This window comes from Cavia porcellus, unplaced genomic scaffold (assembly GCF_034190915.1).
Source record: "Cavia porcellus strain 051 isolate PalLab524CR breed Dunkin Hartley unplaced genomic scaffold, mCavPor4.1 scaffold_32, whole genome shotgun sequence".
NCBI classification, from domain to species: Eukaryota; Metazoa; Chordata; class Mammalia; order Rodentia; family Caviidae; genus Cavia; species Cavia porcellus.
The window spans coordinates 40,209,727-40,786,442 of record NW_026947515.1 but is presented as its reverse complement, the minus strand read 5'-3'; the positions used below and the strand labels follow the sequence as shown (position 1 = coordinate 40,786,442).

The 576,716-nt window shown below is 41.5% G+C and overlaps 2 protein-coding genes and 1 pseudogene across 6 annotated transcripts in view; all 3 read right to left on the bottom strand.

Moving 5' to 3' along the window:
* Window positions 1-112,021, bottom strand: part of Dnah9 (dynein axonemal heavy chain 9) — a 365,933-nt gene extending 253,912 nt beyond the window's left edge. For both annotated transcript variants that reach the window (XM_063242417.1, XM_063242418.1), the window contains exons 1-23: window positions 111,581-112,021; window positions 103,581-103,777; window positions 101,139-101,297; window positions 100,047-100,177; window positions 87,623-87,834; window positions 85,824-86,057; window positions 78,006-78,173; window positions 75,819-75,935; window positions 72,009-72,159; window positions 69,230-69,344; window positions 65,985-66,053; window positions 64,378-64,504; window positions 56,368-56,623; window positions 55,028-55,269; window positions 47,359-47,494; window positions 43,491-43,687; window positions 42,971-43,395; window positions 28,350-28,572; window positions 27,285-27,451; window positions 17,725-18,595; window positions 14,876-15,006; window positions 4,419-4,545; window positions 334-486 (exon numbers count right to left, since the gene is read on the bottom strand). In XM_063242417.1, the coding sequence (XP_063098487.1) occupies window positions 334-486; window positions 4,419-4,545; window positions 14,876-15,006; window positions 17,725-18,595; window positions 27,285-27,451; window positions 28,350-28,572; window positions 42,971-43,395; window positions 43,491-43,687; window positions 47,359-47,494; window positions 55,028-55,269; window positions 56,368-56,623; window positions 64,378-64,504; window positions 65,985-66,053; window positions 69,230-69,344; window positions 72,009-72,159; window positions 75,819-75,935; window positions 78,006-78,173; window positions 85,824-86,057; window positions 87,623-87,834; window positions 100,047-100,177; window positions 101,139-101,297; window positions 103,581-103,777; window positions 111,581-111,997 (5,025 nt within the window). In that variant the 5' untranslated portion in view covers window positions 111,998-112,021. The remainder of the gene's footprint in view (window positions 1-333; window positions 487-4,418; window positions 4,546-14,875; window positions 15,007-17,724; window positions 18,596-27,284; window positions 27,452-28,349; window positions 28,573-42,970; window positions 43,396-43,490; window positions 43,688-47,358; window positions 47,495-55,027; window positions 55,270-56,367; window positions 56,624-64,377; window positions 64,505-65,984; window positions 66,054-69,229; window positions 69,345-72,008; window positions 72,160-75,818; window positions 75,936-78,005; window positions 78,174-85,823; window positions 86,058-87,622; window positions 87,835-100,046; window positions 100,178-101,138; window positions 101,298-103,580; window positions 103,778-111,580) is intronic.
* Window positions 112,022-145,777: 33,756 nt separating this feature from the next.
* On the bottom strand, window positions 145,778-453,591 carry Shisa6 (shisa family member 6). Of its 4 annotated transcripts, XM_003466322.4 has the most exons (7): window positions 453,399-453,588; window positions 452,185-453,174; window positions 431,473-431,633; window positions 311,960-312,055; window positions 157,885-157,941; window positions 153,727-153,879; window positions 145,778-151,996 (listed from the first exon to the last, which is right to left on the bottom strand). In XM_003466322.4, the coding sequence occupies exons 2-7, from the start codon at window positions 452,835-452,837 to the stop codon at window positions 151,446-151,448; spliced, it is 1,671 nt and encodes a 556-aa protein (XP_003466370.2). In that variant the 5' UTR covers window positions 452,838-453,174; window positions 453,399-453,588; the 3' UTR covers window positions 145,778-151,445. The 4 variants fall into 4 exon arrangements, with proteins under 4 accessions (XP_003466370.2, XP_063098701.1, XP_063098700.1 ...); XM_063242631.1 differs by lacking the exon at window positions 311,960-312,055 and having other exon boundaries at window positions 453,399-453,590; XM_063242630.1 differs by lacking the exon at window positions 157,885-157,941 and having other exon boundaries at window positions 453,399-453,589.
* A 60,841-nt stretch (window positions 453,592-514,432) lies between these two features.
* LOC111755737 (U6 spliceosomal RNA) lies at window positions 514,433-514,531 on the bottom strand (annotated as a pseudogene).
* Between the last annotated feature and the right edge of the window lie 62,185 nt (window positions 514,532-576,716).

Sequence of the window (576,716 nt, the reverse complement as noted above, 5' to 3'; positions counted from 1 at the left end):
AATTATTTTTAAATCCCTTTTCCTGTTGACTCGGGGGGATTATTTATGTGCATTTTATTTCTCACAGCACAGGTCTTTGGTTAAAGAGCAGATATATACGTTGACATGTGTCCTTTCCAGACAATAGAAGGACACTGGAGGCTATTCTAGTGTCAGTTCTAGCCTAGGGAAGCTGGCATTCCTGGGGGACAGATAGCAACTTTGGTTCCCTAAAGCTGATGCTGGCCATATTTGAGTGCAGATAAGGGAGAGAGAGGGAAGAAGGGAAGAAGAGAGGGATAGAGAAAGACAGAGACAGACACAGAGAGAGAGAGACTGAGATTGGCATGTTACCTGCCCACTGCAGTCGCAGGGTTCACTGAAGGCCACATACTCTTCTTCTTTGCTATACATGCCAAGACTTATCTTGGTTGGGCTATCACTGGCATCCAGCTGGAACTGCAACTTGGCCATATTGTCAAATAGTTTGGAAAGGTGACGTTGTACCTATGAAGGAAATCCATACCAGACGATGGGAGAATGTGTCCAGCAAGTTGCTATTAGAGTGGTTTAGGTGTATACTCTGTGATATCCCTTGTGACAAAGCCATGAGTATTAATCACTTATAAGGAAGTTTGTGGGCATGATGATGATGTGAAGATTGGGTAGCAGTGGCCAAAGGAATACTAATAAAAAGATTAGTGGGAATAATGCACTAGCCACAAACTTACAGAACCATAGTCTTCTGACTAATTTCTACTTGCTTTGCTATAGGTAACACTGGATTAGAGTAAAATGATGTTTAATTCATTGATTGTGTTCCTCATACACACTAACATCCAAAGGAGATGAGCAGATGGTGGGATGGAGGGTCAAGGACACAGTGATGATGGTGGCCTGTGGAAGAAGACACCCCCGTTTTGGAACTGTTTTATTTCTGCCTTTGATACTGCGGCTCAAGCCCAGGACCTCTGCACTAAGCTACATCCTCAGACTTTTTTGTATTTGTCTTGAGACAAGGTCTTGCAAAGTTATTAAGCTGTCGAGGCAACCCTTAAATTTGATGTCCTTGAACTTCAGACTCCAACAGTGTTGGGACTACAGGTGTGGGATACTACACTTGGCTTTCAAAAGCTCTTCAGTGCAACAGAAAAATACCAGGAGGGTCCAAAGCAAAGAGAAGCATGTTCACACCAAGCAGAAAGTATGATCAATCAGGATACTCCCAGAATGCTTCACAGTGAGGGCTACATCAGTACTGATGGAAAGAATCAGAGAAAGCTACATTACAGTCCTAACATGAAGAAGATAGAAAAATTTTCTAAAGAAGATCTTCTTCTAAAGAAAAATCAGTAAATCGAAAGTAGCTCTCCAGGTGAAATTTGAACGTATGCAAGGGCTATTAGGCTGCTGGTACCCTGAGATGTAATGCAAAATTTAGAACACTCTTTAGCTTATAAGCCAAGAAAAAAAGCCTAAGATAATAAAACAGATGTCACCACATTGATTGGGGCAAATACCTTGATAGATGGACCTTTATTTTTTCTTTTTTTAAATTAAATTTTACTTTTTTAACAAGTACATTTATTAGAAAAGAAGAGAGTTATGAAATATCCTACATCTTTCCTTAAGAAATTAAAAATAGGAGATAGAATAAAACAAAAAACAAACAGAAGTAAATAATAAAGCTCAGAAAACACAATCTCATCAAAAAGCCAGTATCATCTTTCACAAAGATTAACATTTTGATTCTTACATTTCTGTACAAATACAAAAGACTCAGAGTTGTCTAAACAACTCTTATAAAGGAACAAAATTAGAGCTCCAATCCTTCCCAGTCCCATGACTTATCACAGTTATATCAAGCATGACAAAACGGCATTGATATCAAGATAGACAAACCACCAAGGTCCCAATATGAAGCCCCAAAATAGATACTCACATAATAGACAATTGATTTCTGGCATAGATGCAAAAGCATCTTTGGGGAAAGTATTGTATCTTCAATAAGCATACTGGAACAATTGGATATCCACATGCTAAAAGCCCAAACCTCATAGCACATCAAAGATTTCATAAGACATCCCAAAGTCAACTCAAAAATTCTGACCTTTCTTTATTGAAGAACAAACAATGGATTAAAATAACAACAGCAAAGATGAAACTTGTGGAAATATCCTGACACTTCAAACGAGGAAAGACAGGACTAGAGAAGTAAAAAAAAAAACCAATATATCTTTTTAAAAATCTCTTATAAAAGAAATAATTTTGAAAAATGTCAGCTTGCTTTGGTTTCACTTAAAGAAATATTATGAACTCTATAAAAATACAAAGTGCAGAATGAATTGGTAGGTAAATAAAAAAGTAACACTGGTAATACTTTATGTGAATATTAACAAAGCTAAAGACTATATAGGTCATTGATAAACTGAACTGACAAAAATTAAATCTGGTGGACAAACATGAGAACCATTGAAGAATGCCAAGAAGCAAGAGTAAAGGATTAGTAGCATTTTCCAAGAAAAGGCAAAAAAAAAAAAAAAGAATGTATTTATGAAAATATCATAACCTAAAACAAAAATTATCCAGATAATTGGAGTGAAAATATTAATTAAAAACATATTGGGAGAAAACTCATCATACATTGGGAAAATTAGCAAAATAAATCAAGTATCTAAAAGAAAAAATACATTCTTGAAAATTTAATTTCAGTGTGGATTTTTATAGAGAACCAGACCAAAATAATTGAAGCTGCTTAGAAAGCTGTCTTTAAAAGGAAGGCAGACTGGATGGCTGATTTGTAACAATGAAGAGCAGAGCAATTTTTGGAGGGATTGAAAGGAATTTGCTGTGACTTGTGACTTTGAAGCCTAACTATTCAGTCACGCACACGAAACTACATAGAGTTACAGAGAGAGAATTAGGAATTATTCGACCATTTTTTCTCTTAGGATATGAGAGAAGGAACTATTCAAATATTTACTTAAACCCAAAAAGAAATGAATCAAAGTGAATCTTTAAACATCAGTATCATGAGAATTAAAGGCTACCTTTGATCTGACCCCCTCTATACACAGTAGTGATCAAAATACAGCTATAAACCCCAGTGCTGATGTGGTAACTTTTAAAGCCCCACCATGTATGAAAATATTTCAAATTATAGGAAAAAATAGCAGTCGTACAGTTATTACAGGAGCATCACTCCTGAATACTTGCTTATCAGCTAATCAGGATCATAGACATGGGAGCTGGCTTTGCCTCTTGGAACAACTGCCAGCCATTGCTGGCAGCGATACACAAGGATGCAATTCTTACAGAGTGCATCTTGGCAGTGCCTCACAGGACCACACATGCATGCACACTTTGAGAAAATGTTCTCACTTCGACGAATTTATCTGAATGATAGATCTCCAGCAACACAAAGTCCGAGGCTAATCAGCGCCTTATAATCAGAATTGGAAATCCTATCAATGACCTATAGTCACACTATGATAAATCAGTGCATGAAGCATAACTCAAATTTTAAGAAATAGAGAGAGTTATCTTTCAGTTTTGTGGAATGATTTCCAGCATACACTAATTAAGGGAAGAAACCAAGGTCCAAACAGATATGTATAGCATACCTTTTATGAAAAATAAAAATGACAGAAAAGAAATTGTACATGAGCAATGTAAATGTCCATCTGCTTATTTTTGTAAAGACAGATATCAGAAAGATAAACCAGGGACCAGTGAAATTTATAATATATATTGACAAATAATCATTGTACATTTTATGGAGTACAGGGTGACATTTCAATACATGTATACAACGATCAGATCAAGTAGATAGTATATCATCATGAGCACATAATTTATTCAGATTGGGAACATTCAAAATCTTCTACTAGCTATTTTGAAATATTCAGTTAATTATCGACAACTATAGTCCTCCTACATGCTCTAGAACATGAGAAACTACTTAACTGAATCCTCCTATCTCCACCATTCCACAATCCCCACTCTGGTCACCATTATTTTTGACTTCTTTGAGATCAATGTAAGCTTTTGCATAAACGTGAGAACGTGTGGTGTCTGTCTCCCTGGACCTGGCTTATTTCACTAAACATAATGTTCACCAGTTGCATCCGTGTCACTGCCAACGACAGACTGTCTTTCATTTTTATATAGCTGATACTATTAAGTGCTATGCACTGGTGCCTTTGAAGAACCAGATCAAAGGCCTTTGATACCAAGGCCTTTACACTAAGGACTAGCTCCTGATGGGCAGGAGGGATCCCAGGCAGTAACATTGGTGGAGAAGAAGAAATTCCTGAGGTTCAATGCAGCCGTTGGCAATGCAGGTCTGAAACACAGGTCCTCTCCCTGCCTGAGAGAGGAGGCTCCTCCTGGGAGCGCTTGGCTCCCTCTGGACCTCTCTGAAGATGCCCTCCCCTTACCTGTGGTGGAGCCGTGCCATTGGAAAGAATGTCTAGCAGATCAGAAGAGGAGATAAAGTAAAACCGAGGGAAAGCTAGGCGCTTGGTGTCTAGGTACTCTGCCAGGGCCTTCTCACACAGGCACAACCTGAGGACACAGAGCACAGGATCTCCAGGTTAGGAACAACCGGACCCAAACATTCGCACGTCTCTCAAACGTGAGGACAACTGGCCCATGGTATCTGCAGGCTCCACACCCAATGGTTTAACCAATGGCGATCAAAAATAGTCAGAAAAAAACTGCATCCCTCCTGAACATGGAAGACTCTTTTACTTGTCACTAATACATAAACAATACAGTATAATTACTGACAAAGCATTTACATCATATTATGCACTTCAGGTCATCTGGAAATGATTTAAAGCCCGAGATGCTATGCACAGGTTATATGCAGGCACCATGACTGTTTATTAAGAAAGCCTTTTATTAGTACATGTTTGTAGCACAAAGTGATTACCCTCTTTGGGGGCGGTTAATTCCCTTTCCCTCCCCTTCCTCCTCTCTTGATCCAATTATAGGTCCTTTTTCCAATGTGCAACACATTATCTTTCTTAGTACCATCATCCTACATTTTTCTCTTGATTTATATTTTGAGTTTCTCATACAAGATAAAAATGTGATATTTAAATTTCTGTATTTGATTTATCTCACCTTCCAGTGACTCCCTGCCAGTGACTAAAACATGTCCTTTTTAATAGCAGGGTAGTGTTCCATTGTGTATAAATACCACATTTTCTTTATCCAATCATCTGTTGATGGACAGGTGGCCTTGTCCCAGAGTTTTTGTGATGCTCCGAGACATTGAACAGTTTTTTATGTATTTATGTACCATTTGTACTTCTGCAAAGCATCTATTCATTTCAGTTACCCATTTTTTACTAGATATTTTGTTTTGGGAAGTCTAATTTTTTAAAAATTATCTATATATTTTAGATTTCATTCATCTGCCTCAGGAGTCACTGGACAAACCTTTTTCCCGTTCTGAAGTTTGTCTGTTCACTCTTTTGGTTGTTTCCTTCGTTGTGATGAAGCTCTCTAATTTGATATAGTCCCATTTGACTGATCTTGATGCTATTTTTTAAAAATTTTATTTAAAAGGAAAAAGAGAAAAAACAAAACAAAACAAAGCGGTGTAAGGGTACAAGTAATACAGACCTACAAAAAAAAACCTGTAAGAAATCACCAGTTAATAGATTACACATTATCATCCTAGAGATAGTTGCTCAAGTCACAGTATCAAAGCATACAAAGTGGACATTCAAACAGAGAGACTGCAAACAGTTTTGTTCAGTGATCCAACCAAAAACATTAATATGGTCAGCTATTTAATACCTCTAAACACACTTGCAGTTGTATCCTTTAGAGCACTTTTTTTCCCCTCACTTTTTTACAACAAAGTTGACACATTTTGGGTTTTATTACTCCTTAGTTCTTATTACTTTTTTTTGGGAAGAGAATAAAGTCAAATATGGCAAAACAAAGCTGTCAGTCAAAACCAAGGATAGACATAGTACATGATGTAAAAACAGAGTACAAGGTTATCAACAATGGTTACCATAATGCTTCTTGCTTCCTTAAAAAGAATTGTCTATCTCATTAGGTATTATAAAGTTGAACAAAACAGTAGAGAACAAGACCAATAAAACTTAAACATTGTAAAAATTACAGGACTTCCAAAGGAGATAATATTCAAACCAGAATGGGCATCTTAGTGAATCTTATTGCCTTCAAAGTAGTTGCCTATACCCTCAAACTTGATACTATCATACAGAATGGAACAGAGTCTAATCAGTCAAAACAAGATAGTGGGAGTATTACAGGACTTCAAAACAAGTTAATAGGAAATCAAAAAAAGTTACTATTATATATCCTGCTAATTTTTAAAATTTTCCCCTTAATTAAAAAAAACCATAAAAAATAACTAAATAATTTTTTTAATGAATAAGGGAGAGATTGAGACAAAAGAGGACATAACAACATAACAATACAGGTCAAAGCATGACTGTTTCAGCAACCTAGTGCTTCACCACCAAATAACCCGACTTAATAGTAGTTGCCATAGTGTCTGTCTTTTTCCTTGAAATATTTGAATAAAACTTCATATACTATAGCTTCAAATATTTCCATATCAAGAAGCCCAGAATAAAGCCTCTCCAATTAATAAGTGAAAACTTTATAAGGCTTCAAGGCCACATAATGGGGAATCATGATTACCACATACTTTTATATATTTGAATCATTATTTACATTAGGGAAACTATTCGGTATTCACACATGCGAGATTGATTTATTTCACTTATGAGTATGGTCTCAAGCTGATGCTACTTCTTGTGCAGCTGAGGTTCTGTTCACAAAGTCTTTATGCCTATAACCTGCTAGAGTCTTTTTTTTTACCTTCTAGCAGATTATTTTTGTTTTAATGTCCAGATCACCTTGAGTTTTGATGCATTTTGATTATATTTTAGTAATAGAGGTAGATATTACTGGATTCAATCATCTGCATGTGTGTATCCAGTTTTCCCACAGTATTTATTGAAGAGGCTGTCTTCCCCCCAGGTTTCCTTAAGCCCACATCCATGTAACTGAATGTGCCTGGGGTTGTTTCTGCATCCTCTATGCTTTTCTTCACTTGTCTGTTTTTGTGCCAATGCCATGTTGTTTTGTCACTATAGCTTTGTAATATGACTTCAACTCTAGAACTGTGACACCTGCTTTGATCTTATTGCCCAGATTCTTTTGCTATTTGGGATCTCTTCTGGTTCCCCATAAATTTTAAAATTATTTTGCTAGTTCTGTGAGGCATGCTGTCGGCATTTTGATGAGTACTACATTAAATCTACATATGCATTTGGAAGTAGGGCCATTTTAACAATATTGGTTCAGTCTGTCAAAGAACAGGGTACATCTTTTCATTTTTGGATGTTCTGTTCAATCTCTTTTTTCAGAGTATAGCCATTTTTATTATACAGTCCTTTAACTTTCTTGGCTAGGCTAATTACTAAGTATTTAATTTTTCTTGCTGCTGTGGATGGTATTGTTTTCCTAATTTCTTTTTTGGTTGGTTTATTACTGATGTACACAAATGCTACTTTTTTTGTGTGTTTTGATTTAGTATCCTGCTACACTGCCGAATTTGGTTATTAGTCCTAGGGTTCTTTGGTGCAATTTTTTGTCATCTACAAATAATGATAATTTGACTTCTCCCTTTCTTCTATAGTTCCCTTTCATTTTTTCTCTTCCTCGTGGCTTTGGTAAAGTTTTCAAGTACTCTATTGAACGAAATGGTGATGGCAGACATGCTTGTGTTGTTCCTGATTTTAAACAGAAAGCTTTCAGCCTTTTCTCATTTAATGTAACGTAGGCAATAAGTTTGTCATAAACGGTCTTAATTAGACTGAGATAAGGTCCTACTATATCTATTTTTGTCCGAGTTTTTATTCTGGATATATGCTGGATTTCATCAAAAGCCTTTTCTGTGTCTATCACGATGTTCTGATTGTTGTCCTGTTTATACGATGTACTACATTTATTGTTTTGTGATGAAACATTTCTGCATCTGTAGGATAAACCCTACTTTGTCATTTTCTATATTTTTAATGTTTTGTTGTATTCTGTTTGTCATTATCTTGTTGAGGGTTTATAGATGTATGTTCGTTGAAGAGATTCGCCTGTAGGTGTTTTGTTTTGTTTGTTTAATTTCATCCTTGTTAATTTTGAAATCAAGGTTATGCTAGCTTCCAGGAATGAGTTTGGAAGGAATTCCCTTTGAGTTGTATCGCAGCGTTTGAAAGCTATTGTTCTTAGGTCTTCCCTGAGGTTCTTGTACAATTCACCAGTGAATCCATTGAGGTCTGTGATTTTCTTGGTGTTTAGAATTTTTCGTACCATCTGAATTTTGCTGAGTGTTATTGGTCTGGTTAGGATGTTTATATCTCCATGGTCCACTCTGGTGATTCATATATGTCTAGGAACCCATCCATTTCCTCTAGATCCTCCGATTTACTGGAGTATGGGTTTTCAAGGTAGTTACTAATAATCTTTTGGGTTTTGGGGGTATCATTTGTGATTTTACCTTTTTCATTTCTAATTATATTGCTGTGGCTATTTTCTATTATTCATTTGGTAAATTTGACCAAGAGTTTGACTATTTTGGTTATTCTTTTGAAGTATCAGCTCTTTCATTCATTAATGTTAAAATATCTTTGTCTCAATTTTTACTAATTTTTGTAATGATCGTCAGAATTTTGTTCCTTATTCTAGCTTTGTAGCTGGAGTGCTTTGTTTTTTCTAGGGTCTTAGCTTCATCATTAGGTTATGTATTTTGGCTTGCTCTCTCTTTTATTATATGAGCATTCATGAAAATAAATTTCCCTCTTAGAACCATCTTCTCTGTGTTGCACAGGTTCTGTCATGTTGTACTGTGATTATTATATGATTGTGTTTTATTTCTTCCTTAATTTCTTCTGTAGCACATTGTTCAAGAGGATATTATTTGCTCTTCCGGTGTTCATAAAACTTCAGGAATTTATTTTGCCATTGATACCTAGTTTATGTGCATTATGATCTGATAATATGCATGGGATCATTTTGATTCCTTTATATTTATTTAAACAACCATTAAGGGATAATATGTCATCTATTTTGGAAAAAGTTCTGTGAGCTATTGAGTGCAAGGTGTATTCTGTTGTAATATTATTCAAATGTGTGGTTCAATTATGATATTTCTTTGTGATATTTTTGTCTAGTGGATGCATTTGTGAAAGTGGGATATTGACGTTTCCACTATAACTATGTTGACATTTTGATCTATTCTGTCTAATCATGTTTGCTTTATGAGATTAAGTGTTGCTGGTACCCACTGTATATAGATTTACAGTTGTTATCCCTTGCTGTTGAATTGTTCCCTTAACTAACATGTAGTGACCTTCTATGCTGCTTCTGATCGAGTGAAATCCAATTTGTCTGACAGTAGAATACTTCCTCCTTCTCCTCATCCTCCTCGTCCTCGTCCTCATCCTCCTTGTCCTCGTCCTCCTCCTTCTTTTTCTTCTCCTTTGTACCAGAATTGAACTCACAGCCTCATGATTGCCAGGCAGGGGCTTGTGTTGCTGAGCTAAATTTCCAGCCCTGATCTCACTTGTTGAGTACTCATCTCATCAGACTCTTTGGCATTGTTGGCTTCGTTATCTCTGTCTAGAATATCCTTAAGGATGTTTTGAAGTCATGAATTTGTTAAGGTGTTTTTTTGTCAAGGAAAGTCATTATTTCTCCATTAATTTTCAAAGTTGATTTTGCATGATACATTAGTCTGAGTTGAATGTTGTTTACTTTTAAGACTTAAACTAATTCACTTCAAGCTTTACTGGTTCTTAAGGTTTGTTTTGAGAATTGGTCTATAATTCTAATGGGTATCTATGCCTTTGTAACTGATTTGTCTAACAGCTTTTAAAACATTGTCCTTGTGTTGGATTTGGGGAATTTTGACTATGCTGTGTTGCAGAGACGTTCTCTAGAAATGACTATTTTAATACTTACCTGTAGGCTGAATTCTTTCCCTATACATGAAAAGTTTACTGCTATGGTTTCTGGAAACGTATTTTTAAATTATGTTGGTGTCGGGGATCAAACTCAACCTTGCACTTGCCAGGCAGGCACTGTGCCTCTGAGCTGTGTCCCTGGCCCTGGAAACATTTTTAAAATCCACCTGTGTTATCTTCTGACTTTTCTTTCAATCAGATTAGTGTTAGATTAGTCTTTGTGTCATCTATCAGTTGTTTGATCAATTTTCTTTGCTTTCTCACTGTTTTTAAGTTATCTCAGGACACAGTCACATGCATCAGAACTATCTTGTAGCTTTGATCTCTCTCCTTACATAGGTCACTTTTGCTGTTCATGCTTTCAATAGAATTCTTTACCACCTGATTTCTGCTTGGCACTTTTTTTGTGGACACTAATACTTTCCTAAGTTGTTCACTTATGTTTTGTATCATTTCGGTTAGCTCTGCTAATTGTTGATTTGCATCTTTTTAAAAATCTACTAATGAATTTTTAAATTAAATGCATTATATGTTTAGTCAAATAATCTTTGACCTTGCTGGATTTCTTCTTGATCATTCAGTACAATCCACCCATTCGGTATTTGGTGTCCTCTCTATCACTGTCCCTTGCATCTGCGCTGGAGAAGTTGGGAAGTTTTGGATGCATTTGCTGTTTTTGTTTTCATGCTTCTTTTGCATGTTGAGGGCTGACAATCAACCAGAATGAAAATATTCTGTGGCTAGTATGCAGATCTTTTTAACTCATGTCTGCTTTCCAGTTATGTTTGCTTTGCATCTTGGTATCACTTACCTCCTCAACTTGCTCAGTTTATCGGGATTAGACCCGTGACTGTGTTGCAAGTGAAGAATTTCTACACGTTGTAATAATATCAACAGATTGAACCGACATCAGCCGTGTACATTAAAACTTAACTGAAAAGTTTTGCTCTTTTCTCAGCATCCTTTACAGATGGAGTTACACTGCTGTCAACAGTCACGCTGGGAAGTGGAGGGGTGGGGTCAAGAAAAACCAAGATGAAGGAGTGGAACTAAATAAGAAGCAAGAAAATAACTAGCAGTAGGATAAAGGGAGGTAAGAGTCTATTGGAATTATTTGTATAGTTGAAGTAAAAGGCTCGTGTTGGGGATTGGAAGGAAGAATCGTGGGAGCAGGGTGCAAAAGGTGAACAGTAGGATACAACTGCAAGTGTGTTTAGGGGTGTAAACAGCTGACCATATTAATGTTTTTGGTTGGATCACTGAGCACAACTGTTTGCAGTCTCACTGTTTGAATGTCCACTTTGTATGCTTTGATCCTGTGACTTGAGCAACTATCTCTAAGACGATAATGTGTAATCTATTAACTGGTGATTTCTTACTGTTTTGTTTTTTTTTTTTTTTTGTAGTTCTGTATTACTTGTACCCTTACACCGCTTTGTTTTGTTTTGTTTTTTCTCTTTTTCCTTTCAAATAAATTTTTTTTTTAAAAAGGTGAATAGTAGAATGAGAGACTGAGAGTAGCCACAGAAGTGACTGGGCTTGTTATGCTGGCAGTTTATATGTGGAGCCTCTGGGCTCACTTTTGACAAGGATTGCCCTAATATGCCCTCGAAAGATACTACTTCAATTAAATCATTAGTTAATTCTTATTTATCACATGCAGATAGAGATGGAGATGGAGATGGAGCTGGAGCTGGAGATGGAGATGGAGATGGAGATGGAGATGGAGACAGAGAAGTAAACAATGTAGATAACTCAATCTGTAAAGGGCACTGACAAAAGAGCAGAGCTTTTCAGTTAAGTTTTAATGTACACGGCTGATGTTGGTTGAATCTATTGAAATTATTACAACTTGTAGAGATGTAGAAGATGGAGAAGTCAATAAGAAGCAAGACTCTGTTCTACACCATGTGCTATGTCTATCCTTGGTTTTGACTGACAGCTTTGTTTTGCCATATTTGACTGTATTCTCCCCCCCCCAAAAGTAATAAGAACTAAGGAATAATAAAATCCAAAATGTGTAAATTTTGTTGTAAAAAAGAGAGGGAGGAAAAAAAAAAGAGCTCTAACGGATATAACAGCAAGTGTGTTTAGGGGTGTTAAATAGCTGACTATATTAATGTTTTTGGATCATTGAACACAGCTGTTTGCAGTCTCCCTGTTTGAATGTCCACTTTGTATTCTTTGATACTGTGATTTGAGCAACTATTTCCAAGATGATAATATGTAATCTATTAACAGGTGATTTCTTGCTGTTATTTTTTTTTCTTTGTAGTTCTGTATTATGTGTACCCTTACACCGCTTTGTTTTGTTTTGTGTTTTTCTCTTTTTCCTCTTAAATAAAATAAAAAAAAAATAAGAAGCAAGAAAATCATTAGTAACAGGATAAAAAGAGTTCCTGTGAAAGGTGTAGAGTAGGAGAGAGAAGATAGGAGATAAGAAAGGAGAAGAAAAGAGAAAACACGGGGAAAACAAGGAAAAATAGTAAAAAATACAATACAAATAATAAAAAGAAGCAACAATCAAATAACTACAAAACAATCTTCTTGCAATACCACCAGAGTCCATTCAGGGTGCGGTGTGAGTTTAACCGCAGGTCTCTGCGTTAGTCCTCCCGCACCCACCCCACAACCCTACCCTAGAAGGTTCCCTTAAATGCCTTCCTGAGAACAAGGGCCAAGCTGCCCCAGGGGTCTCTCTGGACAGCCTGATGGCTGTAAGAAATGCTCTGTGAAGACAATAAGAATCATTATGACGCCCATTCCGGTTGACTATTATTTTCTTTTAAAATCCTGTAATGTCTTCAATGCTTTGGTTTTATTCTTTACTGTTTAGTTGAATTTTATTATAACTGGCAATTCTTCTTAAAATAGCAAGAGGCAGTATGGTAACCATTGTTGATCACCTTATTTTTTTTTTTTTACATTATCTATTATGTCCATCCTTTTGATTTGACTGACTCTGTTCTGATATGTTGCATTTGATTTTACTCTCTTCAAAAAAAGTAATAAGAACTGTGGGAGTAATAAAACCCAAAATGTGTAATTGTCATTGTACAAAAGAAAAGAAAAGAAAGTGCTCTAAAGGTTATAACTGCATATATGTTTAAGTGTATAAGATAGATAACCATATTACTGAGTGTTTTTTGGATCATTGAACAAAACTGTTTGCACTCTCACTGTTTGAAAGTCCACTTTATATGCTTCAATTTTGTAACTTGAACAACTATTTCTAAGACAAGAATTTGTAATCTATTAACTAGTGATTTCTTACTGTTTATTTTTTAAGTTTTGTATTACTTGTACCCTTTTTTCTGTTTTTTTTTTTTTTTTTTTTTTTTTTTTTTTGTTGTTGTTGTTGTTGTTGTTGTTGTTGTTCCTTTTTATCCTTAAATAAAAAAAATTTTAAAAAGGTTAAGAAATGCTCTGGCTAGCAGCAGGCCTTCTTTCTCAGGTCAGCTACTTCAGATAATTTGCAGAGGGCAGAACACTGTTGACTTTCTTTTTTTTTTCTTTATTTTATTTTAAGAAGGAAAAACAAAACAAAACAAAATACAAGAAAATCAAGAAACAAAAGAGACAGATAAACAACAATAACGAAAACCCCAAAACAAAAACAATATAGGCTTTCAAAACCAGGTGGAAGGAACTTAAAGGTTGTTATTTTGCAAAGTTATCTTCAAGAGTTATTCCATTTCTTTCATTGCAAGGCAAATTTAAAACTTGCGTTTGCCTTTGTGATTTCCTCCCACAAACTTGTTTAGCACATTGTCAGAAGTCCTCTGACCTGGGCGCCACTCCATCCTTCCACCTGTAACCTGTTTTGGTCACTTTCCTGAGGGTGTTACTCTATTCTTTGTACTTCCTGCCATTCCAGGGATCCCTGAAGTCTCTGCCAGGAAGTGTGGGGGTCTTCCTTGGGGGCACCGGCCAGCAGGCATTGGCAGCCAGCAGATAGTCCTGGAGGCACAGCACTTCCAGCGTGAATGCTCAACTTGTTATGTCTTGGTTAATTTAACCTCTCCTTCCCCCAGGGTCCTGCTGCACCCAGACGCTGCTCACTGGATCTCACGAAGCCCCCGAGTCTCAGTCCCAGCAGCCCTCGGTTTCAGCTCCCTAATTGTAGTGGCATACTTGTTTCCAAATTCCTGAGCGCCCACCCCACGTTGTCTCATATACCACTTGCCAACTGTCAGTTTCTCTACAGCCCGGCCTTGTGTGTATCTCACTGGAAGTGACCCTCTTCCCCACGGGAGGTCACAGTGATTGTGAGCCTGTTCCATCACCTAGGCTGCCATTGAAGGGCCAGCTTTCTCAGGCAACCAAGATTGCAGATGTGGTGGATCTGGAGTCTGAAGGTTGGCACAATCCAGGAGCAGCCCAGCTTCCTGTTCCAGCCCTGCCTCAGTGCTGTCTTTTGGTCAACTTAGTTCATCTTCTGTTTACCCTCACATAGGTGAGTTTTTCTGGAGCCCCCACCTGAGGTACCTGCTTTTCTACAGTGCTCAGTTCACAGTCTATTCTCTTGGCTACCCCAACTTATGTCATTTTGTGTAAGAATACCCAGCATCTGTGGATTTGGATTTATCATTGTGTATGTGGAGCGGGTCTTGGGACCAATTTTCAGTGTATGTCAAGGACAGGTCTATATGCACCATTTAGAATACACACAGATGTTAACGTAAGAAACACAAGCATTGACATGCATATTTACAGCAGCATCAACACCCCTTATGATAATAAGCGTTATTCAAACACAGACTAAGCAGGAGCTGTGCATACACACTCACTCAGATAGACAAATGAAGACCTCAGAGATAGAAAGGGAAAAGGAAATTTTTCCAACTGCATTACAAAAGGCACAGCAAACAGGCCCTCACCTGCTCTGGAGATCCTCCAGTTTTTCATAAAGACCTGGTTTGTTGGTGGCTTCCACTGCATTTGGGGTTTTCTGAGCATCATAAGCTAGCTCTTTAAAGTCAGCATCAATGCCTTCGAATCTTTTAGAATCCTATAAATAAAAAATGTGGAAAAAGAGTCAACTACTATTCCCCTTAATTCTAAGAAGGTCCCTGCAGATAGCCACAGGGAGCTGTTCTTGACCTGTCTAGTACCCAGGTGATACCCCAAGAAGGAAATGTTGTTAGTTTGAAACAGCAGTTCCCAGATATTTTGGTCACAGAGATGCTTTATTGACAGGTGTGGTGGTACATGACTGTTATCTCAGATACTCAGTAGGCAGAGGCAGGATGACTACAAGTTTAAGACCAGCCTGGTCAAATTAAGAAGATCGTGTTTTAATACAATACAACACCCCACAACACAATACAAAAGAACACATACAAGTAAATAAATAGATACAGGGGTTCATAGCTGAGGGGAAGAGTGCTCCTGGGTTCACATCCCACTATGACCAAAAATTAAAATAAAAAACTTAAATGACAGAGAAAGAATTTTAATTTTTAAAAAATATTTGGGGGGTTCTAATACCTTTTGTCTATGAAAGGCAGTATCACATCCTTCACTATTTTCTGAATTAGAAATTTATCTTAAGAATAACAAAAAAATGCCAACAAGTACCATTTTTAGCTAACATGGCTACATTTTAAAAAATAAGTGAGATTGGGCTGGGGATTTAGCTCAGCACCTGTATTGCAAGCGCATGGTCATAAGTTCGATTCTCGGTACCAAAAAAAGATTTAAAAAAAAAAAAGAGCAACAGAAGGAGTGTCACCCTCTCACTTTACTTCTCCTCGTCTCTTGACTGTCTGACTTAAAATAGCACCAGCGGCATTTCTGCATCTGCTCCTGAATTCAGTTCAGGTTGCTATCACGTCATGTAGAGTTTCATTGGACAGTCACAGAAGAATGAGAAGAAAAAAGCCAAATAACATCTTAGCATGATCACTAAAGTTGTTTTGACCTTGAGAGCTCCCTGGAAAGGTCACAGTGACTCTCTATTCCCACCCCAGGCATACCTAAGTCAAACTGACAACTGATCTAGGTGCATTTGCATTTGCATTTCTAGGTGCATGCAAATGTTGGTAGAACCAGGTACGCTCTCCTCCTGCAAATGTACTAAGATGTCAGAAGTAATTAGAGGGCACCATTCCTCCCTCAAGCACACACACCCTCGCGGTGTCCTGGAAAGTGACTGAGAAAGTAAAATCTGCAATGCATTTTTAGCTCAGCATCCAGCTCCTGGTTTTTATTACAAAATCAAAATCATTATTGTTTATATTATGTGCATTGTGCTAATGATCTTTCTGGTGTAGGTATTAGTGGTTTGTCATAAATGACATATGAGGAAACCAAGTCACAGAGAGGTTAAATGACTAGCCCAAGAGCCCACAGCTGTACATAGGAGATTTCAGAATGACTTCTAGACCCCCAGCCCTAGCCCTCTGTGATCTACAATTATCTCTTGAGATGATTTTTAAAACAAGCAGTCTGGGAAAAGTAAATCATAATTCCTCAGTGAGGTGTTTTGATTCCATTCAAATGAAACTCTATCAAGGTTATGAAAGTATTGAAAATATCTGTCATGCATGTTCAAAGGAAAAGAGCTGCATGGAAAATTGTAATTACACCAAACGCAATTATGTAAAAAAATTATATATATATATATATATCCATGAACAAATTGGGGAAATGATTATAATGAATGAAAATAGTGACTAGGTAGGGGTAAGGTGATGACTGATTTTATTATTCTTTGAAATAATTTCTGCTATATTGCTAACACAAAGGGAATGAATGTCTTCTAGGCAAACCCATGGTGCAATTTGGATACTAAATTCTTCAATATTTTTAATAAAAAATTTCAATTGTCTCCTTAATGTGTCTGATGAAGTCTTCACCTATGTCCTTGCTGACTTCTGATTAAGCTTGCTTCTCTTCAGTAGCTGGTATTTGAGATAAATAAAATCCAGCGTATCCAATTCAGCCTAATTACAACCGCTACAGCACAATTGTATGTCTTATTTTTTTTTTTTTATTTTGACTATACAACCTCTAATCTACATTATTACACTAAAAATGCTGCTGGGGAATGAGCTGGAAAACTAATGTTATGATGGGATGTAATTTCTAAACAAGGTCTGGAAGACCTGTGACATTTTAGAATTAAGCTAATTTGCCAGCAAAGAGCTTGCTGTACTAAAAGGGACACAGAAATCTAAAAAAATTACAAAGAATTGGAGTCCATTAAAAGTGTGGTTAGATAATGGCATGTTTATTAGGATTAAATAGAGGGGCATTTAACTTTAGGAAAGGTAATAATGAGAAGAACACAGAGGTTAGGGACCTCCATTGCTGGCATGTAGCTGAGAGCTTTAGTGAGTTGGCACGGGCCAGAGGGTTCCAGAATGACTCACTGCTGAGAAGTGGCTTGAATTTGCCTGGATACAGGGTTAACTGAAAGGGTCAGGAGCACACTTATGTCTTAATGCTCTAGGAAGAAGCCCATGAAGAGCCCATCACAAGAGCAGTAGCTGGCTTTTTTATTTCCTTCACTTTCTGCACTTAGAAAAAGTCAAATGCACTTTTTCGCCCTTCTAAAGACAGACTGGTTGGTTCACTTCTCCCCTCCCTGACCATAGTTGGATATGGTCAGCATTTGTGAGAGATGCCCTGACATGAAGCCCAAGCAAGAAGGTGGAAAAGGGGAAAACCCAGACAGCACAGAAACTGGGTGATCTTCCTTGGAGCTGGATCAGAGGGTAAGTACCTCAGGCAGCTGAGCACGGATGTCGTCAGATCCAATGAAGATACTTTCCAGGTGAGACCAGGTGCACTGCACCTCAAACCAGATGGAGATGACAGCATCAGCAGTGGACAGCTTCTTCTGCCAGCCTGACACTTCCTCCAAGAAAAAAGCAACGTGCTTGGACGTCATCAGGTTCTGAAGCTGGACTTGATTATCCTCCAGAACCTCGGTGAGGTCCTCATCTGACTTCAAAAGGGGGACATGGGTCCGTGGGTGGGGCTCGTATTGGAATTCCATACCAGCCCAGGTGCTCTGCAGGTCCCTTAAGACCTTCTCCATCGCCATCTCTTTCACAGCTTTGTCCACAATGCCGCGGACCTCATCCTCAAAGAGGTGCAGCTGGAGCTGCAGAAGCTGAGCCAGGGTGGTGTCTTTGTCCATAGTAAAGCTCACACCCGTGGCCTGCATCAGCTGCCTCCAGTGTCGCTCCCGGATGGCGGGATTCTGCAACTCTTCTACTGCTCGCAGGGAGGTAAGGGTGTTTATCACAGTTCTTTCCAGGCCTGTGAAGGCATCCCAGGTCCTTACCTCCTTGTCGAGGTTACGAATATGCCTGGCAAACCGTTTGCATTCCGTGTTCATGGCTTCCACGTTGATGTCTTTCCACCTGGTGGTTTCCCAGGCATGGATACTGGAGGTCACCATACCAATAGTGTCCCAAAGGTCCTTCAGCTGGCAGGCCTCCTTCCTGCACTTCTTCAGTTGCTTGTAGTCAGGCACGTTGACTTCAAACAAACCAGCGGACTCGGAAATGGAAGCCATGGTGGATTCCATCTGCTGGATCTCAACATGCCTCAAATCCAGTATTTTATGAGGAGTGATGCTATCAAACCTACAAAACACAATGTGTTCTCTTGGTAAGCTCAGCACACAGAGTCCCATTCCTAGAACCACCACAGTAAATGCTGCTAAGTATTTCCACAAAAGAGCAGTGGCTTTCATTACAGCTTCTAATCTTCGGGAGAAAAGACATTCAAGATACACTGAGATGGGAGATTTAGAGGAAGGGCAGTTCATTAGGAATATCATGCTTGGATCTTTTGTTCACATCTGAGAAGGTATATAAAATATCTCTCTTATCTTCTGTCATGGTTTATGTCTGTGTCCCCCAGGCCTCATGAGTTTGCATTGTGCATTTGTTATTGGTTCATTGTCTAGTGCTTGGATTGATGGTGTCAGTGCTCCACCCACAAAGGGGTGGAGCCAGGATGTGATGTAATGGCAGGAAGAAGGTGTGTCTTGCTTTTTGCTGGTTCCCACTTGCTGTTTGCGGCCGCCATGAACTGCGGCCCAGCCATGCCACCCTGCCCTGGAGCCAACTGAGTGTGGACTGAAACCTCCAAAATCTGTAAGAAATAAACCTTTCCTCTCCCAACTTTGGGCTTCAGGTATTTTGTCTCAGCATCGGGTAAAAAGTAACTAAGACATCTTCTAATTTCCAAGTGTACCCATCCATGTGTAGAGAGTAGTATCCTCTTATTCAAGTCCCTGTTAGATCCAGTCCTTCATTTAGCTCTTGACTTCTGAGAGATTACTTGGCCCAAACTAACCTTGTCACATTCATACAGAAACTGGAGAGCCAAAGCCCCTGCCAGGAAAGTAGTAGTGGACAATCTTTGAATGAAGGAGTGTCTTAGTTACTTTTCTGGTTGCTGAGACAAAATAACCGACAACCAAAGTTAGAGGAGGAAAGGTTTGTTTAGCTTACAGTTTGTCGAGGTTTCAGTCCATAATAGACCGGCTCCAAGGCCGGGTGGCACATGGCAGAGGGGCAACAGGTTATGGTGGAGGAAGGCAGTAAAAGCAACAAGGGAGAGCAAGACAAGCCTCTTTCTGTTCCCTATATCAAATCCAATGTAGCGGGATTGGGGTGGTGCCAGTCTAACGAGGTGACTGATTCACTCACCCTTGATCCTGCATTGTTAATCCCAGCATTGCACTATGATCAATCACCCGCTCTAGATTGAGCCACCTCCAAAAAACCCCCCTATGATCCCATAAGGCTTTGGGGGGACATCTGGACACAAACCACAACAAGGAGCCACACAGAGAAGTCTACCTTCTCTGGCATTGCTCCTTCTTGGATTAAGGTTCTCAGCCCTGGCTGCATATGAGGACTTCTGTTTCCTACAGCTAGGCTTTTGTTTAGACCACTTAAATCAGAATCATTTAGACTAGGATTCAGGACACAGCATTTTCCAAACTCCCCTGGTGATTCTGATGTGCCACGAAGGTGTCCTTTTTCATGGGAAAGCCTCATGCTGATGGTCCAGCATCAGTATCAGGCAGCAGTGTTTTCACTTGGAGGACCACATTTAGTGACCTTGAAGGCTGAATACAAAACCCTCATCGAAGCCCTAAACTGTCTGAATCATTTTCCTTCACCGTGTGCTTCAAGCCAGGCTTCTCATTGTCAGATCCACCTCTAAAGCTGTCCCTGGTCTCCCCGCCTGCTAACATTTACCTTTCTCTGGCCTGCTCCCTCCAACACCCCAGGGTAACCTATAGCTCTACACTGTACCCAGCTGTACGGTTCCAGTTCATGTTCCCTCTACTTTCTCTCCTATGCTTAACGCAGACATCCGTTGGAGGTGGCTTCTGAGCCTCATGCTGTCAGTACTGTACAGTGCTTCCCTGAAAGGCCCACGTCCCTGATCCTCCTCTCACCCAGTGTGAGAGCTCTCTATGTAACCGAGCCCCTGTCGCCAGGTAACATTCCCTGCTAACCTGGATGTTCAAGGCGTCTCTCGGTTTTCTTACACAGCCCCCCATTATCCTGCCTCCTCGTCCCCATGCTCAGGTTTGCTTGTTCCTGTGAGCACCAGGGGCTAGATATTGGGGTTGCTACGACTTAACGGAGAGAGTACATTCTCGCACAATCAGAACAAGGCACCACGGGGTTCACCTTCAAGGGGAACTTTGAAAAGAAATGAGTGCCTACAGAACTGGCTGTTTGCTCCTGTGCATTGCATGCTTGTGTTTCTATTTCTGTGTGGGCACGTGTGTGTTTGCTGGTAGACTATGGAGGGGAGGAAAAAGGAAATAAAATAACATGCAGATGACTTTTCTTGAACTCCCCTTCTTGCAATTGCAAATACAAATATTTGACCTGATGGATAAAAAATAATCCTAGATAAAGTCATTTACCTGAACTGTGTGTCACTTACACTTAATTACCACCCAACACAATAACAGTTATGTATATAATTAAATTAGTGTCAGATTAAGTTTGATGCTTGTAATACATAATTCCCGCTTATTGAATCTAGATCAGTTTGGCTCCTGGACTATGCTTGAGGTTCTACACTGTAAAAGAATAAAACAATATCACTTGCAGGCCAATGTTGTTTCTCATTTCAGGATATTTCAAAACGGAACACAAGGTTAGAGTTTCAGAGTTGAAGACTATACTTTTTCTATGTAGGAAATATAGATTCTATCCTGCGAGGAGCAGTAAATAGAGCACCAGATGGATATAAAGGGACCCAGAAATGGATCACCAAAAAAGTTGTCATTTTGCTTATTCCTCATCCTCAGAGACTGATTGTTTGTTGGTGTGAGTGGTTTGTTTTTACCTTGGTTAAAGTGAACTTAGAATACGAAATCAGCCTCTCAGTGTTAGTATAAGACCTGAAAAAATTTAAGCAATGCACAAGACCCACATCCTGTTTAACTTACTAATGGAATACAACTCAGGAATAACTTATGAGATACAAGCGATGATCGTAGTTGTGGTGTCCACATAGATGATAAATATTAACATCTCCTTCCCCATCACGTATGGATAGCCTTAACTCAGTGTTGGCTCCTCAAATATTTAGCAGAGAGCATTTGTCAAGCTTACTGCAAATTCCATCCGCCCTGTGGCATAATGTTTGTTCATTGCTTAACTATGTGGACAGTCATTTCCTGTAGTTTAACATGTATAAAAACTAATTTGGTCTACTCTGGAAGGCACCTTTAGACAGAAGGCCAGGCAACCCTCTTACCATTTCAAGGCTATAGGGCAAACTGTCAGGATACTCATATACTTAATAATAAGCTTAATAAACGTGAAGCAGTTCTACAAAATCAGGGAGAGCGATACAGTTTAAGAACAAGAAAGTCACAGGAAGCAAAGGGATGTAATGAGTCTTTGTAATTAAAATAATAATACCAAAAGTAGTTTTAATCAAAAAAGATAAATGCTTGGTGGGTCTGCATGAATAAAGCTATAATTAAGAGAAATGGAAATAGGGTGCTTGTGTATGTGGTTGTGGAAAGATATTGATTCAGGCCTTAATCCAACTTGGAGAACGGAGAGGGAGGAGGGAGAGGGAGGAGGGAGAGGGAGGAGGGAGAGGGAGGAGGGAGAGGGAGGAGGGAGAGGGAGGAGGGAGAGGGAGGAGGGAGAGGGAGGAGGGAGAGGGAGGAGGAGCAGTGATTTCCTGGGAAGCTAATCTTCGGTAAACATGACCTCAGCATCACGTCTTCATACAGGGTGAAGGTGACACATTTTCAGTTCATAGTCCCCAGGCACACAAACTCCACATGGACGTGTGGCTCTCATCATTTATATCCTGCACCTGCCCATCTTGGTAGACAGTGATTACATCACCTGCTTCTACCTGTGTGTTCATGCTTCAAGACAGGGAATCATTCTCAATTCACGTTTCCATCTTCATTTAGTTCTCTGGATTCTTTTTCCTAAATGTTTCTAAACTTAAATTTTCCCTCTCTGTAATCTTTCTCACTGTTTCAGTTAGGGCCCTACCACTTTGCACCTGGACTGTTGTGATCCGTCCCATTAAACACCTCATCTCGAATCTTTCTGGTTCCCATCTTTTGTCTATAGTCGTGAGAAGGTAGGATTTATATTTCAGAATGTCTGTGACTTAACAATTGTTTGCCATGTTATGATGATGCAAAGGCAATACACATTCAATAGAACTTGTGTTTTGAATTGTGAAGTCTGCTTTGCTTGCAGGCTGGTGAGTTACATGCAATCTTATACCATCTCATGAGGCTGAGCAGCCTCAGTCTCAGAGATCATGAAACAAACAACCGATACCATACACTGTAGTGTGTGGCTAAGCTATGGTGTTGGGTAGGTTGGGTGCATTAAGCCCATTTTTAGTTAATTTCAACTTAAAATGCGTTTGTCAGGATGTACCCCAGTTGTAAGTGGAGGAGCACGTATGTTTTGTGGTCCTCAAGGACTTTTAAATGGTTGCTGATGGTTGCACGGGATACTTGGGCCTCTCTGTTTCTCATCTCCTGTGCCCTGTTTCCTGGCCACAATAAACCTGGGTTTCTTCATGTGTTTCTTACATTTTCAGCTTTTGTGTCTTTGTATGTGCTGTTTCCTTTGCCCAGAATATCTTCACTCTGTCTTGCTTTCCTTTCTCTTCCCCTCCCCTCCCCTCCCTTCCCCTCCCCTCCCCTTCCCTTCCCTCCCCTCCTCTTCCCTCCCCTCCTCTCCCCTCCCCTCCCCTTCCCTCCCTTTCCTTTCCTCTCTTCTCTTCTCTTTTCCCCATAATCATTCTACCCCACCATTGTCTCAAACAGCATCTTTTACAGGGTGTGTGAACAACTTCCCCGGTGGGGGTTAGAGATGGCACCCAGTGTCCATGTTTTATTAGTCATTTAGTGAAAATTATTTTTGAGGCTATAAATCCTTGAGGTCAGGGAATGTGTATTATATCAAAATCCTAGTGCCTGCATCATTTTTTGCTAACTCCCCTGCTGAGATCACAGCCTCATCTAGTCTAGGAAAATCTAAATCTCCTAAATGAATCAGACTAATGGGAAGAACAGAATTGAGCTGGCCAGTAACAGGCCTTAAGAAACTGATATATCCATGGGAGATTTAATGACTAACACTGATCTTCAGAGACCATAGATACCGTGCAAGTGCAACCAAAGCCCTCCCGTCCTCTGTCCTGCTCTGTCAGGCCACTTGAAGGTCTTATTTTCTCCAGTTGTCCTGGAAGACAGCTGGCAGTGAGAGAGGCCTCCAGCAGTGTTACCCTGGCTGTTTACAGAATCTGGCTAAGAAATTCCTGGATTACTTGGTCTCAATGTGAATGAGAAGACTCTATATCATGGAAACCCTCCTTAAAATCAGGAAAACTGTGCTGAATGTCAGAAAGACTAAACAAGAGAATATCTCCCAGGGTCCTCCCTTCGTTTAAGGGGAGAATCAGTCCACAGTTTCAAGAGGGGTGGAAAGTTCTAGAACCTGGTAAAGTAGTCAATTATTGGTTAGTGTGGAAACTCAGACAAGCGTGTGCGGCTGCAGCTTCTTGAACTACAGGAGAAATAAAATCTGAATTTGTTATGAAGAGGGAACCTTAACCTGAGCAACCTGAATTCCTACAGCAATTGTCAGACTGCAAGGGCCTAAAAACACATTTCCTTTTTCCTCCTCAGAGACAAGAATATTATGAGTTGAACTCCACCTGCGTAATCCAACCAGGAACAGAAACTTGCATTCATAGAGCAATGTACAAGGTCAGCAATTTAGAAATTCATAATGGCCTAAAAGGGATAGAGCCATACACGCATAGCACATACAAATTTCAAATGCTCGTGCGTACCAAAGTGAGACACAAAACAAAATTCATGAGTCGACACCCACTAAGATTTCCTTTAGAAATAAGTGCATGATTCTGCCCCAGTCTTGATGGTTTTCTTGACAAAAAGAGAAATACATCAAAATTGCAGAAACGTTTGGTTTTCCACACTGCAGTGAGCAGTTCTTTTCAAAGCATTATCTTCTGAAGATTCATCTGCATGTCAAATTACCAGATGTGAATATGGAAAACCCAGTTAAGAGTAGCAATGTTCTCATAGCCAGCAGAGATTACAAATGCTAAGAAGGAAAAATATGCATACATCTATCAAAGAAAAGTAAAGTGAAATAAACTCCAACATCTGATCAATACACAAAGCACTATAACAATAAATAAGGACTATCGGGTTTCTGATACACATAAGAAAACCCAACAGTGTTTGCAAGCAGTCTCAGAATTCTCTAGGTATTAATCTGTGAAATTCTTTGCAAATTTACAAAAAGACAGTTGATGTGAAGACCTAATTTGCTGCCATTGGAATGGTTGTGGTCAACTCTAAGCAGCTTGAAAACCCATATCCTCACCCGTATTGTCTCTGCACGATCAGCTTTCAGTTTTGAAAATTCAATTACATGACTGAAGGAGTTTAAAAAATAAGCCTCACACTCCAAAGGAATAGTTCCTAAATGAATTAATTCCATCGATAGGCAACAGCTGCTTCTTTGGATATGTTCCTTTAAGTTTCATGCCTTGGGACTATGACTTAAAAAGAAACCAGGTATTGACCTTAAGGGTAGTGTTTTTCAAACTTGACTGCAACAGGAATCATCTGGAGAGGTTTACAAAATACTGGCACACAGGCCTTAACCCGAGGGAGGTTACTTTAGTTCACATGCACAGCAGTCCCTGAAAGTTGTAAAATCTCCCCATATGGTTCTAACGTGTCAGCAATATGGCTTAGATAGGCTTTAGTTTGAAGTTGCTTGTTCTGTATATCTGTGTGCAGTTTACATATCTGCACTTGCTTGCCTCTTAATATGCTCCTTTTGTTCTTTATAGATCTAAGGATAATGCTTGGAAGGCGACAGGTACTTAATTGCTTATTCCATGAAGGAAGAATGGTAACAGGCTCTTCCTGAAGGTGAGGAGAGAGGGGTCTGGGTACAGATTGGTTAACAGAGACAAAGTCACAGCCAGATATGAGGAATCTGTTTTGATACTAATTTACACAGAAGGGTGATTGCAGTCAACAATACAGTGCATAATCTAATTCAAGACAGCTAAAAGAAAGGATTCGGAATTTTCTCATCACAAAGAAATAGCAAATGTTTGCAAATGTTGGAGAACCTCAGTATCCTGAGGTGATTATTATATAAAGTGTAAATATACTGAGACATTGCACTGTGTGTGGAGGTTTCTGAGCATTACCGAGCACAGAGAAAACTCCTTACATCAACCTGCATGTAAATACTCCTTCCTGGAGGTTTACAAAATGTCTTCGAATATTATGTAAACATTTTATCTGCCATTTTGCTTAAAAAAGCAAGAGAATAGAAGTCTGTGACAGTTTAGAACCTAAAGGTTTAGTACAATCCTTGTTATAATTACCACATATAATCCTTGAACAAAAAGGTTCCAGATCTTTTTTTTAAGGAAAAATATTAGAACAGTATGTGATCACCGGACACAGGTCACAGTAGGACTCTGCCCACAGTACCATTGCATTTAACCAGAGGGCTGATGTAAAGGGAACAGTATGAACCAGGCTTTCTCTGCTAAAAGAATACTCAACACAAGCTCAACAAGAAAACCAACAGCAACTTGAAGATCCTAATTTTGGAAGGAAAAGAGGTTTAATTTGCATTTTTCTGATGGCAAGGGGTATTGAACACTTTTTTCTATATATTTTTTGCCTATTTGAATTTTCTATTAAGATGTATCTAGTTAATTTGTCCACTTCTTCATTGGGTTTATTGTTTTATGAATATTTTTTTTGAGTTTTTTACTCTTTTTATTAATGCTCTATCAGAAGAATAACTTGCAAAAGTTTTTTCCCATTCAGTGCCTGGTCTTTCCAGTACGTGGTTTCCTGTGCTATGCAGAACCTATTAAATTTGATGTAGGCCTATTTGCCGATTCTTGATATTTTTCTTCTGCTTTTGGAGTCCTGTTCAGGAAGTCTTTGCCCATGCCTCTGGTTTCAAGTGTTTCCTCTATGCTGTCTTCCCTAACTCTGATTCACAGTGAGATTCCACCTTACGCCAGTGAGAATGGTTGTCATCCAGAATGCAAAAACAAACACTGGTAACCATTCAGTGAACAGGAAGAGTGACCCTCCAATGCTGTTGGGGATGTAAACTAATGTGACCAATGTGGAAATCGGCATGGAGGTTTCTCAAAAGATTAAACAGAAAGAGTTTATACAGCTATGCTACTCCTGTGAATATCCCAATTAAAGATTGAATACATGCATGCCATGTTTATAGCAGCACAATTCACAATCGTAAAGCTTTGGAGGCAACCTAGAGGCCCATCGACAAGTGAACGTAGTATGAAGACAATGTAGTACATACACATGATGGAATATTACTCACCACAGATAAAAATGAAATCGTGTCACTTGCGGAGAAGTGAGTGGAATTAGACATCCTCATGTGAGAGGAAATTAGAAGTTAGCTAGACTCAGAAAGGCAAATGTGGCAACGGATTCTATTATTTGAGAAAATAAATGGCTATCGAAGGAGAGAGGAGAGGAAATGAAGAGGCAGACTTTTGGAGATGGCGAAGGGGATCAATAACAAGACAGGGAAGGGGGGATGGGTGTAAGATTGAAATTGATTAGGATATGCTAAATGCATGTGCCAATTTTCCCCAAACAACTTCACCATTATACAATAATGACATGCACTAATAAAATATAGAATTCGGAAGTGGAAAGGAGGTAACAGAGGCTCCTGAGGCCCTCACCTGAACGGGGCCTCTTTGCGGAATCTCTCCCAGAACCGCTGCTGCTCCACGTCGAAGGCCATGCACCTCTGGCGAAGGATGGTCACTTCGTCTGCCTGCAGGGGAGCCACCTGCTGCCTCACGGTGATGGCCAACTTCTTTATGTGGTTCCATTTCTCAGGGAGCTCCTGCAAAGGAGACCTCAGTATGGTCGGACTCATGGACTCCTCCCCTGTACCCTGGAGCTGGCATGGTGGAGATTCTTTGATGCACGCTACATATAATCGCTCTTGTGGCTGGCGGGGTGGAGCATGGACTCACTGGCTTTGAGAGTCACCCACAGAATTGACACGCATAACGCTGAGTGTGTCTGGAAGGTCACGGTGCGTGGCCTTAGGGTCTCTGTCTGGTCCCTCACTTCTTTTTCTTTGGTACTGTTCCCCTGCCCTACTTCTCTACCATAAATGGATCCTTTCTGCCATATTTCTGTCTTGGGGACAGCTGACCATGGACTGAATCCCCCTAAAACGTGAAACCTTTCCCTTCCATTAGCCGTGAAAATCAGGAGCTGTGTCCAGGAGCTGGAAAACCACTAACACAGGACTCTAATATTGTGCCCCTTTTACTCATTCTCCTTGGCTTCCTGCTCTCTCCATTTCTGACTCCACACTAGGCCTCTCCCCCTCAACCCCTGGCCCAGAACCACTCATCCCTTTCTATATTTTTCAGGAGTGCATGGTTACCATTTTCTGTGTCCCATATTCCGTCTCCATCTATCTTAATATCACACATTCTTATTTTCCCTAAATCAAAAATTAGCAATCTGTAATATTGGGGAAAATCTTCATTCATATTAATTCTCCTATATATCCATATCATTGCATTCTTCCATATTTATTGAGTTTCCAGAACATTCTAGATAACCTACTTATTTACTGAGTTTCCAGAACATTCTAGCTAACCTATTAAAGCTCCAACAGGGCAAGTTGAGTCATCACCAAAGCCCATTTTTCATTCTTTTCCCCCCACATCATCCCACTTTTAAACACTAAAACTTCTCTTTTTTAAATATATAAATGCACTGACCTCCAGCTGCTTAAACACTGTTTCTGGCAGTTCTTGGTTGTAGGTCTTCAGCAATTCGATCGTTTGCTTGAGGGGCTCAAACATTTCATTTGCACTGCTCTGCCGTTCTTTAAGGGCTACGAGGTGTCCCATGATCTCAACCAATCCTTGGAAATCTCCTTTCTGGACTTTCTTGAGTAGGCCACTCTCACTCTTTCTTATAAATGTTTCCAGATCATCCAGGCTAATCAACACAAACAGAACGTCAGGAGCCAGGTCTGTCCCACTCCTCCAAAGGGACACTTACTTATTTCCCTCACAGTAACAGGTAGGATTACAGAAGCTCCTGTGTGCCTGGTACTCCTTGGGTACCCTTCACAGGCTACGCCCTGAGCTAACGTGACTTTCTTTACCAGTGGGAAGCTTATGAAAGACACGGACTGAGACCTGCCTCATGAGAGAGGGTCCGCAGGAGATACGCCATCGAAATGCAGGTCTGGGACCACATAAAAGGCCTAAGTGACACAACAGTTCTCACTGGAGTAGAGTTTATAGATTAATCACTGGTACTACATCAGGGTTAACTTGTGGTGTTTGATCATTATGCTACAGCTAGCAATTGGGGAAGCCAGATTTAGCAGCTGTTAGCAGTTGGGAAAATGGGATTTAGGGTGGAAAGGAACTCTTTGTGCTATCTTTAACTTTTGTTAAGTCTGAAATGATTTTACAGTGACGAGCTCAAAAATAAGAGAATTTTTAAAAATGCTCTGGTCTATAAAGTCACGCATATTTGGGTTTGACTTTGACACATTAAATATATGACCATGTCCAAGTCATTCAATTTATGATCTACAGGATCAGAGGAAGCGTTTGTATTTCACTATTCTGAGAGGTAGATGAGATTTATTCTTTAATTAAATATTCATCGAGTGTCTATTATGAGCCCTGGAATGCTTCCAGGGCTTGGGGATGGAACGGTAAATAAGATAAACAAAGCCTTTACCCATGTGCAGCTTACTTTCTGGGGGGAAAGTAAGCAAAAACAAATCATGCAATCGGTTGCATGGTTTCATATAGTAATAAATGCTAATGGAAAAATTAGAAAAATAAATAGGGACTAAATATAAGACTGCGGTCAGTAAAGGCCTTTCTCTGGAGATCATTTTGAACAGAAAATAAAAGAAGGGAAAGGTATGAACCCCAGAATGAGGTGCAAGAGGAGACATTGGGTAGAAGGAATAACAGGAGCAAAGGTTCTGTGGTTGAATTAAATTTGGTTTGTTTGAACAAAGGACAAAATAAGGGGGCAGAAGTCTGAAAGAAATGGGGAAAAGCACAGAGAGAATGGAGTTAGGGTGCTAACGAGGGACTAGGTAACATAGGATCCTATTCAGCCTGTTTTTTTTTAATCATGAGGTAAGTTCTCACTAAGTTGCTAAATTGTCTAGGCGGGGCTCAAGTTAACTATCCTCCTGACTCAGCAGCCTTCAGTGATGGGACTATAGCTGTGTTCTACTGTGCCTGACTGAGAACAACACCTAGCAGGAAGTGGCTCGGGTGGTGGAGGAAAGAAGCCCACACAGCACCTGGGCACAAAGAGGATTGTCCAGGTGACATCTGCGTTGTCTTTGACCTGGATGGTGAACCTGAGAAGGAACCAGATGCAAGGTAATTTTGCATGTAGGTGTAATAGGGTCCACAAAGAGATGAAATATCAGTAACTCCAGGGAATGTGGCAGATTATGGTGCTACTGGCAGATATGAGGAAAAACTGGAGAAGGTCAGGGTTTGGATTAGCTTAGTTTTATCTTGTTTCATTTTATTTTGTTTTGTTTTGTTGGAGATGTCCTACATTACCAGGGTCTCAAACAATGTAAGTTTGTTATGATTAACGGACACCAGTGATCTAAACGCAAGATTCATTAGGCAATTACATGCAAATCTGGAGATCCTAGAAGATGGGGCTTAAAATATAAATCTGGCTGCCTTTAGCACACAGATGTTTTAAGTTTACCTGTGCAGTGCTGGAGAAGCCCAGGGCTTTGGGCACACCAGCTGTGTGCTCTACCACTGAGCACCATCACCAGCTCCACAGAGGCTTCTGAAGCACTGGCTGAAGTTATCTGGAAAGTGCATGTTGACAGAGAAGAAAATCCAGCACTGAGGCTTCAGGAACTTTAGTATTTTGAGGGTTAGGAGAGCAGAGGAGCCCAGAAAAGGAGATCTAGTGAGATCGGAAGAAAACAAGGGAAGTGAGGGTCTCTGAAGGATGCTGTTGGGGAAAGAGGGAGGGTTCACTGTGGCAAACTGCTGAGAAGCGGAAGTCAGTTGACCCTTGACAATTACCGCTGGATTTGGTCACATGAAAATTGCTGGTGGTTTTGACCAGAATGGTTTTAGTGCGGTAGTACAGCAAAGGCTGAATGGAAAATAAGTTGGAGGACACAGGGCTTCTGTTTCTCACTGCACGGCACACATGACAACACAAATGACTCTTCCGGAAAAAAACTGAAATGCTTAAGCAAAACGTCAAAATCAATGAAAAATGTATCAGTAAGGTAACATGAAGTTAAGGACTGTCCAGTCCTGGAAAACAAAGAAGCATATGGAGATTTGCAAGATCTGAAGCTGTATTCATGTCATAGTTTCCACTTTTATTGTGTTATGAACTGTAGAGATGGGTGATAAGCACAGGACCCACTCGGGTGAGAGCTCATGGGTGGGTGCCTGTGACACTGGGAAACAACTTAGTAAGAAAAAATAAACAAATGTGCTGGGGAGCAGACAGCAGTCTGGAAACTTAGCCGCTTGGATTTCGGCACTGAGAGATCACAGCAGGCAGGGATCCCAGTGTGCCAGGGCTGGCAAAAACAATGCAAATTTTCCTGCAAGACAGCAACCAACCAGAATCCAGTCCTCAAAGATTCCTGACATAAAATTTCAAGGAATGTGATTTTACAATGAAAGTCATAAAATACACCAGGAAAGAAGTCACCATGAGCCGGAGTCAGCAGAATGAATGAAATTAAAACTGAAGAGTTCAGATAGAGGAATTCAGACGTAAAATCCAAATGTGCCAGATGTGATGTGTTCTGGATGTTCCCCAAACATACTCAGAATCTGTGCTGGTGTGTAGACCGTTCTACTGAAGGCCAGATTTTAAAAAGTGATGAAATTGACTGTTGTGGGTAACAGTTACAGCCTCTGACAGGATTACTTTGTGAGATGAAGCGTAGGAAAAAAAAAGATAGGACATATGAAAGCTTTTTTTTATGTCTTACAGCATTGCAACAAGGAATATTCTGTGCTAGGTCAATGGGCAATTCCAGGAGAATAAAACTACTGATTTTTGTAGGTTTTTATGTTACTTAAATAGATGATACAAAAAAATCTATTTTTTAAGTGGACAAATCAAAAGTTGTCTTGAATTCAACACAGGAAAAATGGTTTAAACACTTAAACATGCCTACATAAGGGGTTCAACAGTCAAAGTAATTTCACGTATCATAAGAGCTCTGGAAGAACAAAATTATGGGCAAGAAGAAATAGTGAGGAAAGCCTGGTCAGGATTTTCTTGAACCACTGAAAGGTAATAAATGCATCTCAGGAAAACCCAACAAATTCCAGGCAGCATGAATCTAAAGAAACCCTCACATAGATGCTTCAATGTGAAACTTCATTACCAGAGGAGGAAATATAATATTAAACTTTGTCTCAGAGCACAGATATATTTTTAACTATACAGAAATAAATAAAAGAAGAAAAGCTAGACAAAGAGCTGATCTTTCACCAGCAAAAATAGAAGCTAGGGCACAACAGAATAATATTTTCAATAATCAAAGAAATGTGTTTTCTCACAAAGTTCTTCCACAAAACCACTTATTTCAAGCACAAGTGCAAAACAGATAGACTTTCGAAAGAGAAATAATGAGAGGGTTCTGTCAATAGAAGCTTGCAAAGGGAATTTCTAATGGGTGCACCCCAGGAAAAGGCCTGTCTATTGTGCACAAAGATGGCATGGAAAAAAAGCTGGAGAAATAATGGTGAATCTAAGTGGACAGTAAAGAAATGGGGAGCTGAGCATGAAGCTCAGAGAGCTTGCCTGGCATGCACGGGCCCTGGACTCCATGCTCAGCACTGACAAACAATTTAGGTGTATACATTTTTAAAATAAAGTATAATTTTGAGAGTTTAATTAAGTAATGGAGAGCAATCTATACTACTAGGAGTGAAAGGATATGATTTTTTGGATGAACAGTACACATGGAATTATTCTTGCACAGGTTTTAAGGAGAGTAAAATCACTCATGGACATTTTATTTTTTAATTTTAGGATGCTTATTTAAGCAGCTGTTGTAAAACCACATACATAGTTTACAGATTAGCAATATGACAAAACAGATTAGGGAAAAGAAAAGAAAACATTTTAAAAATTCAACCTGAAAGCAGGAAGGAAGAAAAACAACCACAAATAGAATGTACATGATAAAACAGAATATTTAAATTCAAAATATAACAGTAAACGCTAATGAACAAAGCCCTCCAGTTAAAGGATAAATATTGTTAAAGTGGCTAAAAGTTTTAGCTGGTAACTGATTGTAAAAAATAGTCTCTTAATGTAATCACATAGCAATAGATAAATCTAAAACATAAAAAGATGTATCAAGTAAATAACACACAAAGGAAAACAGATTTAGCTACATCAGTATAAAACAAAACAGATTGCACTATAAGAAGTATAGCTGGGGATAGAGAAAACTCTTTAATTTTTAATTAAAATGTTTAGTTTTCAGGAAAACATGAAAAGTCAAAGTCTGTGAGCCCATAAAACAACACAACCTTAAAACATGGGAAACAGGGAGTGACAGAATTACAAGGAGAAATCAACAGTGCACCGTCAAAAAGGAGGATTTCATACAATTCTCTTGGTAATTTGCAAGCAGATTAAGAAATGCCGGAAGAACAGATGTAAGCAGAATTAACAAGCTTGATCAAACAGACATGCGCACATTACTGTAGAGTATATACTCTTCACACATGCAGGGGAAACTTATAAAAACTGACTGTACTATCATATATATGAAGCAAAGTTCAACAATTTCAGAATCTTGGAATTACAGGTGTCACATTGTCTCATTACAATGCAGTTAATCTAGAAATCAGTAACAGAAATCTAACTAGAAAAACCTCACGCTTGACAGGAAGACCCAAATCATTATAATATTTAAAATATTTAGAACTAGATCATAATAAAATATTACCTATTAAAACTGGAGAGATGTAAATAATGCTGTTTGTAGAAGGGAATTTAACAATTAAAATGGTAGTGTTCGAAAAGGTAGAAGGCTCAAAATTAATAGGCAAAGCATCAATATTAAGTTAACCAAAGAACAGAAAATAAATCCAAGACAGTAGTAAAAGAAAGTAATAAATATAAATTTGTATTATTGAGATAAAAAATGATGATAATGTATAGAATCAATGAATTGATAAAATAGTTCTTTGTAAATCTCTGGCAAGAATAACTGAGAAAAAAGCATAATAAAAATTAACTAAAAATGAATAGAAATAAAAAGGGAACATATCAGACACTGTAGAGGTTAAACTGGTGAGTGCTTGTTACAAGTTTTATGACACTAATTTGATGGTTTTCATGAGATGGACATATTTCTAGAGAATATGATATTAAAATGACTTACTAAGAAAAGACATTTTAACATGTTTATAACCATTAAAAAATTACACCTTAAAATCTTCCCACAAAGAAAATGACAAGCTTAAATGTCTCTCTGTAAGATTTAAATCAAATTTCAAGGATCAAAGAATTCCAATATTACACCAGCTCTTCCAGAGAACAAACGGGAAGGGTTATTTCTTAACTTGTTTTATAAAGCTGGCAAAACCATGAAATCAAAATCAGACAAAAGCAGAAATAAAAAGGAACAGTGGAAGCTAATCTCAATCACAAATGTGAGTCCAGCAATGCTTAACAAAATATTTGCAAGCAAAATGGACCAGTGGGTATATTGGAAACAATCATACATTGTGTTGACAGCAATCTCAGTAATATTAGATTGGCTTAATATGAGAAATCAAATAACACTCACTACCTTAACATTTCAAGGAAATAAAATTATTTAAAGAAATTAGAAATGGCATTTGATAAATACCTTACACACACTTATGCTCTTAATAAATTAAGAATAGAAGAAAACTTCTTTAATCAGATATAGTGAATACACAAAAATCTCATTCAATTATTATACTTAGTAGTATAGTATAATAAGAAAGGTAAATGCATAATGACTGAGAAGGAAAAGGTAAAAGCCATGAATTAGTAGATGATATACATAACAATCCCAGGAGAATACACAGAAACATTATTAGAATTAGTAAGTTAATTTAGCAAGATTGATTGATACAAAATTAGTGTACAAAAACCAATTGCATTTGCATAGAAAATATGACTTAAAAACACTTTATACTAGGAACAAAAACAAAGACTGAATCACAATACAAGTGAATTATTTAAAAAATAATGACGACAAGGTTTCATTGACAGAAATAAAAAGGACATCAGAGGAGACACGACATATTCTTGAAGCTGAACATTAAATTCTATAAGGAAGGGAGTTCTCCTCAAATTGACATATAGTCAGTGTAAAGGCAATCAAAATCCCAATAATCTTTTTCTTCTATGAACTAATGAATAAGATTTATATTAAAAAGTAATGGCCACGAATTGACAAGATATTCTTAATGAAAATGAAGAAATCTGGGACTTGCCCTCCCAGATATCAAGATTTATTACAAGGCTATAATAATTAGGATTTTGTCATTCATGCAGCAGGAAACGAGAGAGTACTCAGTGTGAAAGAGCATATTCTATAACATTCAGAAGAGGATACTGGGCAGTATCATTAAGATCTGTAGGCAAAATAAAAAGATTTATTTAATATGACAAAAGAAGAGCAATGTAAGAGAATCATAGATATCCTTTGCTACACTGAAATTAAGAATCACTTATTAAACACGGTGGTTCCTTGGTATTCAGGACTCCCCGTCTAGCAAAACCTATAGGGGCTTCAGGGGTTTGAGCACATAGTATTTGCACCCCCTTCACACATGCCCCCACATACTGTACATCTCTAGGTTACTTATAATTAACAGTACAATGTAAATGCCATGTAAATAGTTGTTATACTGCATTGTTTAGGGAATAGTGGCAAGAAAAATGTCTGCACATGTTCAGTGCAAATGCAATTTTAAAAGATATTATTCAGAGAGAGCCAGCAGACCCACCTCCGCCCACTGGTCCCCACCACTGGAGGGCTTCCTGCAGGCAGCCAGTGTGGGCAGAGAGAACCAGACAGATCTGCCACCACCTGCTGGGAGCTGCCTCTGGAAGGGTCCTTCCTGTGGACAGCCAGGAGGAACAGGGACACACAGACAGGTAAGCCCCGTGCACCTATAGGCCACCATTGGGGGCTCCTGGTTCCTGTGGGGAGCCATCACCCACCAGGAGAATCAAACAAAAACAATCCTGTGTGCCTGCCACCACCCTGGGAGTCCCAGTGTAGACACACAGGCTAAGAAGCACTTCACACACACCTGGTCTTTGGGGAAGCCCCAGGGTAGCTGCACAGATCCCAAAGAAGCCTGCCCCACACCCTGGTACCTCCTGTAAATCGGGGGTCAGAGGCCCCCAGATGCCTGTCCCATTCCCCTACAGCACTGAGGGGCAGCCAAAGTAGGAAGTGCCTGGGGTCCCAGAACTAGCTTGTTTGGAGGAATCCAGAAGAATGTCAAGATGAAAGAGCAAAAAAGCAATCTCAGACCTCCAGCCCACACAGAGCAAGTCTGGGAGATACAGTCGTAGAAGAAAATGAAAGTCATACACCTGAAATCTCTGAGAGGATAGCAACTGAAGTAAAGAAACAATTTCAGAAGACTGTAAATGTAATCAAATCAGAAATAACATTCCAGGTAAAAGAAGAAATCATAGGCATACTGAAAGAATTGCTCAGCATATGTCAAGAAGACATAGATTAAAAAGAGGAGCATGGGAAAGTGATGGAAACCTTGAATGAATGTAGAATGCATGAAACAGATTCAAAAAGAGATTCAGGAAATTAAAAAGTCAATCAAAAACTGTCAAAAATGCTTGACAGAGACTGGAGTTCAAACCTTGAAGACAGGATTTTTAAGATCTCTTAAAAATAACAAGGAATCAGGAAATAACAATTCAACAGCTGCAAGATGACTCAAAGAAGCATAATTTAAGAGTGTTAGGTATCATTGAAGAAGGGGTCAACAAAATGAAATTAAAAGGCTACTTACAGCAGAAAATTTCCCAAACATGGGAAATGGATCTGGTATGCAGATAAGTGAAACATATAGAACTCCAACTAGGCATAACCAAAGTAAATCCACACCCAGACATATAATAATCAAGATCCCAGAAATTCAGCACAAGAACAGAATATTAAAAGCTGTTAGAGAAAAGAGACAGATCACCTATAAAGGAAAACCAATCAGAATCACAGCAGACTTCTCAACACAAACCACCAAGTCAAGAAGAGTTTGGAGTGAAGTGTTTCAAACCCTGCAAGAAAACAACTTCCAACCTAGATTGATCTACCCTGCAAAACTATCTTTCAAAATTGATGGAAAAATAAGATATTTCCATATAAAGAACAACTGAAGGAATTCATGACTGTGAAACCAACCCTACAGAGAGTGCTAAAGGATATTCTAGAGAGAGATAAAGATGACCATGGTCCAAGGAGCAGCAGCAGAGGGGGATCCCCAAACAAGATAGGCAATTGAATGAAGGGCAAAAGTGGAGGATCAACAGCAGGACAGCAGGACAGAACCAATGTATGCTGGTTGTAATCATTAATGTAGATGGCCTCAGGTCAGCAATAAAAAGAAACACAGGGAGAGTGGATCAAGAAACAAGATCCATCAATATACTGTATACAAGAAACACGTCTAACTGGAAAGGAAATTCATAGACTGAAAATCAAAGCAGAGAAAACAATTGTTCTGTGTGACAGGAGACCAGAAAAAAAGGAGAGTACCTTGCCCATCAACTGCAGAATGGATAAGAAAGATACGGTATCTGCAGTGGGAAGCTGTAAAGTAGAATAATCTCAAGAGTCCTGCAGGTAAATGGATGTAGATCATGTTCACGGGCGAAACAGTTGGAACTCATACACATGAACCCCAGCTTAAGATACAGAAGGAGTTAGTGAGATCCAAAAGCAAAATAGTTATTGTAGGAGTGATGGGGAGGAAACACCTGGGAGGGAAAGGTGGTCACTGCTGTTAATTTCTTATTGTCTTGTATTGAACTCTTTGTTTTCATAATTTTGTTAGGTTTGGCTTTGTTCTGTCTTGTTAGATTCTATGCTGTCAGATGGTAGGGGCAGCTATTTTGGACGTAATGGGACGTATTATGGTAATCGTGGTTGGTTTCCGATTATCTTGTTTTGAGGTTTTATAATGCTTTCATTTGTTTAATTGATTTTATTCTGTTTTTGTTTTATTTTATTACGTGTGACAGTAAGAACAGCTATTTTGAAGAAAATGAGACATTGTGGCAGCCATTGCTGACTTCCTATCATCTTGTTTTGAGGTCCTATCATGCTTTTGTTTTTTTGTTTTGATTGGTTCTATCCTGTTGTGTTTTATTTGATTTTACTGGGTGTGATGGTATGGACAATTTTTTTGAGGAAAATGAGATATTATAGTAGCCATTGTTCATTTCCTGTTATCTGGATTTGAAGTCCTGTAATGCTTTCATTCTTTTGAATGGTTTTATACTATTTTGTTATGTTTGATATTATTGTGTGTGAAGGTATGCTCAACTATTTCGAAGAAAACCAGAGACATTATGGTAGCCACTGTTGATGTCCTAGTGTCTTGTTGTGAAGTGCTGTGTTGCTTGTGTTGCTCTGGTCTGATTTGCTTTGTTCTGTTTTGCTTTTATTCTCTTTAAAATAAAAAGTTAAAAAAACATAAAAGATACTATTTTAGAGCTGATGATTGCTGGCTGAATCTACAGATGCTCATCCTGTGTGTACAGAGGTCCATCTGTGAATACCGTAACTGGAGTTAGGAGACAGAACACAAGTGGCAGGCTATTTTATGACACATTCAACTATCAAAAGATTAGATATGAACTAAAGTAGCTCATAGTTTTCTTGAGGGGAAGAATAAAGTCCAGTTGGAAAGTAAGCAATACATATGAATAGACACAGGAAAGAAAAGTCACCCAAAACATGAAAAGATGAGCCCTCTTACTCGTAATCAGAAGAATACATAGTATGTGCTCGAATGAGCTACTGCCAAAGCCCCGGTAGAGAGGCCCGCTGTCAATCTCTGAGATGTGGAGAGGCAGGATTCTCCTACATGGCTGACTGTGCTCTGAGGAGGGTTTGCTGTTATACTGTGCTCTTTCACTCCGCAGCTCTGCTCTCAGACAGACACCCTAAAGGAATGCTTGACCACCTGCATTAGGATGCGTCCATAAGATCACGGGTCACAACTTTGTTGATATCAGAAAAACCACCAGAAACTGTCAGAATGTACGTTGACTGATAAATGGACTGATCACTTTATATTCAGGTAATGGAATACTCTATAGCAGTAAAACATGAATGAGGTACTGCTACACTTTCAACCTCCCAAACTGCAAATATGATGCTAAGTGAAAGAAACAAATTAAAATACATTGTTTCATTTTCTTAAAGTTACAGTACAAATCTCTATACGTGTGTGTGTGTGTGTGTGTGTGTGTGTGTGTGTGTGTGTGTGTACACAGTCATACACACACAAAGCCATGAACAAAACTGGAAGGTGATTATTTACATCTAGGGCAGAGAGGAGAAGGATTTTTATCACAGAAGAGCAAAGAATTTTAATTAATTAATTAAATAAATAATTTTAAAATGTTTACATTGTTTCTTTTTTCATTGTCTTTTTCTTTTACTGAGACAGAGTCCAGGCTGGCCTCAGACTCACAGCAATCCTCCTGCCTCAGCTTCCTAAGAGCTGGGATTACAGGTGCACCACCATGCCCAGCAAAAATTTTAAAATTTAGTAAATGTTCTTATGCAAGTTTTTGTTTTATTATTTTTCTTTAAATTGTACTAAATTTTAGTAGAACTTCTGTGGAAAGGAAATGGGAGGTAAATAACTTAAGTACAGAAACAGCTGTTGAGTTTTTGCTGTGAAGAGCAACGTATACAAAATGGCCCAACCACATCTGCTTCTCAGGGGCACCATGTAGCTCAGAATTGTAAGATGTGCTGTTGCTCAGTCTCTTTGGTCTCTCTTAGCCTGAAACAGATGTGTGGTATCTCCTTGAATTTCCTGGTCTGGATATGACAAAAATTTTGTAGCAATGACTTTGTGTACTTTGGTTCAAATTGCAGAATTGAACCTGTAAACTATGTTTAAAAATGATGTAATTGGAAGGATCAGTGGGACCCTAATGCTTTGTATGACAACATGTTCACATGCTGTTGAGAAGGTGAAAAGGGACAAATTGATACTGTTAGAGACAGGGAATAGTGAAGGCATGTTGTTTGTCCAATTTCTGTTCCTGTAGCAAAATACCTGGGGCTGGGTACTTTATAAAATGAAGAAGGTTTTTTTTTTTTTTTTTTTGGTCTTTTTTGAGACAAGGTCTCGCTATGCAGTTTAGCCTGGCCTTGAGCTCACTTTGTAGCCCAGGCTGGTCTCGAACTCCCAACAACCCTCCCACCTCAGCCTACCGAGTGCTGGGATTATAGGTGTGAGCTACCATGCCCAGCTCAATGAAGAGGTTTCTTTGGCTTATGATATTACCGGCATTCCGGAAAGGGTAACTCACTGTATCACAGAAAGCAGCATGGCAAAATAGGATAGCAACCAGTCATATCCACCAGGAATCCAGCACGTAGTGCAGTTTGCCTTGTAACAACCTGCTCTGGTGAGAACTAATTGCCTCCATGAGACCAGCATCAACCCTTGGAAGAGACCTCGTACTTTCTACTGGTCCCATGCCTTAAAGATTTTTCTACTTCCTCACAACCACTAGGGACCAAACTTGTGCCACTTGAACTTTTGGGGGATCCAGTTAACCCATAGCCAAAGCACAGAAACAAAATAGGTCCTTGAGTAGGTAAAGAAGGCTGGATTTACAAAGGCAGGGACAGCTTATACACTGCCAGGGGAGGTAGCTGGAGGAACAATGCAGGCAGCTTGGTAGACTTGTTAGTGAAGGGGTGAGTTTGTTTTCTCATGAGTCCTTCTAGTTTTTCAGTGAAAGAAGAAACAAGGTAATGAAGGCAGAGAAGATGGTTGGAGCTTGAGGAAGGCCAAAAATTGGCAGTGTGGGAGCCCTGGGAACCAACTACAAAAACACACAGAGCCTACTCAAAAATACAGGCTCATACATTTCACGTGGGACTGGCTGGGAGAGCGGTTTGCTTTGCTTCAGCAAAGCTGAATTCCTCAGGTAAAGATGCAGAGCACTGACTTTTAAACAGAGTCAGGGTTTCTGCAAGGTGGCAACAGGAGGAAATGGGGTCTAGTACAAGAGATTCTGAGAAGGTGGTAGCATCGACAGATTGGAAATCCTGATGGGTCTGAAGAATTCTGCGCAGTGGGGCTGTCAGGCAAGTGAGGTGGAAAGATACCAGGTGTGGGCAGAGAATGGAACGCTTACCCCTGAGCGTTTGAAGGGAGAGCAATTACTTCCTCCCCTCCCCTTCCCTCCCAGGAGCCCAGAGCGTGGCCAGACAGCAGTCACCAGCAGAAGAAAGGCACACTGGAGTGAAGGGATCAGCAGATAAGCTGCCTTGGAGCTTCCGTGGGGGTGCTCGGCCACCAAGGGTGATTGATTGTCAGGCAGAAGCACAGGAATGGAAGAACTTGAGCCAGAGGACAAGATCTTCAGTGATGAGGAAGAAAGATGGTGAGCTTGTCTGGGGACCTCAGCAGGGCTGAGTGACAGAAGTCACTGCATGAGGAGCTGGGGATTTGGAGGGAGCATGGTGGTGAATAACTTAGAAGCAGCCCTGAAGGGCAAGGACGTTTTCCCCACCTCTGGGTGACACCTCTTGGCCCGGTATATGAAGGAAGAAATTGTTTCTGTATTATGTACTATTTCTATTTTTAACTAATACTCAAGAACACAACAAAACATTCTGAACTGCAGCAAGGTTAATAGGATAAATGACTTCATGTTAAATCTGGACACCTTCTTAGATGAAACCATTTTCACTGTCTGGCTTCACAGATGACTGCTGTACTGTGTTTCTCCTATTGGGTCTGTTAGAATAACTGTTAGATCCTCTGAAGCTCTGTCTTAGATTCTGTAGCAACACACAAGTGACACTTTGATCTTCTCACATCTGGGATCTTGCAGATCCTGAAGGGACTGCTCCTTGCAGGGTCGCCCAACCCCGTGTGATGCCTGACCTGAAAGTATCCTTTTCATTTGCAAACCAACAAACCCAGAGCCCAGTATCTCCTGGACTGCTGGTTTCGTCATTTCAAAATAATAGCAAAGTCTAAATTTAAAAACCTTCCTCAAGTTCTAGACTGCCAGGCCTACCAACAGGGGCCCAAAGCACCTGTCCTCCGCAACAGAGCTTCATCTGGGTGCATCTGTCACTGTCCTACTGCCCACCAAAACGTCCTCATCTTGTCTCTGGGCTCCCCAGTGAGCCAAAGCTTTTATGCATCCAGAGGACTGGCTGTCGCTCCTTAAAGAACACCCAGGAAGATCTCATCAAAAAATTTCTGCAGGACTTTCTTGTGGTTTTCTAAAGTGGTGGGCATCACCCTTGCAAAGACTGTTGGAGTTGAAGACAGACAAATTCTGAATTTTGTTATTTCCTTTCGGCTCATGGTTCCAGATCACAGAACAACCAGCATCAGCACCAAAGTAAGGAGAGGGGTCAACTTGTTTTCCTGGCACGTTAAGTAGTCTCTGAACAGAAAGAGCTATGGCTGTTCTACCTGAGAATTATGAGTGGGGTGTGCATCTAGATTCTGACTGCAAAGACCTTTGGAGACAAGGATGAGGTAGAGAGGCCAAGGGACTGCTGACTGACTGAACTGTTCATTTAGGGGATGATGCTATGCGTTAGAAAGCTCAGGACTGACTGGATGGTCCAGGCTCACTGTGGGGAAGGCAACTTCAAACTTAGTCTGGAAGGGCACAGACAGGCACCTAGGAGTTGGGGCTTTTATGGACCCCACCAGGGCTCAGCTGGACCCTCTGAAGCAAGGAGTAAGTGATAAAAATAAATCTAAGTGGCCCATGAAGTCCCCCTCTGCTTAAAAGGCATAAAGAAATTTCACAGTGAGAGTCACAAAGGAAGGCTGGATCTGATTATTATCTTGAACATTATTGACCACTTACTGGGTGTCTTTCACCCCCTGGGCACCAAGTGGAAAATAAAACAGAGACTTTAGTGAACAAAAGAAAGGGCAGGATTGAAGTTACCCTGGAGTGGGACTTCCAACCAGCTGTTTTAATTTTTAATTTAGGCAGTAAGCCCATTGGGGAGATATGAAGATGATTACAAACATGGTCTTACGGGCAGCCTTGGGTGCTGGAAGGAAGCTAGGACGACCTTTACCTGTTCGTGACATAGTCAACGAGATGCTGTTTGAACATGAGGCTCCACTTTTTAATTATGTTCATCAGAGATGCCTTAAAGGGCCGCACGTCGATTTTCATCCAGCCGTCAAACACCTTGGTGGGCTCTAGTCTGCCCACCTCTCCATAGAGCTTCTCATAGGAGTCAATTTGGGCTTTGAACTGATGTAGGAGGGGTGGGGTCTCTGGGATGCCATCTTCCACATGAGCTTCGATCTCCTCAGCTGTGAGGATGTGGCCATACAGCAGAAACTGGCCCAGAACCTCCTTCCGGTCCTCCACATAGAGGTAGGAAAACTGGCTGAGTGTGTTCCGATAGCCACAGCAGAGGGTCATCATGCTCTGGACCCTCTGCAGGAGTGAGTCCCGCATGGTTGCCAAGTCGGCCATGCCCTCCAGTGCGACCTGGAGAAGAGGGAAGGTGCCAGGGGGAGGTTACACCAGGGCTTGGTGGGATGCTCCAGACGGGGCTGGAAGGCAGAGCATTGCAGGTCCAGTACCTGGTAGTGAGGAGAGCCATTCTGCGAGGAGAGGCGTGGTACCAGAGATGATATCCCAAAAACACTTGCGATGAGATTCTCGACGATGTCGTAGAAGCCTCCTTTGACTCCAGACTCCAGAGAAGGATGGAAAACTAATTCTGGGATGGCAAGGCTGAGCTGTGCTTCAAACACAGGAGTGAGCCCCACCTTGCATTCTGCAAAACACATCAGCAGAAGAACAATGAACAGGAGAAATGGGAAAAGCAGAAGCCTGATCTGAAATAACCACGGGTGTTTCTCCGGAGTATAGAAAAACCGGAGATGGAAATGTTGTTAGGGAAGGTGCGAGGGAGAGCCTTGCAGAGTTTCTCACTGTGGAGCTGCTGATATTTTGGATAAGCCAGTTTTGCACCAGGCTATCGGGCTTTGCAACGCATTGACTGTCCTTGATCTCCTGGCAAAATTCCCAAAATCCAGCAGAAGCAAACCAATCCCCTTCCACACTCTCAAATGCCTCCTGGGGACAGAGCTTCCTCTTCTTGAGAAGAGGCTGATTTTTCAGAGCTAGTTTTTTAGAAGCAGACCATTTCTTCCTGGGTCACGCTAGTCTACCGGTGATCACTAAACTGTTGTGGGAAGCTTGCCAATGATAGTATTAGTTTGAGAAACAAAGAGGGATTATGACCCTGCCTTTTTTGCTTCCTTTCTGAAAATACAGAACTTGTTTTAATTCCATAGTCCCGTGGTAATAAAAATTTTAAAAACAGTATAAATAATTCACAAATTCCTGATTACTTGCTAGACTAACTTGCCTTGCTAAATTTAAATCAAAATACAGCGTGGAATGCAATGTTCCAGGTAGAAGATTAATGCTTAAATTTGTACCAATAACCATTAAGTTCATGTATCCTTGATTGTAGAAATATTCAAGAGCCTTTTATGGATTGGACATTGTGAACAGAGGGAGACCTCATTGAAACCCACTGTTCCCTTCATTTCTAAAAATAGGGTAGGTGTTTTGTTTGTTTGTTTTTTGTACCAGGAATTGAATTCAGGACCTTGTACTTGCCAGATAGGTGTTGTGCCCTGAACTGTATGCCTGGCCCTAGAAATAGGGCTTTACCTGAGCATGTGTCCGAATTTCTCAGTCTCCCATGCTGTTAGAGATGGCAATGTGATTTCTCACCAGTGGAACATGGGAACTGGCAATGGTGCCATTTTTGGGTCAGGACCCCTGAGGAAGAAGAGGCTTTCTACACATGTAACCCCTCTCCCAAGACAAGAGCTTGAATAGGGTCATGACCTGCCTCAACACAGAAAAGGACAAAGCCTTAGAGACTTGGAGGAACAGCATTTTCTAGCCTACTTAGGGGGAGGAGCTGTCTTTCAAGCTGTATTATTGATGAAGTTTTTTTTTTCAACTACACTTTAGTCATTCACCCTAACTAAAAATGTGGGATCTTCAAAGACCTTTATGTCCAGGGTCTTGCCTTTAAAATTGTAGGAATCCACAATGAATTTGTACTATAAGGCTTCTTACCCCATAAAATGTGTATTTTATCTCAGGGAATAAAAGTTTGTCAATAAGAAATTATACAAATATCAAATAGCTTTTTAAAAACCAACTATAATATTAAGTACTATATACCATTTGATCATTCTTTATCTGAAATGATTAGAAACAAAAATATTTCAGATTTTGGATTTTTTTGGAGTTTGTAATAATTGCATAGACTTTATTGACTGAGCATCAATAACTCAGAATGGAAAAATCTAAAATGCTCTGAATCACAAAACTTTTGAAGTTTAAAATGTAGGGTTTCAGGGTATTTTGAAATTCAACTTTTCAAATTAAGGATGTTCAATGTATATATGTGCTTATGATGCAATGTGTATGACTATAAATACCGTATGTTTATACGTTACTAATAGGTTAGTTACTTTAATAAATTATTAAGAGCCTTTGGATTGTATGAGATGCTTGTCTGACGTTCTGACTTGAGAATCCAGCCTCACACTGGAGATAGTGCCAGTGTAATCATGCAGGACTCTCTTGGTCCCATAATCTTGGTGCAAGTAAATCACATCACGGGGAAGAGAAGAAAGAGCATTTCTTGATGGAAAGAGTTACATTTAACGGGCTATTCAAGCAGGAGTCAGACTCTGAGGGACAATAGGGAGACCAACTCAAGCCACTGGAACCATATGCGCCTTACCAAACCCAAGAAATAAAAATGACAGAATGGTCTCCAAATGAAAAATCTGCTCTTTGTAGGCTCTTCACTGCCCATCCCAACCAGGTAACTAGCGTCTTTAATTTTTATAGTCCCTCAGTCCAGCAACTCCTAAGCCCAGCTCCTGCTCACTACAAGAATTTGGAAGGTCTCTATTGTGAAGAAAAGATATCCTCCTGTCCTAGTATTTTCATGGAGGGAAGATCACTGATGATCTTGGAGAAAGACTCCCATTTGTTCTCCCCATTCTGTTGTGCCCACTCTGCCCTTCCCACTGGAGGACAAGAGCCACATCATACAGCTCAAGTCAGGAGAGGCAGAGAACCACTGGGCAGGGGTCCATCACTATGTGTAGATACTATCTCTATGCAATGCCCGCACCCGTCTGTGGCTCCTGGCTTCCCACATTCAGGAGAGGGCTGAGTGATGTGGCCCCCTGCACCTCTGACATCAAAGGCCAGTTCCCTGAAGTGGGCACTACCCTTGTTGGGGCCAATGCTCAGCTCTCCAGTGTTGAGGCCTGTGCTTCATGCCCTTCAGCTTATGAATAGCAGATCCTAGAAGATGATTTTTCCCTTGTGATTATGTTGGGTCCCCTGGATCCTGCTGCCAGACTTTCTTGATTTGAAGAAGCCTTGAATTCTGTGGGCAGACACCATCCTGATACCTCAGTATCTCTCCCAGAAGCCCCAGAAATACCCACTGGGGAACACACAGCTTGGGTCATTTTCCTTTCTGTATTCTTAGCCTAGATCTCTACAGTGCTTTCTTTTATGATCTAGATATCTGAACATGTCTTATACTGACTCCATATTTGATTTCTCTCTTTGAGTTGACATCTTAAATGATCAGCTCACTTTCATTTCTGGATTCAAAATTCTCACCTCCAACTCTTCACCGTCCCTCATCTCTCAATATGATCATTGTTAGACAACTCAGGATATTCCAGAACGTGAAGACTAATCCAATGCTTAGTTCTCAACTCTTTTCCTTTCTATCACCTCGTCACTTAACAGCCAAGGTGAGCCCTTGCTGGATCTTTGATTCTGAACATCTTATTCCAGCTTACCCACCATAAATTCAAAGTCCTTACTTATTCTGAGTACCTTCAAAGAATGCTCAACACCTTCTAAATATTCCCTTTCCTTCTGCAAGTTACTTTCTGCTTCCTGTATGCCTTTCTTTCACACAGAGAATCTGTACCTTCCATTGAACCTGACCTCCACAACTTGTCTTGTTACCCAAAGGGTACAGCGAAAAAGCACATGCAGCCTGTGGGCCCAGCGTGACCCTCATGGCTGCAGAGTCCAGTGTGGAGGAGCCCTCATCACTGACTGTACCCTCCTGCTCCCGCTGCCACTCCTCTCCTGGGTCTTGCCTTCGGTTTAATTGACTTTTACATTTTGGCTTTTACTACAGGCTTCACTCTCTTAGAGCCTGATCTGTCCACTTGAGTTTCAAAGAGTCAGAAATCTTTTCTCTTTAAATTCAGAAACTGAATGCTTTTGCTGGTTTTCTGTGTATCGTTCACAAACTGTCTCCAGCTTTTTGGGAACAATCACAGCACTCTCAATTGCATTTCTCTTCAGTACAACAGATGCCACAGATGTTATCTTCCCAGTAATAATCCACACTCATAATCAACTAAGTACCGGTGTTTTCCAAGAGGTATCTGAGTGAGCACTGAATGGAGAGAAAGAATCCATTCTGCACCATGTCATCAATATAGTCAATATAATTCTGCCAGATGCTGGAGGTTGGGTCTGCTGAAAACAGACACATGTTTTCCTACAAAAAAAGAAGAACCCACATTAATCATGTTGAATAGAATGGAAGAATGGGTGTCAATGTTATTAATAGGAATGACAGAAAGACATAGAGAAAAACACTCATAGGAAGAATATACTACTATGGATCTATTGCATCTGTCTGTTGGGTATTATCACAGACTAAAAGGAATATAAAATTAGTTCCTGATGGAAATATGGTGTCCCATTCTGTCCCTGTAAGAGGATTGGGCCATGCTACCTCATCTGAAGGAATTCTGGTGTATTTAATGTATTTGTACTTTGCAAATGCTGACTGATAGTCTGTAGAGGAAGCCACATTACAGCAGATGGCAGGGTAGCCATAGAAAGGCAGAATAAGAACAAGGGGTGCTATGATCCAGGGTTCCTGATAAATTTAAGGTTCAGAGGAATAAAGCATTACCTAAATCATCCTTAGAAATGAACCGAAGTGTTTGATGATGATCATTTGACAGCAACTAAGTATTTCTCATATTGAGTGATTTAGATAAACACAAATAATCAAATCTCTCTTTCCTCCATCTCTCTTTCCTCTCTGTCTCATCCTCTCTCCCTCTCTGCCTCCCTTTTTTATTCTCTCTTCTCTTTCTTCTTCACACCCTACAGCTCCTGACCTGGGGGATAGTTAGCATTACCATAGTAACGAGGTTTGGACTTCAAGGAGGAGCCCAGACGTTCAGCAATAACAAGGAAGAACATCCGATTTACTTTTCACTTTCATGACTCAGATTCTTCACAGCCGCACTCCAATTATCTGATAGCCTCAGAAAAGGCAGTAACTAGTTTATAGAAATAACTTTCCTAGATAACTCGTGTCTATCCCTTTAGGAAACATTACGCTATAAATCTTCCTGGATTTGAACAATCTCATGATGCTGCTTTTAGGCTGTATGATTCTCAAGATGCATTACTAACACTGTTACTTTCTACGTAGATTTAAGGTTTTCTTAATGACTTAAACTCCACCGTCATTAAAATCATACAGTAATGGTGAGGAGTTGCTCTTGACTAGAAAGATGTATATGTCTATTTGTTTTTGCATTAAATATCTTAGTTTTTATGACTGCTCTCTTTCCTTTCAGTGGTCACACTATCGATATAGCTGTCTCTGTCTTTTATCTTTGTTTACTAGTTTAAATCTACAGTGATCTAAAGAATAATCACTGTGAAGAAACAGTTCTCATGGTTTTATACAAGATGAAAGAATGAGATTGTGCTTACCCTTCTGCACAAGCAACTAGAGTACTAGATCTATTACAAGAAATAGTTGATTTGGATAATTGTATAATAAAGATGTACAAGCATGTGATTCTTGAAAGAAGGGAAATAGTCAAGGTGAATTTTAAAATCAGGTGGCTTGCTATATGAATGCACTTCCCAAAGCATGGAAAATGGAGTTTAATTACAGCATCTCTCATGATGGAGAAGACAGGAACGGGGGTTGGGTCCTCTTCAGTCTTTTCCTGAATATTAGCTGTATATGTTTAGGGAAAGACTGGATGAGCTGGATGAGAACAGGGTACTAAGTCAAATGAAGTTAGGTAGATCACAAAATTCTAGGAGATGTTAAAAGTTTTGTCAGGAATGAAAGGCCTTGCAGATAACCAGGAACTCAGGCCAGAAACCTAACTTTAGCAGGAAAGCTGCGCAATCCCCTGATAAGTCCCTTTTAGACCTTCCCCTAGAGGTCTTACAAGTGGGTCTCAGAAAGAGCTAGGAAGTTCACTGCCTAACAAAACAAAACCCCAGACTCTTTACAGGAAACTATACAGAGTCTCTGGTGGCATCCAACATCCTAGCACATAATTAAAAATTGCTAGATATCAGAGAAAGAGAAAAATGGAACTTTAGTCCAGAGACAAAACTATCAATGGAAATAAATTCATATGAACACCTAGTTAGGTCTGTGATTTCAGAGCTATCACACCAACACTACAGGACGTATCTGCTAGACTTATTTTCTGTGACAGATTAACAAGCTTCTGTCTCATGAAAAAATCAGAAAATAACAGATTTTGGAATTAGCAGGCAAGAACACCATATTTGAAAAAACAAACAAACAAGAAAAAGAAATCCTCCTCAAATCTGACAAAAAACAAAACAACCCAATAGACCCCAAAGCTTACAAACTACAGGTAAGATGAATGCAATGGAAACTTACCCAGGCATTTCATAGCTATTCTGGAAAAAATGTCAAAGACTAAATGTCTATTAAAAGCAACCCAAGAGAAGGCAATGCATTGTATACAAAGAGACACACATGCAGCTATGGCTAGCTTCTCATGAGAAACACTGGAGGCTTGAAGTCAATGGGACAGCTTGTGAAAGAAAAACAAAATACATAGAGTTATATTTCCAGTGAAACTATCCATTAGAAGCAAAAGCTAAATGATGACCTTGCACAGAAAAACTAAGAGAACATGTCATCAGCAAGACATAGTTTTAAGAAGTACTAAAGGAGAGAAATGACCTCCGATGGAATTCAGGTCCACAGAAAGGAATAAGCAAGTTTGAACAGGGTAACTATGTCAGAGAATATAAAACACTAGCAATAAATAAGATTTGCCAAGAACAGTTATAGAAACATCTGTATAAGGGGCATGTTTTTCCTGTTCTCACTTGTAGACTTGTATCTGTAGAGGACCCTACAGGATGTTGTGTATTGCAGATAACTTCCTATACTGCTGGCCCTTTGGGGAAAAATTAAAAGGGAATATGCACCAATCTCAGTGGAAACTTTGACCAGTGTTACTCAAGAAAAGTTCACCATATGAATAAATGTCTAGAAGCTACTGGCTACCACTGTGAGTACCTCTGATCAGTACAGAGGCAAAGGTAACTGGTATTAATTTCATGATGTCTCAATACATTTAGTATTAAAATGTCTACAAATGTTTTTCTTTTCCTGAAGTGAGTATACATTTTGGTGGACTCTTTATTTCATCTTAAAAATTTAATGCAAAAGATAAACTAATGCTGTACTTTGGGATTTAATATATACTAAAATAATGGATGTTAACGTATATATCAATTTATATATATACATGTACATACCACATGATAATGATACAAAAGATGGATTAAGGGGATAAACTGAATTACTTTTGCAAGGTTCCTGTAGTCCACAAGAGGACTCCAAGTAATCGTAAAAAGGTCAAGATGCATCTTAAACCTAGAACAACCACTAGAATTGTAATTCGGCGAGGCAAAGGTAAAATGTCAATTGAGAAATTAATAGATTACCAAAAAACACAACTGTTCAGCAAGAAGGTGGGAACAGAACAACGAGGAACCAGAAAACAAAAACAAAACCACAAAAAGCAGCAAACTAAAAACAGATAGTAAAATGGTGTAATTAAATCCTATCACACCAATATTTATCTTTAATGTAAATAGTCTAAACATTCCAGTTACAAGACAGGTTTGTTAAGAGTCAGAAAAGTAAATCTTTATTGTATGCTAATTATAAAGAGAAGATATTTGAATACAAAGAAGCAAATGGATTGAATGTAAAATAGCAAATATGGACAATGCAAAAACTAGGAAGGAATGATAAATCAGGAGAGAAAGGCTGTATTATTAGAAAAAATACAGACTTTGAGACCAGGGAGTAATATGAGAGTTAAAATGGAAATTTCATGGCCCATGTGATAAATAATTCAATTTATAGTAGCGCTTCAAAACAGTAATAAATTTAACAATGTGCAAGACATCCATGCTAAAAGTTGTAAAATGTTGTAAAGAAAAATTAGAGAGACCAAACTAAGTGAACAGACATGATACATTCACGGATGGCTACATCTCATGGTTTTAAGAATTGTACTTTCTCAAAATTAATCCATAGGTTTAACATATTCCCAATCCAAACCACACCTATTTTTTTTCTAGAAATTGATAAATTGCATACACAGCCAGAGAGGTTAAAAATACATCATATTGAGGATTTGAGAGGCAAAATTTATCCTTCAAAGGCAAAATTTGGCCAGGCATGGTGGTGCATACCTATCACCCCAGAACTGGGGAAAGTGAGCCAGAAGGATTGCTGTGAGTTCAAAACCAGCCTATATTACATCACAAGACCCTGTCTCAAAAATAAATGCAAAATTTGGGCAATTATTCCCTTCACTTAACTGTGGTTACCATTAGTGCTTTAGGCCTGACATTTTACTGTACTTCACATCATAGATAATTTATACACAACATGTCTGAGTTCTGGCACTAGCCAACGGGTCATACCTTGCCCTGGCTTCTTCCGCCAGATAGAGCTGGTGGTCACTGATACCCTTTCCAGCTGTTCACAAGGAAGCTTTAGCCTTTATGGTGGGATGTTGGGAGCCGCCGACACCGGTCGCCTTACTTGGCAGACGTAGGGCCTGTGGGTGGGAGCGGGGCCTGAGCTAGATTGCCCCTCCCATCGAGTGAGTCAAGTTGGCGCCTGCTTCCTGCCCCCTGATTGCGCTGGCGACTTAAACAACCTGCTCTGTAAGATAGTCTGCCTAGCAACAACTGATGTTAGCCAATTAGCCCGTATCGCGCGCTTTGAACTGATTGGCCACTGTCACCCTATAAAAGTGAATGCCTCTCCCGCCACGAGACAGAGAAGCACAGAGGAAGCACAGAGAGAGATAGAAAAAGTCCACCGGCGAGAAAGGGCTGGTGGCAGAGTGGAGGCCTCGCGGGGCCCACGCGGAGATAAATAAAGGCAAGGTTGCACACCGCCAGACTTTGTCGTGTGTCTTTCCTGCCGGCCGGGAGCGACCCCGACATTTGGTGGCCCGTACGGGGACTGATCAACCCCGAGACACGGCGGTGGTGTGCAACGCTCCAGCGTGGTGCTGCCGGACAGGTGAGTGGGGATAAACCTGGGCTCTGGGTGGCGCGCACCTACAGGGCTTTTAGACTCCCCTCAGGCTCACGCGTAGGTGACGGGTTCTTTAAGTCACACGCGGTGAGTTACAGCCCTTAGAGGTTAGAGATGGGTAATTTACCGAGCGCGGAGGCGCGGCCCTTGGTAAAGGCCCTTAGAAAGCTTTTAAAAGCTAGAGACCTCAGGGTAGGTCAAAAAACACTGGAACTATTCATAGCAGAGGTAGATAGGGTAGCTCCCTGGTTTTTACCCACGGGGCATTTAAACCTGCCGTCATGGGAGAAGTTAGGCGGGGACCTCGCTTCGGCGGAATTGGAAGGGGATATTTCGCCGGCTATTCGCCCCCTGTGGGAAATGATACATGCGTGCCTTGACTCCTATGCCGAGTTGCGCCGCGAATTGTGTGCGTGCGCCGCTCGAAAAAAGCAGAGAGAGGAAAAAGGGCCCCCGAGCGCTCTCTGGCGGGGAGGAGATAGAGAGCCATCCGCTCCGCCCTGGAGCTCTTCTCCAGAAGCGGCTCCCCGCCAAGAGGCCGCTACAGGGAACCCTCCCTTCTCTCAGCCGGCACAGGAAGTGACGCCCCGTTCCACTCTGTCGCGACCGCCGTCCTATGACGTTGCGCTGCGGGGCGGACGGTATTTTCATGGGCGGCTACTCTGCCGAGCAGGCTGAGAAAAACGCCGGTTGAGGAAACGGGGGCTGGGGATTTAGCTTAGCGGCATAAGCGCCTGCCTTGTAAGCAGGCAATCGCGAGTTCGATCCCTGGCAACGATAAAAAAAAAAAAAAAAAAAAAAAAAAAATGAAAAAGACCAAAAATAAAAAAAAATAAAAAATAAAAAATAAAAAACAAAAAGGGGGAGTAAGCCAAGGCCTGCCTCCAAAGGCGCGGTTATCTATGGCATGACAATGGATGGGCCCGGATCCGGTGGTTAGCTGGAACCGAGGCGCGGTTTGTGTTTTTCTGCAGGAATCGGGACGAGAACCACTGTGGGTCCCAGAGAGGTTGCGACAAGTCCCTCGACTGAAGATCAGGCCTGTTCCACCAGAGGCCAACCGCAGACCCAACAACAAGATGAGCCCTAAAAGAACTGCAGGACAATCCCTTTTTGGGGGCCTGGAACGGCTTGCTCCCCTATGTGCTACCCTTGTTAGGCCCTCTATGCTCCTTGTTCTTGCTCCTGCTTATAGGACCATTCTTGCTCCGATGGGTTACATCATTTATTAATGGGCGCCTTGCGGCGGCCCGGCGTCAAGTACGCCTGGTTGCCCATGCGGCCCTGGCAGCAGCCCGTGATGGGCACAATGACCCCCAGGCTTACGCATGGCTCGCTCGACTGGCCTACGACTGGGTCTAGATGTGGCGGGTCTTCCGCACTCCTTCCCTATTGACACTACACAGCAGGGTAGGTGAGTCAATGACGGGTAAGAGCGTGCCTCCCCAGCACGACTCGACCTAAGCCAGGCCCTACCCCATGGCGCACGAAAGCCGCTGGATTACTAGAATCTGCCCAGATCTAGATGCCTCTCCGAGGGGATCACACGGAGGGGCATGAGTGCATGCCTATGTGCATCCAGGTTCCGTCCAGTTCACTCCTGGCCCTGGAAAAAGGACGAGGGTCTCAAGGCCTTGGCAGACCCGGGGGCGGCCGACCAGGGTCCAAGCCAAGGGCCTACGGTGGGCCTCAACACAGGGCATAAGCCTCTGCACTCGATCCAGGGCGGGCTGCGATGCATACATTCATTCAAAGTAAATAAAATAGGGGGAGATGTTGGGAGCCGCCGACACCGGTCGCCTTACTTGGCGGACGTAGGGCCTGTGGGTGGGAGCGGGGCCTGAGCTAGATTGCCCCTCCCATCGAGTGAGTCAAGTTGGCGCCTGCTTCCTGCCCCCTGATTGCGCTGGCGACTTAAACAACCCGCTCTGTAAGATAGTCTGCCTAGCAACAACTGATGTTAGCCAATTAGCCCGCATCGCGCGCTTTGAACTGATTGGCCACTGTCACCCTATAAAAGTGAATGCCTCTCCCGCCACGAGACAGAGAAGCACAGAGGAAGCACAGAGAGAGATAGAAAAAGTCCACCGGCGAGAAAGGGCTGGTGGCAGAGTGGAGGCCTCGCGGGGCCCACGCGGAGATAAATAAAGGCAAGGTTGCACACCGCCAGACTTTGTCGTGTGTCTTTCCTGCCGGCCGGGAGCGACCCCGACAGTGGGACATGAAGTTGGTCTAAGAGGCTTTACTCTATGAAGTTTTTTCTTCTCTTATCAAATACAGTTAGGTGCATGCTTCTTGTTCATCTCTCTCTGAGCTCTAGAGTTAGAAAGATGCTAGAACACCACATAGGTTGTGTGGGAGATTTGGGGGTGCAGTGTCTCATTTATGATTCTACCCTTCGCATCTCCAGCTAACCCTTGAGGTTAGATGTGAGATTTAAGTCATGTGATAATAAGGGCATCACCATGTTAATTTTGACACAATGATATCTCTCTTATCCTATTAGCTTTAGCTCTTTTGTATCATTCTGGGCTGCACAAAACAGAGCACATATGGACTGTTTTAATTTTCAAACCCTTTTTTGTACCCAAACACACTTCCTGACTCTTTTTCTATAGTCTTAGTACAGGTATCAAAAAGTCTGGTTATTACCTGAACAAGGGCATGAATTTTAAGGCCAGATTCTTTGATGAGACTGTAATATTTTTCAATTCGATCATGTTGGTCATCCAGAGAGAGAAGGCATTCCTTTTTTCCATCTTTTCTTTTAAATATTGGAGTCACCCATGATTTCATGATGTTTTGAATCTCTTCTACATTGCCTTTAGTTTTCTGAACTCTTTGTTCAAGATCATGAATGCCATTGGTGATTGGAATAACATAATCCCAAATTCCTGCTCCCATAAAGAAGTACGATTAATTGAAATATTTCATAGTGGCATATCTGAACAACTGCTTGCTACAAAAGCCAGGAATTTAATGCTTGTAGATTTTATGAGACGTTTCTACACAGGTTACTGCATTATCATTGAAATGATTCCGTTCCTAGTTGTATTAACAAGCCAACCATTACCATAATCCTGACTACAGAGGATTAATATGAGAATTACAGAGGAGCAAAGAGGTCATGCTCACAAACCAATCACATAAGATCTAGTACAGCCGCTAGGGAATGAAAGTTTACAGATACCAGTGCAATTTGATGACCTTGTATTGATTAACCAATTTTTGGCTCTTTCAACTTGTTAAATGCTAAGAATGTCATTCCCTCTTCTATACAGAATAAGGTCCTAACTTTAGCATAACATTCCAGAACTTTCGTGAGTTGACTATGACTGTGTTTTCTAACTTTCATTCTTTTGAAGACTCTTCCTTAACTTAATCAACCTCTTCTGTAACTCTTGCACTTTATTTTTAACTCTATAATGGCTTCTTATCATGGCTAATCTTGTGTAACCCAGGTTATGCTCATCTCTGTTTTCTCCACTAAGTACAAGATCTTCGAGGGTAGAGATCACGTGTCATGTATCTTGTCCCTCATATCCCCCCTAAAGTCTGTCACACAGTACTTGGCACATGTTAACCCATCAATGAAAATTCACCAAAGTGAATTGGGGAGACACTAGAGAAATAAATGCCTCGCTCTCTTCTTTAAAACATCCAGAGTCCAGTTCAGGAAACTAAATAACGATGATCAGGAGCTCTTATGCATGGAGCTCATTCAGTGCCAGACTACATGGGGTGTCTTCTGCAATCCGAGCCACTCAAAATGTAGGTGGCAAAGTTTCTTAAATCTTCCCATCATATCCCAAGAAAAGAAAGAAGAATAATTCTAACTCTGCTGGCTTATCCTAGGGTATGTGTCTGAGGGGAAGACAGCCTTATATTTCTGACCCAAATCAGATTATCAGGAAATAACTTGAGATTTTATCCACTTCATCGGACCCTTGAGCCCCAGTGTCACTTTCCGACTGCAGGAGGTGCCCTGTTACCTTCCGTTGTCCAGTTCAGAGTCTCCTCTGCAGCTCTCAGCTGGAGATCGATATTTTTCAGCTCTCCCTCCACTAACGAAAACTCCACCTCCAGCAGAGTTGTCATAACCGTGTTGTACCAATTAGCCATTAAATCCAAGTTGGTCACAAGCTGCCAGTAGAACTCCCTGGAGGATAACATGGCTGCTGCTATCTCCGGGATGCGCTGCAAATCTTTGGGCTCCAGATAGCTCATTTCTTTCAGCACCGAAGTCAGCTGGAGGAGAGAATGGACACAAGTGCCTCTCGGTCAGGGGTGGTGAGAAACAACACCATCCATCAAGGCCTGCAAAGACCTCTGGGCCTCTCCTTAACCTCTGCTCCTATCAGTTTCTTAAATCTAGTCTCCGAGAAAGAAAATCAAGCAGTAGGCACAAAGAAAATGACTCAAAAACAGCAAGCTATACTGACTCTATACATCACAAACAAGGAGCAGGAAGAGGGTCTCCTAGGAAAGGAGACATCGGGGTGGCAGTGGAAGGCTGTGCCCCTGGCACGCGGGGGCATGCAGGTGCCACCACCCCCAGCTCTCACTCCAATGGGTCTGGGCCGGTTCTCCACTGCTGGTGAGCTGCTCCTACTAAGGATTAACACAAATCTGACTTATTAATTATTGAGAATAGATGCAGAAGTAATTGGGAATGTTTGTTGCAATTACTTTCGATAGCTAAAGATGTGTCGTCCAATTTAAGATGTCACGAATTCATCAGGATCAGTGAAGCATATAGAACTCCAAACAGTCATAACCAAAATAAAACTACACCCAGACATATAATAATCACCATCCCAGAAATCCAACACAAGAATAGATTATTAAAGCTGTCAGAGAGAAAAGACAAATCACTTATAAAGGAAAACCTATCAGAATCACAGCAGACTTCTCAGCACAAACGATAAAGTCAAGAAGAGCATGGAGTGAAGTATTCCAGATCCTAAAGCAAAATGATTTCCAACCAAGACTGATATATCCTGCAAAACTATCATTCAAAATAGATGGTGCAATACGATACTTCCATGACAAAGAACAGCTGAAGAACTTCATGAACACCAAACCAACCCTGCAAAAAATATTGAAAGACAGTTTAGATACACAAAGGAAAAAACCACTAAGCAAAGCAAATAATTAAACAGAACCGAAAGATAAAGATACAACAGCAGAGAGATAACATTCCTACAATTAACCAGCATTTAACAGTAATAACCATTAATGTAAATGGTCTCAATGCACCAATCAAAAGAAACAGACTAGCAGAATGGATCAAGAAACAAAATCCAACCATATGCTGTTTACAGGAAACCCATCTAACCCAGAAAGATACTCACAGACTGAAAGTCAAAGGATGGAAAACAATTCTTCATGCAGCAGGAATCCAAAAAAAGGCAGGAGTAGCCATTCTGTTTGCAGACAACGTGAACTTTAAACCAACAATGACCATAAAGGACAAAGAAGGTCACTACATACTCGTAAGGGGAAAACTCCAAGAGGAAGAGATAACTATCTTAAATATATATGCACCAAACTCCAGAGCACCCAGTTATATAAAACAATTATTAACAGAAATGAAAACTCAAATTATCAGTAACACAATTGTAACAGGAGACCTTAATACACCACTGACACCAAGGGACAGATCAACCAGACAGAAAATGAGCAAAGAAATAACAGAACTGAATCACACCTGTGAACAAATGGGTTTGATAGACATATACAGAATGTTCCACCCAACAACATCAGAATACACATTCTTCTCAGCAGTACATGGATCATTTTCTAAAATAGACCATATATTAGCTCACAGAACATGTTTAAGCAAATGCAAAAGAGTTGAAATCATCCCTTGCATATTATCGGATCATAGCGCTCTGAAATTAGAAATTAATGACAAAGGATACTGCAAAAATTCCGCAAACACATGGAAACTAAATAACACACTCTTGAGTAATCAGTGGGTCACAGAAGAAATTAAAGAAGAAATTAAACAATACCTAAAAGAAAATGAAAATGCAGATACAACTTACCGGAATCTGTGGGATGCAATGAAAGCCGTTCTGAGAGGAAAATTTATTGCACTGAGTTCCCACATCAGGAAAACAGAACGAATACAAATAAATAACTTGATGCTACACCTCAAACAGCTAGAAAAAGAAGAGCAAGTCAAGCCCAAAGCCAAAAGAAGAGAGGAAATTATAAAAATCAGAGCAGAAATCAATGCAATAGAGACTAAGAAAACAATCCAAAGAATCAACGAATCAAAGAGTTGGTTCTTTGAAAGAATAAATAAAATCGATAAGCCCCTAGCCAACCTTATTAAAAAAAGGAAAGAAAAAGCTCAAATTCATGCAATAAGAAATGAAAAAGGAGAAATCACTACAGACCCAATAGAAATACAGAGGATCATCAACACCTATTTCGAAAACCTCTACTCTCAAAAGTTTGATAACACAGAAGAAATAGACAGATTCTTAGAAGCATATGAAGTACCAAAGCTAGATCAAGAGGATATAAAACTGTTGAATAACCCAATCTCTGCTAATGAAATTGAGAATGTAATTGGGTCCTTGCCCACCAAGAAGAGCCCAGGCCCAGATGGATTCACTGCAGAATTCTACAAGAAATATAAAGAAGACCTAATGCCGACACTCCTCAAACTATTCAATGAAATTGAAAGGGAAGCAATCCTTCCTAAGTCATTCCTGGAAGCAAATATTACTCTAGTACCAAAGCCTGAGAAAGACCCAACTATAAAAGAGAACTATAGACCGATCTCCCTAATGAACACAGATGCAAAAATCCTCAATAAAATATTGGCAAATAGGATCCAGCAAATCATCAAGAAGATTATACACCATGACCAAGTGGGATTCATCCCAGGAATGCAAGGATGGTTCAACATACGCAAATCAATAAATGTAATCCACCATATCAATAAAGCCAAAAATAAGAATCACATGATCATCTCTATAGATGCAGAAAAAGCCTTCGATAAGGTCCAACACTTATTCATGATAAGAACTTTACAGAAAATTGGAATAAATGGTCTATACCTCAATATAATAAAGGCCATTTATGACAAACCAACAGCCAGCATCATACTAAATGGCCAAAAATTGAAAGCCTTTACTTTAAAATCGGGTACAAGACAAGGATGTCCTTTATCACCACTCCTATTTAATATAGTACTGGAAGTACTAGCCAGAGCAATTAGGCAAGAAAGAGAAATAAAAGGGGTAAAGATAGGAAAAGAAGAAGTTAAATTATCATTGTTTGCAGATGACATGATACTCTACATAGAAGACCCCCTAAACTCCATTGAAATACTCTTAGATACAATAAATAAATTCAGTAATGTGGCTGGATACAAAATCAATACTCAGAAATCAATAGCATTCCTATACACGAACAACAAAATTACAGAGAGGGAAATAAGAGAAACTGGACTATTCACATTAGCAAGCAAAAAAATGAAATATTTAGGAATTACTCTTACAAAAGAAGTGAAAGACTTATACAGTGAAAATTATAATACACTGAAAAAGGAAATTGAAGATGATCTCAGAAAATGGAAAGACATCCCTTGCTCATGGATAGGAAGAACAAACATTGTGAAAATGGCCATTCTCCCAAAACTCTTATACAGATTCAATGCAATCCCAATAGAAATACCATCAACATACCTTATAGATCTAGAGAAATCACTCCTAAATTTCATCTGGAACCAGAAGAGACCTAGAATCGCAAAGGCAATTCTAAGCAGCAAAGACAAAGCAGGAGGCATCACAATCCCTGACTTGAAGTTATACTACAAAGCAACAGTAGTAAAATCAACATGGTATTGGAATCAAAACAGAGCTGAAGATCAGTGGAATAGATTAGAAGATACAACCACAACTACGAACACACTCAACCACCTTATTTTTGATAAAGGAGCCAAGCAGGTTCACTGGAAGAACAACAGTCTCTTTAATAAATGGTGCTGGAAAAACTGGCTCTCCATTTGCCGAAAACTAAAGCTAGACCCATGTCTATCACCATGTACTAAATTAAAATCTAAATGGGTCAAAGATCTGAATATTAAAACAGAAACACTAAATCTATTGGAAGACAAAATAGGTAGAAACCTTGGAGACATAGGAGTAGGTAAAGAATTCATGAACAGGACTCAAACTGCACGGGAAATACTTCCCAGAATCAATAACTGGGACCACTTCTTATTAAAAAGTTTCTGCATGTCAAAAGAAATCTCCAGCATAGAGAAAAGAAAACCCACAAACTGGGAAAAGATTTTAGTGAACTCTCTCTCAGACAAGGGCCTCTTGTCTAAAACATATAAAGAATTAAAGAAACTCAGACCTCCGAAATTCAAAGATCCAATCCAAAAATGGGCATCTGAGATGAATATGCAATTCTCAGATGAAGAAATGCAAATGGCAAATAAATACATGAAAAAATGCTCATCATCATTGGTCATTAGAGAAATGCAAATTAAAACCACACTGAGATACCATCTCACTCCTGAAAGAATGGCCAGGATCAAGAAAACCGACAACAAATGCTGGAGAGGCTGTGGGGAAAAAGGAACTCTCCTGCACTGCTGGTGGGAGTGTAGACTGGTACAGCCTTTGTGGAGATCTGTCTGGAGATTTCTCAAAAAGTTGGGACTGGAAATCCCATTTATTCCAGCTATTCCACTTCTAGGCATATTCCCAGAAGAACTGAAAGCATCATACCACAGTGATATATGTGCACCTATGTTTATAGCAGCACAATTTGTAATCGCCAGATCTTGGAAACAACCCAAGTGCCCATCAACTGAGGAATGGATAAAAAAGTTGTGGTATTTCTATACAATGGAGTATTATTCAGCTATAAAGAAGGATCACATTGAGATATTTATCAATAAATGGGCGCAGCTTGAGACCATACTCATAAGTGAAATAAATCAATCTCGCATGTGTGAATACCGAATAGTTTCCCTAATGTAAGTAATGATTCAAATATATAAAAATATGTGGTAATCATGATTCCCCATTAGGTGGCCTTGAAGCCTTATAAAGTTTTCACTCATTAATTAGAAAGTCTTTATTCCGGGCTTCTTGATATGAAAATATTTGAAGCTAGAGTATATGAAGTTTTACCCAAATATTTCAAGGAAAAAGACACTATGGTAACTACTATTAAGTCAGGTTATAAGGTGGTGAAGTACTAGGTTATTGAAACAGTCATGCTGTGACCTCTATTGTTATATTGTTATGTCCTGTTTTATCTCAATCTCCCCCTTATTGTTTCAAAAAAAAATTATTTAGTCATTTCTTATGTTTGTCTTAATTAAAGAAAAAATTCAAAAAAATTAGGATATATAAATAGTAACTCTTTTTGATTTCCTATTAACTTGTTTTGAAGTCCTGTAGTACTCCCACGATCTTGTTTTGACTGATTAGACTCTGTTCCATTCTATATGATAGTATCAAGTTTGAAGACATAGGCAACTACTTTGAAGACAATAAGATTCACTAAGATACCCATTCTGGTTTGACTATTGTCTTCTTTGGAAGTCCTGTAATGTTTACAATGCCTAAGTTTTATTGGTCTTGTTCTCTACTGTTTTGTCCAACTTTATAATATCTAATAAGATAGACAATTCTTTTTAAGGAAACAAGGGACAACGTTGATAACCATTGTTGATAAACTTGTACTCTGTTCTACACCATGTGCTACGTCTATCCTTGGTATTGACTGACAGCTTTGTTTTGCCATATTTGACTGTATTCTTCCCCCCCCCCAAAGAAAGTAATAAGCACTAAGGAGTAATAAAATCCAAGATGTGTAAATTTTGTTGTAAAAAAGAGAGGGAAAAAAAAAAAGAAAAGGAGCTCTAACGGATATAACAGCAAGTGTGTTTGGGGGTGTTAAATAGCTGACTTTATCAATGTTCTTGGAACATTGAACACAGCTGTTTTCAGTCTCCCTGTTTGAATGTCCACCTTGTGTTCTTTGATACTGTGATTTGAGGAACTATTTTCAAGAAAATAATGTGTAATCTACTAGCAGGTAATTTCTTACTGTTACGGTTTTTTGTTTTATTTTGTTTTGTTTTGTTTTGTAGTTCTGTATTGCGTGTACCCTTACGCCGCTTTGGTTTGTTTTGTGTTTTTCTCTTTTTCCTCTTAAATAAAAAAAAAAATAAGATGTCACGAATTACAAGAATAATTATTAGTTTATGACCAACCACAGAAGAAAAAGAACAGTCTATTAAATAGTAAATAAATGCCAAATTTAAAGATGTAAGTACGTTAAAAAATGGTTCGTCTGGAACCAATGAAATACAGACTGATGAAACTGAAATTGAATTTAAATGCCCAACAATAGGTAGGGTATTAAGAAATTTAAATCCATTAATTTACAAAAATTAAAACATCAGTTAACCCATACAGTTCTTGCCTGTTCCCAGAGAGGGGAATCTCTGGTCAATTTTCTCTACTCTGATCAGTGTGTTATTATTAATTATTAGTGGCACTGCTATAGCCATATTGCTTGAGGTTTCTATCAGGGTTGATACAGTTATTGCTCCTCAACCCACACTGCAGTCTGCTTTTCTCCTCTCCCTTCTTTCTCTGTCCCTTCTCTCTGATTCCCTACATACACCTGTAACACACCTACTATGTGCTACACATCAGGGCAGACGGAGCACCTGCCTTTTGAATACACAGAGGACGCTGGTGCTTCCTCAGTGGTGTTTTATACCAAAGAATTTAATACTCTATTATGACATGTAACACATGTATCCTAATCTAAAACTGCATTATGACATGTGATACATACATTCCTCTCTTTGGGTGCTTAATATTCAATATTGCTCACACAGAATGCTGATGAAACGGCTCCAGGTAGTTAAAGAGAGTTAAATAATTATTCATGTGTTGCCAAAATGAAAACAGAAACAGATCTGTCTGTGTTGACTTTGATTTTAGTGGGAAGAATTAATATTCAACTGAAATTTTCTCAGAAGACACCAATATACTCTCAACAACACATTCCTGGAAAAGTTGCCATTAGCACACAAGCAGGTGAGGGCTTTTATTTCTGTGCAGTCTGAGATACATGCACAGAGACAGACTAGCATTTGATTATTGCTTACTTTAGTCCACACTGACCTCATCTGCTTCTGCACAGTGAGAGTAGGGGTCCTCGGCTTCAGTGCTAATAACATCTTCAACAAGTGACTTTTTATTGTGGCACTATCCGGAGCATTGTAAGAAGGTTAGAAGCACCCTGATATTAACCCCAGGAATTCCATGACATTCCCTCCAAGGCTTACAAACCCAAATGTTTCCAAGTAGAAAAAAATTACCTCCTCCCCCTAATAAAACCACTAAATTACAGTCTTATTTCCAAAGCTGCTCTGGAATTTATCTTATGCTATGTAATAAGGATGGCATTTTCATGCTGAGGTTCTGCCTGTCTTGAAGTCAAGAACCAAGTCTTACATACACATGGTGACATTTGCAGGCATCTAGCTGGTAACCTATACATGTAGAAGGTATTCAGTGTAGATCTGGAGTGTTTGGCATGAAATGGTCAGTGTTACGTCACCACACCCTCCTCGGCCACCTCATTGATACCTCAGTCAGTAATGATGACCTGCACAACATGGTTTTATAAGACTGGATCATCTAGCTGCATGGTAGCTGTCTTAGTCCCTGAAACACTATGCTATTTGCACAATAGGAAAATTGCCTAGTAATGCATGTTACAGAACTTATACCTGCTGGTAAATGACCTATGCCTGTATTTCCTGTTGTACAAAATCAAAACAAACATATCGACCAACTGTAAAGAAAAACATGAACCTGAACAACTTAAGAAAATGTTGCACCTTAGGATTCAAGCCCCCAAAGAAATCCAGGTATAAATTCTTTGAAGCAGCTTTTGCATATTCTTATGAGATGGGAAGTGACTACCCCCCAGCTGACCTGTGGGTTAAAGTTGACAGTGATCTGCCTTGTCTGAGGGTCACGTAGCAGAAGTGGTTGAGAGAGGTTGTCCTGTGACTTCTCTGATACTGACTGACACCAGTCCTCATAAAGTCTTGTCTCATACCTGCAACGATCAGAGACAACGGTCGCTTTACAAATCGCCTCCTAGCTCCTGAACTCCTGGTCGCATTTCAAAGTGTGAACAGAAGAACAAACTGTTGGTAACTGATTTAGCCAGCCTAGGTCAGACCTTGTGGTTAACTACTGATTTCCAAAGGTGATGTCGCTTCCAACAAGAGAAGGATTACATGTGGTCTTTGGGGGGGATAAAGGAAGCTGTGATTAGTCTCAGCAAACACTGAAGAAGTTCCTGGATGACATTTCCCTCACACGCATCTTTATGTAGCTCCTGGATGTTCATCATTTAGTCATTGTACTGACTGAACACCTCCATGGGTTGACAGATTTCTCATGGTGAATGCAGCTGAGGGAGAGGACTATCGGAAACATCATCATGACATGAAGTGGCATGCACCATCATAGCAGTGGCACCAAGAGGTGGGAGCCTGGAGCATTAGAAGCAGAACACCAGAGCAGTGGTGACGTGACTTTGACTGAGGTGAGTACAGATGGGACCATAAGGAGGCAAAGGCAACTTGCTCAAAAGCAAAGGCACCATTGGAGGGCGACACAGCATGACTTTGTGCTGGGAACGGAAAGTCTGAGGCTTGGGGTGGTGAGAGGGAGGCAAAAGGGGGTTTCCTGTCACACTGAGGACAAAGGTTTCTGGCTGGTAGGGGATGGGGTGATATTATGGATTTGGCAAAGTTGGGCCATGAGCGGCACCAACCAATAACAAGAGGACCTTCAGGAAACTGGTGCAGACATCAGGCCAGAGAAGATCCAGTCTCCCATGAAGATGCTGGGGGTGGAAACACAGAGGAGGGGATATGTGCGGAGCTACTTGGAAGTGAAAGGGACAGAGCATGGCTTACCTGGCAGGTACAGGTGTCATTAGCTGATTTACCTAACACCATGCCTAGCAAAGTCACAATCAGGGGCATCGCAGTCTATCCTATCTCTCGAGTCAGGAGAAAAAGCAAATTGTCCAGGGAGAAGACCACAGGCTGTTTCTAGATCTTGCACTTTTAAAAGACCTATCTGGACAACTCAGAACTAATATAGAATTGTCATTACTGTCTTTCTCCATAAAGGATGCAGGGGCACTATTCAGACTTACTTCTTCTCAGGGCAGCACTAACTCTTGCTTTCTGTTTGGTGAGGGCTGCTGCGGGTTTCCGGGATGCTCATTGCTCATCTGTCACCCCCACACCTTTTAGCTCCACAGGGCTTGTACCAGGCTCCCAGCAAAGCTAGCTGGGAAGAAGGCGTTTGTGTCTACAACAGAACTGCTTTCCCTGTAGACCGTATAGCAACCCAGAAATACTATGCTCACAAGTACGGAAGTCATGCTATAAAAACACGGTGACATTTCACATTTCGGAGCTGTCAGGGAACTTGCATGAACCCGGGATGAGCAAAGGGCATTGACGGGGAGGGGTCTGCTTTGGTGGAACGCGACAACCAATCCTGGAGCTGCTTACTTTTCCAGCGATGAGAGCACATCTTCATACTGCTGTATCATTCGCTTTCCTTCAGCAGATTCCATGCAACTATTCGTACACAAGAGAAAAAAAATGATACAGAGTCAGAAGAAGTCAAAATAATGATCAGAGGAGCAGACTGCAGCCTGCAGAGGCTGAACGCTTCTGGGGCTGGATTCCAAATGCACCTGCATTAGCTCCCGTTCTTCCGGAACATCCTCATCGGCCCACTAGAGGGCGCCTACACTCGCTAAAACTGGGGCAGCCCCGCAGGCGAGTAGGGTGTTAAACCCTTCCCAGCCCTGGCTCCACCAACCTCTCGCCTACTTAAGTTAGTCATGTACAGGATAAGTGTGGGCCCTCGCAAATCGAAACACAAAGGAAATTAAAATACTTAAGAAGAATTCTAGGTGTTATACTTTTCCATATTCAAGAAACAACTATGATCTACATTATATATGTACACATATATAAGTATATAGAATTACATATCTATGTACATACATACTTGTATCTAACAATATATAGATAGATAATTTCCCGTCTTTGAAACTTGTCCAAGGCAAGTGATAGGGGGCATTGCCACTCCTTGAGATATTATATGAGGTCCCACTCACCTGTCACCTCCTAATCATGTGCACATGCAATGCACATACATGCACAGGCACTGAGACATACGTGTACACATGCATGTTGTCTTCTCTAGCGTGTGCACACATACATCATATACACGTGTGTGTGTGTGTGCAGACGTTTGCACAGGAAGGCCCAGGGTCACAGAGGAGAGTGAGCAGAATCTGGCCTCAGGCTCTGGTAGCCACAGCTTTGTCCCCTGCTTTTGACACATGCGGCAACGTTAAATGAAAGCCCAGCTCTTTTGGAAGTAGTTTTGTTTTTTCAGAAACCTTCACACTAACTGTGGAGTCTGTGTTTGTCCTGCTAGCGAAATGAGGCAGCTTACTGCATTTGCTCCTTAAATCCACCTGATCCAGGGAGTTGTCTCTTAAATCCTCTCTCCTGTCTGCAGAGGAAGCCCTGCGCCCCAAGTGGCTGTGTTCCCTTTTGTGGTAAATATGCAGAAATATGATGAGGCAGAGGGAGAAGGGGCAAGTGCCCCAGACCAGCTGGGTTGGCTGGCACCTAGCTCTCCCCTCCCATGCTGTGGGATTTCTCACAATATACAGATCTTTTTTATATTAGGAAGAGATAAAGGCCAGGGAGTTCTCACAAGGACCATGTGACAGTCTCTTAGTGGGTTTGAGAAGTCACATGCAACAGTATAGCCAGCCACCCTGTCACCTCCACTTCACTTCATGGCAAGGAATCCGCATTTTAAATGACTAACAAACATATGTTACGGAGCACAGTACACATTTGGGTTCATCTGGAAAACAAATGGGGATTTTCGTGGGACTGTGGGGTTGCCATGATGTGCCATCCAGATCCCCTCTTTGGCCCAGGTTCTCTAATTACTCCCCAAGAACCTCCAAACCCATTTTCACACTGGTCAGCCATGCTGGCTGCAGAGGCAACATAGCTTGCTTTCCTCTTTGAGAACAGCACCAAGAGTGCTGCAGACTAGGTCACTTTCCAGGAACACCGCAACCCAGGACTGGCTGCTGTTGGGGCACAAGGCAGTCAACCGAAGTCTTGGCTCTGACTACCCAGCAGCTCCAGCTGTCCCCAAATGCCATCCGTTTCCCCTCTGTTCCTCACAGGTGCTTTTCCTGAGAGCATCTTTATCAATTCCTGCATTTACGTCTCAGCGTTCCTGGTTCCCAGGGACTAGACGTGACAGCCAAGCCATCCACATTCCTGAAAGCATCCCAGGCATCCTTCCGTACCTTCTTCCTTCTCCTACCTAAGAAAAGTGAGGACTCAGCTCTAACCCAAACTTTTCACAGCTGGGCACAACTGGCAAGAGCTCTGGGCTGGGAGAGCTGAGACAGACATTTCTTTAGCTCTCTGTCTCTGAAACTTTAAACAAATAACCCCGCTACCCTACCCTTTATTTCTTTATCAGCAGAATACAGAACTTGCCCAGCAGGTGTTGCATGTGGTCACACCCTCGGGACCCCTCTCCAGAGACATGCCTTGTTAGATCTGTGCTGTTTGGAGAAAACAGAATTCTTAAGCACTTCAAAGTTGGTCACCCAACTTTAAAATGCGTATTTAAAGCTTCCCTGCAACAGGAAGGAGACAATTCCCACTGGGGGGCTTTCCTATTGGTGACATTCCGGTGGAGGAGAGACAGCCCCCTCAATACCCTCTCCTGCTGTCTCACACCCTCCTGCTCACACAGCTTGCCCTGGCTTTACTATTTCCCAGAAGACTCAGCAGCCAAGAAACCGTCTGAGGGAAGGAGCTCTGTAGAAGACTTCCCTGCAGCAGAACTTGTGACCTGTGACTCGGTTTCTCCCAGATGAATCCCACAGAGCAAAAAGAATCTATGGTCACTTAGGCTTTGTCACATGCTTGTAGTCTTAGTATTAGGCCTGAGGTCCTCAATAATCCTTCCTAATTACAAAAACTTGTGATTACAATGGCCAGTTCTAATTCTTTGCCTTCCTTGTGTTTCCCAAAGCCAGGTACTTTTAACAAAACCAAGTGTTTTGGAAAAAAGGGAGCAGAGAAAGGGTGCTTGTCCCTAGATGCGATTCAAAACATAATGTCCCAAACTCCTTTTACTGATTCCTAGCAGCTGAGAGGTCTCTAGCATCTTGGCTTCTTTAATCACCCATGAAGCAGGCCCATGCTTTTTATTCTGTTCACCATCAGAGTGATGGGGGAACTTGCCAAGAAGCAGAGTTACAGCCCAGAACTGTTTCAGTTTCAGGAGGTGACAGGTGAGGCCCAGGCAGCTGCAACAAGCTCCCCTAGGAGTCCTCTCCCTGCCTTTCATGGAACCCTGGCTTCTGCATTGTCCAGCAGCTGCAGCAGCAAACACACATTTGTCTGAGAAAGGACTGTGGGAAACCTCCCTAGACAGTCCTGGGCTTGGGTTTCCCCCACCATGCAAAAGGGGGTGAGGCTGTGGTCAGTTAAGCCTCAGTGACACAGAAGGACTCAGCCAGGACTTCAGTCCAAACATACTCCTATCTCCTGCTTGGCCAATAGCTATCTAGTCCATTGCTGGAACTGGGGAGAGATGAGGTCGGTTTTCCTGTGGTCAGCAAGTGACCTGTGCTTCCACACTCCAAGCACAGAGAGCGAACAAACCCGACACTCAGCGGCAAGGTACCTACCGATGCGTGATGTGTCTGAAGTTGCGGAAAGGACCCTGGATGCGCTGCCTCAGCTCCTGCGCCCAGCGGAGACCCCCAGCCATGACGGGCATGTTCTTGTGAACCGGCGAGAACCCTGGGTACACGGCACAACCAGATTGAAGCGAGGCCATGTTAGTTCCCCAGGACCCTCCTCCCCACAGAGATCTCCTGCCAGTTACGCCAGGATTGCTGCATCTACCTCCAGGCTACAGTCACCCTGGGGCCACACTGAGGAATCCCAGGGAGGTCACTGTGCTCCGTGAAGAAAGAGGAGGAGTACCCAGGGCAAAGAGGTGAGTCTCCTGCTGAAACACTCTAATTTAACTGATCTGGACTCTCCGTCACGAGTACTTTTAGAAGCTCTCAAGAGTATGCCACATGTATAGTCAGGGTTGAGCAACACTGCCTTAAGCAAACCATTCTCTCCAACCTCAGTTTTCTCATCTGTGAATTGGGGAAATATTCTCCTCATTTAGGGGACTTTGAAGGATTGTATAAGAGGTCAACACGGTTAGGATCGAGACAAGCCATGTGGATTCTGAAGCATTTGAAGGGAGTTGGTGCACCTGGGGCACGCTGACTGTAGTTCATTCAGTAATTGTGCTGACTATGGTTTTCCAGATTTAGCAAATGTGAGATTTCATTTAAAAAACAGCACATCTGTTTTGGCTTCTCCATGAGAAGAACGGTAACCGGGTACCTCCACTTCTAACTGGCAATAGGAACCAAACAGGGAGCACCTCCTTGACCTCTCTGGAGGCTCCACCACCCCGTGATGTCTCACAATCAGCCCAGGGGATGTTTTCACTACCAGTTCATCCTCCGGGATCAGAAAAATTGGAAGATGAAGCCAGTGACTTGCTCTTGCATGAACTCTGACTCTCTAAGTGTGGTAGAGACTGGGGACCGTGAGATATCCTTCCTGTGACCACATGACACTACACAGCTGAGGACAGAGGGTCCTGAGTGGGCCTGATCTGTGTCCAGCAGGCTCTTCAGAACTGGAAGAAGCAGCACATGCCTGTAATCCCTGCACTCTGGAGGGTGAGGAAGGAGGGTCAGCATGAGCTTGAGACCAGCCGGGGCTACGTGGCAAGTTAAAGGCCAATTTAGACAACATAGAAAGTCCTTGTCTCCAAAATAACGGTGATGTAGATTGCGGAAGCATAGGAAATCAGAGATCGGCAGCAGGAAAGGATTCACTGTGCCACTGCTGGCCTGAATGGAGGTAGCTATACAATGGTAAGGACTAGTAAGAAGGGGCTCCTGGCTGATTACCAGCAAGAACATGGGGATCTCGAGTCCTAAAAATTAAGAAACTGGGTTCTACCATCAAAAATGAGCTTGGTAGTGGGTTTTGTCCCAGAAATTCCTGAAATAAATCTAGCCTGACTAGCACCTTAATCTCAGTGTCATAACCCTGAGTTGAAATCCTAGACACACCATGGCACACTTCTGTCTTCCAGAACTGTGTGTGAAAGATAGGTAATGTTTTAAATTGCTAAGGATGTAAACATTTGCTATATTGGCCCATAAATGACTGAGTCTTCAGAACTCTGTAGTTGACTGTAATAAGCCATGAGGATGTCCCACATAAAGCTGGACCAACAAATTTGCTGATAATGACTTTGTCAGTGAAGGCCATGCTTAATGACCTCAAGATGGAATATTTTTAATACATAGGCCTGTTATTCATCTACTTAAAATCTTTAACAAGTTCCCTTGTATTAATAATGATTTTCAGATTTCCTAATGTGGCAATTCACAATTACATCCCAAACTCTAGGACTGTCTTGATCTCTCTCTCTGTCTTTCTGTCTGTCTGTCTCTGTCTCTCTCTGTTTCTCTGTTTCTCTCTGTTTCTCTGTTTCTCTCTCTCTCTCTCTCTCTCTCTCTCTCTCTCTCTCTTTCTCTCTCTCTCTTTCTCTCTCCATATTTTTGCTTGGGTGGAGGCTGTCCTGCTGGCCATCTGCATTTGCTTTGGAGGCCTTCATCTCTTCTTCTCCCTTGCTGCAACCCCTCACTTTCAGAGTTCAGCTTAACACCACCTTCTCTATGGACCCCCACCTTGAATCATTCAGCCCCAGTTCAGCTTGTCTCGTGACCATTCCTTATCACTGGAGACCTTCTCCTATTCTATGAGCAGTCATCCGTTAGTATTATTTAACCTGCTGCCCAGAGCTACCATTAGATGCAATGCCTACAAACATGCCTTGCATATATAAGGTCTGCAAAACTGAAACAAACTGGTGTTTGATTTTTAAACAAACAAGATAGTGCATATCACTGTAAGAAAAATGGAGGCGTCACACCTCTGCAAGGTAACTCACTGCCCTTTGCCGGGCTCCTGCACTTCCTCCCCACACAAGCACAGTTGCTATGGCAGTGGAAGGAAAAGGAAACTCTTCTCAGGCATGTAAAAGTGTACTGTGAGTTTAGACACGCTAAAGAGTAATCAGTGAGATAACACAGGGCTCAGTTCATACATTATGCCAAGCTCACAGTTGACCTGGGTGGTCAAGGGCATTCTGCTCTGGTCAAGCTTGCCCATCTCAACCCAGATACAGAGAAATCGACAGTTCAGTGAGCCCTACAATTGCCCAAGATAGTCTGGAATTTCAAGCAAGAAAGCTGTACTTGTTTTCTGGAAGAACACCACAGATCCATATGTGCACATTTAACAGATATAAGAGGGTGCATTGTACCCTTCTCAGGAACAGAACCGCCCCTATCAAAGTCCCGTGGCCACCGAATCTACCAAACTGTGCCTCCTCCTGGACGTGCTCATTGTAGATTATCCTCACGGCATCCAGCTCTTTGATGAACATTCTGATGAGGACAAGGTATTTATCTGATATATCGCGTGCTACCAATGGTCTTTCAAGGAGGTTTCCTGCTATGTCTATAAGCTGCAGAAAAAATAAAGAAAACAGTCACAAATGCCATCTTTCCAAGGTCACACAAATCTTGTCTCCTGGTTTTTCATTCCTAAGGTCTCCAGTGCTGGGGGGAGAAGGTAAAACTGTTACAGCAGAACTAGAGCATAATTATTAGCATGTGGGTACGTTTGCCGATCTCCTTTGCTTCTATAGGAAAAGGACTCCTGTCTGCTGGATTACTGACCAGCCTCTTTTCTCTTGTAAGAATCTGAATAGAAGGGAAACGGAAGATGACAGAAAGGCTAAATTGAGTTACATAATAAAGATCTGAGACAGGAGGACCTTAGTGATAGGAAAGAAAAGCAAGCAGCTCAGCGGGCTGAGTATTGGGAGAATTTGGAGGACAGAAAGTTGGGGATGGGAGCAGAAACCTGTTCCAGGGAACAGCAGCCAGGAGAATGGCAGTGATTGTATATAGATAATCTGAAAAGGTGCACCAGTACATAGATAGCTTCCCTAGCCTTGGGGTGCTTCCCAAAGCAGCAGATATAAGATATGAAGTGGTTTTAATTACTTTCTTATTCTGAATTGTGTTTCTCTGATTGTGATGCTTCCTTGAGACCAGACCATGTAGGACCTCAGTTATATTTAAGATCAATACACTGCTTCTAAATCTGTCTTTTGCCCCAACATTCTGTGTCTACTCCATTTATCAAGTCAAAGACTGAAGGGATGGCCAGCTGGTGGTTAATCAAACCTGGCTCACAAGCTCAGCCACTTCTAAAAAAGAGTTATTTAAAATAAATAAATAAAGAGGGATGCAGATGCAGAACGTGTGTCCACAGTTTACAATACTTATTCTCTGGCTCTTTGCAGAAAAACACTTGCCAGCCCTTGTTGTAAGTCAGCATGTACAACAGATACGAGGCCAAGATTACTCTCACGGCCTAAAACTGGAAGTTGAGTAGCCTTTGTTTGTCTAAGACCTCATGCTCAGTGTTACCACTTTAGTTTACATTGGGCCTTTCCTACTTTTCTTCAATGTTTTTCAGAGGCTAGGGTAGGGGCAGAAGGAAAACACCAGGCACTGTTTGGTGTTAGGTTCAGAAGCTGAGATGGTTCCAGAAGACCTGTGCCTCTAGGCCATGTCATGGGTTATGGTCAAGTACAGAAAAGAGTCAGTTTTGGGGAGAGCATGTCTTAGATCAGATATTTCTCAGGTCAGACAGCTTGAAAGGTTTCCTTAATGGATTCAATGCACTCTAAAGACTTGACAAAGGTAAAGAACGCTTTCTACTGAAGGATTTAACATCATTGTTTCCTTCCACGAAAATCACCAGATCCTCAGTAGACGTGAGTTCCTCCACAGTGGAGGCATAAAAGATTAACTAGGTCTTCCTCCACTGAGTCCCATGGATCAGATCCTGTTGAGAGTGTACAGACATGTGAGTTGAAGGCCCCTATGGCCCGACTGCACTCTGACTCATGGATTTTGACATAGACAGACTGTGGTTGACGTGCCCAGCAAAGTTAACTTCGTGCTAGGACGATCTTACAGCAGTAATGGGTATCTAGGTTTGGGTAACTCCTTTAAACAACCTCTAGTCCATGAATCTGAGAAAGTATTTATTTGCATTAATTTATATTCATTGAAACTACTGTCTTTGTTGAAGGAAGAATGAAGGATTTCAGTTTCTTGTTGAGAGATGGCTAAAGGAGAAAAACATAGCAGGCAGAAGGGACTGGAGTTTGCCTACAGTTCCCATAAGCTATTGGAGACTTGAGAACAGAAGAGAAAGTATTTGCCTTTATGAGACATCTTTGAGATTCTAGAGACAACAGGAGCTCCTTCAGAGACCAGGTACCAATTTGGAATAAGCCCTCTCTTCTTCGGCCCACTGAGCTATTCCTCCATAAAAATTTCTAGGATTAGAATTTCTAGAGCCCAGGAAGATATACTTGGCATAAATGTGGATGCTTTCATGGTGGGAACCATGCAAAGAGGTTGTAAGGCTGCTTCAAACATCTTCTTGGACAGGTGAAGTTTCCATGAGACTGTAACATATAGCAGAGATATACGATTTCAAAGATGGAGAAACTCAGGGGCTGGGGATTTAGCTCAGCGGCATAAGCACCTGCCTTGTAAGCAGGCAGTCGTGAGTTTGATCCCCAGTACCGATAAAAAGGAAAAAGACAAAAAAAAAAAAAAAAGGATGGAGAAACTTAAGAACAGATGGAAGGCACCTGCTGAAGACTTCTGGAAATCCAGGTGCAAAGGAATTCATACCAAGGGTGGGCTAGACATTCCCGATGCAGGAATAGAGTTACAGATTCTCCATCTCTCTGGTAGAGTCCCAGTTAGTCATGACAGTTAATGGCATACAGAATCATTTTAGAGACACACGTAAGACTTTTTCTTGATATTAGTTGAAAGGCTTGAAAAGGATTATTAGATGTTTTATTAGGTAGACTAGGGAACACGAGGTGTTCATTAAAAGTTACACACACACACACACACACACACACACACACACACACACACACTTAATGGCTAATGAAACCAGGCACATTAGGGTTACTTAATATTCTAAAAGTACCATAAATTGATTGATTCAGGGTTTAAGATTTTTCATAATTGTTCCACAAGTCACCCAGTATCTGTTTGGTCATATTTAGTGATTAGAAATTTAACGTCTTATCAAGGAAGCCCTTTCCATCCTGAACAGCTTTGACAGAAATCTCTTCCCTCTATTAAACCAACATTTGCTATTTGCCTTCTTGTAATTTCCTCCTGAATATACTCCTCGAGGCATTTTAGAATAAACAACCTCAGACTTTACAGAAGATTGCAGAAGACGCGCTTTACCAAGCCTTCAAGTCCCACAACTGTGCATTCTCGGCTGCGCAGTGATTTATGCCCTCATCCATGTCTTACCCTCCTAGTCCTCCTTTTTGTGTCCCTTGATCTAAGTAAGACATGGTGAAAGCATCAGCCTTATTCTGCTTACTAATGCCTGAATCCTGCAGTTCACTAACCAGTGTGGTACTTGGTGTCTCGTGACTGTGACAAAAATACCTGATCAAATAAACTTAAAAGGAGGCAAGGTTTAGCATTTTTCATGACTTCAGAGGCTTCAAGAACACCATGGAAGGAAGCTAACTGTAAAGCAAAGCATGGCAGCCAAGAAACAAAGACAGAAGAAGAAGAGCAGGGGTCCCAACAGCCCTCTCAAGGGCAGGCCCAGTGTTCACTTCCTCCCATGAGGCTCTGCTTCTTAAAGGTTCCACCAGCTCCTGACGACAACATGAGCTGGGATCAAGCCTCCAACATACAAGGTGGGGAGCAGATCCAAAGTCTGAGTCGTGGTAATTGGTTTGCTCCAGTTCGAATCCAGCTAGCAGCTGTGTTTAAACAGCCATGGTATTGCAGAGCCACAGGGTCGAGATATAGCCCGCAGCAGACACACTTACTTTCAAAAGTTATCTTACTGATAAAGGTGTAGCACCCCAAAAGAGCACTGCAGGAGAATCTTTTTTCAAAAAAAGTTTTCCTTCATCTTTATCCCTCTTTACCGGGTAGAGAAGAATAATATCTACAGGAATGAAACAGTCAGAAGGTATCACTACCATTCTCTGATAAGCGTCGGGGAGGCATTCAACACAGGAGGCTGCTCCCTGCTTGTACAAACCTTAAATGCATGCTCCAGGTCAGGTGCATCCCCAAAAGCTTGACTAAAGATGGTTCCCAATCTTCGGTCAAGATCGCCTACTTTCTGGTTAAAGTCAGCAACGTCGTTTTCAAATCCCTGAGGAGACACCACGTTACACTTGAAGAAAATACGATTTTCTGAAAGCCAATCCCAGGATGGTCTACATTTGAATCAATCATACCGAAGATTTTTTTTTAATTCTCTGAAATTCACCACGGTGTGACTTAGCGTTTATCCATGTAGGAAGCTACTCGGCTACCGCAGCATTTTTGCCTAAAGATGCCAGGGAAGGTGACAAAGGGAAATGTGAAGCTGGTCTCCTTTCACTCCCCTTTCTGTGGCTCTGTCTTCCACTTCTGGAAGGCCTTTTTGCTTCAGTGTCAGCTCAGGTTATCCCTAGAGGCAACAGCCTAGCAGTGGGCTATTCCAGCATTACTTACTACTGGGCTTGCTCCCTTTCATCAAAACCCTGTTCTCTTCAATGTCACTGAAGTCATCTCACCAGGAGAAGGAAAGTAAGCAAATTAAGTAAATATGTACTATTTCCTCTCAATACACCTTCATTGGCTAAGAGAGTAACTAACCATTGTTCCTCAGGTTGCTAAGTGTCGTGAATAAAAACACAGAGCACCCAGTTAAGTTTGAATTTAAGATAAACAATGAATTTTGTTACTACATCTATATCCCAAATATTGTATTTTAACTTATCTCTGAGTGTGTTTCTTTTCTTAGAATGCAGCAATTTTTAAAGAAATTTCAACTGAAAATTCTGATTTGTGCAATTATTATTTATGATCACTGTTTCCACAATACTAATGTATATTTTTATTTTTAAAAAGTGGCAAAACACAGTACAGTTCTACCTCTCAAACATAACTACATTGACACTGTGATTTGTTTCTTTATATTTCCCCCCTATATTGTGTATGGGATTTTGTTTTATTCTATTATATGGTTGCAACCCATTGCATGTATCCTGCCTTGTAGTGTACCTTTTTTTATTTTTGAATCATAGAACGTTTAGAAAGTGGTACATCTCTGAATCTGGTCAACTAAGATTCTCCTGGATATCTGGAGATGTTCAGCACAGATTCCTGCATAATTTCTTTCTCATTTCTTTCTGTTCTCTTAAAACGTCTTCTCCCATAATTCTGTCTTTCTTTGGGGGAAATTTCACTCCCTGTTTCTATACTGGCCCTAGCTCTGGGTTTTTTTTTTTTTCCCCTGTGCCTATGTTCCCTACACGTCTTGGCTTTTGAAGGCTACAGGTGAGATGTAGGCTTTTTATTCCAATCCTGGAAACTGGCTTTTCCTCACGTTAAGGAGGTTTAACTTTCCTTCCCTGACCATGAGTAATCTTCTGTCTATGTGTGCCTGGCTTCCACTTAGCAACCTCTGCTCAAAGCTTGAAACTTCCTTTTTTAATTTTATTGAAGTGTATTTGGCAGATGAAAGTTATATATGTTTGAGGCGTAGAATTTGAGGTTCTGATAAATGCATACACTGTGAGTTGATTAACACATCCGTCATCTCCCTTAGGTACCATTTTCTACTCTGAGTGTGTGTGTGTTTGGGGTAGAGCAGTATCCTTAATGTTTACGTTCTTGAAAAATTTCAAATACACAACACAGTATTGTTAAATATCTTCACTGTGTTGTACATTAGATCTCCACAGCTTCGTTTTGCATAACTGAGGCTGTGTACCGTTTGATCCACAGCTCCCATATCTGTCTCCCTTTGGTCCTTGTCTACTCCTGCATTCTGATTCAACTATTTTAGAGTCCATATATAAATGCAACCAGTTAGCATTTGTCTTTTTATAACTGGCATACTTTACTTAGCTTAAAGTTTTGAAGCCGTATGTGGTCCCAGGTCCCTTTAACATCTCATGCCCATCTCAGCATCTCTGATCTCAGATAACCTTATCTGGGACAGGTAATAGTTGGGAGAAACATTTTCTGATTTTTGCTTATTATAAAGATTAAGTAGAGTCTTTCTAATGATATAGGAATAATAAAAGATTTCCCCTGACACAAATAATAATTGATAAATAAAAATCACTGGGACCGTAGAGGCAAAGGAAATGCAGACAAATATGAATGGAAACCTCTAGACTTACAGGCTAGCGGCATCTGGGAAAGAACAAGGCTCTTAATTTAGCCCTACCCTGCTCTGGGGATCCAAGCAGTCATAGGAGCACTCAGAGAAGACCTTGTACATCTCTTGGAATTCTTCGTACATTTGGTGCACCTGCTGACTCAGAGAGTTCCCCCTGATGCCACTAAACTCAAGCTTCTCCAGTTTGTGGAAATCCACGGCCGTCTTCAGCAGATCCTATGGGGACAATTCACAAAAGCGTTAAAGTGATAATAACCATCATCACAACAACCGTGGATGGGGAGAGTTAGAAATCATACGTGGGTGGTGGTTGCTTAGGAAAATGTGACGCCTGATTAGTTTTGTAACCTTATTATTAGATTGGATTGGTAAAAATAACGCTTGGTTAAATTCAATAACAAAGCAAAGAGGAAATGTGGATAAATAAGATCCACAGATACCAAGATAAATAAATGAATAAACAACTATGAAATGTATGCTTCAGTTCCTCCTAGTGTCCTAAAATGAAGTATAAACTGTAATAATAAAATCATTTATACGATTGGTGGCTTTGCTACTGACTTTTATTTAGTGGGCCATGTTATTTAGGTGCTGAATGACAGTTGTTTAGATGTGGGTAAGAAATCAGACCCTTGGGGCTTGATTGTCTAACCAGAAGGTAACACTACCCTTCTTAGCAGTGCCATCTACCAAGGACAAAAGTCTGCTGAGCATCTCTCCCTGGTGCACCATGTTGCCAGCTAGGGGACAGAGGCCAGTCACTTACCATCTTAGTGCCTGTGTTTCCTTATTTGTACTAAACTTCATGGTGTGGTTGTCAGAGCTAAGCTAATGCAGGATTTAACCCAGTGCTGCATATGCAATACTGTTACTGTTATTGGTATGGTAGCAGCCCAGCTGTACTCAGGATTAAACGACAGGTGAATGACACAACCCAGAAGCCTTGGGGAGGACTCTCTCCCACACACCTGGAAGCCACTTCCTGAGCATGTCTAAAAGGACAGGTTGGATTTCTCCCCTGTGAGTACCTGTCTAAAAGCATAAAACCTCCAAATCAAGATATGCTTCCTGCCAAGCATTGCAGTGTATGTACAGAAAAGCAAAGGTGAAGAGTATATTTGGATCATTTTGGCAATATTGTGTATGGACCCTGAGAATGAGATCTTCTACACTGAAGACATTGGAAGGGTGAGGAGAAGGTACAGTGTTACACCCAGTCCTGAAATCACTTAGAAATTGCCAGTGGTCACTGCCTGGTGGCCCATCAGACTAGCACAAAGATGTGCATTTTTTTCCTTTCTCTGGGACATAAATCCCAACAGTGGTTACAAGGACATTAGATGTGGGTGACATGGCTGACTTTCCCCTAGTTTAGCAGTAGATTATCACATAAACTTAGGAAACCATTCAACAGTCTCCTTTCTGCTCAGCTAAGTTAGGGCATGGTTGGCAGTGGGGATGGCTGGTGAGGACAGAAGATGCCTGGAAAGATGAATATATATACCAGACCGAGGGCTCTGACTAGGTGCTGCTTAAACACACTAGAGGAAAACAGAGAAACAGTTCCAGACATCATGGACAACTTTTTTTTATAAGACCGTACCTAAAAATCACAGGAAACAAAAGCACAAAGAGACCAATGGGATAATACCAAAGTAAGAAATTTCTGCTTAGCAAAACAAATGACAGACTGAAAAGGAAACTTCTAGAAAGGCAGAAATTGAAATTTGAAATTGTATTTGAAAACTATTCATCTGACAAAAGGTTACTATCAAAATATATAAGGAACTTAAAAACTCAGTAAGAAAAAACCAAAATAACCCAATTAAAAATTGGAGAAATGATACAAACGGATACCTTTTGAAAGAAGAAACTCAAGTGGCCTATAAATTTATTTCAGAAAGGTCCACCGTTATTTGCCATCAGGGAAAAACAAGGCAAAATCACAGTGAGATGTTGTTTCACTCATTAGAATGACCACCACAGAACAGACAAAAAATAACAAATGCTGGTAAAGATGTGGAGAAAGGGAACTCTCATACACTATTGGGGGAAACATAATTACGCCCATTATGGAGAACAGAAGGGGACTCTGCCAAGAAACAAAAGGCAGACCTACTATAGGACGTAGCTATCTCATTTCTGGATATGGACCCAAAGGAGTATTTGGAGTATGCTTTGATATGAGTATATCAAAGAGACCCTGCATGTCCATGTTTGTGGCTGTAATATTCGCAGTAGCTAAAATATGGGGCTGACATAGATGCCCATCAGTGGGTGAATGGATAAAGAAAATATGAAATAAACGAAGGAAGATAAACTGTAATTTGTAACAGAATAGGTGGAACTAGATATTACATTGAGTGAAATAATTCAGATGTTAGACAAATACAGCATATTTTCCTGTGAGAATGTTACAAGACTGGATCAGAATGTGTAATAATGATACTCAGAAGCTGAGGAATTGGGAGGTTAGATAACTAGTGAGAATATGTTCTACCCTTCTGTAGCACACAATGTGGTGACTGTAGTTCCCAGTAACCTATTATATAATTTATGAACAACTAGAAGAACATGAAGGCTCTAAACACCAACTGATAAGGACATGAAAACATTAATTATACTAATTTGATCAGTACATATTATGTAATGTATTGAACTGTCACACTGCAGCCCATAAACACGTAAAATGGTTGCCTTTTAATAAAAACTTCCTAAAAAGTTAAGGAGGAAATATTTGCTCTGAATTTGATCATTACACTCTGTAGATCAAATTATCGCACTGTTCCCCATAAATTTGTATAACTGAAATAATTCTCACAAAATGCTTGCAAAAATGTACATTCGACTTTATATTCTGGGAAGAAAACAGAAATGAATTTTATTTAAATGAAATTGACTTCCACAGTAATTCAAATCCCTTCATAAGGTACTTAGTTATAATCTTTTTTATAGGAGAAAAATATTTGTGCTCCGGAAGATACCTTGGTATTCATTCATCACAATTGTGTGGATGTCAATTTCAATTTTTAGGCAATGTACGTTTACCATTTTAAAAGACTGACGCTTTCTGATATGTTTGATTACATCAGAAAATGCGATTATAATTTAGTTATGCTATTTTATTTCTCAAGAATATTTACAGCACGTTCCTGGGTGGCTTTTGAAAGGTTTTTCATCAGCCTGACAGGCAAGTATTCAATCATTGGATTTTTGGACAAAGTTTAGTTACTGAAAACAATGGATATTTACATTGTTTTATCTAATTTAGGAAACATATGGCTTCATCTGTGGCTCAATCCATGGTTTCAGGGCTTTCCTTAAATTCTTATCACAAGCTCCTCCCACTTCCTAGGATATTATTTAATTCTATGTTACAGTATTTGTTTACTTTTTTGCTTATCTTTCCCCAGTAGACTGTAAACACCCCGAGGATGCCCTGCTGATTGAATGAGCTGTGTGCCAGCTCCTTGTGCTTTGACTTAGCTGTAGCGTGTGTAGACACATGGCTGCTATAGAGCAGCTGGCCAAGACAAGGAAAACTATAGAGATTTAGAAAGCAAGGCTTCTCCATGCTGAAAGGGTCAAAAGGGGAAACTGTGATGCTCCAAATTTTGAGTATAAAATGATCGTCAATGAATGGATGAGAAGAGGCAGATTTGAACTAGGATTTAGTGCTAGAAAATCCCAAGTTAAGATATTCCTGATTCTGCCAACCAGTTTACTACTCCGAGGCTTTTACGATGGGGCGTACAGAGAGCTCATGTTAGCTTTCCTCAGGCTCGCTTCCCTAACCTGTAAATGGGAACAATAATATTTAATCTGCCACCGGTTATCCAGTTGCATAGAAAGTGGCTTTGTAGCACGTCAGTACATTAGTTGTTTCTAACTAATTACGATCATCTTGATGTGCTTGGGTAAGGTTGTAATGTATTACAAACACACTGGCTTAGAAAGGGGACATTCTGGGGCTCCTTTGGAGACAGACAGGGTAGAGGTTCCCTGGTGGCTTACTGGATTGAAGGGGTCCTATTGTGAAAAACAGTGTAACATTTAATGGTGGTGCTCAGGAGGAGGTACAGGGGAGGGTTCAATGTGTGCTTTGGCCTTGGAGGTGAAGAATTAGAATCAGAAATACTGCCCGGCTCCACCAACAGCAATCCTGTGCTTGGAGGAGAGGTCACGCCACCCATCTAAAAAGAAACGTCTTCAGAATTCATTACGGGAAAGCACAAAGCAGACACTCGGATGAAAATCTCAAAAGGTCATTTGGAAAAAGACTGTTTACCTTTCAACTGCCACCAACCTTATGCAGCTAATGGTCTCATATGTGACCACGTGTTCAAGGCAGGCTGAAAGAAAAGCTGGCCCAATTAGGCTGGGAATGAAAGGAGGCTCAGGAGCGGCTTGAAACGGTAGAAAGAGCAAAAGGAAATGCGGGGTATATTAGGTCAGCTTATTACCTATCTCGCTGCTAATCACTTTGCATAAAACCTCAGCAGGAAATCATTCTGTCTCCAAGTGAATCACACACAGCTTTACAGCCATTTGATAATGAAGGAAACACCAATTTTCCCCAAGCTGCTTACTTACAGCATTGTTTGCAGGAAAGAGGCCCCAGGCAGAAATATAAACAGGGGATCTGCAGAATCTACAATATTATAGAGCAGAGATGAACTCTGTGTGTGTGTGCAGGTGTGTGCGTGTGCACTGGATCATCTGATAGAAACAGAAGATGAGTGAACAAAGACAGAAGCAGTCAAGTGACTCCTTTTCTTCAATTTTTTTTGAATGTTTGCTCAACTTGCAAAAGTTTTTTGTGTACTTTTTGAGTTTCCATAGCAAGCCCTAAAATTAAATAAGACCTTTTCGTGGAACAGGAATCATAATTTTAGCGGAGTGATCAATTTAGGGGAAAAGACTTAGAAATCATAGAGTAAAAATCGGTGTACAAAGATAGGATAGAATGTGAAAGGATGAAATAAAACCATAAAGCTAGTTTGAGACCCTCAAAATGGGAAAGTAGAGAAGAAAATAGACCCTCCCAACTCCCTAGAAAATATCGAAGTCTGATGAGTAGACCACATGGCCCTGACAGCACAGCTACGCTTCCCCGAGCCACGACACTACGGGCAAGCTAATTACGGAACAGATTTAATTGTGCTTATATTTGGTCCCTAACTCATGATAATTGAAAGGATACGGGTTCTGGCGTGAACTGGATTCTTGAATTTTTTTTTCCATTCTTTTTCTTCTTCCCAAGGATCAGCTAAGAAAGGAGCTCTGTCACAGTCGTGAGAACAAGGATGGAGAGGCTGGTGGCACCCGAGGATGCAGTTACTCCACCTACTGTGGATGGACTGAAAAGTCCCCTGCAACTGGCCTCCTCCTTGGAAAGCAGCATCCTCCCACTGCACCCTCCCTTTATTTAATTTAGCAAACACCTGGAAGAGAAGAGTGAACCTGAACAATATGCTCTCGTGCCACAAAAGCAAGAATAAAAGTCAGAGCAAGTCAGGAAAGATATCTGGAAAAACTGTGGACGTTAAAAACCAGCCCTGCACAGTTTAAGCCCTTGGCACCAGCCTGCAGAGGGCTGAAGATACTGATACCATTTTTACTCACTTGGCTTCCTGTAACTATTAATTATAGCTACCATCTCCTTGGTGCTCTTACACTATATTAGAATAGAGGATGAAGAAGGCAAAGTTCATGCTAATGCTTGCTGGAGACAGGCAGATTAATCCCATTTCAAACAGGCATCGATCACAGAGATACACAGAATGCTAACCAAAGGGTACATGAAATATGTCAGGAGAGGATCGATAGTTCCCTGTCCCACTGCATTGAGCTGAGGGGGGAAGGTAGCACAGGGCAAGGGGGGTGAGTCCATGAGGAAAAAAAAAATAACAAATGGTGGAGTGCTATCCCCCAGCACAGAAGTAAACCAGACCACAGGGCCTGAAAACATCAGAGGAAAGAAGGCAGAGATAAGATAGCATGACAGCATTCAAGCTCCCCTCTAATTAAGCTGGGACAACTGTTTTTTTATGCATCTGAGTTCTTGATTCAAAAAGAAAAGGCAGTCTGAGTGAAAAAGATTGCGAGGGTAATGACTCCAGGGAGACTCTGCTCATCTCTGCTCATGGTTACTGAACACACCCTGGAGACTGGGTGCCCTAATGTTAGAATAGCTGTCTATATGCAAAGTCCCATCATTAGCCTGTGCACACAGGGCCCAGGACTCCACTCAGATGCCACCTTCAGGGTCTTTCTCAAGGCTGCAGGACTGTGGATGGGACTGCTGCAGAGTGACAGAGAAAAGTGTCCCTCTGTGGTCAGCCCGGGCCAGGGGCAGGCGACAGCTGCCGTGTCCATCACCTGGGCTGCACAACTGCAGAGGACTTGATGCAGAGATGAAAGGAATCAGGAGTAGAGGGCGAGGGAGGCAGGGGGCTGCGTGTCGTGAGCCAGCTGGAGGCAGCCATGAGAAGAGGAAGCGTGCGGGATGAAGCTAGGTATCAATTATTCACACTCTCCATGATCCAGGGAAGGATTTAAGATGCACCTTTTATAAGATCTGGCTTCTGGCTTTCTTGCATACATTTTCTGCCTTTATGCCCTTCCCTGTCTTATTTGTCCTGGTGAATTCCTATTCCCGTTTCAGAACTGATTTCCTTTTGTTTTTGGCTTTTTTTTTTTTCAAAGTCCTGATGGGTCACAGAGCCTTCTCTTTCACTCCAAATAACCCACAAATGTCACTTGTTTGTGGCACTCAGAACACCTCAGGAAAGTTCATTGATTCGGTAAACCCCAGCCCCGGGTCTCCTCCATTCATCTTTCTCTGTTCTCTCAAGGTCTGGACACAGAGGTCAGGAAGCGTCACGCTTCAGTCACCTTTGCATGCTGGGCCCTTGCTCAGGGTCTGCAGCCAGCTCCCTGGGATCTGTGCTTTCTGAACTGAGGTTCAGTCTCAGATTCCTTGGGCCCTCATCAACTCACGGTTGAGTGTTGTCATCACAGTTTTTTCCCAACACAATTCCATTCGCTCCAGAATCTCAGCTAATCATAGTTGAAAACATGACTCTAATGCTTACTCTATTATTTGGCTATTGCTTTGAAGTTGACCTTGAATTTTTAAAATCAGTTTTAAGCATATGTTATTATACAGTGCCTATTACCTTCCCTTAACGTTACATCAACAAACCCATAACTGCAAGACGGTAACCATGCTAAATTCTGAAGATCAAAAGAGAAAGTTTTATCTCTTCACATCATAGTACTTACACTAAATAATCAAGCAAAAACTAGCACCATGCAAAAGTTGTTTCCCTTGCAAAGGGATTCACTAGTTTTGTAGTTTGGGGTATCACTTGGAGAATGGGGGTTAGAGAAGTTTAAAGCAGCTTGTTTGTGGGACTGGCCAGCTGCACCCAGATCTTCTCATTTTCACTTTGCATTCTGGGCTTTCTAGTTAAGTCTATTTGTTTTATAAATTTAACTCAATTTTATTTTCTCTAAGATTTTTAATTTTTACTAGCACCTGCTCACAGTACATACTAATTACATTTACTGTAGGAAGTGAGCAAAAGGTTCAGAGACCACAGGCAATTTGAAAAACATTTGAATTAGCTGACTGATATTTTCATTAAGTGGGTCTATGATCAGAATTTCCTGCTCTTCTAACAGTGGCAGCACTGTGTGATGATCAATCCAAACAATGGCTATTTATGGAGCATTTGTTTTGGGTTCTGCTATCCAGTGGATGGTTGACTAACAAGTCGTGCTTCTCATTCTCCTAGTGCACACCTGGGGACCCTCGATTTAAGTCCTGCACAGGCCCGGGACCTGAAGGAACACACTCACCTCTACCATACATAGTCGGCCCAGGAAGACCTCCAGTCGCACGAAGACCAGAGAAGACTGGAAATCCCATTCCTTGACTTCCTCACTCTCTTTGAAGTAACTATGGAGATTTTCCCTTCTGTCCTGAAACACCTGCTTGAAGAAGCTCAAGGTATCCAAAGCCACCTTCAGTTTTCTCTGACTTTCTTCTGTCTCACTTCTCAAAAGATGTTCTGGGCTGAGATAGTTAGAAGCCTGGAACACAGAGACTGATGTCACTGGGAATGTCACTGGGCCTGCCTGCAGGGGCAGCACATCGCTTAACTTTGTTGCTATGACCTTGGACTCCAGTAATTACCCAAGAAATATTTTTCACAAGTTCAGCACAGGAAAGAGCTGACCTTACCCTCATTTCCACAGGCAGATTGGGACAGGGTTTAAGACAAATTGTCTTTGTGACCCTACAGTCACAGAGAGTTGCACCAGTCTCTGTGATCAGGCAAGTGACCAAGCAGAGGCAAGGAGACACAAGGGGACTTTCTTGGTGCTGTGGGGCCTACGGTAGGTTCTCATTCCCAGGTGTTGCTCTGCGATGTATTAGCCTGTACAGATGAAATTATTTACATGCAAAAATTCTTTGAGGCGTAATTCTTTCTGTCGCCGAGAAAACTGAACCTGGGAATCGAGGAGACAGAGCTAGGAAGACGGAACTCATGGACAGTCGCCCTCATTGCTGCATGGATTGGCAGCAGAACTGGGCTGAGGGTCCCGCTGACATCACTTTTGGCCCCATTTATTGCAAGTCAGAATTACTTTTGACTTCTAAGGTACGAAAGTCAGTAAGCTTTCCTTTGGACTACTACAGATGCTACTTTTAGTTGAATTCTTTTATACTATTCAATCAAAACAGTCCCGTGTGATAAACACAGAATGATCCCTAAAACCTGATCTGAGTGAAACAACACAGTTTCAGGACTTAGTGTAGGTACCCTTGGGTGAGGCAGGCAGCCTCCTGAGACTTAGCTTGCGCCTTCAAGTAAGAGATAATAATAAAAATAAATTATAATAATAAACCCTTCCGATCCATCTTATAAGGTTCATTTGATAATCGACAGAGATCGTATCTTGCCGCCTTAATGGGCTTCGTGGATGTTAGTAACTAAGAGCTGTTCATTGTTTTCTGAGTTGCAGCTCCTTAAGAGGCCAATTTGGAAAGGGAGATCAAACAAGGCTTTTTAGGCGTTCAGCTGTATTTACAGATACACTCCTTGAGGTTTAGACTGGTTGGTGTTAAATGGACCTTACAAAGAGAAGCACGCAATGACTTCACAGGGTTTGAGTTCTTACTATGTTCAGGGCACACACATTACAGGCACCCAGCACTCCTCTGAGATAGGTCCTCTTTTTTGCCTCATTGCAGAGAAGGCAGGTAAATGACTTGCTCCCAAACACACAGCTCACAAGTGGAGAAGCCAAGGTTTGCCTGACTGCAAAGCTATATTCTTAATTACCAGGTTTTGCAGCCAACTCTACTAATCATGAAAGTGGTTGTACGGAATATGAAGGAGATTGGAATTCTGACTTACCCTTTTTAGCCCACCCCACTGGCTTAGATAGAGGGGAAAGATCTAGCCCTCTGGTTTTCTAATATTACTGAAAACCTCTTGGTGAATTATTGGCTTGTGAGAGTACAATAATTGAAGAGTGAAGAACGTTTGGAGCATAATTATTTCCAAGCCTAGGAAAATAGCAGACTACTTCACTCTTTCATGGGTCAACCAGTCCCCAGAGAGGTGGCTGGGATGACCAGAGAGGCTCACCTGCTGGATGAGGAGGTTGCATATCTCCTGGAGCAGCACTGTGAGCCTCCCGGGACAGCGGTAACCCTTGCATGTAACCCAAATCAGGCAGACCACATGGAGCAGGGGCTGTAGCCGGGGCTTCACCTTGGGAAACTCCACACTTTCCAGGGCCTCCAGGTGGCCTTGGAGCGGTAACAGGTGCGAGTAGATGTCTTGAGCCTCTCTCAGAGCTGGAAAGAAATGGAGCTGGTCACTAGTCCCTGCTTGAGACACCTTCTACCTGGTGGAGCCCTAGTACCCGGGGAGTGGAGAATCTGCAAGGGAACAACTGCAGGTCCTTCCTGCTCTGAGAAAGCAGAAAGGACTCTGGTTCCAGAAAACATTCTGGCTCTTATGCAGAAATATGGAAATCTAGAGACCTCTGAACAAGTAGAATAATGGTCTGAAGCGTTGTTTCTGGCATCGCTCTATGTGGAGTTCTTCCTGGCTGACCCAGATCTATTCTGATACTTATGTATATGGTAAACCCTGCCTTTGATAAATACTTGCTGATTACTTTAGTACAGATGCATTCAATATAGTAGCAAATCGAGGCCTGGGGACCAGTTTTAGAATCAGAAAGATCTACCTGCAAATGTCGGTGCAGACACTTAGCAGTTACATGTTAAACATATACATTTGACATAGTGAACACCTCTAAGCCTCACAAATGGGCTGATGAGTAGGTAATTTTAAGGATATTTGTGAAGGGAGAACATCAGTATTGGACCACTGCAGGTGTCTGATAAGTGGCAGACTCTTAAATATGTGTTAATAAAAAATATCATTGGGGTTTTATATAAAATAAGTCACAGATAATAAAGAGCTCGCACAGAATGAGGAGAGCAAAGCTCTGGGTAATTTTCAAAGCCAGGAAAACTACCTGTCCTCTCCTTTGAACATAGCCAAGGCACAAGAAGGACTTTAACAAACTCACCTTAGTAATCAAGAGGAAAAAGCAGAAACCAGCAGTACTGAGTTCTGATAGCTCCCTAACGACTTAGAGAAAGTGTGAAAGCCCATTGGGTGAACAGAACTGGAACAGAGCATTTGTACAGTGGCTCTTTCTCGGGCAAATGATCGACCCGTATCATGTGAGAGCAGATGGTCTTATACCATGTGAATGAGGCACTGCATTTCTCCTAAAGGAAACTCGGAATGTCTCATATTTACTCTCATTCCCCATATGCCAGGAACTACTCTACCCGCTGGGCATATACACCCCATCTCTTATAGAGCTTTGTGAGACAGATTTTCTTAACTTGCCTAGGCTCATCCTGTGAACAGACTAGTCCTGTCCAGCCAAGAAAAGTGAAGGTTACTCCACGTTTGTTATTTTGGGCCCCTGACTTCAAGACCATGAGGCTCAGGAGAGCAGGAGAATGTTAAGGTGCATGTTTTACATGGCTTTGTAGGAAGTGTGTGTGAAGGTCAAACATCATGGTGAATTGATTAGAGCTGTAGTCTCAAGGAGGAGTGCAGGCAGTGATGGTGTCAGAACCACTGGGTTGGGGTGGGGAATTTCCAAGTCCAACAGTCAGTGTAATAAGCACATGCTCTGGCTGCTGTGGAGTGAACGAGAAAGGCCTGGGCCATCGTGCTAAAGGAATGCTCTATGATACCTGTTTTGATGCTTTAAAAACCATTTTTTTATTCATACAAATAATCACACTTTTAGGAGCATTAGTATTTGAGGGAACACAGGAGTTTCTAGTCCAAGGAAGGTGCAATCACCTTGCCCCAGAAGGCTAATTTAGACAGACAGACAGACAGACACACAGGGTCTCACTAACTTGCCCTGGCTGGTCTTGTACTTTTGATTCTTCTGCCTTAGCCTCATGAGTAGCTGGGATTATAGGAATGTACCATTATACCTGGCACCAATTATTTCTAAATTTGTAGTGATTTTTATTGTTTTATTGTTGTTTTTTTAAAAAGAATATTTTCTATTGTTAGTTGGTTGAATACACAAATGTGTCCCTTGGACATAAAGGACCAGATGAAAATGTAAGCACAGTCAGTTGCATAGAGATAACCCAGTAGTTTGCTGGTAATCTTTACCAGCAGGCTCTTCAGGGGTGAATGCCTTTCACTGCAGAATTGCTAATTTTTATAGGGTGAGATTCCAGTGCTTACAAACTATCAATCTGACTTAACTGAGTGTTGCTTGGGAGAATAGGGAAGACATGACTGAAAAGATTTGCACACATTTGTTGTGTTCCAGGAGCCATGGGAAACTTGGCCAAGTTGACTTCTTCCTCCCTTTGCATATCACCTAGAAACACACCTGTCTGGTGCTCTGATCTGTGTGCCCTCTGAAGTTCAGGTGTGAAACTTCACTGTTATTGTGATGGTACTGGGTGGTGGAGTCTTCAAGAGGTACCCAAGCCATGAAGGTTGCTCTCTGGTGAAAGGGACTCAGGTGGTGTAACAGAGGCTCCCTGCAGTGTTCCGCTAGCTGGCCCTTTCATCTCACCCTCCCATGGTGCTTTTTCCCTTCAGAACCTTCTGAATGTTTGACCTGGTCTTTCCAGCCTCCAAAGGAGTGAGAAATGAATTTCTGTGCTTTTTAAATTACCCATCTTCAGGTAGTCTGTAACAGTAACACAGATGGACTAATGAAGCTAGAGACCAGGTTGTACTATGCCAACCACCAACCTCTAGTAGTCAGGGATGAGAACTCCCTAATAAGTCTTTATTGCTCTGTTCTCTCTTCCTAAGAGCACAGTTTCTTTCTGTTTTCCAAGATGTTTTATCATGCGTTCAACTATACTTACAATCTCGTTCCCATTCATTTTCTTCAGCTTTTCATTTTTATTTACTTACTTTTTTAAAGACAGGGTCTTGCTATGCAGTACAGGCTAGCCTTGAACTCACTTTGTAACCCAGGCGGGTCTGGAACTCACAACACTCCTCCTGCCTCGGCCTCCCGAGTACTGGGATTATAGGCACGTGCCACCACGCCCAGCCTTCCTTCCTCTCTTTAAATTTCCTTGTTTTTCACTGTTTTCCAATTCATGCTCACTCATTCAGACATATTTCTTCTCCTCTCTGTTCAGTGCTTCACTGAGTCAAGGAATTGCCCTGCTCATAACTAATAAGAATAACGTATGTAGTATATCTATTTAGGATAGAGAAAACCAGATGCTCTGAAATTAAATTAGAAATGGCCAAGTCAGTAAACAGCCTTTGAAATCTTCTTACTCGTAGTAGATAGAGGCTGCCAAAATTTCTGACCAAGTCTCTTCCTCACGTCTTTAATCAAATTTTCTTTATTTCCATCATCAGAATCGAATTGCACACTTAAAGGGTTTCTACTACTACAAGTAGTGTTTATTTGGCACTATTATAAAGATATCTCACTGCCAGGGTATACCTTATTGGAAAGAACTTTTTGAAGCTGGTTTGCTTTCATAAGTATTAATCTATATAAACAATCAGCTTCTTAATCCACTAATCTGAAAACCATGTGGGACATTAAATAACTAACTTCTTTATATGTAGTTCTCTATTTCAGAGTTTCAAATTTCAGGCATTTGCATCTCTCCATCTTGATATTTCATACACATATAAATAACTCATAATATTTCTTCCTTGATATTTTTCTCCAAACTGGCTCCCCACATAACATTGAAGTTGGCTCTTGGTATCCATGTGCAAATATCAAAATCTGAGGAGGCTGGAGTCCCTTATACAAAAGCGTAGTAACTACATATAATCTACACATGTCCCCCTGTATACTTGAAATCATCTCTAGATTAATGATAATAACCTAATGTAATATAAATGTTATCCAATAGTTGTTTTACTGTGTTGCTTAGGGAATAATGACAAGAATAAAGTCTGTTCATGTTTAACAAAACACAAATTTTAATTTTTCAAAACTAATTTAAAAGTATTTTCAACCCAAAGTTGGTTGAATCCATGGATGCAGAACTTGTGGATATAGAGGGGTGACTACATATAAAATGAAGACTTTAAGTTACTAATGAAAGCAGAAAACTGGTATCATTTGCCCAAAGCAGAACCACACTTGAAGACATTTTACAAAATCCTTGTCCACGTGTTTCTCACCATCATCTCTCATATAAACCCTGGTACCCATTCCATTTGGGGGGCACTTGTCTCTGAGTTGACGTATCATCTGGGAATGATTCTCCGAGGATACTTTACAGTATCTCTCTCTTTTTTTTTTTTTTTTTTTTTTTTTTTATTTAAGAGGAAAAAGAGAAAAACACAAAACAAACCAAAGCGGCGTAAGGGTACACGCAATACAGAACTACAAAACAAAACAAAACAAAACAAAACAAAAAACCATAACAGTAAGAAATTACCTGCTAGTAGATTACACACTATTTTCTTGAAAACAGTTCCTCAAATCACAGTATCAAAGAACACAAGGTGGACATTCAAACAGGGAGACTGCAAACAGCTGTGTTCAATGTTCCAAAAACATTGATAAAGTCAGCTATTTAACACCCCCAAACACACTTGCTGTTATATCCGTTAGAGCTCTTTTTCTTTTTTTTTTTTCCCTCTCTTTTTTACAACAAAATTTACACATCTTGGATTTTATTACTCCTTAGTGCTTATTACTTTCTTTGGGGGGGGGGGAAGAATACAGTCAAATATGGCAAAACAAAGCTGTCAGACAATACCAAGGATAGACATAGCACATGGTGTAGAACAGAGTACAAGTTTATCAACAATGGTTATCAACGTTGTCCCTTGTTTCCTTAAAAAGAATTGTCTATCTTATTAGATATTATAAAGTTGGACAAAACAGTAGAGAACAAGACCAATAAAACTTAGGCATTGTAAACATTACAGGACTTCCAAAGAAGACAATAGTCAAACCAGAATGGGTATCTTAGTGAATCTTATTGTCTTCAAAGTAGTTGCCTATGTCTTCAAACTTGATACTATCATATAGAATGGAACAGAGTCTAATCAGTCAAAACAAGATCGTGGGAGTACTACAGGACTTCAAAACAAGTTAATAGGAAATCGAAAAGAGTTACTATTTATATATCCTAATTTTTTTGAATTTTTTCTTTAATTAAGACAAACATAAGAAATGACTAAATAATTTTTTTTGAAACAATAAGGGGGAGATTGAGATAAAACAGGACATAACAATATAACAATAGAGGTCACAGCATGACTGTTTCAATAACCTAGTACTTCACCACCTTATAACCTGACTTAATAGTAGTTACCATAGTGTCTTTTTCCTTGAAATATTTGGGTAAAACTTCATATACTCTAGCTTCAAATATTTTCATATCAAGAAGCCCGGAATAAAGACTTTCTAATTAATGAGTGAAAACTTTATAAGGCTTCAAGGCCACCTAATGGGGAATCATGATTACCACATATTTTTATATATTTGAATCATTACTTACATTAGGGAAACTATTCGGTATTCACACATGCGAGATTGATTTATTTCACTTATGAGTATGGTCTCAAGCTGCACCCATTTATTGATAAATATCTCAATGTGATCCTTCTTTATAGCTGAATAATACTCCATTGTATAGAAATACCACAACTTTTTTATCCATTCCTCAGTTGATGGGCACTTGGGTTGTTTCCAAGATCTGGCGATTACAAATTGTGCTGCTATAAACATAGGTGCACATATATCACTGTGGTATGATGCTTTCAGTTCTTCTGGGAATATGCCTAGAAGTGGAATAGCTGGAATAAATGGGATTTCCAGTCCCAACTTTTTGAGAAATCTCCAGACAGATCTCCACAAAGGCTGTACCAGTCTACACTCCCACCAGCAGTGCAGGAGAGTTCCTTTTTCCCCACAGCCTCTCCAGCATTTGTTGTCGGTTTTCTTGATCCTGGCCATTCTTTCAGGAGTGAGATGGTATCTCAGTGTGGTTTTAATTTGCATTTCTCTAATGACCAATGATGATGAGCATTTTTTCATGTATTTATTTGCCATTTGCATTTCTTCATCTGAGAATTGCATATTCATCTCAGATGCCCATTTTTGGATTGGATCTTTGAATTTCGGAGGTCTGAGTTTCTTTAATTCTTTATATGTTTTAGACAAGAGGCCCTTGTCTGAGAGAGAGTTCACTAAAATCTTTTCCCAGTTTGTGGGTTTTCTTTTCACTATGCTGGAGATTTCTTTTGACATGCAGAAACTTTTTAATAAGAAGTGGTCCCAGTTATTGATTCTGGGAAGTATTTCCCGTGCAGTTTGAGTCCTGTTCATGAATTCTTTACCTACTCCTATGTCTCCAAGGTTTCTACCTATTTTGTCTTCCAATAGATTTAGTGTTTCTGTTTTAATATTCAGATCTTTGACCCATTTAGATTTTAATTTAGTACATGGTGATAGACATGGGTCTAGCTTTAGTTTTCGGCAAATGGAGAGCCAGTTTTTCCAGCACCATTTATTAAAGAGACTGTTGTTCTTCCAGTGAACCTGCTTGGCTCCTTTATCAAAAATAAGGTGGTTGAGTGTGTTCGTAGTTGTGGTTGTATCTTCTAATCTATTCCACTGATCTTCAGCTCTGTTTTGATTCCAATACCATGTTGATTTTACTACTGTTGCTTTGTAGTATAACTTCAAGTCAGGGATTGTGATGCCTCCTGCTTTGTCTTTGCTGCTTAGAATTGCCTTTGCGATTCTAGGTCTCTTCTGGTTCCAGATGAAATTTAGGAGTGATTTCTCTAGATCTATAAGGTATGTTGATGGTATTTCTATTGGGATTGCATTGAATCTGTATAACAGTTTTGGGAGAATGGCCATTTTCACAATGTTTGTTCTTCCTATCCATGAGCAAGGGATGTCTTTCCATTTTCTGAGATCATCTTCAATTTCCTTTTTCAGTGTATTATAATTTTCACTGTATAAGTCTTTCACTTCTTTTGTAAGAGTAATTCCTAAATATTTCATTTTTTTGCTTGCTAATGTGAATAGTCCAGTTTCTCTTATTTCCCTCTCTGTAATTTTGTTGTTCGTGTATAGGAATGCTATTGATTTCTGAGTATTGATTTTGTATCCAGCCACATTACTGAATTTATTTATTGTATCTAAGAGTATTTCAATGGAGTTTAGGGGGTCTTCTATGTAGAGTATCATGTCATCTGCAAACAATGATAATTTAACTTCTTCTTTTCCTATCTTTACCCCTTTTATTTCTCTTTCTTGCCTAATTGCTCTGGCTAGTACTTCCAGTACTATATTAAATAGGAGTGGTGATAAAGGACATCCTTGTCTTGTACCCGATTTTAAAGTAAAGGCTTTCAATTTTTGGCCATTTAGTATGATGCTGGCTGTTGGTTTGTCATAAATGGCCTTTATTATATTGAGGTATAGACCATTTATTCCAATTTTCTGTAAAGTTCTTATCATGAATAAGTGTTGGACCTTATCGAAGGCTTTTTCTGCATCTATAGAGATGATCATGTGATTCTTATTTTTGGCTTTATTGATATGGTGGATTACATTTATTGATTTGCGTATGTTGAACCATCCTTGCATTCGTGGGATGAATCCCACTTGGTCATGGTGTATAATCTTCTTGATGATTTGCTGGATCCTATTTGCCAATATTTTATTGAGGATTTTTGCATCTGTGTTCATTAGGGAGATCGGTCTATAGTTCTCTTTTATAGTTGGGTCTTTCTCAGGCTTTGGTACTAGAGTAATATTTGCTTCCAGGAATGACTTAGGAAGGATTGCTTCCCTTTCAATTTCATTGAATAGTTTGAGGAGTGTCGGCATTAGGTCTTCTTTATATTTCTTGTAGAATTCTGCAGTGAATCCATCTGGGCCTGGGCTCTTCTTGGTGGGCAAGGACCCAATTACATTCTCAATTTCATTAGCAGAGATTGGGTTATTCAACAGTTTTATATCCTCTTGATCTAGCTTTGGTACTTCATATGCTTCTAAGAATCTGTCTATTTCTTCTGTGTTATCAAACTTTTGAGAGTAGAGGTTTTCGAAATAGGTGTTGATGATCCTCTGTATTTCTATTGGGTCTGTAGTGATTTCTCCTTTTTCATTTCTTATTGCATGAATTTGAGCTTTTTCTTTCCTTTTTTTAATAAGGTTGGCTAGGGGCTTATCGATTTTATTTATTCTTTCAAAGAACCAACTCTTTGATTCGTTGATTCTTTGGATTGTTTTCTTAGTCTCTATTGCATTGATCTCTGCTCTGATTTTTATAATTTCCTCTCTTCTTTTGGCTTTGGGCTTGACTTGCTCTTCTTTTTCTAGCTGTTTGAGGTGTAGCATCAAGTTATTTATTTGTATTCGTTCTGTTTTCCTGATGTGGGAACTCAGTGCAATAAATTTTCCTCTCAGAACGGCTTTCATTGCATCCCACAGATTCCGGTAAGTTGTATCTGCATTTTCATTTTCTTTTAGGTATTGTTTAATTTCTTCTTTAATTTCTTCTGTGACCCACTGATTACTCAAGAGTGTGTTATTTAGTTTCCATGTGTTTGCGGAATTTTTGCAGTATCCTTTGTCATTAATTTCTAATTTCAGAGCGCTATGATCCGATAATATGCAAGGGATGATTTCAACTCTTTTGCATTTGCTTAAACATGTTCTGTGAGCTAATATATGGTCTATTTTAGAAAATGATCCATGTACTGCTGAGAAGAATGTGTATTCTGATGTTGTTGGGTGGAACATTCTGTATATGTCTATCAAACCCATTTGTTCACAGGTGTGATTCAGTTCTGTTATTTCTTTGCTCATTTTCTGTCTGGTTGATCTGTCCCTTGGTGTCAGTGGTGTATTAAGGTCTCCTGTTACAATTGTGTTACTGATAATTTGAGTTTTCATTTCTGTTAATAATTGTTTTATATAACTGGGTGCTCTGGAGTTTGGTGCATATATATTTAAGATAGTTATCTCTTCCTCTTGGAGTTTTCCCCTTACGAGTATGTAGTGACCTTCTTTGTCCTTTATGGTCATTGTTGGTTTAAAGTTCACGTTGTCTGCAAACAGAATGGCTACTCCTGCCTTTTTTTGGATTCCTGCTGCATGAAGAATTGTTTTCCATCCTTTGACTTTCAGTCTGTGAGTATCTTTCTGGGTTAGATGGGTTTCCTGTAAACAGCATATGGTTGGATTTTGTTTCTTGATCCATTCTGCTAGTCTGTTTCTTTTGATTGGTGCATTGAGACCATTTACATTAATGGTTATTACTGTTAAATGCTGGTTAATTGTAGGAATGTTATCTCTCTGCTGTTGTATCTTTATCTTTCGGTTCTGTTTAATTATTTGCTTTGCTTAGTGGTTTTTTCCTTTGTGTATCTAAACTGTCTTTCAATATTTTTTGCAGGGTTGGTTTGGTGTTCATGAAGTTCTTCAGCTGTTCTTTGTCATGGAAGTATCGTATTGCACCATCTATTTTGAATGATAGTTTTGCAGGATATATCAGTCTTGGTTGGAAATCATTTTGCTTTAGGATCTGGAATACTTCACTCCATGCTCTTCTTGACTTTATCGTTTGTGCTGAGAAGTCTGCTGTGATTCTGATAGGTTTTCCTTTATAAGTGATTTGTCTTTTCTCTCTGACAGCTTTTAATAATCTATTCTTGTGTTGGATTTCTGGGATGGTGACTATTATATGTCTGGGTGTAGTTTTATTTTGGTTATGACTGTTTGGAGTTCTATATGCTTCACTGATCCTGATGTCAGTTTCTGATCTCATGCTTGGGAAATTTTCAGCTATTACTTCTCTAAATATCCTCCTGACATCCTTCATGTTGTCTCCCTCTCTTTCATTAATCCCTATCATTCTTATGTTATTCTTCTTTGCATCGTCTTGCAGTTGTTGAATTGTTGTTTCCTGGTTCCTTGTTATTTTCAAAAGATCTTTCCTTTCCTGTTCACTAGCTGCAATCCTGTCTTCAAGGTCTGAAATTCTATCTTCACTTTCATTAAGGCGGTTTTTACAACTTTCCATGGAGTTTTTTATTTCCTGTATATCTCTGTGCATCTGCATTATGTATTCTGTTTGTTTCTTATATTGCTCGTCTAGGGATTCTATCTTTTTGTTTAGTTCCTCCAATTTTTTATCTGTGTTTTCTTTAGATATATTTAGAATCTCTTTCATTTCTTTTATCATTTCTTCTTTTATCTGGGCGATTATTTCGAGTTTGAATTTCTTTAAAGCTTCCTGGAGTTGCTTGTCAATTTCAGTGGCTATTGTGTCCGATATATGAGGTGAATGGGATATATTTTCTTCTATATACATCGCTCCTAGGGTTTCTTGAGATGGGCTGGAGGTTTGAAGTTGTAATTTGGTCTTTCGTTTTGTCATTTTCCTATATTTCTGTGTTTCAAGTGTTATTTGAAAGCTTCCTCAGGATCTGTTGAAAATCCCCTTCTATGTTTGGAGCTACTGGGACTCTGGCGCCGCGCTACTCCAAGCCATTAGGCCTACAGAACCAGTGGCCCTCCTCTGCCTGCTCAGAACTCTGCAGTTCCAGACAAGCTGGGCCTCAGGGACACTGTGCGCCCACCTGCCCCTTGGAAGCTCCACAGTTCTTCAATCGCAGCCGGGTTAGGGTACTCACCACAGGCCGCAGTGCTTCAGGAACCTGTGGACCCTCCCTGGTTGCAGAGATATCCACAGTCCTCCAGACACGCAGAGAGGCCGGTGAGGGCACCCCAGATCTGCCCAGCTCCTCCTCTGCAGACCTATGGCCAGGCGCGGCAGCTAAACAGGCTGGGCTAGGCTGGTAGTGTGGGCCAGCCCACCTATCGGGAGCTCAGCAGGTCTCCAAATGAAGCCGGGAATGGGGAGGCTGATGTGGAAGCCTCAAACCCACCTCTCCCCTTCACTGCACCTGGAAGCCTGAGGGAACTCCAGCAGACTGGGCGCAGATATCCAGAGTCCTCCAGACACGCAGAGAGGCCAGTGAGGGCACCCCAGATCTGCCCAGCTCCTCCTCTGCAGACCTATGGCCAGGCGCGGCAGCTAAACAGGCTGGGCTAGGCTGGTAGTTTGGGCCAGCCCACCTATCGGGAGCTCAGCAGGTCTCCAAATGAGGCCGGGAATGGGGAGGCTGATGTGGAAGCCTCAAACCCACCTCTCTCCTTCACTGCACCTGGAAGCCTGAGGGAACTCCAGCAGTCTGGGCGCAGAAATCCAGAGTCCTCCAGACACGCAGAGAGGCCAGTGAGGGCACCCCAGATCTGCCCAGCTCCTCCTCTGCAGACCTATGGCCAGGCGCGGCAGCTAAACAGGCTGCTACAGTATCTCTCAATGAAGAGGTAAACTGAAGACTTAAGAGACATCTTGTTCCAGTTTTATATGCTGGTAGAGAGGCCTCTGCCATGAGATCTGAGGGTCCAGAGAGACCTCAAAGACTGTGCATGCCAGCTTTGTTCTGTTGCAAGGCTTATGTCAGAAGCCTCTTTACTTGAACTGTTATTCCTTTAGCTAAGTGTCTTCCAAACCGTATTGCTTTAGGGGAAGGTGGCATGAAAGAAATCAGCCAGTGCGCTTTGGACAAGAATACTGTTCTCTTTAAAGAGCAAACAGACCTTGATTAGTTTCATATTTTGGACTTCAATGAGAGATTTATTAATTTGCTATTTTTGTGGTATTGGGGAGAAAACCTAGAACTTCCTGCATGCTAGGCAAACACCTCCCACTGAGCTACATCCCCAGTGTAGGAGATTCTATTTAAAGAAAATCCTGGAGAGACAAAGATGTTTGAAAATCACTGCTTATGTTAAGCTTAACTCATATGAAATCGCAAATACTTTTAAAGTACATTTTGATCCATACTACCTTGATGGGAAAAAGAAGAAACAAAATGCACCAATGAGAGGACAGAAGGCCCTGAAAACATTTACCTGCTTCCAATCACAGACTTCGCTGGCTTTGTAGGTTTGACAAGCACTGATCCTGTCTGGTGCTGACAGGGGCAGCAAACTGTTGCGCTGTCTGGCTACAGGACCAAAAAGTGCAGAATGGAGCTAGAAATGGAACAGCATTTTCTCAAGGAGCTAAGGGAGGAAGGACATAAAGTTGAGAAGTGAGGGATAACAGCATGCATTCACACAGCACCGTGATGCAGCCGATAAAGTTCCTCCACCTGCTTAATCTCACCAGGACACAGGGACACAGAGTAGGTGGGGAGTGTGAACTTTAACCATGGTATCTGCTAAAGCTAAAAGAGGTTATACAAATCTCCCCAAGGACATAGAGTGAATAAACTGCAAACAGCACAATTTGTTTAGCTGCTCCCTGCTTCTGGAGCTGGTCTCCTATCATCAGGCTGGATTGTGTGAGGTTGGAAGTTATACAAAGACTTGACGGTACTGCAATCAAAGAGAACTGAAGGATTTGTGAATAAGAAACTGGCGTCGAACATTGTTGGGCAAATGTTTGCTGGTCCTTACCTGCTGTAACATCTCTGAACATGGCTTTGAAAGCTGGGAAGTAACTGCTCTGAAGCTTGTCCAGGATCCCAGCCATGCCCCTCACCTGAATCGTTCTCAGTTGATTATGAATGTATTCCAGATCCTCATACCTGTAATACCACAGAGCAGGGCGAATCCAGGTGAGCATCAGGAAACACAAGTCACACGCACTGACTCACCCTTACATAGGCAGCGAGAAGGGCTGCCCCGGGTGCCGCCACAGATGTGCTCCGATCTGAATATCCAGGACCCCTGTGCCAGTTCACCGAGAGCAAAAGTCTAAGTTGGGAACACAGGGTCAAAGGAACAGCTCCAGGACACACTGCTGTTACCACCCGGTGGCTCAACAGCATGGCAACAGGAGATCATTAGCTCTTGCAGGAAGACTGGGGCTGGGTGAGAGAAGCATTGCTGTCCACAGGTTAGCAAAATGGCCAGAAACCAGGCAAGAAGATGGAACTCAGCATGGTGATGCAAACAGTGCTGGAGCCCTGAGGGTGGCCTAGCCCTGTGATGCCACACATTCGATTCAGGGTGAGGACAGGGACTCCTGCCTCCAACATCTACCTGTCTCCTTTTGGATAAAGATTATATCAGGACAATGATAAATAGGAGCGAAAGATAGGGAGCTGGTCACCCTGTGGTTCAGGGTTACAGAGATACAGGGATTTTCAGCCTTGTTAATAAGCTGGGACCCAGAAGAGGCCCCTTTTGCGGTACCTCCAAAAAGGTTTGGGCATCCACACTCAGCTGCCCAAAAAACAAGAAGTCAAACTTAGAAGAGAAAATGTGAGAGCAGGTTAATTTCACAGTTAGTTGAAAGAGCCTTTAATGAAATATCAGAAGATGTACACACAGCAGTAACTCAAGAAACCTGAGGACAGAGCGTATCTTTTGGTATATAGCAAAACTGTAATGGCCCTATGACACTGAGCTGTCTTCCGTAGGAAGGAGGAGGAACATCTGTAAAGCAGAACCAGGTCCAGTGGTTAGCTACCTAAGGACAGCTCTGGCTTTATCCTCTGTAAGGCATCATCTCCCCAGAATTCAGCCATGTACCTTCCTACCCACCTTTTCTTCCAGAACTCCAGCTCAACCTTGGGAGTGGGATTCTCCAGTTGTGAAAATGATTGAGAAGACTCTCTTTTAAGCACCACCTGGACTTGGTGGGTCCACTTGATCACTGCAGACTCAATGGCATACACGATTGACTTATCTACGGAATCCAAGCTATGAAAGAAAAAAAAAAAATCAGGAACATACAGAAATAATTTAAGTCTGAATGTATTAGTTTTCCATTTCTATAAGAAAATTCCTGAGGCTGGGTAGCTTATAAAGAAAAGAAATTTATTATAACTCATGACTTAAAAGGCTGGAAAACTGAGACAGAAAAACCCCATTTGTTTGACATCTGGTGAGGGCCTCATGATAGATGGCATTTTGGGCATGAATATGAAAAGGATCACATGATAAGACAGAAAGCCAAAGAGCAGAGAAGGGCCAATCTTGCTCTTTTATGGTTCAGGGTTACAGCGATACAGGGATTTTTCAGCCTTGCAAATGGTAAGTTGGGACTCAGGAGAGGCCCCTTCTGGGGGCCCCTCTGGAGGGTACCAATGCTACGTAAGATCCATGCTAAGCCCCTTGGAGGGCAGGATCCTCAGTGATCAAATTAATGTGCACAAAACTCAAGCCCTTAAAAGTTCTATGATCTCCCAACATTGTCACACCAAAGACTAAGCTTCCAACACACAGATCCTTGATAGACAAACGCAAATCATATTCAAACCATAGCACTGAGTGACTTCCCCAAAAGCACCACACGTTTTTTTAAAAACAGGAAATTCCAGAAGACCTTAGGTTTTATTTTTTCTTTTTCAGTAATAGACTCTCTTGAATGAAGTCCATGAATTGTACAGATCCAACATTCTTTCATACAAATTCAAGGGCTCATCAATATTTTGAAGACATATTGACAAACTTAGAATGCTATCGTCTTCCTGTCCAGGCCAGCATACCTTGGACAGGAGATACTCAGATGACCACACACCCAACAAGAGTGAGCTCCCCGCCTGACAAAACAGCCCAGTCCTTGGTAGGTCAGCTTTCCCAGGGAGAAAGCTTGTCTTGGTGTGGAACTCCCTGCAATTTCTTCATTCTGCTCTGAGTCCTAGTCTCTGTAGCTAGAGAAAAGAGGCTACTTCCTCCTCTAAGGCTCATCAGCTTTTCAAATCCCACCATCGTGATTTCATTCTGTCTTTGCGTTTCCCATGAAGGATGGAATTTTTAAGCTCCCTCATACCTCTTTTTAATGTTGTTTTAAATAACTTGGTTATATTTGGAAAGGAATGCAAATTAAAAAAATCATTTTGGTTACCGTTTCACATTATTTTAACTGAAATTTATAAATGCCAAGCACCAAGGGCAGATTGACAAAGAAAGGGAATGTGTCGTTCACATTTTCAAGGCAGAAACCCACTTTCACTTAATTTAATTAAGTTCATATTTGCTGATAAATGATGCATTCATTCAGTATTAAAAGGAAGAGACACTCGCTTCCCCCAAAATGCTCCAGGCTTTGGGGAAATAATCAAATCTGAACAGAGAGAGAGACAGACTCAACAAGGATTATACATATACACTGACTGTTATTAAGGTATAAAGGGACCAGAAAAAGGGTATTTTAAATTTATTTATTTTGAAAATTGGATGTCTTTATTAAATCATGCCAAGTTTTTCAGTTAAATAGGAAATTGCTTCCAAGTATATGAGTAGCAAATTACTTCCATAGGAAAAACTCACTATGAAGTATATTGTTGTTTGCACACAGTACTTATTCTTCAGATGTACCGTGGCTCCTGAATGAACAGGGGCAGTTATACATGGAGGAATCCTGGCAACACTGCAAACCAAGCTCATGGAGGAAGACGACCACTGGTTGCCACAGAGACATTGCCATGCTGGACAAAAATATATCAAATTATATTACTTATACACATAGCATGCTTTGAAGAAAGAACCTTAGAGAGCAGAAGCACTGACGACTCCCAGCTGGAATAGTAATTGGGTACTGATGGTGGAACGGAGGGTGGGGAAGGCTGAAATCATAACAGGACGCATCAGTTAGTGCTACGATGCTAAGGACTGAGTACGGAGGATGCAGGCTCTCAGGCTGGACCTGGGTCTTTGCCAACAAGGAGCTGCTATTCTGGAAAACACAACACTGAAATCAGTGTGGCTGCTCTCAGCCTGGAAACGAATCTGAACGGAAAGAAGGCCACACTGCTGGGATAGTTTTAAAAGACTTCAGGCTGAGGGACCAGGGCTGGGGATCAGTAATCAGTGCAAACATACACTCAGAGGAAGCTGGCAAACAGAGGCGACAGTGGGCTTGTGTGTGGAGGGAGAAGTTGTGCAGTGTCAGGAACAGAAAAGTCATTCAAGGTAAACATTCAGATAAACCAGCCCGTCTCATATCTCAGAGGCCCATATGGCCAGGCTGGCTGTACTCACGCAGTCTCGCTTTCGGAATCCACAAACTCCACTTTTTCGGAGCCTACTGGCAGAGGCAGGAATGTTCTCCCCTTCAGTTGTTCCAGGATAACGAACAGGTCACTCTGGAGGGTATGGGCATGCCTCCTGACATCTTGGCATACCATGTGGGGCCAGTCTGAGTGGTTCTTCTCATTGGCCAGGACAGGTATAACGACCTGTAACAGGGACACAGGGACAAGAGGCATACATTCTATCCTGAGACCTTACACAAAGACTATCTTGGAAAAAAGTCTGTGAAGTTATACATATCTTTCCAAGAGTTACTCTACTATCAGGCTTTGACACCTGATAAAACACAGAAGGCCTTGAATAGCCTAACTATAAGGATTCCTCCCTGGTCTGCACTTATTATTGAGGAGGAAGAGCACACAGTTCGTCCTGGTCCCTGAGCTTCAGCCAGACTTCTCTGCCAGGATACCCCTTGTCACTATGAAGTTGCCTCCCACAATCCCTGAGGATTCACTCTGTTCTCAAGTGCAACCCCAATACGAACCTGCATAGTACAGTGTCTTCCCCTTTTGGTTGGATATATATGTGAGTCATACTCTACAGTGCATCTCATTTACCCTATGTTGGTTGTTTTGTGTTCAGCCGTCATCATTAACCCAGGGCAGAAATCCTTCCCTCATCAACAGTGTCTTATCAGTGCATGTTTGCAATACATAATGAGTATATTCATTGTAGAAAGTTGGTATATGTACACACCACATCTCAATTATTTTTCTTCTCCCTGTCCTTCCATCTTTGGAGTGAACATTGGCTAATTTTGACCACTGAACATAGCTCCTCTTCTTTTGGGACCCAATCCCAAATCCTGAGATAGGTATGGAACCAAATCTGAGCCAATGAGAGTCAGGCCAAAGTCTCTTATCTGAACACTTCAAGGAAGGGATGTCTTCTCTGTGGTGCTGGTCTGGAGCTTGGGAGGTCATCTTGTCCTTACACGGAGCCTTAGGCTAAAGTCCATGTACGAAGGAAAGAATGTACAGAGGACAAAGACCAAGTCCTTGTGGCTCTTTAAATCAAGCTGTTCCTGAACTTTCAGAGCCAGTTTAAACTGTCACTAGCAACTTAAAAAGCTGTCAGCAAAACTCACCAGGCACCTCTATTAAAACCGTACTTCTATTGCAATAGGAATAACAGCAAGACAGGCAATCTGAGGGTCAGGTAAGATGACGAGGGCCCCACCACGGACATAATGAAAGGGAGACATAGATCCATATAGCTGACCAATTCTATAGATGACCAATAAGACTTGGAAGGTGTGAAATAGCAAACCTAGACCCCATATATTAAATTATGTCTGTTTTCTTTCCCTGATATTTCTGGAAACATTCACTGAGAACTTATGTAGACAGAGAATTCGAAAATGAAAAAATCAAAACTAAAACTAAAACAAAACAAAGATTGCAACCTAAATTTTATCACATTCACAGTAAGAAAAGATGTTTTTAAGGCAGAAGGTCTAATGGGGAAAGAGGAAAAAAGGAACTTTCCTAGGATCTCAAAGGCAGCAACTGTATGTGAGTGTTCTTCAGAGCCACAGCTGTACACACAGCACTCCACAGAGGTTTATGGAAGTCTGCAGACTTGGGTTGGAACTTTGAGGGCTTGAAGTGACAAAAATAGGAAACGTGAAAACTCCATGCGACAAAATTTGATTCATGTATTTACTTTTCTAAGTCCTAAGTGTTTACTATGAGCTGCTCTAGGTGCTAAGAGGAAAGTTATTTCTGCCTCAAAAAGTCCATGCTCTTGGAAAGAAGCAATCAATAAACAGTAAGTTCTGTGAACAAAGATAAAACACCGGAGGGGGACCAAGGGTATAGGGTGCAGCGATGCAGGGCAGTGCAGGTGTTGCTATGAGGAAAACACTTGGAAACTCCAGCACAGTAGGGAGATCGCTTTGCAGATCCTTGGGGGATGTATATTGGCACAGCAGTGCCAAAGCCCTGAAGGTGGCACATGACTGCTGTGCTCAAGGAGTGGTGTTGAGGCCAGAGAGAGTGGAGTTGAGTGTCAAATCACTGGCAGTCTTGCTTGTAGGATTCTGATTTTTACTCTCAAAGGGAAGAACATCATTGAAGGGGTCTGAGCAAAGGAATGACGTGGCCTAATGCCTTGCAGTAGGATTATTCAAGCTAATGTGATGAGAATGGATTACAGGGGGCAAAAGTGGGAATCAAGTCTAGTGAGGAGTTATTGGTGCTGTACAGAAGACAGCGGCTTGGTGCATAAGGATGGAAGGCATGTAACTCAACTCTTTCTGTCTCTGTCTCTATCTGTCTCTGCATCAGTCTCTCTGTCTCTGTCTCTGTCTCTCTCTATGCTGGGGATTGAAACCAGGCCTAGGCGACTGAGACATACCTCCAGTACCAGATACGATCTGATCCTATATAAATGTTACGAGCTCTTCTATCATTTGGATATGATACAATTTGGTATCTGTAATGGACTTCAGGCTGGAAGCATGGAGAAGGGAGTTGGATCTGCTTGGGGAGGAGTTTAGAGGAAGACTTTAGCAATGTCAAATACAGAGGGCTTCTAAAATCTTGAAATTGAATGAGAGCCTTCAAGGAAAATATATACAGAGATATATAACCAGCACTCGGGCTCTGTGATGTTCAGAAGCTGGGAAGAGGAGGAGGCACTGATCAAGTGGAGACCATGTAGAAACACTGCAGAGTTTTCTCATTTATCTTCTGAGCAGGGTACGAATGGAAGCCTTAGGATTGGATATGAGATGCCAGGTTATAGCAAAAAGGACATACATTCCTTAAATTGTATCCTGGAAATAGGGTGACAGCTATGAGGATTATCTAGTAGAAAGGGAAATTATAATAGAGGAGAGATGGGGAAGTTGGTACAGTGGGGTTCAGGGCAAAAATGGCAGTATTAGGCAGAGGGTTGGCATTACATAAGAAAGGCAGCATGACTGTAACGGTGAGAGGGATGCTTGTCAGTGTGGGTTTTGGCAAATGGGGTAGAAATAACATTTTGTGGAAATTCTGTTCTATTATTTGCATTGTCTTTGCTTTTCAAAGGAAGAAGTAAGACCATCACAGAGTAAGGTTGAAAGTGAAAGTTCTGGACATTTGAAGATACAGAAAAAAAGAATGTGAAATGTAACCTAAAATACTAAGAAAATAATTGGAAAGAAAGCAATTGGAAAAATAAAAGGCCTACTAGAGACTCAAGGTCCAAAATTTAAGTGAAACCAATTGGCTTTTTCCGAATGCCGTTCAGTTTCACGGTGCTAATGCAGAGTGGGGAGGAGGACTTAACCAGGACATGGAGTTGCCAATTGAGCGGCCATAGTAAAGTAAAAGCAAGTCAGGAGTTACCGCAAGGGCATGGCAGGGATGACACAGTGTAATACCCATGCTGAGTAGGGGATCAGACACAGGCGTGGGTGGGGAACAGGGCGGAGGCAGCAAGCCCAGGGGACTGGAGCTGCCAACGGGGTCACGGGATTGTCGCTGCTAAGGTATGAGAGGAAGAAATTTGGGAAGGGAGGAGCAGTGGTCACAGGCAGAAGGGCATCAAATTGGATCACGGGGGTTCTCAGTGATGCAGGACTAGAAGAGTACAGGAGAGGGATGCTTAAAATAGAAGAGACAGGATTCCTGGAGGAGAAAGATTTGGGGAACCCAGAGGCCAACTCATTATGTCTATCGAAATAACCACACGTTAAAATAGAAGCTGGCCAAAGTCCTAGGGGTCAAAATCATGGAGAAAGAGGGTTTTGAAATCAGCACACGATGTAGGAATGAGGGTGAGCGACCCCATCAGAGGATAAATAATTCATACTCGACCTGAATGGAGAAGCAGCAAGATGAGGATGATACCCATCCTTCCTCCAAGCTCACAGGCAAAGGGGAATGAGGGGTACAGTGGAGTTCCTCAGGGAAGATCAGGCGAGGCTACAGCCGAGTATCAAGGAACCATCAGAGAAGAGGAGTATAAATGGGATTCATGGTGACGATGACTTTCATGCTGTGTGAAGCACTTACAATGTAACACTCTGCTCTAGGTGTGTTAATATACACAGCTACACTTCACAACAACTCTGGGAGACCGTGGGGACCTGGAAGAGTATGCTTACCAGCTCACATTACGCTGTTCAGTGTGACAGAGCCAGGGTTTGAGCAGAGATCTGTCAGACTCTGAATCTTTCACTTCTGTTCAAAACAGAAAAATCGAAAACAGCAGCCAGAGCTCAGAACACTAGTAAAAGTAATCTGGCAGCAAGAATACAGTGGTTGGGAGGAGGAGGAGAAAAGAATGGGGAAAACCAATTACTAAAGTCTGTGAGATTTTCCTTTGAACAGTTTTGGGTGCATATTTTTCTATACTAGTGTAAGGGGACAAAGATAATGCTTATTTCTCCTTGTCTCCTTTGTTTGTTTTTTATATCTTTTTGACACAGGGCTTCACTATGCAGTTCAGGCTGGCCTTAAACTCACTTTGTAACCCAGGCTGGACTCGAACTCACAGCAATCAACCTTCCTCAGCCACCCTGCTGGGATTACAGGCGTGTGCCGCCATGCCTGGCCTTGAGGGGTTTTTTAAATGCATTATTTTTATTTAAATTTTAAATAGTACATTTACATGGGACAACATTATTAAAGTACACTAAAATTTTTGAAGCAAAAAGACAAAACTTGTACCTATCCCTGTATCTCAAACACTCAATTCCCCCAGATTGGATTAGTTGTTAGAGTATCCCTTCTGTCCTCTCCTCCTCTCCCCTTTACCTTTCTAGTATAAATGGAACATACCATACATATAGTTCTGTACTTGTTTAAAAATTGTTTTCCATGAAATAGGATCATTCACAATAGCTACAAGATGGAAACAACCAAGATATCCAAGAGGAAGAGATAATGAAAATGTGATTAGAATCTTACTCAGTTTTTTAAAAAAGGAAAAACATCACGACAGTCATCATTTAGGTAGAGAAGGTCCCTTAAATGTCTTCTGTTCAGGGGTGGAGCTCTGGGAAGGTGACTGTAACATGGGGGCACTCATCAGTGGATTGACCCACCGGTGCACTCAGAGCATAGTTTTTTAGGGGTTGGGTCCCAGGAGGAAGAGGCAGGTCACCGGGGGCATGATCCGGAAGTTTGTACACTTGTCCTCAACCCTTCCCTTGTCTCTCTGCTTCCCAGCTGCCATGTGGCAAGCAGCTTTAACTCTGTCAGGCCCTGCCACCATGCTGTTTCTGCTTTGTAGTCAGCATACGAGGGGCTGAATCCTCCAACCACGAGCCACATTAAACCTCTCACTTAAACTGTGAGTGTTGGGTATTGTGTCCACCTATCAGAAAGCTAATACACTGATGTAACCAGCTCCATGCAGCTCTTGGATTCTTGGCTTTGTGCAACAAAGATTAACGTCAGCTAAACAGCAACCAGCAAGTGGTGGGGAATAGCCAAACGTGTGTTTATTAGACTAAAAGCAGACAAGTTCCCCATTGGTTGGGATAGGGTTCTGCAGGGTAGACACCATAGAGGTTTAAGTCCAGAAACTTTTTATGCAGTCTTTGCATAGATCAGTGCTTGCAAACTTATGAGACATGTGTTGCAGCCAGCTGTATTTTTTTTTTTTTTTATCACTGAAGGCTCTAAAAGGTTCACCATCCCTGGTGTAGGCGAGCATGCTTCTGGTTGTGGCTAAGTTTCTGATGTCCAAAGTGCAAGCTGCTTCATTTGCATTTTCAAGGCTTCTCCCACTTATTTAGGGACCTGTTATTTGTACCTTGCATTGCATGAGACCCTGATAATCAGTTTTCTTAAGTTAATTATTCAGGGCCCTCTGGTATATTAATTCACTTAAGCCCTGACTTTTAGTTTACTTAACTATTCAAGATCTTTGCCCTATTTGCCTAAGTTTCCCTATCTCCTTGCTTTATTTACCAAGTCATGTGCGTCCGCAGGGATAAAATTGAGGACATTTGAATAAATGAAATAAGCCAGAAATAAAAAGTCACATACAGCACTTATGTGAGGTATACAGAGTAGCCACGTTCATAGAGATAGCCAAGGATAGTGTTTGCCTGGGGGCAAGTGGGAAGTTGTCTGGTGGTTGTGGTTTCAGTAATGCTGGACAGGGACACTATGCATCTGCCATACAATAAAGTATTTGTGTTTGATAATATTCTATTATACTTGGAAATCGTTCAGAAGATGAATTTTTATGTTTTGTGTTTTCTTTTGCTGAAATAAAAAGTTACATTAAGGAGTGTTCCACATTCATCATTCTTTTAAATGAATCCTCAGAATTTCTTTGTATAGATGGGCTATGATTTATCCACCTAGTCTCAGATTGAGGAATATTCAGTTTATTTACAAATCTTTTTCAAAGAAGCAAAAAAAAAATGATTGCACATTTGAGAGACTGAATTATTCTAAAAGTACTATTTGTTGTTATACTACATTTTTTCTTGTAACCATAGCACAGTATGGAGATGGGCCCACTGTCTCCCATACGCACTAGGCAGTGACTTGTCTCTAAAGCTGCATTCATCCTGCCCACACACCTTGAAGGTCACCTTGTTCTCTGTTTAACTAGAGCATTCTCCTGGTTCAGGAGCCAGTTCAACAGTTAAGTCCAAGTGTGTTTCTCAGGAAACACGCAAATTTCATCTCTGAACCCAATAACATCTTCTGCCATCCTTCATCTGGGGAGCTGACCCAATTTTAGACTTCTGGGTGGTGTTCACATGGTGCATGGTACAAAGACCATGACAATTGTTAAACTATCGAAATACTTCCCTACACACAGATAAGGCTAACTTCTCAGAGATCCCTGAGAGTACTTTTATCCGTCTAGCTCCCTTCCTTAGAACTTCTTCTTCCCACAGCTTCCTGATAAAGTAATTAAAAGACCAAAACTTGATATTGTAGGGAAGATCCAGGACTTGGCTCTTGCATGGGGTCCAACTTGGGGCATGCTCTACCCCACCCCATAGAAGTCTTAAATAAATGTTTTGAATATGGGATTACTTGCATGTGTTGACTCTTTAAGCTATTTAAGGAAGGGAATTTGCCTGTTACTACTTTGGTGTTCCCCAAAAGTCACTATCTGTGAAACATCTCATAATCAGTACTCTCTATATACTTAGTTCACAGTCTGCAGACCCCAGGGCACGAGCCTTCACATGTGCCCCACTGGCAAAGAAGTTTGCTCTCAGCCCAGTAGGTGTAAGTGGCGCCTTGGAGTCTCCCACCTCCCAAAGCTTTTGCTATGGTGCCACCAAGGTGGTCCATAACCATTAACAGGACCTTTCTTCCTGAACTTCTGACAAACGCCGCGAGTGCCTGTTGGGCATTTCCAAAAGGATGCCCAAGTTCCCTGGGCACAAAGCTGACCTTTGGTGAAATGCAATGCTATGAATGAAACATGAAAATCGAAACCAAATCACCTCCACCCGCACGCCTCTGCAAGAAGTTAACACTGTCACCTCCTTTTGATTCAGGAAACACTTGCTTTTAAGCGTCCCTGGGCCGGTACAGATACTTTCACGTGCACCTGTCCTGGTCCTCACACCTTCCCAACTCAAAAGAGGGATTTCTAAATACTGGTTTAGGAGGAAGAAAAGATACAAGCACCCTAGAAGCCGGACCTGGAACGACCCAAATCTTAGTCCTTTCTCCTTCTCATTCTGGCCTGGCCTCCTCCCAGACTTCCTCCCCTCCCCATCTTCTGGCTCATCACCCCGTCTCCACCTCAGATAGCTTTGGTTTACATTCACGTCCGACCTTCCATTCGCATTCTGGCTGTGCCCTAACCCCGTCCAATTTTCACCCTACTCCGGAATTCGGCGCCAGGTCTTCGCTCCGCCCCTTGGCCCGCCCCAGCAGCCTCGGCCCGCCCCGTCTGGCCCCGCCCCCGCCCCAGGCTCCTCCCCTCCCACCCCATTTTCAGCTAGCGAGGGGCCCTCTGCCCTCCCTCACCTCGGAGAAGAGCGCGGCCAGGTGCTCCAGAGGCGCGGCGGGCAGGTCCCCGCAGAGCACTGCCCCGCGCAGGCTGGTGGGTCCTGGAGGCTCGGGCCTGGTGCGCAGGAAAAAAAGCCCTTTTGAGCGAGCCGGCCCAGACTCGGGTCCCGCGTCCATCCCCTGTTGCATCGCCAGGCCCCCGGGTCCGGGCCGCACCACCAGCAACGGCCGCGGCCCCTCTGCGGCATCGCGGCCCAGAAAGGCCTGGAGTAGATGCTCAGCCTCGGCGCTGGCCGTGCAGCGCTCCCAAGCCCCCGCGGCCGGCCGCAGGCTCTGAGCGACGTAGGCCCCCAGGAGACGCAGTCTCGGGTCTGCGCCGAGTTCCTCGTCCGCGTTCTCCGCGGTCTGCAGGGACAGAGCCTCAGCGTTCGGCATCGCGCGCGGCCTCTGGCTGTATTGGTTTCCCTAGCAACGGGGACGCCGCCGGAACGTCCCTCCTCTGCTTCCTTCCTATTGGACCAAAGACTCCTGACCCCGCCCCTTTTCAGGCAAATAAGGTAGGCGGGGGGAGACAACGGGAAGGGGCGGGGTCGCGTCATTGTTGCTAGGAAACCAGCGGAGGCTCCTGTTTAGGGGTTGGTTTGGTGGATTGTAGTCCTTTGGGGCGACTGTAGCCGGCAATAGTTCATTTATTAGTGGGGCGCGTGGAGAGAAGAGGGGGTCAAACATATGTTAAGGATCCTTTTGGCCAAGGTCAAGTTACATTCATCAGAGGTCTCCAGACACTGTACATTGTATGATTCTCTCACATCTATTCTAAATGTGTAATCTACAAATTTAAACAAGACACCAAAGCATAAAATAAATGTACGAAAATTCAATGATGTTTTAAATTTTTTTCCACGATGAAGACCGAAGGATTTTACTTCAGAACAGTACCGCCCAATAGAATCTCTGTGCATGAGGAAACTGTTTTTGATTTGGGCCAATCAGGGTTGGGTGTTACGGACATAAAAGTGCTGGTGTTGCAGAGGAGTTGAATTTTAAATTTTACTTAAACGTAAATAGGCATATGTAACTAGTTGTATGGAACAGCTTGATCTCATAATTTTAATGTCAATTATATAAAAATTTTTTTCAGTGCTTCGCTTTTGCCCATGTCTTAGGTGTGTGCTTCATGTGCCAAAAAAAATAAAATAATAATAATCATGAGATCCGTTTGATTGCCAGGGGCGTCCTCCCTATAAATTCTTCTAAAGTTTAGCCAAGCTCTTATAAATATGCAGGGTGCTCAGAACATCCTCATCCTGTCCTCCGTCTAGACTTGTTTTCAAAAACTGATAATAATGAAGAAACCCTGTCCGACCTCAGAAATTAGCATTTCACATCAGCCGAATCTTTCTCCGTGATCTGGATGAATAAGTTTGATCCACTGCATGCATGGAGGGTGAGGAGGTGTGGATGCCAAGGAAATGAACACGTGATGTGAGGCCTAAAGGTCTGCAGAGACTTCCTGTTTACTGCTCTTCCGGGTTTTCAGTCACCTCCCAGGGCCTGCAGTTTCTTGGCAAGGTGAAAGTTTATCATAGGCTTCAAAGGAGTAGAAAAAGAAGAGCAACTATCAAAGGCAGCTTGACTAACTACTGCCCCTCAGGAAAACACCTGTGGCTGGAAGGTGAAATGATTGATCTCATAATTGAGACACAAGAGGAAATGGGATAAAAAAGGTTCAGTTTAGAAAATGGATCTCCATGTCTATAAAGCGTTTTATCACTTCCAGATTAAACAATAAGCAGACTAATTATGAGAAAGGGGAAAAGTGGGACACTTAAAGAGCTTTTATGAGCAATTTAATAATTGACATTTCAAAAACAGCATCAGGGGAAAATAGAAATGTCAGAGGTGTCTTACATGTATCATCATTTCATGTAGTTTCCTATTTTTATGCACACAGGGAAGCATTCTCCTCCTTTCGAGGCCCAGGCCTCCGAGTATATCAATCCTGCTCATGTTCTGCATACAGAATAACTGAGGACATTTGCACCCAGCAAATCTTAAAATAAAACTTGATGATGTGTAGATGCCTTTCTGAGGGCAAAGGCTCCTGAACACTGTAATCCCAGGCATTGCTTTTGGTTTTCTCCATAAGACATTTTCTTTGCATTTTAGAAGATGAGCTGGGGGGCATCTCTACAACCTTGGACAGAAACAATAGACGGTTTCTTTATATTATGTAATTATGTAAGAAAAATATTGCGTTAGTGATCTATTGCTGTATTACAAATCACTCCAAAATTATTACGAGCCATGAAACGTTTATGATCTCATAGTTTATCATGGGTCATGAACTTGAGAATAGTTTAGCTGGGTGGTTTTGTTCAGGATCTCTCATGATGCTTCAGGCAAGATTCATCAGGGGCTGCATTGTTTAAAGGACCGTTCCTGGAAGAGCCATTTGCAAGATGGCTCACTCACATGACTAGAGGGTCAGTGCTGGCTGTGGGCACGGGACTTCGCTTTCTCAGCACGTAGAACTGTCTATTAGGTATGTGAGTTTCCTCTTAACACCGTAACTGGCCCAAGTGATCTAAGAGAAAAATGACAGCAGTCACACTCTCTTATACATGTCCTGATCCACACTACCATTCCTAAAAAATCTCTATGACTTATAGCAGTTTGACTTATTAAATGCGAGAGGGAATCCAAAAGGATCAGCAGGGGAGAGAAATAATCTGGTGGTGAGCTACCACAAAAGGTTTTGGAGAAATTATTAAATTAGTGTAAGATGAAAAACCTGACCTTGCTTCCGTAGTAATATTTTATAATCAGATGTTTTGCTTACACTAGTTCCTGCCCAAGACTTTAGTGATGATCTCCTAAAATTTTTGACAGTCATCTGTGGTAAGATGTCACTGGAAAATTGAAAACCTTTACAATTGTTGAAGAATTTACTATTGACATTATATGTACAGAACCTAGTAGCTCTTTTCTTCTTTGATATATGATATTTTGAATTTGTTAATTTACTGCTAATGGATATTAGGTCTAAGTCAGCCTTCTACAAAAATACCTCAAAATAGGGTCAGGGGTTAGCTTAGTGGTGTAAGTGCCCGCTTGGCAAGAGCAAGGTTGAGTTTGATCTCTTCTACAAAAAAAAAAAAAAAAAAAAAAGAACTCAAAATAATGATAGAAATGCAAATTTAAAGAACATACACGCACTACAGAAGTAAGTCCACTTAAAGCCATCTTGGATGCTGCTAAATAGACATATCTGTTACAAACCAGTACATACTGGGCACCTTGTGATGAGAGAATTCAGGCTGAGGTGGCATGTGTGAGAATATTAATAGCTGTAGTTTTTACAATGGTAAAATAATAGGAAGCAGACCAAACGACCACAACAGTTGAATGGACAAATTATGGTCTATATTATTCATAGAATAAAATACCATAGAGCATGCAAATGAATAGGTGATAACCACATGCGTCAACATAGGTGCATCTTCAGAAAATCAGAATATTGAACCAAAAAGGTGAGTTGCAGAGTACATTCAGGGTTCTATTTATTGAACATTTTAAACAAAAGGAATTTTGTTAAAGGAACCAATATATGTAAAATGCTTTTAAAAAGTAAGGGAATGATGATCACATCATTTTTTTTTTTGCTGAGAAGAGGTATCACCACATTGTACAGGGGCTGGAACTTGGGACCCTCCATGCTCAGCCTCCCAAATTGTTGCTATTACAAGTGTGGGAAACTACACTTGGCGCAAATTCAGATTTTGATCACCTCTCAGTAGACCAAAGAAGCATGGTTCCAGGGAGCTCACTGGCCTTTCAAGTTCCTACTAATGTTTCATTTTGTAACCTGACTTGTGCTCTTCTTAACTTGTGCGTATTTGTTATGTATTTATTTGTGTACATATGATATCACCCCAAATAAAAAATATATGAAACAGAAGCGTGTCGTTCTGTGGGCTTTGCATATTGTGGGGAAATTCGTTCCCATTACTGAAAATAAATGGGTTATTACTTATTTTAATGCTCAACATGGATTATATTTGTGAAATTACAACCAAACACCATTTCAATTAAATTTTATGGTGGAGTATATTGCTAGTGACTTTTTTCTCATCAAATCCAGCAGACACTTTCAACCATCTTTCTCCACTTCATTGCTGTGTTTAACCCGGTTGACTCCTGATTCATAGTGTAGAAATATTTTATTCTTTTGATTTTATCACAAATACTGTCTTCATTTTTTTCCTCCTGTGTGTCCACTTCCTCTCATCTCCTTTGACTACTTTCTCTCTGTCCCTTCAATATTTTGTTGTTAATCATCTGATTCTTATCCTCTAGTCTTATTTTAAAATCTCTCCTCAAGGAATTTATTCACTTAACACAGTTCGTCCCTTTATGGCAGCGGTGCTCACATCCTTATCTCCAGTCCAGACTGGGGAGATACAGACTTTCAAGGCTCCCCTGTTTCCCTTCCAACATCTACAGAGACTGTGTGAAGCCAGCTTGATCTTTGTGCTGTTGTGGGTAACCAGCAGAACACGTGAGGATTTTTTTTTCTCTCCTTGTTTTATTTTTGTAATTTAAAAAAATATTTAGGAGAGAACTCAAATTACATTTAATCAATTTCTGCTTGAAATTAAAAAGCCTACTCTGCTGTCATAATGAAAAATTTCTTTACAGCAGGAAAAATTATCATGTGGAATCTTGGGTTATTACTTATCTTTGGCTTGTTCTCTCTGGTCTGGTTTTCTGGTAGTATAAACTTCTAGACTGTGCTAACAGTTATAAGCAGGATATACATTTTGAGACATTAATGAAGTTTTTCCTTTCTGTGTGTTCTGATGTTATTCTATTCTATGCCATGAGTTAGCAACACTAAATGCCTCGGGAGTGTGGATATAGCTTAGAACTGTGACTGGAGGGTTTTTAAATACACAACCGAGATACCAACTGAAAAAGCCATGTTGTTTGTTTGCATATATTGTAATGGTTAAGTGCTTAAAGGGAGAAAAGTTTTATGCTGTTGCATCCGTTTGTTTGAATTCCAAGAACTTGACTTTGAATATACTTGGGGCTCTGAAGTTGAGTGTCTAGAGTGCGTTTTCTAAACCATTGAGGGATTGGATGTACGCTGCTGTGCTGATGAGCAGATTTCCTTACAGAAGGGATCACAGTGGGTAAGAGGGATGGAGAAATAAAGCAGAAGGATGACAAAGACCTTGAAAGGCTGCAGGATTCTTGATTCTTTCAGAAACGTGCAAGTAAAAAGAGGAAATGCCAGCAACTTCAGAAATATGTGAGTGTTCCAGAGAAGGGGACGTTTGACATGTGCTTTCCAGGGGAGTCTCAGAAAACTGCAAGCATTGAAGAAGCCCTACAAAACCTGGCCCCTGAGGTTGGGGGAGCAGTGGGGAAAGAACCCGAAGTATTCTTTTGATGTTCACATGACAACTCACGCCTTAGTAGACGTCATAATGAAGCATCTATAGTTTAGAACTAGAAAAATAAAAATATGTTTTGGAAATAACTGTCATCCACTGAGAATAATGAAAGGCTAGTTACTGAAAGCGTTGCTATAGAGTAAGAATCGGCTGCCATCACTTACATTTTGGTGCCTTTTCAAAGGCAAACAAAGACAAGGTTTATGGCAGAAAAAATGGAGGTGTCAGCTGTGCCCTGATTGGAGGTTGTTGTCACAAAGAAGGTGATGGGCTCACCCCAAGTGGGCACGTTAGTTGACTGCTTAGGGGAGCTTGCCTGGGTTCCTCCAGCCCTAAACTAGAAGTGATGCAAAAGTTAGAAAGGTTGTTCCTTACTTATCAAGTGCTGGCCGTTTTGGATCCATTAATGTAGTGGATATTTATTTACTTATTTTTGCAGTATTGGCAATCCAACTCAGGGACCACTGAGCTCCATCCTCATTCCCCTTTTTAATTTTGAGACAGAGTCTTGCTGAGTTGCCCATCCTGGCTTTGAACTTGCAATCCTCCTGCCTCAGCCTTCCTAGTAGTTAGAATTATAGGCGGGTACCACCACACTAGCTATATATTTAGATCTTAGTCTCTCTGTCTCTCTCCCTGTCTCTGTCTCTCTCCTTCTATGTGTGTGTCTTTGTCTCTCTCTGTGTGTCTGTCTCTCTGTCAGTCTGACTCTCTCTGTCTCTCTGTCTCTGTGTCTGTCTCTCTCTGTGTCTCTGTCTCTCTGTCTCTCTCTGTCTCTCTCTCTCTCCTCCCCCCCCCCTGTGTGTGTGTGTGTGTGTGTGTGTGTGTGTGTGTGTGTGTCTCAGAAATCTGAACTTTGTGACCATGGGAAATTCATCACTCCATGTTTATATTACCAGATTATTATATTACCAGAATCCAATTTATATTTAGCTTCGTTGTTTTATGAACATTTTTGTTTCCCCTTCTGAAAGGATGGTGACAATGCACAGGTGTGTAGGTGAGATAGGTTAAGTAGAGAACGGGAAGGAATAGATATTACTTTTGTTGCTTCACACAGCACCCATGATGAGCATCAGGAGTGAGGAAATTTGACCCACTGCCAGTTATTGCCAGTAGAATTCTACTGGAACACAGCCGTGCCTACCAATTTATATGACATCTATGACTTTTTGCCCACTAGAAGTGCAGAGTTGCATAGTTGTGACTATGTAGACAATACACAGCCCCAAAGTCTAGAAAATTTACTGTCTGCTTCTTTATAGAGCAAGTCTACCAGCCGCTGCTTTATTGTAGCATCTTTTGGTTGGTAAACTCAGGTAGAGAGGCTGTAAAACAGCTTCTGTCTCATGGAGCAAAATTCGGTATGTGTAAAACACAAATCCATATGCTGTGTTGTAACTGGTCACCATTTTATGTATAGAAAACTATCTCTACCCCCAGACCGTATTCGACCCCAGGCTCAGTTCAGATGCTTTTGGGATGGCTTGGTAGCTCCCAGATCAGAGCTTGAAACGTGTGACTCAGCCTAAGCTCAGATCATTGCGTGCCTCGTCTTAGTTACTAATGTGCAGATGGGTGTACCATCCCATCAGGAGAGCAGATTGAGATCTAAATTTTGGTTTGACTGTGGGGGTTAAAGAGGGCTTTCTGTTTCCTACTGAGCTTGGACCTAGTGGAACAAAGCACAGAGTTGAAGCAGCAGCTTTGGCTGCATGAGGAGAAGGGCTAGAGGGGAACTGAGCTGAGATCCTAGAAGGGGAGCTAAGAGATGAAGAAGAGAAAGCAGGTCCGGAGGACTGTGTTTGAGCACTAAATCCAGCCTATACCCTGGTCTTTTCATTTACAGAAGCCAGGCTATTTCCTCCCCAGGAAGCCCACTTGAACTATGTTGTCTGTTTCTCTAAAACAAGAATCACAAATAGTGATACAGAAAGTGAGAAAATTCTTCAAGATCTTTGTTGAAAAGAGGGAAGGAACCCTTCAAAGAAGACAGTCGAAAGAAAAAGAAAACATAAAAGGGATTTAACTCCTGGAACAATTCTTTGGAAGATAAAAAGGGTAGACTTCCAATTTTTTTTTTTTGCTTAATACTTAATAATTCCAGATCAAAGACATAGCCCTTTGATTGCACCTGGATTTTAAATGAATGCAGTAAGCCAGAAATTAATATAGGTAGATTTTTCTGTGTTTGTTCACTGTTCAATGTTTAATTTCCAGAAAGATGAAAATAATTATTTAATTAAACATGCTAAAGAATAACAATCCTTACTTGCCTTTCACTATAGTTGTCTTGCGGAAATATACTGTGAAGAGTTGATGAAGCTATTTTTAAAAATAAGTTCCACACACTCTATAGTAATCTATAAAGTATAACTATGCATTTTCCACCATAGGATATAGGTAGGCAGAACAAAAAATGTTGCGCAAAACACATTTCTTCAATCATGAGAACTCTTTGAGCTTAGGGTGAACTTTAGTTCTTAAATAAGACTTCCTTGTTTTGGAGGAAATTACACTTCTTCGAATGCTAGGGAGCCAGCCTTTATGGTGGTATTGGACTTATAAATTTGTGTAATATATATTCATTCACAAATTCAAGAGTGAATGAGTTAATACGTGCATTACCAAAATCCCTGAAAAATGTTTACTTCCAGGCTTCTAGATTGGTGGGTGGGTCCATATTGGCGGGTTTTTCCAGGACACAATGTTCCATTGTGCACTGAAAGAAACTTCATAAGGGGCTAGGGATGAATGTACCTTGAATGTTCTGCCTTCTACTCCAGTGATTCTCCACTGTAGCTTCTCCTTAACATCGTCTGGGCATCCTGATGAGCATCTGGGGTTGAGGGCCAAGCCTTAGTATGTGTCAAAAGATTTCCAGGTGATTCCAGCATGTTGCCAGGCTAGGGAGCTATGCACTGATAGGAACCCTTCCTTTTATAGGACCAATGTGGTAGCAGTAGTGATGTGTCTTCCTTTTAAAGGAATATATAATTTATATAAAATTAATACATCATTGGTTGATTATACAATTATGAATATATATGTATTTTTATTCTTCCACTTTAAATGCAATAGAAAAAGAAAAGAATGAAAGGGAGTCGTGCATTAGAAAAAGTCCTGGTAATCATTAAATCATAACAAACTCTTGGTTCCATAGCCTGAGTTATCCTTACATGGCAGAAAATTCAAATCAGCTTGCTCTCTCTCTCTCTCTCTCTCTCTCTCTCTCTCTCTCTCTCTCTCTCTGTGTGTGTGTGTGTGTGTGTGTGTGTGTGTGTGTCTCAGAAATCTGAACTTTGTGACCATGGGAAATTCATCACTCCATGTTTATATTCCCAGATTATTATATTACCAGAATCCAATTTATATTTAGCTTCGTTGTTTTATGAACATTTTTGTTTCCCCTTCTGAAAGGATGGTGACAATGCACAGGTGTGTAGGTGAGATAGGTTAAGTAGAGAACGGGAAGGAATAGATATTACTTTTGTTGCTTCACACAGCACCCATGATGAGCATCAGGAGTGAGGAAGTTTGACCCACTGCCAGTTATTGCCAGTAGAATTCTACTGGAACACAGCCGTGCCTACCAATTTATATGACATCTATGACTTTTTGCCCACTAGAAGTGCAGAGTTGCATAGTTGTGACTATGTAGATAATACACAGCCCCAAAGTCTAGAAAATTTACTGTCTGATTCTTTATAGAGCAAGTCTACCAGCCGCTGCTTTATTGTAGCATCTTTTGGTTGGTAAACTCAGGTAGAGAGGCTGTAAAACAGCTTCTGTCTCATGGAGCAAAATTCGGTATGTGTAAAACACAAATCCATATGCTGTGTTGTAACTGGTCACCATTTTATGTATAGAAAACTATCTCTACCCCCAGACCGTATTCGACCCCAGGCTCAGTTCAGATGCTTTTGGGATGGCTTGGTAGCTCCCAGATCAGAGCTTGAAACGTGTGACTCAGCCTAAGCTCAGATCATTGCGTGCCTCGTCTTAGTTACTAATGTGCAGATGGGTGTACCATCCCATTAGGAGGGCAGATTGAGATCTAAATTTTGGTTTGACTGTGGGGGTAAAAGAGGGCTTTCTGTTTCCTACTGAGCTTGGACCTAGTGGAACAAAGCACAGAGTTGAAGCAGCAGCTTTGGCTGCATGAGGAGAAGGGCTAGAGGGGAACTGAGCTGAGATCCTAGAAGGGGAGCTAAGAGATGAAGAAGAGAAAGCAGGTCCGGAGGACTGTGTTTGAGCACTAAATCCAGCCTATGCCCTGGTCTTTTCATTTACAGAAGCCAGGCTATTTCCTCCCCAGGAAGCCCACTTGAACTATGTTGTCTGTTTCTCTAAAACAAGAATCACAAATAGTGATACAGAAAGTGAGAAAATTCTTCAAGATCTTTGTTGAAAAGAGGGAAGGAACCCTTCAAAGAAGACAGTCAAAAGAAAAAAAAAAACATAAAAGAAATTTAACTCCTGGAACAATTCTTTGGAAGATAAAAAGGGTAGACTTCCCTTTTTTTTTTTTTTTGCTTAATACTTAATAATTCCAGATCAAAGACATAGCCCTTTGATTGCACCTGGATTTTAAATGAATGCAGTAAGCCAGAAATTAATATAGGTAGATTTTTCTGTGTTTGTTCACTGTTCAATGTTTAATTTCCAGAAAGATGAAAATAATTATTTAATTAAACATGCTAAAGAATAACAATCCTTACTTGCCTTTCACTATAGTTGTCTTGCGGAAATATACTGTGAAGAGTTGATGAAGCTATTTTTAAAAATAAGTTCCACACACTCTATAGTAATCTATAAAGTATAACTATGCATTTTCCACCATAGGATATAGGTAGGCAGAACAAAAAATGTTGCGCAAAACACATTTCTTCAATCATGAGAACTCTTTGAGCTTAGGGTGAACTTTAGTTCTTAAATAAGACTTCCTTGTTTTGGAGGAAATTACACTTCTTCGAATGCTAGGGAGCCAGCCTTTATGGTGGTATTGGACTTATAAATTTGTGTAATATATATTCATTCACAAATTCAAGAGTGAATGAGTTAATACGTGCATTACCAAAATCCCTGAAAAATGTTTACTTCCAGGCTTCTAGATTGGTGGGTGGGTCCATATTGGTGGGTTTTTCCAGGACACAATGTTCCATTGTGCACTGAAAGAAACTTCATAAGGGGCTAGGGATGAATGTACCTTGAATGTTCTGCCTTCTACTCCAGTGATTCTCCACTGTAGCTTCTCCTTAACATCGTCTGGGCATCCTGATGAGCATCTGGGGTTGAGGGCCAAGCCTTAGTATGTGTCAAAAGATTTCCAGGTGATTCCAGCATGTTGCCAGGCTAGGGAGCTATGCACTGATAGGAACCCTTCCTTTTATAGGACCAATGTGGTAGCAGTAGTGATGTGTCTTCCTTTTAAAGGAATATATAATTTATATAAAATTAATACATCATTGGTTGACTATACAATTATGAATATATATGTATTTTTATTCTTCCACTTTAAATGCAATAGAAAAAGAAAAGAATGAAAGGGAGTCGTGCATTAGAAAACGTCCTGGTAATCATTAAATCATAACAAACTCTTGGTTCCATAGCCTGAGTTATCCTTACATGGCAGAAAATTCAAATCAGCTTGCTCTCTCTCTCTCTCTCTCTCTCTCTCTCTCTCTCTCTCTCTCTCTCTGTGTGTGTGTGTGTGTGTGTATGTGTGTGTGTCTCAGAAATCTGAACTTTGTGACCATGGGAAATTCATCACTCCATGTTTATATTCCCAGATTATTATATTACCAGAATCCAATTTATATTTAGCTTCGTTGTTTTATGAACATTTTTGTTTCCCCTTCTGAAAGGATGGTGACAATGCACAGGTGTGTAGGTGAGATAGGTTAAGTAGAGAACGGGAAGGAATAGATATTACTTTTGTTGCTTCACACAGCACCCATGATGAGCATCAGGAGTGAGGAAGTTTGACCCACTGCCAGTTATTGCCAGTAGAATTCTACTGGAACACAGCCGTGCCTACCAATTTATATGACATCTATGACTTTTTGCCCACTAGAAGTGCAGAGTTGCATAGTTGTGACTATGTAGATAATACACAGCCCCAAAGTCTAGAAAATTTACTGTCTGATTCTTTATAGAGCAAGTCTACCAGCCGCTGCTTTATTGTAGCATCTTTTGGTTGGTAAACTCAGGTAGAGAGGCTGTAAAACAGCTTCTGTCTCATGGAGCAAAATTCGGTATGTGTAAAACACAAATCCATATGCTGTGTTGTAACTGGTCACCATTTTATGTATAGAAAACTATCTCTACCCCCAGACCGTATTCGACCCCAGGCTCAGTTCAGATGCTTTTGGGATGGCTTGGTAGCTCCCAGATCAGAGCTTGAAACGTGTGACTCAGCCTAAGCTCAGATCATTGCGTGCCTCGTCTTAGTTACTAATGTGCAGATGGGTGTACCATCCCATTAGGAGGGCAGATTGAGATCTAAATTTTGGTTTGACTGTGGGGGTAAAAGAGGGCTTTCTGTTTCCTACTGAGCTTGGACCTAGTGGAACAAAGCACAGAGTTGAAGCAGCAGCTTTGGCTGCATGAGGAGAAGGGCTAGAGGGGAACTGAGCTGAGATCCTAGAAGGGGAGCTAAGAGATGAAGAAGAGAAAGCAGGTCCGGAGGACTGTGTTTGAGCACTAAATCCAGCCTATGCCCTGGTCTTTTCATTTACAGAAGCCAGGCTATTTCCTCCCCAGGAAGCCCACTTGAACTATGTTGTCTGTTTCTCTAAAACAAGAATCACAAATAGTGATACAGAAAGTGAGAAAATTCTTCAAGATCTTTGTTGAAAAGAGGGAAGGAACCCTTCAAAGAAGACAGTCAAAAGAAAAAAAAAAACATAAAAGAAATTTAACTCCTGGAACAATTCTTTGGAAGATAAAAAGGGTAGACTTCCCTTTTTTTTTTTTTTTGCTTAATACTTAATAATTCCAGATCAAAGACATAGCCCTTTGATTGCACCTGGATTTTAAATGAATGCAGTAAGCCAGAAATTAATATAGGTAGATTTTTCTGTGTTTGTTCACTGTTCAATGTTTAATTTCCAGAAAGATGAAAATAATTATTTAATTAAACATGCTAAAGAATAACAATCCTTACTTGCCTTTCACTATAGTTGTCTTGCGGAAATATACTGTGAAGAGTTGATGAAGCTATTTTTAAAAATAAGTTCCACACACTCTATAGTAATCTATAAAGTATAACTATGCATTTTCCACCATAGGATATAGGTAGGCAGAACAAAAAATGTTGCGCAAAACACATTTCTTCAATCATGAGAACTCTTTGAGCTTAGGGTGAACTTTAGTTCTTAAATAAGACTTCCTTGTTTTGGAGGAAATTACACTTCTTCGAATGCTAGGGAGCCAGCCTTTATGGTGGTATTGGACTTATAAATTTGTGTAATATATATTCATTCACAAATTCAAGAGTGAATGAGTTAATACGTGCATTACCAAAATCCCTGAAAAATGTTTACTTCCAGGCTTCTAGATTGGTGGGTGGGTCCATATTGGCGGGTTTTTCTGGGACACAATGTTCCATTGTGCACTGAAAGAAACTTCATAAGGGGCTAGGGATGAATGTACCTTGAATGTTCTGCCTTCTACTCCAGTGATTCTCCACTGTAGCTTCTCCTTAACATCGTCTGGGCATCCTGATGAGCATCTGGGGTTGAGGGCCAAGCCTTAGTATGTGTCAAAAGATTTCCAGGTGATTCCAGCATGTTGCCAGGCTAGGGAGCTATGCACTGATAGGAACCCTTCCTTTTATAGGACCAATGTGGTAGCAGTAGTGATGTGTCTTCCTTTTAAAGGAATATATAATTTATATAAAATTAATACATCATTGGTTGATTATACAATTATGAATATATATGTATTTTTATTCTTCCACTTTAAATGCAATAGAAAAAGAAAAGAATGAAAGGGAGTCGTGCATTAGAAAAAGTCCTGGTAATCATTAAATCATAACAAACTCTTGGTTCCATAGCCTGAGTTATCCTTACATGGCAGAAAATTCAAATCAGCTTGCTCTCTCTCTCTCTCTCTCTCTCTCTCTCTCTCTCTCTCTCTCTCTCTGTGTGTGTGTGTGTGTGTGTGTGTGTGTGTGTGTCTCAGAAATCTGAACTTTGTGACCATGGGAAATTCATCACTCCATGTTTATATTCCCAGATTATTATATTACCAGAATCCAATTTATATTTAGCTTCGTTGTTTTATGAACATTTTTGTTTCCCCTTCTGAAAGGATGGTGACAATGCACAGGTGTGTAGGTGAGATAGGTTAAGTAGAGAACGGGAAGGAATAGATATTACTTTTGTTGCTTCACACAGCACCCATGATGAGCATCAGGAGTGAGGAAGTTTGACCCACTGCCAGTTATTGCCAGTAGAATTCTACTGGAACACAGCCGTGCCTACCAATTTATATGACATCTATGACTTTTTGCCCACTAGAAGTGCAGAGTTGCATAGTTGTGACTATGTAGATAATACACAGCCCCAAAGTCTAGAAAATTTACTGTCTGCTTCTTTATAGAGCAAGTCTACCAGCCGCTGCTTTATTGTAGCATCTTTTGGTTGGTAAACTCAGGTAGAGAGGCTGTAAAACAGCTTCTGTCTCATGGAGCAAAATTCAGTATGTGTAAAACACAAATCCATATGCTGTGTTGTAACTGGTCACCATTTTATGTATAGAAAACTATCTCTACCCCCAGACCGTATTCGACCCCAGGCTCAGTTCAGATGCTTTTGGGATGGCTTGGTAGCTCCCAGATCAGAGCTTGAAACGTGTGACTCAGCCTAAGCTCAGATCATTGCGTGCCTCGTCTTAGTTACTAATGTGCAGATGGGTGTACCATCCCATTAGGAGGGCAGATTGAGATCTAAATTTTGGTTTGACTGTGGGGGTAAAAGAGGGCTTTCTGTTTCCTACTGAGCTTGGACCTAGTGGAACAAAGCACAGAGTTGAAGCAGCAGCTTTGGCTGCATGAGGAGAAGGGCTAGAGGGGAACTGAGCTGAGATCCTAGAAGGGGAGCTAAGAGATGAAGAAGAGAAAGCAGGTCCGGAGGACTGTGTTTGAGCACTAAATCCAGCCTATGCCCTGGTCTTTTCATTTACAGAAGCCAGGCTATTTCCTCCCCAGGAAGCCCACTTGAACTATGTTGTCTGTTTCTCTAAAACAAGAATCACAAATAGTGATACAGAAAGTGAGAAAATTCTTCAAGATCTTTGTTGAAAAGAGGGAAGGAACCCTTCAAAGAAGACAGTCGAAAGAAAAAGAAAACATAAAAGGGATTTAACTCCTGGAACAATTCTTTGGAAGATAAAAAGGGTAGACTTCCCATTTTTTTTTTTTGCTTAATACTTAATAATTCCAGATCAAAGACATAGCCCTTTGATTGCACCTGGATTTTAAATGAATGCAGTAAGCCAGAAATTAATATAGGTAGATTTTTCTGTGTTTGTTCACTGTTCAATGTTTAATTTCCAGAAAGATGAAAATAATTATTTAATTAAACATGCTAAAGAATAACAATCCTTACTTGCCTTTCACTATAGTTGTCTTGCGGAAATATACTGTGAAGAGTTGATGAAGCTATTTTTAAAAATAAGTTCCACACACTCTATAGTAATCTATAAAGTATAACTATGCATTTTCCACCATAGGATATAGGTAGGCAGAACAAAAAATGTTGCGCAAAACACATTTCTTCAATCGTGAGAACTCTTTGAGCTTGGGGTGAACTTTAGTTTATAAATAGGACTTCCTTGTTTTAGAGGAAATTACATTTCTTCGAATGCTAGGGAGCCAGCCTTTATGGTGGTATTGGACTTATAAATTTGTGTAATATATATTCATTCACAAATTCAAGAGTGAATGAGTTATTACGTGCATTACCAAAATCCCTGAAAAATGTTCACTTCCAGGCTTCCAGATTGGTGGGTGGGTCCATATTGGCGGGTTTTTCTGGGACACAATGTTCCATTGTGCACTGAAAGAAACTGCATAAGGGGTTAGGGGTGAATGCACTTTGAAAGTTCTGCATTCTACTCCAGTGATTCTCCACTGTAGCTTCTCCTTAACATCATCTGGACATCCTGATGAACATCTGGGGTTAAGGGCCAAGCCTTATGTGTCAAAAGATTTCCAGGTGATTCCAGCATGTTGCCAGGCTAGGGAGCTATGCGCTAATAGGAACCCTTCCTTCTATAGGACCAATGTGGTGGGAATAGTGATGTGTCTGCCTTTTAAAGGAATATATAATTTATATAAAATTAATACATCATTGGTTGATTATACAATTATGAATATATATGTATTTTTATTCTTCCACTTTAAATGCAATAGAAAAAGAAAAGAATGAAAGGGAGTCATGCATTAGAAAAAGTCCTGGTAATCATTAAATCATAACAAATCTTGGTTCCATAGCCTGAGTTATCCTTACATGGCAGAAAATTCAAATCAGTTTGCTCTCTCTCTCTCTCTCTCTCTCTTTCTCTGTCTCTCTCTCTCTCTCTCTCGCTCTCTCTCTCTCTCTGTCTCTGTCTCTCTCTCTGTCTCTCTCTCTCTTTCTCTCCCTCCCTCCCTCTCTCTGTGACTTAGCATGTCTTCAAATACTTGTAGTTACACAAATTTAGAGAGATGACAGAGGCCTAAGAGAAGTCTCAGTGCTATTCCCTCTGGCCCCTTTAAGATCCCCCTTCAGATCCAGAGCCATGATTGCAAAGAGCTCTGACACAGGAAGAGGATCCCAGCTCTAAGAAGCCATGGCACAATGATTGCATCTGTTTTTCCTAGTAGGTGTCCAAGAGATTCTCAGAGTGTGATCCTGGGCAGGAAGGCAGAGCAGCCAGATGTGGAATTTTTTAAAATGCAATTTTCTTTCCCCAACTTGGCTATCCTGAAGAGGAAGCCAAGAGTGAGACTAGTCTAGTGTGTTTCTCGAAGGCTTTCATGGAACGCTGATGTATGGTGGAGTTTGTGAACCAGGATGGATAGGAGGAATTGTCACTGGTTTCCTCTTCCATAGCTTCTGCCTTGCATAAAGGAAATCCTTCAGACCTGTTAGCTCACAGTAGGTTTTATCCAAGGAAACAGTGCTACATGCAGAATGAAACAACCCCAGATTCCAGACTCCTGTGTGGAAATAAACAAAGACCACACAGGCGACACCCACCTGAGGCTATTTAGTCAGGACTTGATGTATGGAGGAGAAGCCACTGTTCTGTGTATGTGGCAGATACCCAACAGCAAGCAGAGGAGGGGAAAGCACTTGGGGTAAAGGAATAGTTTCAAATGTGCCACCACTGGGAGTGGTTGCTCTGAGAAGCCAAGGAGGCCTCATTAGAAGTGGGGTATTAGTTAAAGATGCATAGTTGGCTTTCTATGGTTCATCCTGAATTGGAAACAAAATACGGAAATTGTCAGTTACTGATAGCAATGTTTAATTTTCATATGTCAGTTTGCCTGGATTGTAGTATACTTATACATATCTAGTAAACCAGTACTTCTTTTTTTAAAAAGGAAAACAGAAAAAAGGATAGAAATAATACAGAATTTTTCTAAAAAAGTAAGATGTCAACACTAGGTAATATATTGCATTTTGTTATCTTAGAAGTAGTTGTCCAGGTTATAGATCTAGGTATAAAAATGATCAGACAATGACAGCACAAACTGTTCTTTTTGATGAGCTAACAGATAATTAATAGTATAGTTATCTAAAACCGGTACTTCTGAGCATGTTCATGGGGATATTTTTCAAAAGAGATGAACATTGGAATTGGGGGATTTGTAATATAAAGGAAACATCCCTCCCTAATGTGGATGGGCCCCATTCAGTCATCTGAGGATCTAAACATAACATACAGGTGGATAAGTTTGAATTATTTCTGTCTAATTGCATGAGCTGGAGTACTGATCTCCTCACCCCTGCATGCCTGCTGTTCAGACCTTCAGACCCAGGCTGGGCTCTCCACCATGCTCTCAGGCCTTCAAACTACAATACCAATGTTCCCAATTCTTTAGCTGGTAGAAGGTCTGTCATGGGAGTTCTGTTTTTCTGGAGAATTCTAATCCTGGAAGATAATATAATATGCAGGATTCTGCCTTCTTGATTTCTCTTTGCAACCTCTGTGATAAAGGAAGCCAAGTTGAAAATATGTAGAGATTTAGAAAGAAGCGTGGGAATATCAGTAGAGGAAACTCCATGCAAAACTTACGGAGTTGAGTTGTAGGGTTTCCAGGGTTATAAATGGGAAGATTAAAGGGTCCATGCTCTGAGAGATGGGGAAGCTTGGGTGTAAACCGTGGACCCTAACGTCAAGTTGGTTTTATGTGGGTATAAATGATCTATGGGACTTTGATTTACCCAGGTGAAATTATCCTACTTAGAAAAGTGAGTGGGATCAATAGGATTTGAAGAACGATCAATAGTTTTTAGACAAATCTTAAAATAACATTTAGATTTTTCAGTAAAGTAAGTGAAAAAAAAATAAGACTACTTCCATGTCCTATGTTTTGACAAATGAGTAGGCATATCATTTACATAGAATTTCTACTGACAGAATTTATTGAGTGCTTACATGTCTTCTGTTATTATTCTCTGACCACAGGCAAAGAAAGGCCCCAAGGACAAGTTATTGCTCAGTGTAATTCATCTGGCATGTAATGTTGTAGGCGAGTTGATTCCCAAGTCCAAACTTATAAGCACATCACTAAAATGTGTGTATTTAGAGAAAATAGGATATGCAGAAAATTCTGCACCCAAGATACAGGATTCACAGTCCTCAGGGTGAGACAACACCCTTAGCCACTGTAACATAAATAATAGCACCTGACTAAAAAGCCTGAGAGAGAGAGAGAGAGAGGTTGCAAGTGGAGGAGGTGAGCGGTTCAGCTGTATGAGCAGGACTTAGAGATGTCCTGGGAGAGGTGCCTATTGTTACGGCTTCTGTGCCAGTATTCCCAAAGTGCAGGCAGTTATAGGTGAAGCTTTTCATCGGTAACTGAATCTAGAGTCTGTGATGCTAGGATTAAGTGTACGATGCTGGAATCAAAGGTGTGTGATTATTAAACTGGTCTACTGATTGAATTGGCGTAGTTCTGGTTAGGATTAAGGGTTCCCCATCCTAGGTGTGAGCACTACTCACTAAAAGGGAAGACAGCTTGGATAAATTATAAGGGATAGAAAGAGGGCTAATGTCACTGATTGTCAGTTGCTGTTTGCTTCCTTGAATTCTGCCTGCCATGAACTGTTTCTTTAATATCCCTCTGCCATGCTAGCCTTCCTTGGAAACAGCAAACTATGAGCTGAAACCACTACAAACTGTGAGCTAAATAAACTTTCCTTTGAGTATTTTATCACAGGTAAAGGAACCAAGACACTTGTTCTCTCTCTCTCTCTCTCTCTCTCTCTCTCTCTCTCTCTCTCTCTCTCTCTCTCTTTCTCTCTCTCACACACACACACACACACACACACACACACACACACACTCATATTTTTGTCATAAGACACATTGTGTTTGTGACCCTGAATCTCACCAAAGAAGAATTAGAGGAAAATATTTTTTTAGCATCTTTAGTTACTTATAATTAACACACAACAAATTAACTGTGTCAGAAGTGCATGTTGTGATGGATTTTGACATGTTGTCTTGCTTACTTATCTCTCATTGCTGAGACAAAATATTTGAGGCCTAAAATTGAGGATGGAAAGATTTATTTAGCTCACAGTTTGTGGAAGTTTCAGTCCATAATCAGCTGGCTTTAAAGCAGGGTGGCAAGGCACAAGAGAAACACTTCAAGACTGCGGAAAACAGCAAAAGCAGCAAGAGCAAAGTCGGGGAGAGCAAGTATTTTTCCTCTCTTATATTTTAAGCAGGCTACCACCCCTTAGGGCAGGTGTAGCCCTCAGAGAATCTCCATGCCCTCTACTTGCACATGCTGAGCTTGTTTACAATTGAGAACCCTGGCCCCCTGTCGAGTCCCTCAGTTAAACTTCTAAACTTTTCAAGCTGATGTAATGTATCAGTCATTACAATCTACTCCTTGTCAACTTGGCAGGAAGATATATTTCTTTAAATCACCTCTAGGTATAAACACATGCTTATCCTTATCATTTTACAGTTTGAACATTATAACACAGATTTAACAATCCTTAAGAACCAGTGTTAAGTCTATCAACATTATATTACATTAGAACCATAACATTTTGTCCTTGTCCCCCCAAAATTCATCTATCTTCCTTTATGCAGAAAGCATTTGGTCCATCTGCAAGAGTTGCCAAAGTCCTAACAGTTTCAGCATTGCAGAAAAGTCCAAGTCCCAGGTCTCTTCTGAGATGTAAGACAAGCTCTTAATTGCAAGCCCCTGTACAAATGAAAACAAAGTTAAACATTTCCAACATACAATGGCACAAGTTAAACATTTTCATTCTAAAAGTTACAAACGGGGAATTATAAAGGATTGGGACCAAAGCAAGTCCAAAATCCAGCAGTTCTGTAGTTCTATGTCCAGCATCTGAAGCAATCTGTGGCAAATTGTGAGTTTAAAAGGGCCAGGGTGGTTCCATGCCTATGGCACATTTGGGGGTTGTAGCTCCCACAGCTTCTCTCGTAGGCCCAGTTTGCTCCCTCTTCACAGATTTCTTTAGAGGATCACATTCTTGAATTGTCCAAACTTCTGGGGGTCTCCCCTGCACGTTCAGCCTCATCCTCACAGTTTTGCACATTGCTGTCTCAGGGGCACTTCAGATTGAAGATGCTGGTTTATTTGGGCCAAATTGCTTTCTGGTGTATTTTGTACACTCTGTCTAATAAGCTTGCTTGAGATTGGAGTTTGTCTAATTTCTGTAGTGAAGTAGCAAAGGTGTTTCTTGGCCGGAGTGACCTGTAGACAACCAAATTTTCACTGCCTTGGATCCATCTGTTTCATCAGTTTCTGAGAACTCAAGAAGACAACAGTAGTGAGGGATGAAATTTTTAATTTGTTGGCCTTCATGGGGCTAGTACCCTGGTACAGCTGGGGAAGAAGCCCATGAAAGTGTTGGCAGAACTGAAAATGTTGATAGACTAGAGGATTTTTCTATACTTCACTGATTTCTCAATAAAAGCACACCAATACCCATGGCTGACCATAGCTTGAATTGTGCCCCAGAAAATAAAGAAATGTTTGACGTCCAAGGAATAGGGAATCTCATATTTCTTTTCTATACTCTCTTGCCCTTATGCAAAATCTAGGATCAAGGAGATGGACCTCTGATGTGAGTTGACCAAATTCCAAGACATAGCCCTAGTCTTAGGGTTATGAACTTTCAGGGAGCTTAAATGTTGAGGGAACCATGATTCCTCTTCTTCACAGGTCTCAAGAAGAAGACAAGGGGAGGATGTCTCTCAGTGGGAAGAAAGACGAATCAGCCAGCTTAACTGCTCAGAGTGGTCTACACTGCCCTCTACCCTCTTCCCTTACACTGCCTGCCCCAAGACATACACTTGGGGGTGCATATTCACAGCACTGTGTAAACAAGAATACACTGGATTTGTTTTCTGAAAGAAAATCAAAGCCTATTTCTTATTTCTCTCTTTTTCTTGTAAGATATTTCTCTCCCATGGCCAGGGAATGCCATGAAAGGATTGTTTCACAGTTACTCAATGAGAGCAAATGTCCCACTTCAGAGTCGTTAGAAGCTTTATTGACCTGTGATCAAGATATTGTGAAAATGATATCTTGAAGCCAGCTCAGTAAAGCTAAGTTTTTCAGGGTGTGTATACTTTAGGTTTTGCCTATATTGTACAATGAACACTGTTTATTGTAAAAATGTAATCCACAACCTACCAGGAGGAAGAATTTGTTCCCAGTTTTTAATATCGTAAGGAGATTTTATATTTAAGAGGCTTTTCTTGAGACAAGGTCTTTTTTTGTAGTACAAGCTGGCTTTGAACTCATTGTATAAGCCAGGATGGCCTCAAACTTGCAGTGATGCTCCTGCCTGAGCCTCCCAAGTGCTGGTATTACAGTCGTATGCCATGATGCCTGGCTTTTCTAAGGATTCTTGTCCATACTCTTGTGGGTTCACTGAAATGCCTAGGTCATTCCCCTCAGCTCCAGGAATTACTCATTCATTGGTACAGATCTTTCAAAATTTTATCCATTATTCGGTGTCAGTAGTTAAAACCTGCTACAGATCTGGGGAAGAAAGGAATTCTGGCATGATTCAGTTTACAAGTCATACATTTTTAATCAACCAGCAAAACTAGGCAAAACTATGGTTAAAAGAGATACTATATTTATTTAAAACTCACTGTCTCATAGAGTGTTTTCTTCCTTTTTATTTTAAAAGCAAAATAAAACAAAAAATAATGCATAATTTCAAAAAAGTACAAAATTAACGCTAGTTAGTATATATCATTATCTTAGAAGTAGTTGTTCAGGTTACAAGATTTAGGCATGAAAGTGATCATAAAATTGAACACTGAAAGCACAAACTATTTTTAAATGAAATTGCAGAGATTAGCAGTATATTTATCTATCTTGTATATATATTCATGCACACATATATATGTAGACCCATATTGAGGCTTTTATAGGTAAATGGATGCAATCTGAGACCATACTCATAAGTGAAATAAATCAAACTCACATACATAACATTATATTGTCTCCCTAGAGTGTTTTAAGTATATTAATTGACATCAACTTAAAAATCAGCCTATTTTTAGCCTTCAAAATATAGTCTTAGCCATTCTGAGCTGGATATGGTGCTGTAGCTACCCCTGACAATGGCTGAAAACATTTGTCATTCAAATTAATTCCTTTAGCCTAACTCCTTTCAACATTTAAAAGAGTGTTTCACTTTCCATGAAAAAGTAATTCATGCTCATTGTAGATTTAGGAAATCATAAAAGTAAACAACATTAAAAATTACCTAGACTTACTATCATTCTCAGTAATAACGGGAAATTTTCTTCTAGTTGTGTGATATACACAAAAGCTCACAAGTACAAAGCTGCACATATAGAATTAATATAGGATGATCCTGTGATTTTTAACGCTACATGTGTTGATCATTTTCTGAATGTGAGTCATGTATGCTCATTGTAGAAGACTAGAAAGTATAGAAAATATAAAATAATATAGTGGAAACACTATACACACATACGATCAGACTTTTAAGCAGACTATATAGCAGAATAATTGTAGTCTTAGATAGAAAATACATGGAAAGGGGGATTTGTGACAAATATAATCTACTACTAAGTAGTTTATTTGTCTAATTAAGAAATAAAAACAATGATACAGGTCATTTATGGTAATTTTTAAATAATAAAAAACATATCTCAGTGTCCGTAAATGACTACTTTATTGCTGTCCAGACAGGAAAAGCTCTGATTGGTGAATCTAACAGGATGATGCCAGCATGCCCCTCATTAAACTCATGCTTTGTAGAAGAGCTCTAATCTCTCTTTGAAGTGTAAGAAGTGATTTCCCCCATTCTTCCCACTTTTCACTGTACTTCCACAGTCCCTGTGTTAGTCTGCTTTCCGTTACTGTGACAAAATATCTGAGAATGACAATTTAAAGGGCAGGTTTATCTGGCAGTGTGAGAGGTTTCAGTCAGATGGCTCCTTTGCTGTTAGACAGAAACATCAAGACAGAAAAGAGTGGTGGAGATAAAGTTGCTTTCCTCCAGGCATCTAAGAACCTGAGAGAAAGAGGAACAGCCTGAGAGAAAGGTGCCAGGGATAAAGCACAGTCCCCAGGGCCATGCTCCCATCACCTGCTCGGTTCAACCCTGCTTCCTAGTAGCCCGTTCCAATATCGGACTTAATTCACTGGTGATGTCAATGCCCTCATGACCCAATCTCTCTTTTATACCCTACCTTGGAGGGTTGCTGCACTGGGGACCAGTTTCTCAACCCGTACGTTTTTTGGGGAGACACTTTATTTTAAACCATACTGTCCCCTTAATGATTTTTCTTTGTCCTTAGGATGAGGTCAAACTCCTTAACCATGGGGCACATAGTAACTCCATACCCATAAGGTGTGGGGTGAGAATTCAGTGGGTTACTGCATGCAAAGTACCCCAGAATGCTGCCTAGTGCCCAGTAAGCATAGAATACATGTTAGCTGTCACATAATGCTCCTGTACCTGCTGCATGCTTTCTTCATATTATGTGGGGTAAGGGTCAGATTAGTTTCTGTTTTACAGTATTGGCTAATCTCCAGTCCATGAGAAGGAAAACATTTTCTCTCTACAAGATTAAGTTTGGAGATTAAACAATGACTGCCATTGGCCTTATTGGGTTTGTGTTTACTGGTGTAGGATGGCAATCTATTGTCAGGAGGTATGGGTGATACACTTTGGGGGGCAGGATGGCGGAAGACAGAGAATAAAATGTTCCTGAATCACTTCTCCTTTCCATCCTGTCTTAGTCTCCCTTGAGGATGTTTTTGTTCTCTTCTTCTTGATTTTTAAAAGCTCTTGCCATCTTTCAGGATGCCTTATAATTACGCACTTGTATTTTGTGCTTCTCCATTAACTCTTTTTTTTATTTAAAGAGAAAACAAAACAAAACAATGAAAGGCTACAAGTAATACAGAATTGCAAGAAAAAAATATACAGTAAGAAATCACTAGTTAATAAGGTTACATATTGTCATCTTAGAAATAGTTGTTCAAATTACAAAATTAAAGCATACAAAGTGGACATTCAAACAGTGATACTGCAAACAGTTGTGTTCAATAATCCAACAAAAACTTAGTAATATGGTTTTCTATCTTACATACTTAAATATACATGCAGTTATATCCTTTAGATCATTTTCTTTTCCTCTCTTTTTTACAATAACAATTACATATTTTGGGTTTTATTACTCCCACAGTTCTTATTACTTTTTTTTTTGAAGAGAAAAAAACCAAATGTGACAAAGCAAAACAGAGTCAGTTAGAACAGAAGGATGGACATAGTACATGATGTAAAAACAGAATACCAGGTGATCAACAGTGGTTACCATTATGCCTCTTGCTATCTTAAAAAGATTTGCCTATATCATCAGGTATAATAGAATTGAACAAAACAGTACACAACAAAACCAATAAAACCTAAACATTGGAGACCTTACAGGACTTCAAAATAAGATAATAGTTGAACCCTAATGGGCATCATAGTAAATCTTATTGCTTTCAAAATGGTTGCCTACACCCTCAAACTTGATACTATTAAACAAAACAGGATAGAGTAAAATCAGTCAAAACAAGATGGGGAGAGCAATACAGGGGTTCAAATCAGGTTAGTAGGAAAACAAAAAAGTTACTATAATATATCCTGCTAGTTTTTAATTTATTTTTCCCTTAATTAAAAAAATAATAAGAAAAAATAAATTAATTTTAAAAAGGGGAGATTGAGGTAAAAGAGGACATAACAGCAGAACAACACAAGTCAGAACAGAACAATTTAAGCATCATAGTGTTTCACCACCAGATAACCTGACATAATAGTAGTTACCATAGTGTCTTTTTCCTTGAAATATTTGAGTATAACTTCGTATACTATAGCATCAAACATATTAAGACAGTGTGAAACCATTCAAGAGAATGAAAGTACTACAGGGTATTTAGAACTAGCTAACAGGAAAGGAACAATGGTTTCTGTAATATCTCTTTGCCTATAAGAAATTTTGTTTATACTATCACGTATATTAAAATATAATAAGATACAACATGTTAAAACCAATGGAAACAGATGAACAACAGCTTGATGGGACTTCAAAACAAGATGGTATTAAATCAGCACTAGCTATTATGATGTCTTGTTTTCTTCAAAATAGCTATTTGTACTATCACAGACAATAAAATTGAACAACCCAGATTAAAACCATTCCAATTAATGAGTGAAAACATTATGTGGTTTCAAACCAATTGGGAATCATGATTACTACATACTTTTATGTATTCTTATCATTTCTTACACTAGGGAAACTATTTGGTATTTATACATGTGAGTTTGATTTATTTCACTTATGAGTATGGTCTCAAGCTGCATCCATTTATTTATAGATATCTCAATGATCATTCTTTATAGCTGAGTAGTACTCCACTGTATAAAAATACCACAACTTTTTTTTAATCCATTCCTCGGTTGATGGCCACTTAGGCTGTTTCCAAGATCTGGCTATTATAAATTGTGCTGCTATAAACATGGGTGCACATATATCACTGTGGCTTTCAGTTCTTCTGGGAATATGCCTAGAAGTGGAATAGCTGGGTCGAATGGGACTTCCAATCCCAGCTTTTTGAGGAATCTCCAGACTGACCTCCACAATGGTTGCACCAGTCTACACTCCCACCAACAGTGCAGGAGAGTTCCTTTTTCCCCACAGCCTCTCCAGCATTTGTTGTTGGTGGTTTTCTTGATCCTGGCCATTCTTTCAGGAGTGAGATGAAATCTCAGTGTGGTTTTAGAGAAATTTGCATTTCTCTAATGACGAATGATGATGAACATTTTTTCATGAATTTATTTGCCGTTTGTATTTCTTCATCTGAGAATTGTGTATTCATCTCAGATGCCCATTTTTGGATTGGGTCTTTGAATTTTGGGGATCTGATTTTTTTTTTAATTCTTTATACATTTTAGTCAGAAGTCCTTTGTCTGAGGGACAGTTCACTAAGATTTTTTTCCCAGTTTGTGGGTTTTCTTTTCACTATGGTGGAGATTTCTTTTGACGTGCAAAAACTTTTTAATAAGAGGCGATCCCAGTTATTGATTCTGGGAAGTATTTCCCGTGTGGTTTGAGTCCTGTTTATGAATTCTCTACCTACTCCTATATCTTCAATGTTTTTACCCAATTTGTCTTCCAATAGATTTAGTGTTTCTGTTTTAATATTCAGATCTTTGATCCATTTAGATTTTATTTTAGTACACGGTGACAGGCATGGGTCTAGTTTTAGTTTTCAGCCTATGGAGAGCCAGTTTTTCCAACACCATTTATTAACTCTTTAACAAAGCATTTCCCTAATCTGGGTCATTTTGCATAAATCTCATGCGGGTCATGTTTGTCTGCATAACTGTTATGCCAAGCAAGTAAACTTATGGTGTCAGCAATAAGCAACTTTAGTTTCTGTTTTCATCTCTTACACTTCAGGTTTGTCTTAGAAAATAAGGGGTCATTTTGTCTCTTCTCTATCTTAATAATTAAAACATCCAGTCTATTGTAATATTAACTTCCACAATTCTGTAAAACGAAGACTTCTTCTAGCCCTTAACTCAGGATTGGTTTGGGCTGGTGGGCGGCTATGGAAAAGGGGGGCTCCTTCTCATTTTCCTCTGACTGAGCTTCCATGTCTCCTCCTTTCTCACCCCCACCTCTCTGTTTCCTCTTCAGCTTCTTTAACAGCGGCATACGTGGTAATTGCTACCTACAAGATGTGGTGGGATGATTCAGTTTCTTAATATTTCTCCTACACCCTCTAACTCTTCTCTCTATTTCTTTTGTTTCTCTTTCAAGTCTGCACCAGGCTGTCTCTGGGGGCTACACAGGGGATGATACTGCGGCAGATTATCTGCAGAAATAGACCTCAGAATCTGATATTTTCTAATAATGGTCTTTCACATGGATTAAATAACTTTTCAAAATACCAAATTATTCTACCTTCTCACTCATTTTTTTGTTTTGCTAAATGTAGTTACTTCTCTTAAAAACATGCTCTTTATGTTACTATATCATGTGTGTATTGTTATTGTAAAATGAATTTAAAAATACATTTTATTTATGTATTTATCTTTTACTAACAGTTAACTGTACATCTCCACAGAATACAGTGTGATGTTTCAGTATATATATTGCGTAGTGATCAAAAGATATTTAGATTCTCTATCATCTCAAGTATTTCTCATTTCTTTGGGGTTAAAACATTCAAAATCCTGTTTTCCAGCTATTTTGAAGTATGTAATACAATATCATTGACTATAATCACCTTTTTGTATAACAGAAAACCAAACTAATTTCTTCTACATATCAATAAATATCTTTTACTTTTTGTGGTGCTGCGGATGAAGCCCAGGGCCATGTTTGTGTTAGGCAAGAACTCTACAACTGAGCTACACCCCCTACCCCCAGTCTTAATTTCAAATACAGTAAATTTAGGTGTCACAAAAGCAAAATCTTTCTGGGGACTCCAGTCCTTGATAAGAGGGTTGCAAAATCTTGCTGGAGTCCCCAGTACTTGTTAAGAGGCTCCTAGGATATAAAATTCACCCAGCAGTATAGATACAGGTCACGAAATACAAGCACATCACCTTCAAATTTTATGGCTGAAGTGTGCAGATTTGTGTATACCTTTGTTTCTCTGTAATGGATGTCCTTGGTTGTTGTGAGCTCTGAAGTATCAAATCTCTGGACAGCTTTTTCAGATGCTCAGCCAGGGTGTCACGTAAGGGATGGGTGCCTAAAGTTCAGTAGGACCTCTCTCTGTGCAGTCCTATGGGACTGCCATTTCCATGCTGTCTTCACTGTCATAGAACATTCAGCAGGGATTTCCACCCCACATCCCCAGCTCCAGTCCGGGCAGAAAGCTAAGCTTAAGTCCGTTTTGCCCTCAGATCCTCCGATCCATCTGGAAGATTCATCGTCTATTTCCCTGTGACCACACTCTGCCCTCTCTATCAGCCCATCCCACGGTGGGTATTAGGGCTGTGGCCGTCTATGAGATCCAGATATCCTTTTCTCATTTTTGGTTCTTCCTGAGGTTTTTCCCCAGTGCAGGAAGGTATTTCTCTGTCCTATACAGAAGAATATGCTCCCACCTACTATCTATCAACTATGTGGCTTGTGGTAAAAAGTCAAGTTTTGCAAGCTTGAGTCATCGATACTCAAAGGTCAAATGTCAACGTTAAAGGAAAGACTTGCTCGTTTCACTATGTGAATTTTATATTAAGTGCCTGACAGTGTTTGTACTGTGTATTTTAAAAAGTCTATTTTGAAAGTGAAGTTCACCAAGATGTCTTCCTCTGATCTCTACCTTTTGGATAGAGGTAGAGTAGATAGTAATGTACCATTCTTCATCTTGGTGGAGAAAAAGAATGAGTAAAAGAAAAATGAGGAAACCACCAGAATTTCAAATCTTTACCCAGTTACGAGAAAGTTTTGGTGTGATTCCACAGAATCCACTGATGTCTGCTCTATTCAAAGTCCTGGAAGGGAACTGACATGCAAATGCCCTTTCATGGGGTGTATTCTCAACATCTCAGAAATATTGCATTAACAAGAACATTCCAACTTTAAAAATATGTGATGGTAACAATTACTTTACAGAGAGACTTTCAATGTATGTGTTCACCCTGTACTTTTTTTTAAAAAATTGCGTACAACTCTCAGGATGAATGATTGTAAGCATTTTACAGTATGGATCTAAGTTTCCCTGACTATCACTTATGAGATCAGGGGTAAACACTTAACCTAAGATATGAAAGATTGCATTTTCTAAGGAGACCCATAGTAATAACTTTCACCTACATGCTTTTCTTATGTAGGGAACTGGCCACACTTCCTACAAACAGGTTCTGTTCTCTCGAGCCTGGGCAGAACTTCACAAAATATTTGAACCATAGAGTATATTATTATATGACTTCTGAGACTGCATCATAAGGTGATACAGTTTTTGTCTGGCTTGTTCTCTAACTATCTCCTTCCCTTCTGCTCATCTCTCTTCTTCTTTCTGAACATATGCTCTTAGAACCCAGTTGCTATGTACTCTATGAGTGTAAGCATGATAACTCCTCTGAGGTCCAGCTGACAGTAAGCATCAACAGCCAGTTAGACATGTGGGTGAGGATGCCTTTGGGAAGACTCCAGCTTCAGCCCCCCTCTGAGCACAACCATGTAAAGGACCCTGGGTAAGAATTATCTGTCTGATCCTGCTGGCTCCCAGAATCATGAGAGATAACAAATACTCTTTAATATTTTTATGCTATCCATTTGGAGTGTTCTGTTTCAAAATAGTGATTTACTGATACACAAAGGGAATCATGGATATTTTTGTGCGTTCTCCTAACAATTTTGGAATTGAGGTACAGAGACCTTAAATCAACCAGCCATAAAGGTCCAACAGAGAAGGTCATGCAGACTTAATTGCTGGTGGAGTTATTTCAAACAGGTTTAAACATGAGAAGAGCTACATACATAGAAATGAAAATTTCATACAGAAGGAAATCAAGAAAGGAGGGGGAGAAGGAGAGGGCATAGACAGAGAATTGTCAAGGTTTGAATGACTTTCTACTGAGCTTTTGTAAGTTGATTACACTATATATTCAAGCCTTATGCACTGTTTAATATCCCATAATAATTAGAATAATTATATTATCATTATTTGTATCAAATAATTTATTTTTCTCCTTCTTTCTTTTCTTCTTCTTCTTCTTCTTCTTCTTCTTCTTCTTCTTCTTCTTCTTCTTCTTCTTCTTCCTCTTCCTCTTCCTCTTCTTCTTCCTCCTCCTCCTCCTCCTCCTCCTCCTCCTCCTCCTCCTTCAGTTATAGGGAATCGAACTTAGGACCTTGCACTTGCCTGGCAGGAGCTATGCCATTGGTTATGTTCCTGTTCCTTATTTCTTGCCACCGATGAGTCATGAATAAGAAAACCACTAACTAATTTGAAATGAAAGTTGGCATACTACTGGTTTCATAGGCTTCAGTTGCAAGAAAAGTTTACCTGACTTAAGAAATGAAAACACTTTGATAGTTTTGTTGGGTTCAAGGCAACTTTTGTTTCTGTAAACCCCCAATCTTTAACTCTAAACTCGATTTTGATGTTTATGGATGCTGCTGGTTGGCTCTTTCCTCGTCTCCATCTTCCTGGAACATGGTAGAATCACATTTCCTGGCCTCTCTATGATAGAGTTAACTTTGTGGCCAGACATGTGAAATGTGAGTAGGAATGATATCTGTCCCTCTGGGTTGACTTTAACTGTCTTAATCAGACCTTCGAGTATTCTGTCTTTCTCTTGCTGTGGTTACAGGTAACACTGCCTACAGGGGCTGATCCACTTGTTTCTGTGCCCTTGAGGAGGTTCGGCAGAAGCTTAGCTGATCCACAATACAGCAAGAGTGAAAAAGAATCCTTTGCTGTTTTAGGGAGAATTAGAAGTTGTGACCATGGCATAATACAGCCTGTTCTTTATGATTTAATGGGTCCTCATCATATACTACTAAGGAGATTGGGACCATGCAGGAAAACCTCTCTGAATGACCCTGTCTTCTTGTCTGTCAATGATCCCTGCTTGCCTTCCTAAAGTTTCAGGGGTATCTTTCTCTCCCCTGCTCTACTCCTGTGCCTAAGGGAATAGCTCCTTCTTGGTGTCCATGCCTAATCCTTATTCTCCTTTCCCTTCAAATTTTGATGCATTTAATTTTGTGCAAATTTTCAAGACTCCCATTTAACCTAATGAGGTTACAAGTCATGTAGTTTCTCATCTATAAGACCTGTCTATACTTTATACACCCTGCCCCAACTCTCTGAATACTTACTCCTCTTCAATTTATTTTTGTTCTAATCTCTTTACTAAAGCTGTTGCCTGAAATCATCAGACTGCAGAGAGCAAGACCCCTGTCATTCCCAGATTGTCTTTATTCTTATCGTATGACTGAAGTTTCAAAATCATAGGTTTTTATCTTTAATGTGCAGAATGTCACCTCAGCAGCTTCTTAAAATGGAAATTAGAAGTCCTGCTACTTGAGATTCTGATTTAGAAAATCAGATGAGCGTGGCAAGTCCACACTGCACTAAGTTTGCTTGAAGTTGTTGCTCTGTGAATTGCATGTTTGAGGAACACTGGTTTAGATGATGGTTTTGAGTTTTCTGCACATCTAAAATGAAGATCAACACAGAGAAAGTCTTTACCATGATTTCTGCACTCAAACAGCAGGAACAGCTTTTATGAATGGACCAACAGAAAATCTCCACAGTATGCGTAATTAGGAATGAGGGCATGTGTCTGTGCTACGTATTTCTGCAATTTAGACTTGGGTTGAGATTAATCCTGGTTTAGAAACTAAAGACATTCATTTTATTTTTGAGATGGATTGACCCTGAAACACATTTGAGCTCTATTTCTAAAGGCCAGACAGTAAAATAACAGACTGTTGGAGAAATTTCTGAGAAAATTTACTCTTTGGGATTTCTTTGACAGCCAACTTGATGATTTTGGGAAATCACAAGAAATCAAGTCAAACAGAAGAGATATTTTTCTGAAGATCTTGTTCAGTATTTTTGCCTCCATATTTCCATCTTGGTGACACAGAGTGCACACACTGGCAATGGGGAAGATAATATCTTACAGGGGAAGGTCCAGGTGACCTTGATGGTCATTGCCATTCTTTGCTCTTGCTTTACACTTCTGCCACAATCAATACCAGTAAGCCCATCAATTCCTTGAGAAGTTTTAGGGGCTGGGGATTTAGCTCAGTGGCATAAGCACCTGCCTTGCAAGCAGGCAGTCGTGAGTTCGATCCCCGGTACTGATAAAAAGGAAAAAGACAAAAAAAAAAAAAAGTTTTAGCAAAGCCACAGAAACTATAGAGACTAAAGCACAGACGTATTTTAGAGATTGACTTGTTGGTCGATTCATTTTGTTTCAAATGAAAACAGTAGATTTGAAGAGACGTAAGTTTCTCAAGGTCATATAATGAAGAAGGTCTCTTGACTTCTGGTCTGGTGTTCTTCAAATGCATTTTATTTGCTGGAATGGGAAAGCTGAGATGGGCAGAACCAAGGAAGACAGCAGGGTGAATACTAATAAGCTCTTCCTGCCTCCTAGAATTCCAGACATAACTTGGATATTATTCTGTGATCATTAAATTATAAATCATCAAACATGAGGCCTGGGTTGGTGGTTCAGTGGTAGTTACCTCCCATGGAGGATTCCATCCCCGGTCTATCCTATTTCTCGAATGTTACAGATGAGCAAACCAAGACTCATGCTCTGGAGATGACCCACACATTTATCAGATAAAACTTACCAGTTTCCTTTCTGAAATTTTCAGGACATTGTTTTTCCAAGCTCTGCTCCCAAACCTTTTAGCTTTTTCCATTCATGCCATTTAAATCTCAAAGGGGCATTTCTTTGGTATTCTTAGTCTCTGAAAGACAATCTTGTCAGCTTCTCTCTAAAAGTTGTGAGCTTTGTCCTTAAGTTCAGCCAGACAAAGAAAATTAGTACATAAAGTAACACCTTAGGTAAGAAAGTACCCAAGATTTCTTGGTCTTATTGATCAACTTTCTTTGGTCTAGGATTATTCATGATGGTATTTTGAAACTTCATCTGTTCAGATCTTACCAATTTGGAATTAGAGGCAGTTGTGACAGAGACTAAACTGAGGTTTACCTTTGAGAGTCCAAGAGGAAAAGTTGAACAAATTGTTGCAGTTAATGATATTTAAAGGAAATATTTTGACTATTTAAGAAGAGTCCTTTGAAGTATTTTAGATGATTCTTATCTGTAGAAGGGAGATCTCCAGAAAGTTTTGCAGCTTTGCTTCATTTCATTATAATTATTATTATTACTATTATTATTATTTTGTAATAGTAGGGATTGAACCCTAGTTCTCACACACCATTAGGCAAGAACTCTACTAGTTAACTACATCCTGAGCTCATCTGAAAATTTCTCTTGGGGAATATGTTTTAATCTAGTCACTCCATGTACATGTAAGCATCATATACTACTCAAAAACAACCTTCCAGGATTATAAATACAGTGACAAAGATGCAAAGGCTCTAGTAGTGATAGTTGTAATGAATAAATATGCATCAGAACTGGCGTGCTCGTGAGATCTAGTGCACCAGGGTGGTAAGGCAGGTTGTAGTTAGGGAATTAATGCCATTGATAACAGCGAATACATGTGTTTTTAAATATAAGACCCCAATGCATCTGAGGAAGATTTTATTTCCAAAGGAGTTAGAAAGTTTGGAAGAGAGTATTACTAAGGATGGATTCTAGAAACCATGGAGGAGCTGAATTGGGCAGGGGGTGGTTTAGTGAACCATCTGGTTGAGCAACCCTGTGTTTACTCAATCTGCATCCAGGTTCTGGTGGACAAGACGTAACCTTAGTGCTAAAAGTGAACATGAGCCAAAGAATATAAGTCAAGTCCTGAGAAACAGAACTCCAAATGGAAATCACTTTTCAGGGTGCAATTTGACTCTCTGAGTGGAATATTTAACCACTGTTTCTCTGAATAACTCTAGTAACGACTGAAATTAAAATCACATTAAATCAGATCTAACGCTTTAAGGTGATGTAATGGTGCTGGGGTAGAGAAGTGTGTCTAGAACCTTAAGAACTTCCAATTCTGCTGTGGATGGGTATAGTTTTTCCAGTGGTGTTTGTTTTTGGCTTTCCTCCCTACACAGCTTCTGTTCCTCATTTTTTAATGTACTAGTAAAATTTATTTTGTAACCATAACATGAACCCACTGGAAACTTTGGTGTACACTTTCATGGTTACAGTTTTGTAATCACCACCAAGGTCCAGTTTTAAAAGATTTGCATCACCCCACAAAATCTTCCTCATTTCTGCTCCCAGTCAGTCTTCGCCTCCACTTTCAACTTCAATGGTCTCATACATTCTTTTTTGCTTTTTAATTACCACTAATTTAGACTCAGTAAGTCGGTAGCTATTTTCAGAGACACAAGTTATGTTGAAACAGCTTTATTTTTTTTTAATCCATAAATATCTGTTACTGACAAAAGTGGAAAAATCCTTAAGACTAAATCTTACTAAAGTGATATGGGTTTACAGTACATATAGAATGTGCTTTGACAGGAAAGGGTGACAGTGAGATTTATACAGGAGCATGACAACAGCGTTGCTCGTTGTGAGCTTACACGAGTAATGAAGAAACTGCCCAGGTACAGATAGAAAGGTAATTTTCATCAATGCTACCATATATAATAAACATGGAATCCATAAATTGGGCTAATGCATAAAAATGTTCATTAATTCCCCTTAGGAAAGTGTGTCCCCAAACTAAAAATATTATAGTAAGAATTGCTTTTGATTAGAGAATTTCAAGAATTCTTTACTACAAAATATCTAGTTGTGTTATAGAACTAGAGGAAATTTTTTTTTCCACTACAAAGCAAATGAGTGGGTCCTGCATTCAAGGGTCACTGCAGGATGGGCAGAGAAGCTAAGCAGGGTCTTCTCTCCCCTCAGCAGGAAGGGTATTAAGGAAACACACGGTGTCCTTTTCTGAGTGATGAAAGGTTAATATGCTTTCCGATTTACAAGATGGGTTTTGATGATACCGACTTGGACTCTCCATTTCTTGCTTCAAAAGCCTTCACTGGGAGGGCAGTCATGTCATAAGGAGGGGATAGAAAGATACTAGGATGGAGTGGGTGCCCACCTCCTAGCAGCCCAGGTTGGGTGCCTCCTCCTCTTCAGGTGGAATGGAGCCTTGTGTCCAGTCTCGGTGTTCTGGAGAACATTCCAGAGTGGGATACAATATCATCTTTGCCACATGGAACCTTTGCCAAGAATGCATCTCTGAGGGTTGGACTGTGTTTTCCAGCTGTCCTGAGATACAAACTCCACGTCCAAACTTCTTGGCTGAACTTCAATCGTTCTTTTCCAGTCCATCCCCTCTCTGAAATTGGAACTGCCTCCCTCCAGCTTTAATAAGGACCACATCAAAATGAAAACTCCAAACTCAGGATTTCCTAGTGACACAGACAGCTAGGTGGCTTAGGTGTGTCTGCCCGAGAGGCCTCGTGACCCATGGTGGCTGTCATGCTGAATGGTCAGGCCCTTAATCATCAGCATCCACGGGTGACCAAGACCATCAGACCAACTCCAGGCTCTGATGAGGAGTCTGGTGGCTATGTGGGGTGTCTGAGGATGTTGTCGTAGGGGGCAGGCATAGGTGGGGGCGTGTGCAACTCATCTGAGGTGGGGAAGAATATGGAAAAAAGACAAAGGTTGCAGATGAGGAATGAAAATCCTAGAGTGTGAGAGTTGAGTGAAACTTGGAATCTCATGTAACTGAAGCCCCTCATTTTACAAATGGGGATACTGAGGTACCGAGCTGGAATGTGAATCCTCTTGGTCACATTGTAGGATAGAGACAGCGCCAGGCCTGGAAGCCATGTCTCCAGAGCCTCAGCCCTGTACCTTTTTCTCCTTGAGTATGTCACCTTCCAAAATCAAACACAGAGCCCAGGAAGGTTAACCTTTCATACTGCATATACCATTAAAATGCTTCATTTTATAAAAAAATAACATTTAACTCCCTAAAATACTTCACTGAAACACAACAGGCTTCCTTAAACACAATCATGAGCAAAGTTCCCCGGGTTAGGGGAGGATCACAGGAATGCATGTGTAGAAGGTAATGAGCCAGCTCTTCTCAGAGCAGGTGCCTTCTAGGGTCCATGGGATTTGCAGCCCTTTCAAACTGTTACCTTGTGTCAAGTCCACGGTTGGCTATGGAAGGAATCAGGGTAGGAGGAAGATGCTGGACAGGGTATCTCTGAAGGAGATGGATTGTTTGGTGGCAGGGGCGTTGGGATGGGTACTCTTCCATGCTTGGAGAGTCCTGACGCCTTCAAATCTTCTGAGACAAAGCAGTAACTGTGCGGAGATTCGTGGGAAGGGGGAGTGGGTGGCGAGAGTCCCCCAAGCTATAAAAATTTGGCTGGAGCGGGAGCCTCTGGGCTAGTAGCAGACTGGGCCAGGAGCTTCAGGGATTTTGCAGGAGTAGGAACCAAAGCTGATCTTTTGGCTGTAACACCTCCAGCCCAGCAGCCTCTCCTTTCCCTCCCAAGGGTCAAAGGGGGAAATCCCCTGGCATCATACCCTAGAATACCAACTCACAGGTATGGGAATTGAAAGATAAACCAGAGAGACAACAGAGGATTTGAAGAATGTCTGGTTTTTCTACAGGTTTCCTCCAGAACCCTAATTCTGAAAACTAGAGACTACAGCAGGACCAGGAAAAATAAATTTGGGATGAAGGAAGGTAAACAAGGAAACAGAGGACAAGAAGAAAAGCCGGAAGCGGAAGTGACAGAGGAAGGGGAGGAACTTTAGCCTGGAGGAAGTGGGAACTCTCTAAGAGACGCAGACCTGACTCCCAAAGGGGTCCCTGAGGGTAGAAATCCATTTAGGAGCTTACGGGATTCTTGCAAAGCCTTTGTGACCATTGAGTGCTTAGACCCAAGAACTCACTAGAAGAAGCAAAATTTTCAGGGAAGGAAGGACAGGGGCACAGAGAGCTCCCAGAAGGACATCCAAGTCAGGGAAAACCTGTGCAGAACCCAGTCCATTCCTAGCACAGCAACGGGGGAACAAAACGAGAAGAGGAAAATCTTGGGCTTTAGGATTCTTTTGCTAGGGACAGGTGTCCTTTAGGAGGGAGGAATGGACCTTCTATGTGTGGCAGAGGCCACCAGCACGGTTGGGCTGGAAGCTGTGGTATCTGGGTTCCAGAGCCAGGGGACAATTACATCAGTATACTGTGACTAAAAACAAAGCTACATGAATATGCTCTCAATGTTTTAGTCTGGGCAAATATTACTAGTTTTGGACCGTGACTACTGCAAGCAACTGAAAGAGTAATACAAAACTGTGACTAGGGGGTGATTACTGTCCCTTCATGTCCCAGTTAAGACACAGTTTTCTGGGTTTTGAAATGGGATGTGAACTGGAGCGAGTTTGTAGGCTTATGTCTTTATCTCTTTTTATCTTTCTTTCCCACCATCCTCCTTTTTCTGTCTCTCCTTTTCTTCACTCTAGACCTCAGGCTGAAGCAGAAGAAATCCTTCGCAAGGAATAAGCATCCCGACTGATGATTCAACTGAGGAAAGACATTTTAAACCTGACAGTGGTAAGACTTGGCAATGAAAACTAATTTGCAATCAACCTATCAAACAAACCCTGAGACAGACAGAAACACACCTTGCAGGAGAGAAGGCTGGGGCAGGGAGCCCAGGGAGAGATTCCCCTGAGGGCTGGAGAACCTGGAAGAACAGAGGATGTTTTGGTAGGATCAGACAGGGCTCTGGTTTAGCATGTAGTATACAAAGAGCCTGGGAAGAGATTCTCACCTGCCCGTGAGCATCCTTTCCTTTCCCTTCCCTTCCCCACAAGCGGGTGGTGTTCAGGGGAACTGGCCATGCGGTAGGGGTTCTGAGGGGTCTGGGGCCAGCTGTGAGACATCCTTTTGCTTCTATGCAGATCCATTTCCTCTCTTCACCTCCTTTAGTCTTACCTTCTGGAACAAATGCTCATAAACCCACGGGGACCAGCCCTTCAGAAGGTTTATGTGTTTGCAGGAAAGAAAGCAGAGGGCCTCAGTCCTTGTCTCCCAGCCTCAAGGTCCCTGGGACACTTTCCCAGTGGGGATGCTGAGGGCTTCAGTCAGACCCCCAATCTCTACCCCCTTGTGATTCATATGACCCAGTCCTGTTCAGGCTGGAAGGGGAGCTTTGGGGAGAGGAGGAGAGAGGTTCAGAACTGTTGAATCTGTAAGAGGAAGCAGTCCACTGGTTTTCTTTGTAGTTTTGGACTTGGTTAGGTTAAAAATTCCCAGGGCAGATGAGTCTTCCCCACCCTACCTTTTTAAAAGATTATCCATGTGGAAGTAAGGGAACATAAAATCCTCCTTAAAGGCATCGGTGTTGGAATCTGACTGGTGATGGTATGATTTTAGTATTACACTTTCATCCAATGGTCTGGAGCTGATTCCTCCTGGCCCCACATCAGAGAGATGTTCCCTATCCCTGAGGATGGGGGAGCCTCTTATGTCTCTTTCTCCAGTATTGTTGGGGGGTAAGGTGCTGCTGTGTCCACTGTTAGCTCCCCAGTGGTGGGAACACCTCCACCCCCATTTTTGAGAGAGAGAAGGTGCTGTGACGAGCTATCTTTGGGGGTCCCCTCACAGAGCTGAGGGTAGGCATGTATCTGACTGATGCTACAGTGCCCCCTGCAGGGAAGGACCAGTGAGCTGGGGAGGTGCCCAGTTAGCTCCCGAACCAGGAGCCTGGATCATCTGCATTTGTTCATCTGCATTTGCCAATGGGTCTTTGTTCCTTTGCTCCAGTGGTGTGAGAAAGGGCAGCCAGGGGTCAGTAATGGAACCAAGGACACAGGAGAAGATGCATCGCGGGGAAAGGGAAGGCAGGAGAGAAAGAGAGCTTGGTGGAGAAGGAGCTCAGGGAGCAGGCAGAAATGTGGAAGAGGAGCAGGTGGGTGCAGGACAGCCAGCCTCAGGAAGGTCTTCCTTGTTTGGGGCTGAGCGTCATCTCTCTAACAAGCTTCTGCTTCTGTCCTGCCTGAGCTGCATGGTGGGGGACAAGCAGAGCCTTGGAGGATGGGAATGGTGAGCCCCTGAGATCCCAGGCATCACAGTGACCCTCCCCACCCTGGCTCTTTCTGACCACAGCAGGCATACCTTGGGAACAGAGCAAGGGCAGGGAAGGCAGGCCCGAGTACTGGGCAAAGTTCAGACCTACAGGCCTGGAGGCAGTGGGGGAGATAAACAGGTGGTCAGGAGGTCTCCCCTAAGGTCCCTGCACCCCAAGAGTTAAAGCCTCAGAGAACTGGAGGGTAAAACAGAGAGGCTGGAGGAGCAAACTTTCCCCCATCCCAGGACCAGGGCGACATCAGCCAGCTGGAATGGGGCAGGGATTCCAGCAAGGGCAGGCAGCTGCGGGAGGGGAAGACTCCTTGTCCCACGGGGGGATGAAGAAAGGGCCAGGGTCAGCAAAGGAAGGGTCATTCACTTGGTGGAGACCAGAGAGTTCCAGCAGGCAGAAGAAAATCAGTATTGTGCTTATAACACAGCAGCCCTCTGTCTCAGAGAGCAAGCAGGTAGTGTTTAGGCACTAGAAGATTTCTGTGATGTGGTTCTAGGTAAATGGATAAGACCGAGTAGCCTATTTGGTCAGCCCACTGACTGCACCTACTGGCCTGTTCCAATCCAGACAGTTTTAGATCAGGGTCCGGTGAGGGTCTTTTAGCCGACAGAACCTGGGCAGAGTCCCCTGGATGGGGAGGAGGATGTGTGACTGAAGGGCATTGACGAGAGGGGCACGGTTACAACTGGGGTCCCGCCCTCTCCTTGCTCTGTTGGTTCTATTGAAGGGCAAAAGCAAACACTCTAAGTCCTGAATCTGCGTGTGTCGGACCAGGCCATGTGAGCAGGGGTGCGGTTTTCTGGACAAGGTGGCCCACCCCTACCTCCAACCGAGGAGACCCAGAAAGGGAAAGGGACAAGTAAAAGGCTGGCAGTTCTGCTCCTGACCCCTGCTCTGTTTTGCCCCACCCCACCCCGCCAAGTGCCCAGCTGGGCTCCACTGGTCACACGGTCACTTCCGTCTTGCTCGCTGTGTAGCAGGTGTGGTGGCCCGGGATATAGTGTAGCTGCTCCACGGTGTTGTGCCTGCGTGAGGCGAAGGCGTGGCGCTTGGCTGCTGTCTGGCTCTGGCCCAGGGTGGCGTAGGAGTTATTGGAGGCACTGGGATGGGAGTGCATCTTGGTCATGCGGTAGCGGTCCAGCACAGGCGTGGACACAAACACGTCCGTGTGGGAGATGGCCCTGGACAGGGACTGCTCGGGGAAGGCCGTCCGCTCTGGGGACAGCAGCGGGTCCTGGGAATGCAGACGCTCCGTGGAAAGCAGCTGCTCATCAGACAGGATGCGATCATAGGGCATGCCAAACTCATCCGGCAGACCCCGCATTGGGGACAAGACCCTGTCCTGGGACATGGCCCGGATAGGCCGGCGTGGTCTCTCCCGTGGTAGCGGCTTCTGCTGTGACATCTGGATGACGTTGAGTGGGAGGGTGCCTCGGGCTGCCAGGTCAGGCAGGTGCCTCCGCCTCATGTAATACTCATCAGCCTCCTTGTCAGCTGCAGAGGGAGGAGACAGAGAAGGAAATGGGGTGATGCCAGGGACAAGGCTTGGGGAGAACCCTGCAGCCCTACTGCAGCTGAGTCATTCACCTATAAATCTTAAAGGACAGCACAGCTAAACTCTTTTTGCTTATGGAATAGGACGTGAAGACTCAGATGCAGGTGGTGCTGCATGGCAGTATGCACACCAGTCCCTGGGAGCTTGTGAACTGCGGATTCTGATCCAGGGCCTCCAGGGGCTGCACCTCTAGCAAAGTCACAGGTGCTGTTCCTGGTCCAAGGACCACCTTGCGTAACAAGAGGTTAGGAGACCTCTTCAAGGTCCTGAGAGAGCTCACAGCAGAGGCAAAGACAAGCCCAGCTCTTGGGCTCCTCCCACACCATGCTGCATGCCCCACACCATGGTTCTGATATCTAATGGAACACCCAAGTAGCACTTGTAGTTTCTGAACAAGGCCTAGATCCCCCCTTTATGGAAGCTGAATCACAGAAGCAGCCGCCTGCTGGAATAGAGCAAGATGTTCTAGCTAAGAGGCTTTTTCGAGAAAGCATGCCTGGTAATTTAGGAACATAGTAACACCTTCTCTGGAGTAGCCGCCAGTGCACAGGAAGCTAATGCATGGGCATCTAGCCTCATACAACCATGCAGTCAGCCTACACATCCTGTGCCTGTGCCCACAGCACGGAAGTCTGGAAAAATCTGACACGTGAACCTTATTCAGACACTCCATTCTCCTCCCTATCCGGGCCTTCTCAAGCTCACACTGTTCTCTGAACTGACACAGGGTACACACAACCCTGCATTGCTCCAAATTTCAGCAATGAGGGTTCTTCTAGACAGTCCTCAAGATTTGTGCCAAGCTCCAAACCATTGCTTTCTTCTAAACTGGTACAGAGAAGCTACTGATGGGTATATTCTGGCTACTGACCCACATTTTCTCATCTTAGGGCATCAATCAGGTTTCTCAGGTCAAGAAGCCCACTTCCTTCCACAGAAACTCAGTGTTCTACTATGGGGATGGCTGATGTGAGGTTGGGCTGATCCTCTGTTAGGGTACATTACCTTGCAAGATTGGGTTTTAGTAGAGTTCATGGTCATCAAAAGAGACCCATGAAGAAATTTAGGGAGAAGGCCCAAGGGTCACAAGTCCAAGAAAGAAGAGTATATTCCTCAGTGTATATTTTTGTTGACATTTTAGTGTCTTAAACCCATCAAGATCCACCCACTCCCAAAAACTCAAGTGAAAGAGGAGGGATCCCTGATGAACCAGAGTACATGCATGGGAGATTGGAGTCTCAGGTTCTCAAGATGGCGTTGGCTGAGTTGGAGCAGGAGCAGACTTACAGGTCTCAAAACAAGTTATGGACACTGGTAACCATTATTCTAAAATTTGACATAGAGCAATGGGAGCCCACGGTCTGCAGAAGGCAGGTGGTAAGGCGTGCAGGACTGGGGAAAGCTGTCTCTTACAGTTGAACTGGTGCAAGAGTCAAAGTGCTGCCTCTAGTGCAGATCTAAGAATCTGTAACCTCTCTCTATGGGAAGCACAGATTCAGGCCTCAAAGAATAAAAGCAAGAAATTTGCATATACTCTTCTTCCTACACACAATTCACTCTTTGTTCTTGGAATTGAACACCTGTTCCCTTGGGGACAGGACAAGAGAGAGAAACAGCCAGAGAAAGATTCCTTGTAGACATCAGGGTCCCTGGGAGGAACCTGGCTTACTTAGCCTCTTCAGAGATGAGTACTTGCTCGGATTGGTCTTCACTGCAGACTCATAGGATGGGGGCAGGTGGGCCAAGTTCTGGAAAGAGCGGGAGAAGGAGAGGTCATAGGGCTCCGTGGCTGATGTCAGGATGTTGTTCATCCGGGGCTTCTCTGCAAGAAAAGGGGAGGGGCGTGTTGCATTAGTGAAAGTTTGGAGAGAGGGGTGTCCCGGTTTTCTCTCTGTACTTTCTGACCCATCCTTAACTAGAATCCACATTCCGGGTTTCCCAGCCCTCTGTGCAAGGACACGGGATATGTGGCTGACACAGTTTCCCTCCTGCTCAAATCTAGTTGTTAACAGCCTGGGGGCAGATGCTGTTTTAGCTGTCCCTGATCCCTCCCCAGGAGTCTTTAGACAGCAACTCAGACTTGAATGCAGATTATCGCCCCAAGTCTATCACTGAGTTATCTGATGATACTAAATAATTGAGAAGCGTTGTAAAATCATCTACTTCTGTGCAAAAGTGCTATCCATCTCCTAATAGTTGTAGGAAAACCTCTCTCTCACGCTCAGACAAGCCCAACCCTGAGGAACTGTATTGCTTTTTGTACACAGAAGAACTTAGTCCAAGACCAACTCTTCCGCCACCCTAACCCACACTCTATCCATGATTTATTCCCTTTGCTGGGCAGCTCCTACTGAGAACCTTCAAGCTCCACACCTGACAATTCCCTGTGAGCCACACAGCCAATGTATCATACTTTAATTCCCTTCTCAGAAGACCCGAGTCAACTCTAAGCTGGTAGAGAAAAGTGCTTATCACCCACTTCCTATTTTCCCCTCTCCCCGAGCCACAGCCTTGAGATTCCAAAATCAGAGGAGACAATGGAATCTTATTCAGTGCCAGACCTGGGGAAAAAAGATGTCACGAGGAATGGAAAACAAGGTGAAAGGGAAGTGAATGAGTGATTCCTGTGGCATCATGCAGAGTGACCCGGGCTGGGCGGGGGGTGGTGGTGTGCCAGATTAGGGATAACACAGGAGAGGGGACACATGACCTGGTGAGGCTTGGTGGCCAAAATGGGGATCATGGAGGAATGAAGACCCAGGAAAGCAAGCTTTGCTGTTTGATAGATGAGCAGAGAGGAGCCACAAAAAGAACTCAACAGGTGGGTGCTGGGGGAAATTATGGTATCATTCCCAGCAGTGCGGTAGGTGGGAGGCTGCTTTGGGCTGGGTCATCCTTCCATCCTCTCTAGTTGGGACACTTCAAGAGCAAAGAAGACCCTAATGTGGGGACAGATGTGTAACTGGACCTCTTATACCTCTAGGCAAGGAGTGCTAAATAATGGAACACAATTCTGTGCACCATGGGAAAGAGGGAAGCCCTTCTGGGCCTCATGCAAAGGCACCCTAGGAACAGGGAACCCCTGTTTTCTCTATTCCTCTCAGTCTGCACTGTCATCCCCAGAGCTGGGGACTGAGCCAGGGGATCTCAGCCAATATGCCGGTGCTCACACCAGCTCAGTACATATGTGAGGGGGTGGGGGCTTGTCTGCATCCCAGTGATCAGAACATGCTGTACAGAAAAATCCTCCGTGGCAGGGACCATGACAGATGCCAGGAAGCAAAGCAGGCAGGGACCTGGGAGCAATGCTCTTTCCACTTGGTTAACCGCCACCGATGCCTTAGCTATGGCTTTTTAACTTCTTGCCATGTTGGTGAACAGACTTCCTTCTGCCTGTAGACATCATACTTCCAATGAAGGCATTTTCTCACCATTTCTGGATACTGTTGTCGGACTAGTATTATTTTTTGTTTGTTTTGTTTTTTAACACACTGCCAAGTCAAATCCAGGTCTTTCTTCCCTTCTCCATCAACCAAGACTCCCACTATCCCCCAGATCAAACTCTTCCTCTTATTGAAATATCTTCCTTTTCCTTTCTGCTATCAAATTTTCCTTTTTACTCAAAGAGCTTGGCTGTGACCGTCCCACATCTCTTCAGCCCATACAATATCTGCAGTTCCGGCTCACACTGCTCTTCTTGTAAGTTGCACTCAATTTAATTTCTAATAATTTGACCCGAGTCAGTCTTGTCATGCTCTAAAGATTGCAATGCCCTTGATTGCACAAATCTTGTTCACTTTTTATTTTATCACTACTTCTTTCCTCCTGTTTTCCCACTCACTTTCTTTTCTCTTTTTTCCCTGTCCTCCTATCCTTTCTTTCTTTCTTTCTTTCTTTCTTTCTTTCTTTCTTTCTTTCTTTCTTTCTTTCTTTCTTTCTTTCTTTCTGTCTGTCTCTCTCTCTCTCTCTCTCTCTCTCTCTCTCTCTCTCTCTCTCTCTCTCCTCTCGGGGCCCCATGAATGCCAGGGGAACACTCTACCACTGAGCCGTACCACTAGGCCTCCCGTTTTGATTGTTGCATATTGCATGGACCAAAATAAGGATGCTCCATGCTCATCAAGGAGACACAGGCTTCTTCCTCTCTTAATCCTGGCCCCTCCAGTTCCTCGTGGGGAGGGGTAATATCCAAGAAGGGAATGCAGAGAAAACTGTTCTTGATGCACTGAAGCTTATGCACCTTCATCTTCTTGTACCAGTTGTAAAGGAAAAGATAAGAAGAGAAAAAAAAGGAAAAACTGGTTTTTTCTTTTGTATTCAGGGGTTTGTATTTGTGTTGCTCCGTCTGGGGAAACCAGCTCCGCAGTTGTTCTTTCCGGATTGTTACTGAGCAAGTGTGGGAGCCCTCCTTGCTTGTCTTTTCGGGCTCCTCCTCCTGGCACTTCATCACCATCGGCATCCCCGGCTCCCTGTTCCTGCCTTCTGCCTTGCTCCTCAGGATCCCTGCACAGATTGCCTCCGCTCCTGACTCCTGTTACAGACTTCAAAGCTTCACTCACATCTTCAGCCCCAGCCTCTCCCATATTTTATCTCTGTATTCCCGTCTGTCGAGTGATTTTTCTTGCATGTCCTACAATCAATCATATCTAATCTAGCTAGATGCCCAGATCTAAGCTCCTAGCAACAACCCCACCCTCCGTGCATGCTGGCTGTTGTCCTGATTGCTTAGATGGTGTGAATAGCCTCTCTCTCCTTCTAATCAATCCTGGCGCATCACTACACATCACTGGCTCTCATCAGACATATTCAGTTAGTGACAAAGCTTTTCCAATTCTCCCTTCAAAATGTGTCCTATCCCAGTCCTCCGTTTTGCTCCCATCATTAACTTTACCACTGGTGTCAACTTCTTTTAACCAATCACTCCAATTTCTCCAAGTTCTAATTTTTCTTTATGTCCCAGAGCCCGAAACTTAACATTTACTGCTGCTTTCATTACGTATTTCCACTAGGAGCACAGCTCTCAAGGACCACATCAAAATGTTCCTCTCCTCTTGTCCTAATTAAAATATCCCCCAACCTCAGTGCTGAAGCACCGCAAAATTTGCCGTGTGAATGGTAGTTCTCTCTACCAGCTGGGTTGTTGAATTTACTTCAAGTTTCTCTCCGATGAACATGTGTATAGTCCTTCATAGCAGAGAGGTGAGAGTGGCTCAGAGTTCACAATTTACATTTTATTAAATTTGGAAAGGCACTCAAATAGTTTTCTTCTGTGGTTCCAAATGTGAAGTATTGATCTGTTGGGAGCACACGAAACTCTCCGAGGGAAGCATGGTTTTGTAGTCCTTTGGCACTAAATTAGCACTTCTGTGCTCTATAATTCTCACCCTTTTCTCTTGCCAAGAGGTTAAAACCCAGGTTGATTTTGAGTTTCATCAAATTGTAATTAGTGTGGGGAGAATCAAGGTAGCTTAACCAAGTCTCACGTCATTTGTAAATGATACCATAAGAAGCTGTTTATTCTCCTTGCTGTAGACATGCAGAGTATTCCTGAAAGGAATGATTTACATTGCAAGCATTAATGGGTTAAGGAAAGATCAAACTTCTTCCTTTTTGTGGCAAAAATCACTAGAGACAGAAACACCGAGGGACAATGGTCTGAAAGGAACAGTGAAGACTGGTGGCCGTGGAGAAGGGCTAGCACCTGGCACCTTCTACCTCATTGGTTTCAGTGAACCAGCGGCCATGGGTCTGATGCCAGTGGGCATCTGTGGTGCGAATGGAGCAACATGGGATGGGGATGGAATGCAGAATTCTCTCAGTCATCTCTCACCATGTGTAGGGGTCTGGGTCGCACTGCTTAAAATCGGATGATTATACTGGCGATCACCTGAAATTCATAGAAAACAAATTTTTAAAGAAGAGTTCAGGTACTTTAACAGCATCTCGTTTTACCTCGTCCACGTTTCTCTGACTCAAGGAAGTCCTTCTAATAAAGGCAGGAGGTAGTGTGCTAGGATCCAGGAAACTTCTACTGCTGTTTATCTTCCCTATTGAAGCTGGGCGTCTTCGGTCGCCATGGTGACCCACACATATCTCTGCATCTGGTTGACCAGCTGCAGAAGTTTTTCTGGGGTGGGAGTGGATCGAGGAGGAGAATAGTGGAGACCAGGGAATACTTGGAAAGTATGCTTACGTGAGTGGGGGTCAGGTAAGAGGAAATACTGGATTCTTTGGAGTGCAGAAATGGGAGTATTGGGATGTGGCTAACCAGGAAGAAGACACAGTCCCTGTGTTAAGGCATTTATGGACAGGTGTCTGGGTGCATCCTGAGATGTGGCAAGCTGGCCTGTGAACCATCCACTGCCCACAACAAGAAATCCTGGATTGCAGACAAAATGAAATAACCCAATAGTTCAAAAGCATTTTCCTTTATTAATAATGCAAAAGCCCACTTATACTGAATAATTCACAAAATTAATACCCCTAGTTTGCAAAGGGCAGAGTTCAGGATATCCCAAGGGCTTCTAAAAGATTTTAGTGAGGATTTGACCTGCTACTACAGTATCATTGTATTAGTGGTTCAGCTCAACGTTGTATTCTTGTTTTTCATAGTTCGTATATCAAATTTTAACTGAAGCAAGGAGAAAGGGAAAAGGAGGTTTTTTCTCTAATTTACTCAACTATGTATTATGACTTGGTCATCTTTGCAGGTCCATTTCTGTACATCTTAATATTGAAATTGTCTTTCTACTCTTAGCCATATACTCTCTGAATAGACCTCTCTAGATACCTAGTTCCTTTATTCTATCACTTTTCTTCAGCGTACGGGGACTCCAGTAGACTCTGGTCTCCGTTGATTTCAGCTGCATTCCAAACTACTTACCCAAATCCATGTATTTTATCTATGCCTCCAGCCTGAGGTCAATCTGATGTATAAGGCTAGGTTTTATACTGCTAATGAACATTCCCTTGAAACCTCTGCCACACCCCAAACCATAAAGGCCCAAATGGAGTTTCTCATGTTATTCTCAGTGTTTATGTGCCTGTCCACATCACTAATGTTCTGCGGGCTTGGAATGTTAAATTTCAGTCATCTCAACCAATTCCCTCTTTTCATCCTGCATATTCAGTGAATCGCAAACTCTTCTTCCTGTAGGGACCTGCTATGCCCAGGCCCACCATATATATTTTTTAAATTTCAATCAAAATTTCTCTTAGCTCTAGATTCTGGCCATTTAAGACACAAGTCATTCTGTGTCTTCCTATCAGATAACATTTGCCAAATCATTAGAATCACTGTTACCATTTTTTCATGAAGATCCCAGAAATACAGACAGGTATCCTAGATCTGCAAAGATAGCAAAACTGTAATCTACAGTTAACTAGAGAGAAGACCTCATCTCCTTCCCCTTGCTTTGGTTAAAATTGGATATATGAACTATGAAAAACAAGAATACAGTGTCGAACAATGTTAGAATGTATTTTACTAGCAAGTCAAGCTAATCGGTAATCATGCTATGCAATGAGTGTGTGCATTTAGAAGGAGGCCAGACTTTCTCACATGAAAATCCTGACACTCCAAAAGATAGATAAAGTTGTAGACAGGGAAGAAACTATTTGCCAAAGGTTGAGTTTAATCTATACTGGACCTGGATTTAAGCAAGAGAAGAAAATTCAAGGAGAAAGATAAAAGTTTTTACTGCTTATTATCCAGAGGCCAAGAGAAAATCAGATTCTTTTTTTATTTGGTTGGTTTGTTGGTTTTTAAGCAATATGACAACATTAAGAAACCAAAGAATCTATGCTGAACAGCTAAGAGTGGTGATTAGTAACAAATACTTCCGCTGTTCATTTTAGAGTCCAGATGACACCAGGGAAGGATTATGAATAATTCAGAGCCAAGCAATAGTTTCTGATAGCCAATTATGTTACATGCTACATGCTAAACTCGTTCATGTGCACTCTACTTTTAAATTATTTTTATGATTTTAATTGTACATATTTATGGGGTACAATGTGACATTTCAACACGTCTTTGATGTATACTGACCACATTAGATAATTAACATATCTGTTTCCTCGTCATTAATCTGTTTCAAGACTGATTTTCTCTCTTCTGATTATTCATAAAAAATGTAACCGTTATTATGAGCTATAGTCCCTCTCTGTACTGTAGTGCATCAGAATTTATTCCTCGTGTCTCACCATTCTGGTACTTGTTACCTACTTCCTTTATCTCGACTGTTCCAACCTTCCAAGACTCTAGTACATGCATTCAGATCAACGTGTTCAGCTTCTACATGTGGAGAGAACATGAAGTATTTGTCCTTTCTGTGTAACGTATGTCATTCAACATGGGTCTCCCACTGCTGCCCATTTTCACATGCGTTCTCTAAACTAATCTTGACAACAGCCTTCCTGTGGATAATAAGTGGAGTGAAATGAATGTATACTATTGGACTATTACTTGCCAGACACCGTATAAAACTCTACTCACTCTGATTGCAATCTTTCCTTTAACCAATGAGATCACAAACCCAATAAATGACTTAAATTTGGATATTTTATATGTAAATGCAAGGCTTTCCCTTTTGTTTGACTCTCAGTGAGAGTCTTCCCCTAGCATTTGATTGTTTCCTACATTGGCACTAAGAAGAAATACTTTAAATTGAGTGTAAAGGTGAAAATTAAAACTGCCTTAAAGTACCCACTGTTACATTTTGTTCTATTTACCTTGCTCCCTAAATGGCTGTGTATTCTTGCACAAACACACGCATGCATACACGCACACATACTTAGCCAACACGGCAATGAATAATGTGTCTGTGTCATTTTTCACATAGATTACAGTTCTTAAAATGGGTTAAGCCATGGTGATGATTCAATTCTTGTACTTTTGCAAAATGACAAATGTGTGAGTTCGCTGGAGCCTTTTTACACTAGTAAAGGCAAGGAAACAACCCAGATGTACATCCATATATGTACATATACATGTGGGAATAAAAATATATCATTTTCCCGTTGCAATCACACTATATATATTACTTTAACCTTTTTATACTTAGTGAACAATTTATCTTGAATATATTTCCTTGTTTAAAAATATTGTTAAAACATGTGCTATGATTTCACAATTGTTTCTCTATATAATGTTCACTATTTCTCCATGTCATCCGAGCATTTTATGCTTGTTTAAGAATAATCTATTTAGGTATTTTAGATTAATTAAAAGTTTAATAGGTTTATGTCAAACAACCTTGAATATAAATTTTTAACCATGTCTTGTTTCCTTAGGATAATAAATAAACATATTTTTAAGTCAACATGTCACCAATAACCTAGTAATATGACAAAGTATGGGATATGTTTTCTCATAGTAAAAACTTTCATCTATTACTGTGACATACTGTAATTGATTTTGCTATCTTATTTCAGTACAATTCTGGATTGTATTTGTTTATATTTAATTTATATGCATACACATTCGTAAAGAAAATTTGTAATTTTTGTGCTAAACTGTTGACTTTTTATATTAAGATCATGACTTTTAAAGCCAAGTGAATAACACTGAGTTTTTTCTATTTGTTGAAACTGTCAGTACAGCACATGAGATATCTGTTGTTCGGAAATCTGAAGGAATCCAACCATATAAAGTATCTAGTAACTTCTGGGAGTTCTGCTGTAAGCATAGTGCTAGATGCTTGGCTTGTGTTACTTAACTGGCTGTCCAGCAAATCTGGGAAGAAGATACTATCTTCATTAACTTAAAGATAAGCTAACTGAGGTTTGGAGAGGTTGTAGATTTGGAGGGAGAGTTAAGATGAAAACTTTGGCAGGTTGGTGCTGGAGTCCAAATTCTTAACAGCTGTGTATGTCACCTTCTTCTGCTCGGTGACGAGATCTTTGAATTTGGATTCATTCAAGCTTTCTCACTATAATTTCATTTTTTTGTGGAAAAATATCTACCAGATATTTAAAATTTTACAACAGAAGACTTCTACCCTCTAAAAAGTTTTCTCTCTCTCTATGAAGGCAGACTCTTTTTTCTTTATTTTCTGTGTTGAATTTTCTGGATTAATTATTCCCATTAATATTCTTTTCTAAACAACTACTTAACACACACTGATTCTGTATTTGCATATTCAAATAATTATTTTATGCTTTTGGGTTTGCTAGCTCCTACCCCTGTCATTTTCTTTGGTTTGTTTATTACTGTGTTTTGATTTCTTGGCTTGAATCTTCAGTCCATCAATTTTCCCTCTTTCTGTGAAGGAAAAGCTGAAGTCTTCAGCTCTGACTCTGTCTCTGGCACTTAACCATGAGCATCAGTGCACAACATCCTAAATGATCTGTAATTGCAGCCTTTGTTTCCTCTTTAACCCAAGAGTTATTTAGTAGAGTGTCGTTAAACTTTAAAGTGTTTGTGCTTGTTGATTTGAACTTTTGCCATGAATTTTCAGTTCTTTTGCACCATGGTCGGAGAACGAGCCATTCCAAATTTTGCTGTTTTTGAGCTTTTTCAGATTTCCTTTGTGGATTAATATAAGACCAATTTTTATAAATATTTTATGAGTACTTAGAGTACAGGTAAATTTTTACTTTAGAGTACTGAATTGACATCTATCTATTAAAGCAGACACATGAAATACGTCATTAAGTTTCTCTAAACTATAATTCATTCTTTGTCTACTTAATCTGTCGAAGACTTGAGGGTGTATATTAAGGTGTCTCACTACTCTGATAGCCCTGTCATTTTTAATTTGTATTTGATGTAGAAATGTTTTTCATATCTACATTATAAAGCACAGAAAGGGCTCAAAATGTCTATGTCTTCTTTGTACATGGTACCCTTTATTAACATTAAGTAAGTCTGTCTTGTTTAAGTTTACTTGATCTGATGTTTATATTGTCATCCTAGTTTCCTTGTTGTTGACATTTGCCTGATAAACTTTGCCTATCCTTTTATATTTAACCTTTCTGCACCATGTTGTTTTAAGCATGTCTCCTGATATATTCATTCTATTAAATGCTTTGCTATTTTCTGATTTGTCCTGATAGCTAAAAGTGATTCCTCCTTCTAAAAAGGTCCTGATTCCTGCTAAACTTGTTTCCTTCCTATTGCAACTGTGTAATATGATCCTGTACCACATTCAGCCCAAATTCTAGGTATTTAGGCTGATTCTACTAGGTGTGCATTCCTGACTTGATCTGGGCTAATTAGAACTTCTGCTCCGGAAATGAGGACTCATTTCTTATAAGCAAGTGATTTGCTGCATGTATGAAATAGCACAAAGGATAGAGGGAAAAAGAGAGATTCGGTAGACAGACTTGATCGTTTTGTATGCTGGAACCATGACGTATAATAAAGGTACACTGGGAAACCATGAGGCTTTGGATGTCAGTCTTAAGAAACTGTGGCATATTTTATTTTCCAAAAATGGCTGCAGCCCTATCTTTAGCCTCACGTGTCCCCTGGAACGTTGCCGTTCACTTCTTAGGTAGAGCATATCGACACTGCAGAGACATTCTGCCTGCCTCAGTGAAGAGCGTGGAACAGACAGGAAGGTGAATGACTTCCAGGTAGCAGGAGGGGACAGCGTTCAGCTGGCTTTCCCTGTCTTTTGGCACACACAACCTTGGATCCTAGCCACCATGTTATAAAGAAACCCGGCCACAGAAAGGGGTCACGTGGAAAGGCTGGTAGTTCTAGCTACATCTGAATCACCCACTTGCTAGATGTGAGTAAGCAAGATTCTAGATGAATCTTGCTCTTGGTTTCTGCCTACAGAATGGAAACAAGTGGCACAGAGATAAGTGATTCCCATTGTTGTCCAAATCACAGGTTGGTAAATGAATGTTTTCATTATTCTATTTTTTTAAAAAAATGTTAAACCAAGTGATGGAAGGAGCAGGACAGGAAGAGAAATGTAGGGAACAAAAGATGAATTAAAATGTCTACATATAAACTCCCCCTAATAAATGTAGTCATCGTGTACTGCAAACATGCCCTAATAAAAAAGTAATATAAAAAGCTCATTTTGAGGTAACTATAGTTTTGCATGCAATCATATTAAATACAAAAGAGTGTTGGCCATTCTACTAGTTTCCCCAATAGTAATATTTTGAAACACAATACTATATATCAAAATCAAAGTGTTCATATTGACACCATTAAGTTATAGATGTCTCTGTCACATTGTTGCTTTTTGATAGCACACCCATTCCCTTCTTAGTCCTCATCAGCCATTAAATTGGTTATAATTTCCCCATAATTTTGTGTCTTGAAGAATTTTGCATAAATGGAATCACACTGTATATACCTCTGGAATTAAGATTTCTTTCACTAATTCCTAGTAGGCTCATCTGTTGAATGTATGTATCATTAGCTCATTCCTATTTGTTGCAGTACTCTGTAAATGTTCACGGGATGGATATACCAGAGTTTGTTTAATCTATCTGTTGAGGGACACCTAGGTTGTTCTCAGTTTAAGACTGTTATAGCTACAAAAATAGTCTTATACTGTTTTTTTCCCAACATAAATCTTCATTTGTTGGTATAAAGTCTTAGGACCAATTGCTGGGTTGGTAGTTTGTGTGTTTGATTTCTTAAAAAAAATTAAATTTTATTTTAAAGAAGATAAAACAGAACAAAAGCAATCAAAACGAACCAGTGTGAATGATACAGGACTTCAAAACATTACAAAATCAACAATAGTTACTGTCAGGTTTGTGTCAGTGGCTCCAAAGCCTCATGCATTTGCCTTATGCATTTGTAATTGGTTCATTGTCTAGCCTTGGATTGATGGTGTCAGTGCTCCATCCACCTAGGGGTGGAGCCAGAATATGATTTAATGGCAAGAAGAAGATGTGTCTTGCTCTCTTGCTGGTTTCTGCCTTGCTGTTTGCAGCCGCCATGAACTGTGGCCCTGCCATGCCACCTTGCCTTGCAGCCAACTGAGTGTGGACTAAAACCTCCCAAAACTATAAGAAATAAACCTTTCCTTTCCCAATTTGGTGCATCAGGTATTTTGTCTCAGCAATGAGTAAAATGTTACTAAGAGAATTTGGTACCAGGAGTGGGATTGTTGCTGTGACTATACCTGACCATGTTTTTCGAGAGGCTTTGGAAATGGCTTGTTGGCAGCATTTGGAAAGGTTTGGACATGTTGCCTGGATGCATAGAGCTGGAGCAGCTTAGGCTGTTCTGTAGAGGAGACTCTGGTCAGAGCTCAGGAGACCAGAAGTCTGATAGAAAGCCTCATGGTAAAGACCAGGCTGGGAGGTTTCTGCTGGTTGTTGAACTTCCCATGATGTGTGTTATGGCTTAGCCAAAAGTTTGTCTGCATTTTTCCCAGAGACTTTGCCTGAGACTGAGACTAAGGGCAATGGACTGATTAATCTGGAAAAGGAAATTTCAAGGCAGTCTAATGTTGAGGCTGTGGCATGGTTATTGTTGGGGGCTTTTAGCCAGCTTTATGTTGCAAATCAAGAGCAAAGAGCCCGGCAGAATAACTTACAGTACTGTGAGTTTGGCCAGAAGGAAAATTCCAGGAAAGCTGTGGATTATAAAGACAGAGTTGAGACTTTGATTGCTGAGGAGAAACAGAGAGATAAGAAAGATGGCCCTTGGGCATCCCAGGAAGGAGCAAGTCCCCACCCTTTGCAGCCTCAAAAGTGAAAAAATTTGCTCAGAGGAGAAAGCTGCAGAGCACCATGCTCCAAAATGGTGAAAGAGGCCATGTGAGGTTCCAGAATGGCGGCAACATAGAGAAGCTTTTCTTCACAGACAGGTTCATAGAGCCCAATGATCCAGGCAATCAAACTCTATAGCCAAAAGAGAGAAAAGCCTGGCTACCTCTCCAGCTGGCAGCAAACCTTGGCGGCATCCACCTGGTGCTGATTTTAGGTTCAAGGAAAATGCACAAATACAGAGGGTAAGACGGCTTCCACCTCAGTTGCAAAGGGCCTGGGTGGCCAAGCAGTGTGTCCCTGAGAGGGCAATTTGTAAAGATGTAAGGATAAAGCCAAAGGTGCGGTGGAGACCCCAGAAGTTTGGAAAAGCCAGAAATGTTGGTCATCCAAGGAAAGCTATAAAAAGTAAGCAGAAAGCATTTAAGAAAAAAGTTGCGGGAGCTAAAGTCCCTATGAATGCCATGGGGGTAAAATCACCCAAGCCTTTTAGAGTTTACAACCAGATTGCTTCACATGCTGAGCATAAAACTCTAGGACTTAATGTTCGTCCTGCTGGATGTTGGACTTGCTTTGTTTCCAATGCTTTATATTCCCCTGTTTGTAACTTTTGAAATGGTAATGTTTATCTTGTTCCTTTGCATTTCAGAAATGTTTAAACTTGTTTCATTTGTACAGGGGATTACAGATAACAGTTTGCCACAGATCTTAGAGGAGATTTGAGACTTAGATTTTTCAGCAATTCTAAAACTGTTATGACTTGGACAACTCTTGGAGATGGACTAAATGTCTTTTATATAAAAGATGTACATGAGTCCTGGGGTCAGGGTGGAATGTCATGGTTTATGTTGGTGGCCCCAAGGCCTCATGCATTTGCATTATGATTTGTGGTTGGTTCATTGTCTAGGGCTTGGATTGATGGTGTCAGTGCTACACCCACATAGGGGTGGAGCCAACATATAATGTAATGGCAGGAAGAAGGTATGTTTCTATCTCTTGCTGATTTCTGCCTTGCTGTTTGCAGCCACCATGAACTGGGCCCTGCCATGCCACCCTACTTTGGAGCCAACTGAGTATGGACTAAAACTTCTAAAAACTGTAAGAAATAAATCTTTCCTTTCCCAACTTGGTGCATCAGGTATTTTGTCTCAGTGATGAATAAAAAGTAACTAAGGCAGTTACCATAATGCCTTTTGATGTCTTCAGAATAGCTGCAGATAACTTTGGACATAGTAAAAATCATAAATAGAATAGAATAGAAACAATAAAAACAAGAAAATGAATATAATAAAGGACTTCAAAACAAGCCATAGTAAATCCAGAATTGCTACCATAAGATATCTTGCTTGCATGTTTGGTTTTTAAGGAATTTTTCAAACTGTTTTCCAGAATGGCTGTTCCATTTTACATTCCCATGAAATATAAATCAAATTTACCTGCATCCTTGCCTGCATTTGGTATTGTTACCATTTTTCAATTTTGGCTATTTTTATCTATGACAAGTATATAGTGATATATCTTATTGCAGTTTTAATTCTCTAATGTAGATTCATTTTGTAATGTAGATTCATTTCTAGATGGAGTTTCATTTCTCCAATGGTTGCTGGCTTCAAGCACCCTTTCATGTGCTTATTTTTCATCTATAGAGCTCTTCAATCAAATGTCTCTCCATTCCTTTGTGCATTTTCTAATCAGATCTCTTTTCTTTATTGCTCAGTTTTGAAGGTTCTTTTTCTATTCAAATACAGGTCCTATGTTGGGTATATGTCTTGCAAATACGTTTTCTCCATATAGCTGGTCATGTCACCCTTTTAATAAGATCTCGATGTTAAACCTCAGAATTCCCATCACAGCCTGGCATCCTGAAGACTTTTTTCCTTAATATTCTATGGATACATGACCCATTTTGATTTTTGTATAAGGTAAGAGACTTAGGCTGAGGATTCTTTTTTGTGGATTTTATTTATTTATTTATTTATTTTTATAGCTTGTGGACATTTGATTGCCCTAAAAAGAACCTTTCCTCCTCCAATAAGTGCTTTTGTATCTTTATCAAAGAAATGAAGTTGGGTGTATTTGCTTCTGGAAGCTTCTGTTTTTAGGTTTTCAATCATGTTTCGTTGATCTACATCTTTCCTTCTGCCCATGTCACGCAGGTCCATGATATTCTTAACACTGAGGAGACTGATCCTCCCAGCTTACCTTTCCCTCTCAAAATTCTTTCAGTGATTCTAGTTCCTCTGCCTTTCCATGTGAATTTTAGAACAATATTGACTATGTGTATAAAACATCTAGCAGGGATACTGGCAGGTAATTGTATTAAATCTGTTTATTATTTTGGTACAATTGACATCTATGCTCTGTCTAATCTTCAAATTTGTAATTATATCAGGTCTATTTAATTCTTTGGATATTTATGCTATATTTTAAAAAAAAAAACATTTTCTCACCCAGGAGGGGATTGTATGGAATTTCCAATTCTAGTCTTTTGGGGAATCTCCATAGTGATTTCCATAGTGGTTGCACCAGTCTGCATGCCCAGTAACAGTGAAGAAGTGTTCGTTTTTCCCCGCAGCCTTGCCAACACTTGTTATCAGTTGATTTCTTGATGACGGCCATACTTTCTAGAGTGAGATGAAATCTCAATGCTGTAATTGGCATTTCTCGAATGACCAGTGATGGTGAACATTTCTTCATGTATTTATTTGCCACTTGTATATCTTCATCTGAGAACTGTGTGTTCATCTCAGATGCCCATTTTTGGAGAGAGTCTTTGAATTTGGGGGGCTTGATGTTTTTTTAATTCTTTATATGTAGCACAATTTGTAATAGCTAAATGTTGGAAACAACCAAAATGTCCATCAACCGCAGAGTGGATGAAAATGATGTGGTATTTTTATACAATGGAATATTACTCAGCTATAAGAAGGATGATCCTGAGGCCCTTATAGGTAAATGGAGGCAACTGGAAGCTATCTTTATAAGTGAAATAAATAAGAATCATATTTATAAATATCACATTGTCTCTCTTGTGTAAAAATAAAAACTGTAAGAGTAATGAGATGCAAAATGTGTAATAGCTATTATAATAAAGGGAAGGAAAGCACCGTAAAGGATATAACTGCATGTATCTTTGAGTGTGTAAGACAGGTGCCCATGTTGCTAAGTTTTTGTTGACTCATTGAACAGAATGGCTTGCAGTCTTATTGTTTGATTGTCCTCTTTCTATGCTTTAATTGTGTGACTTGAACAACTATTTCTAAGATGACAATATGTAATTTATCAACTGGTGATTTCTTAGCGATAGTTTTTTTTTTAATTCTGTATTATTTCTACCCTTTTTAACGTTTTGCTCTATTTTTTCTCTTTAAATAACCAAAAATTAAAAACATGAAAATTCAAAAAAAAACATTTTCTTAATGGTGGCTCTAGGATTACAGTATGAAATCAGAATTTTCAAAATCAACTGAACTACACAGAACATGGTTACTTTGAGCTAGTATCTTTGCAGTGAGGCTTTCTCCTTTGTATTATCCGAGTCATTTATTATCTCTATTTGTCTATTTATCTATCTACACATATCCAATAATACATAATTAAAATAATTGCTTTACATATTTTTATATCTTTTTAAATATTGGGAGAAGACACAAGAAAAGCACATTTGCAGAGTCTCTTCTGTTAATCACATGGTTGTAATTTCTGGTGGTTTTCATTTTGTCCGTTGGATTTGAGTTATTGTCCACTCTCCATTTTCTTTCACTCTTTGAACTGTTTTTAAAAAGTATTTTATGTCTTATCTGTTAACAAAAGAAGCTGTTTTTTTTCTTTTGGTCTTTTTCCTTTTTATTGGTACCGGGGATCGAACTCACAACTGCCTGCTTGCAAGGCAGGCACTTATGCCGCTGAGCTAAATCCCCAGCCCCGCTGCTGTTTTTCTTTACCTGAGAGTATCTTTACTTCACCTTCGTGAAGGTGAATTTTCTGGGCATAGAATTTTTCTGGGTGCTCTTGGTAGACAGTTCTTCTTTTGACATTTCATTTCCCAGTGGGCTCTGGATACCTTTGCTTTGCATGAAAAACCAACCATCAGTTATAATTTGCTGCTGCTCTGTGTGTGATGAGAGGAAAGGGTGTCAATCAATGTTCTAAACTCAGTGAGTCCCTTTGGACCACAGCAGCACAGACGCCACCTCTCACAGCCTGCCTTGCCCTGGTGAAACCTTTGTACTAACTAATCTTGGAAGAGAATGGAGCAACTCTGGGTAAGAATGTCCAGAGCTAATAACTATGCACTAATTTTATGTGACTTTCAGCAATTTTTCAAGCAAAGATGATTCTTAAATTGTGATAGTTCTCTGGTCAGTGCATTTTATTCCAGGTTCTCCAGACAGACAGAATCAACTTGTTCTCACATGGAGGTCTATGAGAAGGTGTTTACTGGGGGGATAACTCGCACAGTTTTGGTGTCTAAGAAGTGAGACAGGTGGTCTGCAAGCTGAAATCCCAAGCAGCCTGCTAGCCTGGCTCAGGCTGAATATACAGGCCCCAGAGGCAGGGAGACTGTCAAAGAAACTCTCAGTCCAAGGCCTAAATTTTCTGAACCTGGAGGGTGCACGGGGATGGGGTGGGATGGGGGTGGTGTTGGTGTAGAGATGAAGTGGCTGTTGTAAATTCTGGAGTCCAAAGACCAGAGAGCTTGAAGTTCTGATGTCCAAGGCAGCAGGAAAATATCCTGGTTCTCAGACCATCAGTACTGAGGGTGGGTCTTCCATTTCATCTGCTCAGTTTCACATGCTGATCTGTTCTGAAAATGCTTCCAGGAATATCCAAATGAATTATTTACCAAGTTTATAGGTATTCCTGCATCAGAGTCAGTTTCTAGAGCAATGAAATGGGTGTTTTTATTAATTCTGCCTAGCTTCATAGCTACTTTATAGGAAGATTTGCTAACCTCTTGATTAGGGCAGAGCCAACCTCACTTACAATCTAGAGATATTCTCCCCATCATTTGCAGTGCCCTGATACCCTAGAGACCTCAGTGCTCATCCAAAGAGATGATGGAGGCAGGAAGGACTATGTACTTAGACCCCCAGTAGGTTAAATATGGTCCCAATTTAATATCAGTAAAATCCCCAGTATGTTTCAGTACAAATGTCTTGCATTCAAGCAGAATAAAATCTGTGCCCACATTTCAGATTCATTCACACATTTTAATAGTTAAAATATTGGCTAGAAAGAGTTAACCGGTAATGAACATACATATTAGGGGTGCGAAATAGGCTTCAGAGTTTTTTGGCATTAAGAAAAAGACAAATATTTGTTGCCTTAAACTGGCACATTTTTCAGAAATGATCCCCTAAGTGTTGGCTCAGGGGATCCCTGCGTAAAGACTACCAATAATTCCACGTGTAGATCATTTGTGTTCATGTCAAAACTGCACTGAGAGATTCTTCTAGCATAGTGTTTTTCATCCTGGTTCTAGGAGCCCTGTGGGAGGCCTCAAGGCTACTGTCTCAGGGATAATATTTAAGGGAGGAAGAGTCTTCCCTGTCCCTCCTGTCTCTCCCTGGCTTCACCCAAAGTGGCTTGGTCTCCATCTGGTTCTGAATGGGGCTTAATAACTGACAGCCCATTTATAGAAACATTATCACTAGTAATAAATAAGTTAAAATGTTTTGATCAAGTTCAAGTTCAAATATGGCCTTGTTATAGGTGAGAAGAGAGATTGAGAGAGATTAAATAACCTGGCTTAGATCACAAAGTGGGGCAGAGACCACACTAGGCCTGGGTCTCATTTCTTACAGCTGTAATTTTTCATTATCTGTCATTTTCTAAAAGCTTTGTCCTATTTACAAGTCTCTCCCATGTTCCCCAGCAAAGGTTCTGAGGAGCTAAGTGGTGCTGTGTATCTCTTTACTAACTGCCTTTAGCTGTCGGTATTTATCTGAATTCCATGAAATACTCTGAACTTTGGGACAATACCCATTAGTTCTAGGCCAAATAAGCTTTGGATCCTGCGTACTACATCCTTCTCAGAAATTTAAGAAGCATATCGAAGGTCCTAAGAAGTTCAGTAATAAATAATCTCTTTTATTAGTCATTTCAAGATGGGTATTTTTAAATTTAATACAATCAGGTGCAAATACACATACTCCGGTATTTGAGGTGAACTATAAGAAAGAAATATATAGAATCAGGACAGAGGAAATAGGAAATCTATAGGGATTTTGCAATGCCCTGGAACTTGTGAGAACAGGGAGCTTTATCCAAACTGGACCTCACAGGGAGGGAGAGCTGAGATACAGCCCTATGATCTTTGATTCGGGTCACAACCAGGCACTGAAAGTTTAGAGAAGCTGAAGTTCAGTAAAGCTGGGAATTAGGTATCCCTGTTTTACTGTCACCCATTCCTCTGCTTTCTTTTGGGGAGTCATTATTAATCAAGAAGAGCCACAGAGCAAGGTTCTCCAGGGAAGCAATCCAGCATCTGGAGATGGTGAGGAGGTCAGAGAGTCCATCTAGACAGTCAAATGAAAAACGGTACCACATAGAGTTGTCAGTCCACAATGACAAGAGATACCTTAGAAAACCCCAAAAATGTCCTCCGGGTGTTAGGACTTGGGGTTCTAGGTAGTGGATGGAAGTCTTGGGTGTGTGTGAAGCAGTTTCTCATGAAAGGAAGCAAAGGCAGAATTCATGATGTATATACAGGATAAGAAAACTAAGAAGTCCCAGATTCACCTACAGCTCTTCTCCCAGGGATGTGTATTCTCTGCTAAATTTAGCGTTTTGATTCTCCATGGTCACATTAACTGATCACATCTCCATTTCTTCAATTATCAGCGCCCCCACCCACTGTCCCTTCAGCGAGTCCTGGGTTTTGGCAGAGTTCCTAGACAGGGTCACCAGCCTTCCTTATGGACTGAGTAGGATGATGTAACAGTTAATTAGTGCTCAGGACTTACTGATCAATATGCTGACAACACCATAAGGTGGCAACCCAATCTCCACCTGAGCTCCAAGGCTGCTTGAAGGAACCAGGGAAGCAGGGTGGGACCTTCTACCACTGAGAGCTTGTGGAGCCCAGGCAGCAGGGAGCAGGTCTCTGAGTGCTGGAACCTCCCTCTCCACCTCTGCAGCCAAGGCAGGCGAAGCAGACTGTGACTTTACTGACACTGATATCAGGTTTACCAAGTAGCAGAACCGACAAGTCTTCTTGTGGAAAAAAAATAAGTTGTGGACACCTATGTGCGTGCATGCATTTGTGTATTTGGCTTTTCATGCATTTAGAGTAGGGAGAAAGTAAAGACAGGTGATTTGGTGTTGGGTATTCCTATTGATAATTCAGCCATATGTGTTACAGGCATGACTCAAGGAAAGTTGGGGGAGGTGAACAAATAATAGTCAAAAACACAAACAATGACTTAAATATGAGGTCCTGAGAGAGCAAAGATGCGATATGCATGTTGGTCATGGACTCTCAGACTTGGAGCCTGGGCACACTGGAGTTTCCATGAAAAGCTTTTGACTCCCTTCCTGATTTCAGCCATGGCTCCTTGGGGTGCAGACTGCATGATTGCTTGGATAAACTTTCTCAGATGCAAATGTTATCCTGACTGTGAGCCTGCAAGCTCCAAGTGTAGATGGGAAGACACAAAGAGTTTTAAATTGTGATGTGTGAAGACTCACCTGAAGAACATTCTGACCCTCATTCCATCTGGGATGGGTCCCAGGAGCTGGCATTTTAAAACACAGTAGGTGATTCTTCTGCAGCTGGAAATTGGATATGCTTTTAGGAATCCTGCAGACCTAACTTCTTTTTCAAAGCTGTCCATGGCCTTCGCCCACCTCATTTTGTCCAACATGCCAAGACCTGGATTAATTGGTTTTCCCTCTGGCCTCTCCACCACTTGTCACCCTCTTAATGCTCAGCTCTGACATGTTTTCTGCTGGGCTGTTCTCCCTTATCACACTTCATCTAATTCCTTGCAATCCCCGAGGATAAAACTTCAGTTTCATCTCCATAAATCCATGCTTGAGCCTCCCCCCCGCCCATGCTCAGTGACACTCCTCACCCTTTTGATAACTGGAAATGTATTACCACTGCCCTTTGCTTTAGGAATTCAATCACATTGTTTTCCTTTACTATTTCTCCGTTTCATTCATTCAGTCTTTCAAAGGTGACTAAATACTTCTGCAAGCAAGGCTCTTCTCCTCAAATATCAACACACGGAACATTCTTAAGCGTGAGATATCTTTCGCTCCTGTTTACCTTAGCACAATACTGCCTGAGCTTTTTGGAGACACTTGCGCAGTTCTTTAAATGACGAATGAATAAGTAAATATGTCAACTCTTGAGACAGCAAAACACGAGCAAGAAATCATGATGATAACACTTAATTGTTTTTTCCACTTCCCCTGTTCTTTTTCTCTATTTTTTAAAGACTCATCGTGGCAGATTTTCTAGGCCTGTAGACATGTTTGTGGGTTGTAATATTTTACATATGTCTGGAAATGTGTGTGTAGGGAGGAGATAGTAACTCTCCCCCGCACCTCGAATCCAACCCACACTTGCTCCTCTTCCTAGTTACCATTAGTTACCATTCTAGTGCATTCCAACATAATCTTTTTCATCTTGGTAGTGTGAAAATCTCAGGATAGGAAGGCAAGCCATGAGCTGTGAGCCCCTGTGTCAGACGTGGGATTCTGCCCAGGATGTCAGGCAGGTTGGTTTCCAAGGGCATTTTGAGGTCACTGATCCCTATGTTCTTTCCCGTCCCCCCTCTGGTCTATTTGTCAGTCTCCCCACTTCACCTCCAAAAGCTTTTCTCCGGAGTTCCTGCATCCCACCCTGAGCCATCCAGCATTGTGTGAGCTCCTCCCAAGAGGGCTTGTTCTATTTTTCCACTTCTGGCAAGGATTTTCATTTTTTTTTTCTGCCTGAAAAAAACATGACATTGCAGGAGTTGTCATGCCCACATGGAGAAACAATGTGTTTTCTGCCAGATTCACTTAAAGGGACAAACTTCAGGTCTCCATGGGAGCGCTCCTCCACCTGCTGTGACCCGCTTCTTCAGGGCAGCCTTGGCTTCTCTGAGCCAGGAGATGCTGGAGCTGTGTTTGTTCTACGGTGGTTATTGTAACCACCACAAAAGGAGTATTTACCATCCACCCTGCTCAGCTCCAGGGGACTCATTCTCCTCCTGGCAGAAGGCAGACTCAAGTGTATCCTTGAAAGTTATTTAAATAATGCTACAGAAAGATAACCTTGGAATGCCCTGGAATTACCTGGAAGTGCGAACAGGTGTGAGCACCAGGTGTGTGATCAGGGATGTGACAGGGTGGGTGGGATATAGGCTGTGTTTCTGTGCCAGCTTGGAAATTCAGGTGGTGCCCCAGAGTGGCTTAGGATTATAATATTCTCTCAGAAGTGGGAGTGTTGTGAAATTCTTTTGCAAATTTTAGATTCTTTTTACCCCTCACTTACAATCTCCAGAACTCTGAACTGGGCCCCCAACACATGTAATGAACACCAAGAGGATCAATATCTCAAAATGTGACTCATTAAAGTAACTGGAACAGAAAGACAGTTGATGTTTCAAGGGTATGCAGCCTTTTGAAAAGTCCCAGTTGCTCCCAGTACAAAGTAGATCAGCACAGGACCTGCATCTAGCAGGTAATGTTAGGAGTGTATCTGATAATTACCATATTTCCCTTTAGGAAGCAAAGTTTTCTGTGACCTTGGTCCATCTTTGTTCTACTTATTACAATACCAGTTGGAGGAAATTCTAAATCCGGCTGCTGACCCAAAAGATCACACTCTTTGCAACCTCAGAATAACTGAACAAAGACCAGCTCTCTGTAGATCTGTCATCTGTCACATGTCTATCTCGCATATTTTTCTTCCTATCATTTACCTTTTACTATGCGAAGATACTGCCTGAAGTAATTTATAACTGTCATCTGACTAAAACATTATAACAACTCTGCGAGGCCATTTACATCTTACAGATCACACTCAGGTGCCCAAGGAGGTCACACCCAAAAGAAATATTGGAACCTAGATTCAAGTTTATATCAAAAGACTCCAAACACAGTGCTCTGGAATGCTACAATATACTGCTGTTTTGGTGCAATATGCAAAAATAGACTCATCTATTGAGCTGCACTAAATTCCCAGAAAGCACAGACTTGCAAAGTGGTAATAAATAACCGAGTTTAGAAGAAGTCTCACATCATTTCTTAAATATAGAACCTATTCTTAAACCCACTACAGATGACTCTACCTGGAGCGATGCAGCTCTTTCTTACCTCCTCCTGGACAACAGCTCTGTGATTACCCTCTGGTGATATCCTATTAGACTACGCAGCCTGGCGCACCAAAGCTGGCCACACTGCTGGGGAAGGTGATTAGGTATACAAGACCAGGAGACAGACCTGAGTGCTCTTTTGCTGAGGACCACCACGCACAGCACTGCTTCCAGACAAAGCATCTATGCAATCTGGAGGCAGGCGATCTGCTTAGGTTTTCTGCTGTCCTGTTGCTGCCTAGAATAGTCACGGGCCCCAGCTCCCCTCCTTCCTGGTCCTCTGGGTGTTCCTTTAATATGTAGCAATCACTTCCCTAGCTCTATTTCTGCTGGGAATGTCTCTGCCTCTGTTACCACCTGCTCAATTCTTACCCATCCTCTTCTATTGCAGCCTTCCCAGCCCCTCACCTGCAGGTAATCTCTGTGCTGTAATTAATTATCTGTATGTATACTTTGTCTCTTCTAACCCACTACGTTTCTGAATGATGATAGTTTTCTAAGAAAGTGGTTTCATGTTGTGCATGGTGAATAAATCAAGCCATTATTCTGGGCACTTGGGTACATCTGACATAACACAGCTTGCACATAGTGGTCCAATTAAATAATTTTAAATGAAAGAACAATACACATATGGAATTTCAGAGAACACATAAAATATTTTGAAGATTTTGATACATTAAGAACAATTAAGGACTGAGAGTATAATCCAGTACCAGAGCACTTGCCTACTATATGTGAAGTCTTGGGTGCTGTCCCCATCAACGAAAAATATATCCAAAGAATAACTAAGGCTATTTTCATAAATCTTAAATAAGTTCTTATAAGAGAGTTGGTTTATTTTGGGGGGAAGAGAAATCAGAAGACAGGAATTCTTCCATGTACAAGAAGGCCAAGAATGGAGTGAGGATGGGGCTTGACCCTTGGGATGTGTTCTGGGTAAGGAACACTAAAGGAAGCCACATTGCAGAAGTTTTTAATGGCAACTGGAGGGTGGATCATATCCTGAAAGTTACTGTAGGCCACACCACAATGGCCTTGTTTTTTAAGGATTAATCTGTGAGAAGAACCAGAAGAGGAGAGATGAGCTGAGTAGCTACTTTACAAGTTCAAACAAGAGGTAACAGGAGCTGAATTAGCTCTGGATTTCCCCCAGGGTATACAATTCTCTATAATTTGGGGTCTTTGTGTTTGAGAGTGAATGCCAGGTAGGAGATATAGAAAGGACTGCTCACTAATATTTGATTGTATTTCTTGATAGAAGAACTCATTCCTCCTGGTTACTGGATGCATATCAGAGCCTGGTAGTTGGGCCGATTCATGACTAATAGAGAGGACTCAGCACCCAGAGGGGCTGCTCACACCTACACTGGCTGACAGACCCCAAGGAGGTCTGCCTCAGGCTCTGAATGAAATATGGGCAAGGAGAAGGAGGAATGTTTTATGTCCTGCTCCCCACTTCTTCCAGAAAGAACATTTCCACCTGCCCCAGAGCAGTCAGGTTTAGGTAATCATGTGCCAGGCAGAGTGGGATGTGAACTCTTCTTGATGAAGCCCAGGGAGACACTGGGAGGCGAGATGCATGGACAAGACATTGGAGGCTGGAATACAGTAAGGGGAAAGCCTTGACATAAAGATGAAGCACAGGAGTTCCTGGCCTGGGCTGTGCACTCTAATCCCGTGGCAAAACCCCCATCTGTGGTGGCTTAACTAGTAGCCATCTTGTAACACCCCACTGAACTGATTCAGTGTGGTTCCGGGTGTGGGTGGCCCACTTGGGGATTGCTGCCTACAGCATACAAAGAGAACTGAAGAGGAAGAGGTTGGGCTGTTGATTGTCCTGGGGAAGGTTATCATGCTGGCTTTTCTGATATGTCCTCATCGTTGGGGAAGCTTGGACCTTGCTGTCACTGGGGATGGCTTGCTGCAGTTGGGGGTGCTCTGATCCTTACCTTGAGCATTGCTTACTTCTGCAGCACAGATCCCTGAGCCTGCTGGCACAGCTCCTTCACCCCACTGGCACGGACTTTCTACCTTCCACGACAGGCCTTTGGGCCTTCCCAGTGCAGATCCTTGATACACACTTGCATGAGATATGGCTGTGGGCTCTAGGTCTTCAGCTGGACTCATGCAGGACATTTCTGTGGGAATGGGCCCTCAACTGGATTCTTTGGGTCTCTAGTGTGTGGACAGATCTCTTGCCCTTTTCTTGCATTTGACTTTTTCAGTGAGTATTATAAGATAATCCTATAAACTATGTGTCCTGTATTAAATCTATTCCCTTACAAACCCTGACTACAACACCATCGATGGCTAACTTGCTCTAAGAATTGGGTATGTGTTTAAACTGAAGTGGCCATTGCAGGGGAGGATGTGACATCATGGAAAAATATCTCCAAAAGGGAATTTGAGAGTGCATACATGCACATGCAACATACTCACAAGGGGGTGAAGGAGGGAGAGGGAGAGACACATTTGTTTGCTTTTTATCTATTTGCTGGATGCTTGGGGAGATAAAGAAGGCCAAATCTGGCAATCTGGGTACCAGGTACCGTGGATTTAAAGCTCATAAATGCTCATTCTCGATGTTAACTGTCCTACAATTAGTGTTCAGCAGACAGAGACAGTAATCTTCCTCGTACAGGCTGGGAGTGGCAGAGTTTTATATGTGGGGCTGACCTACCTGCCGTTCCTGGGGAACATTCCTTCTCTGCCCCAGAATTGTTCCACTTATAACCCAGGTCAAATCAACCAGTGAACGCCAGCCTAGTGACAACATGTGCCATCCCAAACTTCCCTTGCTCAACTTTCTCTCCACCTTAACAATTTTTCTCTTATATACCTCTGTCTTTTATCATGTGACTTTTCTCACTATGTGGTTCAGGGTGACCTTGAACTGACCATGTAGCTAATGCACACATCTCTGAACTCACCATTCTCTTGCCTAAGCCTCCCAAACATTGGGATTCATTTTTTACTGAATTTCTTCCCGTTTTTTTTTTTTTTTTTTTTTTTTTTTTGTCTTTTTCATTTTTATCGGTACCAGGGATCGAACTCACGACTGCCTGCTTGCAAGGTAGGTGCTTATGCTGCTGAGCTAAATCCCCAACCCCTTCTTCCCCAATTTTTAACATTTAAAATACTTTCTGTGCTTTGATTTAATCAAACATATAATTTTTTAAAATTCAATTTTAGTTTAGATGAATGATGAATATCTTTTTTTGTAAGCCTATATGATGCTTTGATATTTCTTTACATTGTGAAATGATAATAAATTAATTCACAAATGTGTCATCTTGCACTTACCAATTATCTTCTGATGAGAGTATGTAGAATCCACTCTTTAAGCAACTTGGAAATATACATTGCATTATTATTAATTAAAGTCTTCATTCTGTTCAATAGATTCCTAATTTAGTCCAAGGTTTTGTTTTTGAATCTGCTCATTAGTCACTGATTAGTGTCACTCTTATAGATATAAAATGCTAATATAATTAAGCTGGTAGGAATGCCTATAATCCCAGCCCTTGGATAGGCTGAGGCAGCAGGATCATTGCAAGTTTGAGACCATCTTGGGTTATAAAGCGAGCTCATGACCAGCCTGAACTGCAGAGTGAGACCCTGTCTCAAAAAGACCCAAAACAAAACAAAATAAAACAAGAAGGTCAACATAGCCACTGTTTGGGGGCTTCCTGTACATTAAATTCATATATGATAATTTATTTCATTTTCACAATAACTCTAGGAGATAGTAACTAATATTATCCCTGTTCATGCATGAGAATCCTGGGGCCTGGAGCGATCACGTGCATAGGTAAATGACACAACGCGATGAACCCTGACAGTTTACTGGTGCAGCTGACTTGTCACCCACACTAACCAAACCAGAGCTGTGCTTTGGTTCAGCAGCACGGAACAGTTGGATCTTGTCTTGGGCACGTTCTATTCCGATCAGTTTTGAAGACAACTAAAAAGACATTAGTGGTCCCCTGGAAATCTTATTCATAAGAATATTCCAATAAAATACAAAGCATCAGCTTATATTGCCAGTAGGGGAGAAGGAACAATTAATAATTTTACCACTTGCTGGAGGATTCCACTTTGGCTTGTTAGAGTGAGAAGCAGTAAGCATCATTACCAAACTGGGCTCTCTCACTGAAACACTTCCTTGCTTTGTGAAAAATTCACACACTGCTCCTGCTTTTCCTCATGAGTACAGAGAGCTCTCTGCAAAGAACATCTTAAATAAATGACTAACCTTGACAACAGACATGGCAGTGGTGCTGCTGGATCTCTACAGCACAGCATTCTGAGGCAGTGTTTCTTACGGGGAAAGTCTGCAGGAGACATTTTCACTTCTCTGTTCCTTTGTGGGGTTTCTGGGAGCAGCGGAGGCGCTCTGATCTCCCCTCTGAAAACAACTCCAGTGGCTTCAGGTTTTAATCTTTAAAAGCTATACAATTAGCACATGTAATTGCCAAAAAACTACAAAATAAAACTAAGCAAACAAACAAAAAGGTGTATACGTGTATTTGGTCCACAAAAACAAGATAATGATGAATGAACTATTTTGAGATGTGTGTTTTTTTCTTGTTAAGTAACAAAACATTGTGAATTATTTTCCAAGGCAGTAGTGGGCAATTCTATGGCTATACATGATAGTTTACCATGCAGCTGCATAAACTGATCATAATTTTGTAGTGACTGATTTAAAAAAAAACAGTTTATTTAGGCTGTTTCCATTTCAGTAGAACATAGATAATGATTGAACCTCCTTAAAGGTACACCTTAACTGTTTTCCCTGGAGAGCATTTCTGTAATCAGAATTGCTAGGTTATAAGAAATGTAATTTTAAAGATTTCAGTTTAAATTCTTCTCAGACTTGTGCTAATTGGTAATCTTCCTCCTTGCTTATAATGAGAAGGCAATGACCATTTTCCTCACTCTCTGTAGGATCTCTTTTTTGAGATCTCTTGTGTGATCTCTGCCGAGGATTTCTTTTTTGGGATCTCTTGTGTGATCTCTGCCAAGTTTAAAGATACATGTGAAAATCTGATTCCCTTTGCACGCCATTATTATTAGTGAGATTAATTATTTTTCATTTATCCCATGTTTTACAGGGAAAACGTTTGATGTACATTTGAATGTATACTTGATAGTTTCTTTTGCTCATTTCCCTCATTGGATGATTATCTTGATTTTATCTTTTCTAAATTTTAAGAGTTTTATATGTAAATGACATCAATCCTTTCACCTGTCACGGTCAACATCTCTTCTCATACTTAAGATGTTTTTATTTTTATTTTTTTTTTACCCATCACTCTTACATTCAGAAATAGCTAACTTAATTAGTTTGTCCCTCTGTGATTTGTCTTTTTGGTAATTTTTCTAAGCATAGGAAAGACTTATTGGAAAACAGGTATAACTCCTGAGAGACAGAGGGGTCCTGAGTCAGTTGCTCCTTTTGTAATTCATGAATCACTAAGCTATTTTTTCCTTTGCAGCTCTGGAGCTTGAACACGGGCCTTACACGAACTAAACAAGCCCCCTCTACTGAGCTATCCACTCACGCTCCAAACACAGAGCAGTTTTTGAGCACAGATTCAGGGCTTACTGTTGGATTGTGCTCCAAGAGATCATTCCCAGATAGCACACTGATTTCTCAGGTTTTATGGCTTCGCTTTGGTATTGTGCTCTCCAGTATTCACGGAATTTATTTTGCTGTATGTCATGAGATAAGAATGCATCATTTTGTTCGCACCACCTTTGTTTCATTTAATCCTCCCTTGCCATCCTCCTTTATCTTTGTAATTCTCCTTTAATTCCTTTCTGAAACGAGGTGAAAGATACATGTTTTAAATGATTTGGGCTTGAAATCCACTGTCACCCTTTGAGTCATTTTGCTACAAATAAAGTCATACAATCTCTAACTACTTTAAAAATGGAGACTGTTTGATCTTCATGAGTTTTGTAAGTAATTGGTCATGCAAAGAATATAGAAATTACAGGAAACAAATGAAAATCATTTATAAGCCCACTACTCAGAGACATCTCTTGTTTCTTAAAACACATTGTTAATTTGTTATTCCTGAATTTCACTGATATCCTCTGGGATGCTTTCTTTAATAATCCTGGACCATATTAATCTATAGAAGAAAAGCATCAACTAGTCTTTCTAGAATCCGTTTTTGGTTCCATTTTTACACAAGCTATCATCTGATGATTTCTATTGTTGCCATTTACAACTGAAGAGCAGCTTTTCTTACTTGTTTTGGCTTATTAACAAAAGGCAGAAGTGCAACCTCAATATATGATTCAAGGTAAAAAAAAAAAGAATATTATAATTGTAGGAGCCCAAGATTGTGGCTCTGTACTGCTCCATCCATTAAATAACTATATGGACAATGAAGAAGATAAACAAGGAAATTTTAATTAAATATCAAAGTAGGTGCATGCATGATGCATGTGTACACATACACACACATGCATGTGCATGCACACATGTTATCTTGGATTATTGTAATTAGGTAGAATCAGGCTATCTCATAGGCGGCCACGTCCCTAACATTCCAAGCTACAAGTTTGATGACTCACTCAAGTTATGGGCAAATGCATGTCTCTCTTCTCAGGCATGTCTATCTTTCTAGAGCATAAGAGAGGCAACTGCTGCTTCTACAGTGATATTCCAGCATTTTAATTTAACCGCATTTTTCAGTATTTTGTTAGATTCCCTTTGCAGACTGTAATCTGCCCACCGACCACGGGAAGAATAAATTGCTAGAAACGAAACAGTGCAGTGACAGCCCGCCACAGCAGTAGCCAGTCTGGCTACAGACAAGAGGCAGGTTCTCACTACTCTGTTTCTCCTGAGTACACTTTTCCAGCTCAGCCCTGGGATGCGCCTGGGTGTGGAGCTCTTGCCTGTGAGCGAACAGGCTTTGCTAGTGGTCCCTGGAAAATGCACTGTTGGATTTTTTTCAGGCTCAGTGTGCTTGACTTCAGCATCCAGATGAAACAAACAGAAACATCTGCTGAGAAACTGGGTTTGAGCATTGGTTAAAAAAGAGCTCTTTTAAAAATTCTGTTTAAGCAAAGTGTACAAGTTGCTTTTGGGGGAAGAAAAACTCTGAAGAGAGCAATTTTGAGGCTGTCTATAGACATCAAGCCATCTCTGGGGATTCAAAAAGGCTAAGAAGATTCTAGAAACCTGCATGCAAGTCAGTACAAAGAAGTCTGTTGGAAATACGCCACTGGAATGGGAAACAAAATCACTGTTCAAATAATATAAAATATGCCATCTACTAACGAGACAGTCTCTGATTTTGAGTTGAGCTTTCTTTTAAAAAACTATGCAAAAATGCCACATACTCTTGGTAGAGTTTGCCTCTTCATTCTCTTTGTTCCTTTAAAGACAGAAAAAAATAAGCAAGGAGAAAAACAAGCTACAGTATTGCTAGTTTCTTCTGCCTGGTTTCTTTCTGCCCAATTGAAAGTCAGTCACTGAAAGAGAATCTACAAGTTTGTAACCAGTTAAGTCTAGCATGCGCTACAAGTTAATTGGAAATCTCTAATTCCAGAGGGTTCTTTGACTGACTATAGAATAAAAAGAAATTGCTTCTAGGAATTTGTGGGAAAGAAACAATATTCATTTTAGTACAAAACCTTGCTTTAAACACAACACATATTTAATGATGAGCCTTAAAAACATTTTTTTAAAGATGAAGATCATGTACTGTTTAATGTTGCTTGAGATCAGTTATTTTAAGAAAAATTAAGTTGTTACTAGTTAATAGACACGAGAGAAATTCAGGATTATTAATTTTGCTAACATGGTCAGAAAAGCCCACCATACCCTGAATGTATGCTTTACATCTAAGGTCCCATGTCACACGACGACACTGATCTTGATCTGTTGAACAAGATTTGTATTCACAGGAAACCCTGGCAGGACTCTGAACCAGACAGACACGGCTGCAGTATTCATGGGATTCATGGGTTACTGGAAGAGGTGGGTAATAGTAAGTTAACAGGGCCAGGGATGTAGCTCAGCGGCACAAGACCTGCCTGGCAAGCACAAGGTCGTGAGTTCAAGTCCCAATAACCCCACCCCACAAGTAAGTTAACAGACACACATGAAGTATTACAGATTCACAGTGTTAAGGACTAAACTGTTGATAATTATGTGTGAGGGATAGATCGTGAAAGGTGGTGCTTATTAAAGTGGCCAAGGAAGATTTTTCAGAGGTTACTTATGCAGAGATCTTAAAGATGATAAATAAGCTCTTAAGGCCAGAGGTTGGCCATGCAAATAGGCATGCCCTAAGACAAACAAAAGTGGGAAGTGTGTGTGTGTGTGCGTGTGTGTGTGTGTGTGTGTGTGTGTGTGTGTGTGTGTGTATGTGTTGTGCGTGAAAAGGTTCTGGGGTCGGAAAAAAGCTCAGCTAAGTTTAGCATAAACGTGGTAACAATATTGAAGTGACCAATGTGGCTGACAGCAAAGAACAGACAAGTTAGGGTTAGGATGAAAAAGAATCATTCAGGCCCCTGGGCTGGTCAGGAGGCTACAGCATTAGTCCATCTGAGGAGAGACGGTGATTCAAACTGAGGAGGTAATGACCATCTGGAAGAGTGGAAACACCCAAGACCTTGCCTGAAGGTAGATTTTATTTACATATACGAAGTCCGTAGATATGTGGAAGGCAGGGGCATGAAACTATATGTATTAGAGAGAGAGAGAGAGAGAGAGAGAGAGAGAGAGAGAGAGAGAAGAGGAGGAGGAGGAAGGAGAAGAAGAAGAAAAAGAAGAAGAAGAAGAAGAAGAAGAAGAAGAAGAAGAAGAAGAAGAAGAAGAAGAAGAAGAAGAAGAGGAAGAAGAAGAAGAAATAAGGAATACTACTCAGATTATTCAACATTTGTTGCGATGAGGAAAATGCCAGATGCATAGTTTGGGGCTGGGGTGAAGTCAAGAGTTCACTTTGAACACATCAAGTGTGAGATGCCTGTGAGCTGCCTAAATGGTGCCGTGGTCAGTGGGGCTTACGGAGAAGCACTGGGGCTGGAGATGTATCTTTCAGAGTCACGAGTATGGAGATTGTGTCTAAAACCATGAGAGTAGGTGAGTTCTTCTAGATTAAAAAAAAAAAGTGAATACACAGAGGAGAGAGCAAAGGTCCCAGAGAGAACACAGGGAACACAAGGCCAAGAGCTAAACTGTGTCTGAAGAACAGGCCAGGGCAGGGAGGAGCTCAAAACATGAGTGGATGCAGTCATGGAAACCAGGAGGGCAGAGCATCTCAAGAAGATGCTAAAGCTTCCAGGAGGGAAGTGAGGGAGGAAGGGAAGCTTTTGCTGGATTTGGTAACATTTATGTCAAGGTGACCTTGGCTGGAGCTGTTTGGTGGAGTGGGGGAAGCAGAACCCAGATTGGTTGTGGGCTGTGGAACAAACAGGACAGGGGAGAGTGGGATACAAGTGTTTACAGCTGTTACTACTATTTTGTCTTAATTCTAACCGTGGCAAAATACACCTAACATACAGTTTGCCACTGTAACCTTTTGCAAGATGGTTGTGTTATGTGTTATTTGTGACTGACTTTTATTTTAAAGAGAAACATACAAATAAAATGGAGTTTCAAAACAGACTAACAGGGGAGTCACAAGAATTAATGAACCACGTACTGTTGTCTTTATAGTAGTTATTCAGAGCACAAAATACCGGCATGAAATCTTGTCCAAACAATATTAGCACAAACCTTTCTTTTCAGTGAAATAAGAGAAACTAGCTGTATGACTATCTTAACTATCTTGTTCATAAATGTATTTTTTCTTTTTACCTTCCTTTTCCCCCATCACAATTTATCTTTTGGTTTGAACATTTTCTTCCCAATTTACAATATCTATTGTACATTCAGTTTTCATGCTAGTGAGATGGCACAGTATTTACACATTTGGTCTGATTTATTTCACTTATGAGTTTGGTTTTGAGTTGCACCCATTTGCCTTTATAAATCTCCAGTTTCTCCTTCTTTCTGGCTGGGTCATACTCTATTATATGAAAACCTACATCATTTTTTATCCATTCCTTGATTGATGGGCCTTAAAAAGATTAATTCATGTTGCGGAATGTGCCAGGATTTCTCTTTGTAATGTTTAACAACACATTTGGCTGTTTGTATCCATGGATACCTCATATGAAGATTCAACCAACTACAGAAAAAAGTATTTGGAAAAAAATTGCATCCATACCAAACAAGTACAGGCTTTTTTGTCACTATTTTCTGAACAATATTAACAACTACTTGCATAGCGTGTACATTCTGTTAGGTATCATGAGCCATCTCATGAAGATGGTTTCAGTTTGGTACATGGGAGGACCTTGTAGGTTACATGCAAATACTATGTCATTTTATTTAAAGGACTTGAGCATCCCCACGGGTTGGTCTGGGAACCTATCCCTTTCATGGATACCAAACCACTGTATGAAAATACCATATTTTGTTTTGTTTATTCATTTATCAGAGGACACTTGGGTTGCTTCCATGCCTCATCCTTTGTGTGTAGTTTCTATTAATGTGGTACACAAATGCTTTTGAGCTGGGGATGGGGATGTGTGGTCAGGAGAGAGTTTGTTTCCTTTATTTTTCTCCAAGCAAAGAGAAACCAGAGCATCTTTGTTTGCCATGGGCAGTGACTGTGGAAAAAAGAGACAAAGTCTGAGCAGGATGAGGGACATTTGAAGGCAGGAGAAAGGATGAGGACACATTCTGGAATGACCTGCAGGAGGCTGGACTTGGGCAGGGAGCACAACCTTCCTCTGCAAAAGAGAAGGTAAAGGACCTGGCTCTCTGTGCAGGACCATAATAGCTTTGACAATGGGTAGATAAGGAAGATTTCTCCAAAAAGTTCAATTTTCCCTGTGAAGTATGAGGCAAGCTTATCAGCTGGGGACTGGAAGAAGGAGGGGAGGAAATTTAGAGAGAAAGGAGGTATGGAATAATCTCTTAAAAGAACATTTCTCTCTTTTGGCTATACCTTAGTCCTGCCTGAAAGAAAACTTTAAGAAGATGCTGAGATTTATCTGCCTCCTCCACATTCTAATGGTGATTAAAACTGGTCTTGGTCTTAGGTGGACGCATCTATAGTTTAAAAAATTCTCTAAGTAATTATAAGAGCTGTGTGGCCTGACAATGATTGTATTAGAGAAGGAAATCAAAATGCACCGAAGACAGAAAGACAGATGCTCATATTTTCATTCAAAACAACTGAACTCACAGAGGCAGAGAATAGAAGCCTAAGGTGGTCGGGGAGGGGGTAAGTAACCATCAAAAGGTGCAATGTTTTAGTTAGATCAAAGAAATGTTTGATCAGTTGTAAAGAGATCCACTGCATAGCATGATGAATATAGACTGTAATTGAGGCTTACACTTCAATATCACCAAGAAAGTAAATCTCAAATATTCTCATTGCAAAAAGTGTCAAGTATTTGAGGGGATGGATATGTTAGATTCATTTAATCATTCTACATTGTATTAAAAAAGCTTACCAAGCTTGTATGCAGCATATATATATATATATATTTTTTTAAATATGACTCACCAACATATATTAAACAAACACGGTCTATGTGATCCTAATATGTCACACGGGTTAAGAATGACTGTCTTAGAGTAAAAAAAAGTAAATGTACCAACTCTACACAAGGAATGTAAACATTTATGTACTGCAAACATGTACTATTAAAAACCAAAAAAATAAAAAATAAATAAATGCATGACACAAGAACTCAATGTTTAAATAACTGAAAGAGCAGAATACAAAATAGACATGAGGAAGATGGTGATGGTCCTTTGGCAAGTGGAAAAATGATCAGGGATGGAGGAAAGAAAGGGAGAGGGAGGGGAAAGAATGCGGAAATAAAAAGAATTCAGGTGTGTGATGTGCAGGTACTAACTCCTCACGATGAATGTGTTCATCGTATACTGCAAACATACAAATAAAAGTAAATAAAAATGGTAAATGGCAGGATTCCCGAGAATGTCAAATCCCCAATTTGAGATTTATAATCTTAACTTTCAAGTGAATACACTACTGCAGATTGGAGAGAGACAGAGAGAGACAGAGAGAGAGAGAGAGAGAGAGAGAGAGAGAGAGAGAGAGAGACAGAGAGAGAGAGAGAGACAGAGAGAGACACAGATAGAGAAACAGAGACAGAGAGAGAAAGACAGAGAGAGACACACAGAGAAAGACAGAGACACAGACAGAGACACACACAGAGAGAGAGAGAGAGAGAGAGAGAGAGAGAGAGAGAGAGAGACTGTGTGTGTGCACATGTGAGTGCATGTGTGTGTATGTGTGTGTTCCTTGGTTCCACATGTTAAAGTCCAGCATAGCTCTGTGCTGGCCTTTTTCACACTTACTTGTTTAGCAGCTGTCTTAGTCACTTTTTACTTGTTGCTGAGACAAAATACCTGAAGCCCAAAATGGGAAAGGAAAGGTTTATTTCTTACAGTTTTTGGAGGTTTCAGTCCACACTCAGTTGGCTCCAAGACAGGATGGCATGGCTGGGCCGCTGTTCATGGCGGCTGCAAACAGCAAGCAGGAACCAGCAAAGAGCAAGACACGCCTTCTTCCTGCCATTACATCACATCCTGGCTCCACCCCTTTGTGGGTGGAGCACTGACACCATCAATCCAAGCACTAGACAATGAACCATCACAAATGCACAATGCAAACTCATGAGAACTGGGGGCCACAGACATAAACTATGACAGGAGCTTATGTATTCCTCACCATTAATTCTACCCATGCCAGTAACAGATAATGGCACCTTGTGTCTCCCACGCTTCCACAAATATTTCAGTCCTGAAAACAGCAAACACACTCATCCTACTAAGAAGAAAATGAAACATGAAAATAAAACCAGACAGATGCCAACACTCGTATTGCTAATGCATGGTAATGGTGGCATCTGAGACTAGGAAACCTGGACCTCCTGGCTGAGGACCACATCTCTTCTGTGTGCATAGTTTAAAACATGAACCTCCAGCCTGGCCCTTCCTAGGATGCAAAACAGAAAATTGAAATAACCAAAAATTGTTTTGTGTGCATGTGTGTGGTTGAAAGAAATATTTGAACAAACACTAAGAAGAGGAGATTCGACAGGACACATAAAAGGGACCAAGGATAGAAGGTGGCCCGGTGAGAGCTGGGGTCTGGTGACTGAGAACAACTATGCTGGGGAAAGCAAGCCTGAGATTGGAGGTAATATTTCCCACACACTAAAGGAGAGAACTTCAAAAAAGAACTGGATTGGTGGTCCTTCCAAAAAGGATTGGTGGTCCAAATCAGGACAACAGATATGGCTTAGGTGAACTTGGAAACTTCATCCTGCATGTTCTCTATGGAATGGTGCACCTTATACTGCCCACTTCTAATAAGATCGGAGTTAGTAGGTTATTTGGAAGAAATGTATGAAGTGTTGAAGTCTGCAAAAGCTGCACGGGGCCATTCATAGACTGCAGGGAGAGAACAAAGAGTCACCAAAAGCAAGCCATCCCTGTGAATCAGTTCCATGCACAGGCCACTGGGGGAGAGCCAGTGCTAGACCGTTTTGGTGTGTGGGCTGGGAAACAAGAGTCAACACCCCCTACCCCTACCCCCAACTCACCGTAAGTGACCAGCTGATCCGGAGAAACACAGGCTGCATTGATGGCTATTGAGGTAAAATACAACTAAATGCTGCAGTGTTTAGTGTTTCACTGACTCTGCAGGTCTAAAGCTGGTGGTCTGATCATCTATTCAGAGGATAGCAATATGCAATGTAGCATCTATGGGGGATCTCCTTCTGAAGGTGCTGGCCATTGTTAATTCTCTATCATCCTGTTTTGAAGTCCTGTATCATTTTCCTTGTTTTGTTGGGTTGAGTTGTCCTCTGTTTTGTTGTGTTTGATTTTGTTCTACCTGATGGCATGGGTAGCTATTTCAAAGATAACAAGATACATTATGGTAGCCATTTTGGATTTACTCTATACTGTTTTGAATTTTAAGATTGTTTTGAAGTCTTTTATTGCATCCATTTTTTGTTTTTATTGGTTCTATTCTGTTCTTTTTTGTTTGATTTTTACTATGTCTGAAGGTATCTGCAGCTATTTGGAAGACAATAAGAAGCATTGTAATCATTGTTGATTTCCTATTGTTTTGAAGTTCTGTGTCACTTATACTGGTTTGTTTTGATTGGCTTTATTCTGTTTTATTTTGTTTGGTTTTATTCTCTTTAAAATAAAAAGCTGCATAGATGGAAAGTGGTCAGAGATGGGAGTGGGTAAGTCTGGTTATATCCCCTAGGTGGGGCTACAATTTTGACAACCCCATGATTACTTGAACCATCATGATGAACAGGCCCATTAAACTTCAGAAGGAGAAATATGACTTCCAGACTCCTTTCTGTGGAGTGGAATTTTCCACCTCAAAGACTTGACATTTCAGTGTGATCTCTGACATGATGCCTATCCCAACAGGTGTGGCATATGGATTGGCCTTGGCTCTAGGCAGTGGTAATCTGTATCGAGAACAGTATTCGTATGCAGTCCCTTTTCCAAACCACTTGTCTGTCACAGGAGGTACCAGGAACCACCATTCTGATGAATTTAGCTCATCGCTGACTTAGTGCCCTATTGCAATAAGGTGCTGTTATGTTCATTTGAAACCTAATCTTTACTCTGTCTTTGTCCATGAGTTTAGCAAAGCTGAGGAGAGAGTGTTGTCAAGGGTTTCTTGGCTGGAGAGCATCAGAACTGGAATTGAAATACTGCGTTTTTTTTTAATGAAGGTTAGCAGACTGTGTGGAATTAGAACCTGATGTATTGTTACAAGGAGTCACTCTGGCAGATGCCACTGTCAGTCAGGCAGAGTAGATACCCCTGAGCTCTCTGTCAGAGCCCCTTGGAGGGCATGGAGTCTTCACTTCTGTGAGGCAATGCTCAAGGAAGTGTTCAGCTTATAAAAAGACTCCTAATTATCAGTGTGAAATCCTGAAGGGAATGATGCAGACCATGGAGATTTATGAGCATTTTCATGCTAATGATTGGGATGATGTCATTACATTTAAAAAACCTTCCCAAGTCAAGTCTGTATTTGGAAGGAATCCCTGGCACTCCACTGAGCTCTCTCAGTTGGAATTTTGTTTTGTAGGAAGATGAGAAAGAGGCTCCTAAAGATGCAGTGAAGAATTCTGGGTAGCAGAAGTTTCACAGCACACAGCCAGAGCAGAAGGCTCCACATCATGATGAACTTAAAATGAAACTCTTCACTATCTTCCTACCTAGGGATACACAGTGGATCCTGTTGTCACCTTAAACAGGTCTCCTTTGTTGAGCTAGTACACCTGTCACCCTGTTTGTGTGTGTGTGCTGCTAAAGATGGACTCCAGGGCTCCATACATGCTAGGCAAACATTCCACTGCTGAGCTACAGTCCCGTCCCTATCTTCCAGCTCTTGGGAAAATTCCCTGGTCAGAATCTGAGCCACCTTGCCGGTGAATGTCATGATTTAAACATGAAGTGTTCCCTGAAGGCTTATGTCCAGAGGGCTGAGCTATAAATGCAGCAATCTTTAGAGGTGTGGCTAGAGTCATGATTTGGATCATGAAGGCAATAGCTGCATCAGTCGATGGGCTATTAGGAAGTGGGGTCCAGTGGAAGAAGCAGATTGCTAGGAGTGTACTTTTAAAGGGTGGATAGCATTGCTCCCTGGCTCTGGTCTGCTGTCTCCCCTTCCTGGCTACTACGATGTAAGCAATTCCTCTACTATGTTCTTCTGGCATTTTGTTTCTGCTTTGGACTGAAGCCTCTGAAATCATGAGCCACAAAAAGCCTCGTTTTCAAGGTTTTTTGGTCACAACATAAAGAGCTAACACAGAGAGTATTAGGGAAGAAGGACCAGGTTTCAGCCAATGTCTGCCTGACACATACACATGGGACCTTTTGACTCCAGATATAACCAGCCTTGGGGTCCACGTGGCCCTCCAGGTTCCCTGATGGACCATATAGGAGCAAGGGCCCAAGTTGAGCCTTGATCCATCCTTCTTTCTTGACTCCCCATTCTTCTGAAAAAACCGACAATAAATCATTTGCCCAAGAACTTCCTGTCAGGCTCAGTTTCCAAGAAAACAGGAGATTCCTCTATGCAAGGTAATCAAAAACATAAATGGGTCTTAGTGGATATTTGGAGCAATTTCTAAGGATTTTTCTAGAGATGTCACCCTCCTTAAGGAATTCTGTGACCTCCTGGTGAGAACTCAGGCTGCCTGGCAGTGATATCATCACCCACCAAATGTGGTCCACAGAGTTTCATTTGCTGGCTTTACAGCTCCCTGTGTCTCTATTAAGACCATCTCTCCTGGCCTCCACGGCACTTCTATAAAAGCACAGTGGTGATGACATGCACAGTGGCTGCATGCTGTTTATTGGGTATGAACTGTGGAATTGAAGGAAGGGAGAAAAACAACCCAATCTAAGTGCAATGCTACACGTGCTGTGGGAGAAGACCTCCTGACACAGGTTCCTCCTCACCAGAAGCACTGTGACCTGCCTGCAACTCACATAGGCTGAGAATTCCCATAGGTATCTTAAGTCCCTGCAGTTTATGAGCTTCTGTTGCGTCTACAATTGCCCTTGAGTTCAAAGCACAGTGATGTGCGTAAGAGAAAATACTGCATACATAAGGGCAGCTGAGGACACAGGAACTGTTCACTGAAGCTGGGCCTGAGAGAAGAGCTTGAGATGGAGGATAGCAGGGAGACCTGCTGCCAGTCCAGCCCATCATTTTAAAGTGGTTAACAGGGTAACACCACAAAGAAAGATATAATTAGACCTGTTTTCTCAGTTTCCCCTAAAGAACATTAAAACCAACCATCCTACTTTTCAGGTCTACTACTTTAACCACAACCAAAAACACAAGTCCGAGGTCCAACTGACCCCCCAAACAGTTATCAATAGGAATGCATTAAACACAGAGCAAAACAAAACAAAACAAAACTTGGGAATTTGATTCAGGACATTCGTATGGGTAAGACCAATTTAAGGCAGAATGACAGCACAGTAAAATCATATGGTGTCCTACCTGAAGTGGTCACAGCTAAGGCACGGCAGGGCTGACCAGAAGAAGGCAGAGTTGGTCACAGAGCTCAAACTGACTATCCACACCCAGGTACTGAACAAAGAGAGGGCAGGGAATGGGTGCACCAGGCTTTTGGAGCGTAACACTAGCAAATATCAAATCCTGTACCCTATGCACTTTGTTCTGCTTGCAAGCACCCTTTTGGGATGTTTGGCTGTGTGTGTAGTATGCCTGAAGGATAATTTGTCCTGGAAAGTTCAGCAATCGTCTGGTCTGCCTGACAGTTATATTTCTCATCTTGAATAAGTTGGCTCTCTGGTTCAACACTCAGTCTCCTGTGAATTTAGTCACCGAGAGTCAGCCTACTTGGTACCAGTAACAGGGCACTAACAAAGTCCAGTTTCTGGAAGTGTTAGACCAGTGCTCCACTTTTGGCGGGAATGAATTCATCAATTTAGATGAATTCTGTTGGATAAATGAAACATGGTTGGCCAAAAAAAAACATGAAAAAATATCAAGCATCAGTGATACAAGAGATACCCACTGAAATAACAAGGACATATTGCATATATATATATATATATATATATATATATATATATATATATATATATCATATATAGTGTAAGAATTATGTTTTATGTATATGGAAGCAACTCATACTTCTTGAAAAAGGAGAACTCGTAACTGCTACAACACTATAACACTTCTAGAAATAAATTCAGTGACATGCATCCAAAATCTTGGAGATGTATAGACCATTTCACCCAGTCATTCCATTAAGAGTAATGGATATTAAGGAAATAATTGAGCAAATTTGCTGGTAATAGTAAAAAAATTGGGTAGAAAACCCCGATCGTTCAATAATAGCAGATTAATTGAATAAAATATAGAACTCTAAGCTGTGAAATATCACTGAGACTTTACAACTCATAAATAGCTAAAAAAATTCTATGCAAGGTAAGCAAAAAAGAGAGCATGAAACAATCTATAAAGATAGATAATCGTTGTCTTTGACTGGTAGGATTATTGATTTTTTTTGGATTTTTGATAATTCATAATTTCTGATGTTTCAAAATCATAGTGTTGCAAAAGTAAAAAGTTACTTATGAGTTTTAAAAATTCAGCTGACTTAACCTCCGCCAATTTCCAAGAAGACTATTTGATGAAACTTACAGTTACAAAGTAATACAGGTAAAATTAACAAAGTACAGAATTTGCTACAGTAAGTGAAAGGGTGAGCAGACACTGAGCGCATGGGGGTGAACTGGTGGGTAACTAGATGCTGCTCTCTTGTATGTCTGTGCTTGACAACAAAGGCAAGAAATAGAACAGAACCAAATGTGGAATATTTGCCAGAAAATGGAGACCGGATAGACTTGCAGAAAAAAAAGAAACAAGATGCATCCATTATATATTAAGGGCAACAGGTAATGCAATTATTCTTTATGTGTAAATTACCAAAGCTTCATTCATGGAGGTAATTTTGAATAGAACTTTCTTCAAAAGATTTTGCAAAAAAATTTCTTCAAAGACAAAAACAAAAACAAGGAGCACACATGAAACCTTGCTTAGAAACCACTGAGCATTCAGAGGGCAAGTGAAGAGATCTTGGGAATCAAATTCATTTACAGATGACGAAAGTGAAGGTCACAGTGATGAAGCACTTTGCTCAGTAGAATGCACGAGTGGGATTAGATTCTAAGTCTCTTGATTTCTTAAATCTCCATCCTTCCTACGACTGTCTTGGCTGTGCAAGCAGCCCTGGGATAGCTGTGTCAGTTGTGCCTGTGTCTGATCCACCCTCTGCAATACAGCGTGCTCTGAAGCGGGGACCTAATTTATCTCCCACACTAGTTGCATAGTGCTCTGCAAGCAGAAGTGGAGAGATCGTGCAGAAGAGGAAGATGTTCTGACACTTTGCTTAATTTTACAGAGCTTTGAAACTGCTGGCAACGTTAGAGGTCGATAGTAGCAAGCACAACAGTACTAACTGAACAGTTGCTGAGTGGCTGTGAGAGCTACTGTGCTCCTAAGCACTGTTCATAAGCGGTATGATCAAAATATATGGTGAATGTTTAAATAAAAATAATTTATTACCGTAAAAGACACATTTCTATGAATCTCCCCCAAACACTCCCTTGCACACATTTATTACATCATTCTTTCTGCTTTCTGAAGCGATTCAGGAAGTTGTCTTTTATAAATGTTCTTACGAGATGCAATTGAAAACCATCATAAATACTGCTGCTGAGTGATACTCAACAAAGAAAGCTTTGTAAAAACATTACGGCGTGCCCTCCTCTACTTTATCTGATCTGGAACTGTACAACTTCTGACTCTTTCCCAAAGTCAACGTGGCCATGGAAGGTAAATGTTTTGAGCTGATTCAGGAAGCCATGACAAGGATAACTAGAGACACTCACAAAACAGAACACAGAGAACTGCTTCAGAAAGTGGAACGAGGCGTGAGCTACCTGTGTCTGAGGCAAAGAAGAGCATTTTGAGGAAATTTCACCGTAATAATATTTTTAAAAAATGTAAACGTTCACTTCAGTTTTTGTTCACACCTCATATATTATGAGTCGTCATGTAACAGACAAGAACTTTGAAGCATGGTGCAGAAAGATGACTTGTCAGCAGTGACACACCTAGAAGATGGTAAAATCTTCAGTTTTAGAACTCAGAACTTCTGTTTTAGAACCAGATTATTTGTTCCCAGATACACAGCATGTTCTGAAGTACGGACAAGCGCTAGGCATGGCATGCAGGTCACTCTGATAGTTTACTTATTAGTATTACCTGCATTTGAAGTGGTAACTCATGTGATTTATCAAGATTGGACACAGTTGTCAAGTGGTTAATCTGGCAGAAGAGACTCACATCTCCCAAACGTCTGTACTGTTCCAAAACAGCAACAAAGAGCCGCACAATAGGACACAGTCTGAGAGCTGGCCTAGGAACCAGGCCCAGGATAAGGCTTTACTCACCTGTCAGATGGACCCCAGGATTTGTGGCTTAAGCTCCACCTAGATAGCTGTGGGTGTGGGATACTCCTCTACTTGGCTAACGCTTTTCTGGATGAAATCTGCTTCTACACCTGACAGCAGCCAGGGACCTTTTATAGCTTGGGAAACCTTTTGATAGAAAGGAGAGAGCAAGTGTGCCTCTCTCTCCACTTGGAACTCACTGGCCACTCAGGCACTTGAGTTAATAGAAGAGGACATGGTTACACTGTGGTGCTCTTGTAGGGACCATCACGCACTGTGGGCATACAGCTATTTGTAGGGGTTGTTAAGGATCAACTTGTTGTAACAAGAATATGAGATTTGGAGAGTGGGAAGGGAGAGATGCTAGGGACAAGAATGCCCAGTCTGGGGCCATCAAGAGGCAAGAATACTGTTACACTGGAGTCCCATGAGAGGCCAACACTGGACAAAGGTTTCAGGCAGCAAGTGCATGATTCTGCCTCAGTTTCCCCTCTATGTGTCCTCTTTCCATTTCTCTTCTCTACTTTCCCATCTTCTGTATCAAATGATCAGCTTCTTTTATGGATCCCATATTTCAAAACTTCTCTTTCCAGTGCATGAGCGAGCGATGAGGCCACAAAGCTGCATCTTCCCGAGGGAAGGTACACACAGTATGCCGACCATCACGTATGAGGAGGTCGATCCTCATGTCAGCCTCTGCCATCTTGCAGAGCTGTTGCAGAGAGAGCTCTTCTACCCCAGAGTGGGACGCTCCTTCCCAGCTCACTCCATTCCCTCCGAAAGCCTAGCCTTATGCTCCTTGTTGTAGCATTAATGTGTTTGCTCTGGGCCTAGAGGATGCTGGGGGGCTGAGGCTCCAGGACCAGAGGCAGCAGTTGCCAAAGAAGAAGGTGAGGACAGGTGTGAACGCCAACTAAGCAGTGCTCCACAGTGGATGGTTTCTTTGTTACACAACCAAGAAGCATTGCAAACTCTGGTAATTCTTCCAGCTCTGTGAATCAGTTTCTTTGCTTCACAGGAAGCTGAATATGCTTTCTAAATAGTAAAGCCATGTGCAGGTCTGCAGGACCATGTGTGTGAGATGTGTGAAATAAGAGTTACTCTGAGCAAATTCACTTAGCCTGTGCTTCCATGATTGCTAATGGACTCAGGGATAGGATAAAATCTGAGAATTCCCTCCTAACGGTGGGAGAGCAACTTCTTCCCATGCCTGTGGACTGCATAAATATTCAGGTAGAGAACCGGACCTTTAAGCCCTTCTTTGATCTGGGTTACCCACGAGACTAAGGCTGCATAGGCACGTGGCTTGTGTAGGAGTAACAATGCTTCCTGCCTGCCCATCCTAAGAGATAGTCAGCGGTTTATGCATCCAGACCTCCCTGGGAGGATTTTAGGATGCTGTTATTATCTCACCCAGGTATAAGATCTTCTCCGCAGTGCTCATTATTTCCATAAATGAAAATGATCAACGTGAAGGTAATCCTGAGACAAATGAGTGTTTTATTGAAGTTTTCTATGTTCACTTGGGAAAGAAAGAGCCAGACACAGAACTGAATGAGACACACACTCTGGAAAGAATATAAGAAAGGCTTTCGTCCTGTGTATCTCTGTCTGAGTCTGGCTCTGTTTTATCTTTTATTCCTTCTTCCCTACAACTTGTGGGTATATATGAGGAGGATCAGCTAGTTCCCAAAACTTAAGAGTCTCCCTTTCCAATCCTTTCCTTTCCTTCACCTCTTCCAAGCAATTTTCCAAAGTGATTTTACCATGCCCATGTTTGGAGTATCAGAATCTGTATAAGACTCCTTTTTGCACTCAGATCAAAGCTATATTCTTTACCACAGTTTAGAATATCCAAGTTTTTCCAACCACAGTCTTTCTCCTAAAGCCATCTTCTTCCTTTCTAGACACGTTTCAGCCTCTTTTCTGCAGGCCCAGCAACTTATCCCTCCCTTAGAGAAGGTGTTCCTGGCATGCGCTCTCTCTTCCTGTAGACATTTGCAAGGCTGGCTTTTTCATCATTTAGTGCTAAGCACAGGCTGCTCTTCCCCAGGTCACCGATACTTCCCATCTTAAGTAGGTGCCATGTGAGCCTGCGATTCTTTTGTACCTAGATGTCTTTGGCTCTTATCACAGCTTGTATTTGTCTTGCATCACGACCACCTTCCCCATCAGATGATTTTTCCTAGGACTGGTTGCTTTTCCTGTTCACTACTTAGATCCCTAGTACCTGAAAGAGTGCCCGGTAACTTAAGCATTCGATGGGCCAGTGAAGAAGAAACCACATGCACAGTCAGCCAAGGAGACAAGTAGAGAAGGAAACAGGCCTGTAGACGCTGTGTCTGATATCACATACGTGCCACTAACCTGTGGACTCACCAACAGAAAAATAGCCAGCGACAAAAGCAGAACAGAAATAGGGCAAAGTGCTGGCTTACCCACTGCTACACTTGATGACAGGGCAGCATTTCCGTGGACCTTCAAGGTGTTCGAGTTTAAACCTTTCCCTTCCTTAAGATAAGTGGCTCATGCATCTTGGAGGGTTTCAGCTATTTCCCAGGGTTGCTGTTATGGTTTGGATGCGTCTTTCCCAAATTAAAGTGTTGGAATGTGATGGCATTAAGGGTTAGGGGTCATTAAGAGGTGATTAAATTATGAGGACTCTTCATGAATGGAATCAGGGGCCATTTTAATTTTTTTTGGTGTTGGAGATTGAAACCAGCGGCTTCTGTATCCCAGGAAAGCGTTCTGCTACTAAGCTACAGCCCCAGTCGTTGATGACCTTATAAAGGAGGTTGGCAGTGGAAGTGTATGTTTTTGCTTTTTTATCTTTTGCCATATGGTAGTGGAATCTCCAGACACATGAGCTGCTGGTACCTTGATCTTGAACTTCTGGCCTCCAGAACTGTGAGAAATAAATTTCAGCTTTTTAAATTGCCCAGACGGTGGTATTATGAAGTAGTAACACAAATGGGTTAGGACAGTCACACAGATAATATATTCCAGAGCAAGACTTAAAATCAGATCTCAACTTCTAGACCAGGGTTTTGCTACCTTTAAAGCTGTAGTGTAGAGATAAATAAATCAGCTTTTGCATAAGGCTTAGTGAAGGTCCCTGCAGTATCCAAAAATAGGTACCTGAATGGTGAATGTGCAGGCAACAGGTTAATGGTTCATCTTTGGTTCTTCAGGATAACTCATTCCCTTTGGCCTCACGTCTTCTGGGTGTGTAGGAGAGTGACATATGTATCAATATGTGCAAGTCACAGACCAAGTGGAACTTGAACAGATGTTTCAAGAGGAAATACACAAGGGATGAGGACATTATGAGACTGGATCGGGTACGAAAGTTCAAAAATTAAAGGATCTTATTGTTTTAAAGGACAGCTGTACTTTGAAGTTAGTGGCTAGAGACACATTAAGACCATAATGTTGGAGTTGGGGGTGTTGAGAAACCAGCAGGATGCATTCATTTTCTCCAAATGCTAGTTTCTGGTCTTAAAGTTGGAGAAGTGGGAGATTAACCTCACTTATGTACCGTGCGAGAGAATCATCTCCCAAAGATCCAGCGAGGGAGAAGACAGAAGGCTACAGCTGTTGAATGGCAGGTGGAAAAAGTCAGACTATGGGCTCCTTTCCCTGGTGGTAGGTGACATGAGATAGGTACCTCTGAATGCAACGGGCAGCATGGTCTGAGATTTACTCAGGAGATTCAGGAAGATTGGAGGGAGATGAAGAAGAAACCCAGAAGGCACAAGTGGTAGGGGATGGCGCTGCTCTGTACATCCCCAAGACCAAGAAACTAGATTTAACATCAGTGGTAAGTTTTTTAAAAAGACATTCTGTTCCTCAGCCTGTCACCCAGTTCATCCTGAGTAATAAGATTAGAGTAAAAACCATGAATTGAGTAACATCTAATAGGGTGCCGTGCACAGATTAGTTTCTTGAGCTTTTATGAGATATTGATGCAACCTAACTCTTCCTCATTTTATAGATGACAAACTGACCCTGGAAGAGGCCAAGTGACTCAATGGATATGCACAGTGGGGTAAGTGGCACGATAGACTTCAAGCCCCACCCTGAAGGATCCCAACATGTCTAAATTCTAATAGCATCTGCTCCTGGGGGGATGCCTCTCCTTTCTTGCTCTTCCTGGAGTCAGCCTGTCCACATCGCTGCCTGTTGAAATCACAGGCAGAGTGGTGTCACTGTCCTAGGTACTGAGTTTATCAGCGAAAATTGAGATGTGAGTAGGCATACAAAGAAGGCTCTGTCTGCCCTGCTGATTCTGACTTTAAACTCACCTATAAAAATCTCACAGCGTTCCAAGTGCCAAGCTGTGTGTGGCCTGGGATCGCTGCTTTTCCAAATAGTGTCAAGGTTACAATTTCCCAGATAAAATTTCCACCTCCACTTGGTGTTTGTCTGGATTGACAATGATTCTGGGGGATCAGATGAACACAACTGTCAGACCTCATCATAATAGAACTAGTTAAAAATGCATGGGACAATACGTGCCTTAACTTTACGGAACTCAATGTTAAAAACCCATCAGCTAAAATCAATCATATGATGGATTTTGAGATATTAGAGCATATAACAAAGATGTTACTATTTTTCAAAGGAGAAAAGAGATCATAATCAAAAAGGATTTGCCTAATGCTAAATTATTTCTCTGGTATACAGAGAGTCTCTCTCTCTCTCTCTCTCTCTCTCTCTCTCTCTCTCTCTCTCTCTCTCTCTCTGTTTCTCTCTGTCTCTCTGTCTGTCTGTCTCTCTCTCTCTCTCTCACCATGTACTGAAAGACTCTTGCTATTCCATGTTGTCTACCCAAGCCAATTACATGCATAAATCAGGGAAGAAAAAGATGCAAGACAGAAAGAAGTGAGACTGAAAGATGCAAAGGAAGAAGAGAAACAGAACTGACAGAAAAATGAAATATCAACATGTAGGGTAAAGGGAAAAGACTCTCTGAGCACCTGGTGGGGCATCACTCAGAGAAGCTTCCATCAGCTCCACGACTATCAATGTCCCACACAAGAACATGATCCCTTACATATGTTTTGTTTCCCACCTCATTTCTCAGGGAAAATCACACCAGAAGTGGGTGAGAGCCAGTTCTCTTCCCAGTGCCACTATTCTCCAAACCTCATGGACATTCTCACCTTGACTGGTCATATCACACTGCTTTCATTCCCATAGTATCTTTCAGGTGGTGGTTCCACAGCCAGGAGGTCTCTGAGGAAGTCATTGTACTCCCTGAGTCTTCCTAAGCTGTTGTGTTTGGAGTAACCTCTCTCTCTCTTGAATTTTACATGGTATTTAGATGGTGCTGCCGTTCCAGCACTTCCTGTGGATCATCTTGTGATATTATAGGATGCATCTCTATGTTATATTATAGATCTATGTCTCCACTTGACTTTCCATCATTTGGTGGGCAGACTCTTCATTCTACAGTTTTAGACTCTCATCTACACATTGGTTTACAAAGAAAGTACTTAAAATTATTTAAATGAATCAGATAATTTTAGTTTAAATCAGTTTAGAATGTATCTAATGCTTAATTTTATAGAAGTGATGTACATAGGAGAGAACCCACTTACCCTGTCAGACACACAGTCCAATCTTTGTTCATGCTGTTACCCACTCAGAGGCCTTATGAGTGGGCACCTTGAGCTTGGGAGTCCCTGACACGAATGGTTGTATAATAGGAGAGGGATTATTTGTAAGGCAGCATTTGCAGAATATTGTAGAGCTTTGTAAGATGGTCAGAATAAAGAGATAAGCTGTAAAAAACTCTTAGGAGATACCGTCACTCTGGGGTTGTCCTACAAGAATTCATAGGGTTGCAGTCCATGAATCTGCATCCCTTTCCTGATATGTACCAGGAAGGCAGACGGGAACATTGTCATTTCCAGAACCTTTCAGGAATCTAAGATTGTCCAAGCAGGGTGTTCCTGGCAAAGGACTACAGATGGCTGTGTGAACCCAGAATTCCAGAAGATGGGGCACACCCAACCTCCTATTGAGAACAAACAATTGTATACTCTTTTCTGGAAGAGTTTCTTAGGCTTTCAAAATGAACCAAAACTTTTCTCCCAAAAACAAAACTGTAAGATTTTGGCAAGATTTTTCCAGTCTGTGAACAAAGAAAGTTCTCTGGAACACGCGAGTGTCAGATAACTAAGCTTCTGAAGTTTAGTCCCAGGAATCCCAGAAGAACATTGCCAGTGAGGGTAAGGATCATGGGGTGGCCGTGTGGGACCTTCACGAGACCCCAGGTGCTTATTGGGATACAGCTGTTGTCTTCTCCTTCATGTGCGAGTCTCAGAGTCTTTGACATGGGCCAGTGTAGTTTCTGGGATCAGTGCTCCTTTTTAATCCTGGTATCTCCAGGTCATTAGTATTTGTCTCCTTCCCTGAACAGTATTGGGAACTATATGTTCCTGTGTGTTATCTCTGTTGAATTTTCTCTAGACATTTTAGGTCACTACAGGCCATCGATTCTCCTTTCTTTTCGTTAATTCTACCTTCTTCTACCTAGGGTAATCTGTGATTGGAGACATACTTTATTTTGACATGCCTTCAAATAGCTGGCCAGAGATAAGGAAACTAACTTAACAATAGAAAGATGAAAAATTTAAGGCAAGTCTCACTTCAATGGATTCATTTCCCTGGCTTCTGTGACGAGGACAGAGGGGATAGTGTAGGAGAGATGGTCCACATTTTCCTCATGATTAGGGGGCATTTCTTAAGTTCAAATAGGCACAGTCATTTCAAGCTTTCACTAAACAGGGTTTTGTGCAGTTTCCAAATACCAAAAAACTCAGTCTGCTATCTGCTTCCTCCTTTCTGCTCTGTACTTTGATATTTCATGAGGAATGTTCTGGGTGGCAATGATTCACCTACAAAGCCTGGGAAGACTTTCTTCTGTCTCTTCCACAGTCATCCCAGGGTCAAGGTGCTCATGAGCCTGTCTGAGCCCATGGAGAAGTCATTTAATCCAGCCCACTGTCTTTCGGTAATAACTCGTGCATCCACCCAGACAGACGAGCGAGAATCTCTAGGTTTAAAAATCGCCAGAAGGTGTTGTGTTCTTTTGGTTCTGTTTTTTATTACATTGTGAACATTGGTACAAGGTTAAGTACACACCGAGACAGACATCAGAAAAATGCAGAGAGCATTCACAGTAACATGTTTGTACACGGAGAAGTACAGAGACACCGACACAGCATACAGATACCCGCACATTACAGACAACAGGCCCAGGGCACTGCCCATATCCTATAAGAAATAGAGCATAGGATACAGAGAGCAGGTTGTCAGTCAACAAACATCATCAAGTGAAATCCAGCTGTTTGAGTTACATTTGACAACAACATACAAGTTCTTCTTACATTTCCAAAGGAGGAAGAGTTCTGGTGAGCTTCAAGGAGCTTGTTGGTGGTGCTGAGGATCAGGAAGGAGCAGGCAGTGGCCACAAAGGGAAGAAGGGCAGGAAACCTGTCAGGTTACGTGGAATACGGGGAGTGGGTGGGGGCCACGTGAACAGGGGAGCCACGTTTTCCAAGAACCTCAGTAATATCAAGAAGATCAAAAACTCATCTCTGTGGTTGGGCTCGGCTCTATCTAGATCCTTAGCCCCAGGTCCATCTTGATTCTACAGACTCAGCAGCAAGATCCAGGGATGGAAATGGAAAATGAGGGACCTGTTTTGTATTCTTTAATTTTGACTTGGTGCTTAAGTTCTCAGCACTGGATAACAGGCAAAGGATATCACTCTGTGTGTTGAGAGTTGTGGTCAAAACCTCTGCACTGTTAGCCTTGGCTCTAGCCTGGCTCTGCCATCAGCTAGCTGAGTCATCTTGGGAAGTCACTTAACCTTTCTGGGCCCCAGTTTACTCATCTGTAATATGGGGATGCTGGCTAGAGATGTCCTGTAGGACCCTTCTAGAAATCATAGAGGGAAATTCGGATGAGTTTTAATAGCATCTTTTTCTGAAGAAGAAATAAAAATGAGATGGTTGATGAAATGAAATTTATTTTTCCAACTCCCCTGCCCCTTACTATCCTCCGCACTGTACTATCCCTCATGGCCAGACCCTGAAATCCAGCAGTTAGACATTTTGGCGTGACACTCTGTTCCCAAGGCCATCCCTAAAGGCTGCTGCTTGCTACGTTCAGGGAAGACTTCAGAGGAGCAGGAGTAAACTAATACATCAGTTAGGTACAGCATTACATTTGCTTTGTGAGCCCAGGCCTTGGAGAATAGAAGCTACTTTTGTTCTGAACCATCTGTAGGCTTATACGACAGAGTAGTACAAAACCTCTGCTAGATACGGGTTACAAGCTTTTCGGGCTTTCGCCTTGTTCCTGGATCCTAAATAAAAGGACCTCACAAGAACCAAAGTGGACAAGGAAAAAAACAAAATGAGTTGGTGTCAAGGGATTGTCCACTTTCTTTCTTTCTTTTTTTTTTTTTTTTTCCTATTTTTACTGGTACCGGGAATCGAACTCACGACCATAGGCTTGCAAGGCAGGCACTTATGCCGCTGAGCTAAATCCCCAGCCCCTTCACTTTCTAACGAAGCATTGGCCAGGGACACTAATTCCTCTGGCATCTCTTTGCCTCTCCTTTCCCACCACTAACAGAGGAAACCAGACTCCCTCGCTCTTAGGACCACTGTAAGCATGGAGGGTGTGGAAAGTGGTATCTCTTGTCACGAGTGCAACTCTTCCCACAATTCTGGTTGAAAACCAAACTGGAGGAAAACCAAATCAAATTCAGTGGTTAGATTCAGTGTTGACCTTACGGGGAAATTTGATTTGGTTCTTACTGAGTTCGTGTTGTGACTGGAATTGTGGAGAGAAAAATTAAGTTTGCAAACTGAGATATTACAGTAATAAGAAGTTCTTTTCCCTTAGTATCTCTAAGTATAATCTCTCTCTCTCTCTCTCTCTCTCTCTCTCTCTCTCTCTCTCTCTCTCTGATTGCTCAATGCTCAATAAACATTAGAACCATCAGAGTTATCTTTGTTCCATGTTTTTCCTCTTCTCTGACCTTTAGCATCTTTGGGGGCGTGCTGCTCAGCAGCCTTCCATTCTTAGAGGTGGGGTTAAGTCACCTCTGGGTTTTCCTTCCTGGCATGGAACAGCCTCACTAATTCCTGCAGCTGGCTCTGAGCTCTTTAACTGCCTATTCCCATCTTCAGAGTAGCATCTGTCTGCTTGACTCCACAGCCACTCCTTGGCCTACATGCTTAACCCACTGGAAGTCCCAGAGGTCAGTAACTGGGTCCTGGAGGCAAACAGACTTGCGTTCTTGGCCACTTGCCTGAGTTTCCTCCCAACTAAGACCTAGCTAGAAAACAATCAGCCTCAAAAACTAGAAATCTAACTAGAAATGTGATCCTCAGTCAGCCTATTAGGTATGGCAAGGGTAAACTGCTTGGGGCTGGCACTTTTGATCTCTAGTTTTCAAAGCTGATTATTTTCTGGCTAGGTTTTTGGTTTTGGAGAAAGAAGGTAGAAGCTGTGTGATTGTGGCTGGTTACTAACTTCACTGAGCTTTGGTTTCATCCGCAGAATGAGATTAAGGGAAGCACCCTGATATAGCACTGAGTCATGGTTTATGTTTGTGTCCCCCAGGCCTCATGAGTTTGCATTGTTCATTTGTGATGGTTCATTGTCTAGTGCTTGGATTGATGGTGTCAGTGCTCCGCCCACAAAGGGGTGGAGCCAGGATGTGATGTAATGGCAGGAAGAAGGCGTGTCTTTCACTTTGCTGGTTTGAGCTTGCTGTTTGCAGCCGCCATGAATGGTGGTCCAGCCATGCCCGCCTGTCTTGGAGCCAACTGAGCGTGGACTGAAACCTCCAAAAAACTGTAAGAAATAAACCTTCCCTTTCCCAACTTTGGGCTTCAGGTATTTTGTCTCAGCGACGAGTAAAAAGTAACTAAGACAACTTATGAAGACTGAGTGACACCATATGTATGAAGTGTTTACCGCAATAGCTGGCATATTGTATGCCTTTAAAACAAGGAGAACTTAGTTGGGTTAGTGTGTATAGTTCCGTGGCACAAGCACCTGTCTGGTAAGTGGGAGATCATGAGTTCGAGCCCCGGTACCAACAAATAAATAAATTAATAATAGTAATAATAAATAAACAGACTCTCTTGCTTTGTCCCCCAGCTTCCCTGTAGATTTAAGAATGGTCTGTACTCAGCTATCTCTGCTAAACATTTTTGAGCAGAAAACTCCAGTAAAGCAACCACTAGCCACATGTAGCCATCAGACACGGCCAGTGTCACTCAGAAAATGAATTTTTAATTCGATTTCATTTGAGTTAATTAAAATTTAAACAGCCACATGTGCCTGGTGCCTACTCCACTGGAAAGCGCAGATTGCTTTCTCTGCGACCAAATCTTTGTTGTGCACGAGAAAAGGGCTGGCATCTCCAAAAAACCAGGGAAGGCGTGATACAATATGTAACCTGGATGATGGGTGCTCAGGCACCATCGTGGAACTTTGAGCAGGTGAGCTCACTTGTGCAGCTTGGTTTGCACACCTACACTATGGAGAAACTGACCAATGGCTCAGGGCCGCTTCGTGGGAACTCACAGGCTGTGTGGAGAGTCCTTGAAGAGGAAGCGGCTCTATTTATAAGGGCCACAGTTTGGAGAGTGCTCCCTGGAGTTAAGCATCATCATAGTATTGTTCCATCTCTCAATATTTTGGAGCTTGACTGGGGGCTGCTTTCTCCAACTGCCTCTTTCTATGCTCCCAACTGGAGGAGCTTTCGGGACAGAGAATGCAACCTATGAAGGCTTGAAGTGAGGAGAAGCTGAGAGCATACATGTAGACTCAGGCCAGGTTCCTTTTGCCAGTGCCGCTGGGAAACCCTGCTCAACCCTCTGCCTTGCTCTCAGATTCTCCTGGCTTAGTAGCCATTAACACCTTAGCATAAATTACCCAATTCTCAATTTCTAGCTGAGAGCTGCTTCTGTAAGGCAGAGAGATACTGGGGGGCTGACAGCATGCTCAAAAGGTAGGTGGTGGTAGAACACGGTGAGAGTGCTAAACAAGGGTTTTCTGTGAGTGTGTTTATGGGGGTGCATACAGGGCTGCTGCTGAGGAAATGTAAGGGTCTGAGCAGGGAGACAACAGTGCCCCATTACCCATGCCTCGGAGGTCCCCTTCTGTTCTGGGTTTACCCCAACTATCATGGAGGAAGCTGTCTTTAAATAACAAGCTGCTTCTGCCAGCTCTGTACCTCTCAGTGCAGACAGCAAGACCCCTGCTCCAGGGTGGACCCTGGGGCTCATATGCTCCTCTCCCTCCGTTTTTTTCCAGAATAGAAACTTCAACGTGCTGGTTGTTACTTGTGCATCCTTAGTAAGCCAGGCTGCTTCCGAGAGTGCATGCACAGCTGCTCCCACTCAATCCCGGAGGGCCAGGTTGTGTCTGGGGACAGCAGGGTGGTGGGGCTGCAACCTCCACCCCTGCCTCCCTCTCCCCTTTAGCAATCAGAATGACAACCAAGTGACAAAAAAATCACTTATAGGGAACTCCACACCAGGTACTGCAGTAGGACTTCTTATCCATCAACTCTTTCCAAATTTTCAAGCACATTCTTTACAGGCATGGGGATTCGGGCTTGGGGGAAGACAGTCACTCCTAGAAGGCCAGATGTTTTATTACACTGTTGAACTAGAGTTCAAAGCAGCCCAGTCTAGCTCCACTAGGAGGCCTCTCTTGCATCTCCTCCCTTCCCTTTCTTGTCTTTCTTCCCCTTCCTGCAGTAGCTTTTACCTCCTTTCTCTCTTAAAAAAGCAGGTTGGGCTCTAACCTGCTTGCATCTGTGGCTCACTGTGGGAAGCCAATTGAATCTCACCTGCGTACATATTCGCTGATCCTCATATTTTTAAAAATTAGGAAATTGTATATATATATATATATATATATATATATATATATATATATAATCTTGACTTGTCTTGAAAAACGGGAAGATGCAGAGCTACAGGATCCACACTGACATATGGAACTCGCCAGAGGAAGCTCAGTCATTAGCTATTTCCTTTAACTGGGGTTTGCTTCTTGGTTTGTCCCCATCTGTACCACACCTCATGTTTTCCATCCTATCTCATCCTACGCTTGGTTCTTTGAATCTGTAACTGCCAGGCAAAGCATCTTCTAAAGTCTCTTAGCTCATCTTGTTAGTTTTATCCTTCAGTGGGACAAAATCAAGACAGTAACTCTTGGTGGGTTTCCTTTGAGTCTCATTTGGTTGGAAGAGTGTAAGAAGTATGAAGAGGCAGAAGATTGGATGGGAGGAAAAGAGTCGTAAGAAAAGAGTGAACACTTTGTGATAGATCTTGAAATCTTACTGAGTTGGACACCTCTGGCCAATGCAGGCCGTACTGTGGATATTACACCTGGCAAATCTTAAGTGTTGTGGATAGATTGTAAGCATCAGGGCAGCAGGACTCTGGTAATTTTTGGTACATGGTAGACTGTCCATAGACACCTGTGTGATGAATGGATAGATGAGCTGGTGAATTGATGGATGGATGGAGAGATGAATGGATGTGTAAGATACATGAGCCAGACAAAAAGGAGGTGCCCTGGGAAAGGTCTCCCTGGAAATCCTCTATACACAGATAATGCCTTAATAATTGGCATCCGTTCATTCAGCTTCTAATTGTGGGAGTTGAAAATCTGGCTTGTATCCAAAACAGTACAACTGTTATGCACCCCACAGATACATCAACCCCTTGGTGTTTGGACACTAAGGAGCCTGAGAGAATGTGACCCCCCACCCCAAGCATATAAACCAACACACCTGTTTAGTTCTCAGAGGATGGCAGGCTGGCTGGCCCATGGGAGAGGCAGCAAGAACATGCCCCAACATCATGACATATGCCTGTCACACATCCAGGCTAGGGCAAACCCACCCAAGTGATGGACAGGTAGGCAGCTGCCCATGGAGGAGCTCTGAGAGAAGATGCTGGACACAGAGCTTTTTGAAAAAGTCTGACAATTGGCAGTAGCAGAGGCCAGAAGAGCATGCAATGCCCTGAGCAGCCAGAACCTCTGGCCTGGGCCAGCATCTCCTCTCCTCCCCCACTCAGGCCCCTGCCCTTCCCTCTTAACATGTGGAGAGTCTTCAGTCCTCTTGGTTTCTGTGAAACTTGTTTTCATGGGGCCCCTGTGTTATGGAACACAGCCCATGAACGCAGCTCAGTGTAATGAATGCCAGAGATGGAGAGGAGGAGAGTGGACAGGCAGAGATATGCTAGATGAAAGGGCACAGTCCTTCCCAAGATGCTAAGTGATGGAGTTGATGTTGCTTTGCCAATGTTCATAAAAGTCTTAATGGTCCCAAATGCTCTCACCACGAGGCTTGGGTTTCTTGCAGCTAGAACTCTGAGAAGCCTAGTTTGGGTAGGTGACCAATTATTCTACCTTGCCTAGTTATTGTTCTGAAAGTCTCAGAAATCAGAGGACCTCAGCTTACTAGGTAAATTCAGAAGGTAGCTGGTTCTCAGACATTGAGCTCCAGTTTGGCTGTCTAACGATGGACGATAGGAACGATTATGAATGACTGACTCCTAGCTCCAGATATTTTGATTACATTGGAGCAGACCAACCTGGACACTGAGAATTTGAAAAGCTTCCCAGGTGATTATAATATAAAGCCAAGGTTGTCAATCCCTGGTTTCACCTGAAGAATCAAGTGTGGACTGTCACCAGGTTAAGCCAGGTTAAGCCTGCTCAACTGTGTCCATAAGGACTCCCTATTTTCTGCCCAAAATAAGCAAGTACAAAACCCTCCATTGGTACCCATGAGCTTCCCCTACCAGTTCCAGCCTAAATTTCAAGCCCTCAGTTCTCTTGTGTTGTTTTTACTCTATTCCAAATGAACCACTTGCTATTTTAAGCAGTAACACCCAGGAATCCTGATGCAATGGGCCCACAGACTTGGAGAAGAGTTTTGCATAGTTTCTGTCTGAAGCTTGCAGATCATCAGAGGTGCAGTGCACTGGGGAAGATACTTTTGGGCAAAATTATAGCACATTTAAATCATCAATACCCTAGATGACAAGTAAGTGTGGATTCAGGAAACAGACAGGGAATTAAGGGTCAGCTCGCACACAGCAAGCCATGGGTGGGAACGGGGCTGGGCGAGGTCTTCCAAACAGACAGTGAGCACCATGAGCTGATGAGGGACCCGACAGCAGGGAATTCTAATGAGGGGTGAAGGGACACAAGATAGATCTATCCCTATTTGGCTCTGCCTGGAATACATCAGCCTCATTCGGAACAGGGAATGTGAGCTACAGGATGACACAGGTTCCTGGCTGAGCCACAGTCTCAAATAACCATGTGAGTGAGGACCGCCTTCTGCTTGGAGAGCCTGACTTAATTGGTATTTCTCCTAATTACTGAATTTAACCACCACCTCTGCAGAGAAATAATTTTTGACTCAAATGAGAAATTAGTATTAGAAAAGAACAAACAGGGAAAAATAAAACCAACAGAGAATAGGAATCAGTAAAGGATATATTTTAATATACTTTTGGAATGTATGAGACATCGCTTCCTCTCCCATCCCACTCATCTGACAGGTGTCAGAGGGCCAGGTTCTCTGGACAGACTCCCTCGCTGTCAGCTCTTAGGAAGAATCCCAGGGTCTCCGAGATCAGTGAGGCTGGGGATCTCCAACCTGACAGAAATTCCCTCCTTTTCTTTCTCCTGCCACTTGAGCCTGGCAAATTGCTGCTGGACACAGAGAAAAACATAGAGCCTCCCTTGATGGAGGAGGAGGAGGAGCAACAGCAAAAGGAGGAGATGTAGGGGAAGGGAAGAAGGGAGGAGAAAGGAGGAGGAGGTGCGTACATGAGTGCATGTATGTTCCCTAAATGTAGAATCAGGAACCATATTTGGATGCCCAGCTAAGAGCACACAGTGGTAGTCAGGAGCTGGTCCTGCTGTATAGATGAAGGAGGTCCTTGGACTCATAATGGTCAAATATCAAGGAACATTCTTTTACTCATGGAAAAGTTAAATAATTACTGGGAAGATCAGGGAGCATCTCTATGGGCCGGAAGTTGCCCAATGGCGAATAAGGTGAAAGTTCCCTTCTTAGTGATGCTGCTGTGATCAGTCATGGCACAAGGGAAGGAGACTGTGGGATCCAGAAGGGAGAGAAGAGGAGGTGCCTGTGCGGAAAGCACGCTGCGTGGGGTTGCTGAGGAGCACAAGAAAGGAAGGGAGAGGAAGGGCGAGGTGCTCCCTGATGGCTCAAGCTCACAGGGAGCCTTCCTGGAGCTCTGATCCCAGAGACCTTGACCTCTTCATCAGGTGAAGCGATATTCAGGGGAAGGAGCACCAACATTTGGTGCCCCAACTGCTGTAGGGTGCAGGGGGAGACAGAAGATGCAAGTGTTTCCAGACTCCTCAGGAAACCACAGTCTGTGCTGATGCCCATGTATTCACTCCCTATGACAACCCTGTGAAACACTCATCACCATCTGAAACTTACGAGTGACAGCACTACAACATGAAGTCAAATGATTTGCCCACAGCAACGACCCACTGCTAGTCATTGGAGAAATGAGACTTAACCCAACTTGGTCTGAGTCCTAGCATCCACCACATCTCCAAGACTTAGGCGGACTACTGCTCAACGCAAGAATGGTCTTACTGAGTCAGTGTCAGGTCTTGTTCACTCAGTGGTGTTGTCATTATCGAAGCAACAGGAACATGGATTGAACAATAAGACTGGAGTTTTGGAGGCTGTACCCTGAAGCGTCTATGGCTGTTCATCACCCATGCTTCTCATTCTTCTTAAATGGGTGTCCTTGGAAAGCCCCCCACCAAAACAGCTTCCAGCCAGTAGGACACCCCAACTGGATGTCCTGTCTCCCATTAGAGATGTTAGATGTCAATAACATCATACTTCATGTCAAAGCCACCTTCAGCAGTTTCTTTCTGAATGCATAAAAATGGACACCAATTTTCAAGTTGGCATTTAAGTCCTTGCACATGTGACCTCACCAGGTCCCTGGATTCCCTTTTCTCATTTCACCTCTAAATTCATAAAACACCTCCCGGGCTGTTTTTTTTCCTTGGAGATCCCTTTACTCAAAACTCTATGCACTTCCAGAAACAACTCCCTCTTGCAAAATCTCCCCTTAAAGTCATTATTTCTGTCAAGTTTTCCTGATCCATTCTGCTGATAACAGCTATCTGCTTCTAGGTCACTTGCTAAGTTATAGAATTTCTTCTGCCCCCAAATACCCCCACAACCCTGGCCCCTAGCTTAGTCTTACATAGGAGATCTTGACACTGGGGAGACACAGAAGGGACCGCAAGGAACCAGGCTAGTTGGGTGTCACTTCCACCATGAGGCCCGAGTTCCAATCCTAGTTCTGTTTTCCTTGTTTATCCTGGGAAGCCCAGACAAGGCTGGCTGCATTTGTAACAAGGCCCACAGAATGGCTCTTTCTCTGCCTTGGGCCATTGATGTGAAGGAGGTCATCAAACTGGAGGTGCCCCTTCCTGCACTTTCCAGCCCCCCATGAATACATCCACAGTGTCCCTTCCTTCTCCTCCCAGCCTGGAGCTAGCATGGCCGGAATCATCACAGAGGGCCATTGGTCAGGTCTGACGACCCTCAGCTGAGACCAGGTGGGATCACTCTGCTCTGCTCTGCACCCAGAGTCACTGCTGGCGAAACCCTTCAGAGTGTGGCGGTGTGTGGATGCAGAACCGGCTGGAACAGCAGCAGCATGTGGATAACGATAATGGAAACTGCTTTTGACTTAATTAGACACACATGAACGTCGCCCTCCCTAAAGCCTGCACAGGCAGAGCTAGCCTCAGCTTCCCTCCCCTGTGACCTGGGATGCTCTCTCCTCTGCGCAGGCCCAAACACCTCTGACTTCGCAGCGGGAGATCTCGCCCCTCCCTTGTTCCCATCCCCTTTCTCCCTTCCTTCTTCCCCTTCATCCTTCCTCCTCTCCCACTTCCTCTCTGTTTCTGCACTTGAACTTCACGGTAACCCTCCCTCTCCCTTCCCTCCTGCATTCTCTCTTGGGGACCCTCTGTTATGCATCTGTTCCGTCTCTCTGATTGACAACCACAGACATAAACTGAAGCCTAGACATTCTCTCAGGCTGTGTGAAGCCCGGCATACAGAGCAGGAAAAGGAGTCCATCTCCCTGAGGCTGTATACCCAGGCTGATATATCTCCAACCTCTTCTGCCAAAGAAGAAATAATGTGAATAGTCAGTTTTGCTTGCCTGTGCCCAAGAAGGATGAGTTGTTGGGAAGTATGGCTGGAAACCTACATTCTGTGGCTTCCCCTAAACCAGAGTGCCCCAACCAGGGTACTGTTGATACTAGGACTGGATACATCTCTGTTGTATGTATGCTGGGAGGGGTGCTGGGAGAATACAGAGGAGGTTGTCTTATGCAAACACAATGTCCTATGCATTTAGCAGTGTCCTTGACTTTTATATACTAGATGCTAGTAAATAAGCATTCTCCTCCAAGTTAGGCTAATCAAAAATAGTTCCAGACACTACTAAACATTCCCTAGGTGGCAAACTTGTCTGCAGTTAAGAACCATGGTTCAGGTGTGGCTCCTTGTGTAGGCATCTGTGTGTCTGGAATTTAAATAGATCGTGCTTGGTGTCTGTGTCCTGTATCTTTTGGCTTCCCCTAGTGCCTACCCTTAGGATCAGCTACACTTACGACTCTTAAATTAGTGGGTTTTTTTAAATTTTGCAAATGGGGTCACTGTCTACTTCACAGGATGAATATGAAGAACAAAAGTTATACCAACTATGATGTAGCACATGACAGTACACAAAACATACTTGGGGCTGGGGATTTAGCTCAGTGGCATAAGCACCTGCCTTGCAAGCACGCAGTAGTGAGTTCGATCCTCCCTACCAAAACAAAACAAAAAAACATACTTTAAGCACTACGCCATGTTATTATAGGCAAATAGGACTACAGCTAGATACTTGAGGGAGAGTTAATTATAAGTGATGAATAAGGGAACTTAGGACCAGAAACTCTGTTGATTAGCGGGAGATTCATCACGTAAAGAGAAGAGATACTCAGCAGTAGGGATGGGAGGGGAACAAGATGAAAACAGAAGAGAAAGAGATGTATAAAAATCGAAGCCCTGGAAAGCACTCTGCTAAGCACTGGGTTATTCTTGGGTAGTTTCCCTGGTGGAGGGAATGATTTGAACAATTGAGTAAAGTGCTGTTTAACCCCGGGCTGAATGGAAAGTCGGAAAGATTTTAGAAATGTCTCAGTTTAGCCATGGAGACAACACCCAGAAGGAGAATGCGGACCAGAAGTTGACACACTCCAAATTAAAAAAAGACAGCTTCAGGGATGGGTTTCTAAGGGAGTCTGTGGGCACCTCCAGTTGTCTTGTTCTCCAGTAATTCCTACTCTAGCCATGAGCCTGGCATTCCCATCTTTCTTTGAGGAGCCACCCACCTCTCATCCTCTATCCACGTGGTTTCAGGAGTAGCCACGAGTATCTAACACGCCTCCCAAGTTACAGCAACAGATGCAGGCTTGCATAACCCAGGTGAGGCCAGGCAGAGCCAGTGACCGTCCCTGGAATGACACACTTGCCTTCTGCAGAGACTGCTAACCCGTAAGGATGTAAGAGATCTTGCCTGGAATGCAGCCCACAAAGAATGGTGCCAAACCAGCAGCAGTCAGAGAGAAAGAAGTTTATCATTTGCCCACCAGGATCTACTCATGTCTGAAGTCCTGAACCTGTAGGCATTTTTTTTTTTTTTTTTTGGTCTTTTTCCTTTTTATCGGTACTGGGGATCGAACTCATGACTGCCCGCTTGCAAGGCAGGCGCTTATGCTGCTGAGCTAAATCCCCAGCCCTCCTGTAGGCATTTTTTAAAATGAGGTCATAAGTTGCATTATAAAATTCTTACCTAGTCCAGTTCTAGCCGGTCCTGAGAAGCTGAAATAATCCTCAGGAATACAAGGAATCAGTGTGCTAAAGCGGCAGAAAGATTGGCAAAGGAGTCAGGGATTCTCTGTGCTTTCACTCACGTATGGTAAGAGTGTATTAAATCAGATGGTGCTGAAGAACATTTCCTCCTTGTCAACAGGGTGATCCTGACCGCGGTGTTACCATAATTGCTGCTTACATGTAATGACCTCCAGAGTGTCCCCAGATCCAGTTACTAGACGCACTTTGGTTACTCTGTGTGGCTTTACTCAAGGCCAGCCTTGAGCAAAACCGTGAAGTCAGGAGAGATTTTCTCTACCGGACCCACGACACTCTTCCTCCAGGGTCACTGTGCTCCAGGCTCTTCATCTCAAAGCCTCTTCCCCACCCCCAGCCAAAGGCCAATCGGGTGATATCAGACATTCTTGCTATAATCCGACTGAGATTTAAGTGAGTCTGCTTTTCAGAACAACTTAGGCCAATGCTGGCTCAGGCTGTTACTAATTCTTGAAGAGAGGCACTTTGTGACCCTCAGAGAAGTGGCCTGGAGGTGAGCTGGCACCAACAACTTGGTATTTAGAAGGGTCTTACCCCCAAGACCAGCCAGACTCTTGGTTTTCATGGGGGTACCATTCAAATTAATGTCATTCCAGCGTGGAACGTAAAAGAGATTGGCATATCCGAGGGGATGTTGATAATAGGGACCTAGTTTTAGAAAACTGCAAAATTGAAATGTTTCCTGTCTTTGCACGACACAGGAGTGTGAGTGCACTCTGGCTGAGGGTAATCCTATTATCCGGAACTCGATCAGCGTGTTCTGGCTCAAGCCTGATCTCAGGGCTGGATTATGGCTGCTCACTGTGCTTTAGTGGAATTTCCTGGGTATGTGGCTCAGTTAGGACAAGCCTGTCCTCCCCTTGTCTCCTGACAAAGCCCACATCATTCCCTGGGAAGGCTGTTCACGGCTAATTGTTATAAACTAGTGAGAAAGTCATAGACCTTCGATAAGCATCTCCAATATTCTACAGGTAAAAGGCCACTGACAGACAGCAGAGCCTTTAGATTTGGGCCTTCTGAGGCTATTATTCCTGGAATTCTTTTGAAAAGGAACATGGGACTCTAGCCCTGTTCTCCCTTTTTGCTTTCTGGCTGACAACGAGAGTAGTTTCGCCCCACCATGTACTCCTGCCGTGATGAACAGTCTCCCAACCCCCGAATAATGGGCCCAACTAAACAAAGACTGGAACTTCTAAAACTGTGAGCCAAAAGCAAACTTTTCTCTTTTTAAGTTCATTATCTCAGGTTTTTTGTTATAGTATTAGAAAGCTAACTAACACAGAAAGTTTATTTTTTCCCCAGCAAAAACAACAAAAAAAGTAACCCAATTTTTGAGCCTATGACATCCTCTAGATCGCACTGGAGGAGGAGAAAACCCTGTACCCTCTGAGATTTCATGCAACCTCTCAGGTGCTGTCAGGGGCAGTGGTCCTGGGTACCTCCTGACAACCAGTGGCATGGCAGTCCACCTGTGCTTGTGCCCATAAATGCATAATGGGAGGGATGCCTGTGTATGCCCTAGACCAGGGATCAGCAAACGTTTTTCACAAAGGGCCAGAGAGTAAGCATTTTAGGAGGTGCAGGCTATTAAATTTCCCATCAAAACTGCCCAAATATGCTATTGTGTCTCAAAAACCATAGTCAATATGTCTTTTTTTTTTGTACTGGGAATTGAACTCATGACCTCGCACTCACCAGGCAGGCACTTATGCCATTAAACTATATCCCAAGCCCCCCAAGATATGTATAAGTACTTTTTTTTTGGTACCAGGTATCAGACTCACGACCTCACGCTTACCAGGCAAGCACTTGAGCCGCTGAGCTAAATCCCTGGCCCAATATGTAATATATAAATAAACCATGTGGCTATGTTCTAATATGATGTTATTTAAAAAAGCCGATGACTTTGGATGTGACCCACTGGCCTCCCTGGCTGACTGTTGGGTGGCACCTAGATGAGGAATGCCACGCTTTACAGGTGTATAGACTCAGTCTGACAGCTGGGCCATATCTGATGCCTTTGCTCTAGTGGGTATTACATAGCAGCTTCCTGAGGGCATTAGTACAGTTGCTGACGACACGGGAAAGGACTTGGAATGGATCCTTGAGAGTTCTCCTACAGTCCAGTGGCTGGGTTCTGGGTAGGTGATAGAGAACTCTCCCACAAGGTCTGTCTGTGATTTCAGCATGGCCAGAAGCCCTTAAAGACCCCGCACAGAGGCCCCCGCTCAGGGCTGATGTCCTGACAGCCCACCTCCACAGTTCTGTTGGTTGTTCTAGTTTGTACTGTGTACTTAATTCCACAGCTTCAGAGTCTGGTGCAACTCACTGCGGACTGAGGGTATTTGGGGGAAATATCTGTTGCGCTGATTACATGTATTTCCCTTGTTGTATTCTCTAATCAGTATAATATAGCTACTATTTATATTAAGTAATCTAGAGATAATTTAAAGAATGTGAGAGATTATTGTGTACATACCCAAGACACTGAAATCAGGTCATAAAAGAAACATCTACATTCACGTGTTGATTGAAGTGCTTTTCACAATGGCCAAGATAGAACCAACCAAGGTATCCACAGATAGATAAATGAAGTAGGATACATCTATATCTATACTGATTTCATCCATGAACAGGAAGTGTGTCATTTGTAACATCATGGATGAAACTGGAAGATACTACATAAAGTGAAATAAGCCAGGCATAGAAATATAAATATGGTATGTTCTTGCTCACATGTAGAAGCCAAAAAGTTGATCTCATAGAAGTAGACAATAAAATAGCAATTACCAAATCCTAAGAAGAGTGTGGGAAAGGGAGGGGGAGAGAATGGTCAGTGGGCAGTTAGAGGTACAATTGGACAGGAGAAATAACTTCTGACATTCTACATGGTAAGATAATTAGTTGATAAAATTTACTTGACTATGTCAAAACAGCCAGTAGAGAGGATTTTGAATATTCCAAACACAAGAGGTGATACGTGGCTGTGGTGACAGGTATGTTGATGATCTGATCATTACATAATATATACTTGTACACATTGTGATCTGATCATTACATAATACATACCTGTACTGCAATGTCACACTGCATCCTTTACATATGTATTATTATTGTGTCAATTAAACAGAAAAATGTATAAAACTAAATAAATAGATGGGAGGAAATGGATAGGAAATATGCAGATAGATACTAGGCCATTTTATATAAGAGGCAAGTATTTGCAGGATTTGGTGACAGCCAGGCATCCTGGGAACAGACCCTTGTGGATGCTGAGGGCGTTCAACCTCTCATTCTTCTCTTGTGCAATACATTGCACATTCTTAGTGGACGAGTTTCATAATCATTTGTTGAATGTCTGCCAGACACATGCCAGGCTTTGGGTTAGGCATTGTGATTCAGAAGTCCTTGACCCCAGGGAGCTCACGGTGAGGTGGACAGAAAGAAAGAGAAACCATTACAGTACAATGTGATGAAAGTGGGATGTCAGAGGCCAGCAAACATTCTAGGGAAGGACAGTTCTACCGCCCACTGAGGAGGGAATGGCCCGAGACGTCATCTTTCCCTGGGACAGAACTCCACAGCACAGTGCCATATGGAAAAGAGAACTCACCCCTCCACAGCCCCTTGGGTGCTGTCCAACACTGTCCACCTCTTAGAATCGCAGTGAGCTGCAGCAGGAGTGCTCCTGCATTGGAGGAGGCCTCCAGTGCACGTTTGTAGCAGCGAAGAGGTCCGTTCAAGGGAGAAAAACGCCCCCTCTTTGCTTCTTACAGCAGTTTTTGTTTATCTCATTATCTCCCAACCTGAAGAACAGGACCATCTGGCATGCAGGCATGTTAACAAGATCATAAATTAGGAGGAGAAATGAAGCCAGATTTCCATAATGGTCGCAAGACAGAAATCAACAGCGCTAGGATGGAATTTGCTTGAAAGGTAGGGAGGCAAATGGAGCAAGATGAAACTGCCTCAGCACATCCAGCCTGAATGAAAAACACCAATCCAGCGTCATTTAGGAGGAGTGGTGCGTGCGTGTGTGTGAGTGTGTGTGTGTGTAAAGCGCTGGCAAAGCATCTCTCCTTTGCCTTTCTCTCCCTTCTCCCACTCTCTATCCTATGGGTCTACCCCCTACGAAGGGGGCCAACTCGGTTTCCATTGTTCTTGGAGGGCGTTATTGTGTTAACTGTGTGCAGACTCATTTTGCAAAGGAAGAGGTTCGCCCAGTGCACGGCCACCTGTGTGGGCCAGAGCTCGGGCAGCACTGAACAACTGCTGCGGTGTATTTGCTGGGGTTCTAGGGTCTCCTGGGACTCTGGGCCTGGGGTACTGCCCAGGCAACAACTGTGGCTCATTCATATGAGAGGGCATTTCCTAGCAACCACCAGGAAGAGAAAGTCCTATGGTCTTACGCACATGCACCCAGCGATTCCCACACTGTCGTCCAGTACCTGCTCTCTGCTTCCTGGTTCCCACAGACCATTAAATGAGCACATTAGAAGTCCTCATGCATGGTGGTGCTAGCTGTTTTCTCTGTCACCCTTGCCCATTCTTAGAAATGCGGAGTCCTTTTTCCTACTATGCCATCTACATCTGGGTAACAAAAATGCGATCTCTGCGGGCATTTTTGGAAAGTGAGGTGTAAGGCAGGGGCTCACTGTGTCACCCAGGCTGACCTTCAGCTCACTGTTCTCCTGCCTCAGACTCCTGAGTTCCAGGATACTTGGAGGAGTGTGTAACCACATCATGCTTGTGTCTTCTAATAACAGGGAGAGTAGGAGAAAATTTTGGGCCACACACTGTACGTATGAAAGAACATCAGGGGAAAAGTGTCGTCCTTTTAAATACACAAAGCATATTTGATAGATTGAGCTTGAAGAAACCATATATATGCCAGTTTGCAGGTATCAGATGAGCCTGTTCTGTGAGACTGAGATAAAGCTGCTTTTTCTCTGGAAGAGTCGTATGATTATTCGTTCGCTTTGAGGATGTGTATCATCAGGTTCCACTGTCGCCTGCAAACTGATCTCTATTCAATGTCTTTCTGGAGACAATTCCTTGACTAATTTTTCATTTTCTCCCATAATTTTTCATGTACGCAGGCTTTTCAACTTTTAAAAAAATTAGTTTTGCTAATGTACAATTTTGGTAGTTTCCTAGGAAATTGCTCTTTTTGCAGATATTAAAATGTCTATTTTCTGTGTGTGTGGTTTCTTTTTCTATTTTGCCTATTATATTTTTCTCTTTAGTTCTTTTTCGTTAATGTGGTTGGACACTTTGTATGTTTTATTGGCAACTTATTTAAGCCATAATTCTTCAATTGAGTAATAAGTTCTGCTTTGTAATTTATTAATTTCTGCTTTTATCTTTATCAATTATGTATATCTAATTTCCCAAGATTTACTTAATTGTACCCTTCCACATTCTTCAATGAATGGGTAATTAACTTGTTTTCATTCTTTTTTTCCACTTAATCTAGAATATTCTCTTTGCAGCATAAAAAACTTGTAAATGTTCCATGATCACTGTGCTCTGCTTATTTCTAGGTTACCGATAAAATTATTTAATTATTGAATACTCAGATCATTAAAATCTAACTTATTTTTTGGATTCTAGATTGCTCAAGAAATGTTCCCCTTTGTTATTTTTCTTAATTTTCTTCAATGTTAACTATTTTTGCTTTATGTATTTTGATGCAATGTTATATGCGTGAAGATAGGTCTATTAAATATTCATTATGGACTGTAAATTTTATTGCCAAAAATTCTATAAGTGATTCATCTCCTGGATTCCATATAACCCTTTTATTTATATTACCTGGTATTCTCTTTGTCGAAGTTGTTATTCAGCTCCTAATTTCAAAATTTTTGGAGTAATTATGGTTAATGTTTGGATAGTAATACAGTCAGTAAACGTTTAGACCTGATGTTCAAGTAGTTTCTACATTCACCAGGAGAATTAGGTCAGAGCACTTTCTGGTGAGTTCTCTGACGTCCTGTGGCTGTCACATAAACTTTCTGTTTCTGAGGATCGAAACTAGGGCCTTGCACATGCTAGGCAAGCACTGTTACCACTGAGTTGTATCCCCAGCCCCTGATGAATATCTTGGTGTACTTTAAAACCTTTTGTCTTAGAAAAACCTTGCATTTTACATTTTTTGAATATCTGAGAAAGATTTTATATTGAGAAATATATTATATTATTTATGCTGAGAAATATTTTATATTGAAAAATAAATGACACCGTAGTTGGTTGATTTGATCTGAGACTCCCCTCTCTCGTGTCTGGAATTTAAATAATCTTATGTTATGGAGAACTCTATGAAAGTATAATTGGTATTCCTTTTAAACAGCCTTTTTTTCTTTAATTCCTTGCTTGGACATTTGTTAAATTCCTTATCTTTGACATTAAAAAAAAACAGTCACCAATATGTCTATGTGTTGGTTTCTCTTAATTAATTGTACCTGGAGATTCCATTCTACCTATTTTTCAAATCTTTCTAAATTCAAGCAAGATTTTTTCCATCTATTATGTTTATCCTTTACACTGCTTTTTTAAAAAGCCTTTATTCCAGAGGTCTCTTCTCCTGTGTATTGGGTGTGTGTGTGTGTGTGTGTGTGTGTGTTTTGTTTTTTGGGTACTGGGGATTGAACTCATGACCTTGCACTTACTAGCCAAGTGCTTGTGTGGCTCTGCTAAATCTCCAGCACTTGTTTGTTGGTTTTTCTTGAGAGAATAAAACAAACAAAACAAAACAAAACTTAGCACATCAGAACAAAACAATGCAAACAACACAGGATTTCAAAACAAGACAACAGGAAATCAACAGTGGCTACCATAGTTTCTCTTGTCTTCTTCGAACCAGTTGTCCATATCTTCATATACAATGAATTCAAACAAAACAAAATAGTATAAAACTAATCAAAACAAAAGAATGAAAGCATTACAGACCTTGATACTATCGGTCTGTAATGCTTTCATTCTTTTGTTTTGATTAGTTTTCAGATAATAGGAAAATCAACAATGGCCACCATATTGTCTCTTGTTCTTTTCAAAATAGCTGTCCATACACTCACACATGTTGAAATCAAATAATAGAGAACAGAATAAAACCACCCAAAACAAAGAATAAAAGCATTACTGGACTTTAAAACAAGATGATAGAAAATCAGCAGTGGCTACCATAGAGTCTCGTTTTCTTCTAAGTAGCTCTTCTGTATGTTGGTTTTTACTCTCTGGTTCAGACCTCCATGGCATTCCTCCAGCCTCTTCCCTTCTTCCCTTCTGCATGTAGAGAGCATCTCCAGGTTGACCTTAAGATCGCTGTTCAGTGATTTTATTATATCATTTTGCTCCTTGTCATGTCCGTGTCATTTTTAATCATGGTATTCGCTTTTTCATTCTTTCCTTAACTGAACAGTCTTAAAAAACTTCAATCTGTCACCTTACTATTGTCTTTTACCTCTTATTCATTAAGTGTATAATCTCTATTATATATAACATAAATGTTATCTAACATTGACATTTTTCTATGTATTTTAAAAAATCATTTTATCTCTAAATCGTGAGTGCTATGTTTATCTTTTTATGTGCTCATTATTTGTAACACATTTCATTTCCTCTACTTTCAACCGATTTACTTTTAAGGAACACAGCCGTCTCTATTTGGACTGGTCTAAGAAGTAGCCCCGTTAGATCACCTGTGGGCACTTTCCCTGTTCTGTCCTCCATGGCTTCTCCAGTCAGATTGCGAAGCTGGGCTGCAATTACACAATTATATTGCACACACACACACACACACACACACACACACACACACACACACAGTCCCAGCCTAGGAATATGATTGTATGACAGTTTTTTCCTGCACAGCTTGATTTTCTGCCTTGTAGATAATCATGTGGGGGACTCTGGTCCTTCCTGAGAACCCAGGCAGGAGATTCAGTAGGAGTGACATCACCCTGAATACAGCATTTCATACACTCAGGGAAGACCAGATAAAGGGGTGAAGGTGGCTATCCCGGCTTCTCCTGGTGACCATCCAATATGGAGGCATGTCACCTGGCTAACCCTTACTGATCCCAAAGATTTCCTGTTCACTCATTCAACAATCAAGTCTATTTCATTTAAGAAGTGTTTGGGGAGCATATGCCATGTTCCTCCAGATTAATGTCAGGCATCAAATTATAGGTGATCAAAAATACAACAAACATTTAAATGCAACTGAAAATATTATTACAGTAAAAGACATATTGCCATTAATTCCCTTCAAAATATTCCCCCTCAGTTCAAATACACTTATCCCATTGCTCCTGCCACTTTTGAAAGTAGTTCTGGAAGTCCTCTTTTGTCAGTGTCTTCTGGTAGCATCTTCAATATTCTGACTTGATTAAAAATATTTATGCAAATTTCTGTCTTAAAAATCCCATTACACTGTATCCTGGATGTAGCCCTGTGCGAGTTCATGCTTTCCCCAAAGTCAGTGTGACCGTAGAAGGTGAGGATTTTGAAGCCATTCAGGATATAAAAGCAGCCACAACGGGGCAGCTGAAGACATTAAAAACACAACTTCCAGGACTGCTTCAGAAAGTGGAGAAAGCTGAGATTAATGTGGCCAAGGAGCGTGCCGATGGAGGTTAATGGTCTCGTGTTTGTTATTGTAAAATTTGTAAAATTTGGCTCTATATACATTCTCATCGTGCGTATATAGAGCCAAGGTAGCTCAGAGAACACCACACAGGATAAAGGAAACAAATGAAAAACCAAAGCACAGTGTTTTCAAGTTGGAGAAAGTCAAAGCTTTAAAAAATCTTGAAAGCAAAGGCAGTGCAGGGGCCTTATTTGTACAGGAACAAAGATATGAATTATACCCAACATCTCAGAAAGTATGTAAGCGAGAAGACGATGGAGTAAAATATTGAAGATATTGAAGGAATAAAACTACCAAAAAAGTTCTGTGCTTGCAAAACTGTACTTCCAAAGTGATGGAGAAGTGGGCGGATTTTTCAGATAATTTTCTTATGAAGAATATCTGTTGCTAGTAGACCTGCCTTGCAAGAAATATTAAGTGATTTTTATTTTATTTTATTTTATTTTAAAGAGGGTAAAATGGAACAGAATAGAACAGAACAAAACAGAGCATAAGAAAGCAATGTAAGAGACATAAATTTCAAAGCAAGACAATCAGTGAAGTTCTTTAAAGAGAAAGAAAATAACATAAGAACTCAGATCTACATAAAAAAAAGAACACTTAGGGAAGAAATGTGTGAATAAAGCAAAATATTTTTGTCATTCTCACTTGGCCTATCAGATAAATTTGTTTAAAACAGTAATAGTAAAAAGGTATCCATTTATCTATCTATCTATCTATCTATCTATCTATCTATCTATCTACATATATGAGATGCTCTTATGTCATGGATTCTCTTATATGAGAAAGCTAAAATATCAATAAAGAGCAAAATAAAAGATAGGTGGTAAGAAAGAGGGAGACAGACTTTTTTCCAGTAGAAAGAGGGTCAAAAGATGGAGGGAAAGAGGATGGAGGGGACGGAAAAGGGATGAAAAAGAACTGAGACGCATTATCTACACATACCAACTTTTCACAAGGAATGCAACCACTACGTATTGAAATATATACTAACAGAACACAAAAGCAGAAGAAAAGAAATTCACCAAAATACGGCACCACATCATGATAAACAACCAAACCAAACCAAACCAAACCAAAAGCAAATCTCTCTGTAAAGCAGACACAGAGATTCACTTCTTTAAGTCATGAGAGGGTATCTACAAAAGAACTCCATCTAGCATCAGACTTCCTAACAGAGAATGGAAAGCTTTCTCACCAAGATCAGAAACAAGGTAAATACGTTCTGCTTCATCATTCCTGCTTAAAATTTTACTGGACGCAGTAGTTAATGACAAGAAAATACAAAAGGAATACTGATTGTGAAGGAAGAAATAGCAGAAATATTTATTCTACATAGATTCGCTCATGTATAAAATCCAAAAGAATCAACAGCAACAACAAGACTCCTGGAAATAGTAAGTGATTATAACAAGGTTTCAGGATACAAGGTTAATACTCAAAAGTCAATCACCTTCTCATATATGTTAGTATATGAGAAATAATATATGAGAATACATGGAGTCTAAGATTTAAAATACAATACTATTTTCATTTGCACTCCTCAAAATGAAATACTGAAGTAGAAACCTAATATAACACAGAAATGAGAAAATTTATAAATTTCTCAGTGATTGAAATTAAAAAAAAAACAAATAAATAATCCTCCATGTTTGTGGTAGAAAGACTCAATACTGTGAGAATATTAATTTCTCCCAACTTGATCTATAGATTAAGTCTCAATTAAAATTCTAGATTATTTTTGATATTGGTGAATGGAATCTGAAGTTATATGCAGAGGCAAAAGACACATCATTAAAGTAGAATGAAATTGTGTGTTAACACTCATCTTCAAGAATTACTAGAAAGATACAGTAACCAAGGCAATGAGGTATTCGGGAAAGAAGAGACAAATCAGTGGGACAAATAGAGATCTCAGAAATAGAACTACACAGTACATCTATTAATTCACCTTTGACACAACAGCAAAGGCAATATGATAAAAATAGTCTTCAATAAATAGTATTGATATGACTACATATACACACACATCATAAAAACTAGATACAGACTTCACAAATTTCAAAAAGCTCACATAGATCTAAATTAAAGGCTCAAAACTGTAAAACTTCTAGAGAACAACATAGGTGGAAACTTAGATGACTTTGAACGTAGTAATAATTTTTTGGATACAACAAAGATATGATCCATAAAGTCAACAACCAAAAGGCTGGACTTCATCAAAATTAAGAATTCTGCTCTGTGAAAGACAATTTCAACATAATGAGAAGACCAGGTTCAGGCTAAAAGAACATGTTTGTGAAATATACATCAGATAAAAGATTATCAACAAAAAGTACACAAAATCTCTTTAAAACTCAACAATAAAACAACTGATTAAAATGGTCAAAGATTTTTAACAGACACTTCATCAAAGAATATCAACAGATGGCAAGTAAGATTGTGTAAAATGTCATCAGAGAAATGTAAATCAAAATAACAACGAGATACCACTATACATCTTCAGCAGCACACTCAAAATCCAGAACACTATCAACACTAAGTAATGGAGAAGATGCAGACTAATAAGAACTCTCTCTTTCTCTCACTGTTAGTGGGAATATAAAATTTCTCCTGCCTTGGAAGACAACGCAGTGATTTCTCACCAAGGCAAGTGTACACTTATCACATGATGCAAAATTGGCTCTCTTAATGCAGTGTATGCTCAAAGGAGTACAAAACACATCCACACACAACAGCAAAATGGCACACAATATTGGTAGTAGTTTATTTATAATCACCAACATGCAAAAACAACCATGTTGTTCTTCAGTAGATAAATAGGTAAACCAACTATAGTACTTTCAGCCAATGAAATATTATTTGGTGCTAAAAATAAATGAGTTATTAGCCCCCAAAAGACATGGAAGAACATATACACTTATTGCCCAGAGAAACAGTCAATCCGAGGGGCTGTATACAACCATTCAGCGTTCCAAAACAATGTTTAACTATGGAGCCAAAAAAACGACAAGTGGTCACCAAGAACTGGAGGGGGCAGACGAACTAATGGAGTTTATAAATTAAGTGAAACTATTCTATACATTACTGTAGTGATGTCACATTTGTCCAAGCCCATGGAATGTGCACTGCCAAAACTGAGTTCTAATATAAACTCTGGACTCTAGGTGATTAAATGCTGTGCCAAGGTAGTTGCATCCATCAGAACAAATGTACAATAGGAGATAACAGGAGAGGCTGCACAAGAGAGGGCACAAGATTTGTAGGAAATCTTGCTATCCTCCTCCTAATTTTGCTGTAAGCCTAAAACCTCTGTACACACACACACACACACACACACACACACACACACACACACAAAGTGTGTGATAAGCACATTACTAGTTACAAGGACCTCTCACTATACTTTCATTCCAGTGGTTAAAACAAACTCAACAGTCAGTATCAAAGGGTAAAGCACCACTGTTTTACAGAGGTCACCAAAGACTTCCTGAGCAGATGGCAGTAGCACCAAGATATGAAATACGAGAATGAAGCTGGCGTCCTGGAGAACAGAAAAGAGGCCACCGTGATGGTGCAGAGTAGCTGTGCCAGTTGCATGAGTCTTTAAACCCCCTCTTACCTTCTCCACGCTGCTCCCCGGCCCTTTGATTGCCAGTTTAATTTAGTCAGTGGGGAGCATCAATACCAGCAGGAGTCTAGGGTGGACAAGGAGGTGAGTTGGGGCATGTATCCCCTGCACCTGTCAACTGGGTCACTCCGGTATGGGATTTCTTTCTGTCTTCTCTTGGTTCTGAAACTGACACCCCTCCCTGATCTTTCCCCTCGGTTCCAGAGATTGTAATAACTCACCACTGCTATTGGCCCCGAGGCACTGGAGTATTCTTCATTATTTTCCTCAAATTTATGTTCCTTTTTCCCTCAAATATCATTGCTTCCTGCCAGGAGACAGTGATTGCGATGATATCACACACTTGCCAGGGTACAGTGAGATGATTCTCTTTATCCCACTCTGATGTCTACTGAACTGAGTTACTGTCTATTTCATATCTGGGTTGTTCATTTTAATCTTGTTTTGCCTGATGCTGCTGGAGCTGAAGGAGAGGCCTCTCTCTCTCTCTCTCTCTCTCTCTCTCTCTCTCTCTCTCTCTCTCTCTCTGGCTGTTCTGAAGGAATGTATGTCATCATCTTTATGGGAGAGAATCAAAACTGATGGAATCAAAACTGTGACCTTGGGGTCTCCTTGAGGGGGAACACTCATCCTAAGGAAGACAAGGCAGAGCATCAGCAGTTTTCTGCACGTGTCTCTGGGGAGTAACGCTGTTCGATGCTCCCTAGAGAGGCTGCTGACCTCCTTCTCACTATGTGTGCATAATCAGTCATTTGAAATAGAGAGACTTGGAGAAGAGAACAGTAGAGGTGCTTGGGAGCTACCTGACTAGAACTAAGGGCAACTGAGCTGGGACCTTGAAACACCGAGGATGAATTAAGGTTGACTTAATAAACTAACTTGGGCAGAATGGCTGAAATTTCTGTCCTTGGAGGACAGAGGTCCAATATTCAAGTGCCTTGAGGACTGGCTTCTAAGGAGGTCTTCCTGGGGTTGTCACTGTCCTCGATTTCTCTTCTTCTGTTCGTGAATAGAGAGATCTTCTGATTCTTCCTATAATTTCATCAGTCCTGTAGGCTTAGACCTACACCCTTAGAACCTAATTTAACCCGAGTTACCTCCTGAAGGGTCTTATTTTCAAATGTGGTCATGTTAGTCCCATTGGTCACACTGTGTATTAGAATTTAAACTTAGGAATCTGGGTGGTGGAGGGAGGTGAAGCATAAATCAAAACATAACGAGGGAATCCAGAGCTGAAAAGTTTATTGCCGAGGCCAGGTGGCAGACCAGAGTTAAAAAAACAAAATTAGCTTTATCCTGGTGCACTGTAATCTAAAGCTGAAGCCATGCTAGATGATGGGCAGGAGGAAGAGCCAGTATTTGAAAGACAAGCATGACAGAGGAGATTCTGAGGACATCTCCTATGTGGACCATTTAGATCAGGTGGCTACCATCCATAGGATAGCAGGAACCCCTCAACTCTTAGTCTGCTTTTTTTTTTTTTTTTTTTTTTTTTTTGTCTTTTTCCTTTTTGTCGGTACCAGGGATCGAACTCATGACTGTCTGCTTCCAAGGCAGGCGCTTAGGCTGCTGAGCTAAATCCCCAGCCCTTAGTCTGCTTTTTTGCTCTCTAGGAGCTATATTACTTCCTATTGTTGTTTTAGCAAATCAGTACAGTCTCTAAAAAAACACATTTATTACCTTGAGTTCTGGAGGTCAAAAATCCAAGTAGGTCTGACTAAGCCACTGTACACTAAGCTGCTTCCTTCTGCAGGCTCCAGGGGAGAATCCACTGCCTTGATTTAGGGGCTGCCTGAATTCTCAGCAGTGTAGCATCTTCTCTTTCTCTGGTTTACATTCTCCTTCTTCCCTGTTGTAAGGACTCTTGAGATTACATTGAACCTGTCCAGATAATATAGATCCTCTTCCAATTTGATATCTCCTTTGCTGAGTAGGGTACCATATTCACAAATCTGGGGGTGAGGAGATAGATAGCCATCTTTAAGGTCACTATTTTGTTACTACTACAGGCTCATTCTGTTGATGCTAGAGGCTGTTTTTGGTCTTTGGAGAGGCCCTGGATCTCAAAGAGTATTATCAGAAGAAATGGTATAAACTTTAGTATCAAGGTTGGGCGTGCTGACACACTCTTGTAATCGCAGCACTTAGGAAGCTAAGGCAGGAGGATCGTTGCAATTTTAAAACCAGCCTGGGCTACACAGCGAGCTCAAGATGAGCCTGAATTGCATAGCGACACCTTTCTCAAAAAGAAAACAAAAACAAAAACAAAACAAATGTAAAATAACCCTCAGTATCCAGATCAGAATGAAGCATTGGTTGTGGCCTCTTAGGAAGAGTGAGTCCTGCTCAGGTGTGGTTGGAAAGGAAGCAAACACAGGCCCAGTGAATGTTAGCAGTGGGGGAGGGCATCACAGCAGCTGTCCTTGGCATTCCCAGGGTTAGCACTCTCAGGAGTGTTGTTAAGTACACTCTTAGCCCTAACTCTGATGAGCGCTCAGAGCTGGATATTAGGGCTCCGTGGACACAGAGGTCCTAACCCCAGGGTAGCTATTCAGGAGAGTGGGATCCTTCGTGGTGACCACTCTTGTGATGCCCTGACATGATAACACTAACCTGTGTTGTGGACAACAGCCTCAGAGGTCAAGGAGTGGGGTAGTGTTGTGGTTGTAGCTCACGGGGCCATGCTCTTTTTCTCCAGAGAGGAATGGTGGGTTTTAAGCTTCTACCTTGTGAGCATCAGGCTTGAAGTAACCTCTGTCCTGAAAAATCCAGGCACTGTCCTGTGAGTCCTCCAGGAATAACTCTGAGTACCAGAGCTCCCTTTCTCCTAGGAATCATGCTCAGATAAAAAGCAGCCTTCAGGCCTCCTCTCGTCTCAGTTCTAACAATCAGGCACAGTAACCTACTTTCACATGAGCCCTAGCACGTGGGCTAGGATGCCTCTGGCTGATTCTGTCCCCACTCACTCACAGAATCTGGGCCTTGTCTATGCATAGCCTATCCCTTGTCACCTGGCTAAGATACCTGAAGCATAAAGAGGCTACAGCTGTGCCCTAACTTAAGAACAGGACAGGAAATGTGTGGAGCTCCTGTTGACAGGGTCTAAGAACAGCACGAAATATCAGGCATGGTTTTCCAGGGGAAAGCTGACCTGGAGGTTGTTGGGGTGGGCAGGAGGAAAGAACAGTGACTTATCAATACATAGAAACAGACCAAGGAGCTGAGCGAGGTGGAGAGAATAAACCCATCTCCCTGAAGTTGTTGAATTAAGAGTATAAATTTTAAAATGCATCATTTCTCTGAGGTCTCTTGCAGCAATAGAATTTCCATTCTCATATAAGCTTTCCGAGAAAAGAGTAAATCACTGACATCAGGGAGATTTTGAAAGCTTCAAAGATTTAAGGAGCTGTATCTAACAGGAGCATGGGTGTTTGCCGCACATGTAGGAAAGCTGAGGGAGAAATACCTGGTTCTCTATCTCTGAGTGGAACCAGATTCAAAGGCACTTAGGCTGGAAATGCTCACCTAAACCAAGCTCTCAAGGAGGGACACTGTTTTTCTCTCACATCACAGGGATTCCAAGGAGCTCTTTAATCCACCCTGCATCCTCACTCCTCAAAGGCGTGAGAAGCAGCTTTGACACAATGAAAGGGTTTTTTTTTTTTTTTTTAATTAGAATAACCAATGAGATCTGGTTCTGCTATCAGCTCAGAATCTCTGAAGTGCACTAGCTCTGGGTATCACAGAGAAGAAGGGTGGTCCCTGTCTTGTCTCAAATTCTTCCCAGTTTTTTTTTATGCAGAAACAAAGTCATTCAGGCAATGCCTTTCTCCTATGTAAGAAATAACAGAAGGGAATGTCAGCATTTCTTATGTCATACTGACATTTTATAACCATTGCCATAATATAGACAAGGTCATAGAAACTAACAGTGATTTTTATAACGTATAGATTGAAAGTGATGGTGGTGGTTTATTCTTGAAGTTAAACGCGAACTACTTTCCAGGTGGAGACCACTGTTTTCCATTTGTTTGGATCTTAAGAGTCCCCCCAAAAGTCCATGTATGAAAGGCTTGGTCCCTAGGTCGGGGTTAGTGGGAGATGGCAGAATCTTTAAATGGTGGGGTGTAGTGGGAGGACTTTAGGTCATTGGGGATCATATCCTTGAAAGGGATTAAGGAACCCCAGACTTTTGTTCTCTCTCTCTCTTTTTTTTTTTCTGCCACATACCCCGACCTCAGTTCTCTACCACAGGCTCAAGGTGACAGGGACAAACAATTGAATTGAAAGCTCTAAAACTATAAACTGAAATAAACCTTTTTTCTCCATAAGTTGATTGTCTTCACTATTTAATAGAGGATCAGAAAGCTGACAAAGACATCATTATAAGCCTGAAGCCAACAGCAGAAACTGCATATGGTCGATGCTCATTCAAAATATATTCACTGAGTGAATGAATGGATGCTTAGGAAGTAAACGAATCCTCGGACTCGTAGGAACTAACTCTGGGAAGATTATGAACAGATACATGTTAGCAGTGCTCTCCATTAGGTCACTGATTGTGAGAAGAAAATTCCATATTGAAGAAAATCAAGTAAGATAACAGCTTTGGGAGTGTTTCCTCATGGACACTGAAAGGATGGTCCAGAGCCATGCACTTTGATTTAGCAGCAGCACATAACATCTGAGGTCTAAAAAGAGTTAGTCTGGATGGAAGAGATGGGTTTGAGCAGAAAGTGATCCTAATCTGCATAAAATTCCTAAGTAAGCAGAAGGGGGGGGCGGGGAGATCAAGCAAGATGTAAGTCAGAAGACTATAAGAACAGCCCCTATTGGAGGCGAGGGGCAATAAACTTCTAAAGCCAATGTCTGACTCAATTTCCTGCTCCTGATTTTCTTCTGTTGTCCAGATCCCAAATTTTCAGAAAGTGCTTAGACGAGGAGGTCTTTGGAGGCCAAAAGAAACAGGAAGCTGCATGGCGTATGAGGTGAGTATTTAGATAAAGAGGTTGTCTGACCAAAAGAGCAGAGACTGACGATGGACAAGCAGATGGGGACGTAACCTGCAGTGTGACCCAGGAATGGATTGGAACAAAGACACTGGGGGTAGGTAAAAAACAGTTCTCAAAGATGTCCCTGAGTTTATGAGTCGGTCACCTTTTATTGCAAAAAGGACCCTGTGAGGTTTGTAACTAAGTTAAGGGTCTTGGTCACCCTGAACTATCTTGGTAATCACAAGTCCTTTTGAGAGAAGCAGGAATATTAGAGTTAGCGTGAAAGCAGAAGTAGAGGCTGGAGTGATGTGGCCACAAGCCCAGGAGTGCAGGAGGCCTCCAGCAATCAGAAAAAGCCACACAATGAATTTTCCCTTAAAGCCTTCAAAACGCACATAGCCCTTCTGATGATTTTAGCCCACTGTTGTATCTATTTTGGTCTTACAACTGCTAAAATAATCAGATTGTGTCTTAAACCTGTAAGTTTATGGAAATCTGTTAGAATTCCCACAGGAAACTAATATAATACCTTTCCACATAGACCCAAGAAAATACCATCCCACTAAAAAACCTCAGAGGGTGGGAAGTGACTTCTAATCACCTGTGATATCAGGTGATAGGCGGTAATAGATGGTTCGACGTGACTCATTTCCCTCATTTTAAGCTGTGCACTGGAGACCCATGAAAGGGCTGGAGGAGGTAGGAACTGCCCTTCATAAACACACAGTTTTACACTTTTTCTGTCAGCCACCCACCACTAAGATTCTACGTATGAACGAACTGATAGACAGATAGGCTTGATGGCTGTATTGCTGAGAAGTGGGCGCTTGTCAAGTTTTAGAGATGGTGGAACATCTTCCCACCTCAATAGATGAACTGAGGTTCAGATAAATCACTCATTCAAAGATGAAAGATTAGTATAAGGCAGATGTGGAATAATTACCTCAAACAGCTGACTTGAAACATTATGCTCTTTGCTTTACAAATAGCCTTGCCAAACCCTGAAGTCCCTAGCATGGAACCACCCTGGCACTTCCCTGCAGGCAGTGTTGCCCTGAAGGGTGCAGGTAGTTGAACCAGTCTGGGGTACTCACACGAACTGTGATCACAGAACCATCCAGATCTTTATCCTCTGTGGTGACAGATCCTGGAGGACTTCAGGGTGGATGTGCCCACATCTAAGCAGACTGAAGACATTGTGGTATGGGCTGTAGACACTGAGTTCCAGCCTTTCAACACCAGTTTTTGGTCAGGGTTGCTAGCAACTCAGAGGGAAAATTTGGGGCAACTTGGGTAAGGGGTATTCTCTGCCTCCAGGTCTCCCTTCCTGATACTCACTTACCCTGCATGGCCTGTTTGTCATCCTTGATATCCTCTCATGATTGACTTTCTCTCTCTTTTGGTGAAATCTGAATTAAGTCCAGGCTTCATCAGCATCAACATTCTCGACATGATGACAGATGTGTGTTCTCTTACCTCTGAATATTTTGCATCTTTCTCTTCTTGTGTTTGGTAGGCACCTAGCAACCACTGTGTATGAGCACCTGCCCGGAGCTGTGTGTTCTGACAAGATAGAACCTTGGCCCCCAGCTCCTAGCTCAGGCCTGCAGACTGTAAGAACAGGGGTGTCGCATCCCATTTTTAGCATCAAAGCTGGAGAACATGGTCTACTCCATGCATCCACCGATGGTCCCTTTCCCAGGACTCCACTGTATAAGAACTTTGTCTAGGCTAAGTTAGTAAGTACTGGCTATAGAATGGTAGTGGGCAGAATGTTTCTGCTGTTGGCAGAGCTGAGCTGAGAGCAACAAGACCGATGTGACCATTTACAAGTGCTCTCTTTTCAAAGGGTACTTCCTCTGGAGCTCAAATAAAGACACAGACAGCAACTTATCCATACAAGTCTTATCCATAACACTGCTTATCCATACTGTCCTGTCGCACAGGAGGAGTTTGACAAACAGCATGGTTTTCTGAAGGGTACGGCAAGGTGAGCCACTCTCTTGCCTCTACTCTCCTTCCATGCACGGGACTTTGGCAAACAGGGCGAGTGCTAGGTCTCTGGGTGACTGGGAAGTAGGGCCCAAGGAAGAAAAAACCAGAGAGTGGGATATGGGAAAAGAGACAGCAGGCAAAAGGCTGGGATGTGGGGGTGGACATGGCTCTCACAGTCAAGAAAAGCTTTCAAGAAGAATCATTCAAGAACACGTTGCAGGAGCAGGTGGTTAGCACATCTTTGTTAAGAAAACTGGCAAAATTGCCTTCCAGATCTGAATGACTTGTTTCTGAGTCCTCACCAATAGATCAACTTGCTGGCCATGGCAAAGCCCCCTTTCCCTTTGGTCAAGGACCACACCCACTGTTTCCTCCTATGTAGGCTAGTGCCTGTTGAGAGGGCTGAGAAGACCTTCCCTACTCACATCTCTTCTAGGCAGTGAAGACACCCATCAACCAGATGCTGATTTGAAAAGCTAGGAAATGCTCCTTGAAAAATGAGCACCATGCTTATAAGTCACACTGTTAATGCAATATTTTAAAATATGCATTAGGTGCTTATTATGTACACGGTACATTAGGTTGCAAAAATGCTGTATGTGGCCTGATTTCTGTCCTCTAGGACCTGATAATCTAATAAAGGACATAAGCCATATATATGCAAACAGTAACAATGCATGGCTGAGTGTGAGATGCATAATGAATATTAAAATAATTTTAAAGAGAGGCACAATTGTTACGGCCAAGTTTCCCGGAGTGGTGGCTTTTGTGTTAAGTTCTAAATGCCTTGTAAGATTTAGTCAGCTGGAGATGAGCAAGCCATGCGAGCAAAGAGGACAAGCAGGAATGGGGAGGATGTGGAATGGATGTGGGTCCACGTCCTGTGGGATGTGTAGGCAACTAGGCCATATGGTTGAACACTTTAAGTTGCTGGTCTTAGGAGTTTAATCTTTTGATAAGTTATGCCACGTAACTGAGAATACATGAAAAAATTAGGAATATAACAAGGCAGTGACTTTGTGATTGTTTCAATCAACAGCAGGAGCCTGGGGCTTACAGGAGGGGATTTATTTTGGGTTGGTGATTTTCTTTGCTTGAGAGCACAACGGGCACCACCTCCACTGTGGGACTCTTTGAGTTTCCTGGTTCTCTCCTCCAGGAAGCACAACACATGCGTTGCAGGGAATGAACATGAGTTAGAGCCGTCATGGAAAAGAAAGCCATTACCAAGTGGAGGTGGCAGTTTTACTCATGAGACACCTTCACTAAAGTTACAAGGCTGGAGGATCACTCAGGCAAGATAAAAATTAGCATTTCCCACATACCGCTTCCAGAATCTGTAAGAAAAATGTTCTTCTTCATGTGATGGACCCAGAGCCCACCTGAATATGGAGTTATTTTATGATGCTAACAATTAGTTAATATAAATAGAAGAACAAAAAACTATTAGTCATGTGGTGTTTTATAATGGTGTTTTATAAAGTTAAGCAAAATGTTTCATATAATCTTAATGTTTCATGTAATCTTAAATTCAACATTCCCTCTTCAAGTACATATAGATGTTTGGTATGAATGAATAAGCAAAAAATTTTTCACATAGGATCACACATGAGATATAGAAGGATTACACTCTACATGTCCATCAATAAGGGACTGGCTGAATAGGTGAAGGAACATTTATACATTTATGCTATAAAATACTCTGTAATTTTGGAATCAAAAACATGATTGATCTGAATAAGGAAGGCAAGAACACTCTCCACAGCATTCTGTCAAGAACAATACAAATAACATACTTTTGCCTTTATATATAAAGATATATATGTAAATACCCATAGATATGTAATAGAGCATAGCAATATGTTGGAATAGATTCTCTTAAAAGTGCTTAAGTAACTAGAGATGAGATTAGAAGAGAGAATGAAATTTTCACTTCTTTCCACTAATCATCAAAAACAGTGAGATCTGAGGCAACTTTTATTTTGTCTTCTTCCATTAAAAAAAAGACTTACAAAGGTTCTCATTATTTAAAGAGGTGATTAATCAGTTAGTAAAGTGAAGAATAATAACATCATCTATTATTTGTTGAGTGCTTACTAGAAGCCAAAATCTGTGTCAAAAGCTTTATAAACATTAGCTCATTCATTCAATACTGTTGAAGGAGATACTTCTATGAGTTCTGCTTTATGTAGGAGGCTAAATAATTTGGGGATCCCAAGTTTCCACATAGTGAGCCAGGATTTTAACTGCAGTTTGGCGGCTCCACACACTACATTTGCCTGGTAGACATTCCTTAGACTATGTCTTAAAAAGGTGAATAATTTTGTCCTACCACTATGTGTTTTTTAGGCTGGTTTTTCCAAACATACCCTGTGCTATGAATCATGGTAATCACTAGTTCCACAAAGACAAAATCTGAATTGGTACTCTTCTTTAGTTTTCAGTGTACTCATTGGATAATACTTTGACTAATAAAAAAATATTTTAAACGCTGTATACTTACTCATTCATGTCATATGAAAAGCCAAAATCTTCACTGCATGAATTAGAAAGAGGTTTTACAAGCAAGATAAAGAAGCCCACGTTGGGTGAATAACCTGAAGTCAAAGGCCTGTTATCCTTTTCATCCTCCCTTTCTCTGTTCCCTTCATTGCCCTCTGCATCCGTCCATTTGTCTATTCGGGCATCTGTCCATCTTCCAAACTTTTCATCAGTTTTCCCTCTATCCTTAGATTTAGCCAACAGAATTCATTAGTATCAGTGAGGAATGTTAAACAATATCGGTATTTCTCAAACACCTTTTAGACTAGCACTTTTTCGCTGAGACATGGTACATTTCTTGGGGGGACTGAATCCAGAAGCATCTTCACCGAGCTCCTGAGACACGCGCCTGAAGTGTTCCATTAGGAGTGAGCCTGCGTGTCTCCTGGGGAGAAGCACATGCTTAGAACTCTGTGGTAAGGGGAGGGCAGGGATGGGGCTTATATGGATAGGTTTTCTCTCATTGAGACAAAGAGCTGAGATGACTTAAAAGGCTTTGGATTTTAGAGTTTTCAGTCCATGGTTGGGTGCACTGTGGCTGCGGGCCTGAAGCAAGGCAGAAGATCATGGCAAGAAGAATATGGCAGAACAGAGCTGTTCTCATGACCTCTGGGAAGTACAATAAGACAGCAGGGGTTGGGGTACAAATATCCTCCCAAGGGAATCCTCCCAGTGACCTAACACCCTTCCACTAGGCCCCGCCTTTTAAAGGTGCTATGGATTCCCAGAAGCACGATTCCACTGGCTGGGGACTATGCCACTGCTAACACGTGAGCCTCTGGCTGACATTTAAGATATAAACTAACAAGAATTATGTATGTCGGCTTTGGCCTTCGTTAGGGAAGCACTCAGTCTTTAAGAAGTCTGCAAATGAAGCTTGCTTTGCTTAAATGAAAGACTGCTGTCATGCAAACGCAATGCGACTGAGCATTGATGCGAGACCTAAGTGGAGAAAACTAGCCAGGCTTCCGGTGAGCTTGCAGGGATAGAGGTGGTTGGTGACTGAGTAGGAAGGGATAGTAGGCTCTTGGCAGCCAATAAGATATCTCCAGGATGACAGGAGGACCAGCACTGTGTTCACACTGGCCCGTGCCTGAGGACCAAGCTGTAAGAACAGCTACTTGGCCAGTGGATCAGGAAGAGATGGCATCGCTGATGTTTTTCTCCCCTGGAAACTGTGGGAGCCTTGAACACGGATGTTATTTTGAGTTGTGCCACAGCCACAGTAAGAAGGAAAAAGTATAGGATGTGAATCAAAGTCCTAAATTCAAATCATGCTAATACCTGTTGATTACTTTATTGTCATGGACATGCATGATGATCTTAACCTCTCTAAGTCCCTGCTTCCCTGTGCAAAGGATGGATGACTGTACTAACCAGATGAGAAATTATGTGGCAGCACCTGGCATGGGTGCTTTGTATTTATGTTGGTGAATACTTTTATTGTTGAATGAAACTTTCTTCAGGTCCCCATTTGACATCTCCCAGCTGCCTTTTGTATGAAAACTACAGGGCATGTTTCAGTCTGCAAGGTGGGCCAATCAGAGACCGCCCTGGGCAGCTAACATGAGGATCTGTCCTATATCCATTTTCACAAGTTCCTCCCAGATCCTAAGATCCAGACCTCTCTTAGAGTAATGGTCCCCCAACAGGGACGATTTTATCCTGCAGAGATATTTATAATACAAAGGCGGCCACCCATCCTGCAATATACGGAACAACTCACTCACAATGAAGAATTACTTACCTCAAATGTCAACGGGATGCACAAAGTCGCCCCCACAACAAAGAATTATTCCTCCTGAAATGTTAGTCATTGAGAAATTATTCTTGAGTGAAAAGGCAAAATGCTCATGCCCAGGCAGGGAGATTTTGATACATTAAACCTGGGTACTGATATTGTCAGCAGTCATTATTAATGGCTATGAGGCTGATGATAACAGCAAATAAAACCATTTACCCCCAAGCCGTTCTTTCTCTAATCTTTATCGCCATGCCAGTGCTAAAAGCCTACAGGTTGCCTTGACTCTGTCTCCCTGACTCCCTTCTCCGTGATCCTATCCAGCAGGTGGCTCTGTCACTTTGAATCTCCAGGCTGCCCAAAGCACTTCTAATGTCTTTTCATCACACCCTGCATCAGCCTCCTGTTGATAGCTCTCCTCTCCTATGTCACCTCCTTGAAATTTAGCCTCCACAGAGCTACCAAATTGCTCTTTTCAAAAACATTAATTCAATCATATTGGGCACCTCAATCAAACTCTCTCACTGCCCTTGGAACAAAATCCCAAATCTTCAATGTTCTTTGGAGTTCTGTTTCTGGAAAGAGTCATGTTCTGCCCTCTATAGAGGCCTCTGTACTTCCGGATTCCCAGTGCTCTTTCTTGGCTTTGTAACAAGCATCCTTCATCACAGCTTCTGGGTCTCTCCTTCCTTCCTTTTGGAGAAACAAAGCCCAAACTTACTAAATAGTGGTCCTTTATTTTCCTCTACATGTCCCTATTTATTTCTCTTACTGCATTTTCACAGTATGTAATCAACTAAACTAATTATTGTGTTTACCTATCATTTACCTCCGTTTCCAAGAAGGGCGTGGCACATGTTTCTGGAGCTTCCCATTTCTTTGCAGGCCCCAGCACCTAACACAATGCAACACTTGTTAAATGGATGAGGTGGCTCTTAAAATTACACAGGGTGCTGTAGTTGACAGCCAGCCCTGTTTGTTTATTATCAAAGGGAAGAAGTAGAGGAGAGCTCTCCTTGAGGGCTGCCTACATCCACACTGATGTGGGAGGTGCCATACAATAGTTTCTACCAACAGTGCCACCCATGGGCTGCAGGGCAGCATTACACTCTGGGCTCAGTGGAGAGAGCGCTCAGTGGCTGCTTCAGCCATTCCCAACAGACAGCTTCGTTAAGAAGGAAATCTGCGATCCTGGAATACTGACAAGCCTTCTGGTCCACGTTGGGGAGAGGTGTACTTCAGTGGTGCCTTAGGATATGTGTAGCTGGCTTACCATCTAGCCCACAAGGCTTGCTTTCTGGATCACAGGTGCACAATGACTTGACTTTACCCACCTGTCAGCCCAGAAGGCAGAAAGAAAGAGGAGACAGGCAGTCATGAGCTTCTGTGTATTATCTGTCACTTGGCCCCGTTTCTCTAATTTTTCCTTGCTCATTCTTATCCAATCGATCTTTTCTTTCAGGCCATTTATATGGCTTTGCTTCAGTTTTACATTCATCTTTATAAGGTTCAATAGTATCAAATTTTCCATCAATATCAATGTAAATGGCACCTATATTTGCATCTGGAAACGGGATTTTATTAACTCTCATTTCTTATCTTCTGTATTTTTGATGCTCTGGCATCTGGAGTCTTGCTGTGGGGAAGAACTATCCCTCCAAGGGATGGAAATGCCTCGAGATCCTGAAAGATTTGCAGACTAGCATATCTTTCATATGCAAATGAATCAGTTCAGAGCCACACTTGGAGCCTCCTTTGCTGAGCTCTCACGCTCTGGACCATTCCTGATAAACCTTAACCACCTAAAGTCAGGAATCAGACAACTAGAGGCAATCATTGGCCCAGAACTTCCTGAAATTATTCACATTGGCCAATCCCAAATCAGTTTACCTGGCCTGGCCTTGCTTCTCCATGGAAACCACAATAGAAGCCCGCGCTGGTGCTTCCCCCTCACTTCCTCTTCTTCCAGACTCCCTGGAGGCCCTGTACAGCCTAATGTCCCCCCACATTGCTAGAGACTGATAGTGTACAAACGTTCTCCTATATCACAGTCATGTGACATCTTATAGCACCTCTCTAAGACAAACTCATGGTTATATTTACAATAAGAGTTTGCTATTTAAATGACCTTTAATATGTATCACAACCGCTATTAATTACAGTAGACGCAAACACTCTTTGGATATACTAACAGTTCTTGAATTAAATCATTAAATAATCATTCATGAATTAGTCTTAAAAAAACTCTGTCTTTTAAAAAAATCTTTACATCTTATAGGTACATTTGTTATCTGAGTCACGATTTGTTAATTACGATATTCTGCTCACTGTAAGCAGATTCAGAGACATTCGGGGATTTATTAGCCAGGGACCAGGACCTGTTTTGAGGCATGAGAGCTTTGCCTGGTTAAAGATTCAAGGCCTGAGGCTTAGGCCTGCCCCTGTCTCATTCCTCTTGTCTGGTGGATTACTCAAGACTGCTGGACATACTCAGAATGGAGGAATGTACGGCTTCTCTACCAGACTCAAGTCTTGTCGCTTTTAGCAAACCGCCCCGGGGACAGCATGCGGGTGCTGAGCTGAGCAGCTGGCCAGCAGTGGAAAAGTCCTTCCTTCCTCTGTCTGCAGAGGCCCTTGTGTGGCCGTCTTGCCCTTCTCTGTCTGTCCTGGCCTCACCGAGCTGGGCACTGCCATCCTTCTTGTAGAAAATTTTCACTGACTTGCACATTGTTATTTGTTTTCCGCCATAATAAATCAAACAGATGGCTTCATCTTTTCCTCACAGGTCCTATTTTCTGGCCTTTAATCATATTTGTTGTTTAATATTGGCCGATCCACTCAGCAGCCATTTGTCTGCGACCTCTGTGGCTGTGGCTGTCGATGGTCCCTCTTGAACACATTTGGTTCTTGGGTTTGATGAGCAATCGCTCCTTTCAGTGGTCTGGTTATTAAACAGCTGAGGCTCTCTGTGGCCATTTCAGCAACTGGCCAAGAAGATGGAGATGGAGAAGCAATTTCAGAGACAAAAAGCAATTGCGTCAAAGACTCAATCCAGTTTCCAGGGTATGATCTGTGATTGAACACAGGAAAGTGATAAAGAGAAGGAGTTGGGCTCTGTTCACATACAAACTCCAATATTCTCTTCTTTACCACTTGGAAACAGGTTGGTGGACTGGGCCCTGTCTTCCAGGCACATAAGAGATCAGGGACCACTCTTTCTAGCTGCAGATATTGACAAGTGCATAAAAGAACACAGGCTTAATCTTGGCAGAAAGAGGTTGTCATCATTTAAAAGCACTTACTGTGCATTTACAATGTAAATTGTGCTGTGTGCAGTGGCGAATGTACGTGAACGGGAGCCATGCCCTGCCTGACCATCCCCATAGAGGTGGTCAGCAGCTCCGTAGGCACACGCGGTTAATGCCTCACTACCCAGGGGAAATAAGGAGGGATGTAAAATTAATTCAGTGTAGGAGGATAGAGAAAGCTCACGGAAGGAAGAAATATTTCAAATAATCTTATATTCATAATATCTTACATATCATGACTCTATTTCTCACGGTTGTATAGTAATAGGAACAGGGCAAAATTATGCTCATTTGTCGAGCAGGATATTAGCACTTAGAGAGATTAAGTGATCCAAGGAAGGTCACACCAAGGGTGGTTTGGAGAGCCACTTAGGATATGTCTAAATCTAGAAGCAGTGTGGTCCCACCTTGCTCCCTCAAGAGGACTGCAGGGAAGGGCGGCCCAGGGACACATGGCAGCAGGGTCTGTATCTCCAAGTGCATGCCCATTCGCTACAAGGACAACAAAGTGGTCTGTGCATGGAACTCATCTAGGAGGTGTGGTCCAGCCTGTAGGTTTGCAGGAGGCCTTCGTCCTGGCCATCACGACTGTCTACATCCACAGTTGTGTGTCCTCTGGGAGAGCAGATTCTTTCTGCCGCCCATCCTCATCCGTCCTCATTAGCACATGGTCTGCTATGCCACACAGGACAGCCACAGAAATAACTGCTCCACCTCATGTCTGGTTTGATGGGCTCAGTGCTCACTCCTCAGAATGTTCAGCTGTCTCTGTTCCCAGATCTCAAACCCAGAGGAGAGGAGAGCTAAGAATACCAACTAGCTTTACAAACTGATTGTCTTTCATCATTTCATGCACAAGATAACATGATGGAGAAAAGAGAAGGAGATGTGAAAACTGAACGCCAGGAAAGTTCTGTTGTGACCCAAGAGATCGACAGTCCCTGACTTGACTTAAGAAAGCTAAGTCATGTAAAGTATTTATGGCAATTCTCCATACTTATTAAATCCTAGGTTAGCGATAAATACTATTTCCTTGATGTATTGCATTCGTCAGATACTTGTATTTGCTTTATCTTTATGAAAGCCAGTGGTGCTTCTCCGTGCAGAAATTTGCCCCATGAAGTTGATGAAACCTTCTATTGTAAAAGTGAGGCTTTCATCTGTGCAGCAATTGTCACTACTGTGGGTGGGACTGTAATTCAAAAAATGCTCCTCAGGACTTACAAGGATCAATAGGAGTGGACAGATGAGTGGCATGGACAGCACTGAAGGGGAGGGAATATCAGCAACCACCCCATGAAGGGAGAAGGGGAGACTCTTCATTAGAAAGACCACACGGAGGGTGGGAGCAGAGAGGGCCCTGAGGAGTTTTTCTGGCATCATAAATATTCAGTTGGTCACCATGAATATTCAACTAGACAGAGATTTGCAAGCAGGCTCCTGAGGGAGCTGCCATTGACAAGGGAGAATGACTTCTTCTAAGAATCTCCCAATATCAAGGAAACGCATGCCACTGCTGAGAAGTAGATGGGATCGTAGGTGGAGGCAAAGAGCTCAAAGCTACAGTGAAGAGAAGTAAGTGGCAGCTGGCAAAAGCCAAGGCCCTGCTGCCAAGATTTGAAAAGCATGCCTCAGATGAACAGCCAGGTCACACAGTGGGGCTGGGTCTCACGATTGCCATTTCCACGCAACTATTTGTAGTCGCTGCTCTTGGATTCTTAGGAAATCACAAGTATAGAGTGCAACAAAGGACATTAACGACAGCTAAAGAGCCCTGCTGCTCTTTGCCATGTGCGCTGGGTGTGGCACAGCCGTGTGATGGCCAAGTGTTCAGACCCCATCCCACCAGTTCAGCCCCAAGATTGCTTGCTTTAGTCCTTAGTTTCAGGCAACAGAGGACAGAGCTCTGTAGGTACAAATAAAATGTATGGAAAACAATTGTCTGGTACCGTCCAAACCCACTGTTTCATGGAGGGACATCCTGGGAGCCAGAGAAGGTGGAAGAGCTCTGTGGAAGAATCAGGTTAGAACTCGCCTCTGCCACCCCAGCAGTCTGTACTCCATCATGTTTCTGTGTGAAGGACACTGTTCTTGGAAACAGTACTTCTGGGTCTTTCCATGCCTGGGGTGAATTAGGAAAATGGTCACAGCCCCACTCAACAAAAAGTCCTCCCACTAGGGTGCCTTGGTGCAGAGCTCAATCTGTATGACCTAATGCAACAAGAAATTAGCAGGAAATCTAGATGGGTCCACTGTGACAGGAGGAAGACAGTGTGTCTTCCCTCAAGTCTTCTGCCCCTCAGTCATTTGCTTTTTAAAGAATGGGCACTTAATAAATTCTTGCTGCATGCAGAATGACACCTTCATGATTTGTCTGGTAAAGAATAGCACGCATAAAGCAAACTGAGGGGTTTAAAGGCACAATGGGCTTTCCTAACTATGACAATTCAAGTCATCAGAACAAGAATAACACACTGGAGGAGCTGAAATTCATGCAGGAGTGATGAGCATCAGGAAAGATGCTGTTAAGGAAATATGAACTTCTGTGTATTTGGATCTCTGCTGTCATTCACTATCACTAGAAGAAAATCGGTAGCTCTCATACAGGTGGAATCTGCAGAATATCTTAAAAATGATGTCTCTTACGTCAAATGTGAAGAGATCCCCAAGAGATTTTTGATGCCTACAAGAATCCGAAAGTGGTGTGCTTACCACAGACACAAAACACCCAGAGCGGTGCCCCTTTGTGTACAGTACCATCCTAAATCGAATGCACCCCTCTCCACTGTGGTTTCTGAGTAGGTTAGGGAGCCCAGGGAGGGAAAATCTGCAGGGAGTGAGCATCGTGATTCCTGTGCTCTCCTTGAAGCCAAACATGAAGGCTCTGTGTTCTCCTCTCAGCAGGAATGCCATTGGGGCACAGTGCTCACATTTGTACCCATATGTCTACCCACACGCTCAGAAAATATTTGTTAAAGGGAAGAAGAGATGCGTTTCCCTAAGACTGAGAATTGTCCCTCATGAATCTGCTTTCATCATTGTCTTTGTGGTCACCTTACACTGTGTTTCCTGGCTACCAGGCCTTGCGGGTGTTTGAATGCATCAACTGACACTTCCGGTCCTTATTTACCAGGCAGGTAGTGTGGTTATACCACATGGACCCTCCCCGAACTGCCTTTGTTTTTATAAATAAGTAGTGGAGGCAATCATTTTTTAATCAATTCATCCATTCTTTGACTATTTGTAAGACACAGTTATCCTGTGTGACAAATTGTCCTAGGTACTAGTGATGGTCAAGATGGTTCCCTATTCTAAATGTGTCCCTGCCAGAAAGAAGTAAACAATGGACGACTGAACAGATGGCTATGAAAGTAGCCAGTTTGCATATGTGCCACAATGAACCAGAAGATCTTTCGAGAAGACAGAGTGATGGATGCTACAAAATAGAACCTTAAAAGTTAAATTTTTTTCTTTTAGAACTAAGCAACTTTGCCAAACTTCCTCTGTGAAGCACAGAAACAAAACCCCTTCCTATCTTTGGACCTCAAGTAGTGACAGAACATATAGATTTTGGACCCAGAGACTGGAGCTCAGATTCCTTGTCACAATAAAGAATAAAATGAGTCAAAGATAGCTGGAAGCCACAGAGCAAGTGTGCAGAAATTCATTATCACTTTTGTGGTTGTTTCTTTTTCCCTCTGCTTCTCACCATAAAAGACTCTTGCCCATCTTGTACAGCGCGAGATGGTGATTGAGGCAAACAGTCATCCCTGCATATCCCTGAAGCCAGCATCGAATCAATCCTTTCTCCCAAAACAAACAATTTCCTTCAATTTGGTTGGTAGAAAACAAACAAATCTGAGCAGATGAACCCCAGTGGTGATGCCCTAGCACTTAAGCTAGGGTAAGAAGTAGATAACATGTCTGGACCTGAAAGAAGAAATTTCACAGAGGTGATGGCTGCTCCACAGCCCCTGAGGTCTGGGAGGGCTTGATCCATTGTGGGAACTCATAGAAGGCTGGCAGCCCATAACAGAGAAAGTGGAGAAAGGAGTGGAGAGCCACCGGCTGGATTGCTGAGCGTTCCAAAGGCTGCGTGTGCTATGGACAGTGAGATATTTTAGCAGGGGATTATTCAACTAGATGAGTGCCTGAACACGTATGTCACTTTGACTGCTCTGTGGAAAGGGCTGTAGGGAGACAGAGGGAGATGTGGGGTGCTGGAGTCCAGGTAAGGGGTAACGGCTACTTACTTAAAGGCAGTAGCAGTGATTATCACCATTAGAAGCAATAGTTTGGACACAGAATCTTGAAGACTTGCAGACAGACTGGATATGGGAAGATATGGATAGAGAAGTGAGAAAGAATGGCTTCCGGGTTTTAGTTTTAAAAATGAAATAGCTAATAGCCATTTTGGATAAGAAGGCTTACTGGTTTATATAAGCCAATAAAATTATTGATTTAGCTTGTAAAATTAAAGATAAACATACCATATGACCCAGAAATTCCATTCCTACACACTGACATAAGAGGTGAAAATTTACATCCAAAATAATTTGAACTGAAAATATCCTTTAGTAGGCGACTTGAAATATGCATCATAGTACATACTAGCCCTTAAATCTAGCAGCAACTTATCTGTTCTCTGTTCTCATAGTTTAATCTTCTTTTCCCAAAATTTCACATTAATGGAGTCCTAAGTAGGCACTTTTGAGACTTTTTTCTTTCACTCATTATAAATCCTTTGAGATGCCCTGTGCTTTCCTACGTTTTGATAGTCTATTCCAACTGTTCGATTATTTTCCAGGAATATTCTCAGCAAAATCCAATTTTAACATGTAATTTTAAAATACATTTTAAGATGTTTTTAAATAGGGAAAAGTGAGAGGCAAAAAAGAAAAATATTTAGTGGATGGCTGTAGTATTTTCTGACATAAGTAATATGGAAGGAAACACAGGTTGATGAAATAAGAGAAGGTAAAGAAGTTACACTAAAATTCTATTAAGGTCTAGCTTGGCTGGGTTGCATTATGTGTAAGACTACGTTCTGTGAGGTAGGAAGCCTGATACTCTGCAGGTTCCTGGGAAACAAGGAATGTAAATTGCATGAGGTTAGGGACACCTAGAATCCAGGCTGCCCGAAGTGGCTGTTGTTGGGAGCTTGGTTCTCTTTCAAATGCCTGTTCTGTGCTCATCACTGTCCATAGGCTGGGCTGGGGGAAAGACCTCTGGGGACACACTTCTACTCACCTCTGGTGTCTCGGTGTGGGTATCAGCCTGTTTGGGGACCCCTGTCAGTGTGCCTAAGTCTTTTCCAAAATCATGAACACAGATAAATGAGCCATTACAAGAGGAGAGGAGGGGCTGGCAGGAAATGAATGTGGATGAATCCAAGGACCTGGATCCACGGTGAGGATGGGGAGGAGAAGAAGCAAATTGGAAAGGAAAAAAAGGAGGAGCAGGAGAAAGAAGAGGAAGAAGGAGAGGAGAAGAGAAGAGAAGGAAAAGGAGGGCAGGAGAGAGAAGATGGAGGAGAGGAAAGAAAGGTGGCTGGCTTCCCAGGGTTGTTTAAATAGTAGCTTCCTGATTAGACTTTGAGGCCTCCAGTGCATTTTGCCTAAAGTGCCAGCTAATGCTGCAAGAGAGCCCAGGCACAAACTCTGTCCACTGCTCATTTTCACAACAGGGAACAGGAGATGTATTTACAGACCATGTATTTATGAGGGGAAAAATGATTGGCAAGGAAAATACTACCGGATGAACAGTGATTTCTTTGTATTCTAAGTGATTCAGAAAAAATGATTCTGTCCTCAAAAGGAAAGACATTAAGGACTCCACCCTGTGTATTCCCCACAGAAATAGAGGCATGAGACCATCTTGTGTTTCATCTCCCTTCTTTGAATTCCTCCTATGTCATGGCTTCTTACTTTTTCCCTTGGGTATTATGCAAATCACGGGAAAAACATTTCTCCATATAATCTTATATGATGGATCTATAAAATATATGAGATGAGAAATACTTACTACATTCCAAGAGATAGTAATGGTTCAATATACATTTGTTATATAAAGAAAACATGTGTCCAACTCAGAATTGCCCACAAAAATGTAATTCAAGCCATGTAAGTGTGTAATTTTGTTTTCTAAGTCACATAAGTACAGTTAGATTTAATAATGTATTAATTCCACATATCTAAAAGACAAAGAGTTTACTCCGTAATCAATACAAAATAAATGAAATATTTTCCAGTCTTTTAATGTCTGTACTAGTCTCAAAAATCTCATGTGTAGCTTCTACTTATAGAACAAGTCAGTTTAGACAAGCCACATTTCAAGCTCAAAAGCCACATGCAACTGCATTATTGGGGAGTGTTTTTCTAGCCCTAGTGAGGGCATATTGGTTCCCAATATTTTCGGAATGACTATCTGAACAGGGACCAGAGGGAGAGCTGATTCTTGAAGGGCCTTGGGAAATGTCACAAAGCCGTAAGATCCATTGTCAGGCTCTCAGGCTCTACAGCAGAGATTTGATTTGCTGATGGGATTTTGCCCCTAGCCTTGTTTGTTTGCATTGGTGGTAATGTTCCCAAGAGACACATTCTCATGTAGACACAGCTGTCCATAGAATACAGGAACACAGCTCTGAGGACACACATGCAAAGGTACATAAGAATGCATGTGATCCCACACAGAAACCCCGTGCCTAAGACGCAGTAAGGCAGTGCGCTGATATCCCCAGCACTGCTCTTCCTGTGGGGCTCCTTGATTAGCTGCCTTTGCTCTTCTCCGCTGGCCTGGCCTCCACCTGCCATGACTTGAAGAGACGCTGACCACCTCCACAGGTAGAGTCTGTTCTCTACTTATTTTATCTTTGCTCTTGTTTAGTGTACTCCATTGTCGCGTTCAGGCAGCTGTGCAGTTGGGTGAGCAGGATTTTGATGATAAATCGTAGACTTTTAGAATTGAATGGCTCTTCCATGGAGAGCCAGCATCTAGAAATTTCTCTGAGAGTTTTCCTCACTGATGGTTATCCTTTCTACAGCTTGAACAATTCTGAAGAGCTCATGGCACTGTAAGCAGTGTTCTTCACAGATGGCAGCTCTAATGGTCTGCAAAGACTTTCTCATATGTTCTCAATTCTTTTACCCCACTGGGCATGGCTCCCTTCCTGCACAGCACAGAGCAGACCTACCCTAGGACCTATGCCCTTGTAAGTAGAGGGCCACAGTGGAAAGAATCACACAAAGATACAGATGCTGACTGGACTGAAGGATCCACAAGTCAAGGAAAGAGGAGACTCGCCCACCACCAGCAGAAACAAACAGGAAAGCTTGGAAAGTGTTCTTCAGAACGAACCAGGTTAATAGTCTGGAGACTTTTAGTCTCAACAACAATAAGGAAATATATTTCTATTTTTTAACCTGCCCAGTTTATGGTACTTTGTTGCAGAAGCCTAGCAAACTGAAATGCTCTTTTGATCCTCTTTGCTTCTTTTACCCTGCCTTCATTCATGAATTCTCTCACCTGTTCTTTAACCCCACCAGAACCACCATTTCTTAGTTTCTCCGTTGTCTAGAAAATTCTTCCAAGTCTCAATTTTCCTATTTTTTCTCCAAAAGTCCTACATATCCTCAGTCTCAACGCCCTCAGAAACTTTTAGACTCAACTTGTATCTCAGGAACATCATTTTTCCTCAGCGTTAGCTCCAAACACCCTACTTTCTACCATTTTGTAGTATTATGTTTGTCCTCGACTTGAAATCTTTGACCTTTTGCACTCCTGCACAAAGGAAATCTTTATACTTTCTTGTTATTTTCCTACCTTTCTCTTTGTATATGTCCCATTTTTTACCACCTTAAGACTGCATGAACTGAGTTATTGCAGTAGTCTCTCCTTGCCTTCAATCTTGCCTCATCTGGGGATAAAAAGTTCTATGCAACTGACCTCTCACTGTGCCACTCTTTCCTCCACAGTGTGCGGTCTTCCTAGCTGTATGTAGTTCATCCGAGGCTGGCCTCACATTGTCCACACTGGACCATCTATCTCCTCAGTACCTTCCTGTACCCATGGACATCACTGCTTTCTGTAGCATGGGATAATCTTGCTCTTTTGGATGGACTAAGTGCTCTATTTCAGAGTTTCTGACCCTCAGCCAACACTGTGGAGGGTGTAAAAAAAGGTCAGTAGTTATCTCACCATGAGCATATGAGTTCTTGTGGCCAGGGCATAGCATCTTGTTGGCAGAGTTGACTAATAGTGGTTGGACTGATGATTTGCAACTCATTTCAGTGGACAGGAATGCAAGCGTGGTTTCAGGGCTTCACCTTATTATGCAGCTACAGTGTGCCTAGGTGACCAGGTCACCACAACAGATCCCACCAGAGTGAATTTGGAGTTTCCCAGCATCAAGATCCTTCGCACATATAGTGGTGGTAGTTTAAAATGTGGAGACAGAACATGTGCTGTGTGTCAGCTGGCACCTGAGGTCTCCAGATCTCTGTGCATCCCTCCTCTCCTCTCGCTGTGTAGTGTCCAGCCCCATGGTAACTCTGCTCCTCTACATAAATTGGGTCTTCTGCATCCTCTTAGGAATGTAGCACTTGAGGCAATTAGTGTGCAATGCAGGCTTTATTCATTTTGTTCTGAGACATGATGCCGAGGCCGCTTCTCCCTTCCATTTGCTCCACACCTACTCAATAAAGAGGTCCCAAATCCTGCCTTTCTGTGAGGTTTTGATGCTGTCTTATTATCGTAGAACTTGGCCTGAGAGGCCTTCAGAACTTGGTCAAGTTAATCCTATTTTTAGGCATCACTGTTTAGTGGGAAGTCCAGTTTCAGTTCAGCCACTCAATAACAGAAAAGCTGGGACATGTATTTGGTCTTCCCAAGTCTCAGTTTCCCCATCAATAAAACAGAGATGTTAATGTCTACTACAAGGGACCACTGTATGATTTAAGCCAAGTAATATGGACAGTGTCTGGGGTTTAAGAAGCAAACAATAAATCTGAGTTGCCTTCTTTCTTTCATATATTTCCTTTTGTTTAAAGAGACCATAAACTTCTTGAGCAAATTAAAAAATGTTCACAGTGTTCTCCAAAGCCATAAGCCCCGTAAGAGATAACAGAGACCCTCACATCCCAGAGTTCAAGGATATAATTTGCAATTTAAAGCACAATTGTGTTGAGTTGAACAGACTTTGGTAGATTCATCAGCCCACCAGCCTGGCTTGAAACAACTTCAGTCTTAGAAATTTTGATTTTCCTTAAATTTTTAACAGGATAATTAACCCCACCCTAGAGAGCATTTGTGATAACTAAGTAAAATAATAATAGGAAAAGTTCCCAGTGGTTAGATACCCCATCAATGTTACCTCTTTCCATGGCTTTCCCAGTTCTCTTTCTGTTCCTAGGGGTATTACAAACAAGGCAGTGATATTTCCATCTTGTGCCCTAACATATGAGCTGCTGGGCTAGCTACAACATGGCATCCCCTTAGAAAGTCCAAGCCAGCATTAGAAAATCACATCACAGTTAGTGACCACTGTCCTCTGGCCTATACATTGCTCATGTTAGGTTTTTCAGGACCTAGACTGGATTCCCGGTCCTTCATCTTGATACCATGCCCCTTCACGTGCGTGGGAGAATTTAAATTACCATCAGAACATGCTGCCAACAAACTCTTGGGTCTAGAATCAAAGAAAATGGAAAAAAATTCATCAAGGAGAAGTTGTTGATGAAGCTTGTGATAAGACTTTAACGAGGCAGCGCTCACATAAATCCATCATAAAGACAAAATGGGAATCTGTCAAACCAGCAAGGGAATTAGACATGGAGAAATGTGAAATGACTTGCCTTTTCTCTGAAAAGGTTTAGCTGGAGGAAAAAAGGAACCTGCAGAGGCTGGAGTGGAGTGAGCTGTTGACGAATCTGGCATTATGAGATCTGTGCTAACCCAGTGGAGGTGGCTCCATTCCCAGATTTGATTTAGCCCATCTCGAGAAGCTGTAGGGTATCTTCTCTGAGGTCAGCAGCACTTAACTTAAAATATTCAACTGTTCATTATTCCCACAGATTACACCACTTCCCAAGAGTATTTTTGGGAACGAGACAATAGGCTCATATCGGGTCCTTTAGTCCAGGCTACATTTATGAGGATCTTATCTTTAACTCAGAGGCCTACCTTTTTCCTATTTCTTCCTTTCTTCCTCAGAAAACTAGTTGTGTAGACTACTCTGTGCTGAATATCATCCCCAAACCATCTATTGGGCTCAAAAGTACACTCACTGTTTCACACACAACTATGACTTTATTTACAGTGGATAGTTCACTGCTACTGAGGAGATGCCATGGCTGTCTGTTTCCTTTGGAAGAAACAAAATGGTGCCCGATCTGAGGGAAACAGGTTCATGCAACATGGAGAGTTTGAAAGGAGCCAGATCCCAGAAGGAAGATTTTTAAACAGGCAAACACTGAGGGATGAGATTGTGATTGCTTCTTGAGGAGGTTAGACTAAAAGCTGAAGAAGATTCAGTGTGCTTTATCTCACTGGTTTCTTTCCCATTGGTAAGGGATAAGCAGACTCATAGGACTCTTGTTCAGAATTTCAGTGGCTTGCACAAAGGCACAAAAGCAAGAGCAAAATCAAAATTTTCCTGGGTTCCACACGAAGGAAAGGAGACCAAGAGAGCTGGACTGGGGGGCTAAACAGGGCCACCCAGAGAGAAGAAAAATATATCCCAGGTAGGACTCAGCAAAACCCCCTATCTACTCCCACACCTCTGCCCCCGTGTAGATTGCATACTTACAAGTCTGTAGCAATTTCTTTTCACTCAATATTTACCTCAGCATGTTCCCTTGACAGCAGCCTTTCTCAGAAAGCACACTGGAGAATTGGATAGGAGATGTTGTGTTCTAAAGGTCAGAGCCACAGTAATTAATGCAAACACGCTTCAGTAGGTGCAGCCATGGGCAGTAAAGACAGACAATTGCCGCGCTGTTGTGTGTTTCTTAAGAAAGGCACAGTCCTGAGGGATACATCACCAAGTGACTCTGCTTTATGGGCATGCCATGGATGGGGTTTACACACCTACGTATACAGATCAATCGCTTGGCAAGGCATCTGGGTGCTATCAAGAGACACAGTAAACTCACAGTACATGAGGTTGCTATTGTGTAACACAATACACTTACTATTTTTGATAAGTAGCAGTGCACTTATCAAATGTGATAGAGAGCACCAAATAGAAATACACAGCCAGTAACAGCCATTCATTATCCTCACCAAGTATTATGCATTGTACATAATTATATGTATTATCACTTTATAGGCCTGGAAGCACGATATTAGCATCATCACAAATATTTGAGTAAAGTGCTGCGTGACAATTTTAGGACATCCACAGTGTCACAAAGCAACAGGAACTTATTGGCCCTGTGATAGTCTTGTAGGACTACCCCTGTGTTTGGAATCCACTGAATGGTGTCATGTGACTAGAGTTTCTGAATTTCTGATTCTTAGAGATGCTCTCATCATGCGCAAAGGACCAGTATATCTGTGTGTGTCTGTGGATGTCTCTGTGTGTACACACGTGTGTGTGTTTGGTTCTCTACGTTTTGATCATATGCAGACTCACCTGCTATGATAGACAAAAGATGAGCAATTCCACTCAAGTACCCTGCTTTGACATATGGTCTTCTCTGTATGTTCGTTTTTCCCCACTCACTTTCCCTGAGTTTGGAAAACTGTTCAAATATCAATACTTAGAAAGCACACTCCCATCTCTTGTCTTTGCTTACAGGCCCTCCTCTGGCCTCCGGGGAAAGTGCTTACCATTATAGCTCTCTTAGATCTTGAGTTTTTGGGGTCAAAAACAGTATCTCTTACATCCCTGCATCACCAGTACTTAGCACAGTGAATGACACACAGGCACAAACCCATTGTTTTCTGTGATTAGATTTTATGAAGAATAAATGTCTCATGACCTTGGCCAAAGTTGTACACAAGAAAGCTACTGTATAATTAGCGTTTAATATATCTGACTAATACAAGGATAGTTACACTGTTGAAGAAATTAATATTTAATTAGTATTAGTTTGCAAAGATGTATGGGTGTTTGTATAATAATAGTTTGCATGCAATTTCACCTCTTTTTTCAAGAGTACTAGTGGTATGCTGCCACAGACTGAAAGTTTCTTTTCCCCTCACTAAAACTATGAAATTCTTACTTCTGATAATGGTAGAAGACAGGACTTTTGGGGAGAAGGTAGGTCACAAACCCCTATGAATGCGATTAGAATTCTTTAAAAGGGATTAGTGAGAACATCTCTGCCTCTTTGCATGGCATAATAATACAGGAAAAGACTGTAGTCTGCAATGCAAAAGAGTCCCTTCACCCCAGAACTGACCACACTGGATACTGACCTTTGACATTCAGCCTCCAGAACTGTTAGAAGTAAGTGTCTATCGTTTATAAGCCATCCAGTCTATGGTAATTTGTTCCCACAACTAAAACAGACTCCACTGAGTTTTAATTAAGTGTCACATCCAGCTTCCCCAGAGGACGTTTTTAAGAAGTCATATTAAAACCACTTCTCTGTGTCTGCACTTTCTATAAAACTGTCACTCAGTGTTTTCTATATAACTTCTTTGCATTGCATAATAGACTCATTTTAAGAATGTGAAGGTGAAGAAATCATGGTCTCCTCTGTGGAACTAGTAAGCTTTTTTCAAATTACAAGAATACATGTATCATCCTTCTTGCCTTTTTGATATGGTTTCGAGGAAGCTCTCAGGCTCATTTTAATGCTTTTTACAGATTCGCCATCACGCTACTAATTGCTTTCTGACCACCTCACATTTCTTAGGAGAAGTAAAATCCAGCATTAAAACATATGTGCCCATTCTTCCTTTCCATAGGGTGAGCACGTGCAGTTGAAGCTTAAGAAGTGGTTCCCTCCAGATGTACACTGTCAACTAGAAGATTTTTCTTTGAAATTCATATTTATTGTTCTTGTTATTTTTCTCTTATATGGATCCAGAACATATGAATGCACATAGCCTACCCATTTGACTTGGTGAGTAAAGTGGGGTGGACCTCACTTTGGACTGTTCTAGAGCCATTTGTGCCACTCAAGGCTCCAACAAGAGCAGTGCCATGTAATATGGGCAAAAATTCCTTATAGTTGTGTTTGCATGAAGTATAGTCACAGGGAAGCAGAAGAGTTTAATTATTTTTGTTCTTTCTAATCCTGATTTTTCTATTTCCTTGTACTCCTCTGACTTTATACCTGTCACCTCTGATAATGTCTCAAACACTTTAGAGAAAGTATTTCTCTGTCCAACTGTGAATGGAAATATTGGATAATATGTTTGTATGCATTCATCTACTCAGCATTTATTATGCAAATATGTATTGAGCCTTGGCCACACACTAGATGCTGTTGAATGCTAGGAATATTGGAAATAATAGTGTTACTCTATTTTTTGTGAAGAGCATCAAGCTGCCCATTTTCCAGGTAAGGATATGGAGGCAGAGGTGTTAAACGCTGGAGGTGAAGCCTGAATCCAGACTTGTGAATTATGAGATATGCTTTATAGATATAGCACGCTAGCACAGGCTATATCTAAGGAGTCAGGCAGCTGCAAGCAAAGAAAAACAAAACAAAACTCTTCAAATCCCAGTGGTGTCCTTCAAGACTCCTAAAGACAAGGCTTCTTAGGCAGGGTCAAGTACACATACTCAAACTGTCAAATGCCACGTCCACTCAAAAACCCAGGACAGTGGGGGAGAGACAGCTGCTGACCTCAGTGTACGCACTGGCCCTTCAACTCTGACTCAACCTTACTGTGTTCTTGCTTTTCTTCTCTACTGAAAAGAATCAAGGAAAAGCTTAGCCCAATGTCAATGCCCTGCTTTGGCTGGGTTCCAGAGGAAGCTCTAAAGAGCAGTGCGTTGGTGAAAGGGAAGATAACAGAGGATGGGTGAGACAGCGTTAGACCGGATCTCAAGTCTAGCTCAGTGTAGCCCAGATGCACTGCCCACCCCACTTGGGATCTGTAGTCTCATGTCTCCATGCTTGCTCCTGTCACTCATAGGCAGTGAACGCTCTGACTGTAGGAGCACGCTATCCAAAATTAAATTCTGATCACGGGAATCTGTTAGCATAAAGGTAACAGTATTGAGCCTTTATTGTGTACCATTAGTTGAATATTTTACAGGGATCATTTTGTTTAATCATTATAACATCTCCTGTCTCGTTTACTAGTCTCACCTTTCAGATGGGGAAACTGAGGTTTGAAGAAGCTCAGAACCTTGTCTAGGGTCACACAGCCAGTGAAGGGTGAACTGGGAGTAGAGCCAGGAAACTGTTCTTCATAGTACAAGTTTTCGGCTGCTACTTCGCAAAACCAGGATCTCATCGAGTGACAGGAAGGAGAGATAAGAGCTTTGGAAGGAGGATATACAAGAAAGGAAAGAGCCTGAAACTTGGAATGCTCTGCTGGTGGGCAAACCTGTGTGGATAAGGTTCATGTTGGCTGCAAGATGACCTGTGGCTAGTAACCCGGTTCTGAGCTGTTTCTTAGGCTGTAAAATAGAGATGAAAATACTAAGATATAACAGTATTGTAGGCATCACAATGCTGAAAGTTTGGTGAGTGGTCCCAAAGCATGATACCAGGTTAGTGAGGGTTGTCATGGCGATGAAGAAGCCTCCATATATCAGAAAGAAAACCCTAGGAGAAAGAAAGCTTCACAGAAAGGAGAGAGGCAGAGTACAAAGTTTTCCTGCTTCTTGGCTTTGCCTGTGGTTTACCTCTGAGGAGTTTCTCTGAGCACTGTACAGCCTCCAGTATTCTCTGACTTAGCACAGCTGAGGTATCTGAAAAGCTGCTCACTGCTCACAGAAGTCCCCTTTGAAAGTTTCTCCTAATAGTTTCCCAGGGTTGAGTTAATGGCGCACACCATGGCCTCAGACACAGCTCATGGTCCCTGCAGTTAGTATCAAAAAATTCAAGGTGTAGGATCTGTATCTACGTAATGTAGGTTACATGGTCTAACACAGTGAGACTCATAAGAGGTAAATTTTGGGTTTGAATCAAATCTGTGCTAATATTTCAGTTTTACTTGGATTTGAAATCTGAAATGTCACCTAAAAGTTCATGAGTTAAAGGCTTACTCCAACGTAGCAGTGTTCACAGATGGTGCCATCGGGAGGTGATTGACCATAAATCTCTATCATCAATGGATTAATCCTTGAATGGATCATAACTTAGTGGGTTATTGGGAGGGATGGAAACTTTAGAAGGCTGGTTCTAGATGGAGGAAATAGGTCACTGGGGCTATGTTCTTAAGGCTATATTTTGTGTCGGTCCCTTCCTTCTTCCAGGCCACTACGAGGTGAATAGTTTTGTTCCACCATATGCTCTTCACTACGATGATCTTTCTCATCACAGACCAATGGAAACATCAAAGACCTCGAAAACAGTGAGTCAGAAGAAACCTTTTTTTAGTTAACTGGATTTTCTCATGCATTTTGTCACAGCTATGGATACCTAGCTAACACACATTTTTCTCCTCATTTTCCATCATATGTGCACTCAAGACTGAGAAAACTTGGACGCTCTTAGCAGAATGGCAAAATGGATCGTAATCTTAATGTTTCTTTTGCTGATCACGGACACTCTTACCTGAAGTGCCTCAAAATGCCGAACATGGCCTCTCACATGATTTTCACTGAGCAGAGATTGTAGGATCTCTGCCGGTGAGCATTTCTCCACTGACGGGTGGCGAAGATGGTTTCACATCTTGCTTGTGCTAAAGCACTCAACTACTCAACTTGCTTGTGCTAAAACACGCTGTATGTGAAAAAATACAGCGTGTTTCACTTTTGAAAATGGATTACAAAGGAAGTACAATGCCATTAATTCCCCTCAAAATATCCCCTACCCCCTCACTTTAAACACACTTAGTGTATCATTCTTGTCTTTTAGAAAGCAGTCCAGGAAGTGTTTCATGTCCATGATGGATTCAAAACATCTTTCATGGCCCTTTGGACTTTGGGGGGCAGCAGAAGGCTGGTGTCAGATGCAGTAAATAAAGTGGGTGAGGGTAAACCACAATGTTTTTATGAGCCTGCCCTGCTGCTGGAGGATACTCAGCCTTGGCTGCACTTTTTAAATTGTACCCCATACAGACACTGAAAGAGAACTTTCAGAACTGTTACAGAAACTGGCAAGCGCTGGGGGGTAAGTGTGCTTAAAGCAAGGGGAAGTGTTTTAAGGGAAGTAATGAAAACATGTCTTTTACAGTAATAAATGTTTAAAACTTGAAACTTTTTTTTATTATTACTTAAACAGTTACCTCCTTGATTGTTTTAGGTGGGCCTATTTTTTTTTTTTTCAAAAAAACTGTCCATTTGTACCTGAAACTGAAATACTTTACTGGACATGCTGGCATGTACCTGTAAGTCCTGCACTTGGGAGGCTGAGGCAGGAGGGCTGCTACAAATCCTGGGCCAGCCTGGGCTACAGAGGGAGTTTAACATCAACCTGAATTACATAGCGAGACCTTATCTCAAAAAACCCAAAACCAAACAACAAATAAACAACAACAAAAAAAAACCTTCATATTTTTCAAATCTGATCTTTTGAGGTAGCTGGAAACATTATTTTTGGTTTGGCTTCTTAAATTAATCTTAGTTGGCCATTTCAGAGAAGGCAGCCTTGGGAAAGACCGGTTTGGTACCTTCAACCTGGCTTTTTGATAGCAGACGGATGGAGGTGAATCGGGAGCTTGAGTCATGGAAAGATGAACATCTTATCAGAAGAGGGTGACTCTCTGTGGGAAGATGGTGGCGAGGGACTTGTTTTCTTTCTTCTCCTCTTCCATTGCTTTCCTGTCTGCTTCACTAAATCTTTTGTTCTTTCTGCCTTCATCTTGGTGGGACGTTTCCCTTGGTCATCTTCCTCACCTGGTGTCTCCCATCTCTTAACGAATCGATAGTAAGAATATATCCTGAGTAGGAAAGTATTCCCGATCATGACCTATCCCCAGTGATCACACCAATGATTGTATCCGTGGAGGCACTAGCAGTGGTTGTGGTGCAGAGGGAATGATACAATACACCCCATCCTTAGGTGTCTATGACGACACTTTAGGCACTTGTCCTATATTATCTCTGGTTCTACTCAAAATGTAGATGGAATGTAAATGGATACTCAGAGAAGCCAGGGCTTGTCTAAACACACAGAGGTAAATAATACAACAGTATTCATCCCCAAGGTTCTTTGTATTTAAGAATCCACATTCTTAACCATCTATTCTTCTTAGCTCATTCCTAGGATAAGCTCAGATTCTTCAGGAACGAATCAAGGAATAAGCTGAAAGGTGAAAGCCAGAATCAATTGAGGACTGATATGGACTATTGTTACAAATTGGATTTTCCCTTATCCTTCTGCCATACGCCATCTGCTCTTAAAAGAAACCCACAAAAGTCACTGGGTGGCATTGGCTGTTGACCGCAGTTCACTGTAAATTATGAGGTAGCAATCATTTGGTACTGGTTCCCACAAAACCTCTGCTTAAGCATTTCTTTGACCCTTCTTCTAGTAACTAGAAGAGAGAAAGTATCTTCAGGGCACTTCCTCATCTTGGCCTTTCCTGTTTTCTGGGGACCTCATGCATCAGTGCTCAGCACTCAGGAAGTTCTGGGTAAAAACAGAATCAACGTATAAATGAAATCAGCGCACGGAAGACCCACAACTGCCTCCTGTTTATTCAGGGTGCTCTCTGCTGTACCCCACCTGGGTGATTTCTCCCATTTTACCCAAGAAGGTGTGACTAGTCCAGCCCTAGTTATAAATGGATGATTCTTCTCTTAATAAAGAGCCCAAAACATGGAATACAACACTGGCATCAAGGCTTTAAAACTCCTTCTTCTCATAGTGGTACACTTTTAGAATAGATAGATAGATAAGATATTATATATATTGTTTCTAGGAGCAAGCATACAATTTCTCAAAAGGAAAGGAAAAAATAAGGGTGGAAAAGTAAAGTCATATTTCTTAAGTACTGCTAAGGGCAGAGTAATATCCTACTTGCTTTATTTAAATGTTGTCTCCAGTTTATATATGACACTTAGGATTGGCCAGACAGGCCCTTGAGTGATGGTGTCACATAATCCGTGAGTTATAGATCCAGGATTTAACGTGAGCACTGCAGTCTACACACGTCCTTGAAGGATTCTAAGAAGTCACCACTTCCATCCATGAAGTCTGTGCCACTCACTGCTTAATTCCAGTGTTTCCCACGAGTGTCTTCGGGAAGAGGTGATGAGCAAGTAGCATCTCGCCTTCAGTCTTAAAAGCATGACAGATGGCCACCCAGGATGCTGGCTCCTGTGCTGCCTGCGTCTCCACCTAGAGACACTCGGTATTTCAGCCCCTGATGTGTATCCTGACCTCTCTTCTGGTGGAAGGATTTTCACGGCTATAGAGAACACCAGGAAGTATCTTCTAGGCAGGCCCTCTGCTAGGGACGGAAAGGCTCAGAGGTTCCCCAGTCCAGATCTCTGGCCAGCACGACTGGCCTCAACTCAAGAGAAATTAACACACCAGAAAGGCACACAGGATCAGTCCTCGTGACTCTGCTTGTACTTACCTTTTTCTTCCCTTCTCTTCCTCTGCCCTTCTTCCTTGAGATTTCCACATTCCCTTCCAGCCTCCTGAGACCTGATACGAGTCAGTTGCACATGCATCCTCATCTCATGGGAATCCAAGCTTTCTGTAATCCTGCTTCATAATCTATCACTTGTGCCTTTAAAAGTGAGTTATAATCTAGTCCACTGGTGAGCAACAGGATTAGTGAACAGTATCTTTTAACACACTGTGAGTTTGCTACAAGTGATTACTGTTAATGGACCAAATTATGTGTCCCATCCCCAAATTCATGAGTTGAGTCTCTAACCCAAAGATAACCGTATTTGGGAAAGGGGTTAAATGAGGCCCTAACCCACCCCCCACCCATTGAGAAGCCATAACAGACAACACTAAGCAGATGGTCATCTACTGTCCAGGAAGAGCGGCCTCCCCACACACCAGCTCTGCTGACATCTTCATCTGGGACTTTCAGTCCAGGTATTTTGGTTTCTCACTCCTAGCAAGCTTAGTGCTTACTAAGGGTACAACCTGGCTATTCAAACAGAGCATCATGCTGAGTTACCGTTGGAGAAAGGAGAGGATAAAACAAGAAAAACACAATTTAGTTTATGAAAATAATGTTTAGGTCCAAACAAGTCATTAATTAATCAGTTCATAATTAAATGACACTCATGTGCCTAACATCTGCCCTGAATGGAGCAGAAAATGGGAGACTGGTGATACACAGAGCTGGCAGGATAGTGGGAGAGAACCTTGCAGACATAGAGAAAAAGAAGTCTATCACAAATGCTCACCTGCCCTAAGGAGACCTTTCGAGCATCCAAGCATCCCCAGGTCTGTCACTGCAGCCATCTTGGCATCAGTGCAGCCTTGCACCCTCTGCTGCCATCCTCAGCAACCTCAACATCAAGAAGCCACTGCTACACCTTCCCAGGTGTACCTGGGCAGACAGGCCGCTCATCAAATCAAATTCCCCATTAGCCCACGGACTTTCTAAGGAAAATTCAGGGCATGCTGGCATTAAGGACACCTGTGCCAGGCATGGAGGTGCATGCTTACGATCCCAGTGATCCGGAGACTATGGCAGGAGGACTGCCATAGTGAGCTGAAGGCCAGCCTGAACTACAGGGCAAGACTCTGTTTCAATCAGTCAGTCAATCAACCAATCAAAAGATACCTGTGAGCGCATGGAGGGGAATGTGATTTGGGAGCTCTGCTTTTTGAGGTCCTGGAGGACCACTAGATGTTTCGATGCTCATTTGAGGCAATCTTCCTATCAGGTTGTCTAAAGCCTCCAGGCACTGTTCCATCCCTCCATGCCAAGTGTGATCGTGGATACAGAGCAAGTGTATCATCAACTTAGGCCTCGGGTGGAAAGCAAAAGAAAAACATGCCCTCAAGCACTTATGGCAGCAGACTGCCCTCAGGCACTCTTAGGGGGACAGCCTTGACTTAGGCGGAACCATGACCCACTTCAAGAATTTCCACTCCCTTGTGACTTAGCACCTTCTTCAGATTCCTGGGTGTCCTCCTAGTGCTCGCTCAAAAGCAGCCTAGAGATAAAGGGCGCTGGGCAATCCTCATCCAACAGGATGGGCTGGTGAGCAAGCGACCAATCTCCCATCCTACAGACACATAATTCTGTGGACTCTCTAGAGGCCATAGCTTAATCAAGCCCTGGTGGCTGGGGGTCTTCCCAGGACTCTTATCTTTAAACCTCCAGGCACAAAAGGGACATGCCAAAAGGTAGGCAGATGTCATTCTGAGGCCTCTGTTCTTTGATAGGCCCTGTCTCGCTGAGTGATCACGTGATCAGTGTGAATGTGTGTGCGTGTGTCAGGAGAGAGGGAGTCAGAGAGGGAGGAGGAACAAGAGAGACCACTGTCTGTAATGCTGAGGCACCAGTTCTGTTACCTGGGTCCCACCCTCATGGCCTCATCTAATTACCTTCCAATGCTCTCATTTCATATACTATCACTTTGGGGGCGAAAGATTAAACACATGAATAAGGGGGGCACATTCAGTCCCAAGAAGGTGCCTCCTTCAACACCTCTGAACCATTTTTCAGTCTTTAAAACTCAAGAAGAGGCCAGAGTCAGCAAATTTAGAAATGTGGTCACAAATTCTCCCTTCCCTCTTCCTTGCCTATGATGTTTCTTTGCATTTTAGTTTCAAAGCTTGATTAAATACACTAGGTAAATAGAGAGGGGAGGAAGGTATTAAACTAAAATTTTTAAGACATGTGAGAAAGTAGCACTAGGTACTGGTTACATAATACCTGCAAACTATATATTTTATATGTATCTCCTTTCATAGAGAAAAACTCTACATGTGACACAAGGAACAAGTGAAGGAACTAAAGATTAATTTGTCTAGACCTAGTTTCCCATGTTGCTGTGTAGTCAGGAAGGGAATCTCTGGGGAAGGAATTGGCTGGGGTAGATCAGATGGCCAGGGAGGTCAGCACACTCAGCCTGCTGTGGTTTTAGATGTTGCCGCTAAATTGCACAACATTAAAGGCTGGTGAGAAAACTGGGGAAGAAACACATTCAGGCTGTGAGGAGCACGGCCTCCAGTGAGTGGACAACGGAATTCCAAAATGAGAACCTGCTCGTGATGAATACTGGCTGTACTAGGGACAGGTGTGCACTGATCTTGACCTCTAGAATCAATTTGTCTTTCTTTGACAACATTGCTATGTTTTCCTTTGGAGCAAATACCTCCTTCCCATTTGGTGTGGTCTTATTTGGATTACAAGTCCCCAGTGAATTAGACTTTGTATCTTGAATGGGGTCAGTGAACACAGGAGCAATGATTTCTCTGTGGCTCAACCAATCCACAGACAGCAACCTGACAGGACCTGTTGAAAGTGTCCAGATCCTGAATGTAGGATGTGTCTAGGATAGGATTTTACTTTGAGAAGATCTTCTAAATGTAATATTTTTTTTGAAAATACGTAACAGTTTTATTGAGATATAATTCACATTACACACTATTCAGCTACTGGACATATACTATGTAGTTTTTAGGATGGTGTTATGAATTAAGAACTGGTGGTCAACTTCATACCAGCTGGATTACATCAGCATGGCACTGAGCTCCACCTGAAGAAAGTTGCCAGCATAAACAGAGCCGTGGAGGAGAAAATATGTGTTGAGGTGTTAAGGCTTTGTGAGTTCTCCCATGAGTTGCTGTTTGAGCCGTTGGTTCTCCTAGAGAAGCTCTGGTCCTTACATAGAGCATCGTTTCCTGGCTCCAGAGGGGAAGATGTATGCCGCTTGTTCTCCAGGATGAACTTGTAATGCTGGCTTCATGGTATTTACCCGACTGTGCTTGTCGTTGGAGGAGCTCAGGGCCTCCGTGTCGCTGAGGATGACTGTGGTGCCTTTCAGGACAGCCTTGGTCTTTGTTGTGAGTGTGACGTCTGGGCTCCAGCGTAGAACCCTCATCCCACCAGCACAGCTCCTTCATCTTGCTGGCATGGACTTCCTGATTTCCACCACTGACCTTTGGGCCTTCCCAGAACCGATCCATAAAAGAGGCTGGTGTGGATCCTTGTGGGCTCTGGACCTCCAGTTGGACTCGTGGGAGGCGTTGTCATGAGCTCTGGGTTTTCATCTGGACTCATGTGGGACATTGCTGTGCGATTCAGGTCCTTGGCTAAATATTCTATGTTTTTGGTGTTGCAGATAGATTTCCTGCATTTTCTTGTGTTAACTCTGGGTGACCATCATAAAAATATTATAAACCCCATGTCTTGATTCTAATTGTTCTCCGCACAATCCCTGCCTATAACAGATAGTCACGGAGCTATGCAACCAACACCACGATCAATTTTAAAGCATTTTCATTTCCTACATAGAAGCTCTATAGCTATCCACAGTGACTCTCCAGTTTCCACCTCTCTCTCTCTCTCTCTCTCTCTCTCTCTCTCTCTCTCTCTCTCTCTCTCTCTCTTTCTCTCTCTCTGGCTCAACCACTAGTCAACTGCCCTAGGCTGTTTCATATTCTGGACACTTCACAGAAATGAAATAAAGAATGTGTAACTTTCTACGGGTTGCTACTTCATCCATGTTGTAGCACCTCTCAGCACTTTACTGGCTTCATAGCTGGATTATATTCTAGTGTATGAATCTGATGCTTTTAACTTACCCATTCAGTAGTCAGTGGGCTTTTGGGTTGTTGCTAATATTCATTTTTAGTAATGATTTAATATCTTCCAATGAATCCTCCCCCCACTTAACTAGGTAGGTACAGTTTTTATTGCTGGGAGCAAAACATACCCAGTTTTTCTCTGTAATAATCTCTATAGATACATATTTCAAATCTAATGGCTCTAGGACTCAGGGGGCATCTAGTTCCACTGTCACCGTCTCGGAGAGACCTCCTGTACTGTGTCTCAAGAGAAATGCTCTCAGTAGAACCTAAGTAGAACTGTGAGGTCATGGGAACCCACTTTTATTTTTTTCATTATTTTAGTTTCTTCTTAGTAGACCATTCCTCCACTAGTTCCTCAAGGCTTTTATTCCTTTTTCTCCTTAATCTTTCAACTTCTAGTCTCACGGAAGGACTTAATTATCAGTTGAACAGAACTTCAATGTTTGAATCTTTTACAACCAAATTTTCATTTATGATTTGATTGCATGTGAAGGGCGTTTTATTAATAACAAAGTATTTGATGTTACTTTGCTGCATCCGTAAATGGGGATGTGGGATCATTGGGCAAGTCAGTAAAAGCTTATCCTGTATCCAAGAAGGTTGTCCCCAGTTAGGCTCCTTCAGAAATCCCTTGACGCTGTGTGTATGTCAGAGCTGCACAGGGAGGGATCACAACCTCTGCTCTGTCTTTGTTATCTGCTGTCCAAAGTAAGGGGCATTTCGGGTGAAGGAGGTGAAACAGTTCACACCGTACCTCTGAGTAATGCCATTGGTCCTTCTTCTTCTTGTCCCGCAGTAGCATCTAGAAATGGAACTCTGTCACATCAGGCATCACAGAGCCCAGGCCAAGGTAGCTGAAGCTGTGGTCCTGCCACACCCTGAAGCATCTGGGAGACATCAGAACTCCGCCCCAGAAGGGACAGTTTCCACACTCCTTCAGTCCATGCTCATCTCCTCTCTAGCAGAACAGCGGTGAGGCCAGGTTCCCTATATTATTGGTTCCCTATATACCTGCCACCCCTCAACCTTACAGACTCCAGACAACAAAAGTTTTCTTGTTGGTGTTATCACCCACTATGGATCAGCTGAAGGCAGGATGAAAGGGTTTGCTCACCTTAGCCACTCAGGAACTTAAGCTCTGCTGGTGCCATGCCAGGGGCATCTAAAGGGTCTTGCTCTAAAATCCTTGGGCCTAGAGGGAAGACTCTTTAATCCTACTCATAATGCATGAGCCATGGTTACTCTCATGGCCTCCTCCAATCACAAGATGGTCAGGAAAGTGCAGTCTGCCTATGGTCTTGGGGTAGGAAGAACTAGAAAACTCAAAAAATAGCATTAATAACTAAGATAAATGCGAAGATTATGGCTTAAAGGTCAGGAAACCCTGAACTATATAATCTTAACTCTATCCTTCCTAGCTGTGTGGCATTGAGCAATTATTTGAATCCGTGACCCTCATTTTCTTTATCTAAGTAAGAAAACAGTACCTTTCCGGAACATCTTCTAGTGTTTAGCACAAAAAATAGGGTGGCAAATATTAGTTGTCCTCCATCCTTTTCCTGTTAAATACTTTATTGTAGGTCACTGTTTTGATGAACATGATTTAATCATCCTTTTAACATAGAGGCTAAATGCAGACAGTAAATTCATTGGTCGCCTAACTCCTGTGAAGGATACTTTTGTTTTCATGGGCAAAGTTCAACTGGACTCTGAACGCTGTGACATGCTCTATAGTAGATCCCTGAATTTCTACTCCCAAATGTTAGCATACCTGTAGAGCCCATTCCCCTTGAACACTGGTTGTACCCATGGGTTGTCACTTAACAGATGCAGTTATTAAGATTGTGACTTCCGCCTATTTGATGTTCCCTCTTCCCGGGGCACTGGCAGACACGAGCTGCCATGATGGAGGGGCCCATGCAGCAGGAGGCTGGGGGAAGTGGTGCATCTAGATAATAGCTAGTGAGAACTTGAAAGCGTCAGTCCAGTGGCTCACTGGGAGAACACGGAAGTGGACCTCCCCGCAGTTGTGTGTCAAATAACTATAACTCTGAAAACTCGGTGACTACAACTTCGGAGGAAACCAGAGTCAGAGGCCTAACACATGGCATGGATTCTTGACTCAGAGGAAGTATAAGACAATGATTGCTATTATTTTAAGCCATCAACTTTTGGGCTCATTTGTCATACAGTGATAGCTAGCTAGTACAAACACAACAGGCATTCTGCAAGACAGGAAGCCACAGGTAGATAGAACAGGGCCATTCTTTAAGGAGATGATCTTGCTGTCAAGCTAACCGTTTCCCAGATTTCATCTCCCTCTGTTAATCGAGGACAGTACTTGCCTTTATCCAGGGTGGCCATGCTTGACTGGGCTGTTTGAGAACATACATGTGCTTCCCTTTGCCTTGAATATCTTTATACTCAATTAACTCTACCTTAGCTGATTTAAAGACTGAGACTATGCCTGCTTCTCACCACATTACTGGGTCTTTTATCACGAAGTAGCTTGATACGGTGCTTAAAATCAGTTTTTGCTATCAAGCTTGGTTCCACCACTTACTCATGTGCTTTTGCATCCCTGGAGCTTCCATTTCTTTGTGTTTTATTGGGATACAATAGTGCCTGGAGTTGGGGGAAGCTATTACGAGTGCATTAGTTTGAGTGCATTAGTACAGCCCAATGGCAAGGAAAACAGGAAGTGTCTGATAGGGGTCAGCCATCGTTAACCCCAGCCCAGGCCTGATCTCAAAGGCAGGGCATTTGGTGGTAAGCACTACACTCTCAGTGCTAGCCTGCTCTCACCATTTACACCCAACCTAAACTAGTAGCGTAATAACGGCTGGGGTCAGGGATGATCATGGGATGATTCAGCTCAACTGCACTTCTGTACCATCTCCCTTGTGTGCACCCAGTGACACAGTGCCACAAATCCATGCCACAAGGAGATCCTGCTATTCTTTATTTATGTAGTAGACTTGTGTTTCCCAACTTTTTCACCCCCAGCTAGACATCATATCCCACTGTTTTCTAGTGAAAAGAGTCTTCCAGCCTGATAATTCACACAAGTCATATCATGAATATGGTCGATGAGAAGTCTGCACGAAATATTTTTAAATGAATTGAACGAGTTAATTAAATTGGTGGTGTTTTGCCTGGAGCAGCAAGGGCCCATGGTGACGTAGGACCTGTCAAGGTAGCAGATGGGGGTCAGTAACAGAAGTTGGGATCAAATCAGCATAACAAGGTTTGGGTTGCAGGGAAAAGGGAAGAGAAGGGTTCTTCTGTGTGTCTTTGACTGAAAGATGGCCAGAGAGGAATTTTAGAAAATTTAAGCATCATCCTGAGGACTCGAGCCCATTCCTAATGTTTAATGCATCTCAGTAGGAAGTTTCTGCTAATATCTCTCCAAGCCTTGCAAAGGTTGATACAAAACTGGCACATGGATATATGAAATTATTTTGTTTTTTCTTTTTTGAGTTGGGGTCTCACTATGCAGTTCAGCCTTGAGCTCACTTTGTAGCCCAGGCTGGTCTCGAACTCGCAACAATCCTCCTGCCTCAGCCTCCCGGGTACTGGGATTACAAGGCTGCACCACGACACCTGGCTAGACATTGTTTTCTGAAACATGGAAGGCGTGTGGAAAGATAAGATGGAGCAGATGAGAAATCAAAAACGGAAGAGCTCCGGAATGGATACTGAAAATGCTTTCCTTTACCTTCCCTGCTTCCAGAGAGGTGATGCTCCCCCCTTCCATGGAAATGATAGCCAACAAAAAGCTCCTGCTCACCTGGTATGCGAACCTCTATTTCTATTTTAAACTTATTACAGCAGTGATTTAGATTTATTATACTTTGAGAGTGGTTCAAAATTAAATATAATTTTTCCTTGCAGTGCTCCGAAGATGAATGATTTCCAGGGAGAGGCGTTATAGGCAGAGCTGACACTTGCACGGTGCTGTTCTGTTTTGTTTTGCTCTTAAAATTTTATTTAAAGAGAAAAAAAAAAAGCAAAGGAAAGGGTAGAAATAATGCAGAATTTCAAAAAAATAAACACTACGAAATCACTAGTTGATAAATTGCATATTGTGACCTCAAAAATAGTTGTTCAAGTTAAAAGAATACAAAGTGGACAGTCAAACAGTGAGAGTACAGACGGTTCTGTTCAATGATCCAACAAAAACTTAGTAACGTAGTTATCTATCTTATACACTTAAACATACATGCAGTTATATTCTTTAGAGCACCTTCTTTCCCTCTCTTTTTTACAATAGTGATTACTCATTGTAGATTTTTTTACTCCTATAGTTATTACTTTTTATACTAGAGACACAATGTGATATTTACAAATACGATTCTTATTTAACTTATGAGAAATAGTCTCAAGTTGCCTCCATTTACCTATGAAGGCCTCAAATCATCCTTTTTATAGCTGAGTAATATTTCATTGTATAAAAATACCACATCTTTTCAACCACTCTGTGGTTGATTTTGTGGGCATTTTGGTTATTTCCAAGATTTAGCTATTACAAATTGTGCTGCTATGAACATGGGTGCACATATATATCACTGTGACATGACCTTTTCAGTTTTTCTGGGAAAATACCCAGGAGGGGAATTGGTGGGTTGAATGGAACTTCCAGTCCTAGTCTTCTGAGAATTCTCCGTAGTGATTTCCATAGTGGCCGCACCAGTCTACACTCCCACCAGCAGTAGAGCAGTGTTCCTTTTTCCCCCACAGCCTCGCCAACATTTGTTCTCAGTTGATTTTTGACAGCAGCCATTCTTTCTGGAGTGAGATAAAATCTCAGTGCTGTTTTAATTTGCATTTCTCGATTGACCAGTGATGGTGAACATTTCTTCATGTAAGTGCCATTCTCTGTTATTGTGCCCGGTCACCTCAGGGTGAGATGTCATGCCTTATCTGCCACAACTCCACAGAATGCTGTTTAATGAACTTACTTTGCATTTGGTTTATTAGGAAACAAAACATAAGGCCTGGAATTTCCATGAGTATTATCTGTCATTCCAATTAGAACCGTATTTCACTGATCCTCAAACTCCATCCTTGAAGCTAAGCAAATCTGTGCTGAGTTACTGAATGCTAGAACAGAGGCTAATATGTTTGAATATTAGCCTCTCCCCTCACCTTCTGTCATTTTGGACAGAATGAGAATTGAACTCTTAGGCTGTCCTAATGGGGAGCTCATCTGCATAACTTCGGTGGCAAAGACTGGGTATCATCCAGTCCCTTTTGGTAATCACATCCTGGTTTTTCCTGAGGAAATGCACTCTCCCATGTTCTATGTGGCTGAGGTAAAATTGGGCACTGCTCTGGTTTACACCTGGATTGTACCTCAAAGGCCCATGTGCTTAAAGTTTGCTTCCCAGGGTGGCCTTATGGGGAGAAGGGCCTTGTGGGAGGTCTTCAGGTCACTGAAAATGTACCTCTAAAGGGGTCTTCAGGACTCCATCCCATCCAGACGACATCTTTCCTCCCCGGTTTGTGATGTAAGTGGTTTTGCTCAGTCACACCATGATGTGCTGCCTCTCTACAGGCCCAGAACAATGGGAACAATTGATCTTGGACTGAAAATGCCAAAAATGGAAGGCAAAATAAGCTTTTTCTGCACATAAGTTAATTATCTCAGATTCTTGTAGTGACAGAAAAGGTAACACACACTCATCTCCATACTGGGCAGAGCTCAAGGTAATCAGTAGTGGCTGCAATAAGGGGCTTAGGACTCTTTCAAAGTTAACGAGACACAATGAATGTTTCCCTGGGCTTTTGGAGAAAGAGATGTTGCTTTACTTGCATTCTAGAAAACTCTAGAGAATTTAAGGTCTGGGGTGGCCATATGGCTACAACCACCATCTGGTCTATCACATGCTGGCTAAGAACAAAGCCAGGGTAAGTGAAAACACAGTGTAAAAACTGAAAGAAAAGAAAAGGAAAACACCTGGGCTCTTGATAACATTTTTGGGAACCAAACCTAGTTGTGCTTTAAAAATACACCTAGGCTTGAGGTTTTCATCTTATATAAACCAATAAATTTTCACTTTAAGTCAATTTGAACAGAATCCTCTGTCATTTGAAGCCAAAGAAATCACCACTAATACCTTGTCAAAAGGCACTTTTATGTCTGAGCATGTGGCCATCTAAAAAATCAAAGCAAAGGAACAGAAAAACAGTGAAAATTGAAGAAGTCTTACAGATCAACTTGCTCTAACTGTAAGATGCGAAAATCAAGTGTCAGGGCGGAGGTGTTTATGCATGTACCCGCATAGTTGCTTGGTGTGGGGTAGAGACACAATCTGGATTAAAAATCCAGTCCTCCTGGCCGCTTCTTCTCTGTCAAGTTAGAACGGACTCTCTTTCTAGAAGGGTGAGGATCCTAAAGCCCCCTCAAAGAGCTTCAAGTCTCACAATGCCCAGAACCTTTCTCTCTGTGTTTCCTTCCTTTACTCCTCTTTACTATTTGGGATAGATTCTTTTTTCAGACTCTTTGCTATGTAGTTCAGACTGGTCTTAGACTCACTTTTTAGCCCAAGCTGACCTCCAACTTACAGCAATCCTCTTGCCTCAGCCTCCCCAAAACTGGGATTACAGGTATGTGCCATCACGCCTGCTTCTTAAATTTAGTTTTTTAAACTTTTAAATATTTCAACTACATTAAAAAAAACCAGAAGTGAAAGCACAGATACATTGTTTTACTATTTAGATTTAGCATATGTTAATATTTGGCCATTCTTCCCTAATGTTTTCCTTTTAAAGAGATATACTGTAGTTTCACCTGAAATTCCGTGGCTTGTTCAAACATATGAAGTACATATGTGACTACACTTTAATGTTGGGCTTTATAACTTTACAGGAACTGTGTTTCCTACACTGAATCACAACTTGCTTTTCTCATGTTTATGCTTTGATACATTTTTAATCTGATAGAGGCAGATTTATTTACCTATATTTGTGGAACTATGTATTGGTTTTACTCTCCTGAATGACAGTTTAGCTGGTTACTGAATTCTACATTGAAGGATTTTTTTTAACTTTGGCTCATCAAATCTGGCACTACTGTGTATGTTGAGAAGTCAAATGTCAGTTTACTTTTTTTTTTTTTAAAGAGCAGAATATATTTATTGAGAGAAAGAAAGGTTCTCTCTGAGAGAGACAGGGGTACAGACGGGGTACAGAGCAGGTTGTCAAGGACTCTGTCTTTTCCAGGGATTTTTATAAAGTAAAATCATGAGGTTAGATGGTCAAAGGTGGGGAAAAATGGGAGTTTGCAAGGTGAGAATAAGGCGGGACAGAACTGTGGTCAACCAGTAGTGTTAATTGCATAGGTAACATTGACTAAATTAGAAGCAAATCGGGGAGGAGTCCTGTAGTAAGCTGGCATGCTTAACAGCAGGGACTTCCTGTAGGGGGTGGGATGCCGACTCCTGACTTCCTCAGGGTGACAGAGAACTATCTGGACTGTGGATCCTTAGGATGTGGTTGTATTTGCTTTGCTTTTTGTCTTGAGATCTGGCTCATAGTAGGGGGTGATTGTGTCTTCCAAGGCTACAAGGTATCTGAAGTTCCTCTCTGGCTCCTTTGAGGGCCCAGTGCTGTCTGACTGCCTATAGTATTTCTTACTAACAAGGCTGTCTGTAACATTACCCCCTCTGAAGAAATAACCCAACTGCCTAGAGGGAAAATGTGTGATGACCGACCTGGCTTCCTCAGGCTGAACTGGGTCGTAGTGGTTGAATGGGGTCAGACGTACTTCTGCAGAGATCCTGTCTAGAGGCCCTTGATAGACACCAGGCATTTTCATCTTGGGTACGCACACAGCTTTATGTCTCTGTATTCCATTTTGGCTCTGGGGGATAGGTAGGCCACGCATTTGTGCAGAGAAATACCAACTGGCTCTTTTTCAACATGGAAGGGTGGAACATCTTTCAGTGCTTAAGAATGTATTTCACAGGTGTAAGACACTTTGGCATTATGTTGCCCATGTGTCTGTCTAGCGATCTTGGTGGAAGACCTCCAAATGACACAGGAGAATGAAACTCTCAACCTACTATGTCTAGTATTAGTTTGTGTTCTCTAAAATCAAAGAATGAATTTTAGGAACAATGGAGGTTAAGAGCAGAATATTTATTGAGAGAAAGAAAGCTTTCTGTCTGAGAGAGACAGAAGGGGTCCCAAGTGGATCATCTTTAATTGTCAGTTTAAATTTGTTCCTCAGTAAGGATCTTATTATTAATTACTATCTCATTAAAAATATTTCATGTAATTTGGGATTTTCATTATTTTATTCCCTCAAAAGCAATTGTGTTTCTTGAATCTGTCAATTCAGGTCATTCATCAATGTTGAAAACATTTTTTAACAATATTTGCAAATAATCATGTCTATGTCCTTTGATTTTGAAAGCCCTATTAGGTAAGTATAGCATCTATACATTCTAAGGCATTTTGCTTAACCCATTCTTTTATATTCTTTTACTGCTTTAATAATTTCCTTGCATTTGTTTCCTAGCCTATTAATTCTCTTTTCAGAGTGTTGCATCCACTATTTACTCTGATCATGGGGATTTAAATTTGTTACTAATGTTTTCATAACTGGATGTTGAATTTGATATTTTTCATAATTGCACAGGATCTTAATATTTTTGGCATAAGATCTTTATCTTTCCTTAGTAGTTTAAAGCACTTTCTTTATGTCTTCAATAGTTTTAAACACATTTTCATATTCTTTTTCAGTCCAAAAGTCAAATTATCACTAAGTTTGTTTGACTGTAAGGTGAGCTGATCTTTGGAGGAATGTTCTTTCTTTATTCCAAAATCCTCTGGCCTGTCTTTTTATTGCATTTCCGGTTTTGCTTCTCAGCACCCAAGGCGCGCTGCTGTCAGAGAATCAATATTTATAATGTGTTTTATGATATATTTTCACTTCCTACTTCTCTGTTCCCATGCTCCCTCTCTAGCAGCATATCAGGCTTCCAACCTTTCAGAAATATTTCCAATTAAACTGTGAACCTGTTAATGATAGGTATTGTACCAGGCTCTGTGACATATATAATGGACAAAATCTATACTTTAATACGGTTCCTAACATTCTATCTTACAAGTGCGAAATCTCTGACTTCATTTTATTCTTTGTAATTCTAGAAAATAGATTGCAGTTTAGCTGTTATTGACATCTTTTAGAAAGAGCTATACGCACAGTTGTTTGAAAGTGATGTTTCAGTCTTCAGTTAAGTCCTTTTCTTGACAGGTACTGGGTTTCTGCCTGAAGCAATTTTGGAAATTTCTAGAGCATTCTCGATATATTCTTGGCCACGCTTTGGCGTACGAGGAGGTCTGTTTTCTAAGTAGCAGATGGAGTGGACCTGGGATGGTGCTGCATGCACAGGTAGCCTGGGTCTAACAAGCTGGACTTTTCTATTGCTAATGAGGCTGGTGACTCCATGAGGCTCTCTGGACACATGCAATGTCAGGCCTGGCTTTGGACAGGGCTGTGAGTGGAGCAGCAGGATGCACTGATGTGCTTTCATCCCAGGATCATCTGCTACTGTGGCTGGTGTCATGGACCCTGCCTCACTACCCTGTGATCATGCCTCCTAGGTGGCTGCTACAGGCACTAGAAGCTCAGTCCCGAAGCATTGCCCGAGCACTGATGTTTACAGGAGGTAAGAGCTGGCATCAGATGCTTCTTCTTCTTCTGTGTCCCCAGATGGATTACCAAAACACACAGTAACTTTATGAGGACATCCGGAGAAACTCAACCATCAATTGTGGGTTTTCTTTTTCTTTCTATTTTTTAACTTTTAAGGAAAAACGTTACTTGTAGTGGTGGGGATTGAACCCAGGACGAGCCACACCTCCAGCCCAGTGCTGCTTAATAACAAAACCTGTGCTATAATTCCATGAAGTTTTTTCTTCTGCCTCTCCTGATGCACTGATTTTTTTCCCACCACCTGGTTTCTCTGGAGTTTTACTCTGTACACAACACAGAAGAATTTGCTTCAAGCTCCACTTTCTAGGGAAGCCAGGCCAGAATACTTATTTGCTTTATCAAAACCTCTAGGGCCAGGGTTTTAGCTCAGCACCCTAAGCGCCTACCTGGCAAGCATGGGGTCGTGAGTTTGATCCCCAGTACCAACAAACAAACAAAAAAACCCCTCTAGCTCCTCTCTTTATTTTGATTTGTGCCACAACAGGAGGAAGCCGTATGCCTTGGTGAAGAGAAAGCACATTCTTTTCAATGCTTTGTAACATGAACATCAGCCGGAAAAAGGCTCTCGAAGTTTCTGTTTTGTACCTCACAGTCCTACTGCATCTTGGTGCCAATTGGAAGCAAAATGGAGATGGCCATGCAAACAATTCACAATCTAAGACCTAAGCAGCGCTAAAGAGAGCCAAGTTCTACACTCGTGTTCTGGGCCACAGATCCCAGAACTGCATATCCACGGCTATGGTTTCCATGAGGATCTTTAACAGTGGACCTTCCTGGGGCTTAGGAACCCCTCACAGTGCTCTTATTTCCTCTCTTTGTTGAGCAAATTATCTTTTCCAGCTATGTTTTGCTGCTGAATCTGCATGATACTTCTAATAGAAATCTTAATTTTAAATCTAAGGCTTTCTCAAATTCCATTGTAAAAACAAGGTTCTTAACATTGTGCTTTATCACCAGGAAAACGTTGCATGGAAACATGTTATCATAAAATTTTAGGATATGAGAGCCAGAGGAATCCCACAATATCGCTGGTATATGGAAGAGATCAGAAATTTATTAAAAGATGGGAACATTTAGATGAGGACGCATACAACAGTGAAAAATTCTAGGAGACTTAAAACACATAGGCATAGGATTTAGCTTTGCCAGCAATAAGCTGAAGCCTTTGAGTAGTTTATTTAACAGAATCTCTGAATACCCTGTATGAGGAGAAATCCTAGGAACTACTGGAGATAGAATCTTGCCTCCTCTTACTATAGAAAGCAAAGAGTCAGAAATGTTACCCCACTGGGAATCGTGGCAGCCAGAATGCAGGCAGATCATCTAATCTTAGCTACGGAATGGTTCTCACTCAGAATTTTAAATCCAGAGTAAAGATGTTGTAAGGCAAATGACCAGTTAGAATTCATCTGGGTGGTGACAGTATCATCTCTTTTTGGGGGTTAAAGGTCCTGGTCTCCTGTTATAGGACTGTAGCAATATAAATGCTCAACTGCATGCTTGCTGCAGGGGCTATGGTTTGGACCACCAACCTTCCACTGACTCCTTCCTTCATATTTTTATTAAGAGTATTAATTGTTCATATTAATGAGGACTTGTGTGATATTTTCTATATGGATGTAGTGCACACTGCTCACAGCCAGCCTCTCTTTTCCCACTCTGTTCCTCATTTCTCAATCTCTACTAAGCATTACTCAAGTCAACATTTCTTTTTTTGCTTCTGCATATGAAACATGAAATATTTGTCTCTGTCTTATTTCATTAACATGATGTCTCAGAGCGTATCAATTGTGCTGCAGATAACAGTATTCCTTCTTCATTGCTGAATAATATTCCACTATGTACACACATTACACTTTCTTTACCCATTCTTTTGTTGATGGGCACCTAGGCTAATTCCATATGTTAGCTATTGTTCAGAGTTACTGGGCAGGGAATAGAAGAAATCTGCATTAAGCCTAATCCAGTGTCATTTCCATTATTCTATATATTCTCTTTCCAAATAAATACATTTATTTGGTTCAATCTATAGATCACTTTTTAGGAGAAATAGATTTAGAATATTTCTTAGCTATATTCAAATAATTCAAGGTACATTTGCGTGGGGTTAAGAATCACAGAGGAACTTTTCCACTCTTACCTCTAAACCCTAAAGATTCACTCAAGATTTTCGACTATAAACTGGGCATGGTGGCTCACGCCTGTAATCCTGACACTCTCGAAGCTGAGACAGGAGAACTGCTGTGAGTTCAAGGCCAGTCCGGGTTACAAAGCGAGCTCAATGCCAGCCCGAACTGCACAGCAAACCCTGTCTCAAAAAATATATATTTTCTACTATAACAGAGGTTTAACTGCACTTCTTAAGCACATGAGTGATAGCATTGGAAAATCCACTTTAATTGTTTTAACACCCTGCAAATTGTCTTAATATTATCCTTTTCTGAGTCCCTGTCTCCCAGGCTCCCTGACCTAGTTAAATCTCGTGATGCAATCCCATCCTTTAGCATTCCTGATAGAGAAGAAGCAAGCCAGATAAGCAAAGGAATGGAAAAACAGTCAGTACCCCAATTAGCAGTAACTGCTGAGCAGAGAAAGATACAATATAAGTGAAATGATCTGCACTGACCACAGAGACTCAAGCAGACCAGAGGGAGTGAGCACATCCATTATAAACCAAAGTGGAAAGAAAACATGGCGGGAGGAGAGAGAGGTGCTCCCGCCCTTATGGCTCTTTCAACAAGCAAAAGGACGGCCTCAACCAGCATCAGGAAGGGAGGGGCAGGACGCCTATAATCATAACAACAAACGTGGTTAGACAGCTCTTCACAGGCTACAAAGCGAGCTGGACAGAGCAGGAATCTTCTTTCGTAAATGAGGAGATAGGTTCCAAGATGGTAAGGGATTTGTCAAGAATCACACAGTCATTAAATAATCAAGTTAGACGGTGTTGGAAAGGGCAGGATTATAAAGGACAAAAGAGAGGAGGGGGGAGGGGAGGGGAGGGAAGGGAAGGGAAGGGAAGGGAAGGGAAGAAGGGAAGAGACGAGGACAGTAGAGAGAGCAAGCTAGAGTGAGGCAGGTATTAGGACACAGCCAGCTGGCTGGGCAACTGGGCGTGACCTGTCCATCACAAGGATTGACAACATGCACAGAAAAAGTTTCCAAAGCCCTGCACTTAGATCCCATCAGAAAAGTGCTAGCTTCAGTTCTTCTCTTGAGAAATCAAATAGGTTTTTGAAAGGATGGACTGAATCTCACATCAGCCTGGGTGCGGGACAGCCACCACTTAGAGAGCCACCACCAAGCTGACGGCCACTGTGAGCTCTCTCAGCAGCTCTCTCTTAACCTGCCTGGTTACTTCTTTTTCTACTGTTTGTTGATCCACACTTGCTCGCTCTGTACAGCGTGTTTCTTTCCCAACATTTAATAAGTATAAAACCTCCAGTACCTTTTGTCCTTATTTTATGCAGTGCTTTGTTCAGGATAAGAAGAACCTAGAAAAAAAAGTCTCTAGGAATCCCAAGCAACGCAGAACTTGTGAGGCGGAAATATGGAACGGAAAGGGCTTTAAGGACAATAAAAGGGAATTAATAGAAAGATACCGATAAATCACCCCATGATAAAAATCTTACTTTGGGAGCACAGAATCCCGCCAAGGAGGGAGAACAGTGGAGCATCACCAATATCTCCACCAAGACCAGCACAATTTTAGAATTTTTTTTTTTACCATAATCATTTAGAAAATGAAACAAAACACAGAGCACACAGGACCACTACTTTCATTTTACATTTTTCTGTGATGTTTCCAAAGTTTGCAAGGCATTTTCCAGCTGTGAAGTTCCCAGGGTAGGAAAGGATCCTGTGGCCTGTAGTTACAGGCACTCCTGCTCACAACATGCAGAAACCATGCTTCTTCTTGTCACCTTTCCCTTAAAACAAGCACGTGGGGGTAATCTCCTTGTTACTGTCCCTTTCAATAGATGAAGCATACTCCTGGATTGCTTCCCTTATAATAAAGGAGACTGAATTTACTCAGATGGAAATACACATTCTACTAAATCTGCTAAAGCAGTTTGCTTCACAGAAGCCTGGACCCTCGCTCAAATTTCAGAAGCTTTATGCCTGCACTGACCAAAATGCTAGCAGTGACTTTTACTTAGAGGGTCTGACACAGCCTTTAATGTGTGTGTGTGGGGGGGGGGAGACAGAGACAGAGACAGAGACACAGAGAAGAGAGAGAGAGAGAGAGAGAGAGAGAGAGAGAGAGAGAGACAGAGAGAAGAGAGAGAGAGAGAGAGAGACAGAGACAGAGACAGAGACAGAGACAGAGACAGAGACAGAGACACAGAGAGAGAGTGCACATGTGTGTATGCGTGTTTTAAAGTAGGGCTACATTTTTAGTAAAAAACCAAGGAAAACAGAGACTCCTACTTAATCTATTGACTCAGTATTAAAACATGTGATGGTCATATTCCTAAATAAACTTACTCTAGTCCACAAGAGGCCAAATTTGTCTCAGCATCTCAAGTGTGACTGCCAACATTGTAGAGTGACTCTACATTCCCACTATAACAGACTCTGCAGTTGGTTATCAGGCAGTACCAAAGAGGGTATCATGGAGAGACATTTGCTATGCACGACCCTGAGTCAAAAGTTTGAAACACAAGTTACTGGTCATATACTTCTTCAATACTTCTTCAATATTGGTCAGAATTCATAAGTTTGAAACACAAACCATTTACTTCTTCAATATACTTGTGTTTTAAGAATAGACCATCTATTTGTGATAATTTGGTTAATAACTTTGTTACCTATTTTGTTCATTAATAGTTTAAACATTCTAATCAAGACAGAAGTATTATTATTTAATTTTAAAGTGTGATGAATAGTTTCTTAATTACCACTCATAGTTTAACAGAGATGGGTTCTATCTTTTTTTATTCTTTTTTGTCAGATGAAAATAATAGAAATGTTATTATTAATTTATCAATCACGTCTGTTTTCGAGTAACAGATTTTCTATCATTTTATTTTAAATCTTTTGGTTTGTTTATTCAGAATAAATGTTATGTTTTAGAGTGAGACAGTTTGGGATTCAAATACAGACTTTTGCTTTGGTATCTGAATAAATTTAAAAATATTTTATCAGATATACATATTATATTTGTGAAGTAGGCATACAGACACTTACTTTAAAGGACTGTTAAAGAACAGAGTCAGGCATAAAAGTGGCTTATACATGAAATACACTCCAAAATTATTAGTTTCCTCCCCAAACCAATTTTATTACATTTTCTTGAATTCGGTAACAGAAATCTAAAGTCATATCCAAGCGAGGATATATCGTATTTTTGGACATAATCTATGTAAAAAACATAATGAATTTTCTTTGCTGTGTGAATGCCAAAATATAAATCACATTTTCATTTATTTGTAGCTAAATAAACACAAGAAGTCATAAATCTTTAAAATCCAAGGAATTTACATTCAAAATGAAAATTAATTAAGGATGGAAAGAAAAAACTTTATGCATTACACACTATTATGTTCATAAGTGGAATAAAGATTCACATAGTTCTATTGATACTTATGAATTCTGACCAACGATGGTATCAAATCAACCAGCAATTAATCAGTTCAGAATGTCTTACTATCAAATAAGGGAGGCCAACTTGCAACACACACACACACACACACACACACACACCACACACACACACACTTTAAATCTCATTTGGGCTTGTGTTTTGTCTCATTATGTAGTTCAGGCTGGCCTCGAACTCAGGGCAATCCTCTTGCTTCAGCTTCCTGAGTGTTGGGATTACAAATGTGTGCCACCATATACAGCTCATACATTTTAAATATTAAAGAAATACTATATTTTATAATTTATATACCTAGGGAACCTTTTTTATTAAAAGGAAATAATTAAGTTAGAAGGATAGAGTCCTAAGTGGGATTAATGCTCTTTTTGTAAGAGACAATAGTGTTGAAATTTCTGCCACCCCCCCCCCCCGCTCTCCCACCATAGGAGGATAAAAGGAACCACCAAACTCTAAACCAGGAAGCAGCCTCTGCCCTGACACTGGGTCTGCTGCACCCTGACCTTGCATTTCTAGCTACCACAACTGTTTGAAAAAATAAAGCTTGTTAAATGAGCCTGTCCATCGTATTTTGCTGTGACAACTCAGACCTACTGAGACAAACACGTCATGGCGCTGCCCTCCTGCGGAACACAGTTTCAGCAATGCTAACCCGGGTAACATCCAATCCTGTAGCCCATGCACACAAATAAATAAGTACAAAAACTAAGAAACTGCAAAATCCCTTTAACTGTAGTTTACTATACACAGATGACAGAGATAATGAACAGTTCCATTAATAAAGATCTTGTTTACACCTTTTAAAATCATCAAATCATCTGCTCTAAGTAATATATTCTGCTTCATTCAGTAATATCATAGCTGTTAGAACCCGTAACTGCAAATTTATTGAATTGTGTTGGCTCTCACACAGGGATGTGACTCTGTTAAGACTGTGAACTGATACTTACAAAGCATTGATTATTCTCTATGTTTATTCATAACTACTTTTGCACGAAATTGTAAGTAAATAGAGAATGGCAAGTTTTAGTGGCCAGGGGTGAGGGTTTGAAATCAGACAGAGATGACACGGAATCCTAATTTTCCCAGTGATGATACACTGCCTGTTTGTGTCTCAGTTTTCTCAGATGTAAAACACCAGTGTTTCATATTTTCCTAAGTTGTCTGAGGATCAAAGGAGGTCATAGAAAAATATGTGGCACTGAGCAGGGGCGGGAGGGAAGCTCAGGGGCAGAGCATGTGCTTACTTACTATGCCCTAAGATTCAAGGTTCAACCCCAACAATGCTTAAGAAAAGCTTAATATACTTCCAGGCATACAACGTTTAACAAAAGCTATTATTTTATGAACTTCAGATCATGAGTTTATTGGGTTTTTTCTTTTATGAATAATAACTCTTTATCTTCACACTATATACAGCCACTGAAATGCCAACGAGCCCACACAGTTCCACATCTAGACTGCTGTTTACCTACCTGCCATTTACAAGTCATCTGGCTTTCAAGTCAAAATCCTTAGGGAGGATTATTCTTAAATGTGGGTTTTTGAAGATTTTCTTTTATACTTTATCACACAGCGTGTTTCTGAGGAGAGCTGAGTAAACTCCAGGGAAACAAAGCAGCCATTCTGTGCTCACAAGGACTTTGCTGGGGTTTGTGTAACTAACATTTCAGCAACAGGGAAGGGCAGGGAATGAAAGGAGACCTATTATTCTCTGAATTGTTCAGACTCCTTTAGTGCCTCACCTGGAGCCCAAATGCCATTTCGAGGACTGCCTGGGTCAAAACGAGTGCTTCTAGGAACATGCTGACCGGAGTGGGTCAGGGCTGAGGATCAGATCAGAATACACAGTTTCGTGAAATAGTCTAAGTACTTTCTTAGCTGAGTCCAGAGTGAGAGGTAGGTATAATATGGTGGACACTGCAAAGTGCACTGTCCCAACACAGGCTGCCAGCTCTGTCCTGCCCTAGCCTGTCCTTATGTTAGGATCTGATAAAATTTACAAGAAAAACAAAGAGAAAGAGGAGAAAGAGAAGGAAGAAGACAAAGCAGAGGAGGAGCAGGAGGAAAGGAAAACAAAGGAGAGGAATATGGAGGAGGAGGAAGAGAAAGAGGAGAAGGGGAGAGGGGAGAGGAAAAACAGGAGAGGAAGGAAGGAAGCAAGGGAAAGAAAAAGGAAAGACAGGAGAATGGAGAGAAAGGAGGAAAGAAAGGAGGGAGGGAGGAGGCGAGGCAAACACCCCACTCCTGCTGTGGGTTCTGGCAGAGGGGTCTCATGGATCCACTGAGGCCCCACTCCCCTCTCCCAGAATGCACTTCTCTTTGCACGTGATGGTCAGCAACTCCCATGAGGCGCTGGGTGTCTATCTTTCTACTTCCTGAACTGAACTGACCTTGTGACTTGCTTTAGCCAATGGAATGAGGCAAAGCGAGACTGTGCTGTCCCTGCCCTGGTCTGGAAGTGCTGCTGGACCTGCTAGGGCTTGCTTGCAGGGTCAGGAGAGACAAAGCCTGGGTGCCTCATTGACAGAAGTCGACCCACCCCTCTGACCTAAGCCCACCAAAGGCAGAGCCAGCTCACGCTGACTCCCACATGGATGTGAGTCCCATGGACAGCGGTTGTACTATGCCCAGTTTTGGGGTTGGTTTATGGAGAAGCAACATACAAAAGCAGACGTCTGGTGGTATTTCCCTGCCTCTATTTTCATTCTTTTTACATGCAATGTTGGGTCATGGTTCTGGAAACTGAACAATATCATAACCAGTATCCCAACAATAAAGCAACTGAAAAGAAGCACAGACATTTAATGAGTGAAAACTTTTGATGCCCATTCTGGTTTGACTATTATCCTCTTTTGAGATTCTGTAAAATTTACAATGTTTAGGTTTTATTGGTCTTGTTCTCTACTGTTTTATTCAACTTTATAATACCTAATGAGATAGACAATTCTTCTTAAGGAAGAGGCATTATGGTAACCATTGTTGATAACCCTGTACTGTGTTTTTACATCATGTGCTATGTCTATCCTTGGTTTTGAATGACAGCTTTGTTTTATCATGCTTGATTTTATTCTCTTACAAAGAAAAGTAGTAAGATCTAAGGGAGCAATAAAACCCAAAAATGTATAAATTTTGTTGTAATAAAGAGAAGGAAAAAAAAGTGCCCTAAAGGATACAACAGCAAGGGTGTTTAGGTGTGTTGCATAGAAGACCATGTTAATATTTTTGGTTGGATTACTGAACACAACTATTTGCAGTCTCACTGTTTGAATGTTCACTTTGTATGCTTTGATCCTGTGACCTGAAACACCGTTTCTAAGATGATAGTGTGTAATCTATTAACTGGTGAGAGCTTAGTGTTTTTTTTTTGTTTGTTTGTTTGTTTTTTGTAGTTCTGTATTACTTGTACCCTTGCACTGTTTTGTTTTGTTCTGCATTTTTTCTCTTTTTCCTTTTAAATTAAAAAAAAAAAAGAAGCACAGACATTTTGTTTCATAAGGTAGATGAATTCCATACTGTTGAGGCTGGATTTTCTCTTACATGCAGCTCAACACAATCCCAACTAAAATGAGAGGGCTATTGAAAGTGACACTGGATTAAACTGACGGGTGACGGCAGTTACAGCGTGGCATACTGGAAGGAGCTGGGGGGCTGAGGAGTGTAGAATCCAAATGCATTCATTCTTTAACTCTTTTGCTCAGTCATTTAAATATGCCCCAAGTGCTGATCTCCAGACCTGTTTGAGGAGGGAACCAAGAAAATGGGGACCACACCCTACAGGGTCTCAGGGTGGGGAGGGATATCAGGAGCAATTAAATCCAACTTTTCCCCAATGACATGTCTGACATGGCTCTTGTTATGAGTCAGCCCTGTTCTCTGAGTGTTAGAGAATGATTTTTAGTCGAACCCTAATCTGCCTTCTGACTACATTCATCCACTGGTGACAGCCTTACTTTCTAGTAATTTCCAGATCATTCCTGTGAAGTATGCCTGAGAGAAGAGAAGCAACTCACAGGGCCAAGGGGGTTGGAGTACAAGAATTTAAGTGAGTCTAAATTTTCTTTAAAATCATGCTTCGCTTTCAAAGATAGGAGAAATTATACACACTTGGTTTGCTTTAAGACAGAAATCATATTTATATTTCTTACCAAGAAATAACTTTGGTCCTCGAGACAAAACATTATCACAGACATTGCATTTATCTTGTTGTTTCTATAGCTCTACTCCAAGAGGAAATAATAAATGCCGTTTTCTACAATAATAATAGTTATTTAGTTAATACCAACAAAATGCCAACCACTGTGCAATATACTTCACTCTCCTATGCATGTAACTTTCACGAAAGCCTTCTGTACGATTATTTCCTCCATATTAAAGATGAAAAAAGTAAAGTTCAGCAAGTTTATTTTCTCCCTAAGGCCTCAAAACTGATAATGTGGAAATGGGAACTCAGTTACGATGATTTTCCAATTTCATCGCTTACAATTGCCATTAATAAGCAATAGCCTCACGTATGCAGGGGCAACCTTTCTCTTCTCTAAATATCCTTGAAGAAAAAGGGAACTACAATAACATCTCAGTCCCTTTTCCAAAGGGAATCATAAATTGGTAGGCATTCATTAACTAGAGAAAATGGAAGGAAGAGGTGCTGTCTTGATGTTTTTCTCTTTTAGGTCACTACATCCCAGAAAATCTGGACGCTCTTTGAACACACCTACTGGAATCTAGGACAAGCTGTTGAACAAAGCTCCAAATACAGGAAAAAAATCTTAAGCAAACAGCCAGGTCAAAGAGGCAAAGTTAAACAGGTATCATCCCCAAACGTTAAGATGTTCTCCATGCCAGTCTTGAGAAGACCTTGGTATCTTCCATCAACTAGAAGTGAATTTAGTAAACCAAGAAAGCAAGTAAGGGGCTGCAAAGCCAACCTAAGAAATTTTTAAACACATGAAAGTCAGAAATTTAGTAAAAGAATATGAAGGACAAAGTAGACTAAATTTAGTTTCTGTTTCACTGTTTCTAGCTATAGCAAGAAGCATGGTTTTCAGGTCTTGCTCATCGACCAGAACCATCCTAGCTGACTTGTGAAAATACAACTTCTAGGCTGTGTCCCTAGCTCTTCTCAATTCATAAGTCTAAGCATCTGCATTTCCAACCTATTTATAGGAAACACTGATGCTCGGGCCCCGGGGCCACACTTTGACAACCACTGACTCCTAAACTATTCTTGGAGTCAGAATGGAGCAAGAGATGAATGGAGCATCCCGGAATGGATGAATGGATAGGGTACTGATGAGTGTCCATTGACAAAATTTGCGCATCATCAGTCAGCAGTTATTGAAGAGCAGCTTATCAGAGTAACCCACTTTCATAACAAAGGCTCAGAGAACGAGTTAAGAGTTCAGAGCCAGACCTTATCACAGTTCTAACTCAAATGCTGGCTCTGCCACCTGATAGCAGTGCAAATTTGAGAAAGCATTTTGTCACTCCAAGCTTTCTCATTCTCATCTGCACCCAGGATATCACACTCCCTAATTCACAGAATTATGAGAATTAAAGAAAATAGATATAAAGGATATTCTGGTCCAAAGTTGATGTTTAACTGGGTAAGCTGATGCATTCCTCTTTTGATAGTTGTTGATTGTGGGTAAATACACTGGAAAGGTGAGGTGCTTTTCCTTGTTTATGGAAGACTCTATGGATGGTAGCTACAGAATATAAAGGCTGGGGTAAGGAGAGATTTAAGATACTGAGATGGTTATTCAACTCCTACAGGACTGAGAGCCATCCAGCTATTAACTCATGCCATCAGAAGAGGCTAAAGGAAGCAAACTCTTCCAACACAAAGAATTCTGTGGCCATTATAACTTCTTAGCATTTTGTTTCCAACCCCATATAAACTTCTCATCTTGATGTCCCTAGATGAGGGAAAGTACAATGGCCAAAGACATATGAAAAGTAATACATTAATGATCATCATATTAAAGATCATCTACTGGTGGGTAGCACCCAAACCGACTGATGGCTGTTAACTGTCATCCTACATCATGTTCCCTTTACATAGTTAGGAAGAGATACCAACAACTCTTAACTTTCCCAACCAGCCACAGGACATTGTATAATACAGATAACATGAGACAACAACCCTGGAACTGTGGGTCCTCCTTAGTTTGATGGCCTTCTATTTATTCTTAATCTTTCATGTGAACCCATGTCCAATTTTTCTTTGGAGAGGGTAATTATAAGTAGAATTCTCTATAGAACAGTATTGGGAAGGCAAGTGAGTTACCATCTGACCTAATTAGCTGTGTAACTTTTAGAATTTATATTGGCTTCTTCAAAGAGAAAAAACTAAGTTATTTTAGATATCACAGTTCTAATGACACAACGGTACATGAGTCTAATGAGTAATTTTATCAAATTAATTATTTCTGAAAGGATAAATTTTTATGCTCAGAAAAGTCACTCCAGCGTTTTAATGTTTTGATCTTTGCAACCAATTTTAAAGATCACACGGTGCCAGTTCTATTTGCGGTGTGAGTCTTGCAGTAATCCCAGTCAAAAGCAATAACATTCGAATTTGACCACAGCCCCCACGCTTTATTGTCTTCCAGGGTGTCCTATCTTCCTGGGTGATTAAAGCCAGTTGGATGAATTAGCCTTCAGAATTTTCACAGTTTCAACATCATCCCTTCAAAAAGGCAGCTGTGAGCAAGGAAGATGGCTGAATTCTCTCCAGTAAGAAACACCTGAATTAATCACTCACCTTCCACCACATCCCACCTGCCTTGATCAATGAGCAAATGATGGGTTATAAACTGTGGAAGTACTTTCTGGGGTCAGCAAGGAACAGATAGCTTCGATTCCCCAGCAGTCTATGTCTAGCTCTGTACCATTTGACAAAAGCTTCATGCTTGGTATAGGGTTACATTTCCAGATAATATCGGCTGTTATAGACTTTAAAAACATGGTACTCTTTTGGTGTACCCTTTACACCCATATACTTCGTTGCCTAGATGTCTATCAACCTATAATTTAGGTTATATAGTTATAAGCATAGTCTGAGGTAAATGTCTTAATTTTATATGACAGTGGTTCTCAAATTTTAGCATTCATCAGAATCTCCTGGAGGCTCAATTAACACACACCTGCTGACCTTCAACCACAGAGTTTCACATTCAATAAGTCCCCATTTGCGTTTCTAACAAGCTTTTATGTGAACCTGATTCTGCTGGCGTGGGAGGCACACTATAAGAACTACTGTCTTAGAGATGCTGATACTACATTTATTTCTTTTAAATAAGTTCTAATGGTTTCCCATGTGGTAATAATGAGCAGGGTGCACAAACTATTGTGAAATCCTTACCTTATTAAATTTTATTTGAAGAAGAGTCTGGATAGAGAACTTTGTTAAAAAATACCAGGTCTCAGCTACTCCCACTGAACTCAAAGATGAGGAGGCAGTATGCATACCCGATCCTAGCACACCAGGTTATATTTTGATTGTGAATGCCATGGAGACTGTATATTGGAAGAAACGGCCATGCAAAAATACGATTCCAACCTTTGGTATTTCATGAGCACATTTTATACAAAAGGTGGTACAAATTGAGTCACATTATGCAAAAGATAAGAGATGAGGACAGATTTGTCTGATAGTGAGGTTCTTGGATGTGAAATAGGACTCTCCTCTCTCTAGATTTCTTCATATACCCAAGGATCAGACTGCACACCAGAAAGCATGGCAGGGGTTAGGGATGTGTCTTAGGTTTGTGGTGTACCCAGAAAAGTGATATCACTTAATGTCAAAGGGCAAACTCATTAAAAGGAGAACTTTACACTCAGAAACCAGGAACCAAACTCCTCATTCCAGCACTCCAGTCTTATCTCTAAAAGAAAATAAAACTCTAGGAAACTAACAGGAGAATCAAGAATCAAGTTAGGCGTGTTACTTTATGAACACATGAGCTATAGAGAATGTAAACAGTATTACTGAGAAGCTTTACTAATGTTTCTTGGAAAGAACCCACTCTCTAGCACAGTGGAACAGTGGGGTGAGGAGTTTAGAGCTGGGATTCCGTTTTACCTAGATCCAATAGAAACTCCATTTACCAATGATATAATCATTGCTAAGTTACCTAAATACCCTGTGTCTTGGTTTCTGTACTTATAAAATTTACATACTAATAGTTCTTATCTCCTAAGGCTGCTACATCGAGTAAATGATTTAATATATGTAGAGTGTTTATAAGAATGCCAGCACATAGAAAATGCTATCTAAGTGCCAGCCATTTATGTCCAAATACACGCTGTCCTCTTTCTTTTGTTCTATGCAAATTCCTCATGCTAATGCTATTTAGATTGGCTAACATCCAAAATTGAGACTTCTGCCGTAATTATCTACATATGGCAGCAGGATTGTTCCAGAACTACCCTAATGACTTTGATTAGGACCAATCACCTGTGCCTATTTACACAGCAGGATGATTGGCAGGGCTGTGGAAGGACTGGGTATTCCAATTATATTCTCATTGGGTATGAGCTGGTTTGAGCAAATATGCCAGTCAGAATTATGCTAAAACAGATAATTTTCTGTACCTTTTATACAACCTAGAAGAAAAACCAGTAAAAAAAAAAGGAGTAGAAAAAGAAGAGCAACCTTTTATGGAGTCAATAAAATGTTGTGCAAGCTTCTGCTACGTTTGGAGCGATGCGCTCAGTATGTGGCACTGTAATGCAGACTAAGAAGTGGGCAAGGCACACCTACTCATGAGGAAGTCACAGCATAGTGGGTAAAACAAGAGAAAATCAGTGACTAGTGAACAATGCACTAAGGATCACAGTAGACATCCCCATGAGACACGCAGAGGCTGCTTAAAACAGTGCTGTCTCTCTTAACATTTCAAAGGCAAGAAAGAGCTGAAAGAAAGGTAGGAGCCAGCTCTGAGGGGCTTAAGGATACTCTAAGCGGTGTTGCAAGCTCTGCAGTATGCATGACATACAGATAGGAAGTCAACATATTAATCTTTAGGGTCCCTAAACATCAGGGAAAGCTGGAATTATGTGAAAGGTTAATCTCAAACTCATAAAGTATCTATGTATTCCTATGTGGTAGTATATGCATCATATATTTTTTCTTCAAGAAAGAGAGAGAAACAAAGAAAGCATTAAACGAATATTGAGGATTAATTTTCTGTGCAAAGAGAATTGATGTATGAACAGAACTTGTTCCCACTGTTTTTGGTTGACTATAGGGAAGGAACAGTTTCAATGAGATCTTCAGTGATGGTAATGTGTGGTCCAGATGTCTGGAAAAAACATGCAGCCTAGCTGTCTTGAAACAGATCTGAGAGTGTAAAGGACAGGTATATGACTGGCTGGGAGCTGAGCAGTTAAATCCCAGATCTACTCTTGTGGGGAAAAAAAACCCTCAGTTTAGAGGTTCTCAATAAGGGCTGAACAATATTATCACCTTTGATGCTACAGAAATTACTTAATATTTGAGTTCCACATCGAAAAACTAGGGTTTGGTGGGCTAGGATAGTAGCCTGGGCAAAAGAAATTTTAAAAGCTCCCCCCATGATTCTAACATAGAGCCAGAGTACAGAACCCTAAATGTTAACCTTTGCTACCTAAAATGTGCTTGCAGATCAGCAGCAAATCCATGCCACCTTTCAGGTCCACTCCAGACCTACTGGATCAGATTCTGCTGTTAACATCTTCAACCAATCCAAATGCACAAGACACAAGAAGGGCTGATCACAGCTGCATATCAAAATCAACCTTGAAAGTTTATTAAAGTCATAGACTCCTAATTGTTTTGATTATGATCCAAAAGGTGTTAGATGCAGACTTCCAGATGCATATTTTGAAAGTTCTGGTGAGACCCATATACACCTACAGTTGCAAACCATTGCTGAACACTGCAGATACAGCTGGAGGAGGGGTCCTGATGTAAGGATTTGGGTTAGACTACTCTTGTGCTGGAGGGAGGGTGGGGGAGGCACATGGCTATTCTCACAGGAGCTCTACATTGGAGTTTTGTGCAAAAAAACACTAGTACTAGGAGAGAGAACAGATGGAGGTCATATATAAACCCAAGTCTGCAATGCTGTGGTTTGAATGTGTCCCCTATGTAAATGACATCTGAAAGGCAGGACCTTCAGCAGAGGTCATGCAGACTATCACAGGACTAATGTGTTATCACAGGAGTGGCTTGGATAGGTTTTTGCTCTATCTTGCCATGTGAAACCCTCCATCACTTTATGGCCCAACCAGAAGGCCCTTATCAAATATCAAACAAATTCCAGGCTCTTAAACTTTCCAAGCTTCAGAATCATACATCAAAATAAATCTCTCTACTTTATAAAGTACTTGGTCTTGAGTATTTGGTTAATGTGATAGAAAAAAAGGCTAAGATAGAAGGTCTTACTTCTGCTAAAAAATAACTCATGGCTTCAGTGCAGTGTTTGGGACAGTAAAATGGACTGATGGCATATGTGTGTGTAACAAACATTATTTTGTGCCCCTGACCACCTTTCTATTCTTATAAAAGTCTCACCAAATCAACAGACCCTATGATGCATTTCTAACACTGGCCTGCAGTTTGTGGTCAGTAGAGAATTTCAGGCCCTTCTGAACAGGGAGGCAGCTGATAGAGGAGGCCAGCCAAACAGGCATAGCCATGCTCCATGTCCTAGGCTGTAGGCATCTTCCTCCCTCCTTCCTGGCTTAAAAGGGAGCTTGGAGCAACTTGTCTGTGCCACCAGGGTATTGGGTTACAAAGGCACAAAGCCACTCAACTGTTTCCACCCTCATTCCAGAATTCAGAGGCACTGCCGGGGATTCTTGTTCCTCGTTTTCACTCTCTACTAGAGATGCTTGTCAACAGACACTCAGTGCTTCACACAAGGTCAAGTGAATACCGTAAAATGAACAAGTGAGTAAATGAATGAACAAAAACAAGTTATTCCACTTGCAATTAATCTTTTTCATTCACAGGACAAAGATACCAGTCCCAGAATTGACTGTTTTAGAAGCTGTAACTGAAACTGGCTTTGATCTCCTTAGAAGATGCTTGATAGCTTCAGTTTCCTTTTGAAAGAAAATCACTTTCTCGGTGAAAAGTATATACTTTCCTACCCAGCTTTTGAGCAGCACCCCAGCCCTCACCTGCAGGAATGAAGCATCAAGTGCGACAGCCTTGTTTGCTGGGGTGTGGCTTCAAGCTATGGGGCTTCCAGCAACAGTGCTCCTGACACCTGCCTGGGACTGCTTGACAGGAGGCCCCTGGGAATACCATCCAGCCCTCCTTTCCCTGCTTCCAATTACCAAGGGTAGGGAGTGGATAGAGAACATATTTAGAAAATGTGTTCATTGTTGCTTTTAAAATCTCCTCTGTAATTAGGTACTACGGGGGTAGTCAACCACGAAAAGCCACAACCAGGGCTGTCAAATTCTACAAAACAAAAGAGAAACCAATTAATCAAAACAAAGAAGAGGCTGGCTGTGCCTGAGCACCTGTCTTAGCCATTCCACGCCCACTCCCACCCTGAAGACAGCCTTGCAAATCAGGCAAGGCCTGTTTTGCTGGGGTGTTTCCAAGTCCTGTGTGGCTATGGAGTCAACGAATCTTCGACCCTCTCTGCTGCAAAACCATCTCATCAATAACAGAGCCAGCAGTTTTGTTGTGCTATTAACACTTCCAGAATGAGCCCCTGAACTTGAGGACTGCAAAAGAATGTAATAAATCAATAAAACAAATAGGACCCTGGCACTTTTTGCAGTGTAGTGGCTCTTAGGTAGTATTTGCAGGAGTGTGAGATGATCAAACTCCATCCTGTTCCCTGAAGGCTTCTGCACTTCCTTGTAGTAAATCTTAAGTCTTGGGAGCAATTATTCCCTAACAAATGGACACAAACTCCCACAAGAAAGGGTTTAACTAAGGTGCATGTGAAGCTAAAATGGGGTGCTTTATGAAGCCTTTGAGGTATCGCTCATTGTAACAGAATAACCACCACAGAGGGGTCTTCAGAGGTTTTAATTTCTGGGATCCCAAACATGGGCATGAATTTCTTTCAACTTTCTTTCTCCAAGAGGGATCTGCTTCAGGGTACCAATGTCAAAAACTGAGAGGTCATAGCTTCAGAACTTTGAGGAAGAACACCACCGTCCTTTCCATGGTCCGCAAAGACCAGTACTCCAGCTCTCTGTCTGACCTTGACCTACGCTGAACTTCAGGGAGTACTTCCTGTACCTTTTGCATCTTCCAGTCAACATTACTGTGTGTTCCCTTCTTGAGATCTGGCCTGTTGTGTTGCAGAGTTCACCATTTCTACCCAGTGACACGCCCCAGAATGTCCACTCGTTATCTGTCTCTCCTTTATACAGATGAATACGTATTTCCTTGAGCTCTTCAAGCTGGACAGGTCAATATGGCTTGCTTATGTCCATGACATATGAATGGACACTGAGGATAGAATGTTTATGTTTTCCTTCTCCATCTATATTGACTGAGGAGGTCAGTATGTTAACCAGGCAACTTGAACTAGTGCTTAGACGACCTCTCATGAAGCAGACAGAGATAGTAAACAAGAGTTCTGGGAGCTGTACCTCAAGAGGAACTATGTATGTTCATTGCATATGGAACAGCTGGAATCAAACAAGCAAAGTAACTATCATTTAACAGTTCAATTGCCAAAGGCACGGGAAATCTGGTACACTTAAGGACCTCGAACAATCCCAGCTACTCTGACTCCAGCAGAAGTTGGTGAGCTAAGGGGAGGCAAGTCTCAACTCCCCGTCACCTACATGACCTAGGAAGAGGCTGGAAAACAGGAAACTTCCCAGAGGGCAGAGCAGACCTCGGCACACAGTCGATAAGGAAGCCCCTCCAGAAAGCGGAACTGCAGTCTAAGCAGGAAACATTCCTCAGTCAGTCACATGTACGGTGCGCAATCTGCTCAGAGATTTTAAAATTGCCAAAGTCCAGTACTAGATGACGGGGACCCTATCCCGAATGGGAGCATGTTGGGGTTTTCCTGTGCCCACTCTACTCTACATGTGTTAAAGGGAAGAGTATCCTCTTTTGTGTGGAGATCTATAGTTTACAGATTTGCAGAGGCATTCCGAAGAGCTCCCTATAAACCTGATATAGAGACTACTGTGCATCACTTAGTGATCATGGGCCCTAAACTCCAGGCAATTACTGGTGGGCATTTGGGATTTCTTTCCTTGGAGGAGTGAGTGTATTCTGTGTACAGGAAAGAGAATAAACTGAAAATGTGGCTGATATTATAAGAATTTACAATCGTATCTGATTTTCCTCTCCTTCTGGCGGACTGGAAAGTCAGACTTCTCTGGACACTATCCCGTCACCTTCTTTGTGTTCAGTCTGGCACATAAATTGCTTTAACCACTGATGTGTGTCTATGTGAATGGGCATGGCATGTCACATCAGGATACGGGCATTCAGAAATCCCTGTCCATTTCCCGTCTTCCTCTAGTGTAGCTATAGAATGGTGGAATTTCTTCACTGTTACACTTGAATCCTGCAGCACCAAATGGAGAACATTTGCTTTAGAGAGTTTTCTAAGTCAGTCATGGTGGCACATGCCTATAATCCCAGCAGTCTGGGAAACTGAGGCAGGAGGATCACAAATTCAAGTCCAGCCATGAAATTAGTTTGTGACACAGTCATAGGAGTACCTGACTTTAAAAGAAAAAAAAAAAAAAAAACAAAAAACTAGTGATGTACTTCAGGATGAAGTCACTGGGCTCAATACCCAGTACTAAAGGGGGTAAAAAGGAACATCCAAACTTTCAGAAAACTTGAGAGGAAAAAAAATTTATTGGTATTTAGCCACCAAATTTTTTATTGTCACGCCAGCACAGCACACTATTTTACTGACTCTGTCAACCATAGAACTCTATTCCATGGGGTTTAAGATGATTTATTACAGACTCTCCTCTGAAAGTTCTGAAAATTCTTTATATAGTCAAGTATTTCAGTGCCAAACACAAGCGCAAGTGTCAGGTTTTGTAACAAGAATCTCATATGGTGGTCCCTCGGTGAGACTGGGTCTCTTTGTTCTGAACAATTGCCCTAAATCTAACCAAATAGTTAACAGCTACACTAGAAAGAACTGATACATATTCAAATAAGGCTTCAAAAACGTTTAAAAGCTAGTATACCAGAAACAATCTGTTCTGGGACTCCAAAGTAGAGAAAAAGCCAGACTTATCTCCAGTAATAAAATATTAATACCATTTAAAGTAAGTGAAAATGTGAGACATCAAATATTTGTATTTCTCAAAATATACAAAATAAAAGCCCATTTAGTGAAAGGTAAGGCAACACTATACATACAATTTTGGAACTAAGTGGAAAAATAATCAGAATGGCTAGGAAACTGGAGAAACACATGCCTAGATAATAGAAGAAATGTAAGAATTGGACTACCCTAGGATTTTGAGCAGAAGTATGATTTCATTTGCTGAAAATTACATTACAGGGAGACTGACCTGGCAATGGACCACGGGAAGGGGTAGGGCAGGGTGAGTGAAGGTACAAATTTTAGATAGGCAGTTGTTAAATTGGAAATGAGATACAAAAGTTTGTGTTGATAAAATGGTCAGACGTGAAAGAATCCCAGAGAAAATGGAAGGGGAATCAACAGAAGGGGGTTGTTATGGATTAAAAACTGGTGGTCAACTTAATGCCAGCTGAATTAAATCAGCATGGTACTGAGCGTAGATGCTCCACCTGAGGAAAGTTGCCAGTATAAATAGAAAAGTGGAGAAGGAGAAGTTAGGCATTGTGGGTTCTCCTACGAGTTGCTGTTTGAGCCACTGGTTCTCCTGGAGAAGCTCTGGTCCTCACATCGAGCATTGCTTCCTGGCTCCGGAGGGGAAGACGTGTGCCACTTGGTCTCCAGGATGAGCTCATCACACTGACTTCCTGCATGTATCTGACTGTGCTTGTCATCGGAGGAGCTCGGGAACTATGTGTCACTGAGGATGGCTGCAGTGCCTTTCCGGACAGCCTTGGTCTTTGTTGTGAGTGTGACTTCTGGGCTCCAGCGTAGAACCCTCATCCCACCAGCACAGCTCCTTCACCTTGCTGGCATGGACTTCCTGATTTCCATCACTGACCTTTGGGCCTTCCCAGCACGGATCCATAAAAGAGGCTGGCGTGGATCCTTGTGGGCTCTGGACCTCCAGTTGGACTCGTGGGAGGCATTGTCATGAGCTCTGGGTTTTCATCTGGACTCATGTGAGACATTGCTGTGGGATTCAGGTCCTTGGCTAAATATTCTATGTCTTTGGTGTTGCGGATAGATTTCCTGCATTTTCTTGTGTTAACTCAACATATTATAAACCCCATGTCGTGATTCTAAATGTTCTCCTCGCAGCCCCTGACTACCACAGGGTTAGAGTAAGGAATCTGTAGCAAAATAATCAAGCGAATGTGCTGTTCATATTTTCAACCTGGGAAACTAGAGAAGAATGAAAAAGGAAGTTGATTTTGGAGAGATGACACAGATTTAGCAGAAAAGATGTGGAGTTTGAGGTGATGGGAGAAAATGCAGGTAGATCTCTGTCTTTTCCATTCTTGATGCTTTCATGCTAAAAAAATTTATGAATGGGGTTCAGCAGAAAAGTCAGAGCTTAGAGAGAGATGGACTTTGGATATTTGTCTTAATGATGAGATGGTGATGTCCTAGTAAAACTAACACACTTTAAAGATAATAACACAAAAATCGCTCAGGATTTTAAGCAAAAAAGACCAAATAACTTACAAGGTCAAAGAATTAAATTGTCATCAAACTTTTAAAAAATCATGCAAAATAAGAAAACAAAAGAGCAGCATTAAAAAAAACCCAAGAAAAGAAAGTTTGAACTTACAATGTTATAACCAGGCAGACTTTCTTTTAAATGGCAAATGTACACATCCATTTGAAAAAAAGTTCAACACAGGACTTAGGGAACTATGCATTAAAAAGCTCTTCTTGAGCCATCTATTGGGAGAATGAACTTCATTCAACTAAGAGAAGATTGGGCAAAGTTCAGAGGAAAAATAAAGGGCACACAAATGGATATATAGAAATACGTATTTCCATAGAAAATCCATTACTATTTTATATCTTGTTAATGAACCTAAGGAAAAATCCTATGATTATTCTCCTAGGTGCCCAAAAATTTGTAACAGAGTTCAATACCTATTTCTGATTAATGGTTAAAAACATTTAAAAAATTAAGAATCAGGAATATCCTCTGACATGAATCATTCTACACCTACATACTTATGTATCTATTTGTCTATCTATCTAACTGGTTATTTATTATTTCTACCTACCTATCTTAGTCCTAAAAACAGTTTCCTAGGTGAGCTCTCAAGATATTATTACTAATATCAGAAAAAAAAGAAGAATGTCATTTATCTTTACAACTCAACATTCTACCTGACACTAAGCCAATACAATTAGACAAAAGAAATCAATTAGGAATATTGAAATAAAATTGTTTCTATGTATGTACATATACTAAGACAGTGTATTTGGAAAGGCAATGATAAAAATAACTCCAACAATAAAAGAAATGACTCAAGTAGCAGGGCACACAACTAATTCACAGAAATTGAGGGCACTTACATAGACAAACAACTCGTTAAAGGGCATAATGATACAGAAACCTCATCTGTACAAAGATAATCAAATACTTGGAAAAATTAATAATATATTACCCTGTCCAGGAAAAACATTTTTGTCTTTAATTTAGTGGTACATTATGCCATAATTTGAATGTAAATAATAGATTAGGTGCTGGTAATTTTATCGAAGTTAACATTCTGATTTAGACAATCACTCTGTGGTTATAAAAAGAATATCCTTGACTTGGGAAGATATACACTTCAGTTGTTAGGATTTAAGGACCATGATATCTGCTACTTACTCTCAAATATTTCAGAAAGAAAGTTATATATATTTATTTAATTTTGTTTGTTCTTGTGGTGCTAGAGATCAAATCCAGGGCCTTGTGTATGTATGGCAAGAACTCAACCACTGAACCATATCCCCAGACCTACATATATTTAGAAGAATATATGTATACATAATCTACATATATATTGTATGTGCATATACAGATAAACAGAAACACAGCTAAAGAGAAGATGATACATCAAGTGTGGTAAGCTGTTAAAATTTGAAGGGAATGTAGGAATTAGTTGCCCTGCTTTTAAAACTTTTATATGCTTGAAATTATTTGCATCACAGTTAAAAGGATCCAGATGAAAAGATGTACAGAAAGGGCTAGAGACTGGTGGGAACGTCAGCCACACAGCAGGGCCTCCAGCCAGGGTTCACAGGATAGACAGGTGGCATGAAATTAACAGAAGCAAGGGTTAACAATATGAGCCAGCAGACTGTAGGATCTTGGGACAGACACAAACCAAGAACTTCCGACATACAGAAGACTTAAAAACTTTTGAAGCAAAATGACAAGACACAGGAGCAAAATGTAACCTCAGACCTCTAGCCCACCCAGTACAAATCCAGGAGACAGCAAGATAGAGGATAATGGAAGGCACACACCTGACATTTCTGAAATGATAGTGTTATGGTTTGTGTCTAGGTGACACTCCCCACCCCCAAGCCTCATGCAATTATAGACATGGCTGAGTCTAGCATTTGTGATTGGTTCATTGTCTAGCTTTGGGATTGGTGGTGTGAGTGCTCTACCCGCCCAGGGGCGGAGCCAGCATATAAAATAAGGAAGGGAATAAGTTTTTTTTCTCTTTTGTCCTGTTCACTCTTTTTGTGGCCACCACGAATGGCTGTCCCTCAGCCATGCCACTATGCCTTGGAGCCAGCGGACAATGGACTGAAACCTCCAAACACTGTAGAGGTCTGGAGAAAGAGAAATAATCCCTTTCTCCTTCATGTTGGGTGTCAAGTATTTTGTCTGGACAGCAAGAGAAACATAACCAAGACATATCGATAGCAACTGAAGAAAAGAAAAATCCATGAGGCTATAAAGAAATCAGAACAGAAATAATCTCTTAGGTAAAAAAAAAAAAATGTCCACATTTATAAAGGAATTGCTCAGTAAATCTAGAGTAGAGATAGATAAAAAATAGAGAATGGAAATTGTGAATGAACAATATAAGAAACAGAATGAATGAAACAGATTTAAATCAATAGCCAAGAAATTAAAAATTCCATTGAAAGTTGGCAAAACTTCTTGAACAGAACTGCAAAACAATTTTCAGACCTTGAACATAGGATTTTGACTGGCAGTCAGGAAAGATCTCTTGAAAATAAAAAAGATCAGGGAATAACAATTCAACAGTTGCAAGATGACAAAGAAAAATAACTTAAGAATAATTGGTGTTGATGAAAAGGCAAGAGTCAACACAATGACATTAAAAAACCTATCTGCAGAAGAAACAGCAGAAAATTTCCCAAGCATGGAAAAGCCATCAGACATACAGATAAATGAAGCATACAGAAATCCAGTTAGCCATGACCAAAATAAAGCTACATCCAGATATATAATAACCAAGATCCCAGAAATTCAGCAAAAGAACATAATTTTATAACTTGTTAGAGAAAACAAACAAATCATCTACAAAGGAAAGCTCATAAGAGCAGAGCAGACAAATAATAATAGACACAAAAAAATCTAATGACCAATAATACAGTTCTAATGGGGAAACTTAATACTCCACTGTCACACACACATAGATCAACCAGACAAAAAAATAAGGAAATATCAAGACTGAATAAAACTTGTGATTAGTATGTGTTTACAGAATGTTCCACCAAACAACATCAGAATACACATTACTCTAAGCTGCACATAGGCTGTTCTCTAAAATAGATCAGATACTAAAAGAATATGCTTAAAGAAATGTAAAGGAACTGAAATCATCCAGTGTATGTTTTCTGAGCATAGTGTAATGAAATTGGAAATTAATGACAAAAGAAATCACAGAAACTCCATAAACACATGAAAGTTAAATAACACCCTTTTGAACAATCAATGGATGAAATTAAAGAAGCAATTAAACAATATCAACAATTAAATGAAAATGCAGACACAACATACCAGAACCTATAGAAAACAATGACAGTAGTTCTAAGAGATAAATTTATAGCACTGAATTCTCACATCTGGAGAACAGAACAAGCACAAATAAATAACCAAATGCTGCATTTTAAGCTTCAAGAAAAAGAAGAGCAAGTCAACCCAAAGTCCATAGAATGGAAGAAATTAAAAGATCAGATCAGAAATTAATGCAATTGAGACTAAGAAAATAAAACAAAAAATTAATGAATTGAGTTGGTTCTTTGAAAGAATGAATAAAATTAGAAAACCCCTACACAAACTTATCAAAAATAGAGGAAAAGACTCAAATTCATGTGATGAGGAATGAAAAGGGTAAATTCATTACAGACCATTTAGAAATTCATGAAAACATACTTTGAAAATCTTCACTGTTATACAACAGAAAACACAAAAGAAATGGAAAGATTCTTAGGTATGTACAAATTACCAAAGCTGAATCAAGAAAATATAAAATTTTTGAATAACTCAGTATCAGTCAATGAAATTAAAAATGTAATTAAAAATATTATTATCAACAAAGAAAGGTCTAGATACTGATCGATTCACCACTGATTTCTAAAAAAAACTCAGAAATGATTTTATACCAATATTCCTCTAACTCTTTGAAATCAAAAGGGAAGTAATGCTCCCTAATTCATTTCTGGAGGCAAGTATTATTCTGATACCAAAATGAGACATAGACCCAACCAAAAAAAAGACAACAACAGTTTAATCTCCTTAATGAATATAAGTGCAAAAATTTTCAATAAGGTACTAGCAAACAGAATGCAGAAAATCTTCAGGAAGGTTATATACCATGACCAAGTGAAATTCATCCCAGGAATGCAGGGATGGTTCAATATACGGAAATCAATAAATGTAATACACCAATATTAACAAAGTTAAAGGCAAAAATCACATGCTTATCTCAATAGATGCAGAAAAAGCTTTTGAAAAAGTCCAACTCTCATTCATGATAAAAAAAAAACTACAGAAAATCAGAATAGATGGTCTTTATCTCAATCTGACAAAAGCTTTCTAGAACAAATCAACACCCAATGTAATCCTAAATGGACAAAAAAAATGAAGGTTTTCAACCTAAAAATCAGGAACAAGACAAGGTCGTCCACTATCATCACTTCTATTTAACACAGTTCCAGAAACACTAGCCATAACAATTAGACAAGAGAGAAATAAAAGGAATAAGGATAAGAAATAAAGAAGTTAACATCATTTGCAAATGACATGACACTGTACGAGAAGATCCCAACAACTCCACCAAAAGAGTTCTAGATTTAATTACCAAATTCAGTAGAATAGCTGGATAGAAAGTCAACACTCAAAAGTCAATAGCATTCCTGTACACAAACAACCAACTCACTGAGAGAAAAATTAGGGAAACCACACCCTTCACAAGAGCACCTAAAGAAATGATATACCTGCGAATAAATCTAACAAAGGAAGTAAAGTATCTCTATATTGAAAATTATAATACTAAGAAAAAGAAGCTAGAAAGGAAAATCAGAAAATGGAAAGATATCCCTTGCTCATGGATAAGAAGAACCAACACAGTGAAAGTGGTCATATTCCCAAAATCATTAAACAGATTTAATGCAATCCTGATCAAATACCATTAACATACCTCACAGAACTAGTGAAAACATTCCTAAAATTCATCTGCAACCAGAAGAAAGGCAAGAGGCATTGCAATCCCTAACTTGAAATTATACTGCCAAGCTACTCTGATAAAATCAACATGGTACTGGCAAAAAACAGACCTGAGGAACAGTGGAACAGATTAGATTTAGACAAAACTCCAAACACACTCAGCCACCTTATCTTTGACAAAGGCGCCAAATGTGTTAACTGAAAGAAAGAGCCTCCTTAATAAATAATGCTGGAAAAACTGGCTCTTTATATACTGAAGTCTAAAACTAGACCCAATGTCTTTCATCATATATTAAACTAAAGTCAGAATGGGTCAAGGATCTAAATATTAACATGGAAACACTAAATCCACTAGATGAGAAAATAGAAATTTTGAAGACATAGCTATAGGTAGAGGGTTCACGAACACAACTGTGACTGCACAGGAAATACTTCAAAAAGCCAACAAGTGTGATCTCATCATATTTCAAAGCTTTGTCACCACAAAAGAAATGACCAACAAAGTGAAAAGACGACCTACAGAGCAGGAAAAGTTTTAGCCACTTGCCCTTCAGACAAAGGAATTCTATGTATAACACATAAAGAATTGAAAAAAAAAGTCCCCCCAAATTCAAAGACCTAATGTAAAAATGGGTGTCTGAGATACATACACACTTCTTAGATGAAGAAATACAAACGGCAAATATATGAAAAATGTTCAACATCACTGGTCATTCAGAAAATGCATATTAAAACATCGCTAGAATTCTATCTCATCCCAGAAAGAATGGTAACCACCAAGAAATCGACCAATAACAAATGTAGGACTGTGGGGGAAAAGGAACTCTTCTCTACTGTTGGTGGCAATGTAGACTTGTAAAATCATTTTGGAAATCAATGTGGAGATTCCTCACAAAACTAAGATTAGAGGTCTCATTCAATTCCAGCTGTTTCCCTTCTGGATATTTTCACAGAAGAATTAAAACATCATACCACAGTGCTATATGTGGAACCCATGCTTATAGCAGCACAATTTGTAGTAGGTAATTCTAGGAAACAACCCAATGCCCATCGACCAAGGAATGGATAATAAAGATGTAGTATTTTTATACAATGGGGTACTACTCAGCCACAAAGATTAAACTTGAGACTTCGATAGGCAAATGGATGGAACTTGAGACAAAACTCGAAATAAGTGAGATTTATGTGTGTAAAGACCGCATTGACTCCTTTGTGTGAGAAACTGACAGAGTAAACAAGGTCTAAATTGTACAATAGATATTGTGAATTGGGAAGAAACTGTTCAAAAGAAAAAGGAACCAGGATGATTAAGGGGAAATTACAGTAAGGAAAAAGTAAAAGTACAAATGAATTTACTACCAGTGTCTTAGTTCATTAAAAAGGAAGGTTTGCGCTAATACTGATTGGAGAAATTTTATGCACATATTTTGTATTCTGAGCGGTTATTGTATGTAATGTATTTTGTTAAGAGATTTTGTTTTACCTTTTTCTATAACATAAAGAAGTTTAAAAATCAGTACGAAGAAAGCAAACTGTGGGCTTCGTACTGGCTATGTAGATGATGGTATAACAGGATGGATGGGCTAGATCTATATGTGCAGATATAAATCAATTATAGTCATACAATCTGCCCTTGTAAACAGATTAATGCCAGTGTTGTGACAGTGGAGTCTTCCTGAAGGATGCTTGCTTCCTCCATGTGTGTGCCCACTTCCTCATCCTGCATATGGTGGATTTTGCTATGTGATAATACAGCATATTTTACTCACTAGTACCTCCTTTATCTTTGTTTCAGCTTCCAAAACCATGAACTAAATAACTTTCTATTGTTTATAAATTGCCTACTTGGTAGAAGGCTGCTATTATAGTGAACAAGGACCAACAAGGTATGAGAAAGAGAAATTCAGTAGAGACCTGAGCTGGTCCAATAACCTCGAAGGGTGCACTGATCCAATACTGATTAACGGGAAAGACTATTCCAGAAGAAGGAAGAGCCTTGCAGAGACACTAAGGGGGCTGGGAGATAAAGTAAGCCAATGCTGGATGGACTGGTCAGCAAGAAGGGTCCTGGTGCCATTGGCAGGGGGTGGATGGTACAGGTCATTGAGTGTTTTGATTTTAAGTAGTGTCCACCCACTGAGTCACAGAAGAATAGAGAAAGTGTTTCATATAGCCTTCTGAGAGTTCAAAACTCAGTAATGTTATCACTGACAAGTACTGTTCCAAATTTGGGGTTAATATTTAAGATTCTAGCTTCCACAGAGAGGCTCTGAGGTTTTGCAAAGTAGGTAATTGGAACATATCTGAGGTTAGGCAAGACCAATCAACTGGACTAAGTCAGGTTAAATCACAAGAGAGTGATTAGATTATTTGGGTTGTTCTGCATGTGGGAGACAAGAATGGAGTCTCACCTTGGTGGCCTTTAAAAGTTGTCTGGACTGCAAACAAATGAGGTACAGCCCGGGATGCTGCCTCTAAAGGCACAGAGATGCACACGTTCAAGGGAGATGACTGGGATGGAAATGGATCTGATGTGGCTGGTGTGCAAAGACCTTAAGGACAGTACACAGTATGCGAGCTTCTGCTGGAACAAGAGGGGCTACTGAGTTAGTACCACTAGGGAGGAGAGCAGGCTGGGGTGAGGGATCCAGGGAACAGTCAGGACTTTCTGCCTCCCCAATACAGAGGTATGCAATTGCAAAGAAGGATTTACCTTAATAAATGTAGGATTATCTTAAAGCAGGCTTCCTAAAAGCTAAAAATATCTCAAAGGTCAATAAAAGACTAGTAAGACATAATTTGGGCAGAACAATAGTCTGAGGGCAAATACCTAGAATCCTTCAAGTACTAACTTTATGAAGGAAGGGCTGAGGGGGCTCCTCATTCAGCCCATCATCACTATTCCTGCCAGAGGGTGCCATAGACTCCACCTGCCTTGGCACTAGCCACACAGGGCCTTCACTGTGAATTCTGGCTTAGAGTTCATCGCCCCACTGCTGTCCAGCTGTCCACATTTTTGGCTTCCCTTTGCCTCATTTCAGGACCCCTGTCTTTATCCGCACAAGCACAGGCTTCTGTTGAATGTGGCCCATTCCAGTGTGGACGTAGCTAGCGTCTATACAGTGCCCCGCACATTAAAGTTGAATGGATTCAGGCCTCCGTGTTCAATTGCTTTTGGTAAAAACCCAGAAAACCATTATGCCCCTCACAGAATTTCTCCCCCCAGGCAAAAGCAAAAATCATTCACTGGGAAGTAGATAAAGAGAACAAAAATCTGACATGCATCCGATTCAAGGAATGAATACTTTATAAGCTCTGGTCCCTCTGAAGTCAGGCTGTGCATTTATGAACTTCTGCTAGAAAGGCTTTCAGGTATGAGATATGAACAATTTGCTGTTAACCTTGGAAAAAATTACCTCTCTCCAACACTGCCCTCATATCAAATGGGTCTTCTCCCTGATACCCTGGAGTAAAAGGCAAACAGGCTACTCATAGACTGCATAGGCTGCTCAAATCCAAATGCTGCCTTTCAAGGAAAACCACCTTGCTTTACGGCATACAGTAGTTCTTTGTTGAGGAGGAATCTTATCCAACCTTCCCCAGAATACCAAACAACAAAGGGTCCTGTTAACCCTCAAAGCTCTAGGTCAGAGGAGGAAACTATGGCCTGACCTGAAGGTACCCACAACAAAGGCCACATCTGACTCTCCAGGGAGCACTGCAGCCACGAGCTTACTCAGCTCACTTCAGTGCTGGAGTATGAGCCACCCTGCAATCCATACGAGGGACCACAGATGGCGAAAGGGATTGAGCCCAAGGGAGATGACCCTGAGTTTCCTATATCCATCTCTGGCTCTGTAGTGAGCCACATGCAGAAGTTTGCTTTTTACATGTTTATTTTGCTTCTTAGTTTTGTTCTAAGGAAAAAAAAAAAAAGGTTCTAATAAAAATCACACAAATTAAGGGAGTTCCATGAGGTGTGCTAATATATATTTATTTTGTATAATGCTCAAATTAGGGTAAACCTGTCTCCTAAAAGATTTGTCATGTCTTGTTGGTTAAAACATTTGAAGTCTCCTCCCCCAGCTAGCTCTCTGAAACCTGCACTGTGTTGAATTATCTACAATCACCACACCATGCGGTAACACAACAGAGTGTCCTTCTTGCCTCCGGCTGTCCAGCAGCACCCAGATCACCCTCTCCCCACCAGCCTTTCCTCAACCTTGGGTAGAACTTGTAACTCAATTTATATTCCATTCTTTGGAGGATCAGGAACTCTGCCCCCAACTCACCTTCCAAAATTCACTTCCTGTGGCCTTTCTACAGGTGTTCTGTGCTCTGGTCACTTTTCTGTTGTTCCCTCCAATCAAGCTAGTGTTCCCATGTCTATGCCTTGTTCAAAAGGCTCCCACAGGTGAAATGTCCTTCTTGCCCCACTGCTGACTTATCCTATCCTTCCTGCCCTACAAAGTGTATTTCAACTCCTATATCTTTGAGGAGTCCATTTAAGATGCTTGCATTCAATGGCCAAGTTTTTTCTTTTTTTAAATTAAATTCCTCCTGCTCATTTTAGGCTCTACTTCATGGCCCTTCCCATTTACTTGACAGGATTTAACTTCAAGGGCAAATGCTGCCTTTCTCATCTTTACTCAACTAACGTTTGAATTTCATGAAAGAGACAAATGCTCATGGTAGCGTTGATGCTTTTGGCTCCCCTGGTAGGACAGGGCATTGGAGTCGTGAGAGATCTCTCTATATTATCCTTTACAGCTCAGGTAGTCCTGGTCAAGTTATTTCCCTCTTCAGTTATGAGACAATTGGCTTCATTGTGCAAGGTATATCCGACTAATGTAAGAAATGGACATGACCTTGAAGACCACTGAGGGGACCTTACAAAAAAATTATACCAGGGCTTCTCAAATTTGAATGTGCATTAATTACCTGGAGTTTTTTATAACGCTGATTTTGATTCAGTCAATCCAGGTGGGGCCTGAAGCTCTGCATTTCTAGCCAGATCCTGAATGACGCCCTTGCTGCCGGCCCTGGTGTTATCCTACAGCATTGTGAAGCAGAGCAGCAGAAATACCTACCTGGTTTGAGTGCTTAGTGCTCTGTCCACCAGTCTTTCTTACAGCCTTTCACAGCAGGGTTAAGAGGTAGCAATACAATAACCTTTATTGTGAGTTAACGTCATGTAGGTCAAGGTCACAGGAGCTTCCAAGGAATTTCTTCTTTTTGTCATTTTTCCTTCTGCAATCATCTACCAAGGTAAGTTTATGTACTATTTGGAGAAGAGTACGACAGAGGCTGAGGCCAGACTGGAGGCAGGAAGGGCTGGGGTTTCTTTATCCTACTCCGCTAGTCTGCATAGAAGCAATAGCCCATAATAACACAGTTAGGCTCCCCATCATGGTGTCCTGAGAACCCTGGTCTTATGCTCTACCTCTAGGCTACCCAAAAATTCTGGTAGTTACTGATGGAGAGGTCAACTGCTTCTGGCCAAAGACCACAAGCAAGCACAAAGATACTAGTTCTACCCAACTTCCTAGGATTTGACTTAGTCCCATCCTGGCTTCTGAGACTCTTGGCAGTGGGCACAGAGGGGAGAAAATGCCAAGGGCTGGCTCCTGGGAAGGGGAAATTCTCAATTTGGATGACCAGTCGGTGTAAAATCAGTGCCAGAAAAAAGAGATTGTGCTGGCCACCAATCTTCTTGCTCCTGGGGAAACTTCAGCAAGAGCCATGACAAGAGAAAGCTCACATCAGGCACTAGCAGGGGACTGGAAAACCAGAGAAGCAGTCACTCAGAGAAGCTAGACCTCTGGCTGGGCAAGCTGGATTCTGGGAAAACAAAACTTGATCTTCAGTCTTTTTCCAAAGAGAACTTAAAGCCAGGACTAAGCTTCAGGATGTAACAGGCTTCACATCAGTCTCTCGCAACCCCTCCACCTGTTGGAAAGCAATGGATGCTGAGCATAAGAAATGCATCCATAAACCCAAGGCAAAAGGAGTTTTTCATCTTGCCCCTTCGGAGATCTAGCTGTACCCAAGGCACTACTCCTCTGTGAAGAGAACATATACTTAACCTACAGAGAAGAGTTAAAATTCCTCAAAGTAAAAAGACTTCCAGTGCATTGTGCCCATCTTTCTACTCATTATCCCAGCCCAGAAGGTTGCTTTGGCAGAACGGTCTGGCATCTCCATGGGCCAGTGGCAGCGGGCCCATAGACAAACATTAAACAGGCCATGTACAATCTTGGATTCAGCACAGGACCTGGTGGATGGAAACTTTTCCTTGTGATAGCATTTATCAAGGCAGTGTGATTCGGGTGACAGCCTATGTGTTATGTGAAGACAAGAGGTTAATGTGTCATTTTAATCAAGGCACTCTTCCATATGAGGTAATGCAAAGAGAGACAGGCCAGTCAGTGACAAGACCAGTGCCAGGAAAAGGTTGTACTAGCCACAAGTTAGCTTGGTTAGTCTGTAGTCTGATTAGCTTGCAGTCTCACTCTGCAATACTATGCATGTTGCCTCAAGTGGAGGATCTGACAACAAACTGGGTGCTAGCTTGGAGGTGGATTTTGTGGGTGGCTTGGAAAGTGGGGGCAAGACGTTATAATCCCCTTGTCAACCTGCGTAGTCCAACTGCTGCTGAAACTAAGTGGGGACAGAGTCCTGAGCCCAACAGAGGAAAGTCACAGCATCTATTCTGTTTTCTGTAGGGCAATGGGTGTTTCTGTTGACAGGATTCATAAGGCAGAAGGATTTTTGCAGAACAGTTTCCTTTAAGCAAAATGGCTGAGCTTTGCAAACAGGAGTGTTCAACTGAGACACTCTCTAAGCTACTGCACTGCATTTTATTTTGTCTCACTTATTTTCATTTGTTTGAACAGCGGTTATGCTGGGAGATGGATTCACTAGATGAGGGTAGAATTCGCCATTCTTGCAGATCCATGATTGCTTCTGATGGGATCAGTTTTTCTAACTACCCACTGGATGAGGGTAGAATTCGCCATTCTGTGCTGATTCAATTACAACAAAATGAAGAATCATACTGATGTCACACATTTTCCTAAGGGTAAGACTCAGGGACAGTCTGGTGTGCTGGCCAGGATCACACAAAAGACCACTGATTGAAGCTGGACACACCCAGTGAGTGATGAGAGCTCTATATTCAGCCATTAATCATCAACCAACAGGCATGGGCTACAGAAGGGAGCTGTCCAATGTACCCAGATCAAACCACCAGTAGATGGCTTAGGACTCTGGTACCCACTATAATCCCAAGGGCTCCCCGCATTCCCCCACTCCACTCTCACTTCTTTCCCCAAACCCATCTTCATGGAGAAGTATAGGATAGAGTGCTCCCAGGTTGCAATGGCTTCTCAGAGGCCCTTCTCAGGCAAGCCATTCCCCGACTGCTCTCTGGCTGTATCTCTCCTGCTGCACTGTTGCCATGGAGACTGGACGCCATCTGAGCTCTGTGCTTTTCCTGGAGTTCAGCCTTCAAATACCTTAGTATATTCCAACCCACTCACTCCCCTGACTCCCCAGACTGTGAACATGTCTACTCTGGATTCTTTAGTTTAACAGTGCTGGGGTCACTTTGTCACACTCCACTAATGGTCTGAGAGTTCTTGTTTAAATGCTCATGTGGGGGTGGCAGCCTGTGGTTCCATGGAGGCCCACGCATCCACATCTCCCTCTTTTGTGGAAAAGAAGGGCTGATTTCTTTTTTTTTTTTTTTTTTTTTTTTTTTTTTTTTTTTTTTTTTTTTTTTTTGTCTTTTTCCTTTTTATCGGTACCAGGGATCGAACTCACGACTGCCTGCTTGCAAGGCAGGCACTTATGCCGCTGAGCTAAATCCCCAGCCCAAGAAGGGCTGATTTCAAGGCTTGTGTGGGGCCATAACAGTGCCCAGACAAACTGACTGGTAGGAGAGGTGAACCTGGCCACAGTGGTGCAGGTGGATCGGACCAGCAGATGGGGGGCACCGTGGGAAGTCATAGTGCCCCCTGATTATGAAGAGAGCACTGTGTGGAACAATCACAGTGTACTGGAAAACCAGAAAAGCAGGAACATGAGGAAGCTCATGGAGGTTTCTGGACACAGTTTTGATTGACTCCTTGGCTTGATCCCACCACCCACTTCTTCAGTCATCCCTCAGCCCTCATCAATACCCAGAGTTAAACCACCTCAGAAATCCTGCACATCCTCCAACCGTAGGTGACCAGTGTGTTCTCAGTAATGCCTTTTCTTGTTCTTCCGTCTTATTCCTGTCTGACCACTTCACCTGAATCATCACTGGCTAAAATCTGTGCATTTTCTGACCATTAAAACCAATTCCTGGCTTCATGCCCTTCTCAGGAAGTCAGAGATAAAGCAGGTGCCATCAGTCTGGCTTGCCGGAATTCCCAGGAGAATTCCCTAAGCTCCACTGCTGTGTCTGCTCAGATACTGAGGGTCTGAGCCGCAGTGGTGCACTCCTCTTGCTGAGATCTGTAAAACGGACTGCCACTTTCCCTGTTTTGACGTCATCATCTGCTACAATGCACCCCCCCTTTCTCAGCGTTCATCTTCTCCTTTTTATAGTCTGTGCCAGACACCACGGAGTGCCGCACTGTCCAGCAGGTTGGGCTATTCCCAGCCTAATCTTCAGAGATTGTCACTTAGACAGAAAAAAGGGATCTAGAAAGGTCTGCACGAGACGGTAGCTTCTCCCGTTCTTACCCTGTCTCCACATCCCAGGTGACCTCCCAGTAACACTGAGGGCCTTGAAGCCCTTCTGCCCTGCTTCCTACACTCTGACCTTTTTCTTATTTCTTTACATGGCAAGAAAATTTCTGCCTCACCTTTTCCTGTGGCTCCCACCTAAGAGGCTGGTCTCGATTTGAGCATCACCTTATCTAAGACAGCTAACCTGGTCTAGCATGAGTAGCTGCTGCTTCTTCTCCTTCTCTTTTTGTTACTGGGGATCGAACTCATGACGTTGGGCATGCCAGGCAAGCTCTTATGTCACTGAGCTAAATCCCCAGCCCCAGCAAGAATACCTTCTATGACAGTACTCTTAGTATGCTTACTTTAATTTTTATCCTTGCATTTATTGTCCAGAATTTATTGTTTGCTTCCCTTAAGGAAATGTGAGCTCCATAAGGATGAATTCTATTTTGTTTACTTTTTGATATTCCTTGGCATATAACAAGCCTCGTTAAATATTTGTCAAGTATAAAAAGTTCTACAGCTTAGAGTATCGGGTGTTTCAGGCTGAACTGCCCAGAAGAGGAAGGAGTAAGGCCTGGAATGCATGAGCTGAGAAATCTTGGTTGAGAGAGGCTGTGTTGTTTGAAAAATCCTGATGTGTAGCTCCGTCCCATGTGTTTCGGTGTGAGAAAGCCCACCTCTAAAAGGGCTCCCAGTGATCTTCAGCTCTGGATATTCTTGTCCTTGCAAAGGTAACCTCACTCCCTGAATAGGACTGGCTTGTGTAATAACTATAAAACCTTACGAAAATGATATTGTGTAACCAACAGACTTGGTCATGAAAGACACTGTGGCTTGTATCTTTCTCGTTCTTGGATCACCCACTCTGAGGGCACCCAGCCACCACCGTGCACATTCAAGGAGCCCACAGAGGGAGAGAGGCCTCCTGCCAACAGTCAGTGCCATGGGAGTACACCACCCTGGAAACAGATTCTCTAGTCCCCGTCCAACCTTCAGATAAGTGCAGCCCAGCCTGACTCCATGATTGCAAACCCAAAAGAGACCCCAATTCCGGAATGCCCGAATCCCCCACCCACAGACAGGATGTGAGATAATGTTTATTATTGTTTTAAAATGCTAAGTTTTAGAGTAATCTGCTTCACAACTATAGGTCATTGTCATGAAATGGATGACACTGGGGCTGGCAAACTCAGGCTTGTCTTTATCGGTGGTTTGCTGTGTGGCCCATTTCCCCTTGGTCCCAATTTTATTCTGCAACTCTGAGCAGCCACAAATGCCACCTGTATCCTCAATAAACTTTATTTAGACACAAACAGACACAACAGAAAATACAGACACAGATACAGATTTTTTTTTCTCTATAGAATGAACAAACATCACATACGGAATTTAAAAAGTAGATGCATGAAATGTAAGAAAATATTGCAAAGTTCCTTGTTCACGCACACTTGAAACAAACATTTCAGAGGAAGACAGGGATATGCTATCCTGACAACAGGATTCACATTTGGTCTATAAGAACACACAGGTGTTGGGAAGGTAATCAGAGGAATTAGGGATCCAGTTACTCTTGGTGTGATAGAATGCTCACAACACTAATAGGACTCTGTTTAAATAAAAGACAGAATCTAGGAGGAATCCATACCCCCTGCACAGATGCTCTGCAAGCTGTCAGCTAGGTCATAAAGCAACTTGCAGAATGCTAGATTAGCTTTCGTCTTGCGGCTTGAAGGGCTGCATAACCTCTATTTTTGTGTCCACACCATAGAGTTTTACAGAGACACACTTAGGACATGAAACTCTCCACATGCACGCTGGTTTGGAAACCTGTAGTATTAGGACACTGACATCAGGTTATAAAACGTGGCTTTCACATGGGAAGGGAAGAGCCAAAAGGTGAACGCATACTTTGTAAATGATGCTACATCCATTGGTAGTGTTTTCACCATGCTGTGTGTGGTCCCCTTCTATGGGCAGCCACCAGTGTCTGTGGCTGCTCCCTGCCAAGCGTGGAGCAGGATGGATGTCTCTTGGAAGTCTATCACTCTAAAGTTACACATGTGATGTCCTGGTCAGTCCTGTCAGAAGCTATGCATCTCCCCAGGACAAGCTGCCATGGGACCTCCCCATTTATTCCTGTCCCAGTCAAGCCTCTGGCCGCCACACCATCTTCACATTTCAGACTGGGGTTCCCTAGGCAACCTCTGAATGTTAGTAAAAAATAGTTTCCACTGTACCCTTCGTGTGTCCTCTTCCTAAAGTGACAAATCCAGATGAGATGAAGTTATGGAGATCTGGTCCTCCACTTCGGTAAGCATCCTTCCCATAATGCCCTGCAAGAAGATGGGGCAGAATTACCTGGCGCATCCATGACACCAACACACAAGACAGCTGCAGCTCCATCTCAGTAAAGGCGGTGGTGTGCTGTGTTCAAACCAGCGGCTAAGTCAGAAGATAGAACTGGCCGAGGGAAAATGGTAATATATCACGTATATTACCGAGAATATATTTCTCACTATATACATATACACACAGATATGTATATGTATATATTATGGTGTAACAAAGAATAACGTTATGTTGAAAATGCAGGAGTGGGACACATGGCTTGATTTTTGGCATTTCTGACTAAGCACAAAGCACATCAAAATAGTACTTTATAGATGTTGCTCAACTTACCATGGAGTTACATCCTGATAATCCATGGCAAGCTGAAACATCCTGAGTCAAAATGCATTTAACAGACACAATAACTTAGCAACGCAGCACACAGTGTCTGGCTTCTCTTTGGGGTTGCACGGCTGACAGGCTGCTGTGGCTCACTGCGTTGTGTTATGTAGGGAAAGAGCATCCTACCACACATTGCTACTCCAGGAACAGACCAAAATTCAAAGACCGTTGCTGCTGCCTATGTGTTCTTTTCGAACTATAGCAAAGTCAAAATAAAATCGAACACTGAGCCACTGTCAGTCAGACCTTCATATTTGTTCTATTATCCTTCTCTCTCATCTCTATTCTTTCTCCTTCTTGTTTTGCACATTTGATTTCTTTCTTTCCATAGCAAGCAAGAATTGGCCTGGTGGCGTCGGTTCTATATATGTACATCTGTATGCATTTACAAATCATATGCAATATATGAGACAGTAAACTTAGGGGAACTTCTACAACTGCTAATCCTAACAAGTAGAAAGATGGTTATAAAACACTGGGAAAGTATTTATGTATTTCCTTTTTTAACTTTCTGTAATAGGAATGTACCTCTCATCAGCTGGATACAGACTTCTACCTGTGGGCTTGAGGTAAGCAAAAGGCTGAGGGTAGGTTAAGAACTGCAGGGGAAGAAATTCAGAGAAGTTAATATTCCACTTCTGACATCCAAAGTAAGGTTTCACAATACGCTTGAATATAGGCATTGTTAGGAAAGAAAGGACTCTAAATGCCACCCTAAAGTATGTACATGCAAAAATAGAGAAAGTCACATTCTTTTCCCATTGTCATACACACACATTAAAACCGTACTTATAATTACAATATGTGGGAAACTACTTAAGATATAAATTTAAAATGTAGATAGAAGGTGCTATATTAAATGTGATAACAGAGCTATTAAAATTCCAGTTAATGCATTACAAGCCCCCAAAACACTGAAAAGACTGAAAGAAAATGCACAATGATATTGGAAGCTGCCCTTGCATGGCTGGAACATGAGTGTTAACTGATTTCTCCTTTTGACTCTCCTATAGTTTTTTCTATATTGAATACAATACTTTATAATATAAATAGGTGAAAATAAACAACAGCTATCAGAAAATGAATGGTAAATGCAAATACAGACCAATTATCTTCCTTAGCAGACCACACTCCAGACCCACAGATATCAATCTCAGGTGCACCATGAAACCACAGGAGAGAAGGCTTTTAAAAATAGGTGCTCAGATCAATCCTTGAGATTCTAATGGAGGAGGGCAGAGTCAAGACCTAGGCAAGGGTATTCTGGAAAATCTCTGCTCTTGTATCAGAATAAGGAGAACTACTGACCTAGTACAAGTGGAGAAACAAGTCAGTGTGAGTTCACGTAAATGTGATCAATGAGTATTTGTTGGGATTTATGGTCAGGGCTCCATGCTCCTCCTCTGGAGGACTGTACCAAGTTCCTCCACATCTCAGTCCTTGGCATGCATAAAAGTACCTGGAGAGCTTATTAGAGATCACTAGGGCCCACTCCTGGAGTTCCAGATTCAGTAGAGGTGGGATAGATCTAAAGAGCTCCCGTATCTAGAGCTAGGTGTGGTGGCACACACCTGTAACGCCAGCACTCAGGAGGTTGAGGCAGGAGGATTGCTGTGCATTCAAAGCCAACCTGAGCTACGTAGTGAGTTCAAGGCCAGCCTGCACTACCAAGTGAGTCCCTGTCTCAAAAAACAAAAAAGAGTTTGCGTATCCATTAAGGTGACACTGATGTTGCTGGCCCAGGGAGACACTTTGACAGTGGTAGTCCTGGACCTCCCGCTTTAGGATCATGGGAATTTTGCCACTGCCTCCCTCAACTTTGGAAATGAATGACTTCATTTCTTAAGGCACAGGGCTTTTCATGAGGTGCATTCTCCTAAAATCTTGTGGTCTCGATGCACAGTTTTCCAGAATTCTCAGGGCTGAACTAAAGGCTTCTGGCCATATCTCAGGCTATGTGGCAGCTGGGATCATGACCCATTACCTGTAGACATGTGTCTTCCTCAGAGAATGGGTAGTGGCCCGAATATTACCACTCCAGGGAGTGGTGGGCCCCTTCCTCTGTAACAAACATATCACCCTCTCCCTTTCTCAGCAAATCACAGATAAGTAAGAAAAGAAAGTAGCAATTCAGAGCCCTCATAAATTTGGACCTCATTAATTCAGAACCTGGGACAGATCCTGCAGAATCTGGGCTGGTTTATTTTTGTACTCCTTATAAATAAAATTTTTGATAAACAAATCAATACCAAGGAAGATAGAACATAAAACCATGCCTGTGCTATTTACAAATCATTCTTATCTGTCAGCTGGAACAAGGTCCCTGGGGCTAAGCACTGCTCCTATGCTTCGGGGCTCTGCTGGTGGAACAGAAGTTTCCAGGTCACCTGCCTGTAGGTCAGGCAGAGGTAGGGAGCCCCTGAAAATACAGTTTATTTTTTAAAATCTGTGACAGCTAACATTTTATGGTATTTTGCAGTTGACAGTGAATTTTTTTACACACACACACACCCTTCACTTAACGTTTTAATCAACATTGCCTGGTAGATGGTTTTTATTATTATCTCCCATTTTGTTAATGGAAAAATAAAGGCGAGCCGATGCTTGGTTCCAGGTCCTTTGACTTTAAATACTATGTTAACATCACTGTGCACACCTGCTTTGTTTACTCATCCCCAAGAACCTTGTGGAAAACTGTCACTTCTCCAAGTCCGTGGAACATGGAACTTGTCCACGGAAGCGCCTCGTTTTTCGACACGCCTAGCTACTTTCCAAGTACCATCTTTCCACAAACCTCACCTGTGTGGCTTGATGGGAGCACTCTGTGACTCTTCCCCAAGTCTGTAGCCAAGACATGTAGCGGAAATGTGGGGTCTAGGGAAATTTCACTTGATGACACCCAAAGTGACAGACGATGAAGCTCAGAGGTATTGAGTTTCAAGTGCTCAGGTTTTGAATAGGGCAAAAAAGAAAAGATCCGAAGGGGTAGTGCCACAGGACCAAGAACATTACACTGTAATAAAGAATTCTGGGACCCAATGAGTTTGGAAAATAGTAAGTTAAAGTGAAAAGCTATGTGAACTTCAAGTCAGAGGCAATGAGCTCTGAATCCTCTACAGAATCTTACATTTTAAAAGTGCATCTTATGGGGTTGGGGATTTAGCTCAGCGCCATAAGCGCCTCCCTTGCAAGCAGGTAGTCGTGAGTTCATTCCCCAGTACCGATAAAAAGAAAAAAAAAAAAAAAAAAAAGCGCGTCTTATTATGGTTAACTTTGTGGGGGAAGCTTCTTGTGAGGTTAAGAAGAAAAACACAGGAGCACAGTTTCAGATTTTGTTTGAGCTGTGGGCCTCCAGCACAAAACCTTTAGATGACTCAGAAATTGCTGGGTTCTGTCTCTGGAATTCCTAATCAGGTCAGAGGTGAGGTTTGGTGATCCCATCTCTAAAAAGTTCCAAGTGATGCAGACCTGGAACTACAGACCACATTTCCAGTGAACTATTTTATTAGGCATAACCACAAATCAGTCTTCAGCTAGACATGATGAAATTCTAGAGTGATTTTCATTGTCTGTACCCTCAAAAGGTTAGGATGAACAAAGGCATCATGAAAGGAAGAAGAGCTGGTAAACACGAAGTCCCATGCACACAGACAATCCCAAGACAGGGGAGTCAGTGTCACTTCTGTTAGTTGGTAAAGCACACAGTTGAGGAGTGGATGGAGTGAATGGGTATCACAGTATTTGTTAGCTGTAACACAAAGAACCACTCTCAGCTCTATCCAGTTGCAACTCTCTTGAGTCACTGCCTATCTGCCGGCTATCAGGGCCAGAGGACAAGGAATACAAACACTGACCAAACTGCAATTCTAGGCAAATAACTATACATCCAGAGGAGCTCTACGCACAAGTAAGCAAGAGCTTTGTGAAGCATCCCAGTAAAGTACCACAAGCACTCCCCACATCACAGTACGAATACAGAGTCTGTGCCAGGACAAGGGTGTTTCCAGGCTTCAGAGGACACTGATCCCTATTTGCTGAACTCAACAGTGTGATGCACCATCCAGATGACATATCTGTCCCCACTTGTACTGCTGCACCCTGTCCATTAGCAACTCTTGTTGTTGAGACAAAATACCTGATGTCCAAAGTGAAGCAAAGAAAGGTTTATTTCTTACAGTTTGGAGGTTTCAGTCCATACTCGGTTGGCTCCAAGGCAGGACGGCATAGCTGAAGGGCAGCTATTCATGGCCACCACAAACAACAAGTGTGAACAGCACAGAAGAAACACAAAAATCATGTTTTCTTTCTGCCCTTACACTGTATTTTGGCTCCACTTCTGGGAGGGTCCAGCATTCACCTTGCCAATTCCAGTGCTAGACAACAAACCAATCACAAACACTGCATTCAGCCACAGTCATAATTTCATGAGGCTTGGGTGGGGAGCATCTGAACACAAACCATAACATTCCACCCCTGGTCCCCCAAAGACTCATGCACATCCTTTATGCAAAAGACATTTAGTCCATCTCCAAGTGCTGTCAAAAGTTTCAGCATTACTGAAAAGTTCAAGGCCCAAGTCTCTTCTGAGATCTAAGGCAAACTCTTAGATGCAAGTCTCTGTACAAGTGAAAATAAAGTTAAACACTTCCAAGATAAACATTACCATTCCAAAAGTTACAAAAAGGGTAATAAAAGTATTGGAACCAAAGCAAGTCCAAAATCCAGCAGAGTAAACATTAAGTCCTGGAGTTTCACGCTCAGCATCTGAAGCAATCTAGTTGCAAGCTCCAAAAGGCTTGAGTGACTCCACCCCCATGGCACTTCCAGGGGTTTTAACTCCCACAGATTTTCTCTTACACTCACCCTGCTCAGTCCTTTCAGCTTTCCTTGGATGATTCATGTTCCTGGCTTTTCCAAACTTCTAGGATCTCTACCTCTGGCTTAACACTCATAGCTTCTTATACTGCCCTCTCAAAGGCATACTGCTTGAGGTGCCTGAAATTGGGGTGGAAGCTTCCTTAACCTCTGAACTCATGCACTGTCCATTTGTCTAAAGCCAGTGCCACATGGATACTGCCAAGCTCCACTGCCAGCTGGAGCAGTAGTCTGGTTTTCCTCTCTCTTGGTTGAGTGTATGTATTACTGAGCTCTCCAAACCTGACCGTAAAGAACAGCTTCTCTGTGCCACCACCATTCTGTAATCTGGTGTGGCCACCATCGTTTTGGAAGTTCCTGTGGATTTTGTCACCACTCTGGAACATGCCCTCTGAGGCTTTCTCCTCTGAGCAAAATCTTTCACTTTTGCAGTTTTGAGGCCTCAAAGGGTAGCGACCAGCTGCTTCTTGGGATGCCCTAGGTCAACTTTTTTATTTCTCTGTTCCTTCTCAGCAATTGAAGTCTCAGCTCTACTGTTACAGTCCACAGCTTTCTGGCCAAACTCACAGCATACTGAATCATCTTGCCAGGCTCTTTGCTCTTAATTCACAACATAAATCTAGCTAAAAGCCCCCAACAATAGCCATGCCACCACCTCAACATTAGATTGCTTTGAAATTTCTTTCACCCAGTTAATCAGTCTGACAAATCTTAGCCTCAGGCAAAGTCTCTGGACATGAGCAAAATGTAGACAAACCTTTTGCCAAGCTATAACAGACATTGTGTGGAGTCCAACAACCAATGCAGTCCTTCTTCCCAGCAGAAACCTCCCAAACCTGGTCTTCACCAGCAGGCTTCCTATCGGCTGTCTGGTCTCTTGAGCCCTGACCAGAATCTTCTCTACAGAACAGCCTAAGCTGTTTCAGGGTCACCCTTTCAGGGGATATCTCCAAACCTTTCCAAATTCTTCCAAAGGCTCTTGAACCACATGATTAGGTATAGTTACAACAATGCCCCTACTCCTGGTACCAAATTCTGTCTTATTTTTCTCTTGTTGAGACAAAATACACTGATGCCCAAAGTGAAGCAAGGAAAGGTTTATTTCTTATAGTTTGGAGGTTTCAGTCCATACTCAGTTGGCTCCAAGGCAGGATGGCATGGCTGAGGGGCAGCTGTTCACAGCCACTGCAAACAGCAGGTATGAACAGCATAGAAGAAAGAGAAGAAACACTCCTTCTTCCTGCCCTTACACTGTATGTTGGCTCTGCCATTGCATGGGCGCAGCACTTGAATCACCAATCCCAGCACTAGAAAACAAACCAATCACGATTGCTGGATTTAACTACATCCATGATTGTATGAAGATTTTGGAGGGGGGGGGCAAATGAACACAAACCATAACAGCAACTTTTCCCAAAGTGAGAGGTCTTATTTCAGTTCAGTCACTTCCAAGGCTGCTCCCACTGCCTACCAGAACCCCTTGCTCATTCCAAATCTTTGCAGTAGCCAAAAGTCCTAAGGAGAGTCCTAAGGGACAAACATTCTCAGGAAGAAAACAGATTAAAGCCAAGAGAGGACCCAGGCTGAGCTCCAGGAGTTGTGCAGTGCTGCTAGCTCTCATAAGGAAGTGATGAGGGGCAATGTTTCTCTGTAAAGGAGATTTGCTGCAAGAAGTGAAAGGAAAAAAATAGATACTATCCAAATAGTGATCTCTAAAGACTCAGAAGAATTTTGCATCTGTGAAATTAGATCAACAGCCCTGGGAGGGAAGCAAACCAATCAAAACTATGTGCTTGGACTTGCAGATCTGGACAGCAGAATGGACACAGAAGGAAACTGGTGCAGTAGAGTCCAGTGAGAGAAACACACTGCACACTCTGTGAAGGACAGAGAAAGATAAACTGAGGGAGAAAAGACAGGGCACAGCTGACAACTCTACGAGGCATAAGCCATTTACAAAATTAAGGCTCCCAGAAAAGAGACAGAAGGGATCATTCAGAAGCAATAATTAAAAGTTAATAGTTCATTTATTTCTGAGCAACTAGAAGACATCAGTCTTTACATTTAAGTCAAGAATCAAGCGTCACCTTATATATTAGAAGGGATCGATATTTAAATGTATGCTAATGAAGTACATTTAAAATAAAGGAAAGAACTCAAACTAATTTCATAAAACATGAAATCTACTAAAAAACAAAGCAATCTGCTTAATTAATTTTGAGATTTATCTCCATGGAGGTGGGACAACAGACCAGCTAAGCTCATATCAAACTCACCTGAAAAGTTTCAAATACATTGTTTTCTCAAATGCAAAAGGAAAACACTTACAGGACTCATTTTCAGTGAGTAAATATACTCATTAAAGAGCTTGCTCATATTTTTTCAGAAAAAAAAAATATTTCGATTGAATTCCTTGACCTCAAAATTCAGTGGAAGTAATGCAAAGGGAGAAAAAAAAATCGCCATCCTTCAAAAAAAAATGTTCAGACTTGTCAGTAACCAGAGATAGAGCAGTGGGGAAACATACACCTGTACACACATACACATGAAGTCACACAACAAAAATCGGCTCAAGGGAGACTGAAGACTTAAATAGAAAAAAATCAAATATTGAAAGTTAGGAAAGACTATAGGACCATATGGTAGTGATCTGAGGTGAGAAGCAATTTTTAAGTAAGACTGAAAAAGGCACAAATTAGAGAAGAAACAATACAGAAATTTTAAACTATAGATACATTAAAAGCAATTATGGAACTGTAAGTCAAAGATTAGAACATACACATATATTCATACTAAGAACCTATAAGCAGCTTCAATAAAAAAGAACACAATCAAGATAATGAAGTTAGGTAAAATAAACAGACAATTTTTAGAAGAAAAAACCCAAAGCCAATATGCATAAAGTTGTGTTCAGTCTTACAAGTAATCAAGGAAATGCACATTAAAAGCATAATGAGCTATGATTTCACACCCAGAAGACTGGAAAAAATTAAAGTGCCTGAGACTACTGATACAGATATGGAGAAGGAAAAACTTACCCACCCAACTGGTGGGACTATACATTAGTACAATTGCTTTGGAAAGATCTTTGGCAGTGGCTAATAAAGTCAAATCTGGATACCCCGCAGAGCTCGGAATTCTGTCTGTAGGTGTATACCCTAAACAAATCCTCACATATTAGCCTAAGAAGCTATGCACAAGCAAATTTATATGCAGCCATGCTTTAATAAAGACAAACTTCAGGGGTGTATGTGCGGGAGGTAGTCTATATCCCCACCAAAAGAAAAGTGATAGATAGTTGTGTGCTGAAATAAATAATCCTACACAACAATGCAAATGAAATGAAGTAAAATGGAACAAGATGAAATGAAACGAAGTGAACAATAACTCTAAATATGGATGCTTCTCAGCTATAATGTTGAACAAATAGAGTAAACTTAAGAAAAACAGGGTGGTGATATGTTGAGGCAGCTTTAAAATATGCAAAAAAAATACCATATTGTTCAAGGTCATGTGTATCTCTACGATCACAAAATATGAAGATATTCAGCAAGCTGACGCACATAGATTTCAATATAATAGATACTTTTGTATGTAAGAAGGAGAGTACAGTTTGAAAGGGTAGGCAAAGGGTTCTGTGATCCACTTCCTGTCCTGGATAATGGAGGACATACTTGACTTTTAAATAATTTTTTATCTTGTTCATAAGATAAATGAACAGAAGGAGATGATAGATTGATGACAGACAATGGATGGGTAGATGGATAATAGACTGATAGAGTGATTGATCACTTTTGGTTAAGTAACTGTTACTCCTGGATTTTATTAATTGCCAAATCATCCTTCAAGAATAAGGCAGCGAAGAATCTCCCACTTTAAGAAGTCTGAAACGAAAATATCTACGAATCCCTATTGAAGGGGGCATTCAAAGCTATCTGATGGCAAAATCTGTCAAGCAAGAAGTAAAACTATTTGACTTTCTAAAACCACAGCTATATTCATTTATAATCTTCAATCAGGGCACAAACTCAAAGACTCATTAAGAAAAGATTGGTAAATTAAACATTTTAACATTTAACGAATTATCTTTATGGACAGACATAAAATGAAATGATACCGATGCGCCTCTGGAAACTATGGTGTGCAAACAGGGCAGTAACAGTACACGGGAGATGAAATAAAACCTACAGCAGCTTCAGGGATAGGAGGAACAATGCTCCGCCTTTCCAGCCTGCTTGCAATGCGGACTTCGCCCCCAGAAAGACGAGGAGCAGGTCTCGGAGAAGCCAAGAGGGAGCTCAAAGAGTACGCAGGTCTGGCTACGTAGTCACATACACACTGCCAAACCTGCCTGAAGGAAAAATATACCCTTACACGTATACAAAACCCAAGGGACAATTTTCAGTACACGCAAGTAAAGGGCTTTCAAAACCCTTTGCTTACTAATAGCTCAGTCTTATCAATAATTAGAAGACTCACTAAGTATAAAAAGAGCACAAACATAGCTATAATTACTCCTACATGTATTTCATAGAAGACAGATTTTTTTTTTTAAATTTAAAATCTGGTTTAAACTTAGCTTTAACTCCTCATTAAGGCATGGGAATCAAAATAGGAGGGACCTCTTTAAAAATCAACTTGACAAAACATTAGAATTCAGTAATACTCGATGCCAAGAAAATAGCCATTTGTAACTGCTTGTAAGGAAATCTAAATTGGTAGTGACTATTTGCCTTGTTATCCCACTAGTGATAATAAGGGATTTTGTGTGTTTTCCGGGTATATATGCATGCTCTAGAATTTCTCCTACACTGAATGAAGCATGCTGACCAATACAGGACTAACTGTAAGCAGTGCTGGGTGCATGGAAATTGACTGAGTAAACTGCAGTAGTGGAAAACTATGTAGCTGTTAAAAAGAAAGGCAGAGCTGTGTGTGCTGATGCAGGATGTTTCCAAAACAGAAAGTTGGAATGAAAAAAATAAAACCAAGGCACAGAGCAATGATTCACTGTTTTTTAAAAATATAACAGCCAAAAAAAGCCGCACAAAGAAAATATCTACAGCCCTACTGTAAGTAAGATACTTCACAGAATAATTTTTTTTTCCTGAAATAAACGTATGCACAAGCTAATGTTAAGATTTTCTTTTATTTGGAAAGAGAGGCTAGGAAGAAAGCAGGGAGAATTAGCACTGATTTTTATTACTTTGCATACTGTTTCAATGTTTCTGAACATTGTATATGTGCAGTGCTTATTTTTGCAGTATCGGTAGAGTTTACCTGAGATTGTGAAGTAGGGTCACGGACCAACGAAAAAATTTTTTCTTCCCTGCACTTACTGATACGAGAAAACTTTACTAAGTCTTTTTATAAGAAGAAGCATAAGGACCAGGAAGAGAGAAGGGCCATTTTTCCTCTTCCCTGTGTAAATAACAAGACATTTATCAAACACAGACGCTAATACCTCCTGCCAGGAGGGCAGCGAGGCTTAAATGTGATGAGGTGTATCAAGTGCTTCCTCCGACGCTCAGCACCGGTAAGCCCTCAATAAATGGGAACTGCGCTCAGCCTTTCCTCTCCCATTCAAGGAGCTCCCAAGGGGACTCTCTCTCTGCATGCGCCCCAAGCTGACTGCAGGCCAGAAAGTGTCAGAAGGAGCTGCAGAGTCCTGGCTTTAGCTCTGGCCTGAGGGTTCCTTCCAGCTCCCCAGAACCCTTAACTTGGTCCTGCGGGGAGGAGGGTATTGCAAGCCTGGAGACCCGTGCTTCTCCATGCAGTCACTTTTCATCCAGCAAATGAACCAGTGTTGAGGCCAAGGTAAACCAAGCCAGGATTCCTCTAACTCCTAAACTGTACTGACAAAGACTATTCAGTAATTTAAAAATCTCTAGAAAGCAGCTACTAAAAATGCGTTGTTTTATATGACAATCCCTGTGAACCGTGCCTTTCAGTGTCTGCAAAGTTAGGAGAGCTACTAGCAAAACTGAAAAATCCCAAAGAGACCCGCTCTGGGATCCTCATTTTGCCCAGGTCATTACCTAGAGAGACAAAGCAGAGCATCATGGTACCAGTCCTGTTGATACAGGCAAACAGTCCATACCTCTAAGGTTTCAGGGTGAACAATCCGGATTGCTAGGATGGCTTAGGAATCACCTTGTCCAATTCTTACTGGACAAAGAAAGAAGCATACATACAGACAGGTGGACAGTTTTGGACTCTGACTCGCTGACTTCCAAGGTGGTATTCCTCGTCCTATCCTTCAGCCCTCAGAATGTAGATCTCATCAGATGCAGAAGAACAAGGGGCTGAGACAGAGTTGGAACACGCACCATGTACCTAGGAGATAGTTTGCTAACTTGCCCATGAGGGGACAGTTCTGCAGAAAGTCATTCATAAACAAGCCCTTTATAAATAAATGTCCCTGGGATTATTTTTTTGGCATAATTAAACAAACAAACAACCTGGTACTTCGTGTTCGAAAGCAAAAATAAGTAACAACAGAAATTAACAATTGTGGCTGAGGGTCACCAGGACAGTAGTCAAGGGTAAACTGTAGGACGACCTTATCTGCTGTAATTGGGATGCACCACCAGGGTCTCTTGTATAACATACAGTTTTGGAAGGAAGGGATTTTTTCCTTAAAAAAGGCACTATGTGATCTAGAAATAAAAATCTGAAATGCACACCTCCTATGTTTCCTAATTATTTACCAAGGAGATGAGAGGGAGGATTGCTTGTTAGTGGTAATGGTATTAATCTTCAGAGCTTTTGGGAAGTCTGAACCCTCTACCTAATCACTGCTGTCAAGGCAGAATCAGAGGGTTTTGCATTAGGAGTGTTGGAGGTCACCTTTTCCAGGCTCTGTATTTATCAGTGAGGAAAGTGGGGCTGGAAAAGTCTCTAGGTTTGACTGCTGGCTCCTGCATACCAGACCAGGGCTCTTCCCAAAGTGCTGCATAGCCCACAGGTTGGAAAGAAGGGCACCAAGGACCCCAATACTCCATTTATTTTCTGCTCGGATACGTTGGCCACAATCTCCTTGGAAAGATGCCCAGTCTAGCCAGGTTCCTGCCTCTGACTGAAATCAGTGTCCTAATGCTGTGTCACTGTCACGAGCAGGAACCTGGCAAAGAGGAGGCTTAAAGAGGACCTGGGCAGAAGAGGCAGAGGATGCAGGCACTGTATGCAGGAGGGGAGATTCTTGCTTTGTTTCAAACATTTATTAAATGATTAAGGCCCTCCCCAGGGCTCCCTGATGAAATAATGAAATAAGCAAATCAGTCAGGTCCCTCTTGGTTCTCTGTGGACCCACAGTGCAGTCTCTTGGGGAGACTAAGGCACGCTTTCCACTCTGCTTCTTGAACTCATATTCTGCAAACATTTCGAGCTTCCTCCGGGTGCATCTAAATTAGTAAGGTCTAAGGACATGATCCTGAGAAACTGCCACCACCTTATATAACCTGGTCATGTGTCTTGGAACTGTGATATTAGCAATGATTGCCTTTCATTATCTGGAGGAAAATATTAATGTTTTCTCATTTTGTGGATAGATAAACAGTCTCAGAGAGGATAAATGATTTTCAATGTCACAGAATGACCAACCTATAATTTAGGACAGACTCTCAGGCCACTGGCTGTCTATCCCAGTGGCTCCTTTTATTGTAACTGCTTCCAAAAAAACTAAGCCCGAGGAGCCTAACGGCCAAAACATGCATTGCAGCAAATAAGTCTGTCTCTGACACTAAATAGATGACTTTGTATACACCATTTATTCCTCCTAAGTCTTAGTCATTCCCATCTGTGCAATGGGAATAATGGCTCAGAAAAAAATGAAGACTAAATTAAATGCATTAATGCATATAAAGCACAGAGCACCTTATACTTATTCAGTCAAAAACAACAACAACTACTACTACTAAAGAATGCTCCACTCCACAAATTTATTGAATATTTCAAAATACTCCAGAGAAAAAGTCATGGAAGAGACTTAGATTCTTGTTCTGGTTTTGCACTACTTCTATAGGAAAGTTAAGGCTCACACTGGTGATGCTGTTCATCGTAAACATGCAATTTTCATGGCTGTGCTTTGCTAAGCATAGACTCATCAATGAAAGGATGGTCGCAGAAAATTCAAATCCACTTCATCTCATATCAAAAGGAAATGGTGCATCTTTTTTTTTTTTTTAATCGGTACCGAGGATCGAACTCACGTGCTTGCAAGGCAGGCGCTCATGCCACTGAACTAAATCCCCAGCCCCGGGAAATGGTTCATCTTATACCCGCCTGCACTCATGCACTCTCCTGTGCGTCTGTGACCCTGAGCTTTCTGACACAGTGGGAAGACTCACGTTTGTGTGGTTTGCACCATGTCCTTGGATTTAGGGGCAAAATTTGGCTTAGAAGTACCCAGAGCATTGTGTTATGTTGCGCAAATGGAATCACCTGCACAGGGTATCTTGTGGTATTTCATCACTTACTGTCTCTAGTTCTTTGGAAATGCAATCACACAACAGTCTTGGGTTACATTAAGCCAAATTTGAAGGAGTGAAGGAACTATAAACACTTCAATGGGAAGGGTGCTTGGTCAGCTCCGGCTCAAAGGACAACATTTCTTATGAAACAGCTAGGAGAGACCCCCTTTGAGGGTCCTCTGACACACGGAAGAACACAACATTATAGAGAAAGGGTCTGAGGGCTGTCATTTTTCCAGAGTTTAGCTCTGAAGGGAAAGGCAATCATTGCATCCTGAGCCTTGTCTCCTTACGTCGGTGAGTGGCCATGATCCACCCTCATATAATCACCAGCATCTAGCTCACTCCACTATGCTCATGTAGCAGAAAAGCCTACCAGCTGCATTTCATAGCTGTGGGACTTCAGGCCAATTATATTATCTCTCTGGGCCCTAATTTCCTCATCTGTAAAATGAGATGAATGACAGAACATAATGAAGGTTTGTGATAATTAAATTAATTAATACATGCAAAATATTTCAGACCTTAACTAGACATACTAAGTATTCAATGGGTGATTGCCACCGCTATTCAAGGCCTAATAAACAAAAGAGGCTGGCTAGACAAGATGATACAGTGCTACGGAACAGTTACACAATAAACAGGGATGGATCCTTCGTGCTGGTGCCATGTTGACCATCTGGATTAAAATCTCAGCTCTACTTCTTACTAGTTGTGTGACTCGAGACAAATTACTTAACTGTCCAATTCACTCATCAATAGAATGAGAAAAATAGTAGAAACTATCCAATCAGATGACTGAAAGGATGCAATGAACTAATATTTGCAACAGCTTCACAAGTGGATATGTTAATCACCAGATATTTCATCACCATTGTATCTGCCCAGCGTCTCTTAGATTTAAGGATCATAAGTCTCAAAAAGGTCTCTTAACACTTTGGTAATTCTGCTACCCTTTGCTTGGATCACTGGATCTTCCAACGCCTAAACATCCTACATTATTTCCTGGCTCCTGAAGCCTACAATACTTCAGGCTTCCTATGCCCTTCCATTAATGAATGACCTTCCCTAGCACCCCATGGAGGAGTTAAGCAGTAAGAACTAGAGTTTACATTATCCCTTCTCTCTTGTTCTGGTTTGTGTCTGGATGTTCCTCCAAAAATCTCATGCAGTCTTGGGGGAGGGCAGGACTTCTGAAGGCAGCTAAATCTAGAGTTTGTGATTGGTTCATTGTCTAGTGCTGGGATTCGCAGTGTGAGTGCTGCATCCACCCTGAGGTGGGGAGCTGGCATAAAATAGAAGGGAGGGAAAGCAGTGTGCTCTTCCCTTTCACCCTTTTGCTCTTGCTGCTTTTGGTGTCCGTCGCAGCATCCATGAATGGTTGCCCTTCTGCTGCATTATTCTGCCTTGGAGCCAGCTGAGTATGGACCGAAACCTCCACAAACTGTAACCAAAACCAAACAAAAAAAAAAAAAAAAAAAAAAAAAAAACAACCTTTCCTTCCTTCATTTTGGGCATCAGCTATTTTGTCTCAAGAAAGAGAGAAAAGGAAGGCCTCTTTGTCTTTTCTGCTATTTAGTAAGTGAATTTTCCTTCTTTCTGTCGTAGTCTGACATCTATCTCCTTTCACCTTCTAAAGGACTTAGATCCTAAAATTACTGTCCTTTTCCTAAGTCACTAATTTCTCCCCCTCCACGGGCTCATTCTCATTAAACTTCTCCTCACAGCCTTAAACACAAGTATCCTTCAATCCTTGTCCACTCCCTGCCAGTGCCTCACAGCAACATTTATCAAGAGATTTGCTAGTAGTAACTTTCTCCACTTCATAATTCATTCATAGTTTTTCCCTGTTAAGCCTGTACTTCTATATGTCCATTTCTACTTATTAGCATAAGCTGCTGTCACAATGGGTTAAGACATCCTGGTTTTTTTTAAAGTAAAAAGAGATTTAATTTAGGGGTAAAGAAAAGCATCTCTGGGCATGACATACTTGAGCTCAGGAAAGGTCACAGAATGAGAAAAGTAGGCAGTCTCCAACAGAAGCATTAACCACTGGCTCTTGGAGGTGAGAAAAATGTTCATGCACTGGAGGTATTGAATGGAAGTCATCGTGGCTAGAAGATACTAAAGTAGAGATCAAACTTAAAGTATCCTGGAGAGGAACACAAGAGTCAGATCATGTAAGCTCTAAGCAAGTGTGGTGGAGTGGAAGATACTCTTATGGTTGTGAAGTTGGTGAGTGAGAAAAGTGATTGAAAGGATCATAGGAGGCTATGGCAACCTTGCTCAGCACTCATATTTATTCATAGAGGGCTGGGAGAGGCCATTGGGTGAATTAAATCCTGACGCAGACTGCTATTACCAGCCTAGAAATCCCTTAAGTTTGGAAAGAACAGTTTCCAAAACAAAAAGAAAACAGGGGTTCTGTTGATTTTATAGGGAAAAAAAAAGAATAAACATGGCATAGTTATCAGACGATGAAAACAAACAGAAAACAGTTATTTTCTTTTTGGCTTTTTCAAACTTAACTTTCAAAAAAAATAAATGGAAGAAAATGAATTGAACTAAATTCTCACTTGCCCTTTACTTGAGGTGTCACTTTTGATGAATTACTTACCTTTGTTTTTGTATTTATTTTAAGACATCCTAATTTGGCATGCCCTATCTTATTTGACTATATCTACAAAAGTCGAATTTCCAAATAAGGGCCCGTTGACAGCTACAAGAGTTAGGATTTCAGCAAAGCTTTTTCAGAGATGCTCTGGTTTGAATGTGTCCCTAAAGAGTTCATATGTTGGAAACTTAGTCCTCAAATTGGTATGTTGCTGACATTTAGATGTAGAACTTTGGGTAGTAATTAGGGTTAGATGAGGTCATGAGGGCTAACATGGTGGCATTAATGGCTTTGTTCTCGAACAACAGAGACCCCCCAAAATGCTCCTGTTTGTATGATGCCCTCCACCATGTTACTATACAGCAAGAAGGCCTTTGCTAAATGTATCCTTTAAATCCTAGACTTCTGAGCCTCTAGGAATGTGAGACATAAATTCCTTGTCTTTTTAAGTCACCTAGTCTCAGGTACCCTGTTTGAGCAACACAAAACAGACAAAAAGAACTAAACTTTGTAATAACACTTCAAAGGAAACTTTATTTCACCTGCTTCCCAAACCACTTCTTCACCAGTCTTCTGCACCATATTTTCCTAATCGTGGATCTCTCTCTTCACGTTATTCTTACCTTTGGCTATCAGCAAAATCCACCTCATCCTTAGCGCTGCAGCTCTCCAGCTCTCCCGCTCCTTCCCTGCCCAGGCTCCACCATCCTCCTCGGACCCCCTGCCACAGTGGGCTCCCTCCTTCACCTCTCTATACCACGCCATCTGCTGGTTCTAAAACATGTGAAACTTTCTAACAGGGCATGAGATCATGCTATGCCTCTGCTGAAAATCTTTCAAAGCTTCATACTACACTTAAAATGCAAATATAAAAGAATCCACACATGAAAGATGTGATAGTCCTCCTGGCTGTTTTCCTCAGATCAACTTCCTGGTGGCTCGTGAGAGCCACAGTGGATTTTTTCAGCTTGTCAATTGTTCATGCCTACCCTCCCAGCTTTTGCACTGTCAGTTTCCTCAATTGAAAATGCTCTGTCTACAGATCTTGGCAAGCTCAGACTTCCCTTCCTCACTTAGATTTTATTACAAGTGTTACCTTTTGAGGGGGGCTTTGTCTAGTCACCCCACCCACTATAGGTTCTCAAAGATTCACTACTACACTACTGTAATTTTATCATGGGCGTGAGTCATTATATAAAATTCTCTGTTCACCTGTGTGACTATCATTTATTGTCCATCTCAGTGTTTTACACCCCAGAACTCACATTTCATGGTGGGGGGACTAACACACGGAACACTGGTGGCCCTTTAGCTGCACCATCTGATAGTTGTCAATAGATCAAATGAATTTCTTCTCCCATCATCCTTAAATGCCTACCAGCTTCTCAAGAGCTGTTCTTATACCATAAAATATACTGTTTTATAATTGCAATCAGAATTTTCTGGTATATAGGACAATCTTCATCTGAATTATATCAATTGCAATAGTAACAGTAACAGTAACAACAGCTCTAACAGTTACTAAGAATTTTTATAAGTTCCACCTTCTGGCTTGTAACTATTATCTTGTCAATCTTCTTAAAACTTCTTAAATATTACCTCATGTTAGATGAGAAAATTTAGCCTCAAGGATTCTCGCAGACATCATTAATGGGTGACCTTGGCTCAAAGACAAGCCCTTTTTATTTCAAGGAATATTTACCTTTCAAATCATAAAATATCATTTTTATGATTTATAAAGTCCATACATTACTGGGCATAGTGGCAAACAACCTGTAATGCCAGGCTCTCAAGAAGTGAGGCAAGACAACTGTAACTTCAAAACCAGCCTGGGTAATTAATGAGACCCTATCTCAAAATAACAATTTTTAGAAAGGCATTCCTGGGATGTAGTCAGTGGTAGAATACTTTCCTAGCATGTGTGAGGTTCTACGTTGATCCTTGGAAATTTAAAAAAGAAAAAAGCCATGCTTTTATCTATAGCAAAATACCTACACATCCATCAGAATGTGTAGGTACCCTAAAGAGACTGATAATACCAAAATTTGGTGAGGATGTGGAATAAATGGAACCTCAGACACTACTTACAGTAAAGCAAAAATTATAAACTATTTGGTATAGCTTTTAGTCGGTTTTCATTTAGCATTAAATATTCCGGCTCTATAATACCCTAACAATTCCACAACTAGGTATTTATCCACAAGAAATGAATGTTGTCTACAGTCTTGTAAGGATGGTTACTGAAACTTTATTTAAAGTAGCTTAAAAAGCATAAAAAGGAAATAAGTAGAATGCTCATGAAATATACAATAGACAAATATACTGTGATACATCTACAAAATGTAACACTACCTAAAGTGAAAACAATTGGCAGATGAATCTCATCAATATGGTAGGTGATTCCCCAAACATAAAATATGATTCCATTCATCTGAAGACTAACATCAAGTTCCTTCAAGGTCCCAAAAGAAAGGTAAATCTGTTTGACAGTGATGGAGGTCAGAATAATAGTTAGCTTAGATTTAGACTGGAAAGGGGCATTAAAGAACCCTATGGGCTATGAAAATGCTTTATGTTATTTTTCCTAAATACTTGGATAAGGGAGGATGGATGGATGGATGTTTGAATGAATGGATAAGCATTTAGTTCAGTACTTAAAATCAGTATGCTTCTTACACTTTAGTATGACTTATTCTTTAATCTTTAACACACGCTTTTAATCCTTCAATTAAACTCACTTGTACCTCAATTATAAAAGCCGTAAGACGAAAACAATTTTTAGTATTCTAGCTCTCTAAATGCACATATTTGATTAAGTTTATAAACCACAGATCATCAGACCGCAAGGGAACTTACAGACTATCAGTGTTTACCCCTTCACTAGAAAAATCACAAAACAAGCTTGGAAGGAGGCAGTGAGTTATAAAACACTGTCCATAGGGCATAGCACTCGTCTAAAGAAATCTATTTCCTACCTTCAGGTCTAATTAATGTATTTTCTTTTATAGAATACTGCTCAGAAAGATGGTCTTGGTGATCCCCCTGCAAGAAACACTACTCACAGAGATTTAGAATGTAATTCTGGGAGAGCTGACCCCATGATAATGAACATCCCAACAAGCTTCCGGCACCAGAGCCGGCCAGGTTAGAATGGAGCACAGATTTCCTGGGAAGAATGTGGAGTAGCTTTCCGAGCAGAGGTATCAGCTCTGCCTCTAATGAAGCTGTAGTCACTGAGCCTGTTATGTGTGGGTGAGAAATGGGGGAAAGATTCTCCAAAGAATGTGGACTGTACTCGCCAAGAATCAGCGAGTATTAATCTCAGCAGCTGCCTGAAGACATTTGTTTTCCTAATAAACTCAGTGCAACAGCTGACAAGCAGTTTAAGACTCAGAACCCTTTCTAACCTAGTGAGTTAAATAAAAAGAATTATTTTTACTGAAGGGCAAATTCAGGCTAAATCCAGAAGATATGTGATAAATCTCCAGCTTTAGGAGACTTCTGATCCAAAGGGAAGGCCTCAAAATTAATAAAATGGTAATCACTTTGGATACGGCACTTGACTGTAAGCTCTACATAAAATCTCACTTAATTGAAACTTTGAAACAACCTTGCAAGGGATACATTATTTATTCCCCCATGGCAAAAAGAAAAATAAAATCTCCCTCAATTCAGATCATTCACCCGAAACCACACAGTAATAATGTAAGTCTGGAGCACCTGAGCAGAGCTGGGCTACCCGAAAAGGATACAGCTTTTCAGCCACACCAGACAGCCAACAGGAATAAGACATGTCATACGGCAAGAAAGGGAGATAAGTGAAGCCACAGTGGTCATGTTCAAAGAAGTCCCCCAGGAAGATGGACGTGGAATCATGATTTATTCTTAGTGGTATGAAGTGGGAAAGGCAATGACCTGGTGATTACCTAAGCCTGGACTTGTGCACCAGCCCGCAACCACTGGGGAGCCGACTGAATATGGTCCCATTTGGAGGCTGAGAGCTAATGTCTGAACATCCACAGCCCAGGCCCCATTCTGTAAGCCCTGAATGGAACCCTGCCTCTGTCATGATTCTCAGTGAGCATCTCTAACACCACTTACTGCATTGCAAGGACCGAGATCCCCCACCTTATGCCACCCTGCAATTAGCACAGCACTGGAATACAGGGGTGCTCATGGATTGTCTGTTGAAGTTAATTAATAAACAAATGCTGGTTTGTGTTCACCTTCTAATTATTTGAAGCTCTGAGTCATAGAAAGTTCATGCTTTATCTACTCACAGGGAAGAGATGAATGTCACAAGTCCTCTTCCAAAGGGTAAACAAAAACTAACAATTCTTTTAACAAGTCAATGTCTTTCCCTAAGTGAGCCACATAATTATCTGATTTGTTTTTTTTTTTTTTTTCTTTTAAGTCTCGTGGATTTAAAGTCCATGGCCACTATGCTGGTGGTGTAGCTCAGCTTAGCAAACGCACGGCCCTGGGTTAAATCTGTAGTAGCACACATACACATACATAGGCACAAACACATGGACACCAAAAAAGAAAGGAAGAAAGAAAGAGAAAGAAGAAAGGAAAGGAAGGAAGGAGTAAAGAAAAGAGAAAAAAAAAAGAAAAGAGAAATCAGTCATGGACAGACTAAACATGATATTCCTAAATTCATTTATTCAGGAGGGTGCTGGGTAAAATCAACACTGCACTTTTTTTGGTGATAAGGAAGACCAGGTTTTCAGGTTCTATGATACCCTAAAACCCTAAAACAACTGAAAGTTAATTTAAGTGAATTTTTTTATTTTAAAATGGGTAGAAATTACATTATCAAAATGTAAATTCTTCTCAAACTAATTCATCAGCAGTTGGAAAACAGTTCTAATGAAAACGACGCATACATGAACCAAAAAGCTGAAAACTCGAATCTGAAGTCTAGAAAAAAGTGTGTAGGAGAAAAAGGCAAGACAATTTTGAAAAGGATGTAAAAATGGGTAACTTACAGCAGATATCACACACTGCAGTAAAAGAAGATGGCTCAGGTATAAAATAGGAAAAAGTGGGAAGCCCAGGAAGAGATCACAGTGCACTTAGGGAAAGAGGACAGGATAAAGGTGGGGTTCAGATCAGTGGAGAAGAGTCTGGAGTTATGGTTTTGATTAACACGTGTCTCCCAAAAGCCTCATGAGCTTGGAGGTGGGGCTCTTAGAAGGTAGGAACACTTTGTACTCTGCTGATACAGCCACAGACTAATCCAGAGCTGAACTGCTGGTACGAAGTGGGGGCCTGGTGGGGAAAGGCAGGTCTCTTGGGCTGTGACCGAAAGGGCATCTTCCTCTCTCCAGGTCATCTCTTTGCTCTCTGTCTGCTTCCTGACGACCGTGTTTTGAAATGACATGGGTAGCCTTCCTCTGTGACAGCCCCACCAGCATGCTGCTTCTACACTGGAGCCTGCTGAGGATGGACTGAAACCTCTCAAAGCCATGAGCCAATATAAAACTGGCCTTTCTAAAATTGTGGGGAGCAAGTACTCTGTTCCAGCATCAAGAAGGTAACTAACACAACAGAGAAAAATGAAGCACTGGTTAACTATTTGAGAAAAGCGAGAATAATGTTGGCATTTTCCTTGCATACAATCTGAAGTGCCTGCACAGAACCCCCATGCTTTTGGAAGATTGTACCCCGACAGAGGAGGAGAGCGAGATAGCCTTGTAGTGCTGTCTCCTGTGACCTCTTCCTGTCCTGGTGAGGACAGATCAGGCAGAATAAACAACAGACTCAAGGGAAGCCGATCCACAGATTGTGCGAAACCTGTTTTTGTCTCTCTTTCAGGATAGTAAATTAACTTCTATTTCTTCTTTGATTCGCTTTTTTAAAAAAGTTCCTTTCCCTTCCTTTTCTCTCCCCTCCCTCCATCTCTTGTTCCCCCTCCCTTTGAGAGAGGTCTATCTCTCTATTTCCTACTTTCTATCCTTTAGTTTGCTCTTTATTTATAGTTTGGGTTTCTCATATAAAAGAAACCGGGTGGCATTTAAACTTGTGTGTCTGATTTATTTCACTGAACAGAAGAGCTTTTTCAAATGGGAAAAGTAACAAGAGTTGGAGGAAGGAAGGAAGGAGAGAGACGAGGAGAAGAGGACACGAAGGATTAAGATGTGTTATACACATGCAACACGTGATGAATGCAATCCTCATGTGCTCAAAACAAATACAAGAACAAACCAACACTGGGAAAGAGGAAGATGGTGGATAGATAACAACTGGTTACATAAGCTCCCTCAAATAGTCAACTTAGAATTCAACATAATACAGAGTGGGGAGCCCCAAACAGAGCGAGATGAATTCTCTCGTCACAAGAAGAAATTAAGGCAACTTGCCGACCATCCAAGGTCCTGCAGCGGTCCCACTGCGGTCCCACCACAACTTGCCAAGCTGTCTGAGGTCCCGCTGCTTCGACACTGAATTCAGGGGCCAGTGAGTCAAAGGGAGAGCTGAGTTGGCAGGGTGCCTACATGGACCTGTGGTGAGTGATGGGAGTGGAGCCATTCCATAAAAAGGGGCTCCTGCGGAGGACATCCTGGGACCAGACAGGACTGGAAAGTACAAGCAGCAATTTCAGTCAATTTCTCCCTTCCCAAATGGGATTGGTGGAATGTGCTAGGCCTGGGTCACGTGACCTGGCTGAGACCCAATAGGTTATCCAAAATCAAGTCCCTACAGTGGTGGTGCACACTAACCATGCTAACCCAGTGAAATCTCAGAAGTTTGACTGACAGTGCAGGCCACAGCACCTTGACTGACCTTCAAGGAAGGCATCGCAAAGAAATTCAGTGCACGTTACAGCAACTTGACTGATCCCTGAGCTACTGCACTCCAGCTGCTACCTGCGGCACCTCGGGCCCTGGCGAGACCTGTCGCTGCAGCCCGGGAGTGATTGGGTACCCATGGGCTGCCCCCACCCCTGACACCGCTGTGGCCACCAACCCAGAGGGGAGGCAGCACCACTGCTGCTTTCGCCACCGTGCTCCAGCCACCACCATCTGCAGGGGAGGTGATACAAAGTAATACAGTGCAGGCCACAGCATTTGACTGATCCGGAGGGGAGGGGACGGCATATGCTGTTGCTGTCTGCAACTCACTAGCACACTGCAGTGGGAAGAGTCATCTAGCCAGCGGGCTTCAGAAGAATTGTAACCAACAAAGAAAGAATCTGGGGCCTCCTGGAAGAAGCAAAAAAGATGGGAAGAGGAAGCAACAACAAAAAGTCCCCAGGTCCCAACCCTGAGAACATTGACCGAGAACAGGCAAATACAAAGGAGAATGAGAACAGCAAACATGCAATATCAGACATGGTGCCAGTGGACATAAAGAGATATATTCGGGGCCTCATAGATGAGTTCAAAAGTGAAATATTTAGCCAAGTAAAGCAAGATATAAGATGATTAATAAAAGAGATACTAAGCAGCCCTCAAGCAGACAAAGATGGAAGAAGGGAGGAACTTAAACACAGGAAAGAACCATTTGATGAAGAATATAAAAAAATATAGAACATGAAGCAGATTCAAAGAGATCACCAGGAAATTAAAAACTCCATGGAAAGATGGCAAATCAGCTTGAAAGAAACTAAGGATAGATTATCCAAACTGGAGGACAATTTTGCTATGTGGGAGTATGAAGGGAAAACTTTTTAAAAATAACAAGGAAACAAGCAGTAACAATACAAAGGCTAGAAGATGACAAAAGGATCTATAACTTGAGAATAAAGAATGTGAATGTTGGGGTAAAAACAAAGGAACTACAAAGGTTATTCACAGAAATAATTAAGGAAAACTTCCCAAACATAGGAAAAGGAAATGATATTCTGATATATGAGGCATACAGAACTCCAGCCACCTACAACCAAAACAGAGCTACACCCAGGCATATAATCAAGATTCCAGAAATTCAATATAAGCACAGAATATTAAAAGCTGTTAGTGACAAGAAACAGATCACCTATAGAGGAAGGCCCATAAAAATAATGGCAGACTTCCTGACACAAACCATCAAGTCAAGAAGAGCCTGGAGTGAAATATTCCAAGCCCTGAAAGAAAATAACCTCCAGCCCAGATTGATATACCCTGATAAACTGTCTCTAGAAATTAATGGAGAAATAAGATGCTTCCAAGACAAAGAAGAACTTGGGAAATTCACAACCACCAATCCAAGTCTACAGAGAATACTGCAGGGCATTCTAGAGAGAGGGAAAAGTACCAGGATTCCAGGAACAGTGGCAGAGAAGCATCAATGAATGGAGAAGAAAACAGAATGAAGCAGATAAGCAAACAACTGATGGCAACCAAGAACATAACAGAAATGAGGCAGAGAAGATTTCATTCAAAACTGATATGATTGATAGTATCAAGTCTGAGAGTATAGGCAACTACACTGAAGATGACAAGACTCTACGATACACATTCTGGTTTGATTAACTGCTAGTTTTTGAGGTTCTATACTATATGCAAAGTTGTGTTTTTATTAATACTGTTATGTTCTGATATATTCAATTATACTATGTCTGATGATACAGCCAATTCTATTGGAGATAACAAGAGACAAAACAGGAAACATGGTAGAACTCTTTGTACAATGGTCTTATATGTTTATTTCATTTCATGTGTTTATAGGAATATGTTTTGTTTTGCCATGCTTTGTTTTGTTTCTCCCTCTAATATAGAAAGGAAAGAAATACATGTTAAGACTTATGCATGTGTAGAATCTGTAAACAGTTTATGAGAACAGATCTGACGACACATGATGAAATGAACAGATACTTTGAAGAAAAAGAGACACTAAAATACCCAGTGCTGATCCTGGAGTGTCATAATGTGAAACCCAGCAACAGTATTATTCTTTCTTCAGAGTGACATTAGCCTGCTTGGTTTTATTCAATCTTAACATAATTGAAGATATGGATAACTGCATGTATGTTTAAGTGTATAGGACTGATAACCATATTTCTAAGTTTTTGTTGGATAGTTGAACAGAACTGGTTGCAATCTCACTGTTTGAACCCCCACTTTATATACTCCACTTTAGTATCCTGAATTTGTAAGAACACAATCTGTAATCATCAACTAGTAATTTCTTGCTGTTTATTTTTTCTTTGAAATTATGTATTATTACTACCCATTTTGTTTTATTTAATCTTTCTTTAAATTAAATTTTTTAAAAAGGCACTATAGTACCCAGTGCTGATCATAGAGTGTCATGATGTGAAATCCAGCAATACTATTATTCTTTGTTAAGAATAATTTTAACCTGCTTTAGTTTGTTTAATCTAAACATAAATGAAGATATGGTTAACTGCATATATGTTTAAGTGTATAGGACTGACAACCTTGTTACTAAGTGTTGTTGGACAGCTGAACAGAACTGTTTGCAGTCTTGCTGTTTGAATTCCCACTTTACATATTCCACTCTTGTACCTTGAACAACTATTTGTAAAATGACAATAGGTAAACATCAACTAGTGATTTCTTACTGTTTATTTTTTTCTCTGAACCTATGTATTACTTCTACTTATTTTCTGTTTTGCTTAGGCTTTCTTTAAATAAAATTTTAAAAAAGAACAAACCAACAAACAAGTAATCCCCTCCAAAACAACAACAAAACACAATTATAAATTAAGTTCACTTGCACATACAAGATCATATCGAATTGCTGCTGGCACCCTTGGACCTTGTCAAGACATCTCAGAAATCACATATAATCCAAATTCTGTGGAAGTCTTCTATAACCCACAACACTTAATCCATAGGAAAGTCAAAACCCTGGTCCAGGGAGCAGAGAGCTAATGTAGGAAGGTCATAAAATTAACCCTGTGCTGCTGAATAAGCTACTGTTATCTGAAGCACTTTGAGTGTGCTTGTGTTTCTCACCAACAAACACATTCTGCGTGGAACAGACAGTCAAAACATGTCCTAGTTAATCTGAAAAAAAAAATGAGATGGTAAGGGAAATATCAGAAGTCCTAGTGAATTATTTTTAATTGTGGTGAGTACCATGAGTGTGCAAAAATGAGAGAAAAAGAGGGAGCAGCAAAATAAAGTACCAATGGGTCAGATTTCATTAGGAAGTTTTAGAAATCTGCAGGCATAAACTCAAGAGCGTAGACCGCTGGAAACAGAAGCAATCCGAGTTCATTCTATTTATGAATAAATAGAGGTGTGTACATATATATAGTTACTATTCTGATTTAAAAAGAAAGGAAGTTCTATCACATGGTACAAAACAGCTAAAACTTCAGGGCATGATTGCCATTAAAATAAGCAAGACATCAACAGGAAAATACTGTATTATTCTACTGATACAAGGTACCCTGAGTTGTCAAATTCAGAGACAGAGTGGAGTAGTCATTCCAGGGGCTATGGGGAAAAGGAAAGGTGAGTTGCAAAGTTTTAGTTTCATAAGATGAAAAAGTTTTATGGATCTATTGCACACTATTTGAATATACTCAGAACCACTCAACTGTATGCTTAACAATGGTCAAGATGATAAATTTTACATTATGTGTATTTTACTGCAATTAAAAATTAATAAATTGGTATTTTAGCACATATAAAAATCTGCTGCAAATAGGAAGACATGAATTTCTGGGAGGCATCTGGGGATGGGAACATGCAGTGGACATGAACAGACAGTTCAGAAAGATGATAAAAATTGGGACAGTCTCTCTAAGGGCAATACAGTAATAAATAACAGAAGTGCTAGAAAATGCACACCCTCTGCCTTACTAATTTCACTGGCAGCAATCTATCAAGGAAATAATTACTGACATAGCAGAGATTTACGCTCAATGATCGTCACCACAGTATTATTTACAATACTATAAAACTAGATTCAAGCTAAATTTGATCAACAGAATGGCTAAATAAATTACATTACCTCGAAAGGGTGGTTGTCATGCAGTCAATTGATGCTATTTTTCCTAGCATGTTTTAATGCTGAGAGAAAGTTTCATGAATTAATATTAGGTAAGCGAAATGCATACAGTTAATAAATAATGTGATCGTGTCTTTGTAAAACAGGTGGGGAGATACATCTAAGCGGGTGTGGGGAGTGCATCATTTACTCTCAAGGGGTTTGTTAGGATAAAATTATGAGTAATTTCTTAACCCGTCTATGCTTGCCAAATGTTCCTTCATGGCTACTGTTCCTTTTATAATGAAAAATATCTCATATTTAGGAAGAGAGTGGATCTTAATGGGAAGGGGTTATTAAAAAATTGAGTCCAAAAAGTCGTAATTCAAAAAGATGAGGAGTCACATAATATGGCCTCCCCTTCTGCTTACAGGTCTCTTGATATATGTATCCACCCTGACTGTTTCTTGCAGTCTTCAGCTGTCACAGGACAGCAGAGTCTTAAGAGAGGAAGGTTTGGAGATAGCCCTGCTCAGATGGGTGGCTCTTCATCCTTGTCCATCCTCAGCCTCAAAAAGCCGGCAAGTCCCTTCCTTGGTGAGCATGCAGGTCCTCATGTGGCATTTGGAGGAAAGGAACACTACTAGCATCAGACCCAAACTCACCTAGGAGGGGCGTTGCTAAGTAATAGGAAGGGGACATCACGGGGCCTTGGTTCTAGGAGAGGAGGGCCAATGTGTTGCACTCCTGAGTCAACAGAAGGGATGTGGTGCTGTTGACAGCTCACTGATGTGGTCCAGAAACCCAACATCAGAGCTGGCGAAGAACAGAGGGATGGACACATACCCCACAGCTGTCATCCAGGCAGAAGAGGCCTCCTGGTTCTCTTGTTCATTGAGCAGCAATTGACCATTAGTATCCTCATTTCCTTGTGTGTGAACTTTAAATAAGATGTTCTAGCAGAAGTGGGTAGACAAAACTGTTCTGGTGTGACTGAGAAGAAAATAATTTTGTAGGTTACTTGCAGCTGCTACACAGCAGCTCTGGTAGCTGGTTTCTTCAAAGTGCGACAGACCAAGAGGGAGAGCTCCGAGGAGACCGGCTGAAGTAGCTGCCTTCACATGGGCTGATGGAGCCGAGCTGCGGCAGCCTGCACACGGCTCCTAACTCCTGTTCTGTGGATTAGACCGTCCCTTGAGTATCTAAGCACCCCGAGGCGGAGCTGGCACCAACAGTGAAGACAGAGAATCGTCACTGCTCTGCTCATCAATCCAAGACTGCATGCATGCCTTTGCTTTTACCTACGCACAGAAACTTCTCTGCATAAGACAAACTTGACACAAGTGTAAGGCACACTAGGATCATCTAAGAATCTTGCTAAGATGTACTTTTGCAGCATTCTCTGCCTAGCATCGTTTTGGTCAGAGCTGCCTTAGGCGATGCGGTGTACTGTATGGCTGTGCCTTGGACTCGCTGGTCCTGTTGTTAAAGACAAGTGTCACAGAGTGTTAACCACCAAACAGACCATAGTGGGAAAGAAAAGGAGTAGCAGTTCACAGCTTCCGGTCACTGCTGGTCTCCAAGTACCACAGTGTCCCTTATTGGAGTCTTTTGAACCAACTAAACTGATTTTTGCATTTCTAGGGCTTGATCCTGAAAGGCCTGCTCTAGATAAAGACACAAGGAGAAGTACTGAGAATGGAGAGCTACACACATCTCGGAGGGAGGACTCTCAAGGAGCAGCGAGGGGTGCCTGAGAAGAAAGGCTGGATCTGTGCACGCCAGCAATAGAGGGGCCCGGCAAATGGTACCAGGGGTGTGGTTGGAATCCATTCCAGTCACCCCGACAGGACGTTAAAGATCAGCAGGTGATGTCCCAGCATGAAACCTTTGTCACCAACCCCAGATATGTATGCTGTGATGGTGTGCAAATCTAAGTTCCTCGGGGTCTCCCCACGTCTTACAAGGCCACAGCACTGGGGACATAACTGGCCTCGTTTTCAAAATGCTGAAAGAAGTGTCGATTTTGGAGTAAAAATAGTGCAAAGAGATGCTTGTGCCTGGTTTCACAGCTTGGAAGGACCTCAATTTACTGAAACAGTTTCCTATGATGACAGCCCTTCTCAGCTGCTTAGGGGACAAAAAGACCCAAAAGCAGTCCCTGGACTCTGCCATCTCCTTCAGGTTTGGGGTACACAACCTTAGCTGGCTCCCCTGGGGAGCCTTTAATCAAGGCTTTCACCAGTGCATTAATGCTAAGATGCTAACACGTGACACCCTCAGTAATGCTAGGCGGATAATGGGAAGCTGATGCTCCACCCAGGAATCCTGCCTTAGGGAGTGGGAGTAGCGGAACACATTTTTTCACTCTGCTCCAAATCATGACCTTACGTGGCTTCCCAATAAAAGCCGGCTGCTAGGACTTTTCAAGCAAGTTCCATGATTAAACACATTCACATTTGAAAGCTCAATGGCACACAAACTGAGAAGAAAGAGAGCCTTCAGTCACATTTCATTTAAAAATGGCTATTCTGTTTCCGGAGAGAAAGAACAAATGAGGAAATCACTGTGCGTGTGGGGGTGGGGGAGACACGTGCCAGCAAACAAGGCACAGACCATCTGGCCCCATTAGTGGCTGTACCCTCTGAACTGCGCCCAGTGGACTGCAACACAGCTGCCCAGGCTGATGTCTGTGTTCCTCCAGGCTGCTCCAATCTCTAGATGCCCAAGGCTTGGTGTGTGACCTCAGAAGCAGGAACAATGAAGTTGAAATGTGCCTCATTAATTTACTCCCATCTGCTCTGCGCCCCACCAACTGGGAATGTGCAGAAAGGAACATGAGGCATGTAGGGGGCCCCTGCTCGGTGGGGATCCTGGTTGACAGGAGAAAGGGATAACCAGCGAGCATCTCGGCTGCCACCAAGCCCCTAGGCTGCACGGTGGATCTGAATGTAGGAGACAGAGAAGACCACAGTGTGGAAAACTTGCTCCTCAAATGTGACTCTGGGAGCAGCAGCCTGTGTGTCTCCCTAGTTTGGAGGAAAATGCAGACTCTCAGGCCCCCACCCCAGCATGTGGCATCAGACCCTGTGTTAGAATGAGCTCCCCAGGGATGTCTGTGCACACTAAAGCTTGAGAAACGACCGGGTAGTGCGATGAGTCTACCACAGAAGTGATTTTCCCCCACAAGGGACATTTGTCAAGGTGTGGAGACACTGGGTGGTGGCAACTGGGGAGCTCAGAGACACTGTGGAACAGATGATAGCACACAAGGACAAGCCCTGCCATGCACAGGTATATTCAGTGCCAATGTCCCTAGTACAGAGGCCCAGAAACCCCCGGAATCAAAGCTTCTACTAGGAGGCCGAAGGATCCATCCAAGGGGTCTGTCCCTGTTCTCTGGTCTCCCTCAGAGTTGAACCAAAATAATCATTTAAACACGGATTTCTACAACAGGTCACGGACGGCTCGGCAAACAGATGTCTTCCAGCACTGAGTCCCAGAACGATGTCTTTTATTTCAGAGCAATATTAAAACCTAAATTATGAGCAGATGAGTTATCTTTGTTCCATTCCTTAAATCGGCTGTCTTTCCTTCTCTTTACTATGGTGTCCTCTGTGTGCACCTGTGACGACTCGAGGCCTTATGGGATTACGGGTTAACCTAGTACTTGGGTTTTCCCAAGGCTGGCTGAAGGGCCACAGCATCTGCTCAGTGTAGGCACCACTTACACCTGTCGGGTGATGGTTGAAGCAATTCGCAACAGTCTAAATCACGCAGACAGTTTTTGTCATAGATTCTAAGGATCCTCTTAAGGGTCAGCCTATGAAAAACCAGGTGGAGAGCCTTGCTGGTCACCTAAATGATCATAGCTTTAAAAGAAAAAAAAAAATTGCTTTTAAAAGTTCTAGCTTTTATTATTTATTTATTTATTTATTTATTTTGCTGAGATTGATCCCAGGGCTTTGCACATGCTAAGGTAAACTGTCTACCATGCAGCTATATCACTGGTCCTATTTTGTTTTCAACAGACACATAATAATTATTATACACAGCGTGTTCTGACACACACATATCAATGTATAATGATCAAATCGTGTATTAAATATATCTACCACCTCAAACGTGTCATTTCCTTGGGGTCATGAGTGGTCACAATACTCTTTGACTTACCTTAGTAGGACGCTGTTAACTCTAGTCTCCTTACTGTGCAACAGAACCCCCGGATTTACCCCTCTTCTGTAACTCCACACCCACGGATCAACGCCCTCCATCTCCTTCTCCCAGTCATTCCCAGCCTCTGGTAACCACTGCTGTGAAATTCACTTTTTAGATTCTACAAGTCAGACAGCTTCTGTTTTACGTGCCTTTTGGTGCTTGATTTATGTAGGCAAGTGTAATGTGCTCCTGGGTCAACCAGGTGGTCACACAGGAACTAAATAGTGTTCTATTAGATAAATATATGCACAGTATTTTCTTTACCCATTCATTCCTGATTGAAACCGGTTGATTTCATCAAGCCTTGGTGATTCTTCTATCCCATCCTCCTTCCTTAAATGCACTGTCGTACCTCATTGGTCCATTAGAATATGCTGCATACTATTTTTTTTGTCTTTGATCTTATTATTCTCTTTATTCAATCATTATCAGATGACCAGAGTAAACTTTCTGCAATATAAGTCTGATCATATCATTCCCTCGCTCAAAATATCTAGCGATCTGCTACCAGCCAAAGGACAAATATCATACTCCTTAAGGTAACACAAAATATTATTCTACTTTTATGTCCTGATATGCTTGTCTCTGAAAATCCAAATATCTAATCAAGTTTTTCTGGAAATAATTTTCTTGAGTTCTGTACATATTTTACCTACTTTTCATCTTCCCTAGCATACCTTCATCCTCCAAATATCTATTTAGTAAAGTCCTACTTATTTGCAAGTTTTAACTCAAGCATGTCTCTCTCCTGTGTAACTTTTCAGGATTATTCATATTCTGCTGCTTCTGTCATTTCTTTAGCAGTCACCAAAATTCATCTCTATTTCTACTGGACTCCGTGAAGACAAGAACCATCTTTATTCTACCTTGAGTCTCTATCTCCTGGCTTATGTCTAACACCTATCGGTAGCTCAAGACGGATGACTGAATGTGGAAAGCACTTGGGGAAGATGCAAATGGCAATGTCGTGTGGAAGACAGGACCAGCGTAGTGTGCACCACGGTGAGAGAGCAGAACAGCTGCACAGGACGGGGAAACAATGGCGGCCCACAGGTTTCTGCATCTAGAATGGTGGCCGTATTGGCAATGAGGGAGAGAGGAAAGGAAAATCAGAAAAAGACACGCGTTTGAGGTGAAAGGTAATTTTAACTTGTTGATGGGTATATTGAAGATGCTGGAAGGGTAGGGGCTCAGTAGGGTACAAATCTGTACTCAAGGCACAGAGTTTAGAAGGAGTGCCTTAGAGGCGGAGAGTGACACCCCTGAGAATGAATGTTCAAATAAGATAAACAGGAGGAGCAAACATTAAAGAATAGCACCTTTAGGCTGGGGATTTAGCTCTTCTTTTGCAATTCTTTTTTGGTACTGGGGGTTGAACCAAGGTTTTCATAAATGTTAAACACATGTTACACCACTACTACCACCGAGTTAAACCTCCAGCCTCTTCCGTGAACAATTCCAATCATTTTTCCTCTTGAGCTAGAACCAACTACTTGGGTGGAAAATTAATTTCATACTTTTTCATGTTTTTTTTTTTTTTAAATAAGCAACGACCTTTGGAGAAATGGACAGGTCTTATTTACTGCACGTGACTCATGATCTTCAAATTCTGATGATGCCCACGTAAAGTTTATCTTTTCCCAGTGAAAGAGCACTGACCTCCTGCTTCTGTTCTTATATGGCAGCTCCCAGGCACCACCCCACCCACTGTTTGCCTTGCAAATTATTTCACTTCCTTCTTGACATGTGGTAATCAGAAGCTTTCTAGCTGCCACTGAATAACAGTCATAAAGAAACAAGGACCTTATTTTCTGTAGTTTTCAGTAAGCTGCCCATTACCATGCTGGAGAGGAAAGGAAATGCCACAGGAAAATCTTTAATATTTTTATTTATCATTTATTTTATATTAGTACATGTTTGCAGTATATAGTGTTTCCATTCCGTGTGTGGAGTTAGTACAGGTACAAAACACAGATTCTTTTTTTCATCTTTTTTTTTCCTCTCCTCCCTCAATCTGTTGATCCCTTTGCCTTTGTAGGGAGAGATCTATCTCCCTATAGCTTAGCATCTCTCTTTTATTTTGCTCTTCCCTTCTAATTTGGTTTCCTCACAGCAGAGAAACCATGTGATGTTTAAGGTTGTGTGTCTAACTTATCTTACTTTATGGTCTCAAAGTGAAGCCTACAAATGAATCAAGGATAAGCAAAGGATATTGTCACACTCTCTTTTGGTACCACGTGTGGACTGTGCAGCTGCTTACTAATTTCTATTACCAGAAGGCCAGCGCAGGGTCTTTTACTGTGGGCTCATACAGTCTTCCTTTTCTGATATACTGACTTTCTACAATATTCCATTTTAGCTTCAGATTTATTGACTTGAAAATTTGAGTAATCACTCTGGTGATTTCTTTGTCTTGTTTGACACACAGTCTCACTATGTAGTCCAGGATGGCCTTGAACTCAAATGGTGATCCTCCTGCATCAGCCTCCCGGGTGCTGAAATCACAGGCTTGTTTTATCAGAGTAAAGACGCTTGGTAAACAAAGCAGTTGCCCTGAGTACCAAGGCTTAAAACATCCCTCCTGGCTGCTACAGGGCTCTGCATTTACATTTTCTTTCCAAATGCTGACCCACAAAATCCACATCAGAGATAACTTCGTTCATTACTATGTAGATGAAGGATGAAATCCTTAGTCAAAGGATTCATGCACACCAAGCACCCACATAAACTCACTGTGCCAAATAACTCTCTGCTGCTATATTTACTCCAGAACCAACTCTGAAGTGGTGGAACAGGGAGGTGTTAACCAAAGACAATATGCAGCTAATTCACCAGCTGATAAACAGTTTCCTTCAGATCCAGTGAGAAAGACGCAGTAACATAGGGCCAAAGGGTGCGGACACAGGTCAGCGCTCTTTGTTGATGACCCATGATGGGGAGACAGGGTGAAGGATGGAAGGGAAATTTATAGAGTAAGACCACACAGCCAGCAAGCTATTACACTTTTTTGCAAGGTCCAAAATGAACGCATCTGACTGACAATGTGTTCCTCCCATAACATAAAATTCAACCGAAAGGTCCTGTGCCTCGCATGGCCATTAGCTTATCTTGCAACTTGGTGGAGAGCCCTTTGCTTTATGAATTCTTGAAGTTCCAGGAGCTGTACCTATGCTTTCTTGTGTTAGTGAAAGCAGAGCCAGACGATCAGTAAGAGGAAAACCATGGCCACGTTCCACGATTCCAGTTCTGATACTTGTTTCTATGTTTGTTCAACTCTTTTCATCAGTGCGAAGAATAAGTTCCTCACAAGATAATTATGTGGTTTGGAAATGAGCAATCTTGATACAAACATGAAATACATATTCTATTTTACTACTTAGGATCTCGAGTGTTAAAATATACAGATTGGGTAGTCAGCTAAATATAGGCTCGAAAGGAACTTGTTTCTTGAAAAGGAAAAGAAAGGGGGGGGGATAAAAAACTGTCTCAGACATAGCAGAGGATCAACAAAAATAAAGGAATAAAATGTCACTCATCAATTCACACCAAGACTAAGGACGTCTACTGGGATTACAGCATATCTGAAACAAAACTGTATGACTATATAATTATTTAGTTAAATTGTCATGTTAGGTAATTATTTAATTATTTTAGCCACAGAAGGTAACACAAGGCCACTAAACTCACCAGGAACTGTTAGGCAGATCTTTGAGGGCTGCCTTCACGAGAGGTAAGACATTTGTTCAAGTCAGCCTTTGCATGATTTGGGGGGTGCGTGGCTATTTTTCTGCTGTTTAGAATTACTCATGTTCCCTCATGTTCTTAACACAAACAGAACCATTTCGTCCTTGTTTATATAAACAAATAACATATACGTTTCGGTTTGGAATTTAGAAATAGACCAAAAATAAAGACTCCGCCTACCTCCAGATCTTCACAAATATCAAAGCAGGGAGGCCCAATTAAATGCTGCTTCCTCATCTGTGCTTCCAACCTGCGGAGTGGGGTGCGTGCTTATTAATTCAGCGGGGACACACTTCCGATGGTGGTGTAACACTTTACTGAGTCACGACAGTCCGTGAACAAAGCTACATCCTGTTATGGACCACCAATCAGCTACGCCAGTCTGAAGAGAACGGACCGTTTCCTCTCAGAACTTCACTCTGTGTTTGAATTTTATAGATCAAGTGGATTTGTGGAGTAGGAGAGAAAATGATGTGGGACAAATTCTAGGAGCTTCAGGCCACATGGAAGCATTGCGGGACCTCCCTGTCACCCAGTGAGGGCTCCCAGAGAAAAGGGACCTTCTGCTGAAGCAGCCCTTGTCCAGCAGCCACTTCTGTGTCACCGGCTTCGAGCTGACAGCTCCTCTGCCCAACCCCATGCTGTGTGTTTTCAGGATCACCTGCGAACCCCCTACTTTCCCCCTTAGAGCCCCACTGGGTTTGAATTGCCGCTTTCAACTGACCTTCTCTTTAACCTTGGGCAAATCACTTAACATTTCTGAGCTACTGTTTCCTCCACTGTGAGATGGAAATAAATATTTCATAAAGAGGTTGCAAGCGTAAAGCATGCATATGTAATATGTTGTATAGAGTCTAGTGTGCCTCAGGCTTTGTATCAGAGCTATGGCTCAGATACCCTTCTAAAGCTCTCAAATTGCATACGAAAGAGCCGGAGTAAGGACCAGTCTCAGCTGAGTACCCATTTCCATGGCTTTCCTCCTTGATTTTGCTATCCTTTCTCTACTCTGGTTCTTATATTTATTCGACTGCTCCTGCTTTACTGCTTGCATGATTTATCTCTTCCAATTGACCATGCAGATATACGGTGGGCATCCCAGTTTTTAATCTCAAACAATGATAACTAACCATCTTCAGGTAAGCTTCCACCTCTACCTACTGGAAAAATCTGGACCTGGAAGGTGGGTCATCGCTGTCTTGGGTTCAGTGGGTTCACAAACAAGAATGTGGTATTGTTAATATCAGTCCCCAGTAAAAGCACTCAACTACCATCCACTGATGCATGAATGAAGTGTGATGTAACTACATAATGGGATACCATCAGCTAAATAAAAGTGTTAAGTTCTGCTATTTGTCACATGTAGATGAACCTTGAAAATAGTACACTAAGCCAAAGAAGCTAGTCAGAAAAGACCACGAAGTGCATTAATTTATTTATGTGAAATGTACAGCACCTCCAAATACGTAAAGACGGAAGTCAATTAATGGGTAGAGGAGGTTTGTAGGCCGTGGATGCAATGGGTACGGAATTTCTTTCCGGGGTGATGAAAATATTCCATCCCTGACTGTGGCAATAGTTTCTCAATGCAGAATAGACTAAAAATCACTAAAATATACACACTAAATGGGTGAACTGCGTGGCATGTTAATTATATATTGATAAAGCTATCTCTTGCAAATGGAAAGGGGTCTAGGAGACCCAGGGCAAGGGGTGAGGGGAGGGGATGGGAAGTGAAGATACGCCACACACAGAGGAGCCTAGTAACCTCAGGGAATGTGGACATCAAATGCAGCAAACATGAACTAAGCTGAATAAAGTTAACAAGAATGGAATGTGGGGAAGGAAATCCAGAGGAAGAGAGCAGGCTGCAAGGGGACACAGATTAGAAGAGGGACACCCTGTGTTATGTGCATGTGCTGACTCCCTAGATGAGTGTAAATGTACTGCAAACATGTACTAACAAAATATGATTTTAAAAAGTGCTAACTGGGTGTAGTGGTGTGTGCCTGCAACCCCAGCCCTGGGTGGCCTGAACTGGAGAACTGCAAGTAAGTCCAGCTTGGGCAACTTAGCAACTTAGAGAGACCTTGTCTCGGAATAAATAAGCAGGCTGGGATATAGTTCAGTGCAAAGGCCCTGGGTTCAAACTGCAGCACCACACACACACACACACACACACAAGTTGATACCCTATTTACCTGTCACATCAAACCTGCAGAATCAAATCTAGCATCCATTGCTAGGGATGCAGGGGATGCATGATATTTTGAAGTTCTAAAGATTAACAGTGGATCTGGGGCACTGTTTAATGACATTATGTCTGAGGGTATTAGAACTCTGTCTCATCTCATCTAACTTCTCCGTGAGAGGAATATGGAGAGAAGATGCTGCTGTGTTATGAGGTTTAGACCAAAAACTCCACTTCAGAGCTCTTCTGAGTTGGGGTAGGACATGTGGCTGAGCCCAGTGGTTCTTCAACTGGGTCTCCCAAGACCAGCAGTACCATCAGTATTACGGATCTGGACCTGTTAGAAGTCCAAACTGTCGGGGCTGCTAACCCTGAACGAATGTGATGCCACGGGACGGACCCAGTAGTCACAGTTTAACGTGCCCGCCAGGGTTTCTGATGTGGGCTCACATTTAAGATTCACTGCTTTAAAGCTTAGGGAAGTGGGCTAAGCTTAGGGAAGCGGACTAGACCCAGATCTCAGGATCTCAGTCACCTGGCCACGTTCCTCATATAAAGAGGAAAACGAAAGAAAAGCCATGTCAGTTCAATGCAGCGGTACACCCATCACCTCTGACACCCACTGTACATCCTCTGGCCTTTCATTTTTGCTGTGGCCGTGACTGTGTGACTGGCAGCACACAGGTGTATCTGGAGAGTGGCTCGCTTCAGGGACACCTGTGGCCTCCTGCTCTGTGTCCTGGAGTTTTTCACCTTGGTATGGAAGCCTGCTCCATCACCCACCACATGTCCGTATCCGGAGTGGGGGGATTAAACCACCCCTGAAACAGGGGTGTGGGACTCAGGGAATAAAGTACTCCAGAGTTCAGTGTCTCAGGAAGATGATTCCAGAGCACATGCTTATGTTCCCTGCTGGACTGAGCTCCTACGGTGCTCAGCACTTACTTGGCTTTCTTTCCTTCCTACTTTATCAACTCCCTGCTCCTCGGATGACATCCCCAAGTACTGCCCTGTATCAGCACCTGATTCAGGCTCTGCTTCCTTAGTCACCGAAGGTAAGTGATGATCTTTATGAACACTGGGTACTAAACGCCCCATAACAGGACCAACTGCATCGGTTTCTCCTTTCTAAAAGCAGATCCAAGAAACTGGTGAGCTAAGAAGGAGAATAAGAGCTGTGTTTCCTCCTCCTCATCGCCATGGTGGATTGATTCATGACTTCCAGTTACTATCCTAAGAGGATTTGTAATCTGTCTCAGAATTAAAATCACATGCAAGATATTAGAAAAAGTACAGGGGAAAAGGGCTCAGAATGAGAGTGGAGAGTTCCAGCTGTGTAACCCCAGGCTTTGTGTTTCCCAGGGCCAACTCTTGAGACTTCCGGCCCGCTGCACACAGCGCTGGGTGTGAGTGGTTTGGTCTTCTCATCAGTAAAATGAGAAGCTTGGACAAGAAGCTACCAGGAAGTCTCTCCCAGAATAAGTTCTCCCACTTCTGTCTCTGGAGAGATATGCAACTGATACAGTGTAACAAACCATAAGATGAAGGTGAAGGTATTCTCAGAATCAACATCAGATCAGGGCTCCACCTCCACAAGCTGAACTCTGCGGAGTGAGGGCCTGTGGTGTGCTGATCAGTATTTCCCAGGCCTGCACAGACTACAGGAACAGGTGCAACAAATGTATCTCTTTCCACAATAGGAAAACCAGGGCTAGGGATTTAGCTCAGGGGCATAAGCGCCTGCCTGGCAAGTGTAAGGTCATGAGTTCAATTCCCAGTACCAAAAAAAAACAAACAGGAAGACAAATAAAGTAACAACATTTCTGATAGAGTATAGCTCTATCTATCACACCAGAGGCATGAGGGATTGCTTATTTCTTTGGGGATAATTCCATGTTCTTCTACTGACAGAAAACAAGGTTTGGGGCAATCATTGGTACTCTTGGAAGCATCTGTCTCCTTTTCCTGCTTTATCAACAGGGACTTTGGTTTCTTTTGGGAGCTCGGGAAACCTGCCCGGTTGCAGCTCAAGCTCCGTGGTCTCCTTCCTGCCCCCTCTTGCTCTGCTTGCCTCCTCCCCTCAGGTCACCAGTCCCTTCATGATGGATGGTTCCTCCTCCTCCTCCCTGCTCAGTGACCGTCCCTCCCACAGGACAGGGCTCTTAGGTGATTTAATATTTACGTGACCTACGGCTGCAGCACTGTGGAGCTCGCTGTGTTGTAAGGCATCCCTGGCTCTCAGGCTCTCGGGTGGCTGCAGGACCTCTGGGCGATGTGGGGTCAGCAAAGAACGGGCAGAGTGAGACAGGCTTCCGTCTCCAACCATCTTCTCTGCTTCAATGCAGATACTGGCAAGGAGGTCATTCAGGAGATTGAATAAAAATTTATCTCAACAGACAAAAGGCTAGCTAGGCAGACTGGCCTCTGGGAGACTGGAGAGGAGGCGAGGTACAAAGAGGGTGGGCTGCAGAAGGCTCCCATCTCTCACGGTCCTTAGCCCCTCTTCTACGCCCACTGCACAGGTGGGCTCAGGAGCTGAGCCCCAGCTTGTCCAGGCAAGGAACAGCAGGGCCTCTCTGTGTGACCCCCACTGCCTTCTGTGTCTTTGCATGGCTGGCTCCACAATATTGCCCATGGTGAACCACAGTCTCCTGAGATGGGCTGAGGAACATGGGCAGGTATCTGCCCTATCCTGATCGCTTCACGGACAACCATGTTAAAACCAGGTCAGATGAGAAGCAGTGCCTCTGTTTACCTTTAGGTTTGAATCCACCATCTCCTTCGGTGACTCCCATGCATGAGTGGTTAGGATGGGAGGTGAGAAAGCTGCCTCTCAAACCCATTTCCCTATTCTAGACTCATTCAGTGAAGGAAGAAGTCTCACAATTGCCACTCCCAGAGGATGCATCAAATCCACGCGGAAGAAAACCATGACTAATTAATCCACAGCTAAATGCACGGTCTCCTTCAAGATCACTTGTTATAAATGGAATCACCAAGTGCCTTGTATGGGAAAAGGCACAGGGATCACAATATCTGCAAAGCCCAAGCCTGAGTGTCAGTGGAAGGCGGTGGATAAATCACAGCCGGAGTCAGACCATAAGGGACAAATTGCAGTTTTGCCTCAGGCAGGGTGTCTACCTTTACTGGGTCCCTGCTGTCTCAGAACACCAGCAGCTATTTTGTCGATTTGTTCTAAGGATGACGAGAATCAGAGCAGCCTTCATCACCATCTTTACTGTCCTACTGCTGCAATGACACAGCAGGAAAGTGGGGTGATGGCCCTGAGACACACGTACGCCTGGGCCCTCCAGAGGATTCCCCCATTCATGCTGTCAGTGTCTGGGCCGGATGCGTGTGTCTGTCAAAGCACTAACCAATGAACATGTCTTGTGCAAGCTGGAAGGACATTGCTGCTGTAAATACCAATTAGTGTCCACATAAGTGACTTTAAAGGAGAATTAGCACAGAGCTCTAAAGACCCCAACCACCTCCCCACTCCAAGATCTAAGCCACATCCATCCTGTTATCTTTTATTCCCATTGGGTTCTTCTGGGGACTGGTTGACCAGGCCTCGAGTCACTGTTTCCTATCCATGATTCCAGTTCAGAGCCCCTAGAACACAATCTGTGACCTCAGTCCTGTCAGGGGGCCTTCATGTTACCAGTGAGTCCATCTCTTTGGAGTGGAAATGATATTGGAGACTCCAAGCTGCCAGCATAGCTAGATCCTTCCTGCATCATCCTGCAAAACTGATCACCTCTTGGAAACTGAGCGTCTCGGTCTTGGTCAGAGACCCCAGGAAATGCCAGCACTCCACGATTTAGAGGACCTCAGCCTTCAACTGCCTACCAGCCGAAAGCAGCCACAGGAGGAAATTAAGAATCTCCTGCCTGACCCTCCAAACTGCAAGAAATAATAAGGTGCTACTTCCATGTGTTTCATTTTGGGATAGTCTGTTACGCAGCCACAGAGAGCCAACACAATTCTCAAATCTCCAGACAACACACAAAGTTAGTTCACTGTGCTCAGACTTAACACTGTCATGCTGGTAAGATCACTGAGAATTCACGAGCTCTCAACCGTTAAAGCATAAAAGAACAACCCACAAGAAGGCAAAGCACATGTCCTCAGTCATTACTTAATTAGCGTGACACAATTAGATTAGCAATTAGCTTTGCCCAGGTTGTCCTTCTGTTAGTCTCCTGAGTCATCTAAAGCCCTCTTCTAGTATCAGTTCTTGAATTTCTCTGACATTTCTGATCATACTTGCCCCTAAGTTCTAGTTTGAGCATCCTCCTCTACTTTCTTGACCCTCACTAGAGTTTGAGCCTAGATGCTCTGTCCACGCATGCGTAGGTCAGAGATGCTCTAAATCACGGACCCAGGACACTTTCCCTGAGCTCCCATTGAAGAAAATCATTGGATCTCATCTTACATCTGCCTCAGTTCTTAACACATGCAGTCACGCTCTGCTGCAAAATACGAGAGAAAAGAGAAACAAGGAATTGTAAAGAGCTGCTAATTTCCTCAGTTTTTTAAATTGCACACGCATGGAACACATTTCTTACAGAAAAATTATAAATCACAGACTTTAAAAAAGTGATAGGTGAAACCCTTAGAACTCTGCCACTTAGAGAGTAAATGTTTGGAGATTATTGTTACAGCTTTGATCACTCATTTAAATAATTACAGCGAAAACAATGCGATCATGTATACATAGTAATTTTCATTTTTCTTATTCGTTTAGTGTATTACAAACAAACTGCCGTGTCAACACACATCAGCAGCATCATAGCTAATCAGCCAGAAGCATTTGATGGCTTCAGAGTTTTCTACGATCTGAATGTAAGGTACCCTCCCATTTTCTCCAGTGAATCCCTACTGTTGGGCGCATATTTTGCTCACGGTTTTTCCACACCTTCAACAATGTTGCAGATAACATCTACCTGAGTATTGATGGTTTTGAGTACCCTATTCAATAATCCAATAATCCCCTATCATACTACATTTAGGTTATCCCTCGTGTTTCAATAATTTAAGCAACACAATATTTTTTTCAGGCATCTTTGCAGTTTCAATAATTATTTCGGGAGTAAGATTTGCATAGTTGGCTAAAACACAAAATCATCTTGAACTATGACTCACAGGATGGCCAAGTACACTGAGAGATCTTCTGTTAAAAACAAAAAACCAAAAACCAACCGAATTTCTAGCATTAAAGGACCTGCTTGGCAGGCTCTGATTCTAGGATTTACATTCCACGTTGCGTTTCTTTATTCTCCTTGGTCAATCACTTCTGGGATAGTGGCCCAATTGTTGCGTGGCTTCCTGGAGGAGGGATGATGGTGGTCTCACATTCCCAATAGCAGATGGAGCTAAGCCCTCTGTCTAAAGCTGCGAGCTGCTGACTATGCTGTTTCTGTGTGCTTCCCCCACTGATAATGACCTGATCCAGACAGTTGCTGTATCCAGCAGATTCCCCCTCATTAAATGCCTACGTAGTTCTTACCTATAGCCTGGTAACCAGCTTCCAGAACTTCTTGGATCATCACCACGTTCCTGCACGGACACTTAAGATCTGAATCACTTGTTTTCCAAGACTCCTTAAAACCCGAAATTTGCTACGTGCCTGCTTAAGTTACAGCAATGGTAAAAGTAAACACACTTTTTATACCAGACATTTTTTGTCGAATGCATGAGTGAATAAATAAACATTTAACCAGCAATCATTACATGTTAGATATTTTGCTAGGTACTCAGAAAGGAAGCAGCCCCAGTTCCTTGGCCTCCAGCGACTCAGATCTAGTAAAGGAGACAGCAAATAAACAATCAGAGAATAATGTAATCGAGTTTTTAGAGCCAAGCATTCCAGAGGTAACTACATGTAGCCACACAAAGTTATGCTGGGACAGGGGATTTATGAGCTGATTCTCACAGGAAAAGGGCATGTCTGGCAGGGGGTAAAGAGAGGCCACAGCCCTGCTTCCTTGTGCCCAGTGGGGACATCACCTTTCCCATGCATTCTGGCTGCTTGTTAGTGGACAGTAATGATCCACCACAGCACATCCATCCCCTGTTCCCTGAGTACAGTACAGATACAAGGGCGAGTTCTCTATAAGCTGCCAGACTCCTGTATCAAGTGGGCAGGGTTTCTGCCAAACCACATGCAGATGCAAGCTGGGTGTGCAGGGGAACTAATACTCCAGTGTTATGGGAGCAGGTGGCTCAGTGAGTGTTGGGAGCCGCAGCCCCGAGCCCGGTCGCCTCACTTGGCGGACGTGAGGCCTGTAGTAAAGAGTGAGGCCTGAGGTAGATTACCCCTCCCATCGAATATGCTAGTTTCCTGCTTACCGCGTAAACAACCCGCTCAACAATATAGTCTGCCTGGCAACTGATGATGTTAGCCAATCAGCTTGCCTTGCTTACTTTAACATGATTGGACACTGTACCCGTATATATACTGGTGCCACCCCTGGGAGGAAGTAGAAGCCAGGTAGAAGCCCGGAAGTAGAAGCCCAGAAGGAGCTGCGGAGAGCGGACCGATAGAGGCTTCGGGGCAGACTGAAGCACAAGAGGAGCCGCGGAGAGCGGACCAAAGGAGGCTTCAGCTGGGAGAACCCAGGGCAGGCTGTACGGAGAAGAAGAATAAAAAGAAAAGGTTGTCCACTACCAGACTATGTCGTGTGTCCTTCCTGCCGGCCGGGAGCGGACATCGACATTTGGAGGCCCGCCCGGGGACTGATCACCCCCGAGACGTGGAAGTGGACAACGCTCCAGTACAGAGCTGCGAGACAGGTGAGTTGGGGATAAGCCTGGGCTCTGGGTGGCGCGCACCTACAGGGCTTTTAGACTCCCCTCAGGCTCACGCGTAAGTGGCGGATTCCTTGGGCCTCACGCGGTGAGTAACATATTAAAAAATGGGAAACATGCTAGGTAGCGGCACTAAGAGCGAGGGTGGTTGTGGAGAAAGCTCTCAAGAGCTTACAAAAGTATGCAGGGTATCTGAGCAGGCCCAGTCAGGGAGCTCCCGAGAGGTGTCTGTCAAGGGGAACAAGGATGCTAAGGAGGAGGACGGGGCTCTAGCCTCGGAGTCGTCTGACTCCGAGGACGAGGGAAAGTTGAATGGCAGGGAGGCCAAAGAGACTAGCTGTCAGGAGCCTAAGTCGCTCCATAAGGAGTCGGGTCTGCGGAAGAGTAGAGAGCTCCTGAGTGCGCCCCGGCGCGAGAGGGAGGCGAAGCCTTCCGCCCCACCTTGGGGGCCGTTTCCGGAGGCGATCCCTCGCCGCGGGGCGGCCGCCCGGGAGCTCCCTTCCTCTTCGCCAGAACAGGAAGTGATGCACGGGCCCCCATTTTCCGCCCAATCACGGCCGCTGTCTTATGCTCCGCCGCCGGCAGGTCGGTATTTTTACAGGCGGCTTTGGCAGGGGGGACGCTTGTCTCATGAGGTACATCCACCTGGGATAGATAGTGGCCCCTACGAGATATTTCCTGTACAAGTAGCTATGGGCCAGGGACGCAATGTATGGGAGCCTTTTGAGATAAAGCAGATTAGAGAACTTAAAAATGCAGTTACAACCTTTGGGCCGACTGCGCCTTACACCATTGCCATGCTGGAGAATCTGTCTTCTGGGCCCCTCACCCCCGCGGACTGGATTCAGCTGGCAAAGGCCTGTCTGCCCTCGGGCAGTTACCTGGATTGGCGAGCCTGGTATGCAGAGTTCTCTGCCGAGCAGGCTGAGAAAAACGCCAATCGAGGAAACCGGGGGTGGAACAAGGAAATGCTTATGGGAGAAGGTCGGCACGCTGATGACCAGACCCAGTTCCCCGGCGCTGTCTATGAGCAAATCAATGCCATAGGACTCCGCGCCTGGAAGCAAGTAAGTGGTGCTGGAACAGCCTCCTTGTGTCTTTCAAAAATAATTCAGGGTACCACAGAGCCATTTGTTGACTTTGTGGCCCGAATGCAAGATGCTGCCGATAAGATATTTTCTGATCCGGGAGTGGCTCAACCGCTGGTAAGACAGCTGATTTTTGAGCAATGTACAAAGGAGTGCAAGGCAGCGATAGCTCCTCATAAGAACAAGGACCTCAATGCCTGGATTAGGATATGCAGAGAGATAGGGGGGCCGCTCTCCAACTCGGGAGTGGCTGCTCTCCTGGCCGCGGCTGTACAGCAGAGGGGACCTCGCGGGTTAGAAGGGGAATGTAAGGCTAAAGGGTGTTTTGCCTGCGGGGAGCCAGGACACATTAAACGTCACTGCCCAAACAATGCAGATGCTAGGCCTCGTCCTAGGAATGAAGAACCATATGTTTGTGGGCGATGCAAGAAGGGATCACACAAAGCTGAGGAGTGTAGGTCGGTCTTTGATGCTCAGGGCAACCGTATTTGTGGACAAGATGCTAGAGAGCCAAAAAACGGCCAGAGGGGGCCCCCTTCGAAGGCGGGCCCCCGCCCCAGAGACAGGACAGCTCAGGGTGGCAGCCTTCAACAAGGGCCACCCCTGGGTCAGCAGGTGTGGACCTCAGTGTCGCCTCAGGACTTATATTAGTGCCTGATATGGGTGTTCAAGTGGTTGAAACCACCTTTAAGGGACCGTTACCCGAAAATTCCGTGGGTCTGGTGATCGGGAGATCCTCCACGGCCCTTCGGGGTCTCACAGTAGTCCCGGGGGTCATAGACTCAGACTACACAGGACATATTAAAATTATGGTTCAATCTCTTGTGGGTACTATGGTAATTAATAAAGGAGACAAGATAGCGCAGCTCTTGCTGCTCCCCAGTCTCCACAAGAGATTTCCCTCAAAGCAGAAAATTAGAGAAAGTCAAGGTTTCGGTTCCTCAGGGGAAGTCTTTGAGGGACTCCATATGACACTTGATAAAAGGCCCATGCTCTCACTTAAGGTCAATGGCAAGAATATAACAGGGCTCCTAGACACAGGAGCTGACCGTTCCATTATCTCCAGAAAGGATTGGCCTTCCAACTGGCCCACCAACACTGCAGATAACACGCTGCAGGGCCTGGGGATGGTGTCAGCTCCTCAGGTTAGTGCTTCAACCCTGCTCTGGTGCGATGAGGAGGGTCATCAGGGCCATTTCCAACCGTTTGTGTTGCAGTTGCCAGTGTCTCTATGGGGAAGGGACATCCTCACTCAGATGGATGTCACGCTTACGTCAAACTGCTCCCCCCAGGCTAAGGATATACTCAGGAACCAGGGATATACCCCCGGCAAAGGCTTGGGCAATGCCCTACAGGGTCGGACATCCCCAATACCAGTAGAGAACAAAAAAGGTAGGCAAGGATTGGGTTTTTCTTAGGGGCCGCTGAAGAAGCTCTCCTACCCACTTCGATCAAAATCACCTGGAGATCAAATGATCCGGTTTGGGTACCTCAGTGGCCCCTGCCTAAGGAGAAGCTATTAGCCTTGTCAAAAATAGTCAGTACACAACTTAGATTAGGACACATTAACATTGTCTCCGATTCTAGGTATGTGGTCAATGCTATGCAAGTGCTTGAGACTGCCGGTTTAATTAGATCCACTTCCACAGTGGCTGGACTGTTCCTGTCTATCCAGACATTGCTTCAGAACAGACACCATAAGGTCTTCACCACCCACATAAGAGCACATACATCCCTGCCAGGGCCTATGGCACAGGGGAATGCGGCTGCTGACACTGCCACTCGCCCGTTATGGATTTTTACCTTACTAACACCAATCGAGCGAGCCCGTGCCTTCCATGATAAATTTCATGTTAATGCCAGGACACTAGCAAACCATTTCCATGTTTCTAGAGCAGATGCACGAGATATCGTGCGACTATGTGACTCCTGTGCCACATACAAACCTGCCATACCGATGGGAGTAAACCCTCGAGGTTTGATCCCTGGTGATGTTTGGCAGATGGACATCACACATATACAGGAGTTTGGGACTCTTAAATATGTTCATGTTTCCACAGACACCTGTTCTCGCGTCATATTTGCAACAGCAGAAACAGGTGAAAAAGTGTCTAATGTGATCAATCATTGCCTGGCGGCTTGGGCCGCATGGGGCAAACCAAAAATATTAAAAACTGATAATGGACCAGCCTATATAGGCAAAGCCTTCAATGAGTTCTGCAAAATGATGGAGGTTCAATTAAAACATGGTATCCCATACAATCCCCAAGGTCAAGGAATCATTGAGAGGGCTCATAGAAGCCTCAAAGAAATTTTACAAAAACAAAAAGGGGGAGTAGGCCAAGGCCTGGCCCCAAAGGCACGATTATCCATGGCACTATTCACACACAATTTTTTAAATTTAAATAATGATAATCGCTCCCCAGCTGTGGAGCACTGCAACCCTTCCCCCAACCATAAAGGGTGGGTGAAGTGGAAAGATGTCCTGACAGGACAATGGATGGGCCCGGATCCAGTGGTCAGCTGGAACCGAGGCGCGGTTTGTGTTTTCCCACAGGAACCGGGACGAGAACCACTGTGGATACCGGAGAGACTGACACGGGCAACAAAGCCCTCGACTGAAGATCAGACCTGCCCTACTGGAGATCCATCACAGACCAACCAACAAGATGAATAGAAATAGCGGTAGCCCGAAATGGACAAGAAGATCCTCAGGCATATGCATGGCTCGCTCGCCTAGCCTACGACCGAGTCTAGGGACGGTGAGCTTCCCACACTCCTCCTCTAAAAAATTATGATATAGCAGGGTAGATGAGTCAATGACGGGTAAGAGCGTGCCTCCCCAGCACGACTCGACCTAAGCCAGGCCCTACCCCATCCTGCACGTAAGCCGCTGGACTGTTAGATGCTGCCCAGGTCTAAATTTCTCTCCAAGGGGATTTCTTTACGGAGAGGAAATGAGTGCAAGCTTGTGTGCATCCAGGTTCCGTCCAGTTTGTGCCTGGCCCTAGAAAAAGGACGAGGGCCTCAGGGCCTTGGCAGACCATGGGACGGCCGACCAGGGTCTAAGCCAAGGACCTACGGTGGGCCTACGCATAGGGCATAAGCCTCTGCACCCAGTCCAGGAAGGGCTACGATGCGCACATTCATAAAAAATAAAAAAGGGGGAGATGTTGGGAGCCGCAGCCCCGAGCCCGGTCGCCTCACTTGGCGGACGTGAGGCCTGTAGTAAAGAGTGAGGCCTGAGGTAGATTACCCCTCCCATCGAATATGCTAGTTTCCTGCTTACCGCGTAAACAACCCGCTCAACAATATAGTCTGCCTGGCAACTGATGATGTTAGCCAATCAGCTTGCCTTGCTTACTTTAACATGATTGGACACTGTACCCGTATATATACTGGTGCCACCCCTGGGAGGAAGTAGAAGCCAGGTAGAAGCCCGGAAGTAGAAGCCCAGAAGGAGCTGCGGAGAGCGGACCGATAGAGGCTTCGGGGCAGACTGAAGCACAAGAGGAGCCGCGGAGAGCGGACCAAAGGAGGCTTCAGCTGGGAGAACCCAGGGCAGGCTGTACGGAGAAGGAAAATAAAAAGAAAAGGTTGTCCACTACCAGACTATGTCGTGTGTCCTTCCTGCCGGCCGGGAGCGGACATCGACAAGTGAGCCAGCCTCCAATGGGACAATCCTAAGGGACATGTCACTTGATGCCAGAGCATCCCCAGAGGGGGTGAATTCTTGCAATGACAACCAGCTCACCCATTCTTCCTCTGACTGGTCTTCTCATGTCCTGTCATATGCTTCACACTCCATTACATCTGCTCCCTGGATTCTCTCCCAAATCAATTACCTGCAGCCAAGTCTTATCTTAGAGTCTGCATTTTGGAAAACCTAAGCAGAGAAACATCTTACACTGTTTGCGATTCTGGAAACCTAAGGAAAACTGAAGACTCGATTTTAGATAAGCGAGCCAGAAAGGAAAAGGAAAAATGATTCCATCTGGGGTGTAAGTTCAGCTCATCCTTGCCTGACTTTACAGAATCACCTCATACAGACTCCAACTACCTTGAACTTGTGGAATCCTTGTGTAAGTTCACCACCTCTGTGCTGCCTGCCCTGGAGGGGTCTGAAGACACTGTAGCAGCTTCCACACAGCTCTGCTTAATGACTTTCTGGAAGAAATCAGAGGTGACACGAACACTAGGAAGTATCACAATGTGCCAGCTCTGAGTCCCTGTGCCCTGGGCAACTCAGGAAGGACAGGACAGATGGCAACTGTCAGGCCTTTAATTGCATGATGTTCCTCAGAGATGGTCAAGGAAAGGCTGTGCTTAGGGCTTGGATTCTCTCCTATCACAAGCCAAATGGAGAAGAGGGGAGGGCATCATGGACTCGCACTCAGCCGCCCTCCTCACTGAACTCTGCAAGCCCTAGGTGTGACGCAGATAAGCTTTGTCACAGAGTTAGAGTGATAGTTGACTGGCTGGGTGTCAGGTGGGAGATTGGAGAACATATCCTATAAGCCCAAGAAGGAACTCTGAGAAAGGGTCCACCCTAGGCCATATTGATGACTTCAGCATCTAAGCCCTCCAATACGCCTGTCTTCTCTTAATCTTCTCCCCAGAACAGCTTTTCTTGAGCCCAGTTAAGCTCCCAGAACCCTCTCACTATCCTGCACTCATATGAAGATTACTTAGGCAGAAGTATATCCCTAAGGACCAAAGTGATAAATAAAGAAATATATAGAGTTAGCTAATGTTTCAGAGCTTTATGGTTTCGTTTCATTTACATACTTTACTTGAGCCTCCAAGCCAGGGTGTGTGGTAAATATATTGCGTCCCTCATTCTATAAATGAGGAAAATAAATTTCCAAGAGATTATATAACATATTCAAGGTCACCAAGCTGATGAAAAGTGGCATCAAAGAAAGTTGCCCCCTGTTCCTGGTTCTTACTGGTGAACTTACTACCTAGTAATTGTTTGGTAAGATTCCATTTTCCTTGGGAGGCAAGGATGTTTTGACTCTAGGTCCCTGACACAACAACCCTTCCCAGGAGTCAAAGGGGGACCCCATGGATCCTGTACCATGGAAGTCTTGTCCCATTCTTCCTGTCCTCTAGGCCTGGATGTTGAGGAGCTGACCTGTAGCACGAAGGTCCCCCGTTCTGAGTGCTCCGTGACCTTGGATGTAAGCATGGAGGAGAACTCTCATACATTTACTCACTCACCCACTTGTTCATGGATCTTATGCTGCTGGCATTTTGAGGCTCAGAAATAAAAGAGGGAGCATCTAAATAGAGATGTGTGGCACACAATGGGTTCTGTTCCAGAGAGCTGGACAGAGCTGCAGGAGCCTAGAGCCAGAGCCAAACTATGAGTTTACAAATCCATCACTCTTTCTGAGGAGCTGGCGTCCTCTTCCTGGTAGCCTGAGAGAAGATATTAAAGAGTCACCTGTCACCACCACCGGGTAAACATTTAACAAACTTGTAGCTCCTAGCTGGGCCAAGGCCAGTATTCCATCAGCACTTTCTCAGAGCAGTGGACAGAAATGATGCTACAAGTACTATAATCAGGCTTCTCAGGAACATCCTGGTCCTCAAAAGACACCATATATATTTCTGCCTCCTCCAAATGGGCTCCTCCGATCTACAAGGACAGCCGGACCCGGTCAGCACTGCAGCTTGGTTTCGGCATCTAAACTGAAACCTAGTCCCGCACATCTAGCGCACTCCTGCAAAGCAGTGACCCATGGGCTGTGTTGCAGTCACCTGCATCCTGCTAGGGGAACCTGCTCAACACACGGCCAAGTTCCAGGGAGATGGTCTGCTCAGAGTTTGATGGAGATCATGACTTTAAGACCCCAAGGGCTAATGCTTGTGTAGTCTCAAGGAGCCGTTGTTTTTACTCACACTTCTGACACTAAATGTGTGTGTAATTTTTTTTCTTACACCAACCAACTTTCAACTCTCTGAACAACAAAAGGTTTTTTGTTTTTGTTTTTTGGTACTGGGGATCGAACTCATGACTTCACACATGCCAGGCTGGTGCTTATGCTGCTGAGCCAAATCCCCAGCCCAACAAAAGTTTTTTAAACAATTCAATTTAATCCTGATACTAACTACCTCAGTGCCATACCACTCGAATTTCCTGCCTCTGGCCTCATATATTTTGACCAGCTTTAAGTGGGGAATTTTAGGATCCCTTTCCTGGCTCTCAGTAATTTGTTAGAATATCTCCCAACACTCAGGAGGATATTCTACATATTGCTATCAGTTTATTGTAAAGGATCTGACTCAGGACTAACAAAGGGGTAAAGGTATGGAGTTTCCATGACCCCTCAGTGTGACCCCCATCACCACCATTTTTGTATGTTTACCAACTTAGAAGCTCTCTGAATTCCACTATTTGGGGTTTTACAGAGTTTCATCACATAAGCACAAGAGCTGATTCAATCTTCACCCCCTCTCCTGTCTTTGAAGGTTAAAGGTTGGGGTTAAAGTTTCCAGGCCTCTCACTGAGGTTTGGTGCATCTAATTTCCAGCCCCCATCTTGAAACTATCTAGAGGCTCACTAAAAATAACCTGAGAACAAAAGATGTCCCTGGTAGGGGATGTTGCTGGTAGGCAGGTCCTGTCCATCAGAAGACTCCTGTTACTGCCATCTCATCTGGATATGGGCTTTTCTGGGCACCACACTGGCAATCAGACTTGTATCTTAACTCCCCAAAAGACAACAGTACCAAACATTCTTGCATCTTCCAGAGCCAGGGGCTTGAAACGCTTTCTATGGAATAGCAGGTGATGAGCTATTCCATCAAAAGTCCCTGCTCACTTATTCATGGCTTTTCTAAAGAAATTACAGAGCGCAAACTACTGATATGATACTGTGAAGGCATCCCCAAGGTCTGCGCAGGTATAACACATGCACTTCATTTTCAAACCTTCTAACCTACGAGAAGCCAGCTCCCAGCTGAATTTCCAGGGACTCACGTTTGCACACACTGAGAAGGAGAGCAAACCTGGGCAGGTGTAAGGAAGGCAGTCTGGAGGCTCCCTTCCTTCGAGCAAACACGGCCCGTACTCACCCCGCATCCCAGGGGGAGGGAGATGCCAGGGATATGTTTATTTTACAATTGACAAAGAACAAAGGAGCCTTTTCAAAAGTTTTGCGAGTCCGTGGATTGGAGCCAAGCCCTGATTACAGTACATGTTTATTCCTGAGTGTCCAGATAAAGAATTCATCACTTTACCCGGAGGGACAGACAAAAAGCAAATTGTCCCCACTCTACGGTACCCAGAGTGTCAGAGAGCTGATGCGAAACCAGAAAAAGCCCACAGATGACTCATCCAGCTGGGGGAAGGTAAACACTTTATTGTCTTTCCATTTCTCTCCAGCCCCGGTGCTTCTGTCTGCGCCAATGAGACGGGTAACATCTTAATTAGGATTCTCACTTGTCTTCACTTTTCAAGAGAGGTGGAGGGAGGATAACAGGGCTTGGATAATTGAATCCATAACTCCTGTGGTCGTAGGTGTGCGCAACTCATCAGCGAGAGTATCTGTGCTTTGCAGAAGGAGAATGGGTGCCAGGGGGAGGGAGGGAGGGAGAGAGGCAGAGGAAGACGGATGATTGGGAGGAATGGAGAGAAAAAAGAAGTGACTGGGGTCAGCCTGGCAGTGAGCGGGCGTGTGAATGAAAGACACACAGAGTGGGGATTTGTGGGCAGAGCTGGGAGGATCAGCGGGAGGAGGCTGAGGTTGGAGGCTTGTGTGTGGGACCCACGCCCTCAGCCCCTCCTGCCATCTCTGCCTATTTCAGCTGTTCATCGGTTGTTAAAACCAGGAGTAGAGAGGAGGAAGGAATCGCCCCTAGGTATTCTGCCTCTCAAGGATAAAAGAAGCAGGCTTCGCACTGCTGTCCCCTTTAAATGTCATTGTAAATCCTGCTAATGTGACTTCGAAATTCAATGGCAAAATTCACCTGAGATAACTTACAGGGAGCTTTTAGCACAGGGCCAGCTGAGCGCAGGCAGGCAATAAATGCCGTGGTTAGTTGTTGGTGTCTCTTTTTCGGCCTCCAGTCTTCTGAGGAAGAAGCTTTCGCAAAGGAATATATTATGTTCAATTACAGAGTCAGCTGGATCACCACAAATTATGAAATCTCTGCCTTTTAAGCTTTTGCCCGATGCCATGGGGACAGAAGAGACAACTTGACAAGCCTGGGGCACAGCGGGGTTAACCCAGGTGAGGGTAACATGCAGACGGGACTCGTGGATGGGGGGACTCTCCCCCTCAACTCAAGGACAGTCAGCAGGGTCTTAGGCACAAAACACACCCTCCATTTCCCATTGCTGGCTTTCCACTTCCAAGCTGCCACTTTCCCAGACCACTCCTATCTACGAACTTCATGTGATTTCTATGTGCAAGATGATTTCTCTTGGGGTAAAGATCGAGGCTCACAAACATTCCGACCAGCAGACCGCATCCTTGGGGTCTCTTGGGCTACACAAAAGAACAAGCCCAGCCCAAATTTCATTACTCTGAACAGATAATAACTTTCAACCATCTTTAATGGTTTGGTTGCTTGATGAATTGTTTCTTTTGCCCATGGATGTTGGTAATAGGGCCAAGTTTGTGGGACCTGAGTCTTTTTCAATGTTTCTTGCAATCGGAGCATTCTTTTAACATGGACAACAGGGACATTCAAGAACGATGATCAGTGTAGATCTCTGATTATCTGATTAAGGAGTGCTGTGGAGTGTCTCCACTTTCAATGTTTCCTCTGTCTGTCCTATGTTTGAGCTTCCTTCTCTCCCTCTCAGAATTCTAGGAAACATTCTCACCCTGCAATCTTCATCAGTACCCACAGGATCCTTGATGGCAGTTCTTTTACAGGCTCTGACATCTTCTAGCTCAGGTGTAAGGGATATGAGCTTGCAATTCTTTCTTTCTTTTGAGACAGGGTTTCCCTATGCAGTTCAGGCTGGACTTAAAACTCACTCTGTAGCTCAAACTGACCTTAAACTCACAGGGATCCTCCTGCCTCAGCTTCCCTAATGCTGGGATTAGAGGCACACGCCACCACCCCTGACTGAGCTTAAATTTCCCCTGACTGAGCTTAAATTTTAGGGGATGGTAACAACCCCTTTCCACAGCAATTCTGTGTATTACAGGTTGTTTAGATGAGTTGGTTCCTCCTGCCCCAGTTTTCTGAGGGATGACCAGAGGGAGATACAGGGACAGGGAGATCACTGGAGTGCTTCGATACAGCTGTGCCTAAATACATTAAACACAATGAGCTAACCTATCCCTCTGTCTATAAACTATTTTAAGTTGGTTTTCTCCCCTCTACAATATCTAAGTGTCCAGACTAGAACAGCCAGTTTGGCAAAAGCATGATGGGATTTCCTCTTGTTCCCACTAACTGGTTGTCTCAGAACTTATTAATGAAAACAATACAATCAAAGCTTTAATAAGAGCATATTTGTTTCTTTAATTAATGGGTATGACTTAGATACACATAATGATCACATTCGTTATAGGGAATTTGTGCCTGTACAATATATCTTGATTCCTTCTTTCTGATCCCTTCCCCTCCCTCCAACCCCCTTTCCCTTCCTTATTTACAAAGCTTTGTTTTCATCTTATCCTTCTTTTCCCATTTTTTTCTTTTCTCTTTCTTCCTTTCCCTCTCCACCCTTCCTAGTTCCCTTTTCCTCTTGAACAGTTTCTTTCTGTTTCACAGTACCCATTACACACTTTGGTCCTTATTTACTCTTTTAGATTCTCACACTAGGGAGACGATATTATACTTACATATGTGTGTTGATTTATTTCACTTAAGAGTATGGTCTCGAGGCACATCCATTTACCTAGAAATGTTTCAGTTTATTGTTTTTTATTGCAGATTGATACTCTATTGTATTAAAAATCACAACCTTTTTATCCATTTATCAGTTGATGGGCATTTGGGTTCTTTCTAAGAATTAGCAATTACAAACTGTGCTTCTCTAAACATGGGTCTGCATACATTGCTGAGGTATGATGCTTTTCATTCTTTTGGAAAGATACCAAAAAGGGGAATAACTGGGTCAATGGGACCTTTAGTCCTACTTTTTTGAGGAATCTCCACACTGATTTCCACAGTGGTTGCACCAGTCTTCAATCTCTCCAACAGTGGAGGAGGATTCTTTTTCCCATACACCCCCACCATCATTTGTTATGGGTTGGTTTCTTGATGCTAGTCATACTTTCTGGAGTGAGATGGAATCTCAGCACTGTTTTAATTTGCATCTCTTGAATGGTCAGTGATCATTTTTTTATTTATTTATTGGCTATTTGTACTTCTTCATCTGAGATGTGTGTATGCATCTCAGATGCCCATTTTCGGATGTGGTCTTTAAACAGGGGAGGGTCTGATTTTTTCAATTCTTTATATATTCTAGATATCAGTCCTCTGAGGGACAACTGTCTAAAATTTTGTCTCACTCTGTTGTTGATTTCTTTTGCTGTTCAAAAGCTATTTAGTAAGAAGAGATCCCAGTTGTGGATTCTTTGTAGTTTGTCCCATTTAATCAAGGTTTTGTTCATGAAGTCTCTGGCTACACTTATGTCTCCAAGAGCTCTACCAATTCTCTCTTCCAGCAGATTTAGTGTTTATGTTTTAATATTTAGGTCCCTGATCCATTCTGACTTTAGTTTAGTGCATGGTGATAGATAAAGTCTAGTTTTAGCCTTCAGCATGAGGAAAGGCAGTTTTCTCCAGCACCATTTGTTAAGAGACTGACCTCCTTCTAGTGAACATGTTTGGCCTCTTTGTCAAAGATCAGGTGACTTAAGCATGTTGGAGTTGTTTCTGTATCTTTTAATCCGTTCCATTCAGCCTTAGGTCTGTTTCTTTGTTTTGCCAGTACCATGCTGTTTTTATCACAGCAGCTCTGCAATACCATTTTAAGTCTGGGATTGTGATGCCCCCTGCCTTGTCCAGAGTTGTCTCGGCTACTGTAGATCTCTTCTGGTTCAAGATGAATTTTAGGAATGTTTTCAGTAGTTCTGTGAGGTATGCTAATATATTCTGATTGAGATTGCACTAAATCAGTATAACAATTTTGGGAGTATAGCCACTTTTACTATGTTGGTTCTTAATACCCAAAAGCAAGAAATATTTTTTCATTTGCTAATATCCCTTTCCGATATCCTTTTTTAGAGTACTGTAGTTTTCAACATAGAAATCTACTCTTTCCTTTGTTAAATTAGTTTCTAGTTCATTTTTCCAATGCTCTTGTGAAAGGGAGTTATCTCAAACTTCTTTCTCAGTGAGTTTGTTGTTTGTGTATGAGAATGCTACTGATTTTTTAATGCTGACTTTGTACCCAATTATGTGACTGAATTTGGTCATTGAATCTAAAAAAGTCTTTTGGTGGAGTTCTGGAGTTTTCTATGTAAAGTATCATGTTATCTACAAATAATGATATTTTAACTGCTTCTTCTCCTATCTTTATTCCTTTTATTTCTTTCTCTTGTCTAATTGTTCTGGCTATTGTTTCCAGATCTATATTAAATAGGCATGGTGACAGTGAACAACCTTGTCTTTTTCCTGATTTCCTGAGTGAAAGTTTTCAGTTCCTGACCATTCAGTATGATGATGCCTATTGGTTTGTCATAGATGGCTTTTATGATTGAGATACAGACCATCTATTCCAATTTTCTGTAGGTTATTTTTTTCATGAATGAGTGTTAGACTTTGTCAAATGCTTTTTCTTCATCTATTGAAATGATAATGTGATTTTTGTCTTTAACTCTGTTGATATGGTCTGTTTATTTATCTAAATATGGTGAACTATTCCTGCATTCCAGGGATGAACCTACTTGTCCTGGTGTATAATATTCTTGAAGATTTGCTGCATTCTGTTTGCCAGGATCTAATTAAAGATTTTTGTATCTATGCTCATTGGGGAGACTGGCCTGTAGTTCTCTTTACTGGTTAGGCCCTTCTGTAGTTTTGGCATCAGGGTAATGACTGCTTCCAAAAATGAGTTAGGGAATATTGCTTCCTCTTAAATTTCATTAAAGAATTTGAGGAGTAATGGAATTAGATCTTCTCTAAATTTCTTATAGAATTCAGGAGTGAATCCATCAGGAACTGGGCTTTTCTTTGTTGGTAAGTTTTTAATTACATTTTCAATTTCATTGACTGATAGGTTATTTAGAATTTTTGTATCTTCTTGATTCAATTTTGGTAATTCATATCTAGGAGTTTGTCAATTTCTTCCATGTTTTCCATCTTAAGGATTCTCAAAGTAGTCACTACGATCTGGATTTATGCAGCATCTGTTGTAGCTGCATCCTTGTCATTCCTAATTGCATCAATCTGAATCTTTGTTTCTTTTTTTCATAAGGTTGGCTAAGAGTTTATCAATTTTATTTAATCTTTTAAAGAACCAATTCTTTGATTCACTGATTCTTTGTCTCAATTTCAGTTCATTTCTTCTCTGATCTTTGTAATCTCCTCCCTTTGTATGACATTTGGGTTTGACTTGTTCTTCTTTTTCTGGAAGTTTGAAGTTCAGCATTAGGTTATTCATTTCAGCTTGTTCTGTCTTCCTGATACAAAAATTCACTGCTATGAATTTCCCTCTTAGGACTGCTTTCATTGTGTCTCTTAATTCTGGTGTGTTGTACTGACATTATCATTTAATTGTAGACACTGTTTAATTTCCTCTTCAATTTCACTGTGATCCACTAGTTATTCAGTAGGGTATTATTTAATTTCCATGTGTATATGGAGTGATATGGGCATATTTATTCCAAGTTCTTCCGAACTCCACCCCTCACATCAAGTCTTTTACACGTGTGCAGAATAAACCTCCCAAGATGCGTGTGCCCTTACCCATTTTATTTACACCTGCCCTTTTGTATTTTTCTACAATTTGCAGGTTTCTACAGTTTGCAGGCTTTCTACAGTTTACAATCAGGAAGTACAGGCCAACAAATTATTAACAGGACAGCAGGTGGATGCTCATTTTATCTGGAAACTATAATTTCTTAGCTAGTGGGCAGTTTCAGCGATAACAGTGACTGATAATCCTACATACTTTCATTCAGCAGATTTGCCACCAATCTACATGTTGAAAAATCCAGCTCATGCAGCACTGGAATGAGTGAAAATCCCTCCTAGATTCTGACAGCAGGTTGACTCACAGTGTCTGTGTTTAACAGTGCAGGAATGGCTGGAACTCTGTTTTCTTAGCTGCGTTGAGAGACAGCTGAATGGGCTGCACCAGAGACCACCAGCTAGAAAAGCAGCTTTTTATTTGGGGAACCCCACCTTCTTTTCCACATACCCTTTTGAACACAGGCCACTGCAGTTTAAAACATCTCCTGACTATAACAACTTAAAACACTAAGATGAGAAAATATGCTTGTTTTGTATCCGAAAAACTCCACTGGGCACTCTTTATTAAACATTATTTTTAATTCATCACTGTTACCACTACTGCCACGATTATTATCAGCAGAAGGGCACGGCAGACTTCACTTTCACTGTGCTGATCTCTGCCAGGAACACTGGACCCAAACGTCCCAATACCCTTCCGCCACTCGAGTGGCTCCTTAGCAAAAATCTCACTTCCTTGGAGGTGGCCCATCTACGAGCTCCACTCTCCCTCCCCTGCCTTATCTGTTTCCACGCCATCAGACATTTCTCCACCTGACCTATCTCAGATTGATTAAGTGTGTACTGCCTGTCTCTCTCCTCAAAAATATAATCACCATGAAAGAAAGTCTGCTTCATTAAAACGTAGTTTTCTTAAAATATTTGTTAAGTAAGTATTTGTTGATTGCTTTGTCCTTTACAAAACACATACACACAAGTGTTTACTACGTAATGGGTCAGCACTACATATATATGTGTTCAGGATTCATATCTTAATAGACAATGCATCTTTCCTGATATGGGGGTGCAGGAACCAAGCCATGGGAAGGCTGGAAGAAAAGCGGGCTGGAGTTCTGCAGGTGGTCAACGAGCTTTGGAGCAACCCACCCTCAACAAATCTGGTCACAGAACTGCACTCTCACTGCCTTGGCTTACAAGGGCGGGACTATGGTTATCCCTCTTTTCAGATGTTAGGACTGAAGTCCATTGATGTGAGGGTCCTACACCGGTGTCCCAGTGCTGACTACTCAGTCTCACACCCAAAGCCCACGACCCAATTTCCTAACCAACATGCCAAACATATCCCTGTCTATTGCCCACATCTGCCCAGTGACAAAGATTTTATGATCTCCATTTGACAGATAAAGAAACCAACGCTTCAAGGCACTAAAACTATATCAAGGTTGCAGAGCTAGTACCTGACAAACGAATCTGACCTCAAAGCTGTAAATCTGACCACCCTAAGAGTGAAGGAATCTTTCACTTATTAAAATACATGCATATTTATTCATGTAAGCTTATTCATTGTTTGGCACTGGGGAGACTGAACCCAAGGTCTTTGCACTGGGCTATCTCCCCAGTTCTTTTTTCATTTTCTTTTTTGGGTTAAGGGCTCACTAAGTTGCCTAGGTGGGACGAGAACTTGGGACCCTCCTGCCTCAGTTTCCCAAGTGCTGGAAGTATAGGTGTGCACCGTTATGCTTGGCTATAGTTTTTTTAATTTAATAAAATTGTGTGTATATGTGTACGCTTTGCTTCTGGAATAAATCTAAATGAAAGAATTTCAACTTATTTTTTCACAAGGTTATAAGCACCCCTTCCTTTCAATGTCACTGGACCTAACTAGATCTCACTGTTGGCCACAATTTCACCAGTGAAAGACCCTGTGCTGCTTCTTGTTCATTTTCTTAGAAGAGTCCCAAGACCTCGCAAAGGTAGAAACCTAGAGGTTAACACCGTTCCGCTTCTCCGAGGGGAAATTGCTCATCAGGGAAGTGAAATGTCTTGCTAGTGAGCAGCATAAACCCAACCCTGGTGATCTTTCCAAATCGCACTAATTTAGGCTGCTCCAGATGAGTGTGTGCTCCCTGGCATGCAACCTAGCAACAATCCCTTATCTCGGATGGATTTACAAGTGAGATAATTACTCCTTTGATCTCTGACCCTATATCTCAAGTTTTAGACACCGAGTGTTAGATTTATATATCCTCAACACTACTTATTTGGACCCTGATTTTTAACGCGTGGTTTCTTTATACTTTTTAAGTGCAACCAACTCCTTGAGTTCCCCTTGCTCCATTTCACAGGGTTACATTGTCCACACTGTGTAACGGCAAGGATACAGGCATTGATACCAATTAAATAGGTAGTTTAGAGTAAGAAAAAAGGGCATCGAAGTATTATTTATATGGAAAGATATTCTTTCTACATCTAGTTTACTATTCTGGAATTCCATTGTCATTGAATGTTTGCATCCCCCACTGGGGATGCAAGTTAAGCCAGGGACTATTTGCTTCTTGCAAGGAAGTTCCGGAGTCTGGGATGCCAGGAAGAGAAATCCCAGCCTGTGTTCTTAGCACTAGCAGTGCAATGAAGTTATGAGTGGCCAGTGAGTCTATAAGGCCAAAGGGTTTCATGAAGAGGTTTGGATCCAAAGACTTCTCGTTATGCTCAATGTGCACTGGGGAAATATTCCCTGAGCACCTTCCCCTGTGGGACCAACTAACAGAAACAGTCAAATTGAGTAAAGTTAGGGCACTGACCAAATGGGGGGCCATAACATTACGAATGACCCAGTAAATATGCTTAATCCAACACCAATCTATTTGTGATCAACTGTTGATTCTCCATTCTCAATTATAAGTCACAACACCACACTGCACACAAATGAATGCAAGGTCTTGAAAGTGGTGAACTGCTGAGTGTACTGCTGAGCGTACCTACCTCCAGAGAGGGGGGAAGACACCAGACTTCTGCCACCTTCCATGCTCTATCTATGTGGAGATTCCCATCATGCTTCATGAAGACTTCTAGTCACTAGATCACCAAGTCTTTGGGGATAAGACAGGGACATTTTAGACAGTGGCTCTTCCCCTCACTGGATTGCCTTTTTCTGTTTCTTGGGCACTGTTAGCTAAAGATATGTATAATCGTAGACTTTCCAAGCAGGGATGATTCTTAGAGAACATGTACAACGACCCCTTTACTGTGCCAATGAGAAAACAAAGTCCACAGAGGGGGAAATTTCTCGAGTTTCTGTACCTCAAATAAACATCTCTTAACATCAAGGATTTTCTTTTTTTAATATGGCACACTTCCTTACAATTATTTTGCTTCTCCGGGCTAGAAAACATAAAAGTAGATGGGAAAGATTTATTGCCATTTTGTTTCCTAATTGTGTCTTTTAGACACTGAAATGCCTTTCCCCCTTATTGTCTGGGATAAGCTTCCTGCAACAAGAATGGGCTTGATTCCGTCTGATGTTGTCAAGCTGTTTCTACCTAGAGGTTGTTCATGCCCCGGAATTGGGGGATGGAGTCCCAGATGGAGCTGGCCAAGGAGATGACCATTTCTGGGTCACCCAGCTGCCCAATGCCCTCGGGTAGCCGCAGCAGTGGGGAGGGTAACCTAGTTTGCTTAGGAAATATTGTGGATGTCCCAGTTTATCGGCTGCAGTCCTAGAAAAGTATTGACACTGTCCTGTTTCTACAGCTCATCGTGGAGTTCAACCTGCACGCTTGCTGCCCCCTGAGCCTAAGAAACTGAAGCACAGGACCCAGCATGCTGAACGCCACATTTGGCCCCGGATTTGCCCCCACGTGCCACCTATCTCTTTGGGGGCTGGCTCTAACCTGGATCAAGGGTATGCTGGCGTGTCAAAGTTACCACCTGAGAGTGATGGCACATTTCTATTTTCAGGGACATTCAACTCTTAAGGGATAAAAACTGGAGCTCGAAGATAACAATTTCGGATTTGCCAGGGGGTGGATCAGTTTGCCTGGATATGTGCAGAAGAGGCAAAATAAAGATTTTGGCCAGAACCAGTGAGATGAGCTGAGCATAGGGACAGGGTAAGCAAGTGACTAGAAACCCTGTCTCTCTTGAGTTTGGCTTGTTTGGGCCTCATATTTGTGAATCCAGACTATGCAAATATAATAGCGTGGCAACTTTGGGCAACTGTCCCTAAAATCCATACCTCACAGACTTGCAATACAGCTTCTGCAGTTTGGACTCTAGGAGGTTTGCAGAAGAATGCCAGGCGATGTGTAAGGAGGTGGACTAGAGGGATAGAATCACAGCTGGTTTGGCCTCTGTGATTTATTTATTTATTCCCCTATCAGGAGTAAGACTGTTTCCTCGAGGACCTACTTGTCCATCCACCACCCAAGGATACTGCAGATCTTCTGGGCAGAAAAAGCTTCTGCCCACCAGGAAGCTGGATAGCTCATGGTGTGTGACCTTCACAAGGGCAGAGTCCCTGCGTGAATCCCCACAAACCTGCTATGCTTGGTACAGGCTACAGTACCCAAGAGACACTCAAGAGTTATTTCCTGAGTGAACAAATAAACACGAGTTTCTTCTTTTTCCTTCCATGCCAAAGACAGCTCACAGATAATTCTCCTAAGTATGGTGTTATGGGGAATGGGAGGGTGTCACAGACAGGAAGTAAGTCTTCCCTTGTATATGGGCATCAGATTCGACAGTCTGCATGTGCCAGTCTGACACACTCGCATAAATCTCAGGTGGGATAAAACCCAGCACCAAAGCTAAGAAGAGCCGCAGACGGGTGGGAAAGTTCCCAAGAGACTTGGGGCCAGAACTCAGAAGTGTGCTTCCTCCTGAGTCCTCACTTCCTCGAAATAGGAGCCCATATACATGCAGCTGGGTAGACTCTCAGAGATGTCAAGGACCCCCTCAGCCATCTGATTTGGAACAGTCCTTTTTTCCTAGTTGGCTTTCAGATGTGAGGTTCATGTTTCAAACTATAATAAACAGTACATGTAAAGATGATTGTATTCGCTGGCATGCAAGTTAGATGTCAATTAAATTATGTTTAAAAGGAAATGAGGTAGAATCAGGACTGAGGAGAGGAGACTAAGTCCTCTTACTGGGGCACCTGCAGCATAAGGAAAAGATCCATAAAGAAAGCCCCTCTGAGGCTCTGCTGCTTTGGAAGCCCTGGATCAGGAGAATAACGCGTACAGGTTCAAGTCCCAGCTAGGCCACTAGCAAGGATTTTGACCTTAAGCAACCCTTTCTCACTGTCTTACGTTCCCCAGCAGTAACACAAAGATGACTACTTATTTTGGAAGCTAATTTCCTATTATTGTTCTATTCTGTTATGTTTTGCTTTTTGAGACAGTGTCTCACTATGTAGTTCAGGATGGCCTTAAAGTCACTATTAGCCCAGGTTGGCCTCTTAGCCTCCCAAGTGCTGGGATTACACGCATGTGCCACTATGTGGGTTACATTATTCTTTGGTTTGGGAATTATTTTAAGATAAACTAATGAAGTTTAAATAAAATTAAAACAGTAAAGAACTCACCTTGTTCTCAAAGACAAATCTAAGAGCAGAAGGGAACTCTAAGCGCCTTTGTAAATTTCATTCAGGTTTAGACATATACTCATGATGTCACCCAGCAGGCTGGCCTCAAACTCACAGAGGTCCTCTTGCCTCAGCCACCAGAGAGCTAAGATTATAGGCATGCGTCAGCACATCTGCTTCTAGATAAAAGACTTAGGAAATATTTGTTCTTATGGACATCGGGTGGAAAAGAAAGAATAGTTAACTAGACTTTTGGAAATATTTTTTCCAAAAATAAGGTCAGTGAGTCCCCCTCTTTTCTGCTGGTCCAATTTTCCCCTATCGCCCTCAAACCTTCAAACATTCCCCCAAAAACTTAAAGAAAGATCTCAAAATTAATGTCTAAGACAAGCATTCCACTGATGCTACCTGCTCAGCCCCATTTACACTTTAAAGAATGAATATAAACCTACATTTTTATCATGAGCCTGAGTCTTACTTCACACTGCTGTCATAGACTACAGCATCTGAGCTGGGTAATTTATAAGAGAAAGAAATGTACACTCCCCAAGATCTAGAGTTTGGGATGTCCAAGGTCAAACAGCCAGCATCTGGCGTGGTCTCCTTCCACGTATGGTGGAGGGGGAAGAGAGAAACACAGTGCCCTCACAGGGCAAAAGAGCAAACTCACGCTGTCCTCCAGCCAGCTGTGAAGATGGAGTCCTCATGGCCCAGATATCTCCTCCTAGTCTACTTCCAAACACAGTCTGCCTGGGCGTTAAATTTCCAGCACAAAAACTTGGAGAGACACATTCAGACCATAGCAGAGTCTGAAAATCCTTATAGAAAATACCTGATGCCAGGAATCAACGAGAAAGTGGGCATTTTACATTTGGATCAAATAACTTATAAATAAAGCGAATTGCCCACAAGTGATCAACTATGCGGGATTAGTAATCCTAAGAGAAAAATTTATTACAAATTAATTAATAAAATTAGGCTTTCAATTCTAGTGTAACTGAAAAGGAATCACATGTCAGGATTCTAAGACCTGAGCTCTAGTTCTGATAATAGTTTGTACTGGACTATAACCCTCCAAGAGATACTAATTATAACCTCTGAACAAAAATAGGAAAAAAAATAAGCCAAGTATTTGAAGCAGCACAGACAGATCAAAAGCAGAGAAAAACTGGGGGAGATCTGACCCTTGGAAGAAGAAAATCATGTCTGGTTAGATGTATATTTATATTACTTTTATTCCAAGTTCACATGCCAGAAAGTACTTAGAATTCAAACAGGAAGCTAAAGTGTAATTGGCCTGAATCAGAGAATAGAGTTTGCTGCTCTCACAGGGGCTAAAACTGAAATAAAATTCTGGAAATGAGGGAGATATAAAAAAAAGGTGAAACCCTCAAAATCTGCACTGTTTAGCTCCTGGGATGACCCCTTTCTACAAAGGGTCTGGGGGAAAAGTCGCCAAGTAAGCTGGGCACAGAATTCAGCCTCCTCCCCTCCTCTTCCTGCTCTACCTCCTCTAACTCGGACCCCAAACACAAACCATGGAGGATCACAGACCGGAGGAGTAAGACTCTAATTCTCACTTTCCCTGAAACTGCTTATTTGGCACTGGATTGTTAGCATCGAGGATATCTACAAGGCACCTTGAAGACAACCAAGATACAATTTATGCTTGGGATACCTTTCCTCGCTACATCCAGAAAAATAACTCTGTTCCAGTCTCATATCAATTTACTCATTCCCTAAATGAAAATTAATGTATTAAAAATCGAGTATTCACTTAATTCCACAATGCCAGAGACACAAAAATGGAAGAACCACTTCTTAATCATTTCTTTCCTACTTGCAATTTCTTTGTCAGTCACTTGTAGTTTCATGGCACTATGATCCGGTAACATGCATGGGATAATTTCAGTTCTTTTGCATTTACATAAGCAAGTTCTGTGGGCTAGTGTAGGGTCTATTTTAGAGAATGTCCTCTGTGCTGCTGTAAATAATGTATATTCTGATATTGTTGGGTGGAACACTCTGTATACATCCACAAAGTCCTTTTCTTCACAGATGTGATTCAGTTTTGTTACTTCTGTGCTGATTTTCTGTCTAGTTGATCTGCCTCTCTGTGTCAATGGGGTGTTAAGGTCTCCCATTATAATTGCATTACTGCTTATTTGATTTTTCATTTCTATTAATATTTGTTTTGTATAGCTGGGTGCTCCCAAATTTGGTGCATATATATTTAAGATTGTTACCTCTTCCTCTTGAAGTTTTCCCCTAACTAGTATGTAGTGACCTTCTTTATCTCTTTTGATCATTGTTGGTTTGAAGTTCACATTGTCTACAAACAGAAAAGCTACCGCTGCTTTTTGGGGGGTTCCTGTTGCATGGAGTATTGTTTTCCATCATTTGACTTTCAGTCTGGGTTAGACGGGTTTCTTCTAGACAGCATATGTTGTATGTCGTTTCTTGATCCATTCTGCCAGTCTTTCTTTTAATTGGTGAATCAAAGCCGTTTACATTAATGGTTATAGCTGAAATGTATTGGTTTGTTTTTGACATGTTATCTTTCTGCTGTTGATTCTTTACCTTTCCACTCTGCTTAATTGTTTGCCTTGCTTAGTGGTTTTTTTCCTATGTCTATTTAGAATGTGTTTCAGTATTCTTTGCAGGGTTGGTTTGGTGGTCATGAAGTACTTCAGCTGTTCTTTGTCATGGAAGTATTTTATTTCTTCATCGATTTTGAAGGACAGTTTTTCAAGGTACATCAGTCTGAGTTGAAAGTCATTTTCCTTTAGGATCTGAAATACTTCACTCCATGCTCTTCTTGACTTCATTGTTTGTGTTGAGAAGTCTGCTCTGATTCTGATAGGCTTTCCTGTATAGGTGATCTGTTTCTTCTAACAGCTTTTAATACTCTGTTCTTATGTTGGATTTCTGGGATGTTGATTATTATATGTCTGGATGTAGTTTTATTTTGGTTATGGTTATTTGGAGTTCTATGCTTCACTAATCCATATGCCGGCTTCCATTCTTATGTTTGGGAAATTTTTAGCTATTATTTCTGTAAATAGGATCTTTATATCATTTGTATTGTCCCCTTCTTCATTTATCCCTATCAGTTTAATATTGTTTTTCTTTGCATCATCTTGCAGCTGTTGAATTGTTATTTCCTGATTCCTTGTTATTTTTAAGAGATCTTTCCTTTCCTGTTCACTAGCTGCAATCTTGTCTTCAAGGTCTGAAAGTCTATCTTCATTTTCATTGAGGCGGTTTTGCCAACTTTCAATGAAATTTTTGATTTCCTGTATATCTCTTTGACTCTGCTTCATGCATTCTGTTTGTCTCTTACACTGTTCATTCAAGGTTTCCATCTTTTTGCATTGTTCCGCTAATTTTTTAACTATGTCTTCTTTAGATGTGTTCAGCATTTCTTTCATTACACTTATCATTTCTTCTTTTACCTGGGAGATTATTTCTGATCTGAGTTTTTTTATAGCTTCCCAGAGTTGTTTCTTTACCTCAATTGCTATCATTTCAGGAGTTTCAGGTTTATAGCCTACATTTTGTTCTGTGTCCATGCATCCTAGGATTGCTTGAGATGGGCTGGAGGTTTGAGATTGCATTTTGCTCTTTCATTTTGTCATTTTCCTCTTTTCCTTTAGGGAAGCCAAATGCAAAGTCTCAGTTGTTTCTTGGGTTGAGAATATCTATTCCTTTTGCAGGGAGTTTCCCCAGTTGAATGGACGTCCTTAGACAGAAATTACCAGATGGCTCCAGCCACTTGGGATTGCTGGGCAGGCCCTTAGCAGTCTAGGATTAAAGCACCAAAGCTTCTCCATGGGCTGGAGAGCACTGTGTGCACTTTTGGCTTGCCAGGCAGAAGGCAGTGGTCAGCTGTCAGAGGTCAGAAGGCCTGTGGTCAGCTCAGGAGTCTCTGGGCAGAGCCCAGATAGGCCCAGAGGGACCTCCCAGTGTGTTCTCTGGTGATGTGGGAGGCAGGGCAGGGCTTTGCCAGTCTTCTTCTTCTTTTCTTCCTCCTCCTCCTCTTTCTCCTCTTCCTTCTCCCCCTTCTCCTCCTCCTTTTTTTTTTTTTTTTTTTTTTTTTTGATACCAGCAATTTAATGCAGGACCTTGAGCTCACCATGCAGGTGAATGTGCCATGGAACTATATCCTCAGTCTAGTTATTTTGTCTTTTAAATTTGTCTTTTTAATTTTTCAGCACCAAGGATCAAACTCATGCTCTTGCATATGCTAGACAAGTACCCTACCACTAAACTGCATTACCAGTCTCTCCAATTTTTATCTTTTATTTATTGTTATACCATTATGAATGTTGTAGCCATGTTGCACTGTAGCTACTGTCTCTATGTACTTCCCCTTTACTTTACTTAATTGATTCTAGGAAAGAAGAGAAACCTGCTGATACACCTGTGTCCAGTAACTAATAATGTTGTATATACTCAATTAATGTTAGCTAAACACTTCAATGAATCAATAAATGGAGTACACGGAGTAAAACTGAGTAATCATAAAACTGTTTTTCAATTCATTTTCCTTCAATTTGTAAAAGGAAATAAGTTATAAATGACTTATTTGTATGATTAGACTACCAATTTTAAAATAAGGCATTTCACGGTTTCCAAATCTTTAAAGAAAGCATGGGGGAAAAAGTACCTAGCCAGACAAACTGAAGAATTCCTCAAGACAGAGTTAAATCAAGAAACAAAATAATTTTAAAAAGAAATAAAATTACTTTCCTCAGAGATACTGGAGAGAATATTATACTCATCCAATAAGAGTATATCCTCATTAAAGAGAAATAAAGATTTTAGGAAATAAAACAATGCTCAGTGAAGAGTGGAATGCTGAAACAGACAAGGCTGATGGCTGATGTACAGCTGAGCACACTCCAGGCAAAAGTTTAACAGATTAGAGCTATCAGACAAAAGTTAAAAGCTACTGCAGATAGTTGCAAAACCGAAGTATTGAGTACCTTATGAAGTAAGTACTGAGTACCTTATGAAGATGTTCTTCATTCCTGTGAATATTCAGATGCTCAAAAGACACTGCCTGTAACATGCAGAGCCTGAGCCTCAGCTACTCCTCAGTATCCTTGGAGGACCAGTTCCAGGGCTCCACTTGGACATCAAAATCCACGGATATTCAAATCCCTCATACAAAATGGCATGGCATTTTCAAATCCCCTATGCACATCCTCCAGTACACTTCAAATCATCTCTACATGCCGTATGATACCTAATATGATGATAGATAAGTAAACACTGTACAGTAATGTTTAAAGAATAACGGCAAGAGAAAGGTCTGCACGTGCTCAGGAGAGATGTAATTTTTTAAACACACTTTTGATCCACTGTTGGTTAAACCTATGGCTGTGGAACCCAACTAAACAGAAGCTGACTGTATCACACATATACTGAGGAACAAAGGCCCGCCCTCATGGAGCATGCGATACAGCAGGAAAAGTGTACACTAAAACCAAGCACACAGCTCTTTTCTAGTACCAGTAACAGTGACAAGCGTCAAGCAGGTAGTATGGTGGTTTGGCTCACAGTAAGGGTTGTGCAGTATCCTGGAACAAGTCTTGCAGGTCAATGCATGTAAGAACAGCAGTCTTAGACACATGTGTGCACACACACATACACACACACACGCATTTGACACACAGTAACTGTACAGATGTACGAGGTGCAGTGTGAAATGTTTAGATCAGGGTCAATGGCATAGCTAGCATCTTATACATTTATCATTACTCTCCACCAGCTATTTTGAAAGACTGAATTAATTGTTTTCAACCACAGCTAACACACGGAGCTCCAGGGTATTAGAAGTTATTCTTCCTCTGGAAAGCAACCACACTCATTAAACATTACTGCCCATCCCTCTTCCCCCTCTTCTTTCCCAGACTCTGGTAAGCACTGTTCAACAGGAGAAGAGCATTCTAAGGAAAGACACCCGGGCAAAGGCCTTGTGGCATGCATGGCATGTTAAGACACTAAATGAGAGAGACCCGAGATATAAATAAATTAAAAGAGCGAAACACAGAAGCCATGTTAGAAACAGGGAGATGGCGTGAAGTGCAGAGAAGCTGATCTAGGCAAAGGAAGGCGGTGGGGAGAATGAACCAAGATTCCCTACCTCTGTGTATCAACAGGGAACCAAGATTCCCTACTTCTACGTATCAACAGTCCAAGCTGGAGAGAAGCACGATATATCACAAACACAGGCTGATAAAAACACTTTTTAAAAAGCAACCAAAAAGAGCTTGAGGTCAGATTTAAAAAGAAAGGACAGATATGAAATAAGTGAATCTCAAGTATAAAAATCAAGTATTTTTAGTCTCCAAACAGCACACATAAATATGCTAATTTAGAAAGAGATTTGTTTCATATTTTTTACCTGCTTAACAAGGTGCCAGAAAACAACAGAATAAGATTTCAAAGTGTTGGCGTTCAAATAATTTGAATCTCATTTTAATATGTCAATGAAATAATTTTATTTTTCGTGTTATAATGGCCTTGTGGTTATGCTTCTTTAAAAGTATCACTGTATTTCTATCTTCCAAAAATACAAAAGTAATAGGTTTCTATCTTCCAAAAATAATATGTTGTAACATATTAACTACTTATAGAGGAAATTATATGATGTTTGGGATTTGCTAAAAAAATAATCCCATGTAGGGGTGCAGATAGGAAGAAGTGAAGCAGGTTAGTTAGAATATGAGTAGCTGAGGGCTAAGTACAAAGATTCATCACAGCATGCTCAATAATAAATAAGATTTAAAATTAATAATTTTAATAAATAAATTTATTATTATAATAAATATTAATATTTATAATATACTAATAAATAATAATTTAAAATTAATGCTTTATAATAAAGAGATTTAAAATTAAAAATTAAACCTAGAATAATAAAGAAATTTACATAAATGTAAACAGTCATAGACTTTGCTAGCCAAACAATCTACTATGAAAAATGAAAGGACACTCCACTAGAACAAAAACAAAAGCTGGAAATAAAAAGGGAGAGAAGAAAAGAAGGGAAGGGGGCAGGGAGAAAAGAGAGGAGGGAAGGAAAAATGATAGCAAACTAATCCACCAAATTAAGAGAAACAGGGGCCAGGGATACAGCTCAGTGGCACAAGCACCTGCCTGGCAAGCACGAGGCTGTGAGTTTGACCACCAGTACCAAAAAAATCTAAATTACTGTTTATACTGTTGCTGTAAAATACATTCCATTACTTTTCTCAGGTATTCTTCAGAGTTAAAAACATTAACAACCAAACACACACTACTCACATACTTTGTCTTCATTACTTCCTTAGTGATGGAACAAAATACCCAACACCCAGGAGGTGACAGAGGCAAGGTTATTTTGGCTCACAGTTTGTAGAGGTTTCAGTCTCGTCGGCTAGCTCCAAGCAGGGTGCAAGCCATCCTTCCTCCTCCTTTCCCTTTTAATTCCACGCAGGCTACAAACCTATAAATCGGTGCCATCCACACCCAGGGTGGGTCTTCGCTGTTCAGAAAGTTCATCACCCACACCTAGAACTATGTAAACCAATTAGTGGGCTAATCCAGCGTCACACACCCAGAACCCAGTCCAGTCCTAAGAGCCCCATCCGTGAGCACACGAGGCTATAGGCGGGACAGCTACATATAAGCTCTAACACTCTTGAGCATCACTTAGCGATGGGCATATGTTTGACAAAATATTTTTACATGACTTTGGCCTTGTATGAATATGATGGAGTGTACTTACTGAAGTGTCATCGAGTGTACTTTAACTAAGACAGTTGTCAGGTCACCGGGCAAAATAATTTTATGAGACTGCCCATATGATTGCACAGCATGTGTGTTGTCTTCTATAAACAAAAGAAAGGCGAAAAGCTGAAAAAAGATTAAATGAAGATAAACTACATGCATACTATTATTAACAAGGAATCAGAACAGGAAATATTAGTAACAGACAATATAGAACAAAAAATGTCAAAAGTGATAAAATAGGACCACAGTGGTTTGGTAAAACCTATAGACCAAAGCGATCAGAAGCATGCTTTTTTAAGAACAAAATTAAAAGACACTAGAGAAACACCCAGGAAACAATTCAAAATAAAAGAAACTCTGACAAAATCACAATTTTGGCATAAGAAGACTAATTCACTAGAATTTTTAAAACATGAACAGAAAAAAAAATACACAGAATATGTAAATAATAAACAGTGAAACTTATGAAAATGAAGTCAAATAAATATAAAAATTTTTTTCAACAATCTATAAAGCATTTATAAAAATTAGTCACTAAGCCACAAAGAAAAATTTAATGAAATTCTCAAGGAAAAATTTAAAAAGGGTTCAAACTCAAATCAAAATTATATATTAATGAGTAATGACCAAAAAACAATAGTCCTAATATTTTAAAATGCAAGCATAAAACTCTTGTCCATATCTTTTGTGTAAACAAGAGAATTCAAGCTGAAAGTGTATATAAAATATACACAATAATAATTATTTGAACTTTCTGTATTTCAAAATCTAGGAGATGTGACCAAAGTCTCACTCAGAAGAAAAATTACAATTTAACTGCAGATGTAAGACAACAAGGATAAATAAAAAGCAGGATGGGATTAATATGATCACAAAAAGAAACCAAATGAGTATCATGGAAAAGACCTGACAATCAAAGCCAAACCTAATTTATGGAAAGTCCAACAGATAAAATGCTGGAAAAGCTGATCTTACCTACGCCAGCGAACCCACAGAACCCCATCCAAGCCCTGGAATGACAGCAGAAACGAGCAAGACCTATTGTGAAAACTTTCCACGAACCTTTAAAAACTTCTGTTCAAAAATTCAGAACATTAGATAAAATAAAATTAGTTCAAAAATTAATCAGAGCTAATATATTGGTAAAAGTAGATGATAATACAGATGGTCCAAAGTGTACTGCCATCAAAATTCACCAGGCACAGATCATTTGATGACTGAATTTAATTAAACTTGATGTCAGCTCTTGTGTTTGCTTTTGAGACAAGGTCCTGCTGCAGAGTTCAGGTTGGCCTTCAATTTGTTACCCTCCTCTTCAGCTGCCAAAGTACTGAAATTACCATCCTGTGCCAAACTCTTAAAAATATACGTAATTCCCTGGTTAAATAAACCACTTCTGAATGTAAAAAGGAGGAAAAATTTAATCATTCTTTGAATTGAAATAATAAAATATCTTTAAACAGAAAATGTTTACAACTTTCACCCAGCTTTTTCATACTAAAACCAAGTCAGGATGTAGGGGAAAAGAAGTTTTCAACCAATCTCATTTGTAAATTTTTATGCAAAAAACATTAAATGAAACAACTGAGTGTCATAATATAATAACGTATCAAGGCCAAAGTGAGTTTTTTTCTAGGCTCACAAGGAAAATTAAAAATGGAAAATGAAAATGTTACACAATTCACATTATAAAAGTCGTATCACTGCCTTAAATACAGAAAAAAATCAGATTTTAAAATTCATGTCTAATACAAACTTTTGTAACAGCTTGAAAATTCATTTTTTTCATAAAAAGCCATTTTTTGGCAACTGAAAGCTTAGCTTGATGACTCCTAAAAGACGTTCCTCTTACTAGTATAATTATTTACCTTTTTAAAAGATGCCACAATCAACATACTAAGTATAAAAGTAAGAGAAATAAATATGGAAATATTAGAAGTATAACTGTCATTATTTATAAATCTGATAGTCTACTTATAAAATCCAAGGTGCTCAACTGAACCACTAAGAAACCTAGTAAAAAAATTCAATAAAGAGACCAGGTAGGAGAAAACACAAAAATCAATAGCTTTCTTACACACTGGCAAAATCCAATGAAAAATAACTCCATTTATTTAGCAAAAAAGATAAAACACTTTGTAATAAACTCGTAAGAGGTACCAGATAAAAATTATGAAAACTGTCCTCCAGGGGAAAGTCCGAATAACTGAAAATACATTCCTGGGTAGAAAAACTCAAGACATGAAAAACGTCAGTGCTCCCCAAGTTAAGCCACGAAACCCATTCAACTCCTTTTGAAATCTCATTGGGTCGTTTTTAAACACAACTTGGAAAAACTGACTTCAGCAATGACACAGAAAACTGAATGGATCCGAACGACCAACAATATTTCATGAAATAAATACTATGGTGATGGATTGTTTGCAGATCCACACACCAAAATGTCCTACAGAACTCCCATTTAAAAACATGGAGGGGCTGGGGATTTAGCTCAGCGGCATAAGCGCCTGCCTTGCAAGCAGGCAGTCGTGAGTTCGATCCCTGGTACCGATAAAAACGGAAAAGACAAAAAAAAAAAAAAAAAAAAACCAACATGGAATGATACAAAAGTACATATAACATATGTATGCATATATGTATGTGTATATATTACATAACATGTAATATATAATTATAATAAATAATTATAGTGCTAACAGGTACTTTGTTCTATATCATATATCTAAATATATATAGCTATATCTATTCTCCTTTATACAAAGAAAAAAGCAATTTTCAGGTATACATACACACACACACACACACACACACACACACACACACACACACACATAGTCTTTTCCAGACAAGGTCTCGTAGTTCAGGCTGGCCTTGAACTCATTTTGTAGCCCAAGCTGGCCCTGAACTCACAGCAATCCTCTTGCCTCAGCCTCCTGAGTGCTGGGCTTACAGAAGTGTGCCACTATGCCTGGCCTCAGGTTAATTTTAAACCTCCCACTTAAATATTGGAAGAAAACATGAAAATATGCCTTGTACATCTTCAGAAGGAGATCTCCTTGAATATGACACATAAACTTGTTGCCAATAAAAAGATGAACTGCTTAGGATTCATAAAAATTTAAAACTTTGATACTCTACATCATGAAATAAGCTAATAACCAACTATATAAAAGCATTTGCAGCATACACAGGGGCCAAAGGGTATCTACTACACCAAAGAGAGCCAGAAACCAGTTAGGAAACAGAGCACACAGTTGTCATTTTGAGCCACAGAGATGTCGATTACAGATGCCCAGAGTTGCTTGCAGGATCAGACGAACACGTAGTCTCTTTCCTGGCTTTCAGATTCTTCTCTTGTCTCTCTACTCTTAGCACAGCAGTAAAAAAATACATATTTTTTTCATTCACAATGGATTACAGCAATTCTCGCTTTTGAACAATTCAGGACCTGAGCACTCACTCAGGATAAAAAGCAGGACCCCTCTCTCTCCCTGGTCTGCAAGGGTCCTGCACAGCCTGATCCTCCTGCCTTTCTCTCGCTGTCTTACTTTCCCTTAACATCATCACACGCTGCCTTTCTCAAGTCTCTGAGTTTTCAAGAATTTTGCAGAGGCCATTGCTTCTGCTGTCTGGAAAGCTTATCCATACCCCTCCCAGCCCCTACTGTCTGTTCACAGAGTCTGGAGAGCCTCCCCTCCCCTCCACAGTACGGTACGGGTTTCCATTTGGATGCTTCCTCCCAAGGGAGGCCTTCCCAAAATTGGCACTTGAAGAAGGTGCCCCTTACTCCGAGGCTTAGCTCTCATAGATACTGTCGTAGTTTGTTTCCAACTTGCAGTAATTTTATTGAATTGGTTACTGGTTTCTGGATATCTTATCACCTAGAATATAAACTTCACTAGGGCAGAGACTTGGGTCTGAAGTGCTCACTTTTGTATCTCAAGAAGCTAGAAGAATTCACAGTTCATGGATTCTCAACTAAAATGCTGAATGAAAAAGACAGCAAATATTATGAGTGTGGTATTTATTTTAAAAGGTGGTATTAAATACAGGGACTATAGAAAATAATGGAATATAATTTTTTAATCTCATGTTAGATAAGGTAATAGGGTGGTTTTTTTTTTTTTTTTTTTTTCAGTACAGAAAATTGAATGCAGAGTCCTGGGTATGTCAGGCAGGTGCTTTACCACAAACTATATTCTGAGCCCAGAAAAATTCTTAATACTTATATGATTGTTGAATACACATATGTATGTCATATATATGTACTGAATGAACATTTGTTAACAAATACGTTGAGAGTTAAATTGGTTCTTCCTAGTAATAAGCCAGAATCGGCCTGAACTGATTAGTTACTAGAGTCCATAGCTATGCAAAGGGTAGGGCATGCCTGCAGTCTCAGTACTGTGGGAGACTGAGTCAGGAGGACTTCAAATTCGAGGCCAGCATAAGCGATTTAGTGAGATTTTGCCTAAAAAAAAATAATAGTTTTTTAAAGGGCTCAGGTCTGAAGGCCCTAGGTTCAATCCTAAAGACTGGGGGAGAAAAAAAAAAGAATCCACAGTTAAACATTCAGTATTTTTTAATGAGCAATTGTTAACTTGAAATTGCCTGTGGTGGCAACATTTATACCACAGAAATTGGCAAACACAATAAATCAGATGATTGTTTCCATTTGTTGTTTGATAGCCAGCTTATAATCATACCAATAACTTTATCTATAAAAAGTGGGTACTTCTACACAGTTAGTGCATAAGAAAAATACAATTTTTTAAAAAAAATACAGACAACCTAGATGCCTAGATGCTCATGTAAGCAAATGATTTAAAAACTGTATTCCACTTTATAAAATAGCCATGTAAAGAGAATGAGAGATTTACAGGTACATCCAGAACTTACTCTCACATAAATAAAAGAATCAGGAAAATATTTGTAATATTACTTCTTTTTCACAAAACCATTTTTATACTTATTTCATGTAGGTTTGGACAAGGTCTTCCAGCCAAGCTGGAAGGGAATTATCCCTTAGGACTCATAAAAGGGTAAAGAGAGGAGGTGAGGGAGGTCTGGCTTCTTATTCTATCCATTAATAAATGGCACGCATTCTCAAAACAACAGCAGACATTTTAAAAATACCATGTTAAATAACTTTGGGTTAAACAGATAATCAAACTGTAATTACAGTGTATTAAAAATCATGATGATGAAATAAATACACGGGAAAAATTATGGAATGTGGCAAAGGCTGTAATCAGGGGAAAATTCATAGCTTTATGTAATTTTATCTCTCAAGAGCATGGTAGTACGTTAACTAAGCTCTCAATTCATAATGCTAAAAACTAAACTCAGGGGAATCAAGAGAAAAGAATTAGAGGGAAAAAGCAGCAATTAATGAAAACCCTGAATTTTTAAATGCAAAGTTTCATGGAAAATGCTTCCTGGTTTCCTACCCACACGGCAGCCAGGGGGGATCTCGCTAATGCATAAATATGAGTGCTTGTCCTCTCTCTGCAGTAAAGTCCAGGGCCATCCTCTGGTCTGCAGGCCCTTCATAACCCCTGAGTTCCAGTGACCTCCTTTTCTCCCTCTCCCTGTGCTCCTTTCACGACAGTCATTTCGGATTCTTTGATGCTCCCCAAACAACCCAACTGCAGCCCAAACCCTCAGGGCTTTGATCCTGCCTTTGTTGTTCTTGGTCACCCTCTCTGGGCAGCAGTCCTGGCCACCCTGGATCCCCTTACCAGAACTGCTTCCTTTTATAGAGCGTGCTCCTACCTAAAACTTCACACTGGGTTTTGTATTTACTGCCCATGTGTTGAGAGGACAGCGGTATCACCATGATGGTACAGACCGCACGTTGCTCAGTCTTGTCATTTCAGATCTGACACACTGCCTGGCACACGGTGGCATGATGTGAAGTTACACTATGGAACTGACTATCCAGCTGTCTCCTCTAGTGGTGATGGAATGCACGAGGATGCAGACTTTATGCCTGTGGTTGGCACAGTGGCGACAGCTCACTGTTCATCCACTGCACCCTGTTCATCTCCCAACACAGGCATCCTGGAGCCGAACACTGGAAGCCAGACATTCTCCATTACCCAGCCCCTTCTGCTGCCCTCTTGTGAGCACGCGCCTAGAACCTCACCTAAGGGACGCAAGAGTCTCCTGTGCCATATTCAGACTCAGCCTGAGGCATGCTGGGCCTGTTTCCTCCCTCTTACTTTCCTTTGCTATATGGTGGAAAACATCTTAGAGCCCGGCTTTGGCCGTGCAGATAAGGATTAGGCCTCATTTTTTAAAATGAATTAAGGCAGTCCTCATGCAAAAGCAGGATAAGGGAACATCTATACGCTTGATTTAATGAAGAGCTAAAGTTATTGATAAACCACTCTGTAAATTATTGATGATGCTTACAGGATGACTACGTAACAGATTTAGGTATCACTCACAAGAGGATAAAAATCTAATATCCAGAATAAAAATAAAATCAAATCAAGGCATCAGAGAGTAAGAAAGCTAAAACAAAATGATAGACACAAGGAAATGGGCTGGGATTTAGCTCAGTGGCACAAGTGCCTGCCTGGCAAGCTGGAGGGCATGAGTTTGATCCTGGGTACCAAAAAAAAAGAAAAAGAAAACAAGGAAATGGCACTACCCAGATACTCAAATGTCTTTCTGCCCCCCAAAGAAGAAATGCACCAGACAGCCCACTGATAATGCGGGTGCAGGCAGGACGGACACAGGCTAAGCATGAGGAGAGGTCAAAGTAATCAAAGCTCTTACAGAAAATAAGATGCAAACAGATCCCACTAGTACATTATCCTCTCTAAAGCACAGGGCTAGTGCTGGAAAATCTCTGGCATCAAACACTTGCTTCAAGGATGCCCGTGTGGATGACTCTGGCCTCACCAGCAGCAACCATTCTTCAGAAGCTTAGTACCAAGAGAATGTCTGAGATTGATACCCTACGTATTTTATGAACTCCCTTGCCACCACGCCTTCAGGTCCCATTCTGAAAGGCAGCCTGTTCCTCCCTCTACAGAACAAAGTACTTTCTGTACAGCTGTTGCCTGCATCACTGCCCCCGGGCCCAGGGAGAGTCCCCTGTGGATACTTACCAAACAGAACTTTGAGTATTGGCTGCAGCCTGAGCCCTGGGCAAAGATCAGCTGTGAGATCGCAGAGTTGCTTTATTAAAGAACAAATCATGCTGGACTAACTTGATTGTTTTTTGGATCAGCTTGTGAAACGAGGAGGCTTAGCCGGCACTGCCAAGCACAGTATCTGGGGTATTTAGTTGGTTATTTAATGAAGCACTCTGGAAATTATACAGAGAAGCTGAGACGTTTGGCCTAAGGTACAAAAGATATGAGAAGTGCCCGCGGTCCCCTTGGATGCACAAAGCAGAGCAACCTGCTCCTGCCAGATGCACAGTAAGTTGATTTGTCATGTTTATGTATACCTCTGAGGTTGGTGGAAGCGCTGGGCAGAGGCAGGTTAAGGCGCTGGGACCCTGCTCCTGAAATCCTGGCGGATTTTTCCCTCGCACTGTGCCCTCTGCACAGTCAACCTCCTGAACAAAAATGGTGAAAACATGGATGAGATTCAGGGTGGATGGCTCCTCCCTCTGGACTTAAGGTTTAGAGTTGGACTAGGATTTGGAAGGGTTCCTCTGGTCCTACTTTCCGGGATAAACATTAGTGACAATGGGCATCTGCACTCTGGTACCCATTTCCCTGCCATAGTCTAAGTCACATAAGACCAGGATGGTAACCTGAGTATCAAACTCCACTGTGTTATCTGAAGACACTAGGAAATGTTACCCCTTTTCCTGATGCTGTTTTCATCTGTATGCTGATATTCTATTTTATGTAATTATCTTAATGAAACATTCTCAACTCTACAAAGGGGAGTTGAATTAGCCTTTCTAAGGATCCCTTAACCCTATTGAAGCAACAATTTTAATTTCTCGGTATCCTCTAGATCCATTACTTTGCTACGGCATGTGCCATGATGTGAAGTTCTATCACAAGTCTGTATACTTGGTTGCTCTGTCTTGTGCAAGCAGACTGTTTGAAAGCTCATGGAGGTAATGTAGAGACTGCTCACTGTCCGTCTATCTCCCATTGAAAACTACAGCTGTGCACTACCCTATGTGCTCCATTTCCCACTGTACCTTGCTCTTCCGTGTGACAATATGCTTAGATTCTCAGCCATGGAAGGTGAGTAAGTGTTTGGTGCACCACCTCTGGGCGGGGGCCTGGAAAATGCTGGACCTGTCTCCTTCCTTCTAATTTCTTCTCTCTATGAGCTAAAGCCAAGCACCACACTGGCCATGCAGATGGGAACAATGACTTAAAGAAAACAATGAAATACTATCAAAGAAATCTGTGTCCACACCTTACCACATGGACCAGAGCTATTTTCCAACCTGAGACGTAGCTGTGTAAGCAGCAATTATCTTGTTGGAACCACTGCATTTTATGGCCTCTTTAGGAGAGTAGCTTACCTTCTAATTGACATAGAAAACAGAATTCGATGCATATGGCACTGTCTTTGAAGGTTATTTTGCAAATAGATCTCGAAGGGAATACAGTTTTGTACTACAAGAGAGGCACAGGGTTGGAAAACACATATTTCCAGATTCTCACATCACAGATACAGTTTTCTTCAATTCTGTTTAAGCAAATGCCTGATAAGACTTTTTAAATCTAAAATCATCCATCCTTCTGGGAAAGATCAGCTGAAGGATTCTGCCTTCTTGCCCCACCCTCCGTGGTTTTCCATGGCCTTAAACCATCCACAATTAAAAGGAAGGAGCTAAGTACAGACCTGAAGAAACAACAAATAAAGCAGACATAAGGCAACTGCATAGAAAATAATCCTAGGTAAGGAATATGAAACTGATAATAAGTAAGTAAACCAAATGCCTGCCAAATTGCACGCAAGAGTGTACAGCCTAAGAAAGGCTGGACCTGGCCTGGAAAAGTCTGTGCTTAAAATAACCACATCAAACCACAGTCCTGATCATGTCTAAGAAGAAAGCAGTGCAAACTTCTTAACATAATGGTGTGCTTGTCAGTGCCACTCAGGGACAGTCCAGGAGAATACAGTGGTCATGGACTGTGATGGCCATGGACAAGGCTTCCTTCAAGAAAGCAGGACCAAGATCTCACCTGGAAACCTCTGCTCTCAGGACAACAGTCCCATCCAGCAGGGCCCATCGATGCACTGGACCAATACTGTCTCACTCTTTCCTCGCTATCTTGCATTAGAAGCTGTGCATCTGTGCCTGTGATCCATCACACACTGTGGGCTTTGCACTGGAGGGACAGACGGGAGTAGTGGGGGAGGATGGGGACCACTCTTTACAGTTTCTGGACCTCTGGGCCACAAACAGATCGACCCAGATTTCATAAAATGGAGAACTGCGTAAGATCTAGGGAACCTGAATTTTGACCTGGATGTGGTAACTGACCAGGTTTTGGGTTGATATTCCTGGCAAAGTGGAGCTCATCCTGTTTATCAGAAGAGAGGTATGCACAGCGTTTTTATGTCCAGAGGAGCTGACTATGCAGCTTCCCAGCCATAATGTTTTCTTCTCTTTCTTTATGGTAATAAAATCTGACTTTCAACAATTCACACAATCTCCCAGCATTCCCTAGAGTTGGACCTCCCATCCTGAGGTAAGCAGGAGGGATGGTGCCACACTGCAATGGAACGATGGGCACAGAGAGCCACCTCCTCCAATCTCTTCTGTTCCCTCCGGGCCTGAGTACAGATGGTCAGATTTGTATGGCTCAGTTCAGACTACCCAGGAAAGGCTCCAGGCTTAGGGAATGGCAGGGCCATCCACCAACCTCTTACCCAAACTAAAAAAGAAAGAAACCTTGGTCAACACGTTGGTTACAAGGAAATGAACTTTGGGGTTGGTTAAAGCCCCAAGGGGCTTTACCAATTGATCCAGCCCACACTGCAGTGGTCTAAGAAGGGACCTAGACATTGCAACTTGGCTTTCCTATGGGCTTTCTAGCACAAGAAAGCCCATAGGAAAGCCAAGTTGCTTCATGTTTCCATTATCTTTGTTTGTGTATTGCTTATTGTTACTGAGAATATATTTAAGTTCGCTAAAGCTTGGTTTCCTTGCCTGTTAATAATGAATGCAAATTTATAGTCAACCAGGTTGTAGAAAGCATCATAACATAGCTAAATTTATTGAACACAGCAATGTACGGAGAGCTTTCTAAAGGCTCTTTCTTATTCAGTGAAAACAGATACCCCGACTGAGGTTAATCTCCTAAGCTCTGCTTTGCGTCTGAGGAAATGGGCACAAGTGATGTTAAATAACATATCCAAGGGACCATTTTAATGGTCCTTATAGGCAAGTGCTTTGTAAAACCAGGAGTGAGGTGTGAGGCACAGGCACGTGGAGTCCTCTCTAAAGCCCACAACTGCAGATCAGTGTAACTTCCAGCGCCTGTAATGGTTGAAGGATATGTTGACTCCTGTAAAATCAGAACAAGGCCGTCCACAGAAACAAGGCCTGAGGAACTCTATTGTCACAGCAAAGCTTCTGTCTTCTTTGCTTCTCTGACCAACCAGCCCCCAGCAGCAAAGTAAAAGAAAGTCTCTTGCTAGGAGCCAAGGGCTGAGAGAGTCACTTTACATGTTGCTGTCAGCCCCACTCCCCAGGGGAGTTACAGCAGACCACAGAGCTGGGTGCAAAGTATCCCCAGAATGCTCCTAGTGTCCCTTTCGGGTTTTTTCTTTGTTGTTTTCCATAATATCATCATTCCAGCACAGCCCTAAAAGATGCTATGCCGTGGCTTTTGTCCCTTATCATTTCCATTTCCTGTACTCCCTCCACCAAACGCCCCAGCCAGCTCGAATTCCACTGCACAAACCCTGCCCATGCTATGCTGCAGGATTCCCTGCCCTTGGCTTCTCTGTGGCTTCCCCTTGACATCCCATCCTGGCCCTAAGGCTCTCACTACGTTACTCATTCTTGCCTCCAGAATCCCCCAGGTAGAGGCCCACATTGGAGCCACCAGCCCTTCCTTAGACAGAAAATCTGAGGGTCAAATCTTCACAAGAACCCAGTACATCAGATGCCATGTCATGTTTTGCTTTGGTTTGGTTTTCTCTGGCTCACGCTCTCTTTCCTCACCATGCTTTTGATGTTTTTGTTCCACGACTTTGTGTCACCGCCTATCACCTCTCCCAGAGCTCCCAGCCAGCAAAGCTGGCACCTCTTAGTGCTTTAGCGGCAGCAGAAAAACATCTTAGAAGTGAAGGGTATCTCTCACCCACTAGATTTTTGTTATCCTAATGAAACTCATTGCTTATACAGAAAAATCCAAACCATCCCCAATGTGTGAGTCAGCTTGCTGTTGCTATAACAAATACTTGAGATAATCCACTTATAATGAGAAAAAATTGATTTTGGCTCACAGTTTTGGAAGTTGCAGTCCCTAGAGCAACATATGGACAGCATATCAGGGCAGGAATATGGGATGGAAAAAGGAAATGAAAGAGGAGGAGAAAGAAACCAGGGTCCCACAGTCTCCTCCAGGGAGCGCCACTGAATGACCTAAAAGTCCCCACTAGGCTCCACACCTTAAAGCTTCCATCACCTCCCAAGGCTCCAACTTTCAGCTCTCAGGAAGACACCTATCTAAACCAGAAAGGCCCCCAGGAAAGTGTTCCAGCCTTCTGATACCATGCTCCACCCTCCATTCTCTTATCCAGAAGTAGGAAAGACTGAGGAATTCATTCACTGACTCAATCATTCATTTGTCCATAGCCCTTTGTACTGAGAATCCCTCAAACCCTGCTGCAGATCTGTCTGTGACACAACTTACTGACACACTGAAAACCCACCTGTCCTCCATTCTGTAGCCCTAACGATCACTCCTAGAACAAGACTGGACAAAACAGGCCAGTGGTAGTGAACTTAATGGCACGCAGGCTGCAGGGGACCTTCTGTATCCTCCACCACTGAAACAGACCCATAGGGACGGCTGGTTTCTATACCCTCTCCTACTTAAGACTCAAGCCCTCGCCCAGCACGCTCCTCTCAGGACACATTCTCCATCTCTTTGTTTCCACCCTTCAGTGCAGCAGGTGTTTGAGGGGCGAGATGTGTCTTGTGGCCCACCGGAACGTGCAGAACCAGGCCTGGCCGCCCCCATGTCGGTTACTGGGTGTGACCTCTTCTTGGATGGTTCTGACACATGGAGTTGTCAGACTGCCATATGGTGGGAGGAAGATGAGACCTCTCTCTCTCTCTCTCTCTCTCTCCCCCCCCATATCCTCATAATCACACACAAATCTCACATATAATCACAAATTTACATACATACATACATGCACAATTGCACACAACCACATACATAATCATATACTCACAATCTACACAAAATACCACACAATCAGAGTCAATCACATTCACAACCACACAGAATACCATACACAGTATTGCACACTTAATCTTATATACTCAAATCACACACATAACGATCACACCCAATACACAAATATACACACTCATATACCTACACACAACCATAATCACAATCACACAGAATCTCACACCCTCAGCAATCAAACACTCTGCCACAATCATTTTCACAGTCACAGGTTCAGTTACCTACTGACACACACCCACACACATTCTGCATGAAGATTACAGCACTATTGTGCAATAGAGACTTAACACACATCTCAGTCAGAAGGATTCCTTTCTGAGGAGGACCTCAGAGCCCATAAAGAAGCCACTGCTACACCCTTCTTGATGGGAAACAAGAGTTTCCAGCCTACTACTAAGCTCTGGTGGAGCCTGGAAGAACTTCATTTTCAACCAAGAAGTCTCCAGTTTTAACTGTCTGCTCTTACTCTACTTAGACTAATATCCACTGCTTTCCCCATCCCTATATCGTTTCTATAGTAACCTGGAATCCCTGCATATGGCTGCTACTGACAGCTATGACCCTATGTGTTGAACAACTGGATTAGGGACTGTCTTCTCTCCAGAATATGAGCAGGACCAGTCACACTAGAAGCAAAAGCAGAATGCACTAATCCAGGTGTTCTGGAACCTGCCACGACACTGGAGCCTCTCCCTCTCTCCCTCTCTCCCCCTCTCCTCTCCTCTCCCCTCCCCTCCCCTCCCCTCTTCTTCTTCCTCTCTCTCTCCCCTCCCCTCCTCTTCTCTTCTCTTCTCTTCTCTTCTCTTCTCTTCTCTTCTCTTCTCTTCTCTTCTCTTCTCTTCTCTTCTCTTCTCCTCTCTCTCTCTCTCTCTCTCTCTCTCTCTCTCTCTGTCTCTCTCTCTCTCTCTTTCTCTCTCTCTCTTTTCAGAAGCATATTCCTGGCCAGGATACACTCACTTGTTTCAGGCACTTTGATGTACAAAGGCATATGTACACATGGTGGTATGGAAAAGTGAGCCAAGCAAAAATCTCAATAGTCAGGACCTGTATTCAGCTATGGGTAAGCTAATTCTTGGCCACTGGGAAAATTTCCTATCTGCAAAATAAGGGCTTTATGCTGGATCAACTTTACAGCATCCATCTAGCATAACGTTCTGTGGTCTTTTTCACTGTCCACAATTTTTTGTAGGAAACTGAGTCCAAAAAAAATGTTGAGTTCTTTCGGACAAACCACAACCAAAAGATTTTGTAAAGGGAGGTAATTCCCCTGAAGCTCTTAGCTTCCTTCATGGGGAATCTTTCCTTGAAGATGCCACACTCACATCCCAACTCTTATACCTATATGACACTGACCCCGGCATCCACAAGGACATACCTACTTTGCTAGAACCTCCATAGGAAATGCAGCAAGTGTGGAAGATTTCCTGAAGTACCTCCGGGTAGAGGAGGCAGGAAGGAGGGGAACAGCAATGAGGTCACCTGAAGGATCCTTGTAAGAGAAGAATAGGTCATACATCGTGAAGCGATCAGGGAATGAAAAGCCTCCACACAGCTCTCTGGCCAGCGCCTTTGCAGAGGAGTGACTTAAGATACTGACCTAAAGAGCTACAATTATTTGCACTAGCTCATTGAGCCAGAGCAGAGCCTATGGGCTCCCAAAGAAGTAGAAAATCCGAAAGACAAATAAAGGTCAATGTACCATCCCCTTTCATGGCAATAAGATGTTTACCCACCTGGGGAATGTTGATGCCCTGGAGAATGTGTGGTTAATGGTCCTAAAGGTTGTGGTGTACCCAGGGAATAAACAATTCACCTCTGACTTAAGAAACCAAAGCTCTCCACTCTAGCACCTGTCACTAGGTTACAGACTGTTGGGCAGAACATGAATTAGTGTCCTGGATGCACCACAGGGGTCCAATATCGGACTCTAAGGGAGATTACACAGTGCTCCCAGGGAGGCTCAGAAATGCCAACGTCCCAGATAAAGCTGAGGAGTCAGGCAGCTCTGCTGGGTACTTTCTTTGGCATCAGACCTTGCAAAACCCTTTAAAAGTATTTCCCTTGCCTGAGAGTGAAGGCTGTTTTCGCTTCTCTATGAACATGCTGTGATTTTCTCTTCCCCCAACACACACAGGCCTCAGCAATCACGGCGTGTTCCTGAAGCATGGGCAGATGGGGAAAAGGTGGACAGCACCCCCCTCCTATGCTCCACCCCCTTTCCTACTGCCTGAACTCTGAGATCATCAATGAGCATTTCCGGGAAAGCCATGACTTTTCTCCAGCATGCTAATTAAGATGTAAGGGTTAGATCCACAGCCACTGAATTACCCAAGAAATTTAAAAAAAAAAAAAAAAAATGCTGAATTAACCAGCTTTGCAGCCCCTAGTTAACCAGAGAAGTCTTGGTTTCCTATCCAGATGGATTCTGAGGAGAAGAGCACTTTGGTCAATTGCTGGTGTTCCATTTAAAAAAGAGTAAGAATGGCAGAATTTGTGCCACACATGTGCCCTGCAAGAGTCAGTAATGCATGGAGATGCCCATGACTAAAGCCTGCACCAATTAGAAGCTCATATTCCAGTGGGTAGTAGACAGAAAAACAGACCGCAGGGATATTCATAGTCTGACCTCTAACCCTGTGACAAGGCCACTTCACAGCAAAAGGACTTTTGCAGATATGATCTAGTGACAGATATCAGAGGGAGAGATCACTGTTAATGGCATGGATGGACCCAATGAAACCACAGCATCTTTACAGTGGAGCAGGTAAGTCAGAATCAGAGAGGGAAGCGATGGGATAGTGGCGGCACTCTGGGAGTGATGGACTTTGAAGACAGAGGAAGGGGCTGCAAGCCAAGGACTTCCAGACACTTAAGGCGAGGAAGTGAATTCTGCCCCACAGTTTCCAAAAGGAACCAACTTTGAAAAATATTCTAACTTCAGCCCAGCGTACTCTGAACTTCAGTCCTCAGAGCTGCGAGAGAATAAATCTGTTGTTTTAATCACAGAGAATAAATTGGTGTTGTTTAAATCTGTGGTAATTTGTCACAGCAATGGGAAATGAATCCAGCGTGTTACTTATTCTGTGTCTCAGTTCCTTCGTCAGGAGAAAGAGAAATAACGGTGTCTACCTCAGATGGAGCTGTCAGGACAATTAAATGCAATATAATATATGTAAATCACTTAGAGCAGCATCTGGCACCCAGTAATTCTCAATAAATATTAGCTATGATTATTCTGATCCAACTGCTTTATTTTATAGGGGAGAACATTAAAGTCCAGACGGGGAATATAATGTACTAGAGGTTGCAATGACACAAGAGGAAATGTGGTCATTTCTAATTCGTCATTACTGAAGAGTGGCTCTCGTTTTTTATGGGAGAACTGTGGAGCTACAGAAGATTGGGCCTTCCTAGGTCACGGGAGGAAAGGAGACTGATTGCTCTGACCCTGATTGCTTTCCATCTCTGAACAAGCCTAGCACTGCGTTCAACCCACTCAAAGGGCAAGTGACAAAAGCTGAGCCTCTTCCTACCCCTGCAAACCACCAGTGAGGTCTGTCTTTCTGCAAAGACTGCCAAGAGTAAGCTTGACACATGGCTTGTCTAGTGGGGACCGTGTGTTAGTGTACTTGGTTCTTACTAAACATTCTTCCAGGAATCCACCCCATGCTCCTATGTTGGGTCTTATATTACTAGAATCTGCAAACTTTCAAAATCACCACCACCTAGCGAGTTTATTTGCTTTCATTCCCTCCTGTGACATTCCTCAGCCACCTTGGGACTATCTCCATTGGCTTTCACCAGTTCATGGGTTCCATTGTCCACCATGACAGTACCTGTATTGTTGCACAGTCTCCAGACTCTACCTACGTTTGCCTTTGTCACGTGCAGTGGAGCTCTGAGTAAACCTACCTTCTGCCTTCTGTGTTCCTGCAACTCAGGCACTGAGATGTTCCAAGGAAGAGTGCATGACTGAGCTTATCGGCAGCATTTTAAACTCCAGTCACAACCCTCCAAGGAGATCCCAGAGTCTTGTCGGCCACCTTTCTTAGGCTGTTCCTTTCCACCACTGCAGTGGACGGCCCCATGCTTCTCGGCATGAAGTACAGACTTAAGAGTTAAGGTGTGCTGGGATTGTGGCGTTCAGTTCAAGTCCTAGCTGTAATACTTACCAGTAATCAAGTCATTAAAGTCTTCAGCTTCCTCATCTGTTATTCAAAAGGTTACATAAATTAAACGTAAAGATTCTAGATAGAGATTGGTGCAGAGTAAGCACTCCCCAAGGACAAGCAATTATTATTCTCTTTTCCAAACTCCTTGGCACTCCTTCTCCCATAGCATGACCTCACCTTATATGGAAGCTGTCAGCTGAATATATTCTTCTCTCACCAACAGATTCATAAGCCCTCTAGCATCAACATCCATTTGCTCTTTCTTCTTGCTAACATAAGGAATTAATTTCCCCTTCTTTTGCTGAAAACCATCTCAACACGAGGGAACAGTGAAAAGATCCCTGCTCCTGTTCTAACCAACCCGAACTCCTGGGGTGCCTCGGTGCCATTCCCGAGCCCTCTTCCCTGCCGGCTCGACACTCCCTTGCATTGCTGGATTGCTCCCTACGTGCAGGTTTCTCACACACATTCAAACATCAATCCAGGTTTCTGCTGAGCGGATATAACTGGAGTCCTCTCCCTTTGAATGCCTCCAGCAATCTACGTCCCAACCAGAAGTCTTAATTTTCAGCATGCAGCACTGACCACCAATGACTCTCCTTGTTTCATAAAATGGCATTAAATAGTTCAACACCTGGGATCTGCTCTTGGTTCCTCCCTTTCTCCTTTTCTCATGTCCACTTTATAAAAAGTCCCAAGGATTTTTCCTCTAAATCTATTTGATAGGCCTTCCACTTTCTGACACATGCTCTAAGCCATTCTCCTCTCTCTTTCCTGACCTACTTTTGTAATTCCAACTGGTCTCCATTATCTCACGCTCAACCCATTCTCCAAAGAGCAGCCAAAGGACCCCTCAAAAATATAAAGATTCCCATCTCATTCCCTAGTGTCAACTCCATGGGGATTTCCTATTAACCTTTCCATAGCTGGCACAATTCTGCCTGCCCTGGTCTTCGAAGCGCATCTCTCACGTTCTCTTCCTCCTCTACCCCATAGTCAAGCTGGCCATCTGTCAGTACCTTACAGCACAGCAAAGCTCTCTGCTTTCTCTGCTTTCTCTAGGCCCTCACATGGAGAACAGCTTCTCTTTTCCTAGATGTTTTTTTCCTGGCTTCCTTTCAATCATTTAAGTCTCAATTTAAATGTCACTTCCTCAAAGTGGCTTTCCCAGGCTGTCCCAAATCATTCGCTGTATCATGCATTTATTATATCACCTTTATTTATTATGCTACTTTATCCACATTTATTATTATAATACTTTTATTTTCTTTACAGAAACTTAACACTAATTTACACCGATTTTGATTCTGTACTGGAATGTAAGCATGTTTAATGTTTACTGGTTGTCCACAGATTGACAGTGGCACAAAAACCAAGATGTCACAAGTTTCTTCCCCCTGGTAACTCTAGCACCCAGCATGTACCTCTGACTTATTAGGTGCTGCATACACATAAGCAGAATGGATCAATGCTCACGGCCTTGGACCCAAGGCGGTGGCTGTGATACATCAACAGAAGAATGATACTTGATTGTTAGCTTCATATGTTGTCCACAGCAAAAAAATAAAAATAAAAATAAAATAAAGCAATGAAAAAACAATTGTTCCAGTTGGGAATAATCCTTGAGAGAGTAAGAGTGAGTTTTCTGTTTCTCAAGTGTTAATTTAATTGTTTAGTGTGTTAAATAGACAAAAAGAAAGCCTTGCAAGAAGGAGCAATCTGCTTGTACCTTTGTCTTCCCTGTGTACAGGTGTGCCCTCTCCTGTCTGCTACCCTATCAGAGGCTCTGGGGTGGGTGGGTGATGTTTCCTCTTGGAAGACTGCCCTCTCACTGTTCAGAGCCTTGGGAACATGCTGAGAGCCATTGATTTAAAAACACCAAATAACAGCCCCCTCCACACACACACACTCAAAATCAAGGCTAAAGTGAGAGCTGTTACAAGGCTGTCCAAGTACCTTTGCTGAACCTCTGAAAGGCTGTGGTAGAATCAGCGAAGCTGGCCTCCTATTAATATTGTAGAAATTAGTAATAATACCAAGGGCAGTTCCTGCAACTGCCCAGTACCTGCTGCACTTACACCTTTGCACAAATGTGGCCTCGCTGATGTTGGAGACAAGCCAGTGAGTTGCACGGCTTTAACCCTTTTGCACTGGAGACCTTGCAAAGACCAAATGCAAGAGGTCCCCAAAGAATTCACACAGCCCACAAGCTACAAATCCTAACCAAACTTATCACCCAACTCTCAATCTTTCTGTAGCATCAGGTCACCTTACATTGCAGAGTTCCTGTGCTCCAGGTCTGGGTCTAGAGTCTAAAAGATCCCAACAAGAGAAGCCTGATATCACATCTCTGAGGATGCCCAAATCCCAGACACTCGGGGAAACACTGATCACTTTGATATGTTCCCAAACCTTTTCTTTTCCCATTCATTCTTGCTTTAGTAAAAGAACTACTAAAGCCAGAAGTGTCCTAACTCAACAAAACATGCAGCAGGGGTCCTTCACAGCCCACTTCCCCTGCATGTGGCCCCTGGACAGGTCCTATAAACTGCTTAAATGCATCCCAAACCCACATGCTTCATTCCAACTCTGTATCACCTGATTTAAGCCACCAGTACTTTCTCTCGACCTCCTACGAAGGGCCTCTAACACTTTTGTCACCTTAGAACGCACTGCCCACAGAGCAATGGGGGAAAACTTAAAAATAGCAATTTTATCATTCATGTTGCTTAAAATTCCCCAATGACTTCCTCAAACTTTATACTAATATCCAAGATCCACAGGATCTCTTTTTACTCCACCCTAGCTGGGCTTGAATCCTCAAACTCCCCCTGTTCTTTCCCATGTTAAGGTTACTGTTTCCTGAAATTTCCTTCCCCACAACCTTCACACACTGTTCCCTTAACTGCTACTTTCCTGGGCTCTCAATTTAAATTTTATCTCATGAGAAGGATTAGGAAGTGAACTGCGTTTCCCCAAAATTAGTATGTGGAAGCCACAAACCCCGGTGTCTCAGAATATGACTGTATTTGGAGATGAGGCCTTTAAAGCAGTGACACTGGAATGCAGACAGTTGGGGAGACATTAGTCAAAGGATACAATATTTTAGTAAAAATTGGAGGAATAAACTTAAGAGATATATGTACAAATCAGTGACTGTAGCTAATGATGCACTGTGTATATCAGGATTGCTAAGAACAGGTTATAAGTGACTACAGAAAATATGAGGTAACATACACCTTACGTAGCTTGATTTAGCCATTCTACCATGCATACCTATGTTAAAACTGTGTTATACGCCGTAAATATAAAGTACTTTAAGTAATTTTAAAGATTTTTGAAATGAGCTACTTAAGATGGTCCTATTTCAATCCGACGGATGCCCATATAAAAAGAGAACAGGACACAGACAGACAGAGACTAGCATCTGATCAAAAGAAGCCACTAGAACTTTCTACCCATCCTCACTATAGATCCTGTCCCTGTTTAATTATTTATCCTCTTCCCTCCCCACACACAGACTCCAAGGGAGAAGGGGCATGTTCACTGCGCCCCCACATTGCACCTACAGTACAGGATCTGCAGGGGTTCTTTCATAAATATCTTCAGGATACAGGAAAAAGTGACATTAACCTTCAGCTTACTCTAAACAAAATCAGCAAAAGAGGAGGCAGAGAGGAAGGGAAAGGGGAGTCACCAGCGGAATAAAAATAAGCTGGCTATCTTCCAAATCAGCAGAGAATGGAAGAGGCAGAAACAGGAAAAGAATTGAAGGCAAACAAAAAAAAGGAATTTTAAAAAAAAGAAAGGTATAACAGTTATCAAGGAAATATACACAGGCTTAACATTTCATTACCGTAAAGGCTTCTCTTCCAGGAACACGAAACAAGCTACTATAAACCATGTAAAAGAGGCAAAACTAAAATATGATGAAATGCAAAACTAAAATATGAAGAAATGCAAACAATGAAAGAGGAGCAAAAGTATGTGATGAAAATGTACACAAACAAAAACTCAAGGCTGGTGATGTATGTATATAATTCACACACTCACATAAAGGAAAATGGAGAAAACAAGAGATCATCCTCAGGAGGCGATAAGCTCTTTGAACTTTCAAATGCTAACATCAAGAAATACACTCTTAAAATATGATCAGTATAAGTTAATCTATTCAAAATTGTCAATATTTAATTGTACTGACCTATAAAACCAGCAATTTCTAGTGTGCATAATCCAAGAAAGGGTGAAACACAATCACACTGAAAAAAGTCACAACTCTCAGTCAACTGTGGTGAACAAAAATAAGGATTAAAGATATTTTAATAACATGATTAACTTATTTCCTTTTAATAATTACATGTTAATTGTATGTTATAAACAGATATTCTTTCACAGGACCATATGATAGTTGTAAAAACTGATTATGTCATGCACCATATATATGCATGAAAGATTGAAAACTTCCAAAATTGGGTCCAAAATAGTTCACACTCTCTAAAATGCAATGAGATTAGAGGTTAATATGAAGTAACCAAAAGGCAAACTAATTGAAATTTAAGAAAATCTTTATTGAGTTATTTTGGAGTAAAAATATAATTCAAAACAGCAACCCCAGATATTTAGACCACTCCTGTGACAAAACTATTACATATAAAACTTTTAGGGCTCAGTTATAGCTACTGCTAAAGAATTAACAGCTTTAAGTTCTTTTATAATTAAGGAGAAACAATGAAATTAAAATAATTAGGAAACCAACCTTAATATATTCTATGAAACAATTAATTAAATCTCTAGCAATTCCAATCAGAAGGAGAGAGAGAGAGAGAGAGAGAGAGAGAGAGAGAGAACATAAGTACTCCTTAACACAAAAGCAAAAAAAAAGGTTTATAATCGCTGATCTAGAAGAGCTATTTTTAAATAATAAAAGGCTGTTTAGAGCTCTTTGCCAGTAAACTCAACAGAATCAGAATGATTTTCTTTGAAAGTATAAATTGCCAAAATTAATTCAAGAACAAGAAAACCCAAAAGTTGAAATAACAAAGCGTCACTAAGATATCTGTGTGTAAATTTATATGCATATATTTATATTTAAAAAGATTCTTGCAATTCATAGGTATGAGTCTTCAAAACTTCCCAGAAAAGAACACACCGAGGGAGGAGAGTTGGGGAAGACCAAAGCAAACTGGCCTCATGATTCATTTTTCAAAGCTAACATATCCTTGATCTAAAACCTTTATAATGGTATCACTTAAAAATAATAATAGAGGACAAATTAACTCATGAAAATAGATGCATAAATGATGAATAAATACAGACCCTAGCATTATTTTCAAAGAATGTCAAACTTTTGACAAATTCATTTTATATTCCAACCATGAAGCAACTATCAGTGTTAATACATTCACATTAAGAAGATAGAGAAAAAAATAAGTATATAGGTAAATATTCTCTAAGAAGAGCAGATAAAACTCAAAATCCATTTTAATTTAAAAATAAGTCTCCCTGAATGTTTAGCACGATGTAAGTATAACACAACAAAACATCAGTTGTATGTTTACTATCTGAAAGATTCCACGTTCAATGTTTTATTCTATTTGTTAATCCTCACTTAAGACCCATAAAAAAATCAACAGCCACTTTCAGGCAAAAAATAAACAGAGCCACTGTCATCCAACTGTGAAGCAGAACACTGATGCCAAGTGGCCTTATCGTGGAGGACTGGCTGGTGCAGTTGAACATGAAAGACAGACGCAAGGAAGACAGGATGGTCCTCATAACCAAATGACAAGAACAGAAACAGACACAGAAAGAAACACTGACACTAATAATAGTTTTCAGAAGATGAACAATTACAGAATTCATGTGCATAATTGAATTTTTGCTCTACTGGGGACTGAATTCAGGGTCTTTTGCATGCTAGGCAATCACATACATTATTACTGAGCTATGCCCCAGACCTGAAAATTAATTTTTTAATCAGCAATAATTAGTCATAGGGAAGGAAGGGAGGTTAGAAGCAGTGATTTTTTTTTTTACAATTGTGGAAAATTATTTAACATACCTAGTTTTTGACAAAAAAAAGTATAAGATTCATAAGACAAGAATAGTCTATTTATTGGTGGATATAAAATGCTTATTTCTAATAGAAATTCTTGGTCTTATAATGCAAAGTAATCTAAAATTAATCTATCATATAAAAATACATAAAAAATAAAAACCAGCTATTGACTTTTATTTTGGCAAAATAATTTTAAAGTTTATAAAGAACAAAAATAGGGGCTGGGGATTTAGCTCAGCGGCATAAGCGCCTGCCTTGCAAGCAGGCAGCCATGAGTTCAATCCCTGGTACCGATAAAAAAGAAAAAGACAAAAAAAAAGAACAAAAATAAAGCTGTAAGAATAATTAGCCGTTCTGTACTGCTCATAAATTACATAAATGAGTACAACCAACATGGAAGGAAATTTGATAGTTTAGATTAAAAGCCTTCAATTCAGCCATGACACTTAGAAATTTATTCTGAGAAAATAATTATGCAGGTATGCACCAATTTTGTCATAGTTATTTACTGCAGCCTTGTTTGTAAGAGTGAAAAATGGAATACTATGCTCTATCACCAACAACAAGGTACAAGCTGAATAAATTACGCCATGTATAGCAGTAAAAGAGCATCCTAGATAGTAACCAAAAGAACCGTGAACTGGCTGGGCATTTGGTGAGATTAAGGAGTGCTGATACATTCTTTAAGGGAGATAATGGCCTTGCAGGTGTGTGTTCTTTCAGAGATTCAACTAGTCACAGATGATATAATGTGATACCGGGAATTTGCTTCAAAGCAATGTAGCTCCAAGGATTGTGTATATAACTAGAAGAATCAGCTCTGAGTTGGCAATTCTTGAAGTTGGGAGATTTAATTTTACACATTAGTGTCTCTACTTGTTACATATATTTGAAATTTTCCATAGCATAAAAAAGCTGTCCATAATAATGTTCTAATTCTGCATAAATTAAGATGTAAATACATTTGGGACATATTATGGGGAAGGAGCAAGTTTCAAAGTATTGTGGATGGCACAATCTTGTTCTAAAAATTTAGATATCTGTGCAACTAAAGACAAACTATCAAACAGTGATTTTCAGGAGGGTTACCAGCAGTTTCTGGCTTTCAAAATATGAATGCACTTTCACTTTTTCAAAATAATGGAATTTTTTTTTCTGTCTTTTTCCTTTTTTTTTTTTTTTATTGGTTCCAGGGACCAAACTCACGACTGCCTGCTTGCAAGGCAGGCGCTTATGCCGCTGAGCTAAATCCCCAGCCCCGATGGAAATATTTTAATGGAGTAATACAAACAATTAGTTTTTTAAAAGTGGAGGGATTCTAAGGAAGTCATTTCAGAAGCACTGAAAAGTGAAATCTACTAGGTAAGCTGCCTCCTTCTCCCAGTGAACTTACACCCCAATATTTACGGCAGGCCTTCAGGATATAATCTCTTGTCTTCCATCATCCAGATATACACTCTGATTCCCTTACCCTGCATCCCATCTCCAGGGCTAGACACAGGGTTCTGTATCACATGACCAATGCAAATCATTTAAGTAAGTCAATACATTTTGAGAATCAGAACAAACTCTTCACGGGTCCTGCGGGTCTGAATATCCCATTCATATTACCCCAAAGCTCCCTGGTACAGGGATCTAGTACTTCTGAAGGGAAATGAAGTCAGTCTCTGTAGGAGAAAAAGCTCTCTCTGCCTCTCCAGCATCATTTCTCTCCCAGTGACAGACACGATTTTCCTTGGATAAAGTCCAACAGAATCCAGATGCCTAACTTCAGTAAAGGGCAGAATAAATGGGAGCCATCATGGAGGCAGAAGGCAAAAGCTATCCCAGAAGGAGGAGGGGAGAATTTTGATGCAGATATCAGAAAGAGATGTAACACAAGGAATTAACACTCTGAGCAAAATTTAAGCAATGGCAAGGATCATGTAAGTGGTCAAAGGGGATAGGGAAATTCCTAACAGGAGGAGCAGCAAAATCAAAGGCACAAAACTGAATAAGTGGGGATCTATGACATTTAAACCGATTCCTGACCTTTAGTAGTGGAGTAAACCCTTGTCCTCAATGAGGGTTAGTCTATACACTGTGCATAGAGGGGGCATGAGCCAGGTCGAAAGGGGATCGGCCAGCACAAAACAGACCTCTCTCTCCTGAGGTACACTCTTTTCTTGCAGGGGTGTCTGGTGGCACAGCTCAAGCTCAAGGTCACAACCCCTGTGCAAGGCTTCTCCTTCACTTCTGTGTGGAACACACACAGAGGTTGCCACTGCACCACCCAGCTTCTCATTCCAGTCACCATCACCGCAGCCACCAGCTTCTATAAAGTGCCACAACTCAATTCCCATTTACCTGCAGGAGAGTCGCAAGCACAAATTTTTACAGTAAACACGGACCCCTGCAAAGGCAGCACACACAGTACCCAAATCCAGCACAGGACAGGGAGAGGAGTCCCATCTCATTGGTGCCCTGTTCATAAAAGGCTCTAACTTAAATGTCTACCAATAAAACTGAATTAATTTCCCAGGCAAAGGCACCTAATCTACCAATCGGATTTTTTATATCACTATTTAAAACGCAGAACTCACCCTCTCCTCTTAAGACACAAGCTGCCTTAGGTGCCAGAGGAGTTGGCTTCTCTTGAGATGGAGGGGTGGTGAGACGTGTCCCCCAGATGTGCAGTTTGCAACAAGCCGAAAGGAAGGGAAAGAATGCAGCAACTCCCCCTTAAAAAGTCGCACAACACCTCCAGGTCTAAGGATGAGGAATCTATCCCAGTCTGTCTGACACACCAAATGGGATGTGCAAACCTCATTTCGGCTCAGACTTCTAACAACACATCCCGCAGTTCCTCATATCGAACTGACAAGCAGATAGGTGCCCTGACTGTGGAGCCTTGTCCAGGAAGACTGACCCGTGAAGTGTGCTGGGTATTTGAGTGGGAGTACCAGTTAAAGCTGAAATTCTCCGGTCTGTACTGAGATTTTGTCCCTTGTTGATTTCCTATCGATGAAAACCCACATGTGTGAGCAAAACGGTACCACACTCAGCATGCTAAACAAAGCAACTTGTCAGAGGGCCACCTGGGGAAGGCTCAAAGGAGAAACCAAAGCACTGAGGTCACCTCGGGGCAACGTCTCTGGGGGACCACAGCTATTCTGGTTGAAAGACATAGAAATGTAAAGCAAATGAAGCCTTGGTTAGGGAGGTCCTGGATTGAACACATGACCAAACTCCTTTGGTGTGTTAGGAGATGGTGGTATCTTAGCTCATGGCTTCGGTTGAGTTTAAACAGAATCTTGTCAGGGAAAAAGTAAAGTGTTAGAGAAGCATACTTTCAGTGGAGTCATTATACAACAAATGAGTTCCAAGGGACACCCAAATTATATTATTAAAGAACCATGTTCAAGTGAGCAAACAGCCAGAAAATACTTCTCAGTGAAGAAGTATAACCGGCTGCATAAGAAAAGAGAAGAAAATATACCCAAAAGATGGCGCAGACACTGAGTTTTCCAATCACTCATTAATTTGTCCTTTTCCTTTCCTGCTAACAAGACCCGTATTATTCTGGACAGCAGCAATGTGCTCGTCTAAACACGGTCCCCAGCATGGTTCTCCTTTCTTGTCACTTGAACTGTAGATATAGCCTGGATATAGCCATCCTGCAATCACAAGGTAACAAGCGTAAGTACGGAAGGTAAATTATTAAACACAGAGAGGGGGAGATGACGCTCTGATGGTGCTTGGCAACCGAACCAGCTCTGGAAAATAGTCACACTTTGCTTTCTGATTGGACAAGAAAATCAACCTTTACTTGTTCAGGTCACAGTTGGTCAGTTTTTCTGTTACTTCAAGTTGAATATAACCCCAAATAATGAAAATCACTTCTCCTACTGTTTACTAAAGGAGTTCATACATGTGTACACATATGTGTGTAAGTTTGTGTGTATGTGTGCACTTTTGTGGGCTTTCAATATAAAAATTTCCTGCAAAAAATAAGAATTTCTGACTGCATGAATAAGGAATACTTAGGAAAACCCAAACAGAACTTGGGAACAACAACCCACCAATAACCTAGCCAAGCCTAAGGTGCAAATCACACATAAAGTTCTAGCAGAAGAAGTCTACAGATCATTTTCAAGCATGCCTCCTTAATAACAATACAAATGTAAGAAAGAAGTTCCTCCATAGTACAAAAAACTGAATTTATTAGCCACAAAAGTTCTGTGTTAATGAAACCTAAAATTGTACTTTATTTTCATTATAGATCCCTTCACTCTCCTAAGAACCTATAATATTAGATGGCTTTTATCCAATTCACAAATACGTACTGAGTTCACAAAGCATGATTCAAGATTATGTACTTTGTGCAGGAGCCGATGACAGTGTTTTAATGTGCCTAGCTCACTGTTCTTAATTCAGATTCCAAAGAACAGAAAGAATCAATATGTGCATACAATTATTCAGTGTGAGGCTTTAAACTTTTTAGATTTTAATTTGTAGCAGACTAGCTGAACTTTAATAGCATCAGATGAAAAAGTAAAAACGGACCTTGAATATGAAACTCAAGTCAATGGCTTGGGTCTCATACCTCCTGGCTTTGTGACAGAGGATAAATCACTTAAATCTTCTCAGTTTCCGTAAAAGATTGTCAATTAAACGGAAATAATTACTTCTGGATAGTGATATGATGATAAAAACTAATGCAACTCCAAAAATACACCCATGTATTTGCTTGCACAGATTGTATAAAAAAGCAGTGGATTTTTATGTATAATGTCTCAAAGGATAGTAAGTTGTTATTTATGTGGAGACACTTAAGAGGGTTCAGTAACCTTGAGCTGCGTTAAGATTTTATCTTCCGTCATCAAATGGAAAAATCTGAAGTTTCAGTTGATTGCCTGAATATAACATGTGTCATTTCAGCCAGCTGAAGTCACCTTGGCTTTGTGTGAGTTACATTTTGATAATGCTCTGAGATCAGAGATTTCAGCAACATCTTGAAGTGATTTTTAAATATGATTTGTTGTTGAAAGAAAAACAGATAACCAAATAGCCATACATACCTATGAAAGAAAATGAACTTGTTTAAAACTTTCCTATAAAATAAATAAATAAAAACCCCAGGCTTTGGTGGCCTGATCAACTTGATCAACTACGAAATTTCTTCTGCAAAAGTGAGAGGATTCTTTATGGCTGAAAAGAATGGACTCTTTATGAATGACCTGCAGTCACTCGTAGGAAAGTGGATAGATCTTTACACCGTAATACTAAGTGCAAAAAGTCAGATACATAATAAACATTTCATAGTTTCTCTTATATGAGAAACCCAATAAATTTAAAGATTAAAATAATAGCAGATTTTTTGGAATAGGCAAAGGAGAACAGAGGAAAGAAGGAAGAGAAGGAGGAGGGAAATAAAGTAAAGGTTTTCAGGATATGTAATACATAAGTACCAACTCTCCAAAAGGAATGCAAATACCGTGTATTCCTAACATTTGCAATTTAAAAATGAGAGGAGGGAAACATTCTCTACATATTGTATGAGATTAGCATTATTCTGATACCAAACATTACAAGAAAATAGAACAAATTATGTACTTTATGAACAGACACAAAATCTCAAACAAAATTTTAATATTCAAATCCAATGATATTTCGAACCGCGTGGCTCTTGAGGTTCTCAGTGTGAGACCCATGAAGGGCAGAGAGAAGAAAAGAAATAAAGAAGAGACCCAGAAAGCTGGGATTCGGTGGAGCCCTCTCTCTGGATGAAAGGAAAGGTCCTGCCCACTCACTGTTGGGGCGTTTACTTACACATTTTAGCAACTTAATGCCACATGACACCTGTTGATTGCCAGTAGGTTGTCTTAGCAACCTACTGGTGGGTTACCTAGGGGCCTGGTGTTTTTCTGTGCTAAAGAAGCTTGTTTTTGTGTCTTTCCCCAGGTGCTCTTTGTTGGTGGGATGGCCATGCCCCACCCCTGCACATGTAATCAATTTTCAACTTCAAAGGCTCCCTACACAATAACATATAAAAAACGACAAGACATTATGAACAATAAGGTTTGTCTTACAAATTCAAGGTTAGTTCAACATTTAAACCCAGTCAATGTAATTTACCACACCAGCAAACTAAAAGGAAAAATCATCCAACATTTCCTTAGACAGAAAAAGCCTCTGACCCAATCCAAATGCACTCCTTACCAAAACTCCCAGCAGACTGGCAATAAAAGTCAACTTTCTCAACTTCATAAAGGGCATCTCTGAAAAATGTAGAACTAACGTCAAAATGTAAAAGACTGACTACTTTTCTCCAAAAATTAACATCATGGGCTGAATCTGGAATTTTCCCTAACAGCTCTTGTGATGAAACCTACCTCCTCGTGCAGTGGGTTCAGAGACAGAACTTTCAGGAAGGACTGGATCAGGAGGACTCTAACCTCATCAATGGGTTCATTCATTGACAGATTCATACCTTGACATGTTATGGAGAGGTGATGGGAAAGCAAGAGGCAGGAGCTGAAGGGGTGGGTCTTGGGGACATGTCCTTAAGAACTAAGTGTTGTCCCTGACCCTGTTCTTTCTGCTTCCCAGGTGCTGTGAGATGAGAAGCCATGATCCACCACACACTCCCCACCACTGTATTCAGTCTCCCCTCGGCCCCTCAGCAATGGGCCAAATGATTATGGACTTAACCCTCTGAAATTGTGAGCCAAAGTAAATATTTCCTCCCTTAAATTGATGTTTGCAGCTAGCTGCCACAGCGACACGAAGTTGACTAGCACAGAAAAACAGGAACAAAGTTTTCACCGCTTTGATTCAACATTGTAAAGTAAGTCCTCGCCAGTGAAATCAGGACAGACAAAGCAACAAAACGCATCTGGATATGAAAGGAAGAAGTAAAACTGGCTTTAACTTGCACGCGACACAGTGGCATATGAAGAAAATCTCAACAAATCTATGAAAAGGCCAATAAAATGAATAAGAAGAGTTTGCAAGTGATCAGGTTACAAAAGCACTGTATAAAATTTAATCATACCTTTATATCCCGGCAACAATCACACATTGAAATGGTCAACTGCTTCTAGAAGGTGAGTATAAATGTGATTCAACCAGCACTCCAATATGATGTTCCCCTCAGACACTTGTTCTGAACAAATTCTGACATTTAAAAGCCTCCATATTCTCTTTCCAGCTCTCTTCTCTAACTTACTCCCATTTCCCCATGGATATGCTGCTTCAAAAGGGCAGACTTAGCCTTTACCCCGCGAAGCCTGACATCTCCATACTAATGATTTCGCTTAATGGTTTCTCATTCCTGTTGTGGTTTGATCAATCCCTCCACAGCTGCCTCATCATTCAAGGCATATCTGTCCTTCAAGGTCACTTGTCAGTATCTGACAGGTCTTGGGTTGCCAACTTGGACCATTCCAGCCTCTGGCATAGTGCTTGGCATGCTGCAGGCATCCACCAAGGCCCCAGAGAATAAATGGACTGGCAGTGTACTCTACCCACAGGTCATGCTGGTTCATACATTGTTCTGTGACCTCTCTCCAAACACCTGTGTAGCACCTTATTCCTAAGCTAACAGACGAATGCATCAGTCAATACTTACTAGAGAAACAGATTTAATGCAAGATATGCAAGAATTTGCAGCATTTGTGTACAGTGACCATCCAGAGAGTCATATGTGGAAAAATGCAAACCACCTGGCTGCCCACTGAGGATCTGAAGGATCCAGGCAAAGGTCTAGAGCTCACTGCAGTGTCATGGAGTACCGGGAGACCAAAGGGGCTGTGATGGAAGGCTGCAGTGACAAGGGCCTGTGCCAGAAGACGGAAGACTGTGTTAAAAGGCTGAAGAAGAGCCTGTGCTGGAAGCCAGGAAGCGAAGTCCAACGTGCAGGCAAAGACTGGAGCTCCTTCAAAGAAATAGAAACAACCCTTTCTTCTTCATTTTCCCTTTCATTCTACTTTTTCCCAGGATGGGTTTTTCACACCCAGTCCCGTGCTAATTCAATTTAATTGGACATTTCTTACCCACGTTAACAAAATCAGTCACCACTATGAACACTGGATGCTTTAAATCTTGTGCAGATTTTTGATTCTTGTACCGTTTAACTCTTCATGTGTATACATCCTGTTAACTCCAGTAGACTGTGAGTTCTCCATGGGCAGAGAAACCCTTCATTTATTCCATCCAATTACCCGGGATCTTCCATAATGGCCAGAATACAGCGTGACAATTGCTTCTTGGCCTTTTGGCTAGGATCAAATTTATCTGTTCTTATCAGAATACAGTGTGCAGCCAATAAATGCAAAAGTTGGAAATGGATTAGTGAATCTCTATCTATCTGGAGTAACTCTTAATTAAGCTCATTGTAAGCAAACCTTTAAGTGGCGACAACAGAAACAGAAATGCTACCAAAGCTTGTCTGTTCAGTAGCTCCTATTTAAGAAAATGCAAATACATAGAAAAACATCTCTCATTTCTTAGCAAATGACCAGGCTCCTAACACCCACCAGTAATTCTGAGTCACTCAGCCCACAGGTTGAAGTTGCTATCCAGCTTCACTAAATCCTCAAGGCTCCCAAAGTCATCACAGACCTCTTTAGCAGAAAAAGCTACGGAGCCAGGTGTTTGCCCAGAGCATGCCTGAGAGCAATAGCCTGCTGATGAAAACTGAAAATACAGGTCACTACTCTGACCTCCTCTCTCTGTCTCGGCCTCTCTCTCTCTCTCTCTCTCTCTCTCTCTTTGGCTCTCCCTCTCTCTCTCTCTTTTGCTGTTCTTTTTGCCTGTGAATGAAAAATAACAGTTGGGCTGGAGACAGGGCCTGACCAAGCCAGCTGTAAGCCCTGTCTTACAAGCTCTTGGAATTACTGCAGGCACTGCCACGACACAGTGTTTGACCTTGAACACCTGATTTTTCTAAATTTTATCTATAGGTGGTAACAGAGACAGTCACTTCACTGACCTCAGAGAATTCCCATCCAATAGCCTCTTAGAGAGTGGGTTCATGTGAACCAAAGAAAACCACAGAACTCCCTGTGTTAAAGGCCAGAGAAGGGTGGGTCTCAGAGTGTTCTACATTCCTGATGCAAAATCCATAATGACAATGTCAAGGGCTGCCTCTGAGTGCACACCAACCACAGGGCCAGGGGCTTTCTGCTGATAGCTTAGTATATGGGTATTAGTATCCACACAGAAAGAGGAAGGACACAGAGGTCCAGAGCTGAAACAGAATCATTGCTCAAGATAGCATGAATCACTCCATTACGATGGTGCTGGTCATCCTGGAGCCAAGATCACGGCCTGGTGGAGTTTGGCAGTCCTTGAACTCTCATCCAGGACCTGTCCAGATTACTGTAGGTGTTCTTGTGGCTGCACCTCAGGACAGCATCAAGCTGAAACCTCCAACTGCTTGCCACAGGGAGGTTTTGCCAGCAAACAGAAGAATCTGTCATTTTAGCATCTTTCCATGGAAAGCACGGGGCTGTTTCTCTGCCCAAGGGAAACCATGGGACACCACTATGGAACCACGCCCCTGGGTCTCCCATTCCAAAGCCATTTGACTGCAGGTGCCTCCTTCCTGCTTTAGGTCAATCTTGCTGCCCTGGCAGCCTCCTCTGAGGCCCCATTTCCTCTAATCTAATTCTTACGGAGGAAGAAATGCCACAGTTATTAAAGTCCGGGCTTATCTATTTCATCCCAGATCTAAGCTGTGGCGATAAATCCCTAAGCTAAACACACAAAGGGAAACTCGAATCTTGAATACAGATCAGCATGCAGAAGGCGGCATGGGTGAGCCTGGTCTTCGCCCAGCTGTGGACTGTCCTCCCCATTTTGGGGACTTGTCCAGAGGAGACTCTTCTAGCCACCTTGCTGAGAGTGGAGACAGCTAGGTCTGTGTCCATACTGACACACTTTCCAGATGATTCCAACAAGACATTTACAGATGTCCAAACTGACCGTGTTTGCATCTTGTAAAACTTTTGATGAATCTGAATCAATCATCTGCTCTTCATTCAGCACATGTGGGAGATTCCAGAGTTCCCGGCAATGAAAGTACCAAACTCCAAAGGTAAACTGCAGGCAGTCTTCAGTTTCAAGGAACTCAGCCAAGTACCCAGAAGTGGGGGACCACCAGAGAGCCTTCACTGGGTGGGCTGGCTTCACCACTGGGTAACGCTCTGCAGCCTCCCCGTTAGAATCAGGGGTACAGCAGGGCACCTTCAGAGCTCTCATACGTTTCTCTAGCAGCATCCGGTGTCCTTGTCACTAAAAGCCCACAGCCCATTTAAGGATACAACTTGGGGGAAATGTAGACGGTAGCCACAATGGTTCATTTCACCCAATGGCTTTTTATACCAGTGGTTTCTGGTAGAAAATATTACATAGTTTCCTTCTGGACCACATGATGACATCAGCTACTGTCTCCACCAAGCCAGTCTTCTCTAATTGAAGAGCATCCATATTTTAACTGCCCACAGGGCCACCCAAAATGAAATCCTCTTTGGCTGATGTGAAGAAAGTGGCACTTGTATGCCAACTAAAAGCAGGTGTCCATGACAACATGGGGCATAATCTTCTTAATCCCTTCTCCCTTCTTCCTGATGTATGGGATGCAGTCATAATGGCATGAACTCAGGCAGCTCTCTTAGCCCATGACATAAAAGGCATATGCTTAGGAAGCAAAAGCTATAGACAGTAAGAGCCTATTCCTTACCCTGTAGAGCCACACCATGCCTGGGCCAACTTCTTTTACAACAGAGAGACAGCAATTTCTTTTTTGTATCACCAACTGTTTCAGCCCCTCTAACGTATTAAATAAGAACAATTCATTCTGTCACTCTTTGATTTAAGGAATCATTATTGAACCCTCAAGTGCCAAGATCTGTGCGAAATGTACTGAGCATTGTGAATACGGTGAGCAAGCAGACACGTCACTCAAAGCATGTATGGTTGAATGTGTCACGGGTGGTCTGCTTGATGAGCTGAGTCTAAGACACACTCAGGGCTGCAGTAAGGTCCACAACCCTGGAAGAAAGAAGCCTGTGCGTGCAGAGGGAAAAAGCAGATGCTTTAATTGCTATAGTGACATTCATGGGAGAAGGAGAACTCAGCTCAGCTCATCCTCCAACATCAGACCTCTCCTGGTTTTCTGATGGGGAGGGATCTGACTTCTCAGCTTTTCATTCCAAGTCCTTGCACTGATCTAGCCCTCTAACCAACATCCTGGAGTCGCACGTGACTCCTATCTTCCCCTTATACTTTAAGTATAACCCACATGCAAACGCTATCATTTCTACCTCCAAAAATTCCTGACACATTCATTAGATACTAGTACCAGAACAATGATACATTTCAAAAATCCGGCTGTCCTATCATGATGATGCAAAAGAAAACCCTTGAATTGAGAAGATACATAGTGAAGCAGTTTAAGAATTAAGAGTCATGATGTAGACAGTAAGTGACCGTAAAGATGATGGTGAAGACAACAGCAATGGTGAGAATGATGAGGAGAAGAAAGAGGGACAGGAAAGAGGAGGGGAATAGAGCGGAATACGAGAAACTGGGGAAGGCACACGGGTGTTCTTTGTACCATTCTTGCAGGTTTTCGAAAGGCTGGACGTTGTTCAAAATAAGTTAAAAAATAAACTCTGCAGCCGAGCTTTTCCTATGTCCCCCACCACTGATACTCTGCTTTAACTTCCTATCTCCCTCCTGTCACCTAGGTGACCGCATCCTCCTTTTTCTATCCCTGACCCTCCAGTCCACTGGTAGCACAGTGTTAAAAATGCACATCAGATCCTATGTTCATTCCAGTGCTGCAAACATTACCACGGTTTTTACCATATCTAGAATGAAACCCAAGATCCTCATGCAACCCACAAAGACCCATTTCTCAGATTTCATCCTCCACCACGTCTCTATCCCTGTGTTCTCTGTTCTGGCCACACTGGTCTCTCGATCCTCAAATGTGCCAGACTGAATCCCACCTCCACTCCGAACGTTCCTTTTCCAGGTGTACACATGAGGCTTGGTCATTTGAGTGGCTGCTTCAGCAAATTTCTTCCTCCAATAAGGCTCTACCCTACTGCTTCTTTACGGTCTTTGCTTCTGTTTTGAGCTCTGTTTCTCTTCAAAACACTTATGACCTGACTTGGGCTTGCACATTTGTACGGTTACTTTTTGTCTCCTCTAGACTGGGGACCTAGTCTCACCCCTGTATCCCTGGTGCCTGACACCCCGCAAATGACCAAAATCACCAGTGCCTGAAGGTCAGGTCCAAACCTAACTTTGCTTTTCCTGGCTCTCAAAGTGCTGTGAATGGACCATGGCTCTCCTCCCCTGGGAACCTGTCACCTTAAGTCACCATAACCTCATCTCCAAGACCCTTGGATAAGTTTAACCTTTCCCACCCCCAAGTGAGTCATATGCTGCCAACCCTGTGGAAACTCCCACCCCTCCTCACAGAGCTCCCACTCCTGGGGACACAGCCCATATGCTGGATGAAAGAAAAAAATTCCCCTGCTCCGAGCAGCTTTCTCCAACAGTACACCGAGTTCCGGCTCCTTCCTGGCCTTTGTTCCAGTTCTTGCATCATTGCTGTCTATTGACAGAACGGCAACAAGCAACCTTTCCAAAGGAACTGATCACTACTGCCTTCCGTGAACCTCACATCCCTTAAGTGTCTCCACTCTCTGGGCTCTTGCTGACTCCTGATTATCATCCTCCAGGGACACTGCCCCCTCCCCATCACCCTGCGATGGCCACCCTCATCACAGTAGCCTCCTCCTAGACATTCTGAATACCTCTGTGGCCAGGGGTATTTTTTATAGTCTCATCTTTTTGCTCTTGAATTGAAGCTTTTGAGCCCAGTGTGTCTTACCTCTGTCACACCTGCAGGGCTTGACAGGTGCTCAGGACCCCTTGGGGCTACATATCTCACTAAGAACAGTAAATGCGGCCACTTCCTTCACCTTTGGTCCCTAAATATGCTTAAACTGTCGGCAATGGATGCTGGGCTTTGTAGATAAGGCTCTAAAAGCCACCTGCATGGAGTCTGGGCTTTCTCTCGCTGCCACTGAGTTCTTCCCACCTGCTATAGTGTATGTGCTCCCAAACTCTGATCAGTTGAAACTTAAACCCTCCAGCGGGGCAAAACTGGGAAGCGAGGTCAAGCAGGAGATGGGTGGGTCATGGAGGCTGAGCCCTGGTGAATGGATGAGCGCCTTTCCGCAGGGCTGGATTAGCTATTGCGGGGCTTATGTCCCTTTTTGTCTCTTCTGCACATGTCTTCTTGTCCTTACGCTCTCTACCATGAGTCAAGGCAGCGTGAATCCTCCACCAGATGACACACAGGTGTCAAGGCTATGCTCCCGGACTTGCTAGGCTTCAGAAGGACAGGCTGGCTCAGGGCGTGGTACACATGAGCTGGCCACAAATGTGCATAAAGTGAAAAGCATATTAAACATCCAGTATTCAGGTCAAAAGACCCCGAAGTCGTGATGGGACCAGTGAGACATATAAGAGAGGCACCAGGGGTTACTCAGCTTTGTTCAATGTGAACAAACAGAGCATGTTGGTAGCTTTGGAAACAACTGTGCCGTTAGACTGCTGTGACCTTCTTTCCTTAATAAATCACACAGCCTCACATTCCACAGAAAATGGGCCAAGATTCCCTGCACCACCCAAGGGCCCTGACTACACACTGTTCCTTCCATCCTGCTCCCACTTGCTCCCCACCCAGCACCCCTTGCTTCTGTCACCCCAGCGTGCTCTGTTGGCCCCTCCATTTTGCAAACTCATGGAGGCAACGGGGAATTCTAACTCTGGCCTCCACGCTTTGGCTTTCTCCCTCTCACCCACACATCATTTTGGGAACAGCAGAAGTCATCTAAATCCTCCTGCTCCCCAGGTGAGCACGGGGAGTAATTAGTGGGACAGTTCAATGACTCTCCTTTTCCCCCTGACCAGATGGTGTGAGGAGCCTCTGTCTGTCCCCCGTTCAGGCTGCCTGCTCAGTCAGAGGGACAGAGGACAGCGCTCTGTGGCTGAGCTGGCCAGGCTTGTGAGAAAACTAGGCAAGACAAGACCTCGGGTTTGGGAGGACACAGCCAGCCCAGCCAGGGCGAGGGAAGCTCCCCTGGCTTCTGAACTCTGCTTCTGGGCACGCTTATTCTAAAGCAACTTCACGCAGGGAAAAGCCATTTACTCCCCAGGATCAAATCACAGGGACCCAGGACTCATTTTCTGACTGGCACGGAAGTATGAAAGTGAGAATTAACTCTTCCTTTCATCGTAAGTCTGGCACTAAGAATGAACGGTGATTTAACATGGGCATAGCTGTAATTCGACCTTCTGGTCACAGAATCCCAAAACAGTATAACTGTAAGACAGGTTTCTGGATCAGACCGCCCAGGTCAGCCTCATGTGCTGTCACCAAGGCAATGGTCACCTGCAGGTGAGCCACCCCATTGTCTTGTGCCCCTGTAGCCTCTTACTGCCTGGGAAAGTGACAGCATCCACATGAGGCCCAAGGAAATGTGCAGCACAGCACATGCACACAGTCAGAACTCAGGGAACACCAGCAAGTGAGGAGGAGGAGCTGTTAGGACAGCTTTCCCCTAAAGCTAAAACACTCAAGCCGCTCCCACCACTCGTGGGAGCGGAGCTCAGCCACGAGCTCCAGCTGCAAGGTGGTCTGTCTCCAGCCAGGGGCAATGCCCTGAGAATGCCTGCCTTTCTGTGGAGCTGTGGCCTCTCCTGGTGTTCTCCCTGCAACACCAGGTCCAAATAGCCAGCCAGGAGCAAGGACAGACCCCCAACCACCGGACAGACTCCATGCAGCTGCAGGGGACCGTGGGAAGTCTGCTTCTCTGATCAGTCTGACTTCTGGACTTGAGCTCCACAGGACTCTACCCATGTCCAAAGACCACACAAGCCCCCAACAGGCCGTGTGATCTTCAACAAGCTTCCTGCCTTTGGGACTCAGTTTCCCCATCTATGAAGCAGGCATGATAATACTGTCTGCCGCATGGCATCCTTACAAGAGTTAAGGAAGTCAGTCCATAAAAAGCACTTTTAAAAGTTCTCACACTTGGTAATATTCCTTAAGAAACAGGTTCTCAAGCTTCCCCGGAGACTTGTCACCATCCCTGGGAGGCAGAGGTTCAAGAATGTCTGCAATATGTCACAGTAACTCAGCTGTCACTTGCTAGTCTGGAGAAAAACAAGCACATCCCCTCCCCGGGTCCAGATCCGCAGTCTTCTCATGCAGTTTAATGACACGGTTGTTTACAGAGCTACCAACATGCTCTGCTTGTTCACACTGTACAGAGTCAGGTATTCCCTGGTGCCTCTCTCATAGGACTCGCTGGTCCATCAGGACCTCAGGCTCTTCTGACCCAAAGACTGGATTTTTAAAAAAATTTTTTTTGTCTTTTTCTTTTTTATCGGTACCAGGGATCAAACTCACAACCACCTGCTTGCAAGGCAGGTGCTTATGCCACTGAGCTAAATCCCCAACCCTCTAAACACTGGATTTTTAGTATACTACTCACTTTATGAATACTGAGTGGCCCTCTCATGTGCATCAGTCCCTAAGCAACGTAGGAGAACTGGAGGGGAACTGGGCTGATGCTGGGTGTGCTTTAGAGCGACCACATAGCACTGAAGTCATTAACACACTTATGTCTCACAGCACAGGGAGGGGAGGACTTCATTATTACCCCCAGTTTACACACAGATCGGGAAACTGAGGCAGAGAGAAGCGAGGTAAAGTAAAAAGGCAGAGCTAGAGTCTGGACTAGGGTTAGCCCACTTTCCCAGTCACCCTACGAGTCCCTGCAATGACCAGAGAGCTCAGATGCCACAGTGACCACAGGTGGGAGCTGCGAGGTTGGGAACCAGAGTGCCAACCTGATATGTGGAGAGGAGGAAGAAGAGACCAGGCCGGGGGAGTATACAAACGCAGAATATTCCAGACAGTGTAAAGAGCACCATGTAGGGGGAAGCCAAAAGAGCCAAACAGATCACATCTTCACGAGAAGCCTAACACGTTCAAGCGGCCAGAGCTGTGGCTTCCACGGAGGGGGAGGTACATGTACTCCAGGACTGTGGGATGCTGGTTGCTGAGCAGAGGAGGGAGGGACAGGCTGGGAGACAGGAGCTCAGCGGTGATGGCGGAAAGAAGCGAGAGGAGGGAGCCAGGGCTTGCACTCATCTGTTTATAGGAGGCTGTGGAGTCCAGCACATGCTCAGCCCACAGGCACAGAGCAGCAGAGGAGACACAGCCAGGCAAGGAGAACAGGTGCTCCAAGCCAGAAATGAATGGGATCCAAGCACTGGTGGAGGGATGAAACTGGACCAGCAGCGAGGGTCTTGTTCAGTGTTCTCTTGGGGTCAAAATTCTTAGAGGCATTTTGAAGTCTGAGGTTGTTCTCATATGGGGGGTGGGTGGTAGCTAGCCTTCTAATGATCTGTCATGTAGAGCTTTGATTAGAAGGCTTTCTGCATCAATAAAGAGTGACTGATTAAAACCACCAAGATGCTATTAGGGTGGAGGAAAAGCTGAGGTCTAGTGTATTAGTCTTTTTCCTGTTACTGTAACGAAATACCTGATGTAGGTACTTTATAAAGAGAACAAAGTTATTTACCTCACAATCCTAGAAGTTCAAGGGCATGACACTGCATCAGCGTGGCTCTGTTAAGGGTATCACGGAGATGACACAACAGCAGAAGGACACAGAAATGGGAGAGGTTGCTTGGCCTGACAGGAAGTCAGACAGGGAAAGGGCTAGCTTTTCTCTTTTTACAGTAATCCTTTCTAGAGAACTACACTGGGTTCCCACGAGAACCACCTTCACTTCTTTGAGAACATGTGACAGTTAACTGATTGTGTCAATTTAAGTAAGAAATGCCCAACTGAATTGATCAGCATAGTTTTGGGTGTGGCTAAGGGATTCACTGAAGATTTTCTGGGGTTTACTGGGTGCGGGTGACAGCGACAAGGTGCTTGCTGAGTGGCAGGGAAGGGAAATAAAGGAAGGCTGCCTCTGTGTCTTTTGAAGTCCTCCAGTCCTCCCCTTCCCCCTGCGCATCATCTCCTGGCTTCCAGCCTGACACACACACACTCACACAGGACACTACAGTGAGCTCAGCCTCTGATGAGAGCCCTCGGATCTCCAGCACACAGACAGCACTTTTTCACTCCTCCACACGTGGCTCTGCAGGCGGCCACTGTAAGCTAATCTTGTCATTTTTCTTTAAGCAAAGACTTCCATATCTGTACATCTTCCATTAAATCTGTTTCTCTGGTAAGCACTGGCTGATACAGGGCACATGTCTAAGGACCAGATCCCTTTCCACTGGAACCCTTCCCATCATTTCTCCTTTTATTTCACTGGGGACAAAGCCTTTACCACATGAACGTTTCAGTGACAAACCATATCCAAGTCATAGTACCCTGGCCATCGTCCCTTGGACCTGGAGATCCTGGTCCATGCTCATCCAGCAGCCCTCATATAGATTAGCTAAACCAGCCATAAACAACACCCCAGGCAGAGGCCCAGGAAGGGCCTGAGGGGGAACAGAATTGACAGAGTTCCTCTGGCAGTCTCTGTTTGACACTGACTCCCCATGGCATGTCGGTGAAGGAGGGGTCCCTACTCTCATTTTAAAGAGTAGGAAATGTCACATGCAAAGTGTCTGTGACTTTCTCAGAATATTAAGAGCACACAGTGAGAAACTAGAGCTCCCTGGCTAAACACTGCCCACTCCTGTAAATGAAGTCTTATGGGAACAAAGCTACCCCCATTCATTTATCTACTCCTTACGGTTGCTTTTGTGCTGTAAAGTAAAGATGGGTAGTGCCACCATGATCTTATAACTCACAGACCCTTTAACATTATGGCCTGGTCCTTTTCAGGAGAGTTAGTCAACTCCTGTTTAAGAGCCCTGGTCTGATTATGTCCGAGCTATTCCAGCTGAGCTGGGGTGTGGGCCTCGGTTTGTCTGCTTCTGGACCTAGGATATTACTGCATCACCTTGTCTCCTTTATAGGGAAGAAGGCAGAGAAAGTTCTCTCATTGGTCCAGCTTGCTATGGGCAAAGTGAAGTGGCTGCCCTGTTTCCCACTGATAGCTCATTACCATTACTTCAATCAGGGCAACCTTATTAAAACATGAATTAGATCACCACGCTAAACATAATCCATACCACTCACTGTCATCTCTAAGGCTGTACACCTGGCCCATGTCTACCCTCTATTCTCAACATATGACCCGCTCCTTCATTCACTGTGCAATCAATCACCCAGGAGTCCTGATCCTTGAACATGTCAGTGTTGTTTCTGTCTTAGGACCTTTGCACTGGCTGCTCCTGCTGTGTGGCAGTGCCCTTGCCATGTCTCTCTATGGCTGGGTTCTCCTAGTGGATCCAGTACCAGCCACACTTCCAAGGGCCGGTCTTTCTTGCCAGGGTTTCTCAGACACATCATCTGCCTGAATTCTGCGGTTCTCTACGTGCCCACTTAAATCTCCTGCAATACAGCGGGAGCTCTATGAAAGGAGAGGCTTTGTTTTTGTTGGTGACTAAAACTCAACATGCCACTTAATCTGGATTGCCAAGCTTGAATGGATTAGGAGATTCTTAGAGAGGTGATTGGGGTCTGAGGGCACGAACCTCATTAGTGGGTTAATGCATTGATGAGTTCATAGCTGAATGAGCTGTAGCGGAAGTGGGCCGTGGGGGAGTGACCTTAGGGGCTGTATCTGGCCCCTGCACCTTCCTCTCTGGATCTGTCCCTATCTCTGACTTCCAGATGCCATGAGTAAAGCCGCATTCCTATGCCATTCTCTGTCACCATGCCTCAGAGCCACAGGATCATGGATTGAAGCCTCTGACACTGTGAGCCAAAACAACCCTCTCCTCTCTTGAATTAAAGGTATCTATCAGATGTTTTATCTCAGCAATAGAAAGCCAAATACACTTGACCGGAACTGGATACTAGATACGGCTAACATTTAGGTAAGTTCTATTCAATTGAAAATAATGTAAATTGCAGAGTTGAACTACATATATTCTTTTACATTTTTTTCACAGTTGCATTAAAAAACAAAAGGAAACAGATGAAATTGATTTTAATGTGGTTAAACACCATCACATCGAGTAGCGTAAACTTAAAGTAGTAGTCTCCTTGTACCAGGTGATGCCCTGACAGGCTTCACATTCACACTCATGCTTAATGTGTGTTTCACAGATGACCCGTGTGTGTGCCCCAATCTGCATGGAAGCCAACCACAGGTTGGGCCAGTGATCTCACTACTGCCACTGTCAGAAGAGGCTATCATTTCTGAAACAAAAACAATTCTGTTTACTTGGGGATGATAAGCAAAAGATTTCACTTCCAATGAGAAGTTGAGGTGGTCCAGAGGTTTCCTGGAGTTCAGAGATACAGCCCAGGTTTTCTGGCTCCATGGGCAGCTTTAAACTCAACCATGGGAACAGGGGCACTGATCCCCAACGGCTGTCCCGAAGAGTCTTTCTGAGAAGGCAAGCTGAGCAAAGTGGGAACCCTTATCATAGGTGGCGGCCTCTCCATGTCCAGGCATAAGCAAAGCTCCCAGTTTCTAATTGTGCTGAGCCATGAAATACTGAATCATCCCCAGAAGGAAAAGGACCGTGTTGTTAGGTCCTCGTTCCACTGTCAGGCTTCTGACCTAGTGACCAGTCTGAATCCCTGCCTACCTTAAAGAGAGGGCCAGTCAATGGACCAGAACCTCATTGGGTTCTTCATGACACAGCAACACAGCCAAGCCCATGTTCTGGCTCCTGTATCTCCAACTTCAGGGACATCCTGCCTTCCATTATGTTCCCCAACCACACACAGTTACTGCACAGAGAGAACTTCTCAAGCCATGTTCTTGTTCTAGGATGCCACAGTGATGAAAAGATAAAGTCCTGACCCACACGGAGCTAATATTGGCATGGGGTTACTGATACTAAGCAAATGAACCTCAAACATACAATGTTAGATGCAGTGCGTGCTCTGAAAAATATAAAGCAGGAGAGGAGACAACAGTTGCAGAAGCCTCTCTGAAATGGTGCCAGCTGAGTACAAATGTATATGAGTTGAGAACTTAAGGCTACAAACATAGAGAGGGAAAAAGACCTTGAAGCAATATGATCAGTGGCATAGGGAGAGATAGTCAAGAAGACCAGTGTGCCTGGAGACCACCGAGAGGGAAGGGGAGAGGGACTTGAAGTTGGTAGCGCAGACTCTCCTGTTCCCTGAAGCTGTTATTCCTGTGAAGCTGACACAGTCCTGCCCCTGGATCCCTGGGTCTGCCACCCAAGGCTACGGCTTTGCCAACAGGCAGGATGACTGATTACTCATTTATACGATGCACTGTGTTGTGTGGATGGAGCGTAAGTAGTTACTGCTTCCAGCTGATATCTATCTTGATTGTGGAAGGGTGGCTATCAAGATCGTAGAACTTAAACATATGATCTCATTACTACTGCTAGGGATGGCACCCAGACACCCCAAGATGAGAGCTTTGAGAGAAGCACAGGCCAGGCAAGTTGGCAGGGTCTCCCTTCTATGAGAACTAAGCCCACACAAAGTCTCTGGATCCTGAGCTCAGGGCACCTGCAACACTAGACGTGGAGCCGCTCCTAATAACTCTGCTTTTGCAAATCACTTCCGACATTTTTTTGTATTTGCTTCTCTCCGTATCTCCATTCATATCTGCACACTGACCTCCTCTGTCTCACACAGAAGCTTGAGTCCTTCACTCCCTTTGCCTCACCTGCAGTGAGAGGACTTCTGGCTACAGTCCACTGACTCTGCCCAGACAGTCTGCATCTTGCAGGCCTTCAGGGGCACCCAACCTCCACAGTCTTTAAAGGATCTGTTCCCCCACCTTACAGTCATCCTCCAAGGCCCAGTTCTCAAAGTTTGCTGAACACAGGAGCATTACAGGAAGTTTTCAAAATTATTAACATTATTGATCAGGTTCTGCTCCAGACTAAATCAGTCTTTGTGGAAGATGAAAGACAGTAGTATTTTCAGAATTCCCTACCCCACTGCAGTGTGCAGCCGGGTATGAGCATCATCACGATACAGGGCTCATTTCTTTAGCTTTCACATGTGCAAATCACCTTGGCTTCTTGTTTAACTGCAGTTTCTGATTCAGTAGGTCTTGGAAAGGGCCCAGGAGTTTGGATTTTCAACTAGCTCCCATGAGATAGTGACTGCTGATCCATGGACCACAGCTTGAGTAGCAAGGTCTCCAGGCAGCCAGACTTGAGGACTGGATGATGGATGTAGGCTTCACTAGATTTCTATGTCCTAGTAAAAGTGCACTATGGAGCTCCCTTTACAGTTGGGAAGGGGCAGCTGGGCATGATGGTACCCTGCAATCCTGGCACTCTAAGAGACAGAGGCAGGAGAATTACAAATGCAAGCCCAGCCTGGGCAACTTAGCAAAGCCCTATCTCAAAATAGGAAAAAAGGAGTTAGGGATGTAGCAAAGTGTACATCCTCCTGGGTTCATTCTTCCATACTGGAAAAAATAGTTTGGAAGCGCTTGACTAGGTCAGTTAAGGCGCAAGACTTTTCGATGAAGCCATAGAACTGCTCTGTCAATGTGAAATTAGGAATCTCTACATCTAACAAATACTACCTTCTCTGTTCTGGAGATCTGAGTATACAGTATATCATAAGTGCTCGGTAAGTGGTACTTGTGCTATGTGGTTGTCAGTGTTTGTATTATTACTGGAGGACCCTCACTCCAGTTCCCAGACCAAACAAGCACATTCATTGCCAAGCCCTGATCCATCTCAGACACAACTCCATGGATCCTGTCAGTCTAAGGACACTAGGGCTCTCATTCTTTCCACTGATTTTGCAGACGCTGTAGCTAGACTCTCATAGCCTGGTCTTGGTCAATAGTGTTTGCTATGAATGGGGACCTGTTTAAATGTTCACTTGGTTTAACTCATGATATTCTTAACACAACTCTAAGCCTTTGAAGGTAGTAATCTCTGAGTGGCAGGATTGTACACACAGTAGATGATGGTGCCAAGAAAAACTAAGCCCACGATTTTCCAGTGCTTCTCAAATGACAACTGCAAAGTGATTTCTCAAAGATGCAGATGAGGTGGCCAAAGATCCTGCACATCTCACAAACTCCAGACAACAGTAATGCAGCAGGTTCAGACAGCACTTCGAAAAGCCAAGCAGCCCACGTGCATTAGTAGATCCTGGTATTTCTGGACCTCTCTCTTAACAGCACCCCCCACACACTGAATACTCCTACTGCTTTACGACAATTGGTCGTTGGTTTATTTGATAAGTGGCAAAAATCACAGTAAATTTCCACTTTGAACGTTTACCCAAAGTCCTATAAATTTCTACTCAAATTGCAATACTTTGAGACAAAAGGTATCAGGTATTTGGAAAAGCACAATTTTTGTTGTAAGCTAGAGAAGATATAGCATGTTGTGAAATTGTTTTTATATTTTGGTTTCATGACTGCGAATGTTTTCTGGGCCAGAGAAACCATTTCCATCTCTAAAAGCAGGATGAAGAGCTACGATTTGACAAATACAGGAAAGGATCCCTTGAAACACAGAAGTGAATCGTGTTAACTGTGAAACCTCCATTCTCAGCTCAGTACAAGACAGGATGTGTATGGAAATTATAAGAAATGACAAAACTTACTGCCCAGAGAAGGGTACTTAAGAGCAAATCATGACTGCCCATTTATTCAGGCTGGATTCAGTAGCTGGAAACTAGCTCGGTTGTAAGACACAAAAGCTGAATACAGAAGTGAAAATACACAGTCAGAGGTGCTTTTGAGGTCAGAGTGACCTGAAGCTCCAGAGTCACAGGCCAAGCTCTGGGGGAGACTGACTCCAAGTGATGAATCTTTGGGAAAACAAAAAACACCCTCCTCAAAACTGGTAATGATGCAAGGTTAGACTAAACAATGACCAATGATTATAAAGATCAGTTAAAATGTTAGTCTTCATGCAAATTTCAGAACCCAGCAATTCTTACACTTTCTTAATTAAGGAAAGTTTTAAATGCCTTCCTCCATTCGCTGATCACACCTACTCCCCTTCAATTAAATCATGGCCTCTGGGTAAGAGCTCCAGGCTCCCTTCACTTGTAAAGCTCCCCAGTGATTTTAATGTTCAATCAAGTTGGAGAATCATGGGCATTCAAAGTTGGCACTCAAATATGAAGGAATCCACTCATTCTTCCCCCTAGCCACATGTTAGAATCCCTTTGTGGAGATTTTTGGAAAAAATAGTGATGCTCAAGCCCATTCCTAGAAATTCTAGTTAATCCGTGAAGCATTTTTAAGATGACCCCCTAGATGACCACACCTCCAGGTGCATTCTCCACGATTCTGTATTGCTCCCACTTAAAGGATCCAGTATGTTACAGATGAAAATGCATCTTAGACTTCAAAGGGAAATTCCTCATTTTACCTTTAAATCAGGATGTCTAACTTTGCAGAGAGGGTCCCTTAAATCCTATAACAACTGTTGGATGACTAGATACATTCGTTTGTGTATATACATATGGATCTTCAGGGGAGAATGTCCTTAGCTTTTGTAAATGTTCAAAAGAATTAAAACTGTATTAAAGGCAAATGTGATTTTATAATTTAAGAAAGTTAAATAATGAATGGGAAATAAAATTGATCTCAGCAGCAAGTCTGGAGCTGAACACCCATATGCCACTTAGTGATTGTACATCTTCATTGCAAGTTAAGTTTAACCTCATTGCCCACCTTTGAAAACCTGAGAAGCACTGGATATGAACTCCCCAAGAGACAACCCCAATGTACAGCAGAAGCCTGGGAAGCGGGGTCAGTACTGGGCTTCCTGGTAAGGTTGCACTGGGATGCGATTTATCAGGGTGTGAGAACACTATCTGCTAAGGTTTTTGCCTTCGTGGCCCGACTGGGTAAGGAAGGATATTATGGTTTTCTAACTCTGATTGTTGTTAACTATTTGCCTTGATTTAAATCCCAGTTTTGTCTCTTACTAATCATGTGACCTTGGGAAAGTTACTTAACCTTTTGACACTATAAAGTGTTGGTAATATAAGCACTTTTAAGACTGTCGTTAAGAATAAATAATAAAGTAAATGTAAAGTGCTCAGCATGATGTTCAGCAAAGAGTAAATACGTACATTATATTACTGCTACTGCTGATGTTTTTCTTATTATTAACATCATCACGACCCTGCTCAAGTTACTAGACATCCTGGAGCTTCACTTACAGATCTACAAGACAAAAATAAGTCCAGCCCAATTTCTTTCATAGTGTTATAGTGATGACCAAGTTAAAAAGTAGGCAGTGCATCAACCGTTCACATTTCACAGGTTCTGCAGGATTCAACCAACCACAGAATTCAACCCAACAGACTTCAACTACAAAATATTCAGGATAATTACATTTGTACTCAACTACTACAGACACTATTCCTTAAACAATACTGCATAGCAACTATTTACAAACATTCCCATTATGTTAGATATTACAAATACCTAGAGATGATTTAAGGCATGCAGGAGGGTATGTGCCAGTTATATGCCAACACCATGCCACTGCATAAAAAGGACTTGAGCATCCTCAGGAGTCCTGGAACCAATTCTTCCACCCACATCAGGCACAATTTATATCATCACTGTTATATGACAATTCATCATATATCCAAGATATTTATAGCCCACAGAAAATGGTGGCCCTAAAATACAGACAACATTCCCACCCTCAAGAAGTACTCTGAGATTCCAACAGTTGAAAAGATGCTATGCCTGAGTGCAAGCTTTTTTGGTTATATACCCAGCATCCCAGTCAGCCCAGACTTTCCACCACCCAGGCGAATGGATGGCTCTACTCCACATGCTGCCGCACCCTATCTCTCAGAAAACAGAGTTAAACCAGGCTCTCAGTAAGTCACAGGCATCCCAAAGCATCAGCAGCCCTCATCCAGCCAAGACACTGACCACCAATGGTCCCTCTTCTACCATAACCTTCCAAGGAAAAGTCCCCAGCCCAGCAGGACGATCCTCATTACACAGCACTCCACAATCTGGCCCACCAGAGAAGAAAAATCACTGAAACCTTCCAACAATTTCAGCAAAGATTCTAGGTGATCAGCATACACTTACCTGGAGTCTGCTTGGCTGTACGCACAGGGGTGTAGTGGTTTTTGGAGGAGGATCTGACCGGCGTGTTATCTTTGGGAGAGGTATCAATAGCCGAGATAGTTTCTCTTTCACAGTGTGCTATAGGGATAGGTCCCTGTTGTCTTAAGATGTCAGCCAGAGCCCTAAAGAAGGAAGATATCACACAGTGAGTCTCATGTGCACAATCACAGAGGGAAATAGCTCACTTTCGTAGGTCCTTTAGTCCTGAACCTAGGGAAAGAGACACAGATGTGACTGTCAGTGCTCAATTTCCACGGCCTTATCTGGTGCAAGGCTCAGTGGGTAGGTTACCCTGCCTGGAGGTACAAATGCTTAAAAGTATGAGATTATAATTTTTCTGAAATTTATTCAACATCAGCAAACTCTGAGCTCCTTCAAAATACTGGTTCCCCAAATATGCACCTACACCATCCAGAATGACCAGTGACTGATCAGTGAAGTAGCATGTTGGAAAAGAGTTGACACCACTGGCTTCACATGCAGCAGTAGGATACTAACTATCAGGGGGACCAGCCTCTTCTGCACACATGGAGTGGGATGTCCTAGGTACTGGTGACCCAAATAAGTACAACACACGCCTCCCTCCAGGGACTTGGTGACACAGAGAAAGCAGGTTTCATGAATTCAACTCCTGCCTTCAACAACCAAACATACATTTCTTGACGATTTGCAAGAACAGAGGTACATAGGACCCCATTCCTGTCCGCCAAAAATTCACAATTGCTCTCCACTTAGTTTCAAACAGGACTCCCCAGTGGATGACACAAGAGATAGCCACTGGTCATGAGAACATAGCAGGAGCATGAAGGGATTCAGACAAGCCAAAAAGACCACATCTGGATAATGTCCCTGGGTCCTGCTATCCCTGTTTTGAACCAGCGGGGCAAAGACTCTTGCATGTGCTCAGGTTGTCCCTGAGGAATGGGGTGGGCGAGGTGGCATAACTCCAGGCCTCTCGGAGCCAGCCCTGCCCACTCCACACTTCCTTGGCATCCTAGCCCAGCTCCAGAACTCAATTCTCTCAGAAACTGACAACCCCAGCATATCTGAGAGTGAATGGTTTCCTCCCATTATGCCTCCTGCGACATGCAGAACCTTCCTAGAAGAGCATCACGCTGGCAATCTTATCATTTAGTGGCATTTATATAGCAATTTCAGATTTTCAAATGCTTTCCCCTCACTGGCTTTCTTTTCTCTCAGCCTGTCAAGGAAAGAAGAGACACACGTCACCACCCCCATTCACCTCCACGGACCTAACAGGCAGAACACAGACCCTCACATTCAAGAAAAAGAAATAGGGAAGGTCTCAGTCCGGGGATTCCTCAGTCAAATGAGACCAAGGAACAATGAAAAAGCCTTGGCCTAGAAGGTCAAGAGTTTTAGGTTTGAATCTCAGTGATTAGCCATGAATCTTTGGGCAGATATGTTAACCTCTGAAGCTGAAATGTAATCATTTCTTCCCCACTGGGAAAACAAAAGGTTAAATTAACACGCCCTCTAAGACCCCTCTGATTTCAACATTCCACAACTTGGCTTTGCATACCTTTTTAACCTCATATTCATGCAAGACTCCTAGATTCATTTATCCTTCTGATGATCAAAGACTGTTCCCTACCATTTTTCTGTGATAAGAAAATGGTGAGTTATAAGTTATAATAGCTATATAGGCCAACAGAATAGAAATGAAAGTCCCAAAATAAATTCATACATCTATGGCCACTTCACGTTTGATAATAGTGCCGAGATTATTCATTGGAAAAAGACACTTTTCTTTAAAAAAAAAAAAATGGTCCTCAAACTAATAGTTTTCCACACATAAAACAGTAAAGTAAAGCTCTTATCCCACATTATATACCTAAAAACTAATTCAAAATGGGTCATATATCTAAATATTAGTCCTGGAGCTATAAAACTCTTAAAAGAAATTACAGGAATAAATCATTGTGACTTCTCATATTTAGCGATGGTTTCTTAGATATAACATCAAAAACACAAGAAACAAAAGAAAAAAACAGATAAAAACATTTGTGCATCAGAGGGTATCATCAAGAAAATGAAAGACAATTCACAGAAAGGAGAAAACATTTGCAAGACCCAAACCTGATGAAAGACTTGTATCCCAAATATATAGAAAGAAATCTTACAACTCAAGAATTTCGAAAAACCGAGTATCTCAATTTTAGAATGGGCAAAGCATTTAAAGAGACATCTCTCTAAAGAAAATAAACACGAACAGTAATAATTACAGTATGTTAAGCACTAGGGAAATACAAATGAAAATCACGCTGAATGCCAGTCCCATTCATACACCCATGATAGCTACAAATAAAAGACAATAGAAGTGTTGACCACGATTTAGAGAAACAGGAGTCTTCACACTCTGCTAATGGGAATTTAAAATAGTGCAGCTCCTTAAGAAAACAATTTAACAATTCCTCAAGATGTTAAACCTACTGAATATACAACCCAGTGACTCTACTGCCAAGTACTCTTAAGAAAAATGAAAATATAACTACATAAAACTTTATGTAGGTTCATGGCCGAAGTATTAGTAAGAGCCAAAGAGTGGAAACAAGCTCAATGCTCATCAGTTGAATGGATCAACAAAATGTGAATGTATCTGCACCGCAGAATTATTCTTAAAAGGAAGTAAAAACACACGAGATACCATGGAAGAAACCACACTAAGGTTTGAAAATACCACACTAAGGAAAAGACGCCAGTCACGAAAGCCTACATTTGTATTAAATGTCCAGTTCATTAAATCTGTAGACACAGAAAGCAGACACGTGGTTACCCCAGGACTAGGAGAATGCTGCATGAGGAAAAACTTATTGCAGCTAGCAGCATCTCAATTGTTATTACTCAAGAAAGAGGCTCTGCGCCATGCTGGAGATTTAGCTCAGCGGCATAAGCATCAGCTTTGCAAGCATGTGGTTCATGAGTTTGATCCCCGGTACAAAAAAAAAAGGGCTCCATGCCATCCAAGTTCTAACACAGACTGCTACTTCCCTGGTGCACATGAAGAAGAATGGAATTATGTGATTAAATCCATTCCCTTTGATTAGTCAAGAGCAAGTCTAATCAGTGATTCCCAACTAGGGTGATTATGTACCCCCTCCTGGAATATTTGGCAGTATCTGGAGACAATTTTGGTTGCCACATCTATAGAGGTGGTCCTGGCACCTGGTGAGTACAGACAGGGGATGCTGTTCGACTTCCTACGAGGCACAGGATGCTCCTGGGGCGAAGAATATCAGGTCCAAAATATCAATGGCAGTAAGGATGACAAACCTTGACTGACAATTACTTCATAACCAAGGACTTCATCCTCAAGGCATGGGCTTCATCCTCAAGGCCAGACTGCCTTCCTGAAGACCAGCAAATTCAGTGCTTGCTGCTGGACAAGAAGTAGTGTCTCTGACTTACAGCACAGAATGAAAGGACATAACGTGGCAGAAGGGACTTTGGATGCCCAGTATTCTGTGCTGTGCCAGCTAGCAGACCCAAGGGGGAGGGGACCATACAGAAAACTGTTTCTAAATCCCCCCCATGTGTTGTCCCACTGAGGAGCATGATAACCAGAGAAATGCCTCTGAGCCATGCCCCCAAGAGCCAGCCCTTCCCAGTGACCTCTGGCAACGGGAAAGAGCACCCGGATCCCAGACTCTGTGGCCTTAGGAGCTGCTGTGCCCCGTTCCCCTCCCATCGCCTCGGCTCAGAAACCTCCCTCTCTGCTCTGGTTCTTCGACACCTTCCATCCTTTGCTCTCCAGGGTGCTCAATGAATATTATTCTAATTCTGAAATGCACAACCCTGGTCTCACCTAATTAATTTGGATCTGCTAGAGGAAATGGGTTAAGGTCTGAGCTACTTTCCAACCACAGGAAAGAAAATTGGTCATTGAGGGACAAACAGATTTTTTTAACTGTGGGTAGGGCACCAGCTTTGGGGGGCTGATAGGATGGATGGCTGACAGACAGACAATGACAAGACAGAGAGGAGAGAGATGCAGAGGAAGAGAGGGAGAGGAAGAGAGACAGAGACAGAGAGACAAAGAAGAAAGGAAAGGAATAAAACAGAAGACAGAGATAGAGACAGTGGAAAAGACACAGAGGGACAAAGAGAGGAAGAAAGAGAGAGAATGAACTCCTAGAAGAAAGAGAAAAGAAAGAGACACGGCAGACCAGAAGCCAGAGAGGGAAGGTGATGAGGTCAGACAGAGACAAACAAACAGAAAGTGGAAAACAAAAACAAGAAACTGAGTCAAAGAGAAATTCGATTAGAAAGCAGTCCAGAAGACAGAGACATTCACAGACGGGAGAGAGGCCCAGAGAAAGATGTTCAGAGGAAAAGAAATTCAGAGGGAGACACTGTGAGCCAGCCCAGTGCCCAGGAGCTGGCCCACCTCAGTGGTGACAACTACAGAGCTCTCATTCAAGAATCCGAAGGGAAGACCCTCTCCACCTCAAGCCCCTTCCCTGTGGGCCGCTTCCGCTGTGGTACCTGATCTATCATACACAAGAATTCTTCTGCCTGAGTCATCTGAACTCTTGCTCAAGGGACACTGCTCCTTCTGATATAAGGTGATGAGTGGGGAAGATCAGTTAATTGGGCAGCAAATCCAAGAAGGGAAAACAGTTATCCTGATCATTCAGGTTAGGCAAGTCTGTCTTCTTCAGTCTTCAGTCTTGTGTAACAATCATCTGGGTAATGAAAATACCGTTTACATTTGAACAGCACTCACTAATTTCTAAATGTGATCACCTGCTGCGCCCTACACAATTCCTTCTAATCTCGGTGACCTCTGCAGCAATTTTTACCCTAATTCTTAAAAAGGAACTGGGGTTCAGAACAGCTTCAGCACTTGAACCTGATGGGACAGAAGTTTAAATTTAGAGCTCTGATTTGAGCTGGAGCATCCTCATGTTACTGCTTCTTACATACATCTCATCTTCCTACAAATCTTGAGCTTTAATGAATCTTTCTGGTCTCTCCAGCCGGGCTGCTAATTTAGCAAATACCAGTTAATACTTGAACATAGAGAAACAATTAGTAAATTAGTAAATAAGTCATTAGTAAAAATTAGTAAATAAGTCATTCAGGTTAAGATCCATTATTTATTTGCTTAAAAATGTTGTCAGTGACTCCAAGGAAATCAAAGTTTATCTGAATTTCCCTAAGAGCTTCGCCATCTCAACGTCTATAGGGACTAAACACAGTCAACATTGTGACACACCGCTACCTGCATTCAAGACATGAAAACTTTCTTGAAATGGCAAATGACTTCTCTTTAGCAATAGAAAAATAAACAAGATCGTTTAACTTTTCTTCATGTGTTTCCTATGGAAGAATTTAAGAATTATCATTTATTGAGTGATTACTACGTGGTAAATACTGGGTTAAAATCTTACATGCATTATATCCTATAACTCTCAAAACAACCTTATATAGTATAGGTAGTAGCCACATTTTACTAATGAAAAAACAAAGACTTTGAGAAATTAGATAGCTTGCCAGAGATCAGAGAAGTAAGACACAGTAAATAAAGATTTTGAAGTACATTGGTTCAACTACGAGCCAAGTTTACACTTGTTTACCACTAGAATATTCATCCATAAATACATCCATCCATGCATATCCATCCATGTATCCATTCACCCACCCATCCACCCATCTTTCTGTTCATCCAGTATTAATCCACTCATCTAACCACCAATCCATTCACCTACTCATCCATCTACCATCTACCTGTCCGTCCATCCTTAAGTTCATTTAATCACATTTTGTTTTTCACCTCCCAAGTCCCTGCAATGTTCTCTGAACGATGAGATTTTAGAGATTCAAGCTTCAGAGGAAAAATCTACCCAGATTTAAGAACTCAGCTGCCGCTCAACCGCTGAGTTTTATTCATCTTTGTAAGTCATTAACATCAACAGCTTTGAAAGTTTCTACACGTTTTAGCAGCCAACCGTTTTGTCAGATGAAATCCTAAGCAGAACACTGGCGTATTTCACTACACCTCTGCGCTGCAGGAGGCCAGAGCAGGGAGCCAGAACCCAGCTCTCAGAACCCAGCTCTCAGAACCCAGCTCTCCGAGCTCTGCCCCTGCACTTAGTACTGTTATCTGCATGGAGCTTCCAAGTTTGAAAACAAACGGTACAAAAGTAAAACTTAGATCTCCCCAAATTAAGTAAGGAATCTATAGCCTACTCTTTTTTTCTCTCAATTACTGTACTGCTCATGGGAACTCCATGAATACCACCCACTGCTCTCTACGGTAGGCATACGGAAACCAGAGGTTGGCCTATGCCTTGATCCTGGATTGTATGAATCCATGATCCATACAATTGCTGCAGAAAGGAGAAGATAAGTTCAGCTGTTGTTCAGTAAGTCCTTTTTTGCCAAAAGCAAAATGGACAGAATGGATAATAATCCTAATCACATGCCTTGTCTCTTTGCAAGGGGAGCAGGGAGAAACTGATGTTGCCAGAGAGGTCTGATAAAAAGCCAAACAGATAAACTACGCCATGAAGAAACTGCTCTGGTTAATGTTCTTAGTACTAAAAACTAATGAGAACACTCTTGTTTTTGAAGAATTTTCTAAAAGCATTCCTGCCTAATTAAATAGAGTACACTGAATATAATTAATTCTCTCTCTCTTTTTTTTAAGTATTCAAGGCTCTTCGTGAGAGAGCCACCAGTCTAATCTTTGGTTCTCATCGCAGAGAAAGCTAAGTGAAACACAGTCCAGGCAATGGAACTGCACATACAACAACTATAAGACGGGTCATGGAAGCTGGCTTTAATTTTTTTACATAAATCTCTGATAGCTCCTGCTTTTATATTTCTCTTAGAAGTAGAGTGTAGACATTTAATCACTGTTAAATAAAGGATTCCCGTTATTTGAACCCTGAGTAACTGACCCTGAACTTGACATTGAGGTTGGGGACAGCTGGCATCCTCTTTACCCTCATCTTCACACTCGCCTACTGGACAGTCAAGAGTTGTTTCATCCTGTAAGATAATCACCCAGGACAATTCCAGGGAACAGATTTTTAATAAACACAGACCAAGGAGAATGGCTTCATCTGGTTCTCCCTATCCCCAGTTCTCTCACAGTGCACTTGAAAAACACAGCTGCCGGCTTTGTGTGTGCACAAGACTGCTCTCCTCGGGGCTGGGGATTTAGCTCAGCGGCATAAGCACCTGCCTTGCAAGCAGGCGGTCGTGAGTTCGATCCCTGGTACCGAGAAAAATGAAAAAGACAAAAAAAAAAAAAAAAAAAAAAAAGACTGCTCTCCTCACACAGAGAGGCTCAGAATGGATATTGGAGTTTTCATTTGTTGCATTAACAATGTCTATGCATCTGCACTGAGCTGTTCCGCAGGTCTGAGCTGTTCTCAGCACAACTGGAATTCATCATGGTCAAGAAACATTCCAGGAATCTGCAAGAGGAGACACAGCACACTTGTTTTGTGTTTCAGGCAAGCAGGGCGCACTGCCTTACCCTGATGGACACCTATCCGGAACTATCACTACATGACCAGCCACAAGCCGGGGAGAGAGTCCACGTGCATCTCCTGCAGCCCCCACTTAGCATCATCTTCGTGTATGACATTTCTGGCCTCATGAAAATGAAAATTTATCTGAGCCTGAGAAATCTGGAAGCATGAGCAACAAAACTAGACTTTTCTCAGAAATACCTGGATTGGTTGTCTAAGGATGAACCAAAGAGATGAATGCGTCAAGTGTAACATAGAAAATGAAGCTGCTACCAAGATCTGTTAGCAGAGACACACGGTCAACCAGGTGGTAGTGAATTAATAAAGGCACCCATGTGCCAGGCACAAACGGGATGTCACTGCTCTTGTACTGTTGCTTCTGTTTCTATGTTCTGCTCTTTGTTACCAGCACAGCCCTAAATCTACAGAGGAGTAAATCACAGACAGCACAGCCTGATGACTGAACACTTAACTCACAAGCCAAGCGCCCAAGCTGGAACTCTGGTCACTTAGTGCACTGGTGACATTAGCTAACTACTTAAGAGCTCTGTGGCACTCTTTCCTTATTGAAAAACTAAGGCCAAAATAATAAGGCAAAAAATAATATCTCTCTCTTAGGGTTATCATGAAGATTAAATGACTTAATATTTGTAAAGCTTGTAGAACAGAGCCTGGCATCTAGGAAGTACTGTGTAAATATTTAATCAATAAATAAACCCAAACACAATTTCCCAATGTCTACACAGGCTGAGCCTACCACGACCAAGCCACAAGTGGAAAAGGAAAACTCTGCAAGATGGACCTGATAATGTCACACTGGCAAAATTCTTGAGTCACTGGCACAGCCATGACTGGTCGTCCTGGAAGAGACCACCCACAGTCCACATTTTCTACTTGGTTAAGGATGGGCATCCATATGGCCACACATCACTTTTTGCTGAACCCTGAACTTGAACCTGGAATCCAAGTACACACAGCGTGTTCTTCTCCACCAGGGCACCACAGATTATGCTGTCATTGCCTGCAAGCAAGTGTCAAGATGAAGACCACTGAAAAGCAAACAGATTCCAAGCCGAACCAAACAAAAATAGGAATTCTAAAGGGACACAGGAGGGCGAGCGCTTGAAGCTAGCCAGAGCAACACTTTCTGTAAAGGATTCAGGAATCTGTTTCCTTTCTCTCCCTTTTTATTTTTCTTCTTTTTTTCTCCTCCTTCTTGCCTTCACCCACACTCCCCCCTTTTCTTCTTCAAAGTAATCATAAACCTTATTGCCATTTCCACGCTCAAGAACATTCACTTTCACGCAATCTAGGCAAGGATGGGGCGCACTAAAAAGACCACCCCAAGTCCATCCACTTTAATACATTCACTCTGTCAGTCATTCAGTCAGCTACTGCAGGAAGCAGTGTTCTGGGCACTAGAATACAGATGTGAAAAAAACGAGTTAACACTTCTGGTCTCTTTCCCTAGTGGAAGAAGAGACGGGTTCCTCTCATCCGCCTTGGGCCAGAGATTGAAAAGTTTCCCAGAAAAAATATTGAGACCTTTAAGCTGAATTTGAGTTACTGGGCATCACACGTTGTTCTTGGTAGCCTCTTTTCTAGGTAGACATCTCCGCATCGGCAGAAAGGCTTGAAATCCTGTGCTGTGAGCACAGATCCCTAGCTAGATAATCTGATTCAGGAGAAAGGATGGTGGAGGAGCTTTCTGTGCTATCCTCAAGATGCTCTACTGCTTTGAGGACAAAAGGACGCATTCCCTTGGGTAACTCCCTTGAGCAGACACCCCTATGCCAAAGGAGTCAATTTTGATTCCCTGTAAACATCAACAAGACTTGCGTCACAGTGACAGATGAGATCACCTCCAGGGTGAGACTCCTGAGCCTGCATGCATGGTGGACACTGCTGTGCGTACCAGGAGAGGAGCATTCAGAGGGAGAAGCACCAAAAGGGCTCATAAATGCCATCCCAGCAAAAGGGTCTACGATTTGAGCATGTTAAAACACCCATCTTCAAGACTACATTTGCAGAAAACATTCTTGTCTGAACACAGTATACAAAAGAAATGCATGTTCTCTCACCCCACCTCCAGAGCCACTGCACCCGTAAATGCAGACCCTGAAGTTCCAGGAGTAGAGTCAGAACAGGTCAAGGAAGAACCCAGCTCTGCAACATTTCAGCCCCATGCCACCGTGTGCCCACATTCCAAAGGGGCTGAGAGGCCCCAAGGCCGTGAAGATACAGAGGGCAGTTTTCTTTCCTTCCAAGAAGTGCTTTAAGGGAGAAAGATATGGATGGAAAAAAAAAAAAAAAAACCCTAAACGTGAGACAAGGAGGGTTTGCTAGATGTTCCCGGAGGTGTCATTTGAAAACACACACACGCAGGTAAAGGAAAGGAAGTCAAAGTCCCTCCTGACAGGGCCCAGGGCACTGGCTAAGTGCCCCCTTTCACATCCTACAGCAGGTCCGATACTGGTTTCTCCATTCAAACAGCGGTGTTGGGGACAGTGACACACAGGCTCCTCAGACCCTTGATCAAGAGTCACAGAGGAAACAGGCAAACTAGGGGTCCTCTAATCACTACAAACTGCAGCCGGTCATCCAAAGTCTGCCTTAAGCTGAGCCTACTTTCTCAGGCTCAGCTGAGACTCCTCGGGGTAAGATGAAGGACCTTCTGGAGGACACAAAACAATGTGCAACATTAATTTCAGTGCCAGAAGAGAAGGTTGTTGGATTCTAACACATAGAGAAATAAAACAAGAGAGAAAATTAGACGGAACCCCCAGAGGGAATTAGAAAGGAAATCTAAAGCAGCCTTACAGCCAAGCATCACTTCTGTAGAAACGGGGGTAGGCAAACACCAATCAACGAGACAGACATGAAAATTATATAATACTTAATAAACGAAACCCATTTTTACTGCTTCCCAGGCCATTGCAAGATTTCAAATAGACTTTGCGAACCCGCCTGCAAGCAACCTGCCCTACCCCACACTATATGTATCCTGCTCCGTCTTTTCGGTCATATCTGAGCTGTTAATCTGTTCGTTGCGGCTTTTTATCAAATATAGAAAAGAAAATCAACTTTTCCCAGGTCCAAGTTGGATAAATTTTGAATTACTGGCATGGGAATCAATATGCTTTAATGAAATTACAGCCATACAATTCCAAGGAGGAAAGCTAGGACTACTCGACAGAAGAGACCAGAAATCAACAGGACGGATGGAGACGGAGCAGCAGCGGATGAAACAATGGAGTAAAAAGAAGAAATATTTTAATGATGTGATTTAAAGGAGAGATGCGACAGATAGGTCCTTTGTTCAAAGACCCCATCTTCTTCTTTGTTAATGCTTAAGGAGCAGCCAGGGAAAGAGGTGGATGAGAAGCTGGTTGTGGCTTAGCTGAGCCCAGAAAAGCTGTTTCCTAACGCAGTCTTCCAAGGCTACAAGATATATTGTTCATGCAAAAACTCAGGCATGCTTCTTAGGATGCAGAAAGTCAGAGAAAGCCAACTACACATCCAGCACAGTGGCTAGAATGCATATTGTTCCCCAAGCTCTGGAACCCGCATCAGTGTCTAAGCCACCGTCACGCCCAGCATTTCAGGGAGGTGGAAAAGTACGTGCCACCCCTGGCCGCCAACAATGCTGCCCAAACATCAAGGACAGGTCAGAATTCCCTGCAGACTGGCTCCAGGCCTGATCCTTGGATGGGAGATAAAAACCCTCTCAACAATTCCAACCTCTGCTGCTGCATTTTGCCCCCAACATGAGTAACCATTAGCAAAGCCTTTATTCCAAGGCCCCCCAAAAAGAGGCCACTGGGCTCTAGAATAATTTCTCAGATGTTACTTAAAATTAACAGCCATTCTCAGGGTTCAAATTCCTCCCCATGGCAGCAGCCAGAAGGAAGAACTTACTGGGTGGGAAACACACTTCCCAGAAGAGCACATTTGGCTAAGGGAACAACGAATATGTCCAGAGGACAGGTGTCCTGAGTAATGAGACTTTAATGCCGAAGCTAATGGGAACAGTACACGAGACCAAATGCCAAAAAAGCAAGGAATAATGTGAGTGTTTTCAAGGCCTGCGGAGAGCAGCAAGGACTCTCCTCCCAATCCCTGGGGCACACAGACAAGGCTCTGGCCACACAGAGCTCTGCTCTGGCTCCCATGGGTCTGGAGATAGGGATACAGGCTGAGGGCACGGAGGATTAAGGACCGTTCTGCCCCTTTGGCTGGAGGTAGGTATGAGGCCAGCAAGAGACAAACGGGCTGGCAGCAAGCTCAGGAATTCTAGGCCCTCACCCCCGGCATAGAGGTGAGTGCCTGCTTAGTGCCATGGCATAAGCCTAGACACAGCAGCACAGCAAGGGCACAGCTGAGGCCACCACCCTGTGTTAACTAAAGCTTCAGGCCTGCTGGAGAGAAACCCAGGGCTCTTAGAGGGGCTCAGGATTCTTTCCCTTCTGTGTGCCCTTCAGGACAGGGGAGATGAGCAAAGAAGAAACAGAGAGATACAGAAAAAGCAAGCAACTGGGAAGCACAGCTAGAAGCACAGAATAAAATTAGAATGGACAAGGAGTGAATTGGCCCGAGTTCTGCGTCTTGCATGCACAGCGCTAGATGCTATAAACAGGGTGTGGGGGGCTGATAAATGGGGCTGTTTGTGAGTTGTACACCTCAGTAATTAAAACAAGGCATGGCCCAAGGTCCAGCCTCTATTTCCTGATTTCTCCTTTCCCCTACCATCTCATTGCTTTCAGGAATTCATGCAGAATTGCCCAGGGATTCTTACAATACTGTACACAATTTTTGGTTCTTTCCCCTCTCAGTTAATATCAAGGTTTTACTGTATTTTTTATGTTTCTTTATATGCCCTTCACCATCCTTGGAAATATAATCCATCCTAAAGCGAGAACCCTCTCACTGCCATGGGCACCTCCGTGCCCTGCATGCAATTGAAGTGGATGCCACTAGTCTTGTCTACAGTACCCTGGGAGAGAGATCATTTATCTGCTTAGTTCTTTACACTGACAACCTGTCCCCAAGGCACAAGCAGGTGGGACTTCGTTTTCTTAAGCAATCTGAATTTCACTGATCCCTTTATATCGAGGAAGGTGAGAGCCAGTTTTCCTGCTGAACTGTAAAGGTTGGTGAAGGCGGGCAATGTAGTAGCTCTATGACCTTGGACAACTTACAAGCTGCTCGGAGTCAGTTTCCTCAACTATGAAAGGATGCAATGGGGCTGCACAGGCCAAGGGGGGGCACGTTGCCTGATACAGATGGTGTTTAAGAACAAGCACTCTTCTAAACAACCCTACTTCCCTGTGACCTCATCTAACAGTACCTCAGGTGCTCCCCAACTTTCTGGAACTGCACAGGTGATGGGAAGATATTGGAGACCCTTTCCATGGCGCCCCTTTCCATGGGGACCCCTGTAGAAAGTCCCCAGCCCCTGCCAAGTGTTATGGTGCACACCGGAAGAAAGACCAAGAGACAAAAGAAAGGTACAGGCGGAGATCTTGGATGACTAGTTGTTCTCAGGGAACACAAGGCACCTGGAACCTTGATATTTATTTATTACATCTGAATCAAGGTCAACGGTGAAGGCAGTGGGTATTTCTGGGAACCATAATGGCGACTACAATGGGCTGGGAAGATGAACAAACCATTTTTGCAAGGAGGAGGATGAGACGGGGTGATGAGGAAACCAGTTTCCCCAAGTGCCTTTCTCTGTTCAGCAGATCTTCCCTTGCCCTGAGGGTGCCAATATAATCACTAGCCCTAGGGCTTCCAGCCAGGGCCAGAAGAGTGGCTTCCAAGTTCCCATCTGACCCAAAGGGCAAAACTAAGATAAGCTTTGGACATCCTCTAGATTCAAGTTATAATGCGTGGTCCCCGATAGAGAAACGGAGCTCCCACCTCCCTGACAGAGCAGAATGACAAGGGAGTCCTCAGCGCCGCACCCCCAGCTTCCCCCACTCTTCACCATCTCTGGGATCAGTCCCATCTCATGAATGTGCATTTGGAGCTGGGGGAGGAGGCAGACACCATAAACGCACATTAGGAACCCAGCCACAGTGCTCATGGTGGCCTCATCTCTGGGTGTTCACACGCCTCCACTTCATCTGTGGCTGTCTGGCCCAAGTGGCGACCCCATCTCCATGCAGAACCACAGAGACAACAGCCCTGACATATATATATATAGGGGGGGAGGGGGTTGCAGTGAACAGGGACTGCCATCCCATACCTCTCCTCTGCATGTATCCCAAAAAAACTGGGTCCCTTTACCATCAGCATCAAAGCAGGAAGCTAAATTGAGCAACCTTTACTATTTTATGCAGAAATGTGGGACAGTCTCTTTTTTTTCCACCCTTTCTGGGCAGTGACTTCAAATGTTTGATGCATATTCAACTCCTGTCTTTTGTTCTCTCTCTCAACTACCCCACTGCTTGATATAACTAACATGAAACTGGCTTTTCCAAGGTCAGTAATTATCCTTCCATGTGAGAAGCAGCCCCTTGGTGAATGCTGGGGCCTCTCTAAAATGCCTCCTCTATGCTCCTGCCTTCAGAGACAGCCGAACCAGCTCCCCCAAAAGCAGCTCACATCACGGAAGGCATTCTTGATTTCTGATCACCTTTTCATTCATCAGCCTCAGCCTCTGACTTATTACTGCTTACAAGAATCAAATCTACCCTAGGAGGATAAAAATATTCTACAATTACAGAAAGTCAAAATTACATGCTAGGTACTTCCAGGAGAAATATTGTAGAACCACCTTCCGGAGAAGAATTAGCATGTGGCCTTCCAAAGTAACTGCGTGGAAAGATGGAATATTAGGACTTATATGCCATGGTTCTTTCCAAAGATACCACAGGCAAATTCCCTAAGCTGCAAGCCACAGAGATTCATTTCATTAGCCTGTGGTTTCTCAGCCCAGAGCTAAGAAAAACAATTGTCACTAGGAAATGTGCTCCCACGACTCACAGAGTTCTTATACACACTGGGAGTTATCCTGGATGGTAACTCTGGACTGCACACACAAGATCACAGTAAAGTGGCAATCACCAGCGAACCTCACTGATCTGGCAGGTCTGTGTTTCCATCCATCTCTAGGAGAGACTGGAGGCATCCACAGCGTGGAGTTTTAATCACAACTTCCTATCCACGGTGCTCTGCGGTGATTTCTTCTCCTGGTCCACCTGTCTTTGGCTCCTGCTGTCCTTCCCTTCTTCAATGGTCTGCATTACTCAGAATCTTATTACAGGATTATGCTTAGATCAGGTTATTGCTCCTTAAAAGAAAAATGTGGAGAAAGTGCAAAGGGACCAGGGAAGGATAACGGGAAAGATTTCAGTGGCTGGAGACAGTGCGGCAGGGCTCAAGAAACGTCGAGAAGGGAAAGAAAGGAGAAAATTGTCACAGTGCCAGTACCGGAAAGTTATTTGGTGATGACTAAGAAATGTGCATAAAGTAAAGTAAAACAGGTTTTGCAAGGGCCTTGGACTTGGGAGTCTTGATTCTGGTCTAAGCTCCCTCTCACACCAGCTGGATGACCTCAGCACTGTGACCTAACCTGTCTGGATATCAATTGCCTCACTTATAACAAGATGGAATTAGATTAAACACATTGCCTGCAATGATCTTGGATGACAAAATAACACCGTGCCCCATTATGCCTTTTCAAAGACTTTAGTTTTACTTCTAGAAAAGGAAAAAAGTAAAATACAGACAGTTAACAATCTGTCCTTCTAAAATAAGCCTGCTCAAGGATCAAGGCCAAGAGACTGAGACCCTCTGAGCATTTGCTGGTAAACCTCCCACCCAGCCCTCTTCCCCATTTACAATATCTGCTAAAAAAAAAAAACACTATAGATGTGAGGTCATAAACGTGACTCAGGGAAAAAGAATGGGCTGGAGTTAGAGAAAAAAGGAGAAAAAGCACAACATAAGGTATGTCCAAAATGAATTTAGGATAGCCTCTCATGAGATATCCCATTCTGATTCCCTCTCCACCACCAACCTGAAAAATCTTGCATCTTCATAAATTCAAGCTGTAGTTTTGTGTATCACCAGGATATGTAAATGGTTAAGGAGCCTGACAAAAACTGTAGGACAAAGTCAATGTCTGATCTCAAACACAGATTTTGCACGACTTTGAATGGGGGGAGAGGGATAACAGGAGGCTTGGTAGCTTCCCACATCCAGGACCAGGATGCTGGGGTGTGGATGTTTCTAGCTACAGAAACGCATCAGAAAGTTAAGAACTAAATACAGGGCCTGGGAATTTAGCTCAGCGGCATAAGTGCCTGCCTTGCAAGTGTGTGGTTGGTCGTGAGTTCAATCCCTGGAACTGATGGAAAAGAAAAAGACCAAAAAAAAAAAAAAAAAGAACTAAGCACAATTCTAACAGGCCTTGGAGAAATCAGGCAGCAGAACTAGAAAGCATCAAGCTGCTTTGGGTACAGTTTGCTTTTATTCTGGGTCTGCAGGCATGTCTGTCTGGGCTACTGAATTAAACTCTTTCAGCCAGCTCACTTTTCCAGCTGTCTTCACCACTGCTTCTTGAACAATTGATTTGAATCAACGGCACGGTCAATTCAGTGTCTCATCAAAACTGGCTGCAAACAATGGATCAGACTTCTTTCTCTACTTGTGTCCCGGCAGCCTAGAACTGTGGGTAAGGTTCTGATATCTTAGCAGCAGAGTCTTCAAAATGAATGTTCTTGGGTCGTGTTATAGGCGGGCATTCAGAGACAGATGTGCAGGCTTTGTGAGCTTGGGGCAGAGTAGGGAAGGAACACGAGGACAGTGAATATCACCACCAGGGAGGAGTGTCAAGTCTAGGGGTATCTGAAAAATATTGGCATAGCTGCACTGCTAAACAAGAATGAATCCTGCTAGCTTTGGTTATCAAAAGCAACAACATGATTTACAAGCATAATTTAATAGCTGGAAATATATCTTGCCCACCCAAGGTGAGCATAGCTCCTACACTGAATTCATGTCCCTATGCATAAAGATGAATGAGGGAACAGAGAGGCGGCCGAGGCAGTCCTGCCCTTAGCCAATTCTCCCTATGCTATCTCAAATCTTCCCACAATTTCCCAGCTTTCTCCAAAGTATTTTCTTTTCTAAACTCATAGAAAAAGGGAAATACGCAAGGCTAAGCCCTTCGATCCAAAGCAATTTTTTACCCTTTCCGTCCAACGATTATAGTTGCAGTAAAAAACAAGCTGACTCTGTTTAGATCAACTCATGGGGAACTCATAGTACATCCCAAAACGGAGTGTTGGAGAGGATTTGACAGTTCATTGCTCAGGGATCTAGAAAAAGTTCCTCACTAAATCAGGCAGCAAAGTAGTCCTGTTCCAGCAGTGATGTGGCCTAGAAGGAAACACAGAGCTCTCTGGGATTGTAATTAATTTTTGGAAGAAGAAAAGGCGGCACAAAGTATTCCCTTGATTTCCTCTAGAAATAAGCAGGGAACTCAAAGAGGAAGGGCTGTGTCGGTGAGCTGCTTCCTAACACCTCCTTTTCCTGATGACATCCTCCCAGGCTTCCCACCATGCTGCTAAGTGTCGCTCCCCCTGCCCACCTTCCTCCATCCCTCCCAGGCCTGTGCAGGCAGTGGGAGGCCCCTGACTTCACCAACTGCGTTTGTAGCATCCTAATAGCTTCCTGACCCATCTGTTAATTAGCCATTTAAAAAAAGAAGAAGAAGGAGAAGAAGCAGCAGCAGCCCCAGAATTCCTCCCTCAGAATGGTTCTCATTTCCAAGACATTAATGAATCAACTCAGGGCAAGGAGGAGGGAACAGGTTCGGATATGAAACAGCTTGCAGGGAATAGAATGTGAAAAGGAGGCGGCCTCCTAGCCCTTTCCTGGGCATAGCCCACATCCCACCTCCTTCCTGGAGAACAGCACAGCCCAGGGAAGCAGACAAGCTAAGCAGACAAGCCCAGAGAAGCACTGCAGAGCCACTGAATAAACACTAACCAGCGGATACCTGCAGTCAGCTAGCTGGCGCTTCAGCCTGAGCAGTTTGTAAAAGAGGGTAAAGGTAGAGGTCTTGGAGGGAAAAGCTTATCAGGAGAGGCTGGCTGTCCCCGTGCAGAAAATGGCTCTTCATTTGATCCCTGTGTCATCGCTTTCTCCTTTACGGGGTCCTCCTGATGGGGTCTGACTCGGTGTTCATTGCAAGAATCTGGAGAGTTGGGAGTTTCCCCTCCAGACACTGACTTCTCATTCAGAGAACGACAGCAAGGTCTAGTCGCTTCTAGAAGAAATGAAATTATTCCTGCAGGGGATGTCAGGAAGCCCTGCCCTAAGTGATGCCTGTTCACAGCAGAGAGCAGAGGGCTGCGAACACAGAGGCAAAGCAGATGGCCCAGCCTTTCCTTCAGCCCTTTTAAACTCCCACAAATACCCTTTCGATGAGGCTGTTCTCACTGAAACTCCCTAGGCTCAGGTCAGGTTGTTCAAGTAACATCTTCAGGGAGGAGCATGCATCAGAACAGCTCTATTTTTCAATTCAGCAAGGAAAAGTGTTTGCTAACTGTTTCAAAGAATGTGTAAGTAAAAGTACATTCTCCTTCTTCTCCTTTGGACTCTGACAGTGCCCTTTCTTTCTGCTCCCGTTTCCCTGAGAAGAACTCACTAGGATGTGAATGTCTGTCTCCTCCACCGCTCCCTTCTCTTCTCTGCTTAAATTCCCCCATAAGGGGCATAAACACCAACCAGGAAGGCCAAGCAGCCACCTCTGAGATGGGAACAGACAGAGCCGCCCACGCTCCCGCCCAGGAGTCTCAGTGACTTGAACATGCACCCTGCCATGCTGAAAAAGAGGAGAATGGGATTGGACGCCCCTGTGCTGAAGGTACCCAGACTGAAAATAAAGTTTCCCAGACCTGCCCAAGGTCGTCTGGAGAGTCCTAGGTGGCTCTCTCATCTCTCAGGCCCTCCTCTCCTGCCTCTCCTCCACCATCACCATGTATACAGAGGGGCATCACCCCTCCAACCAGCCACAGATGATGGTTCCCAAAACGCTGATCAGGAAAGACTGCAGGTCCTGGAAGAGGAGCTGCAAACTGAATAAAATCTGCAGGTCAACTTGAGGGAGAAACATTCCATATTTGTATAATGGTCAGAAGGTTTGAAATTCACCTCTTTTCCCAAGCTTTCCTCTCTTCTCCAGCCCCAGACAGTAAAAGACCCCAGGACATCACCATAATTACCCTTACGGGTGACAGAGACATCTAGGCATCAAAGAGAGAAGAAATATCCAGAGCAACAGTGACTTATCAAGGGTCTCATGCCAATATCAGAATCCAAAGACATTTGCTGTAAGCAAATGAGACCCCTAGAGCATCGTGAGAGATTATGAATAAATTCAGTATGAAGCAGCAGAGTGAGGGTAGCAGGCAGTTTTATCTAAGATGCACAGAACAATACTCAGAGAAGAGATGGAGACAGAGAAACACTCGTGAACATCAACCAACAAGAGAAAAAGGCTTGGTAAGAGGGAAGAGATGGACCAGTACCTCTGCTTTGGGAAAATACCTACCCATGTGCAATTCCTTATCTGCTCCCTAAGCTGACCCAAGACAAAAGCTTTTTCCAGCGAGACCTGAAGAAGGGAATATTTTGCCCTTATTCTGCCCCCTTGTCCATCTGTCCTTTGCATGTGAGAGCCAGGACTGTTTGCAGACCATTACTCAAAATTGTCCCATCAGTGCGCAGACCAGTCCAGGCAAAAAAGATGTGGAGTTTAGCTCTATTACCTGAGAGATAAGCCAGGGGAACAAGAGAAGTTGGTGACAATCTAGAGTAATGGAAGTTATAAATGGGTGCTCCCTTCGGAGTCACCCTAATTCCAGCACTTTAGAGTACCCACACTTTATGTAGTTGACTCAATAAAACCTGCAGGGAGTAATATCTTTTCTCAACATCCACAGTATCAAGATGGGGGGAAAAACCAGCTCTTTCAACATGGCTAGAAATTTCTATCTGGCTTCCTTTCTCTTTAGCAAGGTAGGAGTGATTAATGTCCACACCGGTGAAGGAAGGTGGTTTTCAGGCCATGAGAAGAACAAGGAATAGAAATGAGCTAGAAATGGATGCTTCATAACAGGGTCAGGTGGCCAGCTAGGAAGCAGAAATATTGTGGCAGCGGAGGGTCCTGGATACTAGGGCAGTACTTACATCATGAACCAGAAAAGGAAGCATTTCCAGTGGCTGGATTTGGGGTCCCTAAGGGACCATGTGGAACCACAGCCAGCCACCAAACTCCATGAAGACACTGGCAACAGAGCTAACTTTGCATCCCTTGGGTTCCATGTTTGGGAAAGAAACCTAATGCTCTTGTTACCCCTTGCTTGGGCATCCCAATGGACCATTCGGGAGCCAGAGCGATGGGAAGGAGGGGGTCAGGGAAGGACCACAGAACCGCGGATTGACCTCGACTTTGTAAGCTCTTGACCTAAGCTTTGGTAGGAGGCAGGGGCCACTGCCCTTTCCAGGTGTGCCATGAAAGATACCCACCAAGCAGAACACTGCAAGAACTGTTAAGTCAGAAGTTCTGCCTACTGGTCTTAAAAGAACAAGTCCTCCTGTCTCAGTGGGGAAGAAAAGCAACCCACTCCAAGACACACCATCTGCGCTTGGTCAACAGGAAATGGAGAAACCGGTCTTTCTTCTTCCCAGCAGAGGCAGCCTTTCCCTAACACCCCATTTCTCAGGCCTCAGACCATCCCAGGATACCCCAAAAGACCGGATGCTCTTTGCTGTAAGATTCCAATACTGTTCAAGCCCCCATCGAAGATGACATTTTGTTCTTACCCCGACAACTAAGTGCCCTATAAGCCTAGATCAAAGTGCCCACATGTCATGAAGACCATGCTAGAATTAGTAAAATCCTTGTGCTGGAACTTTGCAGACTCCACGGACTCTTATACTGCCTTTACAAAATACCACCACTGCCAAAGCCGGCCCTGCTGGTTCTAAGGCAATGTAAAAGACTTAGGGGATTTGCTGTATGCAAAAGAAAGGACAGTGACAGTGAATGGGAGCACCAGCGAGTGCCAGAGGACTAGGGGGGTGTAGCAGGAGAGGGAGTCAGGGAGGCCACCGCGAGGCCAGGCCAGGCCCGGGGGCTGCCTCTCACCTGTGGATGTTCATCTCCCGTGGAGGACGGTGGGCCTTGTCATAGGAGACCTTGGCGAAGACGCCGGCCACGATGACGAAGGCGATCACCCCGCAGGTGATGTAGACGGTGAAGTTGGTCTTGTCCTTCTCGGGGTCGTACTTGTTCTCGGGCCCCGGCGACACCACCCTGGTGCTGGGCGTCTGGACCCACACGGGGCTCTGGTAGTTGGTGCACTGGCGCTGGTCCAGCTTCTCGTGGCGCTTCTTGCAGCAGAAGCGGTAGTAGCAGGTTCCGCAGCAGTACAGGTAGCCGCTCTCGCTGTTGTTGCACTCGAACGCCTTGTCGTACTGGCCGCTCACGTCGTAGTAGCCCCAGCACGTCTCGTAGGTGACGGTCGAGCTGGCCGCGGCCGCCACCGCCACCGGCGCGGCGGGCTGTCCCCGCCGGCTGCCCGCCTCCGGGAGCCGGGCGGTGCCGTTCAGCTCGCGGCCGCCCCGGGCCAGGGCGCCCCCGGGACGCCGGCCCCCGACGGCAGCGGCAGCGGCAGCGGCGCCGGCGCCCGCGCTCAGGGTCCGGTTGGCGGCGCGGCCGCGGGCGGCGAGAGCGCGGGGCGGCGGGTCCAGCGACTCCAGCGAGAGCAGCAGCAGCAGCAGGAGGCGCCGCAGCGCCATGGCGGGCCGGCGGGCGGGCGGGCTGCGCGGGAAGCTCGGCGGCAGCCGGGCCCGCCGGCGGGTCGGAGCGCGGCTGGGCGGGCTGGGCGGTCAGCGGCGCCGGGGCGATGGCGCCATCGAGGCGCGGGAGGGAGCGAGGGAGGGAGGGAGGGAGGGCGGCGACGGCGCGCGGTGCGCACGGACCGGCCCGCGCGGGCTGCTCGGGCTCTCACGCCGCGCGCCGGCTCGGCGCTCCCCCTGCGGGCTCCGCGCGCCTCCCGGGCAGCCCCATCCCCCGCGCGCGGCTCCGGGCGGCGGCGGCGGCGGCGGCGGCAGCGTGCTCCCGTCCGGGCGAGTCCTGCGGGACAAGACGGGAAGCGGTCACCGGGAGGGCGGGAGGGCGCAGCCCTCGAGCGGGAGCCGGTCCCGGCCCGGGGGGAGCTCCGGGACGGCCCCGAGCGCCGCCGGCCGCCCAGCCCAGCCCAGCCCCCCGGTTCCCGGCGCTCTCCCGCCCGGGCTGGGCTGGCTCCCCGGGACGGAGCCGGCGGAGCCCGGAGTCCGGCGGCGCGCTCACTCACTCACCATGCCCGGCTGCGGCTGCAGAGGCGGCGGCGTGGAGGGAGCGCAGCGCAGCGCAGCGGAGCGGAGCGGAGCGGCCGGGTGAGCGAGCGGAGCCCGGCGCCGCCGGCTCGCAGCCTGCACTAGTGCCTGAGCGTGTGCGAGCGGCGGCGAGGGAGACACGCGCGCTCGCACAGCCGCACACACACACGGGAGCGCCGCGAGCGGAGGGAGGGGAGGGGAGGGGAGGGCGGCCGCTCACCGCCGCCCACGTTTACACGCCCGGGCGCCCCAGGCGGGGGAGGGGTGCCATAGGACTCCTTTTCTCTTCCTCCACCCAGTGCCAGCCCCAGGCACTTGAAGCTCCTCGTCGCTGGTCACTGAAGCCCAGGACACGGTTAACAAGACGGTGAAGGGGGCAAAGATGGGTCCCCTCTGGGCCTGCAGAAGGGTCAGACCTCTCTCCACGGATTCTGATTCAGCTTTCGCTGAGGGTCACTCCCTGACCGCACCAGGGTTGTGGGCTTCCAGAAAGGGATTGGGGTTTCTATAAGTCTTTGCCTCTCCCTAGTGGTGATGCTGACAACCAAGAAAAAAGATCAAACCCATTGCTACAGGTTCCTAAACTGAGACCAGGGGTCAAGGGGCTTATGTGAGAGGATTGGGCTACAAAGTGTGAAGAAGCTAGCTCTGGTCCCCTTGAACACTTTACTCCAGCGGGCACAAAGACACAAGAAGGACCCGGCTCTGCGTGGCATCTGGGATTCTGTCTTCTTTTAAAGGAGTAAAACAAGCTGTCTGGGCTTCTAAGACTCAGCTTTAAAATTCCTTTGTCCCTGGACTGAAATCTCTGTGTTGCAGCTGACTGAGGGGGTCCATTCTTGTGCTTATCCAGAGATCTGCAGAAAGGAGACATGCGCCTAACTTTCAAAGTTAGCAGGCCACCCCAAGAGGGAGTCTCAATCACAGTTTTTGGCGTGTATCTTTTGAGAAAGCGGCAGCGAGGGGGGGTGGAATCTGAGAACAAACAAACAGTCTCCAAGACCAAAATCCTACCTTTCTACCCAGCGTGTTTTGGTTGGAGACAATGACAGGCTGTCAGAGTGATGGCCACAAAGAATTTTACCGGAAACTAGCCTATCGGTCCTAGTTAGGTGTGACCCAAACCACAGATCCCCATCCAGGAAAAGCCAGTTCCCTTTCTGGCAACCGTGGAATGGTAAAATGGAGCTGGAAACAGACAATGATGGAGACCCTGACACTAGCACCTGGTGACTGTATACTGCCCTGGCATTGTCAGTGTAGTAAGTGCTAAGATAAACAATAAAAAGGTGGGGGCCAAGGATATAGCTCAGGGGCATAATCACCTCTCTGGCAAGCACAAGTTCCCGAGTTTGATTACTGGTACCGACAAGCAAACAGAAGACTAAAAAGATGAGCCTGCCCGTTGGCAAGAGGAGTAATCAATGATTTGCAGATAACATACTTATGTTCCGTGACAGAGGTGGGCAAAGTTTTGTGAGAGCAGGCACCCAGCTTAGCTCCTGGCAGGGACAGAGCGCTGGAGGTCACAGACAGCTTTGCCAGGGAAGTGAGGAACAGAAGCTTGGAGGATGATTAAGAGTTAATAACAGACAGCTAGGGAAGACTGTTCCCTGCAGAGAGAACACGAAAACAGGAAGCTATAAAGTGAAGGTGTATGAGCTGGGGATACAGTTTAGCAAAATCCCTGAGAAGTCTTCCAAGTAAGACCAGCAGACAGGTGTTGAATCTCCTGCCAAACAATTTGAATTTATGCAGCAATTGGTGGGAAACTATTAATGGCTTTTAATTAGGGGGAAAGACAGTGTCAGAATTACATGTTTATCAGATCTCTAAGTACATAGGAGTAGGAAACTGATTAGAGGGAAAGCATGCCTCTAATCCCAGCACTCTGGGAGGCTGAGGCAGGAGAATTAGAAGGTCAAGTCTAGCCTGGCAGTTTAGCAAGACCGTGTATCACAAGAATAATAATAATTGTTTTAGGAAAAGGCCTTTAGAGAAAGGCCTGGGTTCCATCCCCATCGCTTTAAGAGAGAAAGACAAAGACAGAGAAAGAGGGAAAATGAGAAAGAGAGAGAACATGAGAGAATGCAGTAGATGACTGGTGGTTGGAGATGAGAAGCCCAAACAGCAGATTCAGGATAGTGAGCCTGTGGAGCTGTCCAGCACCAGAGCTGAAAATTCAGTAGAGAAGACAGGCACACACATTTGAAAATCCTCACATATCTATAGACAACACCCCTATGCCTTTTAAATCCTTATGCCACGTGCAGTTTCTAAGCCACTCCCACCCTGTCTCTCTGCCTCTCACCTCATGAGCTGTCATCATGCTGAGATTCATTTCTCCTTACCTGGGAATAGTACAAGGAATAAGGCTTTGTTACATGGAACACTAATAAGATTTGATCAGCGGCTCTGAGTAACAGAAATTTATTCGGCTTCTTAGGTCACCCTCCTACCTGAAAAGGTGTCCTGAATTCCCATGCTTATAAATGGTGGCCTTGGGAGACCCACAGAATGGAACAGTGTCTCAGGATTGGGTAGGATCTTCAGGATTATTCATTCCAAGTCCCTTTGCAGTGTACCATATTTTTGATTAATTTTTCTGCCCCCCTGGTTTGCTTTTGGCATTGACCAAGTCACATGCCCACTACCATGGCTTTTTCTCTTTTCTCTTTCTAATTTCAATATCTGAATTGTCAGTAGTATTGAAGCATCTTTCCTTTGAGGCTTTGACTCATTAAAAAGTCTAGGGTAGAACCATCTTTTCCAACACCCACACTAATTTTAGACAGTCCTGAAATTCAAGAAGCAGAATTTCACTTTCTTGCTCTAAAAGAAGGTTCCCAGTTGGGCTGCATCGAACCCAATGATTCTATTACCCTTAGCAATGATTGGTTAAGAAAGGTCATGTGATCTAGTTTTCACCAATACTAAGTAAGAGAAGTCCATTTGCAGATTTTGGGTGGGGGAAAATTTCCTTGCTCTTAAAAATAGTGATGTCTCCCATTCTTTTTGGAATAGTATTTCCCTGGATGGTATTACCTGGGAGTATGGGGGGGAGGGGGGCAGCTGCAGATTAAAATTGATATTTGCTTTAATCACCATCTACATTACTTAGTGTCTCTGTTTTCCAAGCACATAGTAGAATTCCAACTCTTGGCCCATTTATAAATAGGAAGAGAAGAATCACTATTACTGGTCAATGAGCAGCAAAAATTAAGAGCAGAAGTTGTGTTTTGTTTCTGAAGCAGGGCAGCTAATTGCTCTGCAGACCCTGTATAGTACTTGTTCCCTTCTGGCACGGTAGATTCAACCATGTTCTGTATGGAAGTGGTTTTGTCCACAAGGATTCTGAACTAACTACAGTGAGGACTGCTCTAATATCCCACCATGGACATGTAGTGTGAATAGAAGATACATAGACTTTGTTTTTGAAGAACCAATAGAATCCAAGTCCACTATTGCAGCATACTCTAGCCCGTCCTGGCTGACGTGCTGAGGTTTCAGCTAAAATGTTGGAGCCACTCATAGAACTATGCACCGGGCCCTCCCAACTCTGGTCTGCTAATAAAGTGAGTTAATTAAATTTCCTTTGTTGTACCCTTTCTGAATCCAAAATTCCTTTTATGGGTAGACATAGCATTCTTCATGAACATCATATATCCTCTTGGGTTTGATTTTCTCTCTACCTAGCTACAATAATCATAGCAGTTGTATAAGTTTCAGTGTTCTTCTCTTTAAAATGGGAGCCTAGGTAGAGAGAGTGTCACCCCTATTTGTATGAGTCTTTCCTGTGACCTCCACTTATGAACTTGGCCCCGAAGCCTAGCATGGTTCTCCTGGTGCCCTTCTGAGCTCACGCTCTCTTTACTCCTTCCCTCTGGCTACAGTAGTGCTCTTTCTCTGTCTTTGCACTCGCTGTGCCCTCTGTCTGTATGCCCTCCCCAGATGCAGGCAGGTACTGTCTCACACCCTCTAGGTTTCTGCTTCAATTTCACTAGTTCAAGCAGAAGCTACCATCTTCCCCCATCACATGTTGTGAAGATAGAACCTCACCACTGTCATAAGTGTTTCCATCACAGCAATTGTCACTAGCTTATCTACATTCATTTAGGTATGTTTAGGCATTTTTAAAAATTTTATTCTTATTTTCTGCCGAATGCTTGCTCTTGCTTGAACTTTATTGACTACCGTACGTCTCGATTCCTACAGCTGAGTTCAGCACATAGTACCTAAGCTACAGTGAGCACTGTGGGGCTCATCCTCACCGTGCAGCTCTTCTAGGGTCTGCCTTAACTGCAGGAAGGTGTATTCTGGAGAACGCTGCCCGTCTTCCCCAAAGATTTCAGTGCTAGCTTCTAATGATGTTAGTGGTGCCGAAGCATGGCCAGTTCAGTACAGTGAAAGAGCTTTTACAGGCTGTATTTTCTCTTAAGTCTGCGAGTTCCACGGGGTCAACATTTTGGTGGCTCTGTATTACGCATGCTCAGTTCTATCTCCTCCTCCTTTCCTCTAGTGCTGCTCTCTTAAAAATAGCTTGTCTGCCAAATTCTGTTTCGGCATGTGTTTTGGAAGATCTGAGCCTGCACCACAGGCAGGCCGTAAACATGTGCTGAGTTGATAAGTGGATGAGTGGGTTTCAGCTTTCCTCAAGGCATCCCTACAAGTGATGATAGGGCCTTTGCTTTATCCTATCTGGTGACAAGTTAGAAACGATCTCCTAAGGCCACCAATTCCGGTGTTAAATAGTTGTAATAGTCAGAAAATGAGAGTACATTAGCTTTTGTCAGTGTTGCTGTTAGGCAAATCAATTTATTGGTTCATACTGAGCTTATAGTCAACTAGAGTGTTTTTCACATAACAAAGACATTTCACACGCATGTGAATACTTCACACATATTCTAGTTCATCGGAAACATTGGAGCCCGTTATTCCAATCTTTTAACCATTTGAGGAACTTGCCATCCAACGTTGCTATTTCTCTCCATGTCGTTGATATTTTTTTCCTTAGCTCCCAACTTATTCCTGGCTGTCTTCTAGCCCTAGACTGCTATCTGCCTTTTCTTCCATTCTCCTCATTCCATGAGACCTACGTGGAGTTTTATAGGGCCAAATTGAGCCCTAACTCATCAGAACTTTTTAGCTTGGCTATGCAGAGTGGCCAGTGGTAGAAGTCCATGCAGTCACACTAACCACAGAATTTGTGTACGCAGGACTGGGAAGGACACTCACCCCTTACCCTGGAAAGGGAAAACAATGGCCCTTGGGCAAATATTTTTCCATTTGATGTGAGAGCCTGTAGCTACCAGAATCCTCATAAGGAAGTCTAAGAGCCAAGCCAGCATGATACTAGCCTGATACAAGACATGGAGGAAACCCAGAATTGTTAATTAATGCCGTTTGAACCTTGAATATAGCTTCATCCAAAGTCTGTCTAAACTTGTGCTTCCATGTTACCTGAGATGAGCAAATATATCCTTGTTTTAACTAAACTCTTTTTGCAACCCAAAAGGTCCTAGCTCATCAAACTCCCAATTGAGCAAAAATAGTGTCTAAATTGGAGTAAGTGGATTTGCCTTTCTCTGAATGACCTGACATGGCCCTTGCTATGTTTAATAGCACTGCAGCTGGGAGAGGCAACAAATGCAAGTATATATTTTTCTTATCATAAAAACCTACACCAGGATGTGACAAGGAATAATGTCTAGCTGTTGAAGAGTGTTACAAAGGTATTCCAAAAGGAGAGTCAAGTTTATGAGATAGTGTTCAAGGAACACATTGGTCTCAACCACAGTTTTAGAGACTGTCAGACATGTACGGTCCATCTGATAGAATATGATAGCAGGACAAGTTTGGGGATCCACACAATTATCAGTAAATTCAGCACAATGCATTGGCTAGAGACAGGCGCTTGACACCTGCCACCAGTCATAAAACATTAGGGCTCCAGTTGTGATAGTAGCATGGAATATTGGCGGTGTGGAGCTGGGGACCTGGAACCAGAGACCCAGGGAAAAGCACGAGTGAAAATTTAGCCAGTTGCATCAATGTGAGGGAGGCGCACGGAGAGCCTGAACTGTGATGCTTGTCCTCTTGCGCAGCTGATAGCAGTGAAGACTGGAGGATCAATAGAAGCACCAGAAACTACATTACTTCTGAGACTGAATGTGTGGCAGCCTGAGCCATGCTGTGCTTATCTCAAATGGAGCCTGCAGATGGCATAAGCCGTGAGGCATGGGAAAAGCAGCTCTCAGAAGCGTTGGAGCATCTCACCCCAGGAAGATGGCTCCCATCAAGAAAGAAACCGATAATAAATGCTGATAGCAGGGCAAGTTTGGGGATCCACACAATTATCAGTAAATTCAGCACAATGCATTGGCTAGAGACAGGCGCCTTCTCTACTGTTGGTGGGAACGTAGACTGGTGTAACCACTGTGGAAATCAGTGTGGAGATTCCTCAGAAAGCTAGAATGAGGCCCAGCTATTCTCCTTCTGGATATTTTCTCAGAAGAATTAAAAATATTACACCACAGTGATATATGGGCACCCATGTGTATCACAACACAATTTGTAATAGCTAAATCTTGGAAATAACCCAATTGCCCATCAACTGAGGAATAAATAAAAAAGATGTGGTACTTTTATACAATGAAGTACTACTCAGCTAAAAAGAAGGGTAAATGAGGCTGTTATAGATAAATGGATGCAACTTGAGACCATACTTGTAAATGAAATTAATCAGATCAGTATGCATAAACATTGCATTGTCTCCCTCATGTAAAAAACTGAGAGAAAGTAAGATCCAAAATGTACAGTAGATATTGTGATAGTGAAAGAAGAAGAAACTACTCAAAAGTAAAGAACAACTGGGATGGGGGAAAGGCAAAAACAAAGACAGGAAAAGATTATATATATATATATATATATATTATATATAATATAAAGATTATATATATATATATATATTATATATAATATAAAGATTATATATATATATATATTCCAGATCATTATACAACTAATCTTTTTTCAGTTCATTAAAAATGATTTGTGCTTTAATTCTTTGATCTTTTTTCATGCCTATAATTTTTTAATAATGTTATAGATTTTTTTACAAACTAATGATCAACTTAGCACCAGCGGAATTGAATCACCATGGTGCTGAGTGTAGAAGTTTCACCTGAGGAAAGTTGCCAGCATAGAGACCTGGAAAAGGAGAAAGGAGGCGCTGAGGCATTGTGGGTTCTCCTACATATTGCTGTTTGAGCCGTTGGTTCTCCTGGAAAAGCTCCGGTCCTTATATGGAGGACTGCGTCCTGGCTCCATAGCGGAAGATGTGCCGCTTGGTCTCCAGGCCAAACTCGTCATGTTGACTTCCTGGCATGTACTCCACTGTGCTTATCATCAGGGGAGTTCAGGGCCTCTGTGTTGCTGAGGATGGCTGTGGTGCTTTTCAGGACAGCCCTGGTCTTTGCTTGGAGCATTATTTCTTGGCTTCAGCGTAGAACCCTCAACTACCAGCACAGCTCCTTCACCCCGCTGGCATGGACTTCCTAGCTTCCACCACTGAGCTTTGGGCCTTCCCAGTACAGATCTTAACACAGACTGGTGTGAGTCCTTTTTGTGGGCTCGAGGCCTGCAGCTTGACTTGTGGGAGGCATTGTCATGAGCTCTGGGTTTTCATCTGGACTCATGTAGGACACTGCTGTGGGATTCAGGCCCTTGGCTGAATATTCTATGTCTTTAGTGCTGTGGACAGATTTCCTGCACCTTCTTGTGTTAACTCTGGGTGATCATCATAAAATAATATTATAAACTCCATGTCCTGATTCTAATTGCTCTCCTCACAACCCCTGACTACAGAAATAAAAAAAGAAGTGTTAGAGCATAAACGTGGAAGGCCAAAGGCCAGGCAGTAATCCAGTGACAACTTAGTGCTGGCTCATGTTTTACCTGCATCCTCCCAAAAGGAGGTAGTTGTGCCTATTTGTCCACTCTTTGAAAGCTGGCCAGTCCCATGTCTTGTTTTGACTATCAGAACATGATCAAAGTGATGCTCAACCAGTTCCAGGACTATTGTTGAAGAAAACATAATGTCCACTTCTACACACTTGGAATTCAGCCACACTGTAAGAAGGTGGGTTGCATACTGACCAATGACAGGCCATATGAAAAGAGACCCTGGAATTTGAGCATTTTATTCCTGGGTTTCTAAATAAATGTAGTCTGTGATTGGGCCTTAACAAGACCAGAAGAACCATCCAGCTGGACCCTAGCCAACCCTCAATCAGAAGTTGTAATAGCTAACTGCTGTTTTACCTGATTTATTATAGCACACCTGGCAGCTAAAACAAACCATATATCAGAGCACAAACTCTAAACCAGACTGTTTTGCATGGAGCCTTTTTTTGTTTTAGCTTCTGCAAAAATGGGCAGGGTTAAACAACTGAAATTTATTATCTCACCCAAACCAAGATCCTGACAAAGTTTCTTCCTTCTGAGGGCTGTCAGGGAAGGATCTGCCCCAGTCCTCTGTCCTTGATTTAGGTGACTGGCTTCATGTTTACATGATGCTCTTCAGTGTCAGTGCCTGTCCTCAGTTTCTCCTGTTTTTATTAGAACACAGTCATGCTGGATTAGTGTCCACCTTACCGATCTCATTTTAATTGGATTATTTCTGTCTGTACCACATCTATAAATAAGGTCATATTCTGGGATCCTAGGGGTTAGGGCTTCAATGTGTTGATTGGTGGAGGAGGGTGGTTAGAAACACAATGCAATCCATGACACCTGCTAAGTGGAGTGGTGACATGATTTATCCAAAACCTTATGTAAATGAAGAAGAAAGGAGAAGGGACCACATTCATCACTGTCTCACTGGAGCAAAGTTAGAAGGTGCCAACCTAGGTCATCCAAGCAGTAATTTTTCTTTTCCATACCTTTTTCCAAGGCTCAATATAATTGCTATAGTGAGACAAGCAAGATTCCAAATAAGAAAAACAAGAAAGCCTTTCCCCTGCATTCCCACCTAGTGATGGAATTATACAAGGTTTGAGTCATGCAAAATCAGAACTCTGAAACTGTGGCATTTATTGTTGTATGAGTGCACAAAAATTCAGGTCCTCTGCACTCTTTTTGTGTAAGCTTATATTTCAGCAGTTAGACGTGTGAAGGCAAGGATGACCTCAAATAATTTCTATGGCCAACCTAACTTGGATGAGCTCAACTCTGCATTCATTTATTTATTGTGTATTACTTATCCTGCCAATCAGCCACTCAGTAAATATTTAACCAGCCCCTTCTGTGTGCTAGTTGATGTATAAACTTCAAAATACAAACATAAATACACTATACTTTCTGATTTGCAATGTGTATTCTACCCTCATGGAAGAACTATCCCTCTGCGACACCCCAAAGATTGGGAACAAGAAGCATGTTTGTGGGAGTGCTTTAGAAAGATTTTTTCGCCAGGTGTGGTGGCTCACACCTGTAATCCCAGCACTCGGGAGGGAGGCTGAGGCAGGAGAATCGTTCCGAGTTCGAGACCAGCGTGGGCTACAAAGTGAGCTGAAGGCCAGCCTGAACTGCAGAGAGACCCTGTCTCAAAAAGACAAAAAAAAAAAAAAAAAAGACTTTTTTCCCCACATCAATGTCTAGCATCTCCACAGAAGATACATTCTTTCCATTAAGTCATAGTCTACACTACCAGGAGGATGGAGACATACTGGACACATAATCAAAGGGTTTAGTGTGAGAGTCAATAATTAACTCAGTGTTTTAGCAGCTTGTTGAGAAATACTTCTCTTTGAGTGATTGTTTTACTTTTGTGATCACCTAAAACTATTAAATGTGGTTTTTTTTCACATTTGCTACAACATTAAGAGCAATAATAGTTCATTAGTGTGACTTACTATTTTCAACTTCAAAATTTAAAACTCTATTACTTAGAAGTTGTTATGGCTTAAAAACTGGTGGTCAACTTAATGCCAGCTGAATCAAATCAGTGGGGCACTGAGTGTAGATGTTCCACCTGAGGAAAGTTGCCAGCATAAATAGAAAAGTGGAGAAGGAGAAGCTAGGCGTTGAAGTGCTGAGATTCTGTGGGTTCTGCTATGTGTTGCCATTTGAGCCCTGGGTTCTCCTGGAAAAGCTCTGGTCCTCACATTGAGCAATCACTTCCTGGCTCCAGAGAGGAAGACGTGTGCCACTTAATCTCTAGGATGAACTCATCACGCTGGCTTCCTGGCATGTACTCGACTGTGCTTATCACTGGAAGAGCTTGTGTTGCTGAGGATGGCTGTGAGCCTTTCAGGACAGCCCTGGTCTTTGTTGTGTGTGTGACTTCTCAGCTCCAGTGTAAACCCTCAACCTACCAGCACAGCTCCTTCACCCTGCTGGCATAGACTTTCTAGCTTCCACCATAAAAGAGACTGGCATGAGTTCTTCTTGTGGGTTCTAGCCCGCCAGTTGGACTCGTGGGAGGCATTGTCATGAGCTCTGGGTCTTCATATGGACTCATGCAAGACATTGCTGTGGGATTCAGGCCCTTGGTTGTATGTTGTATGTCTTTAGTGTTGTGGATAGATTTCCTGTAATTTCTTGTGTTAACTCTGTGTGGCCATCATAAAATAATATTATAAATTCCATGTGCTTGTTTTGATTGTTCTCCTCATAACCCCTGAATACAGCAGAAATAATCCAGTTATTTTGAGTAAAAAATAAGATTGACTAATAGACTCTAGTGATTAAAAATTCTCATTCTATCTGTCTATCCATTTATCTATCAGTTCTGCTTCTGTAAGCTTGAATTAGCTCATAAAACAACTAACTTTAATTATATGCTTCCTGGGTGAGCTTGTGCTAAACTATTTTCAACACACACGTTTAGCTAGTACTATGGAATATGACTTCTCTGTATAATGTTACAATAGCTCCTGCTGCATACTATAACTCCCTCCTCCTGTGCCCATGGCAGACATCACTAATCAATTATGAAATCCTTTCCTGCTGATACCAGTCATAGCCTCAGAAAACCCTTCCAACACAAAAGCTTCAAATAGTCAGCAGGTATTAACCATGGCTGGAATTAACACAAAAAATAAATCTTATTTGCCTAACAGCTCAGCGAGAGATGAGACTCAGAATATTGTAAGCATGATTCTATTATTTTATGTAGACATCGTTCTTAGAATTCTTTTCCAATTTTGCAGTTCTATGGCTCCAAACAAAGATTTATGAATTGATAGGGGTGAGTTTGAAGACACACTAACATTGTTGGATATTATACAATTTTTACTGAAAGTCATCGCTGATTTACAGCTTCCTCAGAAAAATGATAATGAAGAGCATGCCAAATGAGTGCCAGAGATAATCATTACGCTGCCACGCCCTGGTATGCATGTGTACATTCTGAGCACTTTTACATTCTCTTTGGTTGGAATCTGTTGCTATGTTATTCAAAACCACTATGAATTAATTTACAAGAATGTATTTCCTTGCAAAAATAGGAGGCATGTTGTGAGCACATTACATATAGATGTGATATTTTCTGAGTTTAGGGCTCATATCAACCAGTGTTTTCTAGCAATACTAATTGAAAAATCTCTGTGTCTTACCTCTAGAATGTATCTTTAATGTCAACTGTTATTACGGTCACCTTGAATTCTGTTTCTTCCATAAAAAACACTACAGTGATATCTTCAGGAAAAAAGATAGATTATGATTTTCTCAAATGATGTGGCTGTATTTTCTTTTTTTGTCCTTTGAAGGGAAAAAGATGAGTTGACTAATTGGATCTAACCTATTGATTTAATCTAACTGACTGGGCACAAATTGGCCATTAATATAGTCAAATGAATCAACAGCATTCTTGATTCTGTGTCAGGAAGTAGATGCTATCTAGCTGGACCATCTGTTGGTTGAATGCCAAGCTAAGGATGAATCACTGAGCAGACAAATGTCACCATTAAAATAACTGAGGTAACGGGACTGCAGAAGACTGATTTTGTTATTGTCACCTACCATCAAATTTTCAAATTACTAATTAGATCCTACAGTTACTTCAGTGGACAGATGTCCATTCTGACATCTTCTACTCTGATCAAGATATTGAATACCAACATGTTCCTGAGATAGGGTTTGTAGGAGCCAGGTACCAATTAAAAATAGGATGGTTGGCTCAGAGATGTTTGGCAAGGGAATTTCTGGAGGACTTGAGAACCATCTTTTGACTTGTTTGAAGATCTACTCCTCTAATTTATTTCAAAAATTTCATCTCAGCACTGGATGTTGCCTGCTCATTTGGTATTATTATTCATTTTATAATTTCCTGCTCAACTCTATTCCCTAGCACTCCAGTCTTGGGGAGAGAAGACAAACTCCTCTAGCTCTCCTACCAAGAGGAGTCACCTCCTGAGAAATGAATGAAAGAGTCTGAAGCATAAGGTGATGGTTATATTGGTATGGTCACAAGGGTTGCGGGAGCCACAAATCAAGGAGAAAAACAGAGACCACAATAACCGTGAGAGTCACAGTGCTGGAGTGTTATTTAGGCCACTTACTGTGGGCACCAACTCAGTGAGTGCCCGTGCACAAAATAAAGCAGAGGACTTATTGGGAGCAAGATAACCAGCCCAGACAATTTACACAGGGAGAAGGAGGTCAAAACAGGACAGTGAATTAAATTCCGCAGACAGAAAGACCTCAGAGCAAGAAAGATGATGATTCAATACCAATCCAGCAGTTGGGAATAAGGACATCCATGAGATCTGACAGGCGGGGCGAGGCATTGTTACTGGGGCAAGTGACACTGAGAAGGACCTTGGCTGAAAAACGGCACCAGTGAATACTGCAGCAAACTGGATTCTTCAAGCTTTGAAAGTCCGCCTGCCCCGTAAGACAGATCACAGGAGGCCAAGCATGAGGAACAGCTGTGCCCAATGTGCCCTTTCTTGATGTTGGCTTAGCCAGTCTCATGCGATTCCTCCACACCACGTCAAACCCAAGCCTCTGTTTAGGTCTCCCACCCACCTTTACTGACTTCCTAAACAGGAATGCTATGCTGATTGCACAGTATTATGTCTGCAAATGTCTAGCTCTTATTGATGTTCCTTTCATTACGTCCTTCTCAAATGTTTTCAGTTTGATATCATCTGAGGTTTTATTTTCATCTGCATGTTTCCATTTTTGCATACATCCCCTCAGGATGTTTTTAACACATTTAATTTCAGGATATGCTGTTCCCTTTTAGGGATACTGTATACCAGGAGAGGAGAAAATTTGGTGAAAGAATAAAGGAATTTGGTCTTAATATTCATCTTCTAAATTTTCATTATCCCATCTCAGGATTTTCTCCTTGCCATATGACATTTGTAGAAATTGCTTTGTATAATACAGTAGTTCTTAAACTAGAGCTAATAGTGAATCTCTTAATATTATAAGCAAGACTGTGTGTGTGTGTGTGTGTGTGTGTGTGTGTGTATGCATGTTTAGGACACATGTATGCCATGTTTTGTTAATCAAGTGAATGCAACACTCTCAAAAGATAAATATTTGCAGAGGATGCAAAATCCCAAGTGGATCCAGTACTAAGCCTTCTGTGTACTGGTTCATGAACTAGTACTCAGCATGCTGTAGCTCAGTAGCTATATAACAGAGAAAATAATAGTGACTTTTCATACAACGCTGAGCTGTCAATGTGAAAGTAATTTGGAAATTTAAAACTTCAATAAAAGTCTCAGTTTTTTTTTTTTTTTTTTTTTTTTTTTTTTTTTATTCTGCCAAATCTTGCAATTACATTGAAACAGAAGGGCTGGATCAAAAGTTAAACCAAACCAGTTCTGGCAGCAAAGGACATGCTGGTTTAGAAACACAGTACATTTCCTCTATAATATTAAAATTTTACCCGGTTTCTCGTTAGCTAGGTGCATAAGCACAAAGGGGAGAAAACATCATGGCAGTTATCCAGTTTATGAAATCATTTATTCAGATATTTGGACAAGCACAATTATAAATTCCTGGTTTTTAGCTACACATTAGGCTGTCTTTTGGAATGTAACCGTTTCTGAGGGTACAGCCCTTGCACACACACTGCCCCGTGGAGAGCAACTGTTCTTAGAGGTTTTAGCAATTAGCTCGGTGTGGCATTGACTTTGTTACTGGCTCCAGTGACAGCCAGCTCCAAGTAAGGGAAGGAATGGTTCAATATTTTCATTCCAACAGAAAGGAGCTTTGACCTAAGTAGTGCCCCAGACGATTCTGGAATCTAAGACCAGTGCGATCCCAGCTAGCAAATTAAACAATGAACCAGAGAAACCAGGTAACACTTTATTATCAAGGGAGTAACACCTTTTAATTGGTTAACACAACAAATAAAGAGGTGGCAGCCTCCCTGAGCTGGCTTCTGATTTGCTCACGCATTAAATGAGTTTGAGAAAATGAAATCCTTTCCTCACTTAACTTAGAAGCTGTGATTTTGATTAGAAAACAAAGGACCACACAGGAAGATGTCAGAGACAACCAAGAAGCAGAAGAAGCCTTCCAACCGATAAGAACTGAATTTATTAAGCAGTCTTTTAAAAGCATACATAATTAAACGAAAATAGCTTTATTGGTTCAAGATTAACAAGCAAACTTCAATCTAGGTAATGTCAAGGAAAGAAAAATACCGTTCCTTAGGTGGCACATGACAGACATGGGTGGGTGAAAATCATTTAATTTTGAATAATACAAATGTCAATTTCTTGCATTCTTCCACAAATTTTGCTTTTCTAGCTCAGTTTGACTCTGTCAACAAGGCCAGAACACATAAATCGGATAGTTGAAAATAATGTTTTCCCTTCTGAAGGAAACTACCTGAAATTATAGGTATTTAGCACAACATTAAAGTTTGAAAGTACGGCTATGCTAATTTCAATATTTTACAATGTAAACATGTCTGTTAAGGCGGTTGTGGAGTTCTAGAATCTGATGGCAAGTGGAAAAGCCTCCTATGAAACCCAGATTCAATTTCATACGGTGGTTTACCTGATAGTAAGAAATAGTACTGATTCATTGCTGTCAAGTATGTCCCTTTCCTGTTTTACAATTCCATCCAGAATATCACATTAGACTCAATTGTCTTGTCTCCTTAGAGACCTTTAGACTGTGACACTGTTTTCTTGAGTTGTTTTTTCTTTTATGATCTTGATGTATTTCATGCATGCTGTACTTCACTTTTAGACTGTTCTTTAATTTTCTTTGCTTGATAATTTAGCCATGGTTGTACCGGTAGCATGGGGTTTGAGGAGGAATATTTTTGAAGTGAAGTATCATTGATACCAAACATACGTGCTTAATAGGATTTATCAATAACAGTGTTAATCTAGATCACCCCAACCAGGCAGTGAAAATCAGTTTTCCCCCCTATCAAGTTAGTAATTTTTTCTCTCCTTCATCCTTCATGTTTTAGAAGTCACTGTACACACACAGCCTGTTATAAATAGTGGGAATTATATTCCACCTCTTTGAAGATGGCATATCTACATAAATTATTTGGAATTCTTTTAAAATCACATTTGTATCCTACCTTCCACTTATTTATATATTAGACCATTTATTTATATCAGTATACACTCACAGATATTTCCACTTTGGTTATAGTTTAATACTGTACTATTCATTTTCCTGTTGAAATTCTTACAGTTTTGTCTACTGTGAGCTCGGACCATCACCTTGCTCCTGTGTCCATTTGACATTCCTAATTGGGACTGTTGTTTTGTTTTGGTGATTTGATTGCTTTTGAGCATTTTTTGACTTCTGAGAACTGTAAGACCTCCAAGGTTCATCTTGCATATTCCCTGCCTCACCCAAATTCAGCCATATCCTTAAGATCCCTAGTTCTTTTTTATTGGAAAATAGTATTACTTTTCTTTATTTTTAAGTGTTCATTTTAACCATGTTCTTCCAATCCCTGCATGTCACCCTAACCTTAGGAACCCAGTTATTTCCTTTTTTTTTTTAATTTTATTTAAGGAGAAAAAAGAAAAAAAAAAAAACAGAAAAAGGGTACAAGTTATACAGAATTTCAGAAAAAATAAACAATAGGAAATCACTAGTTAATTACATATTGTCATCTTAGAAATAGTTGTTGAAGTTATAAAATTAAAACATATAGAGGGTACTTTCAAACAGTGAGACTGCAAACAGTTTTGTTCAATGATCCAACAAAACTCAGTAATATGATTATCTATCTTATACACTTAAATATACATGCAGTTATACCTTTTAGAGGACTTTCTTTTCCTTTCTTTTGTACAATGACAATTACACATTTTGGGTTTTATGACTCCCACAGTTCTTATTACTTTTTTTTTTTTTTTTTAAGAAAGTAAAACCAAATGTGACATACCAGGACAGAGTCAGTCAAATCAAAAGGATGGGCATAATACATAATGTAAAAACAAAATACAAGGTGATCAACAATGGTTACCATAATGCCTCTTGTTATCTTAAAAGAATTACCTATATCATCAGTTATAATAAAATTGAACAAAACAGTAAAGAATAAGACCAATAAAACCAAAACATTGGAGACATTAGAGGACTTCAAAAGAAGATAATAGCAACCAGAATGGGCATCACAATGAATCTTATTGTCTTCATAGTTGTTGCCTATACTTTCAAACTTGGTACTATCAAGCATAACAGAATAGAGGAAAATCAGTCAAAACAAGATGGTGAGAGCAATACAGAGTTTCAAATCAAGTTAATAGGAAATCACAGTGGGTTACTATAATATATCCTGCTTTTTATTTATTTTTCCCTTAATTAAAAGGATAAAAATGAAAAAGTAGATAATAAAAAGGAGGTTGAGATAAAAAAGAGGGCATAACAACAAAATAGCTCAGGTCAAAACATAGCCATTTAAGCAAAGTAGTGTTTCACCACAAGATAATCTCAACATAATAGTAGTTACCATAGTGTCTCTTCCCTTAAAATCTTTGGGTGTAACTTCGTATACTGTAGCATCAGACATATCAAGACAATGTAAAACCGTTCAAGAGAATGATAGTATTACAGGGTATTTAGAATCAACTAACAGAAAATGAACAGTGGTTTCTGTATAATCTCCTTGTCTATAAAAGTTTTTGTTTATATTATCACATATAATAAAATCCACATTAAAACCGATGGAGACAGAAGAACAAAAGCTTGATGGGACTTCAAAACAAGAGGATATTAAATCAGCACTAACTGTTATGATGTCTTGTTTTCTCCAAAATTGCTGTTCATACCATCCAACCGTCTCTGCCTCATTTCTGTTGAGCTCTTTTTCTGTCATTAGTTGTCAGTTTGTCTTCTTCATTTCGCTTTCTGCTCCATTCATTGTGGCCGCTCTGCCACTGTTTCTGGAGGATATTCTAAAAATGAAAAATACCAAGATTCCAGTTATTTCCTTTTGATTCTTTAATAATCTCTAATGTCTTCAAAATCTGCCTTGTAGGCACCACTAAGATTGAACTGCTTCATAGGCTTGGAATACATTTTGCTTTTCTTGTCTGTGCCTACTGAAATTCACCTTGTCCTTTCCATTTTTACCTATGGAGGCGAAAGAAAGGAATACAGTAGATTCTAAGCGAAGTGAGCTCAAATTACCTCTCAAGTGCCATATTATCTTTAATTAATGCTAGTACCATTTTCTCACTTTCCCAGACACATTAATGTAGCAGGAACCATGTTGGCATCTGTGGAAGCAAATGGAGAGGAACAGCAGTTTCAAGGGAGGGGTGACTGCCCCCCACCCCCAATCTGGGTACACTTTGGAACAATTCACAATTCACACCAGATCGTCAGAGTGTGCAAGACTAAGAGCTGGAACTTGTCTGCTGCGGGAACATATTTCCTCCCTGACTGGCAGTAATTTGTATTTTTTGTCATGCTGGGAGACTTTGAAGAAGACTCTTTCCTGATGAGTTCCTTGCAACCCCACACACGGCCAGATTACAAGGACCAGAGGGGTAAAAACCAAGCAGAACAATGCCCCTCTCTCCGTACCTGCTGCTCATTTGCAGACACAAGCAAGCTTACAAGGACAGATTCTGTTCCCTGCGCTTACATTTCAGCTCGCTGGGTCTCTCTTTACTCCCTACTCTTCCAATTATTCTGCTTGTGCTACCCCTAAGAGAGTCAGATGGATTGCTTTAATGTGATTCAAACAGCAACTCCCGAAGGCTAAATAACCTGCCAGCATCCCTGATTAACACGAGACATGCAAAGAGGGAAGAGATGTGTTCTCAATCCAGGCACAATATCAGACTCTGTATTATAGTCCAGGCAGTGTAGAGACTAGTATTTATGAATTAGGTTGTGCACATAGACTCTCTGGCTTTTATCTTTTTAAAGAATGCTCTTGTTTCTAGACGTGCATGCTACTTTGGTACCTCTTAATTTCAAAGGTAATATACATATGCATTGTTTTTATAAAAATCAAAACATTGAAACCAAAGTTCCCTTTGGTGGAGAGAATGCTCTCTGCTCTCTATCCTAAACCTATCCATGCTTCCACCCTCCTGGGCCCTGAGGAAAATTCTGTCTTGACATTTTTGGTCTATCTTCCCAGATAAAAGGTATATTTAAAAAAATAGATGCGCAACTTCATGGTCATCTAATTCAAAACAGCGTAACTGACAATCACCGCCTCATCTTCCTTCGACTCCTAGGCTCATTCTCCTGTCATTTAGCCCAAGTTGGTGATAAAATTCCTGGCAGTGCTTGGAATGTGGGTGAGCCAAGATGGCTCATGTAGGAACAGAATCCTCAGGGCTGGAGAGATAGACTAGGGCCGGGTAAGGCACGCAGAAGTCCTCATCTATTAATCCAGGCTGGACCAGGTCAAGGGAGCAGGGCCTGGGAAATGATCAGGGAAGTGAATATCACCAAGAGAAGCTCTAGAGAGGGGAAGACACAAGCAGCAAAAGAATATTCTGGCTGAAGTGGAGACATGAACAAGGACAACCATGTTTCTCTGCCCAGGGGAACCCCTCAAAGGAAGCCCAGGCAGGCAAGGTCACAGGGGAGCAGTCCGTGATCAAGGGCAAAAAATAGATTATTCTCAAAAGAGTGGATTAGTGCAACCAACACCTCTCACCACAGCTACTGTGCTCTCAATTAGTGCCCAGACTGAGAGATGCAACACCCACCAGAGCCTCCCTGATTGTGCCCCTAAAATACTCTTGGTTTTCCTTGGCAACTGTTCTCTCCTGTCCAGGTCTAAAAGATCCCTGCGGGGTTCAGCAGATTGGGGAAAGGGGTGTATTTGTGCGTTATGTGTGTGAGCCAGAGACAGCTCTAATTTTCCTAAAACACAGAGATCAGATTTTAAAAATCATTTGGATACTTTTCTAATTTCTCCTTTATGTGCATGATCACTTTCCTCATAAAATCAGGGTGCCAATCCACCTGGGGAATAGAGTGGACTGTTTAGGAAATGAGTGGACAAAGCCTGCTTTGGAAGGGAAGCCCAGGGAAACTTCTGACCTTCAAAATCATGTGCTGAGCAAGCAGTAGAAAGCGCCAAGCGTCACTGGGAAAGGAGCGATGGTCCCATTCCCTGGCTCCCACTTCACACATTCAGGGAAGGCCAGCCCACAGCTCAGGGAGCCTTAAATACAGGTCTAGGCAGAAAGGAAAGAAGTAGACAAAAATCTCTTCCTGACATGCTCAGGAAGTCCATGGATGAAGGCAGAAAGCAAAATGGAGATTGAAAACAAAGAGATTAGGGGCTGGGGATTTAGCTCAGCGGCATAAGCGCCTGCCTTGCAAGCAAGCTGTCATGAGTTCAATCCCCGGTACCGATAAAAACTAAACAGACAAAAAAAAAAAAAAAAAAAGAAAAGAAAACAAAGAGATAAACCAGAAACTATTGGGCATATTTCCTTTCCTGTATTATTAATATCTATTTACCTAGAGTTTTAAAAGTCAAACCAAAGCATAATAAAAATTTTGAAAGTTTATTTGAGTAATTAGCAACTGTGAATTGGGGAACACCAAACTGACAGAGATTTAGTGTTTCAAAGGTGAGGTACGTATTTAAGCAGAAGTGAAAGCACGGCGAAGATGATATTTGATTGGTTGCTGCTATTCCATTGCTGTATCTGGTCTACTTGAGTGGAAAGTCCCTCATTACATGATGTTCAATTAATTGGTTGTTTCTGATTGGTTGGTTTAAATTCTGTCTTCCTTTGATATTCGCATTTATAAGAAAACCTCAAGTTAAGTTTTGCTTATGTTTGAAAATCAAGCAAGATTCAGGTCACTTATGAAATCTTAACTGGTTGTGTATGCTGAGGGGCTCCTTAGGCCTGATGGTCTGTTTTATTAACTTTAATGATATCTATCTACACTCACAAGGTATATTCATGGGGTCATAGGTGGGGCTTTTTGGAGGTGCCTGGACCTATGCTTTGTGATGCTGGGATCAAGGGTGTGATGCTGGGATTGATTCATGGTGCAATGCTAAGATTAAGGGGGCCTCATCCTGGGTGTGGGTGCTACCGAAATGAGGTAGCCTGGATAGGACATAAGGGACAGAAAGAGTCACTCAGTGTTGCTTACTGCTTTCCGTCACTACATTGCTGTCTTCTGGTCTTTGTGGACTGTTTCACCTCTGCAGTGTAACCGTTCCCGTAGCCAGTCACTATGAATTTAAACCTCTATAAACCGTGAACCAAATAAGCCTTTCCTCCTTTAATTTTGGGTACTTTTTCTCAGCAATGAGAAAAGTAAATAAGACACATGTGCAAATACATAATCATATATATGTATACACATATATAATATAATATAAATGTTATAGCAATATACCCCAAGAAGCCGTCAGGAGGAAGAGCTGCAGGTGACCTCATAGCAGTGGCAGAGAGACACTCCAGCCTCAGCTGGAGACTGGAAAGAGGAACTAGTGAAGGCACAGGGTGGTAGATGGCACCAGGTAGGGCAGAAGAGGCCACACTATTGCTGCTGGACTGGATCTTGGCCCTGCCAAGAAGAAAAAGTCCACAGAGTTACAGCTACAGACATTGTTGTAAAACACACACAGGGCATCCAGTGACAGGACAGCACCTGCCAAGATACACTAAGCCACACAAAGGGTGCCGCTCACTGATACCTGAGAGGCAGCATGAGGTGGAGGCTTCCCTGCCCTTATCCAGAAGGTCCCTTAAGCCTCCAAGGACACTACCTGGAGGATCAAGAAGACAAGGGGGAGGACACAGAAGACTAACAGAGACTCTGAAGTCTATAGAAACTATAAATGAAACATATTTGAACAAAGGCATAGTTCCAAGTGTCCTTCAGTTATGCCAAAGGTCTTGCATAGGGAAGGACAGGATAGTTGTAGACAATAAAGGTATATATTCTCTCTGCAAAACTTCAGTTGTGAAGAGATTTGTGATTTCGCTATAGCGATACTGAGAATGTGGTTTTTAGCTTTAGAATACCTTAAATGAGGGAGAAGGGGGAGAGAGAGGAGAGAAGGGAGATGAGAGAGAGAAAAGGGAAGGGAAGTAGAGAGGGATAGGGAGGAGAGGAGAGGAAAGCAGAGAAGAGGAGGAAAGGAAAGGAAAGAAAAAGGAGGAAAGGAAAGAGGAAAAAGGGCAGGAAGACACGGAGGGATAGAGCATGAGAGACAGGAAAGGAAGGAAGGAAAAGAGAGGGATGGAGGAAGGGAAGGAAGAGAAAGGAAGGAAGGAGGGAGGGAGGCTGTGTCAGAGCTAAAGGGAGCTGAACTTCAAGCCTGAGGAGTTGCCAGCTGCCCAGGTATCCTGGGATCATTAAAAGTCCTGCATTTGGAGGGACTTATGACACACTTCATCCTAATCTAGCATGGCCTCAGAGCAACAAGCCACATAGTATGTGTGAGTTAAAATCATGTTTCCTTCCCTTTCTGTTCCTCGGGTACCATGGAATCTCCCGGCACCTGAGGGGTTCCTTGGGACAAGGTGTGTCTCCAGTGCTTGGACCTTTCTTTTTGTGATAAGATTGGGAAGGAGTGACCCCTGACCATCCTTGTGTGTTTTCTCTGTACTACGGCTCTGCAAAGACACTGGATCTCACTACCTCTGCTCGCCCATCTTCCTCCTGGAACCAGGAACAGAAACCATCACCGGTTCTGTCTCCCAGGGAATTGTTCCCTGTGTGTCTTCCACATGAACAGGCATTGTGGTGTCTCGTCATGTTGAGGGTCTTGGACTGGCACCTCAGCTCTTTAGCATGGTTCTGCCAGCAGCCAGGTCTTCAAAGTCTTCACCTGGTATTGTAGGATCAGGGAAGAGGAGCACCTCCAGCATCTTCATAAGACTCCCACAGAGCTGTGGCTGATAATGGAGATCAAGCAGCCTGGGATGCCTCTCCAGGGGAAGCTGCCACCCTTCTAGCTTGCCTTGTAAGGTCTTCCAAAGATGCAGGATGCTTCTGCTTGAGCTAACTTGATAACCCCAAGGTGGGATGATGGGGAGAGCCCCACTGTGAGAGCCTGCTCCTCCCCATTCCTCTCAAAAATGGGGAAGGTGCGGTGCCAGCTTCTTCCCAACACAAGAGCCTGCTCAGTCTAATAGCAAATAGGCACTCCTGGGCTTAGATCACAGCTTCCCAGTTCTTCTAGAGAATAGCAGACAAGCCCAGACCTCAGTTTGTGACTCTAAGAAGCATTAAAAAACTGAGTCCATCTTGATTCCTTAGGTTATTTTCTTCAACAATGATCCTTCTTTTAGAGTAGAGCCAAATGTCTTCTATCTCAGTTTAAAAGCTATGTGTTCAGTTGTGTATCTCACAACATGGTACCTTTTAGCATGTGTAGTGTCTGAAGTTGGGGTAAGCAAGCAGGACACTTTCACTGTGCATGGTTGTCAGATTATACCATAAAAACTTTAATGCTGGGGGCTGGGGATTTAGCTCAGCGGCATAAGGACCTGCCTTGCAAGTAGGCAGTCGTGAGTTCGATCCCTGGTACCGATAAAAACGAAAAAAGCCAAAAAAAAAAAAAAAAAAAAAAAAAAAAAAACTTTAATGCAAGATTTTTGGGTTCCATAAAAAGAAGTTGAAAGTGATGTATATATTAAAAACAGGGAAAGACACCACTGGATATGGAATGAGGACAATCTTTCCTGCGTCATCTAACTCATAAAAATGACCAGAGGAGTTGTATTCTGCCAGATTGTAGCATGCTGCCTAAACACAAAAGAGAAATACATCTACTCCAGACAGTGGAAAAGTCCTTGAGCTAGGTGTCAAGGGATTGTTACCTGGATTCGTCACCTTATTTGACTGAAACACTTATATTTCTAACACAAATTTTGAAATCTTTAACATGTAAAATGAGAAGAAAATTCTAATCCTGGCATTCTCTCTTCTGATGCTCTCTTTTCCTGTGGAATGTGCTAAAGATGCATATTTTCAACTATTGAGTTAAGTATTATAGTATACTTTTTTACTCCCCCCAAAATTAAAAACTCTGATAAATTCAACCTTAGTAATACTTAACTTCTGTTCTATGCAACTATTAAGAGGACAAAATGAAAATCTGCAGATTGGAAGAAATATATCTGCAAACTGGTGACCAACTGGTATTTAGAATATATAAAGAACTCAGAACTCAAAAGTAAAAGAATTTAGCAGCTCAATTTAAAAAATGGAGAGTAGGCAAATAAGAATTTCACAAAGAGAATATACAGAAGGCAAATAAGCACCTGAAAATATGTTCAACATTATTAGCAGCTAGAGAAATGAAGAGTGAACCCACAGAGATAACACCACTTTCATATCAGAATACAATGAAAAATATTGACAACTCCAAATGCAAGACGGATGGAAAGAAATGTTCCTGAGAATGTAAATGGTATAACTAACTCCGGAAAAATTTCTCAGTTTCTTATAGAAATAAACATGCAATTATCACATGATCCAGTGTTTAAACTCTTGGACTCTTATGCAATAGAAAGGAGACTATAGATTTACACACTTGTACATGAATGTTCACAGCAGCTTTACTTATTAAAATCCAAAATTTGGAAAAAATAGATATCTTTCAGTGGGATTGGCTGAGTAGTGGTGCATGTGTATCATAACATACTATTCAATAACATAAAAGAACAAATTACTGATTCACAACAGGATAGATGAATCTCAAAGACATTTGTGCTAAATAAAAAGACAATTACAAAAGGTCACATCCTGTATTAGTTTCATGTTACTACAATGAACTACCTGAGGTAATTAACTTGTAGAGAGAAAATGTTTAGCTAGCTCACAGTTTGGAGGTTCAAGTTCAGACTATGAAGCCCATTGATTTGGACTTGGGTGAGGGCAGCAAATACTCGTAATGGAAGTACATGTCAGAGCGAGTAATACTATCATAAAGCAAGAAGCAGAGAGAGAGAGAGATCAGGATTCTACAATCCCCTTTGACGGCATGCCCTCACGAGGTAAGGATCTCTCCCACAGGGTCCTATTTAAAGTTCCACAATACCTCCTACCTTGAGGACAAAGACTTTGCTTATGGACCTGTGTGGGACACTTACTTGAAATATACATCGTACTATTTATATAATATATGACAAAATTATGGAACAGGGAAGTAATTAACGGTTGCCACTGGTTCAGGAATGAAATGAATTTGGTTATAATAGGGGGATATGAGAGAACCTTCTGATGATGGAAAAGTTCTTTATCTTCATGGTGGTGATGGATATACAAACCTACACCTGATAAAAATGCACAGAACCAAACACATAGACTGGGCACAAGATAAAGGGTGATGAAATCTGATTAATGTGGAATGGTGGTAGCAGTGTCAGGTTTTTGTTGGCGATGTTCTACTGTAGTTTTACAAGATGTTATCATTTGAGGAAGCTGGTTGAGGGGTAAATAAAATTATACCACCATGAAGTATAATAAAAAACCCAAATTTCCTAAAAGAAATGCCCAAAGGAAATGTACTAAATGTCCTGAAAAAATTTTTTTCAGATGATGGGTTAATTTTCCCAATATGTGAATAAAAATAAAAGATGTGAATACTTTGTTCATAGCAAAGGATACAAAGACGTATTTTACATTAAGATATGAATATCAATTATAAATTAAAGCCACATTATCATAGTTTGTATTTTCCTTCTTTTTGTTTGTTTGTTTGGCTGGTTGGTTGGTTTGCAGTGCTGGGATTTCAAAACCAGGACCTTGTGCATACTAAGCAAGCACTCTACCACTGAGCCACGTCCCTAAGATCATGACTTTTTTTTCTAAGCATTCAGACTGACACTAATCAAAAGTTCAAGACATCACACTAGTGAACATGTAGATAAAGTCAATTTGGTAAGCTGCTGGATGAAATCTAAGTAGTACAGAGAATAATTAGCAATCTCTCAAAATTACAAGTGTGCGGTTTCTATAGACTCAGCAATTGCACTTTGGAGAATTTATATAACATACAAAATTGTCCTTGTGCAAAAGGATATACATGAAAGCTTCTTACAGCAGCACTTGCTTGAACAGCAAGATAATACTACCTACACGCAAATCGTGTGGGAGCAAGAAACTGGTACATCCAAGCAGTGGAATACTATTAAGTCATAAAATGTACAAAGAAGCACTTTAGGAACTGAGGTGAATAATTAGGAAGTGAGAAAAGCACATGGGGCAGAATATACAATAAGCTACCGCTTATATACCCATGGAGCCGTGTTTATCTTAGTGCTTGCTTCCAGATCCTTGAATACTGCAGCAAAAATGTAGGAAACTTGAACATCAGTGTGCCTTTGGAGGGAGACTTTTTTGGAGAGGAACAAAGGTGGAAAGATGGCTGGGTTTCCTATGTATATCATACGCTGACTCTTGGATGCTAATCCAGGTACCCGAATTGTACATTCAAAAATGAGTGGCTGGATTGGGACTAGAGCTTAGCAGTATTGCTCTTGCCTAGCATGTGTGAAGTTCTGAATTTGATTCCCGGGTAAATAAATAAATACCTTAATTTTGTTTAATGAGAGACACTAAAAAATCCCTTCCTAAATATGAATGTCCACCTTTCCAAGGACCCTTTCTTTTTGTGTTCCCTGCAGCCGCATGGCTTCCACAGGAATGAGAAACAGTTGAGACTGTGTGTGTGGCAGGTTGTAGGGATGACTGGTGTTGGTAGCGTTACTGAGAGCTCCAAGAGACTGGGTGGAGAGTTCCTTCTGCCTAAAGTGATGCATTTAGGTGCCTGGTGTGTTGTGAAGACACCTTGCTCAGTAGATCTTCCCAAAAACTGTGTTGCCAAAAAAACAAGAAATGCTTCTGTTTTATTTTTTTCTTCCTGCAATTACTGCTATGTGATTCAGTTTCACTAATATGCTTATGAGTCATTGTTGATTTCTTCTTTAACAATGGAGTGTACAAAGAATTGGAGCTTCCAATTCCAATAGGATACTTTCAGACTTCTAGGGCTGCTTTGGTCACCCTGTAACTCCTCTGTGGCTGGACCAGAAGTTGTTGTAAGTCCAGAGGAAAATCTGTGTCTGGTATCTGTAACTTGACTAGATACTATCATTGCTAAGAAAAGTGTGTTAGTTACTTTTGTCTCTTTGATGGGACAGAATACCTGACATTCAAAGTCAGGGAAGGAGGGGTTTACTTAGCTCACAGTTTGTGGAGGTTTTAGTCCATAATCAGCTGACTCCAAGACAAGGTGGTGTGGCTCAGAGGATATACTTCAAGGTGCTAAAGGACACCAAAAGCAAAAGAACAGAAAAGAGAAGGGCCAGCTGTTCTCTCTCTCTCATATTGTAAGCAGGCCACCCCCCACCCCAGGACCAGTGTAGCGCTCACACCATCTCTAACATAGGGTGAGGATGCTTACAGAGTGAGGATCCTGATCCCCAGCTGAGTCAATTGAACTTCTAAACTTCTCAAGCTGACACAGTGTATGAAACTATTACAAAGAGCAATAGCAATTCCAAGCCAATAGCTTACCTTTGCATAATCTGTACATTCTTTTCTTTGGTGTCTTCTTCTGTACAGGACTCTAAAGTTAGTTGGCAAGATGTAACTCCTTCCTGGATTGCATTGTGTTATAGTCTCTGCTCTGATCTATAAATGCAGTTCCTAAGAATGCAGCAAATGTGAGATCATTGTATCCTCTTCCAATGTTAGAAAAGTTAACTAGGTATAAAGTTTTTGTGCCCCCTTCATATGTGTAAGTCTGTGATTCCATCTCTTTATTCTCTTTTATTCTTTGAGGTGTTACACAGTTGCTATGTCAGAAACTAGAAGCTGCAATATCCACTGATATATTCACAGATGATAGACTAAAATCTGGGCCCCAAAGGTCCATGGAAAATTATGTGTGCATGAGCAAAAGCATTAGATTCACAAATCATACTAGAATTTCAGCTCATTTGCCTAATATATTTGAAAATGACTCAATTTATTGCAAAGTAAGATTTAGGAAGCTCAGTTTTCAGGTTGACAAATTAGCATTTGTCTGCACATATTTTACTATTTTGCATAATAAATTCCTCCCTATAGTACACAAGGATGTCTCTCTACAATAAAACTAGTCTATCTCTCATTCCCTTCCTGTTAGCATCATGTAAATGGCATTGATTCAGGAGATGCACATTCTCTTTCAAAGTATCTCCTGGAACATGGCTGAGATTTCCATTCCAGTCATTATCAACGTTTTCTTACCTTGCTTCCAAAATTCTCATTCATAAACGAAAATTAGAGAAGGAAAAGTTGAGTCACAGGAAAGAAACCCAGTGTTAATGAAATGAATATTACTCATTCTGTTTAACTAGCTACATCCCTACTTTTACAAAAGAGAGAAAAAAATAATTAAAATGGGACTTAACAATGGAGACAATACTGTGGAATCCACAGGTAGTCTTAGTTTTAGATTTTTAAAGACCATACTGTATAGTTCAATAATGTCACTAACTGTTTCTTTTATTCAAAAATGGCTTGTGAAAATTTCAAGAACTAAGCAGTGCCAGCAAGAAACAGAGGCCAGCCATATTTTCCTTAGCAAAAATCCTAAGTATTACTCAAACTGGATTGGTTAAGCTCATATCCCCAACACTGAGCCAGTCCCTGGCCAGGCAAACAGAAACACAGATTGGTTTTGTCTATACCTCTACAACTGGCGTGGAATTCGCTTTCCTAGAACAATTTGTCTTTCCAACAAGATTTGGCACTGTTAGGGAGAGAAAAATATCTGCAGGATATGGGTAGAAGGTGAGCAAGAAACCTAGTAAAATATTTCCTACAGTAAGGTGACTCTGAGCTGGAAAGAAATTTGGATCATGTAAGATTTTTCGAGCTATATTTTAAAAAATATCCTATGCTACCGTTTTATTTCTTTTGCTAATGTGCAGTAACTCAAATCAGCCCACAAAGTACTGACAGGAACTCCTTGAATGAACAGATATGATTGATTGGCAATTAGCCTCTCAATTATATGTACTCATGCTGATTTTTTTTTTAAAACCAGGGGCTTTGAGAGAGTTTATTCTTTGAAGGAAGGCACACCCAGTCATTTGTGAAGTGTAGCTTATTTTGTAGGTTCCAAAGCCTGAGGTCATAGAGGTGTGGAAATGCCTGGCAATTAGAGCCTTGAGTGGAGGAAGAAAGAGATGCATGTTTCCGACCCTTCTTTCTTGTAAAACTGAGCAAGACAAAGAGCATTTCTTGGAAAGTTAGGTAAGGCAAGGCCTGCCTAAGGAAGCCTGTGGATAAGAACAACAGGGCTAGACTTCCACCAGGTAAGTACTTGAGATTTTTCTTAGCGTGAACAACAGTCTTCAGCAATATAAACATGATCTAGTGAGGTGTATTGTTCAAGTGGAAAACCTTACCTTGGAAACAGAGAGAGAGAGAGAGAGAGAGAGAGAGAGAGAGAGAGAGAGAGAGAGATGGTACTTGTCAGAAATGATGGGATTTCCTGCCAGGGTGGAACTCGGATGGCTTTACAATCAAAGCCTAAGCAGATTCTCCTCCTTGACCACAGCAGACATAGCTAATCAATCAATGCTCACTTTTCTGGGAATCCTGGCAATGACTTCACAATATCTTTTTTTTTTCTCCCAATTTTTATTAGTATGCTTTTTTTTTTTTTCTTTTTGAGACAGGAAAGAAATTTGGATCGTGTAAGATTTTTCAAGCTACCTTTAAAAAAAAAAAATCCTATACTGCAGCTTCATTTCGTTCACTCAAATTTGCAGTAATTCAAATTAGCCCAGAAAGTACTGACAGGCATCCGCACCATAGTTCATATAGTTGAATTAACTGTATATCCGAGGCTGGCCTGAAACAGCGATCCTCCTGACTCAGCCTCCTGCGTGCAAGCGTGTCCCATTAGTACATGTTTTCTTTTCTAAAATTAATTTTAATGAGGGGCTGGGGATTTAGCTCAGCGGCAAAAGCACCTGCCTTGCAAGCAGGCGGTCGTGAGTTCAATCCCCGGTACCGATAAAAAGTTAAAAAAAATTAATTTTAATGGTACATCTTAGATATACATAATGATAACATTCATCGCAAGAAATTTGTAACTGTACATGATATATCTAATTTCTTTTTTCACATTCCCCTCCTTTCGACCCCTTTCCCCTTCCTTATTTAAAAAAGCTTTGTTTCCTTTTTTTTTTTTTTTTTCATTTTCTTTTTTCCTTCCTTCCTTCCTTTAGCCCTCATCCCTTCCTGGTTTCCCTTCCTATTTGGACACTTTTTTCCTATTGAAAAATATTTATTATACATTTTGGTCCCTTATTTCCTCTTTCAGTTTCTCACAACACAAAAACAATGTGATATTTAAATGTGTGAGTATTCAATTAATTTCACTTAAGAGTATGATCTCAAGGTGCATCCATTTACCAGAAATGTCTCAAGTTAATCTTTCTTTATGAGAGAGTAATATTCCTTGTATAAAAAACTACCTTCCTTTATCCATTCATTAGTTGATGGACATTTGGACTGTTTCCAAGTCTAGCTGTTACAAACTGAACCACTATAAACACGGGTAGGCATGTATCACTGCGGATGTTTTTATTTCTTTTGGGAAGATACCAAGACAAGAGATAGCTGGATCAAATGGAACCTCTAGTTTTAGTCTGAGGAATCTGCACACTGATTTCCACAGTGGTTACACCAACGTGACTGCTCACAAGAAATCAGCCATTATTAGTACCTGTTCGTAACTCGTGTTTACATTCCTTTTGGAGAATTGGTATTATGCATATTATGTTTTAATTCCTTTTTCTCTTCTCTCCTTCCCCCTCCATCCATCTCTTGATTGCTTTCCTTTTTCTGTACTTGTTTGCAATGTGCTCCTGGTGTAGAGTTGGTACATGTGCATAAAACATCTAAATTCCCTCTCTTCAGCCACCTGCCCTTCCCTCCTTCCATCTCTTGAGCTCCTTTCCCTTTGAGTAAGATCTTCTTACTTCCTATTATCTTTTATTTTGCACCTTATTTGTATCTTAGGGTTCCTGTACAGGAGAAATCATACGATATTTAAGCTTGTGTGTCTGATTTATTTCATTTAACATTATGATCAAAATACACCCATTTTCCTACAAACTACTCAAGGTATCTTTCTTCATGACAGAGTAATAATCCATTGTGTATATATACCACATTTTCTTTATCTGTTTGTCCGTTGATGTACATACAGGTCACTTCCAAAATAATAAACTATGTTGCTGTAAATATGGATTTGTATGTATCTCTGTAATGTTATATCTCGAATCTTTCAGGAAAGATTAAAGACAGAATAACTGAGTTGAATAGAACTCTGTTTTCAGTGTTTTTGAGGAATCTCTCTCCTGACTTCCATGATGGTCGTGCTGGTTTACATTGCCTCCGACACTGTAGAAGGGTTCTTTTTTTCCGTAGACTTCCCCCTCTTTGTTAGTATCTGACTTCTTGATGATAGCCATTTTTTTCTGGGGCACGATGGAATCTCACTGTTGCTTTAATTTGCATTTATGTAGTGGCTGTGACACTGAGCTTTTCCTCACATTTTTATTGGCCATTTGTCCTTCTCCTATGCAGTGCCTGTTCATTTCACTTGCCGATTTTTGATTGGATTCTTTATTTCACAGTGGGTCTAATTTTTGTTAGTTCTTAGTATGTCTTAGTTACTTTTTACTCGTCGCTGAGACAAAATACCTGAAGCCCAAAGTTGGGAAAGGAAAAGTTTATTTCTTACAGTTTTTGGAGGTTTCAGTCCACACTCAGTTGGCTCCAAGGCAGGCGGGCATGGCTGGGCCGCAGTTCATGGCGGCTGCAAACAGCAAACAGGAACCAGCAAAGAGCAAGACACGCCTTCTTCCTGCCATTACATCACATCCTGGCTCCACCCCTTTGTGGGTGGAGCACTGACACCATCAACCCAAGCACTAGACAATGAACCAATCACAAATGCACAATGCAAATGCATGAGGCCTGGGGGACACAGACATGAACTATGACATTGTATATTCTAGACAATCTCTTTTGACTAAGTGTTCCAAGTGATCACTTGGAAAAAGAGAGAAAACCATCTCAACATAACACATTCTAGCTGATCTATTACCCTTTTCTTTCTCTGGGATGTTTCTCCCCAGGACCTAATACATAAATCTTCTCCCTTAAGTAATTCTCTGTCTGCTTATGGCTCTCGGGTGCTTTTCCAAAGATCGTTTTTAAGCACACCTACCCACCCCAAATCGCTCGTTATTTTGTTATCTGGGACTGCCAGAGATGTGTTACTTTGCCCTCCTTTTTGCTATCAGTTACTTTTTCCGTTCTTGGAAAACTTCATCATAATGAAATAGGAGGCAGATGAGCAATCTCTCAGGTTTCTGTTTTTAGTTCTTCATCTTAAATAAATACATCCAGTTTTCCTAATCAGCTTAATATGTACTTCTTATTTCTCAGACTAGAGTTAGTGCTCTGTCTGAGTAAACAGTTACTAGGGTGGGATCCTCACCTCACCCTGAAACCACCAAATCAGAATTCCTGATCTGATTTTTAATTGATTTTTCAAGGTGATTCATAAACCTTGAAAAGTTTGAAAATAGCTGCTATAGGAAAGAGATAGAGGGTTGGAAGAAAATCATGGTGAGCCTACCCAGACAGAAGGAATCTTAAAAGTTTTTAGCAATACCATCTCCTGAGCTCTATTGATTTTTTTAGTGGGGCTGTGTCTGATCCCTCTTAAGCCATCACTGACTCATATCTTGTGATTTTTCCCTTCAAAAGTCAGACAAGAACATGGCCAGATTAAGAACTGGTCTGATGGAATGTTTGTCTGGAGCACCAGCCCAAAAGGGCCACTCAAACATCACTAAAAATAAAACAAACAGGAGATTGTTGTACTTACCAGAGTCCTTTTAGTAAGCGACGTGGTGTAATTTAAAAGGAATAGTAATAATCCATGGTCTTCCAAGAAGATTGAACATCCTAAGACGTAAGGCTTTGGTTTCTCCACATGTAATGTTTTAGACTCAGGGCATACCTAAATATTCTAAGCAATGGACAAGGATAGGACTCATATGCCAGTGGCTTCTCCTGATGTTTAATCACCTGTATGTTCAATTGTTCTTGCATGTAAATGGATTACACTCAAATTGCATCAGTTTTCAGAAGCAGAAAAATTGTTTTTCTTTCAGTATTGTGAGTGAAACCTGGAGGCTTCACAGTAAGCTATGTGCTCAGCCCTTTATAATTTTATTTTGCAACTAAGTTGCCCAGGCAAGACTTACACTTGTGACCCTCCTCCCTCAGTCTCTCAAGCCCTAAAATTATGGGAGAATTCCACCACATCTGGTTAGGGCATCAATTTTTAACCTGCCAGGAATTCTGAATATTCCTATCTAGGCTGTTGGAATTGTTCAGTTCCATGACTTTGTATATTCCGTTGAACAGTTTTCTATTAGATCACCATCCCCCTCCCTCAAGTTAGCTCCATAGACTTTAAAGACCATAGGATTCATGTATTAAAAATAGAAAGAGAACCTAATTAAGCCCCTAAATTCTCAAATAAGAGCTATTTGCATCTCTGAGGAAACTTCTGACAAGCATGACAAGCAGCCAGAGCTAATAAAAGTCTTCTTGCTTCACACAAGAAAGTCATCCCAGGCCATTCACTGGTATTTCTCCCTTCTCTGGTACTTTGGAACCATAGCATGCAATCTGGAGTGGACACTCGCCTAATTTCTTTCCTCTGCAAATTTATCTCACTTTCTCAACCTATTCACACAAAAAGACAGCTAGTAATTGGCATTTTGTCCCTTCCACCCAACAGACTGCAGTGTGAAATACAAGCTCTTCAAATTCACACAGAGTTTGAGGATTTCCTCTAAAGTTTCTGTGCTGGGTATAAACTCCTGCCTGTGTCATTATCTTTCCATTCTCTGACGTTGATCCTTATGCCACTCGAGCCAAAGTATGAGCTATGAGGCCAAATTCTGACAACACTAGTTAATTTACCACTCTCCCTTGGCTTTATTCATTTTTATGTGTCTTTGTATGAATTTTCTCCTGATAATTATTTCATAGAATATTAGTAGGTGACACATTATCCTCTTGAAAGTACTCCTAAAACTATCTAAAATGCAATGTGAGTCTTATTATCAATGTGTTTTTCTTAGGAGCTTAGTAGATTTATGGCTTGAGATGGAAATCTAAGTATTTACTGTTACTTCTCTTTACTCTGAAATCACTCACATAAACACCACCACCACCACCACCCCGCCCCACCAAATAGCAGAACAGAGGAAAGAATTAGACACCATCAGTAATTTTCCAGTTCTGAGGATTATATAGAGAATATGAGATTTTACCTAATTATAAGAGAAAATGTAGCAGAAATCACAGTCCAAGGCACATGTGCGTCCTCTTAAAGCAAATGACAGAAGGCTGAAGTTGGTGTGATCAAATGCAAAGATGACCTTGAACATCATCTTCAAGGTTTTTACTGAAGAACCCTAATAGCAGATTCTTTTTTTTTTTTTTTTTTTTTTTTTTTTGTCTTTTTCTATTGGTACCAGGTATTGAACTCACAACTACCTGCTTGCAAGGCAGGTGCTTATGCCACTGAGCTAAATTCCCAGCCCCCTACTAGCAGATTCTTTTTCCTTAACCATAGTTGCTGACAGCTACAGATTTTTGCATAAGAAAGTAGCTTGAGAATCACTATAGGAATTAGTTAGCCTGTTGGTATCAAAAAGATAGAAAATAAAACTTTGGCTTTGTAACAAATCCCTGTGAATCATAACTGGCTCAAGGTAATTGTTTGGACTTCTTTGTGGCTCTGCCGGGGTTGGCTTGATGGTTTTCTTATTCATCTGTGTGTAGATGAGATTGAGCTGGGGGAATCATCTGAAGCTTTTTCCTCATTCACAGTGCCTAATGCCTGGGTGCATACTCTCCAAAGAGATAAGACATCTGAGATCTGGACAAGCATCTGTTTCTCCACACATATTCTCATGTGGTTGTCGAGTGTTCCTCACATTAAGGAGTCTGAAGACTTTTACATGCCATCCGACTTCCCTTAAATGTTGTCAAATGTTGTCAAGGCAAGAAGTGAAAGCTGACCAAACCCCAGAACCAACAGTATCACTACCTATAGTCTAGGGATCAAAGCGGTCATGGAATCCCAAATGATTAAAAGAAAGGGGATGTAGTGCCACCTTTTAATAGGAGAAATAAACAGTTTGCATGGTTTTCCATCTACCCTAAGGGAGGGTAGTGTCCTCCTGGTGAGGATATTAGGAACTGTGACTGGAAAGTATAAGAATGTGCAGTCTGCTTCCCTGTTTCTGGTCCCAACCCTTACAGTGGGAGCTATGTCATTTTTACTGACAGAGGTCAATTTGGTGCTTGCAGTTAAAGATCAAGTCATAAAATACCTATTGTAGCAGAGACACAAGAGCCAAGGAAATGCACATTTGTTACTTGCATATCAAAGTCCTTCCTTTTTAAAAAATATACTGATAAAGAAACATGCAAACCATTTAAAAAAAAAGCAACATGGAATAGAAGCAGAAGGATCTATGCAAAACAACACATGATCCTAGAAGAGAGGAAAAAATGTGTTGCAGGAAGATAAGAACTGCTTAACATATTCATATTTCTACCCTATAGGTTTGAGAAGATATTGCAACCACAAATTAAGAGTAGTGTCTTTTGAAAAGATATCAAGCAGGAACTAAGCAAGAGTTTTTTTTAAATTAAGCTAATGCAAGATAAATGATTTCATTGAATAGGTTGCAAAACAAACGGGACGAAGAAGATATTCAAGTTATTGATCTGGAAAATAAGGTCAAAGAAAGCTCCCAGAATGTAGGGCAAAAAGATAAGTGGAGGGTGCATGTGAAAAGTGAATGGCACAGTGCCAAAATCAGGAGGCCTAAGCACCATGCAGAAGACTTTCCCTGTGAGAATAAAACTAAACAATAATAAATTTAAACTAATGAAAAGATAAATCTCAAAAAAGAACAAAAATTTTGAACACAAAAATGCAAATAATAAATTTAAATGAATGAAATATGTCATGGTTTATGTCTATGTCCCCCAGGCCTCATGAATTTGCATTGTGCATTTGTGATTGGTTCATTGTCTAAAGCTTGGATTGATGGTGTCAGTGCTCCGCCCACAAAGGGGTGGAGCCAGGATGTGATGTAACGGCAGGAAGAAGGTGTGTCTTGCTGTTTGCTGGTCCCTGCTTGCTGTTGGCAGCTGCCATGAACTGCTGCCCAGCCATGCCCACCTGCCTTGGAGCCAACTGAGTGTGGACTGAAACCTCCAAAAACTGTAAGAAATAAACCTTTCCTTTCCCAACTTGGGCTTCAGGTATTTTGTCTCAGCGACGAGTAAAAAGTAACTAAGACAAAATAATACATCTTAAATATTAAAACAACAAGATTACCAGAGCTGATGGTAGACATGACTTTCAAGTACTTGGTGATTATGGAGAAGAATTAATGAGCAAACAGCCGACCTGGATCCACCCTGCTGACATCTTCTAACTTACAGGATGAAGACAATGTCCTTAAATTCTGGAGATAAAAAGGGGAAATAACTCACAGAGAAAGATTAGCAGACTGGCATCTTCTTGTCAGCAACACTGGGCTCTACGTGGAAAAACGATATATTCAAACTTTCAAGTGGGAATTATTTTGAATCTAAAACTCTATTCCCAATCAAGATACCAACGGAATGTAGGGAGAAAGGAGGCTGGGAGGAAAAAAGGAAGAAAGAAAGAAGGAAGGAAAGAAAGAAAGAAAGAAAGAAAGAAAGAAAGAAAGAAAGAGAGAAAGAGAGAGAGAGAAAAAGAAAAAGAGAAAGAATGGAAGAAACAAAGAATGAAGGAAAGAGAAAGAGAAGGAGAGAGGGAGGGAAGGAAGAAGGAAAGAAAAAAAAGAGACAGAAAAAAATAAAGTAGGTAAAAGATCTTTGTGCACAAATAAGGATCCAATAAATATGTCACCTCTGTTTCCATATCTGAAGGGCCAACTTACCAAGTTATGCACAAGTTTTAGAACAAAAGCAGTGGTTAGGCTGACATACATACACAGGGGAGAATCGTTTGAATATCAGTCAGAAGTAGAGAATGCAGCAAGACATTAAAAGACAAGATCTCAGGCTGCAGTGCTCGGAAATGATAAAGAAAAGATTGATTTGTGTGATTACCCAGACTTTTAAAAGTTTACAATTACAAACATAGGGTGAGTAGAATTAAAACAAGTAGAAAACCACAAAAAAAAATGCATTTATATCATTTAGCACAAAAGACTAATAAATCAGTATATAAAGTGTTTTTATAAAACAATTTAAAAGCTAGAAATAGAAAAGTGGGTGTATCAGGAAAGGCAAGCTGGAAAGGAAAGATATGGAAGCAAAATGACATTCCTAGGGGTTCCCCACAAAGCTGCTCCCCCTAAAAATTCACCCTGGGCAGATTCTACTCTCCTAACTCTTGGAGGTGTGTGGACCCAGAGTGTGGGGAAATTCTGCACATTCCTATGAAGCCACGAGGCAGTGAAGGGATTATATAGTTGGCAGGGACATTTTTCAACAGCTGCTACCTACGTCAGACATTGGGAAAAGAAAAGTTTGATGATGGAGAATTTGTAGGACATTTGATTCAGCATGTGTATGTGTTTACTACCGGTCACATTTGCTCCTCACCTTCCAGGGACATAATTATCATGACTTCTGGACGCACAATTTGCTAAGCAGTTGGAACTCTGCCTGCTTGAATTATTCATCAGGGCCTCCAACCATGCTCTGTTGAATCTTCTTCCAATCTTCTTAGCCATGATTTAGGAAAGCGTGCACCCTTCTCTCACTTTTAGTTATGAGCAATCCAACCAAGATTCAGAGTTTTAACCAAACATTATGTCTTGAAACCCTAATATTCTTTATCATCAGTGTTGAATACTGTGCTAGTCAGCTTTCTGTTGCTGTGACAAAATAATGGAGAAAATAAACTTATAAAGAAAAAAGGTTTATTGCTTCCTAGTTTCAGAGGCTTCAGCTGCATGGTCACCTGACCTTGTTACTTTGGACTTGTAGTAAGACAGAGCATCATGGTGGGAATTGGTTAGTGGAGCAAAGTTACTCACCTCACAGTGGTCGTGAACATGGGGAAGAGCCCAATATCTTCTTCAAGAGCACGCTGTCAGTGATCTCATTTCCATCTACTAGGCTTCACTTCCTAAAGTTCCACCACCTCCAACATTTCACAAGCCAAACAATAATGGATCTCCTAGCTACCTAAAGGAAGAAGGTCTACTCTTTAACTTCCATGCTGGAGGATGATATGGGGCTATGGTCTCATTCTGGCTTTGGTCTCCTTGCTGCATTTCCAGGTTTCATTCTTTTGTGTGGACAGGAAGGAAAAAGAGGGTCGCTGGAGATGATGCCACCCATCTGCCAGTCTTTGGAAAGATCCCAAACCATCTTTGGATGCTTTTCATTCCATTCATTTCTGTCAGTCTCTGAAATGTGGTGGTTCCCATGGGGATGAGGTGATGGTCCGCTTGAGACAATGTGAAACTTCACCATAGTCTTCTCATCCCCCATTGGACTTTCCTACGTAGCATGCATGTCCTACCCTGCTCCTTAGGGGTGCTACCCTGCCTGTCTGGATAACCTGTGGGTACATCCCTGGCTCCTACTCACTCTCCTTACCTTAGTAATTCTCTGTAAGATACTCTGGGGATGCCCAAATTGCTTTTTCCACTCTTGGCCAGCCCTGGGGACTTGAGATACAGTTCTCATCATCCACTATCTGGCATGTTCTTTTCACCTGCTGAAGACTTCTGCAAATTCTTTGCCTTTGAAATTCTTCAGAGAAGGGTTATCATTAACTGTGCTCAGGTCATTCCAAGGATGTGATTGGGTGTACCTAAGAATTGTCACTGAGGGCAATTCTAGGGTAGCCTGCAGAGTCTTAAGCATCTAAAACCAGAGAGCCATGCTCATATGTTTTTCTAGTAGGGACTTGAAATTTCTCTTACTTATGCTCTTAGAACTCTTCCCTGCCTCTCACTTGGGATTTTTTGGTTTTTGAAGGGTGGAAGAATCAGCTTCAAAGTAGGCTTGATAAAGAGTGAGTGTGCCCCTCAAACCCTGTGCAGACCTCGGTGCACAGTGGCTCAACTGAAGACATTTTGACTTTGTAAGAGTGTGGGAAAGCAATATGCTTTTAGTAGAAACTGAACTTCAAAATTTGAATTTGCCCTTTTTCCAGGCTAGTCACATGAGGTGTGCCACTCTGTTATGGTACTGGGCAGCAGGAAGCTACAGCTCTTGGTCTGGCACAGAATCACGAGAGAAGCAATGGTCCCTCTAAATGTGTTGCAGGGGCAACCTGTGAGGTTTGATGGGTCAGGTGTATTCGCTGTTTATATTGATCAATGTTTTCACTTTACATTAGGTCTATCTGGACATAATCGCACTGTGCACCAAGGAGCATCTGTGCTTCTAACCTTGATTCCCAGCCTCCTTGGCTTCATGCAACCCCTTAACAGAGAGCATCCCCGCTTCTGCCTTTGCCTGAAAATTTCCAAACCAAAAGACCTCAGGCTGTGCCCTACTTGGCCGTCCCAATTCACAGCCATCTCCTGGCTCGTGGGGGATTTCTAAGACAGTCTGTGGTGTTGAGAAAGAGAAAAGCCATCCCCGCATCTTGAAATGTCAGAATATTTTCTTGACGACAGTCATTCATATATCAAAAAACGGGTTCTAGTGATATATATTATTTTTTGCCTGTCTTCACATTTGCAAAAACAAGAGCATTAATTAACATATGACTTGATGCAAAAAACATAAATAGAATTCATAACAAAAGTTTAACCTTTAAAGGGTTTGCCTTTAAAAGCTCTGAGAAAGCAAGTCATTATTTTATTGATGTACTTTCTCTTCTGACTCTCAAAACCTGCAGGTGTTAAATTAGCTGCAGAAGAATTTCTCTGAGCTTTGAAATCTGCAGTAGAAACTTGCTAATGAGAATTAAAGGAAATTAATGTGAGAGGGTCCAGGAGGCCAGGAAAGGAGTTCAGCACAGCTTCCTGTGTAGGAAATGCTCAGAAAAGATGCTTTAATTTACCACAACCCAGGAGCTTATAAGTAAAGCAAAAACAAATAAACAAAAAAACCCCACACAGATCTATAGCTGGAATCATTCCCTCCTTGTAACAAAGGCAAGGAACACACTGACGGTAACATTAGTGCCAAAGAAGTTATTGCCAAAATAATAGGAACCAGCCTCCCAAAATAAGGTCAGCAGTGAGGTACCATCACTCCTATGTCCTGGAGAATGAGCAGCACAAAGACCGACACTGATGCTAACGCTGTTTGTGACACTATGACTATATGAATTGATTTCAGCAGGAAAGATGGGTTCAATGTGACTTTTTCAACAGGAAGAAGGATCACAATTTATCTGGGTCAAATTTCTCATTTCACACATAAGGCAACTGAGGCACAGAGAGAATAAAATGTGTAAAAGCAATCCCTGAGGTCAGTGTTGGGACTTGAATTTCTGCCTACACACCAGTTTGCTAAGCCACATTGATGGTGACAGACATCGTCAGAGACATAAATATTCATACTGATCCTGAGCCCAGGAAGGTTAGGTAGGGTTGTATTAAGGCTGCCCAGAAGCTCACCACTTATGTCTTTAATTGTATTCCACTCAATTAGGTATGACACATATCTATCGAACCCCTATCATGTATGCTATGTGCAGTATGCATAGTCACTAACATCAAAGAATTCGTGGTTTAGCAGGAGAGACAAATAACCCATATGGAAGTACACACGCATAAACCAAGGTAATGAAACAGATCAAAGTGACAGGAATAAGGACAGATGAACAATTAATCGTGCCTCAGGCACAGGAGAGTGGAGAAGCATGCAGAACCCAGTGGAGAAGAAAGCCTAGGTGTTCATCAAGAAAAACATAATTGAACAGTGGGAAACCCTGAACAAAAATAGTGTCCTGAAAGTACATAGTGAATCTGGGGACTGGGGACTGTTGGGTGAGCCTGGCTGACAGAAGGGCTTCCAGCATTGCTAGAGCTAAGCTGGGCTTATAAACCTCAGGCACCTGGCAGAAGATTTTGCTCTTTATCTTGCCCATGATGAATGAGGCAAGTTTTACGATAAGCAAGATTGAATCAGATTTCTGCTTTTATATATGAATCAGATTTCTGTTTTATGTATATCCAGGTATATTTATAGGATAGATAACTATACTATTAGTCTGTTAGTTCAGTTTGTGTTTTCATGGTTTGATTGTTTGATCAATTTTTCACCTCTAAATCTTGTGATCTTAACCTTTAAGATAACAGCATGCAATGTATTAGTGTTAAGTGCCTATTACTGTTTTTTTGAAATTCTGTATTGGTTTTATCCTTTTTGTTTTGCTTTGTTTTTTAAAAAAAATGATTCTGTTAGTATTTTAGGAAATGAATGTGTAAGGAAGAGTAGAGAATCAAAGGTAGCAAGATCAACAAAACATTTACTATGACAGTGAAGCAACCACCGAGCTGCTCTTCCTCTTTGCCTGGCAGTCATCAAACACTGGTGTGTTCTTGAATCTCAAAGTTGCTTTTATTTCTGCCTTGTCCTCAGCCTCCTACTATTATATAACCGGGGCCTTGTTCTAGAACTTGACCTTCAGATCTTGTTCAGGTGAACTTGGCCATCCCCACCTAAATTCAAACGTTGAAGTCCCAGCCACTAGTACATCAGAATGTGGCTTTATTTGAACACAGGGCCACCGGACCCCAGTTCTGAGGATTAAACCCAGAGCCCCATGCATGCTAGGCAAACATTCTAGCACAGAACACCGTCTTCAGATCAGTTTACATTTCGAGACAGATCCCACTAAGTTGCCCAGTATGGAAATAAATATCCATACAGAGAAAGTGCCAGGTGAAGATGATGACAGGAACCAGGGTGAGGTCTCTTCCAACCAAGAAACAGCAAAGATCACCAGCAAATCCCAGAAGCTAGGAGAGGGTCATGGGAGAGATTCCCCCTCATAGTTCTCAGAGGGAACTATCACTGCTGCCACGTTGATATCTGATTTCTTGTCTTTAGAACCTTACTATAAAAATTTTCTGTTTAAGACAACAAGGTGGTGGTGTATTATTACGGAAACTCTGGCAAAGGAAGACAGATGCCTTCTGTTAGATGCCTTCACTTAATATAAAAGAGTGCATCACTGTGCCATTTACATAATATTTAATTTTCCTTAAGTTATGTTGTTAATGAACTTCTTACTTTCTTCTTTCTTTGTCTCCCCAATTAATGTATAATCCATCACAGTGGGATTTTTCTTAGTTTTTATTGTGCCCAGCAATGCCACATCATTCTAAACGTCTTATGGTATGAATGAAAAAGATGATTATCAATCTTGACATTAAGGTTAATGCTAATCTCAAAGCTAACTGCAGTGTAATTGCTTATTCTCATTGGATGGGATGAGTTTAGGAGGCCTGAACTCTCCAGCAGAAGGCTTGGGCTGGGATTTCTTGAGGAGTAATGTCCACCAGAACATCTGATCCCATCTGTGTGCCACACCGGTAGGCCGTCCCTGCAGAGCTGGACCAAGACAATGACTCAGGGCTGCAAGCCAGAGGTTTCAGAGAAAAAAGTGGAAACATCACCTCTTAGGAGTAAGCTTCAGAAGTCACATAAAGTCACTTCTTCCATTCTTTATTGGTGGGACCAGTCATAAAACTATCCTTATTCTAAGAATAGAAGATACAGACCCATCTTCTTGATGGTATGATAGCACCCCCATATGCCAGTGGGATTTAGGATGGGAAATATTTTGTTAAATCTGTCTTGGAAAGTAGAGTTGCTACAGATTCTTACACAAAACTGATTTGTTCATTTCATTCCAAGAAATTCAGATTCACAGGTCTCAGTGCAAGATTAGAAGGACTTAGAAATCCTGTTCATACAATGTTGTTAATGAGCATTACCTGTGTTTTCTGCTTTGGAATACACTATCTGAGAACTCTGCTCTAAGACCTGTTTAATGTTTCCTAGAGGCTGCTGTTACAAATCAGATGAAACTGGCATTCCGCTAGACAGGAGGGTCGGAGGTGATCCCCAAGAGAGGAAATGAAGACCTCAATCTGTCCCTCCCCATACCAAGTGGATTCACCAACTTTATAATTAAAAAAAAAAGATTTCAAGGCAGGTCATAAAGAAATATAAACAGGCAGATTTATTAGACAGAGTTAAAAAGTACAAAAAAAAATTAGAGAAGAGAGTTTAACCTAAAGAGCTGCCAGAGGCCCAGATCCGGTGATCAGACTTGTGTGGGCTGGGGACTGTAGCCTCCCACTCAGGAGTCTGGTCTCCTGTTGCAGGGATCGCCTCCTACTGTAAGCTATGGATCCCAACCACTTTCACCCTTGGAGATATCCTGGCTTTCCACTGCTATTACAGCATACCAGGAGGGTTTACGTTATACATTGCTATAAGAGTGGATAGAGAAACAGGCATGTCTCTATCATTAATGGGCAGAGGTTATGGATTCAGGCCTCACACTCCATATCTCCTATTCTGTAAGAATACCAGTTGTAGTTCACTGCCATGCTGTACTGTAAAGACACCAGTCAGTTTGGTTTTGCATTCTCCTCAATAATGAAAAATGTAGAGATACAATAAGCTATGATGTCAGAGCTCCTTAATCTATAAAAATGAGCTATTGTGAATGAAACAGTGAGGAAGATTAAAAAAACACATTTACATATAATGTTTTAAAATGGTAGTGGAAAAATTTCCCAGAATAAAGAATCCTTAACCAAATTGTATGAACCTGTGAATGCAACTGTTATAAATTTCTCCCTAATGACATTGTTGGTATTCTCCTGCTTCTAATTATGAATTTATTGTAAATGCCTTTCTGGTTTATAGCCTGCACCGGGGTTTACTTGTGTTCTCTGTCATCTACGGCAAATGCTTATGAAAGATCTCTCCAACTGATAGTTTTAAGAGGTAGTGACCTCGTCTCTCACCGTAGATTTTGAGGTGACATTGGCTTTTTTTTTCTCCTTATTCGCTTTCATTTCTTTCAGACAATATCAAAACACCTCAAACAGATGCAACCTTATACACTACAGATACTAGGATTATCTTTTTCTGTATTTGGATTTTCTTTCAACTTTTTTTTACAAACCAATCCCAAATCACTTGCAGGTCTTTGTGAAAAAATACGATAGCTTTTATTATTTCATTTAAAAAAAAAAATCCTGTCAATTCCCTGAAAATATGTGAATCTGATTTCTTTCTTGAAATTGCCACTGAGGGTATTATATAACCTCACCCCCACTGTTCTCCAACTTGTAAATATAATCTAAATACAGCAATAAATGACAACCTTGAGAGGCTTTTTTAGCGCAGAGGGGCAGGGTGTTGTAGGCCATGCACAAGCAATTAAAGGAACTGTCCGAGTATGGCGGTGAGTGTCCGTAATTCCAGTGCTCCGCGAGGCTGGGGCAGGAAGATTACAAATTGGAGCCTATGTTGGGCAATTTAATGAGACTCAATCTCAAAATATAAAAAAGAAAATAAAAGAGCTGAAGTTGTAGCTCAGTACAAGTGTCCTAGATTCAATTTCAAGTTTCATCCAAAAAGAGAGAAAGAAAACATGAAGAAAAAAGGAAGGAAGGAAGGAAGGAAAGAAAGAAAGAAAGAAAGAAAGAAAGAAAGAAAGAAAGAAAGAAAGAAGAAAGACAGACAGATACTAGGTGGCAGTTATAGTTCAGTGGTAGAGTGCTTGCCTAACATTCATGGGTCCCTGGGTTGAATCTACAGCGAGACAAAAGAAATCAACCAACCACTAGACAAACACACAAATAAATAAAAGATTGTTGAAGAACTGACAGCCAAGCATCTCTTAAAGACCAGTGTTAGGGAAAAAGGGGGCTGGGTCAGTTCTGAGAAGAGCAAAAGATTAGGATGCTCACACCCCCAGGAGGTCAGGCTAAACCACTGAGGATTAGGGAAGGTGGGAGCAAAGCCAGGCAAACACAGTGACTAAGCACACTAGCAGGAGTGTCACAAGAGTCCTTCCAGGAACCAGAAGAGGTCAAGCCCACGGCTCCCCTGCCCTAAGGATGAAGCCGCAAGTTTCCTGAGGTGATACAGTGTGCACAACACTGATGCTTACACCCAGGGCCACTCTGAGTTTGCCTTCTGACAGCCTCAGCTGGGTGACCTTGGCTGTCCGGTTTCCTCAACATCCCCTGGCCAGCTTCATAACCCAAAGGCTTTCCCTTTCTTGCCTTTGTCTCTCCAGAGTAAAGGGCTTGGCAACGGGGCTGTGCATTCGCCAGGGAGGGGCCCTCTTGGGTTTCAGAAAGCAGAGTGGGTCTTCAGGAGGCGGAGCATTCCTGAACCATCTGCAGGAATCTGCCCTTTACGGAGTTAATTGGGACTTCCCTTGTTTATAGTAATGATGAGAATCATGATTGCTTCGGAGACGCTCACGGCTCTGTGAGGAATATTTTTGCAAATCTGTGTTGTTGTCCTCTTATTCTTCCCCCTTCTCAAACAAAGTCTCACCCACCTGCTCTGCACCTTCTTCTCTCCTGTTTCTTCCTTTTCATCACCATTTTGCATTTAGAAAAACTGAGTCATGGCGAGTTAAGAGATGCAAAAGTCAGAGCTGACTCAAGACCACCTTGTTTACGCTTTCACACCTGCATGAACTGCATCAGGAGAGGGGAAGTGACAGCCAGGGTCACGTGGTTGGCTTGTGACAAACCTGAGCCAAATCCCTACTGGCCCTGGGGCCATCTGATGTTCTATTTGTTGCTTTGCACAGCCGCATCTTGCATTTTTTCCTTTTTCATTGTCTGCCTTCCTCCCTCCTCTTTCTGAGTCTAGGAAAAATGAGTAAACTCTTGAGAGCTCCCCAAACAACAAAAGCTATGTGTTTGTGGTGTGAAGAGCTTGCAAGTAGCGAGCACTGCAGGCTGGAAACAGCCATCTGAAGCCCCTGAGGACACCCTGCCCAGACTTGTCCCAACAGAGACCCATCCCTTCCTCATCCTCCAGCACAGGGCATCAGAGGGTCACTCTGACTTGCAAAGTGAAAATTGATTGTTTGGTGGTGGTTCAAGCCAGGAGCCACTGAATCCCAGCTGTGGTTACTGACATTATTACAAATAGCAACTTTTTTGCAACAAAAAAAGCTGTAAATGAATTGCTGGTTTCCAGCAGAGCGCCCCCAGCTGCGTGTGAATTGTTTACAAGCATGCACACTGCAATGCTGGTCCTTTCCTAATCATTTATTTTTCTTGTTTTTGCATAGGTCATGGCCATGCTGGGTGGGCCTCCTGAAACCCCTGGGCAGGCCAAAGTCACAGAAATTCTGGCTTCTGTTGCTAGCGCTCCATGTGGTGCATCTATTATGCTGATGGAATCCTAAAATGGTTGAACCAAAAGGAACCCCAGTGATCACCTCCTTCCCGCTTCTGATGTGCAAATATGAGAAAATTCAGATCCAAATAAATTAGGATTCTGTATTTAGTGAGTAACTAAGCCAAGAAATTAACCTAACTTAGGGAACTGGGTTGCTGGAAAGGAGGAAGTGCTATTTGTCCAATTCCTACTGTGTGCCAAGAATAAAACTTGTGATCCCATTCAATTTTCAGGTGAGTTCTTACACAAGGAAGAGAATTAGGAATCTATACAACTGACTGACGTGATAGAGGGGAAAAGCTCGTAGGGTCTCCCTGTAAGCCTCTAGATGGTTCTCTGTTTCACAGCCTGATAAAATCTTGAAAGCACATTCTACAGAGTGGAAAGCACTCTGACACGGAAGAGAAAATATGACTCCGTGGTATAATATGAGCATCATTCTTTTTGCCTCATCCAGAAATGGGCTGAGTTCTTGACTTTGAATTCTTCTATGCAAACTACGATGGTCTGTTTCCTTTGACTGTTACATGGCGTGTTGGACAAGCCTCGTCATGGTGAAATTCAGTTCAAGTTTGCCCTTGTAGGTGCAAGTAATTTGGGAATATTGTTATAGGTTCTGTCTACCCTTGAGCCCTTTCCAAAGATGTATGGATTACAGTGCTGGTATTTCCATTTGTGTCTCCAACTTTTCTAGCAAACGAGATTGTCAGATCATAAAAACTCTCCTGTATTTTAGACTTCTTGACTCTTTATTATTGCATTTTAGTTATACAGAACAATGGGTTTCATTGTGGCATATTCGTTTTTTTTAATTAAATAATTATTTTAATGAATAAGGGAGAGGATGAGATAAAAGGGGGCATAACAACATAACAATACAGGTTAAAGCATAACACTTTCAGCAACCTAGTGCTTCACCACCAAATAACCCGACTTAATAGTAGTTACCATAGTGTCTTTTTCTTTGAAATATTTGAATATAACTTCCTATGCTATAGCATCAAATATCAAGACTGTGTAACACCATTCAAGTGGATGAAAGCATTGCAGAGTATTTAGAACCAGCTAACAGAAAAAAAAATGATCAATGGTTTCTATATTATCTCTTTGTCTATAACAATTTTTGTTTATACTACCACATACGATAAAATCCAGCAAGTTACAACATGATAAAATCAATGGAGACAGAAGAACCATAGTTTGATGCGGCTTTAAGACAAGATGGTATTAAATTGGCACTAGCTATTATTATGTCTTATTTTCTTCAAAGTAGCTGTGGCGTATTCGTATGTGACTCATATGTACATCTATTATGTTATGTTCCTCCCCCTCTCCCTGTTACTTTCTCTTTGCCTCTAATATTTCCTTCATCAACACCCCTTTCGCCTTTAATAGTTTCCCTTCTAATTTCATGCCAGTTTTGTTCCCCTGGATTTCACATATGAAAGAAAACATGCAATATTTGTCTTTCTGAATTAATGATGATCTTCAGTTCCATTCATTTTCCTGCCAATGATGTTTTGTTATTCTTCGTGACTTTATAATACTCCAATCTGTATATACACATTTACTTTTCCCTTCCATCTCTTATGAGTACCTTGGTTACTTCCATGTCCTGGCTATTTCATTAACTTGGGAGTGAAGGTATTTCCACAGTATGCTGACTTTGATTCTTTGGGGTAGACACCAAGGAGTGGTGTATGCAGATCACATAGTAATTTTATTTGTAGTTTTTAAAAGAACATCTGTACATATATAATGGCTGCATTGACTTACATTCCCATCAGCAGTATATAAGCATTCTTGTTTTACGACATCTTCTAACTTCTTTGACTCTACATTTATGTTTCTAATGTTTATGTTGCTAATGCATTATGTATTAGTTTTATATACTCCAGCCATTATTACTATGTGTCTGCATGTGGCTGATACTTATACAAATTTTCAGTATCAACTCAGTAACATTTACGTGATCATTTTGATAATGTCAGTCTCCTCTATCAAAACATGGCATCAAATTTTTATAAGATGGTACCAAGCTTTTCAACATTTGACTCTAGTCTCCCAAGATAGTGTCTGACTTGCAGCAGATTCTCAGTAAATACTTTTCGAAGGATTGAATTAAATAGTTCAACGACGTGAGATCTTTCAGAGGTGATTCGGGGTCTGAGTTCAAGTATGTATGAATCCATTTATGAGATTAATGAGTTTTCACTAGACTAAGTCTTCTATAAAAGCCAGTTTTGCTAAGTTTGTGGCATATCTTGCTTGTCACATATGATGCTCTTCTGCGGTGCGTTGGAATTCTCCAGATAAGGAAGCCATCTCCAGATGTGGACTCTTGATGTTGAACCTTAGCAGTGATGAGAAAAAACAAAACCATCTTTCTCAAAGATACCCAGTCTGTGATGTTGTGTTATTAGCAACATAAAATGGCCTAAGGTAGTTCTAAATTCCACATTTGGTCTTTGAAGTTACATAATAGGCATCATGGTCTAGCAGAGGGAGTCACTGAGCTTTTTGTTCCCTTCTGGTCTCATGTTCTTTAAACTTTATAGAAACTAAGAGCTATATCAAATCAAGGCGGCCTTTATGGGATATAAGTTTCTCAGACATAATACTGGATTGCTTCTAAATTCTCCCAGCATGTGCACATAAAAATAAAGACTCGGAGCTTAACCTGTGTCTGAACTTCTTGGTATTGACTGTTTGTTACTGAATGCATTCCTTCCTTTAGTTCTCATTCTTTCCATGGATGACAGGAACACTCACTCCCTAGATTGTGTTTGGGATACACAGCTAGGTCCAGTTAACCCATTGCTGAGATGCTCCCAGGTTTTCCTAGGTGGGGAAATGGAGTTGGCATGATGTGATGAGCTTGCACTGTTGATCCCCCTACCTCATTTGTATAGGCAGAGAAAGGCTCAGAAGAATGAGAATGACAAAAACTACAACCCTACTTCTCAAAAAAGGTCTTCCAGAAAATGTTTGAACAATGAAATACTTTATCAAAAGTCTATCATTGTCAGTGAACTCCAGGAATACTGTCTAATAAAACCAGGCATTGCTAGAAATTCACAGCACATTCAGTATGTTTCAGTGATTACTGACACAATAAATAAAAATTTCAATTTTATTTAGTCCTGTTTCCTAAATATCACAGAAGCGTATATTTCCTCATGATTCTTATTCCAACTCAAGAAGTTCTTCCCTATTCCCACACTGCTTCAGAACAGTGCTGTCTGCGAGAGAAGTGTGAATCCATGTTCCACACTTCGTTCATTGTGCTTTGGATGGTGGGGTGCAAAAAGAGTGTAAGGACACACATCTCTGGTGGGTGGACTGACTGGAACCCCAAGACCCAGATGGGCCCCCAAGCACACAGGCACATACACGCCTTTGGAGGGCAGGATAATCAGAGAGACCAACCATGTGGAAACATCAGAAGCAGCAATGAGCGCCAGCAATCAGACTCTGGAGAACTCCACAAACAGAAGAGAGTCCCGGTCCCCACATCCAGAGGCCAAGATCATCTCCACACCCAGCACCCATCTCTACCCCAGCACGTGGCCCCTATCACAGAACTGTAAAGCCCAGAGGTATTTTACCATGTTTATTTGGTCTTGTTTGTCTAATTGAGTTTCTCTTTTGTCTAGCAGGATGTCCTCTTGTCTTATCTCGTAGTTTGTTTTTCTCTCTCTCCTCTCTTTCTCTGATCTCTTTTTTTCTTCTTTTCTTTTTCATTGCCTTTCTGTCTTTTTCCCCACTGGTTAGATTTCTTAATTTTCTTTTCTTATTTTATTTTATTGATCTTCTTTCTCTCTTTCCTCAACTACTTCTTTAATTTAAACTTTCAAGTGAGTAATCATCGTCTCTGCCCTTTCTGGTTATTCTTGCACATTCTGTTTCATTCTTTCCCTCCTGCGTCCTCCAGTAATAGATATTGTAAAAAAAGTATCCAAATGGAAAGAAGAATTGGGATGGGGAAAGGAGAAAAGAAGGAAGGGAAACAAGCAAACAAACAACAAAATATATATATATATATATATATATATATATATATATATACATCTATATCATAGTTAAGATAGTTATACTACTAATTGCTATTAGTTCATTGAAATCAAAGGTCTATGCCTACATTTTTTGCGTCAATTTTTCATGCCTATGTCTTCTAACATGAGCAACTATTTTGAAGGTAGCAATACATAATGTATTAACCATTGTTACTCTCTTACAATCTTGTTTTGAAATTTCGTATCATTGGGGGTTTTTTTTTGTTGTTGTTGTTTAAAAAAAAATTCTTCCCTATCACACGTACATGGGAAGTACTATAAAATCATATAGGAAATGAAAAAGGCAATCATAGCCTGGAGAAAATTTGCAAACACAAGGCAATGTGTTTAAAATGAACTCCTATTCACTATTTTTACTCTTTCAACTTCCAGATTCCAGAGTCTTTTTTTTTTTTTTTTATGCTCTTTATGCATCAAATCACTGGATTCTGCTCCTCACTGGCCTCCATATTGAAGTGAATAATGAATTAGGACTACGAATGTTAATTGGTAGTAAAAAAGTACATAAATTGCCATAGTTTTCCTAAGTCAACATCATGCTGAACAGCATAGATCTACACAAGTGTTTTTTTTATCACCGCACAAATAAAAAAATATTCCTTATTAAGGAAAATTCTTATTTATGAATACACTGCTAGAGCAGAGAAAAAGAACATAAAATTGAACACACATGAAAATCTTCATCTGAAAATGAAATATTTATGAATCAAGGATAAATCTTTAGGAAATGGTTTGACACTATTAGTGAAGTTCAAGTCGTTTTTCTGATAAGTAATAAAATTACATACTTTTTCAGAGAACAGGCTATATGAAAATACAGCAGAGTATAATGAAAGAAGGGATAGAAGAACATGGGAATGGAGTTAATATTTTAACAATGATTGAAGAATAGAATCTGTCCTGTAGGGAGAAAATTATGTAAGTGACATGCAGAGCAAACGAGTCTTCTAACAATACAGACAAAAATTGGAGAACTTTCTATTAAGAAAACAGAATTTAGCTAGAAGCAACAGTCACAGATATATTAGAAGAAAATATTCTGAAATGAAGAAATATCTATATAATGAAACATTGAATATGCAGTAAAAAATGTTTTATTTTTAAGAACCTAAAAATAGTCAAAATAACTATGCATTATACTACCCTCTAGATATAACCATTGTTAAAATTTTGATTATCCTTTTCATTCTTTATTCTTTTCACAGTTTATATGGCTGTGCTTTTGTATAAGAAAGGATTCTTGAAAATGTTACTCTTTATCAAGTGCTGAAAATAAAGTTTCATGTATGCTTAGGCTACTTGAAAAGGATTGATGTTTTACTGGGGCCAGGATGGTGGTGGAATGGTCATGAGGATGGGGGGTTTTTGGAAGATAAAGATCCTCAGGGTCTGGGACTTTGGCCAAATACTCCTCCTTAATCTAAATGCTTCCTGCCAAAGATCAATTTAGAAGGCACAACCATTGATTTTGTTTATAAATCGAAACAAGACAAGCAAAAACAAAAGGTAATGATTTCTTGACTGATTGTGGGACTGAATTAACTACAGGCAGCTGTCAGAAGTCAGCATCCAGATGGTGAGTTTAGTTGGTTATTTTCAGGAAGGCACTGATAGTCCTGTGTATAATGGTGGTTCAGACATCTCCTCATCTTAAGTAGGAGATGGGACAGAGTGAAGCCAAGATGCTTTTCTGTTCACTTTGTCTCCCTGGTACCACTGGATCCACAGTTAGCCATTCATTCCTGTGCCTCTCCATGATAATTAACATCGCTGCATAGAATTTAACAAGCATGTAAGAAGCCAGAGGAGAGAGAACTCAGGTACTAATGAGCACATCAATTATAAAAATGATAAAACTACTGTCATTCCAACCATTGATCTTCACACCACTCAGCTGTTAATTGGAAATGAGCAGAAGGAAGGAAAAATCTATAATCCTACCACCCATTTAATTACCGTGAACTCTTAGGTGTATGTCTTTTGAGGCTGTATGCTGTGCGCATTTTGTACATGACTTTGACCATATGCTACCATTTAAATTGCGTATAATTATTTAAAACTACACCTATTTTTCTGATTTAAAAGAGAAGAAGATACTCATGGGAAATAATTTTGGAAAGTACAAAAACAGCAGAAAAATGTAACCAAGTTCTCCACAGTTGGACATAATATTACTAAATTTGAAACATTCTAAATTATTAAATCTCTTCATGGTCTGTCCTGATTCCAGGGGCTTTAGAAACATATTACAAACATTCAAACAATATAAAAGATGTGTAAAGGAAAATGTGGCATCCCCTTATATATTTATTCTGTCTAACGTATAGACAATTGTGTGTATTTGTCTGCTTACTTTGTTTAAAAAATTAGATTATATTATATATTCTTTTCTCTGATGGTCCATTTGCATTCGACAACTTGATAAGCAACTACAGCTATTTAAAGTTTTTTAATCGATTGATTTCTAGTTTTCTTCTTATTTTTTTAGTAAACCTGCAAGGAATATCCTTTTACCCGTGCCTTTTCATGGTTGCATTAGTCTCCCTGTAGGAACCACTGGATCGAAGCCTACAATTTTAAATTGTTGATAAAATGTACTACTTAAATATTAAAAATATTATCTCATAAAGAACATGCTCTTGTTTTAATCTCACCAGCAATATATGAAATTGCCTGTTTAATCAATAGGTAATATTTTCAATATTTTTGAGGTATAAAAATACTTACTGGAACCAACTCCAACATTTATCACTATTGGTTGTTCTGTTAGTCCTGAAATCTTTTCTCTTTTGTGACACTATTTTCTCCTGTTTTTTCTTCTATCTTTGATTACTTCTTAGTATTTTTTCCTTTTCTGTAGCTTTATTGAGGTATAGTAATTGGTATGCAAATGACTATGAATGTTTAAGGTAATGAACTTTGGGCTTATGCATACAATCATGGTCTCATCACAGAATCAAGGTAATAAATATATTTATCACCTCCAAACGTTTCCTTGTATCCCTATAATTTTTTTTAAATTTTGTAAATCATTTATTTATTTGTATATGGTGGTTCTGGTGGTTGAACTCAGAGCATTTACACTGAGCTGTATTCCTCATCTTTTAAATATATATTTATCATGACCGGTTCTTTCTAAATAACTAAGTTGCCCAGGCAGGGCTGAAATTCATGACCATGTTGCTACTGCAACCTCAGAAAGCTTGGATTACAGCTGTGCACCACCTCATCTAGTTTATCTGCCATTTTTTGGTGATAAGAATGACTATCATGAGATATAACTTGTAAATACAATTCTTAATTCATAATACTGCATTGCTAACTATAAGCACTCTGCTGTATACTAGATTTCCAGAACTAATTTAGCCTGTATACCTTTTAACCTTGTGTCTTTTTGAACACTAACTCCAACTTCCCATTTTTTGTTTTCCAGAGGAAGATTTTTCCAGTGAAGCTTCCATCCTTCCCTTTCCTTCTCTTTCTAGACCTTCAACCTATCCCTTTTGGTATCAAATTTCTAAAGAGTTGCTTCTATAAACACATTCTAATCTGCTCAGTTTATAAATAAATTGACTTGTAAACTATCTCGCTAAAAAGGACAGCCGTATCCCCCTACCCAGGAGGTCAAGATACAATTTTGTTTTGAAGGAAGCATGAAGGAGCCAAAAGTGACCCACTAGAAGAAATCAGCACATTGAAATAGACCCTCACTCAGAGCGAGGATTTTTCCACCACAGACCTTTGCAGGTCGCAGGAAGAGGCAGATGTGAGATGCAGTCTGCTCTGTCTTCTTCAGGGCAGGCTTTAAATAAACCATTGCTCTTCCCACTAATTTCTGTCTCCTGAATCTCTAGGTTGAGGGGTGAGCAGTGAACCCTGAAGTCCAGGAATTCTGGAAGCTACTTTAGTTATTGTTTCTGTAAGTCTGATTGCTTCAGCCCCTCATATAAGAAGATCGATTTTCCCCTGTTACTAATATATTTCACTTAGCTTAATTTTTTCCAGGTGCATTCATGCTGTGACAAATTACATGATTTTTAGGAACCAAATAATATTCCACTGTTTGCATGCATACATTTTCTTTATCCCTTTATTGATAAGGCCACTGGTTTTTTCCACATCTTGGACAACTGTAGAGTACAGGGAACTTTCATTCTCTAGGATAAAAATCCAGAAGTGGAATTGTTGGGTCAAAATCTGACAACTACAGAATACTATTGTTGTTTTAATTTGTGATTATGTCATTAACATGAAAACTGCATTTTTTTTACATTTATTGCAATTTCACATATTTTATAAATTTTTGTTGATGCCCTTTTGTCCTTTTCAAGGAGTCATCTGTTGTTTGTTATTACTATTTGTATTCTTGATTTAGTAATGATGGAAACTAAAACTAAATCTTAGGAGAAGGCTTTCATTTGAATTTCGAGATGACAGAGAAGGGGCTCCAGCTTGAGAAGCAGTTTGGAGGCTGGAACAGGCTGGAATTTGGTTGATCATTATCTCCGTCCTGATGTGCTACCTCTGGGTAAATCCTCATGGCTAGTGGGGTAGTCCCACCAGCCCTTTTGCAGAGGTGTCAGTCACGTGAGACTCTTTTTCCTAGGACCCAGGTGACTACTAGTTCAGGACTATGATTGGGGACTTCTGTTCTTTTCTCCAGGGAGAGGAGTCTGGTCTTGGACACTTTAAAGACTGGTAAATGGGTGTCCTTTTTAATCCTGAAAGTTTCTTAGTTGCTCTTACCATAGGTTAGGTTAAATTTAGGGCTGTATAAACTTTGCTATTCCAGCTTTTAGACAGACACTTGCTAAATTACTGACATGCTTATATGCAGAACAGAGAATAATTTGACCTCGAGTTTCATGCAATGAAGGTCAAGCTCTGTTCTACTTTTGAAATAACTATTGGGCATTCATAGGTCTGAGTGAAGGGTTAGGGGTTTTAGAAAAAAATATTTTGAGTCCCTGATTGTCTCAGAGGAAAATACAAATTACGTTTTTAATGAAAATCAGACTAAGGATCCAGGGGATTGACCTTTGTCCCTTTGGTGGTCTGTATGTCATGACTATGTCATCTTACACATCATAAATATCAACTGTAATATAAAATTTAAATAAACAGAAAATTTCCATTCAAGTTCCTTGACAATGAACATACTAGCATATTCCTTTAGGGAATGTTTTTTGTAGTAAAAAATAGACATTTTGATTTAGCAGGTCTCCCTATACAGTGTGCCAAATGTGTAAATAATTTAACCATTATTAACAAATGGCATACAAAAACAATACCAGATACCATTTTAAATAATCAACAAAGTTGAAAAGAATTGTGAGGTGGGCAATATGGCATGAGAAATCACTTTCTGGAAAAATGCATTTTCAAGAATAAATACTTTCTAAAGAAAGCTCTGCGGCATAAAGGTCCCCACATAGCTGCATCGTCACCTACACACAGATAAAGAAGTAAATTCCTAACTCAGGGAGGAGAGGGATACTTTCAAAGGGTTATTAAGCTGTAATGAGATTAGGAACAGAAAGAGCCCGTCCCTTCCTGCCTCTGTGCTGACACAATGGTATGAGTCCATTGCGGAGTCTGGGGAGAAATTCGAGATTCTGGTTTAGTACTTGGAGAGGGTGGATGTGTAACTCAGTGGTAAAGCCTGTGATTGGCACATCTTAGGCTGTGCATTCGATCCCAGGCATCGCTAAGAAGCACATAAATAAATTAGAAAAAAGGAAGAAAGCTTTCCTGTGTTTAATTGGGCAAATCCACCTGTGATATTGTACGTAGGCGGTCTGTCAAGTGTCTCAATCCTATATCAATAGCTTAGCAGCCCACAGAAAATTTTCTTGAGTGCCATCAAGCTTGAAGTGCTATCAGTTTTCATCTTTTTTTTTTTTTTCTGGTCTTAATAGGTGCTCCAGCAAGGAAGTTAGATATTTTCAAAGCTATACAGAGACAGTTAAACTCTTGGAGTGTAAAAGATAATAAAGCGTGTGTGTGTGTGTGCCTGTGTGTATGCTCACATGTGCACATGGATATGAACATGCCTAGACTTTTAAGTACAGTCTGAAACACGTTCAGGAAAGTGCACAAATATACAAAGCAATTATTTTCTTTTTTTTTTTTTTTTTTTTTTTTTTTTTGTCTTTTTCATTTTTACCGGTACCAGGGATCGAACTCACAACCGCCTGCTTGCAAGGCAGGTGCTTATGCCGCTGAGCTAAATCCCTAGCCCCTAAAGCAATTATTTTCATAAACTGCATTTAACCAGCCCTCAGCTCAAGAAATAAAACATTGTTTATATCCCTGAAGACTGCTTTGTATCCCACATTCGTGCCTTCTAACAGCTTAGATTGATTTTGCATGATTTTGGTCTTTAAATAAGTAAAATTGTATATTATGTATTCTTTTCTGTGGTCTAATTGGTTTCACTCAACATGAAGCTTGAGAAACCTTTGGTTTCTCATGTAGGTGTACTGTGTTTGTTCTCTGTTATAATATTCCATTGTGTAACTATGTAACAATTTGTTTATCTATTATCCAATTGTTGATTAGTTTGCATTTATGGACTATTATGAAAAGTACTATGATGTACATTCTACTGGGTGTCTTTTGAGGAACATTACTAAATATCTTGATGTGGAATTACTATGTTATAGAATGTGCATGTTCACTGTTAGCAGAAAAAACCTTTCAAAGTAGTTGTACTATTTTTGTACAAAAATAGTTGTACAAAATATAGTTGTAACTAGCCTCCCGCTAGTTACTAGGGTTCCAGGGTACTGTGGACTCTTTTTCAGGAACCTTTCCAAGATCTTGTTGTTAAATAATTGGACAAGATGAATGATAAATGAAGAGGTTTTATGTTAAAGGTATCCAACATAGTTTTTAAAAAGGTATGCTTTGCAAAGGGAACCAGGTCAATTAAAGTAAGGAAAGAAATAGAAAAGAATGGGCTAGTAAAATAGATCACAATTGCCAGGAGATTAATAGCTATTGTCTTTTATACGCCCATTCTGATGTCAGATGTAGGCTGCTCTACCAAAAACCTGCAAAATCCTGTGCTAGAAGAATTGAAGATATCATTCTCTGGTTGGTCAAACTTGGAAGCTGCACTGTTCAAGTCCTGAATCTCTGATTGACAGGTTGTGCTGATTGCCCAGCTGATTCACCACACCCTTATCTCTTGCCTCCCTAGCAGTGTATGGGCGTTCCAGTTGCTCCATATCTTGTTTCTTGGTTTTTGTTTTGTTGTGTTGTGTTTTTGGTCTTTTTGTGCTAGCAATTGTGGCAAGTTCGTAGGAGTATCACCATGTGGCTTCAATTTCCATTTCCCTCATAATTAATGGCACGGAGAAACTCAATTGGTTATTCTGAAAGTAGAGATTCTTCTTATGAACTATTGGTTCAAATATTTTGCCCTAACTCTGTATTATTAAGCAGAAATTTTTCCCACATATTCACTTGCCCTTTATAATTTACATTGGTTCCTTAAATTAATCTCATAACAATCAAGGCATAGATGAGGAGATACTGTCCTTATTTTATAGAGGGAAAGAGTGAAATACAAAAAATGGATATATATATATATATAATTTTCAGGGCTTTATTTTTAGGAGATGAACCAACGTCTTCTGGCTTTCATCAAGTGACTTACATCTTCTATCACCATCATTATGGAATACCAACCGTAATTGCTGAGGTCTATGCTAGATCCAGAGGATTCAATGACAAACAAGCTATGTCCCATGCCTAATGGAAGGACCTTGCAAGTACTACATACTATTAATATATGTTAATAAATTCCTAATGACATCGTGTAATAAACTGAGCAGGGTACTCCTGTTTCAATTTGTCATATCTGGAAAGGGCCAGCTCAGAAAAGTTAGGGAGTGGCTTAAGACCAAAGTAAGTGACTCCATTATTTCTGGTCTTGCTGATTGTGCTCAAATTCAACACCACAGATCACCATGTGACCTTACATTGGTTGCCTAAACTTTCTGTGCTTTCTCTTCTTTTCTCCTCTCCCTTGTCCTCTCCTCTGGTTCCCTTCCTTCTGTTCTCCTCCTCTTTCTTTTTCTTCTCTCTCTCTCTCTCTCTCTCTTTCTCTCTCTCTCTCTCTCTCTCTCTCTCTCTCTCTCTCATGCTTCCTTATTCTTTCCTCTTTTTTATAAAGTGGGATAGGTAAGAGTTCTCAATTCATGTAGTCCCCATAATGATTCATTAATTTGATACATTAAATACTCAGTAGAGTATCTGACATATGCTGAGCCTTCCACATTGTATGCATCAATGTATTTTTAAATGGAAAGATTTTATTATTATACTCTGAGATTTACCAGCAAAATGAGCACATGATTCTCAGACAAAACTTTCACAATATCAGGGTAACTCATTAATATTTTCTCTATTTCCTTATACTTATCTTTCCATTTCTTTTCTTCCTCTGTCTACTTTTCCTTTTTAGGTCAACTTTAGTTTTGTCCTTCATCCCTAGTGAACGAAGGCACAGACACATATTAACAAGGCATTGTTGTAATCATCATGTACTGCAAACATATACTAATGAAAATCAAGCAAACGTTACGAGGATTGGTGGTATACACCTGTAATCCCGACACTCCAGAGGCTGAGATGGAGGACTGCCATGAATTCAAGGCTACAGGGCTACAGGGCAAGATCTTGTCTCAAAAACCAGAGAAATGGTAAATGGACAAGACATTGAAGCATCAAATCATCTCATAAAAATCATATAATGCTTTCATTTTTATTTCATACCTCCTGAGGACTCCAAAGAGGACATTTCATTGTACTATTGGCCAGTTTTAATGCATTTCTAATATTTGCTAGTTCCACATTATTAATCAAAGAGTCAAGGGCAACTTCAGAACCTGTGCTGGGAAATGTCTCAAGGATCTGTTTCTGGTCCAGTTGCTGTTGCTATAACAACAAAGCCCAAACCAGATAATTTATAAAGAATAAAAGTTTATTTTAGCTCATGGTTCTGGAGGCTGGGACACCCAAGGGCATGGTGCAGGCGAGGGTCTTGAGCTGTGTCATGGTTTATGTCTAGATGTTTCCCCAAAGCCTCATGCAGTCATACAGTTTTTCCTGAGGTGGCTGAACCTGGAGTGTGTGATTGATTCGTAGTGCAATGCTGGGATTAAAGGTACTGAGCTCAAGGGTGAACGATTCCTGGATCAGTCTACTGATTGGACTGGCACCACCTAATTCCAGTAGACTGGACACAATACAGGGGCAGGAAGAAGCTTGACTCTCTTTCCTCTCTGTGCTGCTTTTGCTCTCTTTCACTGCCAAGGACTGTTGCCCTCCTGCCTTGGAGCCAGCCAATTATGGACAGAAACCCTTATAAACTGTGAGCTAAATAAATCATTCCTCCTTTAATTTTGGGTGTAAGGTTTTTTTTTTTTTTTTTTTTTTTTTTTTTCACTAATGAGAAACGTGACCAAGACAGGCTGCTTCATGGTATTATGAAAATAAGAAAGGCAAATGGGCATGGAAGGAAGAGATGAAATGAAGGACAGCCTTGCTTTAAATAACCTGCTTTTGGGGCAGCTCAGCCAGTCCTGAATGAATTAATGCAGTCCTCCGAGACAGGAGCTAATACCTCTTCAGGACCTAATTACCCCTTGAAGGCGCTACCTCCCTAAAATGACAATCATATTTCAACAAATGTATCAGGGGGACAAAACATATTCCAAACATTGTCTTATGTAAATACACTATATACATATATATGATAAAAGCTTTATTCTTTTATTTAAACTAAAAGTATTAGCTGATTAAAATAAAACTATAAAACATTAAGCTATAATACGGTAAAAAAAATTATGAGCTTGTGAAGACATTTGTTTCTTAGCAAAGTTATGTCTTTAATGGTCACACATCTGCCTCCATGTGCGAATGGAGAACTTCATTCCCTGCAGGGATGTTGTACTGTTTGAGAAACAGACTTGGGATTAGGAATTAAATAAACTTGTTTTTGAGCATTTTTCTTCTTGCTTGCAATTTAAACTCGAAGAAATTATCAACCACTTTGACTTCTGCTTTATTATCTGCTGTCTGACGGGTAATTCTTTTTCTCTGACTAAACTAGATAACTCATGTGAAGAATATAATTTAACACTTGAAGCCCAGTAAGTATTAGGTAAATGCAGCCAATGTATTATTGTGGCGTGCCATATATGTGATCATCTTTTCTGCCTGTTGTTTCCTATTTCAAATGCTAATTTTTGTTTTGCAAGTCTTATCTCTGGGTTCTTGCACAGCCAAATCAACTAAGCATAATACCATTGAACTTGGACTATATTGCCATTGGGGAGACAGGAGGTAAGTTCTGATTATTTAATCAACACATTAATGAATTGTTTAGGAGACCTCAGGTAGAGTTGTGGCTCATGTTTTCAGTAAGAGCACATCGGTTAGTTAGTTAGTCTATTCCAGAAACTCCTTTGATTAAAATTGTGAGAAAAGACATATACCATACCACTCTGTGTTATTAAACTTTTATTTTGTGATTTTTAAAATTTACTTAGGACAGGGAAATTTTGAAAATGAGATTTGCTCTACTTTGGGATGGTCCCTCATTTCTACTTTCTTGGGACTTTATATTGAGTTAATTGCTCCACTGCATGAAGTCATAACTCCGCTATGGTCATTCTATTGCTGAGACATAAAAGAGTGGTACCTACTGTACTCTGTTCATGTTTCCTTAAGGGAAGGAACTCTCTCTCCGTCATACTGAATGAAAAGTGTAGGAAGGATATTTACAGCTCTTCTCCAACCTCTGAGTCCTCATCACTGGAGGACTTGATCATCTTATCTAACTGATAAGTTGAAAGAACAAAAGGAAATTGCTTAGTTTCTTCTCACATCTGCACTGAAAGCAAACCTACCTGCTAGGGTTTTGTGCTTCTCCATACCTTAACCTGTGAGTCAGCCCCGTGGAGGGTGCCTGGGGTTAATAATGGGTGGCTGTAACTGGGGATACTTTGCACAGGGGCCATGCTAATCTTCTCTGTATCATTCCAATTTTAGTATATATGCTACCGAAGCGAGCACAGCTGGGGATCCTTTGAATCTAATTTAGAGTTGAAATAGTAGGGAGATCATTGTAGATACACAGTGTAGACAGCTACTCCGGGCTACACCATGTTTTAAGAAGAGATCGTCAAAGCAAAAATACAAAACTTGAGCATATTTTTATTGACGGAATTCTAAAGCCAGGACTTAAGATCGATAGATTTGGAAGAACAGGTAAAGACAGCAGTGTCCACCCTGAGACTAGATCAAGGTACCCTGAACTGGAGAAGGGACCACACACAGAGAGCTGGGACACTAACAGGGCTCTATGCTCGAATGAGCCTTTGCTCCTGAACTACTGGAGCACATGGAAGATGAACGATGAGGGTCCCCACATTCCATTCAAGTGAAATAATTTCCACCTCATTTTTATCCAGTGAGAAACTCTCACAGATAATTGCTAGGACACTGTCTCTTCATCCTCCGTTTTTCCACAAGCAAAACCATCTTGAAATGACCCAGGCTGTTGGGAAGCTATTTGAGATGCACAGAGATGATGATTTAGACAAGTAAAAAGGATCATGGAGGTTTGGAATGAAAACTGCATGCTACAGCTCAGATTCAGCTGACTTAAATAGAGTTATATTTAAAATTGAATATGCTTCCTCCTCTGGTCAAAGGACCATACTCTGTATCAGTGATGATTCTGATTCTTAGGTCTTAAATCAACTCAGTCTGAAGTTGGAGCAACAGATTTTTTTGTAGTTTTGGCTTCAGACCCTGAGATTGCTATTTTAGAGAATAATTAACTTTTTAACAGAGGAAATAAAATTTAGCAATCCTCTGTAAACACAGCAAGTATACTGATAGATACTGATATATACCTTTAACTTTCAGGTTAGAGCAAATTGGGAGACATTGAAAGGCAAATATATGTGAGGAGAACATTGTCATTAAGTTATTAAGAGCTCTATGTTTGAAATTTGATAAATATAGGCTATACAAGTGTCTGTTTTGAATAAGTCATTAATTTCCTATCCTTCAATACTTCATTTGCATAAAAGGAAAATAGTTTCCAGAACCCAAAGTTGTTCTGGAATTCAATGAGGTGATGTCTGTAAAGAGCTTAGAAAAATCTCTGGTACAGAGGAGTAAAAAATATGTTAGTCATTGTTTTGAAGAGTCATAGCACATTTTAACTTTCTGCCCAGACCATCATCACTGATTTCATTGAAGTCGTATGGGTTTATTTGCTAGAAAGCCAGAACTTTCAACCATCAGATAATGTGGGTTCCTTTTGGAGGCTGAGACAAAAAAACGGAACAGTGAGCTCCTGCAAGACTACATTATGAATCAGAATTTCAACATACAAGTCCAGGTTCCTCCCCTGAGGAGCACGGCAGGTCTGGGCATGGCAGACAGGCTGTGGTCAGAGCAATCATCACTGCCCTGGAACCACTGTCATCCTGGAAAAGCTACCACACAAGGCAGCATCGTCCACCAAGCACTCTGGCACTTGTCTGGGAAGAGATCAGTGACCTGTGGCCAAGAGGGAACTTCTGGCGGGCAGCAGAATGCAGAAACAGCCTGAGTCATGTCAGGCTCATTAACACCATCTGCTGCATCTAGATAGCCTCGGTCAGCTGGAGAGGACTCCTAAGTTATTGACACCATAGGGACCTTTTATGAATTTATTTTCCTGCTGTTCCAGTATTACTATCTATGGAAGGGACCTCCATGAAGTGATGCTTATTATCAAGCTTGATTAGGAGTAACAGTAATTTTATCTATTATAATTTGGGGGCACATACAAGGATTTCGCACTCTCAAAGCCCACAACTTACCACAGTACCTCACCACCATCCACTGCACCTGCTCTTTCCTGTCCAGGATTTGCCACAGTTTTGTTGCTACCTGGAGGGAAAGGACAAAAGTAGCAGCACTGTCCTCAGAGGTCACTGTTGAGTAGGTGGCCATATGTTTTCCTTATCTAGAGTCGTGTTATCTCTGAACTTTATCCATGCATGTATTTTCTTCCCAAAGTTTTGCTTATTTATGCATTCAAAAATATTTTCAAAACTTTGTGATACAGGCTGAGGACATAGTTGTGATCGAGACAAACAGGGTCCCTGCCCTCTTGGAAAATATACTCAAATGCCAGTGAGATTAGTTCTGATTGTGGGATTGTTGGTGTGGGACAAAGGATACAAGCTAAGCCAAAATTGCCTAGTTCAATTCTTGGAAACTTTCCTTTCATTTGTGTGGCTGTTGGATAAGTTAGTGAATCATTACAGAAAGGCTGCTGGTGTTGGAAATGGGGTTATAATAGCCCCCCTTCCTTCCATATCTTTAATCTAAGACTTAAATTCTGGTGTTACTAGAATTATGTGAATAACCCAAGGTAGAACATTTTAATCAGAAGCAACAGTCAGGGCAAAAGTACTGTGATGACACAAGCTTAAGAAGACTCTAGTTACTAAAAGTGGTGTCTGCATGGACCAAGTGACAGGGGATGGACCAAGGGACTGGGAAGTTACTGAGTTTGATCAACAGGCTCTAGGGAAAGCTACTAGGAGAGGTGGACATAAAGTACTTCACAGGGACTCGGTATGCAGATGTCTCCCTGGTTTGCAGCAGCCCGAAATTTAGCAGTCACTGAGAACTTCAGAAGGGCAGTATGATGGAACAGGCTCTCTTGCCCTTAGCAAAGAAAGCTGAGTAAAGAAATATAAATAATTTCTATCATACATTTTGGATCTTATTACTCTTTCAGTTTATTATTATTATTTTTTATGCTAGAGAGACAATATGATATTTACAAATGTGAGTCTGATTTATTTCACTTCTGAGTATAGTTTCAAGTTGCCTCCATTTACCCATAAAAGCCTCAAAATCACCCTTTTAATAGCTGAGTAATATTCCATTGTATAAAAATACCACATCTTTTTTATCCACTCTGTGGTTGAGGTTGTTTCCAAGATTTAGCTAATATAAATTGTGCTGCTATAAACATGGGTGCTCGTATATCACTGTGATACGACGTTTTCAATTTTTCTGAGAAAATACCCAGGAGAAGAAGGGCTGGATTAATGGGACTTCCAATCCTAGTTTTTTAAGGGATCTCCATCTTGATTTCCATAGTGGCTGCACCAGTCTACACTCCCACACCAACAGTGGAGCAGTGTTCCTTTTCCCCCGCAGCCTCGCCAACATTGGTTATTGGTTGATTTCTTGTAATAAAGAGAAAGAAAGTGCTCAAAAGGATAGAACTACTGGGATAGGAAAAAAGGAAGAAAGAAAAGATTATATGTATGTTGGAAAACATATATAAATTTATGTATGTATATGTACGTTAAATAACTATAACCCTAATCTCTTTTAGTTCATCAAAAAGAATAATTTGTGCTGTCATTGTTTAATTGATCACTTTTGTGTCTAGATTTTGTAACCTGAACAGCTAGTTCTGAGATAATAATGGGCAACATATTTTTTTAGTATTAATTCCCTATTTTTTCTTTTCTTTTTTGAAATTTTGTATCATTTCTATCCCTTTATTCTGCTTTGCTTTTTCTTAAAATAAAAAAATAAAATTCTTTAAAAAAATACAGATAAGAACACAGCCAGAGTCCGTGGAATTCTTTGCTGAAACACCTCTTTGGTAACTGGAAGAATCTATCCCCAACCCTTCACCACACCCCTAAAAGAGTGGAGCTCCTGCTAGCCAAGCACAATGGAAAGGCTGCTAAATCTTGGAAGATTTTCTACGATTTTATATACTTCGTTCCATCCCTAAGTAAAGATGGCCTTTGCGTTCCTGCCAGTATTCCCAGCCCGCTCTCTTAGCACAGAAACATCACAGCACACATCTCTCCCTGAATCTTCCCCATTTGTGTACATTGTAGATTCCACACAAGGAACTCTGTGGCTATTGGTTGGTCCCCGGCTTGTTGAAGTGAAGCACCATGAAATCTGCAGGGATGCCAGGGGAATATTTTCTGCAACAGGTCCTGAATAACTACCTCTGGATCCCAAGCAGAATACGTGTGCAGAAGTAATTGTCTTTTCAGTGAGCAATATATTGGCATGAATTCTACATCAGTTTTGCTTCCTCTATCTTCTACGTTTCCTTTTCTCGTTGAAGAAAGACTTTTCATATACAGTGTTCATGGCATACAGAGGGTGCAAGGTGAATAAAAGAGTCAGATTTAGGACTTTTGAGCTTTTAATTAAATCCTTCCTTTTTTTCTGGTGAATCTGTAGCAGCTACCATAATCTTGAATATGATAGATCTTTATGCCAAGAATCGGACATTTGAAAAGAAAAATAAATAAATACATGTTTTGAATTCCAGAAAGCTTAGTTAGAAGGTCAAGAAGTAAAGATTAAAGAAAGAGGGCAGATTGTATTTATAAATGATATATGTCATAGAGGAATGTAAAGAAGAGCTAAACCACGCCTCAAAGAGCGTGAAAACAAGTTTGAAGAGTAAAGGCCGATGTTTCAAGCCATCCAAGCTGCGGAGAGATTTGCCACTGGATGGAGCCTTGGGAGGAATGATGACCATTTCGTGGCCATTTAGTGGGTCACAGAGGATTGGGGAAGATGTCCAGGATTGTACCCCAGCCTTGGTGTGCTTCAGCTTGTGCCAGGTGTGTATAGACCCAACCTCTAAATCATCTCACGAACTAAATCACTCTCGTGTCTGGAAGGGTGAGGCAGGATGAGGGGAAACCTTGAAGGTAATGGAGAATTTAGCTGCGTTGAGATTAACATTTAAACAGCAGTAAATGTATTATTCTGAATCAATAATACTGCATTTTCTTAGTAGGGACGTGCTTTTGAGGGTGTGCTTGTGAGTCCTGAACCAAGTTATTTTATAAATAGAGTTTTGTGTTTCTATCCTTTAAAAAAATAATTTATATTCTTGTTTGAGACCACTGGTGGGAATTGCCAGATCTCCTAGCTGTATGAATCTGTTGATCACAAGCCAGTGTTGCTAGAATCATTTTAATGGTCATAGCTAATTGAAGAAATGAGACAGTTGAGCTTGTTCTTCAGGAGCCAGAACTGTACATTCATTGTTTTATGACTACCCTTCTTCACTGTTACTGATATTGGTGACCCTTAAATTTATTGAGAATGTACTGCTTCTCATCATGGTGCTAATAGCTATGTGTAGATGATTTTATTTAGGTTAATTTATATCACATTGAAACTGATGTTATCTAAGATTTACAAGTAAACAGACTCAGAGATTAAACATTTTTTTATGATGGTTTGACAAGTGAATAACATGTGGAGGTTAGATATTTTTTTCTGACTCTAAACCCCTTTTCAAACATGAAATGGTATTCTGGATTAAAGCACGTGGGCATTGGACAGTCCTAAGAACTCTCACCCCAACCCCTCTGATTGTTAGAAACTTAATGACCATTGCCATTTACTTTGGTTGCTCACCTTCTGCATTTCTTTCCACGTTTGAGAGATTTCCCACTCTGAGATCTTAATTGGAGAAATATTCTCCATGGCTTTGGATTAGCTCCAGAAAACATCACTTGTACTATGCTAAGTTTTAGAAGAATCAGTCACATTGTAGGTTACACATTCCTTCATTTACAGAATAGTACTGAGACCTGTACAAGACCTTCTGGATGCCATAGGAGGGGGAGTATGTGACTGAAGAGGAACCTTGCCTTTCCTTTAATCTATCATTTTATAGAGCACATATAGGAACAGTTTTTTGCAAGCTGCAAGAGAACATTATGAACTAGGAAACCAAATAAAACCTTACCTGGGTCAGCTATTCAGGGAGGTTCTGGGAAATACCAGCTAGGATGCACCTGTAGACTTCAAGGCATACAGAGATCACGTGCAAATTCTCTCGAGGAGGCAGGGGGAATACCCAGTTTTGGTTTGCTCACTGAGAGGAGACATGAGATTTATGAGTCGTTCATTAGATAATCCTTCCATCTCTCTGAAGTCCATTGGCTTGGCAAATGTTAAGTCTTTCCATTAGAGATAATGACAGAGTCGCATATAAAATATGAAGATAAAAAGATTGTCCAGGCTCCACTTTCTGGTACTCGAAAATTTGATGTACAGCCCTAGGCAGAATCTCTAGTCCAGGTCTTTTTCAGAGAAGCAATGAGACCTGTTCATTTCCAGCTCCTGAAGAGCCCAGGTCCAGGAAAACCTGCTGTCTATCTGTTCCCAGCATGGGCAGCAGAGACTTTAACAGACGAAGGACAGGACACGTAAAGACTAAACCAGCCAAGAGAGAAGCCGTGTCCCCTCCTTCATCCATTCTTAAATCCTCGGTAACCCTTGACTCACATTGTATCCCCTCGGTTCATGCTCCATTCTCTACTAAATCTAAGAAATTACGCAAAAGACTAAAACCAGTAGTGATTACAGAGACTCAAGGACATCATGACCTACCATTGACATCTCATGTTAGGCTTATGTTATTTGCATTCTCCATTCTAACTTCTGATTATTTAAGATCTAGGGAGAAAGACCCCGAATCCGGAGGCTCTTCTCACTGGGACATGCTTGCACAGTCATTATCAGCTATTTGATTGATAGGGCCAAAGAAATAGCAGTCATAATCCTGTTGCAAGCTGGGGTCTTCTGCTTATCAGAGAATATGACGAAAACATTTCTATCACCATTGGTTAGTATTGTCCACTTTTAGATTCTTCCTTGTACAGATTTCTTCATTTTACCATGATCTTTTAGAGATTCACTGAGTTGTTTTGTATGTTGGTAGTTTCCTTTTGATTGTTGAATAATCCATTATATGAACATTCTGCAAATTACTTGTCTGTCTTTTGTTACGAGATGTAAGATATGTTTTCCATTTGAGGATAAGACTCATGTGAGAATTCTTGTATAAGTTGTTTTGTTGGTGACATAGGCTTTTATTTCTCATGGGTTCATAACTAAAGAGAAGTTGTTAGGGCATTAGTTGGGTGAATGTTTAATTTGAATAAATGCTTTTTTGCTAAATTTATTCAAAGTAGCATTATTTCTATGGCTTGTGTATGGGAGAAAGAATCTACTGTTTCTTTCTCCCAAAAGTTTGATAATTTGTGTCTATAAAACAATTGACAGTAGACTGATTAACAAGAGGAAAATATACAATTATACTAACATCTAAGTACTTGAGAGTCACATATAAAATATGAGACTCAAAGAAAGGACAAATGGCTGAAGCTTAAGAACTTCCTTCTTGGGGGAGAAGTGAAAGGTATAAGCAATTTCAAAGGAAGAGTGAAAAAATAAACAATAAAGAATAAATGATTTTTAAAGATAAATGGGTCCAAAGAACAGACAGTAACCTTGTCTTTGGATTTCACCTGGACTCTTGAATTCTCTCTGTCAAGTTAGTCTTCTGGGTAACCTGACCTTCAGTTGGGTAGAAAAACATCAGAGAAACCTCCTTCCTCTCCATAAGAGTCGTGAAGAGCTAGAGGAAGGGTGTGGGGGACAAGAGAAGGCGGAGAGAGCTGGTTCTTTTGTCCTGCAAAGCACTCAGAACACCAAAAGTTGGAATATTATTCTCTGAGTCTCAACACTGGCGACAAAGAGCTGTCATGATATTGGCATCATTCTCATGACTGTTAGTTTTTCCATTTTAAAACAGCAAACACCATGAAATGTCAAATATTCTGCTAAATGCAAGAGGTTCAGAGTTGAAAACAGTTTTGTTCTCAAGGCTATCAGTATCTAGAAAAAAGGTCAGTGCATCTAGATGCAGAGATGTTAAAACAAAACAGCAGTAAAATACTTTCCAGGATCTTGTAAGCGGAAAGAAGATGCTCCTAGGCTGAGATGGAGTTGGTCAAGGGCTCTTTTACTGAGGCCTGGTGCATCCATGTGAGGTGTGTCAAATACGGCACTGGACAGGCCCTAGAAAAATGACCCAAAACGCAGGTCACGGTAAGTAGGCAAATTGAATACCCACGCCATGGAATACTGCATGATCACTAAAATTATAATTAGGAAAACACTGCGTAATAAATGTGGAAAAACATTAGCACTTATGTAAAGTAAAACAGACATAATAAAACTCCCCTGGCAATGATTATATGTATAAAGTATGCTTGTAAATATGGGATAGAAAAAAATCTGGAAAGTAAAAACAACTCATGTGTCGTGGCAAGTCAAACAACTCATGAGCAAGGCTGAGTGATTTCTTTCTCATTTTTCACTGTCTTACAAATTTTTTTCTTTTGGTACAATGACACTTTTTAACGAAAAAAAAAAAAGATTAGGAATTATTTCTGTCCGGAAAAACAACCTTGTCCCAGACTTCAGGATGTGAAAGTTATCTGTACGATACTTTCTACACTTGAGGCTGTTGAATAACTGTGCTCAGACACTCTTGGTAAACCAGAAATCAGGACTGTTTTGATCAAATGTGCCAGACAGAAACAATTTAAGCAAGCTACAGCCCTTGGTCTACAAAAAGCAACACAAGGAGCTTCTCAAGCCCTTTCCACTTGAAGGATGCGAGGGAGAGAAGGACCTTAGGACTCGGGGTAGGAAGTGGGGTGGATGGAATAAGCAGAATGTAAATAGAAGTGACCGATTTGCTCTAGTGGTTATGGAAACGCCAGTTGCATCTTGTGTCCAGGGACACTTAACCCAGTACCGCTTTTCCCAAACATTGCTGTGTGTGACACCGGCTATCCAGCTGCCGACTAGACTCTTTTAATTTTTCCTTTAATTGGCCAAGACCTGGCCAACACAGACATGGAGTTTCTTTCTTTTCTTGCATCCCTGGGCATAGTAATGGTACACAGTCGATGCATCCCAGCAAGGGCTCCCAGCATGGAAGCAGTTCAAACAGGGGCACCCAGCTGGTACCCAGATCAAAGAGATAAGCAACTTGTTTCCAAATGAATTATTGGCCCCGGCAGGCTATGAGGCTCTCTCATTCTTCCTATAGTAAGTGACTTTGGAAAGATCTATGGAAGAGTGGAAGGGTATGGAAAGTTAAGAGCCCTGCAGCACTTGGGTCACCTTAGCTTTCCTGGCTCACATATGACAGGAATAATCAGGGCTTTCTCAGCTGGTGGCCTCCCAACCTGTGGTCACAGTGAGGTTCCTTTAGGGAGAATTGAGTGCCACATGGTGCTGGCTCCTGCTCTCCCCCTGTTCTCTCCAACCTTCCCTAAAGCAAGGCTTTTCGTGCCCAGGATCCCAGAGTGTTATATCCTTCCTCCGTGTCTTGGCTTGCTGAGGTTGCTGAGATTTCTTCAGGAGACGCTGCTACTGCCCTACAGGCTTGGTTCTGCCAAAGCTGCCAATTTCCCAAAGCAAAACTGTGTCACTGCTTCTCCCTGATTCTTGTCATCCCAGCAGAGTGGCTGGGTGACTTCTGCCCAGAAATGAGGAGCTTGCTTCCCCTAACAACTCCCTGTTTCCCTTGTCATTCGAAGATCAAAGCATTCAGAGTTGTACTAGTTAGGAATGGCACACAAAGGAGTTACTTCTGTTTTTATACTAAGCCCAAGTGGAGTAGGGTTGGGAGCTGACACTTACACTGGCCCCTAATAGGCCTTTTGGTCTTTTGTACTAACCTTTTCTTCCAGGAAACTCTGTTTCCTAGACCCAATCACAGCTTTAACATAGATTTTCATCTGAAACTCAGGATGGAATTTCATCCCCACTGTGAAGTTCTAAGTAAGTGAAAACTTAATCCAACAATGGTGTTTACAACTAGGGTCTTGGGTGATAATTGGGATTAGATAGAATCTCATGGTGGCACCTCTGATTGAATACTGGTGATTGTATTAGAAGAGATCAGAATAGACTTGTGTGCTGCCTGTCTTTACCATGTGATAATTTGCACCATCTCATGACTTTCCCACCAAGGACAACACCAACCTCTCAACCTTGAACCAGAACTGTGAACCAAAATAAACCTCTTTTCTGTAGGGCTTACCCGATCTATAGTATTGTGTTATTAGCAACAGAACATGCACTGAGCTAGACTGTCTCTAGGAGTGTATGCTAAGGCACTGAGGAAGTATCTCATCTATAGTGCTTGACTTCCTGTAGGGCTCAGCCATAATCCCATTCTCTACCTCCTCCAGTTTCTGGAACTCAGACCTTTCTCAGACATACATGCTGAACCAAAGTGTGTGCGATACTTCATAATCACCATCAAATTATTCACTAGCTCTGTTTAATTCATGGACCTCCACTCAGTGCCACAAAGCACAGCACCCTGAGTGGACTCTGTGCTCTTTTCCCATCTGCTTTCACCATGAGTTCCTCTGAGATTGGTGACACGGTGAATTTCCTTCCTGAGCACCCAGTGTACTGCAGAAACCTATTAAAGACTGTTTAGTAACTTTGCAGGGAATGGCAGAGCATGCTTGGAATCCCAGCACTCGGAGGCTGAGGTAGGAGGATCAAGCCTGGGCTACAGAGTGAGTTCAAGATCAGCCTGAGCTACAGAGTGAAACCCTGTCTCAAAAGACAAAAATTTTTTAAAAATTAGTACTTTAGAAAATAGGTGGATCAGGTCTTTGGTAAAACTTTCAGGAAGAATTAAAAGTGAGCAACAAAGATTAGGATCCAGTGATCTCTGCCCGGCTTTGGAAACTCTTGCTGGGACCTTTCTCCCATCAGTGGATATTCTGCACCTGCCTCTTCCCTTGGTTTCAAGGCAAAGTCACAGTTGGCTACATCTGATTGGTGGAAGTTCAATTTAAATTGCTTGCCTTAGTATTATTGTGATTGATTTCAAGTATCATTCTGTAAATACAACACATCTTTTGTCAGGTACTTTGGGAACAATGTAAAAAGCCATCACAGATTGGCTTCTGAAGTTACCCTCAGTTTAAGAACAATACTAGGCTTTGTCTTACGACTCCAGTTCTTTCTTTTGGTGGGTCTCATTGCTACAATCACACATCAGCTCTTCCCGTTATAACCTGCTGAGATTTACGCCCTTGGCTTAAACTGTCTAATTGAGGGTTTGGGTAGTGTTTACAGTGATTGGGTTCCATGTACCAAAATCATTAGTCAACTTTCTACCACTGTAACAAATATCTGAGATAGGTGACTTCCAAAGGGAAAGTATTTGTTTTGGCTCACAGTTTTGAGGATTTCGATCCCATAATCAATTGGTCCTGTTGCTTTTGAACCTTTTTGAGGTAACCCATAAGAGTGGGAGTACATGAGATGACCTACGTCATGATCAGTAAGGCAGAGGGGAGACATGGGCAGGATCCTACAGTCCCTTTCAAGGTCATAGGCCCAGTGACCTAGAGACTTTCCCTAGAGCCCAGCTCTTGAAGGGTCTATCACCTCCCAAAAATTTCCCTTGGAGACAAAGCCTTTGGTGGATTTTTAAGGAACACTGGATTTTTAAGGAACACTAGGGTCAAAGTCCTGTCAAAGTTTCTTCCGTCACCAGTGGCTCACACAGAACTTTAAAATACTCTTCCAAACAGTCCTACAACTTCTTCAGCCTCTATGAGAGAAAGAACAGGGGACAATATACTGGTTTGTTAATAAGACAGAGTGAGGGGTTGGAGGTACAGCATAGTGGCACAGTGCCTGCCTAGCAAGCAGGAAGTCCTGAGTTTGATTCCTGGTACAAAAAAAATTAAAAAAGGAGTGAGCACCCTGACAAAGGAAATCTCCTAAGTTAGGCGAATGATTTCCCTTGGATTTTGTGCAAAATGGTGGTGCTGACACAGGGTCTCCTGGTGGAAGAGAGAACAAACAGTGGAGAAGGAGCACATGGATCAAGAGAAGGGGAAGAGGATGGTATCTGAGATAATACACCAAAAACAATACAGCGACTTTGATAATTCTGAATCCCCTAACATACTTTTTCTTGCAGGCAGAAAAATGAAAAGCAAATGATCTATTGCTCCGTGCCTGCGAGCAACTGGTCATTTCAAGGAACAACAGAGCAGCAGACGGAGCTTGTTAGGCTCCACATTCTCACCATTTTCCTTTGAAAAGCTTCCTTTCTATTAATCATTTCCTACTTTATATGTTAGGGTTAGTACTTCTACATTTTCACTTATGCTTATGATCTTTTGACAAAGCACATGAAACTCTGTAAAGGTCAAAGAAATCTCATTTAATGTTATCTTCAATTTATGAGTGAGTTTTTTTTCCCTTTTTGATAACAAAGATTTTATTTTTAAAAAAAATAAGCAAGGACAAAATAGCAAGAGGCACAATGGTAACCACTTTTGATCACCTGGTACTCTATTTTTGCATCATGTACTATGCCCATCCTTCTGTTCTGACTGTTTTGCTTAGTCACGTTTGGTTTCATTCTCTTCAAAAAAAAAAAAAAAAAGTAGTAAGAAGTGTGGGAGTAGTAAAACCCAAAAAGTGTAATTGATATTGTAAAAAAGAGAGGAAAGAAAGGTGGACTAAGGGATATAACCGTAGGTATGTTTGAGTGTGTAGGATGGAAAACCATATTACTGAGCTTTTGTTGGATCATTGAACAGAACTGTCTCCAATCTCACTGTATGAATTGAATGTCCACTTACGTGCTTTAATTTTACAATTTGGATAACTGGTTCTAGGAAGACAATATGTAACCTATTAACTAGTGATTTCTTACTGTATATTTTTTTATCTTGAAATTCTATATTACTTGTACCCTTTTACTGCTTTATTTTTTTACTTCCTTTCTTTTTTCTCTTTAAATAAAAAAATAATAAGCAAGGACATCTTTGTTATTCTAACTTTGAAAGTTCCTTGCAAATATGTTTTCACCAGTGCACATACATTTATAAATGCTAGATTATGTGACTTTGAGTATTTCCTGATGATGACTTCGTACATACACATTCAGCCATATTTGCTTATATGTACATATGTATGTAGGTGAGAAACTGTTTTTATACAATTTTGATACTGTTGCTTGTGATCTGAATGGTAAGATGACTTCAGCAAACATCTAAGTCATTGAGTCTCAAATGTGTATGATTTTGTCCAGTAGGGCTCTTGGTGATGTCAGAAGGTATTTTTGGCTGTCACAACTGGACTTGATGTGTCCTGGAACCCAGATTAAGGGTTAAGGGTGCAGCCTAGCACACTACAAAGCACAGGACTGTGCCCTACAATGAAGAGTCATCTTCTCCAAAGTGTCAACAGTGCCACAGAATGGAAAACCCCTCTTTCAGAGATGGAAAGGTTGGCACATTATTCACAAATGCTTATTAAGTGCCTTGGATATGAATGACTTAATTTCAGTCATGGTTTAGATATAAACATAACTCAAACATTTATTAGTATGATCCTAGTTTATTTATAACTTAGTAAGAGAGAGCATCAGGCAAGGTCCAAACAGCAAACATTTGGTATGCACAGAAACTGGAGAACTATTTATCAATAAATGACCATAGTAAGAAGTAGTGTAGTTACTTGGTCTAGTATCTGCTGATGTATTACAATCCCTATGTCATACAGACCAAGGTATGAAAGGGAAATTGGAACTTGAAAGGAAGGAGCTTTGAGTGCAATGACTCTCCTTGAGAGATAGAGCCTCTTGGGGAAGGAACCAGGGGACTGGATATCCTATCCTTCCTCCCTTCTGCTTATAGGACCTCAGGTCAAAGCCAACAGAAACCAGAATATTCTAGTGCTTTGCATTAGGCTCAGCATCTGACTGTGGCATGCAGGACGGGGAGAATGAAAAGCAGCCTGGGGACAGGAAGAAGTAGAGACAAACCAAAGGTATCTGAACAACGAATGACCTTATCAAATAGCTCTTCATTGGAAGCAGAAGCTGTGAGTGCCGTTAGACAAGCCCACATCAAGGGTTCTTGACCCGCAGAGACATGAGAGAGTTTTCTAGCTCGGATGAGCTCAGGGTAAGCTTAGGAAAGAGCATGGCATTTGAGAAGATGATCTTGAAGAATGAGTAACCTGGGCATCGTTCGCCTCTTCCTGTCTTGAGGGGTCACTTTCTTCTTATGGCTGTGGAGTAAGAAAGCTTAGTTTACAAGCCTCCCAAGATCACCAGCTTGCTGTTCCTTCCTACAACTCTAGCTTCATTGCTGGTCTCTCTATTTCTCTGGGAAGTGGTTTCTCTCTAGGATGATTCTCCTTCTTTATGGTGACCCACAGAATGGCAAATTGGGCATCCCTACTTCTCTTGATTATATATATTCTTTTGGTTTTCACAACACCCTGTAATTATCTATCTATCTATCTATCTATCTATCTATCATCTATCTACCTACCACCTATCTGTCATCTTCCTATTATATCTCTGCCTCAGTAGGGTAACAGTAACACAAGGAAATTACAATCTAGGAGCACAGCTATTTAAAGCTCTACATTAGCATTAGTCTTGCCACAGTCCAAGGGAAAATTGCAATGAGAAATGCACAAAGAGAATGTTCTTATGGACTCCCTCAGTTCCTTCTGGGCTCTCCTGCGTTGAGGTCTGCTCCAAGTTTAAAGCCTTCTCTTCCATGCTTTCTGTAACTGTATTCATTTTAGTAACTCTTTCTGTCTTTCCAAAGATTCCGATCTCATCGCAGTCAATACCTCCCTTTCTGCTAGCTGAACACTGACTCAGCTCTGAGTTATTCACTTAAGATACTATCCTAAGGAGCGCTGATGGTATGCTGGGCACCCCAAGTTCCACTGAGCCTCTGGGATTGGTGTCAGTGGACTTTATCCAGTTCCCTCCTGAGGTCTCCAGACTGCAGTAACTTGCAGGAAATCCTCATAGTTTATTGATTTCTCATTGGAGAGCTGTAGGATTTCTTTATAACTCTTCACCAACACATAAACTCCCTTCCAATGCACACACATACACGTCTCCCAAGGATAAATATTAATTATCACAGAGATTGCAGTCTAACTTCATAAAGCAGAAGAGAAACATTTTACAACGTCCCCATAGTTTTCAAAGCCTCTCCTCTATGTGTAATTAACACCTCATATAATTTACCTTTGAACAGTGTAAGTGCTTCCGTGCATTCTTAAGGTGACCTCCAGGGCCTTTTGGAAATAAGAAATGGGCCCATTTTCCAGCTTTATGCCTCTTAAGAACTGCTCTCATAACTACACAAAGACCTAACAGAAGCTTTATAATTACTTTTTGGAAGAGTTAGATTAAATTCTTAGCCAAGGGCCATTCTCTCCTCCAGAGTCTCTAAAGGGAGATGATGGTTTTGTTTTTCTAGCACTGTAAGATTTTAAATTGAGAGACAGAAGTTAAAGCAGCAGTACTATAGTCATGGTGGAAAGAATGATGTGAATAGAAACACAGATATTGAAAAAAACGAACATTATTTTAAAAGATGCTATCTGAGAATGGAAAGGCAAGCAATTGCGAGTGTATAGAGGGGCATCAAATTAAAGATAATGTTTGATCAACTCCTTTGAAGATATTTTTGCTTTTAAAAATTGTATGCATGAGACTTGAAGGGTATCAACTCACTGGAACAGAAATACACAGTCATTTTGTTTTTCTAAGATTCTGCTATCACTTTTTCTGTAGTCAGCTATTTTCTTGTCATTGACAGTGAATTCCCTTCATGAAAGCACGAGTGAATTCCATCTCTCTGTACACTTCCAGATATTAGGTCACTCTTGTCCTTGAGGTGCAGTGTTGTTTATTTTAATTTACTTCATCACCATTGTAAGTTTCCTCAGCCATTTCTCCCCACCGTAGAGAACAGGCTGGTGGACAGAGGCTGGGAATTCGGAGGTGGCACATACCATGCTGGTGTCGGGGGCCCAAAGGAGAAAGAAGGGTGGCACATGGCTTCATAGATGTCAAGTGGTAAACTACTGCTTTTCTCTGTTCCTTTTCTAACATTGTACCAGTGATTTTGTGAGTTTCAAAGACACACAGCTGTCAGCATTCCATGAATGCTGGTTGTTTCCTGGAGGATGTTTACTGGTGTTGGTGAGAGCCGTGGGCAGGGAAAGTGGTTCCCCTATACACTTCTTTAGATCTCTCTCTCAGCTCCAATGCCTGCTTTTGTTTTTCTTTCTCAGTAGTCACTAAAGCTGCCTTCCCATCAGATTTGGTTTCTGCGTGTCTCAGAGCACACCAGCAGCCCTAGCCAACAGACCATGCCAGCAGTCCTAGTTACAAAATTCTCAGAGACAGCTAACTTCGTTCCTTCTCTGGAAATTTAAACACCTTTGCCATGTGAAATAGTGATCAGTTCTGGCTTCCTCACTGGGATACAGTAGTGGCTCCTCACTGGCAGATTTGTTTTCTGTGAATTTAGTTACTTGTGGTTAAGGAAGATCTAAAAATATTAAATAAACAATTTCAGAAAAAGCCAATTCATACATTTTAAATTGTGCATCATCCTGAATGGTGTAATGATATTTCACTCTATTCTGCACCAGCACAACTGGGATATAAAACATTCTTTAGTTCCCTGTATCGACACTACATCTGTCACCCGCCTATTAGTCACAGCTATGAGCCTGGTTACTATATTCGCTGTCACAGAAGTTGTCTTCAGGTATCTTCTTTTACCTGATGGGCCCAAAGCACAAGAGGAGAATTGCTAGCAATTTGGATATGCTCAATCAGAGCCATGAAGTGCTTCCTCTATGTAAAAAGTCACATTTTTTTGACTGGAGAAAAGTACTAACACTTACAGTAAATTTATCCATGAAATTGTGAATAGGGAGATAGAAATGTATGCTAGTTTTGTTGTCATACCTCAAACAGCCAAATTACCACCAAAAAGGATAATGAATGCTTACTTGAGATGGAAAAGGCTAAAATTATAAGACTTGGTATTATCCACGGTTTCAGTCATCTACCTGGGCAGAGGGGTGGTGTCTTGGGAGGTCTCCCTTGCACATAATGGATCAGGGATCATGGCATCCTCCTGTGTCAGTTGGATTTTCTCTCTTCTCCCCTCCTTGCCATGCCCTGGCAATAACTGATTTATAAACCCATCAGCTTGTCAACTTCCAGATCAGATGATTTTCTATTAGAAAATCTTATTTCTTACTCTCAATTTAGCAGAGAGAGAGCCAATTTAGCTACTTCCCACTCTATCATTGATTCTTCTGGAGGATCCTTCCTTTTCTCTGAGGAGGAAAGAGAAGATCTACTTTTCTTGAACATGACATTCTTGCAAAATGTCACCTCCTCTCTCTCTCTCTCAGCCTTTCTTTTATGTTGAGTGGTGTTGGGGGAGTGGGTGGGCAGTGTTAGATTTGCTGAGTGGCATCACTTTGCAAGTCCTGTAGGAAGAGAGGAAACAGATCCACCTGTGACCTTTTTAAGTGAGAATTAGGAGAGTAGCAACTTTTGCTCCTAATCCTGGACCTAAGTGACTGTTAAGGACTTGTAACTAGAAGTTAACTAAGGCACTGAGCAGGGAGCCAGGGTCCTTGCTTCGTAAACATCCTCAGTCTGTACTAGAGAAGTCTGTACTAGAGGCGGTGTGAGTGGGGGTGCGGATGGTAGCCTGCTTACAATATAAGGGAGGAGAAGAGGCTTGTTCTCCCTCCAACCTCTCTGCTTTTGCTGCTTTTGCTGTCATCTGCCGCTTTGAAGTGCTGTCCCTGTGCCATGCCACCCTGCTTTGGAGGCAGGTGATTACAGACTGAAACCTCCACAAACTGTGAGCTAAATAAAACCTTTCTTTCCTTAATTTTGGGTGTCAGATATTTTGTCCCAGCAAGGTGAAAAGTAACCAAGCCAGGACTGAAAGTTTATGTCCTCTAAGTTCATCTGTTGAAGCGTTAACTTCTAGTGTGATGGTACAAGGACATGAGATCTCTGTCTCTCTCTCTCTCACTCTGCCACGTGAGCACACGGTGAGACAGGCCTCCTGCCAGCCACGAAAAAGTCTCTCATCCAGAAATAATTTTCCAAAATGTGGGACACAAGGAGTATAAGCAGTAAGATTTAAAAGCTATCAGCGTTTTAGCATAAGGAAATAGAGCCAAGTTACTAAAGTTACATAGTTAAGAGAGAAAACAAAACTTAGGCCATTGTTAAAAGCGCTCGCTGTGGAAAGGTGGACCAGGTCCTGGAGAAGTAAAATCCAAGAATGAGATTGAACATGCATGATCCTACAGGAAAAATGCCTGTGTAAGAGTGGGAAGAAAAGGAGAAGCCTGGCAAGTTCAAAGAACTATCTGAGCACGATGCAAGACTTAAATGAAGGACAGAGGAAGAGAACGGTTTTATTGGAAACAGCCTAGACTTCCTTGTGGTCTGAAAGTAGCTCATCAAAATCTTGGGATGACCAAAGCTGGCCTTTAGAGCGGCCTCTGTTAGAACTGATCTGCCCTGGTGTCCGTGTGGCACTGAGCCCTGGGCACGGGTGAGCAGATGAACAGGTTTCACAGCTCAACAGCTGGGCCCTTGGTCATTACGCTTGTTGTTGTTGTGAAGCACACCCTCAAAGCCACCACACAGTACATAATTCCAGTGATTTTTTTTCCATGCTAAAGACATTTTGGAGTTCTTTTTCAAGGGAACTTCTTTACAGGATAGTATGGAAACAGTGAAAGTGCAAAGAGTTAGATGGTTTTTAAAATGACTTTTTTTTGGTCTTTTTCCTTTTTTATCGGTACCGGGAATCGAACTCACGACTGCCTGCTCGCAAAGCAGGCACTTATGTTGCTGAGCTAAACCTCCAGCCCCTAAAATGACTTTTTTTTTTTTACCCTGGATCAAAACTAGTAAGAGTATCTATCTCAGTACTAAATTAATTTGCATTTTTTAAAGAATGCACTTAAATAATAAAAGTTAACACTATTAAAAGTATTTGAAGGAATGTGCCTCAGGATTTGAAGGTAATTCCAAAAACATCATGGAAATAAGTACGTAGCTTTCCAAGGTGACTTCGTTTTCATTAGCTATAGTATTTCAGGGGTATATTAAAAAATAAAAGTAGCTCTAGCTTACACTCCATTTCCTCCATGTGTGCGCACAAACAGATGGGTATGTGTGAAGATTCTTTGCTTTGAAGCTGATGAACAGGACCTTTCTAGAGTTCTATTCCTAATATTCTGTTTGGACTTTTGCATTTTTTTATCAAAAGCTTTCTAATTTTATAACCTTTATGGCTCAGAAAACCTTCATTCAACTCAGGTATGTGCAGCTGAGTGTGTACTGGTGTGTTTTCTGTGCATTCTGTGCTTCCCAAATACTCCCATCCTCAAACTTAGACGCATATGGTTCTCCATATGGACAGTGTTTCCCTGGCTTGTGTTTTTAAATGTCTTTGGATTGTTGAGTAAAAAGAAGCTAAAGGGCATATCTGCAGAAAAAGCCTGGGTAGGCAAGACTCTCAAACAGACAGAAGGATGGAGGAAGGACGCTTTCTTACCCTTCCAGAACTCAAGTTTGAAGTTTCTACAGTAGCAGTTTGGGGAAGGGAGCTCTTCCTTCAAACCACTAGAGGGCATCGGTGTGCAGACAATTGCTGGATTTGGACAGGGTGAACTCCAGGAAGTAAGGAGGGCGACTCTCCAGTTCCTGTGGCCAAGTCCCTTTTCTATTCAAAACACATCAATCTATAATAACAATGTTTCTTTCTGGCTCCAAATCATCCTAGAATTTCTTCTCTGCATCCCCCTCCTCGGTAAGACCATCCATCCCGCCCTCCTGAGATTTCTTTTACTGATCATCTCTAAGCATGAAGGCTAAGGAGCTCCCATTGTCCCAGGGAACATAGTGCAGAGAGACAAAGGGACCTAGGAAAAGAGTCCTGAGGTCTCAGAGAGATTTAGACACTCAAGAGGTTCAGGTCCTGGATTTGTCCATTGGCTGTGTATTATTGAGAAAATCACTTTGCCCCTCTAAAGATGTGTATGATTATCTCTTTAATAGAAGGGAGAGTTCTCTGTATGTCAGAGTATCTGGGATTAGACTGGGAATTTAAAACAATTATGATAGCATGTTAAGAGAGGCAATGGGAAAAGTAGACAGTATTCAAGAACCAATGGGTAACAAGAAAGAATCAAAATAAATGCTAGATGTGAAAAAACACCATAATGGAAATGAAGAATTCCTTTCCTGGGTTCATCAACAGACTGGGCATTTTGGAAGAACCAGTGACCTTGAAGAAAAGCTAATAGAAACTTCAAGTGCTGAAATACAAAAATGGAAAAAGAATGAGAAGATCAGGATGCCTAAATTTCTAACAATAATAAGCTGTACAAATATGCAATAGGAACACAGAACCAAATTGAGGATTTTTCACTCCTGTCTGTTCTTGAACCCTGCTGGCTAAGGCTGCAAAACCCTGGGATAAACTAGGAAGCCATATTTTTGCTTGTAATTATCAAACCTTATTAAATTCTCTCCATTTAAAAGGTGAAAAACTTCCTGAAGGGCCATGAGCCTTTGGGACAGGAGAAGAGGTTTTCTCCACTCTTCTGCAATCTCGTAGTTCTTACTAGCTTGTGTTTGATGCCTCTTCTACTCTCTCATGGTCTTTTCTTGTATCTCGACCTTTAAGACAATGTTAAAACATAACTGAGTTGTGGTCATTGAGACCATAGAGTTCAGGTTTCTCCACAGTGTTAACTGGAAGGTCTTCTTCCATTTCTGATGGGATTTTCTTTGTATTGAGCTAGAGAAAGTTTAGACAGTTTGGAGAATCATATGGAGGGATAGTCTCCTTCTGCCCTTGAAGGGACACAATCTTCAGGTCTTCTGACTATACTATTTGTCTGGTTCCATTTGTTGCTTTCCATGTAATCACTTTTATTGTACATAATCATGGAAGATCTGCCCTATTTCATTCTTTTAAATTTTTTTTAAATTTTTATCGGTACCGGGGATTGAACTCACGACTGCCTGCTTGCAAGGCAGGTGCTTATGCTGCTGAGCTAAATCCCCAGCCCCCCTATTTCATTCTTATCCTTGCCATGTTCAGTTTGCATTCTGTTTAGAAATCATCAGTAGCCCCCTTCATGCGATCTTCTGTCAGATCTTTCAGATTACTTGAGAACAGCTGTGGTCTACAGTGGCAGCCAGCAAATGCCCAGGCCTGAGACTGTGTTCTTTCTCTTAACATGCTATCCAGGATTGATAATGCATGGAGCTGGTCGTGTTACAGGAATCAAATCACAGCCCTTCACTCCTGCAGATTCAGTTTTCACAAATTCAATCAACTGTAGACTGCAAATATCTGCATCTGTGAGGATGTGTACATCGCTTTTCTTGTCATTGTTGTGTAAACAATGTAGTAGCATCTATTTACATAGCCTCTATTATAATTAATCCACAGATGATTTAATGTATGTGAGAGGCTGTGTGTATGTTACACGCTAATACTGTGGCATTTTATATGAGACTTGAACTTCATGGATTTTGATATCTTGGAGGACCCTGGATCCAATGCTCCATGAATGCTAAGGGATGACTATAAAAGTGAGTTGAAACATAAAATTTCAAAACTAAATTGTGTAAAGAAAGCAAATGCAAATATTAAAGGAGAAGAAAGGCAAAGGTGGGTGAAAAAAAACAGGAAAAATGACAGGAATAGTCTGTGTATTATTTTAAATATATAAGCAGGATTAACGTTTCCACCCTGATTATAACAATTCAGGAAATATGGTTTAAGAAATGCTTCTTAAAGGGGCTGGGAATTTTGCTCAGTGGCATGAATGCCTGCCTGGCAAGCATGAGGTCGTAAGTTCGATCCTTGGTACCAAAAGAAATGCTTCTTAAAAAGCAGTTTGGAAAAAAAATTTAAAAATCAGTGCAACTAAATAGAATGTCTCTTTAAGTCCTAAATACTGTCACCAGCCATCAAAAAGAAAAGAAAACATAAAAAGATGGAAAGCCTAAAGAAAGACACAGAAGATCAAACACAGCAGTTATGTCAATAAAAGCCAAAAAAGGAAGGTTCCCTATTAAAAGGCAGAATTTGAAGGTGGGTCAAAACCCTAAAACTGTGTATTTTCTATCCATAATTTTCAGATCTAAAATGACAAGATCCAAGAAGATAATGATAAAAGTATAGGCAAAGCATACATAAATATTTAAAGAGAAACATGTAGAAAATAGAATTTACCATATTCATAAAATACAATGCAAAAACCCAATGTCAAAGACTTTTTTTTACGATAATAGGCTATTTTAATTTCTAATTAATTTTAATTTTAATAAAAAGTTAAACATATGTAATCCATTTCTTTTTAACTCTAAGAAGCCTGAATGTTTCTCCTAAAATTCGTGTTAAAACCCTATCCTCCCAACTTGGTGGTGGCTGGGGATGGGGCGTTTGGTAGGTAATTAAGTTTAAATGGGGCCAGGAATGTAGGGTCTCCGTGATGTATTAGTGTCCTTATAACTGTAAGATGCTGGAGCCCTTTGTCTCATAGTCATATGAGGTCACCCAAAGCTGGCTATCTACAAACAAGGAAAACCAGAAAGGCTCCCCAGGCAGGGAATCTGCTGGTTCCTTGATTGTGGACCTCTCAGTGTTCGCAACTGTGAAAGCATAGATGTCTACTCCAGTTTAGACCACTCACTTGCTGGTATTTTGTATAGCAGCTTGAGAAGACTAAAGAAAAATCTCACAAAATATAGTTCCCTCCCATCCAAAATATCTTAGAATTGATGTTTTTCAGCTGGTTCAGGAATTGCTTATATAGTTCCATCAACAATACTGACTTTTGTGTCTTACAATAATACAAGCAAAGGAGTGGATTTTTTTTTTTTTTTTTTTTTTTTTTTGTCTTTTTCCTTTTTATCGGTACCAGGGATCGAACTCATGACTGCCTGCTTTCAAGGCAGGTGCTTATGCCGCTGAGCTAAACCCCCAGCCCCAGGAGTGGATTTTTTTTACCTTCCTTACACTCCCCTCATTTTTTTTCTATAGTTGCATCCCAGTTTGGGTTTATTTATGCAGCTAGCTTTGTGTCAGTTCAGAATGCATATACTTGGTTGCAAATAATGCAAAACATTCTGCACTGTGGTGTTTCAGGTCAAGGGCCGATGTGGCAGCTTTGTATGTTCATCAGAGATACAAGCTCTTTTTTATTTTTCTATTTTCCCATTTTGGGATTATGGGTCTTGTTCTGAGAGTCACAGATTAGGTGCTTTACTGCTGGTTGTGTCCATGCTTCAGGCAGGACAAAGGAAAGAAGAGAGGTAAGATGAAAAAAAGAAAGAAAAACATCTTCCCTGAAACCTTTAGCTTCTGTCTCTTTAGTAGGCAGTTTGTCACGGGGTCGCCTCTGATGGCAAGGCAGTGGAGCACTGCACAGGTGTTTAGACACGCTGCTGCCTGTGGTGCTTTGGTGTGGGACTTGAAATCCAGGACTGGGTATACAACAGGCAGATACTTTAACACCGAGTCATGCCTCAGTGTTATTTTGTGACAGGGTCTTGCTAAATTGGCTGAGTTGGCCTCAAACTTATAATCCTCCTGCCTTAGCTTCTTGAGGAGCTGAGATTACAGGCGTGCACATTGCATCAGACACAGACATGTGGAAGATCATGAAGGAAGAGGTGTAGAAAGCAGTATTGTCTGTCACAGATGTTTTTATTATTACTACATGGATAGCGGTAAGAGCTTATTAAGTAATATATTGTGAGTGTTCCCTTTCTTGTACATCTTTGCTTGGAGTCTTTGCTTGCCTTTTATAATTATTTAGGTTTTCTTTTCCTGTCTTAAACTCATATTTGACTTTTTTTGTATAAGCATCAAAAGCTCTGTAATGTATCTCTCGACATAAGATCTGTATGCTTCAGTGTCATGGTTTATGTCTGTGTCCCCCAGGCCTCATGAGTTTGCATTGTTCATTTGTGATGGTTCATTGTCTAGTGCTTGGATTGGTGGTGTCAGTGCTCCGCCCACAAAGGGGTGGAGCCAGGATGTGATGTAATGGCAGGAAGAAGGCGTGTCTTGCTCTTTGCTGGTTCCTGTTTGCTGTTTGCAGCTGCCATGAACTGTGGCCCAGCCATGCCTGCCTGTCTTGGAGCCAACTGAGTGTGGACTGAAACCTCCAAAAACTGTAAGAAATAAACCTTTCCTTTCCCAACATTGGGCTTCAGGTATTTTGTCTCAGCGACGAGTAAAAAGTAACTAAGACATTCAGTGTGTCAGATATTCTGTCACTTGGGCTCTTTTTCAGGAAACATCACGAGGGGGACCTTCACCCTTCTGCTTCAGTGTAAATTAACTGCCTTCCAGGCTTGTGTCCAGCCTGTCAGCCTGGGACTCAACTTTGCCGCCATGCTGGGAATTCCTTTCATCCTTTCTCTAACGTCCTGAGTTCTCCATCTCTTTTCTTTTCTTTCTTTTTTGAGTGAGTTACCACCGAAATTAAGCTGAAGTATACCCTTCAATTTCAGAAAGAAGAGGAAGAAAAAAAAATTGGAAAAAAGCTACTCTGTTCGGAATTTTGCACTCTCCTGCCCCAAGGTTTAATCAAGTATTTTGCTAGTCTGAGATTCTAAGACGACAGAGGTTTCCCTCAGATACTTGAGATCTTTTTTTCCATTTTGTTCTTTCCCCTGTTCTTTTGAAATTCAATGCTATTCTGCTCACTTCTCTTTTGTCACCTATTTCAACCCATATGTTAAAAGCTGATCTCCAGATGGCTGCTATTGGAAGGTGTTGGAACAGTTCAGAAGTAGGACCAGGTGGGAAATCTTCAGATCATCAAGGACACGCCCTCCTCTGGGTTCATGAGATCCCATTTCTTCCTTTGTCCACATCCTAGCCATGAGGGAGTGGCTGTTTCTCAACCTACGTTGTACATTTTGGGGATTTGTTTTAGGTAGTGTTCTCCAGAAAAAAAAAAATGGGAAGTTATCTCAGTTATCTCTCTGGTGTCTTTCTGTCTGTCTATCTATCTGTCTGTCTCATTCTGGAGAGAAAGAGAGAGAGAGGGGACAAGGTGGAGCAGAGGAGGGAGAGAAGGGGAGGAGATGGAAGACGGGGGGAGAGGGAGGCACAGTGGGAGTTGACTCACATAATTAAGGAGAGTCCGTGATGTGCTGTAGGTAGTGGACTGGGAAAGCCAGGGATGTCATTCAGAGTCTGAAGCCCGAACAAGGACCCTCCACGTCTGAAGGCAAAAGAAGAGCAAACTCAGATCAAGGGCAGAGAGATGTCCCTCCCCTACCTGTGTGTTCTGCTGGCCCCCTTAATGAAGCCTGCCCACATCGGTGAAGGGAAATTCTTTACCTAGTCTCTGATCCAATGCTAGCTATTTTAGTCCGTTTTCTATGACTATTCCTGATGCCCGACTCAGTGAATTTATAAAAAAGAAAATATTTACTCTGGCTTACAGTTTAGAGGTTTCAGTTCATGGTCATGAACTGATGCTTTAGCCCCACCGTATTTTTATGGGGCACGTGTGACAGAGCAAACAGCCACTCCCTCATGGCTAGGACGTGGACAAAGAGGAAGAAATGGGATCTCATGAGCCCAGCTGAGGGCATGTCCTTGAAGATCTGAAGGTTTCCCACCTGGTCCTACTTCTGAACTGTTCCAACACCTTCCAATAGCCCCGATCTGGAGATCAGCTTTTAACATATGGGTCTTTGAGGGCCACTGGAGACCCAACTGTAGTGGTGACTCTTTCAGAAATGTCTTTACCAATACACCCAGAAATTATATTTTGCCAACTCTCTGGGATTCCTTAATTTTGGCCAATCAAGTTCACATAAAATTAACTACTACAGAATCCTCTTAATTCAGTGATGTGAAATTTTACTACGGTGTGTATTGACACTGACGTTTTATTATGCATGATTTTGGACACTGGATACATATTTTTTAACTGAAACATCTTATTCAATTATGGGAATGTTAATTTATTATTCCTTTGTGAGATCTATATTTTTTGTGCTAAAACTAGTATAAAGTTAAAAGTTGGATTCTCCTTCTTATCTAATTCTTTATTATGTTGCTATAATCCCTAAAGAGTCTTCAACTTTGTTTTCTAAACTCTATATTGAGCTTTAAATTATAGTTATCACATTTTTAATTTCCAAAAGTTGTTATTTCTGATTACGCAGCCCTTTTCAAAATAGCATATACAATTCCTTTTCTGATGTTCTTTTATTACTGTGAGGATATTAATTACAATTTCTTTAGGGTTTATCCTGCATTGTCTTAACTTCTGTTGAGTGTTTTATTTTTTGCTGTTGTTCATTTATTTTCTTTCTTCCCTTTCATATCTTAAGTTTTCTTTAAGGGAGTGAGGATGGTTCCCAGTTCATAAGATTCCATTTATTTTTGAGAGTGAGGCACAAAAATACTCAAGGAAAGCTACATAAATAGAATTGGTAGAACTTGTTGTATAGTAGACGTACAGCCAGTGAGCTTTTCCTCTGGGAAAATTCAGCATCAGGGTAGATAGGTCGGGTGAGCAGAGTCTGTTTTCTCCATTGTAGTACCTAGAATTCTGGAGTGCATAGATTTTGCACTCAATATCCTGACATTTGCCTAATTCCTCAGTGTTTAGTCTTACAACTCACCCTGATCCTCCTCAGGGTTTAATGTTAGTTTAAAGGCTCTGGTTCAGTGTTTTAAAGTGCTTTTCTCTTGCTTTGTATTGGCTGGAATTGTTTGATTCTCTAGGGTAATAGCAGAGCACAGAGCCCGGGATGTCACTCACCCTCTGGCTATCAACTCCTCCTCATCTCTGGCTTGTGCACTCTCCAACACTTAAAGCTTTTTGGAGCTCAGCTGAGCACAAAGTTTTCTCCTCTGCTCTAAATTGCTTAGGCTTTTCTCCATTACTGAGTTATTTAATATTCATTTAGTTGCCTTCCTTCCTCATTTTTGAATATCTGGGGTTGTGAAAGCCTTCTAATTTCACTAAAAATTGAATTTGGGTTTTGGTTTCCTTTTGTTGTTTTGCAAAACGATTTTGAGAAGAGACAGAAACCAAAACATCTCTTTTCCATGTATTTTTTTTTTAAACCAGAAGCCTCATTTTGGTGTGATAAAAGTTACAATTCAGAATGAATATTAAATGACACAACTTTTTATCTGGAGAAAGATTTTGCATCAAAATATATTAGAGAAAATATTTGATATTCACGGAGAAATTGACAGAACTGGAATGGTAGCAGAAAATCTATTATACCTCCTTAAGTCTTTGACAGATGACTAGGGAGAAATAAGAAGTTGGAGATCTGAGTAGTGTAATGAATTAGTTTGATTTAAAAGATGCATTTCAAGTTTTGTACTTCACAGAGAATAAAAAAGAGAAGCATAAAAAAACTAGTAATAGATCCAAGAGCATGTGAGGGTGTGTGTCATGAGGTAGTGGGCATTTCAAGTCAGCAGTTAAACGGTAGATTATTTAACAAATGATGCTGGGAAATCTGGCAAATTATCTGGACAGAAAGAAAAAGAAACTAATGATTTCCATCTTTTAAGTACTGCTGCCAATTCTTGACTGCTGTGCTTTTCCCCCCAAAGAATTCCTGTTCCCAGGCCTTTTAATGATCTCACAGGCTACTTTCTAGGAATCCCAAACAAAAATCAACATTCAGACATTTGGTTTAATGGCTGCACTCTTGAAAGCCAAGATAGCTGTTCTTTAGCTGTCTTAGTTTACTGTCCTCCATGAATTTCGTAGCATGAAACTGGATATTGCCTTAGTTCATCTGACAGGTCCCAAGGCAGTGATTTCTTGAATTGGGAGCATCAGAAAAATCACCTTCTCTAAACAAAGTGACTGTACAATCACACTTTTATAAAGCCTGATACCATCAGAGGCCCACAGAGCTCCTCCTCCGGCTTTCTCATCACTTTTGAATGTTCCTAGGATCTGAAAGGGATTTGCAAGTATTCTGACTTCTGTTTACCTTGTTCCTTCCAACCAGGTAAAATGTTCAAATTATTTAACTGTTCATGTCATTATATCAAGAGATGTAGCCAATCATACTGATGCAGTACTAGCCAGTTGAGAAACAAGGTGCAAACCTGTGTCTAGAAGGTGACCACCAGTCCCCCTAGCAAAAATAAACCCCCTACAATTCCCTTGAGAATCTTACCCCAAAACTTCATTTGCTTCAGGTGTTATAGACCCTCCTGATCTTTATCTCTTATTTTTAAAAGTTTATTCCATTAATGGATGACATGCTTGAGTTGCTTGCCAAGCCACGTGAGGCTTTTAAAGATCACTGTGAATATTCCTCCAGAGCACAAAGATAGCTTTTCTCTTCTCCAGCATGCTGTCTTCCTGATCAATAATTTTCCCGGTTTTATTTCCCATGAAAATCTCCTGAGCAAGTACTTTCCTGAGTGGAATTTAAGTGGGGACAGATGCAAACACTGGCAGACGAGAAAGTGACATGGCTAAGGAGTGCAAAGTCTGAATGTTGTGTCCAACCAGAGCTTATATGCTGAAATCTAGTTCCTAATGTGATGCTTGTAGGACGTGAGGGTGGAGCTTTCACGAATGGGATTAACTCCTCTGTGAAAGAGGACATGCTTGCCCCTTCTGCCATGAAAAGACACAGAAGGTAAAGTATTTTGCTTTGGCTGCCCAAACCTCTGAGGCACTAAGCATGCCCCACAAGGCTTCCTGGTTTTGAGAGTGTCTTTCTTGTTCTTTTCATATGATAGAGCTCCTGGGAAATAGGCCTATCCTTCTTCTCAGGTACTCAAAATCCTTACTTCCTTACTCCTTTTGATCTTCCTGTATGTTATACACCAGGTAGCAGCAAGATCTTCTGTATTCTAATGCCTGAAAAGCAAATAGGGTAAAGGATCCCAACAGCAATCCTAAAAGAGGCCAATATCTGTTCTGCTTTCATTTCACTGGCCATAACTCAATAGTGCATCCTCTTGCCACCTTGGAAAGACAGGGAAATGGAAAGTGATTTGTTGCCAGCAGAAAGGAAGGGATTTGTGAGCAACTAACTGATCTCAGACTCACTTTATTACCCCCATTTGGCACGGTGTGGTGCCTTGATAAACTGTTCACCGATCTGTGATATTTCTTCTTTCTTTCTTTCTTTCTTTCTTTCTTTCTTTCTTTCTTTCTTTCTTCCTTTCTTTCTTTCTAGATAAATGGGTATTTTCTTTGAGGCTAAGTTTCTCTCTTGGATAATTGTTCTCCAGCATTGGTATGCATTGGTGTTACTTGGAGGGGCTTGTTAAGATGCAGACCTCTGGTACCACCTCCAGGAGTTCTGGTCCAGTTGGTCCAAGATCATTCAGTGCATCTGTGCTTTTAATAAGCATCCAAATTGATCCTGACACAAAGGCTCTGCAACTCATGTTGAGAAACAGTGCTTTAGAAGTTCAAAGTTATGAAAATAAACTAGATGAAATTGACCTTCCTTAATGAGATCTTCTTTTATGGATGGGAAGAATAAGAACAAGAGGCTGAACTTTGCTCAAAGGGCTGGAAGTCATATGAAGAACAGATTTTTGTCTTCTACCCTAAAGAAAACAAAATAATGTGTAAACAAGTGTCAGCCTAAAGCAAGGAACACTATGGCCCACTGTTATGATGTCTATAATTTAATTGTAAACCTATTCCCAATTGTAAAACACATCATTTTGTTTCACATTTTAACATTTCTGATGACTGGATGTATCTTATAATGAATCGTGCCATACAATTTTATTTGACCCTTTTTTTCCCTTAGAGATCCACAAAATAGTAACGTATCTTAAACCCTTTGCATTTTAGATCGATCCATAAACAGGATCCTTCAACAGCGGGAGTGATGGTCACACATGCGTTTGCTTTTACCTTTGTTGTGCTCAGTTGCTTTAATCAAGAATTCATAGTGCAGGCACGGGAAGTTAGCGTTCTAATTAGAAAGCCCACCTGCCAGAAAGGGCTATTAAAGTTCCTCAGTCATCTTTATCTTTGTTCAATATCTTTGATCAATACTAATTAGCATCACAAATGTTAGAAATAGATTTCCATTGGTGAAATAATTAGTGTCCGAAAATGCAAACTGGTTCAAATATCTTAGACTTCCCAAGTTTGCATTAATAGTATGGCTTGAATGTCTACCGAGGACCTGAATTCCTGCCTTTTCAGTGTGCACATCTGAAATGGGCTGTGAATAGCCATCACTTTAAAGGATTCTAGTTGCCAGATACCAGCTATGGGGTTGGGTAGATTCTGCTTCTGGATGGTGTGTCAAGCCATCTGACAACAGGACTTCACTAAGCTCAGGGACAGGTTACATGAGCTAATTTTGCATCTTCTTATCAATAAGAGACTTTGCCTAATATAAATCTAATATCAGATTTTGGATGGAGACTTGCATTCACCAGACTGTGAAAGCAAGGTTGTAGGATTTAACTGGAACTGTTGGAGATGACCTTAAGCTACCTAGAATAACTTAATACTTACACGTGACTATCTTGTTTTAGAAGAGTTCACACTATCTGGGGACAGATCTGTTTTTACCAGCAGTGACAGATATGGGTGACTCTGCTTGTGACCATTTCTTTAGACTTCAAATGTCGGTGGACAGCATTTCATTCTAGCTGTCTGTAATAGCAATGTAAACAGGACCTTTGAATTCAGTTGGTTCATGAGTGTGTGTGTGTGTGTGTGTGTGCGCGCACGTGCAAGTGTGTGTGTGAATAGGGCAGAGCTCTACGGTTTTAGCAGGGAGTGGACAGAAAACTCTACCACTGGAAACCCCAGCTATGCATGCCCTTAATTCAAATGGTATCTGGATTATGGCTATTGGGTTCCCCCAAATCACAAAGATATCACCTAATGTCCTGCTTTAGACCAACCAAGACTATTTCCATAGATATGAATTGCATACCTTGGAGATTTTTCAGAGAGGATCAGTAGGTAGAAAATTAGCTAGATGACTGTCTTAGTTACTTTTCTAATTGCTGAGACAAAATATGTCCAAAGTTAAAGGAGGTGAGGTTTAGTTAGTCACAGTTTGTAGAGCTTTCGGTCATAGTCAACCAGCTCCAAGGCAGGGCTGCATCACAGAGGAGAAATAATTCATGATGGGCAGAAGGTAGCAAAGCACCAAGGGATGACCACAGCTCTTTCCATCCCTTACATCTTGTCCAGGATACTCACAGTGGGTAGCATCCACATCCTTAACCCTAGTGCCTTTGGTCCTAGCATCGCACCATGCATCAATCCTTATTTCATATATTCTAGACCCAGCCACCTTTGAAAAAGCCTCACCAATGACTTCATGAGGCTTTAGGGGGACATCTGCACGCAAACCATAACAGTGCATGGGGAAAGGCAAGACTACACATGCTCATAATTTACCTCTGAATTTTACTGAGCTGCATTTTTGGGGAGTGAGGTAGAAAAACATGAAAGATACATTCTGGTGAAGCAGAACTGTGTATATGAACTGTCTAAACAATTTGGTTGTTGAAGTGTGTGTGTGTGTGTGTGTGTGTGTGTGTGTGTGTGTGTGTGTAATGAGGGTGGAGAGGTGGAGATGGAGAGGAAGAGGGGAAGAGAGAGAGAGGCAGAGACAGAGACAGAGACAGAGACTGGTAGCCTCTAGCTGTTAGGTGGTAAGGAGGGTAAGCTCTCTGATATGACCACTGCAGCCTTACTAAGAGGTGACATAGTAATAAACCAAAGTTCAGACCAAATTTCACCAAATACTCAGAGATTGTTAACTAAGAAGATATGGTCACAAACTTGCTGTGGTTGTTTGAATTTTTAAATACTTAAGTACCTCACCAATGCTTTACCTGAAAGCTTACCATGCAATTATGTCCTTAACACTATTCCGTGGAGCAGGATTCAAAGTAGTAGCTTCATCCATAATGGAACATCAACTGTTGGATGTAACTGTTTCATACTGTAGTTATGCAGTGCAATAGATCTTATTAATGATTTCTAAGCAGTCATAATTCATTACATTAATCAAAACTTATCTTAAAACCTTCACAATGAGACTGCAGCCCTTCCAGGGGGAGAACCAGCAGCAGCTCCTGAGATCCGTGCCATGTTGGAACTTAGGACGCTGGGAAGCCAAGCAAGCATCTCCCCTCCCTGGTAAGCAGAGGCAGGGTGGCAGACTGCAGCCCTTCCAGGGGGAGAACCAGCAGTGTCTCCTGAAATCCATGCCATGTTGGAACTGAGGACGCTGTGAAAACAAATGACCATCCTGCCTCCCTGCTTAGCAATAGTGAACCTACTGATGCTGATGCACGCCCTAGAGTCAAATATCCCACTTCCTCTACACCCCCCCTTCCACCACCTGTTAGCAAATGGGAACCAGAAATCTGAGCGTCTCCTGGGAGGTTGACCATAGCAAATAAGGGGGACTTCCCTTCTACCATCTCTTTGAAAGCAAATATTTTTATTACTGTTTTGCTTTTTTCTGATTAGTGGTACTGCTCTATTCAGTATTCTGTTTTGATAAGTTTATAATGTTCTATATTTCATTTCACTTTGATATTCGTGATTGAAAGAACAACTATTGTAAAGATAACGACATATACTGTGATACCTATTCCTGTTATCCTGGTAACCTGCTGTGAAGTTCTGTACCAATTTCACTGTATGATCTTAGGTGGCTTTATTCTGTTTTGTTCTGTTGTATACTTTCAAAATAAAATTAAAAAAAAAGAAAAACCTTCACAATGTGGGTTGGTAGGGTTTGCTTTCATGCATAGCCTACTGGTCATGTGAAGAATTTTAAAGTAAATCACCACAAACAGAATACAGCAACTGTATATTGATTATATACAAAATTGATAACAGTGAACTATTAAGAACAGTGTAATAGAAAATTGTTCTTTAGTGATGTTCACAATAGGTAAATAAAAAAACAATGAAGAGGGGCTGGGGATTTAGCTCAGCAGCATAAGTGCCTGCCTTGCAAGCAGGCAGTCGTGAGTTCAATCCCTGGTACCGATAAAAACGAAAAAGCCCCCCCCAAAACAAGGAAGGTTTCAAGTATACATGTATGTGAATGCATGTGAGTATATGTACACTAGCCTCTGTTCCTATTTGGAAATATTGTTGCTAAAATTACACAAAAATTACAAAATGCCAACAGTGGTTTTCTGTGGACTATGTATGATTTTATTTTTATTTATTTTGAATTGTCAATATTTTTGAATTTTTATTTGAATTTTTTTATTTATTTTGAATTGTCAATATTTTATAAGCTGTCTGATGTGAACACATGTTAATTAAAAGAAAATTTAATTTACTAAAGTTAAAAGACACACCAATGACGTTCTTTCCTCTTCTCAGTAGTCTACCTACATTTAAAAAGCATTTAATAATACAATATCTTCTTTTTTTAAAAAAAATCAGTAGTTCCATTCAGGTACAATTTACATACCATAAAACATATTTGTGTAAGTTGGTGGTTTTTAGCAAAATCATGAGATTCTGTAACTTTCATCATAGTTCAGATACAAAACATTTACATCACCTGAAAATGTTTCCCCATGACACTGTAGGCAATCTCTACTCCTCCTTTAGACCAGGTGACCACTGATTTTCACTCTATGTAGATCTGCTTTTTTCTAGATATTGCCTGTGAACGGAGTCCTATGATATGTGGTCTTCTGTGCTTGATGTCTCTCACTTCCTCCATAGTCCATTTTGTGTTGGTCTATATAAAACAAAGCATCTATGTGGAGCAGGCATAGAAACAGAGGCTTACTTTAATTGATTCCTTGGTGACTGGAAAGCATGAAGACTGAGCACTAGTGCTCTGGTAGAGGCCCTTGGCTGCGTTTCAGTATGGCAGGTGACATCACAAGGTGAGAGCTCGGCAAGTTCCAGCTCTGGCATAAAGAGATCCATGGGGAGAGATGAACAAAGAGAGTGACCCAGAGAACTTGCTTCCTAACAACCCACTCTTGGTGAAACCTATCCAACCCTGTGAGACTCAGAACCAAGTCCCACAAGAAAATCATCCATTGCTCTTAAAGCCATGGTCACCTTTCTCAGAGGTCCCATCAGTTCAGCACAGGAAACTTAAGCTTCAACATGAGTTTTGGCACAAACAAGCCACACTCAGACTATGGTATTCACCACAATGATTTTGAGATTCAAACATGAAATCTGTATCAATAGTATGCTCCTCTGTATTGTCAAATAGTTCTCTAGCATGTGAATGCATCAGATTTTATTTCTCCATTCACAAGTTGATGGACCGTTGTCTTGTTTCCTACATGTCTTGACATGAACATAGCTTTTAATTTCTCTCAGGTGGCTGGGTGGGAGTGAAGTTGGTGGGTCTTTCATTCAGTTTGTATTTAACTTTTAAGAATCCACTAAACTGTTTTCACAGGATGGAAGAGAACACAGGTCAATAAGCATATGCTTTAGGGTTCAGTTTCTCTGCAGTCTCCTGCATGCTTGGCTTGATCAGGTGTTTGTAGTTTGAATATTCTAGGGTGCAGGTATCTGTATCACACAAACGGTGTCACATCTTTTTTGCTGGTGTCACAGAGGCTCTTTCTCCTTTCTTCCCCACCATAAATTCTCCATATACTCTTGTTCTCAATTCTCCACTGATTTCCTGAGATCCAACAGCAAAGTCCTCAAGAGCTGTAAACTCTCTGCTTTGGCCCCTCCATGAACCGTCCTACACTGTGACAACACGGGTCTCTGCTTTGTTTTTCTTTCTTTTTTAAAAAATATATTCACTCTTGGTACTTACTGTGTCTACTCACTATGTATCACATGGCCTCTTCCCTGACTTCAATCAAGTTTTTTCATTAACTTCATTTTGCAAAGTAATTTTTTCTGATCATTCTTTTGTAACAGGCACTGGATCCACCCTGGTTCCCTTTGTTAACTGAGTGTCATGTAATTTTTTTCTAAAAATCTTTTTCCAGTGATAGCACAGGCACTGTCTCTTTTTGTTTCCTTTATCCTCAGCATGTATAACAGTGTTTGGAACTAGGAAGTTTCATATTGATTGTTTTTAAAAACATTTAAAATTTTTTTGAGGCTCCTCAATAATTTCTTCTACAGACTATTGGTTCTCATGGTATATCTTAAAAAGACATCCCTGTCTTTATTTAATGGATAACTTTGCTTTCTGATTACTCATGCAATAACAATAAAATAAAATATAAATTCAGTGTCCTGACATTCTGAGTTCCTTTTTCTGTCACTACTTATGAAATCTCCCTTAACTTCACCTTAGCCTCCTCCATCTCAGCTGAAGCCATCAACAGGGATGCACAGGACTCCAGGATTCTTGCTCGGTATCTGATCTCAGGCGCAGCATCTGTGCCCTGCAGTAAGACATAGAAAATTCCCAGGAGGGTTGCTAAATTGGGAGACTGGCTTCATTAGTATGCATACCCAGTAAATCTTAGGCATGACTTATGAGACTTCTTTTAGGATGATTAAAAGAAAGAAAGAAACTAATGAGAAAATCATACACTTCATTTGTAGCAAACATTTCAGGCTGTTTTCTTCTAAGATGCTTTAAAGGAAACCCCAACGGGGATGAAATATGTCTCCACAAGCTAATACCTCAAGTCAGAAAATGCAGGGGGCCATGTATCTTAAAGAAGAATGTGAGATGTCCTGCAGAGTTAAAACAGAGAGAGAAATGGTGGGTGGTGTTTGTGTGTATGTGTGTGTGTGTGCGCGCATGTGCACAAGAGTGCACATGTGTGTGTGTTGGGGAGAAAGCTGCAGAATAATGAAATTAAAGGTAGGCAGTAGCCGGATGGTGAAGCACCTCCACAAATTTAAACATTTCTTGAGGGCAGTGGGGAACCATTGAGGGATTTGAAGTAAAGTCCTGACCTTACGAGCCTGGCAGTTTGGAAGCATCTTTCCAGTTGTAGCTTAGAGAAGGGCGTGCCAAAGACACCACGACAGAATGGGCTACCCTAGGAGGGACCATGGTAGTGTGAAGTTAAGGTATCACCTTACTCTACATGGTAGAAATGCAAAAGGTAGGAGATTATGGCTTCAGTGATCTCCACAGACCCCGAGAACGTTCCCAGCAAGACTAAGGCTCGCTCTCTGCAGCTATAAATGGGCTACGCGTCCCCCAGCTTCTGACCATATGGACAGACTGGTAGCGCCATGAGGAAATGGTGTTGTCCAGCTTGGGAAAGGAAAGTCATGTTCTAAAAACCCACTGAAAGCAATTCACGCTCTGATCAGCTTTCCTCAATCAGTGTAACAAGGGCAGTGAGCCCAGGATAGGTACAAGCCAAGAGAGCCTTTTGTGACTCTGCCAAGCAGGGCAGCCGATCAGCCTGGAAATAAGGAAAGACAGGTGTAGACAGGTCTCATGTCAGGTGTCAGAAACCTGGCCACAAACCTACCTGGCACCTCCTCCGGAAGTACCACTCCAGCCCATTTGGCCCCAGGACCACTCAAAAGACCTCGCATGTTTCGCTTTGGAGCTAGGACTTTCTGTAGACCAGTATTTCCTGATTACTGGAAAACTTTGTCCCAAACCCACACAGTGAGGACTGTAGAACATGATTTTTCCTTTTAAAAGCAGAACTCCTTACCCAACAGCAGCGCTAAGTGATGATTCTCCTTCTGCTGATTCCTTTCCCCAAACCTCCAATAGATCCATTCTCTCCCTTCTTCTGTCTGCTCTGGGTCCTTTCCATCCCAGGCTTCCTTCCCAGATGGGTTTTGGTTGATGTTAGCCAATGAAAATATTAGAAGCAGGCTGGAAAAGAAAGAAGGAAGTGGCCAGGCCATGCTTTCTTTTCTGCTTCTTAGCTTTGGTGCTTCATTTTTTGCTTCTCTGCATCATGGATGCTTCCCTGAACGGACTCTATCTGTTCCAACTCCAGTGGGTTTCTGTGAACACCCTTTTCTCCTTCTATGGCACCTGCCCTAGAGAGTAACAGCCTTGTATTGGTGTTTGTTTCTGGGCAACTGATCTTTCCTTGTTGGTTCCCTGAGCCTAACCTACCCCTTAGCAGTGGTCTTTTCATTTAAACAAACTCTTGAATTCTGTTTCCTGCTGGGACTGTGATGGACAGAGCACAATTTCAGTAGGTTCTGTGCATGGTCTGTATAAATCACAACCTTCTCACTACACTGAATATGAGGCACAAGGAAATTACGAGGTGGCCCTCTAAGTCACGTTGAAATCCACATTTTTTTATAGTTGCTTGTCTATAAAGGTTTGTTCTGTCTCTTTAATAATAAATGCATGCACATTTTGTGATTTTATAGAAGCTTTACATATTTCCAAAGCTGACAGGACTGGCCTCAGAGTCCTTTTCTTAAGTTTCCTTTCAAATCTCTAGTAAAGTCTTTAAAAGCATCATAAATCATGTTCTTATTCCTTTCTACTGTGTCTCCAAAAGTCAACCATGGTCAAGATGCCATTTTTATCTACGGTAGGGTGGGGTTTAATTTGAGATGACATGACAGTGCCAGCTTAATCTGAACTGTTTGGACAATGGTTCCCAAGGTAGTTTAAGTCCTGACTAGGTGTCCCCTTCTGAATGTTACATGATTTGTCACATTACATGATAGTCACATTACAGAGAGTTAAAGGTACAGAGAACACTGGTTTCCCTGCCTTCCCCAAAGTATGTCTCTTTCCAACATGCTGTACTCTCTCATGTAGAAGTTACCAACACCCTGCCTGAGGAGCCTGCAGACAAAGGATAATTCCAGGCCATACTAGTGAGCTAGAGTTCCAGACTGCATTAGTAACAATCATACCCTCTTCCATTTCTTTCTTCGGGGAATGTCCTGAAGACCATCTCCAAATGATTTCAAGGGCTTGTTCAAGACTTAATTTGACAAAGGATCTTTAATAGCTGATTGCACTGTGCAGTGGTTCTGCCTTTGTTTGGAACCTTCTGTGATACTGTGTCACATTACTTGACTAAGATTAAGCCTCAAATTTAGGTCTTGTGCCTCTGACTTTTTAACCACAAATTAAGTTTAGTTGCTCAGTGTCAATGTATTTTCCTTTCCACTTTTATCTCCAATTATAAAGTATAGTATAAGTTACAGGCCTGTGCAGTTACATGACTTGTGTCATGTAATACAATGCTTGTGTATCTAAAAGATTAGATACATAGATATTCACAGATAGACAGATGATAGATACTTCAATCAGAAGGATAATGTGAATTCCTAGAAAGGAATGCAATATATGTGTTTTCAATGGTCTGAAATGAGATTGCTTAGATGATAAAGTTGTATTTAACATTCAAAATCTCATTGAGAATCATATTAAAATGATACTTTGATAAGTGTATGCAATGATACCTTTAAAAATTAATTTACTATTTTATTATATTATTTACTATTGTACTATGTTTTTACTTCTTCACATCTTAATTTAGTTTGTGATTTAACTTGTCTTTTTTGTACTCATCATAAAATATAGCATAATTGTTTGTACATAAGGTACTTACAAGAACAGAGTTGAGTCCATGAATAACAAATGATTATATTATTGTGATCCAATTCACTGCCATATCTCTACTCTTCTCCTACAAGATCAATAAAATCCAGAGTTGCCTTTTTTCCATCCATTCATCTTCCCTCAGATCTTTGGAAATATATACAGAGTAAAGTTGGTTTTTCCCTTATTTTCTAAGTCTATTCTTCAAAAATACGAATCACAAGCTTTCTCTTAGAGCAACAGAAAACAGACTAAGATAAATTATGATAGGGCTGGATACATAGTGTTGGGATAGAAATTTGGTAAAAAGCTAAACATTTCTTAATAACGAGGTTCTTTCCCACCTTTGGAGAAGTATAAAAGGCAGGAGGAGGCTGAACTTTACAGAAAAACAAAAGAGAGAAAAGAAGTGTAAATACTAAAGGCTCATGCTGGTGTTGCTTGACTGAGATCTAATAGAACTGAAATAGCTAACAGGGATCTTAAAGTTCTTTGTTGCGGTAGGAATGACACAAAATTCTCATCTACATAATCTTCAAGAAAGCCTTCCTTGTTCAGTAAAGCCTGTAAGCATAAATTATTCTATAAACATAGAGAAAAAGGTTCTAATTCTTATCTTATTCAGTCCGGTAAAGAGAAAAGATAATGCTCAAGGTTAAAAAATACTTGGGGCTAGAAAATGGTATGTCCTTAAGAATTAGTAAAAATTTATGGATGTACCCAGAGTCCCACACTTTATAGAATTGAAGAAATAAAAATAAATCACAAAAGAGGACCGTTTCTGACACTGGAAAAATTCTCAACTCAGAAATATACTTAAAGACACTGCATCATCTACAAAGTTCTTCAAACCAAAAATTTGAGAATCATCTCTTCTTTGATGTATTCATTACAGTTTGTAATACATACCAAGAAATATTTGTATTAATCAGTGTTAGTAAGAGGTTAGATAATGGATACCAAAATACAGTTACCAGGAGTAAGTTTTAACACTGTAGAGGATACTAGTGTAACTATAGTTTACGAAGATCTATATATTTTATAAAAAACTAGAAGGCAGGAGTTATAAGACTCACAAGACAAAGAAATAATGTGTTTAAGAATATAGAAATCCCAATTACCCTAATCATTAAACGCTGCACATGTATTGAATGAAAACGCTTCCCCATGACTGTGTCAAACTAGGATAACCCCGTTTTATTGAATGAACGAACCCTTGATTCTTCCCTTTGCCTGATTTTTCTGATCAAACTACCTTAACTCTGTTGTTCTAGGCTCTTTATGTCTCCCAAACTTATCCTCCTCTAATCTCTCCTTCTCTTCTACTGAAATTCTAGGCTAATGACATCAGCCTCTTGGATACATGTAGTAATTTCCCTCCTATTCTCCCTGACTTGAGTCACCTTACTCAAAGCTTCCCACCCATCCTCCTAACATGTAACTCTGGTTAGGTCACTTTCTTGCTCAGAACTGCTTAGTGGTTCTCCATTGTTCTTTTCTTTAGTCCTTTCTTTCTTTCTTTTTGAGACAGGGTTTCACTATGCAGTTAGGATTGGCCTTGAACTTGCAGAGATCCTCCTGCCTGTGGCTCCTGAGTGCTGGGATTATAGGCATGTGCCACCACCAAGCCCAGCTCTGTGTTGTTTTTAAGCTTCCTAAAATGGCTTGTAAAGAGGCTATTCCTGAACTGACATCATCTAACCTTTACAGACAGTACCTGCCACCATACACCTCACATAGTGTGCTCCAGAAACACAGGATAAATATTCAGCCACATCAGATGCCATCTTACTTCTGGGTCTCAAGTACTCTGTCCTTCTCTTACCCTTTTAAATACAACATTCTTTGTTCTCTCTTACCGTGGTCCTTTCTTCCCCTTATCATTCCCTAATGAACTCTTCTTACCTACTTGCAGTTCTCAGGTAGATGCACCTTCACCTTCACCTGACTTCACCCTAAAGTTCTATTTATCCCTTTTTGACCTGCACTGAGCCTTATATTCATCTTACTAATGCCCTTTTCACCCTACATTGGGTTCTTTGGTCTACTTTTTTTTTGTCACTTGCTAAACTCCTACAAACAAGTTCTGTCAAGGTTTGATTCTGTCTTTGCATCAGTCAAAGCCTTATCAGACAGAAAGCTAACACTGGTCAGTTCACTAGAAGGAAGTAATAAAAGGAATTGGGTAACTATGAACGGAGGCATTGAGGGGCTTAGGAATGAATGGAATCACCTGCTCTCTCTGAGCTGGAGAATGAATAACGGGGATTGGAGGTTCTGGAACCTCATAGAGTCCTGCCAAGCTGGTGTCAGCTTATGCATGGAGAGGATGCTGCTTGGATGATGCTCAGACCTCTGCAGTTTAGAAGAGAGTCTTGTGGAGCTTAAAGCGGGAGGACCTGGAGCTATAGGGATGCTGGATGCCTGGAACTGTTACCTCTTGGTTTGAGGCAGGGAGGACAGAGGTGGGGGAGCCTGATGAAGTTGGTTTGGGAATATGCATGAAAATTACAATGAGTTTCTGCTGTTGGATGAGGACCACTGGTGAGATATAGTAGCAAACACAGAAAAGCATGTTTCATGTCCTCATTCCAGGCTCCCCCTAATACTGCCCATTAGCAGAACCTCACTGAAGTCCTGTGCCAGAGCTGGGCTTTGTGGAATCCAAGACCTGGGATCACGAAGGGTAGGTTTGGAGATGACAGATAATGATTTAAGACAAATTAAGTTTGTGGTGGATGGAAGCTAATGAGTATTCAGGAAATGCCAGGGATTTAGCTCAGTGGCATAAGAGCCTGCCTTGCAAGCACAAGGTTGTGAGTTTGATCCCTGGTTAAAAAAAAAAAAAAAGAAAGGGTATTCAGGAAATGAGCATCTAAATCTCTGTTCAGAAACTGACTAAGAAATCAAAGAGATGTGTCAATGACGGGAAAACTCTAACCTCCCCTCAGGACAACAATAAAGGAGCAGTACAGATGATATTTTTATCATCAACCAACCAGTATGCATGGTTACTTCTAGATAAGAACAGGCCTTGCAAAACTCAAGAAAGTTAGGAGGGAGGTATCAGGTCCTGACCTAGATCCCCAATCTCATAAATAAGTATATGCAAAGACTTTAGTAAAATGAGACAAGTGGTATGATTTTAGGGCTCCAGGAGAGCCAAAATCCTTTAGCTGAGTTTGAGACTCTGAGGGCTAAGACAAAGACTTCTCTGGACCACCCATATTTATTAGGTCCAAAACAAAGGGTGGGGAAACTGAGGAAAGCACGGGAAATGATCAGGATCTTGAAGTCACTTCAAAGACTTCTCCAAGTAGCAAATTATGCCAATTTAGGAGAACCTTCTTATGTCCAGGATGACATTTATGGTAGGAGTGAGACTGCAGGAATGAGATGCCTGCAACTGCAGTCTGTATCTGCTTAGTTGCTGTTTGATCCAAGTGTCCTCAGCTGTGGCCTTATCTTGCCCTTTGAGGTATCTCTGGGCTCACAGGCCACTGCAGGCCTCAGCCAGGACCAGTGATTCATAGAGGTTCACTTACTGTGAATCAGCTCCCATTGCCAGGCAAGGGACCAAGGCCTAGGACAGACTCACAGATAAACCTAGAAGCCAACTAGTTAATTGTAAATCCTGTTCAGAGCCACTTTGTAGTGGTCTCCAACTAGGAGGCACAGATAAATCCTCTGCCTGGGAAAGCTGTGGAACCTTGTGGAAACCAGATGAGGAACTATTGACCAACCCAGCTGGTATCCTTGAGTTAAGAGTGGTGGGGAGGTCATGGGGCCACCATGTTTGTTCTACTGTGTCAGCAGCACTCCCATGCCATGCTGCTCAGTTGCCAAGGAAGATCACGGTCGAGCTTCTTTCTAACATAGCCCTGGTTTGCAGTGGGGTGTGTGAACAGTGAGTGGGAGAGGGAGCAGACTGGCTTCCTTCACAGGTCGGGTATGGTCTGAAGAAAGAGGAAACCGGGAGACCTTTGGGAATTACTCTGCCAGGCTGGAATTCATTCAGCTTGTGCTAATAAGAAAGCCTATAGAAGTCAGTGCTTTCAGCTAAAGTGTCTGGAACACTTCACATTCAAATAGTGTTTTCAGAGTCAGAGGGCCAATAATGGCTCCCAAGAAAGGATAAAGGAGACAGAGCTATGTGGTTTATACATAGAGGACCTCGGCCAAACAGAGTTATCGAAAAATCTTGTTCTTTGGGCTTTAGTTTAAGTGAACACACAAAAAGATAAAATACAAAAGTGAATTCTCTTTCCAAGAAAGTGAGACTACTGTGGCCTCAGTTCTGCTCTCCTCCTCTTTTTTGACAATAGTAACCAATCTGGTGACCTGGATCAACAGGACCTGGGTAACTGGAAGTGGTCCCTGAAAACATCTACCATTCAATTTAGTGAAAATAGTTAACTGCATTGATTTCAATAAAGTGAAGGAACAGAAAATGCAGTGAATAGAAATGACATGTAAGTTACTTTATTTTTGTAAATTGTATTTTAAAGCACCTAAAACCAAGGAACCAGTCAAAATAAACCAGTGTGATACAAGACTTCAAAACATTACAAAATCAACAACAGTTACCATAATGCCTTTTGTTGTCTTCAAAATAGCTGCAGATAATTTTGGACACAGAAATAGAATAGAATAGAATAGAATAGAATAGAATAGAATAGAATAGAATAGAATAGAAACAATAAAAACAAAACAATGAATGTAATAAAGGTCTTCAAAACAAGACAATAGTAAATACAAAATGGCTATCATAAAGTATCTTGCTGTCTTTGAAATAGCTGCTCCTGCCATCGGATATAACAAAATCAAGCAAAACAAAAGAGAATAAAACCCATCCCAACAAAACAATGAAAATGATTCAGGACTTCAAAACAAGACAGTAGAGAATCAACAATGGTTACCACCCTCAGAAGGAGATGTCCCCACCCCACCCCACCCCAGATCCCACACTGTGTACCATTATCCTCTGAACAGATACTCAAACCACTGGTTCTAGACTTGCAAGGTCGGTGAAACATCACAACACAACAAACAGCAAATTGTGTTTCACCTAAGTAGCTATCATCACAGCCCGTGTTTCTCCAGATCAGCTGGTTGCTTCCAGGGAAGGGTGAATGGTGCTTCTTGTTGGCCAACCAGCATGCCAGAAGCAGCTGGGGTCTGGCTGTTCTCCCTGCAGCAGCAGTCCAAGCGTGGTGCTGGTTCACAGGGGGACTTGCTTCTTGGTGGGGCCTTGTTCTCTCCCCTTGTAGTCTGCGAATGGTGTTGATTCATGGAGAAGAGCTTGGGTCTGGCTGTTCTCACTGTGACAGAGGCCCGCACATGGCACTGGCTTGCAGGGGCAAATTAAAGTAAGTCTGTAACTTACTTTAATATGTAAAATAATAAAGAAGGAAATAAACTGGTCATGCAAATGGTAAATGAGGAATCCTGAAACCTCACCATAAGATACTCCTCCAATAATTACATTATAGCTATTTAGAGTTATTGTAAAGAAAACAGTGAAAACAAGATGGCATGATGATATGCTAAGAAAGAACTATTTCAGAATAAAGAAAAATATATTAGAAACATAATTTAACTTCAACATTTATAACAGAAATTAGAAGCAGGAAAACAGTCAAAGTTGCAAAAATTGAATTATATGATGAGTCTTGATAAAAATCACATAAAACGAGGAAGAGAACAAACAGATAGAAATAATCAGAAATTGAATGATGGATGAAGCATGAAGAATATAAGTTTAATAATATAGATCACAAGCATTACTAAAGAAGGGGAAAAATGAACTCAATGAAGATATTTTCAAAGATGTATGAAAAGAAAAACTTAGAATTTTGAGAAGATCAGATATTATGCATCAAAAGAATTCTCTCATTCTAACACAAAATTAACAAAAAGAAAATAACTCATCACGTGGCATATTTTCTTTCCATAGTCACAGATATTCTGATCATGTACTATGGTCATGAGTTATCATCTTCATCCCTGATCATATTTTCATTATGAATTATGTCACAAATAAAGGACAATACCATCACTGAGAAAGAATCAATAAGTCACTTATTTTGGGCCAGCTTCAGATTTTTTTCCCACTGCTAAATGCTAGAAAATAATAAGATATAGTTAGAACATTTTGAGAGGAAAACATTGACACACAGAATGCCCTTCCTTGTAAAACCACTACTCCCAAGTGAAGGAAGAAGTTACAGATTAGGAGATGTATGTATGACCCCTGTACTTTAAAAATCTAGTCCGGAACAAATAAGCCAAGGAGAGAAGAATCAAGTTGCAAAACTGATCAATAGGGTAGTGATGAGATAAATGCCTGCCTGAAAAGTACATGTTGCAAGTTCGATCCCCGGTACCAAAAACAAAGAAACCAAAGTATCTTAGACTGGATAGGTTTTAAAGCTTAGTACTTTAAAACTTACTGCATATTAATTATAGAGAACAACAAGTTTTATGGTGGCATATTTATGCACTTGTCATGTGTTGATCTTGTCACCACTAACCTCTATTATACATTTATTTACACGGTTACAATATTGAGAAGTTCAAGATCAGCAGATTCAGTGATTAGTGAGGACCAGTTTCCTGGATCGTGCCTTAGAAAGCAGTCTCCTTATAAAGTCAAAGGGGAAAAATTCTGGTCTCTTTGGCTCCTTACAAGGACACTGAGCCCATCGTGGGGACTCTGTCCTCATGACCTTCTCTTCTTCCCAAAGTCCTGGCTCCTAAAATCAGCACAAAATGTTAGCTCATGGAAAGACTGGCTTTATCTATATACAGATTTGTGCCTAAACAGCCATAGTAAATATGACTACAAAACTATGTGAATAATGAAATTAATGGAAAAATAGCGAATATTAAAGTAATAATAGTAATAGAACAAGACAGTTTTCTAAAGACCATGGTAGACCAACAAAATAGAGAAGGAGGCTGGAGAGGTAGAGAGAAGGAGATGCTAAATTTCTTTCCTGGCAAGAAGGATTCAAGAGAAATTATTGCATTATTAAAGAAGAACCTTATTTAAGAATTTAGAAATGCCTTCTGATAGAATGAAATAGACAGCATGTTTTCCACACAAAGGTTAACACATTAAACATAACACAGAAGATAATTAAAGAAGTACTTTGCCAGCTAGATTGTATATGCAAATCATCTAGGAGTTTCTTCAAATGTAGGCTCAAGTCCACTGCATGCAGGACAAGGCCTGAGCCTGCATGGCTAGCCAGCTAGGAGGTGACACTGTTGTTAGCCTATGACCACACTTACAGAGGAACATGATGGCAGGGATGGACCTCACATCCCTCAGTTCTGCAAACCCTGCTTATAGAAAATTCTAATACCCTGGACCTCTCACTGTCCTCGGACGCTCTCTGTTGCTTCCTGACTTTAGACTATTAGCCGCACTGTCCTATCATGAAAGCCCTCCCCTCTCCTTCACTGTCAACATCCTACCAAACACCTAAGTTACTCTTTCTTCAGAAGGCCTCCCTGACTACCTACAAGAATGAATGCCTCCTTTAACTTGACCCTCGTTTTAAAGAGCTCCTACATTCTATCATATCCCAAGCTGTGTGTCTATGTGGCATGGTTCTCTTACAGGAATGCAAGCATCCTCCAGGTAGGGCTCCTGTTCAATTCAGCACTATTTATTCGTGGTGCAAAACAGCTCCTTATGTATATTCAGTGCCCAACATCTTTAGTTGAACTGAGTTAATGAGAAACAAACACAGGAGTCAGCCAAATGACAACCATAGGAAAGCAGGAAAATATGAAAATTGAGAAAGAAGATATAGACAACCATTTAGAAGAAAACAAGAGACATTATGGTAGCCACTGTAGGTGTCCTGTTGTCTTGCTTTGAAATCCTGTGTCACTTACATTGTTTTCTTCTGATCTGCATTGCTCTATTTTGTTATGTTTAGTTTTATCCTTTTTTAAAAAATAAAAAAATTTTAAAATTAAAATAGAAATGAAGATATTATGAAGATATTATTAAACAAATGAAGATATTATTAAACAAAATGAAGATATTATTAAACAAACAAAGAAAGACCTTTCCCTGGAGTTTGATCTACTGTTATCCATGGCATTTCTGAGCACAGGGAGGAGAGCTGACTAATGGAGGTGATAAATAAATCTATAGCCAACTGATCAGCCTTGGCTGTTTGTTCTGAGTACCGGTCAAAATCACTCAACAGTCAGTATGAGAATGGGGTAGAGGGTTCTGTTGATTATCTGGATTCTTCATCTTTAAACTTTTTGTTTCACTTGATATGTGTGCTCAATAAATCTCAATCCACAAAGAATTCGTTTTCTTAAAATTTATGAGTAATTTCTTCCATTCTCTTAATAGAACATTTTCTTTTATTTTGTCGAAGTTCTAGGAGAAATCTAAGACTATATTTAAAAAAGAATTGCAAAATGAAAATATATGTAAAAGTCACTCAAATGAATTCAAATCTTGTTTTTAATTGCATTCAATCAGACTTCATGGGAAAGAATGCTATTATATTATATTATATTATTATTATATTATAGATGGATGGCAGGAAAATTCTACTCCACTTTTATTTTGTGCCTTTTTCTTTGACTAAGAAACATCCCCAGATGTGGTGGCACACTGTTAATTCCAGAACTTGGGAGCTACAGACTGGAGGAAGAGCTGGAATTCAAGGCCAGCCTAGGCTACATAGTGAGTTCAAAACCACTCTAGACTACGTATCAAGACCGTATCTCGATAAAACAAAAAAAGAAAGAAAAACAATTTTTAGATAAGGAAGACTAGACAAAACAGAATCTCAGAAAGCAATCCCATTAAAGAACTTATTTTTTCTTTATTTTAAAAAATTATGAGTATGTGCTTGTGACTGTATAAATAATGTATTAATTATGGGTGCTGATACTTATGCACGCTGCATCTTGATCCTTTTTATTTCCCCTTCCCCTCACATCCCTACCATCTTCCTTCTGCCATCTCCACAAGATCCCTTCCCATCTCCACAAATTTTATCTCTTGTTTCTTATCATCCTTCTGTTTTGCTCAATAATTATTTGTATTTTTAACTTTCCATATAAAAGAAATCATGTGATATTCAATTTTTTGTGCCTGATTTATTTGACTCAGAATTATTGACTCCAGATACATCAGTTTTCTTAGAAATGACTCAAATATGTCTCTTTGTGGCAGAGTACTGCTCTTTGCATGTGCAGATCATGTTTTCTTTACCATTCATTTGTTGATGGCTAGATAGACTGAGTCTATAGTTTACCTGTTACAAATTGTACCATTATGAACATGTGTACTCATGTATCACTCTAGTGCCATGTCTTTAACTCTTCAGGAATTTACCCAGAAGATGTATAGCTCAGTCAAATGGAATTTTTATGTTTAGATTTTTGACCATTTTCCATATTGGTTATACTAATTTAGATCTCCCATCAACAATGTAGAAGAGTTCTTTTTTCTCTGAACCTGCCAGCATGTATTGTTTCTTGAGTTCTCGATGATGGCCATTCTTTCTGGAATAAAATGGAATCTCAGTGTTGCTTTGGTTTGAATTTCTGTAATGGCCCAAAATGACGATCACCTTTTCATGTGTCTGCTGTCCATTTGTGCTTCCTTCCGTTCTTAGGGAGTTCAATAGATTTGGGCTTTACAAACAGAGTGATAACAGTTATTACAGAGTTATACAGATGTGTCTAAAAGCTCAGTTTGTTTCCAGAAAAAGATTGGGAAAACTGCAGTGAAAAATTCAGAAGAGTCAAATACTGGCTTAACTTCTTTAAGTGAAAGAAAGATATAGGCTCAATATTTATTACATTCAAATTACATCTATTACATCAACATTGTGAGATTTATGTAAAGATACTGGAGATCACTAGGAACCAGAATAGATCATTTGGAATCAGGCAGAGCAAACTTCAATTTCCTGTGAATAGTTACTAATCTGGGAAGTCAATGAGTTGAAAGCTCAAATACCTGTTATCTCAACAAGATGTGTAGTAAAGATTTATTATGTGGTTTCTGTTTTGATAATCAAATGCATTGTTAGTTAATAGAACATCAGAATAGGAATCTTTAGGAACTTGATGCAAGACTTCGAAAAGACCTTTTGTTGAACACATATAAATGGTGAATTTGAGAAAATATTATATGGGTGCATCACTCCTGGGCTTTACCTTCTTTAGATCCCATATTTATTCTCTGGCTGTGACTTCCCCATGATTCCTAAGACCTTGTCCAGATGCTTTCATTTTGTTATGAGATATCTACAGAACTTGGATTTTTCAAAACTTCTCCAACTTAATTCTCCTTTTCTTTAGGAAATACCTTCAGTTAGATCTTAAAAGTCTTTTCCTCACATGGAGAAGAAGGATGGACATAGGTTCCGATTTGCTCAGCACTGGTTGTGTTCCCCAGAACATGAGACAGTCAGTGAAAGAATGGGAAAACATGGTATAAATTAGCACAAGTTAATCATTCTAAAATGAATAATTCTATTGTGTTGCCCAATGCTTTCCTCAAGAATTCCACTTATTTCTCTATCTTCCTTAGACTGAGGAAGGCTCAGTACCAAGAAAGCTGAGTGGGGATACCTTTTGATCCATTGTGGGCTGTGGGATGAATTTGGTTTGAGTTTTAGGTGTCCTGAAATAAGATGCCATATCCTCTTTAAAGTATGTGCCATTGAGTTAGAGTGAAAAGTACTAATAGAGGATACTAAAATTGGTGATAGGTGGTTGTGGTAGACATTCCTTCTTTTGTCAAAATACCTGATGCCCAAAGTCAGGAAAGGAAAGGTTTATTTCTTACAATTTTGAAGGTTTCAGTCCATACTCAGCTGACTCCAAGCAGCAGGGCGGCATGGCAGAGTTGCAGTAAACAGCAAGTGAGAACCTGCAAGACAGAGACAGGCCTTCTTCCTGCCTTTAGACTGTATGCTGCCTCCATCCCTGGGCACGTGCAGCACTCACACCACGACGCCCAGTGCTAGACAATGAACCAATCATGAACGCTAGACTCAGCCTCACCCATGATTGCATGAGACTTGGGAGGGCCATCTGATATAAACCATAACACTGGTCTAGGACAATGACATTTTAAGAAGTCCAGTAGAGTCAGAAAGTTCAAAGTTTTATTTTCTGATTTCTAAGGAAAAGTCAGTTCTCCCAAATCAAGACTCATTAGAATAGTATCTCATAAAGAGAATAGAAGAAATCATTACAGGTGTTGTATGTCCTGGAAGTGCTTAAGTCTCTACATAGTGGTAAGCTTGTAATGTTCAAATTCTCCTTCTGGGAAAACTTACCCTGGAACTATGGCCAGGACAGGAGTTTTGAGAAGTGGGTTTGGGAGCAGGAGATGGAGCAGACAAGATAAAACTCTGGCTGAGAATCAAAAAGATGTAGTAAAATGTTTGGCCTCTGTGGGCACAATCAGGGAGGAGGAAGCCATCCAAGGGCACTCAGGGCAGAGGCAAGATGTGAAAAGAGCCTCAGGAAGGTCAGTAAGTGAGTGTGGGACAGGTGCCTATGCTTGTGTCCTAAAGCAAAAGCAGGTCTTAGTATCATGGCTCACCCGGGTCCCCTTTCTAAAGTAAAACACCCTAAGGAAGTCTAGTAAAATCACCTGGCACCCTGAGGGTGAGTATCAGGCTGTAATTTTATTACGTGTCTTTCCCAAAATCTATCTTTGAGAGCTGTCTCAAACACTGATCTAACAACCAGGTAATCTGAATATGGGACATAGGGAGAAATGTGTGGTCTTCACACTTTGGGTGGCCATGCAAAATACCAATTACTAAACAGTAAGAAGGGGGGGGGGCAGGAGAATTTCACAGGGTCCTAATTTTGCAGACATGCCACACGAAATGCAAAATAAAACCACATGTAGACAGGATGACACCACGCTTGAGAGCATCTACAAAGTTTTTATAATATCTGAAGCCCATAGCAAAATAGTAACATGTGTTAAATATCAGCAACCAGTGCATAGATGTATGTTATTTCCTGAACTCTTCTCTGTGCTTGAAATAACTTATAATAAACTATCTTTGAAAGTTGAAAACAAAAACTACGTGCCCCATGGAGTTATTCTTGACAGCAGAAATCCGAGGGATCAGGTAATGGTCACAGATGGTAACCACCCCCTCCTTCCTATTCAGAGTTTTAAATCTTTTTTTTTTTGTGTGCCAGCTGTCAGAAAATGAACTGTGTAACTCTTGCAAAGATTGGGATAAATTGGGAAGTCTTATCTTTGTCAGTCTCATGTATTTTTATTGTTGTTTTGACTTCATTTCTGAAAAGCTTGATGTAACTTATCTTCCCATCTATAGTAGTTTCCCAATGAGAATTTGGCAAGGCTGGATATAAGGTCTTGTCTTGTGATTGTACAAACTTTGTGTATAACACAGAAGAAATTATTATTTGTTGAGAATTGACTCAGGTTAAATAGCAAGTCTGATGATATTTCAATGTGTATCACTGTGAAACAAAGACATCATTTCTTTATATGACAAATATAATTTCCATGTATGACAGATATGTTGTATATCAAGTGCATGAGGCATGAGCAAAACATTCAATAAATGTTGGCATTTCTAAAGATTTGTTACAGTAAAAGATGCATTGTTATTATTTCTCCTCAAAATAGTCCTCCTCACTTTAAATACGCTGATTGGAATCTTCACAAGGTGTCATCAAAAATATATTAATTACCCCTGCCAAGTGCCATCAAACAGAAGACAGGCTCATAAAAGCATTACAATGTGTCCTCACGTACCTTTTTCATTGGATCTCACACCAGCCCCTTTCCATACCTTCCCCAAAGTCAACTTACCATGAAAAGCAAACATTTTTAATCAGCTCAGGACACGGAAGCAGCCACAATGGCACCAGCAAAGACATTCACAAGGAAGGCTTCCCGAACTGCTTCAGAAAGTGTCAAGAACATTGGGGGAGTAGATTCAAGGTCAGGGAGGATAATTTGAGATGAATAAAGGCAGTGTCTTTTGCTGTAATAAATCTTTAAAGCTTCAAACTTTCACCATATTTTTTAAACCTTCCTTGCAGAATTTGACACAACTTCATAAATGAAAGACCAAGATTGAGAACTAAGACAAATTTCACCAAAAGATAAATCTGGTGAGGTCAAATTCTCAAGAGGTTAGTCTTGAAAATAAGATTAAAGGAAATGTATCAATTAGGAGTGGTGTTGGCTACAAATAGCAGAATGTCTGATTTTCACAGGATTAAACAGAGAGGTATTTAAATATCTCTCAGAGCACAGGATTTGTAAGAGGGCAGCTCGGCCATCTCCACCAAGCTCAGGTTCTCTCCCTGGTACAGCTTTGCCAACTTCAACAACAACAACAACAACAAAAATCTGACATTTTTGCAGTTGCAAGGTGTTGATGCAAATTTGAGCATCATGGCTGCCTTTAAGGTCAAGAGCTAGCAATGACAAGAAACAGAGTGAGAGAACAAAATGAAAACCTCTTTCTACCAGTAGTTCTCCCAGCAGCAAAGAGATAAATAACTTGTACAGAACCTTTCTGTAGAGTGGATTCAAGATTCCTTGCTTGGACTTGACACATGTATGCTACAACTCCAAAGATCATTCGTCTGTTTTAGAAAAAAAAAAATATGGAAGGAGAGCTATTACATAGGCATGGAGATAATCTTTCATCAGGGTATTTAGGATTCTCATTTTAAAGATTATAGATTAAATAAACTGCCTTTCACATTGCATAGCCCGGGCTGCTTTCTGACGGGAATGGTAATGCCTTCTGTGGCTGATTTTACAAAATCTATTGCGCCTAAAAGAACTAAAGATAATTTTGCCAAGAAAGCCATTTAAGCTCCTCATGAAATAACAAACTTCACTGTTTTCAGGTTGCTCACCTTTATTAGTTTTCTGAATATGGCTCCACCCTATGCAATCACAATACAGTTTATTCTATTTTCAAAATAAGAAAACCTCTGTTCTCCTTGCATCACAAACTTAACCTTACAATTAATCTGCCATACAATCTATCAATATCGTGATCCAGTGACCTTCAGCATATTGAAAATGTGGACTTCTCAGATCAAGGTTTTGCAAAAGCTGCAGAGTTTGAAGATACAAATGGACAATTGTTATAATCTACCACCTCCTAGAATGAGCAACCAAGAAAATATGAGATGATTAATAGTTTCAACTGATGTTCATTAGGTTTTGACTCTATGGACAGGGTCTGATTGTGTCTTCTTGCCTATGCTGAGCTACATTTTTGGGTGCTGTCTTTTCTGTGTATTTCTGGTTGTGATGGGCCATGAGAAACAGCTGCCCATAGAACACCCCTGACGTTCACAGAATGTCTGAGCTGTAATCTTCCAAGAGCATTGGAACCAAATTGTGCATTCTTTTTTGTCTAACTGACACATGAAAAATGGTGTATATATTTATGGTAAACACTGTGAGTTTTGATATATGTGTACACTATAAAATGTCTAAATCAAGCTAATTAACTTATCCATCTTTTTGCATTCTTATCATTTTTGTGATGGGAACATTTATTATGTATTCTCTTAGCAATTTTAAAGAATACATTTATTATCAGCTACAGTAACCATGTTGTATAATAGATCTCCAGAACTTATTATTGCAACTTTGTAACCTTTGATGATATCACCCTATTCCCAAGGCCTTCCTCCTTTCCCCCTACCGTGGATAAACCACCATTCTAGCTGCCTCTTCCTTTTTTAAAGACTCTGTGTGTAGGTGAAATCATGTAGTCATTGTCTGGGTCTACCTGGTTTATCTCACTTTCCATAATGTCATCTAGCTTTATCCATGCTGTGGAAAGTACAGGAATTCCTTTTTTTTTATTTTATTATTATTGTTAGTATTATTGTCTCTGAAACAGGGTCTTGTTATGCAGTTTAGGTTAGCCTTGAGCTCACTTTGTTGCCCTGACTGGTTTCAAACTCTCAGTGACCCTCCTGCCTCAGCCTCCCAAATGCTGGGATTACAGGCGTGTGCCACCACACCTGGATCTTCCTTCTTTTTAAAATCTTAATAGTAACGCATTGTTTATCTGTCCCCACATTTTCTTTATCCAGACTTGAATCATAATTTGAAAAATACTTACGGAAGTGAGCCCAAGAGCAGCATGAACTGCATAGAGAGACCCTTCTTCAAACAGACAGACAAACAAACAAAAATTTATGAAACACTTGCTATGTGCCTGGAACTGTAGTGGTGGTGAGGTCTTCTGAAGTGCTCTTGGAGATTTTTGGTGTAAATCCGTGAATTTATTTCTGCTTGATCAATATCTCTGTGTCTCAATCAAAGAACAAGGGAAGCAGAACCATATATAGAGGGATAGATAAGTGATAGATAGATAGTATCCAATCATATATATATTTGGGATTTAACCTTGAAGAAGGCAAACAGTCTCTGCAAGGTTATTATCTTTACATTTAATGCTGAAGCTTGAAATCCACGGGTATTCAGTGGAAAAGAAAGGATGGATGCAAAGTAGAGGAAAGTATGGACTGGAACCCACAATGTGACCAGGGTGCAGAAGGATGAGCTGAATCTGTGCCAATCGCTTCCGCCTCTGACCTTGTTCAGGGGTCCTGCAGAAGCCAGGGCTCCTTACACACAGCTGGTCCAGGGTAAAGGAGAAGCTGAAGGGTGAAGCGGCTGCATACCCAGCTGCCACCATACACAAATGAGTGGTCAACACACGCATGATAGTGTGTGAGCTACGAAATCCCACTGCTGGCCTTGAAGGTCTTATTACAAGCTGTGTTCTTACACTAACTGTGCGGAAAGAGCAGTCAGAGGAAACCTAGCCCTGTTGTATCTCAGCCCAGGTCCTGGACTGTGCTAGGAAAATCCTGCTGGTTCCCCTCTGCTTTCCAAATCTCCACGGAAACCTCTCTGTGACACACTCTAAAGGAAAACACCCAGGTAGGCGAATTCTGGGAATGTAGTCAGATCTGGCCAAGTCAAAACGAGGAACTTGAAGGAGGAAAGGTTATTTTGGTTCACTATTTACCAGGTTGCAGTGCATGGTCAGCTTCCTGCAAAACATAAAAATTGTGACAGAGGGCATGGTATAGCAAAGCTCCTCACTTCATTGCAGCCAAAAAGCTTAGTAAAAACAAAGAGCCTGAGATCCAGGGGCCGAGGACCAGATACTGTCCCCAAAGTCACACCCTCATGCCCACATAGACCATGGGCTTTATCAGTCTCCTAGGCATCTCTCAAGCCAACAAAGTTGAGAATTGAGATTAATCTTCACACTAAGCTCCTACACTTACTTCTTACAGAGAGCAGTAAGATCTGATTTTCTCAAATACAGAGGGGCCTAAATGCACCTCTGTTCTTGTTAGCTAATTGCCTTTTCCTTAAAGAGAAGTGTTACATCTCACCAGTCGTTTTGTGCCCAGTACTGTACTAAGTAACTTCCTTGCAGGTCTTCCTGCCTCCATTCTTGCCTCTCTCTACAATTCATCCTTCATGCAGTGCCTTAAAACCCCCATCACACCATGCTGCTAAAATCTCCCACTGTTTAAATCCTCTACTGGCCCAACTTCATGCATGGATGAGAATTCCAGCCCCAAGTGTGGCACCACAGAACCCAGACTCCCCCCTGACTCTCCATCTTTCCATGGTCGCCCTCACACCGAATTCTCTTAACAAACTGCCCTCTTGACCGTTTCTTAAAACATGAAGCTCATTACTGACATTCTCTTTGCCTAGATTCCTCTTCCCTGATACTGTTTTTTCCATCTTTCAAATTCCTTTTAAAAAAGGACTTTCATGGAGTGGAATTCTGGCATCAATGTATTTTCCTCTACAAGTGACACATAAAAATTGTGCATGCTTATTAGGTACAGTGTAATGTTTTAATACTTACGTATAACATCGAATGATAAAATACGTTAACCTCTCCATCAATTCAAATGTTTATTTCTGTGTGGTTTAAACAATCCAAATCCTCTCTTCTAGCTGTTTTAAAATGTATGAAATGGCTACATTTTTATCTGTAGTCACCCTAGGGAGTGGAGAGCACCAGAATTTCTTCCTATTTATATGTATAATTTTGTAGCTTTTATCTAATTTTCCCACCTTCTGGAGGTCACCATTCTCCTCCAAGTGTCTATGACATTCACTGTGTTTGGGAGTCCACAAATGAATGAGATCAGACAGTATTTATTTTTGGGTATCAGGCTTATTTCACTTGAAAATGCATCTTTCAAAATACACACACATGCACACACACACACACACATACAATCTCAACTACTACTTTTATTAATCCCATAACATGCATTATTTCCTTAGTAGAAATTATGAATACCTTCCTGAGTCCTACACCCCCTCGAAGACAAGCACCATAGGTCCAGACTCAAGTCACCACACCATGCTGTATACCTGGTATAGGATCCCCTCCCCATACCTACAATGTCTCAACAGATATTTGTCGAATATAGCAGTCTACGATAAATCTTCACAGCAGTACAATAAGGTAGATCTTTGTGCTGCCCTCAATTTTATAGGAAATAAAATGGAGCATAGGAAAAAAGAGGTCATTGTCTCCTGAGAAAGAGCTAGAGGGAGCAGAGCTGTGGGTGAGCTCACTTCTTTATCTTGCCTCTCAGCTATTCTAAGATTAAAATCTATTCTAAACTTTATCTGAAGTTATTCAATGATTCTAAAATGAAACATAAATTTTGTAGATATTCCAGAACATTTTACTGCTTCCAAAATAACTATTTCTTCTAAGAGGCTATTTTTTGGTCACCCTGTTTTTTATCCTTTGGTTGACATTTGAGATTAACACACACACTAAATATTGCCCAGAGTTATACGTTCACTAAATGTGTGTTTTATTAATCTTTATCTTGGTTAAAAAAAAGTGTTTGATTTTTCCTGCCTTAAATATCCTTGATTAAACTCTGTCTTTAATAGTTTTTCTGTTTCTTTTTTATGATTTGCTTGGAATATATTCTATCTTGAATTTTATGTGTCTTTTCAGGCCACCTTAAATCTGCTCTAGGACAAAGTGAGCACACAAAACATAAATAATTAAATGAGAATACCTGAGGGGTGTACTTCAGTTGTATTGCTCAGTAGCATTTCATGTAGACAAAATAATGAGATAAAATTTGAGTTCCAGCAATCAAAAGCCAGAGGGGTAGCTATTAAAATAGAGATCACAAGGACTGTAAAACTGTAAAGTTGCTTACAGTAGCAGAACAGCTGGAAATCTGTGTGCAAAATAGCATACTAGTACTAATTGTTATGGAAAAATAAGACTGAAATAAAAATGAACTCTATTTTGTGCAAATTGGAGCTATGCAAATTGGAAATAATGTGATGCACACATACAATGTCTCCTTCTGTAAATCAGACTTCATGACTATTCTACTTAAAACACATGCAACACAGATACAGCACATGCATGAGCTTCCCATGCCTGTCGCCTGATTTCAACAGCTGCAAACACTGTGCCACCCCCATTCCATCTCTAGTTCCACATACTCTCCGTTTTGAATGTTTGTTTATTAAATTTGCATATATTAAGAATTTAAAAATCTTACGTGCAAAGTTAATACGCATGTACTCAGCCCATATTATCCTTGTAAATTTCTTGGCATTTAGCACCCTCTGCCAGTCAGTCTTCATTTTAACCAAGGAAACCATTGTTTTGAAGTTTCCCACAATAAATTAGTTTTACTTATTCTAAAGCCTCATTTAAGTGCAATAATAAATTATACATCCTTTCCTTTTCCAATCTGGAATCTTTTGCTCAGCAGAACCTTTATGAGATTCACCTAAATATTACTTGTATTTTCTGCCTTGAAGTCCACTCATGAAACTCTTTGGGGCCTGAGGCTTTCCTTGTGATGACTCTTTACTAAGTCTATTTCTTTGGTGAATATAAGGTTATTCTCTCATCAGTTTTGGAAATTTGAATTTTTAAAGGAATTTGTCCATTTCATTTAAATTGCAAAATTTGTTGAACTAAAGTTAATTGTGGTTATACTTTTGAGTCACTTTAATGACTTTGCAATTTATAATGGTAATTCTTTTATTTCTGATATCAATCACTTATATTTTCTCTTATTTTTCCTATTTATTGAGGGTTTATCCATTTTGCTGATCTTTTCAAAGAATTTTAGTTTTATGTCATTGTTTTAAATTTCACTATTTTTTTCTTGTCTTAATCACTCTTTTCTCCTTTTTCTCTTTCCTCTGTGTTTTTTGCAGGAGAATTTTATAAAGGAGATACAGACATTACTCCTTCAAGAGATTGGGTATCTACTTCAAGTGGGAGCTTGGATATCGCTTTTATGTACAAAATAATTACCGCTGGATTGGGCAGCTGTGGTGATTAGCACTGGTTTGTCTACCTGAGGTACGTATTATCAACAGCTCCATTAGAGACCACCTTGTAATGTCACCATTGCAAAAGCTGTGTGTTCTTTGCCCCTCCCAGATGGTCACTTTTCCCTTGGGGGCTTTAACCATATAAGAAAGTTATTCTATAAAGCTGTTCTCTAGATCAGGGCTCAGCCTGAAGTGGGAGGTGTCTAAAGTCCCCTTTCTGATTTCATTAGACTGTAGGCCATTGGCAAGCAGGATTGCTGTATGCCTTGTTTTGAAAATAAAAGACCTAGTATTAGAGTGAAAATGCAAAATAAATAATTTTAAAATGTCACTGTGCTCTGTGGTTTGTTGTTTGGATCTGAGACCTCATAAGTGGTTCATAGAAAGATATTGTAGAGTGAAATTCATTTAAATGTTACATGCTGCTTGGGGCTCCCTCCGTCCCTCAGGCCCACTAATTTCTAACTACGCTCCTTACAGACTCTTAAGAGCATTTGGGGTATTAGGATGTATGTCATTCTGGCTAAAGAGAAAGCAGCTCTGAGAGGAGGGCATTTGGATCTGCACTCTTGCTGACTTTTAGGCCTGGAGGATATTGGTCAAGGAGTCCAAAGCATTAGATCAGAAGGATGCGAGATCACCTGAAATGGACTGACTGTAAATGAGAGGGAATTACTTTCTCCTCATTTTTATTTTCCTATGGTGTTAGGGATGTAACCCAGAGCCACACACACATTAGGCATGCATTATGCCGTTATGTTATACAACCTTATCCCTTTCTTAGTCTTTATCTAAATTCTGAAGATACAAATTTAGATCTGTGTTTGCAGATTTTTCTTCATTTATACTACAAGCATTCGAACCTATAGATTTCAATCTAGAAAGACCTATGATAGTGAGAGGGGGAAAAAAAGCATCAAAGCCCTTGAATAAGCAAAAGGGAATTCCACAGTCAACAGCAGTAGGATGGCTAAGTTGGGTTAGTGGTAAGGACTCTCTTTAGCACAAAAGATGGGGGAGCAGTGGATAAAAATGAATGAAGACTTACAGATTTGCTGATGGGAAATTAGGAGCATTTGTATCTGGTGATTTACACTTTTTCAGCTAGCAAGAGAGGAGATTACCCACTGAGTGTGTGGGAGAGGGGAGAGTGGGAAGGGAACTCTAAGAGGCAGACACGTCAGGGTGCGGAGAAGGGACTTTGGAATGAAGGATGACAGATGTGTCAGGCAGGATGCAGCGCTCACTTGAGGATAACAGAGACTTGTCAAGTGAAGCAGTTAACCAGGATCAGTGATTCTCCTGCCTCAAGTCATCAAGTTCAGCTGCTCACATGCAGGCGGTGGAAAGGGCAGGTAGCTGTGTCCATGCAGGACTGGTTTACCAGCTCCCCAGGCTATGAAATGGAGGGAGGGGGCCAAGGGAGCAGATGTATTTTCTAAAACTTGTGGAATTTTTCTCCTGAAATGCAAGTCTTAAAATCCTTGAAGTCACCAAACTAACATTGTTTTGTATGCTAAAGAATTGAGCTATGGCTGGTTACCTGTAAGCAACGTCAGGATAGGGCTGGTCACTGAAAAGACCAAGGCATGATTAAAGTGTTGGGCCTTCTCAGGCTCAATCCTCAATCTCCACCAAATGGTCAATAATTTCACTGACTATGCCTGCTTAAGGAAGTTTCCATAAAAACTCAGAAGGAAAGATTTTGGAAAACTTCTTTTAGGAGCCCGACAGTTTCCTGGAGGGTGTCTTCCCAAAGAAGTTATGGAACTCTTTATGTGCAGTTGTCTCCTTTTAAAAATTCTTTATAACAAACCAGTAAGTGTAAGTAAGGCATGTTGCTGAGTTCTGAAAGCTACCTTAGCAAACAATCAAATCTGATATGGTGGTCATGAGAACCTCTGATTCACAGCTGGTTGGTCGGAAGCACAGGTGACTGCCTGGACTTAGAATTGTCACTGACACAGTGGTCAGTTGGTCAGTCTTCTGAGGCTGAGCTCTCAACCAGTGAGATGTGATGGTGTCTCCTGGAAGACAGTATCAGAATTAAATTGAATAGAGCTGAATTGGGTTGGAAGACACCTAATTCAAGTCCAGGTATCTTTGGGAACACTAATGACTTTCTTGCTGGTAAGGAGAGATTCCAGCACCTTTTTTGGATCATGAGAGTCTCACTGTGCTACAAGGGTACAGAAGGAAAAAAATTCCGTTTTTCCTTCTCACAGAAGTAAATCAACAAAGATTTATAGATTTATAGCTAAGCAATTAGGGAAGTGAGGACAAAGTTCAGAATCTATGAAGTCAAAGGACTGTAGTACTAGGGATATTGCAACAAGAAAGCTAAAAGTGGTGGAGATCAAACAGAATCTTTCAGTTTGAGGTTTCATGGAAGATATGGTTACTGAGGATGACAAAGCACCAATGTCATCATAGCAGAGAACAGGTCGTGAAGAACCGGAAGCCATCTTTTGAGAAGATGCATCCCCTACATCTGGAGATGCTGTTGGAGTCAACAGAAGAGCAGTGGTAGACAGGAAGAGTGTCAGACTTAACATTTTCAGTGGTCTGAGCATTCAGTAAGAAAGAGCTTTATAGGAGGGACGGGGACAGGGCGTGGAGGTTGCAATGATAAACTAGAAGGATGTACAAAGTTCTTTTTGCCTCTGCTTAAGCGGTATCCAGAGACACGAGGATCTTCAAGAAGTGTCCTAGAAGAGACTAGGAATATTCTGAGACCGAAGTGAGTTGTACAGATCACAGATTGGGAATTTCAGAGGGCTCCATCCCAAGGCTTAGGAAAGAGAGAGGGTGAAAAATCACTTCAGACCTGAAGTTTAAAAAGTAGAACATGATTGAGAAAGAAGCAAGGTGAGAAATGAATTGTAAGGGTGGACAGGCCTATGACTCCAACCATCAAATGTGTATATCCCGATGTGTCTTTGATGCAGTATGTGTTAATTTTCTACTGCTGATGTAACATGTTACCATACACTCAGTGACTTAAAACAATGTAAATTTGTTATGTTGTAGTTTGTGGGATCAGGAGTTGAACATCAGCCTCCCTAGGACTAAAATCAAAGGATAAGAAGGGCTGTGTTGCTTCTGGAAGCCTGGCATGGTTTGTATCGAGAGGTCTCCAGAAGGTTTATCAGGGAGGCCTATGGGACTATGGGACAGGTGGCTTGCTGTTGGGAGGCGGGTCTGGTGGAAGGGGCAGACCACTGAGGGCATGGCCTAAGAGGGTTTATCTCCCTCTCTAGGTCACCTTTCACTTTCTTCTTCCCAGTGACAAAGACAAGAGCACCTTTCCTCCACCTGAGCTTTCTACTGTGCTACCTATGCCTGACAACCAGGCAAAGATGGAGATTTCTAAAACGTGAGCCAAATACACCTCTCCTCCAACAAGCTGTGAGTGTTGCATATTGTGTCCCAGAGAAGAGGAAATTAACTAAGACAACACGGAAAGGGAGATCTGTTTCCTTTCTTTTAGACTTTGGGAGACCTCCTGCATTCACTGGTTTATTCCTCCCTCTTCTAACCCACCCATCACTCTAGTTCTGGCTTACCTGTCTCCTTTCCTCTACTTCATGTGAGAACTCTTGCAATTACTTGGTGATTACCCAGAAATTTTATACAATCTGTCTGTTGTAAGGTCTGATGAGCAACCTCATTGCTCCTTATCATATAACAATGCATTAAGAGGTACTGGGTTGGGATGTGGAATTCTTGGCAGGCCAGTATTATGTCGGTGGATGAAAGGGTTCGTACAGCCACCCAAAGGAGCTTGTAGGTATAACAGAAGATGATGATGGTAAGGGTTAGAGGATGACAGCTAAAAGGGATCATGGTGGTCCTGAACTGTCCCAGGGTTCCAAATCCACTGGTAGGATGGTGCTCTGAGGCAGCACAACGGCCCCCAAACATCACTAAGTATCCTCTAGAAGTTGCATTAAAACATTAAATGCACTTTTCCCCTCCCTCCTCATTTAGATTCAGCAGGTCAGGGATAACGGCTAAGATTTTATTGTTAACTTCTTCTCAAGTGATGCTAGCATTGTTTTTCCAAGAGCCATACTCAAGAACTACTTTTTAAATGTGCTTTGCTTGAAAAATTCTGTGAGTCAAGTTGTGACTATTTGTTTGTATGCTATGGTTTAGACCAAAAATGTTTCCCAAAAGTCCCATGTGCTTGGAAGATGATTGAATCATGGGAATGTGCCCATCAGTGAATCCATCCATTGATGAGTTCAATAGCTGAGCATGCTGTTAGGAGGAGCATGGTGTTAGGGACCTGTTTGCAGGTGGCATCACCTAGAAGGATATACTCTTGTCCCTAGCTCCTTCCATCTCACTATTCCTCCCGACTTTCATGGCTTGAGTGCACCCCTCTACCCTTCTGCTATGATATTTTGGCCTTGGAGACAACTGACCAAGGCCTGAAACTATGAGCCAAAATAACCTTCTCTTTTACGTTGAAAGTACTGAGTATTTTGTTACAGTGATGGGAAAATGACTAA

Bases quoted from the DNA above. Each gene is read 5' to 3' on its own strand.
- Shisa6 (XM_003466322.4), bottom strand. From the start codon at position 452,837: ATGGCGCTGCGGCGCCTCCTGCTGCTGCTGCTGCTCTCGCTGGAGTCG. The intron at 431,634-452,184 runs GTGAGAGGCAGC...TTCCTTCTTTAG, and splicing joins CGGGAGATGAACATCCACAG to GGCTCTGGCTGACATCTTAA. The intron at 153,880-157,884 runs GTGAGAGATGAC...CTTTTCTTGCAG, and splicing joins GACCCAGACCCCTACACATG to AGAAGCCCCGGATGAACAAC.